At 39.2% G+C, this 448,425-nt stretch overlaps 2 protein-coding genes and 1 pseudogene across 19 annotated transcripts; 2 read left to right on the top strand and 1 right to left on the bottom strand.

The window, feature by feature from the left end:
* Nucleotides 1-4,777: 4,777 nt before the first annotated feature.
* On the top strand, nucleotides 4,778-353,743 carry EML6 (EMAP like 6). Of its 13 annotated transcripts, none has more exons than XM_082357941.1 (45): nucleotides 4,978-5,019; nucleotides 6,611-6,669; nucleotides 8,838-8,969; nucleotides 10,897-10,963; nucleotides 39,379-40,107; nucleotides 175,200-175,359; nucleotides 178,891-178,989; nucleotides 186,987-187,055; nucleotides 194,225-194,410; nucleotides 198,589-198,724; nucleotides 229,182-229,383; nucleotides 231,986-232,123; nucleotides 233,839-234,095; nucleotides 236,237-236,449; nucleotides 243,239-243,406; nucleotides 244,343-244,449; nucleotides 247,758-247,876; nucleotides 249,859-250,045; nucleotides 252,034-252,139; nucleotides 259,243-259,336; nucleotides 270,278-270,378; nucleotides 271,655-271,857; nucleotides 274,397-274,508; nucleotides 274,780-274,907; nucleotides 279,100-279,241; nucleotides 282,146-282,298; nucleotides 282,468-282,599; nucleotides 290,285-290,373; nucleotides 294,310-294,486; nucleotides 304,452-304,653; nucleotides 304,752-304,878; nucleotides 325,123-325,201; nucleotides 328,350-328,479; nucleotides 330,025-330,123; nucleotides 331,132-331,305; nucleotides 341,333-341,541; nucleotides 342,360-342,517; nucleotides 343,176-343,290; nucleotides 344,783-344,971; nucleotides 346,291-346,463; nucleotides 346,907-347,069; nucleotides 348,640-348,743; nucleotides 349,436-349,589; nucleotides 349,991-350,091; nucleotides 351,769-353,743. In XM_082357941.1, the coding sequence occupies exons 5-45, from the start codon at nucleotides 39,911-39,913 to the stop codon at nucleotides 351,923-351,925; spliced, it is 6,009 nt and encodes a 2,002-aa protein (XP_082214067.1). In that variant the 5' UTR covers nucleotides 4,978-5,019; nucleotides 6,611-6,669; nucleotides 8,838-8,969; nucleotides 10,897-10,963; nucleotides 39,379-39,910; the 3' UTR covers nucleotides 351,926-353,743. The 13 variants fall into 13 exon arrangements, with proteins under 13 accessions (XP_082214061.1, XP_082214060.1, XP_082214068.1 ...); XM_082357938.1 differs by having other exon boundaries at nucleotides 4,980-5,019; nucleotides 8,835-8,969; XM_082357939.1 differs by lacking the exon at nucleotides 4,978-5,019 and adding an exon at nucleotides 10,402-10,579 and having other exon boundaries at nucleotides 6,566-6,669; nucleotides 8,835-8,969.
* A 175-nt stretch (nucleotides 353,744-353,918) lies between these two features.
* RTN4 (reticulon 4) lies at nucleotides 353,919-421,421 on the bottom strand. Of its 5 annotated transcripts, XM_082358010.1 has the most exons (9): nucleotides 420,625-421,415; nucleotides 403,845-403,901; nucleotides 400,759-403,155; nucleotides 368,646-368,853; nucleotides 365,203-365,341; nucleotides 356,279-356,348; nucleotides 355,572-355,618; nucleotides 355,326-355,384; nucleotides 353,919-354,937 (listed from the first exon to the last, which is right to left on the bottom strand). In XM_082358010.1, the coding sequence occupies exons 1-9, from the start codon at nucleotides 421,184-421,186 to the stop codon at nucleotides 354,895-354,897; spliced, it is 3,582 nt and encodes a 1,193-aa protein (XP_082214136.1). In that variant the 5' UTR covers nucleotides 421,187-421,415; the 3' UTR covers nucleotides 353,919-354,894. The 5 variants fall into 5 exon arrangements, with proteins under 5 accessions (XP_082214136.1, XP_082214138.1, XP_082214137.1 ...); XM_082358012.1 differs by lacking the exon at nucleotides 400,759-403,155 and having other exon boundaries at nucleotides 420,625-421,390; XM_082358011.1 differs by lacking the exons at nucleotides 355,572-355,618; nucleotides 356,279-356,348 and having other exon boundaries at nucleotides 420,625-421,421.
* Nucleotides 421,422-434,009: 12,588 nt separating this feature from the next.
* On the top strand, nucleotides 434,010-445,992 carry LOC309612467 (protein FAM136A pseudogene; annotated as a pseudogene). Its single transcript has one exon. The product of its transcript is annotated as a protein FAM136A pseudogene (transcript).
* Nucleotides 445,993-448,425: the final 2,433 nt, after the last annotated feature.

Below are 448,425 nucleotides of genomic sequence, written 5' to 3'. Positions count from 1 at the left end.
AATTTTGTGACCATTGTAGATTCACATGGGGTTGTAAGAAGTAATTCGGTACCGTTTACCCAGTTTCCCCCAGTGGTGTCATCTTGCAAAACTGTAACACAGTATCACATCCAGAATATTTGATATACTCACGATACAGAACATGTCCATCACCACAAAGATCCTTCCTGCTGCCCTTTTATGTAGCCACACCTGCTTTCCAGCCCCACTGCCTTCAACCTCTGCCAACCCCCAGTCTGTTTTCCATTGCTATAAATTTGTCATTTCAAGAATGATGTATAAATGGAATCACCCAGGATGTAATCTTTTAGGATTGGCCTTTTATCACTCGGCATACTTCTCTGGAGATTTATCCAGGTTATTGTGTGTATTGTACGTATCCATACCTTTTTTTATTGCTGAGTGATATTAAATGGGGTGGATATACCACCATTTGCTTAATCATTCACTTACTGAAGGACATCTGGATAATTTCTAGTTTTGGGCTGTTACAAATAGAGCTGCTGTAAACATTTATGTGTGGGTTTTTGTGTGAGCATACACCTTCATTTCTCTGGGATAAAAATTTTTGCCCAGGAGTGCTGAGAACAATTTTTAAAAACATTTTGTATGTGGTCTCTCCGTTCTCCCCTTTACCCCACTTCTAGGTCGTTTCATTGTATCTAAAATGTCTGAGCAAGTAGTTCTGCTCTCTCCCTCTGAACCCCATGTAGTCTTAGTTCTACAAATAATTGTTATATTTAATGCTCACCACCCCCCATCCATATGTGGGTGTTCCCTAGTCATTTTGGCTGTCTTGAAGCTCGTTACCTTGGTGTGGTTTATGTATATATGTAAGTTTTTTAATTAGTTTCTCTAACTTTCCACGCCCCCCCCACCCCCCAGCAACCTTCCTTATTTTTGGCCAGTTTGCTAGGTCAAGCGCTTAATGTGAAGTGCTCTTCTGTTACTTTCAGAACTGAGTAAAGACTTTCCAAGGGAGAAATAAATGTGAGCTTCAAAGTTTTCCAAAGGTTAAAGAATGCAGGCCACTCTAGAAAAATAAGTTTTTCAACTTGTTAAAAAAAAAAGAAATTCCCAGTTGGCCTGACTTTGAGAAAGAATGTTATATCCTGTTTGGAGCTCTGTATGTTTTTGTAAAAGGCCCTCCTTCTAAAAGGAGGGATTCAGGAAGTGGAATTGGAGGGACCTACTCTCTCCCATTACTTTAAATTAGGAGTCAAGACATGTGAGAAACTGATGCTTCTCTCCTGTGCTGTTCAGGGAATTTTCACTCAAGCTGAGGCTGTGCCACCGACCCAAGACTCACATGAACTGGGGTGATTTAGGGGGTTAGTGACAGTGGGTAGAATTATTTGTAGAATTCAGATTTTTCCGAGGTAGCACCTCATTTGTCTCTTTCCTCTGCAGAGGAGCTTGGAAGACCAGTGTCCTCAGAAACACCCCAGTTTCTAATCCCCAAACGTGGGGTTTGTTGCCTGAGCTGCCCTGGTTGTCAGTGTTCACTTCAAACTCACATAATTGCTGGAGGGGCAGGGACACAGCAGGGCTCCCCCCTGCCTCACCCCCTGCCCTGCTCCCCACACACAGCTATCCCGCAGGGCTCCACATCCGGGCCCCAGCACAAGTTTCCACTTGTGCCTTCCAATGTTTATCACACTCTGGGGACCCACTGTGTCTGGGAGTGGGAATGGAGGAGGCGGAACATTAGTGGAGTTTCCTGGAACTGCTGCTTTAAAGGGAAAGGGAATTTTCTCTTCCCTAAGCCCACAGGGACTTTCTCCAGGGGTGGGGCGTCCTGCCTTCCGGAGCCTGGGCCTTTCTCCACGGAGCTGAGGAAGCCTTGGCTCACAGCCCTCTCCCTGGAGGATCTGCTCCATTCAGTCACCATTTGAGTTTCCCTGTCACAGAGGATGATTTCCAGCGTTCCTGTTCCTCAAGCTTTGGTTTTGTGAGGGAGACAATCTCTCAAGGTTTTAATCTCCCACCCAGGGCCGCCATCCTAGGGACAGGTGCCAGGGCTGCAGCTAAAAAGGCCTCGAAGAGTGTGTGTCTGCCGCCGTGTTTGCTGGTGTGCTGGCGGGCCCTTTCCCGCTGCCATCTGTTCCATGCGTCTGTCACATCTCTCCCCTGGGCTTTCCTGGGTACCTGATCTGAGTGCTGTATCTGGCTTGCCTGGCCTTTGCTCTTCTGGGGAAGAGCGTGGGCTCTGAGCCCAGACCGGTTACTGTGCAGCCAAGTGACGAATATTCCCTCATCACCTTGGCAAAGCGCCTACTAAGTGCCAGCTCTAGGGGAGCTTCAGTATGCTATACTCCATACCATGGGCTTTATCAGAGGCTGAGTCATCTTTTCTTTACAAGGGGGTTGAAGAAATGAGTCTGCTCTCACTGCCAGGAGGAGGCTCTCTGTGGTTTTTTTTCCAAAGATGATTTTATTAGAGTGCTTCCCAGTTCAATAACAAGAACTCCACATCCCAGTGCAGTGAATAACAGACTTTGTCAGCTCATACAACTAAAACATCCTGGGGTAGAGCCAGTCCATGGGTTGATTTGCTCCAGAAATTCTCCATCTTCTCAGGACTGCAGGTGATATCTCTGTATTCTGTCAACCCCACCCTCCTCCATGGGTCAGTTTTGGCCTCAGCCTGGCTTCCCTCCCGGGGATGGGGACTGCCAGCACCTCCGAGGCCATGTCCTTGTTCACATCTAGGAGGAGCGAGAGGGCTCCTCTTCCCCCAAACACAGAACAAAGCCCTGAGTTTCACTCTGAAAGGATTCATTTAGGTTTTGCACCATCCCTGAACCACACCTACTGCAAGAGGTATCACTCAGGCACCCAGGGTGCCTTCCCGATATCCAAACCACCGGCCATTACAGTGGACATGGGTGGGATGGGCCCCCATTGTCCATTACGACGTAAGATTGAGAAAGCCACATCAATGAATAACAACCTCAAGGGGTGGCTTGGGTGAGGGGGGTGGAGGAGGTTGATGGAGATTATGTGTGAGTGTCGGGGTGCTAAAGCCCCCACTTTCTTCCTGGTTCCTCAAATGTCGCATATCTCACCATGAGAGTGCTGGCCCCCAAAGAGGGGTGGGGTTTGGGGAAAGGGGGAGCTTCTCTGAAAGCTACTTTTTCTTTTAAAAAAGGAGGAACAATAGTTCTAGAAGAAACCTCTTGGAATGAGGCCTGAAGCTCCCTGCATTTAAAGCACCTGCTAATGTGTCCAAGCTTGCTCCCTGACTGCACGGTGGGCCCTGGGCTTTCCCTCCAAGGTGCTTGTTTGGGATGCACCTGGCTTCAGAGAACAGATGCCGGTTGATGAGTCAGAAGAGGCCCTAAGGGTCTAGTCCTGCTTGCTCGCATCTGCAGGGCTCCCTTCTCCAGCAGTCAGTGGGGGGTTACTTCAGACACTGGCACAGCTCAGCAGGGAAAGGAGCTGATGTTGGGATGCTGTAAATTTATGCATTAACCAAATGCTTGGATAAAGAATTGGACTTTTTTTTCTTTTGAAGTAAAGCCCTCACCTTTGAAGGTGCTAATTATCTGTTTCTCTGGGGAGTGCCGAGTGCCTGAGTCGGTAGTTGGAACCTCATTTGGTCGAAAGACAATCTGTGAGGGTCTGCACGCTGTCCCTGGGGGCCCTACATCATGAGGGAGCTGCTCCCTTGCCACTCAGCACCGTATTTCTTACAAAATCTCTCGTCACTGACAGGAGGTAGAAGTACCCAGAATATGAATGACTCAAAAGGCCAAGGGTGTCCCATGGGACCGGGCTGGGGTGCTGAGGCAGGGTTCAGGGGAAGCCATTCGCTTGGGTCAGAGGTCTGGGTGGACGAGGCTGCACTGGTCTTTGGAAAAGAAGGGGAGGCAGAATCCTTGGCATTCCTCAGTTAGGAGGGGGAGGATTTAAATTCCATAGCAGTACAGTTTGCAGAGATGAACCTGTCTGCACATTATCTTTTTAATTGTGACACTTGGCATTTCCGTCATTTCTCTATCACAGCTGCTTCTCAGGGGAGCAGCCTGGCTGTGGGAACATCATCACATGCCTCCCCTCGTGTCTCAGATCTTTGGGATGTGAGCTGGGAGAAGTGGAGGGCCCGCGTTCCACCCCAGGGCTGTCGTCATAGCTCTTGGGGCCCAACCAAGAGGAGTGCTATTTCTGCCCCAGCTGTGACTGGTGGCCAGCTTGCTGAGCTCTTACTGTATGCATCAGGTGCCACCTCAGCATTTCACACGTGCTAATTCAGCTAACCTCACAGTGACCCTGTGAAGCAGACACTTGTTACGGGGGTGTTGTTATAGCTGAGGCCAGAAGTGTCACTGCAGGGAACAGAAGACAGTGAGCCCCGCCCGAGCTAGGAGAAGCAAGCCCACAGCGCCTCCGAGTGTCCTGAAGCTCTGACAAGTTCTAGCTGACGCCGTGACCACCCCGGCCCCCTGCCTCACCCCCCACTCAGCTGTGTTACCTTCAGCTTCTAGAAAGGGTGTCGGCCCGGATCTCGCTGGCATCCTGCACGGCCAGCCCGGGCTCTGTGGAAGTGGGTGTGTGGGTGTGAACGTGCCCCAGACGAAAGGGAGAAGGTCTTTGCTGAGAAACGAGGAGCACAAGCTGGATCTGAATGTGCCAGAACCACTGGTTGTGTAACAGGGGTGGGGCAGGCGCACAGCCATTAGCGCGGCACCCTGAGGGCTGCAGCTCCGCCGACGCTCAGCTCCCAGTGGTCCTCGCGGCAGAGAGCGCGGCGCGGGGCGGGGCGGGGCGGCGGGTGTCGGCCTTCTACCCGGGGCCCTCGGGGCCCTCCAGGCCCTCAGGCCTCGAGGCCGGCAGGTGAGCCGGGGGCCCCAGGGACAGGCCAAGGGCTGTGTCCTGCAGAGCTCCAGAGCCCTCGCCACGGCTGCCCACTGGCCGGACGCAGGACGTGAAGTCCGAGGCCTAATGGCGGCAGCGGTCTCCATGGGTCGCGGTCCGCGGAGGCCTCGGCAGCGGGAGTATATGGACACTGGCATTAAGGTAACAGCTTCAACCAGCTTCAGTCTCTCCCTTCAAGTGTCAAAAGCTGATACAGCTTAGGTCAGCTGTCTACTCCTAGGAGGTGGCCAGAGGTCAGGGTTAAGTTGCAAGGACATGGCGCATCATGACTTCAGGTCCACCTCTGTGGTGGGGCTCTTAAATAGGGGCAGTTGTTGTGAGCTGGGAATTCACCTGTTTGCTATTTGCTACAACATGTATTCCTATTGATCCCATACAAATGATTCTCTCCAGTTTAAATGAAAAAACCTGAGGGCCGGCTGGGTGCTGGGTGCCTGGCTCCCTCAGTGATGACGGCTGGGCGGGGTCTAGAGACAGGCTTACGAGGTGTGTGCCCAGGCAGGTGATCAAAGGGGAGTATGGCCTGTGAAATGGCCCTCCCTGGAGGGAGTTCATGCCCCCAGAGAACTGCCGCTGGGAAGAACGAAGTCAGAGCTTGGTCAGCTCCACCTTTGTGGAGATGTTCTCTCTGGGGATTCACTGCCCTTTCCAGCTCTGGGTCTTGACCTTGGTCACCTGACAGCTTCAGGAACTTTACATTTCGGGAAACTGAGATTGGGTCTTTATCTCTTGCTCCCTAAAATCTTCTGGGGTCCTAATGCAAATTTTATCATTCCCAACCCAACACATTTTAAGCCTGCATCAGTAGTCTCTCTCACAAATACACAAATAATTGTTTCATCTTACCACACACTTTGCCACATTTTATTGGGAATTGGTAGGTCAAAAGCTAAGAACATGTTTACAGGTTTTACTTCATTTTCCTATTACTGCTTTCCAAACAATTCATCTATTTACTAGCTGTAAACAAAAGTAACCTTCTTGCCACAAAAACGATTGTTTTTATTTTTAGTAATTATAATACAGCATCTCGAGCTTGCTTTGAGTTTCTTTGACTACCAGCTAGGGTAAACTTCCTCTCCTGAATATGACAATTTCTTTTTCCTTTTGAATAAATTATCTGTTCATACCTGGTTCACTGAGGCTTCTGAGTCACAATCCACAAACACCAACTCTGGCTAATTAGGCAGAAAAGGAACTTATTAAGGCTCCCAGCATCTCCAGGAGGGCCAGGGCACCAGGCTTACAGTTTTTACAGCCATGCAGGTGCGTATATTTGGTAGACATGAGGCCATGGCCCCGTGCCCTCACTCACTGCAAGGGAGGTCAGGAAAAGGCATTCTAATTTTCTATTAGGGAGGGTTCTGCCTCAAGAGGTGATGGATTCCAACAATGTAAGAATGGGGTTAAAAAACTGAGTGGCAGTATGAGTTTCCCTTTGCTGCCTTAACAAGTTACCATAAACTTGAGACTGAAAACAGTACAATCTTATTCTCTTAGAGTTCTATAAGTTAGAAGTTGGACACAAGTGTCAGTGGGCTGAGATCAAGGTGTCATCAGGGCTGACTTTCTGAAGGCTCTAGGGAAGAATTTGTTTCCTTGCCTTTTCCAGCTTCTAGGGGAGCTGAATTCCTTGACTTGTGACCCCTTCCTCCATCTTCAAAGCCAGCAACAGTGGATGCAAATCCTCACGACACTGTCTGAACATCTACATCTCTCTTCCATTTTTAAGGACCCCTGTGATGACATTGCACCCACCTGCATAATCCAGGATAATCTCCCTGTTTTAAGGTCAGTTCATTAGCATCCTTAATTCCTCTCTGTCGTGTAACGAATGTAACATATTCCTAGGTCCTGGGATTAGGATGTGGATACCTTTGTGGGGGGCATTATTCAGCAGAACAATGAAAAAGTGTGTCTGCTAGGTCAGCACGCATGTGGAACCTCAAAGACTGTTTGATTAGTCCTTAACTTCATGTTTAATCAATAACATCTAACCCACAGATAGTCTACAATATGGTGGAAATTTGGGGGTAGAACCTGAGGCCTGTTAAACTTATTTGCAAATTTGTCTTCACAAGCATACATTACACTTTTGTCCTGGGTATAAAGAAAATAGCTCTCTTAGAAAATATAATAAAAATAATTTTACTTTTTCAATTTTTACACATTTATCTCAGTTTATATTTTTGATTTTGTCCTTATGGAGGTATACTTATCAAGATAGGAGGATAAAGCATATTTTATCTGTCAGTTTCCTAGACTGATTTATAACTTTTAAAAATCATTTTCGTGATATGTGGCTTCCATCTTCCATCTGTACTTGTGCCCCAAGCCCTGCAGGTGTTAGTGGCAGAGCTGTTTGTCTATTGATGTAATCATGTGTGTTTTTTCTCCTTTAATTTGTTGGAAAATGAATTACGATAGTGATATTATCTAGCCCAACTTTCATTCCTAAGATAAACTAGTCATGATGTATTATTTTGTTTGTTTTTACATAGCTATATTTGGTTACTAAATTGGTTTTAGGATTTTTGCAGTCACATTCATGACTGAGCCTGGCATCATTTTCCTTTCTTATACTGTTGCTTCATGTTTGTGGTGTCAAGGTTATGACAGCTTCACAAATTGAGTTGGGGATTATTCTATCAATATTGCTTTATGTTGTTTCAAGCTTCATTATTAAGTCTATACAAGTTTAGAATTTTTATTATCTTCCTGATGAATCGAAGTTTAGAAATTTTATGTAGTTACCTTCTTTCTGTCTAGTAATGATTTTGCCTTAAATTTTATTTTGTCTGATATTATTTCATTCAGTTAGTAAAGAAATTTCATTTGGCTAACGTTTATTTTTCCATTTTTCCCTGACCCTCCCCCCCACCTAGTCTTTCTATTATTTTATGTTTTAGGCATGTCTCCTGTAACATTTACCTGGATTCTTAAAAATTTAGTCTGGTGATCTCCGTTTTTTAATCCTTTATATTTATGTAACTACTCACATATTAGATTTATTTCTACCATTTTATTGTGTCTTTAAAACAAAATCTCTCTACGTGGCTATATTAGTCTGCTCAGGCTGCCATAACAAAATATCACAGACTTGGTGGAGTAAACAACAGAAGTATATTTCTCATAGTTTTGGAGGCTAGAAGTCAGATCAAGGTGCTGGCAGATTCAGTTTCTGGTGAGGACTCTCTTCCTAGCCTATAGATAGCCCCCATCTCTCTGTGTGTTCACGTGACCTGTCAGTGTACACAGAGAGAAGCAGTTGGGAGGGGAACTCTCCCGTGTGTCTTCTTATAAGGACACTAATCCCGTTGGATCAGGACCCCACCTTTAATTACTTACTTAGAGGCCTCATCTCCAAATACAGCCACACTGGGGGCTAGGGCTTCAACATATGAATTGGTGGGGGCAGGGGGGCATATTTGGTCCATAACAGTGGCATTCTACATAATCTCTCTATATTCCAGCTTTCAAATTCTTTCTTCTGTTGTATGCCCTGTCCCAAGAGATCTTACATTTTAATGGTGACGCCCAGACAATTAACAATACAATGTATAATATTAGGTGCTCTTAAGTGCTGAAGAGAGATTAAAGAGGTGTATGTATTTGGTGGAGGTGTGGGGTGGGTTGCAGTTTAGGTAGGGAGTCCAGCGATGGCCTTACTGAGAAGACGACATTTGGGTAAATATCAAAGAAGGTAAGGAAATGAGTCATACAGCTAAATGAGGAAAAATTGTTCCAGAAAGAGGGAATAGCCAGGGCAGAGGTTTTGAGGACAAAATGTGCCTGGTTTTTTAGAGCAACAAAACAAGGCCAGAATGGCTGGAGAGAAGTGAGCAAGGGAAGGGTAGGAGGAAGAGGTTAGAGAGGTAGCAAGGGGCTAGACCATAGGCAAGATGCAATTAGTCTAACCCGCCCATTTTGTAATCTAAACCATGTTTGTATTTCAGTAGGCCATGGTAAGGACTTTGGCTTTTACTCTGAGAGTGATGGGGAGTCGTGGAGGGTTCTGAGCAGAGAAGAGTATCTGGTTTTATTTCACAGCATAATTCTGGCTACTGGATGGAAAATCAACTTGGGAGGAGGTGAGAATGAGAAATGAGGCACAGACATGGATCCTGCAGAGTACTAGCATTTAGTGAGGAAGATAAGGTGGGCTTTGAGGTGTTTCTCTTCATCTGAAGACATTTCAGTATGTTGAAGGCTGAGAGAGAGTTGTCAGTGAGGGGAGACTGTTTAACTGCCTTGAAGTAGAAATGGAAGGGGTGGACCTTGGAAGGTTGAGGGGTCTGATAAATTTTGCCTCTTCCCAGCCATGGTCCAAGCCAACTGAGAAATAAGACGAGGTATTCTTTGGAGAAAGGCCAAAATATCAACTTTATTACTGCGTCAAGTCTAGGTTGGAGGAAGTGACTTCCTTAGGGCAAATGAGCTTTTTTGAATTGAATTTGAGCATTAGACAGACATACCTGCCCAGTTACAGAGGTGCTGGACCATCTCGCGGCTCCTCCAGTGAGGGCAGGACATTTGCTGTTAAGCCTACAGCTTGGTCAGGAGCAGGAAATCTGAGCTCCAAGCAGGCAAGGAAGATGTCCAAGAGCAAAAGATGGAGGGGCTGAGCTGAGCTGAGCTTGAATTCAGACAAAGAGCAAAAAACCATACTAATTTAGCTCCAAGAGGAGGTGGGTGCATTTCCTCTTAGCATTACCCAACTTTTCATTCTGTTGACTTCTCAGGTTTAATCACTGTTATGTACTCTATAATTTACTTTAAATTCTTCAGCATAGGCACTGTGGTCTAAGTATGCATGTTTGCTTTAATCTATACTCTGTATTCAGTTTTCCTAATTCAGGAATATATACTGCAAGGGTCATTAAGCTGCTAAAACTGCTTCAGCTATCTTTATCTTGGACTAGCAATAGAGGCTCTGTCACTTAGACAAATGGATGTCATCAGTAAAATGAGAGGTATACAAGATGTGGGTTGGAAATTACAGACATTCCCACTCTTACCTAAACAGGGTTTAAAATTTAGTGATAATGGATAACCACCCATTGAATAACATTCTGTGAGTTCGTACTGGAATAAATAAATAAATAAATAGATATTCTTTCTCATAATAGAAATACAACAATAAAAATAAAAGAAACGATGGAATTAGAAACTCACCAATGTTGCCCAAAATAGTGGGTGAGTTTCATGATGAACCATATATTTATGTAGGCTCACAATGTCTTCCTGGATATTGTTTATTAAGTATGAAGGGGGGAAGCAGTAACTTTATAGTGAGGAATATTGGCGTGCCCATCTCAACTAAGTCATCAAAATTAACATCACCCAGTAATGGAGCAAGCCATTATCATGTGCCTCCTGATATGGTGTGCTGAGGACACAGCATCACTTCTGTAGCATTCCTACCAAAAATGCATAACCTTAATCTAATCATGAAACATCAGACAAAGCCAAAATGAGGAACATTCTATAAACGAATTGGTCTTTACTCTTCAAAATGTCAAGGTCAAGAAAGGCAAAAAATGACTGAGGAACTGTTCCAGGTTAAAAAAGCAGGCAATGTGTTGATGACTAAATGCAGTGTGTGATCCTGGAGTGGATCCTGGACCGAGGCAAAAAAGCTACGAAGGACATGACTGAGACAATGACAAAATTTGAATATGGACTGAGAATTAGATAATAGGTTTGTATCAAAGTTAAATTTCCTGATTTTAATATTGGTACTGTTCTTATGTAGGAGAATACCCTTATTCTTAGCAAACAAAAAACCAACACTCTGAAATATTTAGTGGGTGATTCATGTGCCTGAATCTGACTATATCCTGTAACCAGAATATTGTGACATTTGCATCTAGTTAACCTTCCATGCACAGAACAGAGCTGGGACTTCACAGAGGTCCCAGAATAGGTTGTAGGACTGTTTCTTGCCTGCCTGCTAATTAGCATTTGCATGGGTGGCAGAACTCAAATCTAAGAATTACTTTCATTGTATCTTGGTAGGGAGGTTACAGAGGAGACCATAGATGTTCATCAAAGGAGCCTGTTGTGAATAAGCAAATTGTTTTAGGTGAGTTTGCAACAGCCGTTAAGCCTGTGGTCAGCCAGGGGTGTGGCTCTCTTGGGGGAGACCAGCAACTCATCAGGAGGGTCCTGCTCCCATCTTTGTGGACTAGCCACTGTTTTGGGGGGTACCCTGCACACCGCTGGTGGGCAGCAGAGGTGGATTTATCACAAAGCTGAGGACGCTGACGCTTCATGACCCCTCACTTGCTGAGGCCCCTACCAGGGCCCTATACCTGATTTTGTATTCATCAACTTATGTTCTTTTTTCCTTAAACTGCTCCCTTCCTGAAAATTGTATAAGCTTCAGGCTTCAAAAAATCTGCTGGCATTTTAGGTTTTGCCTGCAGAAGGCTCTGAGATGGGTCAGAACCGCACAGTGAGCTCACAAAGCTGGACACTCACTCCCCATTCTGTTTCTGACCCCCATTTAAATCAGTCACATTGTCTATCGTCAGAGGTTCTTTGATGAGAGCAAATGATCACATTAAAATATTCCACAAATAAAATGCAAACATTATAAGGAGGTCCCAGGTGTGAATATAAATCCGTTTTCCATTACAAATTCTCAGGGAGAAATGAAGTTGAAAGGTTAGACCTACTTGCATATTAAAGTCCAAAGACAATGAAGTTTTGAAGGAATTAAATTTCGAAATCAAATTATCTTGCCCTTGTGAGTTGAAGTTCAAATAAGTGAAAGTCTAAAATTGATAAAATCCATCTCCCCATCCCAAACCCAGTTGCTAACGGCTCCATCTCAGCTAGAGATGTCTCAAGGCCTGGGTGGCATTGAGGCCCTTCTGGCAGCTGTAGCCTGGGCCAACTCTTCCAGGAAAAGAGGTGGTTCCTTAAGACACAGCCTTGCTCCCCTCCAAAGTAAGAAAACGAGTGACTCTCCAGTCCTGGATCAATTTTCTCAGGAAAAAGCCTGTTTTAGGTGTTGACAGAAATCACAGCAGAGACTCAATGGTATCTGAGGAAAGCAGGATAGAAGAAAAGTCCCTTTTCCCTCTGTATCAAACCCCAGTTCTGAAACAGTGTTCTGAAGGACGGGAAGTCCTGTGGAGCCTCAGGAATGAGCAGACACAAAGTGGAAAATACGGTTTGATGTGAGCCTTCATTCAATAATGATTGTGTCCCCAATGGTGTCATACACTGTGTCATGCTCTGGGGGGCAGTGGTGAGCAAGGCAAGCAAGGCCCTTCCCGGAAAGGATGAGGCCTGTGCATCCGCAAGTGCAGGAGGTCAGTTCGTTCAGAGCTTGGAGGAAGAACATTTACCAGCACAGGAGATTGCTTTGAACTCATTTCTCCCCAGGTAACCGAGAATGACAGTTCATCCTGATTTTATACCAGAGCGAGCCACAAAGAGAGCAGCCGTCTAAGAGAAGGAAGGGAGGGAGACTCTGGGTCAGAACACACAAATAAAGAAGAAAAGAAGCTGAATGCTTGTCTCCTCTGGCCTTCCAGGCACTGAGCTACATCAGCCTGAGGGGGCTTCTCCTCTGAGTGGCATGCCACTGTGCTTCCTGACTCTGAGTTTCTGGGCAGGGGTCCCTTGTCACAGATCTTGTCAGAGAGATTGCCAGCTTTACTTTTACTTCCCAATTGTAAAAAAATGACCTTTTTCTATCATCTTCCAACTGCTTCTCAGAGCACAAGTCATTTCTCTTACCTCTTTACTAGCCGTGTTACTTTGAAACTCCTAACATTTGATTGGCATTGCTCAGTGGAAATATTCCTGCTAATGCATGTGCACCCCTCGAACTTTCATCCTCTGCCAGATTGCTGCTCCAGCTGGACTTTTCACTCACCTTTTCGACAGAAACAGGAGCTTTAAATAAATGCGGCAACTCACATGTTATGGCCCTTTCTCTTCACCTTTCTCCAGAGAATGGAGAGTCACATCTTAGGTAACCCCTCAACCAGGCCTTTAGCAGTTGGAAGGCAGGAAGTTACAGCCATTATCAGAAGGAAAATCTGACTTTTAGATGCTGGAGGATACACAGAGTGCAGAGGGTGGATTATAACAGGTCTTTTTTTTTTTTTACCCTTAAGACATCTATCAGTCCATACCAAGCTTTTCTCAGCTTCCCTCCCCACTCCTAATTGTCCTCTCAGTGTTTTTATCCCCTGCCCTCCTGCGGGTGTTCCTTGGAGTAGAATGTCCTGCTCCCATCTCTCTTCACCCTTGTTGTCAGGGGCTTGAGCAGGGCGGCTTCTCCCCGGAGAGGCAGCACGGTTGCCATGTTGGCTCCTGGGACAAAACGAAAGGAGCCAGAACCCACTTCCATGTGTTTCTAGAGGAGACTTGTGATGAAGAGGACAAAGAGGGACCTTGTTTCCGGGCTAAGATGAAGGCAATAATGGGTATCTCCATAGCAGCACTAAGGGATACATATCCATAAAGCCAATGCCTTTCTGATTCTTTTAGGAATCTGTCTGTACAAAGGTGGCACCAAACCTATCTATACAAAGTTAGAGCCAGTTAAATGTGGAATGGACTCAGACATCTGGGCAGACTGAACCTACCACTGATCAGTCATTCTGCTGATTTCTTCAATTTCCTTTCCATTTTAGGATTCTCACTTCTCCTCACCTGCGATTGTCAACACAGTGAGAGTTAGCTGGGTGCTCTGCTCATATCTAACTCAAGAACTGTTATTGTACTTGTAATTCATCAGCATACATTAACATTTGTAGTTTTACAAGATTCCATGCTAACATCCCTAAAACAGGCTGTGTCCACAAAACAGTGTAGTTGATGGAAAGTAAACATTCAAATCAACCAGTTGATTGGCCATTGTGATACCATTAATGATTTTTGTTTACTCCATGAATTAACAAAGTTCCAGGCCCACTTAAGTGTCAAAGCAACTTGTATTTCCAGAAAACCTAAACTGGAAATCGTTTCCCAGTGTGATAGTAGAGCCACCAAAGGGGCCAGATTCGAGGTAAATACATGATCAATAACATTCCTCTATATAAGGAATAATCAGTTAGAAAAATATAATAAAAAGAGACCCCATTCACAATAGAAACAAGACCCATAAAGTACCAAGGAATACTTTTAATGTGAAATATATGTGACCTGTGAGCAGAAAACCAACCAACCAACCAACTAACCAACTGAATAAACAAACAAAAATGTGGTGAGCTACAAGAAGGCCTGACTGAATGAATATAAGAAATGTGCTCCTGTTGGAGGCAAGAACATCTTAAAGGAGCAATTTCTACTTAAACTAATTTATAGATTTATACAAATTTCCAGTGAATACCATGGAACATTTTTGAAAGATAAAATTATTACCTGAAATAGATAATGAATAAACATCAAAGAAAGAGATGGCATCAAAGAAAATGATTGTGATCGTCCTAATGGGTACTAGGGCTGCCATTTATGAAAAGATATTCTCAAACTATGTAAAGAGTATGATACTGATGCAAATCAATGGAACATAGTACTTACTACAGAAATGGACACTAGTATGTGTAAGAAACAAAAATATTATAAAGAAGATTACATGATCAATGGGAAAAGGAAAGATTATTCAATAAATGCTATTAAGGAATTTGGATGTCTCTAAAATACCTATTCAAATCCTCTTCTAACATTGCACAGAAATTAATTCTAAGTAAGTTAAAGAAGTTTTTAAGAATCTAAATATATCAAATAGAAGAAAATAAAATGGAATCTTGATCAGGCCTCTGATGGAAGGGATCCATGCAAAGCATATAAGCTAGATATGAATACATAAAAACCAACACTCTGAAATGCAATAAAATAAAGCAAAACAAGATGCAGAAGACAGATGAAAAATATTTCCAATGAAAAAGACAGACAAGGTCTAACACTTGCTAATAACTAAAATATGTTTAAAAAAGACAAACAAAGCAAAACCTCTGAGATGTCAATGTGGGCAAAGGACTTGGAAAAAAAAAAGATTTTTAGGGAGAAATTAAACAGGTCAACACAAATATAAAAATGTTCATCTTCATTAATTACAAAAGAAATGTAAAGACATTATAAAGAGGTTCATATTTGGCCTATTAGCAAAGATTTTAAAAATGTTAATCAATGCTAGTGATAATTTAATGAACCTGGCATTCTCATACATTTCTACTGACAACAATCTGTTTGGAAAACATTTAGACAGTATATATCAAGCTTCTGAAAATATTTATACCCTTTGAAACAGAATTTCACTTTTGACGATTTATCCTACAGATAAATACTTTTTGTACAAACAGATTTATTGCATCATTATTTATGAAAGGATACAACAAAAAATATCAAAGTGTTCAGCTGTAGGAAAATGGTTAAGTAAACCTTGGTATATTCAGATAAGAGATTCCAGACTGTATATGTCTGTGATTACAAAGCTTATGCATAAAAAATAATAATGGATTGAACAATGGGACTATCAATGGATTTTTTTTCTTTATTCAATAGGTTTTAAATACTGCTTTTTAAATTACATGAAAAAATAGGAAGTACAAATAAACAAAAGAAAAAATACATGTGAAAACCTACCACCCAGAGTCAATCACTGTTTTTAGTTATCGTCTCCCCAAACTTCCAACACCTTACTTCATATTTTGAAATGATAGTACATTCACATGGTTTAAAAACCAGAAAGTAGGGCTTCCCTGGTGGCGCAGTGGTTGAGAATCTGCCTGCCAATGCAGGGGACACGGGTTCGAGCCCTGGTCTGAGAAAATCCCACATGCCGCGGAGCAACTAGGCCCGTGAGCCACAACTACTGAGCCTGCGCGTCTGGAGCCTGTGCTCCGAAACAAGAGAGGCCGCGACAGTGAGAGGCCCGCGCACCGCGATGAAGAGTGGCCCCCGCTTGCCACAACTAGAGAAAGCCCTCGCACAGAAACGAAGACCCAACACAGCCAAAAATAAATAAATAAATAAATAAATAAAAACCAGAAAGTATAAAAAGGTGCATGGGGAAAAGTCCCCTTCTTGTGCTTAATCCCCCAGTGTCAGTTTCCCACTCGTCAGATTTTTAAATATATTACACATACATGCAAATACAAATCTAGATTTCTCACCCTTTTTGCCCAAAGGGAAACATAACATATACACTTTTCTGAAACTTGCTTTTTTTCATTTAACAATATTATCTAGAAGTTCTTTCCATATCGCCTCAAGAGGACTTGCTCATTTTTTTATAGTTACATAGCACTGCATTGTGTAGACATACTGGAGTTTATTTAACTAGTCCACAGTTAATGTTCATACTTTTTCTATAGGTAAACTTTCCCTTTATAGGTTTCTCTAGTTTCATAATTACCTTTCATAAATGTACATTTTAATGAAAAAGGAAACTTTATTAAAACTATTGATTGAGCTATTAAAGTTTCATCAGAATTTGCAGATATTAATTATAATTCAGAGATACTGACTTTCCAATTTCAAGGATTCAACATAAACAGTTATAAACATCTAAAAAGACAGGACCAATCCCTGCAGAAATCTGCTATCATGAAGACAGCTCAAGATTCAGTGACACAGATGACGATATTCTGTGAAACAATCTGTCAGCATTTTCAGAAATAAGATACGCAATGCCTGGAGCACCAGCCAGCCAGGCTTCCTGGAAGAGATGTCAGTGAGGACAGAGCTGCCCTGGGTGACATGTTTTTAAATAGCTCAGAGGCCAAAAGCACACTGCAGGGTGTCAGGCATCCTTCTGACATTTCCGTTGGTTATAAATTGAGTTGAATCTTTATCAAAATGAAATGTGTATACAGTAATGCTTTCCTAAGAGGAAACCTAGCGTAAGCACCACGTGTAATTAAGAAGATAACTTTTTAGCACGTTTTGCTGTTTATTGCTGTATAACAAGCCATCCCAAAATATCGTAGCTAAACAACAATCTATTATTTCTCGTGATTCTGTGGGTTGACTCAGCTCCATTGAGAGGAACTTCTGCTCTGTGTTGTGTGGCTGAGGACACTCATGCTGTTGCATTCTGTTGGCAGCTTGGTTGGAACTGGAATGTCCAAATGGCCTCCAGGGCCCCTCTCCACTTGGCCTTTCACCCTTCAGGGGTCTAGCTCCAAGATGAAGCATTACAAGAGGACAAGCTCCCATGTGCAAGTGCTTGTTAAACCTCTGCTATCACCACATTCGCTCATGTCCCATTGGCCAAAGCAAGTTACACGGTCAAGGCCAGAGCCAAGGACTTGAGAACACAAGGGCATGAATGCCACAGAGTGTTTTTCACTGGGGCCACCAGAGTAACATACTGACACACCATGTTTTCCTCTAATGTTTTGTTTGACAGGATGGGCTTACTTCCCTCTGAAGAAGTCACTAGTAGGAAACAAGTGAAACACTGAACCTGTACCAGAGATCACACAGGTGAAATTTCTCTGACTTTAAAAAACATCCCTCAAAAATCTTAGAGTACGGCCAAGTAGTGTTGATTATAAAGGTAAAATGTGTAAACTGCAGCATAGTTTTAGAAAGCATCAGTTTATCCAGCTATTGGGAGACAAGCTTTACTACACAGATGGGTCCTTTTGACTCTCTTTGCCCAGGATTCATAGGAGGATCTCTGTCTGTGGCCGCAGATGTCTCTGCAGTTCTTGCCATCAGGCTGAAGCAGGGGGACATGAGTGTGGATGGATGGTATAGTGCCAATCATCACTGCCACCAAAGGGCTTGAGTCTCACTGATAGTGAGTAGACCAATATGACAAATGATTCCATCCAGTGTAAAACATTCAAATTCAAAAAGACAACTCTGTGTAGGGGATAAATTATTAGCCAAGGGATGCTAACAGGAAAATTGGAATTTTATGGTTAAATTGAATCTGTTTAGAAGAAAAACAAAACAGACTAAATCAACAGACTAACTGAATCTCGACCAGCAGGGAGCAGGCATATTGCCTGTTAATATGAAAAATTATTTTGACAATTCTAAAAAAATCAATGATGGTGGAGAGAGTGAATGTTGAAAGAACTGCTTAAATCCTAATATAGTTAACAGTATCAAGAAGGAAAGGCAAAAAGAGGATAGTAGTAAAATAAAACCAAGCATCTCCTGCAAATATGAGATGATTGGACTTGCTCTTTAAGGTCATGTAATTTCGAAAATGGTGCTTATTTTTATTCTCTTCTTTTTCCCCTAATAATTACAGAGTAAATGCTGATAGAAACATGGATTGGGGTATGTAAAAATCTATTTAAAAGAAGAAATAGGTTGGTAAAAATGTGGCCTTCTGCATAAATTTGCTTTATGTAATATTTAGTTAAAGCAAAAATTATAAAGATTTGAAATGACAAACAGAATAGAGTGATTCATCCATCCATTTATTTGATTGCATTAAAATGAAAAACTGAACAATTTATTTTAAGTAATAAGTCAAAGATATTCAAATTATATAATACTCTTTAGCCCCTCAAGTATTTTTCTCCTTGTCTGGGATTGGCCAATACCAAGAACCATGCTTCTTCCTGAAATATGGTGAAAGAAATGCTTTGATGAGTCTTCCTAGGTAGCACAGACATGACCATGATAGTGGTTTGGTGATGACTGCTAATTTATTGCATGTGTAGTGTGTGCCAGGCACTGTGTTAAGTGCTTTACATGCTTATTCTCAGTAATCATCATCCCCACATTACAAATGAGGAAACTGAGGCACAAAGGTACATGTTTAAATCACATGTTGACAGTTTAGTAAAAGGCGAAGATGGGATTTGAAGCAGGCACTCTGCCTGCAGCTCCAACATCCCACTGACTTCCAAGCTGTATCAAAACAAGGACTGGGGGACTTCCCTGGTGGCACAGTGGTTAAGAATCCACCTGCCAATGCAGGGGACACGGGTTTGAGGCCTGGTCCGGGAAGATCCCACATGCTGTGGAGCAGCTAAGCCCGTGTGCCACAACTACTGAGCCTGTGCTCTAGAGCCGCGAACCACAACTACTGAAGCCTGCGTGCCACAACTGCTGAAGCCTGTGCGTCTAGAGCCCGTGCTCCACAGCAAGAGAAGCCACCGCAATGAGAAGCTCGTGTACCACAATGAAGAGTAGCCCCCGCTCGCCGCAACTAGAGAAAGCCCGCCTGCAGCAACGAAGACCCAACACAGCCAAAAATAAGATAAATAAAATGAATTTATAAGAAAACAAGGGCTGGGATGAATAAAACTGTGAGTTACCATAGCAACCAAAGAAAGGAAGCTGAAGAGTTTTTGACATACCCAGCTCAATAAATAATCTGCTACGCCAATTTTCTTCTTTCTACTCACATCCTTTTATTTTTCTACTGTTACTTTTACAAAGCAAAAAAGCTATCCAAACAGTCCACCCTTTAAACTAACAGGAGACTAGAAAAATCTAGTCCTGTAGATATCATTTATTTGCACTTTTCTTCCTTTGTAGATTCAGTAAGAAAACAAATTCTGTATTTTCCATTTAATTTAATGGAATTAAATTACGGTTGATCTCTTGGGACGCAGGAGAGCTCCCTGTTTTAACGACATAGTCCTATGTCGCCATCTAGAGGAAGAAATATAAAAATCTCTTTTATCTTTACTTGGGCTGTCAATTTTTAGCAGTTTCATGATTCAAACAAAGATTATTTATTACATACAAAGAGATAAAAGCAGAATTTAAAAAACAAAATTTTTAGTGCACTTTGAATCAAACATTTCAAGAGTATTACAAACTGGACTACGGTTTAGAGAAATAAGAGTATTATGAAAAGTTGATTCTTGTATTTTTAAGGAAGATTTGGCGTTTTCATCAAGTTCTAATGTACTGAAATGTTTTTTTTTCATAAAATATATTTGTGAGCATGGTCCTTTCTTTTTTTAAAAATTTTATTTATTTATTTATTTATTTTTGGCTGCGTTGGGTCTTTGTTGCTGCTCGCGGGCTTTCTCCAGTTGCGGCGAGCGAGGGCTACTCTGCATTGCGGTGCGTGGGCTTCTCATTGTGGTGGCTTCTCTTGCTGTGGAGCACAGGCTCTAGACGCACAGGCTTCAGTAGTTGTGGCGCGCAGGCTTCAGTAGTTGTGGCTCGCGGGCTCTAGAGTGCAGACTCAGTAGTTGTGGCACACGGGATTAGTTGCTCCGTGGCATGTGGAATCTTCCCAGACCAGGCCTCAAACCCGTGTCCCCTGCATTGGTAGGTGGATTCTTAACCACTGTGCCTCCAGGGAAGTCCCGGTTTTTCTTTCTAAAGGTTTAGGTTCAAGGAGCAGAAGACAAACTGCATCTCTTTCTAAGGTTACTTCTGTTGGCGTGGCACCAACAGAAGTTTAGAACATACCTGAACTCTTTGCTGGCAGGACCCTATGGATCTCACCACTTTCCATCCCCAGCAACCAGAGAAGTTCTGGCCCATTGTTGGTACTCAATAAACACTTGTCAAGTGAATGTTTTCCTTCTTGTGTTCTATAAGTAATCAACCTTTGTTGTATAACTGTGCAGATAACCTAGAATAAACCAAAAATCCTGGTCAGGGCCCAGCCAGTGAGTAAAATGAGATTTCTTTAAGGCAAGTCAGCCTCCAGAATTAAAAAAAGAAATACCCCTTGATTTTCACAGAGCCTAAAATTCCATTATGAACAACTCACCTCTTTGAGTGATACCTTTTAACAATATCCTATTAAAAGTTCACACTTCATAGGAAAATTAGCATTTTAAGTGCTATTAACTCTAAATTTGGCTGGGTCAAGGGCAGACCTAACCCCTAGGTACAACAGGGATTGTGAAAGGTGATGGGTTGAGATGTGGGAGGAAAATATTAGAAGTTCTATTGATGGCATCTTTAAAATGTCTTTGTTTTGCATGATTTATAAGATACATAATTTAATAATACAGTAGTATATGTACATAAACATTGGAATATTCATTCAAAAATTTTTCCTAATAAATTTTTTAAAAAATTAATTAATTTATTTAGTTTTGGCTGTGTTGGGTCTTCGTTGCTGCGTGCGGGCTTTCTCTAGTTGCGGTGAGCGGGGGCTGCTCTTCATTGCGGTGCGCGGGCTTCTCATTGCAATGGCTTCTCTTGTTGCGGAGCACGGGCTCTAGGTGCACAGGCTCCAGTAGTTGTGGCGTGCGGGCTCAGTAGTTGTGGCACATGGGTTTAGTTGCTCCGCAGCATGTGGGATCTTCCTAGATCAGGGATTGAACCCTTGTCCCCTGCATTGGCAGGCGGATTCTTAACCACTGTGCCACCAGGGAAGTCCCTTTCCTAACAAATTTGAAGACCACTGGTGGAAACATGACTTTGGAGTCTGGCCTAAGCACGAAGTCCTGCTCTGTCCTTATCAGGTTGTAGGAAACTGGAAAAATTCTTTAACCTCTTTAAGCCTTTATTTTCTCTTTCATAAGAGGGGATAATAATATTACTTTTACAACATTGTGGTGGAAATTGAATGAGTTGTCTGTAAAGTGTTCAGCCCTGGGCCTAGAAAATCTTAAAAGTTTGATAAATACAGCCGACTTCACAGGTGTGTGACCTGTGCAGTTGCACAGGGCCCCACTCAGAAGGGGCTCGTGTTTGGTTTAATGCTCTGCTATCTCTGTCTTGAGATTTTAACAGTTTTTTGATCAAGTGCCTTGCATTTTCATTTTGTCCTGGGCCATGCAAATTATGTAGCCGGTCTTGGTAAAGGGTAATTCTCGATGTTGGTCTAGCTAAATTTGCCATCCATGTTTTCTTAGTTTAGTTGTAAAGCTTCATACTTTGGTCCACATGCCCATTTAAGCTTCTTTAGGTCACCAAGAATACTCCCTGGGGGATGAGCAGTCTTTAAAAAAATTTTTTTTTCTTGAGGTGTAATTCACATACCATAAAACTTAACATTTAAAAGTGTACAATTCTGTTGTTTTAACCCCCTCCCCCAGTTTCACTGAGATATAATTGACAACATTATTTTAAGTCTAGTCACAAGGTGCCTGGTCTTTCTAAAGAGCCCTAGTTTCTCTCTTGTTTTCACCATTTTTGAAGTAGAATCTCAACAAATGATGTGTGGTTGGACTGTACTACTTCCCTGAAATATGTTTTACCAGTAACAGACTAATGTTCTTAATTACCCATAACATTTTAGAGGTGGAAGAGATCCTACAGATTATTCATCTTACAGCTGAGTAAACCAAGACCTGAAGAGATTGAGTGCCTGTTCAGTGCCCTGCAGGAAGTGATTAGGGCTGGAACTCAGGTCTTGTTTTCATTCCATGTGCCCCTGGCTCAATAATTCTGTCCTCTATTCAGATTGCTCACCTTTCCTCAGTGGAATCAAAACGTTTTCTAATATGGAAGATTAGGTATTTGTGGGTACCAGCACCAGGGTTCACAAAAGGGCATTTTTTAGTCTCCTTTCCATCAGTAAAATGTTTTCAGAAATTCAGGATTTCAGGGGTCAGGATATTTGGATTATAAATATTTCTCTAACTTTCCTCACTCTAGGGCACGACTAATTGATTCTGAGGGCTTCACGTTACCATTCATTTGATGACATTACTGTGCCTTCTGTGTACAATTTTGAACTTATTACAGTCTATAATGGTAGTGATTTAATGAACTTGTGGCATATTATTTAGCTCATTAAAGTCTTTGCATTTAAGCTATGTTGATGCTTTTAAGACTGTGGAGAATTATTAGTTCGATGCAGCATTAGTTCCGATATATTCTACAATTTGGCAGAAAACTTTGGTTTAGAGAACAGACACCAATTTCATGGCCGGGCAGCATATAAACACAACAATAGTAACTCAGGCAATCACATAGACACATGTATAATCAAGTCCAACTCTTATTTTAAATTATTTGGGAGCCTTCTGTGGGAGGATATTTTAAATAGTGATTATATATAATATTATTAACGATAAAAATATTTTGAATATTTACCATGTGCTAGGCATTCTAAACATACATTATTTCATCCACAACATATTTATGAAGTGGGTTATTATTTTCATCTCCATTTTACAGATGAAGAAACCAAGATGTTAGGAGGTAAATAACTTGCCCAGGGTCTCATATCCAGATGGCAGAGGTGGATGTGATTGTAAGCATCTGACTCCAGAGCCTGAATCCCTAACTATCACCATGCGCTTCCTATTTCTCATTAGATGAAGTAATACAACAAGATTTTACTTGTCCTATTTTAATGAAAATGTAATAAAGAAAACACTTGCAGGGATAATGAATAAACACCTTCAGATGAAAATAAGTCCAAGAGAAGATTCTGTAGGGGATGCTACTTTTTTGACTGTGCCACTTGGAACCCTGGCTGGAGCAGTCAGAGAGGATGGGCCCTGTTCAGAATCCTGGCTCTAACAATATTTGAAGCAGTTTTTTTAAAAATTGGAAATATGAAATATTTAAACAATTTTAAATATATACAAAAGTAGAGAGAATAATATAGGGAACCTGTCCATAGCCGTTACCCAGCTTCAGTAATTATCAGCTCAGAGCCGATCTAATTTCATCTCCTACCCTCTACAGATTACTTTTAAGCAAATTCAGACCTCAAAATTTTTCATACATAAATATTTCAGCATGTATCTCTAAAAGATAAGGATTCACTTTAAAAAGCATAATCACAATGCTATTATAACACCTGAAAATTCTAATACCTTAAAATAATCAAATATTGAGTATTCACATTTCCATGTTTATCTCATAGTGGTTCTTTTATTTTTAATGGTTTGTTCAAATCAGAATCCAAGTAAACTCCATGAGATTGGTATGTATTTTAAGTATCTTCTTACAGTTTCCCCCTCCATCTGACATTTTTATTTCTTGTAATTTATTTGATTAAAATAAAAATAACCAAAACAGGTTTCCTTTGGAATTGCCCAAAACTGGATTTTGCTGATTGCATTTCTGAGGTATAATTTATTATGCTCCAATATGATGACTGAAAACGTTTTAATTTTTATAACTTTAGAATCTATCCTCAGGGACATAACCATTTTATTTTATTTTTTTGCCTTCAGGTACATCCTTGGGAATGTACAGTCAATCTTCCTTGTTTTAAAATAGTGGAGTTTTAATTTGCATTTCTCTTATTTTGAGCATTTCTTTTTTTCCATATTATTAAGGACCATTTTTATTTCTTCTTACGTAGACTGCCTATTCATATTTTTCCATAGAGTTAGTAGGCTTATTTTTTTTATCAAAAGAAGTTCATATATTAGAGATATTTATCCCTTCTCTGTGATTTTGATTACAAATATTTTCCCCAGTTAATCATTTTTCTTTTCACTTTCTTATGCTATTCTCTGCCATGCAAGAGTTTCTTAATTTTTTTTTTTTTTTTTTTTAGTTATTGAGTGTATCAATTTTTGCCCATATTACTTCTGGATTTTGCATCATAGTTAGAAATATTTTTCCACGTTGTAGGTGAATTAACTCACGTTTTCTTTCAGTGCTTGATGATTTTATGTTTACATTTACAGTTGACTCTTGAACGACAGGGGTTTGAACTGTGAGAGCCCACTTACACGCAGATTTTTTTTCAATAGTAAATACTACAGAACTAGACAATTCCTGGTTGGTTGAATCCGGGGATACGGAACCATGAAGACAGGGGAGTTGCATATACAGAGGACCAACTATAAATTATACTTGAATTTTTTGACTCCCCAGAGGTTTGGATGCCCCTAACCCCTGTGTTGTTCAAAGGTCAACTGTATATTTCTGTATACATGTATTTAATGTATATAACGGTGTCAGGTGGAATGAATCAAATTCTATCTTCTTGAGAGCAGGTTTTAAAATTCGGGACTTAATAAAAATAACAAAGTGATCTGTTGGGAAGACGTGGGCCCACATTTTCTGGTATAATCCGATCAGAGAAGTAAAAGCCCACAGCGGGTTCTGCTCTGCACCTGCGGCTCATTCTTCCTGAAGAGCTGGCGTTGACACTTAGGCCCTCAGGCTACTAGAATAATTCACGCTCTGGTCCACTCATGGCTGGCTGCTTCTCCTCCCTGGCCCTCTGGTCACCCTCTTGTCCTAAGGGCACTTACCCTGTCACTCGTGCTGCAAGTGCTGACACTGAGTCCATGCTTAGTAGGGAATCTCTGTCAGTTGATCTTGGCAGAGGGCTTTGCTCCCTCCGTGTCACACTCACTAACCTGAAAAGTGGTTGGGCCTCTGCTTGGACCTTTAGAAATCTGTAATCTGAGTGCTTGCACACCAGTGTTCTCTTGGCAGACTGTGTTCTCTCAGATTAGTGGGGAAAGGAAAGCTTCTATTTTGTTACCATTTGTGAGAAGAGTCACTTTCTTACAGTAATAACGACAATAATACTGGTTAAAATGCATGGACTTGGTGGGAATGTAAATTGATACAACCACTATGGAAAACAGTATGGAGGTTCCTTAAAAAACTAAAAATAGAACTACCATATGACCCAGCAATCCCACTACTGGGCATATACCCTGAGAAAACCATAATTCAAAAAGAGTCATGTACCACTATGTTCATTGCAGCACTATTTACAATAGCCAGGACATGGAATCAACCTAAATGTCCATCGACAGATGAATGGATAAAGAAGATGTGGCACATAAGTACAATGGAATATTAGCCATTAAAGGAAACGAAATTGAGTTATTTGTAGTGAGGTGGATGGACCTAGAGTTTGTCATACAGAGTGAAGTAAGTCAGAAAGAGAAAAACAAATACTGTATGCTAACACATATATATGGAATCAAAAAAAAAAAAAAAGGTACTGATGAACCTAGTTGCAGGGCAGGAATAAAGAGGTAGACATAGAGAATGGACTTGAGGACGTGGTGGGGGAGGGGGAAGCTGGGGCGAAGTGAGAGTAGCATCAACATATATACACTACCGAATGTAAAATAGATAGCTAGTGGGAAGCAGCAGCATAGCACAGGGAGATCAGCTCAGTGCTTTGCGATGACCTAGAGGGGTGGGATAGGGAGGATGGGAGGGAGGCTCAAGAGGGAGGAGATATGGGGACATATGTATGCGTATGGCTGATTCACTTTTGTGTACAACAGAAACTAACAGTATTGTGAAGCAATTATACTCCAATAAAGTTCTATTTTTAAAAAAAGATAAAAATAAAATAAAATGTATGGAATGCTTACTGTGTACAAGGCACCAGGCATACCCCAACACTCGTGGGGGCAGGGCAAGAACACTCCAGGAGTTCATTCCATATGTCTACATGCTTGAAAGTTAGATATCGAGCAAGCTGTCTCTTACCATGTCAAATATGCTTTCATAGCAACCTGGAAGGACAGAGTCAAATGTAGAATTCTTAGACTCCCTTGAGCTCCATGCCAGAATGTGGCAGTGTGAGGAGAAGTGGCCCCCTGCCTTCAGGCTGCCTTCCTTCTCATCCCACCTCCTACTCCGTCCGCACCACCAGGGGCCTTGAGCACAAATTTGCGTGCACTCGGCCCATACAGCCAAGCTTCAGATTCATGCCTTCCCACCCCACAGATAGCGTGCCTTCACATCATCCTTTAACTTAGGAGAGTACACCCAAGCAGAGCAGTCCAGAAGAGAGCCCTGTATGTGGACTCAGGCATTTTTGCACAGGTAATTCTAGGGTCTCAGATGCCTGTAGTAAAGGGAGGGAGGAGTATGGGTTCTGGGTGGAAATGTCTCCTTGGCCCTGAAAAATCTTTACCCATAAGGAAGAGGAGAGTTCATACGGGGCCTCAGGTTGCTTATGTATTTAACTCATTCAGTCCTTACCGACAATCCTATGAGATAGATGCTATTATGTCCATTTTACAGATGAGGAAACTGAGGCTTGGATTAGGTAACCTGTCCAAGGCCAAAAGACTACTAAGTGACAGAGTAAGGATTACAATTTGGTCAGTCTGCCTCCAGAACCTTGTCTTCTGAACTGAAAGGATTTCCCCATATCACACTATTCCCATGATACTTTCTGTGCAGCATTATTAATCCCTCCCCACAGCAGTACTCAGGAGTTGATAACTATACAAGCAGTCAATAAAGTTGTTATTGTGGATTTTCTTCATTCTTGGCCATGACCTGAGCCTCCTTTAGTAGTAAAATTTAGGTATTTCTAAGTTACTTTCCAGCTCTAGAATCCTGTGATTCTTTTTTTTTTTTTAATTAATTATTTATTTGGTTGCACCGGGTCTTAGCTGTGACATGTGGGCTCCTTAGTTGCAGCTCACAGACTCCTTAGCTGCTGCTTGCTGACTTCTTAGTTGCAGCATGTGAACTCTTAGTTGTGGCATGCATGTGGGATCTAGTTCCCTGACCAGGGATTGAAACCGGGCCCCTGCATTGGGAGTGCAGAGTCTTATCCACTGCACCACCAGGGAAGTCCCTAGAATCCTGTGATTCTTAAGTGGAGATGATTATGATTTCCCCTTCAGTGTAAGCTTAAGCAGTGTTCTAGAAAGTATACCTGAAGGTAACACAAAACTACTAATAATTAAGAATTATAATTAGAAATAATAATTAAATTATTATCATAGAAACCTACCTATCAGTGAGTTTGCCATACATCTTTAAAGTTTTGGAACACAACATCTTCTATGGGAACCTCTCATTGTTCTCACTAGGAAATACTGCAAAAATTTTAGAGAAGGCACATTAATTAGCCTATAGGGTTCACTTAGGAAGAATATGTAGTGATGTCAGCTTCAATGATCCAGATCTAACAACTAGATGTTACCCCTAATATAATCAACCTAAAACATTTAAAATGTACTGAATGTATAGCATATGTTATTAGCTATGTGACTAATTTTTCATATTCTTTCTTTGAGATTAGAAATCTCATGCAAGAGTTTCAGTAGGGGCTTTATTAGAGAGGAACACTATGACTAAATTATTACCAGGAGCAGAAAAAAAGAATTATTGCCAGGGCTAATGTTTGGATTAAGAAATATCAAATGATGTGCTGAAGTTGTAGATGTCTGTATGTTGCAAGTGGGTCTTCAGGTAAACTAAACTTTACATAGAGTCATAGCTAGTTACATTTTAAAGGCAGACTTTCTGTGTATCTAGGAATGCTTTTAAGAATGGGTCCTTTTCAAGCATGGATTTAAAAGGCCTTTTCTTGTCTGATCGGATTCTTTCATGTTATCTCGATTGAATAGGGAATATACAGGAATTCTATCTTCAATAAAAAATCATGGAAGCTTTTCATTGATTAGATCTCCTCTTGGACTGTAGTGTCTACTTCTAGCTCAATACACAGAGCCTCTTTATCCTTTGTTAAAAATGTTTGAAAAGAGACGGGGGGAAAACTTTAAAAGTTCTTTCTCTACGAGTTAATGATAATCGCCCATTCCTTTTAGACCTAGCATTTACATCTTCCAATGTGACCTGTATAGTTCACCTAAAATGTTTAATATTCCTATAAAACATTAAACATAGGATAAGTCCTGAATGATAGATTAAAACCATGAACTTTAATTTAAAAATCTTTTCCTCTATGAATATGAAATAATTTCTGCTGTAAGAATGACTGGCATTTAAGGAATCAAAAAGCAAGAAATTATTAATATGTATAATAGGAAATCTGCATGTAACAACCAAGTAAAATGAGTCAAACTTTGTTTTTATTTTTATTCTTAATAGCTTTGATATATAATTTACATACTATAAATTCATCCATTTAAAGTGTACAATTCAGTGGTTTTCAGTATATAAAGAATTGAGCAATCATCAACACAATCTAATTTTAGAACATTTTTATCACCCTCCCATACCACAATCCCATACTCATTAGTAGTTATTCACATTTCCCCCACCTACCCATCTTCTTCTCTAGTGAACCACTAATCTACTTTATGTCTATACAAATTTGCCTCTTCTGAATATTCCATCTGGAAATAGAATCATACAATGTGTGGTCTTTTGCAACTGGCTTCTTTCATCTAGAATAACATTTTCAAGGTTCTATGTTGTAACTTGTAACAATTCTTCATTTCTTTTCATTGAGGAATAATATTCCATTATATGGATGTATATATTTTACTTATCCATTCATTGATTGATGGGCATTTAGATTAATTACACTTTTTGACTATTGTGGATAATGCTGCTATGAACATTCATGTATTGGGTTGGCCAAGAAGTACCTTCGGTTTTTTAAATAAAAATAAAAGACACATTTCTCATTTTCACCAAGACCTTTATTGAACAATGTAGTCACCCTTTTGTCCCACTACCTTCTGCCATTTTTCAGGCAACTTCATAATTCCATCTTCCCCAAACTTTTTATCTTTTTGAGCAAAGAACTGTTCCAGGTGCCTTTTACAGTCTTTCAGGGAATTGAAATTTTTTCTGTTAAGAGAATTTTATAAAGACCAAAGTAAATGGAAATCCGAAGGTGCCATGTCTGATGAAAATGGCGGATGAGTCAGAACTTCCCAGCCAAGCTGTAACAGTTTTTACCTCGTCATCAAAGAAACATGTGGTCTTGCGTTATCCTGATAGAAGATTACGCGTTTTCTGTTGACTAATTCTGGACACTTTTCGTCAAGTGCTGCTTTCAGTTGGTCTTATTGGGAGCAGTGCTTGTTGGAATTAATCGTTTGCTTTTCTGGAAGGAGCTCATAATAGAGGACTCATAATAGAGGAACTCATAATAGAGGACTCCTTTCCAATCCCACCATATACACACCATCACCTTCTTTGGATGAAGACGGGCCTTTGGTGTGGTTCATTTTGCTTGCCCCACGATCTCTTCTGTTCCACATTATTGTACAGTGTTCACTTTTCTTTGCCTGTCACAATTTGTTTTAAAAACGGAACGTTTTCATTATGTTTAAGTAGAGAATCTCATGAGGAAATAGTCAAGAAGGTTTTTTTTCTTAACTTATGTGGAACCCAAACATCAAAGTGATTAACATAACCAAGCTGGTGCAAATGATTTTCAATGCTTGATTTGGATATTTTAGTATGTTGGCTATCTCCTGCGTGGTATAACGTTGATTGTTCTCAGTTAATGTCTGAATTTGATCGCTATCAACTTCAACTGGTCTACCCGACCATGGAGCATCGTCCAGTGAGAAATCTCCAGCACGAAACTTCGCAAACCACTTTTGACACATTAGATCAGTCACAGCACCTTCTCCATACACTGCACAAATCTTTTTTTTTTTTTTTTTGCATTTCGGTTGCGTTTTTATCTTTCTTGAAATAATAAAGCATAATGTGCCGGAAATGCTTTTTTCTTCCATCTTCAATATTAAAATGGCTACACCAATTCACCAATTTTGATGTCTTTTTTTAAATGCTCGCTGATTTGACAGCTGTCACATACAATCTAACAAAATTGTTTCTAATGAAGTTAAAGACAACTAAGTGCTAGTAGAGCCATCTTATGGAAAAAAATGAATGAACCTTTTGGCTAACGCAATAGAAGTTTTTGTGTGGATGTATTTCTCTTGGGTATATATCTAGAAATGGGATTGCTGGATGACATGGTGACTCCATGTTTAACTTTTGGAGGAACTGCCAGATTGTTTTCCAAAGCAGCTGCATCATTTTACATTCTCACCAGCAGTGTATGAGGGTTCCAGTTTCTCCACATCCTCTCTGATGCTTGTAATTGTCTTATTACAGCAGGTGTGAAGTGGTATTTCATTGTGGTTTTGATTGCATTTCCGTGGTAGCTAATGATGTAGAGAATCTTTTCATGTGTTATTTTTAAGTATTTTACTTGGTTAAAAATATGGACTCTAACCCCATTAGTTGATTGCTGGTGAAATATCATCGTCAATTTTTTGTAGTTCAATGGTATCTAAAGTGTAATGCTAATGAGGTCAAGGCTACACGGTCTAGCTCCAAATAAATTGGTTATCTTTTACAGAGAAAACTCTGGTTAAACAACTACACTCATATGCCCTAACTCTGTTCAATGATCTGACAGGCTCTTGATATTGCCAATTAACAGAGTCTAGAAAGATCAGCCGAAGGGTTTGTCCTAATGACTACAAATATCATTTCAAGAAAAATACAGTCTATCATCAACAGATATTTTTAAGAGCAATGACTTATTTTTTTTTGAAATATCGTTGACTTACAATATTAGTTTCAGGTGGACAGCATAGTGATTCAATACATTTATAGATTATACTCTGTTTAAAGTTATTACAAAATAGTGGTTATATTTCTCTGTTCTGTACAATATATCCTTGTACTTATTTTATACATAGTAGTTTGTATCTCTTAATCCCATACCCCTATCTGGCCCTTTCCCCTTCCTTGTTCCCACTGGTATCCACTAGTTTGTTTTCTATATCTGTCAGTCTGTTTTTGTTTTGTTATATACATTTGCTTGTTTTATTTTTTAGATTCCACATATAAGTGATAGCATAGAGTATTTGTCTTTCTCCCTCTGACTTATTTCACTAAGCATAATACTCTCTAAGTCCATCCACGTTGTTTCAAATGGCATAATTTCATTCTTTTATATGGCTAATATTCCATTGTGTGTGTGTGTGTGTGTGTGTGTGTGTGTGTATAAATATATATCACATCTTCTTTATCCACTTATCTGTTAATGGACACTTGAGTTGCTTCCATGTCTTGGCTATTGCAAATAATGCTGCTATGAACATTGGGGTGCATGTATATTTTCAAAACAGTGGCTTTTTTTTCAGATATATACCCAGGAGTATATATTCCAGGAGTGGAATTGGTGGATCATATGGTAGTTACATTTTTAGTTTTTTGAGGAACCTCTGTATTGTTTTCCATAGTGGCTGCACCAATTTACATTCCCTTCAACAGTGTACAAGGGTTTCCTTTTCTCCACATTCTCGCCAACATTTGATATTTGTAGACTTTTTGATGATAGCCATTCTGACAGGTGTGAGGTGATATCTCATTATAGTTTTGATTTGCATTTCTCTAATAGAGATGTTGAGCATCTTTTCATGCTTGTTAGCCATCTATATGTCTTCTTTGGAAAAATGTTTATCCAGATCTTCCACTCATTTTAAAATCGTGTTGCTTTTTGATATTGAGCTATGTGAGCTGTTAATGTATTTTGGCTATCAACTTCTTGTCAGTCATATCATTTGCAAATATTTTCTCCCATTCAGTAGGTTGTCTTTTCACTTTGTTGATGGTTTCCTTTGCTGTGCAAAAGATTTTAAGTTTAATTAGATCCCATTTATTTATTTTTGTTTTTATTTCTTTTGCCTTTGGAGATGGATCCAAAAATTATTGCTATGGTTTATATCAAAGAGTGTTCTGCCTATGTTCTCTTCTAGGAGTTTTATGGTTTCAGGTCTTTTATTTAGGTCTTTAATCCATTCTGAGCTTATTTTTATATATGGTGTGAGGAAATGTTCTAATCTCATTCTTTTACATGTAGCTGTCCAGTTTTCCCAGAACCCTTTATTGAAGAGACTGTCTTTTCTCCATAGTATATTGTTGCCTCCTTTGCTGTAGATTAATTGACCATAGATGCATGGATAATGACTTATTGTTTTAATAAAAATGGTACATGCTCATTTCAAATATTTTTGAAAAATCAGAAAGGTCCAAAAGAAGGCAAAAAGTTATTCTAAATCTCACTGCTCCAGAAATAACTAGGTTAGGTTTTGGTGAACTATATTACAATATCTCTATACAGACATAGTTAGATGCATGGCAGATAACTAAATGGATAGAAATAATTTCATGAGAATGGAATTATACCATTCTCATGAATTTTTTTTAAATAAAGGGTTTCAACTAATTTTACTTAATAACAAAAAAAAAAAGTGAAACTGAAGAATGAATGAGGAGAACTGTTTCCTTAATAGACTGATTCATTGCTCCCCTCCCATCTTTTTACCATGCTTTACCATTTCTGATTCTTTTGTTCACTTCTTGCACGGCTGAATATCATTGTCAGGTAGTTTTTTTATGAATGTGTTAGCAGAAACTTCTGGTGAACACCAACATTGCTTTTCCATTTCCTTCTTAGTAAAATTTTCCTGATTTTAAATGTACACACTGCCCCCATTATATATTGTATAATCCTAGCCTCCCTTGCAGCTAGATGCACTCTAAGTTCTGGCCAATGTGATGTAAGCAGAAGTGTATGAAACTTACAGAAAATATTCTTAAAGGGAGGGGATCTTCTTTTCTCCTTCCTGCTAGCTGTATTGCAAATGTAAATGCTGAAGTTTGATCTGTCATCTTAAACCATGAGGTGAAAGATCTGTATTAATGTATAACAAGACAGGAAGATTCTGGGTATCTGAAAATTTCCTTAATCTGCTATACTTCCAAACATTTTATGTGGTAGAGAAACTTCTACCTTCTTTAATGGTTTATTTGGGTTCTTTAGTCACTTGCCATTAAACTTCATTATAACTGTCACAAGGGCTAAAAAATGCCCTGAAGTTCTTTAATGTCAGAGAATGTCTGCCTGTTGCTTTTACACTTAACAGTTTAGCTGGGTATAATTCTAACATTATACTTTCCTTCTCTATCAGAACTTATAAATACTGCTCCATTTTTTCTGGCATTGGAGGTTGCAGTGCAGAATGTGAGGCCAGCCTGATTTCTACACGCATCCTCCATTTTTGTTTCTGCCTAGATCCTTGAGAAACATTTTCCCAGTCTTTTATAATAAAAAATTTCAGACATACAGAAAAAAGATACATAAAGCAACTGCTAATATTTGCCATATTTGCTTTATCTCTCCTGTGCATGTGTGTTTGTATGTACATAGAGAACACATTTCTTCCTGAATCACTTGAAGGTAAGTTGTAGATGTAACATTTTATTCCTCAATGCTTCAGGATGTGTTTCCTTAGAATACAATTTTCCAAAGAATAAGAACAGTAATTCTCTAATATCCGCTAGAACAGGGGTCCCCAACCCCAGGGCCTTGGACTAGTACGGGTCCTCGGCCTGTTAGGAACCCGGCCGCACGGTAGGAGGTGAGCAGCGGGCGAGCCAGAGAAGCTTCGACTGCTGCTCGCTCCCCATCGCTCCCCATCGCTCGCATTACTGCCTGAATCATCCCCCCCACATCCGTGGAAAAATTGTCTTCCACGAAACCGGTCCCTGGTGCCAAAAAGGTTGGGGACCACTGCTCTAGAATAATCCTTTTTGTATTAAAATTCCCCAATTGTTCGTTCTCCTACATTGTCTTTTGTGGCCTTAAAAAAAAAAATCAGGATCCAAGATCCAATCAGGAGTCACCCATTGTATTTGGTTGTTATATCTCTTTAGTCTCTTTTAACCAAGAATAATCCCCCACCTTTTTGTTATGTATTTTTTGTTTCATTACGTTTGCTTTTTTGATCAAGCCAGACCACTTGTGTTGTATGCTGCCCTATTTTCTGGCTTTACCTGATTGTTTACCTATGGTTTCAGTTAACTTGTTCATCTATCCCATATTTTCTGTAAACTTAGAGTTAAGTCATAAGGCTTGATTAGACTTTAGTTATTTGGCCAAAAATGTTTTATGCAGTATTTCATACTGCATCACATCAGGAGGCAGAAGGAGCAGATTGTGCCAGTACTGGTGATACTAAGTTTGATAATTTAATTGAGATGGTGACCTCCAGAGCACTCGATTTAAAGTTACATAATTTGTAGGGTGATTCTTTAGCATTATGGGAAGGAATATCCTCTCATCTAATCATTTTGGTATACATTTGCAACCTTTTCCTGCATCAGTTACATCATTGGATGATTTTCTAAATCTATTATTTTCCCTACATTTATTAGCTAGCATTCTTATGTAAATAGCTTTCCTTTATCAACTGAGGATAAACTTCAGTTCCTCCAAGAAGACAAAGTAAATGCTTAAATGTTTCTCTTTAACTACTAATTGGCAGGGGTGGTATAACAGTCCTCTCTAAAGTTGGCAAATGATTTTGAAATATTATTTATTCTTGAAGTTAAATAATTTTGCTAGGATATGCCTCCAAGGAGACTATTCTATATCATCTTTTTTTTTTTCTTATATACAGTGTACCACTTTAATCTGCAGATTCAGTTAATATATTTCTCTATTTTATTTTCTGTTCCATTTGTTGGCTTCTCTAATTTAGGAATGCCAATGATCTGTAGTTGGGTTAGCTTTGCTGTTGCAAGCATTATCTATTTTAATATCCTTGGCTTTTTCCTCTGCATTTCTTGTGATAATTTCTGGTGTTTCCTCCATACTGGTAATATGATTTCCATTTTTTTTTCTGTTGTTTCAAATGTATTCATTAGATCTGAAACTGTGTTCATATTTGATTACTTCTTTAGCTTGGCTTTTATTTTTAGTATCCATCTTTAAGCTCTTGATATTTTGAATTCATATTGTAACTAAGTTCTTCTTTGGTAGAGAATCTGCTTCTTTGACATAAATTTTCTTCATCAATCTTTCGCATATAATGTACCTTTCTTTCAAGATTTTGGTTTGCTTTTGCTATGCCCTTACTTTTTCTTTTAAAGGTATTTAAAAAAAAATTATTATTTTTAACATTTATTTATTATTAATTAATTTATTTATTTTTGGCTGCGTTGGGTCTTCGTTGCTACGTGCGGGCTTTCTCTAGTTGCCGCGAGCGGGGGCTACTCCTCGCTGCGGTGCGTGGGCCTCTCATTGTGGTGGCTTCTCTTGTTGCAGAGCACGGGCTCTAGGTGCATGGGCTTCAGTAGTTCTGGCGCATGGGCTCAGTAGTCGTGCGTGGGCTCAGTAGTTGTGCCTCACGGGCTCCAGAGCACAGGCTCAGTAGTTGTGGTGCACGGGCTTAGTTGCTCTGTGGCATGTGGGATCTTCCCAGACCAAGGATCGAACCCATGTCTTCTGCGTTGGCAGGCAGATTCCTAACCACTGCGGCACCAGGGAAGTCCCTGCCCTTACTTTTTTTGTTGCTTATGTTTGATGGGGCAGCTCTTTCCAAATCATTTATTCAGATACATTATGTATGAATTCTTCTAGACATTCTTCTCACCTTATCTGAGAATAAGTTTATCTTCTCAGAGCTATAGTGGCTGGATATTGCTTTTTATCCACTTTCCTGTAGCCTAAAATTGGAAAAGCGTTGAGTAGGAAAAACAGTGAGATCTATTGGGATTGAGCATAGCTTCTGCTAGGGAATAGGCCTTTGCTATTTCTTGAGATCCTGTGAAATGTCCAGTTCCAGAGCCCCTTCCATGCAGCCAAAGGTGTATCTCACTCCTGTGGATTCTGGCTTATTCTCTTGACTCTGCAGAGTGCCCTGATGATGGCAGATACTGGTAAAACATTTGATTTCTGTTGAAGACCCAAGGTAATACACAGGGTCTTCTTCTCTAAAAGTATCCTCTCTACAACCTGGAAACTATACACTTACTCTCTTGTTTTACTTTTATAAATGGAAGTATTTTAGTGAGAATTTTCATGAGTTCCTGAACTTACCTTATGTCCTTAATACTGTTTCTTGAGAATATTTTTCCCTCTCATTGTCTAAGAAACATGAGGTGGAAAATTCTCTAACTGTGCCTTACTCTGCTGTATTTTCTCATCAGTTGTTTAATAATAAATAGATCTATGTCTTGAATTGGGAGGTATAGGTATACTCATTTAACTAAAAGTACAATATGGTATAGCATGGTGGTCACTAGTTATATTAAAGGTAACTGAGGAAATGAACATGTCATGTTATATCCATTTCTATTTGTTGAGGAGACTCTTTTCAACATCCTTTTGTAATTTTTCTGGAAGATGTCCCTTCCTTTCTGGACCATTGCTACTACCTCTAATGTAGAACCCCAACCAAGGTCTACCTTAAGCCTCTAATACCCAAAGCTTTGACTACTGGTGTTTTCATTGTTATTCCCTTCTTCCCCGCCCCCCGAAAAAATCCAATGGCCTTCCATTATTTTAAGAATATGGTGCAAACCTCTAGGTTCAGCTCCATTCACAATCTAACCTTTCAGGTTTATGTCCCCTTCTCATCTTACACGAATTCTCTCTTGCACCAGTTCTATTCTCTAAATCTTTGTTTTTCTGTATCTACCCTTTTACTCTATAGACCCATGCAGAGTGCTTTCAATTTATGTTTACTTATCTCAATTCTACCTTTATTTCCTATTTCCTCCATGAAGTCCTTCCTGACTTATAGCTGGAAAAGCTCTTCATCTTGTGAATTTTTATATAGAATTTACTGTCTCTATTTAATTCATTGGCACTGTTTTATGGCATGGCATTATTGGTCATTATATTTTAGCTTATGTCTCAGATCTTTCAGACCATGTTTTTTTGTTTGTTTTTGTTTTTACATTTGGTAGTGCCCTTATTGTCTAGCACAGCGCGACTTCATGGATTTGTAGATCTTTGTTTACTTAAAAAGAATGATGAGACCAATTCACATCCTCTTCACTGCTGCAGGCAGCAACCGCTCATCCAAACTCTGGCACTTCTAATCTCCTAGAGGCTTTCCTACCATTCAGAGGGCTGTGCTAAAGCTTGAGGTAGTTGAAGAACTGAGTAAGGGATTACTCTGAGAGCACAGAAAGGAAAGGGCATGCTAAAAATGTCCCTTTAATCGTCCTTCTGCAGCTTTTTAGTCAGTGAGATTTTGAAGCCTCTTCTTGCAGGTCAGCTGTTGCCCGGATTTGAAAAGAGGCTACTTCAGAACACACTGGAATTCACAGTTCACTTGGATAGATGCCACTGGCTTCTGCGTTTGAGGGTCAAGGTTAGTTGTTCGTGGCGTGAGCACCTTCCCATTTGCAAAATCTGGTTATCCTTAACTACCCAAGTCTTATGAAGCAGCTCATAGGAAGGCGCTGGTTCTTAGGACAATGTGAGACCACATCCCCAGCATTTTTCTTAAACGCGGCATTACTGCACTTTAACAGATTAGAATCCATCTGAATAAAAACTAAAACTGAAGTGGGAAACAAACTTGGGCTTGAGTCGGCTACAGTAGCCCTCAGGGACAGGTGCAGAAGAAATTCTCGACGTGGGCAGTAGAGATGTTATGGTCTCTATTCCTGCTCCACTGCTCTTCTTTTTAGATACACACGCACGCGGGCCGGCAGCCTTAGTCACTAGGTAACGCAGGTCGCTGGCCAGCGGTCGCCCTTGGTGCGCCTTCCTCTGCTCAGCAAAGAACAGCAAGCACCGCGGACGCAGTTAACGGCCTCTCTACGGACCACTCTGGGCGCGCGGAATCCTGGGACTTGTGGTCCGGCTCCGTGCGCTCCCTGTCCGGGCCCGCGTGGAGCGGACTACATTTCCCAGGATGCATCGGAGGAAGGAGGCAACAGGGGAGGTGGAAGGAGGGGGCGGTCCCAGCGCTCAGGGGCACCGCCGTTTCCAAGCGCCGAGATCTCGCCTAGTAACCCGCAGCCGCGGTTCCCGAAAGCGGCGCTGTGGCCCCGCCCCCGGAGCCTCGGCTGGAGGAAGAACCTGTCTCCCGCGGCGCCCCAGTGACGAAGCCTATCCTCGGGTGCGGGAGGCGGGGAAGGGTTGGGAAGTGGGGGACAAGCAGAGGATTTCGCTCGCCCGTGCGAGATCCGGGACGTGCTCGCGGCTGCCGCTCAGAGCAGAGGTTAGGGGCGGCAGAGCCGGGATGCTCCGCAGGCTAGCCTGGATCGGGTGTGGGAGGAGTGCAGGACGCCGCCAAGGCGGCACTGTGCGCGGGCCGGGGTGTCCCCCGGGGCCGGCATCCCTCAGGTCGGCAGAGACCAATGCCTGGGATGTGTGTGCGCGTATGTGGGGGCTCGCCGTCCCCAGTGGTTCCTCGGGCGCTCCCGCCCCACGCCGGGCTAGAGGCGTGACCCTTGCGCCTGCGGGACCCCATAGCTAGCGCAGACCTTCCTGGGGAGAGGTACAAGATTTTGGTCACTTGTTAATTAATTAATTTCTTGTGGACTGGGAGCGTTTGTAGGTTGAGCTTTCCTGCCTCTAGCTGCACTAGTGTCTCAGTTTCCTCCGATTCAGAAAAAATCTTTTATGGCGCTTTCAATTGGAGTTGCTAATTAGTAAGAGCTGCTAAGTTCTTGTGGTTTTCTCGGCCAAGAGACGGTTCACGGAGGATATGAATTATGAACACATACACGACAACTAATTGGAACAACTAAAAAATGACCGTTGCATATTTGCCCTGGCTCAGTGGGGAAACAGCAAATGTTCTTTTTTGGGTTTTTTTTTTAAACATCTTTATTGGAGTATAATTGCTTTACAATGGTGTGTTAGCTTCTGCTTTATAACAAAGTGAATCAGCTATACATATACATATATCCCCATATCTCCTCCCTCTTGCAGCAAATATTCTTTCAAATCGTATCGGCAGCCACCAGCCAGCAGCATTTAGGGCATATTTCATATCATTAAAAAGATGGATCTGGAGGGAGAGAGGAGGAATAGTTGACAATTTTTTAAAAACTTGGTTTAGTTTGGGGATCATTTTCTTGGACTGGGTGACTTACGCAAAACATGTTTCTTTCTTCCTCGCTCTCGCATCCTGGATGTAGACTGTCAGTTTCGGATCCAAGGATGGCGATGGCAAAGCTTACTCGAGTTCCTTGTCAAATTAAAGCTGTCACAGAATAAATCCCGCTGCCTGCTGCGAGGCCCCCGGGCACAGCAAACTTCAGTTAGTGAACTGGTAATCAGTGTTTGGATATGCAGATCCATGATTTAAAAGGCGGGGTGACCCTCCCAAAAACCTCTCACGGGGGCCGTAGCCCGCAGGTGCAGTGAGGCGTGCGCGCGCGAGTGCTGGCGCCCCAGAAGACGCCTCTCCCGTGGAGAGGGAGCCGGAGAGCCCGGCGAGGTCTGGCGGCCGCGCACCTGGCGGCTCGTCTCCGGCGGCGGCGGCGGATGATGGTTGCGGCCGGCGCGCTGGTCTGTGTCTGTGCGTCGCCGCGGAAATCAGAGCCCGGCGCTGCACGCTGAGCCCTTGCAGGTCCTCCGCATCCCGAGCCTTGGAGAGGACAGACCCGGAGCCCAGGGGCCGCGGACCCGCGTGCGGAGGGACCGGGGGGCGAGTGGGGTCAGCTTATCATGGCGGATCGGACAGCTCCCAGCTGCCAGCTCCGGCTGGAGTGGGTGTACGGGTACCGGGGTCACCAGTGCCGCAACAACCTGTACTACACCGCCGGCAAGGAAGTGGTCTACTTTGTGGCTGGCGTCGGGGTGGTTTACAGCACCCGCGAGCACAGCCAAAAATTCTTCTTGGGACACAACGACGACATTATCAGGTAAGGAGGTGGCCTGGGGCGGTGGGGAGGGGTTGGGTGTGAAGGTTGGAAGGGTGAGGAGAAGGATGACCAACTGGGCTTTCCTGGGGTCAGATCCGGAAGCCCCATGGAATAAAGGAGTCTCTCTGGAACCTCATGGAATTACAGACGGGCTACTGATTCTAAGGCTGGGGCAGAAGCAGGGTAGGGGGTGCAGGTGTGGAGGGAGAGATTTCTTTTTATTCCTCCGGAAGTCTTTTAAATCTCTAAGGAGTTAAGGGTCCTGATGCTTTTTTGGTGTTCATTCCGGCTACAAGTGGAAGGATCCTGGGTAAACTATCAAACACTTCTCCTTCCCTCCCTAACTAGGAAAATGTAGGACCAATAACCTGAACTGTGGGTATCATCTTTGGGGGGCTCTTTAGAAGGTTCCTCAGCAAGCAAGAGGATTGAAAAAAAAAAAAACCCTAAAAGAAATTTTGCTAAAGGTAATTGGGATCTTCATTCCAGATGCTTTGAAACTAAGAAATTTCTGCTGTGGGTGGGGAGTTTGTTCTCTAATATTTCCCTTGGTAGTGACTTAGTGCCAAAAAGCATATTTATGGATGCTTCCACACCATCACTGAGGTTATAAAAGGCTGGCAGTTGCTGGACCACAAAACCCTACCAGCCAGCCCACAGAATGACCAACATCTAGTAGCGGATGGCGGGACTGATTAGAAGAACAAAACTGGATGAATAGACATTTTAGGGGTCCTCCTTATTAAATTGTAGAGGGGTATATTTTGATTTTTGGCCCTGTCCTCTCATCTTTGGACCAGACGCATTTTCCTCCAGCCCTTGTCAGCTTCTTGTGTGACCAAACAAGGTGTGGTCCAGATGCTGTTCACAGGGAATCCTTTTCAGCCTTCAGCAGTTAGGGAAGATTTCCACGATATGGGAGCCTCAGCCCACAGGGAAAATGACTTGCTGAGGATGGACCACAACTGACAGAGACCATATTTGTACCTTCCAGACTTGTGTGTTCATTGTTCACGTTTCAGAATATTGCCACTTGTGCTCTAAGTTTCCTTTCATAATGAAGTAAATGGTTAAGTGGTGTAATGATAATGGTCTTAATGTCTCTGTGGGAAGAATGATTTTTAAAAACTAGCTTTTTCCCCTCTTATAGTGTTGTGATTATTCTGTATTCTGGAGCCTTCTTTCCCCCCAAGCCCTAAAGTTGAAAAAATTGTTACAGAAAGTAAAAACTTAATATTTGAAAATGCAGTGAGATATATTTTTTAAAAAGTCTTGAATTTTAGAAGATGAAAATTTTAAGTACTAGGAGCTCTACCGTTCTCAAGATTGGGTGGAACTGACATGTAAAACTTTCTTCATGTCACGTATGACAGAATAGCTTTCTTCTCTCCCTGCTATGGTAATGGTTGTGATTGGGGCATCCTTACTTAGTCCCATCCTGGAGATTTTGCTTCTGTAATTGCTGAACTGATTATTAAAGTCACAGGTGCAAATGATTAACAGTGACTCGTGAAAAGGTTAGATATTTAAAAATTAAAACCCATTATGTTTTTGCTCTTTCTTAATGCAGTGCTTTCCATTACACCATCAAAATAAGTTGTAGTCCTTTAGGGGAAGGGAGAGAGTGGCAATTAAACAGAAAATTCCCTGCAGTTAAATAATAGTAATGTGACAGTTCACTGAACTACTTTGAGGATTTGAACTCCTAATCTTAATTTTTTTTCTCTAATAGGAAAAAAAATTAAATGCACTGTTGAAACTGAAGGTGGGAAAAGGGTGGAGTTGCAGTGAACCACTGTTATGACAGGCTATCGGACTAGTGGGGATGTGATGATATCTGGCTTAGTTGAAGAAACACTCAGATTTGAAGATAAGGTGAATGAAGTTATTTGTGTAACTAGGTTTGCAAGGAGCTTCAATTTTGAAAAGAAAAAAAAAGATGATTTAGCTTCTGGTCTTGTTATTAAGATAGTTATATCTTTGTGCTTTACAGTGACATAGTAGCAAGGCTGCCTGCAGAGAAAGGACTTTATTGCTAAATTTTCGATGATATTTGGTTGGGTCTGAGTATAGGTGAGCAGAGTTCTTTAATATCCATGTATGTGTTTGCACATAGGAATAAAATTAAGTCCAACAGATTAAAAAACACAGACCACAGATCATTATATAATTAAGAGCTGTAAAATTAGAGAATGTAGAATGTTTATGTTGTTATTTTGCTTTATCGTCTATATGTAAATATCTTTTTCCGGTGAAGGTGGTACACAAGCAATATTTGTTTTTATCCTTAGTATATGGGACTCTTAAGTGCCATTTCCTTGATAATTTTATTCCCAGAAACATACTAGATGTTTGAAATTAGTATTGTAAAATGTTAGGAATATTAATGTATTAACTGTATATATGGAAAGGAAATTTGTACTCCTTTATCTTTATGAATTTCAACTCATTTCTGTATAGCCAGTTATACTACTGATTTTCTATTTAAAATATTGCCGTTTCTCATTGAATGAGGAGGACTAAACCTAAGGTACTAGTGCAGAAATGTTTGGGGTTTTTTGGAATCATGACATAAATATTAAAACTTCCAACTCTTGATTCCATCAAACGAGATAATGTAAGTAATTGTCCACATAGCTTTTGCATTAGTTTGAAAGATATATTCATAATGCATACATTTCCCACTGTTTTATTTATTGTGCTACTTTCCCGAGAATATTAACTAGAAAGCAGCCCAACAAATATTGATACCACACTCCATTTTAGAAAACCGTGTCATCTCTGAGATGACGATGAACTTTAATAATAATACTGTAGGATTTGGCAGAGCTCATTAGAGTTCAGCGTATGTTTCCTCCTGATTTGACAGACTATGTGTTTAAGTCAGATTTTTTAAGATGTTAATATGTGAAGCATAATGTGATTTATTGGATATGGAGGCTTAGTTTTATTCTCTTGAATGACTACACTTCAATACAGTTAACAGATTAGCGGATGATGCCATATTTTAACTCTGATAACATTGTGATGGGACAAATAAATATTAAAGCAACACTCAAATCAGGGCTTGAAGGCAAGGACAGTAATACAGGCAGGAATAATTACTAACTTGGTTTCTGCTGCAGGTAGCAGACCATGACACAGAACTGGAGCAAATGAAAGAAAAGGTCATGAACACATTTGCTCTCTGTCACCTCCCGTCCATTTTCACAGTGACTCCAGTTGAGACATTTCTCTCCTTACTCTGGATCCCTATTTTGCGTCTGACTAGTCCCCTGTCTCCCTTTTCGTTTCTCTTATTTTTCAGCTCTCTGTTGCAAGGGAGGTTTTTCGGGCAGTACCATTTTAGGGGAAAGGGCACTGACTTTGATTTCACACCCACTTGGGTTTGAGCCCACTCTGCTGTTTGTTTACTAGAGGCATCCGAGTGAGTGGCTTGACCTCTCAGGGCCTTGTTTGTTTGTGAAAGGGTGGGTAACAACACCTAAGTTGCAGAATTGTAACTATTAGAAGTAATGTTTGCAAATAGTTTAGCGTGGGGCCTGGCCCTTTATCGTTGCTCAATAAATGCTCTTAGTAATGATAGTAGTAGTACAGTATTTAATCAAAAACACACACGTACACCAAAGACATAAAAATGTTTCCTCACTGTCCATAGTCTGAAGTCCAAAATTCTGAGTTTTCCATTCTGCCTGGTCTTAACCCACCTTTCTACCTTCATTTTCCTTTTCTTTAAAAAAAATCATAAATTGTTTGCTTCCCACTTGCCATGTAATAAGATTACTATGTTCTTTCCTGTCTCACGCTGCGATGATTTATCTCCCCCTTCGTCCTTCTTCTCCTGATCCCTTTCCCCCAGTGGCATAGTGGTGGGAGCATGGGCCTTGGTCAGACAGACCTGATTTTGAACCTAGATGTGCCACCAGTTGGGTGGCTTGGGGAAGCTACTAAACCTGTGTGAGTCTCAACTGTCATCAGTAAAATAGCTTCTCATACATGCAATGGAGGTTTAGAGGTACCTAACTTGTAGCTTGTGGAGATAACATACAAGGTTCCCCACAGTGTTTGGCAAATAGGAAGTGCCCGCCGCAGGGAGCCTATTTGTATCTACGTCTTGCATGGCCCCATCCATTTCAATCTCACCTCTCCCATGAGACCTTTTACCATCCTTAGATGAAGGGGTGCCTTAGATGAAGGAATGCCTTGCACTCCTAAAGTTTTGCATCTTTTGTGACCGATGCTACTCACTTGATATATATCATTTAGTGCCGTTGTTTCACTCTGAATATTTTCATTTGTAAATGTATGTAAGACCCTTGAGGCTGAGAATGAATTTAATAATCAGAGCCAACATTTCCTGAGTGCAGACTCGGTGCTAAATGTGTGTACGGATTTATCTCTTCCATCTTCTCGACAACCCCATGACATTGGTACTGTGGTTAGCCTCAGTTCCCTGGTGAGGAAACTGAGGCACAGAAAGGTTAAAGATGTTGCCCATGGTCACTATTTAGCAGATTGTAGAATGGGAACTGGAACCCAAGTCAGTCTGATTCCAAAACCCAGAGCTATCACTTCACTGCTTTACACACTTTTTTATTTTTCTCGGTTACTGTGGTCCCTACCATCGTGCCTTGTTTCTAACCAGAACTCAGTAAGTTTGTGATTCCTTGTAACTGTTTTTCAACCTCGTGCTTTATTTAAGGGTATTTGAAGCAGATCACAAGAACTCTGTTTAGAAATGGAACCATGTTCAAGTTCACCTTAGGAACATCACCAGCTTTGAAGCAATGACCTGAAACAATGAACTGCTGGAGATTTTTTTTTTTTTTTTAATATTTACATTTATCATCTTTTATTTTATTCCCTCAGCAGGGGGTGACCTAAGATATTCTTCCTTCACTTAAAATCTCTCAAAGGCTTGCCACTACTTTTTTTTTTTTTTTTTTTAATTAATAGCTACTCTATTTATTTATTTATTTATTTATAGCTGTGTCGGGTCTTCGTTTCGTGCGAGGGCTTTCTCTAGTTGCGGCAAGCGGGGGCCACTCTTCATCGCGGTGCGCGGGCCTCTCACTATCGCGGTCCCTCCCGTTGCGGGGCACAGGCTCCAGACGCGCAGGCTCAGCAGTTGTGGCTCACGGGCCCAGTTGCTCCGCGGCATGTGGGATTTTCCCAGACCAGGGCTTGAACCCGTGTCCCCTGCATTAGCAGGCAGATTCTCAACCACTGCGCCACCAGGGAAGCCCTGCTGGAGATGTTTTTAAAAAATTTGTTAAGTCTCAATTGTGACATGGCTAAAATTATCTGGTGCTGCAGGTGCACTCAATTGCACTTGCTGAATTTGAAGAGATGGGTGTAATAGCCATGGTTGGGCCTGGACTGTTGGGTACACAGGTTCACATGAAGGCCTGGAGATGTGATTTCATATTCTTCAGTCCCTTGACCAGTTTGAACAAGGGAAGCACGGTGGTAACTATAAAGAATCAAACCTGTATTGAGTTGAGTGCTTGCTCTGTACCAGGCACTACACACACACACACACACACACACACACAGAAATCCCTTTGCCCACAACTCTGAGAGATAGCCTTTATTTTACAGGTACAGCTCAGAGAGGGAAAGAGATTTAAGCGAAGTCACTCAGTGGTACCATCCACAGTATTCGTTGGATCTTACTTGCTCTGTTCATTGGCATGAGCATGTAGTGAAAGGTTTTGATGGAAGCTTACGGTCTATTCATAAATGATTTTACTATTGTTATTTTTGTTAATAAGCTATAGTCTGGTGATTTTTTATTAAGATTTATTTATTCTCTAAATTGGGTAGATTTTACTCTTTTTCATTTGTTTATTCATCAAAAACTCATTTCACATCTAGAATGTACCAGATACAGGGGTGCAGCTTTGAACATGACCAAGTTCTTGCCCCCATTCTGGTGGAGGAAGCCAACAATGAATGAACAAGAAAGCAAGGTGAATATATCAATAGATTGTGATAAGTACTAACGAGGGAATGGCCTTGGAGGGGAACTGGGTTGAGTGGGAGTATGGGAGCTACCTTAGATAAGGTTTCCAGAGCAGCTGTCTAGGGAGATGGCATTTAAGCTGAGACCTGAAGGATGAGAAGGGGTAGGTAAGCGAAGATGTGATGGAGAAGAGCGGTTATGTGTAACGGCACCAGGGTGAGAAATAACTTGGTGTGCCCAGAATTCTGGTATAGATATCCAGAGAAAGACCAAGGTCATAGTACTTCTCATCCAGGTCATTAATGCCTCATGGGTTTTGGCACCATATGTCCTAGATTTCGCAGGACAGTCACAAATATTCCATTCAGTTATTGTTATGGGTATACTTGCTATTGTCATGTCATTATTCTCTTTTTAATTCAGAATATATGACCATGTTTTTATTTTTAAAATATGGTTACTATATAATGGATCACTGCTTGAAAAACATTACACTTGAGTATGCTCTCTTATAAAGAATTATATTGGCTCTACCACCAACAGTCAATCAGAATGTAGATTATACTGTGGTAAGTGAAAAACTGTTTCATGGCAGCATCTCTAAGCAGGGCTGTTCTAGGGCCTCTCCTACTCACAAGGATGTGGATCTCAATAACTTTGCAATGTAGGTGATGTATTTGCCAACAAAAAAGAAAATGCAAGCTGTTGGGAAGGTTACCTTGCTGACTCTGCTTCTGGAACTGACTTTCCCCAATAAGCTGGAGCCGCATAGAAAGCTATCCTTTAGCCAGCAGACCTACACATCTTCAGCAGTCAGCCTCCTCTTGTAGGTTTAACTCGATTTGTCATATGTGGATTGGACTTAAATGTAATTAAAATGTTTGACAGCAAACAGTTCTTCTCAGATATCATTGTGCATAGGAGTCACCCAAGCACTCACTAATAAAATTCAGATTCTGATTCAGTAAGTCTGGTGGTGAGGGCTGACATCCTGCATTTCTAACCAGCTCCCAGGTGATGCTGATGCTGCTGGTCTACTCTGCAGCAAGATGTTCAGATCCTCATTTGTATGTTTCAGATCTCAGTAGACCAGTGTTTTTTTTTTTTTCAACCCAAAAGATGTTGCCATCTTGTGAAATAGACTTTTAATAATATATGTATATATGACGCATTAAATTCTTAAATTAACAGAATCAATTTTTTCATTAAGTTGGCACCTAGCCCAGTGTTCTTTTTTTTTTTTTTAACATCTTTATTGGAGTATAATTGCTTTACAGTGGAGTGCTAATTTCTGCTGTATAAAAAAGTGAATTAGCTATACATATGCATATATCCCCATATACCCTCCTCTTGTGTCTCCCTCCTGCACTCCCTATCCCACCCCTCTAGGTGCACACAAAGCACTGTGCTGATCTCCCTCTGCTATGCGGCTGCTTCTCACTAGCTATCTATTTTACGTTTGGTAGTGTATATATGTCCATGCCACTCTCTCACTTTTCCCAGCTTACCCTTCCCCCTCCCCTTATCCTCAAGTCCATTCTCTAGTAGGTCTGTGTCTTTATTCCCGTCTTGCCCCTAGATTCTTCATGACCTTTTTTTTTTCTGTCTTAGATTCCATATATATGTGTTAGCATATGGTATTTGTTTTTCTCTTTCTGACTTACTTCACTCTGTATGACAGTCTCTAGGTCCATCCACCTCACTACAAATAACTCAGTTTCGTTTCTTTTTATGTCTGAGTAATAATCCATTTTCTATATGTGCCACATCCTCATGATCCATTCATCTGTCAGTGGACACTTAGGTTGCTTCCATGTCCTGGCTATTGTAAATAGAGCTGCACTGAACATTGTGGTACATGACTCTTTTTGAATTACGGTTTTTTCAGGGTACATGCCCCGTAGTGGGATTGCTGGGTTGTATGGTAGTTCTATTTTTAGTTTTTTAAGGAGCCTGCATACTGTTCTCCATAGTGGCTGTATCAATTTACATTCCCACCAACTGTGCAAGAGGGTTCTCTTTTCTCCACACCCTCTCCAGCATTTGTACATTTTTTGATGATGGCCATTCTGATTGGTATTGGGTGATACCTCATTGTAGTTTTGATTTGCATTTCTCTAACGATTAGTGATGTTGAGCATCCTTTCATGTGTTTGTTGGCAATCTGTATATTTTCTTTGGAGAAATGTCGATTTAGGTCTTCTGCCCATTTTTGGATTGGGTTGTTTGTTTTTTTGATATTGAGCTGCACGAGCTGCTTGTATATTTTGGAGATTAATCCTTCGTCAGTTGCTTCACTTGCAGATATTTTCTCCCATTCTGAGGGTTGTCTTTTCATCTTCTTTATGGTTTCCTTTGCTGTGCAAAAGCTTTTAAGTTTCATTAGGTCCCATTAGTTATTTTTGTTTTTATTTCCCTTCCTCTATGAGGTGGTTCAAAAAGGATCTTGCTGTGATTTATGTCAAAGAGTGTTCTGACTATGTTTTCCTCTAAGAGTTTGATAGTGTCTGGCCTTACATTTAGGTCTTTAATCCATTTTCAGTTTATTTTTGTGTATGGTGTTAGGGAGTGTTCTAATTTCATTCTTTTACATGTAGCTGTCCAATTTTCCCAGCACCACTTATTGAAGAGGCTGTCATTTCTCCATTGTATATTCTTGCATCCTTTATCAAAGATAAGGTGACCATATGTACGTGGGTTTGTCTCTGGGCTTTCTATCCTGTTCCATTGATCTATATTTCTGTTTATGTGCCAGTACCATACTGTCTTGATTACTGTATCTTTGTAGTATAGTCTTAAGTCAGGGAGCCTGATTTCTCCAGCTCCGTTTTTCTTTCTCAAGATTCTTTTGACTATTTGGGGTCTTTTGTGTTTCCATACAAATTGTGAAACTTTTTGTTCGAGTTCTCTGCAAAATGCCATTGGTAGTTTGATAGGGATTGCATTGAATCTGTAGATTGCTTTGGGTAGTATAGTCATTTTCACAATGTTGATTCTTCCAATCCAAGAACAAGGTATATCTCTCCATCTGTTTCCATCATCTTTAATTTCTTTCATCAGTGTCTTATAGTTTTCTGCATACATGTCTTTTGTCAGGTAGGTGTTTTCCTAGGTATTTTATTCTTTTTGTTGCAATGGTAAATGGGAATGTTTTCTTAATTTCTCTGTCAGATTTTTCATCATTAGTGTATAGGAACGTGAGAAATTTCTGTGCATTAATTTTGTATCCTGCTACTTTACCAAATTCATTGATTAGCTCTAGTAGTTTTCTGGTAGCTTCTTTAGGGTTCTCTATGTATAGTATCATGTCATCTGCAAACAGTGACAGTTTTACTTCTTCCTTTCCTATCTGGATTCCTTTTATTTCTTTTTCTTCTCTGATTGCTGTGGCTAAAACTTCCAAAACTATGTTGAATAATAGTGATGAGAGTGGGCAACCTTGTCTTGTTCCTAATCTTAGTGAGAATTGTTTCAGTTTTTCACCATTGAGAACGATGTTGGCTGTGGGTTTGTCATATATGGCAAACCATGTATGGCTTACCTTATTATGTTGAGGTAAGTTCCTTCTATGCTTACTTTCTGGAGAGTTTTTATCATAAATGGATGTTGAATATTGTCGAAAGCTTTTTCTGCATCTATTGAGATTATCATATGGTTTTTATCCTTCAATTTGGTAATATGGTGTATCACATTGATTGATTTGCGTATATTGAAGAATCCTTGCATTCCTGGGGTAAACCCAACTTGATCATGGTGTATGATCCTTGTAATGTGCTGTTGGATTCTATTTGCTAGTATTTTGTTGAGAATTTTTGCATCTATGTTCATCAGTGATATTGGCCTGTAGTTTTCTTTTTTTGTGACATCTTTGTCTGGTTTTGGTATCAGGGTGGTGGTGGCCTCATAGAATGAGTTTGGGAGTATTCCTCCCTCTGCTATATTTTAGAAGAGTTTGAGAAGGATAGGTGTTAGCTCTTCTCTAAATGATAGAATTTGCCTGTGAAGCCATCTGGTCTGGGGCTTTTGTTTGTTCGAAGATTTTTAATCACAGTTTTAATTTCAGTGCTTGTGATTGGTCTGTTCATATTTTCTATTTCTTCCTGGTTCAGTCTCAGAAGGTTGTGCTTTTCTAAGAATTTGTCCATTTCTTCCAGGTTGTCCATTTCATTGGCATATAGTTGCTTGTAGTAATCTCTCATGATCCTTTGTATTTCTGCTGTGTCAGTTGTTACTATTTTTTCATTTCTAATTCTATTGATTTGAGTCTTCTCCCTTTTATTCTTGATGAGTCTGGCTAATGGTTTATCAATTTTGTTTATCTTCTCAAAGAGCCAGCTTTTAGTTTTATTGATCTTTGCTATTGTTTCCTTCATTTCTTTTTCACTTATTTCTGATCTGATCTTTATGATTTCTTTCCTTCTGCTAACTTTGGGGTTTTTTTGTTCTTCTTTCTCTAATTGCTTTAGGTGTAAGGTTAGGTTGTTTATTTGACATGTTTCTTGTTTCTTGAGGTAGGATTGTATTACTATAAACTTCCCTCTTAGAACTGCTTTTGCTGCATCCCATAGGTTTTGGGTCGTCGTGTTTTCATTGTCATTTGTTTCTAGGTATTTTTTGATTTCCTCTTTGATTTCTTCCGTGATCTCTTGGTTATTTAGTAGTGTATTGTTTAGCCTCCATGTGCTTGTATTTTTTACAGATTTTTTCCTGTAATTGATATCTAGTCTCATAGCGTTGTGGTCGGAAAAGATATTTGATATGATTTCAATTTCTTAAATTTACTGAGGCTTGATTTGTGACCCAGGATATGATCTGTCCTGGAGCATGTTCCATGAGCACTTGAGAAGAAAGTGTATTCTGTTGTTTTTGGATGGAATGTCCTATAAATATCAATTAAATCCATTTTGTTTAATGTGTCATTTAAAGCTTGTGTTTCCTTATTTATTTTCATTTTGAATGATATGTCCATTGATGAAAATGGGGTGTTAAAGTCCCCTACTATGATTGTGTTACTGTCGATTTCCCTTTTTATGGCTGTTAGCATTAGCCTTATGTATTGAGGTTCTCCTATGTTGGGTGCATAAATATTTACAATTGTTATATGTTCTTCTTGGATTGATCCCTTGATCATTATGTAGTGTTCTTCTTTGTCTCTTGTAATAGTCTTTATTTTAAAGTCTATTTTGTCTGATATGAGAACTGCTACTCCAGCTTTCTTTTGATTTCCAGTTGCATGGAATATCTTTTTCCATCTCCTCAGTTTCAGTGTGTAGGTGTCCCTAGGTCTGAAGTGGGTCTCTTGTAGACAGCATATATGTGGGTCTTGTTTTTGTATCCATTCAGCAAGCCTGTGTCTTTTGGTTGGAGCATTTAATCCATTTACATTTAAGGTAGTTATCGATGTATATGTTCCTATTACCATTTTCTTAATTGTTTTGGGTTTGTTATTGTAGGTCTTATTCTTCTCTGTTTTTCCTGCCTAGAGAGGTTCCTTTACCATTTGTTGTAAAGCTGGTTTCTTGGTGCTGAATTCTCTTAGCTTTTGCTTGTCTGTAAAGGTTTTTAATTTCTCCATCGAATCTGAATGAGATCCTTGCTGTGTAGAGTAATCTTGTTTGTAGGTTTTTCCCTTTCATCACTTTAAATATGTCCTGCCACTCGCTTCTGGCTTGCAGAGTTTCTGCTGAAAGATCAGCTGTTAACCTTATGGGGATTCCCTTGTATGTTATCTGTTGCTTTTCCCTTGCTGCTTTTAATATTTCTTGTTTGTATTTAATTTTTGATAGTTTGATTAATATGTGTCTTGGCGTGTTTCTCCTTGGATTTATCCTGTATGAGACTGTCTGTTCTTCCTGGACTTGATTGACTATTTCCTTTCCCATATTAAGGAAATTTTCAACTATAATCTCTTCAACTATTTTCTCAGACCGTTTTTTTTCTCTTCTTCTTCTGGGACCCCTATAATTTGAATGTTGGTGCAGTTAATGTTCTCCCAAAGGTCTCTGAGACTGTCCCAATTCTTTTCATTCTTTTTTCTTTATTCTGCTCTGTGGTAGTTATTTCCACTATTTTATCTTCCAGGTCACTTATCCTTTCTTCTGACTTAGTTATTCTGCTATTGATTATCTCTGGAGAGTTTTAAATTTCATTTATTATGTTGTTCATCATTGTTTGTTTGCTCTTTAGTTCTTCTAGGTCCTTGTTAAACGTTTCTTGTATTTTTTCCATTCTATTTCCAAGATTTTGGATCATCTTTGCTATCATTACTCTGAATTCTTTTTCAGGTAGACTGCCTATTTCCTCTTCATTTGTTTGGTCTCGTGGGTTTTTACCTTGTTCCTTCATCTGCTGCATATTTCTCTGTCTTCTCATTTTGGTTAACTTACTGTGTTTGGGGTCTCCTTTTCACAGTCTCCAAGTTCATACTTCCCATTGTTTTTGGTGTCTGCCCGCAGTGGGTAAGGTTGATTCAGTGGGTTGTGTAGGCTTCCTGGTGTAGGGGACTGGTGCCTGTGCTCTGGTAGATGAGGCTGGATCTTATCTTTCTCTTGGGCAGGACCGAGTCTGTTGGTGTGTTTTGGGGTGTCTGTGACCTTATTATGATTTTAGGTAGCCTCTCTGCTCATGGATGGGGTTGTGTTCCTGTCTTGTTAGTTGTTTGGCATAGGATGTCCAGCACTGTAGCTTGCTGGTCGTTGAGTGGAGCTGGGTCTTAGCATTGAGATGGAGATCTCTTGGAGAGCTTTCACTGTTTGATATTACATGGGGCCGGGAGGTGTCTGGAGGACCAATGTTCTGAACTCGGCTCTCCTACCTCAGAGGCTCAGGCCTGACACCCAGCTGGAGCACCAAGACCCTGTCAGCCACACTGCTCAGAAGAAAAGGAGAAAAGAAAGAAAGAAATAAAAATAAGTAAATAAAGTTATTAAAATAAAAAAAAATTTTTTTAATAAAAAAGTTTAAAAAGTAATAAAGAAAGAAAAGAAGAGAGCAACCAAACCAAAAAACAAATCCACCAATGATAACAAGTGCTAAAAACTATACAAAAATGACAACAAAAAAACGGACAGACAGAACCCTAGGACAAATGGTAAAAGCAAAGCCATACAGACAAAGTCACACAAAGAAGTATACACATACACACTCAAAAAAGAGAAAATGAAAAAAATATATACATAAAAAAAAAGAGAGCAACCAAATCAGTTAAACAAATCTACCAATGATAATAAGCTCTAAATTCTAAACTAAGATAAACATAAAACCAGAAACAAATTAGATGCAGGAAGGAAACCCCATGTCTACAGTTGCTCCCAAAGTCCACTGCCTCAATTTTGGGATGATTCGTTGTCTATTCAGGTATTCCACAGATGCAGGGTACATCAAGTTGATTGTGGAGATTTAATCCTCTGCTCCTGAGGCTGCTGGGAGAGATTTCCCTTTCTCTTCTTTGTTCGCACAGCTCCTGGGGTTCAGCTTTGGATTTGGCCCTACCTCTGCGTGTAGGTCGCCTGAGGGCATCTGTTCCCACCCAGACAGGACAGGGTTAAAGGAGCAGCTGATTAGGGGGCTCTGGCTCACTCAGACCGGGGGGAGGGAGGGGTATGGAATGTGGGGTGAGCCTGCGGCAGCAGAGGCCAGCATGACATTGCAACAGCCTGAGGCGCACCGTGTGATCTCCCAGGGAAGTTGTCCCTGGATCGCGGGACCCTGGCAGTGGTGGGCTGCACAGGCTCCCGGGAGGGGAGGTGTGGATAGTGACCTGTGCTTGCACACAGGTTTCTTGGTGGCTGCAGCAGCATCCTTAGTGTTTCATGCCCGTCTCTGGTGTCTGCGCTGATAGCCACAGCTCGCGCCTGTCTCTGGAGCTCGTTTAGACGGTGCTCTGAATCCCCTTTCCTCGCGCACCCCGAAACAATGGTGTCTTCCCTCTTAGGCAGGTCCAGACTTTTTCCCGGACTCCCTCCCAGCTAGCTGTGGCGCACTAGTCCCCTTCAGGATGTGTTCACACAGCCAACCCTAGTCCTCTCTGTGGGATCTGACCTCTGAAGCCGGAGCCTCAGCTCCTATCCCCCGCCCGCCCTGGCGGGTGAGCAGACAAGCCTCTCAGGCTGGTGAGTGCTGGTCAGCACTGATCCTCTGTGCGGGAATCTCTCTGCTTTGCCCTCTGCACCCCTGTTGCTGCGCTCTCCTCCATGGCTCCGAAGCTTCCTCCCCGCCACCCCCCATCTCTGCCAGTGGAGGGGCTTCCTAGTGTATGGAAACGTTTCCTCCTTCACAGCTCCCTCCCTGAGGTGCAGGTACTGTCCCTATTCTTTTGTCTCTGTTTTTCTTTTGCCCTACCCAGGTACGTGGGGAGTTCCTTGCCTTTTGGGAAGTCTGAGGTCTTCTGCCAGTGTTCAGTAGGTGTTCTGTAGGAGTTGTTCCACATGTACATGTTTGTTTGATGTATTTGTGGGGAGGAAGGTGATCTCCATGTCTTACTCCTCTGCCATCTTGAAGTTCCCCCTAGCCCAGTGTTCTTTCTTCTCCAGAAAGAACCAAGCAGGAACTGGTTGGAACAAGTTAAGGAGATGGCTACGGTACCCCTGTGAGCAGCAGATGAGTATGCCACAGGCTTTGTGTAGACATATGGTTTCTAGTCTCTTGAGTATATACCTAGGAGTGGAATTGCTGTGTCTTATAGTAACTCTATGTGTAACTTTTTGAAGTACTGCCAAATTGCTTTCCAAACAATTTCATCAGCAATGTATGAGAGTTCCAATTCCACTACATCCTTACTGACACTTGTTATTGTCTTTTTGACTATAGCCATCCTGTGGGTGAGAAGTGGTATCTCATTGTGGTTTTAATTTTCATTCCCTAACAACTAATAATACTGATCACTGTTTCATAATTTTTTTGGCCATTTGTATATTCTTTGGAGAAAAAGTCTATTCATATCCTTTTCCCATTTTTAATTGGCTTGTCTTCTTATTGTTGTAAGAGTTCTTTATATATTCTGAATATAAGTCCCTCATCTGATATATTATTTGCAAGCATTTTCTCCCATTCAGTAAGTTATCTTTTCACTTTCTTGATGGTGTCCTTTGAAGCACAAAAGTTTAAAATTTTGATGATGTCAAATTTACTTATCTTTTTCTTTTGTCACTTACACTTTTAGTGTTATATCTAAGAAACCATCACCTAATCCAAGGTCATGAAGATTTATTTCTGTGTTTTCTTCTGAAAGTTTTATAGTTTTAGCTTTGACATTTAGGCAGATAATACATTTTGAGCATGAGATAGGGGGTCCAACTTCATTTTTTTGCATGTGGATATCCAGTGGTCACAACACCGTTTGTTGAAAAGACTTTTCTTTTCCCGTTAAATTGTCTTAGATGTCTATAGCCTTTGAATTGCCCTACCAGGCAGCCCATTCCTTGCACACAGAAGATACTGAACGTTTGGGGACCCAGAAACAATCATTAAAAAGATTAACCTAGAACTAATAGAAATTTGAGGCTTTGGTTACCATTCTGTGTTTGTAAAGATGCCATTATATCCTATGAAAGATATATAGATTTTTGTTTTAACATCTTTATTGGAGTATAATTGTTTTACAATGGTGTGTTAGTTTCTGCTTTATAACAAAGTGAATCAGCTATACATATACATATGTTCCCATATCTCTTCCCTCTTGCATCTCCCTCCCTCCCAGCATCCCTACCCTGCCACTCTAGATTGTCACAAAGCACCGAGCTGATCTCCCTGTGCTATGTGGCTGCTTCCCACTAGCTATCTATTTTACATTTGGTAGTGTGTATATGTCCATGCCACTCTCTCACTTTGTCCCAGCTTACCCTTCCCCCTCCCCGTGTCCTCAAGTCCATTCTCTAGTAGGTCTGCATCTTTATTCCTGTCCTGTCCCTAGGTTCTTCATGACCTTTTTTTTAGCAACTGCTGGTTTAAGGACCAGCAACAGTCTATACATTGGCTTTGTTTACTTCCAGAGATTCTTGGTTTTTGAAAATGAACTTATAGTCTTCAGTCTTGCTGCTGGAGACAGACCTACTGAGACAGCTGAGGGGTTGGAGGTGGTCTGGAAAGCAAAGAGAGTAGTCAGAGAGGGTACCCCTTGACCTCTTTATCAGTTTACTCCTTTCTTCCCTCAATGGGAGGCAGACACCTGGATGGCCTCAACCTAGAAGTTGAAGGATTCTAGGATTGCCCACTAATTCTCCACCATTCCTTTTCCTATCAGTATGAAGGAGGGGAGTGGCAGGCCAGCTCTACCTCCCTGAGAGGAAAGAAGCTTTCTTTGGACTGGTAGTACATCAATAGGCTGGCCAGAGAATTATTCTAAGGTTATTCAGAATTATTTTAAGACATGAGGATTTTTGTTTAGTTTAACTCCTGTTTAATAATGTCATTAAATTTTTTTTCTGTGTTCGTTATGAATTGATTTCATGGGTAAGAATAAAGCAAGTTCTACCAATGACAGGATGCCTTCTAAGTAAGAGATTATTAGTTGCAAGAAACTGAAATTTTCTCAGAGAAACACAAGGAGGGGATCATAAGATGACAAGAGAACCTTTGGGAACTCAATTACAGGGAGTGTGGCTGGCCTCTCAGACACTGCACAGTTATCAAGCGGCTACTCTTTTCCTATTTCTTTCTCTTGCAAGTGTTCCCATCATCACAGGGATTCACATCTCTGCTTCTCTCTGGATAAAATATGCTTTGATTTCCTCCTACTGCAGACTGGCTTCTTAACTTGATGATCCATTTTGCACATAGCCACCAAAAAAATAAAAAAGCCATCTTGACCCCCTCACTGTACGTGACTACCCAGCTTGATCCTACAAAACCAATTGATTGGACACAGTGGGGGAAGGGGAGGGTGGGATGAATTGGGAGATTAGGTTTGACATAAATACACTACCATGTGTAAAATAGATAGTTAGTGGGACTCTGCGATATAGCACAGGGAGCTCAGCTCGGTGCTCTGTGATGACCTAGATGGGCGGGATGGGGGGGATGGGAGGGAGGTCCAAGAGGGAGGGGATATATGTATGCATATAGTGATTCACTTCGTTGTACAGCAGAAACTAACATGACATTGTAAAGCAATTATACTCCAAAAAAAACCCCCCCAAAACCCAATTGATTAGGTCTTATGAGTCTTAATTCCAGATTTCCAGGAAATAGAATCTAATTGGCCTAGCAGGGTCAGCAGGGTCAGGATGTCCACCAGTTCCATCATCTGTAGCCTGGAGGGTGGGACTAGGTTTCAAAGGGCTGCCCCTTTAAGGAAGATTGTCTAATAAGGGAGATAAGGACTGAGGAAGAATGAATGGCAGCTCTACTATAGGAGGTGGATTAGAAGAGGAGGTGGCAAATGTTTTTTGATGGACAGAACAGAGCAGGACAATGATGAGAAATACTGAGTTGAGGGCAAGAAGAGGTCAGGAAAGAGATATTAAGAGGTTTTAAAAACAAAATACTGGGGACTTCCCTGGTGGTGCAGTGGTTAAGAATCTGCCTACCAATGCAGGGAACATGGGTCGATCCCTGGTCCAGGAAGATCCCACATGCTGTGGAGCAGCTAAGTCTGTGCACCACAACTACTGAGCCTGCGCTCTAGAGCCTGCAAGCAACAACTACTGAGCCCGTGTGCCACAACTACTGAAGCCCATGCACCTAGAGCCCGTGCTCCGCAACAAGAGAAGCCACTGCAATGAGAAGCCCACGCACCACAACAAGAGTAGCCCCCGCTCGCCGCAACTAGAGAAAGCCCGCACACAGCAATGAAGACCCAACGCAGCCAAAAATAAAATAAATAAATAAATTTATTAAAAAACAAAAACAAAAAAACCCCACAAAATACTGGTGATACAATTCATCATGGAATTTTCAGTTCTCATAAGAGGCCATGCGAGGGAGTCCCTGGGAAATGCTGGCCAATGGCTGCTAACCACAGCCTTGGAGGGCTAGGTGGACATCAAGCGTTTGCCTACTGGGGTGCCAGTGCTCCTACTAAGAGTGTTCCCTCTCCTGCTGGGGTCTGGTGGTAGGGGTGGTGGTGGAGGGGAGCATATGGGAATAGGGGCTGATGGTAGCAGGCACCAGACAAATGGCCTGATGGCATGCACAGGAGGCTTCCTGGAGCTGGTGCAGGCTGCCCAGGTGAGGGAGGTGAGACTTGGGGCAGCAGCTGTTTACCATCTGGTGAAGAACTATTTCCATACTTTAGCTGGCACAGATACTGGTGCATACCTGCTGAACACCAGCCTTGGCAATGAGTGAAAAAGTTGCATGAGTGAACCCTGGATGATTTAGTGAGCTTGGCCATCTTACAGACATTGAAAAAGAATCTTCCTCAAGCCAGACTTAAAATCTACCTACGGTTCCCCATTACCAGCAGGATAAGGTTCAAGCTTATCCATGCTCCTTCAGCGTGGTCTCCTAGGGCTATTATGATCTGGTCCCTCTCTCTTCCTCCAGCTTGATGTCCCTCCCCATCCTAACATCCTCCAGCCACATCAAACTCCTTGCAGTTCCCTGGACCCAGCATCCTATTTTGTGTATCCTCATCCTCGCACATGCCAATTTGAAAAATAATTTTTATTGGAGTATAGTTGATTCACAATGTTGTATTAGTTTCTGCAGTACAGCAAAGTGAATCAGTTAGACATATCCATATATCCACTCTTTTTTAGACCCTTTTCCCATGTAGGCCATTACAGAGTATTGAGTAGAGTTCCCTGTGTTATACAGTAGATCCTTATTAGTTATCTATTTTATATATAGTAGTGTATATATGCCAATCCCAATCTTCCAATTTATCCCTCCTCCCACTTTCTCCCCCTGATGACCATAAGTTTGTTTTCTACATCTTGCACGTGCCATTTTGACTGCCTGAAATGACCCCTCACTTGTCCACTTATACAGTCTTTTTCCTCCTTCAGTCTCAGTGCAGTGTCATCTCCCCTGAAGCCTTACCTTGACAGCTCAAGACTATTTAGGCCCTTCTTTCTCTGTGCGTCCAGGCCACCATGCAAGGACCTCCCTGCTGGAGTCATTGCATTCATTGTTTTGCATTTATTGACTTACCTATCTCTCCACCTGATCCATGATCCATGTGTCCCCTGCCTAACACCTGTCGTGGACATAGTAAGTGCTCAATGTATTGTTATTTGTTGTTAGTTCTTTATATCTCAAATTATTTGGAAGGAGCAAGGTATGAAATGGGGATGAGAGTTCTATAGAACTCATTCTGTACATACTTGGTAAGGAGAAAATCCTGAAAATATATTCTCAGTTGGCACTTAGAGGCAGGATTAAGAATCATCTTTTCAAAAAAATATTTGAATGGCAGCAGTTACCAATTACTTCATTGCTCTTAAGTCAGATACCAAATTCTGTGTGGCTTCCTCCTTCTATGACTCTCCTGGTCTAGATGGAAATATAACCATTGAAAACATATATCCATGGATCCATTGAAATATATCCTTGGATCACAGTGAAACATTCCTTTTGAATGACTTAAGATTTTTTGACTGTATTATAAGGAAAATCTTAATTTGTATCCCTTTAGATTTAGGAAACACCAGGGTCTTTTAAGCACCTTTTGACAATATGATGGAACATTTGTAGGGGGGATGTCTGCAGAGATTGTAAGGTAACACCTGTCAACTCTAAATAAATTTAAGTCCTTTCTGGCCCAGAAGAGTTTCACCCAAAGGGAGAGAAGTAGGTGTTCAAAGGCAGGCCTCCTGGAGAAAGTGGTTTTTGAAGGATGAAGAGCAATTTGGCAGGCAAGTGGAAAGGGAATAGGGAAAGGAGGGAACACCAGGGAGGGAACAGTTTGTGCAAAGGGTCTCCTGAAGGGAGAGGAGTTGAGTGTTGCTAGAGTGAGGAATATATTGTGGGAGAAGAAGCTGGAGAAGTGGGCTGGATTTACAGCTCACCCCACAACTTACAGGGACCAGGGAGAGGATTTAAACAGAATGAGACAAGGCCAATTTACATTTTAGGAAGATCACTGAAGGCATAGGATTTCTACTTCACTTATATTAACCTTTTCTTTGTGATTCTTCTCCACACTCTTTTCCTTTAATGCCAGACTTCTTAGAAAGGGAGCAAGGCATTGTACGAGGGGATTGGGTCCCATGGAATTTAACACTGCTCTGGCTCTGTCTCTAACCAGATGTGTGACTTTGGGCCTGGGACTTAACATGGACCTCAGTTTCCTCCTCTACAAATGAGCAGGCTGACTCACTACATGATCTTGAAGATCCTTCTGAACTCCTTTCTAAATCAAAGTGTTGAGATTCTGAGTTGTTGCCATTTACTGCCTCCTTTTTTTAATCTTTTGATCACTCTTCAACATAATGAACTGGTTTCTACTTCCACCAGCCACTGGAGTCATTCTCTGGAGCAACTCCCGTGACCTCCAGTGCTAAATGGGGCCGCCCCCTGCATAACCTCTTCACTGCACTGGGTAGAGTTGATCACCTTTTACTCAATATCCTCCCTTTTCTCTCCTTGAGATTGTAGCCTCTGTACCCTCCTGCCTCCCTGACTGACCTCTGTCTCCTCCCCCTAGGCCCACCTTTTACACAAAGGGGCTCCTCAACATCGCTTATCATATTTTCCTGCCAAAAATGCATGACCTGAAGCTAATCATGAGGAAACAGATGAATACAAATTGAGGGACAGTCTACACCACAACTGGCCTGTACTTTGCAAAAAAAATGTCATTCTCACAAAAGACACTGTTCCAAATTAAAGGAGACTAAAAACACAGAAGTAAATGCAATATGTGATCCTTGATTTGGGTGGGTAGGGATTGCTATAAATGACAGTATTGGGACAGTGAGTGAAATTTGAACATGGGACTATATATCAGGTAATAGCATTGTGTCCACATTAAAATTCTGAATTTGATTGTGCGGTTATTTAAGAGAAAGTACTTGTCTTAGGAGATATGTGCTGAGATATTTAGGAGTGAAGAGTTATGAAGCTGCAGATTGCTCTCACAAGGTTCAGTAGCAACAGCAACAACAGTGATAAGGTGTCTGTGTGTGTTTGTATGTATGTCTGTGTTTGTGTTTCTTGTGGCATCTCTTCTCTCTTCTCGTTTCATGCTCTTTTTCCAAGACCTCTTACCCACTGCTTCCTCCCTGCTTCCATCCTTGCCCTCCCTTTTTATTCTCAACACAGCAGCCAGTTGATCTGGCTGCAATGTAAGTCAAGTCATGTTAATTCCTGCTCAGAACTCTCAGAGTAAAGACAGAGTCCTCATAATGGCCTCTAAGACTCTTTGGAGATTTGGTCTCCTGTTACCGCTATGATCTAATCTATTTTCTCCCCATCCCTTGCTCCACTCCAGACACACTGGCCTCCCAGCTGCTGCTTGAGTACCTAAGCACTCTTCTGCCCCAGGGCCTTTGCACTGGCTCTTCCCACCTTTTGGCTCCTCCTTCTTCCAGACGTCACATGACTCCCCTCTATTAGGTCCCTGCTCAGTGTCATCTTCTCAGTGAGGCCTTTCCTGACTACCCTTTTTAAAATTCAGACCCTTCCCCAACACACTCCTTATTACCCATCCCTGTTTTATGTTTCCCCTTAGCTCTTTTTTATTTTGAGCCTTGTTGACTCTCTTCACTAGATTATAAGCTCTACTTGGGCAGAGTTTTTTGTTCACTGCCCTGCCTACAGTGCCCCAAATGATGCCTGGTATGTATCAACAGAAGACACTTAGTAAGTATTTATTGAATGAATAAATGACTAGTATATGTTGACTTTCGCTTGTTTTGAGATAACCCCTTTGGAATTTCTGCTTAGAATAGGATTTTTTTTGGGCGGGGGTGGCGGGATTGCCTTTGACAGACTGTGAAGCTTGTGGATCCCATCTCAGAATAATAGGTTTGTTTGTTCTGCTTTATCCTTTTACCAAAGTACAATCTAGATAAAGAAAAGTGCACATATCGTAGTGTACAGCTGGATCAATTCTCACAACCCAAATGCACCTGTAACCCTCACCCACATCAAGAAATAGAACCTTACCATCATGACAGAGACCCCTGAGCACCCCCTTTCAGTCACAATCCCCACTGTGAAGGTGACCTCTATCCTGACTTTTAACACTGTAGATTAGTTTTGCCTGATGTTGTACTTTTAAAAGGAATGGTACAGTATGCATTTTTTTGTGTCTGGCTACTTTCAATCAACATTATGTTATGAGATTTATCTGTGCTTCTGCATGTTTATTCTCAGCTCCATATTTTCCATTGTGTAGAAATATCATAATTTATCCATTCTACTGTAGATGGGCATTTGGATGGCTTCTAGTTTCTTTCAGCTACTATTAACGTTCTAGTACAAGTGAACATATATATGCAATTCTACCTAGGAGTGGTATTTCTGGGGCATGGGGTGCATATATGATCAGTTTTTCTTGGCACTGCCATACACTTTTCCAAAGTGGATATATCAAATTATACTGCCACTATCATGGAATAATGTTTCCTAGTACATAAAATAAAATACATAAATAGGATTACAAAGAAAATTAACTATTCTGAAATATAATTGTAAAAATATTTTTAATATGTAGTGATGTATTACATGTGTTTCTTTATTAACTCACACAATTGAAAGGTCTAGCAGTTCTAATAATTATCATGATTTCAAAGTAGTGATGAGTATACATGATGTTTGAAAGATCTGTGACAACTGTGATATGATATGAAAATATCTGTGATTTTATTGATCTCTAGGTCACAGGTACTACTATAGTTTGTTGCCTACGTTCTGAATGACAGGAAATACTAAAGTCTGTTACAAGTTAGTGAAAAATAAAGATTTTTAGTAATTTTTAGACTATCTAAATACATAAACCCTCCTGAATTCTATTAAGGGGTACATGGACTCTAGGTTAACAATTCCTGGATTAGAGGAACAAAAATGGTTTACATCAAATATTTCCTAGGTGTCTACTGCGTGTCATATACTGTGCTAGGCACTGGGGACCCAACAGTGAATAATATGTATCTCTTCTCAAGGAACTTATAATCATGAGGGCAATGTTCATAAATAAGTTGGCAGCTGGGTATGTGTGTTCAGGTCTGCGATAGTTAGCCCAGGACATATCCCTAACCCATGCATGGGAGTGCATGGTGGTCAGAGAAGGTTTTCTGGAGGAGGGAGCGTCATTAGCTTTGGGCTCTGGGCTGTTCACTCTGGCTGCAGTGTGAATAGTGGATTGTTGGAAGGGAAGTCTGGAGGCACTTGAAGTGATACAGCTGTGAGATCATTATGATAGTATGCAAGGAGAGCAATGAATATATTCTGGAGGTTCTAGATTCCTGGTGATTGACTGGATATAGGTGAGTGGGGAGAAGGAAGGTGTAAGGTGGTAATCAGCTGGTTGGATGGTGGTTATTTCACTGAAATAGAATGAGGAGCAGGCTCAAGGCCAAGGAGTGATGAATTCAGCTTTGAACATGTTTAGGTTGAAGTGTCTGTGGAACATCCGAGAGGTAATCACCATATATGTGGGTCTCTTGCTCAGGAGAGAGCAAGAGAAGCAGACCTAGGTTTGAATCTGATTCTACCACTTCTTAGTTGTTCCCAGCCAAGCTCAGCTTCTTCCTCTAGATCTACTGATAGGTTATTAGGAGAATTCAGTTAAATAAAGCATGTAAGGGGCTTTGCAAAGTGAGTTAAAAAGAAATAAAGGGAAGAAAAACCCACCATATATGTGGGTCTCTTGCTCAGGAGAGAGCCTTGTGAGTTGCAGGGGGCATGTGGGAGTGGATGAGATAACCAGGAAAGCACACGGAGGAAAGAGAAGAGGGCAGGCTTAGGATTTTGAGGAAGATCAACTTTCAGGGGATCAGCAAAGAAAGAAGTGCTTGTGAACAATGAGAATAGTCACAGGGGTAGGAGGAAAACCAGGAAAGTGGAGCGCCCTGGAAGCCAAGAGCAGAGACAGTGTCAAGGAGATGCTCAACAGTTTCACTAGAGTGCAACAAGGTTAAGTCTAGAAAAGGGCCCTGTGGATTTAGCAATGAGAAGATCGTTGATGAATTGCTTTTACTACAAAAACACTGGGAATGATTTTTTTCCTCGGGGTTGTACTTTTATCTGGGTTTTAAACTTTCCATTATAGCAGTTAGAATTCTAAGGGCCATTTCCTTTTAGCTTTACTTTTCTTCCTACATCTCTTTTATACATTTCGCTCATGCTCCAGTGACTTTTATGCTGCACTGATGGTAAGCAGTCATCTTGGCTTAATGACTTTTATCTCTAACAAACTCTAGCCCTTTTTTTTTTTTTTTTTGGACAATGAGAGATATGGCTACAGACATTGCTTCTTAAAAAGGCTTCCAGGTCTGTTATTCTGCATAGTAGACATGAGCGCAGTCACTTGAACGCGATCACTTTGGCCAGGCCGTGTTTATCTATGTGGGAGCCTTGCCTGCTGACAGTGAATTCATGTCATCCTTCTTGTTTTGAGTAACACTCAGTTTTTAGTCCATATGATAAAATATAATGGAGGAGATATAAATTCTAGAATGTTTCATAATTATTTTCTTCCCAGAATGTCACTTGGATTTTTATACAAACTATAGGAGCAAAGTGGGAAGATGTTCAATGAAATAAGCCTGTGTTCAGTACTGACTGTGTAAATGACAGTGTTAACAGGCCACAGCGATAACAGTCCTCCAAGAAGGAGGCCTTGAGTGCCTGTTACCCCCTTCTCTTTCACCTTCATTATCCATCAACCCCAAGTCCAGTTGGCCACGTCCTCTCTGTCTTGCTGCTTCTGCCCTAGTTCACACCCCTGTTAACCTATGTCAGAACAGTTATAGAGCTTCTTAACTAGTGTTCCTGCCTCTACTGTCACTCCCCTGGTCAATCCTCTGTTTGAAAACCTGGCTAAACTTAAAAAAATACAGATTTATGAGCCTGCTTCTAAAGATTCTGATTCAGTAGGTCCAGCAAGAGTCCCCAAAGTCTATATTTTAAAGAAATTTCCCACAGAAATATAGATATAGGTGTATATAAGTGCATATACACACTGTATATGCACTTAATATACACCTATATCTATATTTCTGTGGGAAATCAGAGACTTTCCTTGCTCTGTCCATTGAGAGGACTGACAAGCAATGACACATCACTAGGAGGCACACATCTAGCACCCAGAACTTGTTTCTAAATATCATTCTCCACAACAAAAAATTAGAACTCCTTATAAATAGAGCTGATGCCAGGCCTGGGGCAGGGAAAATGCAAGATGAGTCTGAAACAGAAAGTATAGCAGTGCTTAAAGAATAAAGGGAAATATTAAAATGACATAAGAGCCAGCTTGAAAGGACTTCCTTGGGTCACATCTGGAATAATTTGAGCATTAATTATAATCCATTGAATAAAATAAAAAACCCATGTATCTATAGTGATATAAAAAACTAATGGGGAGAAGAGAAAGCTCTCCCTTGAGTAGAATATCAACTATTAAATATAAATGGAACGATGGAGTTAGAAAGTCAGTTGATGTAGTAACTAGGATGAAAGTTTGTTGAGGAACGTGGTACTTACATAGTACTTCACCACAAGATACTTGCTAATTACAATGGGCAAACAATAACTACAGTGGACAACCTTGGCAGACACCACCTTAACAAAATGATCAAACATTCACAATAAAGGAACAAACCAAGCCATTAAAAAAAGAGATTCCCCAAGTGGTTCTGGGTTCCAGAATCCCTGCACTATGCTAGCATTGGGATTAGCTTTCGAAACTACAGATTTGATCTCTCCCTGTCCTGCTTCAAAACTCCTGCCAGCTCTGTTGCTTCTGGAAGGGGCTTCAAACGCTCGGGCCTGGCCCCGCCCTACCTTTTTGCCATCTTCTCCTACCACAGCTCTGTTCTCCACCTTTCCTTGCTTTTGCTCCCGTCACACCATACTCCTTGCGGTGACTCACACGGTTTCATCTCTCTGTTACTGCACACGACCCTGCTGCTTAGAATTTCCTACCCGGTCGGTCTGTCTGTGGGGCAGATTCATGTTGTCCAAGAGACAACTCCATCACACCGTCTCTGAAGCCCTCCGTGATTTCCTGAGGCAGAAGCAGTGTCTCTTTCCTCAGGAGCCCCATAGCGTTTTCTCCATACCTCTCTCACAGCACTTCTCATGTTAGGCTGTGATTTTCCGTTTGTATGTTTCCTCACCCCACCCACCTAGCATCCTGGAGGCACTTTATGCGATGGAAAGAACTAGGACTTTAAAGCCAGCAGACCTAGGTTTGAATCTGATTCTACCACTTCTTAGTTGTTCCCAGCCAAGCTCAGCTTCTTCCTCTAGATCTACTGATAGGTTATTAGGAGAATTCAATTAAATAAAGCATGTAAGGGGCTTTGCAAAGTGAGTTAAAAAGAAATAAAGGGAAGAAAAACCAACCAAACAAACCTCACTAGGCCCTGAGTAAGTTTTTAAAAATATAAACATACAGATATTTTACATGTATACATTTTCCCCTGTAATCCTGCAGAATTTCAAAGGTATATAGTTACATAGCTAGTAATTGACAGACCCCAGATTTGAATCCATCTGACTCCAAAGCCATGCTCTTTCTGTTACGTGGAGACTATAAACCAGAAGGGAGAGACAGAGAGGGCCACAATTACCTGAAATAATCCCATTGTGGAAAATGTCAAACTAGAGCCGTAGACTCCAACCCATTCATGGGAGTTGTAGTCTCTCAGCCATTCATCAGGGGGACATGGTGGTCAGAGAAGGTAGTTGGATGGAGAGCCAGATTAGATAGTCTCTTATATGGGTGGCCGCCAGAATGGATGAGGGTGAGATTCTTCTTACAGATATTGATTGAGTGCCTGCCAGAGACCCTCATGGTGATCATCATATGTGTGAGATTGAAGGAGAGCATGAGAAGTGAAAAGGACGAGGGCTTAAGATAGAACCCCAGGATACACCCTTACCTTTAAATTCTAAAGCACAAAGGGGCCCAAGAAGGGGCAGAGTGACAGGAAGAATTGAGGGAGTGCAGGGACATGGAAGGCCAGGGGGAAGCAAACACCTGTCTCTCTGTGTTTCGGTGGGCCTGGTGGTGAGGGCCGCTGGAAGCCTCCTCTGTGGAGCCCAGCAAAGAGATGGGCCAGGATTGGGACTCAAAAGAGGGCAAGGGAAGAGCATTTTCATTCCGGTCGTGTGGGGGCAGAATTCAGATTGCTGGAACAATGAGTAAGAATCAAAATCTGGGGCAAGAGGAAAGTGTAGACTAATTAGGGCTATATTCCCACGGACTTGGGCAAAATGCTTCCTGAGATCTGGAAGATTTAAGAGTCATCTTGCTCATAGGCACCTATTCTGGGAGATTAAGCACCCCCAAGATGCCATCTGTTTCAGTAGGGAATACTGAACGAAAATGCGAGTTGACCACCAGCTATGTCTCTTCCTCCCCAAAGTTTCCTTAACCAAGAGGCATGTCTGCTTTAATGGAGCTGCAAACCATAGGTTTAAAAATCTATTTGTTTTCCTAAGGACAGGCTTGTGATTTCATCTGGTTTCGTAGTGATTTATTATTTCTTTTCAAAACTTAGCATACTGTTTAAATGGTTTAGCAAAATAAATAAGTAAAGGAAAACAGGTTTGTTTGGGGGTTTTTGGTATGTTTAGTAATCCTTATACTCTGTCACACTGCAAAGATTAAATTATGGACTCAAATTTCACATAATTCAGAGTTCTGGATTTTTTTTTCTGAGCTAGAGCAGATTTTCTCTTTAAGTGATAATATTTTTGTTATTTTGTAGATGAAAAATGATTATCTGTTTATAGGTATATTTAATTCCGTGTGTGACCTACTTTCATCTAAATCTCTCACGAATCTCAGAAGCTAATTCAGCAGCTAGGTTTTTCCTTCTGGGTGCCACAAAAAAGTGGAAATCATATTTCCAGAAATAAATCAATGAAAGTATTGAACAGTAGCATGCCACGAGTAATCACACAGAGGTGCCGTAACAAGGAGACGATCACACTGGGATGGAAAACATCCCAGAAGTGGTTACAGGTTGTCAGTTACTGGATGTCTAAGTTACTTGTCTCCTGCCCCGTACGTACTTCAAAGAGACTGCAATATAGGCACTGTGTATTTTCCACAGCCTATGCTCATTCAGAGTGAACACACATCCTTGACCTTTTCCCTTATGTATTCTTAGGAATTCTAACTGTAGGGTTTTAAAAAGTGTTTTTTAAAAAAATATCAAAGAGATATTGAACATTTTGGTAAATATGTGTAAAGTGTAAATAATAATAATTTTAGAACTTCACCATACGTCCACCATGTTGGTGGATAAAATGTTTTCATAATTAGACCATCCTATACAGTGACTTGAGAGTCTAAGGTCCTCACATATTCAGAGCAGGCCACTTCACCTTCCTTAACCACAAAAGAATCACGTCCAGGAAAGGACATCCTTCTTTTCATGCCAAGTGTGCTTTCTGGATAATAAAGTGAAAGGTCTGCTAGATTGGTATTTCAGTGGTAGCAGATGAAAATAGGTAGAGAAAATATAACAAGGCAATCTCCCAGAAATTCAGAACAGTGGAAGTTAATAATGAGATGTTAAAACTCAATTTTTTAAAAAATTTAGATTAGCCTTGTTTGGGGGTTCCAAAAATCCTGATACAGGAACTAAACAAATATTTGTGAAGTGACAGAAAACAAAATTGTTAGCTCTCTTTAGATTTCTGCTATAACTTTGCTTGTCACTACGCTATGCGGAAACTACCATGTATGTCTGAAGCCCACATAATGAATGACCTTAATTCTTATTTAAGACTAATATGGCAATATTGAATGGAAATGGTAAGGGAAATGGGAACTTGGTAAATTATTTCAGGCTCTTTGTTTTATTTTATTTGGGCCCTAAGCAAAGCTGTACTAATTGTCATGATTGCTTTTATGATGTGATATTTATCCTTGAAATATGTGAAATTATGGGGAATAAAATCCTTGACGTATACATGGAAGAATGTGAAACAGTTCTTGTTTCTGTTAGTATCTTGTTTTAATGTTGTTTATTCATAACTAAATTATAGAAATTTATCTAGGAGTACTACTTTATATTAGTACTTGATTACAGAACTGAGCTATTATTACTTACTCTAATTTTGCACCTGATTGTATTTTTTTATAATTTATCGGTTAAGAAAGTTTCACTTTAATACGTGCAAGGTGTTCCAGTAATTCTAGAGGAAACCGATTCCTTTTAGTGCAATTTATTACAAAAATTATAAGGGGTAAAATTGTTTATTGATTTTTGGCAAGACACCAGAAAGAAATTACAGCTATTTGACAGAAAATTCAGGAGAGATAAACAGTGAGATGACATAAGAAATGATCAAAACTATGATTATGTGATGCCAGACAAAGGCTCAATGAAGATTTATTTCCGTTTCATACAAAAGTTTGCCCCAGTGCTTTCAGTGGGCATAATTGATCCTTAGTTGAAGTTATAAACTAAAAATCACGTGTGTTACTAAAAACAATCTTATAAGAACCTCCTTGGATTGGGAGAATATGGAATCTGGTTTTGGGTTTTCTTCTTCTGGCTAAAGGGCCAGAGTCTATCTTGGTCACCATTGTCCTTACACACCTAGCACAAGGCCTGGCATGGGGAGGACAATCAATGAATTTTTGTTGAATGATTCAGAGGCCAGTGTTCACCTACATGTGGCTTTTGGAAGAATCCCTGGACTTCTAGTTTGTCAACTCAGTCTCTGTTCTGTGTCTCAGCATTCCTACTGATGGGTACTTTGTCCACTATTACAAGCAATACTGTAGCAGCCATACTTATATGTGCTTTTCTGGAGCGTATGCATGGATATTTCTGTAGCTGATATTTCTAGAAGTAGAATGGCTGGGGTCGAAGAATGTGTACATTTTATATTGTGATAGATACTGACAAACTGCCTCCCCAAAAGAGATGTACCAATGTATGTGTAAGACAGTGACATACGTTGGCTTCTGCTGATCTGGTATGAGATTAATTTTAACTCTCCTGAAGTCAGAAAGTGTGGACATTTTATAATTCAAGAAAGTGAGGCATTTCTGGATGACAGTAAACATAAAGTTTCTTCTTTTCTGTTTGGTCCTTTTAATGGTGATGCCTACATCCTATACATGTGAAGATGCACAGAGATAGATTCAATTAAAATATTCAATAATAAATATTATGTTCAAATATCTTCGGCTTGATGATTTCATATGTGATAGTTTCATTGCTATCATAATGTTATAAATAAGGATTTATTTTATGATAGTGCCTATAGAATAGTTCTGCTAATATATATTGTTGATGTAGAGAGAAGATAAAAATCAACATTTTGTATATGTACTTCATTGATTAATAATGTATTATTATGTGCTGGGCACTTTGCTGAGCATTTTGTGTACATTATCCTATTTATTCCTCACAAGTCCTTAAGGTAGACACTATTATTCCCTTTTTACTAAAGGAGAAACTGAGGCCTAGAGAATTTAAGTAATTTGCCCAAGGAGAATAGCTAGTAACTGTCAAGATGGGATTCAAACCCAGGTGTCTCTTGCCCCAGGGCCTAGTTGCCTAATTTACCATTTGCCTAATTGCCCGGCCTGTTTTTGTCACTCAGTTATTGTCATCTGATGGTGAGAATCAAGGATATTTTCTAATAATAATAATAATAAGTCTAACATGAATACCCATTAAGGTATATCCATTCATGTCTCTCAGAGTGGTGTCTCTTGAAAAATCTAGATCTCTCCTCCTAAGAACTTCTGCTTGGTTCTAGGTCCAGATTAACTTTTTTCCCTTGATGGATCTGCTGAAAGCAAAGGTAACAATCCCTATCACCTGTTTCTTGAACACGGAGGGATCAGTTACTTTGCACGGAATAGACATTGGTGATGACAGAAACACGTGCTTCAGCACAGGGCAGGGCCCATGGCTGTCCATGCTCACCACACAGCATCCCCTGAGCCTGGCCGCCCAACATGAAAGCCTGGAGTCCGGCTTCTGGGTGGGGCCCACAGAGAACTCAGGGGACATGCAGATTGGTAATCCTGGACTCCTGGGACTGGATTCGCTTTTTAGACCTGGAATGGTCGACCTGAGAATCTCCCATTCAGAATGGCTCCACAGCCACCTACTCACTGGCCAGTCCACGCCCTGAGATACTCGCTCCTCCGGTTAGCTGTAGGGAGCTGGGGAGAGCAGCTAGTGATTGGCATCACCACCACTGCAGGGTTTTGGTGCTTTAAGACTTTGGTTCAGGGTAACAGAACCCAATTTAAATTGGCCTGAGGAAACAAAGGAATTTAATGGTTTATGTCACTGGAAAATTCCAGATTGGTGCTGACATTGGCCTACGGGGACTCACGTGACACTGTCTGTATTCTCTTAGACTCTCTCTTTCTCCATCTCTTGGCTGTGTTTCTCTCTGGTCATTGGCCTCTTTCACTCCTTTTGCTGATAGATTTCTTTCAAGCTATGGGAGCAGGCAGCCTAGTGATGCCGTGACCAAGGATGGCTGCAGGTTTCCAGCCTCTCAGCTAGAGACATCAGAGGACACAGGGAACTTTTCCGGCACTAGCGTATACCATTCCAGGGAAGCACACTCTGATTGTGCACATGGGTCCTGTGTCCATCCTTTGGACCTGTCACTGTAGCCAAGAATTGAGTATCATGCTTGTCTAGCCCGTGTAAGGAATTGTGATTGGCAGTCCTCCCAGAGCCACGTGGGATGGGGAAAGGTTAATTCCTACAAAAAGGGAGAAGTGTTATTACCAGAAGGAGAGAGAAATGTTGGGCTTATTAAAACAGTAGATGTTTCAAAGTGGTAGTCACAAGAAAGCCTGGAAAATGATAGGGGACTGAGCTTGAAGTATCATTCAGAGAATAGATGAGTCCAGGGAGCAATAGATCCGTTTGTTATCCTTTTGAATGGGGTGGTCAGCTCCCCATTGTCTTTTTAGATTGAGAGTTAGAGCCATTTTTATGGTGACAGAGACGGTTTGCTTGGGAATTTCCCTGGTGGTCCAGTGGTTAGAACTCCGCACTTTCACTGCCAAGGGTGTGGGTTCAATCCCTGGTCAGGAAACTAAGATCCTGCAAGCCACATGGTGCACGGCCAACAACAAGAACAACAAAAAAATCAGTTTGCTTAAGCAGAGCGCAGAATGATATGGGGCATGTTAAATAGCAAATAAGAAACCAACTACTGGTGTGGAGAACAGGGACCACTTCCTTGGATTAATTCCTGAGAAACATACAAAGGCATAAGGGAGTTTGGGCATGAGCTTGCTCTCAGCTTGGAGGGCTCTAATGGAGTACAGATAAATGGAAGCTTCTGAACAGAAGAGTCCCTTTAGAATACTGAGTAGAAAGTTCACAATAAACTTTAGTTATTTCATGCAAAACACAAGGGAACGGAGAGGAATAAATTGGAGTTTCTACTTCTAGAAAAAAATATGATTACATTTAAAGAAAGAGAAATTTGCAAAAGGAAGGACAAATGCTCTGCAACATATAGTACACATATCCCTCCCTCCTCATTGCCCTGTCCCCATATCCTTATTAAATTTTAGGTTCATTTTTAAAAATCCCTGAGGTTATCTCATTGGGTTATATTTAAATTTTATTTTTCAGTTCAGACAAAATATGTTACTCCATGTTGGCATATGGTAGCTTAAAAGTTTTCATGACTCATCATGCAAGGTTTGTTATTCAGAAGATATTGTGCCATTTATTGTAGACTTTTGGGCTAATAACTGCCTTCAGGTTGCTTTTTGAAAGCTAAGGCAGTAAGAGTATCAAAAATAGAATGTGAATTTTGTAATCAAGTTTCAAGAAAAAAGGGCAATAGAATTTGGGATTTCATAATGATACCCCAAATACTTTAAAAGTCTGTATATCACATGATTAACTGTTTTGAAGGTAAACTTTAACATCCTCTATTTGTAACTTAGGCTTCCAAACCTTTATTTCTTCTTCCCCACCTTAAGGATGAATTCATTCTAGGTCATCACTTTCACCATGTCTAGCAGCCCAGTGTTTTTCAGTTACACTGTGTTTAAATTACACACAGTACTTAGATTTGGTGGGAAACTCACGGAATCTCAGTTCTGCTATTTTTTAAAAGTTGCTTTTTCCCCCCATTATTTCCATATATGTTCATTAAACAAATTTTTGAAAATAAGGCCAGAAAGAAAAATAAAATTGTCCATAGTTAACACCAAATCTCTCTCTACATTTTTATAAAGTTTAAAATTCAAGTACACACATATTAAAAAGCACACAAATTGTCAGTATTCAGCTTGATGAAATTTAGCAAAGTGAATACACCCATGTAACTACCATACAGATCAAGAAATATAACATTACTGCATTCTAGAACCTGTCGCCTACTACTTCCTAGGCATTATCCCCTCTGGAAGGTAACCACTATCCTGACCCCTTTCATTTAGATAAGTTTTCCCTGTTGGTGAACTTTATATAAATTTTTTTTTTGATTTTTGATTTTTATTTTATTTTTTTATACAGCAGGTTCTTATTAGTTATCCATTTTATACATATTAGTGTATATATGTCAATCCCAATCTCCCAGTTCATCACACCACCACCTCCCCCCGCCACCTTCCCCCCTTGGTGTTCACACATTTGTTCTCTACATCTGTGTCTCAATTACTGCCCTGCAAACTGGTTCATCTGTACCATTTTTCTAGGTTCCACATATATGCGTTAATATACAATATTTGTTATTCTCTTTCTGACTTACTTCACTCTGTACGACAGTCTCTAGATCCATCCACGTCTTTACAAATGACCCAATTTCATTCCTTTTTATGGCTGAGTAATATTCCATTGTATATATGTACCACATCTTCTTTATCCATTCGTCTCTCGATGGGCATTTAGGTTGCTTCCATGTCCTGGCTATTGTAAATAGTGCTGCAGTGAACATTGGGGTGCATGTGTCTTTTTGAATTACGGTTTTCTCTGGGTATATGCCCAGTAGTGGGATTGCTGGGTCATATGGTAATTCTATTTTTAGTTTTTTAAGGAACCTCCATACTGTTCTCCATAGTGGCTGTATCAATTTACATTCCCACCAACAGTGCAAGAGGGTTCCCTTTTCTGCACACCCTCTCCAGCATTTGTTGTTTGTAGATTTTCTGATGATGCCCATTCTAACTGGTGTGAGGTGATAACCTCATTGTCATTTTGATTTGCATTTCTCTAATAATTAGTGATGTTGAGCAGCTTTTCATGTGCTTCTTGGCCATCTGTGTGTCTTCTTTGGAGAAATGTCTATTTAGGTCTTCTGCCCATTTTTGGATTGGATTGTTTGTTTTTTTAATATTGAGCTGCATGAGCTGCTTATATATTTTGGAGGTTAATCCTTTGTCCGTTGATTCATTTGCAAATATTTTCTCCCATTCTGAGGATTGTCCTTTCGTCTTGTTTGTAGTTTCCATTACTGTGCAAAAGTTTTTACGTTTCATTAGGTCCCATTTGTTTATTTTTGTTTTTATTTCCAGTACTCTAGAAGATGGGTTAAAAAAGATCTAGCTGTGATTTATGTCAAAGAGTGTTCTGACTATGTTTTCCTCTAAGAGTTTTATAGTATCCAGTCTTACATTTAGGTCTGTAATCCATTTTGAGTTTATTTTTGTGTGTGGTGTTATGGAGTGTTCTAATTTCATTCTTTTACATGTAGCTGTCCAGTTTTCCCAGCACCACTTATTGAAGAAACTGTCTTTTCTCCATTGTATATCTTTGCCTCCTTTGTCATAGATTAGTTGACCATAGGTGTGTGGGTTTATCTCTGGGCTTTCTATGTTGTTCCATTGATCTATGTTTCTGTTTTTGTGCCAGTACCATATTGTCTTGATTACTGTAGCTTTGTAGTATAGTCTGAAGTCAGGGAGTCTGATTCCTCCAGCTCCATTTTTTTCCCTCAAGACTGCTTTGGCTATTCGGGGTCTTTTGTGTCTCCATACATATTTTAAGATTTTTTGTTCTAGTTCTGTAAAAACTGCCATTGGTAATTTGATAGTGATTGCATTGAATCTGTAGATTGCTTTGGGTAGTATAGTCATTTTCACAATATTGATTCTTCCAATCCAAGAACATGATATATCTCTCCATCTGTTTGTACCATCTTTAATTTCTTTCATCAGTGTCTTATAGTTTTCTGCATACAGGTCTTTTGTCTCACTAGGTAGGTTTATTCCTAGGTATTTTATTCTTTTTGTTGCAGTGGTAAATGGGAGTGTTTCCTTAATTTCTCTTTCAGATTTTTCGTCATTAGTATATAGGAATGCAAGAGATTTCTGTGCATTAATTTTGTATCCTGCAACTTTACCAGGTTCATTGATTAGCTCTAGTAGTTTTCTGGTGGCATCTTTAGAATTCTCTATGTATAGTATCATGTCATCTGCAAACAGTGACAGTTTTACTTCTTCTTTTCCAATTTGTATTCCTTTTATTTCTTTTTCTTCTCTGATTGCTGTGGCTAGGACTTCCAAACCTATGTTGAATAATAATGGTGAGCATGGACATCCTTGTTCCTGATCTTAGAGGAAATGCTTTCAGTTTTTCACTATTGAGAATGATGTTTGCTGTGTGTTTGTTGTATATGGCCTTTATTATGTTGAGGTAGGTTCCCTCTATGCCCACTTTCTGGAGAGTTTTTATCATAAATGGGTGTTGAATTTTGTCAGAAGCTTTTTCTGCATCTATTGAGATGATCATATGGTTTTTCTTCTTCAATTTGTTAATATGGTGTATAACATTGATAGATTTGCATATATTGAAGAATCCTTGCATCCCTGGGATAAATCCCACTTGATCATGGTATATGATCCTTTTAATATGTTGTTGGATTCTGTTTGCTAGTATTTTGTTGAGGATTTTTGCATCTATATTCATCAGTGATATTGGCCTGTAGTTTTCTTTTTTTGTGACATCTTTGTCTGGTTTTGGTATTAGGGTGATGGTAGCCTCATAGAATGAGTTTGGGAATGCTCCTTCCTCTGAAATTTTTTGGAAGGGTTTGAGAAGGATGGGTGTTAGCTCTTCTCTAAATGTTTGATAGAATTCCCCTGTGAAGCCATCTGGTCTTGGACTTTTGTTTGTTGGAAGATTTTTAATCACAGTTTCAATTTCATTACTTGTGACTGGTCTGTTCATATTTTCTGTTTCTTCCTGGCTCACTCTTGGAAAGTTATACCTTCCTAAGAATTTGTCCATTTCTTCCAGGTTGTCCATTTTATTGGCATAGAGTTGCTTGTAGTAGTCTCTTAGAATGCTTTGTTTTTCTGCGGTGTCTGTTGTAACTTCTCCTTTTTCATTTCTAATTTTATTGATTTGAGTCCTCTCCTTTTCTTGATGAATCTGGCTAATGGTTTATCAATTTTATTTATCTTCTCAAAGAACCAGCTTTTAGTTTTATTGATCTTTGCTATTGTTTTCTTTGTTTCTATTTCATTTATTTCTGCTCTGATCTTTATGATTTCTTTCCTTCTACTAACTTTGGGTTTTGTTTGTTCTTCTTTCTCTGGTTCCTTTAGATGTAAGGTTAGATTGTTTATTTGAGTTGTTTGTTGTTTCTTGAAGTAGGATTGTATTGCTATAAACTTCCCTCTTAGAACTGCTTTTGCTGCATCCCATAGGTTTTGTGTTGTCGAGTCTTCATTGTCATTTGTCTCTAGGTATTTTTTGATTTCCTCTTTGATTTCTTCAGTGATCTCTTGGTTATTTAGTAACGTATTGTTTAGCCTCCATGTGTTTGTGTTTTTTACGTTTTTTTCCCTGTAATTGATTTCAAATCTCATAACGTTGTGGTCAGAAAAGGTGGTTGATATGATTTTAATTTTCTTAAATTTACTGAGGCTTGATTTGTGACCCAAGATGTGATCTATCCTGGAGAATTTTCCATGCGCACTTGAGGAGGAAGTGTAATCTGCTGTTTTGGGATGGAATGTCCTATAAATATCAATTAAATCTATCTAGTCTATTGTGTCATTTAAAGCTTGTGTTTCCTTATTAATATTCTGTTTGGATGATCTGTCCCTTGGTGTAAGTGAGGTGTTAAAGTCCCCCACTATTATTATGTTACTGTCGATTTCCTCTTTTATAGCTGTTAGCAGTTGCCTTATGTATTGAGGTGCTCCTATGTTGGGTGCATATATATTTATAATTGTTATATCTTCTTCTTGGATTGATCCTTTGATCATTATGTAGTGTCCTTCCTTGTCTCTTGTAACATTCTTTATTTTAAAGTCTATTTTATCTGATATGAGTATTGCTACTCCAGCTTTCTCTTGATTTGCATTTGCATGGAATATCTTTTTCCATCCCCTCAGTTTCAGTCTGTATGTGTCCCTAGGTCTGAAGTGGGTCTCTTGTAGACAGTATATATATGGGTCTTGTTTTTGTATCCATTCAGCGAGCCTGTGTCTTTTGGTTGGAGCATTTAATCCATTCGCGTTTAAGGTAATTATCGATATTTATGTTCCTCTGACCATTTTCTTAATTGTTTTGGGTTTGTTTTTGTAGGTCCTTTTCTTCTCTTGTGTTTCCCACTTAGAGAAGTTCCTTTAGCATTTGTTGTAGAGCTGGTTTGGTGGTGCTGAATTCTCTTAGCTTTTGCTTGTCTGTAAAGCTTTTGATTTCTCCATCGAATCTGAATGAGATCCTTGCCGGGTAGAGTAATGTTGGTTGTAGGTTCTTCCCTTTCATCACTTTAAGTATATCCGGCCACTCCCTTCTGGCTTGTAGAGTTTCTGCTGAGAAGTCAGCTGTTAACCTTATGGGAGTTCCCTTGTATGTTATTTGTCGTTTTTCCCTTGCTGCTTTCAATAATTTTTCTTTGTCTTTAATTTTTGCCAATTTGATTACTATGTGTGTCGGCGTGTTTCTCCTTGGGTTTATCCTGTATGGGACTCTCTGTGCTTCCTGGACTTGGGTGGCTATTACCTTTCCCATATTAGGGAAGTTTTTGAGTATAATCTCTTCAAATATTTTCTCTGGTCCTTTCTCTCTCTCTTCTCCTTCTGGGACCCCTATAATGCGAATGTTGTTGCGTTTAATGTTGTCCCAGAGGTCTCTTAGGCTGTCTTCATTTCTTTTCATTCTTTTTTCTTTTTTCTGTTCTGCAGCAGTGAATTCCACCATTCTGTCTTCCAGGTCACTTATCCGTTCTTCTGCCTCAGTTATTCTGCTATTGATTCCTTCTAGTGTAGTTTTCATTTCAGTTATTGTATTGTTCATCTCTGTTTGTTCTTTAATTCTTCTAGGTCTTTGTTAAACATTTCTTGCATCTTCTCGATCTTTGCCTCCATTCATTTTCCCGAGGTCCTGGATCATCTTCACTATCATTATTCTGAATTCTTTTTCTGGAAGGTTGCCTATCTCCACTTCATTTAGTTGTTTTTCTGGGGTTTTATCTTGTTCCTTCATCTGGTACATAGCCCTCTGCCTTTTCATCTTGTCTATCTTTCTGTGAATGTGAGTTTTGTTCCACAGGCTGCAGGATTGTAGTTCTTCTTGCTTCTGCTCTCTGCCCTCTGGTGGATAAGGCTATCTAAGAGGCTTGTGCAAGTTTCCTGTTGGGAGGGACTGATGATGGGTAGAGCTGGCTGTTGCTCTGGTGGGCAGAGCTCAGTAAAACTTTAATCTGCTTGTCTGCTGATGTGTGGGGCTGGGTTCCCTCCCTGTTGGTTGTTTGGCCTGAGGTGACCCAACACTGGAGGCTACCCAGGCTCTTTCGTGGGGCTAATAGCGGACTCTGGGAGGGCTCACACCAAGGTATACTTCCCAGAACTTCTGCTGCCAGTGTCCTTGTCCTCATGGTGAGACACAGCCACCCCCCGCCTCTGCAGGAGACCCTCCAACACTAGCAGGTAGGTCTGGTTCAGTCTCCCCCGGGGTCACTGCTCCTTCCCCTGGGTCCTGATGCGCACACTACTTTGTGTGTGCCCTCCAAGAGTGGAGTCTCCGTTTCCCCCAGTCCTGTCAAAGTCCTGCAGTCAAATCCCACTAGCCTTCAAAGTCTGATTCTCTAGGAATTCCTCCTCCCATTGCCGGACCCCCAGGTTGGGAAGCCTGACGTGGGGCTCAGAACCTTCACTCCAGTGGGTGGACTTCTGTGGTATAAGTGTTCTCCATTCTGTGAGTCACCCACCCAGCAGTTATGAGTTTTGATTTTATTGTGATTGTGCCCCTCCTACCGTCTCATTGCGGCCTCTTCTTTGTCTTTGGATGTGGGGTATCTTTTTTGGTGAGTTCCAGTGTCTTCCTGTCGATGATTGTTCAGCAGTTAGTTGTGATTCCGGTGCTCTCGCAAGAGGGAGTGAGAGCACGTCCTTCTATTCCGCCATCAACATTATATAAATTGAATCATACAGTATGTGCTCTTTTATGTAGGGCTTGATTTGCGCACCAGTCTGTCTATGAGATTCATACATGTTGTTGCATGTAGTTCATTCTTTTTCATTGTAGCTATCTAGTATTCTATTGTGTGAATATAATTTACTCTGTTCACTACTGAACATTTGGGTGGTTTCCAGTTTGGGGCTACTGGAAGTAATGCTTCTTTGAACATAGTTAAACATGTCTTTTGGAGGATGAATGTACTTTTCTTTTGGTGTGTACCATAAGACATGTATCAATACATGTTTAGTTTTAATAGATACACTACTAAACAGTTTCCCCAAGTGGTTGTATTAATTTATGTGCCAGCAATATATGAGAGTTCTAGTTCCTATACATTCTTGCTAACAGCTAGTATTGTGTGTCTTTTTCTGTTTTGGCCATCCTTGTGGTTAGTATAGAACATTGTGTTTTTAATTTGAGTTTCTCTGATGCTCAATAAAGTTGAGCACATTGTAGTCAGAATAGTGTCCCCTCTGAAGATGTCCATGTCCTAATCCCTGGAACCTGGGAATATGTGACTTTCCATGGCAGAAGGGACATTACTGATGTCATTAAGTTAAGGATTTTAGAATGGGGAGATTGTCCTGGATTATCCCAGCAGGCCCAATGTAATCATAAGGGTCCTTATAAGTGAAAGAGAGTGGAAGGAGCGTTAGGGAAGGTGTCACGATGGAAGCAGTGATGCAACATGAGACGGACTCAACTAGATTTGAAATGCAATGGGCCCACTAGCCAAGGAACGTGGGCAACCTCTAGAGGGAAAAAACAAAGGAACAGATCCTCCCCTAGAGTCTCCAGAAAGAACACAGCCCTGAGGATATCTCAGTTTTTGCCCATTGAGGCCTATTTTGAACTCCTGGCTTCCAGAACTGTAAGATAATAAATTTGTGATGCTTTAAGTCACCAGGTTTAAGATAATTTCCTATTACAGCAGCAAGAGGAAACTGATACTGGCACCTTTTCATAGGCTTCTTGATCATTTGGGAACCCTCTTTTGTGAAGTGCCTGTTCAGGTCTTTTGACCATTTAAAATAACTGAGTTGTCTTTTTCTTATTGATATATAGGAATTATTTGTATATTCTGGATATTAATCCTTTGTCAAATTTATATAGCAAATATCTTCTTCCACCTTGTACCTTGCATTTTTTACTCCGAACAGTGCCTTTTGATAATTAGAAGTTCATAATTTAATGAAGTTCAATTTAACAATCTTTCTCAATCTTATACTTTATGGTTAATGCTTTCTGTGTCCTGTTTATACAAGTTTGAGTCCTGATTTTATATTGTTGTATATAACAAAGTTTCCTTACCTATTTCCCTTATAGTTGGACATATAGGTTGTTTCCTTTACTTTCCTTTTCATAAATGATGCTCTGATGAGCACTTTATAAAAATCCTAGTCCAGATTTGGAATTTTTTTTAAGTAGAATTACTCATTTATTTCTGTTGTTGTTTGTTATTTTCTCTGAAGCTTTTAGGATCTTCTCTTTATTCTTGGCATGCTGAAATTTAACAATAGTATGCCTTTGTTTGAATCTCTATCCATTTTTCTAGCTTCTCATGGAATCTTTCAGTCTCCAAACCTGTGAGCCTCAGTTCTGGAATATTTTCTTGCATTGTTGCTGCAATAATGTCTTCCTCTCCATTGTCTCTGCTCTTTCTTTTACAAAGTACCTTTAGTAGTTTTGGGACCTCCTGGGTTCATCTGTAATTGTAATCATATTTTCCATATCATTGTTATGTTTCCTATTTTCTGTTAGTTTTTTTCTATTTTATCTTCCAGACTTTCCATTAAATTTTAATTTCTATTACCATATTTTATATTTTGAAATGTTGTTTTACATTTACTGAATGTTTCTTTTCTAATAGCTTCTGATTCTTGTTTCAGCATATTGCAATACTTTCTCTTATTTCTCTGAGGATATTAATTATGTTGTTTTTAAATTTTCTTCTATCCCCTTCATTGTCTCTATTACCTCAGCATTCCTTTTTCCACCCTATTCATTTGTATTGGTGTTTATCTTTCAGGTCAAGACTTCCATCACGCAACTGTTGGCTCTCCTTTTGCACTTAAGAGCAAGACTCTGTAAAGCTCGTTGGAAGCATGGTGTGCGGGGTAGGGCTTGTTGAGTGGCTTTACCATAGAGTGCTAAGTTGATGGGCCAGCTTTTCACTGAAGGATGAGAACATGTCAGAACTGAGAAGTATTTTCTCTTGTGTTGGCCAGTCTCCCTAGAAAGATATCCCTGAATCTCTTGCCTGGGGTAGGATGGGCGGCTCTAAGCCTAAATGCCAGGGTTGTAGGAGCCGAATAGGGAGGGTTCTAGGATTAAGCAGACTCTTGCTTCACTGCCTGAATGCGCCTTAGCCCTCTCCTTAGCTGGGCAGCCTCCCAGAAAGTAAACCTCCAGACGTCTGCTAGGTGGGAGGCTATCTGGTGGACAAACTCCTCTACAAACCACAAACTCTAAGCTGGCCCTCCTACCTTCCCACACCCTCCACTCCTGCCTGCAGAGCTATCTCATGTCTCCAAGCCCTGAGCCTTTGCAGGTTTCTGGCTGTGAACCGGCTTCTTCTTTCTGGCTTCCCCCTCCCTCCTCCCACTCCAACCCCTGTTAGGCTTAGATTTCAGCTTTCCTAGGGCTCTAAAATCAGTCACCACTTAATCATTTGCTTTCCAGCTCCTTTTTTTAAAGTTTCTCTTGTATATTTTCTCCTTTCCTGTTCTCTTTGTGAGTTTATGTCTTTTAAAATAACTCCCTATCCTTTTAGTTTGGTTTTAGAAAGAAGCATAGATAAATGTTTTAAAACTAGAAGTCTTGCATTGGTTTTGAATGTCAGTGATGATACTTTCTACAAATTCTATTTGATTTTCAGTGTTCTTTGTTCTGTTTTCGTCTGTATTATTCTTGCCTTTTGGTGTCTATACCTTCTTTTATCTTTTTATTGACTTTAAATATACATAGAATCTTTCAAATTGTTCTATAATTTCCAAGTCTTTGGGTGTATGTGTGTGTGCTCGTTCTCTTGTTTGCTATGTCTCCTGACTCTTCCTCAAGGTGGTTTCTTTCCCTCTGTAGTATGTAACATTGTTTTTGGTGGGAATCCTGCTGGCCCTGATTATAGAGACTTCCTACAGAGTAAGCTTAGCCTTTGCTTCTGCTTGACCAGAATGCACCCTTATAGTTTCTCTAATTTCTGGGCCTCTATACATGTGGTTTCTGGAATGTTCTGTTTTCTCACCTTTGCTTGGCTGTTACTCATCTCTCAGGTCTCAGTTTAGGAGTGATTTTCCTGGGACACTTTTCCTGATATCCTATTCCCAATATTCTCCTCCAGTAGCCTTGTACTTCTTCCATCATAGTACTTATTATTCTGTAGTACAGTCATGCATTTATTTCTCTTTCTCTTCCGTATGCCTAGACTAAGTTCTGGGAGGCCAGGATCATGTTATCTTGTTCACCATTAAATATCCAGTTTCTATCAAAGTATCTGACTGAAACCAGGTGTCAGTAAATATTTCTTAAATGAGTATGATGCTGTATCTTATTTTAAGATGCTTGCGGGATGGGTTACAGATTGGTCTGAGGACATTGTTCCTGTCCTGGTTTTGCTGCGCTCCAGCTGCAATGTAGGGTGTAGGCTATCTGGTGGACTAACTACTCTTTATACAAAGTGTGGGGCAGTGTAGGTGATGCAGGGATGCTGCTCTCCAAGCATAAAATGTGAATGGTTCATAAGTTGATATTTAGCGTATAGAGGTTCTTCCTGTTATCACGTCCACATATAATAAGTCAATGGATCACAAGATTGACAACAAAACATTGTGATGGAATGCTTGGCACTCAGCATATGACACAGCTTCTGTGTGGCTCACTCTTACACACAATGAAGCAGCTTCCATTAAGTGAATGTTTTCGATTTCTTTTTCATTGTGAAATGCGTGACTACAGAACAGTTGTGTACTAATCTGTTGTTGTATCTATAGTGCCCTCTTTTCAGGTAGTAAGAAATGGCAAGTTCATATTGGATAAATAATATATGCATATCTGATAATTAGGCCCACAGTTTACAGTGACTTTGACTTGTATTTCTTGTAGCTACCCTCAAAATTTGAGTTTAGGAATACTGTCTAAGGTTTTTGTGTATTTTTTCAATAGCTAAATAAATAAATGACTTTAGTTTTCTGGAGGATTTCTTATGGTAATAGTGGAATGAAGTATAATGGTGGTGACTTGTAAGCTTGTAAGGATTCGCTTTTTTTGGAAATAGAATAATAGTATTTGCTAATGCTTATTGAGTGCTTACTATGTGCCAGCCAGCCTTCTAAAAACTTTACACGTGCCAACTCATTTAAATCCAAAGAAAAGTTGGATTTACATTAGTAAATCTTCATCATTAAGCTACTATGTGAATGTTCAGGAGAGAGAACATCAGAACCTGTTTGGAATTGGATACATTGTAATTACATCCAAATGTTAGACTGTGCTAAGGTGATTAGTGCTGCTGTAATTCTTTAACTGTTTTTGAGTATACTTACTCTTACGTTTCCAGTAATGCCTAGTAATTCCAGGCAGTGTAATTTGGGCTAGTTTTCCCAATGAAGACAACCAAAAAGGTTAGATGAAATATAAAGATAAAATCTTCTAAAAAGCTTCAAAAAGATAGTAAGATAGTAGTTACTGGGGCTGAGATTTCAGAGAAGCTGAGAGTCCAGAGGAGAGAAGCTGTTTTTCCCCTGGGGGTGCCTCTATAGGAGGCTGAAGAGCTGGGCTTTTGGAGGCTGTAACGGGTTAGGGTGACAAAAATTGGACTCTGGTATGAATTAATGATTCCTGGTATATTAATCCTCTGCTTTGCGCTGCACCCTTGGAATAAAGATGAACTGGAAGGAAAGTAGCCCTCATACAGCTTGAATCCTGGATTCCTGTCGTTTAAGTAATTCAGGGAACCCGAAGTGAGGAGCTTGGCTTGATAGGCCTTCTAGGGCCTCAGGAGTCAAGAAGAAGGAAGCAAAAGTCCTCTGTGGAGAATGGCATCCACACTTCAAGTTACTTCTACAAATAATCTTTCAAATTTAGTGTCCAGTCACAATCAGAGTTGACCAGGCATATGAGTAGACAAAACAAAAGGAACAAAAGTCAGACAAAATGTCTAGCATATATTCATTTGGTGACTTAAAAGAATAGGAAGAGAGAGAGAGAATGAGGGTAGAAGCAGTATTTTAGGATATAATTGCTGAAAATTCCATAACTGATAGGAGACATCAACCCTGGTACTTAAGATGCCAAAAGAATTCTAATCAGGATAAATAAATTCACACCTAGACATATGGTAGTGAAACTGCAGATAATCAAAGATGAAGAGAAAATCAGGACAGTCTCCAGAGAAAGAACATCAGCTACCTTTATAGGAAAGCAGTTAGACTGATAGCTAACTTCTCAATAGGACAGTGGAAGAGAAAGGGGAAATAAGACATTTTCAGACTTAAAAATCAAAAAACAAAAAACAGAGGATTTGCCACCAGCAGACCCACACTAAGAAGAATACCCTTTAGAATTTGTTTTAGTGTGGGTCTGCTGTTAGCAGCAATTCCTCGCAGTTTTAATTTTAGTGTTCTTCACACAGAAGGAAAATGATCCCGGTAGGAAAGAGAGGTAACAGAAAGACTAGTGGTAAATATGTGCATAAACAAACACTGTATGAAACAATAGTAAGTTTTCAAAATGTGTGTAATATTTTAAAAATGCATAACAACAATACCATTTCAGTTGAAAGGGACTAAATGGGCTTAAAGTGTTCCAGGTTCTTTCTGGAAAGAGGGGAAAGGTATGGATTAACATTAAGATTTAGGAGTCAAGGTTATATGCTGTAATTTATGGAGGTAACCACCAGAAGAACTTACAAACTAACACATGAAATAAATGTAATAATAAACTTCTCAGCTTTTATAGAAGATAGCAAATTTGCCAACACAGCTACTCTGTGTCGTCTCTTCCTAGTGCTACTTTCTTTTGCATTTAAGGAAATAAATTGACATATGTGAGCAAACGGTTCCTTAAGTTTTACTTATTAAGTTCAGAGCAAGATGTAAATTAATGTATCCATCTTCTCTCAGTGGAAATTATTAAAAATAAATGGATTCCTTCATCTTCCTAACTGCCTACTTGTCCTAAATGTATTTCCCTAGGCTTTGGGAGTTATTTCCATATTGTCTATTGAAAAAGAGTTGATATTTTCAACTCTCTAGAGTCTAGCATTCTCAAGGTCTCTGTAGGAGAATGTCCCCCTGCCTCCTTGTTTTGCTTTATTTTAAATCAAAGATCTTTTTGGAGAGAATTTTGTGCTAGTATTCCTCTCCCCACCACTCAAATATTATACATGATTCAATATTGAAGTTTGAAGTCAGACAAATAAACAAAATTAGACTTAACACTTCGGGAAACTTCTCTCCCTCCCTTTCTTCCTTCTTTTCCTTCCTTCTCTCTCCTTTCTTCTTAAGAATGGGTTTCTTAAAAATTTTAAGTACAGATGAGAAGTAAGATAGTTAACTCTCTTTAGGAATTGGTAGGATTCATTATATGCAGCAAGATCAAGATTCAGACTCTGACTCTGGGCCATTGCACTGATGTATTAAAAATGTTAGGGCTTCCCTGGTGGTGCAGTGGTTGAGAATCTGCCTGCCAGTGCAGGGGACACGGGTTCGGGCCCTGATCTGGGAGGATCCCACGTGCCGCAGGGCAGCTGGGCCCGTGAGCCACAGCTGCTGAGCCTGCGCGTCTGGAGCCTGTGCTCCTCAACAAGAGAGGCCGCGACAGTGAGAGGCCCGCGCACCGCGATGAAGAGTGGCCCCCACTTGCCACAACTAGAGAAAGCCCTCGCACAGAAACGAAGACCCAACAAAGCCAAAAAATAAATAAAAATAAATAAATATTTAAAAAAAAATGTTAGTAGTTCAAACTTAGTCTAATTAGTTATTTCTCAGTTTCCATCATTTTCTATTCGAAGTGATCTCTGTCTTAGATTTACTTGGTGTTTAACTTGATTCTTTTTTTAATCTTTCAAAATTAATTTTTAATTAAGTAATACATAAATGCATTTTCCTTTAAACTTTAGAACATCTCAGACTTAAACTTTAGTTTCCATTCCTGAACTCCCTCCACAATCCCCAGAGGTAACCACTGCTATGAGTTTGATGTGTATCTTTTTAGATCTTCACATATCTATCCCCGAATTTACATAGAATTCTTTGTGCATGTGTTTCTTCTCTTTCTAAATAAGTTCTCTTGCTGAAAGAGATTTAGGTTCTCTTGCTTTTCAAACAGTGTTTTGGTAAATACCCGTATACATGGGGAGTGTCCTTCTAGGGAGATATATGGAGGTAGATTTAGTTAGTCATAGCAATGCCCATTTTCAGGTTAATATATTCTGCAGAATTGCACTACCAAGAGGCAGCAGGCTTGAAGAGGACCTGTTTCCCCATTACCTTGCCAGTATATGATCTTATCAAATTTAATTCTTTTTGCCAAATGTGAGTCTATCTGGGTTTCCTTTCTCGTATGAAAAAGTGAGTTTGTGAATGTCCTGTCTTTTCCTCTCAAAGTGAATCTTGAAGCCAACTGCTACTCTTGACCGAGAATTTAGATTTCAAAGATGATGGAGGTGCACATGAGACTTGTCCCCCACCTCAAGCCCCTCCCTCCCAACCTCTTCCTATTGCTTTGAAATGAAGGGGATGCATTTACTAGAAGAAGAATCGGGGACAGATGGAAAGAATGGAGGTTACCCTCTGGGTCTCGGGGAGCCTGGAAATACAAACTTCCTGAATATAGAAGAGATGAGGCTTAGCATGATGAATGGTGATCAATGATGTTTTTATTAATCTGGGAAATTCTGAGTTCAGTAATCAGTATTTTTGAGGTTTATGCTAGTGAAGTTAATACCAAGTTATTTTAAAAACTAGATTTTTGGCTTCTTAGCTTTATGATTTTAATTCCCATTTTATTCTCATTAGTAGTGCAGCTGAATGACAATGAATCTCATCATTTTTGAGAAATTGGGGAATTGTTTTCCATGCAGGTATTTCAAATAGAGAATATAATTTTAAATGGATTACAAATGTCATTAATACTCCCAGCTTGTGGAGTGGTCTTGTTCAATGTCATAAACCTGAATTTTGCATAATTTTATAAACCAGAAAGTAGACTAGTAAACAATATGTTTTGTTTTTTAATAAATGCTTAATTGAAAACAAAGCATAAATTTAGGTGCCTATTTCCACTAATTTTGGGGGAAGTATCAGGAATTTTAAACATTTTGGTACTTCCATGTTTATAATTACTAATAAGAAAGTCAGGTAAGGTATTTTGCATTTTCAGAGCAGTTTACCAGTTTAAAGTATGCTTTAACATATGACTGCAACAAATTAAAATATAAAATATTTGGTTAATCATTTTGAAAAATCACAAAGGCATAAAGTAGACATTGATGAATCAGATGTAATTTGATTGAAAGTGCTTCTTTCACTAATGTAAATTATAAACTCTGTGGATATAGCTTGACTTTAATTTGTCTGAATTATAATATGGAAACATTTTTAGGGGTTTAGAAAAACTAGTTGTAGGTACCTATACTTTAAATTCAAACTATAAACTCTCAATTTTTAGTTTTGGAATAATTTCAAACTTACAGAAAAATAGCAAGAATAGCTCACAGATTTCACCCATCTTTAGTATTTCTGACACAATTGCCTTATCAGTCTTCCTCTTTATAGATATATATTAATATTGCTTTTTTCTGAATCACTTGAAAGCAAGTTTCAAGCATTATTCCCTTTATTCCTAATATTAAAACATGCAACTTTAAGAATAAAGACATTATCTTATGAAGCCATAGTACAGTTATTAAATTCAGGAAATTTAATATTGGCATAATACTATTATCTATACATTCTATAAATCAGTCTATATTCTAATTTAGTCAATTGTCCCAGTAGTTTCCTTTAGGGCATTTTTTTCTAGTACAGGTCCCAGTTCAGATCATGTGTTGAACTTAGTTGTCATGTCTCTTTAGTCTCCTTTCATCTGGAAAGGCATCTCAGCCTTTTTTTGTTTTTTAGGAAATTGATACTTTTGAAGAATCCAGGCAGTTATTTTACAGAATAAAGTTCAAGTTGGGTTTATCTGATGCTTCCTCATGAATAGCTTCAGGGTATGCATTTTTGCCAGGAGTGCCTCAGGAGTGACATGAGTCCTCCTCAGGGCCTCCTATCCAGAGCTTCAGGGTGTCTATTCGCCTATTATTGGCAATGTTAAATTTTATCATTAAAGTGTTATCCATTTGCTCCACTGTGTATTTACTATTTTTTCTTTTGTAATTAATAAGTAATTTGTGCGGAAACACTTTAAGACTGTATAAATATCTTATTCCTCATCAAGCTTTTCCCATCCCCAGATTTAGTATCCACTGCTACTAATTTATGTCTGAATTTATGATTTTTTAAAACTTTATCATTCCTTCCATATTAGTCAGCATTCTGCTAAAAAGCAGTGCCTCCTGCTCTTCATTATTTGGATGCTCAAATTATCCCCAGGGCCAGTAGGAAGCCCCTTTATTTCCTGCATCCTTTTGATAGGCTCTTGTAATTTTTTTAAAGCACTATTGCTGTTTGGCATAATTAGCTGTTCCAGGTCCATCTAGTACTTTCCGTGCCCTAGCACTGGAATCACCTGTTTCTCCAAGGAGCCCTGGTTCTTTTAGTGAGGATTGTAATTATTGCTGTGGTAGAATGTCATCGCTTCTTGACCTTTTCAACAGACAGAGCTTGGAAATACATATACTACACACTCTCATAGATGCAGCTAAAAAGATGGAGATATATTTTTAAATCCCAAGTTTATACTGATACTTACAACTTAGAGCCCCACCCCAAGTTCTTCCTTGCCTCCCCCCATTCTTATCTGTATCTCCCTTCTTCCACTGTGATTACTCATTTGATCAGTCCTGTAATACACATAAAATAGTTTCAGGATTGCTATACCCAAGGACTATAAAAAACAAACCTACTAAGAAGAGTTCAAGATTCTTTGCAGTTCTTTTATTTTTCTTTACATTGAGAGTAGTCAAAGTTCTGTGTTCAGATGTTACTTGGATTAGTTCTATTTTTAAAAATTCAGTGTGGTAATGTTATTCATTTTAAATATAGTTGGGTTCATTTATTTTAGTTTGCATTCAGTTTTAGGATCCTTCCCCCATCTTTGATGGTTTAATTTTATATTTGACTATGTGGAAAATTAACATGATTCTAAAATTCAAGACTACAAAGCAAGATATACTCAGAGAAGTGTTACAAGTTTCTTTTATTTTTTATTTTTACGTTCCTATTCTGCTACTAAGGCATATTGATAATTTAAAGTCAAACATAGTGTATGGTTGGATGTGTCTGTGTTGCTTTTTCACAGGTATGTGGGTAGAGGATATTGACTATTCTCCAAGACATAGGTAAAACGTACAAGTGAAATATCAGGAGCCTAAAAGAGTGAATGTAGCTCAAAATGGTTAAGGTACAAATTGGGAATTACATTAATTTCATTGGAGAAAAGCCTCAGCAGTCTTGGAGCAAGGTGCTGCTCCAAAAGGCTGTGGTGCTTTCTTTGTGGGACACTAGGGGGCGCATTGGCTCAGACGCGCCTTCAGGCCTCCTCCTCTGCCAAGCTGAGGCTGGGAGGTTAGGTTCAAGACCTCCGGACCTGGAGGCCTCCCAAAACTATCTTGGTGGTTCTGTGCCACCTCTTAAGGTTTTGACCCAAGATTTGGGTGAAAGATAAGAGAGAAGGTCATTATCAGGCCTCTGGTCTTCTCCTCTTTGATCATATCTTCTTGCCTTTTAGTTAACGTTTTATTTTTTAGGTTGGCAAAAATGACTAAGAGTTAAGTAACCTGTCCAAGGTCATAATTCAAACTCCATGTCTAATTCTTTTCATTCTGCCATTTGAGAATGTCTCTTTCTGCATGTAAAATAAGATCAAGCCCATATAATTTCCTAATATAAAACAAACTGGCACAAAGTGGACATGGAGAAATATTATTAGTCACATGTTATGAAATGAGAAAATTCAAATGAGATCCAATTAAAGTAAATATGGAATTAATGAGATTAGGCCAAGAGGAAAAAAAGTCCAACTGATAATTAACTCAACATCTGATTCCCCAAAAGTTATCATAAATAAATTCATTATCTCTATTGCTTGTGAAACCTTGGGGCACTCCACTTGTGTAAGGAATCTGAAGTACATTAACCTTAAATTGCTCTTGTTTGCCTCTTGTTGCTGATCTAGGCTTATTTGCATTGCTTCCATCAATGCTTAGTTACTCAATGGCTAAAGCGATGTCCTCCAGCTTTCACTTTGGGGGAGACAAAATTAAACTGTGCCCTCATCAGTAAATACAAGGATGAGCTGAAAGATGAACTTGATTTTTAAGAACATCACCTATCTTATCAGTGCAGTGACTAGTTAAATAATATTCTGCTCAGGGTAGAATCAAACCCAAGTTGGAGAAATGGGGCAGCAAAGGGCCAAGGTGGCTTTTTCAGCTTTATTTCCATTCCGTGTATGAGTGTAGGAGATGCCAGCTTCTCCTGTTTAACCTCTTCTATTTACCAGATCACTTATGCTAAAACTTATCCATTGAGTGCTTCCATTAAAGCTTTTAGTGGATTTTCTTCATCTGGGGTTGTTGACGTTTGATTAGTGGGAAATGGTTAAGTCACACATGTGAATAATTAGCTACTGTTTGTGCTGGCAGTGTATATTTATTTCGTTTTTTTAAAATTAATTAATTAATTTATTTATTTTTGGCTGCATTGGGTCGTCATTGCTGCGTGCGGGCTTTCTCTAGTTGCGGCAAGTGGGGGCTACTCTTCGTTGCGGTGCGCAGGCTTCTCGTTGTGGTGGCTTCTCTTGTTGCGGAGCATGGGCTCTAGGGCTTGTGGGCTTCAGTATTTGTGGCGCGTGGGCTCAGTAGTTGTGGCTCGTGGGCTCTAGAGTGCAGACTCAGTAGTTGTGGCCCATGAGCTTAGTTGCTCCTTGGCCTGTGGGATCTTCCCGGACCAGGGCTCGAACCTGTGTCCCCTGCATTGGCAGGCCTATTCTTAACCACTGCGCCACCAGGGAAGTCCCTATATTTATTACTATTAAAAATTTTTTTCTTTCTTTCACCATCATTAGGATATTTCTTCTATTTCCATTTTGTTATAATAACATTTTCTGGATATCTTACTTTGAGTGGAAAAAGTACCTGCATTTCAAATCCAAGTGATTGTAGAAGTTTTGGAAACAGTAAATATTTTATTATATCTGGCCTCTAAATTCTTGTGTGTAATTATATGCATACATGAGATACCTTTTGAAGTTATTTACAAGTGTGTTTGTAAGAACAGAAATGCTGATAGGTCTTATATTTTTGGTATGGTTTATCATTGTTTTAAATCCTAAACAGTGGCTCAAAATTGCTATGAATTAGTTATGCACACCTAAGATCTTTAGCACTTAATTATATATCTACTCTTTTGAACTGTTCTCTGATTATTTTATTATATTAATCCTCTTTCCTCTATAAGTTTAAGGGCAAGAACATTTCATGCACTCTTCTTAGTATAGTCCCTACAGCACCTGGCACTGTCTCTATCACATAATAGGTATTTACTCTCAATTATTATTTTTAATCCTTAGTAAAAACTTGAACCATTCTTTATGTATATATGTTCTACTTTCTTTTTTAGTTTACTTTTTATTTTGAAATAATTTCAGACTTACAGGGAAGTTCCAAGACTAATACGAAGAATACCCATGTACCCTTCACCCAGATTCCCCAAATGTTAATATTTTGCCATTTTTGCTTTAATATTCTCTCTCTTGCTCTCTCCCTTCTGCTTCCTCCTTTCATCCCTTTCATCCTCCCTCCCTCTCTTCTTTCCTTCCTTCCTTCATCTATCTATCTATCTACCTACCTATCTGACTGCCCACAGTGTATCCATCCATTCATCTGTCCATCTATAATACATACATACACACATGCATACATATATGCATATATAATATAATATATATATATATATGCATATATTTTTTCTTGAACCATTTAGAATAAGTTGCAGACCTGATGGCTCTTTTCCCTTGAATACTTCACTGTGTAGTTCCTAAAAGCAAGGACATTCTTTTGTATAACTACACTACAATACTCAAAATCAGTGAATTAACATTTAAACAATATTATTATTTGCTCTACAAATCCGATTAATATTTTGGCAATTATCCCAATAATGTCATTTAGAGGAAAAGAAAATCCCAGGTCATGTGTTACATTTATATATCAAGTCTCTTTAGTGTTGTTTAATCTAGAACATTTGCTCCATCCTTCATGAGCTTGATATTTCTGATGAGTACAGGCCAGTTATTTTGTAGAATGCCTCTCAGTTTGTGTTTGTCCAATTTTCCTCATGATTTGGGTTATACATTTTGGGCAGAAATATCATAGAAGTGATGTTGTATTCTTCTCTGTACATATTATCAAGAGGCACATAATGTTGATTTGTACTATTACTGATGATGTTAGCTTTGGTCACCTGGTTTAGGTGGTGTCTGCCAGATTTATCTACTGTAAAGTTACTATTTTTTCCTTTGTAATCAATAAGTATCTTGTGGGAAGATATTTCGAGACTATGTAAATGTATGTTTCTTATCAAACTTTCATCCAAGAGTTTTAGGATCAGTTGATGATTCATGCTTTAATCATCATCGGTCGCCAAAGGGTGATTTTCTAATTAGATTCTATGTTTTTTATTTTGAATATAACTATCCTTGTTATGCCAGAATTCTCTTGTAGTTCTCTTAGCACTATGCCTTATTCTGTTTGTGCAATACCCATGTTTACCACAAATAAAAAACTTCATAACCAATACTTTTTATAATAGTAGGATCATCTGTTCCACTTTGTTTGAAATTACAGCTAAAAGTAGCATCTAATATATTAAATATTTTTAGCAGAGTAGCCTGCGTTTACATAATTTTGTCAAAATTACTCTCCGTGAGTGAGGTAAAGTCAGTTTTTGTAGAGCATCTATTTGCTGTCCCTGTTTCTCTGAAGCATCTTGAATCTTCTTCTGACACTGTTGTTGTGACAAAGTATTAACTGTTGCAGCATAAACACAATTTAACTTAGTGTTAACATGACAGTTTGACAGTTTCTAATCTGTTCAAGATGTATATCAATGAAGAAGAACCTGCAGCTGGAAAAAACCTAGATTCTCACAGATCAACATAGAGATAGTTTTTTAGTTTTATTATATGATGATAAAGTAGAATCTACTAGATAAAAATAAATAACATGTACGTCGGTATTTTTATCAAGACTGGAAAACATATTTTATCTAAAAAGCCACTCGAGCTTATACTTTTAGTCTGAAGTCTAAAAAGCTGTTTCACATGCAGATTATTTTATTTATACTGTTTCTATTTCAAATCAGTTCTGTGTAATGCATATTTATTGGGCCTATGCAGTAATTAGGTAATGTGAAAAATATATACATATGTGTATATATGATACACACACACAAACTATTGTGATAACTTTAACTTGCATTAAAATACTGGAAGAAGTACTTCTGATTTAATTTTAAATTCTGCTTACAAACATCTGCATGAGATTGCATTCTGGATAAAGATTCTTAGGCTTTGCAGAAATTATGGAATTGCCTTCTAAATAAATTTTTTACATTGGTTCAGTCGACCTCCTGAAAGGTAGCATGGATGAGATATTCGAAGGCCTCTTCTTGATTGGTGATACCTTGGTTCAGTTCTCATCATAGGTCCTAAATAGATCAGAAAAACATTTTTGATGATTCACTGGTCTTTAAGAAAAATGGTCTTTAAGAAAAATTTAACTTTAGCTGATCTCAGAGATACCACTCATTTAGGTACTCATTTTTTAACTAAAAAGATTCAGCAACTGTCAAAGAATCAAACTGATTTAGCAATGTTCTGGCTTCTTATTGCTAGAACCTACTGAGAGGTAAGCATCTCAAGGAGTCCTATGTGCAAGGCCTTTTCTCAGTTTGCCCCACTGCTGTTCTTCCCAGTGTGAGTGGAGGCATTCTGAATTGACTCTTGTAAAGTTTTCAGGGTGCCAGGCAACGCAACGATGAGAACACTTGTAAACAGTTTATTTATATCAAGTAGATTGTATTTTATAATTGTATAGTCAACATGCATAAATGTCTCTTTATGGGGTGTCCATGAGAGTTCACTTTGTTCGTGGTAAGCAACATGGCAGAGATGCTGAGTCAGGAGACCAGATTCTAGTCCAAGGTCTGCTATTGACATTGTGTGTGATCTTGGACAAGCCATTATCTCCTCTGAATCTGTTTTTTCATCTACAAAAAAGATAGATTAGATCATCTCTAAGGATTCTTGCATCTCTAAAACTTTTCTAGTTCAATATATATTTGTACATATTTGATTCTACTTAAAATTATCTCTTTTTTCAGAAAATTAATGGGATTTTGGCTTCTATACAGATGAAAATCACACAAAAATTTTAAATCCAAATATATGATTTATTGATTCTGATTTAGATAATATACGTAATTATATCTACATAATGCCAACATATATGGATAATGATGACTTAGACTTTTAGCATGACTTGGAAAAATATGGGATAGTTTCTGTTGTAAATAGGGCTCACATAGCTGCCCTGAAATTTCTTGCTTCTGCATCACAGAGGTGAGTTGGGACAGGCTCATGTGGCAGTGAGAGCTGCAGAGATTATTTGCATAAGATTTTGGCTGTGTGGGTCTCAGCCTATAGCTGAAAGCTGGGCAGCTAAGAACCACACTAGCCAAGATGGTTAAGTGACTTATTTTAATTAATCAAAATACAATGTACAGATAAGCTGGTTGAGACACCAGAATCTGACAGGACTTTGTAAATAAACTGGCAAAGATTTATACGAGCCAATCCGGCTGCAGTGTGTACCTGGAGGGTTGTCAGGAGGCTTTGATGAATTAGTAGTCATGTCAGGAGACTTCACCATAATTCAAGGCTTGAGTATTGCCATAGAGGATGCTGCAGAGGACATCTGGATTCACTTCAGTTTATGTGTCAGAGGCAACAGCATCGGGTACTATGGGACCAGATCTGGAAATATAGATTTTGTTACTGTGCATCTGATCTATCATGGATTCTTATTTTTGAGAAATGGTTAAGTATCGGTTTAAATAAATTTTAAAAATTTGAATTACAAAAGTAGTGTATGTTCACTGTAAAAATAAAACATTGAAAACTACTGAAGTAGTATAAAATAAAAGGTAAGAGCTCTTACCCCCATCCACCCGAGCTCTCACTCCCTATGAGCAGCCGCTATAAACAGTTTATGTGGGTCCTCCTAGGTCTTTTTCTAAGCACACCACCATTTTTTTGTATACTGTGATTTAATATTAACTGTTACATTATGTTATTGTAATTTAGGATTCAGTACTTGACAATATAATTTTGTATTCTATGAAATAGTATAATGAAACCTTTAATATTTCCCCAGTAAACTGATATTCTACCAACATAATCAGATATTTGCCCTTAGCGTCTTGCCTGGAACCAGTCTTGGGCAGTTTTCTAACTTAAATAGTGATCTTAACTTCACTTAAGTGATAGGGCTTGTCCAATGTTGGGTAAGAAGACAGTGAACTATAAATAGAGAAAAGATAGAATTTATTATCTAAACCAGGACACTTTGAGAGTCCTTAATAATTACTCTGGGACAACAGATATAAACTGGGACTGTACAGATATATGTCACTCTAAAGGTTGCCGTCAGTGCACCGGGGACCACTTGTTCCATGGTTCCTGGTTCCTGTTGAGTGACAGGGCTGTGAACTCTACTGTACCTGGGCACTGACTAAATGAATTGATGACTGATTCCTTTCATGCTCTTTGGTTTTTCTTATAGGGAATTTTCGGTAATTCTTAGGGGAACCTGTTAGCACTCAGACCTCAGATTGTTCAATTTCTTGATTCTTAATGTAAGGATAGTCTAGCATCCCTCTTTTCCGCTTCTCACTTCCTGTTCTCTTCTCAGTCGGCTCCAGCTGGGCTTCTCCTGCCACCACTCCACCAGACCTGCCCTTATTAACATCATTAGTAAGCTCCATGTTCACGAATCCAGGGTAGTCACATCTCTGTTCTTATTTGATACAGTTGATCATTCCTTCCGTCTTAGAATGTGTTCTTCTCCTTATTTATGTGACCCCCACACTCTTCTGGCTTCTCTCCCCTTTCCAGTGTCGCCTTCTTGGTATCTTTGGCTGGAGGCTTCTTGCTCAACCTCTCAGCATCGCGATGCCCCTGGACTCTCCCCATCCACAGTCTCAGTTTCGTACCTGTAATTATCATCTTCACATTGACGCCCATGTTAGTATCTTCAATCCTGATCCTTCCACTGAACTCAAGACTCATGTATCTAAGTGCCCAGTTGACATCTTCATCTGAGGATATAAACCTGACATGGTCAGAACAGAACCTTTGATCTCCTCCCACCCCCATCGCACCTAATCCTCTTCCAGTCTTCCTGTTTCAGTACCTGGCACCACCATTCATCCACTTACTCAAGCCCAAGACCCAGCCATCATCTTTGATTCCTTCTAATGCCACCCTTCCCTTCTTCCCAGCAAGTCCTGTCAACTTCATCTTTAATATTCTGTTCACTCTGCTGCTACCCCTCTGGTGCACACCACCATCATTGATGGCCTAAAGTTTGTCAGTAACCTTCTAACAAGTCTCCCTGTGTCCTCTTTGCCTTCCTGCAGCCCGTTTTCTACATCATGGCTAGAGAGTTTTTAAGTTACTTTCCTCCTCAGAATCTGCTTGCGGCATCATATTGCAGATAGAAAAAGAATCCAAACTCCTTGTACGACCTGTGGCTTTCTGTTTAGCCTCTTCTCTTGCTCACCTCTGATTTGCTGGGCATGGGCTCGTTGGTCCTCAGCACCACCCAGCTCACCCTGTGTCACAGCCTTTGCACCTGCTGCTCCTTCTGCCCTGGGCTTTGCACGACTGATTCCTTCTTGTTCAGGTTTCAGCCTCCCTTCCTCTCCTCAAAGAGGCCTTTCCTGACCAGATAGTAATAGTCTCCCTCCAAATCACTGTTTATGCCATTACTTTATGTACTTTCTTTATAAAGTAGGTATTTGTTGTCATCGCCCTCCTCCTTTACCTACTAGAATGTAAACTTCTTAACAGCAGGGATCGTGACTGTTTTGTTTACTTTCTTGTCTTGGCACATAGAACAGTGCCTGGCACATGTGAGGCACTTGATTCTTGCTGAATGAATAAACAATGGTCACTGCGAACCAGGATGACTTGTGTCCCGGCAGCTCTTCAACATCATCAGTGACCCATTTTCATTTCAAAATCAACATTGTTTGTTGCTCTGTGTCTATCTCCTCTATTTCCTGTTCCACTCTGCATGGTCTTCCTGCTCCAGGCCTTCGTAAGCTTTGTACATGCTTTTTCTTGTTACCAAATCATCGCTTTCCCCATGGTGTTTATGTGGAGGCTGATCCACTGTTAGGAGACCATTTTATTCTGTTTACCAGGTTAAACTGATCTAAGCACCCAAGTAGTCACTTTGAAAATTGGTTCCTTAACTCCCCTTACCTATTCCTAAGGAGGTTCTATTAACTCAGTGCTTTGTGGAGATGACAAAAGAATTAGTCAAGAAAAACTGAGCCTTGTCATCCAACCTATGTAATTTACTGTGCCACTAATCTTAATGGTATGCTACAAACTTTTGCAGTTATAATTACAGTTAGGGGTTCACCACCTTCTCACCAGATTACCCCTAAAGCCCTTAACCTGGACTGGCCAGATTAAGTGTCCTTTGGTATTGTGGTATCCAATTCTTTCTTTCTTATCATACTCATTCCCTGTCATCCTCTGAGTCACCATGTCACCTGTAGTGCCACAAGCAACCATTTCTACTTATACTGGAGCAGATACGTTAACTGTAGATATATCACATCCTGTCTGCTGTTATTCAAAAGCCAGTCTTTATATAACTTTTCTGTCTCAACTAATCTTCACCAACTGTTTATCAGCTGCATTTCTATTGCTAATTGCATAAATAAATGCAAATGGAGGTAATTCGAGATGCAAGATGCCTTGTGTGAAAATGAATTCTGTTAATGCCATTTTCAAAATGTCTGCTCCAAAATACCTTCTATAAAATGGTAGCTATCACATATGTGTGTGTGTGTGTGTGTGTATGTATGTATGTTAACATACACATAGGCATATCCATAATTGGGGTTGAGGCTGTTCTTAAGTTGTCCAATAATCTGTTGACTGATGTTGTATCCACATAGTTTCCTTGATGTATAAAACGACTGTACACTGGGCAGCAACACTGAAGCCTATTTTTCTACTCTGATAGTTTCATTTGTGTTACCTCTTCAACATGAGGATTAGAATTAAATTGACTAGGCAAGCAAAGCTGCAAATTGAATTAATTTCAGATTTGTAATGAAAAATGGGATCTCTCTTAGTGTTAACTAGGACCCTGTGGGCTATGCAAACTAAATTGACAATCTCTCATTCAAATGATATTTTCTCCAGTGAAATGTACTGGCACTAAATAGTCTCTGAAATGCTTTGTGCTCCAAGATCCCAGCTGCCATCAGGATTCTGGAACTCAGGGCAATTTTTATGAAACCCATAGAATCCACAGCATTTATTAAATTCAATGCTATTTTGCCAGGTATTTGTGGCATTCCTACTCTGTGCTAGACGCTGTGCTGGGCAATTAGGATTAAGGATGACTAGCTCATGATTCTTGTCATCCAAGGCCTTCCACTCTAATAGGAGAAACAGCTATACATTAAACCAAGCTTCAAGTGACTTGTTTAGTGATGTGAGAGATGTCCTGTGGAAATATTGATGGAGAGGGACTAATTCCATCTGGTTAGTTTGGACAAAAAAGGAAATAGGTGATAATAGGTTTGGACTTTGATGGATTTCACCAGGCAGAGAATGGTCATCCAGGACTGTGGAACTTACAAAACGTTTCATGAAAAGTAAAATACGATGGATACCAATTCAATTTTTATTTTAACTGTATTGTTTACCTTTAAGGAGATTTGATAATTTCGTTCCAAAATAAAATTTTTCCTGAACTGAGGCTACATTTTGGTTCATGAGAATGAAAAACATTTGTTGAATACCTACAATGCGATGGATGTCTTATGCACATTCACTGATACTACTCAACAGCAGCTCAGCAATGTAGGTAAGATTATCAATATAATCTAGATGGGAGAGGTCAAGAGACTTGCTGATGGTTACACAGCTGGTAAATGGCAAAGCTGGGCTTCACACCCAGGTCTGTTCTACTTTAGAGACCACTCCCCACACCCCTCCCCACCCCTCACACACAAAATACTGTCTCTTTCACACACAACTGTTACAGTCGTGACTGCTGTTTGATGAAGGTGATGACATTGGCAGAGTCCTCATGTACTATTCTGGATTAATTTAACCAAATGCTACATTTGGACGAGGCTTGGAACCGGGCACTTTTCAGTATTTTGGTGGCTTGGGTACTAACAGTTTAGGCCCAAGCCATGACAACACTGGCCTGTTTCACTGTTCCCATGTCAGAGGGTAACTGACTCATGCAGGATGAGGCCCAGACGCTTAAGAGAGCAGAGAGCCCCTCATGATCCCAGATGCGCCTCCTTAGTAGGGGTCAGTATGTGGGTGATCTTCATGAGCTGAGCTAACTGTCCAGCTAGAGGCTGTGGCTCTTCCCTGAGGCGCTGATGCCGCAGACCCCTGGCTCCTCTAAGAGAAATCTTTTCTCTCCAGAGGAACCAGAGCTATAGTGAATGACCTTAGGATCAGAAGGCACCACTCAGCAATGAGGCCCAGTGTGTAGCCCAAAGCTGAGAGGACAAGGTGTTTCAGACAAGCTTCAGAACTGCTTTCCCTGGTGCTTCTTGTGTGCCTACACCTCGCTCTGTCAGCGTTCTCAGCCACGCTGTCACATTGCTTATCTCAGGTCCCTAACTGAGCCTGTTCTTCCCCTCCTGGGCCAGTAGCCTGGCCAGTATGGCTGGGATGACCACTACTCCCTTCCTCCCCCGTGCCACTCCTGAAGGTCTGAGCTTTCTTCCACCCCGCTTTACGAAAGATAGGAAAAGGCATTGCTCATGTTTAGAAAGAAATTGCAGGCCTAGAAGGAGATTTCCGAGCTGACATCTGTATCTCTACGCAAAGCATCGCTAGATAATTACTTCCCATTTACATTGCCTAATCTCTCGGCTCTTCATGGAAGGAGCCATCTCTCTGTCCTCTCTTCTCTAATCTCCTACAATATTTACAACTGGGAACCTTTTTCTTGCAGCTAACTTAAAGTCTGTGTAATGGATTTGAATATCCATATCTCTTAATTATGTGCTCAGAAGAAATGGATAATCATAATTTACGCTTTTCCTAAGCAAAATTATCATTAAATTTCTTCCCAGAGGCTCAGTCTGGCATAGGAGCATAAACTTTGGAATTAGATCTGGATTCAAATCTAGTTTTGCTGCTTATTTTCAGTTTGCCTTTGGACCCAATGTTTAACTCTTGGTCAGTTTCTTCGCTTGTAAAGTGGGGCAGTATTACCTACCTCACAGGATTAAGTATAAAATGCCCCCACCGATGACTGGCACAGAACCTCCTTTTTGTCTTGTTGCTTTGCTATCCTCAAGAAGATGGCTGCTCCCACTCCAGCCCTCATGTCTGCATTCCAGCTGACAGGAAGGAGAAAAGGGGGCACAGGGGAGGGCCCTTCTCCTCCCATTTCCTGGAAATTGCACACATAACTTCCATGTTCATCCCATTGGTGGGAGCTCTGTTGCATGGCCACACTTGAGTGGTTCCAAGGGAAGCTGGGAAATGTAGTCTTTATTCCCGGCATTTATTCACATGCCCAGCTGACATTTAAATGTTCTATTTCTGAGAAAGAAGAGGAGTATTATAGGTTGATTTCCCCAGGAGGCAGACTGAGACCAAGCTTAGCTTGCATGATGTTTATTAAGGGGTGCTCTATGGGTCAAAGGCGATGGATGGGAGGATAGAAGGAAAAGTCAAGCCACAATGCTGGTCCCATGATAGCCTCGGGGGGGCCCCAGAGGTTGCTCTGGAGCTGGGATGGCCTTTATATACTTGTATTGATCAGCTGTTAGGTATGGACTGGCCTGGGAATAGGTGTGATCTTGGGCAAGGCAACTCTTGGGAGTTGAAGTGACCCCTGAAGAGACTGACAACTGAAGGATGGACCAGTTGGGCCAACAAGTCCTTCATGAAAGGGGATTCTGGGTGACTCAGCGTCCAGTGCAGAGAGAAAGGGAGAACTAGCATATCTGCTACCCTACATCTTAGAGTGGTTGTGAGGGTCAAACAGCATAAAACATAGAGGGCTTTTGCAGAGGACCTGACTTATGGTAAGCACCCAGTCAGTCTTAGCTGTGGTTTTAGCATTTCCCAAAGTTATTTTAACAGAATATTTTTCTCCTAGAGCATCCTGTGGGACTAAAAGAGTTGGTCATCCCTGGTCTAATGATCAAACTTAGGAAATGTTATGTTGCCAAATCTTTAATTTCTACTTCATGTTGGCCAGTGTTCAGTCAAGGCCTCTTCTAATAAGTTGCATTAGAAAAGATAGTGTTGACATTGCTCGTGCCTTTGGTTTTCTCCAAAGTGGAGATATAGAAATGCTTCCTGTGTTTCAGATTCTGTGTTACTGATATCCATCACTTCTGTTGACAAATCTGTTACATAAAAATTTCCTGAAAATAAGATCAAGAAATGAAAAAAAATCATTCCTTAAACGAATGCTTACTGAGAACACATCTGTGGGTGGGCCCATCCCATCCAGTCCAAGCCAGTGTTTCTCACTTGGGCCTCACTAGCAGTCTCCTAACTGGTCTTCCTGTTTCCATTTTTGCTCCCTTTATGGTCTGTTCATTACAGCAGCCAGAGTGATCCTTTAAAAATTTTTAATCAGTCTTATCACTCCCTTTACTCTCAACCCTCTAATAGCTGCCCAGTGTACTTGTAGTGAAATTCCAAGTCCTGGCCCTGCACGCTCTGGCCCTTAGCCACCTCTCTGACCTCATTTCTGTCCTGGCCATTTTGCTTCAGCCACACTGGCTGCTGCTGTCTCTCAGACATCCAGGCAAGTCCCTGACTCAGGACTTTTGCGCTTGTTGTTCTTTGTGCCTGGAAAGCTCTTCCCCTAGGTTCATGTTTGGCCCCCTCCCTTCACGCAGATCTCTGTGCCCCTGTCGCCTCATCAGACAGGCCTTTCTGGCTTGTCTCTCTAAAGTGACCACAGTGGCCCCTCTCGCTTTTACCCTCACTCTCTCACCCTACTTAATTTTTCTTCTTATTACTACCTGCAATTGTATATTCACTTGTTTACTGTTCATTGTCTATCTCCCTGACCAGACTGTAGGATCTGAGAGAGCAGGACTTGGTTTTTGTTTACTGGTGTGTCCCAGAAGAGTATCAGTAAATTTTTGTGAGGGAAGGAGTATGCTAGTTTCTCAGAACATAATGATAAATAAGACAGTCATGGACTGTGCCCTCATAGAATATATAGGCTACAACTAAGGCTCTTTCCAAAGGAAGAGGCAATAAAAATGATAGAATTTTCTCTCTTAATATATTATAGTAGTAAATAATTATACAAATGTACCTCAGAGATATTGAGGGTTCAGTTCCAGACCACTGCAGTCAAGTGAATATCACAATAAGTGAGTCATGTGAATTTTTTTGTTTCCCAATGCATTTAAAGCTATGTTCACCCTACAGTACAGTCTATTTTTTTTGTAGTAGATCTTTATTGGAGTGTAATTGCTTCACAATACCATGTTAGTTTCTGTTGCACAACAAAGTGAATCAGCCATATGCATACACATGTCCCCATATCCCCTCTGTCTTGAGCCTCCCTCCCATCTTCCCTATCCCACCCCTCTAGGTCATCGCAAAGCACTGAGCCAATCTCCCTGTGCTATGCTGCTACTTCCCACCAGCCAACTATTTTACGTTCGGTAGTATATATATGTCGATGCTACTCTCACTTCGCTCCAGCTTCGTCCTTCCACCCCATGTCGTCAAGTCCATTCTCTATGTCTACCTCTTTATTCCTGCCCTGCAACTAGGTTCATCAGTACCATTTTTTTTTTTTTTAGATTCCATATACATGTGTTAGCCCATGGTATTTATTTTTCTCTTTCTCACTTACTTCACTCTGTATGACAGACTCTATGTCCATACACCTCACTACAAATAACTCAGTTTCGTCCCTTTTTATGGCTGAGTAATATTCCGTTGTATATATGTGCCACATCTTCCTTATCCATTCATCTGTCGATGGACATTTACGTTGGTTCCATGTCCTGGCTATTGTAAATAGTGCTGCAGTGAACATTGTGGTGCATGTCTCTTTTTGAATGATCGTTTTCTCAGGGTATATGCCCAGTAGTGGGATTGCTGGGTCATATGGTAGTTCTATTTGTAGTTTTTTAAGGAACCTCCATATTGTTTTCCATAGTGGTTTTATCAATTGTATTCCCAACAACAGTGTAGGAGGGTTCCCTTTTCACCACACCCTTTCCAGCATTTATTGTTTCTACCTTTTTTGATAATGGCCATTCTGACTGGTGTGAGGTGATACCTCATTGTAGTTTTGATTTGCATTTCTCTAATAATTAGTGATGTTGAGCATCTTTTCGTGTGCCTCTTGGCCATCTGTATGTCTTCCTTGGTGAAATGTCTATTTAGGTCTTCTGCCCATTTTTTAACTGGATTGTTTGTTTTTTTGATATTGAGCTGCATGAGATATTTATATATTTTGGAGATTAACCCTTTGTCTGTTGTTTCATTTGCAAATATTTTCTTCCATTCTGAGGGTTGTCTTTTTGTCTTGTTTATGGTTTCCTTTGCTGTGAAAAAGCTTTTAAGTTTCATTAGGTCCCATTTGTTTATATTTGTTTTATTTCTGTTACTCTAGGAGGTGGGTCAAAAAAGATCTTGCTGTGGTTTATGTCAAAGAGTGTTTTTCCTGTTTTCCTCTAAAAGTTTTATAGTGTCTGGTCTTACATTTAAGTCTTTAATCCATTCGGAGTTTATTTTTGTGTATGGTGTTAGGGAGTGTTCTAATTTCATTCTTTTACAGGTAGCTGTCCAGTTTTCCCAGCACCACTTATTGAAGAGGCTGTCTTTTCTCCATTGTATGTTCTTGCCTCCTTTGTTGTAAATTAGGTTCCCATATGTGTGTGAGTTTATTGCTGGGCATTCTAACCTGTACCATTGATCTATATTTCTGTTTTTGTGCCAGTACCGTACTGTCTTGATTACTGTAGCTTTGTGGTATAGTTTGAAGTCAGGGAGCCTGATTCCTCCAACTCCGTTTTTCTTTTTCAAGATTGCTTTGGCTATTCTCGGTCTTTTGTGTTTCCATACGAATTGTAAGATTTTTTGTTCTAATTCTGTGAAGAATGCCATTGGTAGTTTGATAGGGATTGCATTGAATCTGTAGATTGCTTTCGGTAGTATAGTCACTTTCACAATATTGATTCTTCCAGTCCAAGAACATGGTATATTTCTCCATCTGTTTATGTCATCTTTGATTTCTTTTGTCAGTGTTTTATAGTTTTCTGTGTACAAGTCTTTCACCTCTGTAGGCAGGTCTATTCCTAGGTATTTTATTCTATTTGTTGCAATGGTAAATGGGAATGTTTCCTTAATTTCTCTTTCTGATTTTTCGTTGTTGGTGTATAGGAATGCCGGAGATTTCTGTGCATTAATTTTGTATCCTGCAACCTTAGCAAATTCATTGATTAGTTCTAGTAGTTTTCTGGTGGCATTTTTAGGATTTTCTATGTATAGTATCATGTCATCTGCAAATAGTGACAGTTTTACTTCTTCTTTTCCAATTTATATTCCTTTTATTTCTTTTTCTTCTCTGATTGCTGTGGCTAGTACTTCCAAAGCTATGTTGAATAAGAGTGGCGAGAGTGGACATCCTTGTCTTGTTCCTGATCCTAATGGAAATGCTTTCAGTTTTTCACCATTGAGTATGATGCTTGCTGTGGGTTCATCATATATGGCCTTTATTATGTTGAGGTAGGTTCCCTCAATGCCCATTTTCTGGAGAGTTTTTATCATAAGTGGGTGTTGAATTTTGTCAAAACCTTTTTCCTGCATTTATTGAGATGATCATATGGTTTTTATTCCTTAATTTGTTAATGTGGTGTATCACTTGATTGATTTGCATATATTGAAGAATCCTTGCATCCCTGGGATAAATCCCACTTGATCACAGTGTATGATCCTTTAATGTGCTGTTGGATTCTGTTTGCTAGTAATTTGTTGAGGATTTTTGCATCTATGTTCATCAGTGATATTGATCTATAATTTTCGTTTTTTGTGATATCTTTTTCTGGTTTCGGTATCAGGGTGATGGTGGCTTCGTAGAATGAATTTGGGAGTGTTTCTCCCTCTGTAATTTTTTGGAAGACTTTGAAAAGGATCGGTGTTAGCTCTTCTCTAAATGTTTGATAGAATTCACCTGTGAAGCTATCTGGTCCTGGACTTTTGTTTGTTGGAAGATTTTGAATTACGGTTTCAATTTCATTACTTGTGATAGGTCTGCTTATATTTTCTAATTCTTCCTGGATCAGTCTTGGAAAATTGTACCTTTCCAAGAATTTGTCCATTTCTTCGTGGTTGTTGTCCATTTTATTTGCATATAGTTGTTTGTAGTAGTCTCTTATAATCCTCTGTACTTCTGTAGTGTCAGTTGTGATTTCTCGTTTTTCATTTCTAATTTTATTGATTTGTATCATCTCCCTTTTTTTCTTGACGTGTCTGGCTAAGGGTTTATCAATTTTATCTTCTCAAAGAACCAGCTTTTAGTTTTAGTGATCTTTGCTATTTTCTTCATTTCTATTTCATTTATTTCTGCTCCGGTCTTTATGATTTCTTTCCTTCTACTGACTTTGGATTTTCTTTGTTCTTCTTTCTCTAGTTGTTTTCAGTGTAGGGTTAGATTGTTTGTTTGAGATTTTTCTTGTTTCTTGAGGTGAGATTGAATTGCTATAAACTTCCCTCCTAGAACTGCTTTTGCTGAGTCCCATAGGTTTTGGGTCATCGTATTTTCCATTTGTTTCTATGTATTTTTAAATTTCTTCTTTGATTTCTTCAGTGATCTCTTGGTTATTTAGTAGTGCACTGTTTAGCCTCCATGTATTTGTGTTTTTTTACAGTTTTTTTCCTGTAATTGATTTCCAATCTCATAGTGTTGTGGTCAGAAAAGATGCTTGATACGATTTCAGTTTTCTTAAATTTTCCAAGGCTTGATTTGTGACCCAAGATGTGATCTATCCTCGAGAATGTTCCATGGGTACTTGAGAAGAAAGTGTATTCTGCCACTTTTGGGTGGAATGTTCTATAAATATCAGTTAGATCTGTCTGGCCTATTGTGTCATTTAAAGCTTGTGTTTCCTTATTTATTTTCTGTTTGGATGATTTGTCCATTGGTGTAAGTGGTGTGTTAAAGTTCCTTACTATTATTGTGTTACTGTCGATTTCTCCTTTCATGGGTGTTAGCATTTGCCTTATGTATTGAGGTGCTCCTATGTTGGGTGCATAAACATTTATAATTGTTATATCTTCTTCTTGGATTGATCCTTTGATCATTATGTAGTGTCCCTCCTTATCTCTTGTAACAGTCTTTATTTTAAAGTCTATTTTTTCTGATATGAGTATTGCTACTCCAGCTTTCTTTTGATTTCCAGTTGCATGGAATATCTTTTTCCATCCCCTCACTTTCAGTCTGTATGTGTCCCTAGGTCTGAAATGGGTCTCTTGTAGACAGCACATATATGGGTCTTGTTTTTGTATCCATTCAGCCAGTCTGTGTCTTTTGGTTGGGGGCATTTAATCCATTTACCTTCAAGTTATTATCAATTATTATTATCGACATGTATGTTCCTATTACCATTTTCTTAATTGTTTTGGGTTTGTTTTGGTGGGTCTTTTTCTTCTCTTGTGTTTCCTGCTTAGAGAAGTTTCTTAAGCATTTGTTGTAAAGCTGGTTTGGTGGTGCTGAATTCTCTTGGCTTTTGCTTGTCTGAAAAGCTTTTGATTTCTCTGTCGAATCTGAATGAGATCCTTGCTGAGTAGAGTAATCTTGGTTGTAGGCTTTTCTCTTTCATCACTACAAGTATATCCTGCCACTCCCTTCTGGCCTGCAGAGTTTCCACTGAAAAATCAGCTGATAACCTTATGGGGATTCCTTTGTATGTTATTTTTTGTTTTTCCCTTGATGCTTTTAATATTTTTTCTTTGAATTTAATTTATATTAGTTTGATTAATATGTGTTTTGGTGTGTTTTTCCTAGGGTTTATCCTGTATGGGACTCTCTGTGCTTCCTGGACTTGGCTGACTATTTCCTTTCCCATGTTAGGGAAGTTTTCCACTATAATCTCTTCAAATATTTTCTCAGACCCTTTCTTTTTCTCTTCTTCTTCTGGGACCCCTATAATTCGAATGTTGGTGCATTTAGTGTTGTCCCAGAAGTCTCTGAGATTGTCTTCAATTCTTTTCATTCTTTTTTCTTTATTCTGCTCCTTGGCAGTTATTTCCACCATTTTGTCTTCCAGCTCACTTATTCATTCTTCTGCCTCTGTTATTCTGTTATTGATTCCTTCTAGTGTATTTTTCATTTCAGTTACTGTGTTGTTCATCTCTGTTTGTTTGCTCTTTAGTTCTTCTAGATCTTTGTTAAACATTTCTTGTATTTTCTCAATTTGTGCTCCCATTCTATTTCTGAGATTCTGAATCATCTTTACTATAATTACTCTGAATTCTTTTTCAGGTAGATTCCCTGTTTCTTCTTCATTTATTTGGTCTTGTAGGTTTTTACCTTGCTGTTTCACCTGTGACATATTTTTTTGCCATCTCATTTTTTTTTTTTTAATGAGTGGGATTGTATTCCTGTTTTACTGGTTGTTTGTCCTGAGGCTTCCAACACTGGAGTTTGTAAGCTATTGGGTAGAGCTGGGTCTTGGTGCTGAGATGAGGAACTCTGTGAGACCTCACTCTGATGAATATTCCCTGGGGTCTGAGGTTCTCTGTTAGTCCAGTGGTTCAGACTTGGAACTCCCACTGCAGGAGCTTCCACCTGACCCCAGGCTCGCGAACCAAGATCCTGCAGGCCGCGTGGGGTGGCAAGAAAAAAAAGAAAGAAAGAACAATAACAAATTGAAAAATAAAATTAGACTAGGAAACTAACAGATATGTTAGAAAGAATGTAAAAATAAAAATATAGATGAATCAACAACCGGAAGGTACATCAGTACCACAATAGTAAAAAAGAGGAGGAGGGAAAAGAGAAAAAAAAGGGAGGGGAGGGGAGACCTTGGCTGTGGAGAGCAGGGCCTAAGCAAGGGTGAGGTTTCGGCAGTGGGTGGGGCCAATGCTCAGGACTCACAGGGCTGGAAAAGGCTGTGGGCGGATGGGGCTTAGGCTCAAGGAAGAGAAGGGGCCCAGGCGTGGCCCCCACCCCTGGTTTCAGAGGGCAGGGGACCTCACCTGGGAGCCCAGCAGGCTTCCTGGGCTCGAGTTGGTGGGGGAAACGCCCTCCTCTCCTCTCCTGCTCCTCCGGTCTGGGGTCTGAGAGGGCCTCTCTTGCCTGCCTCTCCTGATTTCTCCAGCCTCCCTCCTGTGACCCCAGTACCAGTGTGGCTGGGGGTGAATTGGGGGCCTTGGAGGGCAGGGGATTGGCCTGGGAGCTCAGCGGGCTCCCCGGGCCCAAGTGGGAGGGACAAACACCTCCACTCCTCTCCTGCTCCTCCCAGAGGGCCCCTCCTGCCTGCCTCTCCTGATCTCCCTGGCCTTCCTCCCATGCCCCCAGGACCCACGCAGGCTGGAGGAGGCTTGGAGGGCAGGGGATCAGCCTGATAGCTCAGCAGGCTCCCCGGGCCTGCGTGGGCAGGGCAAACGCCCTCCACTCCTCTTCCACTCCTCCTGGATGGCTCCTCCCGCCTGCCTCTCCTGATCTCCCTGGCCTCAGGGGCGCTGATCTTGTCTGGCCTCCACTTCTCCTGCCCCCTCAGTCCCCCTGTGTCCTACCGGTTCATTTTGGGGTTCTCCCGTCTCCTTGGGCGTCAGAGTTCCCCACCAGCAGCCAGCAGGTGCCCTAGTTGTGGGGAGACGCTGACTCCATGTCTTCCCACACCACCATCTTGACTCCTCCTATAGTACAGTCTATTAAGTTTGCAATAGCATTATGTCTAAGAGAAAACAATGTACATACCTTAATTTAAAAATATGTTGTTGCTGGGAATTTCCTGGTAGTCCAGTGGTTAGTACTCCATGCTTCCACTGCAGGGGGCAAGGGTTTGATCCATGGTTGGGGAACTAAGGTCCTGCAAGACATGCAGCATGGCCAAAAAATATATATATACGTTATTGCTAAAAAATGCTAACCATCATCTGAGCCATCAGTGAGTTGTCATCTTTTTGCGATAGTAACACCAAAGATCACTGATCACAGATCACCATAACAAATGTAATAATACTGAAAAAGTTTGAAATATTATGAGAATTACCAAAATGTGATACAGAGACATGAAGTGAGCAAGTGCTGTTGGAAAAATGGCTGCAATTGACGTGTGCAAGGTAGGGTTGTCACGAACCTTCAATTTGTGTAAAAAAAAAAAAAAAAAGAAAGAAAAATGCAGTATCTACCAAGTGCAGTAAAATGAAGCAACATAAAATGAGGTATGCCTGTAATAGAATCTCTAATGTTGAACTATCCTTGCATTCTTTTGACAACCTTACTTGGTCATGATATATAATTCTTTTAATATACTATTCTTAAGATTCAGTTTGCTATTTTTTTTTAAAACATTGCTTATTTTATTTTATTTATTTATTTAGTTAGTTATGGCTGTGTTGGATCTTCTTTTCTGTGCGAGGGCTTCCTGTAGTTGTGGCAAGCGGGGGCCACTCTTCATCGCGGTGCGGTGCGCGGGCCTCTCACTATTGCGGCCTCTCTTGTTGTGGAGCACAGGCTCCAGATGCGCAGGCTCAGTAATTGTGGCTCACGGGCCCATTTGCTCCGTGGCATGTGGGATCTTCCCGGACCAGGGCTCGAACCCGTGTCCCCTGCATTGGCAGGCAGACTCTCAACCACTGCGCCACCAGGGAAGCCCCAGTTTGCTATTATGTATTTTATTTCATAGTGGCATGTAAGGATGATTTTCTGTAATTTTCCACTGTCTTCATCCAGTTTTGATAACCATTAGTGTTAATGGTTATGCCAGCCTTATAGGAGTACTTGGGATGCTATCTATCTCTTTCTGTTTTCTGGAGCAGTTTAAATAACATTGGAATCCCTGTTTAATCTAGGTATGGTAGAACTTGCCTATTAAACTGCCTGGGTTTGGTACCTTCATGCTGGGTAGAAGTTTGATCATCTTTATAATTTTTATAATTTTTGGTCTATTCAATTATTTTCCTTCTCTTGAGTCAATTTCTATAATTTTATATTCTAGAAAAGTTTTCATTTTATCTAGATTTTTATATATTTTTTAAATAGTAGGCTCTTAAGATCTCCTTGTATCTATAACTCTGTCCCCTTTATCATTCCTAATATTGCTTGTTTGTGTTTTCTTTCATTGGTCTTAAGCTTAGCGAAGTTTTAACTACTTTATTGTTATTTCAGAAAACCACCATTGATTTTATTAATCAAGTCTACTTTGTTGTTGTTGTTGTAGTTGTTTTATTCTCTATTTCACTGGGGTCTCTGTTTATTCTACCACAATTGTCAAAGTAAGGACAGCTGTACTCCTAGACACAGCTTTTCTGTCCACCTCCATCTCTACCCAGTGGAGGTCTGAAGTTACAACAGCCTCTACCCTGCTTCTCTTTGACCTCAACACTCAGAGAAGGGAAGTCTCCCAGCCTTGAAGATGCTTCATTTGGTGCAAATCTTAAGGTTTTAGCATGGAGCCAAATGCCTTTTCACTGTCAGCTAATTGTTTAGGGCCGGTGGGGGTAGGGCAGTTATGATGGCACAGTGATGGGGAGGAACTTATAATTGGTCCAGCTGTTCTGCAGTAGGTCATTTAATTGAGGATCCCAATGACTTTAAGACCACTTCTGCTTCTTATGTTTGTTTGACTCTGAGCTTGTTATGCCCATTTTTAGGTTGCAGGTTTTTTGCTTTAGGTTCCATGTAAACTTGAACCCTTTGCTTTCTGTGTTCTAGATACACTAAAGTTTTTGTCTGCTATTAGCACCCTTTCTCAGTATTTAATTTTTTAACAAAACAAGATTCTAGTGTGATCTTTGACAGTGCAGAAAAAGCTCTGGAAACCAGAAACATACTTATTATTTTGTTGTGTCTTTAAGGGGCCTCATTTAACTTCCATATGTTGTAATTGGCCATTTGAGAGAGAGAGAGTCATGAGTTCCATCCAGCACTGGAATTCTGTCCTCACACTGAGAGTGATGACCCACTGTTAGTTCAGCAATTCCAGTGACAGAAAGAGCCCTTTCTGTGCTTGCACATTTCAAACTGGCATGAAATGTTATATTAGTAAAAGATATCACCTCATACCTATCAGAATGGCTGTTATCAAAAAGGCAAGAAGTAACAAGTATTGGAGAGGATGTGGAGAAAAGGGAACCCTTGTGCACTGTTGGTGGGATTGTAAATTGGCACGCCCACCTTGGAAAACAGTATGGAGGAGCCTCAGAAAATTAAAATAGAACTAACATTTGATCCAGCAATTACGCTTCTGAGTATTTTTCACCAAAACACTAATTTGAAAAGATATATGCACCCCTACGTTTATTGCAGCATTATTCACAGCAGCTAAGATATGGAAACAACCTCAGTTCCCATCGATAGGTGAATGGGTAAAGAGGATGTGGTGTACATACACACACACACACACACACATACACACATATAACGGAGTATTACTCAGCCATAAAAAAGAACAAAATCTTGCCATTTGTGACAACATGCTTGGACCTTGAGGATATTATGCTAAGTGAAATAAGTCAGACAGAAAGGCAAATACTATATGATCTCACTTATATGTGGACTATAAAAAACAAAACAAATGAACAAATGTAACAAAAGAGAAACAGAGTCACAGATAGAGCAAACAGGTAGTTGACAGAGGGGTGGGAATAGGTGAGAAAGGGGGATGAGAGAAATAGGTGAGGGAGATTAAGAGGTACAAACTTACAGTTACAAAATAAGTGAGTCCCGAGGATAAAATGTATAGTATGGGGAATATAGTCAATAATAATACAGTATCACTATATGGTGACAAATGGTAACTAGCCTTACAGTGGTGATCATTTTGTGATGTATAGAAATATTGAATTACTATGTTGTGCACCAGGAACTAGCATAGTGCTACGGGTCAATTATACTTCAACAAACAAACAAACTCATGGAAAAAGAGATCAGATTTATGGTTACTGGAGGCAGGGGGATGGGGGAAGGGGAACTAGATGAAGGTGATCAAAAGGCACAAACTTCCAGTTATAAGTAAGTACTAGGGATGTAATGTACATGATTAATATAATTAACACTTCTTATGTTATATATGAAAGTTGTTAAGAGAGTAAATCCTGAGAGTTCTCATCACAAGGAAAAATATTTCCTTTTTATTTATTTTATATCTATATGAGATGATGGCTATTCACTAAATTTATTGTGGTAATCATTTCATTATGTATGTAAGTCAAATCATTATGATGTATACCTTATATACTTATATAGTGCTGTATATCAGTTATATCTCAATAAAACTGGAAGATAAAAAAATGAATTAAAAAAAAGTTATTTGAAAGTACCCATATTTTCTTTGGTAAATAAACTGTCTTAAAATTCAATTAGTGAATTATTTTGTAATGTGATTTATTTGCAACAGATTTCTACTGCCTTCAAAATAGACTTTCTAAAATTATTGATAACATTATTGGGAAATATTTACATGTGAACAGATATTAATGGTTCTATTTTCAAATGTAAGCTTATAGAGAGAAAGAAAAGTTGAAGAAAAATGTTTAAAACAAAAGATAATCAGATGTTTATCACCTAAGTGTTCAGAGATTGGAAATATCAACTTGACTAGACTTTCTCTTTTCTCTCCAACTGTTTGGAGTTGTTTAGGCATGTAGGGATAAGAGTTCACTTCTGTTTGTATGTGCCTGTGAATCTCTAAATGTTTGGTTTCTTTGGGATTACGTCAGAGTGTGCAAATCCAGAATTAATTCTCAAAAGAAAATGCGATGAAATCAGTTTAAGATGACAGGTGAAGGATTTGAATTAGATTCCAGTAAAGCTTATTAAGTGCTAAAATTTATTACTAAAAAAGGCTCTGAGGTTTGTGCTAAATATATACATATAGAGAGAGGGAGAGACAGGAAGAGTGATGAGAGGAGAGAGAGAAAAGTGTTTTCCATCTGGGATGATGAGAAAGTTCTATACTCCCTCTTAAATTGGGGCTGACCTGTAATTCTAACCCCTAAGAGGTGCTACATTTCCAAATGGTGATTATGATTAGTCTGTTGTTTTTTTAAAGTATAGTTGACTTGGAATATTATATCAGTTTCAGGTGGGCAGCATAGTGATTCAGTATTTTTATAGATTATACTCCATTTAAAGTTATTACAAAATAACAGCTATAATTCCCTGTGCTGTGCAATATATCCTTGTTGCTTATCTATTTTATACATAATAGTTTGTACCTCTTAACTCCATACTCCTATCTTGCCCCTTCCCCTTTTCTCTCCCTATTGGTAACCACTAGTTTGTTTTCTATATCTGTAAGTCTGTAGCTGTTTTGTTATATACATTTGTTTTATTTTTTAGAGTCCACAAATAAGTGATATCATACAGTATTTGTCTTTCTCTGTCCAACTTGTTTCACTAAGCATAATATTCTCTAGGTCCATCCACATTGCTGCAAATGGCAGAATTTCATTCTTTTTTGTGGCTGAGTAATATTCCATTGTGTGTATGTATGTATGTGTGTGTGTGTGTGTATGTGTATATATATATATATATATATATATATATATATATATATAGGCATCTTCTTAAGCCAGTTGTCTGTTGATGGACGCGAGTTGCTTCTGTATCTTGGCTGTTGTAAATAGTGCTGCTGTGAACAATGGGGTGAATGTATCTTTTTGAATTAGTGTTCTTGTTTTTTCTGGGTGTATACCCAGGAATTGCTGGGTCATATGGTAGTTCTATTTTTAGTTTTTTGAGAAACCTCCATACTGTTTTCCATAGTGGCTGCACCAATTCACATTCCCACCAACAATGTACAATGGTTCCCTTTTCTCCACACCCTGGCCAACATTTGTTATTTGTAAACGTTTTGATGATAGCCATTCTGACGTGTGTGAGGTGATATCTCATTGTGGTTTTGACTTGCATTTCTCTAGTAATTAGTGATGTTGAGCACCTTTTCATGTGCTTGTTAGCCATCTGTATGTTTTCTTCAGAAAAATATTCTGGTGTTCTGTCCATTTTTGATTGGATTGTTTGTTTAGGGATTTTTTTGATATTAAGTTGTATGAGCTGTTTATATATTTTTAATAGTAACCCCTTGTCAATCATATCATTTGCAAATATTTTCTCCCCTTCAGTAGGTTGTCGTTGCATTTTGTTGAAGGTTTCCTTTGCTGTGCGAAAGCTTTTAAGTTTGATTAGGTCTCATTTGTTTATATTTGCTTTTATTTCTTTTGCTTTAGGAGACAGATCCAAAAAAGTATGCTATGTTTTATGTCAAAGAATGTTCTATCTATGTTCTCTTCTAGGAGTTTTATGGTTTCAGGTCTTATATTTAGGCCTTTAATCCATTTTGAGTTTATTTTTGTGTACGGTGTGGGGAAATGTTCTCATCTCCTTCTTTTACATGTAGCTGTTCAGTTTCCCCAGCACCACTTATTGAACAGACCGTCTTTTCTCCATTGTATATTCTTGCCTCCTTTGTTGTAGATTAATTGACCATAGGTGCATGGTTTTATTTCTGGGCTCTCAATTCTGTTCCACTGATCTATGTGTCTGTTTTTGTGCCAGTACCATGGTATTTTGATTACTGTAGTTTTGTAGTATCTGAAGTCAGGGAGCATGATACCTTCAGCTTTGTTTTTTTCTCAGGATTGCTTTGGCAATTCCATATACATTTTAGGATTATTTGTTGTAGTTCTATGGAAAATGTCATGGGTATTTTAATAGGTATTGCATTGAATCTGTTAATTGCTTTGGGTAGTATGGCCATTTTAACAATGTTAATTCTTCTAGTCCAAGAGCACAGGATATCTTTCCATATCTTTGTATCATCTTCAGTTTCCTTCATCAGTGTTTTATTTTTTTCAGAGTATAAATCTTTCACCTCCTTGGTTAAGTTTATTCCTAGATATTATTCTTTTTGATGTGATTTAAAACAGGATTCTTTTTTTTTTGCTTTCTCTTTCTGATAGTTCATTATTGGTGTATAGAAAGGCAACAGATTTCTATATATCAGTCTTGTAACCTGCAACTTTTCTGAATTCATTTATTAGTTCTAATAATTTTCTGGTGGAAATTTTAGAAAAAAATATTTTTTCTGTATATAAAGTATCATGTCATCTGCAAATAGTAATAGTTTTACTTCTTCATTTTCAATTTGGATGGCTTTTGTTTCTTTTTCTTGTCTGATTGCTGATCACAGTCTGTTTTATCACTTTGCTTGAGATACTGAAGCCATGTGCTAAGTCAGGTCCCACTTATTTCTTTTTATTGTGGTAAGAAAGAAGAGAAAAGACTGAAATAGAACTAGAAGTTCAATGTAAAGAGTAAAATTAATATATATTAAATGTATAAAGGATCCTACTTTACATTCTTTATAATTGTGATAGTAAGAATGAATAAATTCTCAGTATTCCCACCTGAGAAATGACAGATGTTCAGAATTTTATTTCTTTAAGACAGTATTAGTGGAATCTGAGTAGATATTTCAAATGACAGACACAACAGGAGGGGAAAACCATTTTGGTCACAGTCTCATGAACTTGTCAGTGGTAGAACTGCAGAAGAGAATCCAAGATTTTTGACATGTTTTTCTCAACCCTATCTGACATGGCACTAACTTGTTCTTTTAGAATATCTTTTTAAAAAATCTTTACAGAAGTTGAAAAAGTGAAACAAGACGGTTGTAAAACCTTCAAATAATACAGAAATGTACAGTGTGGGATGAGACTCCCCCATACCCCCCACCAGCTTATCCTGCTTTCTAAAAGTCCCTACTATTTACAGTTGGGTGTATATCTTTAGAGGCATTTATCTATGCAGATGCCAACACATATGCATTTAATCAGCTGAGAGACATTTAGTTATTTACAGTTTTTGTAATATTTGTAATATTACAAATATTACACAGCAAAGTGCCTTTTAACCCAAATAGTATAATATCTGTTAAAATGTAATTGGAAATGAATAATTAATTAGATATGATAAAAATGATTCCAGTCTGTACTTTTACATAAGTCTAAACAATTTACTAGACTGGATTGTTTAAAATGGTAGTTCAAAAACTAGAGCGATTTAAAAAGTTCAAAAACCAGAGTGATTTACTCTCCCTTAGCATTTAGAATCCATTCACAAAAATGATGTTTTTAGCTTTAGACTTACACAAATAGATGATCGACTGTCCAAGAGAGTAATTGACTTTCAAGGGAGAGATTGTCTTTACATATGCTTGCTTTCCAAAGGGGGCTGTCCTGGGCTGTCAATGTTAAAAAAGGCTCTTATTTCTCCCTATATTCTTTGGTTTTCCCAGTAATTAAAGAGACTATCATACTGGAAACCTGGAGGAGAAGTCAAGGTTAAAAAACAAATAAAGAGTGATTATGTCATTCTCTAAGGTGAGGTATAATAATTACAATTCTTTAGGGAAATATCTCAAATGTACTACACGCTTTTCTAGTGGAATAATTGCACCCTTGCAGTAAATGTGGAATGATGACCTGAACAAGATATTTTCAAAGAAACATGGCTAAAGGATAGTGCTTAAGAATAAACCGCCTTTTTGCTTGTGTATCACATAAATAATAATTTGAATTTTGTGAATGCTGAAATTGTTGCAGAAGTTTGATAGATGGTTCATTCTTGCCACTAAGCATTTGACATGCTAATTAATTATAAAGGTTCAAAGCCTACGATTATTTCTAATTTTTCTTTGGGTAGTAGGAAAGGAATTATTATCTCTGGTATTATGCGTTTGTATGTAAAATTTTAAAAGATAATCATAGTGTACAGTTCTGTGTACATGCGGATATACTACTGAATAATAAAAATAACAATTTACCTTGATTGAGTGATTACTATGTGCCTGCACTGCTCTGAGCAGTTAAACATTGAGTGATTCCAATAACCGTACTAGATATACCTATTATTATCCCACTTTACACATGAGGCATGGAAAGAGTAAGTATCCTGGCCAAGGACCCACAGCCAGTGAGTGGCCAAGCTGGCCTAGGTGTTGAGAGACTTTTCTGGTAGTGATAACAGATTTGCAATGAGCCAGCTCTTCACTCACATTCTTTTTTTGCTTTTTTTAAATTTATTTATCTTTATTTTTGGCTGTGTTGGGTCTTCGTTGCTGTGTGCAGGCTTTCTCTAGTTATGGCGAGCGGGGGCTACTCTTCGTTGCAGTGTGTGGGCTTCTCATTGTGGTGGCTTCTCTTGTTGCAGAGCACGGGCATGTGGGCTTCAGTAGTTGTGGCGCATGGGCTCAGTAGTTGTGGCTCGTTGGCTCTAGAGTGCAGGCTCAGTAGTTGTGGTGCACGGACTTAGTTGCTCTGCGACATGTGGGATCTTCCTGGACCAGGGCTTGAACCCGTGTCCCCTGCATTGGCAGGTGGATTCTTAACCATTGCACCGCCAGGGAAGCCCCTTCACCCACATTCTTGACCAGACCCTTCTGTGGCCAGTGAATCGCAGTTTTTCTCTACTGGTGAAAAATTTGAAATATAATTGTATGTAGACAGTGCTGATAAATTATTGAAGTTAGAGAATCCTAAATATGTTTTAAAACTTATGTCTAATACTAAAAACATACAAGTGTTATAGTGAAGTGCATGTATAAATTTACAAATAAATTTTAAAAATTTAAAAATTTGTTAATATGGAGTTATCTTTGCCACTTTTAATTATAGTACATGTAACAAAAAGGTTTATGTCTTTTGTGCCAACCAAACTTCATTCTCTATTATATAGAAATTAGGCATAAAATAATAAAATATATTTTTAAAAATCTATGCTTTCACTAAGTTATATTCTAAATTTCTGTACCACCTAATAAGTATCTTTCTGCACTTGTGTTAAATTTTACCTCAAATATTAAATTTTCCTTCATTGCTTCATTGGTGGTTAGTTCCTTTCCCTTGGTGTTTTCCTAATACTAAACAAAAACTTTAAAAATATTTACAAAATGTCATTTTATTTCTTATGAAATATTTTGTATTTTTAAAGTCAAACATATATTGGGAAGCATGATAAATAAAAGTTAGATTTTAGAGTAATTGACATAGTATTTTGAAATATTAGGAAGATTTCTTAGGGAAATTGAAAAAGACATGATTTTTCTAAATTGGAATTATTTTATTTTTCTTGTCAAATTCAAGGCTTGCTTTTAAATTCAAAGGATCTGTTCTTCTTGCTTCTAGAGCCCAAGTAAGATATATGCAATGATTATCTGTTAATTACTTTGGTCTACTGGATACTTTTTCAGCTTCTCAACTCTTCTTGCAACAAAAATAAGGATGTGTCTAATCAAATCTTAAGGGTTATAAATAACTCTACTGGATCAACTTAAACTCTTTATTTTTCTTTTTTTCTTTTTTTTACTAAGTTCTATCTTCCTGTCTTCTTTTCCAAGATGTTTCAGCATTCTTACCTTCATTCACTGTGCATCCCCACCACTATCTCCATTTTGTAAACCCCTTACTTTTTGATTAAAAGCCATAACCTCCACTGTGGAGAAGGTTTGCAGGGGATGTTAGGGTGTTTTGATTAATTGAACTTCTCAGTTAGTTGAGGGCTAATTAAAAAATAACTTTTATTGCAACCCAGGTTTGAAGTTGTTTTAAATGCATTTTCATCTCCCCTTGGAAACTATATACTGAATATAAGCATAAAGGTTAATAATTGTGGGGTCAGACAATATTGTATTTTAGACCTTCACCACCTCCTGTCTCTTGTGTAACCCATGGCAAGCCCCAGGTGTCTCATTATTAAAGAGAGGATGAAGCTAGCACCTGACTCAGGGCTGCTGGGATGATTAAACGAAGTAATCCGTCTAAAGGGCTTAGCATCCTGACCAATGCATAGTAAAAGTCCAGTAAATTATAGATGTTTTTATTGCTGTCAGTGACCATTAGCTTTGTTCCTGTGGATTATTCTACCTGATGGAGAAGTTAATGTATGTATGCATGCATGCATACATTATGTCAATCAGTAAATAATAGCTGATAAAATTCATAACATACCCTATCACATCCTACATGGAAAATACTTTATTATAATGCCTGCAAAATGTCACTCACTGACCTCGTATCTTGTTTTATGAAGCAAGAAATTATTCATATTCCATGGCAATTGATGTATATGCATATTTCTTTTTTATTGTTATGGATATTATATAAGGATGTAATGAAACATTAGCAAGCAAAAACTAAGCTGAAGTCTATATTTTTAATTTATACTTTAAAATCTTCTCTTTAGTCAATATATTAGATAATCCTCAGAACATTGCAAATAGTTTTCTGTATTGCCATATGGTCAATTTGTTACCCAGTCTGTAAAATCTTTTTCCACGTCTGGAACAAAATTATATTTGATTTTAGGAGCTTGTTTAACTAGATAAGGAGATGAAATAGAGATATATACCTCTTCTCAATCTGATTTTTTAAATGTAATTAAGCATGAATATCTGGTGTTGCACAGAAAAATGTCCCTAAAATTAGCTGTGGTGTATAATGAGTTAATGTGATCTTGACCACACAAGGACAGAATTATATACATTGAAAATTTTTGAGGCTTGATTTTTTTTTAAAAAATAGATTTTAGAAAGACAAGGCTTTTAAATGTGAGATTAAAATCACTCACTTTTTTCACTACCCTAAAAAACTGACCATTTTTCTTTTTGCATAATACTATCTGTATTGGTATATGTCAAAATATAGTTCTAATGAGACTGTACATGCTATCTTGTATTCTGTTTTCATTTAATATTAATATCACTGTAATGTAATTATTATTTTAAATATCTGCATTCTGGCATAACATGTTTATGTTCCATAATTTATTAAACCATTTCCTTAATGTTCGATCTTTATGTAGTTATAAACTTTTAAATCAATTAGCGAGCAGTTAACTTTATAGTGCCTGTCTCTTTTATATTGAATTAGAATAAATACTTATGAGTAGTTATCATGTAAATGAGTATAACTACTAATAAAGGTTTTACTACATTTTACCATATTTCTAAAAGTGCTGTAATGTTTTCCTGAACCACCAATAGTGAATTGCTTTGCCTACATTGGGTGTTATATTTTTTTGCAGCTTAGGAGTGTAAAATGGCATTTAAAGGTACTCTAATTTTGTTGATAGGGAATAAAAACTTCAGTTTTCTTTCGACTTCTCCTTGGGTGAACTGTTTATCCAGCAGCACTGCCACCTTCAGAGCTCTCATTTCCTCAGTCCTTTGTCATGTGCCAGGCTTCGTGCTAATGCTCCCAACAGCCCTGTGAACTAAGAATTCTTATGTCCTCATTTTACAGATGAGGAAGCTGAGGCTTAAAGAGGAGTTAGTTACTCAAAGTTACCCAGCTAATAAATAGTAATTAGAGGTTGGCCATCAAGCCCTAGGATTCCAGAGTTAAAACCCTAAACTCCTCCTCCATATCGTACAGATTTTGACATTGGTTACATTTAATGCAAGTATTTCTATCAGTCTTTGTCTTTTTGGTTTTGTTCTTATTCTACTGTGTAAATGTTTAATTGTGGTTTCTTTTTGGAAATCATGATCTTTTTCTTGGTGTCTGTTGCTTCAAAGCTGAAAAAGTTATCATCCTTGTACATATCTGATATGCCACATTTTTGCCAGTCTACAATTTAAATTATTGTATTTACTTAAGCTTTTTAGTTTCCTCTGCAGTTTATTTTGGTGCATTTTAACTCCCCCACCTAAGATAATATTTTAAATACTCCTTCCTTGTTCTTTGTCTTAGAAATAAAAATTTATAAGCTATTAGTTTATATGTATATCTCTCTGTCTCTATATTTTGGCTATTTCTTAACTCTCCATTTTTTTCCCTTGCTCTGTATTTGTCACATTTCTTTTTCTGGTGATTGGTTGTGATTTCGGCATACGTAGACGAATGTGTCAGTTTACTACACAGTTCATCATTGCTTTTGGAACTCTCTTGCTTGGTCATGGTGAATTAGAATCCTGGACCTTTTTGTTATTTTAGCTCTACCACAGTAATTGTAGAGCCAGAAGACCACAGGATGGATTAACATGTCATAGACAAAATTCTACCATCTACCTTCCATCTAAGATGGCAGCTTTTCTCAATAGGAATGAGGCATGAATCACAGGGCATCTGTGGCCTGGACACCCCTTACCTGGTCTTTGCTTGTTTTAAATAAGGACCATGGTGGGAGGGATAAGAACAGACGTTTGAGAGTGCACTGCGCCAAGGGTAACACAAGACCTTGGGCTGGGTGGGTTTGGTTTGTTTGCAAAGATAAGTTCAGTTCTTCAGTGCCTCACTTTTCATAAAGTGAGCATAAAGGCCACATAATGTGTTATTTTAATTCTATTTAAAAAAACTAAGATCATAAGGGATACAGTATTGTAAGTTTCTTAGGGAATCTCCTATGATTTTATATGGTTTAACCTCAATTTGTGTATTTTGCATTATCACGATTAAGATCATTGAATTGTTGTGCAGGATTATTGCATGACTGTTTCGTTTGTAAAATTAAGCTATTGGAGGTGTAAACTGAGAATACTTGTTGAATTTGAAACCTGTCTCTACTCCCTAGCCTGTCTAGACCTGCTCTCTACCGCCACCCTTCCAACCAAACCCAATTCTGGAAACCTTGCTGAATAACATCAATCCTGGTTCTAGGTTTTCTTAAAGAAGTTTCAGGGGTTTTACAGCATGTCATTGAGCAAAATATCCTAAAATTCTAGTTCATTCATCCATCTTCCCAAAGGGTTTGCCTAGTCTTGCCCCTCTTTGTTCACCATTCATGTTTATTTCTATCATATCCTCCTTCTGTGTCTCAATTTCTCCCCACCCCAGTCCCACCTTCCTTTCTTTTTTTTTTTTCTTTTCATTTTTTTAAACATCTTTATTGGAGTATAATTGCTTTACAATGCTGTGTTAGTTTCTGCTGTATAACAAACTGAATCAGCTATACATATACATACATCCCTATAGCTCCTCCCTCTTGTGTCTCCCTCCCACCCTCACTAACCCACCTCTCTAGGTGGACACAAAGCACTGAGCTGATCTCCCTGTGCTATGCGGCTGCTTCCCACTAGCTATCTATCTTACATTTGGTAGTGTATATATGTCCATGCCACTCTCTCACTTCATCCCAGCTTATCCTTCCCCCTCCCCATGTCCTCAAGTCCATTCTCTACGTCTGGGTCTTTATGCCTGTACTGCCCCTAGGTTCTTCAGAACCTTTTTTTTTTTTTAGATTCCATGTATATGTGTTAGCATATAGTATTTGTTTTTCTCTTTCTGACTTACTTCACTCTGTATGACAGTCTCTAGGTCCATCCACCTCACTACAAATAACTCAATTTCGTTTATTTTTATGGCTGAGTAATATTCCATTGTATATATGTGCCACATCTTCTTTATCCATTCATCTGTCGATGGACGTTTAGGTTGTTTCCATGTCCTGGCTATTGTAAATAGAGCTGCAAAAACACTGTGGTACATGACTCTTTTTGAATTCTGTTTTTTCTCAGGGTATATGCCCAGTAGTGGGATTGCTGGGTCATATGGTAGTTCTATTTTTAGCTTTTTAAGGAACCTCCATACTGTTCTCCATAGTGGCTGTATCAATTTCCATTCCCACCAACAGTGCAAGAGACTTCCCTTTTCTCCACACCCTCTCCAGCATTTATTGTCTGTAGATATTATGATAATGGCCATTCTGACCAGTGTGAGGTGATACCTTGATACCTCATTGTAGTTTTGATTTGCATTTCTCTAATGATTAGTGATGTTGAGCATCCTTTCATGTATTTGTTGGCAATCTGTATATCTTCTTTGGAGAAATGTCTATTTAGGTCTTCTGCCCATTTTTGGATTGGATTGTTTGTTTTTTTGATATTGAGCTGCATAACCTGCTTGTATATTTTGGAGATTAATCCTTTGTCAGTTGCTTCATTTGCAAATATTTTCTTCCATTCTGAGGGTTGTCTTTTCATATTCTTTATGGTTTCCTTTGCTGTGCAAAAGCTTTTAAGTTTCATTAGGTCCCATTTGTTTTTTTGTTTTTGTTTTTATTTCCATTTCTCTAGGAGGTGGGTCAAAAAGGATCTTGTTGTGATTTATGTTGTAAAGTGTTCTGCCTATGTTTTTCTCTAAGAGTTTTATAGTGTCTGGCCTTATGTTTAGGTCTTTAATCCATTTTGAGTATATTTTTGTGTATGGTGTTAGGGAGTGTTCTAATTTCATTCTTTTACATGTAGCTGTCCAGTTTTCCCAGCACCATTTATTGAAGAGGCTGTCATTTCTCCATTGTATATTCTTGCCTCCTTTATCAAAGATAAGGTGACCATATGTGTGTAGGTTTATCTCTGGGCTTTCTATCCTGTCCCATTGATCTATATTTCTGTTTTTGTGCCAGTACCATATTGTCTTGATTACTGTAGCTTTGTAGTATTGTCTGAAGTCCGGAAGCCTGATTCCTCCAGCTCCGTTTTTCTTTCTCAAGGTTGTTTTGGCTATTTGGGGTCTTTTGTGTTTCCATACAAATTGTGCAATTTTTTGTTCTAGTTCTGTGAAAAATGCCAGTGGTAGTTTGATAGGGATTGCATTGAATCTGTAGATTGCTTTGGGTAGTATAGTCATTTTCACAATGTTGACTCTTCCAATCCAAGAACACGGTATATCTCTCCATCTGTTTGTATCATCTTTAATTTCTTTCATCAGTGTCTTCTAGTTTTCTGAATACAGGTCTTTTGTCTCCTTAGGTAGGTTTATTCCTAAGTATTTTATTCTTTTTGTTGCAGTGGTAAATAGGAGTGCTCCCTTAATTTCTCTTTCAGATTTTTCATCATTAGTGTATAGGAATGTGAGAAATTTCTGTGCATTACTTTTGTATCCTGCAACTTTACCAAATTCATTGATTAGCTCTAGTAGTTTTCTGGTAGCATCTTTAGGATTCTCTATGTATAGTATCATGTCATCTGCAAATATTGACAGTTTTACTTCTTCTTTTCTGATTTGGATTACTTTTATTTCTTTTTCTTCTCTGATTGCCGTGGCTAAAGCTTCCAAAACTATGTTGAATAATAGTGGTGAGAGTGGGCAGCCTTGTCTTCTTCCTAATCTTAGTGGAAATGGTTTCAGTTTTTCGACACTGAGAACAATGTTGGCTGTGGGTTTGTCATATATGGTGTTTATTATGTTGAAGCAAGTTCCCTCTACGCCTACTTTCTGGAGGATTTTTACCATAAATGGGTGTTGAATTTTGTTGAAAGCTTTTTCTGCATCTATTGAGATGATCATATGGTTTTTATCCTTCAGTTTGTTAATATGATTTATCACATTGATTGATTTGCATATATTGAAGAATCCTTGCATCCCTGGGATAAATCCCACTTGATCATGGTGTATGATCCTTTTAATGTGCTGTTGGATTCTGTTTGCTAGTATTTTATTGAGGATATTTGCATCTATGTTCATCAGTGATATTGGCCTGTAGTTTTCTTTCTTTGTGACATCTTTGTCTGGTTTTGGTATCAGGGTGATGGTGGCCTCGTAGAATGAGTTTGGGAGTGTTCCTCCCTCTGCTATATTCTGGAAGAGTTTGTGAAGGATAGATGTTAGCTCTTCTCTAAATGTTTGATAGAATTTGGTCCTGGGCTTTTGTTTGTTGGAAGATTTTTAATGACAGTCTCAATTTCAGTGCTTGTGATTGGTCGGTTTATATTTTCTGTTTCTTCCTGGTTCAGTCTCAGAAGGTAGTGCTTTTCTAAGAATTTGTCCATTTCTTCCAGGTTGTCCATTTTATTGGCATAGAGTTGCTTGTAGTAATCTCTCATGATCCTTTGTATTTCTACAGTGTCAGTTGTTACTTCTTCTTTTTCATTTCTAATTCTCTTGATTTGAGTCTTCTCCCTTTTTTTCTGGATGAGTCTGGCTAATGGTTTATCAATTTTGTTTATCTTCTCAAAGAACCAGCTTTTAGTTTTATTGATCTTTGCTCTTGTTTCCTTCATTTCTTTTTCATTTATTTCTGATCTGATCTTTATGATTTCTTTCCTTCTGCTAACTTTGGGGTTTTTTTGTTCTTCTTTCTCTAGTTGCTTTAGGTGTAAGGTTAGGTTGTTTATTTGAGATGTTTCTTGATTCCTGAGGTAGGATTGTATTGCTATAAACTTCCCTCTTAGAACTGCTTTTGCTGCGTCCCATAGGTTTTGGGTTGTCGTGTTTATATTGTCATTTGTTTCTAGGTATTTTCTGATTTCCTCTTTGATTTCTTCAGTGAGCTCTTGGTTATTTAATAATGTATTGTTTAGCCTCCATGTGTTTGTTTTTTTTGCAGTTTTTTTCCTGTAATTGATATCTAGTTTCATAGCGTTGTGATCAGAAAACATATTGGATACCATTTCAATTTTCTTAAATTTACCAAGACTTGATTTGTTATGCAAGATACGCTCTATCCTGGAGAATGTTCCATGAGCACTTGAGAAGAAAGTGTAATCTGCTGTTTTTGGATGGAATGTCCTATAAATATCAATTAAGTCCATCTTGTTTAATGTATCATTTAAAGCTTGTGTTTCCTTATTTATTTGCATTTTGGTTGGTCTGTCCAGTGGTGAAAGTGGGGTGTTACAGTCCCGTGCTATGACTGTGTTACTGTCGATTTCCTCTTTTATTGCTGTTAGCATTTGCCTTATGTATTGACTTGGTCCTATGTTGGGTGCATAAATATTTACAATTGTCATATCTTCTTCTTGGATTGATCCCTTGATCGTTATGTAGTGTCCTTCTTTGTCTCTTGTAATAGTCTTTATTTTAAAGTCTGTTTTGTCTGATATGAGAATTGCTACTCCATTTTTCTTTTGATTTCCATTTATATGGAATATCGTTTTCCATCCCCTCACTTTCAGTCTGTATGTGTCCCTGGGTCTGAAGTGGGTCTCTTGTAGACAGTATATATATGGGTCTTGTTTTTGTATTCATTCAGCCAGTCTATGTCTTTTGGTTGGAGCATTTAATCCATTTACATTTAAGGTAGTTATCAATATGTATGTTCCTATTCCCATTTTCTTAATTGTTTTGGGTTTGTTATTGTAGATCTTTTCCTTCTCTTGTGTTTCCTGCCCAGAGAAGTTTCTTTAGCATTTGCTGTAGAGCTGGTTTTGTGGTGCTGAATTCTCTTAGCTTTTGCTTGTCTGTAAAGGTTTTAATTTCTCTGTCAAATCTGAATGACATCCTTGCTGGGTAGAGTAATCTTGGTTGTAGGTTTTTCCCTTTCATCACTTTAAATATGTCCTGCCACTCCCTTCTGCCTTGCAGAGTTTCTGCTGAAAGATCAGCTGCTAACCTCATGGGGATTCCCTTGTATGTTATCTGTGGCTTTTCCCTTGCTGCTGTTAATATTTTTTCTTTGTATTTAATTTTTGATAGTTTGATTAATATGTGTCTTGGCATGTTTCTCCTTGGATTTATCCTGTATGGGACTCTCTGCACTTCCTGGGCTTGATTGACTATTTCCTTACCCATAATAGGGAAATTTTCAACTATAATCTCTTCAACTATTTTCTCAGTCCCTTTTTTTTCTCTTCTTCTTCTGGGACCCCTATAATTCGAATGTTGGTGTGTTTAATGTTGTCCCAGAGGTCTCTGAGATTGTCCTCAATTCTTTTCATTCTTTTTTCTTTATTCTGCTCTGTGGTAGTTATTTCCACTATTTTATCTTCCAGGTCACTTACCCATTCTTCTGCCTCAGTTATTCTGCTATTGATTCCTTCTAGAGTATTTTAAATTTCATTTATTGTATTTTTCATCATTGTTTGTTTGCTCTTTAGTTCTTCTGGGTCCTTGTTAAACATTTTTTATATTTTCTCCATTCTATTTCCAAGAATTTGGATCATCTTTACTATCATTACTCTGAATTCTTTTTCAGGTAGACTGCCTATTTCCTCTTCATTATTTTGACCTGGTGGATTTTTAACCTTGCTCCTTCATCTGCTGTGTATTTCTCTGTGTTCTCATTTTGCTTAACTTACTGTGTTTGGGGTCTCCTTTTCACAGGCTGCAGGTTCTTAGTTCCTGTTGTTTTTGGTATCTGCCCCCAGTGGGTAAGGTTGGTTCAGTGGGTTGTGTAGGCTTCCTGGTGGAGGGGACTGGTGCCTGAGTTCTGGTGGATGAGGCTGGATCTTGTCTTTCTGGTGGGCAGGAAAGGTGGTGTGTTTTGGGGTGTCTGTGAACTTACTATGATTTTCGGCAGCCTCTCTGCTAATGGGTGGGTTTGTGTTCCTGTCTTGCTAGTTGTTTGGCATAGGGCGTCTAGCACTGTAGCTTGCTGGTCGTTGAGTGGAGCTGGGTCTTAGCATTGAGATGGAGATCTCTGGGAGAGCTTTAGCCATTTTATATTACATGGGGCTGCGAGGTCTCTGGTGGACCAGTGTCCTGAACTCGGGTGTCCCACCTCAGAGACTCAGGCCTGACACCCCGCCAGAGCACCAAGACCATGTCAGCCACAAGTCTCTGTGGCATAAATTACAGTTCCCCAGAGGTCAACTCACAAAGCCTGTTTTGCGACTTCCCTGGCACTCCAGTGGTTAAAACTCCACACTTCCACTGCAGGGGGTGCGGGTTCAATCCCTGGTCGAGGAACTAGGATCTCGCATGTTGGTCTTGGAGCTCATCAGCTCGTCCAGATGCATATTTCTGTTCCACCAAGGAAAAAGCATAGGTTGGCAGCCAGTGCTGAGTAGGGGAGAAACAGGGGGGATCCCCAAACCAAATGGTTTTGGCAGGTGCTCGGAACATCCCCCCAAACCCCCCTCCTGGGGACAGTGAGCCAGGAGCAGCGGCTCCTCATAGCCACCCCTGTGAGTTTTCATCCCACCTTCCTTTCTTTCCCTTTATTTTTACTTCTTCCCTGCAACTCTTTCCTGACTCATGACCCTCCCTGCTGGGTGCAGCCCCTTGGGAAGTACAGTCTGGTTTCCAGCTTTACCTGCTTTTTCTCTCAGGAGATACAGAGCAAAAATCCTAGTTAATAAAATCCTCTGCCTTGTTACAGGAGGTGACGAAGAACAGTAATGAATATTCAAGGGGCCTTGGTCTTATAAGCAATTGACCCACACAAGTCAGTTTCTTCAGGAAGAGGCCAGGGCGGTTGTGACCAGGAGCATCAGTAGGAGAGACAAAATGGCCAGGCCTGGGCAGCAGCACAGGGAATGCTGGGTATGGTTAGGGGTGACAGGGGATGGAGGGGCTGTCCAGAGAGCTATGGTGAAAGAGTTAACTGAGAGCATCCATTGTAGAGAAACTTATGTTTTCTCTGGTATAATCAACTTGGGGTACCCCAGGGCTGGCAGTAGAGAGGATGAGATGACTGTACCTTGTGGCTCCTCTGCTTTCCCTAGAAGATTTCTCTCTGCTCTATCTTCAAGAAGGGCTCCTCCAGCTTTAAGTCTTTGGTTCCAGCCCTCCTTAGCTGCTCTTGTCTTAATCTCCCTAGCTTCAGCAGAGAATGCCCTGGACTGAGGTCTCAGAGTTCTTGGCCTCAAAGAGAATCAACTCTAGGTGCTATAAACAGAGAAGTAAAGGGTATTGGGAGTTCATTGAATCTCTAGGAGAGCCAGAGACCACACAGCCCAGAACAGTGCCCAGCCATAGGGGGCTCCCTAATTCAGGTGCTGTACTGCACCCCTATCCAGCCCTGCAGTATGTTCTGGTGAAAGAAGAGTCAGCTGTGCCCTCTCAGAGGGTCAGTGAACAGTTCACACAAGATAAAATCCACAACACACATCTCAAGAGTCTTTGGGTTCCTTCCTCTCCATTATACTAGGGAGTTTCTGGCAAATAGTGTAGTTCACCATTGAGTCCACATTTCAGTGAAGAAATGGAGCAAACAATTAGAATGACTCCTAGTTGCTTGAGCTTCCATATTGAGTCCAGAAGACCTGTTAAGACAGTTGATCTATAAAGCCTAAGTTAAAATCATGTTCTTCCTTTTCCTCAGATTCCCACATAGATTCCCCAAGTTTATACGGGCTGAGTGAAATTTGACAAACTTATAAAGTTTGTAAGTTTGCAAAATATTGCCATTCTTTTGTTGTGTTAGCCTTTTCTCTCTGGTTTGACCTTTTTTTTTGGCCCCCAGTGCAGCTGGTATCTGATTCTGATTATGGGTCTGGAAACAAGGGGGCAGGTGGAAATGGAACATGAGAAGACAGGTTCCCCTTGTAAGGTAGGTGCCTCAGGTGTGCTCTTACCTTGTCCCCAAACAAGGCAGGTACTGCCAGTGGAGACTCAGCAGGGCTCCAAGGAGTCACGGATTGTGGATAGCGGGGAGAGGGCATTGGAGGAGGCCATTTAGAGGCTGGTAGTGTTCAAATTGACAAATGCTGTCATTTTCTCATCAGTATCCTAACTTATATTAAAAATGTGGCTCTCCCATGGTCTGGGCCTTGTCAGTGAGAGAGATGAAAGAGAGAAATAAAATTTTATTTGTACCTAGATGTCAGGTTTTATAAGAATTTCAAGCATATTTGTATTTTAAGAAGGAACCAGAGGAAGACTAAATTGTGAAAGGACTGTGAAGCCATACAGACCCTAATCTGAATCCTGGCTCTGCCACATGTAGGCTTTGTGACCTTGGGCAAGTTCCTTAACCTTTCTGAGTCTCAGTATACTTGGGTGTAGGGGGGGATAAGTATTCTTATTCCACTGGATTGTTCTTGAGGATTAAATGAGATCATGTGTAAAGTAACACATATTGATCTATAAATAGTAGATAATACTCATTCAATGATTAATAAATGCTTACAGAATTTAATGCAATCTTTAACAATAAAGTGGAGCAACTTTCTGATGAGGAGCTTAGAGTCACATGTGTGTAGCTGTCTTTTGACCTGCAGGCTTTCTTGAGGTCTCCAATTCAGATTTTATAGGAGAAAGTTTGCTTCACCTGTCTAAGGTAGCCTGAGTGTTTAAATGTCTTTGAAAGTTAGAAAAACGATCAAACAAAATTTTTCACTAAAGTAACTGGTTATTTGGCTGGTTTTCCTAGTTTGTAGAGTCTAACAGACTGGTAGACTAGTCATGATATTGGAAATTCCTAAAGGTGTTATTTCTGTACTTGCTTGGTTGGAAAGTGGTGATGAACATTAATTGGCTTTTAAAAAAAATAGGACCAAACTTTTTAAAACATCTATTTCAGAAGCTGAAAATTTAATTCTCCTGAAGTTTTAATAACCCTTCCATTTTTAATATCCGTTAGTCAATAAGTACAAAGAGAACTTTAGAATAAAGAATCTCTACAAGTATAGACTGATTTCTCTGGCTCTTGGACACATAAGTTAGAGCAAGCTTCAGGGTGTGTGTGGGGGGGGGAGGGGCGGTGTTTCACCTCCTTTTGCAAAGCTATATACACATTTGTCTTATATTATTTTTAAATGATGAAAAATGTAAAGATAACCTGTGCACTATTTGCTTGAAGAAGGTTTTCCCAAAATATTGAATAGATAATAATAGTAATTTATATATCTTAAAACTCATTAATTACTAGTGGTCTTATGTAGTAAAGATTGAATAGTGGGTAGTTATTTCTAATGAGCCAGTTAAAAAATTGGATAATTTGCTGTGTGTACAATGGCAAGTCACCCATTTTATAATAATATTTTATCTCTCACAGTTTTTCCACATGTATATATATTGTTTTTGTTGATATATTACTGAGTTAATTAGGTTAAAATTTTTATATTGTGCCCAAGAGAATGTTTGGATAATTAATTTCAGATTTACCGTTGGGGGTAAAAAGCATCTTAACTGTGAGTTGTGCTCTGAATAATAGAAGAAATTTCTGATGAGTGGAAATCATAAATGACATTTACGTGCTATCCACTCTTAATCTGTGTATGCCCTACCATTTCTGTTCTTTATTGTCACCACCCATTTCAAAGCTAGAGGGCCTATTCTTATCTTGTATCATGATATTTAAATATGAACATTTGGGAACCAAGGACATAAATTCTAATGCACTTGGATGCAAAATCGAAATTGGTTATATTTTAAAAATACTTAGCACCAGGATCCTGTGGTTGATCAGTCACATCCATGTCAGTATCAGGACTCCATAATATGTGATACATATTTGTAATTTACTTTTTAAACTTGAAAACATAAACATTAGCCACAGGCCTAAGTTATTGCATTGCCACCAGCATTTCTTCTGAATAAACATTACAAAATAAAATAGGTATAGACATACATTCAGAGTGGGGTATAAAGTTTTCAACTTTATTTTCTGCTTCTCCTGAGTTGTGTATGAGAACACAGATGATATGATGAGTGAACGCCTGATCAGAAGGTGCTATAGACTGTATGTTTGTGTCCCCCACAAATTCAAGTGCTGGAACCAAATCCCCAGTGGGTTGGTATTAGGAGATGGGACCTCTGGAAGGTGATTAGGTCGTGAGGGTGGGGCCATCATGAATGAGATTAGCTCTCTTATAGTCACACCTGTAGTCCCACTGCGTGTTCATTCAGGAGGGTCTTTTTCTCATCTCCTTTCAAGATAGTTTATCAGGAAGATGTCCACATTCTTTCCAGTTAGGGATTTCATTTGTGGTTTGCCAAGATGAGAATGAGTACAAGTTTTTGGGTTTTTTTTTAACTGAACTCTATGCACCTTCAAAATTAAAAGAAATCCAGCAGTACTCCCCCACTTTGTACCTGTGATACAAGATTATTCCTCCCTGGTTGAGTTCTCTAACAATAGAGAACTCGGTTGATTGATTTCCCCCCACTTCTAGTTCTAGTCAGTGCATTTTATAATTAGAAGGAAGAATTGCTGAGGTGCTGTAATAAAATATTTACCTTAAACAAACAAAAAGCCACACAGCTACCCCTTTTGTTCCTCTCTATGTCCCTAGATAAACATTATACCTGCCATGTTGGCCTGTGTGCTAGAGCCATTGAGAATTTAATATTTATATATGTAGGAAAAGAAAGCTTCTCTCTGCTTCCCTTCCCGGTTCTTTAGTTGGTCTAATGATTTAATTGAAATAAAACAGATTACCAGGAGAAAAACAAATTTAAATTTGTATGTACAAGAGCTCATAGAAATATGAGACTCAAAGAATTGACCAAAGCAGGCAGCTTTTATACCTTTTAGACAAAGAAATAATAGATTTGTGAAGAATTAGCAAAACGAAGGGGTTTGGGCTTAGGGCAGCTAATTAATGAAGAAGTAACAAGGTTTGTTTAAACAGCATTCTCGACCCTCAGTTCCCCATCTCTGGTGATAAGGATGCCTCCCTGCCAGATGCAGGGAGGGTACCCCTCACATGGGAAATATATTTGCTGCTTTCAGTGGGACAAAGGAGGGTCACAGTACTGTTCTTGTTCTGGCTGTTTCTTAAGTAACTTTAACTTAAAATAATCCCTATGCCATATTATGGGATGGTGTATTCTGTTTGCATTCGTGTAACAAAATTATATGAGAAGTTCCATACTTTCCACCCCTCTATTCACCTTCCCCTTGTGGGGTCCAGCCCTGGGCTCTACCATGAAGTAGCTGTGCTCTTGGGCAAGTGATTTCTCCTCTCTGGCTTTTGTTTTCTTCTAATCTGTGAACTGAGAGAGTGGGATGAGATTATATTTGAGTTTCCTTTTAGTTCTGATTCTAGGAAGAAGTGATATGTCTTCTTTGACTCAGAAAATCCCAACATTTCTTTAAGATTTATTGTATCATTTATTACAGTGAGCTCCTCTTTAGAAGCTTCCACATAAGCAAATATCAGAATGCACCATGACCTCCTAAAGTCATCCCTGTTCTCTTCAACAAGCTTTTTAAAGTTCAGAAATGTGATTTGAAGGAAGAGTAATAGAAGGAAGTATAAATTACAGCACCATTGGGAATACATTTATCTTAAAACCGTGTATTTCCTTATTGCTTTTCAACATCTAATATTTCCTCTTATTTCCGTTGTGTTGGGCACAATGAAAAATAGATCTTGATACATTTTGTCCCTTCACTTCTAGCCTACTTTGTTAATGTCCCTTGGGCTATCTCTTAAAGTATTGGTGCCAGTTTCTCTTTTTAGTAACTTATTATGCAGATCTTTGGGGATGACTGTCAAAGTGCTTAATAAAAACTTGATATCTAAGCTAACTCTTGATTTGGGGCTTTGAATAAATATCTGGTGACCCAGCAATACTACTCCTAGATATTTACTCAAGTGAAATTAAAACTTATGTTCACACAAAAACCTGTATAGAAATATTTATAGCAGCTGTATTGGTAATTGCCAAATACAAGGGGAGCGGTTGACTAAAAAGAGGCACAGACAGAACTGGTGGGGGGATGATAGAACTGTTATATATCTTGATTGCAGTGGTGGTGGTTACCTGACCACAGATGTTTGTCAAAACTCATGGAACTGTACACTAAAAAAGGGTAAATTTTCCTTTACGTAAATTATAGCTCAATTTTTAAAAAATGAAAAACATTACTGTTCAAAGAAAGTATCTGGAAAGAAATAAATATTTCAAATATTTATTGAAGTATTTTTTAATACTTAATATTCCATTGGGCACTTTGGGATAAAATAGAAATATAGATGTTATATAAATATAAGACATTGTTCACAAGGACCTTATACTTTATTTAAGAGATAGAAATTTAGGATTTTTAAAAGACATGTTATTAGAACACAAAGGTGTTTGGAAGCAGTCTTTTTTTTTTTAACAGACAACTGAAGAGATCACTCAAGATATAAACAGTTTTAAAGTATGGCATCTGGATTATTTTATATCTTGATTTAAATTTTTTAATCTTTCAATTCTTGGGGGACAGGAGAGGGGAGGAGAATCAAATCATAAAATAAGTAATAAAACAAAGATTAACCTTGTTTTTCTGAAAGGATACAAGGTAAATACTTATGAATTGATTTTTGGTCCCAGCATATAATAAAAACTACTTTAAATTTGTTTGTTTATAATTAAAGTATAATTGACATACAATATCATATTAATTTCAGGTGTACAGCATAGTGATTTGATATTTATATACATTTCAAAATGGTCATCATGATAAGACTAGGTACCATCTGTCACCATACAAAATTATTACAATATTATTGTTTATATTCCCTATGCTGTACATTATATCCCCATGACTTATTTATTTTACAGCTGAAAGTTTGTACCTCTTAATATCCTTCACCTATACACCCCTCCCAACCATTTCTTCTCTAGCAATTACCAGTTTTTTTCTCTGTATCTATGAGTCTGTTTCTGTTTTGTTTGTTCCTTTGTTTTGTTTTTTAGATTCCACATATAAGTGAAATCATACTTTCTTTACTTTTCTCTGTCTGATTTATTTCACTTAGCATAGTACCGTCAAGGTCCATCCATGCTGTTACAAATGGCAAGAGGTCACTTTTTTATGGCTGAGTAACATTCTACTGTGTGTATATATATATATATACTTTATCTTCTTTATTCATTCATTTACTGACAGGCACTTAGGTCTCTTCCATATCTTGGCTATTGTGAATAATGTTGCAATGAACATAGGCATACATATATTTTTTTGAATTAGTGTTTTTGTTTTCTTTGGAATAATACCCAGAATTGGAATTGCTGTGTTGTATGGTAGTTCTATTTTTAGTTTTTTAAGGAACCTCCATACTGTTCTCCATAGTGGCTGCATCAATGTACATTCCCACCAACAGTGCATGAGGGTTCCCCTTTCTCCACATCCTCACCAACACTTGTTATTTAATAAAAGCTACTTTTGATCATCTTCATTTCAAAGAACATTTGTATTATGAAAGCAAACCTATGTATATTTAATTTTTCTGTGCAATTCAAAGAACACATGATTACTGTGAGCATTAAATCCTGTTGAACTTCTTTACATACACCCAACACAGCAATTATCATTTCAAGGACTGTGGAAGAGACTGCCAGTTGTGTACAAATATCTAGTCTCCCCTTCCTTAGCAACAGCCTCAGATTTTTCCAGAGAAGCAATGTGTCCCCCCCAGTGACATTCCCCAGACTTCTTTGGAGTCAATTGTGGCTGGGTGACTACATAAGTGTTGTGTGGACTTCCAGGAAGGCACTTATAGTGGGAGCTGGCTCCTCTAGGCTGGTGGGAGTTGTGGGACCTCTGTGTCTTCCCCATTCCTGCTGCCTGGAATACAGACATGATGGCTGGAGCTCCAACCTAGGTTGATTCTCTCGCCTCCCCTGCCCCTTGTCAATAAACCCCTAGGACACAGTTCCCTCTTCACTGAGAGAAGAAACCTTTACTTAACAGTTGATGGAACAGTCTTCATCACGGGTTTCCCTTTTTTTTTTTTTTTTTTTTTTTGGGTTTCCCTTTAATGGCTCTTTGGTCAGCCCCCTTGACTTGCCTGGCCCAGTAAACATGACCAAAGCTGACCCTGGCTGAGCATTTTTCACTTTCCCTCAGTGCACTAAGCACATTCCATACGTCATCTCATACAAAGCTCACATCCCTAGGAAGAAAATCCGGTTAGTACCCACATTTTACAGAAAAAGCAATTCAATGGCTAGACCAGATTACCTAGCTGGCCTTACAGCTTTGTCACACAGTGGGGGAGCTGGCATATCAGCTGAGGCGTCTTTGCTTCCAGACTGTGCCATTACACTATGCTGCCTATTCATCTTCACTCACACACTTGTCACCACATTTAGATCATTTAAATACTTAAAGACACCAATTCAGCATTATGGAGTTCTATTCACCTCTTTCTCTGTCCCTGAATATCCTTATCCTGTATTATAAAAATTTTTCATAGCAAAAGTCTTACTTTGACCACTTGCTGACCATGTGATTTCATTATTAAAACACCAGTCCTCAGTCCTCTTCTCTGGCAGAAACATCTGGGAGTGTGTGTTTGGGGGATGGGGGTGATGGTAGGGCAGCATCTATTCAGTTCTCCTTAATTCAAACCCCTCCCACTACACCCCTATGGGCTCCTTAAACTGACTGGTCCAGAGGCCCCACTAGGGATCCTGTCTGCCTAACATTTTCCCCATAAAAACTTCTCAGTATCCAACAGCCTCTTTTTCCTTTCAGTGGAATAAAGTCTCGGTCATCTATAAATGTTTAGTGAGCTCAGGGATTAACTTTAATAATAAAAAGATCCTAAGCATTCTTACATGACTAGTATCATATTTATCATGTTTAGTAAATGCCTGAAGGAGGGTCATTGGAGATGAATTTGCAGTCTTCAGTAGGTTCTGATGCCAAGACTGGCCCCGTCTTTATGACAGCAACTAAACATTTCAGGATGCTGGCTCATTTGTTAATCTTCTTTGACCACACCAGCTGCCACTGACCTATGCTTCTTTAAACTCCTTTCTCACTTATAGCCTTTACCCCAGGATTTTACCATGCCATTCTACTATTGGGCAACTATTTCTCTGGGTTGCTTTTCCTTCTTCAACTAGGTTGTAAGCTTCTTATGGGTATAAAAGTAGTATAGTGAGTCTCATCAAACACAAATTTCCCACATCTTTCCTGGAGAGGGAGAAGAGGGGGATGGGGAGAGAGAACGACTTAAACAGCATGGCTGGGCCTCTTGTCACCTCTTGCAAGGAGTCTGTGCCCTGAAGGACTGTCTAGTTTCCTCAGTGGGTCTCAGTACTATACAGAGTCATAGACACAGACCACGTGCATGCACTATACTGTCCCTGATGGTGGGCTAAGGGACCGACCACAAGCAAATTGCAGAATCCAACCTCTCATAGAAGATGAGACTCCCTCATATTCAAAACTTGATAACTGAGTGAGCCCAATTCCCTGGAGAAAACAGTGATGACACGCAGAGGAGCAGTTAAGGAGGTACAGCTTCAGCATTTAAGACAAATGTTACTCATTTGGCTTCAAAAGAAGCTACTTCTGTGGAATTTGCATAATTTCTATTTCATAGACATGCTTATCAGCAAGTTATAATTGTTAGCATTAAAAAGTCAGCTCCAAAGTCTAGATGACATGTTCTCATTATCTAAATTTATTAAAAAACATTGGGACTTGATAAAATTATATAAATAAATGAAACTATAATCTTCCTGTGTGAGAAAGTTTAAGGAGATAAAGGTTTCAAAAGATTCTAAAAAAGTAAATGCAAGTAGATACAAAACCCATCTAGTATATAAGTAAAATCTCTATGGTATCTATCTATATATGGCATCTCTGTGTCTATATATCTATATCTAATTTTAACCAGAAGAAATCCCCCTGGGAATCAGTCTGATTAATGGATTCTAAAAATGACTGATGAGAGATAAAATAGCTCCTTCTGAATTTCCCTATTTTATTCAGTCTTATTACACTCAGAATAACACAATAGGAGCATAAAGAAGCTAAATGACCTATTTCTTTAGAGAACCTATTTTTTTTTTTAATTTTATTTATTTATTTATTTATTTTTGGCTGTGTTGGGTCTTCGTTTCTGTGCGAGGGCTTTCTCTAGTTGCGGCAAGCAGGGGTCACTCTTCATTGCGGTGCGCGGGCCTCTCACTGTCGCGGCCTCTCTTGTTGCAGAGCACAGGCTCCAGACGCGCAGGCTCAGTATTTGTGGCCCACGGGCCCAGCCGCTCCGCGGCATGTGGGATCTTCCCAGACCAGGGCTCGAACCCGTGTCCCCTGCATTGGCAGGCGGACTCTCAACCACTGCGCCACTGGGGAAGCCCTAAAGAACCTATTTCTTAAAGGAGAAATGAAATATTCCCACTCAAGGTAGACTTCTCATTTATATAATTTGTGCCTTTTTGAAGAGCATTAAGTAAATTGAGGGTTTTGTTATGGTTTTGGTAGATTTTTTTGTAAATTTAATCCTATTTTAAATATACTTGGAGAGTTTGCTATTTTAAAGGAAGCCTTGGGACTTCCCTGGTGGCGCAGTGGTTAAGAATCTGCCTGCCAATGCAGGGGACACAGGTTTGATCCTTGGTCCAGGAAGATCCCACATGCCGCGGAACCACTAAGCCCGTGCACGTGCCACAACTACTGAGCCTGTGCTCCAGAGCCCTCGAGCCACAACTACTGAACCCGCGTGCCACAGCTACTGAAGCCTGCATACCTAGAGCCTGTGCTCCGCAACAAGAGAAGCCACCGCAATGAGAAGCCCATGCGTTGCAAGGAGGAGTAGCCCCTGCTCACCGCAACTAGAGAAAGCCTGCGTGCAGCAATGAAGACCCAGTGCAGCCAAAAATAAATAAATAAGTAAATGAATAAATTTATAAATAAATAAAGGAAGACTTGATCCTTTTATAATGAAAATTGAATATATTAAACATTCACACACACACATATACACACACAGACACACACACATTTAAGTAGCTGTCACTGACTCAGCACCAGAAGGCTTTAAGCCTAGTACGCTTAACATATCAGTAAAGTTTGGGGGGATTAATGCAGGCCCTACTTAGAAGAAAATTTCAGTTCTGTTGTGGTGACATGAAGTGAATGTGTAGAATAAACCGTTTTAGAGCATCACAAGGCCGTATATGATTAAGTGCAAGAGTAAGTGATTCAGACCAGCAATTCTCACCCTGAAATGCGTCTCACTTTAAAGCTCAAGTCACTGGGACAATCTTTTTAAAAGATAAACTGTGATCTTATAGGTCTGAGGTAGGGCCTGAGGCTCTGCATTTGTGTTTAATAAGCCTCAGCTGTTGTGAATGCTACTGGTCTGAGGACCACACTTTGAGTGGCAAGGAGCTAGCGTAGAACAGTCACAATCATAGGAGTTTAAAACAGGGAGAATTAATAAGATCTGGCATGGAAACCTCTCCCTAACCCTGTTTAGCTTTAGTAATATGAATAGTCACATCTTAATTTCTCTGCTTAGTATAGACACACACACACACACACACACACACACATTTAAGCAGACACATTAGAGCATCATGACCATATATATCTCTATCTATCTATCTATCTAGTCTTAGTCTGTTCAGGCTGCTATAACAAAAATACCATAGACTGGGTGGCTTATAAACAACAGAAACTTATTTCTCACAGTTCTGGAGGCTGGAAAGTCCAAGATCAAGGGGCCAGCAGATTCAATGTCCTGTAAGTGTCCACTTTGGGGTTGCAGACTGCTGACTTCTCTCTGTGTCCTCACATGGCAGAAGGGATGAGGGAGCTCTCTTGGGCCTCTTTTATAAGGGTGCCAGTCCCATTCATGAGGGTGCTGCCCTCTGAATGTTTGTGTGTGTCCCCCCAAAATCCATATGTAGAAATCTTAAACTCCAAGGTGATGGTATTAGGAGGTGGGGCCTTTGGGAGGTAAGTAGGTCATGAGGGCAGCGGGAAATCATTTAGTGACTTAGAATTTTCTTGGGAGTTGTTTTACAGGCTGGTGGTCAGTGTTCTGAAGTTTCTTAGTGCCTGTCTCGAGGATTTTTGGTGCTGTTCACATTTGATTATCTAATTGAACATGATTGTCTTGGGCAGTGCATGGAGGTTTAGGCCCAACTCTACAGTTGGAGGATACAGCCTCCACACAAGACCACCCTTCCCTCTGGCACCAACTGAAGTGTGGGGTTCCCAAAACCACTCTCAGTTTGAGAGTGGAAAGAATCACAGGACTCACTGAAAACGGTTACACTCAGAGTTATGGTTTATTAGCAGGAAAGGATACAGATTAAGATCAGCCAAAGGAAGAGACACATAGGACAGAGTTCAGGAAAGTTCCAAATGCAGAGCTTTCATTGACTTCTCTGTGGAGTCAGGACGTGTTACTCTCCTGGTATCGATGCGTGAGAATACACACAATGTCGCCAACCAGGGAGGCTCACTCAGGCTTCAGTGTTCAGAGTCTTTACTGGGGCTCCATGATTGATTGGTTGCCCATGTGTTTGATCTCAGTCTCCAGATGGACTGATGCCGTGGGACCTAAAGCCATATTGTTGGTCTCTCTGGTGTGGCCACCCCCCACCCTAAGTCATATCGTTAGACTCTGCATCACCCAGCGTTCCCTGGCAAACAAAGCCATTCTTACCAGGCATGACATTCTAAGGATCCAGAGGTTGTCCCCAGAGGTAGAGGGCAAAGTTCTGACATTCTGTTTGGACAAGACCAAATTCTTTACTATACTTGGACAAGTTTTTCAAAGTTCTGGTTGAGATCCATCAGTGGCCAGTGAAATCAATTTAAATAGTCCCCAATGGCATTTCACTGAAGGTCACATTTTAAAAGTTTGAACAACATTGACTTAGAGTAATTAATGTAAATGAAATTGGAACTGCGTTACTTAACTTGGGAGTAGTTCAGGTGAGACACTGTTGCCTCACTCGGGAGTGACCAGACCCTTGTATAAACACCTTAGGGGTTTTAATATTCTTGTTTTGATAAGTGCTTATGCATGCTTACAGGGGGCTAATGCTTTAAGATCTATCTGTCACTTTAAAACAAAATGTACATTGATTTTTACAGTAATGCATCAAAAGTATCAAAAATAAGAATATAAAAAAAGGCAACTATAAACACATTCTTGCCGTGAATAATTCATTTACATATGTATGTGTGAAAAGAACTTGTAAGCTGTAAATACTTTCTACATTTTAGTGGTTATTTGGTTTCCTACGGTTTGGTTCAGCTACCAAACAGCTTATTACACTTGGTTCTGGAATCAAGCAGGTATGGATTCAAATACCAACCCTTTTACTGATACACTGTGTGACTTGGACAAGTCACTTATCTTCTCTCAGCCTCAGTTTTCTCATCTGTAAAATTAGGATAATAATAGCTGCTCTTTTTTGACTGTTGTGAGGGTTAAATATAAGTGAATCGTTTAACACAATGATATGTAGTAGGTGCTTAACAAATGTTGGCTATTATTATTATTATTAACATCAAAAATTTTTAGGCTGCTGTTGATAGGAAGGGGTCTATGGGAAGCAGTTGGTTTGTAGTGAGACTGTGTTGTGGAGAAGGAGTCTGTATAGTGGTTACAAGCACAAGCTCTAGAACCTGACGACTGGAGTACAAATCCCATCTCTACCACTTACCAGCTCTGCAATCTTGGGCAAATTACTCAACTTCTCTGGACTTCCGTTTTATAGATACATTTGTCTATCCTTATGCCAATACCACCTTTTCTTAATTACTGTAGCTTTATAGTAAATCTTGAAATCAATAGTGTGAGTCCTCTAAATTTGTTGTTTTTTCAAGATCATTATGGCTGTTCTAGAACCTTTGCACTTCCACTTAAAGGTTTGAAGACAAAAAGACAACCCTCAGAATGGGAGAATATATTTGCAGATGAAACAACAGACAAAGAATTAATCTCCAAAATATACGAACAGCTCATGGAGCTCAATATCAAAAAAACAAACAACCCAATTTAAAAATGGGCCTGTTGGAATTTTGATTGAGATTGCATTGAATTGGTTAATGTCGGTACAGTTCATCAATGAAACCATCCAGGCTTAGAGTTTTCTTTGTGGGAAAGTTTTTGATTATGAATTTGCAGTGATATCCCTTCTTTCATTCCTGATAATTCTTAATAATTTCTCTTCTCTCTTTGTCTCTCTCTTAAATCAGTATTTTTGGTGGCTTTTCTTTTTTTTTCTTTTTTTTCTTTCTTTTGGCTGTGTTGGGTTTTCTTTGCTGTGCGTGGTCTTTCTCTAGTTGTAGCAAGAGGGGGCTACTCTTCGTTGCGGTGCGCGGGCTTCTCATTGTGGTGGCTTCTCTTGTTGCGGAGCATGGGCTCAGGCCCAGTAGATGTGGTGCAAGGGCTTGGTTGCTCTGCGGCATGTGGGATCTTCCCGGACCAGGGATTGAACCTGTGTCCCCTGCATTGGCAGGCAGATTCTTAACCACTGCACCACCAGGGAAGTCCCATCTGGTGGCTTATCATTTTTATTAATCTTTTCAGAGAACCAAATTTTGGCTCTGTTAATTTTCTGTATCGTTTTTCAGTTTTCTATTTCATTGATTTCTGTTCTTTGTTTCTTCCTTCCTCTTATTTTTGTAATAATTTGCAGAAGCCATTTTAAGGGTAATATATTCCAATATTTTCATTTCTTTTTACTTGGCATGATTTGACATTTGGGTAGTTCTGAAAATTTATAATTTTTGAGAGGTTTTGATTTTCTGATAGGTTTGCCCATTCATGCTTTAAGGGATATTATCTACTCCCTGGACACTGCTTAGATAAGAAAAAAATTTGACTTTTTTTCCTATTTAAATTAGCAGTTTAGATAAAACCCGAGTGAGTGAAAAAAATTTCTGTTTGATAATTATGTAGGACTCCTACATCCTCTCTTTTTCTGCAGATGTAATCATTAAAGAGAGTGCAGCTTTTGGAGATATGCAGTGAATAAGAAACTTGGCCCATTATTAGACTTTATATGTCATGAAAATTCTATATGAATCAGTGCAGTAAATGATTAATCTTTGCCATTAACATTAATATTTAGATTTAAGTTTAAAAAAATATCTTGCACTCAATTCAAAACTGAGTTAACTTTAGCTTCAATCAATAATCTAGAAACCATCCATCTGTGAGTTCCTGTCAGCCCTTCTTCTCCCCCTGGCTCTGCAGTACCCATGTCACCCACATCTAAGTCCATTGCATCCTCAACCTGTAGACTGTTCTGGCTTAGCTCCTGAGACAACTCTGATGGAGGTAGTTCTAGCTTCTTCCCTGGCTCCTTGAACCTTCTACCTACGGGCTTGTGCACTGTTCCCCACTTCCATACCTGTGAATTGAAGTTGCTACTGTGCACTCCATTTTTAGGTTTCCCTAAGGCCTCCCAGGGACTCTGGAGAACTGGGGCTTTATCATGTCCTTATTAGTTCCTTCGCTAATACCAGGGCCTTGCTCCTGAGCCTCACCTAGTGCCTGGGGCCTTGCTGAACACAGGCTCTTCTTCCTCAGCCCTCCCTGCCTGCCGTGGTTCTGGAGCACCATGCCTGGCTGATCTTCATCCATCTCCCCACCTGCCAAACCACAGCTCCCAGGGAGCCTGGGTCTCCTCTCGTATGTCTGCTTGTCTGTCCCTCACTGTGAGCCCCTGTAGCCAAGTCTGCACAGCTCCTGGCTCTCCCAGTGAAATCCCAGGCTGCTTCGCACCTTTCTGCCCAAAGCCTTCTTCACTTCAAGTAAATGGCTTGGCTTTGCCACAGCCCAAGAAATAAGTGTTCCAAACTATTTGTACAACTTTAGAAACTTGAACTCTAATAATATTCCTTGATGGTGAAATTTCAATAATATGTCAGATATTTAAAATTATTTATGCTGAATCTGTTTAATCTTTTCATGCACATTAGAACTTCATCTCTGTGAATTTATTCAGATGTATAAGCATCTGATGCCTGTACCCAAAAGAGGAACTCAATAAATATTGTTTAATTTTAGTTTCCTTTACTATATGAGGTAGAAATTTCTCTTGGGGATTTGTAATGGATGACAAATTCCTTTTCATAAGAATTTATTCTATATAGATTTTGTTAACATTTAATAAAGTACTCTTTCCAAGCATTGTTTAACACAACATACTAATCTTATCAAATCCACTACTTCTGGAAACACAAGCTTGTCACATTTGAGGTAATAATAATAATCCTGAGTTAATTGATAAGAATTGATTAATCCATGTATGTTTATTATTGGAGGAAAAAACATACCATTGTCATTTCACAACATATCATAATCTTCCTGGCTTAATGAGAAAGAATGCTTCGGAGCTGGAATGCCTCAGTGTGCGGTGGCCGTGTGTAGGCTGAAAGAACAGTGCCCTAGAGTCTCCTACAATCAGAAGGAGAGTATTTGCTATAACTTAATAGGACGTTTTAAGGATGACCATGAAGGAGAGAAGCAAACCAAGGCGTGTCGAAACCACTGAGAAAGCTAAAACCAGGAAGGCCAGGCTCATGAGACTGAAGACATATCCTTTGGTGTTGACATGATCTTCATTATGTAACTTCAGTTCCGTGTCTTCAGCCTTCACCTCTCTCCAGAGCACCAGAATGAAATTTCAAAACCCTTGCTAGACCTTCTGAAGCTGCCTAAAACTCAGCATATCCAAAATGGAAGTATATTCGTTACTTGAGCAGGTATCGTCAGACCCCACTGTGTGTCAGGCATGGAACACAAGAGGCACGGTCCCTGCCTGCAGTTCATCTTCTCTCCCTATAGGCTTCCCTTCCTGGGCTCCTTCCCAGTCCTCCCCTGGGAGCAATTCCCCTGCCCCATCCACCCCTCCTGCTGATCCCATCTCCTTGGTTTACCTCCCTACCCATCCTCTCTTTTTCATCCCTTCTAACACTGCCCTGGTTCAGGGGCTTCCTAATAGCTTTCTTTATTTTTTCTTTTCTTTTTAAAAATCGTGGTATTTAACATGAGATTTACCCTCTTAAAGTTTTAAGTGTACATTACAGTATTGTTAACTATAGGCACGATGTTGTACAGCACATCTCTAGAGCTTATTCATCTGATTTATGAGCATATTCATACAACTGAAACTCTGTACCTTTTGAATAGCAACTCCCCATTTCTCAATAGATCTCTGAAAGGTCCCAGTATCCACTCTCTTGCTTCTCCATTCTCCTGTGCTTACTCTTTGCTACATGGACCCCAAAACTCATTTTATTTGCTTGCTTGTCTGTCTCCTTAAGGATACTCTGAGCTATGTGGAATTACAGACTATTTTATTCATGAGTATATCCCCAGCACCTACCACAGAGTCAGTCAGTAAATATCTGTTGAATGAATGAATGAATGAATGAAAAATCAGTTTGAGTCGTGTCTTGGTAATGTGGTTAGTGTGATTTGGCATGAGATTTGAATTCAAGCCCCCTCCTTCTCTATGCTGTGACATAGGCCTCAATTGCCTCATATTTATAGTAGGGGTATCAACACTGTATCTTGTCAGAGTTTGTGTGAGGGTTAAATGTAGATAACATGACTCAGAAAATTACCAAGCTGCTTAAATGTTGTTACTAATGCACAAAACATTTTTTTTTTTTGGTGGGCTCCTGCTTTCTAAATTGAAATTTGTTGTTAGAGTATTTCTGCTCAGCACGGTCTGGACCATTCAGCTTCCTTTCTGTCTACATCTATCTGAACTTTCTACATACTTACTGCTTCCCATTTCCTGGACACTCCGGACACCCCCTGCAGGTGCATGCCCAGCACCTTTGCTTACCTTGTTCCTCAGCCTAGATTGTCTTCCCACCCCACAGCCTTCACCTAATACAATCCTTCAAGTTCCCCTTAAGTGCCACTGGCCTTCCTGAAGACCTCTGTGTCCCAGTCAGATTTAATAATCCTTCTTTTCTCCAACACCATTCAGTACCTTGATTATTTTCCTCTTATTATACAGTAATTGGTCCTTGTGTTGTCATTGATGCTGTTCACAGATATTCCAGTACTCTCTCCTTCTTGGGACAGGGTGGGATTGCACCTCCTTTCCCACTTAGAGTTAGGTGTGGCCATGTGGCTTGCATTAGCCAATGAAATATGAGTAGAAGTAACATGTGTTGCTTAAGCTTTAAATGCCAGTGTTCACCATGTGTTTTTCCCCTTGGCGTATTCAGGATAGTGACCATTGTACCAGCCTGGGTCCCTGAGAGAGTCCCTCTGCTGACCCACGTGGTCATGTAACACAAGGAGGGAACAAGCCACTGAGACTATGAGGTTCTCGGTGACTGCAGCATAACCTAGCCTATCTTATGCAGTTGTTTATATGTGTGTCTTCCTCACTGCATTATAAATCCCTTAAAGGCAGGCTCTGCATCTAACTCACTTTATACCCACACTCACTTCTAACCTCCCTGCACCTAGTGGGTGCTCAAAGTAGTTTTACTTGAATCTTCCTGGAACACTGGAGAAGGATATGAATTTGGGAAGAGCTGGGAATGAATACTATTTTAGAAAGACTACATAGTACATGTTGGAGTAAATATCCCATTTCAGACCCTTAGATTTTTAATTTAAAATTTATTAAATATTATTTAAACTCACAAACATTTAAAAAATATTTACTACCTGACCCTTAGAAGGAAACAAATTTCAGGAAGAAAAGAAGAGCTACGTGGTACAGGCATTGAGATGGATTAACTTCGCCACCTCACTGGCAGTGTCACTAGGGAACACTGACTTTGTGCTTTTAACATTGGCAAACAAGTTCTAGAAAGACACTTGAAGCTTAGCTTTATCCCAACATATTTTTCATGAAGTTATAAGATGCACATGCCACATTTTTTTTCTTTTTCTTTTTCTTTCTAAACACTTTTTCTTCATTTCTAAGTCAACCAGTGATTTGCAGTGAATTTTAAAGTCATTAGTATGAATTAATGCAGCATTGTACTGATACTATTTTCTAGATTTATTAGTGAGATATCTGTTTTAACATTAAGTTAGGGAAGTAAATTTTTTTTATGGAGAAAGGCAAAGGACCTGAGTCATTCTAATGAGATAAATGTACAATTTTAATAGCACTAATAGAGCTATTCATTTTACTGGCTTGAAAAGAAGACTAATGGTTTATATCACTTGACTTTCTCAATTTGTCATGTCTATGATTCACTAATGTACCTTCTGAGCAGCTGGATTTGGGCCTCCATGGCCCAGCTCTGTAAGTCCCTTTTCCCAGAAGAGGAGATACTTTCAGGGAATGAAAATCTGTGCCCTCCCCCCAACTCCTGCCCCCAGCATTACACTCTCCAAAGGAATTCACCTGCAGCTTCTCTCTCTTTCTATCAGTGAACCCTATGTATACAGATCATATTTGTGATTGTTACTCCCCAGGAGACATGTTTTTATTAAAAAGATTTTGGCATTTATTTTAAAATATATTCTTTATTAGAAATAGACTGATAGACTCTTTATTAGAAATCTAATTTATATTTTTAGTTAGAAATCTATCTTTATATCATTTAAATTTACTCCTGAATAGTATTTCATATACCATGCTGTCATTATCCATTCTCTTGTGAATAGACATATTGCTTGCTTGCTTGCTTTTTCCCTCCCTCCCTTCCTTCCTTCCTTCCCTTCTTCTCTCCCTCCCTCCCTCCCTCCCTTCCTCCCTTCCTTCCTTCCTTCCTTCCTTCCTTCCTTCTTTCCTTCCTTTTGTACAGCTACACCAAATGTGGATACAATCTCCAACATTATGTTGAGTGAAAGAAAGCAAGTTCCAGAATACATACACTATTTAAATAAAGTCCAAACACAAATCTGCATACATGCAGAGTAAAACTATATATTAAAAACACTAGGAAACGATGAAGGCAAAATTCAGGATAGTGGCATTTTCATGGGGAGAGAGGAGGATGTGCCTGGGGAGGGGAATGTAGGAGCATCATTGTTTGGTAATGTGTTTCTTAAAGTGGGTGGTGGGCCCACCGGTGTTCATTTTATTTTCCTTCACGTGTATGTATGAGCGTGTATTTGTACTTATATGTTTGAAATATAAGAGAAAAGAAAGTTATTTTCTCTTGTAAGCCATGTGCTCAATGTCAAAATCGTGGATTTTCCTGCTGAGAAGTAAAACTACCCTTCGGCAAACTAGATTTTTTAATTGGCTTCTTAATTGGCTGCTGGCATCCGGTAGATACTAAAAGTAGGATGGTATAACTCAGAAGTTGGGAAACAACAGCCCACAGGACAAATCTGGTGGACTCTGTTTTTGTATGGCCCATGAGCTGAGAATGGCTTTACATTTTAAAGTCCATTTTAAAACGTAATTTTCATTTTAAATGAAGAAATTTCAAAGAAGAATAGTATTTCGTGACACATGAAAATTAGATGATATTCAAATTGCAGTGTCCATAAATAAAGTTTTACTGGAACACAGGTGTGTTCATTCATTTATGGATCATCCGTGGCTGCCTTCACACTACCATGACAGAGTCAAGCAGTTGCAACAGAGACACTGTGGCCTTCAAAGACTAAAATATTTATTATCTGATCCTTTGCAGGAAAAGTATAATGTAAAAGAAGCTGATGTTAAAAGAGGTAAAATTAATTAGCTCTTACATTTTCAGAATCAGGCAAACCTCAGTTTGAATCTTCACTCAACTCCTTACTAAATGGAGCTCTCTGATCCTCAGCAGAAATTATTTAATAAGACAGTGAATGAGAAAATGCCTAGCGAACCAACTGGCACACGTTAGGGACTTAATTGTTTCTTTTCTTTTGAGATTAAAGTTCTGGCTGATATTAGCCCAAAGGGTCTGAGCAAGACTTCTCTTTATTCTTTGCACATTCATATTAGTTATGTTTGGGTAACTTGCATCTATGGACTGAGCTTAGACAGGTCCCCTCATATTCTGAGCCTCAGTTTCCCCATCTATAAAGTGAGAGTAATAATAACAATCTCCCAAGGTTATGCTGAGGATTAGCAATAACAATGGTTGTTACGGTTACTGGCTCAGATCCCTTGCTCACAATCTGGTTATTTATGTGGTACATTTCTCCAGAGAACATGTTGCTCATTGAAAATCCAGACTTTTTTTGTTTTTTAATTTATTTTTGGCTGCATTGGGTCTTCATTGCTGCGTGTGGGCTTTCTCTAGTTGCGGCGAGGGGGGGCTACTCTTCGTTGCGGTGTGCGGGGCTTCTCATTGTAGTGGCTTCTCTTGCTGCGGAGCACAGGCTCTAGGCACATGGGCTTCAGTAGCTGTGGCACGCAGGCTCAGTAGTTGTGGCTCGTGGGCTTAGGTGCTCCGCGGACCAGGGATCGAACCTGTGTCCCCTACATTGGCAGGCAGATTCTTAACCACTGCACCACCAGGGAAGGCCCCAAAATCCAGCCTTTTTAAAGGCTATCAACAGAGCTGAACTACAGGCTAGGGGTAAAGCTGATCTAGAGCTCTGCCACTAACTGGGAGATTCTGGGCACACCACTTAACTACTCTCCACTTTATTCTTTGCATATTTGAAGAAGGATCAGATAGCTTCCTAGATAGCTCAGGATTTATGTGTTAAAGCTATCATCCACTATTCTATCAAAATGAAGCTTGAGTTAAGGAGTACAGTTTGACCAGATTTTTTTGGAGTACCAGTTTAAAGAATATGGACATTTTTCATCATCAAAAATGTTCTAACATAATCACAGTCTTTAGAAACCCCCACCACATGGGTGCTTTCATTATTTTTCTTAAAACTAACATGAATTGACTTAGAGGATAACTCAAGGATGTAATTCTACCCTCCAAGATGGTAAAGTCTCTCATGGGTCTGCTGGCCCTCATCACAGCCTGTGTTCCTTGCACTCTCACTCTAACCCCTGGCATATCAAATATTTGGATGGGTGGATGGATGAACCAGTGTCTGGGAATATGAAGTAATGCAAGCAGGCTAGGCCAGCCTGGGCATTGAAGTGTTGCTTACATGAATTCCCATCACTGGAAGGACACTTGTTTTTCATGCTGGACTCCCCACTGTGATGTGGGGATTGAAGAGGACCTAACTCCATGCCCCTGTGCTGAGGAGGGCATGATTTTCCTTTTTTGTGGAATAATAGAATATAGATAAAGCTCCTTTTCCCCATGAAACCATTCGTGCTGAACTAAAGTACAAAGGAAAATCAGTGACCTTGAATGAAGCTTGTTTGCAGTGTTCTTGGCTTTCAAAGACCCTTTCTTCAATGCTATTTAACATTTGTGCTATGCAAATGTAAGGAATCTAATATGCTATTTTTCAAAACCAGTATCACAAACACGGTTGTTTTTTATTTTGTAACCTAATTTAGTTAGAAAAGTGTAAGTCCCTATGAATTACAATGTTATGCCATCATTCTCAGAATGGCACTTTTAAAAATTGGATTTTGAGCTTCTGGATAATTTTAAATAAATATTTTTGAGGAACTATTAATATTGAGTACAAATGACATTTTTCATGAACTTTCTTGTTAGGAATTATATGCATGAAAGGTGCCTATATCATTTAATGTGTTTTTTCATCCATCTTACTTTTATTCAGGTATCTGGAACTATGTATGTTTACTTATTTACTCATACAACAAATATTCATAAAGCATCCATTAGATGCTAGGCACTCCGCTATTCCGATGTCATTAATGAAAAAAGACAGACTAAAATCCCTGCCCTCTTGTAGCTAACATTCTTTTAAAATACTGTTAATCACTGAACTGGAACTAATGATCCCAGTAAGAGAAAAAGTGAGAAAAAGATATTCATTTCAGTTTTTATTTTTCATGTCTGAAAATCAAAATAAGTAACTTATCTAGTATGTTTAAGTTTTAATTTGGTTCACTTGATAATAAATAATTTTAGCTGTCATGCTAAAGGGACTTGTCCCTTATAGCTACTATGTATTGAGTACTCACTGAGTCCCAGATCCTGTACTAAGTGTTTACGTTTACCCCATTTGGCAGATGAGAAAATTGAGACCCAGAGACATAATTTAACTTTTGACCTTCCCACAGTCAGTAAATGGTAGAGATTCAAACCAAATGCAGGTCTGTCTTATCCATTGCACACACTCTCTCCAAGCAGGGTCACAGATAAGAAGCAGAAATCAATGAAATTATAGTATGTACTCAGAACAAAATCCCAGATGATGGCCAAATCCAGAAATCACAGAGTTCACAAAACCAGTGATCTAGACTTAAGTTAGGTATTAGAAGTTAAAGATGTGAAAATGAAATTTGATTCAACTAGGCTATATTGAGCATTTCCTATGCAAGGTGCAGTTTTATGCAGTGTGTGTGGATAAGAACATGTAAGTCTGTGCGTATGAGGGTGAGTGAATTAGTATGTGTGAGTGGGTGAGTGTGCATGTGTAAGTGTGAGTATGTGAGTGTGTGTGCTTGTGTGGATGGTGGCATTGTGAAATAATAATCAATAACTTGCACTGTTTGTCCCTGTAGAGCTCATAACATGCGAGACACATGTTTTAAAACAGGCCTAATTATAATTCTAGGTAGATTGTGATAAGTGGAGTAAAAGATTACGAAGTGATTTCTAAACCGTAGGAAGGAGCCTAAACCACAGCAGTGGTAGTGGGATTGCAAAGGAAGGGACAGACAGACTTCATATTTTTAGTAGTATGCACCATCAGATAACCTGAACAATCCTCCCGTTGAGATCAATTTAAAATGTTAGATAAAATATTAAAATGCATTTCAAAATTTATTTCTGAGATGATAAATCAAGGAATACATAGAGGCTGAAAATGAATTGAAGACTGAAACCCAGAAAGATAAGTCAATACTCAAGATGGTCTTACCTCTGGGGCATGTGCTGAACTCTTCCATTTGGAAGAGTTCATGTGCCTTCCACTGGGAGGGCCTTGTGGGATGTAGGGGACAGGAGACAAAACAGGGCATCCAATGGTAAATGCTGGTATAGTTAGAACCATGAAGACTTGGACCCAAATTATAATAGTGTATTAGCCAACAAAACAAAACAAAAAAATCTCCCTTGCATAAGGGGGAAGTGGGGAAGGGAAAATAAAATTTTCTTCTTGAAAATTCATGATCACAAGTTGGCTGTCATATAGGCTTGAAACACAAATTCACACTTCCTGTGTGGTCTAACAAAACCTCACACAATGATCCTAGGACAATGGTGTCCCCAGGTGCCCAGAGAAACAAATGCAGATCTGCTGGAGGAATAATGCACTTTTACTCTGAGTCTCAAAGAATTCCCACGGATAAAATTCCAAGAAGCATTAGCTTTCAGTTAAAAAAATCACGCTACCTATAAGAAAATAAGACATCATAAGAGCAGACAGGAGAAAAGCAGGCAACAGAATCAGGTCCACAAAGAACTTTAGATATTAGAAATGAGTATGATTTATATGTTTAAAAAAAATAAAAGAAGGAATTAAAATACAAATTAAGAACAAGACACTCTTTAAAACAACTAAGATTTGAATAAGAACCAATAGAACTTCAGAATAAATAGCAGGTCAAACACAGTTGAAGAAGGACTTAGTGAATTGGAAGATATATCTAAATTGTCTAGGACAGAGAGGTTTAAAAATATGGAGGATAGAATGAGAGGGCATATTAGAATTATGTATCTGGTGAGATTGTATTTCAAGAACAGGGACAAAATACTGTCTCAGTTAAACATGAACTTTTTCAGACCTCCACTAAATGAATGTTAAAGATATACTTCAGGTAGAAGGAAAATGATCCTAGATGAACTGTCTGAGAGGCAAGAGAAATGTGAGCAAAGTAATTGATAAATGTGTAGATAACTAAATAAACATCAATTACATGAAACAATAACAATAATGTGTAACTTGTATGTTAAAAAAAAAACAACAATTCAATAATGGTAGAATTAGAATGTGAGCCAGGCAAGATGGGAGTTAAAGTGTTCTCAGGTTCTTATATGGTTAAGGAGGAAGGTACAGATAATTCTCAACTTTAGATTTTTGTAAGAATGCATATTAACCCTTCTAGAATAATCACAAAAGGAATAGAAAAAGAACCAACAACTTTTAAACTAGTACAGTGGAAAAACAGAATAAGAGAAAAATAAATTCAAAAAAAGGTAAAAAAGGGAAGAAAAACTAGAAAAGAAAAAACAGGATGAATAAGGAATAAAGTAAGTGGTAGAAACAAACCCAAATATTTCAGTGATTACACTAAATACAAATAGACTGAACTCTTAAAATCCAGCTATATGCTTTTGCAAGAGACACCCTTAAAGGTTAAGAACATGGAAAAATGGAAAGTAAAAAGATAGGAAAAGTATACCAGACAAATTCTAGCCGAAAGGAAGCTGATACAGCCCAGTTAATATCTGATAAAATAGAATTTAAAGCAAGATCAAATATTAGAGTAACTACACGATGATAAATTTATTTACTACAAAAATAAAAAGTTCTAAGCTTGTATTATGTACCCAATAACATAGCCTAAAGATGTAAAGCAAAACTCAGCAGAACTACTTGGAGAAGTTGACCCATCTGCAATCAGTGAGAGGTATTGGCACTCCTTTCTGTAGTTGATAGATCAGTCAGAAAAATAGCAAAGGAAGGAACAGCTCAAGAGACATTTCAGAGATTGGATATGTCTGTTTGTTTATTTATTTGTTTATTTATTATTAGGGTAACATTGGTTTATAATATTATGTAAGTTTCATGTGTACAACATATTGCTACTTCTGTATACCCTACAGTGTGTTCACCACCAAAAATTTAGTTTCTATCCATTACCATACAGTTGATCCCATTTACGCATTTCACCCTCCCCCCCCCCGACTTTTCCCTTCCAGTAACCACTACTCTATTCTCTGTAACTACCTGTTTGTTTCTGTTTGGTTTGTTCATGTATTTGGGGTTTTTTTGTGTGTTTTTTTTGTTTGTTGGCTGGTTTTTTTATATTCCACATGTGAGTGAAAGTATACAGTGTCTTTCTCTGTCTGAATTATTTCACTTAGCACAATACCCTCAAGGTCCATCCATGTTGTTGCAAATGCAAGATTCCATCTTTTTTATGACTGAGTAGTATTCCATTCTGCATATATGTGTGTGTGTGTGTATGACATCTTCCTTATCCATTCATTTCTTGGTGGGCACTTAGGTTGTTTCCATATCTTGGCTATTGTAAATAATGCTATAATGAACATAGGGGTGTATGTATCTTTTCAAATTAGTGTTTTCATTTTCTTTGCATAAATACCCAGGAGTGGGATAGCTGGATCATATGGTAGCTCTGTTCTTAAATTTTTGAGGAATCTCCATACTGTTTTCCATAGCAGCTGCACCAATTTATACTCCCACTGACAGTGTGTAAGGTTCTCTTTTCTCCACACCCTTGCCAACACTTCTTATTTCTTGCCTTTTTGATAATAGTCATTCTAACAGGCATGAGACGAGATCTGACTGTGGTTTTTGACTTGCATTTTCCGTAATAATTAGTGATGTTGAACATCTTTTCATGTGCCTGTTGGCCATCTGTATGCCTTCTTTGGAAAAACATCCAGTCAGCTCCTCTGCCCACTTTTAAATCGGTTGTCTGTTTTGTTGTTGTTGTTGAGTTGCATGAGTTCTTTATATATTTTGGATATTAACCCTTTATTGGTGGATAGCAGTCTTTTGAAAGCGCAGTCATCAGAGGGTTCTCCTCTGGGAACATGCTCCTTCTCCCTTCTCTTCTGGCACAGCAGAGTCTGTGCTGCCACTAGTCCTTGCCCTGAGAGCCAGGAGGTTAGATGGCACCCTTCTGCATCTCATCTCCTAAGGGCAGAGGTGCTAGGCACTTGCTCAGCACTTTCTTATGGAAATCAGCCCTTCCTCACACTAATTTGGATCCACACGAAAAAGCCAGTTTGCTCATCCTGGCCCCTTCTGCCTGGGCCTCTCACAGACTCTCACTTTACTATAGGGCACAGGTGGTTTGAAGATGGATGATCCTGAACCCCATTTTGATCCTTCTAGCCTGTTGCCCATATTTCACTGAAGGGGTCTGCAGTGATGGGAGAGTAGCAGGGACGGGGGCATCAGTCTGTGACCATCTCTGTACTCAGTGGAAATACAGATGCTCTTACGCATGTGGAATCTTAAAAAGGTTTGAATTAGTCATTTATGCCATGTTCACAGTGGTAGTTCCACAATGATAGAATTCAGCTGTTGAAAATTGAGGGTGGTGGTGAAGTGTCAAGCATGGACTTCCAGTTCTGGCAACATGTGGTACTGAGGTGACAGAGACACATACCTTCCCACCCTCCCCACTCCTATCCAAACACATAGAAATGCTGGATAAAATATAATACCCAATGTAAAGACAGAGTAAAACTTTAAAGGGAAGGAAAGAGGGGAAGGAAGAGGAATAAAATAAAAACAAAGGGAAGAGGTCGTACTGGTAACCAAGAGCCTTCAATGCTAGAGTTGCTGTAGTGTGGTACCCCTAGTTCCCAGATGCTCAGGGGATAGCCTTGGAAGCAACAGTTCCCCGAATATAAATTCCATCTGATCACAGTCAACTCCGTCAATTAGATATGCAACTCTGGCCTTTATTAGGAAAGAGTGGGGCTTCAGCTCAACCTAATGCTTAGCCTTAGAATATACTTAAGGGGTTGGAGGTTGAGTGGCAATAAAATGTTGGGCTCTTTTCTAGGCTTTATCTTTGCTTCATATCTTCATCAAGCCACCTTCAGACCCTCCTCCAGCAGCTCCAAGCCCCTAGTTATCACCTGGGTTTAAGTGTTTACCTTAGACACCAACCGGTGAAGTGACTGTATTAAAGTTGCCATTGTCAGTGCTTTGGAGAATACCTTGCATTTTGACCCAGCTGGTTAGGGAATTGGTAAGTCAAAGGTTACCTCTGCATGGTCGAAGAACCAAAACAACTTAAGATTGTCATTTTAAGGTACTCTCACAAAGCTGTACAGCTCTGTAATTTTAAAGAATCAAAACTGGTCACTTTTCCATTTAGATGACTATCCCCATGGAGGAAGTACTTCCAGGGTTCTCCTCATCTTGGAGTATTATAATCTCATGGGTGTGAAATCTCACTGTGGTTCTGACTCTCTAGCCACAAATGGAGCACCATCTGAAATGTTTGATGAGAACCTTTTGAGGAAACGGAAATGATGAAATCAATTGAATTCAACAGTAAAACAACAGGCCGTTGAACACAGCCTTGAAATCTTGTGGCTCAGTTGGCATGGTGTAACACAATTGTCAGGCTTGCCTTCCACCTTCCAGATTCTTTGATAATGTAAACTAGCAAATTAAGACTTACCCTGAAAATAACTGTATGCTATGATACAATAGAGGTATTGATAGAATATTCCAAGAACAAAACAGATAGAGGTAGTAACATTTTGCCATCTGGCACAGCCACTAGACCAGATGGATTCACTAATGACTTCTCTGAAGTATTTAATCAGACCTTACTGAAACATGTGACTGGCATATTTAATTATCCTAAATTAACAGGACTTCTGCCAAATATAACCCTCAATGCTTGAGTCATGCTCCTTACTTAAAGAAGAAAAAAGAGATGAATAGCTCCAGAAAGCTGGGTTTCACATAGACCCCATTCATTAGTGAAACTTCTCATTACCAAATTGTTGTGTTAGAGTCTTAAGGTATTATTTCTTATTTTTCAAAGAATGAATTGTAAGACTAGCCATGCTGGTCAAATTCATTTTATCAGTAACAATTATACTTGATGAGAACATCTGGGGGTTGATAAATCTGATATAGTCATCAGACATCCCTTCCTACTTCCTGCCTGTGGAAAACTTCTCAACCACCAGATATGGTCTTTTTTGCATAAGTTAATCAATTTTTATTTCTCTGTAACTATTTTTTTGTTTTTATCTGGCTTAATTTTCATGTTTGTATCGAAGCAGTATTGACCCACATGTCAAAAATTACAGAAGGCTTTATAATGAAAAGCTGCCCCTGCCCCACACTTTGCCATCCCCAATCCACTTTCCAAAGGAACACTTAATTCTTATGACTGTTTTTTCTGGTGATTACGTACCTACATCTCAAAAAACTTTGATTAATTGCTATTTTTTTATTTATCTGTTTTAGACATGGTCAACTTCCTTTTAAGACATGAGGATGTAGCTTACATATGCCATTCTTACATCCCTTCTCTTATCCTCTTCAAAGGGTTATTTCATATTTTTAATTCCCTTAACATTTACCTTTGTAGCTTTTATATTTTTATATCTTTATTTTGGGGGTCATCAACTATAGGCAGTGTCTCTGGGCTCCTAACTTTGTATGATGGAGGTCTTAGTGACATGAGTATTCCACTGAATGCTCCAGGATTCTTTCACTCGGTACAATGTTTTTGAGATTCATCTGCATTGTTGTGTGTATCAGTACTTAGTTTATTCCTTTTTTTGCTGAAAACGATTCCATTGTATAAATATACAATAATTTGTTTATCCATTCACCTGTTGATGAATATTTGAGTTATTCCCAGTTTTTGACTACTATAAATAAAGCAGCTAGGAACATTTGTGTATGTCTTTGTTTAGAGACATAATTTTATTTCTCTTGGGTAAATACCTAGGAATGAAATTGCTAGGTCATATGGTAACTGTATGCTTAACTTTATAAGAAACTGCCAAACTACTTTCCAAAGTGATTGATCATTTTACATCCCCATCAACAATGTGTGTACATTCCAGTTGCTCTACATCCTCAGCAACTCTTGGTATTGTCAGCCTTTTCAATTTAGTTGTCTTTGACAATGTCAAATCTTTGGGCCATATTTTAAGTTGGGTTGTCTTCTTACTATTGAATTGTAAGCATTCTTTGTATGTTCTGGGTACAAGTCCTTTGAGAATTTTCTTTACCAGTCGATGACTTCCCTTTTCATTTTCCTAATGGTGTCTTTCTAAGAGCAGAAGTTTTAATTTTGAAGTCCCAATTTATCAATTGTTTTTTTTTTAATGGCTAATGCTTTCTGTTTCTTCTTTAAAAAAACATTGTCTTTCAAAGGTCACAAAGGTTTTCTCATGTGTTTTTCTATCAGTTGTATGGTTTTAGTTCTTACATTTAGATCTCTGGTCATTTGAGGTAATTTTTGTGAATGATGAGAAGTAAGTGTTGAGGTTTATTTTTTTCCATATGGATGTCCAGTTGTTCCATTATTCATTGAAAAAACTATCCTTCCCCTTTGAGTTACCTTAACACTTTCACTGGAAATCAATTGACCATATGAGTGTGAGTCTATTGATGGACTCAATAGTGTTCCATCGATCTATATGTCTATCCTTATGCCAACACTCTACTTTCTTAATTGTCACTCCTTTTTATAAAGGCTTTACACAGAACTTCCCCTTCTATTAACATTCTACTCATATTTATTAATTTCAGTGTTCGAGTCCAGATTCTCTCACTGTCGATCATGACTGGATACAATTTTCAAACTTCTTGCCTAGGATATTTTCTCCTTAGATGACTTCTTTAGATAACCAATCTTGTCCATTTCATGTGGTTTTTACCAGTTTAATTCTCAGAGGGTAGTCTTATTTTTAAGCTTTGGAGATTAGTTCACAGTAGCTCTCTATGTACATGAGTTTCCCTGTCTTAGAATGCCAATCCTCAGGGGTTTCACATGTGATTGTTTTGAGCAGATTCTATCACATGGCAGTTAGTTAATACTAACGACACCTATATACTGCTCACTATGTTTTAAGCACTCTTGTTTTAATCACTGTTTTAGGATTTATTAAATCCTCACAATAGTACCTACCTTCTTTCAGGTAGGTACTGTTATTATTCGTATTTTATGGATGAGAAACTGAGGCACAGAGAGATTGAGTAATTTGCTGAAGGTGATTTGTGAGAAACTTACATGCCAGTAAGTAGAGGAGATATGCTTCAGTGATGTACTGATAACTGTTTAAGAACAAGCTCTCCAAGAGAAAATGTATGTATGCATATACATGCATAAGTTTTTTGGTAAATTTTGCTGATATAAATGATGTGTTGCACACAATTTACAAATAATAATGAAATATATAATACTCTTTATTGTAAATCCCATATAGCCAATTAATTGTCATAAAATTCTTTCCTTGCTTTTTGCTGAACTCTTGTATCTGTGGCCAACCTATGGTTGCAGTTCAACCATGATTTGACAAAATCAGATGAGGAATAAATGCTTGATTACTATCTAGTTCAGAAATGAAGTCCCTCACATCATTGACAAATGAGTATAGTTCTGACATGAATGTTAGTTGATATTTTTGTTTATATTGATAAGAGAAAAGTGACACAACAAAGACTTATGTCAGAACTTTAATCATTAGCCAATGATGTGAGTGACTTACTTGCTAACTGGATAATACTTTTTGAATATTCGAAGAATATTTTCTCAATTTTTTGTGTTATTCGTAATGTAACAGCTATAAACATGACACACTTTTAAGTTTATTCTGCATTGTTCACATTTTATCCTTCTATATTTTAAGTCTAGACAACTGAAAAAACAACAAATCAAGGGCTGATTTGCAGCATTTGTTGATTTCCATGATGTAAAAACTCCCACAGCAGTTGATTTCAAACCACTAATGTGACATCATTGAAAACAGTTGGAAAGAGATGTGCAGAGGTACATCATTCTATGTAGTATTTCTACCACACAGATAGGCTGGCAATCAATATCCTTAAGACTATATATAATAGTAAAATTAGTAAAATAATTAGGAAGTGATGAGTTTTAGTGTGTATTACCTTTGTTTTTATTTTTTGTTTTTCTTATCATAGTAATTGTAATAGTTAATATTTATTGCCATTTAATATATGTCAGGCACTGATTTAGGGTCTTTATTTAATGAATGTTGATCGTTAGCATTGAATGATTTCAACCCCAAAGAATTAAAATTGTAAGTTTAGTGTTTTGCTGTTATAAGACCTGTCAACTAGTGTGTCATTGGAGTTCTTCTTTCCTAGAAATTTCTCTTATATAGAAACTATTATATGATGCAGTTGACAAACATAAGCAAGGGAGTGTGGATACGAAAACTCTATGATCAGCTCCTAGACCATTAAAGACTGAGTCATTATTTTATAACATAAGCCAAAACTGTGTTTGTTTTTGCTGTCTTTCATTAGTGTTTTGTTTAGGCACGGAGGGTAGGGCAACAACTCCTCCTCCTACTACAAAAGCTCCAGGCTTTACCTTCTATCACCTTATCTTTTTTTCCTTATTATCTATTTTATACATATTAGTGTATACATGTCAATCCCAATCTCCCAGTTCATCACACCACAACCCCCACCCCCCGCCGCTTTCCCCCCTGGTGTCCATACGTTTGTTCTCTACATCTGTGTCTCAATTTCTGCCCTGCAAACTGGTTCATCTGTACCATTTTTCTAGGTTCCACATATATGTGTTAATATACGATATTTGTTTTTCTCTTTCTGGCTTACTTCACTCTGTATGATAGTCTCTAGATCCATCCACGTCCCTACAAATGTCCCAGTTTCGTTCCATTTTATGGCTGAGTAATATTCCATTGTATATATGTACCACATCTTCTTTATCCATTTGTCTGTTGATGGGCATTTAGGTTGCTTCCATGACCTGGCTATTGTAAATAGTGCTGCAGTGAACATTGGGGTGCATGTGTCTTTTTGAATTACGGTTTTCTCAGGATATATGCCCAGTAGTGGGATTGCTGTGTCATATGGCAATTCTATTTTTAGTTTTTTAAGGAACCTCCATACTGTTCTCCATAGTGGCTGTATCAATTTACATTCCCACCAACAGGGCAAGAGGGTTCCCTTTTCTGCACACCCTCTCCAGCATTTGTTGTTTGTAGATTTTCTGATGATGCCCATTCTAACTGGTGTGAGGTGATACCTCATTGTACTTTTGATTTGCATTTCTCTAATAATTAGTGATGTTGAGCAGCTTTTCATGTTCTTCTTGGCCATCTGTATGTCTTCTTTGGAGAAATGTCAATTTAGGTTTTCTGCCCGTTTTTGGATTGGGTTGTTTGTTTTTTTAATATTGAGCTGCATGAGCTGTTTATATATTTTGGAGATTAATCCTTTGTCCATTGATTTGTTTGCAACTATTTTCTCCCATTCTGAGGGTTGTCTTTTCATCTTGTTTGTAGTTCCCTTTGCTGTGAAAAGCTTTTACGTTTCATTAGGGACCATTTGTTTATTTTTGTTTTTATTTCCATTACTCTAAGAGGTGGGTCAAAAAAGATGTTGCTGTGATTTATGTTGGAAAGTGTTCTTCCTATGTTTTCCTCTAAGAGTTTTATAGTGTCCGGTCTTACATTTAGGTCTCTAATCCATTTTGAGTTTATTTTTGTGTATGGTGTTAGGGAGTGTTCTAATTTCATTCTTTTACATGTAGCTGTCCAGTTTTCCCAACACCACTTACTGAAGAGACTGTCTTTTCTCCATTGTATATCCTTGCCTCCTTTGTCATAGATTAGTTGACCATATATGCATGGGTTTTTCTCTGGGCTTTCTATCCTGTTCCATTGATCTATATTTCTGTTTTTGTGCCAGTACCATATTGTCTTGATTACTGTAGCTTTGTAGTATAGTCTGAAGTCAGGGAGTGTGATTCCTCCAGCTCCATTTTTCTTTCTCAAGATTGCTTTGGCTATTCGGGGTCTTTTGTGTTTCCATACAGATTTTAAGATTTTTTTGTTCTAGTTCTGTAAAAAATGCCATTGGTAATTTGATAGGGATTGCATTGAATATGTAGATTGCTTTGGGTAGTATAGTCATTTTCACAATATTGATTCTTCCAATCCAAGAACATGGTATATCTCTCCATCTGTTTGCGTCATCTTTGATTTCTTTCATCAGTGTCTTATAGTTTTCTGAGTACAGGTCTTTTACCTCCTTACATAGGTTACCTTTGTTTTTAATATAATTTATTTAGTTGCAAGTTTATATAATTTAATTGTAAACAGTGGCTGTGTTTAACAACTGACGTTCAAAATGTTTGAAATTTAACAATCAGTTCTTGCTGGCTCCAGCATGCTACTGCATGCTTTGATCTCAGGCAGCCAAACTACTATGCCCTTAAGCCATTCTTTTATGTGGTATTAAGGTATTACTAGAATATGGTTCCATACCAATACCCATGTGGCAACACTCAGCATGCAAGATATATTGTATGTCTTTATTTTTCTAAATCACATTAATTCTCATTAGATGTACCACTCATCAAGGTTGTTGAGAAGTCCAATTTGAGGGACCACTGCTCAACCACGGATTATACAGGTACCCATGGACTTACACAGTTCAAGGACAATGGCAGTGGACCCTGGTGGTCTGTTGACATTGCTGTCACTTCCATATGTCCTGCCCAGGCCCACCTAGAGGGCGGGGCTGTCTCCGTGGTGTGAGGTGAGATCACAGTCCCAGTGGTGGTACTCCAGTGCCAAGTGCAGCTCTGGGGACAAGGACTGAAGCACAGCCACCCCCATCTGAGGTCCCACTACCACCAGCCCACTATTTTCAAAAAAGTCTTCCTTTGCCTTTTCTTTCTCACAGATGAGCATCCACTGAGGTTGGGCCACTCCCTCTTCAGCCCAGAAAGCAGCAGCCTCCCCCTCTGCCCTCAGACAGTCCAGCCTAATCATCACTTTGATGCACTTATACCTCCAACACTGGAAAATTCTCTCAGGGTTATTTTCAGAGAAAGGAGAGAGAAGGCTTTCATGCTTTCCTGGTGAGACTACTGGAAAAAAAAAAAAAAAAGCTACTACCGTATAAAGTTATTACTGAGAGAATCCCTAAAGCAGCCTGGGCAAAAATGAAATAAGGCTTTAAAAAGCAAAGTCCAAATCATGAACATTTTTTTAAATGCTGCACTTGGAACAAATACTCAAATATAATTTTTTTGCCTTCAGGAATTGAGAATGATTAGTGTTGATGAGAGTTTTTTGTTTAACCTCATAAGGCTACCTCTTTTCATGACCCTATTAATTCTCATTTTCTCCCCACACAACATTTTGGGAAATCTTCCTGATCTTATCTGACATCAGAAAGACATGCTTTTGCCCTTGGAGAAACAAATCAATTCCTTCTCCCCGATAGGGTGATGAAAGTTCTTCTCTGCAGTGCTTTCTATTGCTATGGCAACAGAAGATGGGATTTCCCAATGGAACTAGATTTATATATACACAGAGAAAAGCAGTTCTTTAAAAGCTTGATCCCTTTTTTGTTGCCATGTGTACAATACAATCAATGCAATAAACTAACTACCAAGGAAAGGACACCAAACCTTTTTATGTAGGTGTGGAATGAGACCTCCGTGGTATTGAGACCCTCAGTGAAAGGGAGTCAATTTTGAAAGTTTTAACACTGTGACATTGCTGTTGTAGCCATAATAATCTGTAAAATTTGTAATGTGCAAGTTTTCTTAGAAAAGCAGAGATTTGGCTTTATGGACTCTCAAATGGAAGACATAAAATATAAGTAAGCAGTATCGATACTTCCAGTCACAGAAAGAACCCAACACTATGTTATGGTAAAGAACATGATGGGAAGCCCAGAGTGGACCAGATATTTTGTGTAGTGGTGGTACTTTCCACTTCTGTAATTTCTTCATGGAAGAACACAACAGTTGGCCATTTCTGATAAAATCTTATCAGAAGGAATTCAGGGGGCATGATAATTTTCATCATGGCCCCTTAATAGGATAAGGAGACCCACCCTCCTATAATCTGTTGGTTGATCTAAAGGCAATACTTAAGGTAGCTTCTTAGGCTTAGGGTGTCTCTGTAGGAGAAGGAAAGAGCAGTTTTGAAGTATGCAGTAGGGGCCAATTTGGAATCTGTATCTATCTATCTATCTACCTATCTATCTATCTATCTATCTATCTATCTATCTCATTTAAACACTTCTGAACTAAAATTCCAAATATGTTTTGGGATTAGATGAAAGCAGATCCTGCTCAAAATGACTTTTCATGAAATTCTTGAATTCCTAAATGCAGACAAGTGAGAAGGGAATAGATAACTTGATGGTAGCTTCAAATATGCTTATTAAATAAATGCTTCTGTAACTTCACCCTTACCGATACCTTATGTGCAAATCCAGTGAGTAAGGTTGCTGGGGTTTTCCCCTGCTTTCTTACGAGGATTAAAAACTGCTGTTGAATGATATGACATATTTAAAACAAAAGTAAATGCCACTTGGCTCTGCTCTAAAAGATACACGGATGCTGTCATTCTATTACCCAGGTGGAAGGAGTGAAGTTTCTGGGAAGCTGATGGGAAAATGGCAAAGTGAGTAGAGGTGGTTGTGTGTTTGCCCTATTCTTGCCATGGACGTGGATAAATAGGAACATTATGAGTCATTGCATTGTTGCATGCAAGCCAGAGAAGCGAGGTCAGAGACTTGGCTTATAAAAGGAGAAAAGGATAATTTTGTTAATATATTCAAATGGTAAAGGAGGAACTTAGATAAATGGGATATCATGGGCTGGGAAAAGATGGTTTAAAGACTAGTGGTAAAGAAACTTCTGGGGAAAAAAATCCAGTATGGACATTTTAATAAATGTGATAAATTTATATGCTTTAAGGTGAATGAAAAGGATGATAAAAACCAGAGTAAAAATATTTCAAATCCATAATGGGATGTTTTGGGGTCACGCTGATAATTGAGTAACATACACTGATAAAATATTTTGAAGGCCTCTCTAAAGATTTGTTGAAAGTGTTTTTTTCATTTCCCCCCTCATTCAAGGAATGAGAAAAGTCAGGAATCTTGAAATTATAGTTAGAACAATTGCCTGGAATAGCGATGTTTTTATTCTTCATTGTTTAGAACCCCAGAAATTTACCAAGTCTCTCAAGCATTTTAATTAGAAGCTGTAATCACAGCAAAAGAGTTTCATTTGTGCCTCTTGAAAATGTCTCTCAGCCTCTAGGGGAAATATGCTCAATCCTCTTTATTCTCCAGTCCCGGGTAGAACCTGTGCCTGTAGCAGGAGGGAGAGGCAATACAGCAGCCATGACCGTTGGCCTCCTTCACTCCCTCTTCAGAAAGCACCTTGTTTGTTTTTTAACATCTTTTATTGGAGTATAATTGCTTTACAATGGTGTGTTAGTTTCTGCTTTATAACAAAGTGAATCAGCTATACATATACATACATCCCCATATCTCCTCCCTCTTGTGTCTCCCTCCCACCATCCCTATCCCACCCCTCTAGGTGGACACAGAGCACCAAGCTGATCTCACTGTGCTATGTGGCTGCTTCCCACTAGCTATCTATTTTACATTTGGTAGTGTATATATGTCCATGCCACTCTCTCACTTCGTCTCACTCCCAGTTTACCCTTCCCCCTCCCCGTGTCCTTAAGTCCACTCTCTACGTCTGTGTCTTTATTCCTGTCTTGCCCCTAGGTTCTTCAGAACCACTTTTTTTTTTTTTAGATTCCTTATATACGTGTTAGCATATGGTATTTGTTTTTCTCTTTCTGCCTTACTTCACTCTGTATGACAGACTCTAGGTCCATCAATCTCACTACAAATAACTCAATTTCATTTCTTTTTATGGCTGAGTAATATTCCATTGTATATATGTGCCACATCTTCTTCATCCATTCATCTGTTGATGGACACTTAGGTTGCTTCAATATCCTAGCTATTGTAAATAGAGCTGCAGTGAACATTGTGGTACATGACTCTTTTTGAATTATGGTTTTTTCAGGGTATATGCCCAGAAGTGGGATTGCTGGGTCATATGGTAGTTCTATTTGTAGTTTTTTAAGGAACCTCCATACTGTTCTCCATAGTGGCTGTGTCAATTTACATTCCCACCAACAGTGCAGGAGGGTTCCCTTTTCTCCACACCCTCTCCAGCATTTATTGTTTGTAGATTTTTTGATGATGGCTGTTCTGACTGGTGTGAGGTGATACCTCATTGTAGTTTTGATTTGCATTTCTCTAATGATTAGTGATGTTGAGAATCCTTTCGTGTGTTTGTTGGCAATCTGTATATCTTCTTTGGAGAAATGTCTATTTAGGTCTTCTGCTCATTTTTGGATTGGGTTGTTTGTTTTTTTTGATACTGAGCTGCATGAGCTGCTTGTAAATTTTGAAGATTGATCCTTTGTGCGTTGCTTCATTTGCAAATCTTTTCTCCCATTCTGAGGGTTATCTTTTCATCTTGTTTATGGTTTCCTTTGCTGTGCAAAGGCTTTTAAGTTTCATTAGGTCCCATTTGTTTATTTTTGTTTTTATTTCCATTTCTCTAGGAGGTGGATCAAAAAGGATCTTGCTGTGATTTATGTCATAGAGTGTTCTGCCTGTTTTCCTCTTAGAGTTGTATAGTGTCTGGCCTTACATTTAGGTCTTTAATCCATTTTGAGTTTATTTTTGTGTATGGTGTTAGGGAGTGTTCTAATTTCATTCTTTTACATGTAGCTGTCCAGTTGTCCCAGCACCACTTATTGAAGAGGCTGTCTTTTCTCCATTGTATATTCTTGCCTCCTTTATCAAAAATAAGGTGACCATATGTGCATGCGTTTATCTCTGGGTGTTCTGTCCTGTTCCATTGATCTATAATCTGTTTTTGTGCCAGTACCATACTGTCTTGATTACTGTAGCTTTGTAGTATAGTCTGAAGTCCAGGAGCCTGATTCCTCCAGCTCCATTTTTCTTTCTCAAGATTGCTTTGGCTATTCGGGGTCTTTTTTGTTTCCATACAAATTGTGAAATTTTTTGTTCTAGTTCTGTGAAAAATGCCAGTGGTAGTTTGATAGGGATTGCATTGAATCTGTAGATTGCTTTGGGTACTAGAGTCATTTTCACAGTGTTGATTCTTCCAATCCAAGAACATGGTATATCTCTCCATCTGTTTGTATCATCTTTAATTTCTTTCATCAGTGTCTTATAGTTTTCAGCATACAGGTCTTTTGTCTCCTTAGGTAGGTTTATTCCTAGGTATTTTATTCTTTTTGTTGCAGTGGTAAATGGGAGGGTTTCCTTAATTTCTCTTTCAGATTTTTCATCATTAGTGTATAGGAATGCAAGAGATTTCTGTGCATTAATTTTGTATCCTGCTACTTTACCAAATTCATTGATTAGCTCTAGTAGTTTTCTGGTAGCATCTTTAGGATTCCTTATGTATAGTATCATGTCATCTGCAAACAGTGGCAGCTTTACTTTTTCTTTTCTGATTTGGATTCCTTTTATTTCTTTTTCTTCTCTGATTGCTGTGGCTAAAACTTCCAAAACTATATTGAATAATAGTGGTGCGAGTGGACAACCTTTTCTTGTTCCTGATCTTAGAGGAAATGGTTTCAGTTTTTCACCATTGAGAACGATGTTGGCTGTGGGTTTGTCATATATGGCCTTTATTATGTTGAGGAAAGTTCCCTCTATGCCTACTTTCTGGAGGGTTACATCATAAATGGGTGTTGAATTTTGTAGAAAGCCTTTTCTGCATCTATTGAGATGATCATATGGTTTTCCTCCTTCAATTTGTTAATACGGTGTATCACATTGATTGATTTGCGTATATTGAAGAATCCTTGCATTCCTGGGATAAACCCCACTTGATCATGGTGTATGATCCTTTTAATGTGCTATTGGATTCTGTTTGCTAGTATTTTGTTGAGGATTTTTGCATTTATGTTCATCAGTGATACTGGCCTGTAGTTTTCTTCCTTTGTGACATCTTTGTCTGGTTTTGGTATCAGGGGGATGGTGGCCTTGTAGAATGACTTTGGGAGTGTTCCTCTCTCTGCAATTTTTTCAAAGAGTTTGAGAAGGATAGGTGTTAGCTCTTGTCTAAATGTTTGATAAAATTCACTTGTGAAGCCATCTGGTCCTGGGCTTTTGTTTGTTGGAAGATTTTTGATCACAGTCTCAATTTCAGTGCTTGTGATTGGTCTGTTTATATTTTCTATTTCTTCCTGGTTCAGTCTCAGAAGGTTGTGCTTTTCTAAGAATTTGTCCATTTCTTCCAGGTTGTCCATTTTATTGGCACATAGTTGCTTTTAATCTCTCAGATCCTTTGTGTATCCGCAGTGTCAGTTGTTACGTCTCCTTTTTCATTTCTAATTCTATTGATTTGAGTCTTTTCCCTTTTTTTCTGGATGAGTCTGGCTAATGGTTTATCAATTTTGTTTATCTTCTCAAAGAACCAGCTTTTAGTTTCATTGATCTTTGCTATTGTTTCCTTCATTTCTTTTTCATTTATTTCTGCTCTGATCTTTATGATTTCTTTCCTTATGCTAACTTTAGGGTTTTTTTGTTCTTCTTTCTCTAATTGCTTTAGGTGTAAGGTTAGGTTGTTTATTTGAGATGTTTCTTGTTTCTTGAGGTAGGAATGTATTGCTATAAACTTCCCTCTTAGAACTGCTTTTGCTGCATCCCATAGGTTTTGGGTTGTCGAGTTTTCATTGTCATTTGTTTCTAGGTATTTTTTGATTTCCTCTTTGATTTCTTCAGTGAGCTCTTGGTTATTTAGTAGTGTATTGTTTAGCCTGCATGTGCTTATATTTTTTACGGATTTTTTCCTGTAATTGATATCTAGTCTCATAGCGTTGTGGTCAGAAAAGATACTTGTTATGATTTCAATTTTCTTAAATTTACCAGGGCTTGATTTGTGACCCAAGATATGATCTGTCCTGAAGAATATTGCATGAGCACTTGAGAAGAAAGTGTATTCTGTTGTTTTGGATGGAATGTCCTATAAATGTCAATTAAATCTATCTGGTCTATTGTGTCATATAAAGCTTGTGTTTCCTTATTAATTTTCTCTCTGGATGATCTCCATTGGTGTAAGTGAGGTGTTAAAGTCCCCTGCTATTATTGTGTTACTGTCAATTCCTCTTTTATAGCTGTTAGCAGTTGCCTTATGTATTGAGGTTCTCCTATGTTGGGTACATATATATTTATAATTGTTATATCTTCTTCTGGGATTGATCCCTTGATCATTATGTAGTGTCCTTCCTTGTCTCTTGTAACATTCTTTATTTTAAAATCTATTTTGTCTGATATGAGAACTGCTACTCCAGCTTTCTTTTGATTCCCATTTGCATGGAATATCTTTTTCCATCCCCTCACTTTCAGTCTCTATGTGTCCCTAGGTCTGAAGTGGGTCTCTTGTAGACAGCATATATATGAGTCTCATTTTTGTATCCATTCAGCCAGTCTATGTCTTCTGGTTGGAGCATTTAATCCCTTTACATTTAAGGTAATTATTGATATATATGTATGTTCCTATTACCATTTTCTTAATTGTTTTGGGTTTGTTATTGTAGGTCTTTTCCTTCTCTTGTGTTTCCTGCCTAGAGAAGTTCCTTTAGCATTTGTTGTAAAGCTGGTTTGGTTGTGCTGAATTCTCTTAGCTTTTGCTGTCTGTAAAGCTTTGAATTTCTCCGTCAAATCTGAATTAGTTCCTTGCTGGGTAGAGTAATCTTGGTTGTAGGTTTTTCCCTTTCATCACTTTAAATATGTCCTGCCACTCTCTTCTGGCTTGCAGAGTTTCTGCTGAAAGATCAGCTGTTAACATACAGGGGAATCCCCATAAGTTTATTTGTTGTTTTTCCCTTGCTGCTTTTAATATTTTTTCTTTGTATTTAATTTTTGATAGTTTGATTAATATGTGTCTTGGCATGTTTCTCCTTGGATTTATCCTGTATGGGACTCTCTGTGCTTCCTGGACTTGATTGACTATTTCCTTTCCCATATTAAGGAAATTTTCAACTATAATCTCTTCAAATATTTTCTCAGTCCCTTTTTTTTCTCTTCTTCTTCTGGGACCCCTATAATTTGAATGTTGGTGTGTTAAATGTTGTCCCAGAGGTCTCTGAGACTGTCCTCAATTCTTTTCATTCTTTTTTCTTTATTCTGCTCTGCAGTGGTTATTTGCACTATTTTATTTTCCAGGTCAGTTATCCGTTCTTCTGCATCAGTTATTCTGCTCTTGATTCCTTCTAGAGAGTTTTAAATTTCATTTATTGTGTTGTTCATCATTGTTTGTTTGCTCTTTAGTTCTTCTAAGTCCTTGTTAAACGTTTCTTGTATTTTCTCCATTCTATTTCCAAGATTTTGGATAATCTTTACTATCATTACTCTGAATTCTTTTTCAGGTAGACTGCCTATTTCCTCTTCATTTGTTTGGTCTGGTGGGCTTTTACCTTGCTCCTTCATCAGCTGTGTGTTTCTCTGTCTTCTCATTTTGCTTAACTTACTGTGTTTGGGGTCTCCTTTTTGCAGGCTGCAGGTTCGTAGTTCCAGTTGTTTTTGGTGTCTGCCCCCAGTGGCCAAGGTTGGTTCAGTGGGCTGTGTAGGCTTCCGGATGGAGGGGACTGGTTCCTGTGTTCTGGTGGATGAGGCTGGATCTTGTCTTTCTGGTGGGCAGGACCGAGTCCAGTGGTGTGTTTTGGGGTATCTGTGACCTTATCATGATTTCAGGCAGCCTCTCTGCTAATGGGTAGGTTTGTGGTCCTGTCTTGCTAGTTGTTTGGCATAGGGTGTTCAGCAGTGTAGCTTGCTGGTCATTGAGTGGAGGTGGGTCTTAGCGTTGAGATGGAGATCTCTGGGAGAGCTTTCACCGTTTGTTATTACATGGAGCTGGGAGGTCCGTGGTGGACCAATGTGCAGAACTCGGCTCTCCCACCTCAGAGGCACAGGCCTGATACCCGGCTAGAGCACCAATACCCTGTCAGCCACATGGCTTCCTTCAACCAAGAAATGTTGTTTTTGTCATTTTCAAAATGCTCAGCTGTTCTGACTTTATCTTTTCCAGCTCAGTTTCTGACATCTGTTTGTTCCCAAGGGAGGAGGCCCAAGGCATGGGATGGGGGAGCAGCGTGGTGATGCTCTGGGCATCCTCCCTTCTCATCTCTCGATGTCCAGCATTCCTCTCTCAAGCACCTTGTTAATGCTTACTCTGCCACGATGTTTCAGGACCATGTAGAGTGATAGAAACAGCCCTTGCCCTCATGGAACAGACAGTCTAATCAAATCCTCTTCTTCATAGCTCTTGGGACTTCAGGTGTGATGTAACCTGGGGAGTCTCTTTGGTGGAGACTAAGGTCAAGTTAAGGCCATCTTTTTCCCAGGATCAGGCTTCAAACTCTAATGCTGCCAAGCTCTGTGATTTATCAACCCAGTTGCCTAAGCAAAAAACTGTCAGGTTTGACATGTTCAAGCTTTTCCTTAGCCTCAAACACCCTCACCCTGTCTCTCTCTTGCTCTCTTTCCCTTACATATCTCTTGACTCTTCCTCTCCATCCTCTCTGCCCCTGTCTTACCTCACTCTCTCACCTAGTCTCTGGCCTCTCTGCTTCCTCTCCTAACAGCCATCACCCATTTGTTCTTCCCACTGTTCCTCACTGCTACTAGGTTTACCTTCCTGACATGTGAAACTATTTATGTTGTATCCTGCTCATGACTGTCAGTGGTGCCCTAACTTTCTGGCCCGATTAAAAGGGCTTTCAAGGCTGCCCTGGCCTGCCCGTTATTGGTTTACGTGTCTGTCCTTCCTTTTAAGGTGGGCTTCTTGAAAGAGGGGCAGTGTATTTTCTGTTTTTGTTATCTATGGCACCACCTGACATTTCATAGGTCCTTAAATAAGGGTTTGTTGAATGAATGAATGAATGAATGAACTAAAATATACCAAATTGTCATAGGGTTTTCATAGACTGCTTCCATCCACTCTTTTAATGAAACAAGTATGACACTCCATAATCTACTTGCAATTTTCTAGGACATCTAGAAACTATCAAGGACCAGATGTATCCCAGCAAAATTGATATTGAGAGGGTACTTTTATACTTTATTGGTCTTCTCTCACCAACTCTGAATGCTAAAGTGTTCTACAAGCTTAAAATGTTTTAAAGCCTCTAACAGTCACCTATTGTGAAAAAACTACCCTTTTATGTGTGTTTTCTTTCTATATTACTCCTCATAATGATCCCAGAGGATATATTTTCCAGCAAGTACTAAGATGGCCAACTCAGACTCGGGGCATCCAGGTGTTTTTCATCCCAGCCCATACTCTCCTCCCTTCCCCTCCATCAGGACCCTCGTTCACTCCCAACACAGCTGAAGCCAGGAAATCACCTGCACCTTGTTTGCCTTCCCGGGAAACCCCACACTCCCCCGTCCAGACCAGGCCCGGCCCAGACCCATAGACTCCCTGACAGAGTTCGAAAGAGGAGCACATTTCCTTATGGAGGGGCTTGCCTGGAGAGGCCGGCTCCCCCATCGCAGGGTGCAGCAGTTGGACTGGGTCAGAAAGGGAGAGCAATGCCTGAGGTGGTGCTGCAGGGGAAAGGCTTGAGGAAAAGGCAGCCATGGTCTCCTGGGGTGAATTCTAGACACCTCGCTGCTGCCAGGAGGAACAACTGGCCCCCGAGGATGTGCAGTGACATGGTGCATAAGGGTTGCTGCAGCCTTGGACCATGGCAGATATTGGATTTGTCCTTCCTCTTCCTGAAAGGTGATAGACTTTCGGCCCGCCTGCGTGCATTTCACTCCCAAGTTCTGAGCTCGGGCAGTCTCCCCCCTGCACAGCCTTTGGGCCAGAGCCTGGTCCCCAGCACCTGGCCAGGCCCCTGAGGAGAGTGCCCTGTGACTATGGCTGGCGGTGGGGGGTAGGGGATAGGGGGTGGGGGTAGGGCAGGTGAGGCAGATTGAAATTTGCTTGATTGGTAGTGTGAGCCGAACTCCTTTCTGACTGGAGCGTCCTCACTGGCACCTGGAGCACGCAGGTGTTTCTCATCCCAGGAAGCCTCTGCCTCCGCAGAACTCGCGAGATCCCGTGCGATGGGGCTGCTTCTTGGAAGGGCGGTGGCGGCAGAAGCTCCTGGGCTTGATTCCTCTGAGACGCCCCGAAGGTCAGCGCTCCCAACCCATCCTCTTCCTCCTCCTCCATTTGGACCCACACTCCACACTCCACACTCCCCCCCCCTCCCCCCCGCAACCCTGCAGCCAAAACCACAAAGCTCATCCTCCAGGCAGCTCCAACTCCACCCTCTTTGCTTACAAAGAAAAAGGAAAAACCAAAACTCGATGAAGTATCCAGCCTCGTAGGGAGAGTGCAAGTGGAGCCGACCTCCAGCTTAGGAGGCATCACAGGGACTGAAGACCTGTGGATTGGGGCACTGGGAGCTCCTGGGAAGGCCAGCCGCACCCCGGCGCCAGGGTACAAGGGCCTGGGAGGGCCAACGGTAAGGAAAGGGAGCCAACACTCGGGGTCCTGTGCAAAAGATGGTACTAGGTTTGGTGGGAGACCCAGGAAGTGAGCACAGTGGGATGAGAGACACCAGAACAGACTGTGGGGCTTGGTGGTTGCAGAATTGGGGGCCGGGGCACACATGGAGCCAAGGGAGAAGCAGAAAGTAGTTTGTTTCTGAAAGGAACACCCGTATCCACAGAGACAGGCCTATGTTGGTTGTATCTTTCTGTTGCCAGTTACACAAATAATGATGGTAATGAAACTTGAGTGCTTACTCTGTGCTAAATGCTCTATATTCATTATATCATCTATTTTCATATATTATCTTCATTTTAAAGATGAGGAACCTGAGGGCAAAAGAGATCAAGTAATATGTCCAAGGAACTAGAGGTAGTGAGGGGCAGCCAATGTGCAAATCCAGGTGTCTGATTCCAGAGCATATATTCTTATCAAAATCAAGCTGAAAGTTGAAAAGGAAAAAAAATTCTACTTCTGTTAACTGTAAACAGATGCTGAAATTGAAAAGGAAAAAAATTCTACTTTTGGTTATTGTGTAAACAGTCATCTGCTAGTTTTTTATATAGGTCTTTTGTTTAATTCCCAACACCTATTTTTAGAAAGGCACAACTTCTTTACACACCGAATTTAAAACGTTCAAGTGATTTCTCATCTAGGAGTAATAATGATTACATTTCTCCCTCTTAACTGCTACAGATTCCTTGAAATTCTAGTTGTTATTTGACAGTTTTATTTTGATTGGACTACAGATGTAGGAAAAATTCTACACAAACCACAGGCATAGTAATTTGCGGTTCTCTTAGTGTCACAGTGATTTGTGTAATATAGAAATTTTCATTTAAAATACATAATCTATGGCAGCAGATACAGAAACAGCACTTGACTCTGAGACCCCCTCCATGCTTTGAAATCCTAATGAGGGTGGTATCCAGAGCTTCTGCAAGCAGGTTTAATTAATTCTGAGAAGTGCACTTTCTCCTGGCAACAGCATTTTTTTTTTCAACTTAAAGTCAAAAGTTAATTTGAAACCTGAGTACAGTAAGTAAATACCATAACATAAGGCAATTATAGAACATAGAATTATAACAGTTGTCTGATTTTCAAGGTTACCAAGCAGGTAAGATGAGATGAAATTATTGTTAAACTGTGCTAAGCCTCTCTTTGCCAAAGTTGAACATTTCTATTAGACCAATCAGCTAATTCATTACTTTGGGGACAGTTTGGACTCTTTCTCTTGGGATTATCTTGTTAGATGATTAAAATGAGAAATGTGGATAAAAGATGATCAGTGTTTTTTTTAACTTTGTTCAATAGGAAGATGTGAAAGAGGCCTTTTTCTTTTTCAGCCTTGCCTTACACCCAGATAAAACCCTTGTTGCAACTGGCCAAGTTGGGAAGGAGCCATATATATGTATATGGGACTCCTATAATGTCCAGACTGTGTCTATTCTTAAAGATGTCCATACACATGGAGTCGCCTGCCTGGCTTTCGACTCGGATGGACAGGTATGTATCTTTTTGCATTTTCTTTTTCTTTAATGACTTCTCACAAGTCACCTAGAATTATAATGTACATAGCCTATAGGCTCAGAAGGTCTATCAACCCTCCCTATCTCCCCTTGTCAGCCTCTTAGAACCCTCATATGTTTGGTCCTTTTCCACACTCATGGTACTGACATCCAGCTCTGGATAGGACCCAGTTTTGGTTCCCCCAGTCTCACTATTAGGTTAAAAAGCCTCCAGAAAGGAAGTTGTGAACTTCATGTTGATTGGGTTCATAGTGACTCAGTGATTCTACTTTGTCTTCCATTGTTAGCTTCCTATCTGGAATGAGGGTTGGACCGAACCTTTTTCACTGACCTCAAGCCCTGAGTATCTCCTTGATTCCCCTTGCTTTCAGAAGATAGCATCACCTCCTAATAATTCATTGAGAAGATTCTATTTGATTCTTTAACCTTGAGGTGACTTCTAACTCCTTTCCTCTACCCATTCACCTCAATTCAAGCAGTCACTGATCCATGTGTATTTATTAGTTTCTTTACAGTGACTCTGACATTCATTCTCTCCTTCCCATTCTCCCTGCCACCGTCCTTTAAGTTCCAAATCTGTGTCATGCCTGACAGTTTAAGTAACCTCTTAACTGGTCTTCACACAGTCAATTTCTTGCTAATGCATTTCACCAACTGAAAAAAGTGTCAGAACGTTGTTTAAAAACAACAGAAGCTTGGAGTACCCCCTGAATGAAGTCCACACTTTGTGGCTGGGCATTCTATCTAGGCTGACCAACTTTTCTAGCCTTCTCTTCACTATTCCCTTGCAGTCAAGTTGGACAAGTCAGCAAGATTCCTCTATCAGACCAGGTACTTTGGCACGTCCAGACACTTTCTCATGCTGCCCTCTTCACCTCCAGTGCCCTGCTCACCCTGTTTGCCCCTTAAAATGACTCATTCTTCCAAGACACTTCATAGGTCTTCATGAAGCCCTCCCAGTCTCCCCCTCCAACAAAGTGTCTCTCTTTCTGTGGACTTCCAGCAACACTTGATAGAAAAGATTTGTTAATGTGTTATAGATACCAACTCTATCTCAATTTTTAAAAGATGTTAAAGAGAAGGGAGTGGAGGCGTAGAGGCCTCATTCCTGGCTCTCCCTGCATTCACCTCCTCACGAAGGCCGTGCCTTTTCTTCCTAGCCTTCTCCACGTTCCTAGGATGCCTTTCCTCTGTCTCTTCCACTCTTGTATTAATACCAGTTAGTTCCTTCAGTCTATTTTTTGGTAAATTTTAGAGTTACTTCTCTAAGTCCATATTGTGGAAAGACCTGTGAAATTATTCATAGAAGATTGACCAAACTGAGAGTTTGCAGGTAGTTCAGATAGGACTTGACCTGGTTTGGGTCACTTTTTAAACAGTTAAGATTTACTTTGTGTTTTCTGCTATTTTGAGAGAGTAGTGATCGTTCTATTCATTTTTCTTTCCAGAATTAGATTCAATACATATGTGGACCCCTGGTATATATGTTTTTGATTTAACTACTCTATAATCTTGTCCAGTTTAGTCAGGATAATGCGTAAGTTCTATTGTATATCCAGGTCTAAAGAGAAATAGCTAGATAGTAACATTTATTCAGATTTGCAGTTATTAACTTCCTGACAAAACTGAATGAATGTGTCAGGATGCATATGTATGTACAAGTGTAAATGAATGCTTTGATGTGAACTTACATGCACATTGTCTAATCTGATTTTGCTTTTCTAGCAAACGTTTATCAAAATTCTAGCAAACATTCTTTACCAATGTTCTAGCAAACATTCTTTATCAAAATCACAAGAAAAATGTAATGTAGCAGGGGGAAATCCAGCTGTAACTTTTAGTTCTTTGTTCATGTTATTTTGTGTTAGAATCCTAGCTATTTTTTTAGGTTCCATTTTGAAGGTAGAGACAGGGATGGACTGCATGGTACTTTCACAACTGTCAGTTGAGAAAAATAACCTCCTATTTGTTTGCGGTGATGGATTTCGTGGCTTGTTGATGCCTATTGCTTCAGATCTGCCTTTTTCCCTGGACAGAGTTCACTGGAATCGAGTGATATTTAGAAAATGACAAATGGACCATCACCTCACAAGCATCAAAAGGCAATTGAAATGCTTTTCAGGTAGCGATAGGGCCTGTCACTGCAAATGAACAGAATAGATTTCTTTTGGCTTTTTCTCAATCTTCTTCACATTTCTTATGTGGGTTTTACTTTAGTGCCCATGTTTATGTTAACTGCTTTTTCTGTTTAAGTAAAGAGAAAAGAAAAAAATAAGCTGAATGGAATTCACCCACTTCAAATTTTCATATATAGATAAAAATACAACCATGTCTTATAATCATTTCCATTACTGCACCTCTCAATTGAAAATTACAGCGAAGACCTCCTTTCATTAAGCACCAGTTTTAAAACCTCCAACTATATGTTTTTTATACTAAATATTCCTAATGGAAGCTGCCTTTAGTGAAGAAACCTGAATAATCTCTGCATAACAGTACATGTATACATTTAGCCATATATGGCTGTCTATCATTGCGTATATATGCACATACACACACAGTGAAATACATAAGCTCACATACTGTTATACTTGGGTAATGATGTTTTTAAAACCTTTTGACTTACATTATTTCACTGATCCATACAATAATACTACTTTGTAGACAGAAAAAATATTTTACACTCATTTTACAGTTGAAAAAATTGAAATTTAAGGAGTTTAATTTTCTAAGGCCTTATGTCTGGCTAATCATGAAGTCAAAAGGGAAGCCAAATCTACTTACTCCCAGCCCAGACCTCTCTCTATTACATAGTGTTGTTTCTATGCTGCTAGAAGCTCTGATTTTGGTGTCCCTAATATGTGTTTTGACCCTATTAATTTTGTATATACTCAGGTGTGGGATTTTTTTTCCCTTTGAGGACAAGGTCTGATCTGAATCCAGTGAATTTAGACTGGGAGATGAAGTACCAGAGTACTTTTACTAAAATTATGTATCCTTCTGTGGTCACTCCAAATGTTTGTGAAATTATGAAAATTAAGAAGAATGAAGATAATGTTCATTTATGGGATTTCTTCTCCATGTGTTTGTCAAACCCTTTCATTTTAACAGTTTGGTGAGGCTTTTAGACTACAGAATCCTAGATGCTCTTAAAACCGTATTAAGATCTTAAATTTGAAATTTTAAATCCTGCCTTCTAGTTCTGTTCCTATGATTTCCACTGATTAATCAGAGACTTCATGAGATTTTGCATGTTTCCTGTGTTTAAGAAGGACAAATTGGTTGTAGGTTTTAGGTTGTCGAAATTTTAGTATATGCTAATGGAATAATATCTACTGTGATATGTTTAGTTTTGGATTTAAGATGGATTTTGAGAAATCATTTTTTTCACAAGAAATTCAATACTTGGCCCATAGTAGGTAATAAGAACTATTTATCGAAAGACAGAATGGATAATAGGAAGTTTTCCCATCATTTTCTGGTATTAAATTATTGTTCTTATTCTTAGCGTTTAGCCTCTGTGGGATTGGATGCCAAAAACACAGTCTGCATTTGGGACTGGAGGAAGGGAAAACTTCTGGCCTCAGCCACTGGCCACTCTGACCGGGTAAGAAGACCTTGTTGGATCAAGCCATGCAGGTTTCATTACTGTGGGGGAACTGTGATGTAGCTTCTCAGAGTTGTAGTATTTTTTAAAATAAAATTTTCAAGTGTAGATTTTCCCTCCATATGCAACTTAAAATCTTACTGTTTATAAAAATTAATTTATGATTAGTAGCTATGTCGGCATGATCTCTTCTGGTGATCAGATGCTTTATTTAAATTGTTACTGTTATTCATAGGCAAAACAAATTTTTGATACTGGCATTTAGCTTCATAAAATAAAAATAGAATTGAATTTGAAATTATATGCACTGTTTAGGTGTATTCATTTAGAAATGGAAATAGTTGTTAGAAAATAATATTCACAAGATATGTTTACAAGTGTATACATTTGAATTTCAAATGAATGTAATGACAACTGTGTGATTCTTTGTTATATTCAAGAAACTGGAATATAAATTGTGGCCTGCTTACCATTCATATTGAAGTCATTGTGATCGTAGATGATAATTCCATGTAGCCATAGCTGGCAAGATGGGGTAGGAAGCAGGCATGTGCATTAGCTGGTCAGAAATCTATTCCTCCAGTGTCTGGAATAATTAAAATAATTTGGCTATTTTATTGTCTTGATTTTCTAATTGTAAAAAAAATGAATTTGCATGACTGTCTTACATTGATTCCTAGTTGTTCTGTATTTCTGCAAAGTATAACTCCATGCAGAATGAGGCCCTAATTAAATGTAAATTCACTGCCTCTTGAATGGTGTGAACTCTAAAAGATTTCTTTATATGAATGGCATATTCATCTAGGGAGAATTCTCATTTTAAGGGCCCCCCCTAGTTTTTACTGAACATTTGGGCAAATTTTATTCGAGGATTAAGTCCTCAGAAAGTCCAGGAGTGATCAGCAATGGAACGTTAGTGTTGGAAGAGGCCTGGCACCCCTCTGGTGCAATGGTTCCCACCAGTGGCTACACATAAGAATCCCCTGGGCAGATTTCAGACTATAGTGATGCTTGGGCTTTACCCGCAGGTATTGATATTAACTTACTGCTATTTAATTGGTATTAACTTAGTACTTAATGAACAGGTTGAAAATATTTGTGATTCTTGCATTTGGTTTTTTTTCCTACATTAAATTATATCAATATTTATTCTCAATTTATTAATTTTATTTACTTATTTATTTTTAATATAATTTTTATTTTATATTAAAGTATAGTTGATTTACAATGTTATATTAGTTTCAGGTGTACAGCAAAGTGATTCAGTTATACATATACATATATCCATTCTTTTTCAGATTCTTTTCCAATATAGGTTATTATACAATATTGAGTATAGTTCCCTGTGCTATACAGTAGGTCCTTGTTGATGGTCTATTTTATATATAATAGTGTGTATATGTTAATCCCAAACTCATAACTTATTCCCCCCCACACCTTTCCCCTATGGTAACCATAAGTTTGTTTTCGAAGGCTGTGAGCCTGTTTCTGTTTTGTAAATAAGTTCACTTGTATCATTTTTTTAGGTTCCACATATAAGTGATATCATATGATATTTGTCTTTCTCTGTCTGACTTACATCACTTAGTATGGTAATCTCTAGGTCCATCCATGTTGCTGCAAATGGCATTATTTCATTCTTTTTTATGGCTGAGTAGTATTCCATTGTACTTATACCACATCTTCTTTATCCATTCCTCTGTCAATGGACATTTAGGTTACTTCCATGTCTTGGCTATTGTAAATAGTGCTGCAATGAACATTGGAGTGCATATATCATTTCGAATTATGGTTTTGTCTGGATATATGCCCAGGAGTGGGATTGCTGGATCATATGGTAGTTCTATTTTTAGTTGTGTAAGGAACCTCCGTGCTGTTCTCCATAGTGGTTATACCAATTTACATTCTTTTGTACCAATTTACATTCCCACCAACAGTGTGGGAGGGTTCCCTTTTCTCCACACCCTCTCTAGCATTTATTGTTTGTAGAATTTTTCATGATGGCCATTCTGACTGGTGCGAGGTGATACCTCATTGTAGTTTTGATTTGCATTTCTCTAATAATTAGTGATGTTGAGCATCTTTTCGTGTGCTTTTTGGCCATCTGTATGTCTTCTTTAGAGAAATATCTATTTAGATCTTCTGCCCATTTTTTTTTATTTGGTTGGTTGTTTTTTGATATGGAGCTGCATGAGGTGTTTGTATATTTTGGGATTAATCCCTTGTTGGTTGCTTCCTTTGCAAATATTTTCTCCCATTCTGTGGGTTGTCTTTTCCTTTTGTTTATGGTTTCCTTTGCTGTGCAAAAGCTTTTTAAGTTTCATTAACCCCCATTTGTTTATTTTTGTTTTTATTTTCATTACTCTGAGAGGTGGATCCAGAAGATCTTGCTGAGATTTATGTCAGAGAGTGTTCTGCCTATGTTTTCCTCTAAGAATTTTATAGTATCCAGTCTTACATTTAGGTCTTTAAACCATTTTGAGTTTATTTTTGCATATGGTGTTAGGGAGTGTTCTAATTTCATTCTTTTACATGTTGCTGTCCAGTTTTCCCAGCACCACTTATTGAAGAGACTGTCTTTTCTCCATTGTATATTCTTGCTTCCTTTGTCTTAGATTAATTGACCATAGGTGCAGTGGTTTATTTCTGGACTTTCTATCCTGTTCCATTGATCTATATTTCTGTTTTTGTGCCAGTACCATACTGTTTGGATTACTGCAGATTTGTAGTATAGTCTGAGGTCAGGGAGCCCAATTCCTCCAGCTCTGTTTTTCTTTCTCAGGATTGCTTTGGCTATTCAGGGTCTTTTGTGTTTCCAAACAAAGTTAGAAATTTTTTGTTTACCAAATTTATTGATGAGCTGTAGTAGTTTTCTGGTAGCATCTTTAGGATTTTCTATGTATAGTATCATGTCATCTGAAAACAGTGACAGTTTTCCTTCTCCTTTTCCAATTTGGATTCCTTTTATTTTTCTTCTCTGATTGCCATGGCTAGGGCTTCCAAAACTATGTTGAATAAAAATGGCGAGAGTGGATATCCTTGTCTTGTTCCTGATCTTAGAGGAAATGCTTTTGGCTTTTAACCATTGAGAATGATGTTAGCTGTGGGTTTGTCATATATGGCCTTTATTAGGTTTAAATAGTTTCCCTCTATGCCCACTTTCTGGAGAGTTTTTATCATAAATGGGTGTTGAATTTTGTCAAAGCTTTTTCTGCATCTACTGAGGTGATCATAGGTTTTTTTTTTTTAAATTGGAGTATAGTTGCTTTACAATGTTGTGTTAGTTTCTGCTTTACAGCAAAGTGAATCAGCCATATGTATACATATATCCCCTTCCTCCCAGATTTCCTTCCCATCTAGGTCACCACAGAGCACAGAGTAGAGTTCCCTATGCTATACAGTAGGTTCTCACTAGTTATCTATTTTATACATAGTAGTGTATATATGTCAATCCCAGTCTCCCAATTCATCTTTGCTAGTATTTTGTTGAGGATTTTTGTGTCTATGTTCATCAGTGATATTGGCCTGTAATTTTCTTTTTTTGTGGTATCTTTGTCTGTTTTTTTGTATCAGGGTGATGGTGGCCTCATAGAATGAGTTTGGGAGTGTTCCTTCCTCTGCAATTTTTTGGAAGAGTTTCAGAAGGATAGGTGTTAACTCTTCTCTAAATGTTTAATAGAATTCACCTGTGAAGCCATCTGGTCCTGGACTTCTGTTTGTTGGAAGATTTTTAATTACAGTTTCAATTTCAGTACTTGTGATTGGTCTGTTCATATTTTCTATTTCTTCCTGGTTCAGTCTTGGAAGGCTATACCTTTCTAAGAATTTGTCCATTTCTTCCAGGTTGTCCATTTGATTGGCATGGTGTTGCTTGTAGTGGTCTCTTATGATCCTTTGTATTTCTGTAGTGTCAGTTGTAACTTCTCCTTTTTCATTTCTAATTTTATTGATTTGAGCCCTCTCCCTTTTTTTCTTGATGAGACTGGCTTAAGGCTTGTCAGTTTTGTTTATCTTTTCAAAGAACCAGCTTTTAGTTTCATTGATCTTTGCTATCGTTTCCTTCATTTCTTTTTCATTTATTTCTTCCCTGATCTTTATGATTTCTTTCCTTCTACTAACTTTGGGTTTTGTTTGTTCTTCTTTCTCTAGTTGCTTTAGGTGTAAGATTAAGTTGTTTATTTGAGATTTTTCTTGTTTCCTGAAGTAAGATTGTATTGCTATAAACTTCTCTCTTAGAACTGCTTTTGCTGCATCCCATAGTTTTTGGATTGTCATCTTTTCATTGTCATTTGTCTCCAGGTATTCTTTTATTTCCTCTTTGATTTCCTCAGTAATCCTTTGGTTGTTTAGTAACATGTTGTTTAGCCTCCATGTGTTTGTGTTTTTTACAGTTTGTGTGTGTGTGTGTGTGTGTGTGTGTGTGTGATTGATTTCTAATCTCATAGCATTGTGGTCAGAAAAGATACTTGATATGATTTCAGTTTTTTAAAAATTTACTGAGGCTTGATTTGTGGCCCAGCATGTGATCTATCCTGGAGAATGTTCCATGTGCACTTGAGAAGAATGTTTATTCTGCTGCTTTCTATAAATATCAATTAAGTCCATCTGGTCAAATGTGTCATTTAAGGCCTGTGGTTCCTTATTGATTTTCTGTCTGGATGATCTGTACATTCATGTAAACTGGGGTGTTAATGTCCCCCACTATTACTGTGTTACTGTTGATTTCTGCTTTTACGGCTGTTAGCATTTGCCTTATATATTGAGGTGCTCCTATGTTGGGTGCATATATATTTACAATTGTTATATCTTCTTCTTGGATTGATCCCTTGATCATTATGTAGTGTCCTTCTTTGTCTCTTATAACAGTCTTTATTTTAAAGTCTATTTTGTCTGATGTGAGTATTGCTACTCCAGCTTTCTTTTGATTTCCGTTTACATGGGATATTTCCATCCCCTCACTTTCAGTCTGTATGTGTCTTTTGGTTGGAGTATTTAATCCATTTACACTTAAGGTAATTATCCATATGTATGTTCTTATTGCCATCTTGTTAATTGTTTTGGATTTGTTTTTGTAGGTATTTTTTCTTCTCTCTCTTTTGTTCTCTTGTGATTTGATGACCATCTTTAGTGTTGTGTTTGGGTTGCTTTTTATTTTTTGTCTGTGTATCTATTGTAGATTTTTGGTTTGTGGTTCCCGTGAGGTTTTGATATAGCAGTCTATATATATACAAGATTGTTTTAAGTTGCTGGTCTCTTAATTTCAAATGCATTTCCAATATCCTGCATTTGTACTCTCCTCATGATTGCTGATTTTGGTATCATATTTGTGTGTGAATGATTTCCTACATTTACTGTACGTTTGCCTTTACTGGTGAGGTTTCCCATTCGTAATTCTTTTGTTTCTAGTTGTGACCTTTTCTTTTCCGGCTAGAGAATTTCCTTTAGCATTTGTTGTAAAGCTGGTTTGGTGGTGCTGAATTCTCTTAGCCTTTGCTTGTTTGTAAAGCTTTTGATTTCTCCACTGAATCTGAATGAGAGCCTTGCTGGGAAGAGTATTCTTGTAGGCTGTAGGTTTTTGCCTTTCATCACTTTAAATATATCATGCCATGCCCTCCTTTTTCAGGTAAATTGACTTCTTTTTCAGGTAGATTGACTTCATTTTCAGGTAGACTGACCATCTCTACTTCACTTAGTTGTTCTTCTGAGGTTTTATCTTGTTCCTTCATCTGGAATATATTTCTCTGCCATCTCATTTTGTCAAACTTTCTGTGTTTGTGGTCTCTGTTCCTCAGGCTGCAGGATTGCAATTCTTGCTTCTGATGTCTGCCCATTGGTGGGTGAGGTTGGTCCAGGGGCTTGTGGAAGCTTTCTTGTAGGAGGGATTAGTGCCTGCCCACTGGTGGGTGGAGCTGTGTCTTGTCCCTCTGTTGCGCAGGGCCCTGTCAAGGGGTGAATTTATAGGCGATTGTTGGCTCAAGACAACTTCAGACAGCCTGTCTGCTGATGGGTGGGGCTGTGTTTCCCCCCCACCCCCACTGCTGGTTGTTTGGCCTGAGGCATCCCAGCACTGGAGCCTGCAAGCTGTTTGGTAGGGCCAGATCTCGGTGCCAAAATAGCAACATCTGGGAGAGCTCATGCCAATAAATATTCCCTGGGTCCTCTGCCACCAGTGTCCTTGCCCCCACAGTGAGCCACAGCCAACCCCTGCCTCCCCAGGAGAGCCTCCAAGACCTGCAGGTAGGTCTGGCCCAGGATCCTATGGAGTCACTGCTTTGCCCTGGGTCCCAGTGCATATGAAACCTTGTGTGCACCCTCCAAGAGTGCAGTCTCTGTTTCCCCCAGTTGTGTGGAACTCCTGCACTCAAGTCCCACTGGCCTTCAAAGCCAAATGCTCTGGGGGCTCCTCCTCCCAATGCCAGACCCCTAGGCTGGAGAGCCTGACATGGGGCTCAGATCTCTCACTCCTGTGGGAGAACCTCTGTGATATAATTATTTTCCAGCTTTTGGTCTCCCACCCAGTGGGTATGGCACTTGATTATATCATGAACGTGCCCCTGCTACTGTCTTGTTGTGGCTTCTTTTTTGTCTTTGGGTGTGGAATATCTTTTTTGGTAGGTTCGAGTCTTTTTTGTAGGTGGTTGTTCAGCAGTTAGTTGTGATTTTGGTGTTTTCATGAGAGGAGGTGAGCTCAAGTCCTTCTACTCTACCATCTTGTCTCCTGCTCATACCTTGCATTTTGGATATTACTGTTTCTGCTGTTGCATGATCCCATTATATCTTATCTTACAAAGTGGTTGAATTGGACTGGATCAATACATGAATTTCCTGTTGTTTTGCTGATGAACTGTACATTTTCCAGTTAGGAGTAGATTGTAAAAAGTACAATGCTAGCTAGTGAGAACTCTGTAATTTTAAGAGCCTAGAATGTTTTAATGAAATACTGCTTTTAGAACACTGTTCTCCCAGACTCCATAATTTGTATCACACAGTTTTACTCTTTATTGTTGAGGTCAGTATAAATTATTATTGGTTGCTTATGGGCAAATGATTATTTTCAAGATTATTTTAGTGGCTAAAATACTTAGCCCCTAGCACTAATTTGTATAATCAGTGCTTTGTAGTCTGCAAAATGATCGTACATACATTATCTTAATTGACCTCACAACAGAACTGAGATGGTGTCATTCATTCATTTTTGAGATGCTGAGGTTAAGGTTAGAGATGCTAAGACTTGCCTGAGCTCGCATAGATAAAATAGGTACTTGGACCTTATTCATACTTGGTCCTTAGACCAAGTGTTCTTTCTTCAGCGCTGTTTCTGTGGTCAATAATTGTTCCTTTCTACCTAACCAAAGGTCCTCCTTCTTTGTCTGATGATTGGAGCAATAGCTTCCTACTTGATGAGAAGTTAGCAGCCTCTTTCTCTAGTCTAGTGTCTGCCCCTACAATTGGTCCTTCTTTCTATTAGAGCTTCACAGAATGTGGTCCATGGACCACCTGCATCAGAATCTCCTGGGCTGTGTTTTAAAATGCATGTGCCTGGACCTAATTTCCAATCCACTAAATCAGAATCTCTGACATGGGCTGGGGGAATATGCACTTTAAACAATTGCCATTCTCTTTGTTTTCATTGTAAAGCTATCTCAAAAGTGTGTTATTAGCATTGTGGAGAGCCACCAAAAATTTGATCAAAAAACTATCCTAAATCATCACAGTTTATTTACCTTGGATGGACAAAGTTAAAAATGTGATACCAGTTTGTTCTCAATGATTGTGGTTAATTATTACTTATTCATTCACAACTAAGGTAAGTAGATACAAGGTGCTAAAATGTGTATTAGCAATTCCTGACTCATCTCCATAGCCAAATACTCCATTTGGGTAGGTAACATTGTGCTCTGAATGTTAGGGTAGAGTCTTGGCAATTGGACAGTATCTGAAAGAAGGCAAAAACACATGAATGATCAACAGAGCAACTTTTTATCTTTTTTAAACAGATTTTTGATATTTCCTGGGATCCATATCAGCCAAACAGAGTGGTTAGCTGTGGAGTGAAACATATAAAGGTAAAGTAGTTATTATAAAGAAATTTTGGTACCTTGTATGAAAATAATTCCAGATGTTTATATATATAATTTGGTGTTGAGAAACTGCTTGACTTTACATTTTTTCCCCTTAAATTTGGAGGTTTCTTACCTGCATCTCTGATCCCAGAGCACACTAACATCAGGTGATGGGCCTCCCTTTTAGAAATGCAGTATAAAAACAATCAAGCCAAGTGCTCAGCAGGCAGCTGAAAAGGAAACTTTATGTTAATTAAATATTATACAGAAGACAGAAAACTCATAATACTTTTAGGATGGCATGTTTTAAAACAGCTCTGATTTTAATTTTGTGAATTAAGTTTTTTCATTATGAATGTTTATACATATTGCATGTCAAAACTTTTTGACATGTTGATGTGTTCTTTTAGAAGAAAGATGCCATGTTGTGTTGGACCTAGAAGGAGAGGGATACATAGTACAAACCTACCTGGGCCGTTGGCTTTTAAATGCCTCTCCTCCTGTAGACTACACAGCCTGGAATACTACTAGTGGAGCACGACCTGCCTCTGTCTATTTGCTCCTCTCTATTTTGTTACACAGGTAGCAAAATTAACACCATAGACATCCTTTCCTCTGACATAGCAAAAATTTCTCCTGGACCCTGGGATACGGCCCAGGATCTTCTGTCTATAGGTTTGTAGATAATATAAGTTAAAGTCCATAAAGAAAAGAGTGTAAGGGCTACTTGCGTGAACAGAGCATGTATGGATCTCTGCTGCTACAAAAATGGTGCATTTCTGTGTGAACAGAGTAAATGTCTGTGTTACTCCTCCAACCAACTCCTCCTGTTTCCCAGTTCTTTTGTTCTTCTTTTAGTCTAGTTTTTCATGATCCTTCCCATTATTCCTACTTAATGGTTAAAAGGGACACATGATAAAATGCTCAGAAATAAACATAACAAGAAATATGCAAGACCTAATTTAAAAACTATTATAAAACTTTATAGAGGAATGTAAAAGAAGACTTGGGCAAATGGAGAGAGACAACTTTGATTCCGGACATGAAGTGTAAAAATTATAAATACGTTATTTATCTCCAAGTTAATTTATATTTAATACAAGTTCAATTGAAATCTTTATAAGCTTTATTGTTATCTGACATTTCCCTTTAAGTTATTCTAAGTTAATCTATGAGAATGAAAGAGTGAGAATAACCAAGAACTTTGGCACAAAAAAGAATAATGAAAAAGAAAATGCACTACAATTTACTAAAGCGTATTATGAAGTTTCAAAAATTAAAATGGTACAAGACTGGGGTAAGGATAAATAAACACCAACAAAAGAGAAACTAAGCTGAGAAATAGACCTTAATATGTATGACAACTTAGAATATAATAATAGTACATCTGACAAGTGGGCACTAGAAACATTTATTATTCTAGTTGTATGTCATTACTTCATAGCATATACTAAAATTATTTATGAATTAAAGAGTTAAATGTTAAAAAAACTATAAAATAGAGGAATATATATGTAAATATTTAATTTCTCTCAAGTTGGAGAAAGGTGTTTCTAAATGTAAAAGCAAGTAAAGAAACCATAAAGGTGTTTGACACAAATAACCAATAAACAATCTACAGTAAGGAATAGAAGGGAGTTTTATTTCAGCCAAGCTGAGGACTAGCCCGGGAGTGCAGTCTCCACCAAGGAAGAAAGCACTCTGGAGAAACATGGTTTTCAACACAGTTTTATATTTTGTCTGAACAAAGAACATACATACATCAAACATGACAGGGTACATTCCTTCAAGCTTTCAACAGAGATGTGTAGTTTCAGATTAGCACATACACAGAGAGTCAGCATGACCTTGACCTCTGGGAAGGGAACTTTGTCTTCGAAGGAGTACTAACATGGGCATCATGGAAGGGGAGGCAATTACTCCTATGTTCAAAGAGGACATTCTTTACTTCTGGATAATGCATTCTTTTCTTTAATGGTTAAAGCAAATGTACAATGTATGTTTGACAGGCCATAAGTCAGGCTGTTCTAGTTCACATAAAATTCAGGCCAAATCACGTATAAGCCAGAATGGCTTCCCCACACCCTAATAGGTGAAAATTTCATCCATCAAAGGATAATACTATAGATTCAACTATATAAATATTAAAATATTCTGTTTACCTTCCCACTACCCCCAAGAAACAAAAGAGGCAGACCACAAACTAGCAAAGTATAGGCAACAAGCATACAACGTTGGCTTGTTCTTGAAATACAAAGAATTCTAGCAAATCTATAGAATGGACAAAGAATGTCCACAATATTTTTATTTTTGTCAATTGTCTGCTAATAGACACATGAAAATGCTAACTCTCATTAATAATTAAGGAATAGACATTTTAAAATAACAATGTTTTTAATATATCAAAATGATGATTAAAATGTATCCAGTATTGGGAAAGATTTGGGGAATGAACACTCTCAAACCTTGCTGGTGGAAGGGTAAATGAGTATAGTCTTTCAGTCCAGAAATTTGGCAATACCTGTCAATTACCTTAGAGATGTTGATACCCTTTGAAACAATAATTTCATCCCAATTTTAGTATATGTGCTGCCAAAGTAAGCACGGCCAGTAATCTCATATCTTGTAATTTATCCCAAGGAAATTCTTAGAAGTATGAACCAAGCACTGGTTCATTGCTGAATAACTTATCAATAGCAAATAAAACCAAACAAAAGACGACCTGAAACCCCCTAACTGCCCTCAGGTGGTTAAATAAAATATGGTATATCCATATGAAGAAACACTGTGCAATCATAAGTCATGTTTTAGAGGATTATTTAATGTTATTGGACATATTTAAGATCTATTAACAGTCTGTTTCGGGGTGGGATAAATTTGTGGCTTTGATTTTTTTACTTTAAAAGTATATTTTTGTGTAGGAAATAAATTGGAAGGCTATCCCAAAACATTAAACAGTTATCTTGGGTAGTGAGTTGATGGTTTTTAAATTTTCCCTTTATTTTAGAATTATTTTACAATAACATGCATTTCTTCCAAAATAAGAAAAAAGTAATGGAAAAGCAGGGGACAAAAAGATAAGTCTATAGGTTCTACTCTTCAGAGGTGTCACATGTCCTTAGGGCTTCATAAACATTTTATAATCCTTGTGCAGAGAGCTGATTTTAACCTGAGACTATGTTTGCTGAAATGAAGGCACTTTTTGCTTCAACAGTAGTTGGAGGATCCTTTCTCATAATTTATACAGTCCACCTGAAAGACTAGAAAACTCATTAAATTTGATAAACATTAGTTGAGTTTGTACCATGTGATAGAATAAAAACTGACCCGATTTTCAATTTGCTTAAAATTGAGCAATTAAAACATTGAAATAGAACATTCTGTAAGAGAGGCAAAACCAAAATTCTCTAGGGATAACGGAGAGATCCCAACTGGTTAGAGGAATGTTAAGTATTTCAGGAAGGAATGCTATTTGAGCTGAGCCTTAATGGACAGGTGAGTTTGGTAGGGTGGGCTTGGAAGGCAGCAGAACCCAGGGGAGGGGTTGCCCTTCAGTCAGGAGTTAATAGGCAGGGACTGGTCACCCATCGAATCATAGGTCTGGGGAGCAGAAGGGTCCTTGCCCCATTAACGTGTTCACAGATTATCAACTTTTTCATCACCAAAGAACATCTTAATTTTCTTTCCAAGGGAACAAATATTTTGAAAAATTTTGGCCATGAAATACATGGTAGCCATTACATCTTAATTCCCTTAACAGTTTTTAATTAATCAAGGATATATATCTGCTAACATGAGTTTCTGATCATAACATATGGAAGAGGCACTGAGTTGTTCTTTCAGCCACAAGCAAAGAAATACATGAGCTCAAGATGAACCGGATTCCATTAGTCCATGGTGGCTCTCTGGAAGTCTGGGACCCTGACCAGGGAGCCTTTAGCCAACTTGCATATTCCACAGTGAGGAAGCCAAGACCTAGGAGGTTGTTTGACTTTGAATCCTGGTTCTGTCTCCCTCTACTTGATTCTGGGAAAGCTATTTTATCTCCGAGACTGAATTTCTTTCTTTCCCAAAAAAACAAAAACAAAAAAGACAGGATAAAAGGGGGGGTAGGGATAACTACCTCCTGAATTTAAGAGTTACATTAAACAGTGTATGGAACCAGTAGGGGCACAATAATATTAATTTCTTTTCCCATTTCCTAGGACTACAAAAATAGTGACACAGATAAGATTTAAACTCCGTTTCCAGCTCCCTTTGACAAGCTCTTTTCTCTTAGCAGTTATTTCTTTAATGATCTATCTTGGCTTAACTCCCCACCCCCCAACTAGATTATCAAAGATAATAGATTAACTGCTTTAATTGGTAGATTCGTCCAGTTTCCCTGTTTGTTTCCATCGTTGGTTAACTCTTTTAATCAGTTGATTCTAAAAGCAGAGACAGATAAAACCCTGGAACTTCATTTGAAAACACTAAGAGCTGTTTGTCCTGTTAAATTTGTTAATTGCGTTTCGGCAGACTTAGGCATTTTTCTAAGCAAAAACAAGCATTTTTACCTCAAATGGAAGAATCTGCAAATGCAGATTCTTTATTAATTCTGTCATTCTTTATTCTTTATTAATTTTGTGTAGAAGGAAATCCACAACAAATTTCGGCAGGCTTTAACAAATTATTTTCACTATCTGTATTTTCTACATCCAATTCCAGGACCCCCACCTTTTCTTCCCAAAGCTGCCTAACATCAAACGAATCATTCCAGTCACAAGGTGAATGCAGAATCTCTGATGCACTCCAAGAAAATATTTTTATGTGAAATTTTTGTAGCTAGGGTAAAATCCTTCCTCATTTTGCAATCCCCAGTGTTTGGCAAACAGGCAAATTATGATTATCTGAAATGAATGCTTGAAAAACAGTAGCAGTTGAGCATTTTCTGCTTGGTTGGTTTTACAGGAAATGAGTCTACCAGGTTTGTTGTCTGTTATTATTGCTTTTTCTCCATTCTCTAGTCACAGACAGAAGGGACCTCAGGGATTACTTAGGGCCAGATGAGCTCCCAAGTACCTGCCAGTTCTAACAGAATTTGCATTACAATCTGTGAATGGAGATTGGAGAAGATAAACAATGTCTTTTCATTTGATGTGGAGTTAATGGTGTGTTGCTACCCTAATCTGTCACTGTTTTCCAAATATGAAGTGCTTCTCAAGAAGAGATAATGTCTCAGATTTGCCATTTTCTGCAGAAAATCTCATGCCTATCCTGTCATTACAGCTATATATGCCTTTTTAGAGAATCATCTGATTCTCTAAATTATCTGGAATGTTTCATGTTGACATTATGCCATCTGACTGGGTGATTTCATCAGAAAAATCTTTGTGTAGGGATAAGTCTCTCTTTTTTGTGGTTGTCCATCTAGAAATATTTCAATAACTCAGGCCAAAGTACACATCCCAAGTTAAAGGGATAATAATTACCAAATAGTTACGCTTCCTTTAATTTTCATGCATGGGGAGATATAGAAGGATAAATGTCTGCCTTAAGCATCACCATGGAACAGCAAGTTCTTTGGCATGTAGGTACAACCAGTAGGTACTACCAGTAGTTGTTTATGTCTCATAGTTTGTTCAGGTTCAAAGTTAATACTTAAATGTTTTCCCAAAGCATATACCTATCTTTCCCCAGATTGTTCTTATTCTTTTGATGTATACTTTAGTGCCTTTTTGTAAAAACAGTAATAGCCAAAGAAACAAATCACCAGAGTTGATACTTAATGAGAGAAGAATCTTGTATAGTCTCAAATGATGGCACATCTTTCTCTCATTCTCCCCAAGGGCCACCACCTCCACAGCTGCCTGAGTCCTGGTCCTCCTGGGGGGTGCATCCATCTAGAACTGCTTCCTCGAATACCCAGCTACTCTGAGAGGACCGTCATTTTTCCTCTCCTGCAGGCACAGAGCATTAGGGTTGTCACTAATTTTTCCTCACACATTTCCTGTCACTTGGATTCACCTAATCCTGCTCTCCTAAACCACAATGCAGTTTCTTCCTCACCACTAATCCAAATCCTATTCTTGCTCCAGTTAATTCAACATGGTTCTCTATCTTCGAATTTCCTTACCACTTGTATGCAGTCTGAATATGCTGCCTTAAAATGATCTTTTTTGTTTTATATGTATCTTCATTGGATTTAAAGTTCTCAAGGCAAATATTTCAATACTTTCTCATGTATAACCCCTGTGAACCTTTGGCAAGTCACTTATGCCTTCTTTCTCTCCCTTCCAAATGGGTGTAATAATAATATCTGCCTTAGCCTATTCGTAAGGGTATTATGAAGATCAAATAACTAAACATATGTAAAGAGCCTTTATAAATTGTGAGAGGCTACGTACATGGCAGTGAAATTATACCAGTTCACCTACTGAAAAAAAATATGTCAGAGTGAAATACTTAATTTCTACATAACCATGGGAGTCTCCCTGCTGCTGTCTATAAAGCAGCTCAACCTTTATGCTTATGGTCTCCCACATGATAAATTATGCAACTAAAACTGAAAAGCCTAGTCAGTTATTTGGCTATATGAAATATAACTTATATTTAGAAACATTTCTGAGTAATGTTTTTACAGTGAAGATTTATATAATTTTTAGTTAGAAATTATTTCTAATAATTATTTCTAATAAAATATATATATAACTATATATATATTTCATATATATATATATATATATATATATATATATATATATATATGCAACAAAAATACCTAGAAGATATATCAACATGTTAACAGGAGGTTGTGAATAATTCCAATTTTCCTCTTTTCACTTTTCTCTGTTTCTAAACTTCTCTACAGTGAACCTATACTAGTGCTATAACTTGACAAGAAATTAAACAAAAAAATGAACATTAAACATTTAGCAAAGTTTTGGAATTTTGGAACTTTGAAAGTTTAAAAAATATTGTTATAAGTTTTTTTTTTTTAACTGCTAGTAGTTGGCTAAAATGTTTTGCAGTTCTCTGCTGTTATAACAAAACAAGTTAAATTATGTGTATCTAGTGCACATATAGCAAATTATGTAAAATGTATTGAAACATTAGCAAATAAATACCAATAATGAGATGCATCAGAATACTCTTTTTTCTTGGATCCATTTATTTTATCACTTATTTTCTAGTTTTGGACACTATGTGGAAATGCCCTGACTGCAAAAAGAGGGATATTTGGCAAAACAGGGGATCTTCAGACCATCCTTTGCCTTGCATGTGCCAAAGAAGACATCACCTACTCTGGTGCTTTAAATGGCGACATCTATGTCTGGAAAGGGCTCAATTTAGTCCGCACCATTCAAGGAGCACATAGTGTAAGTATTACCATATAGAAATTTGGGAATGACTTATTAAATAAGTTAAAGTCACAAATCTCTGTATTTTTTCCCAGTTGCTTTAGGATCAGTCAGTTCTGCTGAACACTCACTAAACATTCATGAAGGATTTCCCTAATTATTTTTGTTCACCTGGAAGAAATTACTATTTCAAAAGCTTAATAACTTAATTAGCCTTCATCTCAATTATTGATTGACTGATTAGTGTTGTAGTTCATCAGCAGCAGCTTGACAGAAACTAGAAGTATTTCATCGTCAGTTTCATCTTCTAGACCAGGATTTCTCAAATGTAATGTGCCTATGAATCTCCTGGAGATCTTGTTAAAATGCAGGCTGTCAATATCTCTGATGAACATAGATGCAAAAATCCTCAACAAAATACTAGCAAACAGAATCCAATAGCACATTAAAAGGATCATACATCGTGATCAAGTGGGGTTTATCCCAGGAATGCAAGAGTTCTTCAATATACACAAATCCATCAATGTGATAAATCATATTAACAAATTGAAGGAGAAAAACCATATGATCATCTCAATAGATGCAGAAAAAGCTTTCAACAAAATTCAACACCCATTTATGATAAAAACTCTCCACTCTCCAGACAGTGGGCATAGAGGGAACTTACCTCAACATAATAAAGACCATATATGACAAACGCACAGCCAACCTCGTTCTCAGTGGTGAAAAACTGAAACCATTTCCACTAAGATCAGGAAAAAGACAAGGTTGCCCACTCTCACCACTATTATAAAACATAGTTTTGGAAGATTTAGCCAATGCAGTCAGAGAAGAAAAAGAAAGAAAAGGAACCCAAATCAGAAAAGAAGAAGTAAAGCTGTCACTATTTGCAGATGACATGATACTATACATAGGGAATCCTAAAGATGCTACCAGAAAACTACTAGAGCTAATCAATGAACTTGGTAAAATAGCAGGATACAAAATTAGTGCACAGAAATCCCTTGCATTCCTATACACTAATGATGAAAAATCTGAAAGACAAATTGAAACACTCCCATTTACCACTGCAACAAAAAGAATAAAATACCTAGGAATAAACCTACCTAAGGAGACAAAAGACCTGTATGCAGAAAACTAGAAGACACTGATGAAAGAAATTAAAGATGATACAAACAGATGGAGAGATATACCATGTTCTTGGATTGGAAGAATCAGTATTGTGAAAATGACTATACTACCCAAAGCAATCTGCAGATTCAATGCAATCCCTATCATACTACCAATGGCATTTTTCATAGAACTAGAACAAAAAACTTCACAATTTGTATGGAAACACAAAAGACCCCGAAGAGCCAAAGCAATCTTGAGAAAGAAAAATGGAGCTGGAGGAATCAGGATCCTGACATCAGACTATACTACAAAGCTACAGTAATCAAGACAGTATGATACTGGCACAAAAACAGAAATATAGATCAATGGAACAGAATAGAAAGGCCAGAGATAAACCCACACACATATGGTCACCTTATCTTTGATAAAGGAGGCAAGAATATACAATGGAGAAAAGACAGCCTCTTCAATAAGTGGTGCTGGGAAAACTGGACAGCTACATGTAAAAGTATGAAATTAGAACACTCCCCAACACCATACACAAAATAAACTCAAAATGGATTAAAGACCTAAATGTAAGGCCAGACACTATCAGACTCTTAGAGGAAAACATAGGCAGAACACTCTATGACATAAATCAACAGCAAGATCCTTTTTGACCCACCTCCTAGAGAAATGGAAATAAAAACAAAAATAAACAAATGGGACCTAATGAAACTTAAAAGCTTTTGCACAGCAAAGGGAACTACAAACAAGACAAAAAGACAACCCTTAGAATGGGCGACAATATTTGCAAATGAAGCAGCTGACAAAGGATTAATCTCCAGAATATACAAGCAGCTTATGCAGCTCAATATCAAAAAAACAACCCAATCCAAAAATGGGCAGAAGACCTAAATCGACATTTCTCCAGAGAAGATGTACAGATTGCCAACAAACACATGAAAGGATGCTCAACATCACTAATCATTAGAGAAATGCAAATTAAAAGTACAATGAGGTATCACCTCACACTGGCCAGAATGGCCATCATCAAAAAATCTACAAACAATAAATCCTGGAGAGAGTGTACAGAAAAGGAAACCCTCTTGCACTGTTGGTGGGAATGTAAATTGATACAGCCACTATGGAGAACAGTATGGAGGTTCCTTAAAAAACTGAAAATAGAACTACCATATGACCCAGCAATCCCACTACTGAGCATATACCCTGAGAAAACCATAATTCAAAAGGAGTCATGTACCACAATGTTCATTGCAGCACTATTTACAATAGCCAGGATATGGAAGCAACCTAAGTGTCCATCGACAGATGAACGGATGAAGAAGATGTGGCACGTATATACAATGGAATATTAATCAGCCATAAAAAGAAATGAAATTGAGTCATTTGTAGTGAGGTGGATGGACCTGGAGTCTGTCATGCAGACCAAAGTAAGTCAGAAAGAGAAAAACAAATACCGTATGCTAACACATATATATGGAATTTTTTAAAAAGTGGTTTTGAAGAACCTAGGGGCAGGACAGGCATAAAGGCGCAGATGTAGAGAGCGGACTTAAGGACATGGGGAGGGGGAAGGGTAAGCTGGGATGAAGTGAGAGAGTGGCATGGACATATATACACTACCAAATGTGAAATAGATAGCTAGTGGGAAGCAGCCACATAGCACAGGGAGATCAGCTCCGTGCTTTGTGACCACCTAGAGGGGTGGGATAGGGAGGGTGGGAGGGAGATGCAAGAGGGAGGGGATATGGGGATATAAGTATACGTATAGCTGATTCACTTTGTTGTACAGCAGAAACTAATAGAACAGTATAAAGCAATTATACTCCAATAAATATGTTAAAAAAAAAAATGTGGGCTGTGACTCAGTGGGTCTGGGATGACGTTACTGCTCCTGGCCTGTGGCCCATATGTTGAATAGCAAGGGTGGAGACAACTATTATTTTTATAGTGGTTAATAATGTCGATTTTCCTCATCCTGAGTGAGAGAGCGTCACCTCCATGTCCACATCACAAGTTCTTAAAATGCAAAGAAAAACCACTGATAAATTCTTTTGATGGTCTGCTCTGTAAGAACAAGGACAAACTTGACTCTGACCACTCTGCTCAATTCTGACATATATTAAAATAGTTATATTGCTGTGTCTATAGATGATAAAGTAGAAATGCCCAGAAGAATGGGGAGATGATGTGAAAGGTAAAGCCTGTGTAATAAATGGAAATTTGGTAAAATGTTATCAGAAACTCAACAGACCTTTGCTTCTTGCCCTATTACTGTGAACATGAAGAAAAGTTTCAGCAACTCTTAGCAAAAGAGCTATGAGATTTTAGATCTTTCACTGTCTTGTATGTTGAAGATCAATTTTCTTGGCTTCGCTAATTGTGAAACAGCTCTTGAAACAAAAGGTCAGTATTGGTCCTCATTCATAAAAACAGCTGCGTTAGTAACCTAATTTCTCTTTACACTGGATATTATGTCAACATTATACTCTTGTAACACATTTTCCCATGCAAAAGCATCTTTAAGTTGTGAAACCACATGAGATGTGAAAAGCATCTTCAAATAATGCTTAACAAGCTAACACAAGTGTAATTTATGCTTCCATTTAGGCTCAGATGGTGCTTGCTTGAGCTCATTGGGATGCATTTCTGTCCCCATTGTACCTATAGAAGTGTTTGTGTTCCTAGCCCACATATCTTTACTTGTTTTGGGAAGGAATTTATATGAAACACCTCCACAATTGTCTTTATAATGATTAGCTGTCACAGAAAGAAATTTATGATTTTTATATTTGCTTTAGCCAAGGAATTCCTGAATTTTTTTTTACAACCTGTCATTAGTTTAATCATGGCAAAGGAGCACTTGAACTAGTTTGCTTTAGTGGTATTATGAATTTTTAATCTAGCTAAAATGGCTGTTACAAATGGCTACTTGTTCTATTGCCAGGATTTCAATACAGAACAAGAGATTTGTTTTTTGTTTTGTTTTTGCTTTGTTTTGTATTTTTATCATAAAGATCCAACTATAATGACTGTTTAGAACGATTGCATCATTGAGTATTATCTGCCTTAATCAACAGGCTGGAATCTTCAGCATGTATGCTTGTGAAGAAGGCTTTGCCACTGGTGGACGAGATGGGTGTATACGATTATGGGATACTGATTTCAAACCAATAACCAAAATTGATCTCAGGGAGACAGAACAAGGATATAAAGGTAACACATGTATTAATACTTACCCATAGATCTTAATGTGTTCAATACAGCTTGAAAGTTTGTTTCTATATTTGTTTCTCTTACCCCATCTTATACCATGAAGGATTTAAGGTAGTTTACATAAATGTAATGAATACAAGATTAAAAGTATGTTGAATGTAAGTGGATACCCCTTTTTCCTAATTTGCACAAAGGTATCTATATGTACAAGCAGTGGTCCTGCTGCAAAGATAAACAACATAATAATGAAACTACTGATTGGTAACCTGAGAGATGGGCCTTTCAGTTATAAAACTGGGAAGTTCTGGGTAAGTTAGTGACCCTAAATGTAACTGCATGCAGCCTCTGAAAATAAATAAATAAATAAATAATAGGAAAAACAAGAGAAATTATTTTTTTTAAAATAGCTTTAGTGGAGTAGCTACCATAGTAGTAGGAGTTAAGAGCCCGGGCTCAGAGTCAGGGAGCCTGGGTTCAAATCCAAGTTTTACCTGGGATAGATTGGAGACCTTGGTCTCCAATCCTTGGTCTTAACATCTCCGGGCCTCAGTTTCCTCATCTGTAAAATGGGGATAATACCAGCACCAACCTCATAGAGTTCTATGAGGATTAAATACACTTGCAAAGTGCTTAGAGTAAGTCATGGTGCATGGTCAGCACTCAGTAAATGTTGGCTACTGTTACAATATGTTAAGTATGTGTACCAGAGAATACAAAGCAGTTTATATACATCTTTTTAAATTCTCATGATAGGCTTATTATCTCATTTTTCATATAAAGAATTTGGCACTGAGAGAGATTAAAATGGAAAATGTAAATAGGAAAGATAAGATGAAGTAAGTCACAAGTGATGTTAGTCCACTGAGCACATGTGGGGAGTTCTGTTCACGTGAGAATTTAGTGTCCACTTCATTGCATGGACAGTCAAGGCCCTCGAGTTCTCTGCCAGAGAACATGGGCCAATGTAACTTTATCCAGAAAAATACTTAAGGCGGATATAAGCAAGTAAGCGCCCATAAAAGCAATGTTAAAAATGCTAGTAAAGCAGCCAAAAATGTTTGACCTTGAACCGTGAAACTTCTTGGTGTATCCCTCAAGGTAAACTGGAAGCAAAACATATACTTAGATAACTCATGAGTTAACTTACTAGATGGGATTATTGACCATAAACTGGCTAGATGTTGGGGAGCATCAACCAGAAATAATGATTCCTTTTTGGCAGTCACTTTATCCAGCTCATCCCAAAATTGTATCACATAATTAAGGTATAAATTTTAAAGTGTGAGGATCAGGGCAGAAGCCATATTTACCCTGCTATACTTTTCTACCTGATACCCAGTCCCTGACTTCAGGCTCTCAAAGGAGAGTTCAGGAGCCGGTTCAGAACAAGCATCTATATAGCCAGGGATTTGTATTGCTTGTACAAAGCCAACCCCATGGTCAACTCCTATCCCCAGAGTTAAGGGAAGATGGTCAGGGACATGTTCTGTTTTCTATCAGTCTCAACTGATTCCCACACACACTTGCTTGCCGAGATCAAAGAGGATATAGGTGGTGCACAGTGGACAGAAGGACCTTAAGCAAGCCTGCACCTCACAGGTGTGGCCTGTAGCACCTGGGCTTACAGATATCAGGGGAGGGATTAGCATGTATTTTTAGATGGATGGCCAGTGGAACAATAGCCTATATTTCAGGAGGAGTAGCAGACCATGCTTTTAAAGGACTGGATAGACCATGCTGCTGTTCAGGACCCGTGAGAATGGGTGCCGTTTTCTTGCCACCTTCTTCATTTTTGCAGTCTCAGCTCACTACCAATACTCTTCTTTACTTCGTGTTTTACTTTAAATGGATGTTAATGCATCTCTTTCGCTCTTCTTTTTTTTAACTTCTCCTCATAAGCAATAATATCTGTGAAATTATGGCTTTAATATACTGTTTATTTATATATATATTTTTTACTTGTTACGGTAAGTTCTAGCTATTGGATTAAAAATTTTTGTCCCTGTAGCATCTTCACCATCAGTGGCGCCTTTGCCTGTCACACTTTTGGCAACACTGTAACAGAAGTCTACTATGTACTATCAAACTTCCAAAGAATTGCGGGCATTTTTTCCAGCCCTTAGTGGAAAACAGGATAAATGTCTAGAGTCAAACAAATGAAAGGCTCGTGGTTGAAGTGTTGGTAACAACCCCAAATCTGGCTCACTCTTCACCCTCAACTCAGCTAGTTCTCGAGCCTGTGTGGACAGGGCTTCGCAGGGGGAACCTACCACGATCCTGAACCACCCTCAGGGACTTTCTCTTGCCCTCAGCCGGGCCTTGGCGCCATCATCACACTGAAGCAGGGCCGGGGGGGCTGTTGAGTTGAGAAGCCGAGTCTCAGAACAGGCCCTCCATGATGTTCTCTGAGACCAGCTGCCAGGGCCACCCTGTCACAGGGGTGTACTCTAGGGCACCTGAAGGTGAGAGTGAGGCCAGAGTGAGCTAGGAGACCCAGCACAAGTATAAGGATTAAAATACGTAGGATTGCAGGTGAGGATTAAAAGTAGTTGAAATGTATACAGTTTTCTGTTCCAGCTTCCTCTTCAACCAGCCAATACCATACATGCCCTTGCTCTTCTGAACATTTGCAGACAGTGTGGGTAAAAGGGGAGTGAAGGAGAGACTGTGGGGAGAGGCTGAAACAGGAGGAAGAAGGCAGAGTGGACAGGACTTTGGGTGTACTTTGTCCCATCCCGTCCTGCCCTGCACACCCCCCACCCCCCCGCCGCCGTTCCCCCCAAAAGAAGTCTTGACTTTTCCTCCACCTTCAGGCTCTGCCTCAAAATGGAAACAAAGTGCCATTTGAAAGGAGCAGATTCAAGCAAAGCACTGTTAGAACTAGTTACCAACCAGGGTTCTTGGCCTCCTTAATCAATGGAAATTGATAAGAGGCCAGTCAAGAAATTCAGGCAAGGCTTTATTGGGGCTCCTGCTGCAGCACGAGGGAGCGAAAACAAGTAACACGTTCCCTTGCTCCCTCCCTGAGCGGGGGTAAACTGCTTCCTTATATGCGGTGAGGGTAGGGGTGGGTCCAGGGGTTGGGCCGGAGGGGTGGCTTAAGCGGTCTGCCCACCTCCTTGGTGGTGCTGTGTGCAGGGGGCATGCGCAATACACTGCTTTTCCTCTGGGCTCGTTGGAAGTGGCAGTTGGGTTTTTGGTCTTTTTGTATCTTGTTGTTCATAATTTAGCCCAACTGTGCACGCACAGTTATTTTTAGTTCCTTATAGTTTCTTTGTATTTTGTTGCTGGAGGAGACGTTTGTCCAGGTGCAAGCGCTGCAGCAAAGTGTCCCAGGTTTCAGGTCCAAGACTGTCTTACTACTTTGCTCTCAATTTGGACATGAAGCTACATGTATGGACGGTTTTATTCTAGTAAAAATTTCTTGATATGAATGAGCCTTCTTCGATATTTTTGCTGTTTGTATAGCAATGACTCTTGAATTCATTTCTGTGGAAATACAGTGACTTCTCATATTACTCAAACAACTATTTAAATAAATTTAACAAGAGAATTAATTATGGCCATGTCCTAATTCCCATGACATAGTACTGATATTCTGTAGTCCTTAAATTTATAAACTTACTAGTAAAACTTCAGAAACTGCTACTTAGGTTTGGTAATCTGAGTCTGTTTGTAACGATCACACTTACTATGTCACCTGTAAAAATTTCTACTGCCCTTCCTATAGACTTCCAGAAGATCTACAAAATGAATCTGGCAATTTCCAAGTTGTTTTATGTAAATATTCATAAGATTTACCTATATTTGCATCTTCTGATAACTATTAATTGCTAAAAAACAAGAAAGAGAACAGTTTTTAGATGAACTAAGATTAACACTAAGCTCAGAAAAAAAAAAAAACCCAAAATGATATTACAGCTTTATTATAAAGTGATGGTATTAATCAGTTCTCCTAGATCTTTATAGTCAAACTTGAGCTAATTAAGACTTTGACTTCTACTGAAAACAATTAACCCTTCTTTAAACTGAGGGTGAACCAGCTTGGAGATAGGTCATTGTCATATCAACAAGAATCTGTACAGCCAGAGCTGATTCTCAGGGCTCCTTGTCCTCTCCCCAAGTCTTAGTCAAAGAAAATGGACTTCATAAGCCCAGAGGACCATTCCTCAATCAAAGGAATAGTAGTGTTTTATTTATACCAGTGACATACAACTTCTGCGAGTGGTGAGTCTGCAAACAAGTTTTTACTAACACTACATGATGATATAAACCAGCAATCTAATTCATCCAGGATCCCTTATCTACAATTCTGAAGTCAAAAAACTCAGAATGCCAAAATGTATATATATTTTTTATGAGAGCAACCAACTTTTTTATTGTGGTAAGATATACACAATACACAATAAAATTCACCATTTTAACCATTTTTTAAGTAAACATATGAGTGCATTAATTAAGTACAGTCACATTATGCAGCCATCATGACCATCCATCTCCAGAACATTTTTCATCTTTCCAAACTGAAACATCATACCCATTAAACAACAACTCCCCGTTCCCTTCTCGTCCTGGCCCTGGCAGCGCCCACTCTACTTTCTGTCTCTGTGAATTTGCCTGTTCTAATTTGCCCATTCTTATTCTCATATAAGTGGAATTATGCAGTATTTGCTCTTTTGTGACTGGCTTATTTCTCTTAGCATAATGTCTTCAAGGTTCATCCATGTTGTAGCATGTGTCAGAATTTCCTTTGTTCTTAAGGCTGAATGATATTTCATTGTATACCACATTTTGTTTATCCATTCATCTGTTAATGGATACTTGGGTTGCTTCCACCTTTTGGCTATTGTGAATAATGCTGCAATGAACATGGGTACGCAAATGTCTCTTTGAGACTCTGCTTTCAATTCCTTGGGATATATATCCAGAAGTGGAATTATTGGATCATATGGTATTTCTATTTTTTAATATTTTTGAGGAACTTCCATACTGTTTTCCATAACAGCTGCACCATTGTTATATTCCTACCAGCAGTGCACAAGGATTTCAATTTCTCCACATCCTCACCGACACTTTCTTTCTGGTTTTTTGAAAATAGCTATTCTGATATATGTGAAGTGATATTTCCTTGTGGTTTTCATTTGCATTTCCCTAATGATTTTTGATGTTAAGCATCTTTCATAAGCTTGTTGGCCATTTGTATATCATTGGAGAAATTTCTATTCAAGTCCTTTGCCCAATTTTTTTTTTCACACACACACACACTGTATTTTATTTTTACAAAAGATAAATAAACTGACACCAAGCATTGTAAATGGATGACCACAACAAAAGCAACAATGATTGCAATTACCAAACACGAAACACACTCATACTATGTCATAATATTGACATTCAGTCCAGTAACCCTCCACTATAACAGCTCCTTTACTTTGCAGTGAAAAAACTTTTTTTTTTATTTCTCAGATATACATTTTAAAGTAATAACTAGAATTATGACTTATAACATTATACCAGAACATATAAGATTTTTAGAAATTTCATGTAATGTCTGAAACATTTATATTAACATATTTCCATACAAATAACCCAAAGAAAGTTTAGTATTAGTTGTTTTTTGTTTGTTTGTTTGTTTATACTGCAGGTTCTTATTAGTCATCAATTTTATACACATCAGAGTATACATGTCAATCCCAATCGCCCAATTCAGCACACCATCATCCCCACCCCACCGCGGTTTTCCCCCCTTGGTATCCATACGTTTGTTCTCTACATCTGTGTCTCAACTTCTGCCCTGCAAACCGGTTCATCTGTACCATTTTTCTAGGTTCCACATATATGCGTTAACATACAATATTTGTTTTTCTCTTTCTGACTTACTTCACTCTGTATGACAGTCTCTAGATCCATCCACGTCTCAACAAATGACTCAATTTCGTTCTTTTTTATGGCTGAGTAATATTCCATTGTATATAAGTACCACAACTTCTTTATCCATTCATCTATCGATGGGCATTTAGGTTGCTTCCATGACCTGGCTATTGTAAATAGTGCTGCAATGAACATTGGGGTGCATGTGTCTTTTTGAATTATGGTTTTCTCTGGGTATATGCCCAGTAGTGGGGTTGCTGGGTCATATGGTAAGTCTATTTTTAGTTTTTTAAGGAACCTCCATACTGTTCTCCATAGTGGCTGTATCAATTTACATTCCCACCAACAGTGCAAGAGGGTTCCCTTTTCTCCACACCCTCTCCAGCATTTGTTGTTTGTAGATTTTCTGATGATGTCCATTCTAACTGGTGTGAGGTGATACTTCATTGTAGTTTTGATTTGCATTTCTCTAATAATTAGTGATGTTGAGCAGCTTTTCATGTGCTTCTTGGCCATCTGTATGTCTTCTTTGGAGAAATGTCTATTTAGGTCTTTGGCCCATTTTTGGATTGGGGTGTTTGTTTCTTTAATATTGAGATGAATAAGCTGTTTATATATATTGGAGATTAATCCTTTGTCCATTGATTCGTTTGCAAATATTTTCTCCCATTCTGAGGGTTGTCTTTTTGTCTTGTCTTTGGTTTCCTTTGCTGGGCAAAAGCTTTTAAGTTTCATTAGGTCCTATTTGTTTATTTTTGTTTTTATTTCCATTACTCTAGGAGATGCATCAAAAAGGATCTTGCTGTGATTAATGTCAAAGAGTGTTCTTCCTATGTTTTCCTCTAAGAGTTTTATAGTGCCCGGTCTTACATTTAGGTCTCTAATCCATTTTTTTTTTTTAAAACATCTTTATTGAAGTATAATTGCCTTACAATGGTGTGTTAGCTTCTGCTTTATAACAAAGTGAATCAGTTACACATATACAATATGTTCCCATTTCTCTTCCCTCTTGCATCTCCCTCCCTCCCACCCTCCCCATCCCACTCCTCTAGGTGGTCACAAAGCACCGAGCTGATCTCCCTGTGCTATGCGGCTGCTTCCCACTAGCTATCTATTTTACATTTGGTAGTGTATATATGTCCATGACACTCTCTTACCCTGTCACATCTCACCCCACCCCCTCCCCATATCCTCAACTCCATTCTCTAGTAGGTCTGTGTCTTTATTCCCATCTTGCCACTAGGTTCTTCATGGCCTTTTTTTTTTTTTCCTTAGATTCCGTATATATGTGTTAGCATACTGTATTTGTTTTTCTCTTTCTGACTTACTTCACTCTGTATGACAGATTCTAACTCCATCCACCTCATTACAAATACCTCCATTTCATTTCTTTTTATGGCTGAGTAATATTCCATTGTATATATGTGCCACATCTTCTTTATCCATTCATCTGTCGATGGACATTTAGGTTGCTTCCATGTCCTGGCTATTGTAAATAGAGCTGCAATGAACATTTCGGTACATGACTCTTTTTGACCTATGGTTTTCTCAGGGTATATGCCCAGTAGTGGGATTGCTGGGTCGTATGGTAGTTCTATTTGTAGTTTTTTAAGGAACCTCCATACTGTTCTCCATAGTGGCTGTATCAATTTACATTCCCACCAACAGTGCAAGAGTGTTCCCTTTCCTCCACACCCTCTCCAGCATTTATTGTTTCTAGATTTTTTGATGATGGCCATTCTGACCAGTGTGAGATGATATCTCATTGTAGTTTTGATTTGCATTTCTCTAATGATTAATGATGTTGAGCATTCTTTCATGTGTCTGTAGGCCATCTGTATATCTTCTTTGGAGAAATGTCTATTTAGGTCTTCTGCCCATTTTTGGATGGGGTTGTTTGTTTTTTTGTTATTGAGCTGCATGAGCTGCTTGTAAATCTTGGAGATTAATCCTTTGTCAGTTGCTTCATTTGCAAATATTTTCTCCCATTCTGATGGTTGTCTTTTGGTCTTGTTTATGGTTTCCTTTGCTGTGCAAAAGCTTTTAAGTTTCATTAGGTCCCATTTGTTTATTTGTGTTCTTATTTCCATTTCTCTGGGAGCTGGGTCAAAAAGAATCTTGCTGTGATGTATGTCATAGAGTGTTCTGCCTATGTTTTCCTCTGCCTATGTTTTCCTCTAAGAGTTTGATAGTGTCTGCCCTTACACTTAGGTCTTTAATCCATTTTGAGTTTATTTTTGTGCATGGTGTCAGGGAGTGTTCTAATTTCATACTTTTACATGTACCTGTCCAATTTTCCCAGCACCACTTATTGAAGAGGCTGTCTTTTCTCCACTGTATATGCTTGCCTCCTTTATCAAAGATAAGGTGACCATATGTGTGTGGGTTTATCTCTGGGCTTTCTATCCTGTTCCATTGATCTATATTTCTGTTTTTGTGCCAGTACCAAACTGTCTTGATTACTGAAGCTTTGTAATATAGTCTGAAGTCAGGGAGCCTGATTCCCCCAGCTCCATTTTTCGTACTCAAGATTGCTTTGGCTATTCGGGGTCTTTAGTGTTTCCATACAAATTGTGAAATTTTTTGTTTTAGTTCTGTGAAAAATGCCATTGGTAGTTTGATAGGGATTGCACTGAATCTGTAGATTGCTTTGGGTAGTAGAGTCATTTTCACAATGTTGATTCTTCCAATCCAGGAACATGGTATATCTCTCCATCTATTTGTATCATCTTTAATTTCTTTCATCAGTGTCCTATAATTTTCTGCATACAGGTCTTTTGTCTCCTTAGGTAGGTTTATTCCTAGATATTTTATTCTTTTTGTTGCAATGGTAAACAGGAGTGTTTTCTTAATTTCACTTTCAGATTTTTCGTCATTAGTGTATAGAAATGCAAGAGATTTCTGTGCATTAATTTTGTATCCTGCTACTTTACCAAATTCATTGATTAGCTCTAGGAGTTTTCTGGTAGCATCTTTAGGATTCTCTATGTACAGTATCATGTCATCTGCAAATAGTGACAGCTTAACTTCTTCTTTTCCGATTTGGATTCATTTTATTTCTTTGTCTTCTCTGATTGCTGTGGCTAACACTTCCAAAACTATGTTGAATAATAGTGGTGAGAGTGGGCAACCTTGTCTTGTTCCTGATCTTAGTGGAAATGGTTTCAGTTTTTCACCATTGAGGACAATGTTGGCTGTGGGTTTGTCATATATGGCCTTTATTATGTTGAGGAAAGTTCCCTCTATGCCTACTTTCTGCAGGGCTTTTATCATAAATGGGTGTTGAATTTTGTTGAAAGCTTTTTCTGCATCTATTGAGATGATCATATGGTTTTTCTCCTTCAATTTGTTAATATGGTGTATCACACTGATTGATTTGCGTATGTTGAAGAATCCTTGCATTCCTGGAATAAACCCCACTTGATCATGGTGTATGATCCTTTTAATGTGCTGTTGGATTCTGTTTGCTAGTATTTTGTTGAGGATTTTTGCATCTATGTTCATCAGTGATATTGGCCTGTAGTTTTCTTTCTTTGTGACATCTTTTTCTGGTTTTGGTATCAGGGTGATGGTGGCCTCGTAGAATGAGTTGGGGAGTGTTCCTCCCTCTGCTATATTTTGGAAGAGTTTGAGAAGGATAGGTGTTAGCTCTTCTCTAAATGTTTGATAGAATTCGCCTGTGAAGCCATCAGGTCCTGGGCTTTTGTTTGTTGGAAGGTTTTTAATCACAGTTTCAATTTCAGTGCTTGTGATTGGTCTGTTCATATTTTCTATTTCTTCCTGGTTCAGTCTCGGCAGTTTGTGCATTTCTAAGAATTTGTCCATTTCTTCCAGGTTGTCCATTTTATTGGCATAGAGTTGCTTGTAGTAATCTCTCATGATCTTTTGTATTTCTGCAGTGTCAGTGGTTACTTCTCCTTTTTCATTTCTAATTCTATTGATTTGAGTCTTCTCCCTTTTTCTCTTGATGAGTCTGGCTAATGGTTTATCAATTTTGTTTATCTTCTCAAAGAACCAGCTTTTAGTTTCATTGATTTTTGCTATTGTTTCCTTCATTTCTTTTTCATTTATTTCTGACCTAATCTTTATGATTTCTTTCCTTCTGCTGGCTTTGGGGTTTTTTTGTTCTTCTTTCTCTAATTGCTTTAGGTCCAAGGTTAGGTTGTTTATTCGAGATGTTTCCTGTTTCTTGAGGTAGGCTTGTATTGCTATAAACTTCCCTCTTAGCACTGCTTTTGCTGCGTCCCATAGGTTTTGAGTCGTCGTATCTCTATTGTCATTTGTTTCTAGGTATTTTTTGATTTCCCCTTTGATTTCTTCAGTGATCACTTCGTTATTAAGTAGTGCATTGTGTAGCCTCCATGTGATTGTATTTTTTACAGATCTTTTCCTGTAATTGATATCTAGTCTTATAGCGTTGTGGTCGGAAAAGATACTTGATACGATTTCAATTTTCTTAAATTTACCAAGGCTTGATTTGTGACCCAAGATATGATCTATCCTGGAGAATGTTCCATGAGCACTTGAGAAAAATGTGTATTCTGTTGTTTTTGGGTGGAATGTCCTATAAATATCAATTAAGTCCATCTTGTTTAATGTATCATTTAAAGCTTGTGTTTCCTTATTTATTTTCATTTTGGATGATCTGTCCATTGGTGAAAGTGGGGTGTTAAAGTCCCCTACTATGATTGTGTTGCTGTTGATTTCCCCTTTTATGGCTGTTAGGATTTGCCTTATGTATTGAGGTGCTCCTATGTTGGGTGCATAAATATTTACAATTGTTATACCTTCCTCTTGGATCGATCCCTTGATCATTATATAGTGTCCTTCTTTGTCTCTTGTAATAGTCTTTATTTTAAAGTCTATTTTGTCTGATATGAGAATTGCTACTCCAGCTTTCTTTTGATTTCCATTTGCATGGAATATCTTTTTCCATCCCCTCACTTTCAGTCTGTATGTGTCTCTAGGTCTGAAGTGGGTCTCTTGTAGACAGCATATATATGGGTCTTGTTTTTGTATCCATTCAGCCAGCCTGTGTCTTTTGGTGGGAGCATTTAATCCATTTACATTCAAGGTAATTATCGATATGTATGTTCCTATTCCCATTTTCTTAAATGTTTTGGGTTTGTTATTGTAGGTGTTTTCCTTCTCTTGTGTTTCTTGCCTAGAGAAGTTCCTTTAGCATTTGTTGTAAAGCTGGTTTGGTGGTGCTGAATTCTCTCAGCTTTTGCTTGTCTGTAAAGGTTTTAATTTCTCCATTGAATCTGAATGAGATCCTTGCTGGGTAGAGTAATCTTGGTTGTAGGTTTTTCTCCTTCATCACTTTAAGTATATCCTGCCACTCCCTTCTGGCTTGCAGAGTTTCTGCTGAAAGATCAGATGTTAACCTTATGGGGATTCCCTTGTGTGTTATTTGTTGTTTTTCCCTTGCTGCTTTTAATATGTTTTCCTTATATTTAATTTTTGACAGTTTGATTAATATGTGTCTTGGCGTGTTTCTCCTTGGGTTTATCCTGTATGGGACTCTCTGTGCTTCCAGGACTTGATTAACTATTTCCTTTCCCATATTAGGGAAGTTTTCAACTATAATCTCTTCAAATATTTTCTCAGTCCCTTTCTTTTTCTCTTCTTCTTCTGGGACCCCTATAATTCGAATGTTGGTGCGTTTAATGTTGTCCCAGAGGTCTCTGAGACTGTCCTCAGTTCTTTTCATTCTTTTTTCTTTATTCTGCTCTGCAGTAGTAATTTCCACCATTTTATCTTCCAGGTCACTTATCCTTTCTTCTGCCTCAGTTATTCTGCTATTGATCCCATCTAGAGTATTTTTAATTTCATTTATTGTGTTTTTCATCGTTGCTTGGTTCCTCTTTAGTTCTTCTACGTCCTTGTTAAATGTTTCTTGCATTTTGTCTATTCTATTTCCCAGATTTTGGATCATCCTTACTATCATTATTCTGAATTCTTTTTCAGGTAGACTACCTATTTCCTCTTCATTTGTTAAGTCTGGTGTGTTTTGACCCTGCTCCTTCATCTGCTGTGTGTTTTTCTGTCTTCTCATTTTGCTTATCTTACTGTGTTTGGGGTCTCCTTTTCACAGGCTGCAGGTTCGTAGTTCCTGTTGTTTTTGGTATCTGTCCCCAGTGGCTAAGGTTGGTTCAGTGGGTTGTGTAGGCTTCCTGGTGGAGGGAACTAGTGCCTGAGTTCTGGTGGATGAGGCTGGATCTTGTCTTTCTGGTGGGCACGTCCACGTCTGGTGGTGTATTTTGGGGTGTCTGTGGCCTTATTATGATTTTAGGTAGCCTCTCTGCTAATGGATGGGGCTGTGTTCCTGTCTTGCTAGTTGTTTGGCATAGGGTGTTCAGCACTGTAGCTTGCTGGTCATTGAGTGATGCTGGGTCTTGATGTTGAGATGGAGATCTCTGAGAGATTTTTGCCGTTTGGTATTACGTGGAGCTGGGAGGTCTCTTGTGGACCAGTGTCCTGAAGTTGGCTCTCCTACCTCAGAGCCACAGCCCTGATGCCTGGCTGGAGCACCAAGAGCCTTTCATCCACATGGCTGAGAATAAAAGGGAGAAAAAATAGAAAGAAAAAAAAGAAAGAGGAATAAATAAAATAAAGTAAGATAAAATAAAGTTATTAAAATAAAAAACTAAAAAATAATTATTAAGAAAAAAAGAAAAATAATTTTAAAGTTAAAAAAAACCCCAAAAAACGGACGGACAGAATCCTATGACAAATGGTGAAAGCAAAGCTATACAGACAAAATCTCACACAGAAGCATACACATACACACTCACAAAAAGAGGAAAAGGGGGAAAAATAATATATCTTGCTCCCACAGTCCCCCTCCTCAATTTGGGATGATTCGTTGTCTATTCAGGTATTCCCCAGATGCAGGTACATCAGGTTGTTTGTGGAGCTTTAATCCACTGCTTCTGAGGCTGCTGGGAGAAATTTCCCTTTCTCTTCTTTGTTCGTACAGCTCCCGGGTTTCAGCTGTGGATTTGGACCCGCCTCTGCGTGTAGGTCGCCTGAGGGCGTCTCTTCTTCACTCAGGACAGGGTTAAAGGAACAGCTGATTCGGGGGCTCTGGCTCACTCAGGCCGGGGGAGGGAGGGGTACAGAGGCGGGGCGAGCCTGTGGCGGCAGAGGCCTGCGTGACGTTGCAGCAGCCTGCGGAGCGCCGTGCGTTTTCCCGGGGAAGTTGTCCCTGGATCACCGGACCCTGGCAGTGGTGGGCTGCAGGCTTCCAGGAGGGGAGGTGTGGATAGTGACCTGTGCTTGCACACAGGCTTCTTGGTGGCGGCAGCTGCAGCCTTAGCATCTCATGCCCGTCTCTGGGGTCCACGCTGATAGCCGCGGCTTGCGCCCATCTCTGGAGCTCGTTTAGGCGGCGCTCTGAATCCCCTCTCCTCGCGCAGCAGGAAACAGAGGCAAGACAAAGTCTCTTGCCTGTTCGGCAGCCCCAGACCTTTTCCCGGACTCCCTCCCGGCTAGCTGTGGTGCGCTAACCCCTTCAGACTGTGTTCACACCACCAACCCCAGTCCTCTCCCTGCGATCCAACCGAAGCCCGAGCCTCAGCTCCCAGCCCCCGCCTGCCCCGGCAGGTGAGCAGACAAGCCTCTCGGGCTGGTGAGTGCTGGTCGGCAGTGATCCTCTGTGCGGAAATCTCTCTGCTTTGCCCTCCGCACCCCTGTTGCTGCGCTCTCCTCCGTGGTTCCGAAGCTTTCCCCCTCTGCCACTCGCAGTCTCTGCCCGCGAAGGGCCTTCCTAGTGTGTGGAAACCTTTCCTCCTTCACAGCTCCCTCCCACTGGTGCAGGTCCCGTCCCTATTCTTTTGTCTCTGTTGTTTCTTTTTTTTTTTTTTTTTCCCCTACCCCGGTACGTGGGGAGTTTCTTGCCTTCTGGGAGGTCTGACGTCTTCTGCCAGCGTTCAATGGGTGTTCTATAGGAGCAGCTCCACGTGTAGATGTATTTCTGATGTATCTGTGGGGAGGAAGGTGATCTCCGTGTCTTACTCTTCCGCCATCTTCTCCCCTACCTCCTGTTGGAAGATTTTTAATCATAGTTTCAATTTCATTACTTGTGATTGGTCTGTTCATATTTTCTGTTTCTTCCTGGTTCAGTCTTGGAAAGTTATACCTTTCTAAGAATTTGTCCATTTCTTCCAGGTTGTCCATTTTATTGGCATAGAATTGCTTGTAGTAGTCTCTTAGGATGCTTTGTATTTCTGAGGTGTCTGTTGTGATTTCTCCTTTTTCATTTCTAAATTTATTGATTTGAGTCCTCTCCCTCTTTTTCTTGATGAGTCTGACTAATGGTTTATCAATTTTGTTTATCTTCTCAAAGAACCAGCTTTTAGTTTTATTGATCTTTGCTATTGTTTTCTTTGTTTCTATTTCATTTATTTCTGCTCTGATCTTTATGATTTCTTTCCTTCTGCTAACTTTGGGTTTTGTTTGTTCTTCTTTCTCTAGTTCCTTTAGGTGCAAGGTTAGATTGTTTACTTGAGATTTTTCTTGTTTCTAGAGGTGGGCTTGTATAGCTATAAACTTCCCTCTTAGAACTGCTTTTGCTGCATCCCATAGGTTTTGGATCGTCGTGTTTTCATTGTCATTTGTCTCTAGGTATTTTTTGATTTCCTCTTTGATTTTTTCAGTGATCTCTTGGTTATTTAGTAACGTATTGTTTAGCCTCCATGTGTTGGTGTCTTTTACGTTTTTTTCCCTGTAATTCATTTCTAATCTCATAGCATTGTGGTCAGAAAAGATGCTTGATATGATTTCAATTTTCTTAAATTTACTGAGGCTTGATTTGTGACCCAAGATGTGATCTATCCTGGGGAATGTTCCATGCGCACTTGAGAAGAGAGTGTAATCTGCTGTTTTTGGATGGAATGTCCTATAAATATCAATTAAATCTATCTGGTCTGTTGTGTCATTTAAAGCTTCTGTTTCCTTATTTATTTTCATTTTGGATGATCTGTCCATTGGTGTAAGTGAGGTGTTAAAGTCCCCCACTATTATTGTGTTACTGTCAATTTCCTCTTTTATAGCTGTTAGCAGTTGCCTTATGTATTGAGGTGTTCCTATGTTGGGTGCATATATATTTATAATTGTTATATCTTCTTCTTGGATTGATCCCTTGATCATTATGTAGTGTCCTTCCTTGTCTCTTGTAACAGTCTTTATTTTAAAGTCTATTTTATCTGATATGAGTATTGCTACTCCAGCTTTCTTTTGATTTCCATTTGCATGGAATATCTTTTTCCATCCCCTCACTCTCAGTCTGTATGTGTCCCTAACTCTGAAGTGGGTCTTCTGTAGACAGCATATAGATGGGTCTTGTTTCTGTATCCATTCAGCAAGCCTGTGTCTTTTGGTTGGAGCATTTAATCCGTTCATATTTAAGGTAATTATCGATATGTATGTTCCTATGACCATTTTCTTAATTGTTTTGGGTTTGTTTTTGTAGGTCCTTTTCTTCTCTTGTGTTTCCCACTTAGAGAAGTTCCTTTAGCATTTGTTGTGGAGCTGGTTTGGTCATGCTGAATTCTCTTTGCTTTTGCTTGTCTGTAAAGCTTTTGATTTCTCCATCGAATCTGAATGAGATCCTTGCTGGGTAGCGTAATCTTGGTTGTAGGTTCTTCCCTTTCATCACTTTAAGTATATCATGCCACTGCCTTCTGGCTTGTAGAGTGTCTTTGGAGAAATCAGCTGTTAACCTTAAGGGAGTTCCCTTGTATGTTATTTGTCGTTTTTCCCTTGCTGCTTTCAATAATTTTTCTGTGTCTTTAATTTTTGCCAATTTGATTCCTATGTGTCTCGGTGTGTTTCTCCTTGGGTTTATCCTGTATGGGACTCACTGCGCTTCCTGGACTTGGGTGGCTATTTCCTTTCCCATGTTAGGAAAGTTTTCGACTATAATCTCTTCAAATATTTTCTCTGGTGCTTTCTCTCTCTCTTCTCCCTCTGGAACCCCTATAATGCGAATGTTGTTGCGTTTAATGTTTTCCCAGAGGTCTCTTAGGCTGTCTTCATTTCTTTTCATTCTTTTTTCTTTATTCTGTTCCACAGCAGTGAATTCCACCATTCTGTCTTCCAGGTCCCTTATCCGTTCTTCTGCCTCAGTTATTCTGCTATTGATTCCTTCTAGTGTAGTTTTCATTTCAGTTCTTGTATTGTTCATCTCTGTTTGTTTGTTCTTTAATTCTTCTAGCTCTTTGTTAAACATTTCTTGCATCTTCTCGATCTTTGCCTCCATTCTTTTTCCGAGGTCCTGGATCATCTTCACTATCATTATTCTGAATTCTTTTTCTGGAAGGTTGCCTAGCTCCACTTCATTTAGTTGTTTTTCTGGGGTTTTATCTTGTTCCTTTATCTGGTGTATAGCCCTCTGCCTTTTCGTCTTGTCTATCTTTCTGTGAATGTGGTTTTTGTTCCACAGCCTGCAGGATTGTAGTTCTTCTTACTTCTGCTATCTGCCCTCTGGTGGATGAGGCTATCTAAGAGGCCTGATGGGAGGGACTAGTGGTGGGTAGAGCTGACTGTTGCTCTGGTGGGCAGAGCTCAGTAAAACTTTAATCCACTTGACTGTTGATGGGTGGGGCTGGGTTCCCTCCCTGCTCGTTGTTTGGCCTGAGGCACCCCAACACTGGAGCCTACTTGGGCTCTTTGGTGGGGCTAATGACAGACTCTGGAAGGGCTCAAGCCAAGGAGTACTTCCCAGAACTTCTGCTGCCAGTGTCCTTGTCCCCACGGTGAGCCACAGCCGCCCCCGACTCTGCAGGAGACCCTCCAACACTAGCAGGTAGGTCTGCTTCAGTCTCCTGTGGGTCACTTCTCCTTCCCCTGGGTCCCAATGCGCACACTACTTTTTGTGTGCCCTCCAAGAGTGGAATCTCTGTTTCCCCCAGTCCTGTTGAAGTCCTGCAATCAATTCCCACTAGGCTTCAGAGTCTGATTCTCTAGGAATTCCTCCTCCTGTTGCCGGACCCCAGGTTGGGAAGCCTGACGTGGGGCTCAGAACCTCCACTCCAGTGGGTGGACTTCTGTGGTATAACTGTTCGCCAGTCTGTGAGTCACCCACCCACCAGTTATGGGATTTGATTTTACTGTGATTGCGCCCCTTCTACCGTCTCATTTTGGCTTCTCCTTTGTCTTTGGATGTGGGGTATCTTTTTTGGTGAGTTCCAGTGTCTTCCTGTCGATGATTGTCCAGCAGCTAGTTGTGATTCTGGTGTTCTCACAAGAGAGAGTGAGAGCACATCCTTCTACTGCGCCATTTTGTTTTTGACTCCCTTTGTCCATTTTTAAATCAGGTTATTTGTTATTTTGTTGCCAAGCTGTAAGTGTTCTTTATATATCTTAGATATTAACCCCATTATCAGATACATGATTTGTAAATATTTTCTCCCATTGAATAGGTTGCCTTCTCACTCTGTTGATTATGTCCTATGATGCATAAATGTTTTTAATTTTGATGTAATCCAATATATCTATTTTTCTCTGTTGTTACCTGTGCTTTTGGTGTCGTAGCAAGAAATTATTGCCAAATACAATACAGTTTCATGAAGATCTCTCAAGATTTCTTATAAGTGTTTTATGGTTTGGGCTCTTATATTTAGGTCTTTGATCCATTTTTGAGGTAATTTTTGCATATGGTGTTAGGTAAGGGTGCAACTTTTTTTTCCAAAATATTTTTTATAACTAATTTGGCAGCAAAACATGACTTACACTTATTATGAAGCTGTTTATTGTCTTCATATGTGTGAATATTCATACCCTTCAGTGCAGAAATATTTGATTTCAAGGTGCTGCCCCAGACTCCACTGGATCTATTACATGAGTTCAAAATCCAAAATTTTCAAAATTCCAAAACGCGCCTACCACCAAAAATTTCAGATATATGGTTTGGTGGACCTCCAATACATTTTTCAGTGAATATCAAGTTCTGGAATTTTCAAGCTGGGAGAGACATAGAGTTCCACATGATGTCATCACGTGGAACTCTATTACCTTATGGATGAATAGAATGAAGCTCAGGGCCATTGTAGGAGTAGAGCTGTAACTCAAGTCTCACACCAAACTCAACAGAAGTGCATTTTGAGTCTGATCATTTTTAAAACAAATTTATGATGTAGGTAAAATAATGAAGCTTAAATGACTTACAGTGGCAGCAAGAAAGGCCAAAAATAATTCTTAAAGCAAGGCAATGAAAATGAATTACAGCTATGGTAATAAAATACTTTGAGCTAATGGCTGTAAATGATTATGTCTAAAGGAGTACAGTAATTAGTCACACAGTATAAGATGCATTATTCATTTACTTATCCATTCAATAGGCATTTATTAAGCATCTACTAAGTGTCAGATATGTACCTAGGAACTAGATAGGCTCTTCTAAAAAGTGTGCTTCACGCATTTTATTGGCGTTTTTTGTTTGTTTATTTTAACTCCCAACACATATTTATTGAATCGTTGCTATGTCTAATGAACTGTAGACTCTGAATCTGGAGATATCTTGCATTAGGTCAAGCAGCATTCCCTCAGTGTTGAGCAGGAGAAGGAGGCTGAAGTCTCGAGGATACGAGATGCCTCTTCTTAGCCTTCTCACCATCTCTGCTGCCCCCTCACTGGTCTGAACCACCATCTTGCGCATGGTCTACTGCAGTTGCTTTATAACTTGTGTCCCTGCTTCAACCATTATTCTCAGAATAGCAGATGGAGGGAGTTGTTGGAAATTTACATGAGCCAGGTCACATTTCCTCAAAACCCTGCCATGATTCCCATTTTCCGAAGAAAAAGAGTACACATCCTTAGGATGGCCTACCAGCCCCTTCCCCCTCAGGCCTCCCGCCCTCTGCTCTGCCCTCTGCCCAGGCTGCTCCCTCTGTCTGCATCACTCTCCCCAGGAATCTGCATGATTACTAGCCCTCTCCTTTGCTCAAGTGAAGCTGCCCTGATGACCTTATTTAAAATTGCAACCCACTCTGCCTCCACCATCCCGGCACTCCTGATCCTCTCCTCACAGATCTTCTTTTCACCTTGTAACAAACAGTATAACTTACCTGTTTGTGATGCTTATGGCTGTTGCCTATTTCTGCAAGGGCAGTAGCCTCTTTGTTCACTGATGCCTCCCAAGCAAGCGCTTAGAACAGTGTCTGGCACACGCAGGCACCCTGGAAACGGACGAATGATGAAGAGTGCATCGTGTGACTGGAGTGCAGTGACAGGTGACAGGCTTCAGAGGGAGGAACAGATATCTCTGTGTTCAAGCTTGGCCCCCACGGACCAGCAGTAGGAGGTCATAGAAAGGCTTAAGGGGGTGAGTGTCATGGTCAGGGCTCCACCTGCTCCAGAGCAGAGAGTGGACCAGAGTGGGGCAGGATTAGAGGTGGGAGCCCAGGTGACTCTTCCCCACTACCCGTTCTTCTTATTACCATTTTTCTTCCTCAGAGTACATTGAGGATCATTCTGTCCAGTGATTCTCAAACAGGGGCGTTTTTATCTTCTGCAAGACATTTGGCATTGCATGGAGACATTTTTGATTATCAGCTGGGAGGGTGCTACCGGCATTCCTGAGGCCAGGGGCACTGCTAAACATCCTAAAATGACATATTGCAATGTTAGACACCTCGACTAAGAATTATCCAGCCCCTTATGTTAACAGTGCCGCAATTGAGAAACCCTGGTATAGAAGGTTCAAAGGACCAACTCTCAAATCTGAAAGCAGCCTTGTTGACGACAGAAACAAAGCAAGTATCTTCTGCGGTTCTCCTGGTCCCTTGAGTGCTTCATTGCTCACCTCCACTCCCATCGCATCCATCACCTCTCTCCCTGTCTGCTCACCTTTGTCCTTTACGGCCTCCTGCGTCACTGGTGTTCTGAGCAAGTGGAAGCCCTGCAGAGGAACGTGCAGGAGCTGCGGATGGTGAGGTGTGCCACCAGAGGAGCGTCGGCTGTTGCTTGTTCAGCCTTGGTGTGGAATGTGGTGTCAGAGAAACAGAGGCTGACTGTCTGGTTTGTTCTGGTAGTAATTCCCCTGTAAACACTCTGACCGAGCCGGCCTCCTATAAAGACCAGCCTGGGTGTTCCTTCCCTGGGGTGAAGGCAGTGGGCTTGGCAGTGTGTTCCTGTCCTCTGGGGTCCCATTAGGCTGTGTGGATCCTTCAATGTTCCTGAGGCTATGGGATTTGGGATCCTGTGGAGTGGATTTTGTAAAGAGTATCTGCTGGAAGTTCTCAGGCAGAGAGCCCTTGTAAACAGGAGCAGCAGGCTGTGGGCACTTCATGCTGCAGGCTCGTGGTGCTTTGTGCTAGGTGCTCTGCATGCAGGATCCCGTATTTCCTGCAGCAGCTCTGGGGGTCCCCAGGCATGGCTGGCTCCTGGGGCATGAGCTCTGCCTACTTGCAGGAGGGCCCTACACTTGGTTTAGTGCTTGCTGTCATCATCTTGAAATTCTTAATCATTTTTGAACAAGGGGACCCCACATTTCCATTTTGTACTGGGCTCTGTGAATCATAAAGCCAGTCCTGTTCCCCAGTCATTGGTGCTCACGAATCCCTGGGGAGATGCACGCCTTCCCTCCCTCTTGTTTCCCTTAGGTTCCGAACTCTGCCTTCCACATTACCCTGGGCCGCCAGAGCCCCTGGCCCACCTCCAGACTCCCTAGGTGCCTCAGCCACACCCTGCTGGGGGGGGCCCCACAGTTTTCCCACACCCCCTCCCAACACTCCCTCTTCCCTCTTTTTTGTTTTTTGTGATTTGATTCTTTTTTTTTTAACATCTTTATTGGCGTATAATTGCTTTACAATGGTGTGTTAGTTTCTGCTTTATAACAAAGTGAATCAGTTATACATATACATATGTTCCCATATCTCTTCCCTCTTGCGTCTCCCTCCCTCCCACCCTCCCTTTCCCACCCCTCTAGGTGGTCACAGAGCACCGAGCTGATCTCTCTGTGCTATGCAGTTGCTTCTCACTAGCTATCTATTTTACGTTTGGTAGTGTATATATGTCCATGCCACTCTCTCACTTTTCCCAGCTTACCCTTCCCCCTCCCCATATCCTCAAGTCCATTCTCTAGTAGGTCTGTGTCTTTATTCCCGTCTTGCCCCTAGATTCTTCATGACCTTTTTTTTTTCTTTCTTAGATTCCATATATATGTGTTAGCATATGGTATTTGTTTTTCTCTTTCTGACTTACTTCACTCTGTATGACATACTCTAGGTCCATCCACCTCACTACAAATAACTCAATTTCGTTTCTTTTTATGGCTGAGTAATATTCCGTTGTATATATGTGCCACATCTTCTTCATCCATTCATCTGTTGATGGACACTTAGGTTACTTCCATATCCTAGCTATTGTAAATAGAGCTGCAATGAACATTGTGGTACATGACTCTTTTTGAATTATGGTTTTCTCTGGGTATATGCCCAGTAGTGGGATTGCTGGGTTGTATGGTAGTTCTATTTTTAGTTTTTTTTTTTTTTTAATTAATTAATTTATTTATTTATTTATTTTTATTTTTGGCTGTGTTGGGTCTTCGTTTCTGTGCGAGGGCTTTCTCCAGTTGTGGCGAGCGGGGGCCACTCTTCATCGCGGTGCGCGGGCCTCTCGCTATCGCGGCCTCTCTTGTTGCGGAGCACAGGCTCCAGACGCGCAGGCTCAGTAGTTGTGGCTCACGGGCCTAGTTGCTCCGCGGCATGTGGGATCTTCCCAGACCAGGGCTCGACCCCGTGTCCCCTGCATTGGCAGGCAGATTCTCAACCACTGCGCCACCAGGGAAGCCCTATTTTTAGTTTTTTAAGGAACCTCCATACTGTTCTCCATAGTGGCTGTATCAATTTACATTCCCACCAACAGTGCAGGAGGGTTCCCTTTTCTCCACACCCTCTCCAGCATTTATTGTTTGTACATTTTTTGATGGTGGCCATTCTGACCGGTGTGAGATGATATCTCATTGTAGTTTTGATTTGCATTTCTCTAATGATTAATGATGTTGAACATTCTTTCATGTGTTTGTTGGCAATCTGTATATCTTCTTTGGAGAAATATCTATTTAGGTCTTCTGCCCATTTTTGGATTGGGTTGTTTGTTTTTTTGATATTGAGTTGCATGGCAAGAATATACAGTGGAGAAAAGACAGCCTCTTCAATAAGTGGTGCTGGGAAAACTGGACAGGTACATGTAAAAGTATGAAATTAGAACACTCCCTAACACCATACACAAAAATAAACTCAAAATGGATTAAAGACCTAAATGTAAGGCCAGGCACTATACAACTCTAAGAGGAAAACATAGGCAGAACACTCTATGACATAAATCACAACAAGATCCTTTTTGACCCACCTCCTAGAGAAATGGAAATAAAAGCTAAAATAAACAAATGGGACCTAATGAAACTTAAAAGCTTTTGCACAGCAAAGGAAGCCATAAACAAGACCAAAAGACAGCCCTCAGAATGGGAGAAAATATTTGCAAATGAAGTAAATGACAAAGGATTAATCTCCAAAATTTACAAGCAGCTCCCTCTTCCCTCTGAGTGAAATCTCTCTCCCTCTTGTCCTTTTATTACCTTTTACCTGGGGCGCTTCTTAGTACTGCACCTTTAATAAGATTGGTTGATAGGAAAAGGCCATCATGCTCTCTTGTTTGATCTTTGGTACCTGTCCTGGGTGCACATCCGCAGAGAAGGGAAATACCTTTGTGGGGAAGAGAGTTTGCTCCAGACTTGCACTGCCTGAATCCTCATTTTATCTCCATCACCTGCTCGCTCTGGGGCTTGGGGCAAATAAGGTAAACTGTGCTGTAATTTCCTCATTTATATATTTCCTGTCCCCACCTACGGCCTGGTGCTGTCCGAGGACCTCCTCCTGAGTCACTGTGAGCCTTCCTGGGCACATGTGCAAAGCTCTGGGTGCAGGGCTGGGAATGTCTGGGAGAACCGTTCCTGCCCATTTACAGAACTTGCTTGTTTGACTCCAAAAAGATTTCTCAAAGTTGCACTTATTTTTGGCTATCTGCTCATCAGGCCTTCAGCTTTCTAATCTACTAGAGTGGAGTTTTCCAACGTTTGGTTGAAGAACCACTGCATTAGAATCAGCCTGGAAATCTGAATTTTCAGCAGTCTGACTAAAGTCTGAGAACACACACTAGTTTGGGAACAGCTTGATAGTGGTTGGTTCTCAACAAGTGGTTCTCAGCCCTGGTGAGCTAAAAATAACTATGCCCAGCTCCACTCCAGAGCAATTGAGAGGAATTTCTGAGTAGGGTCCAGGCATCCATGTTTTGTTTTGTTTTGTTTTGTTTTTGCCCACGCTGCGAGGCTTGTGGAGATCTTAGTTCCCTGACCAGGGATCGAACCCGCCTCCTCGGCAGTGAAAGCACAGAGTCCTAACCACTGGACTGCCAGGGAATTCCCTGGGCATCCCTGTTTTAAAAACACTTTCTATGTAGGTTCTGATGGACAGTAAGTGTTGGAGCAACTGCTCTTGGCCCTTTACCATATATCAGGTCTCGGTGCACCAGATTTAAGAACACTAATAAGTATCAATACCAAGCCCCTCCCAGCTGTCAGTCTTCCCTTCTTGGGCCAAACAATTGAGGGAAAAAAACCATTTTATTCCCCAAAGAGTTCTCTTTGTCAGATATAGCCTTTCCTTCTGAGAGTCGGCAGTGCTAGCACATCAAAATGACCTAGAGGGGTGGGATAGGGAGGATGGGAGGGAGGCTCAAGAGGGAGGGGATATGGGGACATATGTATGCATATGGCTGATTCACTTTGGTGTGCAACAGAAACTAACACAGTGAAGCAATTATACTCCAATAAAGATCTATTTTAAAAAATGGTAACAAACAACACAACAAATAAGTTGTAACACAAGGATGTAACCAAGAGACTCAAGGAAAGGCAAAAGCAGCAACTTCATAGCTCCTGGTGCTGACCCTGCCTGGGGACGGAATCTGACCACACGCACAGCAAGGTGTTCTCCATTGAGATGTGAACTTAATAAAAACCTACTGGTTAAAAATAATAACAACTGATATTTATTGATTAGTTTCCTAAGTACCAGACACTGGATCAAGTGTTTAAATATATGATTGCATTGAATCCTCGTAACAGTGCTGTGATGTGTGAGTGCTGATATTCTCTGCAATTTACAGGTAGGGCAACTGAAGCTTTGAAAGGTTAAATACTTGCCATGTCACAGAGCTGGGATATAAATCCAGTCCATGTACTTAACCATTCAATGAACTAGTGGAAAATAAGCAATGTCCCTTAGGTCTGTGTTGATACTCATGACACTCATGGGCTAGATCTCCCATGCCCAGGTTTCAGGACTGTCACAGAGAGGATTGAAAGGATACTGTTTCCCACTCCCTGGTCTGAATATAAAATCCGGGCAAAGGGCTGGTGAGAATTTGATCTTAGCCTCTAGGATTTTTATGTTGAGGTGGGTGGTTGCTCTCTACTGCCATCTGCTGGCTGTCTGGACCAAGCACAGGCCAGAACCCCACATTTCTCATAGTGGAATGAGTGGCAGAGAAGGCCCCCGTGTCCAAAATGTGCACCCCTCACCAATTCAGCAAAATGCCTTCAGTTCATTCTGTCAAAAGTCTCTGAAACACGCACTTTTTAAGAAGAAAGGAGAATTTCTGTAGTTTAAAATAATTAGGATGGTTTTCCCTGGCTCTCCTTTCACTCTTGGTGGATTTCTAACCGTGGTCCAAATAATACCTTATATTTGTCTGACTCCCAGAGCAGAAGGTAAAGAAACAAAGCCAACTTAATACTTCCCAGTGCAATGGTCACCTCGGCCAGCCCGAGGTGACCAATAACGTTCCTAAACGGGACGTTATTAGGAAACTTGAATACAGCTCTCTACCCACTGAGGTGTCCATAGGAAGTCATTCCTATTTTAAATGGTTCTCTGGGAAGTGAGAGTGGCCTAGCATCCTGTCTGTCTCTGTAGGTAGACCCCTGCGGTCGACTTGTCTGATGTGACAAAATCCAAAGAACTGAGTGTTTGTGGAGAGCCTGAGTTGGTCTACAGAGAAAATGTTCACAGCTCATTAGGTTTATGTTGCAAACAATGAAAATGAAATGACTCCTCCCCTGGTTCTCTCTCTCTCCTTCTTCCCCTGCCCCTACTTAGTCAGAAATAATCCGTATCAGTTTAACTTCATTGCCTTTGCCACGTATAAAGCTTCTCCCTTTTGTTGGTTAGTTCAGTGGAACGCTTTTTTCAAATGAAATCTGCTAGAAAACACAAACTGTGAGTTGTTGAGGGAGAAGCAGGGGTTGGATCCTCAGACTCTGCCTCTCGCCCCTCATTTCCCTGTGCTCTCCTTGCCAGGCCCCTGCGGCTCTTCTAGGAATCCAAGAACTCCCTGGGCACAGTCTGAAAACACAGCTGGGTGCTGTGCAGCTGGACTGCCTCATCAGTCTAGGCTGAGGTGGAAGCTTCTTTTTTGTTCTAAACCTCTTAAAGACAAAGCAAATATTTTTAAAATGTTAACACATTGATTCCATGTGATGGGTTGTTTGTTATAATATTCTTGACCTTTCTGAATTTGTTCCCCAAACAAGAAGTTAAAAAATAGTGGGGGTGGTGGGGAGAAAAATGTTTGTACACTGGATCAAATACAGTGCTGGTCCTTTGGGAGAAATTCTGTTTTCAAGCCATTTAGTCTTAGGAGATGGGACACACTGTTGGAGGAAAACGGGAAGAACTGGCCTGTTCATGCTTGTAGTAGCGCCTTGGGTGCCAGTCCTGCTTGGAAAGGGTGAGTCTTTAGGACAGTCAGTGGAATTATAAAAGGGTTGTGCTTTGAGTATTTTGATAACAGTTAAAATATGTAACATTGCTAAGATATATAAGATGTGTATATATATATATATATATATATATATATATATATATAGCTGTATATATGTATGTATATATCATTTTTACTGATATAATTGACATATAACAGTTTCAGGTATACAACATAATGATTATATACAGTGTGTATATATATAATATATATATTACATATAATATTATATATGTATTATATATGTATTGTCTATACATAATGTACATATTTGTCTCAAAGTGATGACCACAATAAGCCTAGTTAATGTACATCACCACACATAGTTACAAATTTTTTTTCTTATGATGAAAACTTTTAAAATCCACTTTCAAGATACATTAGCTACTTTCAAATATACATTACAGTATTACTAAATGTACATTGTACATGTTCATCATGCTGTACATTACACCCCCAGGACCTATTTATTTTATAACTGGAAGTTTGTGCCTTTGACTACCTTCACCCATTTTGCCTACTGCCCACCCCTGCCTCTGGCAATCACCAATCTTGTTCTCTGTATCTGTGAGTTTTGGAGGTTTGTTTTTACTTTTATATTTTAGATTCCACATAAAAGTGAGATCATACAATATTTGTCTTTCTCTGTCTGACTTATTTCGCTTAGCAGTATGCCCTCAAAAGTCACCCATGTTGTCCCAAATAGCAATAATTCCTTTTTTTGTAGCTGAATGATATTCTATTGTATATGTATATATCACATTTTCTTTATCCATTGATGGACGCTTAGGTTGTTTGCATGTCATGGCTATTGTGCGTAATGTTGCAGTGAACATGGGGGTGCAGATACCTTTTAGAGTTAGTGTTTTTGTTTGCTTCGGAAGCAGAAGTGTTGGATCATACAGTAGTTCTATTTTTAATTTTTGAGGAGCCTCCATGGTGTTACCCATAGTGGCTGTACCAATTTACATTCCCACAGTGCCCAAGGGTTCCCTTTGCCCCACATTCTTGCCAACACTTGTTATTTCTTGTCTTTTTGAAAAAATGATAGCCATTGTAATAAGTATGAGATAATATCTCATTATGGTTTTTGTTTTTTGTTTTTGTTGTTTTGGCTGCACCATGCAGCTTGCAGGGTCTTAGTCCCCCGACCAGGGATCAAACCCCTGCCCCCTGCAGTGGAAGCACGGAGTCCTAACCGCTGGACCTCCAAGGAATTCCCTCATTGTGGTTTTGATTTGCAGTTCTCTGATGATTAGGGATGTGGAGCATCTTTTCATGTATCTGTTGACTATCTGTATGTCTTCTTTGGAAAAATGTCTATTCAGATCCTCTGCCCATTTTTTTAATCACATTGTTTGGGGTTTTTTGCTATTGAGTTGTATGAGTTCTCTATATATTTTGGATATTAACCCCTTATCAGTTGTATGATTTGCAAATATCTTCTCCCATTTGGTAGGTTGCGTTACCATTTTGTAGATGGTTTCCTTTGCTATGCAGAAGCTTTCTAGTTTGATGTAGTCTCACTTGTTTACTTTTGCTTTTGTTGTTTTTGCTTTTGGTGTCAGAGCCAAAAAATTATAGCCAAGACTGATGTCAAAGAGCTTACCACCTATGTTTTCATCTAGGAGTTTTATGGTTTCCGCTCTTATGTTCAAGTCTTTAATCCATTTTTAGTTTATTTTTATATGTTTCTTTCGCATGTGGCTGTCTAGTTTTCCCAACACCATTTATGGAAGAGACGGTCCTTCCCCTATTGTATATTCATACAATGAATATATATATCTCTGCTTACAAATGTCTGGCTCCTCCTTAGAATGCAGAATCCATGAGTGCATGAGCCTGGCTTGTTTACTGTTCAAGCTCCAGTCTTGGGCATGTAATAGGTGCTCAATAAAAATTTTTTGTATAAATGAATGAATATATCCCTCCTTCTTTGAACGGTCTCGTTGAGGATGGAGATGTTGTCTTTTATTTCTTGGTATCTCCAAGACTCGAGAAGTGTTTGTGATTTGAATGTTTTATTTTATTCATTCATCAATTCTTATTGAGCATCTACCACATGCCAGACACTGTGCTAGGTACTGAGGATACAGCAGTGTATAAAACTGAGAAAACTCTTGTTTTCACAGACATTAGTGAGAGGAAATGGACAATGAATATAATAAACTAGTAAATTCTTTGATTTTTTTTGCCAATTTTGGAATATAATTAATATCCCTATTTACTTCCTATTTCTGAAGAACAAAGTATTATACCTTTCCTGTAATAAAATTGTAGATGATGCAAAGCCTGCTGGGGAGACAACAAATTCACCCCCTTCCTAGAGAAAATAAGAACATGTTAATAATAAGGCATGGGAAAAAGATAAGGACGAGAAAGGGACAGTAGCAAAAGGATTGTTTCCTCCTTAGCTGAGCTTCCTGCCCTGTCAGCCTGCCATCTTATCCCGACTGCTTTCCCCACACATCTGTCCTTTTCAACCTTGAAAGCCCGTCGTGATGTTTGCAGTGGAGGATTCTGAGTGACCCTGAACTAGCCGTTGCCAAGGTATCCCTACTTACTACTCACAGCAGGAATAATAAATCTGCCTGTGTGCTGTCTCCTTCCATTTCAAGACACATAACAATGAATTCAGAGCAGGAAGTAAAGAGAGTTCTCTCATGTAATAATAGCCTTGTACCTTAAAAAAAATACTTTTTGTAAATAAATTCATTATCTCATTGGATGCTTTCAAGACCACAGTGAGTTAAGATGAGGATTTCAGGAACTTCCCTGGTGGCGCAGTGGTTAAGAATCCGCCTGCCAATGCAGGAGACACGGGTTCGAGCCCTGGTCCAGGAAGATCCCACATGCCACAGAGCAGCTAAGCCCGTGCACCACAACTACTGAGCCTGCGCTCTGGAGCCCGCGAGCCACAACTACTGAGCCTGTGTGCCACAACTACTGAAGCCCACATGCCTAGAGCCCATGCTCCACAACAAGAGAAGCCACTGAAATGAGAAGCCCGTGCACTGCAATGAAGAGTAGCGCCCGCTCACCGCAACTAGAGAAAGCCCGTGCACAGCAGTGAAGACCCAACACAGCCAAAAATAAATATTAAAAAAAAAAAAATGAGGATTTCAGTTATGGTGTCCAGATACCCCCAGTTAAACCTTATATTGTCCCAGCATTTGTCCTGGATTTTTTTAAATAGACTTTATTTTTTTTAGAGCAGTTTTAGGTTCACAGCAAAATTGAATGGAACGTACAGAGATTTCTCATATACCTCTGTCCTCATATACACACAGCCTCCCTATTAACATTGCCCACCAGAATGGTACATTGGTGACAATGGATGAACCTGCATTGACATATCATCACCGAAAGCCTATAGCTCACATTAGGGTTCACTGTTGGTGTTGTATATTCTGTGAGTTTTGACACATGTATAATAACATGTATCTACCATTATAGGTCCTACGGAGTTTCATGGCCCTAAAAATCTTCTGTGTGTCTGCCTACTCGTCCCTCTGTCCTAGACCTTTCATTCTGCAATAAAGTGTCATTATAATTTTAGATTTGAAAATATTTTTGATAGAATTATTTAATAGGTTTTTCAATATAGTAAAGCTGCTTTCTTGGTTAATAAATATTTTTAAAACTTATGTAAATTTAATTATTTTTAGAACCTACTTTTACTTGCAGAGGGGTCCTGATTTGGATGATAAATTACATGGTCTCCATAATTACAATCTGCATTTATGGGGAGAAAAACTGGTCCCCAGAGAAAAGGGGACTCTCCCTGGTGTGTCTGGCCAATCGGGTGTAGAGCAGGACTGAAGTCCAGGTGTTCTGACTTCTGGTACTTTCTACACAAAAGACACAAAGCCAGATGGGGAGACAACTCAGATCTCAAAGCTTATCACATCCTTAAGTAGTTTAAAGTAATTATGAAAGTGGGATTGCTTCTGTATTTCTAATTCAGACGTGAGAAAATTCACTATGTAAGTAAATAATGTAGCCGGTGAGGAATAGAACAGACTGAGAGAAGCCCAGATCAACACTCAGGCAGGCAAGTGGGGATCTGCCTAAAGAGGATGGAATAATACGAAGGAAGGTTGGATTTAAAAGGGAGTACTGTGCTTTTAGAGAAGATTCCATTAATCGTAAGTCAGTGAGGAAAAACATCTTCAGATGTTTGATGGTATTCTGAGACTGAAATTAGAGTTTCATTTGCATATTTCTGGGACATGGTGCATCTATTTATCCAGCAGAATGAGTCTAGGTTCTGATCAAATACATACTAAACTTGCCTAATATGATAATTAACCGTTCTATAGTATCACCCACGTATAATTTTATTACAATGTTAGCAGCCTAAAGATTGAAGTGATTTAACTTTTCCATAGCAAATCAGAAGGAAATTGTTTCAAAGAGGGTTAGGTTTTCATAAAGACCAATTCCTGTTCTTATATTCACTTTAAGATGTTGTATTTAATATAGACCCTGCTGTAGAAACACACAGTTAGCCTAAGTCAGACAGGAAAGAGCAATCACTCTTTTACAAAATAAATCACAAGGGGTCAGGGGAACAACTAACACACAGAAGGCAGCGGTCAATAACACAGGGTGGTGTGTGGGGTTGATTCTTCACCCCCAGGCATTGTTCAGATGTGTTGCCTTAGATGCTATCCCGGTGACAGGGTATTAACTTTAGGTGTTTTATTTGTGAATGGTGTGGAGATATGTGTTTATTTTATTCATTTATTTTCGTCAGGCCTCTCTATCCGGAGTGTGTGCTGGAAAGCAGACCGCCTTCTAGCAGGGACCCAGGACAGTGAGATATTTGAAGTGATCGTGCGAGAACGGGACAAGCCAATGCTGATCCTGCAGGGCCACTGTGAGGGGGAGCTCTGGGCTCTGGCCCTGCACCCCAAGAAGCCGCTGGCTGTGACAGGCAGCGATGACCGCTCTGTCAGGTGAGGCCCCGGCAGTGGTGGCTGTAACCTCACTCACCTCCCTGGGGTAACAGATTGATTTTGCCCAAATTTGTTTATTACTTGAAGAGAAGGATAACCCAGAGTGCAGAACCTCACCATTTCCAAACAGAATGTTAAGCCGTTTTGCTTAACAACAGTTGGCTTCTTGACCTTTTGTTGCTGCTATCTTTCTTTGGCTCCATCTTAAGTCAAGAAAATGTTCTTAGAAGTGAAAATTCACTACTGCTGGTTAGATTGGCCTCCAGGTCTCTTCCAGCTGAAGATGTAAGCTGAGTGCACTCATCTGTAATAAGATCATGTTTCTTCCTCGTACCTTCAGTCCTGCTGGAGGCAGCTTGGCAATTTCACAGCTGAGTCACTCATCATCAGTTTAGTCACAGACTAAACATCACCAAGAGAACTGAAATTCTGATTTTCAAAGTCGTCTTTAGCAAGCGAGTCATTAATTCTTTCTTTGCTCAAAATTCCCCGTGAGAATTTACAATGTCTTCAAATCAAAGGAAAGTGCGGGTTCCTAAGAAAATATGCCCATGTTTTTAGGGCCTCAAGTGTTCTCGCTATGGATCACTTGTTATTTGAGAACACGGCAGTAGTAAAATGAGCAAAATGATTATGCTTCCAATGTTCTTGAGACTGTTGAAAGACTGATTTGAAAGTGTGCGATGAAGACTATTACACTGATTCCAGTATTTCCGTACTACTGAGCTTTAAGTGTGCTCAACAACAAGCAGGCCAGAGAGAGAGTCTGTGACAGTGAGAGGAAGAGACTGATTGATAATCAGTTGATGGATTACTGCTTCTGGGTTTGACTAGCTAAAGTGGAGCACTGTATACTAGACTAAAGGTCACTGCTCCCCCTCCCCCCGCCCTTATTCTGTATGTTTGTGAATCGAATCAAGATGCAATGAGTATACTCATTAGAAAAGCATAAATCCGAAGATAAAACCATTTTTGAGTTTCTACTGAGCATTAAAGCCTCATCAATCTAAAAATCAGTGAAAACAATTCCAATGATCTCTTCATGTGACATAAATGTTTATTTGGCTTATACTTCTCTTTACTCACTTCCTCCTCCTCTGTTCCTTTTCTTTCCATTACTCTGAGCCAAACCAATGCCAAGTTATTCAAACACCCAAGAAACTCGATTCATACCCATCCAGATAGAAAGGATTTCAAGAAAGTTTTTGGCTTTTATATTTTAACAACTGTGTTGAGTCTTAGAATTGCAAAGAGCCCTTACTGCCAGAATTTGTATTACTCTCCTTAACCATTAATTTGGCTAAAATTTTAAATGGAATTTTTACACTGAGTATTGAAATTTAGGAAGGGTATAAGTCATAATTTCTTGATAAAGATTAGCTTAGTGGCTTTATAAGATTAGTGCAGTTTGCTGAGGAGTGATGGTTTCTTCATGCTAGTTAAGCAAAGCTTACATTGCTTAAAATAGTACAAGGCTAAAAACAGCATGAGATTATGAATAATGGACAAGGTATTGAAAGCATACCATAAGCTTTAGGCTGAACAGTGCAGGCTGCCTAAGGGATCAGTAAACTATTCACTGCGCAGCCCTGCAATGCAAGGCGCATGCCACCATCCCTCCTGAAGGTGGAATGCATTTAGAGAAATTGCACCGCATTTGACTTACTCGTGTTTCTTTATCACAGAACTTAGATTCTCAGACCCCCTCACAGATATTGTTGTTTGCACGTTAAGAGAAGACTGTCTTCAGAATAGTAACAGAGAGAGGTCAGATGCCGCAATTGCATCTCACATGGAAACCCTTATTTGTGTCTTCAAATATTTAGTTTGTGTTCTCTCAGTTTGAGGTGCCTGGATTAGGTGTTCCAAGGAGCTGCGGAAAATTCTGTGTTAGTGGCACTTGCACTTGACCTCTGTCTCTCCAGCAGTAGCTGTGCTCATCAGCCACGGGCATGGCGAAGTATCCCCCCCGCCCCAGCCCCAACCAAGAGGGGACCTATCAGCAGTGGGGTGCCCAGGGAGCTCATGAGGAGTGACAGCATATGACTGTGTACAGCCAACTTTGGAACCATCCTGGGCAGGGGTATCATTCGTTCTTCTCCATCTAAAATACTTCTTCTTGCTCAGGAGGCCAACAAATGTAATGTGTATTTCAATCTGTATGTGCTTACATAACACAGTTACTAGAAGGGAACTCGTATTTTTTTTTTTTAAAAAAAGCAATAACAGCATCTAGTAGTACTTCTTATCCTATAAGTGTTATTAACAGCCATTGGTATAAATCCAGAACAATTTTTAATCTCCAAAGAGAAAAGTATAATTTTGTGTGAAGTAGTGTTTAAAATTTCCTTATTTTATGAATCTCAAAATCTTTGGAAATGTTATCTCTTTTTATATTTCTTGCTGGGTATTTCAAATGGTGAAAATCACATAAAGATAGGCTAAACACTTTCGCAGATTCCCAGACATGCCAAGAGGAAGGACACTGGTGTGAGGTTACTGCAGTCTTTCTTGTTATTATCGCAGTGGTGAACAGGCCTTGGGCTGGCTGATGACTATGAGAAGTTGTTTTGTTTTGTCTTTGACTTTGAACTGTGCTTAGGCTGTGGAGTCTAGCAGACCATGCCTTGATCGCCCGCTGTAACATGGAGGAAGCGGTTCGAAGCGTTGCTTTCAGCCCTGATGGATCTCAGTTGGCCCTGGGCATGAAGGACGGATCTTTCATTGTTCTCCGAGTCAGGCACGTACTGGTACTGAAAATGACATTAGAGATATTCTTTTGTTAAAATTAATTCTCCTGGTCAGAATGTATGCCAGGGCCTTAGGAAAAATGCATTTACTGTTTTGAATAGGAACACTGTAGATTTACAACCGCCTGTCTATAATTCCAAAATCCAAACACTCTGAGCGTCCGAAGTTCTTTGGTAACTTATTTGTCAGCACTGCCTGACCCAGTGAACTGGATGTGAGATAGTTTACAGTCTATTAATCTCTTAGTAGGGATAGTCATGTATCATGTGATTTGCTGCAAAAATATTAATGTGTTCAAAAGGGGTTGCTGCCTTAGCTCCTACTGGGGATGTTATGTAATAGATTGTATGCAAACCTTTCTAAAATCCAATGAATAATGAACTCCCAAGCTTGTCTTGTCCCAGGGGTTTTAGATAAGAGATTATGGGTTTGTAATAAACCAAGAAGAGAGGAAGAAAGAAGAAAGCAGCCTCCAACAGCACTAAATTTTTAGAGATAAACTTAAGTAAAGATTTTTCTACCTATAATCACCAATAAAATGGAACATTTCATATTTATTAACCTCCTATATTATTTCTACTGGACAAAAATTATGGCCCACCCTTGTAATTCTTTGAACACATTGGTTATTCTTTTGGATTACACATTTTGTGATTACAGAAAGGAAATACAGCTGTAGAGTAGATACTGCATTTCTCACACACAGCAAATTCTATATAGCTCTTGGCATGGTTTACTACACTAAATTCTCATAACCAGCCACACAACTTATTACCAAATGGGTGGGCAACATTTTCTTTCTTTGCTTAGTGATGTGTGAAAAGATAGCTAATTACCAAATTTTCTTTTTGATGGATTTCCCAAGCCAAAAAAAAATCCTCCCACACCTATTTTATGGCATTATAGTAAACTATAATGCTATTAGTAAATGATAGCAGGTATGAGAAATTATTATGTGGAAGCAAATATTTGGCATTATTTATGCATTCAGTTCATTTTAGAGTTGATGAAGGCATCATTACTAGCTCAGGGGACCTGCTAGTCATAATCTTGTCTTATAGCTATGGGGGAAAAAGCCTCAGTGAGCTTTCAAATAAGAGTAGAAATTCTTACCAGAAACTTATCAGAAAGGACACAGAATATTCCAGTGATTCAATGTAAGCATTATTGACCTTTCATAGTGAAAGTTAAATAGTTACATAAAAATTCAACATTAAAAAAATAGTTTTCCTCTTCTGCTTTTTGGACTTGCTCTTTTTACAATAAGCATCAAGCTTAACAGTCACTGGTTTCTTGTTCTTAAAGTATTAGGAAGATAGTTTATTTTATGTTAACCTTGATATGTTTTACCGTTCTCTGTGACATATTTTTTAAATAATTTTACAAACCCCAAATTTTAATAAAAAGTTTTAGAGAAAAATAATACATATAACTTAACATGAAAGTGAAAATGCATTTCATTAAAATTGTTTTGTTTTTTACTTTGGGAGCCCAAAATATTATTTTAAATGTTTAATTTCTCCTACGTTGGCCATGAACTAAATAATATTTTATATGTTTCCATAAAAGTTAATTCTCTAATTCCTGTAGTTTTTCTCTCCCTTTCAAAGTAATTTTTTTCTGTGGCACACAGATTTTAAAACATGACTTGGGGTTCCTATCTCTAGATTTGCTGCTTATTGCTTTGCTTTTCTATTCTTATAGAGATATGACAGAAGTGGTTCATATCAAAGATCGAAAAGAAGTCATTCACGAAATGAAATTTTCTCCAGATGGTTCTTATCTGGCAGTGGGATCCAATGACGGCCCAGTAGATATCTACGCTGTCGCCCAGCGGTATAAGAAAATTGGAGAATGCAACAAGTCTCTCAGTTTCATCACACACATCGACTGGTCTTTGGATAGTAAATACTTGCAAACTAATGACGGTGCCGGAGAACGGCTGTTCTACAAAATGCCATGTAAGTCACAAGGGCAATGAATGTTTGTACAAAGCGCAACTCTGAACCATGGCAGAAAATATATGAGGATATTCTTAGGACCTCAGGGCAAGGAATGTTTTCTGAAACAAGACCCTCAAACCACAGACTCTCAAAGAAAAGATTCATAAATTGGAACACATTAAAATAAAAAATTATTGCACAACAAAAGAGACCATGATGGGCATAGATACTTGGAATTGTTATAATGGACAAAGGATATACATGAACAATACAAGTTTAAACTGCACCAGTCTACTTCTGTGCAGATTTTTTTAGTAGTAAATACTACAGTACTACATGGTAGGAGGTTGGTTGAAACTGTGGTTGTGGAACCATGGATGCAGAGGGTCAACTCTAAGTTATACATGGATTTTTCAATAGCGTGGAGAGTTGGTGGCCCTAGCCCTCAAGTTGTTCGAGGGTCAACTGTACACCTATAATATATAAAGAATGCCTAAAGATAAGCAAAAGGAAAAAATACTAGGAAAATACTAAAAAAATACTGAAGATTTGAGGATCACAGTCAACTACTGTGATTCCTTTCGTCTCTTTTATGTCCTTCATAATTGGAAGCCCTTATTATACGATTATTTGGTGAAATGTGCTCATTGGGATTTAAAAAACCCCACAAATTTTATTGGTAACCCCCACTATAACTTCTATAAGAGATTCATCTTATTCATCTTATTTATATAATACTCATTTAGTAACATTTAATTTGTAATGTTAAAATGTCATAAATAAAAGACAGATTTCTGTATTACAGTCTTTGATTAATGATTTTTTATAATGTAAAAGGAAAAATTTAATACTTAACATGACTCTTGACCTCAAATAATTATATTTTAATTTTTTATTGAAAAATCAATTTTACTATAAAACAAGGTTATGACATAACTTCAACATTTTTAAGAGTCTCTGCCCTATCAATTCATCAATATACCTTTACTAGGTGCATATTTCTTTGTGTCTACTTTCTCTGCTTGACAGTATTTCATACATATTTTCATACGTGAAAAAATATGGAACACATTTTTGTCGTTTGCAGTAACAAAGTAACACCCTACTCAGTGATATCAAAGATACCAGTGTATCTTTGCTGGTACACACAGTGCAGATCCAAATATCTTTGTAGAGGTGGGATTTTCTCTTGTGAATTACTTCCTTGGACTATATTCTTTAAAGCAGGAGCACTGGATCCAAGACTATGTTCAGACTGTAAACTCTCCGATTCTGTGGTCTTCATAATGGATTTTTATATAATTCTGTGTTAGAGTCTAGAATTGCCAATTTGACAATGCACCAGTAATGTATAAGAGCATCTATTCTCATAGGTTCTTTATTTGAAAATATTTGTTATTTTTGAGGGGGAAAGTATGAGGTAATACACTTAATTGTCTTGATTTTGAATTTTTAAATTGTGCATGACTAAGCATTTTTCCAAACATTTCTTTATCCATGGGCTTCCTCCTTTTTGTGCTCCCTGGGAACATCCCTTACCAGCTGCTGGTGAAAACTGGGTATTGTGCCCCACACATAAGACCATACCTAGAACAATTGTCAGGACTATTTTCCCCAACTAATTACATTTATTTCATCAAAATTTGGTGGATTTTCATTGTCTAGCACTTTAAAATTTAAATAGAAAATCCATTCATTTTTTTCACTAATTAATTGAGGCTAACTTTTAAAAAATCACTTCTATGGTTCCTTGAATTATGAAAAGTAGTTCAGAATAAACTCTTTAAAAACCTGGCAAAATGTTAGTAACTAAATATGATAAAATATAATTTAATAATAGTCATTTCATCAATAACACAAAGCATAATATCATCTCTATCTAAATAATTAAGGTCAAGTAAGTATCAGTAGTTTAAGACATTAGATGTACCATGATCATTTTCTTTCTCCTATCTGAGTTTTGAGCATGTGCTTCCTTTAAACCCTGCTAGAAAAAAAAATCACCATTTGGGGAAAGAGATTAGAATTTATAGTTCCCTTGGTTTATAAACATTTTAAAACAAAGGTTTTAGACCTTTATGAGAAAAATGAATAAAGTAAATTAGAATATGATTTTACTTAAATGTAACATTATATTAAAATTTATTGATTATTTTCAGCTGGGAAGCCTTTAACAAGTAAAGAAGAAATCAAAGGGATTCCCTGGGCCTCCTGGACATGTGTGAATGGCCCAGAAGTGAGTGGGATTTGGCCAAAATACACTGATGTCACTGACATCAACTCAGTGGATGCAAATTACAACAACTCAGTACTGGTGTCTGGAGATGATTTTGGACTGGTTAAATTGTTTAAGTTTCCTTGTCTCAAGAAAGGTAAGGCCAAAAGAAATGTTTCATTGAATGAAGATTTGATCTAGAATATATATAGAGTATAATTAAGGCTTATTTTCTTGATGTCTGTTACTGCAGACTATTCATTTTATCTTTATATTTACTCTAACACTTTTCAATAGAAAGTTTGCTGTCTTCTGCTTTTGACATTCTGAAACGTGGTTTTGCAAATTTAAGTCAGCATTTGTTAACAGAGATGTTACTCAACATTTCGTGATTCATAAATTTCATGTTTCATGTTTTAAACAAGTTGTATTCTATTTTATTTATATCTACGTAAATATAATTTAAATTACATGTAACATTAAAATATTGTAATTAAAATTCTTTTATGCATTACAGCTAATTGTGCTTATACATAGGAAGCAAAGCAAATCCTTATAGACATACTTAAAATGAAATCTGAAAGTGACTGTTGTGGTGATAATACAGTTTGTGGACCCCTTCTGATAGCACTAATTTTGCGCACCAGACTTACATAACTGGTGAATTTTTTTTATTGAAGTGTAATTGATATACAATGTTGTGTTAATTTCTGCTGTGCAGAAAGTGAATTAGTTATACAAATATACACACTCTTTTTAAAATTCTTTTCCATTATGGTTTATCACAGGATATCAAATATAGTTCCCTGTGCTATATATTAGGACCTTGTTGTTTATCCGTTCTATATATTAATAGTTTGCATCTGCTAATCCCAAACTCCCAATCCATTCCTCCCCCAACCCCCTCCCCCTTGGTAACCACAGATCTGTTCTCTGTGTGTGTGAGTCTGTTCCTGTTTGGTAGATAAGTTCATTTGTGTCATATTTTAGATTCCACGTATAAGTGATATCATATGGTATTTGTCTCTTTCTGACTTACTTCACTTAGTATGATAATCTCTAGTTGCATCCATGTTGCTGCAAATGGCATTATTTCATTCTTTTTTATGGCTGAATAATATTCCATTGTATATATGTACCACATCTTCTTTATCCATTCATCTGTCAGTGGACATTTAGGTTGCTTCCCTGTCTTGGCTATTGTGAATAACGCTGCTATGAACATTGGGGTGCGTGTATCTTTTTGAATTGTAGTTTTGTCTGCATATATGCCCAGGAATGGGATTGCAGGATCATATGGTAACTCTATTTTTAGTTTTTTGAGGAACCTCCGTACTGTTTTCCATAGTAGCTGCACCAACAATGCAACAGTGTTTCCTTTTTTCCACACCATCTCCAGCATTTGTTATTTGTAGATTTTTTAATGATGGCCATTCTGATCGGTGCGAGGTGGTACCTCATTGTAATTTTGATTTGCATTGCTGTAATAATTAGCAATGTTGAGCATCTTTTCATGTGCCTGGTGGCCATCTGTATGTCTTCTTTGGAAAAATGTCTATTTAGATCTTCCGCCCGTTTTTTGATCAGGTTGTTTGTTTTGTTATTGTTGAGTTGTATAAGCTGTTTGTATATTTTGGAAGTTAAGCCCTGTTGGTTGCATTATTTGTAAATATTTTCTCCTACTCTTTAGGTTCTTTTCATTTTGTTTATGGTTTCCTTTGCTGTGCAAAAGCTTGTAAGTTTGATTAGGTCCCATTTGTTTATTTTTGCTTTTGGGAGACTGATAACTGGTGAAATTTTTGAGAGAGTTTGATTCAAAACAACCCTTTCTGCCCTTGCATTTTGTTCTTTTGTTTTATTGTTGTTAAAATCTTGTCACTTCAATTTTTCTGGCACTGTCAGGCTTTGTAGAATGTGACTGAATTAATCATGTAATGACCCTGTCCTCTTCCTTCAAAAGTTCAGGCAAAGCCCATACACAGGCTTTTCTGAGACTCCCTGCCTGCACCCTGAAAATCTGATCAGCAGTAGGGATATGCTGTTGCCTGAAAACCCTTTCACTTGAACGATTTTTAGAATAATCAAGGAAAGGGATTGAAAATGTCATCAGAAAGTCATTTTCAGCTAACTGGCTGTTTTGAAGCAGTGACAATTATGGTAAAAAATTGAACATAAAATGCATAACAAAACCACCGTCACTTCCACTTGGCAAAATGACCATCAGATTAAAATGCTTGAGGTACAACATTACCTCATCATGCCTAATTCAAACTGTTCTCTTTCTCCATAATGGGTCTTTTGAGTAATAGGGCGTGTCTTGTTAAATTGAGTAATGTACTTGCAGAAGTTAAGTTAGGCAACCAGAAGGTATCTGGAAATTCAGGATTCAGAAGAAACATCATGAGGGTCAGAAGCAATACTATTGGTCTCAAGTATCAGGACTTGGGAATTCAGTGAGAGTTGGTATTTCCTATGAGTCATTGAGACTTGTAGGATAGCCTTGGGTCTAGAAAATAGCAATGGAAATGTAAATCTTGGGTTAGCATATTAGGATGGGGGAGGCAGGTAGGGAGGTACAGTGAGTAGTGCTGTTTGTCAAAATGAGATACCCTTATATGTAAAACAACCCTGAGGATGAAGGCAGCCAGGAGACATCTGAATGAACAAGGAGACATTGACAGCCAGAGTGACAGTATGGTGAGAGTAATAAAACCCACCTCAACAATCTGCAGAAGTATGCATGTCCTCATAGCAAACTGACTTGTTCTACTTTTCATGACACATTGTTTATACATCTTGCAATTTGCCTCAGAGTCATTTAGGCTCTTGGAGCCTTTTTGTGCTAAAGCTACTGGTAGAGAAGTTTATAACAGAGTGTTGCTGATGAGAATGGTAACAGTTGGTGGAACTTGTCTCCCTATAACCAAGGTACCAGTGACAAGTATTCCCCCAACTTTTGAACATGTAAACACCCAAATATTAGCAGGGGCTGATGACTATGAGAAAGTATGGAGACTGAGTAAACATTATAGTTTTCCACTGTGATTAAATAAAACTCACAAGTTAATTGACACATTTATGATTATGTGTACATAGTATTCTTTTGCATAATAATTAGACATAAGTGTTCTGCAGTTCATGAAAATGACTACAATTCATATTATTTTTACATAGCTGAACCAATTTGTTTTCCTCATTTCCTTTTGACAGTTTTCAAATCTTAAAATAATTAGGATCCATACTGATAATTTTCCCTGATATCATTTAGAGTGCATCCTGTTTGACCATCACCCCCGAGACACTGACATGAGGTAAAATCCAAATCCTTGCTCATTGGCATTTACCATATCTTAACACCCTTGGCATCTACCCATGCTCCTAGGGGAGGCTCAAGGCCAAGGATCTCCATGTTTCACTTGTGTGCTGCCATTCCATTAATCCTTCACACACACACACACACACACACACACACACACACACACACACATACACACACATACACACAGTCCTTGAACAACTACCTCCTATGACAAGTGTCCTGGATACTGTAAGACTTGAGTTGCAGAAACCCTAGACCTTGGAGGGGAAAGTGCTGGCCTTCAGTAGAGCTTGGATGAGCTTGATGCAGGAACAGAAAGGTCAGTGTGTCTAGAGCATGATGAACGAGGGGAGAGCTGTGCACTCCAAGGTTGGAAGGGCAGTGGGGGCCAGGCATGAAGGGCCTTGAAGCAACTGTTAGAAATGTGGGTCTTATTCTAAGTGCAGTGGAAAACTATTGAGGGTTTTAAATGGAAGAGTGACATGAGCAATTTAAGTTTTTAAAATACCACTTTGATATTGTGTGGGATGGAATAGGGAAGGGGAGGCTTCAAGTAGAGAGATTATTGCAAGAGCCCGGGTAAAAGATGATGTGACTTGGACAAAGGTGTCAGGAACAGACCTGAAGAGAGGTGGTTGAGATTAGGAAACAGTGTCAAGGTAGAGCTGAAGGTCTTGCTGATGGGTTGGGTGTGGGAATAGAGGGAAAGAGAAGAATTGAGGAAGACTCCTAAGTTTTAGGTTTGAGCAATGGGGTGGATGGTAGCACCATCTATAGAGATGGGAAAATGAGAAAGGAATAGGTTTTGTGCGTGTGTGTGTGTGTTTTATGGTGGTAACAGAGTAGGAGGGGAAGGGGAAACTCCTGGTTTTTCTGTGATAAGTTTGAGGCGCCTATTAGACATCCAAGTGGGCATAGCACACAAGCTGTCAACACTCTTGGGAGAGTTCAGGGTTGGAGATGAATGTTTGGCAGCTGAGGGAATATCAACAGTATTTAAAGCCAAGGAGAAAGAATCAATAGAGAGGAGATGAGGGCTGAGGGCTGAGCCTTCCTTAGGGTCCAGAGAATAAAGGGGGGCCTTGTAGAGTCACTCATTGTCCTAAGGAAAACCTTGGAAGAGATGGATGTGGCCTTCATTTATTCAATAAATATTTAAGTGCTATTCTAGAGGCTGGAGATATGTCAATGAATAAAACAAGCACAAGTCCCTGGAGCTCTTGTTCTACTGAGGGGTCCCAGTCAATAAACAAGACAATATAAACACATCTGATGGTGAGAAGTGCTGTGATGAAAAATAAAGCAAACAATGGGAGTAAAGAGTGCTCAGGTCGGGCAGTGTAGTATTGCTGTTTTAAGTAGGATGGTCAAAGCAGGGCTCACTGATAGTTTCATTTGACTAGAAACCTGAAGGAGGTAAGAGAACCAGCCATTCAGAGATGCAGGGAAAGAGCATTCCAGACTGAGGGAACACAAGTGCAAAAGCCTAGAGACAGAAGAGGGCCTGGCATGCAAAGAGGCCAGTGAGCCTAGAGTAGAGCAAGTGAGGGAGAGAGAGGAAGAATGATCAGAGAGATAAGGCCTAAATATTGATGACAGTAATGCTTTTGCAGGTTCTAGTTCCAGCCTCCCAATGCTGTATGAGCTAGCTATTGCTGTAAAACAAATTCCCCTCCCTCCCAAATTTAGCAGCTTAAATCAATAATCATTTATTATCTCACAGTTTTGGGTAGTCAGGAATTCAGGAGCAGCTTAGCCGGCTCTCCAGGTCTCTCATGAAGCTGCAGTCATCTGAAGGCTAGACTGAGGCCAAAGATCCACTTCCAAGATGCTCACTCACCTGGCTCTTGCCTGGAGGCCTCAGTTCCTTGTGAGCCTCTCCATAGGCTGCTTGAGTGTCCTTATCACATGGTATCTAGAGATCCAAGAAAGAGCAAGGAGGCATCTGCAGTGCCTTTTATAACCTCCTCTTGGATGTCACATACCTTCACTTTTGACATACTCTGTTTTGATTTGTATCAAATAATTTGTGGACATATTTTTTCCAGCTTTACTGAGATAAAATTGACAAATAATATTGTGTAAGTTTAAAGTATACAACATGGTGATTTCATATATGTGTATATGTTGTGAAATGATTACTACTTTAAAGTTAGTTAACATATCCATCAACTCAGTTAATTATCCTGTGTGTGTGTGTGCGTGTGTGTGTGTGTGTTTAGTGAGAACATTTAAGATCTACTTTCTTGGCAACTTTCAAATATACAATACGGTATTATTAACTACAGTCACCATGGTGTACGTTAGATCCCCAGAACTTATTCATCTTATAACTGAAAGTGTATCTTTGACCAGCATCTCCCCATTTCCCCCTAGGTCCCTGATAACTGCAAATCTACCATGTGCTTTTATGAGTTTAACATTTTTTTAGAATCGTGGACATTTTTTAAACAACTCCAAAGAGATGGGTTAAATCATTTCTGAGGAGGGTCTAAAGGTCAGGGCAGCAAAGAATAGCCCAACAAGATCTATAGAGATATGGGAAGAATATATATTTACTTCATAATTATTGATTTATCATCAGCCAGCATTTCCAGCTGACCGGAGTTGGAATCTGTTTGACTTCATTAAATTACCAAAACTGATTTAGGAAACTCTTTGAAATGGGCATGGTTGCTTTTGAGACTCAAGTCCTTGCTTTCCCCTTCTGTGGCAGCATTCCCCTTGTCTTTTTTGGAAGCCTTGATATAATAAGACCTCACCTGGTCAGAACACGCTGTCAGGGAAGGGACATGTGTCAGTCATTTCCGCCTACATATAAATTTAAATCATTATCTCTCCAGTGGGTATTTAAATTTTAAACATGTGATAGTTGAAGAGATGGCCCTTTCCCCCATTAAAGAGATTTCGTTTAGAGGGGCTGTAATAGGTAGAAGTATTTCTGAAGGAGGGATAGTGTGCTTGTTGGCCCCAGAAATCTCTCATAGTCTTTGGGGTCCTAGGCCTCCACATGATAAGATGGATCTTGCTTATTTGCATGAGTGCCTTTATGCTCCTATGTACTCACCATACACTGGAGACTTTGCTGCAGTTATTCAACCACAAATATATGTTCACATAGCTTTTCTGTTGCATTCACTACCTGGGGATGGTGTTTACTGAGTAAAGCAATCAATTTAAGTGAAAAAAAATTCATTCTCCCAACTCTACATCTACATGACTCCAAACCACAATTTTACTACCCCCACCCCGCCGCAGAAGTATTTTCCATTTCCCAGTTAAAGGATTGCCTGTTGCATCTTGTATTTAAATAAGAATGTGTAAGATGTTCATTCTTTAGCATTTATTTTCAGAATCAGTGAAGCAGTAGGTGTTATTTGGAACAGGTTCAGAAGTGTCTTTAGACACAGGGCTTAAATTTTAAGACCCAGTTTTAGCTTAATCCATACTGGAATGATTGAGATATCTTTTGGAGCCTTTGATTATTTGTTATTATATATAAGATTGAAATTATATTTTCTAATATATTTAAAGCTTTTACTTCTCAACATGAATAGAATGTAATTTTTTAACCAACAAATTCTATTTTTTGCACAACTAATCTTCTCCTCAAAAATATCTTTTCAGGAGCCAAATTTAGAAAGTATGTGGGTCATTCTGCACATGTCACAAACGTCCGCTGGTCTCATGACTTTCAGTGGGTATTAAGCACAGGAGGGGCTGACCACTCGGTTTTCCAGTGGAGATTTATTCCAGAAGGTGTCAGCAATGGCCTGCTGGAAACAGCACCCCAGGGTAAAACCAGTAATAATTTTTCAACATCTATTTATTTTTCAATAAAAATTTCAAAGAATGGTCTAACATCTCTTCTTAAGGTAAAGAGTTAAAGCTGTTTTGAAAAATTCATTCCTACAATAAATTTAAAAGAACAGAAAAAACTTTTGAGATATGGGCCAATTGAATATGGGTCAGTTGGATAATTTCCTTCAAAGGATTTTGCTTATACCAAATGCAGGTTGAAGGTCTAAGGTTTACATGAAGAATTAACTTTTGAGAGTAACACGAACAGATACATCTCGGCCTCCTTAGGACGATTCTAACAGGTGGTGGGTCTGCTGGGTCAGGTGACAAGGTAACATTTGGAATAGAAGTTGCTTCCTGAATGGGATTCAGAGAATGGTCCACAATCGCGGCCACTGTGTTCCAGTTCAATGGATGTGTATAGTCCTTTAATTTACTGTGATGTTGGCAGGAATGATCATGTAATATGTGAGGAGATGTTCTTATTGGGAGGGGTTCTGCAGCAATTTTGACCATGGCAATTACCAACATGGGTGGGCATGTTAACAGGCTAATGAGGATCTTTACTGAACTGAGTGGTTGGATTTCCTTCTGTCCCAGCCTTCTCCTTGGGAAAACCTAGCCCCCCCGCCCCCTTTTTTTCACTTTCAAAACAAAATTTAAAACCCAAAGATCTGTTATCTAATAGAAGTGTGGAAATAGTGGGGGGAGTTATCCTAGTCTGGTAATACTCCTGAAAAGGGGGTTAGAGGTATGGTGAACTTAACAAAAAGATGAAAAATAAAGGTGTTTTAAGAATCTACAACAAATGAAAACTATGGTGTAGTTATTTTTATTGACCTCAATAGGAGAGGAAAAAATTTTAAATAAAATTTTTAGCCATTTAGAGTCTCAGAATTTCTGCTTGTTTCTCACGGGGTGTTTCTGCAGAAGGTGGCTCCGATTCCTATAGTGAAGAATCTGATTCGGATTTATCTGACGTGCCGGAGTTGGACTCTGATATTGAGCAAGAAACTCAAATCAATTATGATCGCCAGGTCAGTAAACAGGGAGCCTCATTACAAATGCCTTATAACCCCAAATCTCGATCTCATTGAATTTGGACATTGCACTCAAATTGGTTAGTGCTTAGGCAGAAGAAAATCAAGAAAATAATTAGGAAAATTGCCTACTTCTTATCTTTAAATACAGATTTGAAATAAGGCATTTACTGGATCATATCAGTAAAAAAATTTTAAGTAGAGGTAGTAGCAAATTTTCAAAACGTAACCTATGACAGTTTGGGTTTTCTGCCTTCCTAGCAGCTAAAACTTTAAAATATTTTTTACAGAAAAATGTGCAAGTAAGTTACAAGATTTTTCATTTTCTTAGCAGATCATTAAAGCATGTGTTTTCTTTATAGAATAGGTATCCCTGGAGGCATGGTTGTTTGCAAATGAGCTGTTGTCCTGATTTCTCTCTTAACTTATGGAGACCGTTATCCATTTAATTAAAGTAAAAGCCCAAATACAATGCACATTATCCTTCCAGTCAGAAATCATCTTTAGGAGAAAAGTTGGACAATTACAACCAAATTTTTTGAAAATAGGCACTTAATTTTAGCACTAAATTGTATTAAAGCGCGTAATCCTTCATTGGAATCTGGACAGGTATCACCTTCTTAATGGTGATAACCCTAGGGGTTCTATTTTCTTCCTTGTCATTTAACAGAGGTATGTGAAGCGGATTCCATACATGAACATGGAGTGAATAAGATTTCAGATTTCAGACACAGCAACCGTCAGTGTTGCCCCATGGAAACTTACCACACAGGCCTATGGCAGCTGCCATGTATCAAGTGTCTCTATGGGGCCAGATCCTGTGCTTTACATACACCGAATCCAACCCCACAGTAACCCCTGAGAGGCTGAGTACTTTGCCCACATCCACATTGCCTGTAGTGGATCTGGGCTTCTCTCCAAAGCACACATTGTACGTGCTACTTGGCTTTGCCTCTACGTAAGCTCTGAATGTACAACTTTTCAGATGATGACTTTTTTTACCAACCCATAATTGTCACTCACTGATTCAGTATTTGAAAAATTAGATTAGTACAAAAGTAGTCCAACTGATGGTTTAGGTTAACTTCAAGACTAAATCGGTTTGACTGTGTATTGGTACAATACATTATGCTATAAAACTACTAAAGATAAAGATTTGAAAGGAAATTATTAATATCATGCAAATATTAAACAATATTATACCCTAATATCAAGGGGAAATGGAATTTAAGCAAAATAAACATACAATTTAGGGAAAAAGAAATGCAATTTTTTTAGTTGGGATGTTTCTATTTAATAAAAATAGTGCTAGTAAAAGAATGAAAAGGAATGACTCAATTGCAATTCATGCCTAGGATTTATATATTCTCCCTGACATCTTACTTTCTAAAGCTTTCACCTAGATTATTTAATTCATGTTGTCTATATTTGATTCCTGAGTTGTTCCTGAGCAGGGAGTCTGTTCTACAGATGGGACTTTGAGGCCCACAGAGGTTATGAGACTTGTTCAAATAAGCAGTAGAAATACCAAGACTAGAATTCAGTTCTCTAAAGTAGTTGATGAACTGATGAAAGCATCATGAATTCAGATGAATAATTATCATTAGATTTTAAAAGCTTAGTTCACTGCATCTGTAATAGACAAGGCAGTAGTGAGATATCTTCTGACTTCCATTTTTTTTAAACGATTTTTGGTCAAATCCTAAATATGAACTTCATTATAATATTTTCATGATTTTTTTGTAATGTAGTTTGATTAAATGAAAACTTTCCTATATGAAGATGAGAAATTATGAATTGTATTTCATTTAAATGTGTTAAATTTATATCTCTTGATAGTAGGGCATAAATACATGATAGACAAAATTTTATCTACATGATTTTATCTACATTTAAATTATCGAGAATGTTGTCTCAGTCAGCAGCACATTTTAGGTCCTAGGTTAGACCAAGAGCTTTGCTCTGTATCCCAGAGTCTGATCTGAAAGATTCATGAGGTCATGAAAGAAGGATAATTCCAAAGAGTGATCACCATGATTCATGTGGCCCACATTTCACACATTTCTGAATCATCAAGAGATTTCTTGCCTTAAAAGAAATTATAACAAAATATTTAAATTATATTTTATTGATAATTTTATTTAATAATTTCCTTTCTTATTTATCAGAAAAGTAATATATTTTCTGGATATAAATTGATTTAGAAACATAATAGCAAAATTTTTTTTTAAATTCTTTTAAATCCCAATGATTTAAAAGACATTTCAAGTTAGTTTTGTTCATTAGAAAAAAGTAAAATTCAATCTCATGTCTTATGTTCTCAATTTTGTTTGTCTTTTCAAAGAACCAACTCTTAGTTTTGTTAATTTTTTCTGTTGTTTTCCTATTCTCTATTTCATGTATTTCTGTGCTAATCTCTATTACTTCCTTTCTTCTGCTAACTTTGGACTTAGTGTCCAAACTAAGTCCAAACTTTTTTTTCTAGTTCCTTGAGGTATAATATTAAGTTCTTTATCTGAGATCTTTCTTTTTCCTTAATGTATATGTTTATTAGCTACAAAATTTCCCCTGAGAAATGCTTTTGCTGTATCCTGTAAGTTCTGGTATGTTGCGTTTCCATTTTCATTTGTGTCAAGATTTTTTAAAATTTCCTTTTTGATTTCTTCTTTGATCCATTAGTTGTTGAGGAGTGTGTTGATTTTTGTATATTTGTGACTTTCCCAGCTTTCTTCCTGTTACTTATTTCTAGTTTCATACTATAGTGGTCAGAAAATATACTTGATATAATTTCAATCTTCTTAAATTTATTGAGCCTTGTTTTGTGGTCTAACATGATCTGTCCTAGAAAATGTTCCTTGTGTGCTTGAGAAGAATGTATGTTCTGCTGCTGATAGATGAAATGTTCTGTATTTGTTAGGATATTTGGTCTGTAGTATTGTTCAAATCTGCTCTTTCATTATTGATTCTCTGTCTGGATGATCAATCCTTTGTTGGGAGTGGGGTTTTACAGTTTCCAACTATTATTGTATTGATATTTATTTCTTCTTTTAGTTGTTAATATATGCTTTGTATATTTAGATGCTCTGATGTCGGGTACATAAATATTTACCATTGTTATATCTTCTTGATGAGTTGACCCCTTTATCATTATATAATGCCCTTCTTTGTCTCTTGTGACCATTTTTAGCTTCTTATGTTTTAAAAAACTTGAGTTCCTGCAATTAAAGATTTCCTGAGAGTGTCAAGACATTAATATATTTGAAACCTGAAGAGTCTCTAACTAAATGTTTCTGTTATGCTTGAAGGTTTACAAAGAAGATCTACCTCAGCTAAAGCAACAAAGTAAAGAGAAAAACCATGCAGTGTCCTTCCTCAAACGAGAAAAGGCTCCTGAGGACAGCTTGAAACTCCAGTTCATACATGGGTGGGTGGCCTGTCACCAGCCTTATCACCTTGTCATCCTTCTCAGTGCTACCCCAATTCAGGCTGGCTCTTCTCTCCAGTTTGCACTTACCTGCGGTTAATATTTTAACCACGACTCTCTGTCCAGTTTTCTCAGTGTTCTATGGCCATCTCAGTGTGTGTATCTAGATTTTTCACACTTCATGTACTTTCGTGTTGCATGTGTTACTGCCACTCATTGTTATTTCATTTCATTCTCTCCATCTCTGCTTCCTTTATGCCATAACTCCTGCTCTATTCAGCTGGCTTTCCCAGGACAGTATTTCCTTCAAATGCTTTTGTTCACGTGTACCCCCAAATAATTTTGAATTTTGAAAATCATGTACAACCTTCCACACTTTAAGTTGACATCTAAGATTTTTCAACCTAAGCTTAAATGGTTGTGAAGAATATATCTTGTGTTTTATAAATACTCACATTATTTATTTAGATGGCTCCAGTGGAACCCAAATGCCATAGATATTTGATTCCCATTATCATCAGTATAACAAATACATGAACTCATATTTCTATTCTACTTCTCCCACAGAATTTTACCCTAATATAATACTTTTATGCTTGTAAGTCTTTTTTTGATTACCCTGTCATAACTTCAACAAGGAAAAAACATATCTATATGTTCAATTTAAATTTAATTCCCTGTGACCATAAGTCTCTAACTCTGTGCTGTCTGGTACGATATCTACTTGTAGCCAATGATCACTTGAAATGTGGCTGGTCTAAATGTGCTGTATGTGGAAAATGCACACCAGAGTTTGAAGACTTAGCATGAAAAAGAAATTTACCTCATTAAAATGTTTTATACTGATTACATGTGGACATTATAATATTTTGGACATAATGGGTTAAATGTTCTTAAGATAAGTTTCATCTGTTCCTTTTTTTTTTTTTAATGTGACAATTAGAAAATTTTTCAATTACCTATGTGACTCACATAATAGTTCTGTTGGACAGTGCTACTCTAAGCATTAACAATTTTTTTCTGGATTTAATTATTGTTATAACTATTAGTAATAAATAGCTGGCCAAATCAACATAAATATAGTACAAATTCTGATAGTTATTAAACATAAATAATTTTATTGGAAAAATTCTTTTAATAAGATAGAATTCTTTCAGTGAGTTCAGATATATGTGCATATATATTTCTTATTGCTAGAGGGTAACAGTTTAGCATTGAATCTATTCCAATTTTTCACTTTTTAATATAAGCACTAAGAAAGCTTATTCATATCTAGCTACTTAAGTAGATGAGAATAGAGGCAGTTTTATCACAGCAATGGTAATCAATTCTTTAAACTCCTCTTTGTTATAGGCCAAAAATATGTGTCGTGATTTTGATATATCACACAAAAATGTAGTTTAATGATCCATCAGCTAACAATTCAGTTAAATCACTGTTCAAATTTGTTAAAAGCAAAGAATTGGAAGTCACTTGACTTGCAAAAGGATTTCTTACCCAATTGTTAGAGTTATTCACTTTCAACATCCATCCGCACTTGTATTTGTTTTGGTGTCCCTGGAAGGTTTGACATTCCAGGGTAATATACCATAGTAAGAGTCCCAATGGATGAGAGGAATGACTTCCTAAATTGGGAGGAAGGAGATTAGGAAAAGGGGAGGTGGGAAAGGAAAACCAGTACCTCATCACAGGTGTGTTCTCAGACTAGTCAGTTTTAAGAGAAAGCACATATAGTAGCTGAGGATCTGGAAATAGATTCTGTTAAAATTATCAGTGTCCATTTGCCCCTTAGAAAGTCATCACATGCCCTCAGAGGTCCTCATTACCCCCACTGAAGATCACTGTCCTAGGCAACTGTGGAGACACCTGGGTTCTGCTTGTCCATGTCCATATTAACATGTTAACTTTATCTTCTCACAACTTCTGCTCTGTTCATTCACTGTGCGTTCAACTACTGTGCATTTCTTGGACCTGTGCTTCAGCTATAGAGGCTACGATTGTAGAAACAATCTGTTCTACACACAAGCTGGAGAAGTGGTCTATCACATTGCTGCAGTTGCTGTCGTGTACAATAGGCAACAACACTCCCAGAGGCTGTACCTGGGACACGATGATGACATTCTCAGCCTGACCATCCATCCAGTGAAGGACTATGTGGCCACTGGGCAGGTATATATCTCTCCTGTAAGATGGGAGTTTAGCCAAAGAGAGGATTTAATTTTGAATTCAGTTTACATACGAGAAATTCAAGAAATACCTGGTAGAAATAAACATAAGGCAGGAAGCTGAAAGTGCAGTGAATGCTGGATCATTTCATGATGGTGGGAGAGTCAACCAATACATTCCAGCACTTTTGGGAAGACTTTGAGGGATTCTTATTCTAACATGATGAGATCTATGAATAGGATTAGGTAAAACAAGAGTATTGTAAATCCCATGAAGTCTTAATATATTTTCCTCATTACTGTTTACCCAGAACTTAGTATATCCTAGGTACTCAATAAATGTTTATTGAATGAACCATCTTTTATACTACTGTAACATCCAGTGTATAGTTATTTTTGTAAAACTTAGTCATATGAACTTTGGCTAGTTTATTATATTTTAACCTTCAAAAAACTAAACTTTATATGAACCATTTTGGAATGCCTAAACTTTGGATTGAGTCTATAATTGAAAAGCTGCTCAAAATAGAGCCCTGTAGTCAATCATTTTGTGTGGAAAAGGAGGAGGATAGAAGTAAACTCAGTAAACAGAGAATCTGTTAAACTCAGATTTATTGTCTTGCTGGTAAAGCAGTAATATTGTCAACAGTATTTTCAGTGTTGTGCTCTTTTCTACCAATGTATAGATTACATTTTTGTTCAGTTTTATCATGGGCTTTTAACTGTAGGTAATACTTCACCTGATCCTCAACATCTAAGTGGCAAATTCCAAGAAAAACTACTGGTATGAGGGTCAAAGATTAACATGAGACAACGAACTATTTCTGAGACTTGACATACAGGAGGTAGAAGTGTTTGAACAGGGTTTATAGCCTGATGTTCATGAGATCCATGGATGAAACTGAGGGCCTGACGGGAGTCAACCCCCAGAAATGTGCATTTGGGGGGAGAAGAGTTCGTAGCTCTTATATTTGTAAAAGGATTACAGTCCTCCATAACGGAAGAGCCATTAATTGAAACACTGGTTTGCTGCTCCTCCAACTGCAAATTAGACCATCTATTCTGACATTGTTTTATAAGTAATTGATCACTACTTTGCCTTTTCACTCTTTCCTGCCCCCTCCCCCTTTATTGTCTTTCTTAGAAACAGAAGATGCTTTATTCATGGGTGTTTAATAGTCTTCCTTTGAAAGAAAAAACAGAGATTGGTTCTTTACATAAACCCCTGAGGAGATACCACACTCTATACTGTAATTGGGAGGCAGACCAGTATGCCAATAGCCACTCCAGGGGTAACTGGGCCTCCACAGGCCAGTGTAGGAGTTGGCCAGACTCTGCTCAGTTATGTGCATGGCTTTATGTCCCATTTTCCCTTTTAGAGTCATCATACCCAAAAGGGTTTTTTCTCCCTATGCATTATAAGTGAGGAAAACCACCTTAGTATTACAGTTTTCTCTGTTGTTGGGAATTGGTATGCTAGAAGCTTGTGTCCCCTTGAGGAGAAGCCACCTTAATGACAGAGAGTTAAGCCATGAAACTTTCATTTCCCAGGGGGAGAAGTAGGGCCAGGCCTTCTTGAGGTGGGTAAATAATTGAGGTGGGTAAAAGAACTCTGAGGATAGTGCCATGAAAACATACAGCTGAGTGGAATCATGTGTGGAGTTGAGAAGGCAGAAGGGAAGGGTAGAACTAACTGACAAAAACAAAGCACAGTGGACATTTGAACCAGAGTTTTAAATATCTCTTAACTGGGAGACATGTACCAGGTTAGATTCTGCTGGCACCCATCTTGATGCCAGAACAAGACCCTTAGACCCTGTGCCTCAGTTTCCTCATCTGGAAGACAGTGGAGTTGGACCAGATGACTTCCCAGGGTCTTCCTACTCTCCAAATGTGTGGGTTTTGATTTCTGAGCGGCACTTGACTCTAAGGAACAAAATCATTCTTATTATAATTTATAATTTGTTAATAACACTCATCCTGTAATTTCAGGTTGGGAGAGATGCTGCTATTCATGTGTGGGACACGCAGACTCTAAAATGTTTGTCACTGTTGAAAGGACAACATCAGAGAGGAGTGTGTGCGCTCGATTTTTCAGGTAAGCACCAGTTTGCCACCGGAGTCATTGACAGATGCTTCCATATTTATTTTGGGTTTGTTTTTAAAAAAAAAAAAAAATCCTTTTATTTAGTTTAGTCCTGCTTGTAAGGAGGTAAGCCCTTCGTGTGTCAGCTACCCAGTCTTAGACTGGAAATCAGATGTGTGAATACGATCACACTTCCTTTCCTCATCTTCCTCATTTTCTCTCTGCCAACTCATTACCCAGAGCTCACACTGTGTTCTGTATTTGCTTGAGAGATTTGAAATCCAGAGCAGCTGTTACCATTGAAAGACTTAGTTGCAAATGTCTGGCAGTGACTCAGAACATCAATTTCATCTCTCCAAATAAGTGGGAACACAGCACCTGTGATTTAAAATGTAAAGAACTAGAGCAAGGGGTGCAAATTTTCTGCAAAGGTCCACTTTACATCACTGGTGTTTTGGAAATAAAATTTCATACTGAAAAAATAGAACTGAAGTTTCCACCTCCTTAATTTAAAATTTTATCACAGTGCTGTTAAAAAAAATACTAACTTATAAATATAATTTTCTTTAGAGTAACGCCATTTCTTTATGCTAGAATTGAAGAATGAGGGCCTATCGCAAAAGGTGTTTTCAATCTAGAAATTTTTAATAACCCCAATGTAGATATTAGATCTGTAGAAAAAGTTTCTAAGCTTTCTACAGAAAACTGATTCTGTAATTTCCTTTTTCTAAATTCCGTTCAAATGTTTAATATGTGCAATGTGTATAATGTTGGTTGTTACATTCCATTTCACAACCCCAGTCTCTCTCTTATGTACCTCCCTCTCTACTCTCCTTGTTCAGGCCCGAACTTCCTCTCGTCTGTGCATGGTGGTTATGCTGGTCTCTGATTCCATCCCCACTTTGTCCAATCCATCCTGCCCATTTCTGGAGTCTTCTGGAAGTGCAATTACATTGCTACCACATGAACTCCCCTTGGTTGACTGACTCAGGGCTGAGCCCGTGGTTGGACATTCATGGCCTTCTATGATCTGGCCTCAACCTTCCTTTGCAGTGTTTTCACCCACTAACCCACTCGTGCTCCTTTCCATCTACCTAACTGTAGAACCTAAATGTACTCCTGTCCTTCTTTTTGCCTGTGTTCCTTTGCTCATGCTGTTCCCATGTGTCTGTTCAAGTCCAACCATCCTTTAAGACCAAGCTGAAAGTTTTCTCCTCCATCCTTCCAGGGAGAAATGTCCTGTGCCTTCTTCTGCATCCCTTAGCCCATTTGTTGTCATTGCTCTTGTGGTACCTGTTAGAGTCTATGTGGTACAGTAGTTATGTGTGTTAGCAGCTCCTATGCCCTTCTCAGACAGTAAACTACTCATCTAGCCCATCTCTCTGTTCCCCACTGCACATGCTGCAGACACAGAAGCTACTCCAAAAATGTGAATGAATGAATGAAGTTTTGCTTAATGCGCTCTGTCTTGCCTTTCACTACTGCTACTAGAACTTCACATTGTAAACCATCTTTGGATGAAAGTTATCTTTATTGTCTGACCAATCACATGGTACAGATTTGTGTGAGTGTCACATGCTTATTCTCATACACTGTAAACTACTATACAAATCTGAGTTGTTATATCACTATTAGAAGTTATTCAATACTTTGGTTATTGAATTAGTAAAAATCAAAGCAAAATTGTTCATACTCTACACTGGCGGGCATGTGAGGTACATAAGGCATGAGTAGCAAGGAAGAGAGAATTACTTGGCTACCACCTGCCAGTTGAAGGCCCAGATAATGCACCTGATAAACGGTGAATGCAAAGTCCTAAACTTCCAGGAGTTTGATGTACATACAACTTTAATAAGTGTACCATGTATCCTTGATAAAGCAGTAAAATCTAAAATGAAACTATAATTTGAGTTCAAATAAGATTCTATTCCAAAGATGTGATTGGATTTCTGCTTTTTTTTTTTTAATAGTTCTACCTGATGGCTGAACTGTGTTCTTTTCCTAAATTAACTTGCTAGCAGATACACATGTGTATACTTAATATAAAAATTATATTAATAAGTATGTTCTAGAAGAGTGGTAAGATACCCATTAAATAAAATAATAAAACCTAAATGTGTACTAAATTATGGAGACTTTCATATTCATATTGTCAGCAACGTTGCAAATTGACTCAATTATTCTAGGAGACAATTTGGCACTGTTTAACAAAAGCTATAATTCAAAATGACAAGTATGTGGACCATGTGTATTTCATACACATTTCTATGTATCAAGTTAAGAAAAAGAGTAGAACTCAAAATATCATCTACTCACTGACTTCACCTGAAATGTGTGTATGTGTATTAATGTGTAAACAGTGGCAGGAAATTTAGAATACTAGAAATAGAATTCAATAATCATCAGATTATTTTTTCTAGAGAATTGATTAAATTTTTGGTTTTTAAATTTAGGAAAATCAGAAGAGCCAACTCATGCTGAATACCTTTAGAGAAGAGATTAGAGGAATGTTGATCAAAAGCATTGATTATGAGGCAAGTTAGTAGCAATAAGCTGGGACCCAGTAACTTGATCTCTGCATTTCTGAGAGCTTATGTCTCTTCTGGGCTTAGTAGTTTTATAAAAGGAAGATCGAGAAATTAGCTGCACTTAGAAATCTTCCCCTCATAAGGCAGCCCCTAAATCATTGCCCGGGATAGAGAAACCAGGCACTCTGGAAGAGGCTGAGAAGCTGATTCTGTCACTGCCTCTAATTCCCATTTTGGGCAAATAAAGAAATGCCCAGATATAAAATATTTTCTGCATAAAAAGGATATTTCAGTTTTAACAATACATTCTCTATTCCCCAGATAATAGTCACTAAGAAAGAGCCCATTTATGCCGCAAATGTGGTATTTTTGCTTGTGGAAAATTATATTTTTGTCTCAGAGTTGAAATACGATGTTAATTTATAAATGGCAGAAAGGAAGCTAGGTGATAGTTTGAGAAAGCGCTAACATTAAGGACTATTCAGGAAGTAAGGAAGTATGTACTGTGTTTGATCCATCACCGTGTATGGTTACATGCAGATGAACTGTGGTCGATTGATCTTTGTGGTCTCTATGGCCCTACTGAAGGTGTGACCTGAAGCCTCTTTGATTTAATTTATATTGATAGTAGTACCTTGTGTCATAGTGATACAGCTTTAGTCTTAAACAGATGCCTGTACCACTTTATAGGCCAAGAATGAAGATCCAGAGAGTTTGGTTGTATGGCTGCGGTAAAAGTCAGACAGTGGCAGATCCAGAGCGAGGACCCAGGTCTCCTGGCTCTCAGTCCCGTGAGAAAGCCACCAGGCCTGGGGCCGTCAGCTGGTGGAAGCTGTGCCGGCTGTGCTCTCCCTCTCAGTCCTCCTGCCCTTTCCTGCCCCTGCCCTCCACCAGGGCTGGTGTGAACTTTTAGCATGAGAGTCGTACCTGGACCACTCATTGTGCCCCCCTACTTCCTCACTCCTTCTACCTGATGGCCAGTGCCTGCAGCTGCCTCCACCCCTACTCTCCAGTGTAAATGTGGTGTGGGCATGGTGGTGCATAGAGGCTGCCACGTGGAACAGCACCCTCGTGAAAAGAGACCCCTGTCCTAGAACAGCCCTGAGTCAAACACTTTCATGAGCAGAAGCATCTATCCCTTCTTTTTGGATACTTGCAGTAAAGTGAGGAGTTCAAGTCAAAATGCTGAGAGAGAAGATGATTTAGGTTTCCCAGTTTCACCATGTAAACAGGACACCTACATTGGTTATTACCTAGCTGGTGGCCCCATCTGTGTATCTCAGTGTATCTCCACACCCACCTGTCTCTTACACGTCAGCTCATCTTGGGGGGTGTTGTGGAGACCTACGGATAATAGAAAGAAATTAGAGAAAGAGATTGTCATGGAAATACAAAGCAGGCAAATGATGTGAAAACTAGACAGCAGATAAGCAGTTATACCTAGGAATTTAGATTAATCTATTCTTGCCACTCTTCCAAAGCAAACAAAAAAGATGACATTTTTAATCAAAAACATTTCTAACAACACAACCCATACCTCTAAATTATGTCAACTAGAAGGAATGAATTTATATTGTGTCACTTAATTGAGCAACTCGTTGTGGATTTATTATCACTGTCTAGGGAAAACGGAGCCGTCCTTGCTTCTGTACTTGCAGTCAGGAAAGTGCTTCCACATGAACAGAAAGCCAATTAGAAAGAGAAAGGTTCAGATATAAATATTTTCTAGCCTAAATATCATCCTCATATTTTTAAAAACCTTCATTGAATAATACCGATTTCCACAAGGGCACATCTAAGACTAGTGTGATTTCATTGTGTCAGTTCCAAAAACCTATGCATTTTTTATGAGCCCTGAATACAGGACCAACTTGTAATTGTCTGGGTAAAATATTTCTCTTTCTAATTTGCCCTTTACTGTTGACATTAAGCTCCTTAGAATTATTTCTGGACTATGTCACAAAATATCCATAATTAATACATACTGTGACTGGAAAGATCTGAAAGGACATTACCTAAACCCTAAAAATATGGTTGAAAATCAAAAACTCCGACTAAATGGTCAAGGAACAATGGATTTTCAGAGCTAAGATCAAGCCTCTGTGAGGGGAAACAAAAACTCAGAAAAATTTAAAGATAGCCAATTATATTTCCAAACTGTGTGGTATGTAGAAATTGCCCACACCTGCAGAATTCAAGAAAAAGTCACCATCCTAAAGAAGAGGTATGGTTGTTGAGGCACCTCTAGATTTGTTCTGCTGCTTCATTGCTACTCATAGTCACAAACTGGGGTAGAAAGGTGGTATAACTGTGAAGACAAGCTGATGGGGCCTTGCAGAAATTCCAATAAAAAGAAGCCAAAAAAAAAAAAAAAATCAACTTACCCTGAGGACTTCTTCAAAAGACATAAAATGTAAAAAAAAAACCTATCATTTAAAATGTGTGGATGTTTGCATTCTAAGAAAGACATACTAATATAGCTACACAGGTTACAAAACAAAATGTAGAATTAACAAATGCAAAAAAAAAAGAGACACTGAATATCTGTGCAGTGTTTTTGATTAAAATTTTTATATAACAGAATATTCCCATTCCCTCTGCACCATCCATGGGCATATTCCATTTTTATCTCCCTCATCCTCCTGATGTCACCAGTATCATCAGAATTCATTGAAAACCATCTCAGTACGAGGATCATGTTGGAAATGTGATACAAGTACTGTAAGTCTTAAATAAGAGTTTAGGATCTAAAAAGGGAGAGAGAACTCTCTAATAAAAAGAAAATCACCAAATACAGAGACATGCTAATATGGAAATATAACCAGACCACACCAAGAGGTACAGGAAAGGTAATGTTGCTGGTAATGAATCGGAAGTCATCACCAGTCCCTTCTCCCAAATGCATGAAAAGAGACGGGGCACAGTTTAAAGCCTGGTAACATTTAAGCATAAGGACATATTGTGATTGAGAAGACACATTTGTTTATAGTACTCACCTGGTGGTGATTTAGGCCTTTGGCAAAGTGTTACTGTCTTCACCTACTGTAGTCTAGGAGCTTGAAAGGGTTAATGTAACTTTCAAATCCTTGCCTCATACTTGGTGGTAGTAGAGGATTGGGGAGGATTTGGTTGGTTAAGCCAGGCTCTTACTCTCCTTTTTCCTCCAGAAAAGGAGCAGACTACCGTTCCCAGTTGGTCGGGGGAGGGTCTGTGGAACAAGTAAGGGCACCCAAGGGTTGGGCATTAGTTAACCAGCATTTGGGGAGGGTCACCAGATATAGCAAATAAAAATACAGGAGGCCCAATTAAATTTGAATTTCAGATAAGCAACAAATAATTTCTTAGTACAAGTATGTCCCATGCAATATAATTGCATGCAATATAACATTGCAAGGGGCATACTTGTACTAAGAAATTATTCGTTGCTTATCTGAAATTCCAATTTGACTAGGCGCCTTTATTTTCCCTGGCAATCCTAATTTGGCATCTACCCCAGGGCTGTCTTTGAAAGTACCAGTTGAAACCCTGAGTGGGCTGTGGAGAAACGGTTTATCACATACTCACGTTTCTTTACCCTAAGGCCATTGGCTGTGTGTCACCAGAGAATACACCCTGCTAAACTGAGCCTTGGTGAGCTTGGCCACCCGTCTCCTAGCCCACTCCAGGCTAGGGAGGAACTGCTGACCTGAGATGCTTCTCCTGTGAAGCTTTGTGAGGAGGCAGCAAAGGAAGGACTTACTGACTGTACCTCTTCTTCTGTCTTGAAATGAGAAAGCAAATTAACTATTTTGATTTCAAATTCAATTACATATCATATATTTTTTTTTATTTTGGAAAACAACCTGTCTGAATTATAGTAATTATTGATAGTATTATAAATAATATTTAATACTAAGGGAAAATGTTCATCATATAACAAGTAAAAAATATTAAGTAATAGTATGTTCACTATGATCCTGGTTTTGTCTTTTCAAAGCACGTTTAGGTAGAGAAACTAATAGGATGTATATCAAATGTAGGCCTAGAAATTTGGATGATTTTTAAATTTCCTTTGTCCGTATCTTCTAAATGTCCTACAACAAGCATATTACATTTGAAATAGGGAAACTAAGAAATTAAGATTTTTTTAAAATTATAAAATCATCTTTTGAAAGAATTTTCCAAGTTAGTTTCTATAATGCTCTTATCTTGGAGGGTTGAACAGAACCAGTTGTTTTTTTTTAGAGCGAAGTAGACTGAGTCACAAAGTTAAATGGCTCTTCTAGTAAATGTCATGAGATTTTTCTGACACAAAATAGACAAGGTTTTGGTGACTTACCTGAGAAGCTCCCCACAGCCCTGTGTCTCAGATTGGAATGTTGGGTCAGCGATTTAATTCAGCAACCAGTTATTATACATTGAGAACCTCCACTATTAGTAGTTACGCATTTCATTTAGTGAGGTCCCCTTAGTGTATTATTCTCCTAACGTATTTGAGGCTAAATAATATTCTTAAGATCAATTTCTTGTTCCTCTTTACAGTATATAAAATGTTGTGGTTTTTCATTGAGAAATGAGTCATTTGACATTTGTGTTGTTTTCATACAGCCGATGGAAAATGTCTGGTGTCGGTTGGTTTAGACGATTTTCACAGTATTGTATTTTGGGACTGGAAAAAGGGAGAAAAGATAGCCACCACCAGGTAAGAAGCTGCCGAGGTCTTAACGGCATCCTGCCAATGATCACACTGCAGTAAAAGTTAATAGTTTGCATTTTCTGGTAAGATTTCATCTTCAAACTCAGATGAAGTTCACATAGAAAGCTTTACACCTAAGTAAAAACATATTGTAATATTTCATGGTGACAAACCTGACATAGAGGAATTAATGTTTGTTTCAGGCAATTGGAAAATTCTGAAATCCTTTCCAGAGAGTTATTCATCACTTTGCTTTTAGTAATATATGCATTATCTATATCAAAGCTTCTTCCCAGCAGTAGGAAAGCAGCTTTCCTCAGACTTGTGCCTTGCCCCTTGTTTTTCCACTACCTTAGCATCTAGTGAAGGACTGTCAATGTCACTGGAGTCAGAAGTTCCACTTGTCATGAGGCTGCAGCATGCAGGAAAGGAGGCCCGGCGTGTGCACCTGCCACTCGCTTTCACAGCAGGCAAATTGTTGCCCTAATCTCCCCATCTTATAAATAGACCTTCTAAGACCACCTGCTATTTATAGACCACCTGTCCTCCCTTGCCCCAGCCTCCCTCCCTGCTGAATCAGCCCTAAGTCTGAACACTGCTTTCCACTCCTGCTTACATTGATCTTAGCTGTCTGCCTGGCCATAGTCAGAGGTCAAAATAGTTGACCACCAAGGCCCAGCAATACAATTTGTTGCCCAAGGCATGTTATCAGTTTATCTCTCTACTGGTTCTTCCCTGCATAAACCAACTTCCTTTTTATCTGGCACCATAAAATCATTTTTAAATTAATGACTTTGAACCCCAATATTCACTTTTTAAATTGATGTTTTAAATTATATAGGAAAAAAGTGTTTTTTGGCAATTTGATTTAATGAATGAAGACCTATAGATTGCTGGAGACTCAGAGGAGGAGCAAATGGAGCCTTGAGGACTCCAGCTGACCGTCTTAGGAGAGAAAGAGGAGCTTTTCTGATGACTGCTATTGAGATGGAATTCTTGGCAGCAAATGACAGCTCATAAATCTGCCTACCCAAGCGGTTTTTCTTTTGCTCTCTCTAGTATTCCTCATGGTTATATCACTCCCCGCTAATACTCAGATTCAGCTTCTAATCAGAAGTCCGCTTTCCTCCTAGATTAATGTACTGAATTTTACTTTAATATTTCTGATAACATATCATCTGCATTACAGATAATCTCAGGCAAAGCACACGTCTGCATTTCAGAAGCAACAGAAACACAGTTTTCCTGCTAGAAAACCCTCTGCAAATGTGGGTAGCTCACCTGTTATATATCGGAAACAGTAATAGAAATGGAAGAAAGAAATATTTATTAATATTTTAGAAGTATATATTTGATATGTTTGGTAGTGCTACTTCTATTTAATTAACACAAAGTGACTTAACACCATTATGTTAATAATACAGTTTATTTTTAGAATTGTTCCCAAGCCGTATGTCACATTCCCCTAACAGGACACCTGCAGAGTTGTCTTCAGAGACCAATTCTGCAATTGCAACATTCACCATTGCTCTATCCAAAGAGTATCAGAGATTGTTAAAGTTCTTTGGATGAATACTAGATTTTTAAATAATAAATAATATTTACACAATATTATCAATCATAAATATTCATGTAAATAAGTAACCAAACAAATTAAAATTCTATTTATGGCCTGAGATTAAGGTGCTTAAGTAGATAGAAACTTTAAAAACAGGGGCATGAAAGAAGTGACAAAGAAAAAGGAGTAATACTTTACCAGTGGGACCTTACTGTCTTCCAGGAGTCAGTGTAGCTCCTCCAAGGGTCTAATTTCCTCTCAGAAGATGGCTGATTCAGTGACACCCCTCACTCTGCACTTCTGTGTCTCAATCATGGCCTGCATCGCCACTAGCAAGGCTTAACAGCAAACCTGCTTCCCGCAGGTTGTGTGGTTCTGGCAGGTAAAGTTCTGCAGTAGCACCCGTCACTCAGGATGTGAGATTTCCCCATGGGGGGAGGGGCACAGTCAGTGGCTGTGATGGCATCACCGGCAGCACCGCTGCTGCCCAAGGCTAACGTGGACCCCCTGCACTCAAAAGCCGCCCTTCAGTTGGGAACATGTTTAAGTGAACCTATGTTTTTATCAGCTCAGAGAAATTAGAGAAGTTTGGAATTGGCCCATAAAGATCTTATTACAAGATCTTGATGAGACTTGATCCAATCTCTTTGCAGTTTTTTTTGATCTTTGCTAATTTTCATGAATGACTTCAGTCCCCTCCATTACAAATGAATTTTTTAGTCTCTTTTTCCTTTTAAAGATTGTTCAGATTTTAGTCTAATATACAAGTAACCTATGTAATAACCAAGAGTAATCTCTTATGGGCAGTAGTGAAATAGCCTGATATCAGCATCAATCAGGGCAGAACAATGAGATAATTAATCAGGCACCTCTGTGTCCCTTTATTTAGATTTCCATCACACCAGTAACATGACTGGGGGGCAATGGCTAATTATTATTGACAAGCTTCATCTCAGAAGTTTGAACAGTGGGGATACTAAGCAAAAGGTACCGTTATCAAGGTGCATAACAAGATTACTTCAATGTTAATGAGAAATAGTTGTGCTACTAAAAAGCTTAGGGACAAAACATAGGCCCGCATGGAGCAGGTACATAGACCTTCAGAGTATGTATTAGCTCCACTGCTTGTTCTATTTTAGGTCCCTACCCTTACATACATTTAGTGAATATGATCAGGCCTCCTGCATACCAAATTGAGATCTTTCTCACTTTCCTTTTTTAATTTTTCCTGTTTTCAAAATAATACATGATTATTAAAAAGTTAGAAAGCACAGAAAATCACCAAAAAGAAAATGAAAATGATTCATAATTCCACTACCCAGACATAGCCATGGCTAACATTTTAGCATATGTTCTCTGGTATATATGCTGCTAATATTTTTATCCATTTTTATTCATATGTGGGGTATTATGCATACTGCTCTGTAACTTGCTTTTTTTTAAATTTTTCACTCACCAGTGTATCATTTTCCTTTCTTCTTCTCAATGTTACCTGGCTTATTCTATGTTATTCTATATTGTAAGCCATTTTAAATCTTTTTTAGAACTGGGGTATAAATCAAACATTCATTCAGTCTTCCACTTGTGGGCTACCTTCACAAAAAAGGAGAAAACCAAATCACATACACCGAGACTGGGCCTCTATGCAAATGAGAGGGTTTTGAATAGAAGATTGGGAAACCAACTCACGTCGTGTGCAGCTGCCTTTGGCTTCTAGAAGAGGAGCATTTCTTCCCTTTTCCCCTGTACTTGCTGATAGAGTTTAAAATGTAGCCCTACGTGGTGAATTACCTATGACTCAGGTGATAGGAATCGTCCTGTATTAGGGCAGCAGTATGGACTCTCCTACATTCTTATTCCATCAGGGTAGGACCTGAAACTCTTTTCATTTTGTTTTTCTTACACACACACACACAGTTGTAGGCAACTTCTCTACAAATTTAATAAGCGTCTAAAGGGAAAAATAACAGAGGTATTCAAAGAATGTTCTTTATTTAGGTGTTGACATTAACTAAACATTTACGTGCCATCACTAGTCAGTTTAGAATTTTAGCTACAAGAGAAACAACATTGGTGTTTTTATGACACCAAGAAATTAGGTGAAAACTAAAGTGTGCTCTCAAAAAAGACTTTTCCAACCATCTAATTGTTTGACCTTGTATAGACACTAGCAAACAAAACAATGCTCTTTTCTATGTAGGGGGTGTAATTTGTGATATCTGTTCTCAATTTTCATTTCAGTTTTCTCTAGCGTCTTCTCTCTAAAATTTATATTATTGATTTAGGAGCTGTGGGGATTTTCCTCCAATCAAGAAATCTTTGGATGTTTAATGTTTCTTATGGTTATCTGGTTCACTTCTCCTCTTTATGTTAAGCACATTTTCTCTTCTCTTTTATCTAAACCTTTTTCTCACTGTCCTAATTGTTCCTGATACTTTCAGTGATATATCTTGGCCCTGGTGTCCAAGCTTCACTTTTGACTTTCAAAGAAACAAAGAAAGTTCAAAAATCAGTTTCTCCTCCTTTCCCTGCCTTTCACTGTAAGGCCTACATAATAGTTGTGGAGATGCTCTGTTCTTTCTTTACTTTTCTTTTAACTTTTTATTATGGAAATTTTAAACGTTACACACAAGCGGAGGAAATATCATAAAGAACTCCCTTATACCCATCACCCAGCTGCAACATCCTACAAATGATACAAAGCTCTTCCCCCTCCCCTCATTTTTTACTTTTACTTTCTTTTTTGCTATAAAATTTTAAAGAAAACTCAAGACATTGTGTCACTTGACCAGTATGTACTTCATTAGGCATTTCTAACTGAAAAGACTTATTTTTAAAAACCACCATTCCATTATCACAACTAACTAAAGCAACAGTAATTTCTTTCTTTAATTTATTACTCTATTTAAAATCAAACATATCTGACTGTTTCAAAAATGAGAGTTGGTTTGTTCAAATCTGCATCCAAACAGGGCCCATTTATTACGTTTGATTGTCATCTCCCTTAAGCCTCTTTTATTTTATAGCAGTCCCCCTCCCACCTTATTCTTGCCATGGATGCATTTGAGAAGCCGGGTCATTTGACCTATAGAATGTGTCACATTCTAAACTTGACTGGGTCTTCATGAAAGCATATCAAGCATTTCCCTGTATTTCCTATAAATGGTAGTTAGATCCATAGGCTTGATTAGATTCACATTCAGCTTTTTTTTCCTTAATACTAGTATTATTGATAAATCATATACCATACAATTCACCCATTTTAAAGTGTACAGTTCAATCACTTTGTAGTGTATACAGATGTCAACTTATAATGCTGTACAATTGAAACTTATATAATAAAAATAAATGAATAAAGTGCATAATTTGATGTTTTTTAGCATATTTACAGAGTTGTGCAATCATTAACACTATTTAATTTCAGAACACTTTCACCACCCCAAAAAGAAATCCCATACTCATTAGCACTAATCTACTTTCAGTCTCTCTGGATTTTTGTATTCTGGACATTTCGTATAAATGGAATCACGTGAGGTTCTTTGTGACTGGCTTCTTTCATGTAGCATAATATTGGGTGGGCCAAAATGTTCGTTCGGATTTTTCTGTAAGATGGCTCTAGTAGCACTTAGTTGTCTTTAACTTCATTCGAAGCAATTTTGTTAGATTGTATGTGACAGCTGTCATATCAGCGTGCATTTTAAAAGACTTATCAAAATTGGGAATTTTTGTGTAGCCATTTTAATATTGAAGATGGAAGAAAACAACATTTTTGGCACATTATGCTTTATTATTTCAAGAAAGGTAAAAACGGGACCGAAATGCAAAAAAAGATTTGTGCAGTGTATGGAGAAGGTGCTGTGACTGATCAAATGTGTCAAAAGTGGTTTGCGAAGTTTCGTGCTGGAGATTTCTCACTGGACATTGCTCCACGGTTGGGTAGACCAGTTGAAGTCGATAGCGATCAAATCGAGACATTAATTGAGAACAATCAACGTTATACCACGCAGGAGATAGCTGACATACTCAAAATATCCAAATCAAGTGTTGAAAACCATTTGCACCAGCTTGGTTTTGTGAATTGCTTTGATGTTTGGGTTCCACGTAAGTTAAGCGAAAAAAGCCTCCTTGACCATATTTCCTCATGCGAGTCTCTACCTAAACGTAATGAACACGTTCTGTTTTTTAAAACAAATTGTGACAGGTGATGAAAAGTGGATACTGTACAATAAGGTGGAATGGAAGAGATCGTGGGGCAAGCGAAATGAACCACCACCAACCGCACCAAAGGCCCGTCTTCATCCAAAGAAGGTGATGTTGTGTATATGGTGGGATTGGAAGGGAGTCCTCTACTATGAGCTCCTTCTGGAAAAGCAAACAATTAATTCCAACAAGTACTGCTCCCAATTAGACCAACTGAAAGCAGCACTCGACGAAAAACATCCAGAATTAGTCAACAGAAAAAACGCATAATCTTCCAAAAAGGATAACGCAAGACTGCATGTTTCTTTGATGACCAGGCAAAAACTGTTACAGTTTGGCTGGGAAGTTCTGATTTGTCCGCCGTATTCACAAGACACTGCACCTTCGGATTTCCATTTACTTAGATCTTTACAAAATTCTCTTAATGGAAAAAATTTCAAATCCCTGGAAGACTGTAAAAGACACCTGGAACAGTTCTTTGCTCAAAATGATAAAAAGTTTTGGGAAGATGGAATTATGAAGTTGCCTGAAAAATGGCAGAAGGTAGTGGAACAAAAGGGTGAATACATTGTTCAATAAAGTTCTTGGTGAAAATGAAGAATGTGTCTTTTATTTTTACTTAAAAACCGAAGGCACATTTTGGCCAACCCAATATTTGAAGGTTCATCTATGTCATAACAAGGATCAGTATTTCATTCCTTTTCATTGTGTGGATCCTACCACGCTTCATTTATGTGTTCATCAGTTGATGGATAGTTGGGTTGTTTCCTCCTTTTGGCTATTATGAATAATGCTGCTGTGAACATTTGTGTGCAAGGTTTTAAGTAAACATATGTTTAATTTCTCTTAGGTATATACCTAGGAGTAGAATTGCTGGGTCATATAGTAACTTAGTATTTAACATTTTGAGGCACTGCCAAAATACATTTCTAAGTGGGTGCGCTATTTTTCATTCCCACCAGCAAGGAATGAACATTCCAATTTCTCCACATACTTGCCAACACCTATTATTGTCTGTCACTTCATTATAGCCATCCTAGTAGATATGAAGTGATATCTAATTAAGGTTTTGATTTTCATTTCCCCAATGGCTAATGATACTGAGCATCTTTTCATGTGTTTACTGGCCATTTGTATAACTTCTTTGTAGAAATGTCTATTTAGATATCAGTATTTTGCTCATTTTTAACAGGGTTATTTGTCTTTTTATTATTGAGTTATAAGGGTTTCTAAAAATTTATTCCGAATATAAGTCCCTTATCAGATATATGATTTGCAGATATTTTCTCCTAAGTTCAATTTTTTAGTCAAGAGTACCTGATATGTACTTCATGTTTCACTCTATCAGAAGAAACATAATCAGTGGCATACCAGATGGTGGGGGCAGTGGGAGTAGTACTTGACAGGTGCAAGCAATAGGGCTTCTATTATCTGTAGGAATTTTTTAAAGCATAAGAAGATCAACTAAAAGCCAATCTGCTTTTTATTACTCTCCTGAGCCAGCAATTCTAAACAATGTCAGGGATGGAATTCCTCTTTCTCAGGAATTCCAGTCCACCCCATGGTGTGCCACTGCCCCAAATGTCTGGTTCTCCTACTCTTAGTAATACTCAGCTCCATTGTGGGTTCTGGTACTATCAGCCTCATCCTTCCATTGAAAGCTTCCCATCAATGTATTAACTAATGGTTGTAGCATCCATTTACAACTGTGGGCTAAATTGATTATTTAATTAGGGATTGAAAATGATAATTTTCTAATTCTATTATTTATTCTTCGTATTAGCTAGAATTCTTCTATAAATAAGAGTTTTCTCTCATGAACCACTTGGTTTCTCTGAAATACAATTCACACAGGAAGTAGTCCTTTAAATATTAAGGGCTAATAATATTTGTTGTCTATAACTTGCAGATATTTCCCCTAGTCTGTCATTTGTCTTTTGAGTTTGATATGATGTTTTTCATTATGCAAAGGCTTTTATTTTTATGTGGTCAAATTTATCAGTCTTTACCACTTCAAGATTTTGAGACTGATTAAGGAAAATGTTCCCTGTCCTCTGGTTAAAAGGAAATTACTTGTGATTTCTTCTAATCTGCTGTGGCTTCATCTTTACATTTAGATATCTAAACCATTTGGAATTTATCCCAGTATCTCGTATGAGGAACAGATTCAATTTTTTCCTTTCTCTATATGGCTATCAAGGTGTTCCAAACACCATTTTCCTTTTCCCTTTTATATAGACTATTTTTTAGAACAGGTTTAAGTTCACAGCAAAATTGAGCAGAAAATACAGAGTTTCTGTATACCCACTCTCCCAGCCACCTTCAAATCCCCACCTGGCACCAGAGTGGTATATTTGTTATAATAGATGAAGCTACATTGACACATCATTATCACCCAAAGTCCACAGTTTACATTAGGGTTCAGTCTTAGTGTTGCACATTCAATGCGTTTTGACAAGTGTATAATGACATGTATCCACCATTATAGTTTCATGCAGAATAGTTTCACTATTCACTGCCCTAAAAACCCTTTGTGTTCTGGCTGTTTGTCCCTTCCTCCCCTCTGTCCTGGAAACCACTAATCTTTTTACTGTCTCCATAGTTCTGCCTTTTCCAGAATGTCATTTAGTTGGAATTATACAGCATGTAGCCTTTTCAGATTGTCTTCCTTCACTTAGTAATATCCATTTAAAGTTCCTCCATGTCTCTTCATGGCTTGATAGCTCATTTCTTTTTAGCACTGAATAATACTCCGTTGTCTGGATGTACTAGTTTTTTTAATCCATTCACCTACTGAAGAACATCTTGGTTGCTTCCAAGTTTTGGCAATTATGATTAAAGCTGCTGTAAGCATCTATGTGCAGGTTTTTGTGTGGACGTAAGTTTTCAACTCCTTTGGATAAATACCAAGGAACATGATTGCTGGATCTTATGGTAAGAACATGTTTAGTTTTGTTAGAAACTGCCATAATGTCTTCCAAAGTAGCTGTACTATCTTGCATTCCCACCAGCAATGAATGAGAATTCCGGTTGCTCCACATCCTTGCCAGCATTTGGTAACATACACCATTTATTTTAAGTATTAATTTTTCCCCCATTGATTTGAGACCTGTCTTTATTACCTACTACATTTAAATATTGGATCTCTTTCTAGATTTTCTATTTTGCCATTGGTTTGTCAGTCACTTTGTGCACCAATACCACACTGTTTTAATCACGAAGGCTTTATAAATTGTTTTAATATCTAGGAGAGCTACTCTTCCCACTTTGCTTTTCTTTTTCAGACTTTTCCTGGCCATTACTGCTGTTTTATTCTTCCATAAGAACTTTAAAATCAAGGTGTCTAACTCCAGATTAAAGAACAGACACTAAATGCTCTTTTTTATTGGAATCAAGTTGAATTTATAAGCAAAGCTAGGAGAATTAACATCTTTATGATTGAGTTTTCAAACCCAAGAACATGGAATGTGTTTCCATTTTTTTAAGTCTACTTTTCTATCTTACAAATATGGGGTGTTTTGTGGTTGTTGTACTCATTTGCATATAGTGCACAGTTCTTGTTAAATTTATGCCTTGATATTTTTATTGTTTATAAATAGAGTCCTTTCTTCCAGTATATTTTTCAACTGGATATTATATATATTAAGGTTATTGATTCTGTATTTAATTTTATATACTGCAACTTTCCTAAATTATCTTATTTGTAGTTATTTTTATGTTATTTTCTTTTGAATTTTTTAGACATATAATTATTATCATTTGCAAAAAGAAATCGTTTTACCTCTTCCATTCCAGCTCCTGTGCCTTTAATTTTTTTAGACCTTGTCTAATTGCATTAGGTAATATGTTCAGTACAATGTTAAATGGTAGTGGTGATAGTCTTGTTCCTGACTTTATTGGGAATAACATTAAGTAAGAATCTGACTTTCGAGTTCACACACACACACACACACACACAAACACACCATGAATAAGGTACTGTTCCAGCACATTCTGTTTTTAAAAAAAGGATAATGGCACACAGCATCTGAAGAGCCAGTCTGTGTATAACTGGTCTTGAATGAATTTGTGTTTCTCAATGAGAGTCAAGAACTGCAGGGAAATATAAAAGTCTAAGAAATAACTCTAAAACATCCATTAATCCCTACTTTATTGAGTGTTAGTTGAGTACTTTTTTAATCACAAGTGACTGTTAGATTTTTTTTGTGAAATGCCCTTTTGGCATCTGTGAAAATAACATAATTTTTCTCATGTATTAATATGAGGTATTATTTGATTCCTTAATAATTAACCACCCTTGCATTTGGTCATAATGTACTGTTTTTTAAATATGTTGTTGGATTCTCCTTGCTAGTATTTTATTTAAGATTTTTGTATCTGTATTCATAAGGGAGACTAGTCAGTCATGTTCTTTATGTTAATTGCTTTTCTTTTACATAATGAAAGTTAGGTCCTAGTATACGAGAGAAGACCATCAAATAGTCCATTAAGACCAGTAAATCCTTAGATTCTAATGTGATTACTTTATACTCTAAACCAGAAATTTCCCTGGCACTGTAGAATGCTGGTCTACAGCTCCAGCCTACAGTCAGTCCTCACTTTTATATTTGTCCTTCTGCCTCTTGGGTTATAAACTTACATTTCTGAATGCACAGCATCCTTGAGTGCCTTAAATCGATAGACGACAGCCTTTCTCTCTCCATGGATGTGAGCCAGGGGCTTTGGCTTCTTGTGAATACATTTCTAGCTGAAACTGTTTAACCCAAAGTTATGCCTTCCCCAGCAAGAATATTACATTTGAAGCTTCTCATTAATACTTTTACAGTATCTTCTCCCTCCTCTTATACAAGACCTCTGTATCCCAAGAATTACAATTCTATAGTTGTGGCATTAATTTTATCTTATGGAGACATTCTGATCCATTTAAAATATTTCATTCATTTGTTTAAAGCATAATTAAGTAGATTTTGGTAGCAATGGTAGGGTAAGAAGAAAGGGCTCAAACATGCGAAGAAAAACCAAAACTCATTATTTTATTGTAGACCCCATGTGTATTTTAAATCGTCTTCTAATTTACTTGTCCTATTAGATGTGCTTAATGAAAGTTAGACTAAATGCATGCTTTTAATAAAACTCTCTAGCAGTGCTGTCATGAAAACTGGAATTTTTCCCCTATTTGTCTCTTACAGAGGACATAAAGATAAGATATTTGTGGTAAAGTGTAACCCACACCATGTTGACAGACTGGTTACGGTTGGGATCAAGCACATCAAATTCTGGCAACAAGCAGGTACTATTGTTAGGGTTTATCCTTTATGTGGTTGAAAGTTTTACTCCAGCTGGGAAAAAAAAAAACAACCAACACCACTACCTAGCGTATCTCTGCAATCTAAAATTAAAGTATGCCTAAAAGACGTTTGCTCCCAAATAATGTTTGAGCTGTGAAGCTTAGAACACTCTATATGATGCCGTGTATATTCATCAATATCTAGAAAGCTTTGGGAAATGTTCTGCTGTGAAAATAATTATTTTTATATTCAGTCATCAGTCCTGAAAGCAGTGATTATGTTGGACTACTGAGGAGGAAATAATCACTTTAGTTGGGTGAATACAATTTTCAATATTTTGAGGGTTCTTTTATTAGTTTATAACTGCATTTAGCACATGAATTAAATATGACACACAGTACACACAGTAAGTGGTCAAAATAAATACTTGTGGTTTATAATGCTGATAATAAGGACGAGTAAATAAGCAGGACGAAACATGGAAGGATATCTTGTTTTTCTCACTAATAGGTCAGACCTTTCATTGGGACTGTTTCTGAATTCTTAGTATCAACTTTGGTACCAAGCCCAATCTTTTACTGGGCAAAACATAAATAAGCTACTGTTCCAATGCCTTCTGCTTTTGAAGAAAGGGTCATGGCACCCACCATGTCTGGAGAGCCAGCCTGCCTATAATTGTCTGGAATGAGTCTGGGTTTCTCAGTGCTAATAAGAAAGTACAGGGAAATGTGAACATTTAAGGAACAAATCTGATGTACTTCTCCTACACAGTGATTCATTTTTCTCACCCCAAAGTCACTGTGATAAAAATTGAGGCAAAACATACATAAAACATGTTTACATTTTACATTACAGCCACTGCTGTTTTCACTCGCTTTGGTCAGCATTCAGGAAGACTTGCCTGGCTCTCCAGGGCACTCAGTCACCCCTTCCTCTGGCTGGCACAGAACTTGCGCTGAACCTTGGTTAGAGATGTATATCACGTTCTCTCCCCGACCAGACCTTAAGTTCCTTGAAGGCAGGAACTCTTCCCCGTTATACCCCAGTGTCAACCACTGTGCCCGCCACAAAGTAGGGATTCAACAAGCGCTGAATTAATGCGTGAAGGAGAAAACCTTTTATAATGTTTTTGTTATGATGTTTTCTGCCATTTTAATACATCTTTATGTAGACACATAATGTAGACACACTGGGTTTTTCACTGAAGATAGTCATTCTAAATGTCCATAGAAGGTGTCAATTTTTCAAAAAGTAATAAATACTCTTGGTCTACTCCAGGTGGGGGCTTCACCTCTAAAAGAGGAATTTTTGGAAGTGTTGGAAAGTTAGAAACAATGATGTGCGTTTCTTATGGACGAATGGAAGATCTGGTGTTCTCAGGAGCAGCTACTGGAGATATTTTTATTTGGAAGGATGTTCTCCTACTAAAGACAGTGAAAGCTCATGACGGGCCCGTGTTTGCTATGTATGCATTGGATAAGGTATAGTCTATTTTCCTCATTAGCTTTCTAAAAGTTTAAGTTAGGCTTAGGAAGGTCCACACCAACAGGATGCCTGTGTGTAAAAACAGTACCCTTTGAATTAGGAAGTAGTTGTCATGAATGGAGAGGAGCACAAATGGTCTTTAAATTTCTCTTTTGTTTATAATTATTTCTTTATGTGCAACTTCTCTCTTCTATTTTCGCACTTTTTCTTCCTGGCTGTCACTTCTAAGAACTCCTTAAGAAGTGTTGGGATAAATGCAGACACGCAGTAGCAAGAGAGTCCTGAGAAATATTTCAACATAGTGTTCCACCTCGGTGGCACAATGAGCAGAGACCTGGAAGTGCCTGGTGTTTGGATTATTGTCCCTCCCATCAGTATGACCTGAAGTTATGTTGATAACGAGCTTGTTCCTGTGTAGACAGGCTCAGTTTTAACAAGCGTGTCAGAGCGAAGTCTTTTCACTGGCTGTGTTAGTCAGGGTCCTCTAGAGAAACCGAACCAGTAGGATGTAGATATAGACAGAGATATACACATACATATACATATACAAAAAGGAGATTTATTATAAGGAGTTGTCTCATGGAATTATGGAGGCTGAGAAGTCCCACTTAAGCCATCTGCAAGCTGGAGACCCAGAAAAACCGATGGTGTAATTCACTTCAAGTCCAAAGACCTGAGAACCAGGGGAGCCAATGGTGTAAATCCCAGTCTGAGGGTGGGAAAAGATAAGAGGTCCCAGCTCAATCAGTGAGACAGGAAAAAGGAGGGTGATTTTGTCCTTCCTCTACCTTTTGTTCTATTCAAGCTCTCAATGAATTTGATGATGTCCGTCTACATTGGGGAAGGCAGTTTACTGAATCCAGCGATTCAAATACTGACCTTATCGAGAAACATCCTCACAGACACACACAGGAATCATATTTAATCTGGGCACCCTGTGGCCAGTCAGTTGACACATAAAATTAACCATCACACCAGCTGTATTTCTACTCAAGCTCATCTTTGTCCTGATCTGTCCCCTGCCTTGCAGTGTTGTTGTTTTAAATAAAGATCACACTTGGGAATTCCCCAGTAGTCCAGCGGTTAGGACTCGGTGCTTCCACTGCAGGGGGCACGGTTCGATCCCTGGTTGGGGAACTAAGATCCTGCATGCCTCGAGGCATGGCAAAAAAAATAAAAATAAATAGATCACACTTACCTTCAGTGCCCTTAAAACACTTTCTTCGATCAATTTGCCAGAAAATATCAATTTTTTGTTCACTGCTAGTTTGCTGATGGTACCAGTTTATGTGTGCTCTCTGACCTCTAAACAGTCTAAGCCACCTAATACACCTTATTGAGCCAAGCCTCATTTTGCATTTACCTGTTCCCAGGTAAGTATGCTGATCCCGCTATGGAAGTAGGTTCTTGTTAGATGTGCAACTACAATGGTTGTTTTAGTGGTTAAGATGTTTTTCACTAGCAAATTTGTTTTTGATTAAACTTCAAGTTTTAGAAAAGATTAAAGCAGAATGCAAAGTTTTTTGTAGACTCAGAAGTTGATGTGATATAACTTGTTTAAACTCTTTTATTGCTTGGTAACTTAAGCTGAAAAATCATGGGAAACGGCAGGGATATCACATTATAATATACTGCATTTAAATTTAATTTGGAGAGTGAATGTCCCCAGGTTCACAATCTATAATAAGGATAAATAAGGATATTTAATGTAATAAACTTCTACAATATTAATTCCTTGTAAACTCCATTGAAATGAAGTACATTAGAAGTTTCTGAGAAAACAGAATGAATTACTCAGTATTTTTCTTTAAAAAAAAAAAAAAACCAACTTTTTAAAGAACAGTTTGTATATATAAGTTGCCAAAAAGGAAAACTAATAAAGCCAAGAAATCATAAGCTTAGAACAAGAGTAAAAATCATCATCTAGCAAAAAATACCCAATATGTTAAGCTTTTTCCTTTCCAGGTTTTGTAAAAATTAATCTGGATTTCAATTATTGTGGAAATTGTTGTGTATTGAACAAAATAGCAGGATAGTTTTGTTATATGAAATACCTAAGTTACTCTTAGTAATAAATAATGATGTTTTTCCTGGAAGTAAATATTTTAAAATATTTAACAGTCATTTTTAATTGTGATGTTAATTCCAATTCATTCAGCAGGAGTATATGAGATTCCAGAAACTCTGCCAGGCTTTGAGGTTGGTCCTGTTCTGTAAGAATCCACATTCCAGTCAGGGGACTGGGCACAGAAATGACCGTCCATGATTCAGGGTGCCAAATTCCAACCAATGGTCTGAAGAAAGTGAAATGGACACACAATGAGAAAGTGTTTAATCCTGCTAGAGAAATAGGGGAGAGATGCTTCCAGAAAATATTATATTAATATTATGTTTTCATTCAGATTTTTCAGCCTCCTATACTTAGGAAGAAAACACAAACAAAGCTTCTTTACCCAAGGGGAAATCCTTTTGAGGCTGGGTGGGTACCTTGTCATTTTGATGTGTATATAATTCTTCTGATGTGTGCCTTCACAGGGTTTTGTAACAGGTGGAAAGGATGGAATTGTGGAACTCTGGGATGATATGTTTGAAAGATGCTTGAAGACTTATGCCATTAAAAGAGCAGCATTGTCAACCAGCTCAAAAGGTGCCACTCCTGAGTATGCAGTAGAAATCTTTCTGTTCATAGAGATGGAAAAGATAGTACTAAGTTCTTGGAAAACCATTACCAAATCAACTGTCTTTTTTTCTTCCACATTCAGAGCCCTTGGCTCCTGGTAGAAATATCAAGGATAATTGCCTAGTACCTAGTACTTTGGAACTATAAAAACAGAATTTATATAATCATTACAATCGTTTTATTTTTTATTATATTAAATACAACATTTGCAGTATTAAATGCAATTTTTCCTCCTCAGGCTTGCTTTTGGAAGATAACCCTTCAGTTCGTGCCATCACTTTGGGACATGGACATATCCTGGTGGGAACGAAAAATGGAGAGATCCTGGAAATTGATAAGAACGGCCCAATGACACTGCTCATTCAGGTACTGTGTTTGCACACATCCTAAACCACAATTCACACCAGAGCTGGAACCAGGGTGAGGCAATGGGGGTCACTTAGGGTGCAAAATTTAAGGAGACACTCACTTTCAGGGTCTGGCAAATGCTGTATTAGTCATCTATTGCTGTATAACAAATTGTCACAAACTTAGCAGCTTAAAACAAAAACATTCCTTATCTTATGGTTTCTGTAGGTCAGGAGTCTGAACACAGTTTAACTGGGTCCTCTGTTTAAGGTTTTGTAAGGCTGCAATGAGGGCCAGGGCTGTGGTCTCATCTGAGGCTTAACTGTGGAAGGATCTGCTCCAAGGTCACTCAAGTTGTTGGCAGAGTTCAGTTCGTTGGGGATGCAGGACTGAGGGCTTCCGTTTCTTGCTGGCTATTTGCCAGAGGCCACCCTCAGCTCTCAGAGGCTGCCTATAGTTCCTCGTCACATGGGGTTCCCCAACATGGCTGCTTGCTTCCTCAGAGAGAGCAAGGGAAAGAGGAAAAACGGGTACTACTGTGTCTTTAAGTAACTTTAAATAACATAATCATATCATCACATATGTGTAATCATGAACATCCATCCCCTTTGCCATATTTTATTGGTTGGTAACAAGCCACAGGCTATACCACACTCAAAGGGAGGTGGTTACACAAGAGTGTGAAAACCAGGAGCATCATGAGGGTCACCTGTCCAGCACAGTCTGCCCTCTGGCCACCAACTATCATGTCCCTACCACATGCAAAATACATCCCCCTTCCCAAGGTCCCCAAGAGCCTTATCCCATCATAGTATTTGTTCAAAGTCCATAATCTCATTGTCTAAATCAGGTCCAGGTGTGGGTGGGGCTTCTTGGGTATATTTCCTCTTGATCTGTCAAAATCTGTCAAACTAATAAAAATTATTTGCTCTGTATACACCAAATATATGTGTCTCCTTAGATTTTGTGCATCATTCTAGTCTCAGCCTTGATTCACATAAACATATAACATAGTCTTTACACTTCCTCTCCCCTCAAAATGTTATGCAGGTAAAATCAGATTAAAATAAACATCAGCAGAATCCTCTAAGATCGAAGAAGTGATCACACGTCACCTGAGGGGGTGGGAGTCTGTGGAGGTGAGGAGGTAGTCCTGTCCAATTTGGTGATGGATAGGCCATAGTTACAGATGGAAGAGGCTCGGGCAGGGATGAGGGTGTGGGTTCAGAAGGTGGAGTGGAAAGAATATGCACTGGTTATCTAAGCTTTAGGACTTCTGTGGGTCTGAGGAGCTAGGCCTCCTTCCCTGACCTGATGCATGCCTGCAGCCTTGCTGTATTAGGACTAGCCCCCAAAATCCCACTGAAAGGGGCCCTCTGATTTGCTACACCTGAGAGCAGGTCTGCACACACATCACGGATCAGGTTTTTAAAGTGCATGTGCTCAGGTCCCACCCTGGATATCTTGAATAAGAATCTGTGTTTTAAAAAAAGTTCTGTGTTAGAAGCAAACCTCAGAAGCTCTGTAGCTGATTGCTACAGGCAGCCCAGATTGAGAACTGTGCTGAGATGCGTCCTTGAGGGGCGATTTCCTTATTCTGCAGCTGCACTTGCCTTCGTTTTCCTTCCAAGCTAATTTCTTTTTCTTTCTGACCATGACTTTTTATTTAATTTTATTGAAAGTTCAGTGTTTCTTTCTTTTTAATCCTCAGATTTTTGAGACTTTAAACTGTTTGCCACATGCTATATTGCTAAGTATGTTGTAAGATTTATACTACAATATGATTTAAATAGCACCGTAAGATTTTAACTCTACATTTTCAAATTTTAAAAAGTAAATAATAGCTGAGCTAATTTTGTTTAAATATGTTTTAAACTTGACAATAAAGGCTTTTAACTTTTTCATTCTCTACAACTCTATTCTTTACTATATTTGTTTCTGTTGTTCTAATAATGCAAATAACCACAGGTGCCATTTATTGAGCACCTACTATGTGTCAGGCAATACTGTTGTACAAAATTCCTCTCTCATCTCCATGACAGCTTTGCTTAGTTGTAATTGTTTTATAGATGAGGGGCTCAAAACCCAGTAAACTGCCCACAGCCAAATGCTAAGAACTGCAGGGCTGGGATTCACACCAAACTCTGTCGGGTACCAGAGCCTTTTCTTTGTCACTCCACCAGACTGTTCTCCACACGCCTCAGCATGGAGACTGCATGAAAACAGTGCAGAAGGCATGGCCCCCTAAGCACTAGGCAGGCAGGCGGTGGAGCTGGGAGGACCATCTTCTCTCCTTACACGTGTGCCATTCTTTTCCTTTATCTCAGCATCTCTCTTTCCTCTTCCAGTCTATCAATCATTTGCCCTCTCCTCCTAGGTAGAACTCAGTAGTTCAGTTCAATCAGTGCTCGTTGGGCTCCTGCCAAGACCAGCCCTGTGCTCTGTGCGGTGGAATAGGGCTTACTCTAGGGGCTGACAGTCCTGTCCTGAGAGGTGGACGCCGAGGGAAAGTTTAGGAATAGTAGAGGCAGCGTGGTTAAGCCCCTCAACTATCCTGCTGTGTGGAGATTTCAGAACCATTTTTCCAGTTTCTGTAGCACGGCAATTCAATGTTACTTGGAATAGATTGCTTTTTTTTTTTTTTTTTTTTTAAGAGAATAGGCTGGGGGGAGGAGAGAAGAGACAGGAGGTGAGTTCTGAAAATCCCCATTGTATACACTTTGAATATAATCAACTGTCAATTATGCAGCTGGTTATTATTAGCTTTAGGGTGGTCAGGAGGAAAGTAAGGTCCCAAGCTCATTTCCTTGTGCCACTCAAGAGACTTCCAGCCTGCCTCACTCACTGTCCGTTCCTATAGGATCCAGGAATTAAAGTACATAATCATATTAGATTAAAGAAATACCATTTTAAATCAATATATGATGCAGTGGTTTGAAAGGGTCTCAGAGCCCCACAACCCTGTCCTCTGTGTGCAAAAGGACTCAGTCTGTAAAAGAGCCCCAAGCAGATCCAGTCTGGTGGAGAACAAGGGAGGGCTCACACCTGACCCATCCTCTGACCGTGGCCTTGGGGGTGGGAGGCTTCTAAAGGGAAGAAAACTAGAAAACTGGGGATGTTGGGTGCTCCAAATCTAATAAATTCAAAACGAATATCTACACCCTTCTCAGATATTTGAATGTCAGCTGTATTGGGAACTTTGTATCTTCTGCCAAATTACTGTTTTACTCAAACAGCTTCCCAGTTAAACCGGAATCTTCCAGTTTCTCTTTGGAGAGCCACCTGTTCCCCAAAGCGTTCCAACTACAAACACCTTTCAGATGCCTGTGTATGGTCTTCCTTCTTCTTTACTAAGCAAAGCCTTTTTATAATTAGCCACTAAAAGCAGAAATTCAGTAAACAATCTGGTCTGTTTTATTGTTCCGTATCTAATCTGTTCTTTACACTGCTTTACTGAGTGATGAGTTAGAAAAATCAGATTCATTTTCTCCCTGATTGTTCATTCGTTAAACACTGTTTCATCTCAGTTATTATTCTAAGCCAGTTAAGTGTGTTTTTGGTAAGACGTCGGCATGTGGAATTGGTCCAATGCCTATCAAGCCCCTTTCGGTTTTCTGTGCTCCCTGGATAGAACAATTTGTGAATAAATGCTAACCCTGAGCTATACCCAGGACACTTGAAATGAAAATTTAGCTCTCTCTAATCTGCTCTGCCAAGTCTGTGCATTCAAAGAACTGAAATAGAATTAATTAACAAGAATATTGCTGTCCAATTCCTCTGACAGAGATAAGTGGTACCTCCATTTTTTAGAATATGGTTTTATGGAAGAAAGTGGTTTGTGTCATTGTGACCAAGCTGTTTTATGAAAAGGTGCATATATACTGTGTTTATTCAATGTCAAACAACAGGATAAAATGAGAGCAGTTCCTTATTTACTCGGATGTTTCTAAATGGAAAGATGTTCGGCATCATATTAACAAAACTTAGGAGCAATGTGAGTCCCTACTTTGCTTTCCAAATGAATGCTTTAGCATCACGCAGGCCCAGCTCTAGATTCAAGTTCAAGCGAAAACTTTATCCAGTACAATCACTTTGGCTCCAGGAAACTCAAACTGTGTTTGTTCATATTTGAACCTGTTTGGGATACTTGCGGGAAGGGCTAGCCGAGAAGCATGAACTGGTTTTTGTTGCCCCGTTTCCTCCCCTACAGGGGCACATGGAAGGAGAAGTATGGGGGCTGGCGGCTCACCCTCGCCTGCCTGTCTGCGCAACAGTGAGCGACGATAAAACACTGCGGATCTGGGAACTATCCTCCCAGCACCGTATGCTGGCAGTACGGAAACTCAAAAAAGGTACGTGACGTCCCCGTACACATCTGTACAAGTATTTACATCCGAAAGTATTGGATTCATTCATCTGTTCATCCAGCTAATATTTACCGAGCACACCTATTAAATGCCCCCAGATATGCTGGGTGATGGGGATTTAGTGTTTGTTGCTACACATATAGCTAATCACCTGCAGAATCGTTGCAGAAGGCTGGCCTGATCTACCAGTGCCCAGCTCTATTCTTTATTTCCTTGCACTGCACAGACATTTGCCACCTGGGGGCAATATGTCCTTCCTCTTCTCATCTAGAACTGTGGGAGTCAGTTGAAACTCATCAGCTTGTAAAGAATGCTGCTTACTTTTATACCTAACAGTCTCCAGAACTGATTTTATTACTGAAAAATGAAAGTCAGTTTAAAAATAATAGTTAATATCAAGAAACGAATAAATATGTATTGAACACCCATATGCACTAGAACTAAGAGGTATACCAAGAAGTGCAAATTCAGCAAACATTTATTGAGCAGCTTCTGTATATCAGGCGCTGGGGATCCCAGGATGAACAGTCATGTCTCTAGTGTCAGAGACGGACAAGATTTGAACAGATTCCCAGCAACGGCTGGTCCATTCAAATTGGGTAACTTGAGGAGCGTCTCAGAACGGGACTATTTATAAAGGGGTGGGTAGGGTATAGGAAATGACCAGGGCTGGTGTAGCACGATGCAGCTAGTAACAGCCGGGTACCATTGCCAGCCCTGGGCCTGAAGGGACAAGAGGAGGGGCAGTTGCTGGAACCTTGAAAGTGAGAGCCGTGTGAGATGACAGCCTGGCAGGGGCTGTGATCGTCAGCCCGGAGATTCAGCCGGCATGCAGTGACCCCACAGGGAGGCAGCCAAGGGAGCGCATGCCGCAGCCTCCCCATGCTTTATCCTTCCTTCCCCGTTACCCTCCCTCCAGTCTGCTCCTGCTGCCCCTTGACCAAATGAATCAGAAGCCAGGGGGTGAGAGGCCCACTGATAGAGTCCAGGCAGGCTAATTCCCGGCACAGAGCAGGGTGGAGAGTGGGTGAGGACAGACAAACAAAAGATCTCTGGCACAAACAAGGTATCATGGAGGCTCAGGGTAAGGCCCACTGCCAGAGACAACTCCATCAGGGAGGAAACCTAAGAGCTGAGGCTCAAAGGATTTGTGAAAGTTAAGACAGGAAGGGGTGAGATCGGGGCCTGGCCCTAGAGTATTTGTGCTAGGTACTTTTATAAATAGACATGGGGAGAGTATTCTAGGGGGATAAGATGAAAAAAGGTGTCAAGACAGTAGTGACAGTAAAGACAGTGGCTAATATTGCTGAGCCAGTAACCGTGCTAGCACTTTGCCTTTGGTCTTCATGGGAACCCAATGAGTAAGGCCTTTATTATTTCCACTTACAAATGAGGAAGCTGCGGCACAGAGAACTTAAGTCATTTGCCCAAAGTTGCACAGCTAGTAAGTGATGGAACTGAATTCATACTCAGGCAGCATGGCTTCAGAGAGCACGCCTGTGGCCGCTGCATGATGGTGCCTTCCTCCACCATATTGCCTGTCTTCACACTGGACTTCTGGGCCTTAGTAAGTAGTGGAGCCAGGATTCAAACCCAAGTCTGACTCCAAAGCCCATGCTCTTACCCACTACAGGACTGAATAATTTGGCCACTAATTTGTACTGGGGAAATAACAGACCAAGTCCTCGCTGTGAGTGACTTGAATATCAGCCAATGGACTTTATTCACTAGGTTAAAAATTAGTTCAAAAGAACAACTAACACATCTGAGTTAGGATGGCCATTCAACCCAGTTTACAGCTGGTGTCCTGGTGTAATTATTAATAGCTCTCCCTTTTACTGTCCCTTTTATCATTCGTACAATAAATATTTATGCTTAACCTAATCTTGCTGTCCCTCCTCAAGGGCTGGTCTTTCTGTTCTTTCAGCACTAGCGCCGTGCCTGATTCGTAGTAGGTAAATAACTGCAAAGTGAATGGATGAAGAAAGGAAGGAAGGTATATTATACTTCAAATGAGCCAATTTAAAGTTATTGGTGTGAACGTGGCTTTTCAGCCTGCTCTGAACAGTGGCTGAGGGGTGGGTGTGGAAGCTCACTTCGGAATGCCTTAGCACAAGGCTGCATGACTGTCGCATCCTAGGGCTGTGCTCACCAAAGTCTTGACAATAAGAAGAACAGGGCCAGGGAGGGGCATATCCTTAAATAGGATTCTTATTAAATATACCCCCCACCGAGTCCATACTCTTTGTTCGGAAATGTCTCCCTGTGACCCTACAAATCAGTAGAAAGCATTGATCATGTAGCCCCCTCAGCCCAGTTTTGTAGACACCCTTGGAGAGAATGTCCATATTCCGTTCTTCTCATGACAGAAGAGACAGGAACAAAATCTTCCACCTCTAGAATTATGGATTATAATCCACGGATCGGAGAATTAGAGAACACCAAGTAGAACACCAAGGTGCTCTAAAGTAAGTTCTGTGTGTAAAGCATGATATGAAAAAAATTCGTTTCCAGAAATTTTATTACAGAACTCCCATTCTTAAGTATCACATCTTGGGAGCAGAAATACTGGTTATATTAATCCTTTATTCCTTTTCCCCCTTCACTCTACTTGTCTTTTGAAAACTCCAGGTATTCAGATACGAAGAAATGAATGGATAAACCTCAAAGAAATTGAAAACTTATTTTTAATATTATGATCATTGTCCTTGGGTTTGGAGGGAAGAGATGTTTTAAATCATGAAGTTTTAGTTCTTCTCACCAGGAGTGCTAATTTAAAGACACAGTCACATGTCCATGAACATATGCACATTTCCCCATCTCTTCATTTGCTTTGTTTGGTAGCAAAGTCGCGGATCACAACAGTGCTCTTTGTGGATTCTTTTGTAGGTGGAAGATGCTGTGCCTTCTCCCCTGATGGGAAAGCCTTAGCAGTTGGCTTGAATGATGGGAGTTTCCTGGTTGTAAATGCCGACACTGTTGAAGACATGGTCTCCTTCCATCACAGAAAAGAAATGATCTCTGACATTAAATTTTCAAAAGGTGAAGATGACAGCAAAAACTTTTTAAAACGTGTTGGGACAAAAAGTTACAAGAGTGGACCCTTTTAAAATATTTCCTTGACCTTTAACCCATTTAAAAATGCTAAGTTCCTGGAAGTAAATTCCCACATAAAATGTTTTGGTGTTAACCACTCATTTTTTCTTTATAGATACAGGAAAATACCTTGCTGTGGCGTCCCATGATAACTTTGTGGATATTTACAACGTCCTTACAAGCAAAAGGGTTGGCATCTGTAAAGGTGCTTCTAGTTACATTACACACATTGACTGGGACTCTAGAGGTAAAGTATATTGTGGCTTTTAAAATATAATTTCAGTTTTTAAAAATCATGTCCATTCATATACTGTTTCCAGAGCAAATGGCAGTTGAGTTTTAAAGAAAAACAGAGGGGAAACTCACAACAGAACTGGTTGTAATTTTAGAACCGAGAGGTAGCTGCTGTTAACATTTTGAGTACTTTTCCATATTATTATTATTTTTATTACTACCACTGCTACTACTATTATTACTACCACTACTATAATTATTATTATTTTAATTATTTTATTTGTTTTTGGCTGTGTTGGGTCTTCGTTGCTGCGCGTGGGCTTTCTATAGTTGCGGCGAGCGGGAGCTACTCTTCATTGCGGTGCATGGGCTTCTCATTGTGGTGGCTTCTCTTTGTTGCAGAGCACGGGCTCTAGGTGCACAGGCTTCCGTAGTTGTAGCACGTGGGCTCAGTAGTTGTGCCATGTGGGCTCTAGAGCGCAGGCTCAGTAGTTGTGGCACACGGGCTTAGTTGCTCCGCGGCACGTGGGATCCTCCCCGACTAAGGCTCAAACCCGTGTCTCCTGCACTGGCAGGCAGATTCTTAACCACTGCGCCACCAGGGAAGCCCCTATAATTATTATTAACTCAAGCCATTGAGTTTTAAGACTGCTGAAGATATATGCTACCTTCTATTACCATAGCAAGCCACCACTTCACCTCTGAGTATGGCATGCTGTGTCCTTGCCTTGTATCTCCTCCTTACTGCGTTCCCTTTTCCTACCAATTCTCCATCTCCCAGAGAACTGCCCAAGAGGTTTCAAGTAATTTTCATCCTCCACTGGAGGTAGGAAGCTACATTCAGCTCACCTAGAGTTTCTCTGGTTTCTCTCAAAACTCCCAACCTACCCCCTACCTCCTCCAAGTCATGCCCACAGATGCCATGGGGATTTGTCTGTTTATTTATGTAATAAATCTAGCTCTTGCCATGTGCAGTCTTAAGCCATAAAATGTGGAGGATCCAGAAGGGAGTGATACGTGGTTCCTACTCTCTACAAAGTTTATAACTTAGTGCGGGAGACATGCTTGTAGCTGAACAATATAAGAGCACAGACTGGGTAAAGCAAGGGAGTAAGAAATGGTGGGTCACAGGGGAAGTGGTGAGCAGGGGCTCAGAGTGGGCCAAGCCAGCATTAAGTACCCAGGGTGCAGCATCCATGCTCTAGGGTGGGTCACTTTTAAAACCCATCCCGGGGACTTGGCTGATGTTGGAGTCCGGGGCAGATTTGCTTTGGAACAGGCAGGGTCCCAGCTTTCAGAGAAGTTTTAGTCTATTGTGGTAGTTAAGTGGTGTCTCTGAGGAAAGAGCTCCCAGGGCAATCCATGGAGCCTTCATAGAAGGAGTGACCTTTGAGATGGATCTTGAAAGCTGAGTAGAAGTTCACCAGATGGTGACATCTGAGACGAGCATTCCAGGCTCTGAAGGATCAGGGTGTGCCACTATGTGCAGGTGGGAAGAAGAACGGGGGATTAAGAAACAGTAATGCTGAGTGGCTGAGAGCGGGAAGGGCAGGGAATGCGGAGAGGCCAAGACCGCAAATAAAGGAACTGTTACCTCACGCTAGGAAGTTTAACCCCGAACTTTATCCTGTAGGCATTAGGTAACTCTGAGGGATTAGAGTGAGGCATTCCCTGCCATCCTGGGGAGGGTGAGTGAGGCTGGAGTTGGAAAGCAACTGAAATAAACCAGGAGAAAGAGATGATGAGGGCCTTGACCAAAAAGGGGTTATTTCAGAGATGCCAGAATATTTTGTTTCACGTGTTTCTTGAAGTAGTGGCCGTAGACTGATCCTTCTGCCAGGCAGGAATTTACTTGTAGCTGTACTTGCTGCACCAGAATTTGGACTTAAACGTTACAACCCGCAGGCGTTTTACACAGTGCAATAGATGGGAAGAAGGCATGCATGTCATTTATTGTGAGAGGTGCAAGTCCCAAGAAGGGCAAAGGGAGATCAGATAAGTTCCTCTCACTTTCACGTCAGGACCATCCGGATACAGTGCCGAGGGCTTAGGCTGGCATGTATGATCAAGCAGGACGCTGACCTGGGAGACATCTAGGAACCAGTGAGGTCCAGGGGGTGAATGGAAGCAGCTGCTTCTCACCCACCTTCTTTGATATTCTATGCTTTATCGTTTTGTTTTTTTTTTTAAATTTTATTTATTTATTATTATCATTATTTTTTTTTGGCTGTGTTGGGTCTTCGTTTCTGTGCGAGGGCTTTCTCTAGTTGCAGAGAGCAGGGGCCACTCTTCATCGCGGTGCGCGGGCCTCTCACTGTCGCAGCCTCTCTTGTTGCGGAGCACAGGCTCCAGACGCGCAGGCTCAGTAATTGTGGCTCACGGGCCCAGTTGCTCCGCGGCATGTGGGATCTTCCCAGACCAGGGCTCGAACCCGTGTCCCCTGCACTGGCAGGCAGATTCTCAACCACTGCGCCACCAGGGAAGCCCTTTATCGTTTTTTTTTATCGTTTTTTTTAAAAAACAAGGATTTCACCCTATTTGTTCTCTGGCTAACATCCCTAGATATGCCCCTTTGTGAGAAAGCTTTAGAACAGTGAGGGTCATCTTTATGCATATGTAGAATAGAGTGTGGTGAGTTTTATTTAGAACCCAACACACACACACACACACAGCACCTGACACAATATGTGAATCCCACCACTACGATGACCATTAGGGGGTTAAAACCAATTATTATTTACGTTTTATGGAGTGAAGGACCAAGAGAAATTGGGGCATAGGAAGAATATGTTTTGATTGGGAAGATTTCTTTAAAATTATTTTTAATTGTGGTAAAATACACCTAGCATAAAATTTACTATCTTAACCATTTTGAGTATAGAGTTCAGTGGCATTAAATACATCCACATTATCGTGCAGCCACCATCCCCATCCATCTCTAGAACTCTTTTCATCTTATCAAATTGAAACCCTATACCCATTAAATAGTAATCCCCCCTTCTCCATCCCCCAGTCCCCGACAAGCACCATTCCACTTCATGTCTCTATGAATTTGACCATTCTAGGTACTTTATATAAGTGGAATCATACAGTATCTGTCTTATTGTAACTGGCTTATTTCATTTCACATAATGTCCTGAAGGTTCATCCATGTTGTAACATGTGTCAGAATTACTTTCCTTTTTAAGGCTGAATAAGATTCCATTGTGTGTATATACCACATTTTGTTTATCCATTCATCCATCAGTGGTTACATGGGTTGCCTACAACTTTTGGCTATTGTGAATAATGCTGCTATGAACAGGGTGTACAGTTCTTTTGAGTATATGCCCAGAAGTGAAATTTCTGGAAAAAATGATAATTCCACTTTTAATATTTTGAGGAACCACCATACTGTCTTCCACAGCAGGCTGCACCATTTTACATTCCCACCAACAGTGCACAAGGGTTTCAACTTCTCTGCATCCTCACCAACACCTGTTATTTTCTGTTTTGTTTTGTTTTTGATAGTAGCTATCCTAAATGGCAATGAGATGGGACATTGCAGTTGCATTTACATTTGGGGAAGGTTATTTTTTTTTTCATTCTTCAAACGTGTTGTAGGCCCTGTGTCAGATGTAGGGATATAAAGAGGAATAAACCCCGGATGGGAGGAATAAGCCCTTGGCGGGATCAGTGGGCTGCCACCATAGAGGGACCTGGGCGGAGATCGGTATTAAGGTCCTCAATGTGGAGCCATCAGTTTGCAGGGAGAGAGGCAAACCTCACTATTTCCATAATTCTGCCCAAAGCCAGAGTCTGTGGTCCAACTAGCATGTAGGGTGATGGGAAAGACAGTGAGAGTAAGGAGGCCAGGGTCTTTAAAAAGCCACTTTGCCTCTCATCCTAAGTGGCCCCTTCAGTCAGTTAAGAGGATCAGACCAAATGGTTTCTGTGGCCTGAGAAGAGAACAGAATATTTTTGATTTTTAGGGAGGAGTTACGCCATCTGGAGAATAAGAGCAAGTGTACCCGTGAATCTTCCCTGGTTTAACTCCAATTTTGTTGCCATGAGACATGCGTCATATTGATATTCTTCTGCTCCTGATATCCCAGTTCCTAAAATGCCTACCCTCCAGCATGTGCCAGGCTGCCTCAAGATCAGCCTTGCTTTTCACAGCAGGACCTCGAGCGCCTACAGAGGGTAGAGAGCAGAACTTAGGAGCAGGGATCTGTTTCATTCCTTTGATCTTGTCAAAAATAGTGAACACACTTGCCGGAGCCAGCTGGCTCGTCAGGGGTGGGGAATGGCACAGCCGCCAGCCTCCGCAGCCTTCCGTGTCCATGGCAACCTCAGGTCCCAGGAAAACTGAGAAGCTCATCAGGCTTTTGCAGGAACAGCAGCTACTCCTGAATAAAAGCTCCTGCACAGAATGCCTGAGAAAGAAAAAATATATATGGAAAGAGAGAAAACATGGAAGGGTATTTTCTAGCTGCTGTTAGTTCATTTCCAGAAATATCAGGACTGTAAGATCTTTTACCAACTAACAGTTTGAGCCATGATAGGACATCTCATTCCCATTTTCATTGCAAATGGCCTGATGTGTTTGGTATATTTAGTACCAATTTTGGAATTGTTCTAACTTGTAAATTATATAGCAACTGGGGTGACATGTATGAATCGCTCTGGATTATAAAGCTCTAGGCACCTGCAATATGTGTGATTTACTGTACCTGCTTAGTGATGGGGACAGTTATCTCTTTCAATTCTCTTATTCTGTGTGAATAGGCATTTCTAGTTAATAAAAATGTGAGGATTCTAAAAGAATAGGGTTACTGTTATTCAGGGGCAAATTATACTTTTTGCTCTTTGCTTCTGCTCCTGTCCTCACAATATTTCCGTGGTTATATATTACAAAGCAGCAGGCAGTGGGAAAAAAAAGAGTGGTGACCTAAATAGTTCCTCTGTGCTTCAAAAAAAAAAAAAAAATACAGTTTAATAACAGTAGTAAAGAAAATTTGGGGGAAAAACACACCCATAATTCTACCTTCCTAACACAAGAATAATTGATTTTTTTTAAAATTTCTTCATATCCTTGATTTCAGAAACCCACTCAAGCCAGCTTAAATTTAAAAATAAGAATAAAGAATGACTTTATTGGAAAGATAGGGATATTTCATAGAATCCGAGAGCAGGAAGCAACATCTCCCAAGAAACTGGCTTTAGCAGTGAATCAGAAAACGCCTAGAACCCAGCCGGGGAGCTCCCCTCCCCTCCTCTCCTGCTCTGAGGCAGCCCGTCTCAGTGCCCACTGCTCTCCTGGGTCTGGTGCCTGCTTATGGCCCCTCTCTCTGCACAGGCCGGCTTTCCCTAATTCATTTGCACAAGGCCCACTTTCTGTTGCCCCCAAATGCCACCCCCAGTCCCAAAGGCTACATCTCCTCCCAGCAAGGCATCCACTGATTCAGCCTAAGATTCCAATTTCCCAGGAGAGAGGATTTGACTGCCTAGCCCAGTCTCCAGCCTGGTCGCTCCTGGGTCAACCTCCACCTCCAGAGTGCAGACAAGACCGCAGGGGCCCAGCCCACGGTGGAGGGCAGTTCTCAGGGAAGGGCGTGGGCTTGGTAGGTACCCACAGGTGTCTGTGGAGCTGCACAGCATTTCTGGTGCTTGCACAAGTGGTTTTGTAAACATTCCTGCAGTCAGAAAATACTTCACTGAGCTATTTTTATTGTTTTTGGTTTGTTTTTAAAGTAAGGTATGATCTTTGAAACTGTGGTGTAAAGTGAGTTGTTAGGATTATTTGAGAGCTACAGTCCTTTGAGTTCTCTTAGTATCGATCTTATGGCCAAAAACATCTAAAATTATCTATATTCAAAGAATGTTTTCATTGAATCTTTTAATCCTTTTCCCACATCCTTTGTTATTTGCAGTCACTCTTGAGAATTCTAAAAGTATACTTTGCAGATATATCTAGTTCATTGGAAAAATACTGATTACTCATTTTCATATAATGCTGACTAGTCAAAGCTGATTTAACTCCCTTTTTTCTTTTCTGATTTGTGTATGTTGAGCCATAAAGTCAGGAAGATGGGCCCATTTCAGAGAAAACGTTTTCAAATTTACTTGCTCCTCACAGCCAAGGCAAACCCCCTAATCACTATTTTATATAACTCAGCGAACTGGAAATGATTCAGGTTTCATTTAGGAAATGAGAGAACCTTGTTTTTAATTAGTCACTTAGAAACAGACCTGCAACTCCTGAAGTTTAGCCAAACTAGATTTCAGACCTAGGTGGTACCCACTTAAACTTTAAAGAACATGATGTAACACGGAGTTCTTATTTTGCTATTATTTTTTCCATGAAGGACATTTCAAGGCAACTAGATATAAATAGTTATGGAAGAAAGAGAGAGAGTAGGAAATGTTAGTGTGCATATGTACGCTGAATTATTTGCAGATGAAATGTTAGGATATCTGACATTTGCTTCAAAGTCATCTGGGGTGAGGGAATAAGGAGGTGCCTGCAACAGGGCCATCCATGTGCTAATGACCATTGAGGCTGGACATTGGCCCCATAGGGCTTTTTTATACTATTACTTCCATATATGTTTGAGACTTTCCATCGTTTAAAACACGCTGAAAAAATACTAGAAAGTAGATCTTTTGAGTCATTTAAATTTTCAGGCCATAAAGGGTCATTGATATGATAGGAGGAGAATTAAGAAATCTAATCTTTTTCAACGTTAATCAAAATGAATCCAATATTAAAAATTTACGTACGACCGAAAGACTATTTTTTTTTTTTTTGAAATTCACGTTCTTTTATTTATTTATTTATTTATTTATTTATGACTGTGTTGAGTCTTCGTTTCTGTGCGAGGGCTTTCTCTAGTTGCGGCAAGCGGGGGCCACTCTTCATCGCGGTGCGCGGGCCTCTCACCGTCGCGGCCTCTCTTGTTGCGGAGCACAGGCTCTAGACGCGCAGGCTCAGTAATTGTGGCTCACGGGCCCAGTTGCTCCGTGGCATGTGGGATGTTCCCAGACCAGGGCTCAAACCCGTGTCCCCTGCATTGGCAGGCAGGCTCTCAACCACTGCGCCACCAGGGAAGCCCCGAAAGACTATTTTTGCTCAACATTTTGTTTTGGGAAAAGTCTTGGATTTCTTTATAAATTTTCAAGTAAAAAAAGGAAGGGGGGAATGGAATGAGCATTTACAGTTTGTTTTATGTGTCCTTGTCTTCCTGTTTCTAAATGTTAAAGGGCAAATTTAGAATTTATATCCTAGTAAGCACAAATGCTTACGAGGTTCTTGCTTCCAGTGCCATAATTCTTGCCAAAGCAGTTTGCTTTTACTACATTTCTGTGCTAGGAGGCAACAGGGGAAAAGAGCAAAACAAAAATTTTTGTCAGGCTTTGGAAAAATAGCTACTTTCAGTGCAACAGAGTAAAACACAGCAAGCTTGATTCTTCTAGTTTTGAAGGATGTCCAAGGTCAGATTTTATGAGGTTCATATTTTTAAAAATCATAGCTTTGGAGTTTGTACCCTGCCATGTAATTGTCTTTACATGCACTTCTGGATCATTCAACATATATTTACTCAGTTTATGAGACTTTGAATAAAATGAATCAAAATAGTTGCAATCATGCTCATCACTTTATAACAAAAAGATAAATGCAGAGTTTAATTGTCTTCCTACTTTATTCTATCATAACAGGGAAATTACTGCAAGTTAATTCAGGTGCCAAAGAACAACTCTTTTTTGAAGCTCCAAGAGGCAAACGGCATATAATAAGACCTTCAGAGGTAACAATCAGACACAAAGCTTTTTAAAAAGTATTTCATGAAAATTTAGTATGTGCATTTTAACAAAACCTATCAATTATTATTCACTAATATGAGTTATAGTTTGTGTATCTTTAAGCTTGACCATTTCTTAAATCTGACTGCTTAGCCTGGTTTCCTACTTTCTGAGGACATATGGATTTACTATACCACAAACGTAGCAATGCATAGTTGGCATTCTGCTTAATTTTTCTCTGCCAGGAGACAATGACTGAGCTAACAACTTGGATGGTACATATTACTTTTCCCATTCTACATGTCCTGTCATTTTATGCAAAGCTTTTTATGAACATAAAGTTTTGAAACGTGCTTTCTCAATGGTTACTGTTTGTAATAGTAAAAATACCTTCTACAACAAGAGAAATTATTTTTCAAAACAAAACATTCCACAACCTGACCATCCTAATGTAGCAAACTGTTTCCTTTTTCCATATTTTCCTCGTGCTCTTAGCCACATACACCATTTTTTAATTGCTGAAGTCAAAGCCTAGATAAAATTTTTGAATCCATGAACTAATGCCTTCCTAAAAGCTCTTCCTAAAGGCTTGCTGCTTTTGTCTTTCAGTCTGCACAGTGCTTCCATGTAGTGAACCCTGATGGCCAAAAAGTCATTGCCTGATTAGCACTAAGGACATGCTTTTAGTCCCAGGAGACAATCTGACTCATTTTTTCGCTATGTAACCTTTGATGAAAGAAAAGGATATATTGCTTCCTTAGAGGAAAAAGGGTCAAGGGTACGCCACTGAGGGACAGGCGTCTTCCTCTCTCTAGCTTCAGTTAGCCAGTAATATAAACAATCCCGGTATTCTAATGTACTCCCAGAGACATCTGGACTCATGTCCATTCATAATATTTTCATTGTTTCTAAAGGAAGTATATGTGCAGTACATAAGAAACCCAAGTTGTTATGGATAATGGCATTGTATTAATGGAAACTGTTAATGGATCGATTGATCTCACTCTCCAACTCCAGTTTATTTATCTTTGATCAGTCTTCATTTTAACTTATTTATATGGGGAAACTTTAATAGCCTTGAGTAAGGGATATTTTAAATTATGTCATTCCTTCACTGAACGTCTGTGGAAAGTGCCGGGCACTTCATATACCTATAATCCAATCCTCACAACAGCCTCGCCTGATATTTATCAGTCTCATTTTACAGACAGGGAAATTAAGGCTCCAAGAAAGTAAAAGGACCTTGCAGCTGTGATCCTAGCCTAGAGGGGTCTGTGTGTGACTCCACAGCCTAGACAATGCAGCATTTTCCATCACTTCACCTGTTCTAGTGCCCCAAATAAGTATACTACTGATAAAATAAGATGCAATCGGACCAAATGGTGAAGAGAGGATGAGGCCAACTTGGGACAGATGAGCAATTATTATGTTTAAAAAAAACCTACCAAAGGGGAATTTATGTTAAGTCTTCCTGAAGTGCCAGGCTCTGGCTATGAAGAGTTAATTTGTCCCTCTGCAGTGTACAGTTATTGTTCCAGAGGCTGATCTCTGGTGCTGTTGGTTGGGGAGTCCCTCCAGCTAATGTCTCCTCAGCCTGGCCACCCTGGTATTGGCACAGTACTAAGAGCTCCAAAGAGGTAGTTCATCATTTTACTTACCAATATTATCAGGCTCTTCAATTAAGTATGAAGGATTTTGAAAATTTCCTTTTCAAAAAAGTTTTTTTTTTTTTTTTAAGAAACAGTCATGGTGAAACTAACACAAAGCTTACCCAGCAAATTGCTAACTATGACAAATATTAAAATGTCCATTTATATTCATCTGATGCAGCATGGTGCAGATAAGCCGGCTCTATACTAGCAGCCCAAGTCTCTGGAGCTCGGCTTTCCCTCTGCTTGCCAAGCAGGCTGGGATTTAAGTGACTAACCTCTCCGCGGGCTCCAGTCACCTCCTCTGCAAAATGATGATGATGACATACCTGCCTAGGGCAAGGTGCTGTGGAAGACACCCCTGGAGGACTCTTCTGCCATCTAAAGTCCAGGGGTTTTAACAAGTTTATTTACCCCTTTTGGGTTTTGTCAGTTACAGGGATCATTCTTTTTTTTTTTTAATTTATTTTATTGAAGTATAATTGATTCCCAATGTTGCGTTCATTTCTGCTGTACAGCAAAGTGACTCAGTTATACATATATATACATTTTTTTTCATATTCTTTTCCATTATGGTTTATCACAGGATATTGAGTATAGTTACGGGGATCACTCCTAATGTTCCACTTTAAATGCGATTTCTGTAGCTTCCCACACGTTAGACATGCTTCCCCTGGAGAGCACAGTGTCCAGATCTGGCCAAGGGTGTTCTGTTGGGGTGACTGTAGGGTGAGCAATACCAGCTCACCGCCCATTCCTCCCTATATAATGAGGTCAGGAAAGGTGCCCCCCAGAGAGGTGGCATTGGGGATGGACAAGGAAGGTGTCAGAAATGGAATCTCGTATCTGTAAGGGAGTCAGTGGCCAGAAAGCCCGTTTCTAGAACTAGAGGGGAGGTTCCCTGCTTCTTTTCTTGTGGCGGTCAGTTGAAGGTGTCATAAGGAGCTGGGGAGACTCCACTTGCACCTCAGAAAACTGAGGTAATTGTTGGGGAACCACTTCACGTCACCTGAGTCTGTGGCCCTGCCTCAGGCACCCCAAGTCACTGGGTGAACCGCAGCTTTTTGGTTCCAGTTCTGCATGTGTCCAGAAGAAACACAGAATATTAAATGAGAAATTTGAGTGGCCAAAATATGTATAGCACCTCCCCACGTTGTGACTAAAATCCTGGCTGCATCTTTATCTTGTCATTTCCCTTCTAGGCAGTGGTACCAAACAGAAAACAACAGAAATGGAGGCGAGGTGCGTTAACAACGTGCACCAGAAAGCAGTTTCCAGATCCAAAGAGAGCAATCTGGCCTTTAATTTTAGCTACAATTCTCTAATGATTTTTTATACCCTTTTAAACAGTGCTTTAAAGTGCTTATGTAAAGAAACTGTAACGTTAAGGTATACTAGCAGATCTTGAATGAAAGTAAATGAGATCAAATCCCCCAGGAAAGTCTAATAACAAAGTGTTATTGTTACTGTTTTCTTTTTTAAAAAAAGAAAGAAAATCCTCAGTTTTATCAGAATTTAACCTACATGAATTGCAAATCTTCTGTTTGGGAATTTCAGACAAAACAGTGTTAAAGGATAAAATGTATATTCGTGGCAATACAATATGAACAGCTCTTCCAGCTTTTAAGATGGTCTCTCTAGAGCATAAAGAATATTAAGAATCTTATTACTACAGAATCTTATTACTCTTTCCTCCAAGGAAGCAGTCCTTTGAAAAGTTATGTCCTGTGACTTTTAAAAATAATTTGCTAAATGATCAACCCCATCGATCAATCTAGCTTAGTGGTTCTCAATTGGGATCAATTTGCCCCCTCTCCCAGGGATATTTGACAGTGTCTGGGGACAACCTGGGGAGGTGGTGCTACTGGCATCCAGTAGGTAGAAGACAGGGATGCCGCTAAAAAGGACGGCCCCTGACAATAAAGAATTATCCCTCCTAAGATGTCAATAGGGCTGATGCTGAGAAACCCTGATCTAGCTTATGGCATATACAGTGATAAATGTCTAGGTAAGAACTAAAAACCTTTGGTATTGTCAGGTGTCCATAATTCAAACATGTTCACTTTATCTAGGGGAACATATATGGAGGTTTGACTACAGTGTTATTGAGACAATGCATATACCACTTTAAAAATGCAGCTGAGAACTTAGGCACCGCAGCATACAACAAATGCCTGGTGTTGGCAAAGTCATAATTTAGAACTATTCAGCCTCCATTTGTTTCTTTTAAATAAAACAAAAAGATCTCTAGGTTTTACGAAAATATATTAATTTTCCTTCCTTCTTTTCAAGATTGAGAAGATAGAATGGGACGCTTGGACCTGTGTGCTGGGGCCCACCTGTGAGGGCATCTGGCCAGTGCACAGTGATGTGACTGATGTGAATGCTGCCAGTCTCACCAAAGACCATTCCCTCTTAGCCACAGGAGATGATTTTGGTTTTGTTAAGCTTTTTTCATATCCTGTCAAGGTAATATTGCATGTTTATTATATATACTTGCTCAGTCTCATTAATAACCCCAAATCTATATATTGTATCTAAGTGGATTTTTAAATATTGAAGGAATAAGCAGTCAATAGTGTAATCTACAGTATCATGGTTATTTACGCTGTGTAGAAAGCTTCATGACATTATGTATACTAGTTGGAGTCAGAGTCTCGTGGAGTAGAATTCCTCCTTGAAAGGCCGTCAGTGGACATCAAATCCAGCATCTCACAAACTGCAAAGTAAGAATTTTCTGTACATCTTGGACTGGTGTCTTTACTAGCATACTTCTAGAGATGAAGAACTTACTACCACACAAAGCAGCCCAATTCATTTGTAAATTGCTCCACTGTTAAAATGCTTTGCTCTATATTGAGCTGAATTTTTTCCTTTAGCCGAAGTTCTGCCTTCTGAATCATTGTTGAATGAGTCCAGTCTTCTGACAGCCTTTTCTCCAGCCTAAACATCTCCAATTCCTTCAGCCACTTCCCGAGTGACATGGTGTCTAGCTCCCTCCTCCCTCTAAGCATAATCCATTTTATCAAGTCCATTAACAAATTTTTTTTGTTTCTTCTTCTTTCAGTTTTATTGAGATATAACTGACGTATAACACTGTGTAAGTTTAAGGTGTACAGCATAATGATTTGTCGTATACACCTCATGAAATGATTATCATGATAAGTTTAGTGAACATCTATCATCTAATACAGATACAAAACAACAGAAAAAGAAAACAAATTTTTTTTCCTTGTGATGAGAACTCTTAGGATTTACTTTCTTAACAACTTTCATTATATCATACAGCAGAGTTAGCTATAGTCATCATGTTGTAACATTATATCCCTAGTACTTATTTATCTTATAACTGGAAGTTTGTACCTATTGACTGCCTTCATCCAATCCCCACACACACACCCCTCACCTCTGGTAACTACAAATTGTGATCTCTTTTTCCATGAGTTTGTTTATTTGTTTGTTTGTTTGTTTTGAAGTATAATTGACCTAAAACACTGTGTTTGTTCAGATATTACATTATTATTGACTATATTCCCCACTCTGTACGTTTCATCCCCCTGACTCATTTATTTTGTAACTGGAAGTTTGTGACTCTTAATCTCCCTTACCCATTTCAATTCCATTTTAAACTGTCTCATCTAAAACCAAATTCAGGTCCATCCAGGTTGCTGCAAATGGCATTATTTCATTCTTCTTAATGGCTGAATAATATTCCATTGTATACATGTACCACATCTTCTTTACCCATTCATCTGTCAGTGGACATTTAGGTTGCTTCCATGTCCTGGCTATTGTAAATAGCACTGCAATGAACATTGGGGTGCGTGTATCCTTTCAAACCATGTTTTTCTCTGGATATATGCCCAGGGAACCTCCATACTGTTCTCCATAGTAGCTGTACACCTGAAAGTAGCACAACATTGTTAATCAACTATACTCCAATATAAAATAAAAATTAAAAAAAGTAAAACCAAATTTGGTGATTCAGATGCAATCTGACCAGCTCAGGGTACAGTAGGACTCATCTTCTTGTTTTGATTTTATTTTTGTATTAAAACAAACTTAAGATGGCATCAACTCTTTTGGCTGCCACACCACACAACTGAATCATAGACGTTATTCCCCCAAATGTTAAGGTTATCCCCTATCTTGGACTTATACAATTGATTTTCTAAAATCTGAGTACAGAACTTTGTATTTGTACCAAATAAGATGTATCTTATTTATTTTCCCTGGTTCCAACCTGTCAACATCTTTGAAATACCTTTTCAAAGTATTTACTTTCCCTTCCAGCATCCTCTGATTTCACAAGTGTGAGTTCCAAATCATGGAAAGAAAAAAGACAGAACAAGTAAACACCACCACCACCAAGAGCCCCCTTTCATTTTGGCATTCTATTCATTAATGCACACGTATCAGTAACAGACATTTAAATCTGTCTGACCATGCCCTCATGGAGATCACATTTCTGTCTCTAATCCAACAAGACATAATTAAAGCTTAGCAGATGTCTTGCTGAAAGCCAAATTGTGTTGCTGGTATCCCTAATCTCTCCTAATAAACCAACCAATAAAAAATAAGCAGTTAGTTCACAGTGAACTCCTGTTGCTACCTAGTCATCATTACTTCCTTTTCCAAGTGCTTATCAACCTTGTGTGTAATAATTCACCCTAGAATTTTCCAGGGATTGCATCAACTCATGAATCAGTATTTGCCAGAGTCTACTTGTTTTCCCTTTTGGATACAGGAACCTTTTTTTTTGGACGCCACCTCTCCTGGTTTCTAAACTCTCAGCTATTACTGACCTTATTTCTATGGTCACATTTAAACGTGTCTGTACTCAAGGGCAGGAGCTCTCTTTGGCCCTTTCTGGTTTGAAGAGCGTTCCCTTTAATAGAGGAGATCATTAAATCTGCTTTCTGTTCGTATTAAACCATCTGATGTAAGAGGTGTTCCTAACTTTTCTCTCTTTTTCTTCTAGCCCTAAATACATCCTTTTTTTTTTTTTTTTGTATTTCCAATAGTTCACTTTATATTTAAAAAAATTTTTTTTCACATCTTTATTGGAGTATAATTGCTTTACAATGTTGTGTTAGTTTCTGCTGTATAACAAAGTGAATCAGCTATACGTATACATATATCCCCATATCCCCTCCCTCTTGCGTCTCCCTCCCTCCCATCCTCCCTATCCCACCCCTCTAGGTGGTCACAAAGCACGGAGCTGATCTCCCTGTGCTATGCAGCTGCTTCCCACTAGCTAGCTATTTTACATTTGGTAGTGTATATATGTCAGTGCTACTCTCTCACTTTGTCCCAGCTTACCTTTCCCGCTCCCCGTGTCCTCAAGTCCATTCTCTATGTCTGCGTCTTTATTCCTGTCCTGCCCCTAAATTCATCAGAACCATTTTTTTTCTTTTTTTTTTAGATTCCATATATATGTGTTAGCGTACGGTATTTGTTTTTCTCTTTCTGGCCTACTTCACTCTGTATGATAGACTCTAGGTCCATCCACCTCACTACAAATAACTCAATTTTGTTTCTTTTTATGGCTGAGTAATATTTCATTGTATATATGTGCCACATCTTCTTTATCCATTCATCTGTCGATGGACACTTAGGTTGCTTCCATGTCGTGGCTATTGTAAATAGTGCTGCAGTGAACATTGTGGTACATGTCTCTTTTTGAATTATGGTTTTCTCAGGGTATATGCCCAGCAGTGGGATTGCTGGATCATATGATAGTTCTATTTTTAGTTTTTTAAGGAACCTCCATACTGTTCTCCATAGTGGCTGTATCAATTTACATTCCCACCAAGAGTGCAAGAGGGTTCCCTTTCTCCACACCCTCTCCAGCATGTATTGTTCATAGATTTTTTGATGATGGCCATTCTGACCGGTGTGAAGTGATACCTCATTGTAGTTTTGATTTGCATTTCTCTAATGATTAGTGATGTTGAGTGTCCTTTCATGTGTTTGTTGGCAGTCTGTATATCTTCTTTGGAGAAATGTCTATTTAGATCTTCTGCCCATTTTTGGATTGGGTTGATTGTTTTTTTGATATTGAGCTGCATGAGCTGCTTATATATTTTGGAGATTAAACCTTGTTAGTTGCTTCATTTGCAAATATTTTCTCCCATTCTGAGGGTTGTCTTTTCATTTTGTTTATGGTCTCCTCTGCTGTACAAAAGCTTTTAAGTTTCATTAGGTCCCATTTGTTTATTTTTGTTTTTATTTCCATTTCTCTAGGAGGTGGGTCAAAAAGGATCTTGCTGTGATTTATGTCATAGAATGTTCTGCCTATGTTTTCCTCTAAGAGTTGTATAGTATCTGGCCTTACGTTTAGGTCTTTAATCCATTTTGAGTTTATTTTTGTGTATGGTGTTAGGAAGTGTTCTAATTTCATTCTTTCGCATGTAGCTGTCCAGTTTTCCCAGCACCACTTTATTGAAGAGGCTGTCTTTTCTCCATTGTATATTCTTGCCTCCTTTATCATAGATAAGGTGACTATATGTGCGTGGGTTTACATCTTTAAAATCCTTTTCAGTTGTCTTAGTTTTTCACTTTTGCTTTCTTGAAATGGTACTAAAGTTGTCTGTAGAAGACTTTTGTGTTCATCCCTGGTTATTTGCTCCAACTACCTCTTCAGCCACTTTGGTTTCTTTAGATGCCTTCCTCTTTCCTTCTTCATTTGTTAGAATCTCATCAGATTATCATTTTGGGTAGCCTTTTCTAATATACACTTCTGATTATGTCCAGTGTTCCCTTCATTGTCCATCCCTAATCCCAAAGCCATCTGGTAGCCTTCTCCCAATGACTCATCACTTTACTGTCACCTATCAGCCCTTCCTATTTGATAAGAACTCAGTTCTGTGTAGCAATTTTCCTCACTACTTCTACGTTTTTTGAATTGAGACTGCTAGCAGGACAAGTCAAGAAGTTAATGATACCCTGGTTTTAGTGGACTAAGGTTTGGGCAGGTGTTTAGATACCTGAAATCTCCATGGTACTATTGCATCTTGCTCCTGAGCTAGATTTAGTGTTGGTCTTGGGAGTTCATCATCCACATCCCCAGCCTGAGCAGGAGGGCTGTCTATCTATCGCAGTAATTTCAAGCTGTGTTCTTCCACCTCCCAGAGTTCCAGGAAGGCTCCTCAGGAACAACCCCAGAAAACAAGGTAGGGGCTCTGGGGCCCCACTCCTGCTCCAACCAGAGTCACTCTGTGTTTTTGTATTTTATACATTGAGCTTCTGTGTAAGATTTTTTCCAAGATTTTGTTATGAAAATTTTCAAGCATACAGGTAAGATGAAAGAATGATACAGTGAACTCCCAGAAACCCACCCCTTAGATTCTGTGATTCATAGTAAATTGTTGACATCAGGATACTTACCCCTAATTGTTTCAACTTGCATGTCATTACCTAGGGTTCAATATTTTTTTAGTATTTTTTAAGTAAAATTTATGTATAGTTGAGATGCACCAATTTTAAGGTTCCTTTTGATGAGCCTTGACAAACACATACACCTATATAATCCAAACACCTCTCAAGATATAGAATATTATCATCACCCCAGGAAGTTTCCTCATGCTAACTTCTGGGTCAATCCCCACCCCCACTCCACCCTCAGATGAAAAAAACCATTCCAAGGTTTTTTTTTTACCATAGATTAGTTTTCCCTGTTTCAGAACTTCATGTAAATGGAATGATCAATTAGGAACCATTGTTTCTGGCTTCTTTCACTCAGATAATGTTTCTGAGATTTCTTCATGTTGTGTGTAACAATAATCCTTTCCTTTTTTAGCTGAGTGGAATTCCATTGTGTGGATATAGCAAAGTTTGTTTATCCACACAGCTGTTGGTAGATACAGGCTTTTCCCATGTTTGGTTATAATGAAGCTGCTATGAACATTTTTGGACAAATTTCTGTGGACATATATTTTTTTTCTTTTAAATAAATATATAGGAGTGGAATTTCTGGGTTATTGGGAAAAATGTGTGTTTAGCTTTTTAAGAAACTGCCAGATCTTTTTCCAGAATGATTGTATCATTTTACGTTTTCACCAAAAATGCAAGAGATTTCCAGTTGATAATTCAGTGTTGTCAGACTTGTAAAATTTAGCTGTCCTGAGGAGTAGATAGTGTGATCTTATTGTGTTTGTAACTTACGTTTCCCTGATGACTAATCATGCTAAGCACTTTTTCGTTTGCTTATTGGTCATTTGTGAAGTGTTTGTACAAATCTTTTGTCCACTATTTTACATTGGGTTGTTTCTCTTTTTATTCTTGAGTTCTACTGTGTAAGATTTGATTGAAGAAAAAGTTTCATAATTTAAAAGCATTTGAAAATCACTAAACCATATAAACCACTTTGATAGTATCACTTCTCTCCTTCTTTTTTTCCATCTGATTTTCCTGGCACTCTTTCCCTCCCAAATTCATGGACCCAGGCCGATGAACATTTCTAGCATAGTCACTCCTCCAATGCTCTGTGTGTGTTGGCCACACTTCACCCTCTGTTATGGACTGAATGTTTGCGTCCCTGCCAAAGTTCATATGTTGAAGCCCTAACATCCAATGTGACTGGATATGTAGAGAGGGCATTTACAGAAATAATTAAGGTAAAATGAGGTCGTAAGTGTGGGGCCCTGATCCAATAGGATTAGTGTCCTTATAAGAAGAGACACCAGTGAGCTCACTCCCTCTCCCCATGCACACTCACACTGAGGAAAGGCTAGATAGGAACTTTCTATGTGCTCAATATAAGGGGTCCACAAGCCAGCGGGAGAGCCCACACCAGAAGCCAAATTGGCTGGCACCTTGATCTTAAACTTCCCAGCCTGCAGAACCATGAGAAATAAACATCTGTTGTTTAAGCCACCCAACATGTGGATTTTTTTATGGCAGCCCTACCAGACTAAGACAGCATCCCATTGCAGTGTTCTAGCACTGAATACCATGTCTTCAAGTCTTGGTGATGCCTATGAGACTGTATTATCATCACGTAGCTCTTTGTCCAAAATTCAAGTTCCATTTGTTAGAGTCTAATGTCATGTCTTCTTCTTAACCCTTTTCCTTGTTCTCCTTTCCTACGAGTTACTAGATCTCTCTTCTAGGCATTTTTCAATCCATGACAAACATAAGTCCTTATATATGCAGTTTTACAGTTTAAAATCTCAATGTGGGTATTAGTCCCCTGATAATCACATTGTTTCCAGCCTCCATAAGATAGACTCTCCTTTGTCAGAGCCCACCCATTTGTCCAGTACCTTAAACCACATCCCAGAAAACCTGATGCTGTCCTTTAACTCCATGTGTATAGCTAGCCGATTGCTTTCCATAGCCTCCCTTCCTTTCCAATGCTGTTCCCCTTCACTCTATCAGAGAGGTTAAGATACCACCATGTCGTTTACATTTTTTATTTTATTTATTTTTTTAAACATCTTTATTGGAGTATAATTACTTTACAGTGGTGTGTTAGTTTCTGCTTTATAACAAAGTGAATCAGCTATACATATACATATATCCCCATATCTCCTCCCTCTTGCATCTCCCACCCTCCCTATCCCACCCCTCTAGGTGGTCACCAAGCACCGAGCTGATCTCCCTGTGCTATGCGGCTGCTTCCCACCAGCTATTTATTTTACATTTGGTAGTGTATATATGTCCATGCCACTCTCTCACTTAGTCCCAGCCCACCCTTCCCACTCCCCATGTCCTCAAGTCCGTTCTCTACATCTGTGTCTTTATTCCTATCCTGCCCCTAGGTTCTTCAGAACCATTTTTTCTTTTTTTTTTAGATTCCATATATATGTGTTAGCATACGGTATTTATTTCTCTCTTTCTGACTTACTTCACTCTGTATGACAGACTCTAGGTCCATCCACCTCACTACATATAATTCAGTTTCGTTTCTTTTTATGGCTGAGTAATATTCCATTCTATATATGTGCCACATCTTCTTTATCCATTCATCTGTCGATGGACACTTAGGTTGCTTCCATGTCCTGGCTATTGTAAATAGAGATGCAATGAACATTGTGGTACATGACTCTTTTTGAATTATGGTTTTCTCTGGGTATATGCCCAGTAGTGGGGTTGCTGGGTCGTATGGTAGTTCTATTTTTAGTTTTTTCAGGAACCTCCATACTGTTCTCCATAGTGGCACTATCAATTTACATTCCCAAACATTTTTAAAATCCACCCTCAAGTTGTTAAGTTTCCTTCTCAGAATGTCAAAGGCTCTAGAGAATGGTTCTTCAAAGAAGAACCTTGTACGTAAAATTTTACAGAGAAACTATATGTAAAATGTTGTGAATGTGGGACAAGGGTACATAGCTTTCATCAGATTCTCAGGAATTTCTCACCTAAAAGCAGTTAACAACCAGCACTCTGGAGACATATTCTAGATTCTCTATTCTTTCATGACCCAATGGAAGAGGAAGGTTGTGGTAGTGAGTCCTGATGGGTGTTACAAAAATGCATAGTTTGGCATGATGACCCAGAAAGACAGCTCATCTGACCTGCTGTGCCAGGTCTCCAGGAGACTCCGTCCCTAGGCCCTCAGGGAACCACCAAACACCCTGCTCCTGGGGGAGCAGCTAGCTTCCTGGAACCTTCTAGTAACTGTGAATTCCCATTATTGTGCTGTGGAGCAGTGATCTTGTTTCCTATTCTGAGAATCTTGAATCATCTCTGCTAAAAGAATCTCAGCTTTGTTAAACAGCTTCAGTGACTTAGAACTTTTTCCTCTTTCTCTTTCTCCTGTTTGGCACTTTGTTTTGCCCTGCTACCTAATTCTGATCACTTTAGAATATTTTTTCCTTCGTATCTTTCTTTTTGGTTTCTTCTATCCTATCTCAGTGTAGGAGTATAGAGAGGCATTTCTCAAGCTCTTTCACTTTCTCCTCTTCTCAAGAGACCAGCTTACATTTGTAGTTGATAAAATGGGTCGGTTCCCACTTCCAGGAGGAAGACCAGCAGGACACATGGCTGTAGCCACTCTGACTGTCCTCTTTGTTTCCATGCCTTCTGGATCTCATGTGGTCACACAGTTGTTTCCCTTGGAAATCCTTACTTTGCTCTGCCTATTCTCTAGCAAATAGTGGCTCTGGAGGGCTTCCTAGAAATGCTGCCTGCCTGCTTGCTTCCCTAATCTTTCTAGACTTAGTACTCTGCCGAGGGGTGGGCACTTCCACTCTGCTGTCAGCTAGGGGTCAGCCAAATACACAGAGATCTTGACCAAGAGTTTTCAAAGTCACGCACTCTCCTGCCATGCCTCTGGGCTGGTTTCAGGTTTCCCAGCATGCCCGTCCAAAACCGTCTGGAAGCCTCTTGTCAATGATTGAATAAAGTTTTCATCTGAGACACCAGTGGCCCTCGCGTGACCTCAGAAAGTGCATGCAGCTTCCCACGTTGCCTAAGGTATTCCCTGGGAGTCACTGAGAGGATGGAAAAACTCTGCCTCTCTCAGTGGCTCCTGCTGGAGCTGTTTTTGCCAGGCTGTGGCTCATGTGTCAAAAATGGAAGCTGGTCTCTGGTGCCAGCATGGGCTTCTCACCGCTTGTCAGGACTGCACCGGGGTGAGCAGCTGCTCTCACCTCACCGTCACCCTTCCCCACTGGGGTGCTGTGGCCTGGGTGCCAGTCTGAAGAGCTTTCAGTAGTGACTGATAAATTGGGTTCCGTTTATTTGGTTACGTTTGTTTAAAAAGGAGCTTACTTTGTTTTTTCGTGTTTGTTTTTTGTTTTTTAAGGTGCCACGTCAACTTGTTTATTAATTGGATTTTTCAGTTCATGTCCTTTATTTTGAGGGGGGTTGATGTTGTTTGTTTTTTCCTTTTCCTTTGAGCTTACTTTGTTTTAACATCAATTACTTGAGCGTATCTAGTGTTAGGAATTGTTTCCAGTGTCTGTGGCAGAAACTGTTGAGTTCATTTTAAATCTTACTTGCTGCCCCAGGATCGTAAGAAGGCCCTTGCTCTTCTGTCACAGCCTGGGCTGTGATACCAAACCTACTGTGGGGGATGACTAGGGAGACACTTCTGATCTCAAATTTCTGCCAGACTCGCCATCAGGAGTTTGCACTAGAGACCTATGGAGAATGCACATTTGATACTTGAGAGGAGCAGAAGCAAGCTTTTTATACTTTCTTAGACTCCTTCCAGAAATAGGTTCTGTAGCTTACATTGTATTCATTCCCTCACAGACTAGCTGTTGAGGACCTACGAGGCAGGAAATGCTTTAGGGAAGAAAGAGAGCTAATCCCTGCCCTCGTGGAGCTTACACTCCAGAAAAATATAGGGAAATTACTACTCACATGAATCGTTTCCTGTGTATCCAGTGGAAACCACTCTAGAGAGTAATAGGGATGAAAGAGTCCAGAAACAGGAACAATGAGACTCCCAGTGGGGTCATCGCCACTTTCCGGCTTTGCAGGGCCAGCATGCGAGATTCAAGAAGTACGTGGGGCACAGTGCCCACGTCACCAACGTGAGATGGCTGCACAACGACTCTGTGCTGCTCACGGTGGGCGGTGCCGACACGGCCCTGATGATCTGGACGAGGGAGTTTGTGGGGACCCAGGAGAGCAAGCTGGTGGACAGTGAGGAGTCGGACACTGACGCAGAGGAGGACGGAGGTGAGCCCAGCGCCTTGTGCCGACCGCGCCTTCCTCCACACCCCCTCCTGCACCACCGCAAGCCAACTCTGCTCCCTTCCCGTGTCTTTCTGTTTGAGGCTATGACAGTGACGTTGCTAGAGAAAAGGCCATCGATTACACCACCAAGATCTATGCTGTGAGCATCAGGGAAATGGAAGGCACCAAACCACACCAGCAGATGAAAGAAGTTTCAGTGGAAGAAAGGTATGGTGTTGCCAGGTTTGCTTGCATTTATTACACTTGACAAGAAACTCGTTGAAACCAGAGTGCATTTTCTTTGCCCTCAAAGTTGCTACTTAAGCTAGTCTTTATTTATGTATATGCAGAGTCTTAACCTACACACAGGCTTAAGCTGAGGGAAACTGCCCACAGCCTTTAATGTGAGGAAAGGGTGGGTTACACTTTGCAGAAGTTGTTTATGGAAAATGACTTGCTTAGACATGAGATTTGGTTAGGCCAGGCTTCCCTTTGCCTAGAGAGGATGTCAGGGCAGCCCAAACCTGTCCTGAATGTGACGGCTGATGGGGGAGCATGCTGACTCGGGAGGTGGGGGCAAGGCAGGCTTCTAAGGTCTAGGAGGAATATCTGTGGATTGTGAAAAATAATCTTCCATTCTGCCCAGAGTCTGAGCACTACACTGTATCACTTGGTGTGCCTTCTCTTACTGTGTCTTCACCTGCCCAGATTTGTTCAGGCGTGTTTGACCATTCCAGGCCTAACCAATTTGATTTTGTTGCTGTGGATCCTCTGTGTAGAAAGAGGGTTTCTGGTATTATTTTGGTGTGCTTTCTGATGTGCTACTGTAAGTATTGATAAAACACTTTAGCATTTCTAAAAAACAAACAAAAACCCATAATTACTACAATTACTTGATTTACCATATTCATACTAAGGAGGATAAATATTGAATAAAAACTCTAACATCTAAAGAGAATTTCATGGATCTCAAAGATGTTTAAGAATTCTCTGTGGGCTCTTTCCACTGACGTGGGTTCAGTGTTCACATGTACCCTGGTCCCATGATGTATAATTAATGCGGTTCAAGTTGTTTTTTGCATTCAGCATGGCTTTCTGCCTAATAAGTATTTACTAAATCTAATCTATCACCTTTTACTATTAGGTGGAAATTTAAATACAAAGAAATAAAATGTCATTTCCCCTCCTGCTTCAGTTTAGTGCCAGATGTTAAAATAAGCCTGATAAATGGTGGGTGTGCTACAGGCAAGAAGATTGAATTGATGCAAAAAAAAACACCCCTAATTCTTCCTTAGCATCTTTGTTAAATGTTACTATGAGGGTTCAGAGTTCTCTTTTAATGGAAAAAATAAAAAGAGAGATTTTTCTGCAATAGTCTGTAAATTATAGTTTATTTGCTTGCGACATGGTTTTTTAGTGGCCACAAAGAGGAAATATTTTTAAAGGAACTAATTCTAAGAATAAAGAAAGAAAATTTTTAAAAAATCATATGCACATAAGTACATGAATAAGCTTCCCACTTAAATAATCCACTCTAAAATAAACATTTGGCCTAAATTACACATTCTTTTGAAAAAAAAATACCCAACCTTTCCAATTTCACATAACATTATGAAATGAGTTGACTTGGCTATTATTCCAAGGTTGCTTCTGGCTGATTGCTGCAACTCAGTGATTCATCATGCTGAGATTTAGACTGGCCACTAAGATATAGAAATCTAATCACATTCCTAAATCCAAACACTACAGCTAGTTTCTAACCTAAAGTAAGGTTCACCTGAACCTCTCTTGGTCTTGGTGTCTCTTTGGGCAGGTCTGTAAAAATCTCATACCTGCCCAATTTAGGAAGAGCTAAGAAAGGTGAAGATAGAGAGGACCCTAAGAATTTTCAGTCTTAAAATTCAGAATTTTGAAGCTCCCTCATTTTCTTCACCACACAAGATCGTCATAGATTAGCATACACAGGATTGACTTTTTTTTAATATGAAAGAAAAAAATGCTTCATAGTGTTATGAGATACAGGGGTAGGCATTTCACCACTTTACTGGCATTTAAAAAAATAATTCACACCAGGGTGTAGTGAGTAAAACATGCAGTGAAGAATACAGTTTTAAGATATAAATACAGGGTCCAAAGGAATAGTCAAGCCTTTTCTATACATAGCAGTGTCTTCGATAACTTTAAGAAGCCTTGACAGCATCAGTTCCCAGAGGGTGCTGTAACCATAGAGCAGGATGCCAGCTGCACAGCATGCTGGGAGCTAAGCAGGACCACACCAGGAATGGGCGAGGGGAGAAGGGGCAGTACGTGGTGTCTGAATTAGCAGCCTCCAGGGGCATGAGTGAGTTCCTAATCAGAACTGAGAACAAGCAGTCTCCTCCAATCCTTGTCAGTAATTTTAGGGAAGCTTGAACCTCAGAGACAGGACTGTAGGCAGCTTCCAAGCTGCAAAAGAAAGGGGTGCCAGGCAAGGCAGGCATTCAGAGAATTTGTGAGAAAGCAGGATGAGAGAGGGAATGTGGGGCAGGACCAAGCCCTTGGGGTAGGGGGGACTCCAAACAATAAGTCAGGCAGACAGCTTACCTGAGTCCTCCACCTGGAGTGCAAAATGGGCTTCACAGACTCCAGCATGAGAGAGAGGCAAATGCTCAGCATCTCAGACGTCAGGTGCAGGGGGCCAGGCAGCACCCACGTTCTCCCTGGGAATATTCAGGACTGTCAACCTTGACACTGCTCCCTTTGACTACTTCAAGCCCTACTGACCAGGGACTGTCCTTGAGCTTCCCTTCATTGTTCCCTTCTGTGTCTGCATTCAGATACCTGGGTGCCTGTTCTATGTACCTGTGCCGAGGCATGCACCAATAAGACTAACGGGAGACAAATACTTGAGGACCACAAGAGATACGAGCTTGGAACACCCACTCAGTGCAGGGACTTATTTTGCCTCCTACCAATGTTTCAGGCAGTCCTACTTCTGGTTTAAATCCCTTTCCGCCTTAGAACCTGTGAGATGAGTGTGGCGTCTGTCAAATTGAGAACAGTGCCTTGAAGGCAGCTGCACATTATGTATCAGTCAGTTTTTAAGCAACTGAATTCCTACTTCCTAAAACTTATGATAGTCATAGATTGTTTCTAATTAGACTCATTTGATTTTTAAGTAGCTGGAAGGCTTTTGATTATGCTTTTTTGTATAATTCTAACACATAGTGAGTTCTTATTCTTCAGAAGCCATACGATCTTCAGTTTCAGTCTTTCAGGAGGTGGGAAAGCTGAGAGAAATGTGTAATTGCTCTCAGAAGAATACTAGGCTACGCCTACCAATATGTAATCCCTTCCAGGTGCTTACCGAGCATCCTGGTGACCCACTTCAGCTTTGCTTTAGCACGCCGGACTGCCCTGCTTCCTTGACCCAGCCACACGTGTCCAGCTAGCCCCTAGCCTTGCGTGAGCTGTTGGGTCATCCTGGCGCTCAGCAGCCATCTGTGGCATGTGGCTGGGGAAGGTCAGGAAGTCTTTTCCAACGTCAGGAATCCATGCTTCCAGAACCTCGTCTAGTGCTCAGAATGCACGCTCATCTTTGGTTTTCCTGTCCCAAGCAGGGAAGCTGGTCTCTGTTGAGTGCACATTAGTTTGTTCCCCATAACTACTAGAGATCGCTTTAATTATTGTAGACCTGAAATAGAAAACAGTACTCTCAAAAAGTCATAAGGTTATATGGATATTTTAAATGTAACTTTTTTTTTGCTTTGTTTGAATAGGAGCTTTTTTCCTGTCTTTGCACCATGTTATGTATTATATTTCTAAAGACTACATTGGATACTCTTGTCTAAAACTTCAGAAATCTTTCTTTTCTGGTTTTGATTCTTGGCTCAGGCTCCCTAGAGTTGGCTTCAAAGAATATATAAATATAAGACACCTAATATCTTAGATAGAATTTCATAAAAGTGGTAGACAGTGAAAGGAATAACCTAAGTCTTTCACACTTGGCCTAAACTCTCTGTGTCAGTTGTGACCCCAGCAAGAAGGAAAGATACTCTGAAAAGGAAGTAATTTGGGGAGAGCTTAAGGAAGGGACTGTTAGCAAAGGTGTGGGCAGGATTAAAAGAAACAATAGGGGGGCTTCCCTGGTGGCACAGTTGTTAAGAATCTGCCTGCCAATGCAGGGGACACGGGTTCGAGCCCTGGTCCGGAAAGATCCCACATACCGCGGAGCAACTAAGCCCATGCGCCACAACTACTGAGCCTGCGCTCTAGAGCCCATGAGCCACAACTACTGAGCCCACGTGCCACAGCTACTGAAGCCTGCACGCCTAGAACCTATGCTCTGCAACAAGAGAAGCCACTGCAATGAGAAGCCCTCGCACTGCAACAAAGAGTAGCCCCCGCTCACCACATCTAGAGAAAGCCCACATGCAGCAACAAAGACCCAACACAGCCAAAAAATAAAATAATAAAATAAATTTTTAAAAAAAGAAAAGAAAAGAAACAATAGGGATGGGGTAGCACCTTGGGGATAGTAAGTCATTACCATCCCAGGGACAGAAGGGGCAAGGGCAGGAAGCTCTTGCCAGACATGGAGAAGGTAGCTGTGGGAGCAGGCCACCTTACAGGAGCTGAGACCTAAGGGGGAGGGTTGAAGGTAACTAGCGTGAGTCCCAGCAAGTAGGTACTGAAGGAATAGATGCCTCAATTGCATTCTCCTCTCACTCACTAATCTTCTACTGGTGCCTCTCTTTAGCTGAATCCAGTCAGAACCTGAAGGGCAAGACAGTCCATTGATACAGTCCACAACAGCCCAGCCATGGAGGGCACAGAACAGGAGAGAAGGGTGGAGGGTAGATTTTGGAGGGGCGCATGGAAAATATCGGCTCATTCTCCTTTAATTTTTTTCCTAATGGAAACTGGTCTTATTATCACAGGAGAGAACTTCAGGCCATTTTAATATTGAACAGTAATTACTATCCTTTATAAATGCCTTTGAATGTGTAAAGGTGTTTATTACCTAATATTATAACTGTATATATACAATCAAAGATGGCAGTAAATACAGCCAAATCAATATCAAGAATTATTAGAGACACTTAAAACTTTACCTAATTTAAGTGGGACAGTTTTGATGAGCCATAGTTTTTACACCACTGTCTAGGAGTGCCTCAAGAATCGACTCATAAAAGATGAGAATTACAGCTTTTTATAAAATCAATATTTTATAGTCACATTATATTTTTATATTCCACAGTATCATTTTTGCATTATTTTATTTTATTTATTTATTTATTTTAATAGATCTTTATTGGAGTATAATTGCTTCACAATACTGTTTTAGTTTCTGTTGCACAACAAAGCAAATCAGCAATATGCATACACATGTCCCCATATGCCCTCCCTCTTCAGCCTCCCTCCCATCCTCCCTATCCCACCCCTCTAGGTCATCGCGCAAAGCACCGAGCCAATCTCCTTGTGCTATGCTGCTGCTTCCCACCAGCCAACTATTTTACACTCGGTAGTGTATATATGTTGTTGCTACTCTCACTTTGCCCCAGCTTCCCCCTCCCACCCCAAGTCCTCAAGTCCATTCTCTATGTCTACCTCTTTATTCCTGCCCTGAAACTAGATTCATCAGTACCATTTTTTTTTCTTTTAGATTCCGTATATATGCGTTAGCGTGTGGTATTTGTTTTTCTCTTTCTGACTTACTTCACTCTGTATGACAGACTCTAGGTCCAGCCACCTCACTACAAATAACTCAATTTCATTTCTTTTTTATGGCTGAGTAATATTCCATTGTATATATGTGCCACATCTTCTTTATCCATTCATCTGTCAGCGGACATTTAGGTTGGTTCCATGTCCTGGCTATTGTAAATAGTGCTGCAATGAACATTGTGGTACATGTCTCTTTTTGAATTATGGTTTTCTCAGGGTATATGCCCAGTAGTGGGATTGCTGGGTCATATGGTAGTTCTATTTTTAGTTTTTTAAGGAATCCACATACTGTTTTCCATAGTGGTTGTATCAATTTACATTCCCACCAACAGTGCAGAAGGTTTCCCTTTTCTCCACACCCTTTCCAGCATTTATTGTTTCTAGCTTTTTTGATAATGGCCATTCTGAGTGGTGTGAGGTGATACCTCATTGTAGTTTTGATTTGCATTTCTCTAATAATTAGTGATGTTGAGCATCTTTTCATGTGCCTCTTGGCCATCTGTATGTCTTCCTTGGTGAAATGTCTATTTAGGTCTTCCACCCATTTTTTAACTGGGTTTTTTGTTTTTTGATGTTGAGCTGCATGAGCTGTTTGTGTATTTTGGAGATTAATCCTTTGTCTGTTGTTTCATTTGCAAATATTTTCTCCCATTCTGAGGGTTGTCTTTTCATCTTGTTTATGGTTTCCTTTGCTGTGCAAAAGCTTTTAAGTTTCATTAGGTCCCATTTGTTTATTTTTGTTTTTATTTCCGTTACTCTAGGAGGTTCCACAGTATCTTTAAAAATAGTGTTTAAACATCTTTGGCCCATCTCCAGAGATTTTTATTTTCACATTAAGACAAAAAAGCAGAAGTTAGAAACTTAAAACTATGGAAATGTTTGGTACCAATATCCATTTTCTTGTGTGGATCAAAATACCATGCAACCCCAGTTTTGCCTCCTGTGGTAACTGGGTGATGACCACAGAAATGAATCACAAAAGCATTTTCTTAATTTCTAGATAGGATCTAATAATATCTCCAAATGTGGGATATGGTCTTTTATTAAAATACAAATATGCGGCTTCCCTGGTGGCACAGTGGTTAGGAATCCACCTGCTAATGCAGGGGACACAGGTTCGAGCCCTGGTCCGGGAAGATCCCACATGCCACGGAGCAACTAAGCCTATGTGCCACAACTACTGAGCCTGTGCTCTAGAGCCTGCGTGTCACAACTACTGAAGCCTGCGTGCCTAGAGCCCGTGCTCCGCAACAAGAGAAGCCATTGCAATGAGAAGCCCGCGCACCGCAATGAAGAGTAGCCCCCACTCACCACAACTAGAGAAAGCCCATGCAGCAACGAAGACCCAACACAGCCAAAAATAAAATAAATAAAAATTAAAAAATAATTTTAAAAAAACATTAATTAAAAAAAATCCAAATATGCTGACCAGCCATTAGTCTTCCTAGTTGCACCTGGTGGGGCCATGTCCCCACCTCCTCCTCACCTAACTGCTTAGATTAACCATCTGCATGGGGAACAGTAATAATGGAGATTTTTATTTAATTTATTCAGTTGGAACCTGTATTCAGACAAAACTCCAACTTTATGATAAAAGATACAAAATAAATACAAATTAAACTATTTTTATGGAAATTGGCATTAAAGTATTCACTAATTTTTATTTTTCTAAGTGGATGTACTAGTTAGCTGAGGGATTGTTTTCTCAATGCACCTCAGTCAGCAGTCTGTATTTTTCCAGGGTCCTTTATTAACAAGTGCTGAGGCTTGCAGCTTCTGGCTATCTGTCCAGGGATGAATAAAAGAATGTGGGACTTAACCCCTTCTATTTCTACACCATCTTTATAACATCGTCTTGCGTGTTATAGCATTTTCCACCTTTTACGAAAAGAATGAGAGGTTCAAACCCTCCACCCCTGTTTTCTCACCTTAGAAGCTGCATAACTTACAGTCACAAATCACAAATCAAAATGCCAAGCTAAAGCATATTTTTTTCTTCCCTCAGAAAGGCTTTGGGCTTCCTGCTAGCCTCTACTGTTTATCTCAGACTGGCAAGGTCATCTCTCCCTTTAAAAAAAAAAATCTGAATTAGAAAAGTTAGCTTTTAACACTTAAATTGTATTGTCTTAGCACTGGTTTGATGTAGTTTACTTATAAATTATGGGTAACTCTAGTAATTGTGTGTATGTGTGTATACCACAACTTTTTTGTCCATTTCATTCATTGATGGGCACTTAGGTTGTTTCTATGTCTTGGCTCTTGTAAGTAATGCTACTGTGCATATAGGGGTACAGATACATTTTCGAGTTAGTGTTTTTCATTTCCTTTGTATACAATCCAGAAGTGTAATTGCTGGATCATATGGTAGTTCTATTTTTAATTTTTTGAGGCTCCTCCGTACTTTTTTCCATAGTGGTTGCACCAATTTACATTCCCACCAACAGTGCACAAGGGATCCCTTTTCTTCACATCCATGCCAGCATTTGTTATCTCTTGTCTTTTTGATGATGGCCATTCTAACAGGCATGAAGTGATATCTCATTATGGTTTTAATTTGTATTTCCCTAATGACTAGTGATGTTGAGCATATTTTCATGTACCTGTTGGCCTTTCATGTATTTTCTTTGGAGAAATGTCTATTCAGGTCCTTTGCCCATTTTTTAATGGGGTTATTTGGTTTTTTGTTATTGAGTTGTATGAGTTTTTAAATATATTTTGGATATTAACCCTTTGTCAATATATGGTTTGCAAATTTTTTCCCATTCCATAGATTGTCTCTTCACTTTGTTGATGATTTCCTTTACTGTGCAGAAGCTTTTTAGTTTAGTTTAGTCTTATTTTTTATTTTGTTTCTTGCCCTTTAGGTGTTGTATCCAAAAAATCATTACCAAGACTCATATCAAAGAGCTTTGTTCCTATATTTTCTTCTAAGAGTTTCATGGTTTCAGGTCTTACATTTAAATGTCTTTAATCCATTTGGAGTTAATTTTTGTGAGTGGTGTAAGCTATGGGTCTGGTTTCATTCTTTTACATGTGACTATCCAATTATCCCAGAACCATTTATTGAAGACACTGTCTTTTCTCCATTGAGTATTCTTGGCTCCCTTGTCAAATGTTAGTTTACTCTATATGCTTGGGTTTATATCTGGTCTCTTGATTCTGTTCCATCGGTCTATTTGTCTGCTTTTATGTTGATACCATACTGTTTTGATGACTATAGCTTTATAGTATAGCTTGAAGTCAGGAAGTGTGATGCCTCCTGCTTTGTTCTTCTTTCTCAGGATTTCTTTGAGTATTCAGGGTCTTTTGTGGTTCTGGATAAATTTTAGGAGTGTTCTACTTCTGTAAAAAATGCCATTGGAATCTTTTTCTTTTAATATAAATTTTTATTTATTTATTTATTTATTTATTTATTTATTTATTTATTTATTTATTGTTGGCTGTGTTGGGGCTTCATTGCTGCGTGCAGGCTTTCTCTAGTTGCAGCGAACAGGGGCTTCTCTTCGTTGCGGTGCATGGACTTCTCATTGCGGTGGCTTCTCTTGTTGTGGAGCACAGGCTCTAGGCATGCAGGCTTCAGTAGCTGTGGCACATGTGCTCAATAGTTGTGGCTCATGGACTCTAGAGTGCAGGCTCAGTAGTCGTGGCACAGGGGCTTAGTTACTCTGCAGCATGTGGGATCTTCCTGGACCAGGGCTCAAACCCATGTCCCCTGCATTCGCAGGCAGATTCTTAACCAGTGCGCCACATGGGAAGTCCCACCATTGGAACCTTGATAGGGGTTGCATTTAATCTATAGATGACTTTTGTAGTATTGACAATTTAACAATACTCTTCTAATGCATGAACATGAGATACCTTTCCATTTATTTGCCTCTTCCTCAATTTCTTTTATCAGTGTCTTGTAGTTTTCAGAGTAGAGATCTTTCACCTCCATAATTAAATTTATTCCTGAGTATTTTGTTTTTGATGCTCTTGTAAATGTGGTTGATCTCTTTATTCCTTTTTCTGAAAGTTTGTTGTTAGTATATAGAAACACTACTGATTTTTCTGTGTTAATTTGTATCATGTAACTTTACTGAAATCATTGATTAGATTTAACAGGTTTATGGTTGTCTTTAGGATTTTCTGTATGTGAAATCATGTCATCTGAATATAGAGACAATTTTATTTCTTCCTTTCCAATTCTGATACTTTTATTTCTTTTTCTTACCTGATTACTCTAGCTAGGCCTTCCAGTACTATGTTGAATAGTGTGGCACCCTTGTCTTGTTCCTGATATGAGAGGAAAAGCTTTTAACCTTTCACCATTAAGTATGATATTAGCTATGGGCCTGTCTTATGTGGCCTTTATTTTGTTGAGATATGTTCCTTCTATTCCTAATTTGTTAATAGTTTTTATCATGAATGGATGTTGAATTTTGTAAAATGCTTTTTCCACGTCTATTGAGATTATCATATATTTCTTTTCTTTCATTCTGTTAATATGATGTATCACACTGATTGATTTGCATATGTTGAACCATCCTTGCATCCCCAGGATAAATCCCCCTTGATCATGGTGAATGATTCTTTTAATGTGCTGCTGAATTCGGTTTGCTAGTATGTGATTGAGAATTTTTACATCTGTATTCATCAGAGATATTGGCCTATACTTTTCTTTTCTAGTAGTGTTCTTTTCTGTTTTTGGTATCAGGATAATGCTGGTCTCATAAAATGAGTTTGGGAGTGTTCCCTCCTCTTCATTTTTTTGGAAAAGTTTGAGAAGGATTGGTGTTAATTCTTCTTTACATGTTTGGTAGAATTTACCAGTGAAGCCATCTAATTCTGGGCTTTTCTTCAGTGGGATAGTACACATATTTTAAAGTAGAAATCCTCACATTTAAAATTTTTAATTTGAAATCAGTCTCCATCTTGGCCATTTTTTAAAGTAAAAGTTAGTTAATGACAGTTTTATATCAACTTTATTATTACTACCATTACCTCCCCAACATTTGAAACCTTTCACATCTTTCCATTTCCCTTGTTTTTTTGTTCTCGCATCTCTGACTTTTACAAAAAGAGTTGGCTCAGTGAGAGTCAAAGCAAAATTTAGCTGCCCTTGGATTTTCTCTTACCCCTTAAAACCTTAGTAGATATCCAGTGTTTACCTGGAAAGTGGCTGACTGCATTCTGGCAAGGGCTTCAGGCAATCAGAAGTGGGATTGGTGGACTTCCTTGGTGGTCTGGTGGTTAAGACTCTGAGCTTCCACTGCACGGGTTGTGGTTTGATCCCTAAACCAGGGATCAGGGAAGTTCTGCATGTCATGGGTGGCAGCCAAAAATAAAAATAAAAAAAAACAAGAAGTGGGATGTGGGATTGGTGTCAGAAGTGGGATTAATGCCACTTCTTTTTTAATCCTAGTCCTGTTGGATGGAGGTCTGAGGATTGCCTTAAGAGTTGAACAATCACAGGCCTTTGTTGTTTACCAGATTAGGAGATTCTTCTTAACCCCTCTCCTCAAACTAGGATGTCATCTCTGTGAAAGCAAAACTTCTGATATACTACTTTATCTCCAAATTTGATAACAGTGCCAGCACTCCGTAAATATTTGTTGAATGAATGAATAAACTCCTTAACAACAAGATTTAGGTTGATTTCCAGTTGATTTCCAACTGACACCCATGGATTAGATATCAAAGTCTAAGATCTTGTCAGCATCTTGTCTTTATATTCATAATGCAGTTTGGAAATTTCTGTCTCTAAATAATGGACACTCCTGGCCCCTTCCAGCTCTCAGGTTAAAGGATTCTGCCTTTAGGCAATTTCAAACAGCAGCCTTAAGTGGAGAGACCCTTACTCCTAAGCTACATCTCTGTGGCATTGAGGGTCATTGTCTCCTTTGGCAGGGAGAATATGACAGTGAGTGTTTAGGAGGGATCTAGGGGATCAGGCAACTTCCCTGCTCAGTCATATATGCTACAAGTTTCCTTTCATGTGGTTGAATGAGCAGTGCCTCCAACAGTTCCCATGGACAGGGACTCATCCCCAGGCACCAGGGGCCCCTTGCAATATTCACCCATTTGGCTGTCAGCATCTCATTATCTTTCAGTAACCCCTACTTGTGGATTTGCAGGCAAATCAGGATCCTGAAGGGTGATCTTTGTCCTCCCCCTCCCTCTAGTGCCTCACTCTGGGGAGTGTGGTTTGAGCACCCCCAGGCATGTATTGAAGGTGGGGGGGGGGTTGTGTCCTGAGTGGAATCCTTCTCCCAATCCTCCATGGTGAGGGGACGGGAAAAGAGTGTTTTCCACTCCACAGACTGCCTTCCCCCACAAGGCAACCTCACCCTTCATCCATTTCAGCTAGCCAGTATGAGGAAACACTGAGGTGGCAGTGCCAGAACTATTCTTAGCAGGGGATTATAAAGAAGGAATCTGTGAATACTCTTACATTAATCTTTCAGTCCCTCTGGTACATATTTACTCTCAATCTAGGCCATATGTTCCTTAGGAAATCAAGAAGCTTTTACAAACAAAGATTAGAAGCAGATTCTGAGCCTTCTATAAATGGTGGCCCCCTCTTCTCTGAATTGACAGGTCCTAGCACCAAATGACCTCAAAACAGAGTGGTCTAGCACTAGGGTTTTCCAAACTTTTTCTTAAACCATGCTTATGGCTGAATGGGGAAGGCTCTAAAGCTTATCTACTTCTATTATCTCATATCCTTTCCAAATCAATTTGTACAGATTTGTGAACTTAAACAAAAAGAAAATCCTATGCAGAAAACTGTACAACATGTTTAGGGGGATTGTTTTGCTTTAGTTTTATGTTTTTCGTTTCAGCCCCAAATTAGTAGCTGCCTTTAATCCTTAGTTCCTTAATATATGGGTCCATGGTATCAAGCTAGTTAAAGTTCCACTGAATTATAAACTTTGTCTATGCGACTCTCAGTTTATCAAGGGTCAGTCCTGTGTCTATCATGGTCACCACCATGTGCCTCACACAGTGCCTTGTACATAGTGAACAAATATTTCTTCAGTGAGTAGATGCATGGACGCATTTACTTAGCCTGCTTTTCTGCATATTTAAGTAAATTAATCTGTCCTCAAAATGGTCTACAAATCTGTTTTTTGTCAGCAAACCACTTTTACCTTCGTTTTGTTAGCACCGATGGGTGGTCTTACTTTTGTGGTGAAAGGTGTGACCCATGTAGAATTGAATGATGCCCCATCTTGCCATGGAACTGCTCTTGGTTAAATGATTTTTTATCTTCATACCCTCCGTCCATTAGGAATTAAATGTTTATTTGGTTTAAATCTATTTAAATAACCCGAGGCAAAAAGAACTGAAAAGTTCTTTTTATAGACAAAGCTTCTTAGTCAGCAGATTTACAATGAAACAAAGAACATGCTCCCAAGTGGCAAAGTGTAAAAATATGGGAAAGGTTTAGATAGAGTTCCCTGAATTGAAACAAACCACCATCTATAGGTAATCCCAGTTTCTCTTTTTACCTTTCGTGCTATGTGTGAGGACAGAAGTCTGCTGAGAGAACCTGCCCCCAATTTTTGAAAAATGCCTTATTTTAATCAGTAAATCCACATTTCAAGTTTGCCTGAGGCTTGATGAGCATGATGAAGCGGGACAATGCTCCCATCCATGGTGACATCAACGAATAAACAGCCCAGCTCTCCTGGCACTTTCCTCAGCTTCCGTGGCCTGACAGAAGCCCTTTGTCATCATTGATCAGTAGACGCTTTGTGAGCTTGTAGTGTAAGAGTTTCTAAGAACTGACAGTCATGCTAGCAGGTGCTGCTGAATTTACCGTACTGAGATCTGTTAAAACCACTCCATCCCACGGTGGAGGGACCGTAAAGAGCCTAAGATTTGGTACAGAGCCCTGCAGTTGCATATATGTTGCATGTGAGCTAAGCTCAAATCTCATTCTGGGAGGGTGATTGCGCATGTGGAGGGCAAACAGGGCAATGCTCTGCTACTCCAGAACATTTCTCTCCAGGCTATATTATTCTTCTTCACTGAATCCCTTAATTCTGTGAGAGTTCTACACTCAGAGCTGCCCTGAGCAGGTGGAAGGTGGCAAGTTTCTTGTTCTCTAACGAGGTGGAAGGAACTGAAGTTACAATATCTATTAAACCCCGATATGCTGAAATTAATCATTTCAAAGGCCTGTTGTTTGCCATGTAACTCTTCTGAAAGCTGAATGGTTAGTGATTTTTTAAGGGAATTTAATGCTACCTTCATAAATGATTTTCCCTTTTCACACCCCTTGATTTTCTGTGTTGTTTGAAGCAAAGTAATGACTTCTATGTAACTGATAATTTTAGGAACTTAGCCTGCCATTCATTAGAAAATAATTTGCTCATTTTTTATTACAAAGAATGTTCCAGGGCATAAAAATGCAGAGGTGCTATGAAGTGCTAAAAAATGACTTTTTAATAGATTAACACACCTAGGAAATCATACTCCTACAGTGGAATCAGTTGACTCAAACCCACTCGCTCATGGAGCTAAAGAACATATCACAAATGGGTAAGCGCTTTTCTACCAAGAGGGAGTTTCTCTCTCTCTCTCAGAAGACACTGGCAGAGTTGGGTCCTATTATTTTAATCAAGCCTCTGAACATCTCTCAGACCTCCGTTTGGAGGAATGGGTGATACTAGGGTCATTTACCCTCCTGCTTTTTACCACTGTGTGGTCCTGATGTGATAACTGAGAAGGTATTTGCAGAAGCAGTTGTTAGGGTGCACGATTTGTGCCCCTTGAAACGATGTCACTGGGTGTAAGGTGTGGAGGATCCGGCTTTCTTGCCAGTGTGTGTGACGCATATCGGCATGCTCTCTAACCAGCCCCACCCACTCCTTTGAAGTTCACATCATGCTCTGCCATCTTCTCCCCCTCCCAGTTCCTGTCGTTTATCAACTTCCTGTCTCTGTTTGGCTAGTGGTCAACTGGCCGACCCCAGTCCTGCTGTGCTGTGGCTTACGTCATCACCCGTAGCTCCTCTCTCCATGACTTACCCTTCTCTCCTCTAGATTTCTCGTTCCCAGAACACCTAATCTTCATCCTCCTCAAGACAGCCAGTGTCTAGACACCTCCATTTTTTTAATCAGCTCCCTCCTGGCCTCACTTTTTGCCTCCTTAAATGCCACTCTTCCAGTCCTCTCCACTCTCCATTCCTATATTTCTCCTACAACCCCATGCCTCCACTCTTTTGACTAGAAAATCACATTGGTACCGATTACCCTTACCAGAGTCCTTTCTATTCTCCACCCCACAAAAACTATTCACCTCCTTCCTTCTCCTCCCAGAGGAAGTGAGTCCCTCCTCCTCTTCAAGGCTGGTCCCTCCTTCAAGCTGGTGCTTGGACCCCAGCCTCCCATCCATCCGAGCTCCCTCATCATCTCTCCTCTTTCCTATGTCTCCTCTGCCACTTGCCCAAAACTGGATCCATGTCCTCAGCCAAGAAACACATTCCAGTCTTTCCCATCCCCACCTAACTCTCTTCAGGAGAAAAACAAGACCTTTGGCTGAGCTTTTACACTTATACACATATTCCCACCCTCACGTTCCCTCCCTTTTCTCCTTCTCACCAAGACCTTACCATGTCTCTCCATCACTCTCCAGCCATTCCATCTGTCATGGTGACTCTCTAATTCCCAAATCCAATCCATTCTCCTCTTTGTCTTGTTTAAAGGACAAACTTGTTTCTTCTAGAGTAGCATTGTTCAATAGAAATGTAATGCAAGCCATGTATATGATTTTTCTAGTAGCCAGATTGCAAAAATTAAAAGAGATGGTGAAACTAATTTTAATAATGTATTTTATTTAACCCAAAATATAAAAATGTCTTTTTGATGTGTAATCGATATAAAAATAATTCATATTTTATATTCTTTTTAAATTATTTTTACTAGGTCTTCGAAACCTGGTGTGTATTTTGCAGTTATAACACATCTTAACGTGGACAAGCCACAGTTCAAGTGCTCAAGAGCCGCATGTGGCCAGTGCTACCATATTGGACAGTGCGGTTTTAGATATTCTTCTGTCACTTACCTTTTGGAAACAATCTCTTCTGGCCCTCCTCCAACCTCTCCAACCATTCCTTCTCAGGGCCCCATCTCTGCTTCCTCTTCCAGCCCCTCACATGCTGTTGGTCCTTAGGATTTCACCTTTGGCCATTCTCTTTTTTCACCTTACACTCTCTCCCTGATTCATATATTCCACCTATTGGCTGATGATTCCCAAAGTCATATGTCTGAGTCCCACCTCTCAGTTTAACCTCCAGCTAGTATAGCCAACCCACAGATGTCCAAAGTTTGACATGCCAAAATGGAACTCATCATCTTCCCTCAAAAATCTTCTCCTGTCTCAGTCAGTGGTGCCACCATCCAGCTAGAGGCCCAAGAAGAAAACTGGTGTTCCACTTGAATTGCTCTTCCGCCTTCATCCCCTAGAGCTAATCAATTATAAAGTCTTTGCAGTATACTTCACCAATATTTCCTTAAATATTCACTTGTTTCCTTCTCCACAACCACTGCTTTAGTCCAGATATACATCGTCCCTCTCTTGGATTATTGCACTGGCCTCTTCAGTAGTCTTCACCTTTACTTGTACTTCCTCTACGCCATCCTTTATGCCCTCAATTTTTCACCCAAATAATTTGATGTTCACCTAAAATGGCCAAGTCTGGGACTATACCTCTATTTTGTTAAAAAGGGCTGTGTTATAGGCTTCAGTCAAGAGCATTTTCAAGACAGAAGGGTTCTCTTAGGGTAGCGCATAGTTCCCCTGCCTGACACCCTTCTTTCAACTTCACTTCTTCACTGAGCAGCTCTACAGATGGTTCTAGAAAACATGGGAATACATTTAACAGAATCCAGTTCCTTTTGTTTTGATAATAGAGAGCTCCCATGGCTTTGGAGACTTTTCCTAAACCTGGACTCTTCCTGGAGCAGTGGTTCTTAATTGATCCCAATCCCCCTCTCTGTCTGTCTGTCTGTCTGTCTCTCCCTACAGACATCTTTGAAAATATAATTAAAACATGCCTCCTTTCCCCAGCAAAATGTACAGGTACAAACACAATTTGGCATGTATGTCAGGGGTTTCACTGAGTCCCTGCAGCCCATCCATGTGGGTGATAGATCTTGTTGGAGGACAGTTCTAAAACAGTTCTCACATCACCCGCTGGTTCCCACCTGGAACCAGGATCAAGGATAGCTGGGTTTCCCAAGACATTTTGAAAACTCTTAGAGCATTTTCATAGCACATTTTGGAATCTGAAGAAAGCTACGTTTCCTCCAAGGACACTTTGAACATCCTCTGACTAACTACGCTAAAAACAATTCCAAACTTGCATTTCTTGGCGAAATGTAGCTGAGTTCCTCCACACCCGCACCTCTCTTTATAGAAGCTGCTTGGAACGACTTTGTTTCTCACAGGCTTTCTGAGCCTTCCTCCCTAGTTGGCTCTCACGTTGCGCTCGTCTTGGGTCGTGACTGACTTCCTTGACCTCCTCAGTCATTTCAGAAGCTGCCCTAAGAGCCCTGGCATTGAACCCTCTTCTGTGCATCTCAGGTCATCGTGTACTCTGCTCCACCCCTTGCTCTGCCAGCCCAGCACCCCAGGGAGGGATGGCGGGCGGGGAGGTGAATACCTGGGCGCTGGCCACCCTTGGGGCCCTTTGTGGGCTGAGAGCCTGTGTCAGGGTAACACTCACATGTCTTCAAGTGTATCTAAGCTTTCTTTTCAGCAGCCGAGCTGCTGGGCAGCGGGGTTGCAGCCGGGATTGACCCGTCACGGTCCTTCCATGCCCACAGGGAGCATGGGGCCTGGGGTGGTGACTCCACTCACGGGAGTGGGGTGGGTCTCCAGCAGCTTGCACCCCCAGCACTGGGGAGGAATAGGGCTGCCTCGTGACTTAACACCACGTCACACCCTTGAGCTCCCAGGCCTCTCCTCCACCCTCTCTTCCTCGAATAGCTGAACTCCCGCCCTCTCCAAGCTCAAGCCTGTCCTTCCTCCTCTCTCCTGATTATCCAATTCGCTTGCTCTCTTGCCAGGTTCCCTCCTTAAATTTCTTTCCCAATGGAAACTCTTTCTCCTTTGTTTCCCCGAGTCTCTTCAGAGCCCCACTTGCCCCCCTGAGGCCCCTTCGTGTCTCTGCTCCTCCCACCCCTCACCCCACCGCTCGCCTTCCCAGCCCTTAACCTCTCTGCACCTCCCTGCTGATTCCCAGTTGCACTCACGGCCTTCCTCCCTCTCCCGTCCTGTGTGCCAGCTGGGAACAACCAGCTATAAAGAGTTTATTGGACTGAAAAGTGAGTGAATGTTCTCACACACTCTACTCTTTCCCACCTCAGCAAAGCTTTTCAGAGTCACATTTCCAAAGGAATCTGAATCTGGAAGGATTTAGATCCACTGAAAAATGCTAAACCTCCAGCGTTTGGCTGTGTTTGAAATTGTTGGCAGTCCCTACCACATCTGATGTTATGAACCCTGTTTAGAGATGCCTGGAAAGAAGCCTTTAATGCTTGTATTGTGTTTTAACTTGCTTTCCTTTGGAGGCAGGGAATTGTCAAGTAAGTATGCACAGCACTCTGCAAAAGCCCAGGTGTTCGATGAGCATCTAGAACTAAGCGTTCATGCAGAATTCACAACCGTGAAGGGTCTATACTTACACTCTGCTGAATTTGCCACAATGCAGGTTTCTGCCTTTTGCCCCCTCATCTTCAGTTTTGAAGCAATACAGCTGTAAACATGCTTGTGAAATAAGAAAGAAACATTCTGAGATTGCTTTACTTTTCAGTTTTTAACTGAAAATCAAGGTGAAAAAAAGCATCGGATTGCCTCTACGTGTATATATGTACACAATCTCCTGTGTATATAAATACACAGTGGTTGTGCTTGTATGCATACTCTGTATACACTGTATAATATGTGACATATTATACAGCCTGTGTATGCCCTGAAAACGAGCCCTGCGTGTAATCTCAAATTCTGCCTTATGAACCGTGCTCTAGTCCCAGTGTCCCCTTGCTCCCATCTCAGACCTTGGCTTGCTTTTGTCATACATTCAAACACTCTTAGGTGGAAGAAGAAACCCACGGATTTCATTTAAAAGTTCCACTAAAACAGAATAAAGAGCAGATGTCCCGGGAAGCGATAATTAATGCGAAGGCAGTCTAATTGTGAAAACTGGCCTGCCCCCGGCCTCCCGCTTTTGCTCAGTTTGGCGGCGATGATGTCAGCCGGGGGTGTCGTTTTGCAGAGATGCGCTCTCTCCCCATTCTTCAGTGGTGATTATGATGCCATTTGGTCCAATTATCACTTATGATTGCATAACATGTTTTGACTGAAGAGTTACTGAGAAAATAAAGCTCCCTTGTTTCACCCCAGCACAAAAACGCAAGCCGTTCCAGCAGGCAAGCTGCCCTCCCAAGAAACACTGCGAATTATTAGGCTAAATTATTAGTTGAACTTGATTCAGAAACAAAGCAGCCATTGTGCCTAACTAACTCCCAACGACATCCAGGAGGTTGTGATTGTTTTTCTGACAACAAGTTTCTCCCCAGCACACTCTAAAATAAGCAGAGGCCCCAGGCGCATTGGCAAAGTCCGTAGAGGGTGCGGAAGCAGTGACAAGGCTTCCTTTTTTCTCCCTATCCTGTAGGCGCTTTAGTGCAGAGTTTGCCCAGAGACGCCAGGGTATGAGCTTTCTGAATTTGTAGAGCGGTGCACTCTTTCATTTCTGCTTTAGTCCTTTGCTGGCATGCTCGGGAAGCATGGTGTGTGCCACACAGGAATGTCTGTTCACTTGGACGATGCTTGTGCATGAGTGAGACGGTTGCTAGTGTGGCTCTGACCTGTACTAAGTCTCTCACTTGGCTTTGTGTGCTGCTTGCAAGGGGATCCAGGTAATCCTTTTACTTTGCATAGCCCGAGAGCCGTAGCTAACGGATTTGAACAAGCGGCGGGAGCGGGTGCAGGTCCCTTCTGTCCATCCCTGGGCCCCTAAACTCCGAGAGGTCTGATATGAGGGACGTCCATGTTACCAAAAGATCGCCCTCCTCGTGTACAAGTCCTTGAGGGCTTACCCATTAAAGAAATCTCTTAATGAAAATTGGAGGCCCAGATCTCCAAAACCAAGCAGGGAAAAGTAACCTCGGGCATGGTGGTAGCAGCTGAATGTAGACCATGGCCCTGAGGGACAGGGCATTGGAAGAGTTTCTTCTGTCTTTCATGCCTTTGCTTCCTACATGCCCTTTTGTGTGGCAAGAATGACCTGGGCACTTGGCCTTCAGGGCCCGTTCCCAAGCCTGGCTTGTAAGTCCTACTTCACAACACGCCATGATCTCTGACCACCTAATTCTGAACAGTGTTGGTACATCCCTGTCTGAAGAATGGCCGGTGGGTTCAGGAAGTGTGGCCTCTTCCTTCCCAGACTTAGGCTCCTCTTTAGGTTTAAAACCAGCCCCTCTGGCTCACACATTCTTCCTGGCTCCCAGGAGAAAGGGACTGACCCTGACTGTGATGCCTTACGTGTGGGGAAGCCCTACCCGGTGCCTGTGAATCCAGGACCCAAAATGTCAGAAACAGCTTTTCCTGGCGGGGGGGGGGGAGGGGCAGGACAGATCAAACCCAGGCGTGGGGTCCTCCAAGTGGGGGAGGGGAGAGAACCTGGCACTGGTCTTAGCTGACCTCGCTGGACAAGCAACCTTGCTGCCTTTTGTTCAACACTGTGCTTCTTTTGGCCACTCTCTGTTCTAGACCACCCGTTAGCAGAGCGGCTCCCCAGCCTGAGAAACTCCAGAAGAACAATATCACCAAAAAAAAGAAACTGGTTGAGGTGAGGAGGTTAAACGATTTTGCTTTTAATCTGATATCGATGTTCTAAGATCTGCCTGGTGGACATCACCATCTGCAAGTCCCACACAGCGGTCCCCAACCTTTTGGGCACCAGGGACTGGTTTCGTGGAAGACAGTTTTTCCACGGATTGGGGGGTGGGGAGGTGCGGATGGTTTTGGTATGATTCAAGTGCATTACATTTATTGTGCACTTTATTTCTGTTATTATTACATTGTAATATTTAATGAAATAATTATACAACTCACCACAATGCAGAATCAGTGGGAGCCCTGAGCTTGTTTTCACTTGCCACTCACTGATAGGGTTTTGATATGAGTCTGCAATTGATTTATTATGGTCTCTGTGCAGTCAGACCTTTCTGCTAATGATAACCTGTATTTGCAGCCACGCCCCAGCACTAGCGTCACCATCTCAGCTCCACCTCAGAACATCAGGCATTAGATTCTCATAAGGAGCCCACAGCCTAAATCTCTCGCATGTGCAGTTCACAGTAGGGTTCGTGCTCCTATGAGAATCTAATGCCGCCGCTGATCTGACAGGACGCGGAGCTCAGATGGTAATGCGAGCAATAGGGAGTGGCTGTAAATACAGATGAAGCTTCTATCGCTCACCCGCTGCTCACCTCCTGCTGTGTGGCCGGGTTCCTAACAGGCAGTGGTCTGTGGCCTGGGGGTTGGGGACCCCTGCCACAGATGCCTTCAAGTGACCCTGACTGGTCCCGATGGCTCTCCCTTATCCTCTCTCCCTTCCACACAGTACTGTGTCCCCCAGCAGTGACCAGAGTCACATCCCCACGTCCCCTGGGTCACGTTCCTTCAGCCCTGCCACCAGATCCTATGGGTACTAACTCAAAAATGTCCCATGTCCTTCAGACCTGGCCCCTTTTCCCTGTACCTAGTACCACTCAGGGATTGGGGTGCATGAAGAGTGCGAGCTTATTCACTGTCTCTAATGTTGTGTGAGCCCTTGCTGTGTGCCAGTACCTTGCTGTATATATACTTCCCACCAAGTATTTCACACATGCCTCACATCTACAAGGTAGGTACCATTATTGTTCCATTTTACAGATGAGAACACTATAGCTCATAGAAGTCAAGTGATATGTTAGGCCCCAGCCCAAGATCACCAAGCCAGTAAGTGGAGAGGGCTTTGAACTCAGTTGTTAGGATGGCAGCTCCAGGGGACCTGCTGTTTTCTGAAAGAGGCCTCCTAACTGTTCTTTCTGCCTTCAGACGTTTCCCTTTCCTCTTTGACACATGCCTTGCTGCCCACAGAGTTAGCTCTTGAAAATACAACTCTTCATGCCCCACCCCAGCTTTAAGACCCAGGAGGTTCCCACATTCCTGATGGGATCCAAGCTCATGGTTTCAGAACCTCACCCAGGAGCCCCCTTCCTAGCTCATCACCTGAGATTCTCCACTGCAACTCATGTCTCTAACCCCAAAGCCATGAATGCTCTCTGAAGCTGCCTGGGACTTTCAGGCCCCTGTGATTTCAAGCCCCTTATACTAAGAAGGCTCCTCCTCTTCCCTCCCCACACCCCACCCTTCCAAGCCCTCCTCTGTGCAATCTTCCCTGACGCTCCCCACCCCAAACCTCCTGTACTCCACCCTCCCCACACCCCCTCCTCCACACCCTTGTCAGGGCTCTACTACCATTGTTTCTTACTCATCTCTCTCCTCTGCTGCACTCCGAACTCCTGAGGCAGAAAAATCTATCTGAAACATTTGTATTGGAAAAGGGAAATATATTGCAGGGGGGTTATTATAGAACAGAGCACAGGTCAGGAAATACAGCTGAACTTCAGGACAGACAGGGTCCAGGAGCTGAAAAGCTGCCCTAAGCCAAGATGGTGCCTCTTTCTGCCCAGCAGGGCCTTGTGCATGCCTGACGCATTCGTCTCTTTTCCTGCAGACTTCTTGAACTTCTTTAGTAGACTGTGGTGCTATCCAGTGCCCAAGTTTTACATCTCCTACCAGTGTCCTCAATTCTGAATTCCTGGGAGAAACTATCTAATTGGCCCAGCTTGAGTCAGTTGTCCACCTAGACTGGGGATCACATATTACACACGCAGTTTCTGGGAAACACATGGGGTGGGGAAGAGACTAGGGGTGGGTAGCCGCTCGCTCAGTTGAAAGGAGGAGAAGGGCTTTCCAGGTGAGAGATAATTAAAAAAAAAAAAAAAGAGTCATAAAAATAGGAAAGCTCCTGATACATGGGCTAAATGCACATGTCAGCTTGACCAAGGGTCACAGGAGATGTGAGAGCAGGGCCTGATTGTGCCAACTTAAGGAGTTTGGACTTTCCCATAGGTAGTGAAAGTCAGTGAATGCTTTTGAGTAAGGAGGTGTTGTGGTATTTTAGAATTAATCTGATGTTTGCAATTCGCAAGCTTTGGAGAGAGAAAAGGCTAGAATCAGGGAACCTAGAGAAAAGGGACCCACATCTTCTTAATCTTGTATCCCTCCCCCACCAAGCCCCAGCCAGCAAAGTGCCCGGTGCAGAAGAGCTGCCAACAATACAGGTGTGTCAAGTCGAATTAAAGAACAGATCTGATCTGAATTAGTCACTGCTTTTGTCATGGAAGACAAGACAGGAAGAAGAGAAAGACTGTAAACCTAGAACAGTATCTGGTTGTTGGGGAAAAAAGAATGCAAATGGTGTAGAAACTTTGTAGGGCAAGCACCAAGCAACAGAATGAGCATGGCATTTGCCTCAGTGCTGTACTCTGCCGGTCCCGGCTGCATCTATCTGGGCGAATCAGAGCAGAGCTCTGAGACACCATTCAGCGCACCTTCGAGAGCACCTGCCAAGGCGCAGACGTAAAACTTCTGGGTAACCTTTACCGGATATCACCTTGGTAGGCTTTGCCTCGCCTGAGAAGCAAGGAAGCAAATCTTTTTTATTTCGAAAACTCACTGTAATTCTACATGTTAGCCTGTCCCCCTAGCATGTCAGGGAAGTAAAGAAAGGGCTGCGCTGTATCCCCAACTGGTCAAGGAGTGAGTGGTTGGCTCTCTCACCAGCCTCATGGTTCCCATGACATGCGTGGCTTTCCCGAAGTGCGGGTTTGCTCCTGTGCTGTTACTTCCTCTAAGGACCCTTTCATCCTTGTGTGGGAATGTAGGAGCTGGCTCTCGACCACGTGTTTGGCTACAGAGGGTTTGACTGTCGCAATAACCTGCATTACCTGAATGACGGTGCTGACATCATCTTCCACGCAGCCGCGGCCGGCATCGTTCAGAACTTGTCCACAGGTAAATGGGTTGGGAGAAACCACCACCTGAACACAGGCTTTAATTTTAGCCCTTTTATGCACTTTCCCACTGGTTAGATGCCCCAAAGCTTAAGCTCTCTTTTCCCTTTAGAGCCATTCCACTCCATTCCAGACTGGTGCCATTTAGTCCTGGGAGATGCTCAGGCCCACGTTCACAGAGTCAGACCCTCTTTCTCTTTACCCCTCACCCAGCCACATCTCATCTCAGGCCCTGGAAGGGAGGTGTCCGTGTTTCCATCAGCTCCAGGGAGGCTGAGAGGGACGGAGGGAAGCCAGAAAGAGGGTGTGGGGAGTAGAGAAACCCTTACAGACAGTAACCAAGAACAAAGCATGGGGGAACTTTTCTCATTGATTTTTAACAGTCACCAAATTTTTTAGCAACTCAGATTTTCAAGTTTTGTTTGTTTTGAAGAGTTAACCACATTCACAATGAGAATGAGAACAATAAAACAATATACAAAAATACCTAAAATGTCCCTTAACTATAGAATGACTCTTAAATTAAAAAAAAAAGTTTAAAAAGGAACACCTCAAGCAAAAAGAATCATTCAGAAACTAATTTAATAGACACCCTTATCTTTACCACAAGATTTAAACATGGTAACATGTTGCCTTTATTTGCTTTATATCTTAAAACAAACCTTTTCTTCCCCCCAAATTTTTATGCTCCTTCATAGTTCTCTATAGTTCATGCATAGATTTTTTTAGACAGTAAAATCACTGGGCACATAATGATTTGTTTTTGGGGGGCGAGGAGGGCCTTGGAATTTTCTATACATTTTTCTCAATTTTCTAGCCACATGTTACCAGGTTAGTAGCAATGTGCTGTATTCCATGCCATCACTCACCTCTCAGTTCCTGTGCATTTGGGTGGGTTTACAGTGACCACCTGGGCAGTCAGCAAACTGTTTGCTGCAATAGACAATAAAGCTTTTCCTGTCCTTTCTTCCACTTCCTGTGACACATGTTGACTTAGGGCTTCAGGGGGGTGAAGCCATCACCTGTGCTATCCAGGCACCCAGAAGATTAGCACTTTGATAGATAAAGATGATTAAAAGGGATTTCTTAAGTATTCTCCTGTTTAGTCTTCCCTTTCCAATGAGTACGTGGTGCCATTTTGCTCAGTAAAGCGCTATCTCCGGGTGCCCCCTCCCTGCCCTGCCCAGAGGAAGAGACACTGAGAGGCCGTGGGTCCTGGGCTGCAGGAGGAGGAACCGTTCTGGACTCTGGAAGCCTGTGCACTTGGACTGTGCTGTGGCGCCACCCAGGATGCAGGAGGATTGAAGTGGGACTTGTGTGTTAGATACGGATTAGGTAACAGACACCAGCTCTCCTCCCGATCCTGGGACAGAATGTGTCAATGTGTAAAAGGATCTCCCGTCTCCCTAAGGATGATTCCAAAAGTGAGAGTTCGGCACTTTTAAGCTCTCGCTTCTACGAGGCCTTTCCAAAGACTCACACAAAGCTTTGAGGTTGCCCCAAGAGCTCTCTCAGGCCCCTGCTCACCCTGCCCCATCTCTCCTAGGGAGCCAGAGCTTCTACTTGGAGCACACGGATGACATCCTCTGCCTCACGGTGAACCAGCACCCCAAGTACAGAAACGTGGTGGCCACCAGCCAGATAGGTAGGAGGGTCCTGCAGCCGCCGAGGCTCTCCCAGCTCAGCAGAGACGTTGACTTAGCCGCAGTTATTGGGGAGGCAGCGGGCAGGTCATTGGTATCCACCCTTTCTCGATGTCACTCTTGATTATTTGAGCCCTGAATGTATCTATGTCGCCTGAGTTGACACAACCAGTGATTGGTGACCTGAGGGACCATTAAGTCAGACCAGAGCCTCATCATCCAAATAAACGGGTGGCCCCCATCCCTGGAGACTTGTGAGAATAATTTTTCAGAGCCCAGGTGTCAGGTGAAGAGCCCCACATCTGAAGCCTGGAGGTTGCGCTTGGCAAGGGCAGATTCCAATATGTGTGCCTGGCTCTTCTCACCCTAGGAAACTGCCAATGACGAATGTGAACTGATTCACATTCGCGAAGAGTGGTGGTTGTTTTTTTTAACTCTGTCATTTCAAAGGCAATTTTTCCAAACATATCTTCCTGCTTGTTTTCATTGAGCCCATGCCCATTTTAAAATTTAATTTGGAACTTTCTGATGCTGGTGTTAAGTTCTTCACTCTTAGAAACATGACTTATTTTAGCTATTGTTTTCCCTTGACGCTTCCTCATTGCCATTGCTCATCCAATGCAGGTGATATTACGGAGACCCCAGGTAAGGCTGTTCCATCCGTGAGTAGTTTGAATCTGCACAGCAAAACCATGTCAATGTACCTCGTTTGCTGATTGTACCTGGCTGAGTTGCAGATACAAATCATTGACCTCACCAGTTTCCTTTGTGAAAACTCCACCTCGAGTGTGTGTGTTGGACATAAACACCCTTAGGTCTCTGCCTCTGAAAGCACAGCAGATGTTTCCCGTTGTCTCTCACCTCCGGCCAGGCCAGGCCATAGGTCTCTTAGCCCCCGTCACTGTAACACCCCGAACACCTGTCCTAAAGCGGCTTTTAGGTGAGCGTCAGCGTTGCCTCGGCTCCGCCATTCCCCAGCCTTAGCTCTTCGTCGTACCTCCCACATTCAGGAGCAACACCTTCCATCCATGTGTGGGACGCCATGACCAAACACACCCTCTCCGTGCTGCGGTGCTTCCACTCAAAGGGGGTGAATTACATCAACTTCAGCGCAACCGGGAAGCTGCTGGTGTCGGTGGGCGTGGACCCCGAGCACACCATCACCGTCTGGCGCTGGCAGGAGGGTAAGGGAAGCGGGCTTTCTGTCCCTCTGGGAGGCTTGCTTGTGGCATGGGCTGGGCTCCAACCTAGATCTGCCTCACTCCACGGCCCACCATAGGTGCTGCTGCCGCATCAGCAGAAACCAGGGCTCTTGGGATCCTAGGGAAGCTGCTCATCAGCTGCTACTGCATCCCTGGACCCCATGGCCTCTGGAGTCCTGAGCTGGTCAGTGAAGGGTCTTCGGGCACTTTGGGAAAGTGGCTCAGTGCTGGCTGGCTCCCTCCTCAGACAGAAGGCAGCAGCCTCCACCATTTCTGTCCTAATCACCCACCTACCCAAACTTCCTTGTCCGTCTGGTGACCCCTGGATCCTGCTGCAGCTTTGTCACCCTGATTGCCTTCTTACAGGAACTGGGATGGGGTTTTATCACCATAGTCTTAGAAACTCTATTTATTAACATTTTTGAAATGGGGCTTCACCTTATAATTAAGGCTTACATTTAATGTGACAAGATTTCTATCTTGTGTTACCCCAATATGTGCACGCACATAGGCTGCTACTAAATTTACGGTCTTCTTTGAATCAAATATATGCAATCTTCCATGTGTATTCTCAGGATGGCAAAAGCGGATCCAGTTAGTTAAGACATTAATGAGGTCCGTCTCTAGCCGGGCCGCCTGTATCTGGAGCATGCTGAGCCAGGCAGGCACAGGGGAAGCACTTCTCCAATCCAGGGCTTCTCGAGTCCCATGATCTCAGAGGGAGATCTGTGCATGATCTCAGGCACAGTACCTGCCCCAGCGCAGTACCTACCCCAGCACAGTACCTGCCCCAGCACAGTACCTGCCCCAGCACAGTACCTACCCCTGCCTTGCCTCTTGCTCACCTAGGGCCCCTTCTGACTTCCCAAGAGTGGATTGGTGGAGCCAGGACTTTTAAATAAGCTCCCAGGAAAAAGAGAAGTCTTCCCTTTGGTAATTTTCTCCCATTATCTTTGTTGGAACCAGCACTTGTCTGTATGGAAGGGTTCTAAGTCAGCGATAATGTCTCATAGCCTGACACCAACCAGCAACTCTTCTGAGCTGATTATGTGTGGTTTTAGCCTTCACTTCAAGTCCTGCTTACAGATAAATAATGTGGTTTTGAGGGAGGTTTATATCCATTCTTTGTTATCATTGGAGAGCGTATTATTCATTTCTCATTTGTCTTTAACAAATTATCTTGTGGAACCCTTGGGGGTGTGTGTGTGTGTGTGAAACAAAATTAAATGGATTAAAAAAATGAGCTTAATATATAAAATGTATGTTGTCAGGTCCTAGATACTTGTATGAAATTTGTTCTGAGCAACCTGGAAGCCAGGGCAAAGAGGGAGACAGGCATCTTCACAATTAGAAGTGTCCATGAGATTAAAACAAAGCAAAAGCAAGCAGTGGATTAGAAGAAATGTGCATGTTATTTATTTTATATTTTCCCCATGATTGCTGAAATTAATCCTCTTTCCATCTCTTTATTGGCCACATACATTGCTTCTTCTGCAGTTCAGCTGTTCAAATCTTTTTTCTACTGTGGGTGGGAGGGGTGTCTTTTGCTTATGCTTTGTAGCTCTTTACTGATTGTCTTTTAAAGCATTGCATATGTTTTCTACCAGTCTGTTGTTTGTTTTTTAAATTAGTTTATAGTATCCTTGGGGACCATGGTTTTTAAAAGCTCTGAGCCCTAGGTAGTGAGGAATCTGTACCAGTAAGTCAGGCATTCCATCTGCAGGGAGAGAATTACTGCCCCAAGAGGTAACCTGAGGGTCTCCCCAGCCACTCCTGGGAAGGGATTCCAGGAGGGCGTGTCTGAGGGCTGGCTACGGGCCCAGCCATCTTAAGAACCCACCACTACTCTAATAGCCATTTAAAAGTAAATAAATACAAGTGATGAGGAAGAGGGGAAGAAAAAAAATATGTGAATAAATAATATAGGGAGATTGATTAAGAGGAAGTTGGAATTAAGACATTAAGAATAAGAAGAAAATGGAAAGAAAAGAAGTTTAAAATAAACATTAAAAACTCAAGGGAGGACCTTCAAGATGGCAGAAGAGTTAAGACATGGAGATCCCCTTCCTCCCCACAAATACATCAGAAATACATCTACATGTGGAACAACCCCTACAGAACACGTACTGAATGCTGACAGAAGACCTCGGACCTCCCAAAAGGCAAGAAACTCCGCACGTACCTGGGCAGAGCAAAAGGAATAAAGAAAAAACAGAGACAAAAGAATAGGGACAGGACCTGCACCTCCAGGAGGAACCTGTGAAGGAGTAAAAGCTTCCACACACCAGGAAGCCCCTTCACTGGTGGAAATGGGGAGTGGGCAGGGGGGAAGCTTCGGAGCCATGGAGGAGAGCACAGCAACAGGGGTGCAGAGGGCAAAGCGGAGAGATTTCTGCACAGAGGATCGCTGCTGACCAGCACTCACCAGCCCGAGAGGCTTGTCTGCTCACCCGCCGGGGCAGGCAGGGGCTGAGAGCTGAGACTCGGGCTTTAGAGGTCAGATCCCAGGGAGAGGACTGGGGTTGACTGCGTGAACACAGCCTGAAGGGGGCTAGTGCGCAACGGCTAGCTGGGAGGGAGTCTGGGAAAAAGTCTGGAACTGCCTAAGAGGCAAGAGACCGTTGTTTCCGGGTGCGTGAGGAGAGGGGATTCAGAGCACCACCTAAACAAGCTCCAGAGATGGACGTGAGCTGCAGCTATCAGCGCAGACACCAGAGACGGGCATGAAACGCTAAGGATGCTCCTGCAGCCACCAAGAAGCCTGTGTGCAAGCACAGGTCACTATCCACACCTCCCCTCCCGGGAGCCTGTGCAGCCCACCACTGCCAGGGTCCCGTGATCCAGGGACAACTTCCCCGGGAGAACACACGGTGCGCCTCAGGCTGTAGCAACGTCACGGTGGCCTCTGCTGCTGCAGGCTAGCACCGCATCCGCATCCGTACCCCTCCCTCCCCCTGGCCTGAGTGAGCCAGAGCCCCCTAATCAGCTACTACTTTAACCCCGTCCTGTCTGAGTGATGAACACACGCCCTCAGGTGACCTACACGCAGAGGCGGGGCCAAATCCAAAGCTGAAGCCCAGGAGCTGTGCGAACAAAGAAGAGAAAGGGAAATCTCTCCCAGCAGCCTCAGGAACAGTGGATTAAATCTCCACAGTCAACTTGATGTACCCTGCATCTGTGGAATACCTGAATAGACAATGAATCATCCCAAAACTGAGGTGGTGGACTTTGGGAGCAACAGTAGACTTAAGGTTTGCTTTCTACATATAATTTGTTTCTGGTTTTATGTTTATCTTAGTTTGGTATTGAGAGCTTACTATCATTGGTAGATTTGTTTATTGGCTTGGTTGCTCTCTTCTTTTTTTTATTACTTTTTTGTTTTAATCATTTTTTTAATTTTAATTTTAATAACTATTTTATTTTACTTTTTTTTTCTTTCCTTCTTTTTTTCTCCCTTTTCTTCTGAGACGTGTGGCTGACAGGGTCTTGGTGCTCTGGCCGGGCGTCAGGCCTGAGCCTCAGTGGTGAGAGAGCCGAGTTCAGGACATTGCTCCACCTCCCGGCTCCACATAATATCAATCGGCAAGAGCTCTCCCAGAGATCTCCATCTCAACACTAAGACCCAGCTCCACTCAACAACCAGCAAGCTCCAGTGATGGACACCCCATGCCAAACAACTAGCAAGACAGGAACACAACCCCACCCATTAGCAGAGAGACTGACTAAAATCATAATAAGTTCACAGACACCCCAAAACACACCACTGGACTCGGTCCTGCCCACCAGAAAGATAAGCTCCAGCCTCATCCACCAGAACACAGGAACCAGTCCCCTCTACCAGGAAGCCTACACAACCCACTGAACCAACCTTACCCACTGGGGGCAGACACCAAAAGCAACGGGAACTAAGAACCTGCAACCTGTGAAAAGGAGATCCCAAACACAGTAAGTTAAGCAAATTGAGAAGACAGAGAAATATGCAGCAGATGAAGGAGCAAGGTAAAAACCCACCAGACCAAACAAATGAAGAGGAAATAGGCAGTCTACCTGAAAAAAGAATTCAGAGTAATGATAGTGAAGATGATCCAAAATCTTGGAAATGGAATGGAGAAAATACAAGAAACGTTTAACAAGGACCTAGAAGAACTAAAGAGCAAACAAACGATGAAAAACACAATAAATGAAATTTAAAATTCTCTAGAAGGAATCAACAGCAGAATAACTGAGGCAGAAGAACGGAAAAGTGATCTGGAAGATAAAATAGTGGAAATAACTACTGCAGAGCAGAATAAAGAACAAAGAATAAAAAGAATTGAGGACAGTCTCAGAGACCTCTGGGACAACATTAAATGCACCACCATTTGAATTATAGGGGTCCCAGAAGAAGAAGAGAAAAAAAAAGGGACTGAGAAAATATTTGAAGAGACTATAGTTGAAAACTTCCCTAATATGGGAAAGGAAATAGTCAATCAAGTCCAGGAAGCACAAAGAGTCCCATACAGGATAAATCCAAGGAGAAACATGCCAAGACACATATTAATCAAACTATCAAAAATTAAATATAAAGAAAAAATATTAAAAGCAGCAAGGGAAAAGCAACAAATAACATACAAAGGAATCCCCATAAGGTTAACAGCTGATCTTTCAGCAGAAACTCTGCAAGCCAGAAGGGAGTGGCAGGACATATTTAAAGTGATGAAAGGGAAAAACCTACAACCAAGATTAATCTACCCAGCAAGGATCTCATTCAGATTTGAAGGAGAAATTAAAACCTTTACAGACAAGCAAAAGCTGAGAGAGTTCAGCACCACCAAACCAGCTTTACAACAAATACTAAAGGAACTTCTCTAGGCAGGAAAAACAAGAGAAAGAAAAGACCTACAATAACAAACCCAAAACAATTAAGAAAATCGTAATAGGAACATACATATTGATAATTACCTTAAATGTAAATGGATTAAATGCTCCAACCAGAAGACATAGACTGGCTGAATGGATACCAAAACAAGACCCGTATATATGCTGTCTACAAGAGACCCACTTCAGACCTAAGGACACATAGAGACTGAAAGTGAGGGGATGGAAAAAGATATTCCATGCAAATGGAAATCAAAGAAAGCTGGAGTAGCACTACTCTTATCAGACAAAATAGACTTTAAAGACTATTACCAGAGACAGAGAAAGACACTACATAATGATCAAGCGATCAATCTAAGAAGAAGATATAAAATTATAAATATTTATGCACCTGGCATAGGAGCACCTCAATACATAAGGCAAATGCTAACAGCCATAAAAGGGGAAATTGACAGTAACAATTATAGTAGGGAAATTTAACACCCCACTTTCACCAATGGACAGGTCAACCAAAATGAAAATAAATAAGGAAACACAAGCTTTAAATGACACATTAAACAAGATGGACTTCATTGAAATTTATAGGACATTCCATCCAAAAACAACAGAAAACACTTTCTTCTCAAGTTCTCATGAAACATTCTTCAGGATAGATCATATCTTGGGTCACAAATGAAGCCTTGGTGAATTTAAGGAAATTGAAATTGTATCAAGTATCTTTTCCGACCATAACACTATGAGACTAGATTATCAATTACAGGATAAAAAATACAAACACATGGAGGCTAAACAATACACTACTAAATAACCAAGAGATCACTGAAGAAATCAAAGAGGAAATCAAAAAATACCTAGAAACAAATGACAATGAAAACACGACGACCCAAAACCTATGGGATGCAGCAAAAGCAGTTCGAAGAGGAAGTTTATAGCAATACAATCCTACCTCAAGAAACAAGAAACATCTCAAATAAACAACCTAAACTTACACCTAAAGCAATTAGAGAAGGAAGAACCAAAAAAAACCCTAAAGTTAGCAGAAGGAAAGAAATCATAAAGATCAGATCAGAAATAAGTGAAAAAGAAATGAAGGAAACGATAGCAAAGATAAAAAAAACTAAAAGCTGGTTTTTTGAGAAGATAAACAAAATTGATAAACCATTAGCCAGACTCATCAAGAAAAAAAGGGAGAAGACTCAAATCAACAGAATTAGAAATGAAAAAGGAGAAGTAACAACTGGCACTGCAGAAATACAAAGGATCATGAGAGATTACTACAAACAACTCTATGCCAATAAAATGGACAACCTGGAAGAAATGGACAAATTCTTAGAAAAGCACAACCTTCTGAGACTGAACCAGGAAGAAATAGAAAATATAAACAGACCAATCACAAGCACTGAAATTGAGACTGTGATTTAAAATCTTCCAACAAACAAAAGCCCAGGACCAGAGGGCTTCACAGGCGAATTCTATCAAACATTTAGAGAAAAGCTAACACCCATCCTTCTCAAACTCTTCCAAAATGTAGTAGAGGGAGGAACACTCCCAAACTCATTCTATGAGGCCATAATCACCATGATACCAAAACCAGACAAAGATGTCACAAAAAAAGAAAACTACAGGCCAATATCACTGATGAACATAGATGCAAAAATCTTCAACAAAATACTAGCAAACAGAATCCAGCAGCACATTAAAAGGATCATCCACCATGATCAAGTGGGGTTTATCCCAGGAATGCAAGGATTCTTCAATATATGCAAATCCATATATGTGATAAACCATATTGACAAATTGAAGGAGAAAAACCATATGATCATCTCAGTAGATGCAGAAAAAGCTTTTGACAAAATTCAACACCCATTTCGATAAAAACCCTTCAGAAAGTAGGCATAGAGGGAACTTACCTCAACATAATAAAGGCCATATGTGACAAACCCACAGCCAACATCATTCTCAATGGTGAAAAACTGAAACCATTTCCACTAAGATCAGGAAAAGACAAGGTTGCCCACTCTCACCACTATTATTCAACATAGTTTTGGAAGTTTTAGCCACAGCAGTCAGAGAAGAAAAAGAAATAAAAGGAATCCAGATCGGAAAAGAAGTAAAACTGCCACTGTTTGCAGATGACATGATACTATACATAGAGAATCCTAAAGATGCTACCAGAAAGCTACTAAAGCTAATCAATGAATTTGGCAAAGTAGCAGGATACAAAATCAATGCACAGAAATCTCTTGCATTCCTATACACTAATGATGAAATATCTGAAAGAGAAATTAAGGAAACACTCCCATTTACCATTGCAACAAAAAGAATAAAATACCTAGGAATAAACCTACCTAAGGAGACAAAAGACCTGTATGCTGAAAACTATAAGACACTGATGAAAGAAATTAAAGATAATACAAACAGATGGAGAGATATAGCATGTTCTTGGATTGGAAGAATCAGTACTGTGAAAATGACTCTACTACCCAAAGCAATCTACAGATTCAATGCAATCCATATCAAGCTACCAATGGCATTTTTCACAGAACTAGAACAAAAAATTTTACAATTTGTATGGAAACACAAAAGACCCCGAATAGATAAAGCAATCTTGAGAAAGAAAAACGGAGCCGGAGGAATCAGGCTCCCTGACTTCAGACTATACTACAGAGCTACAGTAATCAAGACAGTATAGTACTGGCACAAAAACAGAAATATAGATCAATGGAACAGGATAGAACCCAGAGATAAACCCACACACATATGGTCACCTTATTTTTGATAAAGGAGGCAAGAATATACAATGGAGAAAAGACAGCCTCTTCAATAAGTGGTGCTGGGAAAACTGGACAGCTACATGTAAAAGAATGAAATTAGAACACTCCCTAATACCATACACAAAAATAAACTCAAAATGGATTAAAGACCTAAATGTAAGGCCAGACACACCATAAAACTCTTAGAGGAAAACATAGGCAGACGCTCTATGATATAAACCACAGCAAGATCCTTTTTGACCCACCTTCTAGAGAAATGGAAATAAAAACCAAAATAAACAAATGGGACCTAATGAAACTTAAACGCTTTTGCACAGCAAAGGAAACCATAAACACGATGAAAAGACAACCCTCAGAATGGGAGAAAATATTTGCAAATGAAGCAACTGACAGAGGATTAATCTCCAAAATATACAAGCAGCTCATGCAGCTCAATATCAAAAAAACAAACAACCCAATCCAAAAATGGGCAGAAGACCTAAATAGATATTTCTCCAAAGAAGATATACAGATGGCCAACAAACACATGAAAGGATGCTCAACATCATTAATCATTAGAGAAATGCAAATCAAAACTACAATGAGGTATCACCTCACACCAGTCAGAATGGCCATCATCAAAAAATGTACAAACAATAAATGCTGGAGAGGGTGTGGAGAAAAGGGAACCCTCCTACATTGTTGGTGGGAATGTATATTGATACAGCCCCTATGGAAAACAGTATGGAGGTTCCTTAAAAAACTAAAAATAGAACTACCATGCAACCCAGCAATCCCACTACTGGGCAGGTACCCTGAGAAAACCATAATTCAAAAAGAGTCATGTGCCACAATGTTCATTGTAGCTCTATTTACAATAGCCAGGACATGGAAGCAACCTAAGTGTCCATCGACAGATGAATGGATAAAGAAGATGTGGCACATATATACAATGGAATATTACTCAGTCATAACAAGAAACGAAATTGAGTTATTTGTAGTGACGTGGCTGGATCTAGAGTCTGTCATACAGAGTGAAGTAAGTCAGAAAGAGAAAAACAAATATTGTATGCTAACACATATATATGGAATCTAAAAAAAAAAAAAAAATGGTCCTGAAGAACCTAGGGGCAGGACAGGAGTAAAGACGCATATGGCATATGTAGAGAATGGACTTGAGGACACGGAGAGGGGGAAGGGTAAGCTGGGAAGAAGTGAGAGAGTGACATGGACTTATCTGTTTTACATTTGGTAGTGTATATAGCTAGTGGGAAGCAGCTGCATAGCACAGGGAGATCAGCTTGGTGCTTTGAGACAACCTAGAGGGGTGGGATAGGGAGGGCGGGAGGCAGACGCAAGAGGGAGGGGATATGGGGATATATATATACGTGTAGCTGATTCACTTTGTTATACAGCAGAAACTAACACAATAATGTAAAGCAATTATACTCCAATAAAGATGTTAAAAAAAATAAAACCTCAAGGACTGGAAAATAATGATGAGATAAAAATAGATGAGATAAGAGTAGAAGCTCAGAGATTTTAAAAGGAGCTAAAAGAGCAATAAAAATAACTAACTGTAGTTACTGCTTACAGAACCCTCACTGCACCAAGCCTGTTCTAAGGGCTTCCCTTTTATCAATTCTTTTAATCGTCACAACACCTTATAAAGTGGGAACTATTATTATCCCCAATTTACAGATGAGGAAACTGAGGCACAGAGAGGTTAAAATAATTTTTCCAAAATTGTTGTACAGATAAATGGTGGAGCTGAGATTTGATTAAGACAAAGGTTAAATACAACTCAGGACAGAAATCAAAAACATAAATAAATGAGGTTGAGGGAAAGAACTAGTAATATAAAAGGTAAGCATTTTAAACCTAAAAACCATGAAAGAAAAAGGAATGTGGGGAACTTTTTAAAGAAATTAAAAGCAGAGGAATCTTGGAGAAAAACAGCAACGGTCTGAAGGAATGTGTCTGCCGTGGCTCTGTGGGGAGGCTGCGGCTTCCTGTCGGGTGGATCCTGTTGGAGGTGGCAAGGCGGGGATGCCCTTAAGCTGTTTTGCCCTTTTCTCGTATCTGGAAACTTCTGTCTCCTGGGCCATCCTTTCCTCCTCTGTTCACAGATGCCTGGATGTGGCTCGTGGCTTGTGGGGACAGGGTAGAGTTAGGTTGGGGGTTCTGTTAGCAGCACCTGCTGCTCTGGAAATTTCCCAGACAAGGTCTCTTTCCCACCCTGGGAGTAGTGTCTGAAGGTGGGAGGGAGCGGCTGAAGAAGGAACCAGAAGTGTGCCCCGGGCCTTGCTGGGACAGAGAGCCCTCTGTCCTGGGCTGCAGCTCCCCTGCCTGGCCCGGGGGCATAGGACCCACCTCACCAGACTCTCTCACCCACGCAGGTGCCAAGGTTGCTAGCCGAGGGGGCCACCTGGAGCGCATATTCGTGGTGGAGTTTCGCCCTGACTCAGACACGCAGTTTGTGTCTGTCGGAGTCAAGCACATGAAGTTCTGGACCCTGGCAGGCAGTGCCCTGCTTTATAAGAAAGGGGTCATCGGGTCCATGGAGGCTGCCAAGATGCAGACGATGCTCTCCGTGGCCTTCGGTGCTGTGAGTTTCAGCAGAAGCTTCCTGACGGGACCCTGAACCCCTGGGCATGGGCATGGGGGGCAGGTATATCCTAGAAGCTGTGAACAGCAAGGAAGCCATTTCCACAGATCTCCTTTACTGGATTATTTGCAACCACTGTTTTGTTTCCTTAGCACAGATGGGTGAGTTGACTGTATTTTTCCCCTCAAAATGTTAATCAGAAAAAAGCAGGACCCCGACCCAGGGCTGGAGTTTCATTATTCCAGAGCCAGATTGACTTGCAGGCCTGTCCAACTAGGCTAGATGGCCACAGAGGCTGAGGGGCATTTCCATCACTGGACAGCATCCCTTTCCCCCCAGTCCTCTTGTGCCATAAATCCCCTGACACCCTTACACAGGCTGTGGGCTGCCCTCAGCCAACACAAGCTCCCCCTGGGGAAATTTTGGAACACAGCCAACTCTTGGTCCTCCAGGTGTGGATTTACCCTCCTTGTAGATGAGGCCAGGAAAGTCTCCTCGCAGACTGGGGTCCCGCCCTTCCCTGCAGTCACCTGGGGCTGCTCACAGAATGGAAGTGCATTAAAAAGCCGACCTGTGCTCAGTGGGGAAATCAGCTGCTCCCCAAACTAACACCACAGAGTGAATTGCAAAGCTAGGTGATTTCCTTACCATACGCTCTTTTGAGAGTTCTTTCGCCTTCCCTTGGCACAGAAGGTCAATTTGAGTGTGTTATGTTTCTCCGGCTCTGGTGCCTTAGCAGTGGGGTGGGTGGCTGGGAGGGAACCCTCTCGAGGGCTGCAGGAAGTGTCCTGGTGTGGAAGGTGTCCCTTTGTTTACAGAACAACCTCACTTTCACGGGTGCCATCAACGGCGACGTCTACGTGTGGAAGGACCACTTCCTTGTCCGGCTGGTGGGCAAGGCTCACACAGGCCCCGTCTTCACAATGTACACGACCCTTCGGGACGGGCTCATAGTGACCGGTGGAAAAGAGCGGCCGTAAGCCCGAACTCCTCTGGGAACAACTGGTCTTTTTGGATTGTCTTGGGAGAAACGGACAGAAGCATCTCCAACTTGGAGAAAATGCAGATTTTCACTCTCCTGTCTTTTCTGCATCACGGAGATGAGTCTGCTGTCTCTCCCAGAGGGCCCTGGGTCAGAACCTTCAGAAGTCAGGGTCAGAGAGGTGGTGCCTTGGTAGTTGAAAAACCGGAGAGGTGTTCTCGAACAGACCAGGTGACTCTGTTGTCCATCAGGTGTTACTCTCAGTGGCTCTTTGGGAGGAGGCAGGAGGGGTGAGAGGAGGGGGGATGTCCAGTGCAGACCGGGACCATGTGAAAGCCAAGCTGCAAAATAGGAGAAACATTTCTCTTCGTCGTTCGATCTGATAAAAACATAGTTTGATTTTTTTAGATTTCGATTCTCCTTCCTCCCACGGTGATGGCATTTGAAAGCAGTCTAGGAAATCTGCAAGTTCAAGGGGTTCTGGTAGCTCATCAGCAGGGCTTATGAAAGGGGCCACCCCAGAGGGTCTGTCCTGCTGGGCCTGGGGATGAGGGGATGGGACCTTGAGGAGATGACAGGGAGAGAGGGCAGCGGAGGGTCCTGGGCGGTCTTAGGGTGAGGGCTAACATGCTAAGTTCTTGATCTTTTTCAGGACCAAAGAAGGAGGTGCTGTGAAACTGTGGGACCAGGAAATGAAGCGCTGCCGGGCCTTCCAACTGGAGACGGGGCAGCTGGTGGAGTGTGTGCGCTCCGTGTGCCGCGGCAAAGTGAGCACCGGGTGGGGCGGGCCTTTCCCAGCGGTGCCCAGAGCTCGTCCCGCACCTTCCCAGCCGGACACTTGCCCTGTGCTGAGTGGTTGAGTCCTTAGAACAAGCCTCCCGGGTGTGACTTAGTGCAGAGGGGAAGCAGCTTAGAACAGTCGGACAGACCTGGGTGCAGAGTGTGACTCACCCAGTAGAACTGGCTGTGTGACCTTGGCTGTGTTGCTTAGCCTTTCTGTGCCCAGCACACGGGTTGTTGTGAGGACTGCATGCATCATACACGCACAGCGTCTTTCACTGTGCCTGGCGCGTGGCCACAGTCAGTAGATGCTAGCTGCTGTTATTACAGACGATGTTATTTTAGGCACAGGGATATTAAGTAGTTGCCCATGCCCAAGGGTATGCAGCCGGGAAGGGGAAGGACTGCCAAACTGTCTGACTCAAAGCCATTGGTTTTCAAGTTGTACCGAGCTAAATACCACACATAACCGTGGAGTTTTGTTTTTGTCTTTTAAACGTGGATATCCAGGCTCATATCCAGAGCCGCCAAGTCAGAATCTCGGGAGTGGGGCCCTGACCTTGATGTGTGTTTTCCTTTTCTTCTTCTTTATTTTTAATTCCCCAAGAGATTCTGAAGCACTTGAAAACAAATCTCTTAACCTCTATTTAATACCTTGTATTTATATTTTGGAATTGGTATCAGTCTAAGAATTTGCTTTCTAGATGCTCTCCACTAAAAAGGCAAACCTGACTTGGAGTCTACATAATTGGAAAATGGGAATTTTGTTTTTAAATAGATACGCAACAATCATCCGGAAGGGTAACTAGACATACAGGAGATGAAGGCAGAACGAGGCCCAGAACCTGGAAGTCAGCTGGAGATGGATTTTGTTCAGTGCGAGGAAGAACTTAGGAAGAGTTTGGGCTGTCCAAGAGCAGAAACTGGCTGCCCTGCTCTGCAGTGAGCTTGCAATCACTGGACCGTTCAGCAGAGACGAGATGACGGAGAGCTCTGGTGGAACTCTCCCCGAGGTGGCGGGGGGAGTACAGGCCAAGTGAGGGGCTCGCTTAAGGATGGCAAATCAGTGGCTAAGAACAAAACACTGCTTGGCTCTTCCTATTTTAATACCAGTGCCAGCAAAGGCACTTTCCCAAGTTACTCTAATAGTGTTTTTTAATATTATTTTATTTTAAATTGTGACAAAATATAGAGAACATAAAATTTACCATTTAACCATTTTTAAGTGTACAATTCAGTGGTATTAAATACATTCACATAGTTGTGCAACTATCACCACCACCCCTCCCCAGAACATTTTTCATCTTGTGAAACAGAGGCTCGGTGTCTAGTAAACAATAACTCCCTTTGTCCCATCCCCCCAGCCCCTGGAAACCACCATTCTACTTTGTCTCTATGAATCTGAGTATTCTAGGTACTTCATATGAGTGGGATCCTGTAGTGTTTGTCTTTCTTGTCATAGTGTTTTGATTACAACAGGGAAAGATTTTAGTGGGAACCAAGGACGGAGAAATCATTGAAGTTGGTGAAAAAAATGCTGCTTCCAACATCCTGATTGATGGACACATGGAAGGGGAGATCTGGGGCCTGGCCACACACCCCTCCAAGGACATCTTCATCTCTGCTAGTAATGACGGCACAGCCCGAATCTGGGACCTGGCTGACAAGGTGAGGGCCCGACGCTGCACAGGCTCGGATGCCCCAGGTGGGCCTCGGAGCAGTGACAGCCCTGGGCGAGGGGACGTTCGGCCAGGGTCAGGCCAGAGTGGGGGATGGGGCTGGGCAGGAGATCGGCCACAGGGCAGCAATTAAGTTAGAGGGACTGATAATAAAAGAAGTCCTGTTCACACACACCCATTCTCTCTCTCTCTCTCTCTCTCTCTATATATATATATATATATATCTTTTAGCTGTATATCAATCTATGACTATTTATAGTACAGGAATAATATAATTGAGAATGATTATTCTCTTGTCATGAAAGAACCCACAAAACTAAAAAAAAAAAGAGATAAATCATGTCTTCCCTGGATGGGAAGACTAAAAATGATTTAAAATGTCAAATGTTCCCAAACAGAACATTTCAATCAAAATCCCAACAAGGTTTCTCTTAGCATTTGGAAAAATAATTTAAAAATACAAAAAATTTCAAAAAAATAACTTGTCTGGAGTAAAAATGTCAAATAGGAAATCTGGGGGGAAAAAAGATTGTTACCAAGCCTTAGCTGATAGTAAAACAAGTACTTAAGTTCTAATAATTAAAATACTTGGTTTCATTACAAAATGGCTAGTAAATGTTTCAGTCGTATTTTCAGTGTAGGGATCATAGAACAGACATGGAGAAGGCTAAGTGTGGTGGTTATACTCCTTAGTTCATAATGATTATGTTTATTAACACCCACTACATACCCGGTGCTTCATATATGCTATCATTAATGCTTACAACACCTTGCAAGACCAATACTAATATCGATTCTCTACACATGGGAAAACGGAGAAGTAACTTACCCAAACACACCCAGCTAGGGACAGAGCCAGATCTGAACTAACACATGCTGAAGCTCAAACTCTTCCCCCGAACAAGAGGTCAGCAAGCTGCAGCCCAAGGGTCAAGTCTGCCTGCTGCCCCTTTCTGCAAAGTAAGCCATGCTTTTTGTTTATGTTGGTGTCCATGGCTACCTTTGTGCTTCACTGGCAGAGCTGACTGGTTGTGAGAGACCATATGGACCCCAAAGCCTAAAAATATTTACTCCCAAACCATTCACAGAAAAAGTTCGCCAACCTCTGTCCTAAACCGTGTTGTCTCTCCAGCTGCTCAATCAAAACATACTGCCCCCCTCAGCCACTCAGGGACACTTACTATTAGAAGCAAGAGGTTTGCAGCCTCCCTAGAGGCAGCCTGGCTCTGGCCTGGGTGCAGGATTTCCCCTGGAGACCAGCTGAGGTGGCCAAGGGCTCAGGTGGTATTACTTTGTTCTACGATGTAGAAGCTGCTAAACAAGGTGAACCTGGGCCACGCGGCCAGGTGTGCAGCCTACAGCCCTGACGGGGAGATGGTGGCCATTGGCATGAAGAATGGAGAGTTTGTCGTCTTGTTGGTGAACAGCCTGAAAGTTTGGGGGAAGAAACGAGACCGGAAATCTGCTATCCAAGATATCAGGTACATAGCAGGCAGTCTGGGCAGGGAGGAGAAAGGCGGGCATTCATTCTCCCTCCCATGGTTCCCATTCCAGGAGGGTCATGGCTGGAATGAAGAACTCACTCGTGAGAGGGTCCCTTTCAGTGAGCCAGCTATGGAAGGAGACCCTCTCACACGTTAGTTCTCAGACATGTCTTTGCTAATTCCCATAAGAGTGTGGTAAAAACTTCTTATAAAATGCCTTCTACAAAAGACTGCACACATCCATTTACTTACTTCCGGGGGATTTGATCCAGAGAAGCTGTCGAATTCCATAGACTTTAGGAAAAGCTAACCACATGTGAATCATGATGTGTGATCTAATTGCCTTTGAGCTTGGGAGGCCTGTGCCAGAGCAGACCTCATGCCTGACCGGCCCTAGACAGCCCTCCTCACGGACCGTGCTCTTGGATTGCTTTTTCTAGAATCAGCCCAGACAGCAGATTCTTAGCTGTTGGTTCTTCTGAACACACAGTTGACTTCTATGACCTCACTCAGGGCACGAGTCTGAACCGCATCGGCTACTGCAAAGATATCCCAAGCTTTGTCATTCAGATGGATTTTTCCGCGGATGGCAAATACATCCAGGTATGCTTTGGCTTTACTGATATCTGGGGTAACCATTAATAATAGTATTACAAACAATGGCTTGTATGAAATCAGTGCTTACTCTGTGTCAGGAAATGTGTTCACTGGAACTGTTTAAGTACTGTTAGTTTCCCTCCTATTTTATAAATGAAGAAACAGAGGCTTAGAGAACTTAAGAAAGTCGAATAGAATTTAAAATTGTACTTATTCTTCAGTAGGAAAGGAGGAAACAAGCCCTAATCATCTTGATCCTCCTCTCACCACCACCCCTTCAAAGCTTCCTAATTCCTAGTTCTCTGGGGCTGCACGGAAGCCTGTGTTGCTTCTTACACTTACTCATCTCAATTCCGGATCCCATGGGTAGTGTGGTCCCTCCAACTTGGGACCCGGACTCCAGACAGTCAGCCTGGAGTGAGAGCCCATCACTGGCCCCCGGGAAGACTGACAAGCGGGGAGGGATCGAGAGGGGTCCCACTCTTGGCACTTAGAGCTGAAAATAGAACAATGATTTCTCCAGCACTTTGAACAAATATTATGCATTTGTGAGCCAGCCTGGAGTCGGGTAGTCTTTGTGAAAGGAGAGCGGACACTTCATTCATCAAGTGTGGACTGAACCAGGCACTATGCCAGGCTTTTGGGTGTATGAAATGGGCCTGGTCCCTGCTCTCCTGGAGCTTGCCTTGTCGTGGACAAGACAAGCATTAAACAAATCATCACAAAATACACCTATAACTACAAATTGTGATTATGTGCCGAGAAGGAAAAGTACAGTGCCCTGCGGGAGCATTTAACAAGCGCTGACTGTTGAATAGATGCACTGACATCCTCTCCGTACGGTGCTGTTTAAGCTGAGGTCTGCAGGGTGTGTAGGAGTTTAGCCACCCAAGGGGGGCGGGAACATGGTTCCAGGCCTTCTGCATGAAGGCCCTGATGTGGGAAAGATCTCAGCTCATTCCTGTACAGCAGGGAAATCTGGGGTGGTTGGCCTTGCACCCCAGGGAGAGGGGGCTCGCGATGGAGGCAGCGGCCATTGGCTGGAAAATGGTCAATTGCCTCTAGAAGTTTCCCAGAGAAGCCAGGATCAGGTCCTAATACTTCAGAAATCATCTCCGTCAGCTGCCGTCCATAAGACTTGCCTCAGCTCTGTTGCACAGGACCTTGGTTCTCTGAGAACAGGGGTTCCCAAACGTGAGCGCGCACCAGAATCACCTGGAGGCTTTGTGAAAGCCTGCTGGGCCCCGCCCTCAGATTGTCCGACTGGGTAGGTCTAGGGTGGGGCCCAAGAATGTGCATCTCTAACCAGTGTCCAGCTGAGGCTGACGGTGCCGGTCAAGAACCACACTTGGAGAACCGCTGCCTTAGGACTTTGGAAAATAGCAAGAAAACGGAGGGAAAAATGCCCTGCTTATGTGAACTTTGCCGCGGGCTGACCACAGGCTTTGCAGCCTGGAGCTGAGCTTGGGTTTGGTGAAAAGTCCTGGGGATGCAGAGGTTGGGAAACAATACACCCAAAGGGGAGTCCTTTGGACAGGAAAGAAAGTTGATAGGCCTGGCTGCTTCCCACTTGCAGGTGTCAACAGGAGCCTACAAGCGCCAGGTGCATGAGGTGCCCCTGGGGAAGCAGGTCACCGAAGCCACGGTCATTGAGAAGATCACCTGGGCCTCCTGGACAAGGTGACTGGAGGAAAACTCTTCTGGAGGAAAAGGTCACAAGGGAGACTCTCGTCCCAGCCTCAGCCTCCAAGTTTGTGTGTGGCTGGGATCCAAAGCAGCTCAGAGACAGAGCTCTTTCCTTTGCGGGGTCAGGGCGGGAGGCCTCTTGCTCCCAGTCTGGGCCGCTGGCTTTGGTCTGACCAGGGCTTCTGAAACGCAAAGTCCCTCTTGTTGTGTAATCTGTTCTACTCATCCCCAACCCCATCTAGCAAGTTCAAAGGGAAACCATCCCCCAGCTCTTGGCCAAACCCCCTGCGGTGTAGTGAGGCCTCCTCCAATCCCTGGGAGGGAGAGGGAGGGCTGGAAGTGCCGGGTAGCAGGGTAAGCAGCAGGGCCCTGCCACGTCAAGGGAAAAGAGGCCACCAACCCGTGAGCCTGAAGAGCCCCGCACTTCTCCCAAGCTACATATACTCAGAAGCATCATAGGGAAGAGGGAGAGAATCAAAGATGGAGGTAACTTTTCTTTTTAGGGTGAAAGGGACTGGGGCAGAGAATAGTAGTAGCTGGGGCAGGTATACAAAGGGGGAGGGGACAGGTGCCATCCTGCCAGAGGAGCCGTGTGACCACGCTGAATTTTCCTCTCATTCCTGGGAGAGGATGCCTGACTGCACGAAGCCTTCTCACCCATCTCACACCTCTTCCTGTTGGAACAGCATTCTGGGAGACGAAGTCATTGGCATCTGGCCGCGAAACGCAGACAAGGCTGATGTCAACTGCGCGTGTGTGACCCACGCTGGCCTGAACATTGTCACGGGAGACGACTTTGGGCTCGTGAAGCTCTTTGATTTTCCATGCACAGAGAAATTTGTGAGTTTTCCTTAGAGTAACTCCCTGTGCTGCCTCCAGGCTGGCTGATCTTCTGCAGCCTGCTGGAAATCGTGGCCACATCTACATGGCCATCTAGAATCTAGAACAAGAGGAATCTTGTCACAGCCCTGGGGAGACTTGGCAACACCTAACCTTTTCCTCTCCCTCAGGAGGGGAAGTCCTGGAAGCCAGGAGGATGGAGGGGGGACAGAGTGGCCACAAGTGGGGCAGGAATGAGGCAGGAAGCCAGTGAAGGGCTTGCTCACAGAGATGTTCAGACCCAACGGGCATCCCATGGGTGAAGGGAGGTCCTAGGAGGGGGGGAACTGAGTCCTGGAAGTGGTCCATGGTGGCTGAAGGAACAGGGTCTCTTAGTCATCTCCATTCACTTTTGCTCACAGGCCAAGCATAAGCGTTACTTCGGTCACTCGGCTCACGTGACGAACATCCGTTTCTCTCATGACGACAAGTACGTGGTCAGCACTGGAGGAGACGACTGCAGGTACCAGCCTGATTCTTCTGGCTCTGCCCCCAGGCCTAGCTTTCACCCCCTCCCATCCACACCTCAGGTGTCAGCTCCTCCCAGGGGCACGTGGAGGGGCTGAGGTGGGATAGTGAACCGGAGATCCAGTGACGACTTTCCCAGTAGAAGGGCTTTAGTCTCTGGTGACTCCCAACCCAATTCTTGACGGGCCTCTGTCCCCACTAGAGCTGTCCTGGGATTGGTGAGAAGCCAAGCGCATGCAACAGCTACTCTGAGCATCGCTGGCTGGAGGGGCAGGTGATGAGAGGCCCGAGATACTGATTCCAGTAGGAGCTGTTGGACAGCCCACGGCGTCCACTGCATATAATCAGGAGGTTAGAATGACCTTGATCCATAGACCTTTTAACTCAGAACTTCCAATTCATCACCAGAGTTCTTAACATGGATCATTAATCCACAACCAAGAGAGGTTTAAAAATAGTAATACAGAGCCTCAGTCACCCCGGGAAACAAGCAGGACATATGTTACCCGATTTTACACATGAGATCAGATAAGGGGTGAAGCCGTTAGGGCCAGTGCTATTTAGTAGCAGGAGAACCTCAACCAGCTATGTGGATTCCTGAGCCAGGGCTGCTACAGACCTTAACCACTGCTCACTGTGAAACAGGCCCATTGTCCTGTGAGGCATGGCCGGTCTTCCAGTGTTTTGGTAGGACCCCTACCAGCCTGCTCCAGAGATGACATCAGCATTTCCAAGAAGGCAGCTTTCTCCTGTCCCTCCACCGAGGGCGTTTCTTATTTGGAGTGTGGAGGAACAGGATGAGTTCATTCGAAGTCACTCAGCTTCTCCATATCTAATGTAGTTGAAGGGCTTTATCGAAACATGAATATTGGTTTCTGTTCAGCCCAGGCAGAACTCCTGGGGGGGATCAAGAAGAAACGCATGCATTCCAGATTTATTTTTAGTGGTCTGAATGAGGTTGTAGAAAAGGCACCTGAAGAGAATTTCAGCCCACCTCCTACCCAAAAGCACTGTGTAGAAAATGGCCCCAAAAGATGCTTTCTGATGGCCTGCCTGGGAGCCCCCGTCTCCAGGCTGCTGTGCCAACTGCTGCTGGCACTTAGAGCCCTTGAGATAGTACTGACAGCAGCTCCCTGTGGGGCGCAAACACCCATTCAAAGCAGCATCCGCCGAACTGTGAACAGGCCAGCACCGGGAGACGTAAGCGAACCCGTCCCCAGGAGATACGAGGGGACTCTTGATTACTAAAAAAGGCTTAGATGTCACCTTTCCAGTGCAGGGCCCCCTTGGCCTTTGCAGTCATGGGAGCCTACCGCAATCCCTGGCCCCGTGCTGAGCACCGGGAAGGGCTCTCCTACTCGAGTGGAACTGATAAAACCTTTTCAGTAGTAACAAGAGAGTGTGAAGTCAGGCTGCCAAAAGTCCTCCCGTTCAGAAGGGACAGGCAGGCTGCTGAAAGAGCCAAACGAAACAAAAAACAATAGACCTTTTAAAAAAGCAACAGACCTTTAATTAGTGGCAAGATCCCTGGTTTGTTTTTTGAAACTTAAATCAAAATGTTCACTACATCACCTGGGCTTGACTCCGGAGCACTTGGCAAAGTTGGTTTTTGTCACTTGACAAAAGCATGATGTCCAGCCCTGCAAAATGACTGTTTGGTCTGCCTTTTCAGCGTGTTCGTGTGGCGATGCCTGGAAGTGCCAGAGTCCTCTTACTTTATTGCTGCTGCTGCCGCCAGCCACCGTGGAGGCAGTGATGAGGTGCCTCCTGGCCGCCAGCTGCTGGGAAAGGCCTACGACACCGCAGGCCGCACAAGCTCCAAGTGCTAGTGAAGTGGTGTGACTGTGCCCATCGCCTGGAATCTCCAAAACCGTCGGGCCAAAAACGAAGGTCAGTTCTAACAAGTTAAGACTGCTTGCCTCTGTTCCTGAGACTAAAAACTATACGTACTAACTACACTGACAAAGAAATCCTATCTGACAATGTAGCCCACTGACAAAATTTAAAGCCTCAGTTACCCTAACCAATATGTAGCTTTTGATTTGCATCAAAACTTTTACAAAAGATGTTTTGCTAGTATGTTTCTATATACTTTAAAAATGTTCATTTTTACAAATAAGGAAGTTGAACAGGACAGCTTAAGTTAGATTCACTGAACTAGAAATATTGATAGCCTCTGTTCTCCACATTTAGCTTTCAAAACCAAATGAGCCATGTATAAACAAGTTGAGACACTTAATTTTTTTAACGTTTCATTTGCAGAGTTTTATATCCATTAAGTGCCTTTGAAAGCTTCCAGGTTTGTGGGCTGCTGTCTCCCCTCCCCCAGGTTGTCTCCTTTCTACATATGGTGCTAAAACGTCAAAACTGAGGAGGGCTACAGGACCCTCAGCAGACTCCTGGTCTGTCACCCAGGTCAGGTATTTAGTTAGGTCAGGGCTTCCTAAATGAAAGACATCAGTTACCTGCTTGGGAAACAGTGGCTATTTGAAGTTGAGCAGCAAAGAAACTTAGATTCAGGAGTCGGAGGGTGGGTGGGTAGAACGGGTTTTCATCATATTGAGTGCCAAACCCACAACATCCAAAACATTTCAAATAAAACAAACCTCTACTACAGGACAGAAGGGAAAAAAAAAAAAAAAAAAAAGCTCAAGTAGGTCCAGGAAGATGAGCTGATTTATCTCATTAAACCTAAAATGGTGATAAATGAGGTGACCTGAGGCTGTGCTGGGTTTACCACTCCCAGAGTGGGGTGGACTTGGCCCCAGTGATTTGTGTCACGTGAACTACATAGGTCAAGTCTGGGTTTTTAAAAACTCTCTGCGGAACAAATTCCTAAGCCCAAATAATATTTGACAACTCAAGATTATAAAACAAAATCATCTAGCTTAGAGTTCCTCAGAGTTGGCTGGATGACAGAATGTGACTTGGCCAGCAAACCCAGAAGGTGTCCTAAACCACCTCCGTCGTACTTGACACCTGGCCGACCGCTGACAACGGCGAGGGCTGACGGCGCGCTCGGGACGGCAGGCTGGGGAGGGACTGGGGCTCTGAGCTCGTATACCAGTTAGTCCTTCCAGTCAGTGAACTAAAAAATTCTGCATCTTGAGTCCCTGGCTATTTGCAGTTGTCAGTTTACAGGAAAGGTGAAACGAAGCATTTTCAATTAAATAGATTAACAAACATTTACCACAGAAGTGCTTCAGCATTCTAAATGGATTAGATCACACGTTAAGCTATTTTTATATGCCAACTTATTAATGCCTTACATGAATCCACTGATAGGTCGTTGGGCCCCCAGTTAGAGTCCCTATGCAGCCCTAATTCTGTGTTCCGTAACCACGTGACTGGTGATGCTGAGTGATAACCACGTCTGCCTATACTGTACCACTGACCTTTCATACTGATCGGATCCCGCATTGAATCACCACGTGAAGAACAATAAACTGATCAATGAGGACATGTACACTATATTTAAAGAGCAATAGTGTCTGTGTCAAGAAAAGTTCTTAAATCTGATTTGTAAACATTTATATGGTATGATGATTTTCCGTATGTTCATAAATCCTGCACTGTATTCTGTGTTAAAATATTGGTGCATGTATTTATTTTCAATTATCAAAGTATAAATATATAATTTAAAAACATTTTGGTATGTGTCAAATAAATTTGATTATATAAATTGTTCTTTTTGTTTTCAAAATAAATGTAGCTGTACTCTGAGCTTAAAACCTTTCTGAAAGTACAAGCCACTGCACACTCGTGGAAGTGAAGTCTACCATTTTGATCTGCAGCACGTTCAGGAAACCAAAATACCAAACATATTTTAAGTCTATAAGCTTTATTGATACTTCGCTTTTACAGTTCACAATGCATTCCACAGATTTAGAGTTCAGTACAGCTTAAACCACAATTGTATAAATCGTCATTTTATAATTAATTTCTTGCATAACAATGTTTGATATTTGCAAACAACACTTTTGGAAGCATTAGATTCAGTCCAGGGTTTGTGACAAAATTAACTAACTACAGTAAGACTGTGTGATGAAGTTGATGTCGAGGAGTTCTATTGGCATGGCATCGTTTCATGTTGAAAACAGATGGTAGTGCTCCTAGAAATATATGTTCTTTTTCTAGCTTAGGTGCTTTGGAACTACACACATGAAACCAACGACTGAAATATCAAGCACTGTGGGGCAGCTGGAAAGGTAGGTAGGTAGAGGGCTAAGCTTTGTGAAACACTATATATAGATAGATATATAATCTATATTTACTTATATTGGCAATTAATATAACAGTAAAATTCACAATACACCTAGAACATACCAGCAAGGCGAGCCTTTTCACTCCTGCTTTGGTGGTATGATCTCGTCTAAACATTTCATTTCAGAAAATCTGCATCAATCTACACAGACCATACACAGTGCACAAACTGTGAAAAGGGTTATTTTTTCAGCTCCACTTTCTCTGCAATTCCCCAAATACAGCAAGACTACCTGCAACAAAGTATAATATACAGCTTCCTCAGATCTTTTTTTATTCACCAGTGCCTCATACAGGAAAAACAAATAATATGATTACTGTTTAAATCCATACATAGCAGCTTACAACACTTAAGATGATGAACACAGGGCAGTCAAGACAGGTCATTTTTCCTCAGATACTGTGTTGCTAAAATAAAGATCTGTGAAACTGCACTGCAATGTCAAGGCTTCATTCTTCCCTGACCCTCCCCCATGGAATCAAATGAATATCCCCTTTAAAGATAAACTCCTATTGTTAATTATTTCGGGCTTTTTCATTCCGCTTTGCGCTTCAATCCAGGGATTTTTGCTTGGATTCTACAAATGAAAAGGAGGGGGAAAAGGTCAATGTAAATATTTTGAAATTTTAATATTTTGTTTTCTGCTTCTTAAAATGTCTGTCCTTCAAGAATTACTTGTACATTGCTCAGCTTATACAAGAAATAAAATCCTAAGGCTGTCAAACTATGAACTATAATTTTGCCACCCTGGCCTCACAAATTAGACTTAAATACATATAAGTACACATAGAAATTAATGATCCAAATGTTAGAAAAAAAAATCTTTTGGCAACTCTGTCACACTTTAGGTCTGATTGAAATTGACTACTCATTATGTCTTAAATATGAGAATACTGCACTGTTGTCAAAGCCAGTACATCTATCCTTAGTGTTAAAAAAAAAAAAAAAAGATTTTAAATACTCACTTAGCCATAGCATCTTTAACATTCTTATTTGCAAGTCCTAGATAATGATCTATTTGCGCCTGAAAGAGAGGTAGAAAGAAGTTACTAGAAAATTACCATTGCTAAAAAATCTTATTAAACATATTAAAGGCTTAAGAAACCACCACATTTCTCATTTTTATAAGGCTGTGGAAGCTGGCACTGATCCATTTCTAAGTTCCATATAAGAGCGTGTGCTCTGTATTCTGAAATCTGCAGTTAAATTACCTGATGCCGTTCATAAATAACAGGAACACTGAAGAGTGAAATCAGAGCTGAAAAAGGAAATACACAACCTTTAGAACAGACCGGTATGATTTAGGGAACAAACACGACAAAGCCATCAAACTGGCAGCACCCTGAAGATAGTCAGACGTGTCCCTAACGAGGGCGACACAAGCACCTCCTGGGGGCCCCTGCTGCTGGGGAGCCGCCGCAGGGCACTGAGTCAACCAAGGGAGGCTGCAGGGACCATTCCTGGCTTCAAATCACATCATGCAGACTTTATAAGATACAGGCATCCCTGGTCTCGGTTAGTTAGATCTATGACTGCACCATCCAATAAGGCCACCCTTGATCTGGTTTACCACTGTTAGTTGGAGTAGTCTTCAGGAAGTAAAGTGGCATTTCCATAAACAGTATCAGTATTAGCAATTTATTTAAAGAGATCACAATCTCTAACCTATATCCTCTATTTTTCCTATAATATTAGGATATTCTCCCCTAAAATGTCTTTAAGCTCCTTGCACACCATCTTTTTTTTTTGGCTGTGCTGTGTGGCATGTGAGATCTCAGTTCCCTGACCAGGGATCGAACCCACGCCCCCTGCAGTGGAAGCACAGAGTCTTAACCACTGGACCGCCAGGGATAGTCCCCCATCCTTTTTTTTTTTTTTTTTTAAGTAATTTTTCATTCCAATGGTTTTGTAGACTTACCCAAGATCAGTAGCGTGAGACCATTGAACAAGGCACCAACATAGGTAAATACCCACATCAACACTGCAAACTATAAGAAAATAACATTAGCCACTTAAAAACAAAATTGAAGTTTCTTTTTTTTTTTAAGATTTTTTTTGATGTGGACCATCATTAAAGTCTTTATTCAACTTGTTACAATATTGCTTCTGTTTTATATTTTGTTTTTTTGGCCAGGAGGCATGTGGGATCTTAGCTCCACCGCCCAGGTATCGAACCACCCGCACCCCCTGCATTGGTAGGCAAAGTCTTAACCACTGGACCGCCAGGGAAGTCCCCAAGTAAAGTTTCTTAATTAAGCCTTCAAATAAAAACAACCCATCTAAATGCCAAACTACTAGAGGCATACTCCTTGGAGACTTGGTAAAATAATATGGGTATTTCACTTCTAAGTTGCCAGTCTCCGTTCAGGAATTTCTGAATCTAATTAAAACAATTAATAGACTCAATTCATTTTTCTCTGGACTACACTACCAAACAGTTGATTCTGTTTTCTCTGAGATCAGAAAACATACCAAAGGTACACCACCTTACCCCTCCAGCTCTTCCATAGCACTTAGCTTCTAAATGGGAAGACTGGAAAGCTATCATGAGAATTAGCTATGTTAAAACTGATTTTAAAGTACTAACAAGTGATTCAAGATCTGTAAGAGCTGAATAATTCAGACATTAAAATCTCAGACATCTGAATAAGCAATAATGGTGCAGAAAGACTTATTATCAGGGAGACTAGGTTTCAGGTACCAAAAATATCAGCTTTAGCATTTTATTAAGGATCAGAGGCACTGTCTCTCCAGTGATACATGTTTTAACAGCCAATGAGGACCCCTTGGAATGAGGACTCCTCTAACTTTTATACCTATTAATAAAATTGACCGTTATTATTCTTTTAGCCACTGCCTTCTTTATTTATTTAGCAAACACTAATCCAGTTCTTACCATATTAGTGCCAGGCACTGTTTTAAATGCTTTACAAATACAAACTCATTTATTCCTCCTAATAACTTTATGAGGTAGGCACTGCTATCATTACCACAGCAGATGCAGACACTAAAAAAATAGAGTGTAGTAACTTGCCCAAGTTGAGGTAATACTTCACTCATATTTCATATTTCACTGTCCCCTCCAGGGGACTGGGGACTGCAGTGAACTGACTAAACTCTCCTATTTTAGTAATCTGGTCTCAAAATCTGGGATTTTTTTTTTTTTTAATCATTAAATACAGCAGTTTGGGAAAGGCCTTGTTTCTAAAAAGTGATTTCATTTTGAGAAGTCCTTTATTTCCTCTCCATACTTTAGTTTACTCATGAATGGTTGAAAAAGAGAATTTCAAAGTTTTCTTCCAGTTCTTGGTGACATCATATAGTAAAAACTCAATGCCATGTTCAGAGCAGTTCTTGAAGACTTATAAACACAAGGTCAGTCAGGATTTTATTCAGCATTCAGCAGGAGCAGATCCTTTGCTTCCTATTAAGAGCCTTCATGTGTCTGGCAATCTCTCTGCCATATTTAGTAGGTCACAAACATACCACCATGATGCCACCATCTACAACAACTATTTAGGTACCAATAACAAAGTATATATGAAAAGAAGGAGAGGAGAGAGGAGTTAGCACGTCCATCATCTAAAGCAGTTACCAGCAAACTTTTTCTGTGAAGAAAGACAGTAAAATAATAAACATTTTCGGTTTTGTGGGCCACAAGGGATCTCTTGTCACATATTCTTTGAATATTATCCTTTAAAAACATAAAAACTATTCTTAGCTCCCAGGCTGTACAAAAACAGGCCATGGGACAGACAGGCAGTAGTTTGCCTACCCTTATCTAAAGCATATCTTTGTCCATGTGTTCATTCTCTCAACAAAATCTGATTGAATGCCTACTATCAGCTGGGTACGGAGCAGTAATTATAAAGTATTCAGACTCTAGTCATTATCTTTACTGCAGGTTAGGAAGACCCTTTGGATTCCTGCAGCAACTGTCAGTTCTACAAACAGCAACACTCTGCTTACCCCTACAACTGAATTTAATGTTCAAGTGAGCAAATATCAAGCCTTCTTAACACTCATCAATTGAAAATCAAAAATTAAATGCTGCCCTGGTCTTTGCAACCGCTATGAAACCACTGATAGAAAGGTTTGAAGCATGACTCCAGTTAGCAAGCCTTTTCCCTCTCACACAGTTTTAGACTCCTATTGCAAAAGCTAAATATAACTGCTGCACTTGAGCAAGTCTACCACAGAGCAACAGAGCTATTTTCATCCATCACCACCCACAAGTCGACAGGGAAGAGTCGACCTTCTACATTTTAGAAGAAATTGCTTTAGCAATAAAGACACCCTTACCATGACAAAATTCAGAAACTAACACACAAGCTAGAAATAAGTCCTAATTTGGTCATTAAGTCACCGACAAGGCTGCACTCCAAAGCCACAAAGAAAGAAACCCTTCACACCTAGGTGATCTAAGGGGCTCAAATATCACTAGACTTGCCTCTTGGAGGACACTCTTTCTAAAAGCCAGACTATCCAGACACAAAGAGAGGAACGGAGAGAGGCTTCAAACGTCTATGGGGCCAGGCAGGTGACATAAACACATGAGAGAGCCCTGGTAAGGACTGAGGCAGATATGTGCATTCTCCCTCTCAAGGAGCACACACAATCCAGCTCCACAGACTGTTGCCAAGCAAGTATTCCAGGCTAATGTTGCCAAATTTTCCCATTTAAAGAGACCAGAAATTCACATTTTTATGTCCTATCACAGAATTTTTAAATGTTGCAGCTAAGTTTGGAGAAAATTTAACAGTTCAGGGGCCCAAAACAAAAATATTGGGTAAGGGTTTCCAGAGAACACACCATCAGAAGAGAAAGGAGTTAACCAGCATCTAGCAATTGCACAATTACTAAAACTGTCAGTAACAACATCAGCTAACAAATTTTTGAACATACATTAGGTCAGTTAATCTCATCATAACCACAAAAGTTAAATACTGTTATTATCCCCATAGAAGAGAAAAACCAAGACACAGAAAGATTAAGCAAGTTGCCAGACTAGAGGTGACAGTGATCTCAGGTTTATCTGACTCCATAATCTCTGCTCTGCTATACAGTAAAACCATTTACAGAGTAATCATTTATTAATGGTCATGAATGTGCACGCTATTACAAAGAGGCAGGGAAAAGGTCAATAAACACTTTAAACCTACAAATTCTATGCTCTTCCATGGCAAATTCTTGGCAACGCTGCAGCCAATGCATAGTAATTGAGGAAGTCAAAGGCCCATCTCTCTTTAGGCACTAATGAGACTAGAGGAAAGAGGGGCAAAGTACAATGGAGGTCTAGTAAATACTTACCAGAAGAGGGCAAGGGCCATGTCTTGTTTGTCTTTTGTCCAGGGGAATAGGGAATTCAATTTAAGTGCATATCACATACATATCTCATTGAAAAGCTCTGCAGATCTTTTTATTAGATGATGTCTCCGTGGGGTGGGGAGGCATTTTGAAGGAAAACGGGTGGAGGGTGTTTAACAGAATTTCAGAAATTACTTTAGCAATTCTGACACTTTCAAACTTTTTCTGAAGTTTTAAACACTGAAAATCATTTGACTTTTGACATCTTCAGCCTTATTCATTAGTATCACATTTTCCTCAGCCAATTTCCTGTCTAATTTTTCTGTGAGCCAAAGAAACCAGAAAGGAAACTGTCAAAATGTGTATGTTAATAAATGCCTAAGAGCCTGAGGGCTAGATTTTAATGTCCTTTTGGGTCAGCTATTTCTGGAATTCAGGCCTTTTTTGCTCACTTTCAGATTTCAGACTGAATTCTGGAACATTGTGGTTACCTGATGATCAGACAACCATAGCTAAAAATTTTCTTATAATTTTAACATATATTTTCACTGAAAGTCACAGAACTACTGTCATAAAGAATCCAGTCTTTATCACCCAAAGCCATATGACAGAAAAATAAGAACCTCTGCCGAAAACACCTAGTCTTAGTATCTAGTAAATAAAAGTATTAGACTTTTTCTTGGGATTTGAGGTTTCAAAAGGCAGAACCCCCTACTAAAGCTGAGCCTTACTCAAGAAGTCCCAAAGCTGAGCCCAGCGGAGACTGTCACATGCTTTTCTTTTATAATAAAAGGGGTGCAGAAGTAAGCGTAGGGGGAAAACTATAGCCCAGGGTTTACAGCTTCAAGTCATAACTTTTAAAAACAGTGTTCTCCAAGCAGTGTCCTTAGAAAAATTAAATCACAATTTCAGGGGATGGGACCCCCAGCCCTTCCCCTTCCCAAGTATTATTAAATTTTATAGCTCCCCAGTGGTTCCAACGTGCAGCCAAGACTGAGAACCATTGTTTTACAACAAGAGCCCCTTTCAAAGACAGCTTATACAGAAGGTCAATCACAGAAATGGAATTAAACCTCAACTAGGTGGTTTAAATTTGTTCAACTATCTTATACTAGTTTTCTGGTGGTAATGGGTTATTTAAACACAGTTGACGAGTATCACTAGGTTAAAGAAAGTTATCTGGGCTCTTCTGGACTTCTCAGAGACTAATAAAGTGATATACACTAGGCTCGTCAAGAAAAGGACATATATACAGGTTTCACAGCTTAATTTTACTAGAGAACACTCCTCCTTTACTTCCCTTTCCATTCATTCTCCTTCCCTTACCTTATGTCTGGCATGCAACATAACAAACCCACTTTAAAACAAATCCTGAGGATTGATCAAAACATTTGCCTGTGGTAAAATTTTACACTAATGTCTGAAATAAATCCTACTGAATGGAATTAGAAATATTTTTTCAGTGATTTTGCCCATAATATTTGACTAGAATTAATCTTTTGGGAAATGGATTGTTGCTCAATCTATGGACAGTTGAAAACTTTTCTAGGATTTAGAAGCTTGCAGGTAACTGCAAAGAAGCAAAACAAATGGAACAATTACAGTTGACCTTTGAACACAAGAGTCTGAACTACACAGGTCCACTTGTCAGCATATTTTTTTCAATAGTAAATACTACAGTACTACACAATCCACAGTTGGTTGAATCCATGAATATGGAACCAGGGATACCAGAGGAACCACAGATACAGAGGAGCCTTGGATAAGGAGGAACCGGGGATATGGAGAGCCAACTATAAACTGTACATGGATTTTCAACTGTGAGGAGGGTCAGTGCTCCTAATCCCCACATTGTTTAAGGGTCAACTGTACACAAGAATTTAAAAGGAGAAATCTGCAGAACATGTCTTATTTTTATTTGTCCAAGTCAACCACCAAAAAGAGATCTAGACCAGGCACAGATGATGAACCACTACCTCACATCAAATCTTTTCCAACAGGCCTGATGAACCTTGGGGTTTGGTTATTTCTTTAGAATAACGTATAGAATAGCCTCTCTCACACAGCACCAAAAAAAACGATAATAAGCAAAAAGAAGAAAAATTTCACATGGTAAGAATAGTGGCTCTATATTTTTTAACTTCTGAGGAAGAAGGTTTCAAATAGAAGTAGTGGTAATTATGACCCAGAATCTTGAAATGTAGATTATATAAATTTGAGGGCATGAAATACTTATAAAGACAGTGAGTTATAGAGAAACCTCTTTCAAATTTTAAAAAGCTATTATTTTAAAAAAGCCACAGAGCTTGATACAATGTCAATTTTCTAAATGAAAAAAGATTTATAAATGAGACTAATTCCCACTGCATTTTCTTGAAATCAGGGTGGTTTCCATTTTCCTAGCTATGAACCATATGATAAAAGAAATCCAAATCAAAAGCTGGATCCTATAAATTTTTTTAAAACTCTGTTATTTAACAAGATCACAAATTCATCTGGAAACTGGAGAGACTGGGGCTATTTGTTAGCAAACTTTCCAAATTTAAAATCTGAATATAAGGAAATAAAATCAGTTTAACAGAGCAAATTGATTTTTCCTTTACATTGAAAAAGTGAAAGAAAAAAAAAAAAACTGCAAAAACCATTTTTGCTTGCTTTAGGGAGGAAGAATATGATTCTCCTGCCAACTGCTGTAGCTAAAAGGCAAAAAGTAGCAGAGTTAGATGGAAAATAATTTTCTTTTTAAAAATGCTCTCTATACGTACAAAAACTATGGGGGATAAGAGTGGCAAATGCTCAAGGAACTCTCTCTAGAAAAAGACTACTATTCAGTCATTTTGAAAAGAGACAAGTGTTTTTTTCTCAGCTTTTTCCAATTAAGACATATTAAGCAATTATCCTGTTTCTATAGTACCCTTAATTCAGTGAAAAGAAACAAATGAAATCTATACTACTCACACACAATGACATAAGGTTTAAAAGTCCCCCCACATAGAATCGCAAAGAACCACAAAGTTCATCTAGGAAGACCCTTCATGTATATTATCAGAGGGTTTTGCATTGGGAGAATAAGACTAACACCCTACCTTATTCTTTGCCTCAACAGATTTTGAGACCTAAATGCAAAGTTCATTCTAAGTGTTAATATGCTGAAACAACTGTTATTTATTTGGAGCCCTGAATGAATTGCCATCTGGAGAAGTCACCAAGCAGCTTTCCTTGAGCTCTGGGCTTGCCAAAAACACTACTCGGGAAAACCATTCAAATAAGTTTTATTTTTCTCTTTTCTAATCCTTAAGGAGAAAAAGTAGTAAACTACACTTCTAATGCAACTCTTTTTTCCCCCAATATTAAGAAACAAAGAATGTTTTAAAAATATAAGAAAAACTCATAAAAATAAAGCATTCCAGAAAGTAACCTATCTCGTTATGTGCCGCTTCCCGTTACTTTCAAATTAGCAAAATCACTCAAGACAAGAATTTACCAAGTTGTTTCTCTCATTTATGCTAGCTTCCTCATAATAACACAATTGTTTAAAAAAAACAAACAAACAAAAACCCAAGGTAATTTTCAAAAGAAATTTTTAAAATGAGATTTAACAGCAAAAAGAAATTATCTCATAAATGTAATTTATTAATAAAATTTCCTCATATTCTATTTTCAAATACCTGTGCAAATCAGATTTTAAACGCTTTCTAAAGTATTTAATCAGTCCTCCTCTAACATTTTCTCACTTCCTTAGCCTTTGCAAATATTTCCACACCTATATAACCGTCTACACAGAGGACTGTGTATAGATGACAATAAACTCTGAAAGAACAAATAAGTTTTCAACTGATTAAAGACACGGGGAAACTTTAAACTGTAATTTGTAAAAACTGGAATACAATGAATGAATCATTCCCAGATCAATTAGTTTTCTTTTTAAACAGATATCTTCAAGAATGCCTCTTCTCTCAAGAAAAATGTTAAATTAGACATACATAGCTACCTTCACTGCTATACGCTGCAAACATGATGACTTTTAGTTTCTTTTTGTTGCAGTTTTTATTAAGTCTATCAAAACAGTGACTCCTCAATCAAGTTTCATGATGCCTTTGTTTGAAGTCAGCCCCCGCAACAATTTCTGACTGCCAAATTCAGAGATGGCCCTTTGCTGTTTGAAGCTCTGTTATCACTATTTACAGTGTTTCTTCTCAATCAACTCCTACCCACACAACCCTTCATCTTAAACTGCACTAGTACCTTCCCCTCAATAATTTTTCAAACATGTTCTACCCCAGCACTCAAGCTATATATTGTGAATACCACTTCAATAAATAGGAGCTGGTTTCTTCTAGGACCCATGTGTACAAGGTTCTATTTGATTTACTCCCAAATATTATTTGTTCCCTTTTGAAACTAATCAAACATCCCAAATGACATAACTATGATCTTTTTATTTATAGACTGACATCAGATTATTTCAAAGCACTACTACAGAATGAGTCACTAAATGCAAGCAATCTACACAAAAGAGATAATAATAAAAGGAAACTAAATTATTTACCATTAATATTATTAGTAACGGACATTCCAAGCCTTAATAGACGGAGAGAAGCACACAGCTGAAAATAATGTCCATTTACTGGCCTATTAAGGCTAAGATATTTGTCAAAAGCATTTTGAGCATTTAAACCTATTCTGACCAGTTCAGAAATTGTTTCACTGAATCTAAAGACCCAATCATCCAGTTGCTATGACATCCTTGGTTTGCACAATAAACTGCAAACTTGTACATATCTATCGGAAAAGAGAAATTATGGTAATTACTACCACAGTACATTTCTACCCAGACTTAGATTGGAAACAAGTCCGTCTTAAGTCATCGGCAATAATACACACAACACAAACGGCAGGTTACACATAAAGGAAAAGCACTAAAGTCCCAGTGCTAGGGGTTCACATTACGTGACGAGTTTAGTGCTCGCTTTAAATCAGTCTGAACTTTGGGGAGCTGATTTGCAAGGTGAGACTCTAACAGCTGCTATGTAGCAAGATCCAAAAACTAAAGAAAATTCCAAAGTTTACCAACTGGTGATTAGTCCAAGTGTTTCAGAATATTAAAGTTTTTCCAGAATAAAGATCCCAAGAAAGTATAAAAAAATATGAAATAGCTTATATGTATGTATGAATCACACACAAGCTAAGAAATTAAGTCCTAGTCTCTAAAACAAAGTCAAGCAGATGAAATCATATCTGGTAATAACTCTATTAGATAATCTTTATTCTTACAGTCAACACTCTCTTTAATCTTCTCACTTTTAATCCTTATGATTTCCAAAAGTATGAATTTATAACATTTTCCTTTAAAAAGGAATTGTCTTTCCTCCATCTTAAATATTTGATCAGATTCTGAATTTTGGAACCCAAGTTTACAGTAATGATTTCATTACATCTTTATCATTTACTTTAATATAGAAAATAGAATTTTACTCTCTTAACTCTGATATTAAATTCTGGGTATGCCAAAGAATGGAAAGCAAGTAAATTTACCTTCAGAGAATCAACTAAATCATCAACTAAGAAGAGGCGCCTGAGTTCTTTTATCGTGCAGTTCACATGGCCAAGAGCAGAATTACTGTACTTCTGAACCAACTCCTCAGATATACCAACTTCAGATTCCAAATACGCCCTAGAAAACAAAACACATCATAACTGTCACTGACTGGATGATTTTCCCTGGATGTCTGTCAATCAGCAATTATATATCTGTAAAAGAGGACATTAGTAAAATATTTTACTATGGAAGCCTACTCTTTCCAAATTAAGCACAATGTAAAAACTCACCAAGCATGGGGTATTTCATTGATAACGCAGGTATAGAAAACAAGCATACGCTTTGAAATCAGACCTATCTGAGCTTGAATCTTAAGCTCTACCACTTACCTGGCTGTGTAACTTCTGAAAGTTATTTAGTCATCCCTCTAACCTCAGTCTCCTCACTTATACAATGGAGATTATCTTGAGATTTCAGTGAGTAAAGTGCTTAACACAATCAGGCACAAAGACGCACTCAATAAATGGTAGTTATTATTATGGATTTGGTTTTTTCAGGAGCACATAATGTTACCTCATCAAGTTTTCCTAACAAAACTTCTACTCATTTCCAAATACTATACTCTCTCAGCCTAATCTTTAGGGGAAACTATCCAATAAGTCAAGCCCCCAATTTTGAAACGGCTGCCAAAAGTCAAAAGGCAATCTCAGTAGAACACAATAGTTCCTGTCCATTTAGATGCCCCAATCTATACTGAGATCTAGCTGGAGTTGTTAAATTTAAGAAGACAACTGTAATGGGGGGAACAAGTCAAGTAGGCAAGAATGCAAGGAATTGTTTCATTAGTTACTGTTTCAAAGAAGCCATTTATCTTAGAGCAATCAGAAGTGCTAAGGATTCTCTCTTATCTGTTGGAAGCAACTCTTTACCCAGTCCCTCCTCAAAAACTCCCCATATCCATGGACCCTAGTTACACTGGAAATTACAGTCCTCTATGATAACTCCTTGTCTCATAGTTGTACCCCTGAAATATGCCCCAAATGTGCCTCCTCGTTTTCATTCGCTATACTATCACTACAGTTTAAGTGCTCAGTATTTAAAAACTGGAATAGTCTATCAGTGTCCAAACCAGTCTCTAATCTATCTTCTGATTCACTCCTTCAGCCAATGCCAGATTCGTTTTATTTGAGCTATACTAGATAGTGTTATTTAGGTTGAACTCAGGTGGGAATTAGGAGACATGCTACCACCTAGCTATGTAAACCTTGCAAAAGGCATTGAACTTCTTTGGGTCATGGGTCCAACTCTACCAAATTAAAAAACAGACTTCCTGAATCCATTCAGACTCAAACATTCTATGATTCTATGGTTCCAACTTTTCAACCACAGCCCTCCTAAATCCTTCCAACCTTATTTCTCACTACAATGTTGTAGCTCAAACTTGAGCCATTCACCAAACATTTTTCATGTTAATGTGAAGTTTTGTTCCTCACACTGTTTTCCCAATCCACAGTGCTCTCCTCTCACCTCTGGAGATAGCACACCATCAGTAAGCACCATCTCAAATTCCATCCATACATGATGCCTCTCCTGACCCTACTATGTAACTCTAACAATGCTTTCTTTTGTATTATTCTTATAGTAATTACCATATCCAGCCCTGAAATATAAACATGTGTATACTTGTATATTTTTTTAAACTGTCAAGGACTAGGAATATATCTTCATTAGTACAGTGTCTAGCATAGGACGCTTGTTATTTATTAGCCAACAAATAGCAAGTTATTATTATCAAGTTAAAAACGGTCAAACATTCACACCTACCCTTAAGTCAGCAAAAAATTTATTTATGCAGCTTTAAGAAATATAGAAAAGTGGCTGATACAACTTTAGCTGGTATTCTGCTTCTTTGTACCACTGCTTTTGTTCTTGCTGAAGACAAGATGCCTGGCCAGCAGGCCACAAAGGCAGCACTCTCCATCAATGACACCCTGTGGGTATTTACATTCATTCAACTGGCATTTATGTGATATTAATGCAATGCCAGCACAGTCGTCACTCTTTTCCAATGACCACAGGTTATTACATAAGAACTGTATGATATTAACTTTACTAATGTGACTGGAGAACTTGGAAAACTGTCCAAAAGGCTTGTTAAATTGGCATGTTGGCTGAATTTACTTTATAATAACCATAAAAGGCCTTTGAGCTAAGGACAGTGTTTCTAAGGAAATAAAGAATAAAGAAATCACTAGTTTCTTCTAAACGTCTTCTTTAAAAATCAAACAGTATGTAAAATTCATAGATAATTTAGAATTGTTGGCTTGACAATGTTTTTATATATTTCAGTGTAACTAATTAAAAATCATATTCCTTTACGATTTGTGGCATGATATAACTCTGCTATTTTGAAGTTGCAATTTCAAGTTACTGAATTCAAAGTTTGTTTCCCCATCTGTAAGATGGAGTCGTATCTATTCTCATAGAGTTTCATGAAAACCAGGAGCCTGAAATTAGGATAATAGTGGTGTTAACTGATAGAAATTGACAAGTCTGAGATAAAAGACTCATTTAAAGACATGATGAATTAGTGGCTATGGGGGGCTGGGTGGGGAGTGCCTGCGAGAGGTACTGATGCAGAGTGTCTTTTGGGTGTGATGAAAATGTCTGGAATGAAATGGTGACAGTTGTACAATTCAGTGAATATACTGAAAGCCACTGAATTGTACAGTTTGTGAATTATACTTATCTCAATTTTTAAAGGGAGGTGAGGGTGGGGAACGTGATGAGTATGAAGTGAGGTCAGAAGACCCAAGCTGAGGTGCGTCCACCCCATTAGCAACTGGAGAGATAATGCTACTTGTCAAAATAAGGTAAGAAGATGACAGTTTAGAGACAAGGAGATGCTGAAATAAAGGAGCTATCCAAAGGATAATACAAAAGTAATGCCTTAGGGAAGGAGAAGAAAAAACTAGATAGAGAAGGAATGGTAAGAAAAGACATAGACATGATGAGGAAGCATAACAGAAAAACATTAACATACTATTGGAAAGAAAGGTATTTCTAATATCAGACAGCATAAAAAGTAAGCAATAAAGAAAATATAACTCTCACCAATCCCAAACATGTTAAAAAGATACAGCTTCCATAAAAGTAAAATTAGGTAACCAATACCTACTTCTAATAAATAAATATTACTAACAAGTAGTAGCGTTAGGCAAATGATACATAAACCCAGTCTTTTCCATCATGAGCCTATGAAATGACTGTTAGGAAATCTTAAAAGCAGATGCTTTTGGTATAGGTTTTCAGCAAACATTTGCAATTATCTTTTAGCAGTAAAAAATGCATGTCTGTAACCCTACAGATAGAGTGAAGTCTCAATACTACTCTTGTTTACAGCGCTGCCAACATGTGCCTTGTTTTCCGAACATCTCACCTGAATGGGTGGCCTTCATCAGATTTCTGGATAGCCTGGATCACACCCTTATATATCCTAAAGCTGATAGTCACAGAGAGCAGGGCCAAGGCAATGTAGGCCGTTACACTCACAATGCTGAATACCGTCAATGAAAGCAGCAGGAATAAGCTGGCACCAAACACCACTCCAGTCTTCTTAATGTCTCTCCAGTAGAGAAGGTCAACAACTAAAAATTTAAAAAGAAGAAATCTGAAATTAGAACATTACTTTACCCATTTTTATTTGGCACATTTATATTTACTCCACCCACAAAAGTAAAAAGGCCTCTAGATAAAGCAAAACCAAAACCTAAAATACTAAAGAAAGATTAACTTTATAAGCTAAATTTTAAACCCACCCTAAGATGTATATTAGCATAACACCTTATATTGATTTCCACTTACCATAAAATATTTCTCATTCAAATCTGTTTCCTACATGTCCAAGTCATTCTGGCTATACAAGATTATTAAATCTCTCAAGCCCAACACAGCAGGATGCCTAATCTAAAACAAGAGGTTTCTTAAAAATCATCTTGAGGGTTTTTACCTTCACAAAATGCATGATATATACATTCAAATAACAGAAAAAGTATCTTATGCACTCACTAAAATAAGATACTTCACTGACCCAAAATATATTTATCTGCAGAAAAATCACTAATTCAAAACATGCCAAGAAACTAAAACTTTACTAAAAACTACACAGATGAGTTTCACAGCTCTGCTTTTAAAAGATCTCTGAGAAACTTAACAAAATTGTAACCTAACTTGGCTATCATTAAACAAAAATTTCCTGCAAAGCAAATAACAGAGGGAAACAGCCTTTAGATTACCCAAAAAGCTATTTCCCTCTAGGAGTAGGTACATGCAATGCCATAAAACTTTAGGTGTCAAAGAAAAAATGTGTTGCAGTGTTATATAACGTTTATTAATAGTAAGGAGTCAGACAAAGCTAACCTAGCAAGTCTGCTCTTGGCCCATGGACACAGGCCACTGTGGGGATCAAATAACCAGACCTGTGGTTTCAAGATCAGGTTATGTACAACCCAAGGAGAATTCTGCAGTGTGCCAAGGGGCTCTTGAATTCACAGGCTAAACATAATTCATCTCCTTCTGGACTGTGGACAGTTAGGGTGGGGGGAGCAATCTTACAGTAAAATAAATATGGATATACTCTCGAGTACAATTTTAAATAGTTGTTCATTTTCAAGATGAAGGAGGTGACAAAGAAAAATCACATTTCTGGGGGCTGCTTTGGTCTTGATCCCCAGGTCCTTGAAGGTATCTGACTTTCCTTTACTGTTAAGGGTACTTTTGTGGGAAAAATTATGCATGTGAACTGTAAAATGTTAGATATTATTATGAAGCCCTAAATTCCCATTAGCAAATATCATTTGAATACTGATTAAGATATTTTAAATGCCCATCACAGTGTGTCGCACATAACAGGGGTTCAACAACATTTATCATGTTTAGGGAACATTTATTCCATTCTCCTAAATAGGATTTGATTTGAATGCTATTAATTTAACATCCTATATATGATTTACGGCTTTGTTTTCAAACTCTGATTTCAATTATTTATTAAAGTTTTCCCTATTTCAAGTTCGCTCCAACTCTGCCGAAAACATCTACATCAGTTTTGTTCGATTCAACTAGTTTCTACTACTGTACCAAGATACTAACACAACTGCGACCGGACCAGAAATAGTGTATCTACACTATGAATAATAAACACTGAATAAAGAAATAACAGCAATGCTAATAGTTTTCTGACATTCAGCACTCATTGAGCTGATACTGTTCAAAAAATTCAACCTAGTAGAATGAATTTAAAAACCTGAAAATGGGGACGTGGACTTTTCTTTAAGCCCTGTCCAACTCTAAAACACTATAATTCTAGGAAGATGGTAAGACATGAAAACAGTATCAGTAAATTCTAAAATAAATATCACACTATTGTGAGAATTTAGAAAAGGAAAAAGACTGGAGGACATTTTAAGAGACTGTGAAAGAGACATATTGAGCTGGGTCTTGAAGAATGGGTAGGAATCTAGAAAACCTATAGGGACAGGCCTAATTATAAGGGTCTGCTAGCAAGGGCTCTAATAACTAATGTCGTTTTCTTTTCTTTCTTTAAGCAGCGTACAGCAAGAGGGCAGGGCAAGCAATGACAAAGTCAGCCTTTGGTAACATTCTTTCCTGGAGGCTCCCCTGTGCCCCACAATAGTGGCTCATACAAGACAAAGCACTTAGACTCCGGAGGCGACTCACCTAGACTCAACCACTGGCTCCATAACATACTAGCTATGTGACTTCAGGCAAGTCACTAAATCCCTCTATACTTCAGCTTCTTCCTCTATAAAATATGTATACAAATAGGAATGATCTTACTGAGATACTGTAAGGATTAAGTGAGATAATGAATTAACAAAACTCTTCATTAATCAGATAATGAATATAATACATTTAATATAGTATATAACATATAATAAATTCTTAATAAATGTCAAAGCTGTTATTTTTTTTTGTTATTATTATAAATACCACCACAATCATTATCACCTTTCTTATCCAGGTATTTAAATAATAAATATACAGAGAAAAAGAAAACAAAATGTCAACCTATGAGTAACTTTAAATAAACTGTATTGCTGTGTTATGTCACAAACATGTTACTTTATAAACCACATGGAAAAGGATTTTAAAACTTATCTAAGTTTTCACTATTACAGGGCACCTAAAAGTTGACAACCTAGAAGAATGAGCAAGTATGGTACACCCCAAACCTACTTTTATATGAAAAAAACCCTCCTTTGTAAAAATGTCTGGTCCTCAAAGTGCTCCAAAACATTAACCTTCAAAATCCCTATTAGTGATAAAAAATAAATGCAGATATCCTCACTATTCCTTACCATCATTAAAAACTAGTCAGTACAGGAATAAAGACGCGGACGTAGAGAATGGACTGGAGGACACTGGGAGGGGGAAGGGTAAGCTGGGACGAAGTGAGAGAGTGGCATGGACATACATACACTACCAAATGTCAAACAGATAGCTAGTGGGAAGCAGCTGCATAGCGCAGGGAGATCAGCTCGTGCTTTGTGTCCACCTAGAGGGGTGGGATAGGGAGGGTGGGAGGGAGACGCAAGAGGGAGGAGATATGGGGATATATGTATATGTATAGTTGATTCACTTTGTTATACAGCAGAAACTAACACACCATTGTAAAGCAACTGTACTCCAATAAAGATGCTAAAAAGAAAACTAGTCAGTAAAACCTGATTATGAAATAAATGACTTTAGACTTAGAGGTATATACAACATATATTAATGTCTAACCAAATTACCTAATAAAATAGAGTTACTGTTTGAACAGTTTCAATGACTAGATAAAGAATTATTTATAAGTAGTCTATGATTTCTATATAGATGGCTATGGTACAAGGAAATATCAGTGACTGGGACTCAAGAGACCCACATCCTAGTACTGGCTCTGCATTGTATAACTCTGGATGAGGCTCTACTTCCTCTAGACTCACAGAAACTAACATGATTCACAGTTAGTACAAAGATACATATCAATCTTGCATTCAAATTCCTAGTCAGTGCGTCCAAATTAGTGAGATTTAATGCCGTATTATCTGTGCCAAATAAAATTTTAAAATATCTGCTTCCTTTCTCGATCTAAATTTACTGGGGGGAGGGAGGCTTAAATATTTTTATTTATATCAGTCTTTTTGAAATGAACCTTCCTAGAAACTCTTTCTTTTTTGGTCAAACATTATTAAAGCTTTAGGAAAACAACAAATTCATATTCCTATAATTTTTCAAGTGATCATGAACTATGTCACTATGAGAACAGTATGAGAGGAGGCAAAAAAAGACTGAAAAGCTATACACTTTTTACGCCTGAGAAATGTTTTCAAGGTTGCTGATCTACATTCTCCACATATCCCTTTATTTCCTGAGTCAACATTTACTGGGCACTTAAATTATACCAAATACTGTCTGTAGACATTACCTCTTTCAATTTTTAAAACCCTATGAGGCAGGCTTTCAGACAAGAAAGTGAGAGCCAGCTCTTACATGACTGGACCCAAATCATTTAATTAATAAGTGGTAGAACATGAATTTTTAACACAGACTTCCTATTGATGAAACTCACACTCCTCATGTATGATGCCAAATTAAAGGCTCAGCACATTAAAGTCCTTCAAAATGTTACACATTTGCACATATAATGAATAGGCAGAGTATAAGCAGATAATTATTACATGTGAGATGAATCATAAAGGCCAAGAAGAAAGTAAAATTAACAAGATAGGTTAATTAATAAGGAACTTGTAAATTTTAATGTATATACTTCACCTACAGTTAAATCCAAAAAGGAGAAAAGAGCTCTATTCCAATATTCTTGACCTGTATGTTTCCATAGTAGAAAACTATAATTAATCAAGCTGTTGAATGCATCTTTTAAGAACCATGTGAATCTGATTAAGAGTGTGGTTTTCCCAGTAGGCTTTCCTATTGGGAAGAGAATACCCTCCCTGCTAGCTTAATATTTACATACAGCTGATAGTTAAAATTCTGGTGCTTTAGGTATAATCAAGTCAATTTCCCCAAAGTTGATGATATGGGAATAGTCATGTATACAATCCAGCAGTATTCAGTGACTGCAGCCTAATAAATCTAACTGCATGAAAGTACAGTAAACCATAACCTACTACTTCCTTTCCACCTATTAAATGGTTCCTAGAAATGAGATCTTTTCAATAAATGGAAGAGCTCTGAAAATCTTGTATGCAAGTCGATACATATTGTATGAAAATACGTAAATAGCTATACAAGAGTTCTCAAAGTAGATACCATGAGAGTCTTGTGGAAATAAACCCCAGGGATGCCCTGGTGGAGCCTTAAAGCACAGAGGAGGAACAAAGGGAAGAAGAGTCAAGAGAGACAGGACAACTACGTACTGATAGGCACACGTAAGACAAAAGTAATATTTCCTAGAATAGGAAGGTCTGAGAGGCAATCTATACTGTTATCACAGTCATTGCGCAAAGTATAGAAGAATTTCAATCTTTTTTTGTAAAGGAATTTAAGAAATTGTTAGTGAAGCTGTAAGGATGAAAAAATACTAGTTTCTAGCCACCTTAATTGATGCTCACCAATATTTCAGGTCTCAGATTCCTTAAATTGGTTTAAATGAAAAAACTTTGGAAGATTAAGTTTATCCAGGATTGTTGATTCTCAATGGAGGGAGTCATAAAGTTTTATTAAAACCCTTTCTGAGAAATATATTGAAATACTATTGCTTCTAATATCCATCAAGAAATTTATATCTATTAGTTGATTTAGATGTTTGCTCAATCCTGATACCAAAATCAGGCAGACACATCACAAGAAAAGAAAACTACAGACCAAGCTTCCTTATGAATACAGACAAAATAATCCTCAACAAAGTACTAGCAATCTGAATCTAGCAACACATAAAAAGGATTATACACCATGGCCAAGTGGTATTTATCACAGGGATACAAGGTTGGTTCAACATATGAAAACCAATCAATAATACACCATATTAAAAGAATCAAGGACGAAACCCCACATGATCATCACAACTAGACACAGAAGAAGCATCTGACAAAATCCAAGACCCTTTCTTTATAAAAACACCTGACAAACTAAGAATAGGAATGGAAGGAATGTCCTCAAGCTGATAAAGGTTATCTACAAAATACCCACAGCTAACATCATACTTAATGATGAAAGACTGAAAGCGTTCCCACCCACTAAGGCCAAGAACTAGGCTAGGATATCCCCTCTTTCAACTTCTATTCAACACTGTCCTGGGGGTATGGAGGCAGGGCAATTAGTCAAGAAAAAAAATAAAAGATGTGCAGATTGTAAAGGAAGAAATTCAACAATCTCTATTTGCAAATAACATGATGTTGTAGGTGGAAAATCCTAAGGAATCCACCAAAAAGCTACTAGAACTAATGAACAAGTCCAGAAAGGTTGTAGAATAAAAAAAAAAAAAAATCAATATACAAAAATCAATTGTATTTCTATACTAGCAACAAACGATCTGAAAATGGATTAAGAAAATAATTCCATTTAAAATAGCATCAAAAAGAGTTTAAAAAGAGTGAAAGACTCAAACTGAAAACTACAAAATATTGTTGAAAGAAATTAAAGAAGACAAATAAATGGAAAGACATCCCATGTTTATGGATTAAAAGGATTATTAAAATGGTAATTGATCTACAGAGCAATCTCTATCAAAATCTTAGCTGCCATTTAGCAAAAACTGACATACCAGTTGCAGAATTCCTATAGAAATGCAAGAGATCCAGAATAGCCAAAAACAATTCTGAAAAACAACAAAGTTGGATAATTCACACTTCCCCTTTTCAAAACTTCCAACAAAGCTACAGTGATCAGTTTGGTAGCTGCAGAAGGATGGACAGATAGATTATGGAACAAAATTAAGAGTCCAGAAATTACATTTACATTATGGTCAACTGATTTTGACAAGGATGCTAAGACATTCAATGGGGAAAAGAATAGTCTTTTCAACAAATGGTGCTGGGACAACTGGATATCTAACTACAAAAGACTGAAGTTGCACCCATACATTACACCATATACAAAAATTAACAAAATGGATTAAAGACCTAAAGAGTTTAAAGTACAAAACTCTTAGAAGAAAAAAATAGGTATAAATCTTCATGATTTTGGATTAGGCAATGGTTTCTTAGATATGTCACCGACAGCAGAAGCAGTTTAAAAAAAAAAAAACAAAAACAGATAAATTGACCTCAATAAATTAAAAACTTTTGTGCTTTAAAGGACACTATCAAGGTGAAAGTTCAACCACAGAATGGGAGAAAATATTTACAAATTAAATATCTGATAAAAGACTTGTATTCAGAATATATTATAAAAACTTCTTACAACTCAACAATAAAAAGACAAACCAATTAAAAACGGGCAAAGGATTTGAATATTAATTTCTCCAAAGAATACATACAAATGGTCAGTAAGCAATGAAAAGATGCTCAACATCATTAGTCATTAGAGAAATGCAAACCAAAACCACAATCAGATACCACTTCAGACACACGAGGATGGCTAAAATAAAAAAGATGGACAGTGACAAATGCTGGTAAGAGTGATGATGATTGGAATCCTCTTACACTGCTGATGGGAATGTAAAATTCAGCCACCGTGAAAAACTGTTTGGCAATTCCTCAGAAAGTTAAACAGAGAGTTACCATATGACCCAGCAATTCCACACCTAGGAATTTCCAACCAAAAGACCAGAAAAAAATCTATGTACACAAATGTTCACAGCAGCATTATTCATAATAACCCAAAGAGGAAACAACCCAAATGTCCATCAACTAATGAATAAACAAAATATTCATACAATGGAATATTACTGGGCAATAAAAAGGAATGAAGTACTGATAACATGCTACAGCATGGATGAGCCTTGAAAATATTACACTAAGTTAAAGAAGGCAAACACAAAAGGTTACACAGTTGTATGGTTCTGTTTACATGAAGTGTCTAGAATAGGCAGTTCTACAGAGGCAGAAAGTAGATTTGTGGTTGCCAGTAACTGGGAGGAGGAGAGATGGGGAGTGACTGATGATGGGTTTAAGATTTTTTTTTTTTTGGGCAGGGGGGGGGGGATGGAAATGTTCTGAAATTAAATGATGGTGATGGCTGCACAATTCCGTAAATATACTAAAAGTCAATGAGTTGTATGTACACTTAATTTAAAAATTTTAAAAAAAATTACTCATTTTAAACATGTTTCTCTGCTAGGTTTTAAGCTCCAGAAGACAGCATGTTATCTTACTACCTACAACATCTCCAGAGCTGAGCACAAAGCCTGAACCAACTAAACCTTCAATAAATATTACTAATTGATTACAATGAATGCACACTTAATGCCAGTTTAAAGCATGCACTAATCCAATTATTCAAAAAATGTTTCTGTGCTTTGGATTTAACATTTGTTTTATTTAAACTACCATCAGATATCCACACTTATTAAATAACAAATAGCAATGCTTTCAGATAATTTATAAAACAGTAAATATTGTTTTACAGGCTTGTCTCTCCTTACTAGACCCTAAAGGGCTGCTAAATGCATTTCATCTTTATATTCTCATTACCTGCTTCATTAAATTTGCTGCACTGTCTGAATAGTGGCCAGATTAAAATGTTTCTATTCCTAAGAATAATTAAAGACTGTAATATTTTCAAATTAAAATAAAGGACATCTTTAAATAAGAACTATAGGGTCACTAAAATGCTAATTTTGGATTCCTCTGTAATCACTTTATTAGTTCTGTTTATGAAGGAAGAGTTCAATGGCCTCTTTATTCTTGAGAAACCAAAATTAAGACAAAGGGCTTGTACAAGGAAAATTTAAACCTTCAAGGTTCCTGAAGTTTCCTTCTACACTGCAGAATGGAGTGTTAATCATGCAAGGCAACCTACTGTGACGTAAACTTTATTCTTTTTTTTTAATATTTATTTTTGGCTGTGTTGGGTCTTCGTTTCTGTGCGAGGGCTTTCTCTAGTTGCGGCAAGTGGGGGCCACTCTTCATCGCAGTGCGCGGGCCTCTCACTATCGCAGCCTCTCTTGTTGCGGAGCACAGGCTCCAGACGCGCAGGCTCAGTAGTTGTGGCTCACGGGCCCAGTTGCTCCGCGGCATGTGGGATCTTCCCAGACCAGGGCTCGAACCCGTGTCCCCTGCATCAGCAGGCAGATTCTCAACCACTGCGCCACCAGGGAAGCCCCAATAAACTTTATTCTTAAATAAAATGTTCATGAAATATCCTTTTAAAGATCTGAAATTAATCTCACAGTACTTTTTCCTCTTATAACAATGGAGGATGCTTATGGAATACTAAAATAATTTTGATCAATTTAAACAAATTTTTGTCACTTAGAAAAAAGTGATTTATTCCCTGCAGTGCTTCCACTTTTGTTTTCCAAATGAAAATGTGAAAAATCTTTATTTTGATAGCGCTTTAAGCAGTAGCAATTTATCAAACTAAAATTTTAATTTAAAATAATTCAGTACACTATAATCTCTTATTCAAAAGAAACACTTCTGGCCCAATGCAGAGTAAGATGAGTTGCCTACATCTGGTAATCATAAACTGTCATCTGTCATAGCTAAAAATAGTGCCAGTCTTACATGCAGGAGCCATCCAATTATATTTTGCCTCAAATCAAATTCTTACTGTAGCTCTTCCTTGAACAGCCTGAAGTCAGGTTTCAATTTTTAAATCTTTTGTCTGGGTGGAAAAAAACACTGAACTAGGTGGTCCCAAAAATACTGAGAGAACAAGGAACAGCTAGCAGTAAAATGCCTACTTCCTAAACAAAAGCAAATATTAAGTTCTCTTTAATAAAGTCAGGTGAAGAATGAGAAAGGGAGAAAGGCAGTTAAGAAGGAAGTTAATAATAAATAAATATATAAATATTAGAATGATACTAAATTTTCAGTTGTTATTTTTCACAACCATGGTCTTTATATTAATAAATAATTATGTATTTATTAGAAATCACAAACCTTAAATCAAATTCTTCCCAATTGCCAGGAAAAGTGACTAGAATTCAGAGTTGATCATTTATTACCACATAGTAAGCATTTTATCTCCATATGATAACCATTCACTTGGCTAAAAAATGACAGGTGATGGTCCACAAAAATATCTGTGCAGAGCGGGAGCTTAACTCTTTCAACAAACACGGTTAAGAGGAGCTTGAGTTCTATTTCTTCCTTCTTACCATCATGTAAAATTAGAAAAATGATAGCCACCTAACAAGTCAGTTGAAAATGAAAGGAGATTTCACACATGGAAACGCTTGATGAATTAAACACACTAAATAAAAGTAATGTCTGAAGAGATAAAGTCAAGCAAGGCAATCAAATATTAAATACGATGCTTAATTAAGCTCTGATTTTTTAAAAGGTGAGTTCAACTTTCTCTGAAAGCACTGCTAACTTGGTTTCAGTTAGCAAGTTTCAGGTTGAAGGATACCTAGTATTGCTACAAAGTATCTCAACCAAATACTTGGCAAACCAGCATCTCTCTTGGCCATCTCTCCTCATCCTGTAGCTAGAGTTTTTAAAAGATACAATTTCAGGTCCTTGTCTCTTTCATCACTAAATCTTCCCTGTCTTACTTCTGACAACTTTACAGTATGTTGTCCATTTCAACAACCACACATCTAAGGAAGAAACATTTCACATAAAACTAGCATAAATTCTGTATTTGCCCTTTCTATAAAAGTTTAGTAATCCCCTATTCTGAGCAAGGAACTGTGCAAGTACTTTACATACATTATCACTAATCACAACAACTCTATAAAGTGTTTATTATCTGCACTTTATACATAAGGCAACCAAGGCTTAGAAGTATTATTAAATAAATTGTGCAGGGTTACTGATTGAAATTCAGATCTGACTGTGAAGGTCTCACTCTTTCCATCATACCACATATTTTGTATTTAAAGGAATTTATCAGTACTCAAGTTTGCTTTTCACCCTACTTGAGGATTCCAAATAGTGTTTCAACCCCAATTTAAATAATTGAGAAGAGAGAAGTAATTAACACCATAAGCAGAGTTATATACACCAGTAAATTCCAGTAACATAGATTCAGTAATAGGAGTAAATCATGTTCTGTTCAAATTGCAAATCGTGGTTCCTAGAAGCCATCTAAATTGTCCCTCTCTCTGAAAATAATAAATTAAAACTGTAAATAGCTATAGATAGATAGATATTAATAGATAAGACAACACAAATCAACCATAACACAGAACTGCAGATCTTCCTAATAATGTAGCATTTTTGTACAGTTAATGTTTTGAGTGATGTTGGAGAATTACTCCAAAAGAGATTGACAGTCCAATAGGCACTTCAAAACAGAATATCTGACCTCAAAAGATAAGAGAAGCCACCAGGAAAGTCATTAAAACCCTTGAACATTTTTGTGAAAGGACATTACATGTGATCCACTGTGAAAATTCAACCACAAAAATGTCACATTGTGCTACCAAGCAATTTTGTAGTAAAAAATACACACCAAAAAGCCCAAAATCTTGATTCATCTCTGTTCATTCTAAGACTTATGCACAGCTGTGATTACAACCTAAATTTTGTTAAAAATAAACTAAAACTTATTTTCATAACTGTTGGTTTTATGTTTCAAGACAGTCTTAACCAAATCTTTTTCCCTCCGTTACTTGCCATGAAATTTGAGCTTACTTTAAGTGCTTGTTTCTCTTCTATTAAGTATCCTCAAGTAGAAAATGCCTCAATATACTGAAGGAAGGTAAAACTACCTATGATTGTTGCTGCCTTCTTAGGAAAATCCAAATTTCTCTGAGACAGAAAACAGTGAGGTTCAATAACCACCACACCAATTTATTTAATTAATTAGTTCATGTTGTTTTCAACACTTCCTTTAATTCCACATTCCATTTCCAGCTTTATTAGAAGATGACCAAAAATACAGCAGAAAATAATTCTAACTTCCCACTTCCAACTTTACTTCTTGTTGGCATACACACATTACAATAGGCACCAAACCTTAGAAATAGGAAATTGCTGCCAAAATCCTGTTTTCTACTAATAAAAACTAAATGGAAAACATACTGTTCCGTAACTCTATAAACCTGAAAAGCTTAATAAACTGGAATAGGGGAAAAGTCTGAGCAAATTACTAGTTTAAAAAGAGAATCAACTTCACTAGTAGGTAAACTAGTTATAGTTATACTTCTATAACCTTACACACCTATGGCACACACTCAGTATAAATGCTCAATGAATAAATAGCTAATAGTACAGATAATGAAATAAGGTAAAATATTCACATCACTGACCAGAATAATCTATTTTAATTTTAGATTATTTAAGTGGAAAAAATACACAAATGAGTATATACAACTATACACTAGCAACAGCTATTCTTATGGAAAATCAGAATTTTGGCAAATCTGTAATCTGAGAGTAGTAATTCCTAAATCTATCTCAATTGCCAACTCTTAACAATAGACTTGAAGAAGTAACATTAACATTTAATAATTTTTTAATCTTAAATTGCTTTGAGCTACATAGAATAAATATAAGATCGTAGTATTGAGGAGAAACAACAGTATTTTAGTGTCTAGCAATACCTTACATAAATGCCTAAAAGGTGATTGATTAAAAAGTTTGAAAGCAATGAGGCAGATTTAAATAGATATACATTATATACACATAAATACACATCCAGTAACATAAATGAGCATTATCCATAATAATGACCCTATGCCACTAGCTGTCTAGTCCTGAACAAATAATTTAATCTCTTTAGTTTTCTTGGTTTCCTTACCCATAAAACAAGAATAAATGACTCTTAAGATGTCTTATCTGTGGGTATGATCTAAAAATCCTGGATTTACAAAAGCTGCTTAAGTTACTTAATTGCTCCTTTAAAAAAGGGTAAGGTAGGGGATCCATTTTATTTCTCCCATTTGAAAAAACATCTTAAAAAATTTCCAAGAATGGATGTATAAGGCTCAAGGCCAGGAGTAAACCTGGCTGAACATCAAAGTTCTCATCCTGTCACTTTGTTGAAAAGCTGTGCGGAGTCAATGAGGAGACCGAGTGATAAGGCCACCACTGTTTCTTCTGCCTTCAAGGAATTTACAGACTAGAAAAAAAAGCCAATATTTATTTATATATATAATTACATATATACATATATATTACATTATTACATGTATTATATACATATATATTAGTTATATATAACTGTAATATATATATATAGATATAGATATATAATTGTAACAGAAGGCACAAAATGAAAACCAAGAGATAGGAGTTCTGAGGAATACTGGATTCCCTCCACCTGGAAGGTGAATACTTCAGGAAGGATTGGGCCTTTGACAAGACTTGGGCAAAATGAAATGGGAAGGGGGATTTTAGACAGAGAGAAAAACACAAGCAAATGCAAAGAACAGGCATGTTTAGGAAACAAGTCCTTCAATGTGGCTGGAGACAGAGTAATGGCAGATGGGATTACAAAGGCTAGGACTAGACCATGGAATGCCTCTTAAAAGTCCAGGATAGTATGAACTTAATTTGAAAAGTAAAGGAAAACCCCTTAAGTGCTATGATTAGAGCCATACTTTAGGAAGATTAATTTGGCTTAACACATAGGATTTAGTGGAAAAACCAGTTAGAAGTTCTGACAAGGAATTAAGAGTACCTGGATTTGGGTAAATAGAGAAAACAGAGAAGATATTTCCATTGCTCCCACTACTTATCCATGCAAGACTTTAAACCATATATAGGAGAAAAAAATTACAAATTTACTCTTTTTCAATTTAAACCTGGTTCTCATCAAGTAATTTACTTAAAACTGGCAAAACAGCTATCTTAAAAAGAGTTAAAACCATCAGAAATGCATATGTAGTACTTAATCTTGGCCAAGGTTTCAGGACAGACACTCCTATACATTACTCAGAATAATTTGTATCTTTCTGAAGGGAAGTTCTGCAACATGAACCAAAAGCCTAAATACTATAACCCAGCAATTTGGAAATAATTATGAATAAGAACAATAATTTATATTCAATTATATTCATTTTAGCATTCATGTTTGCAAAAAAATTAGGAATAACTTGAATATTTAACTATAAGGGATTAACAGTACATACTTAGAATACTACACCCATTAAAACAATGTAGAATATTTCTAAATGAAAGGTATTTCCCCATTTAGAGTGAGAAAAATGATTACAGAACAAAATGTACCATACGTAACCCCAACACATACACACACCGTTAGAAATACACACCAAAACCACTCTGTGAAGTGATAGTTTTATTCTTCCACAGACCTTCTAAATTTTCTACAACATACACACATACATACACACACACAGTGTTGCACTACTAAACCAAGATCTAGAAGAAATATCTAACGAAATGACTAAATGCTGGGTTTCAACTAAGTTTAGAACTGAAAAGCAGGAGACTTCCTCCAATCAATAGGTCTCGCAATTGATTAACACCCAAGTTGCCTTCTCAGGATTTTTTTTTTTGAGGGGGGGGATTCCCAGGGGCATTTATTTCAAGCAGCCAAGACCCCTTCTCCTCTCTACCTGAATGTATGAGTGTACACCTTTACCCATATCCTCAGTAACCTTAAGCTTTGAAAGAAATTGAAAGTGACTTAGCAAAAGTAAAGATAAGGGAGCCCTACAAGAACCTCTGCAAGAAGTATGCTCCAGAAATGGTCCAAAGTCAGTTTTTGTCTTGCCGTATAATCAAACTGTATTTAAATGCTAGAAACATTTCTGTCCCCATCCTACACAAACTCCTCTCAAAGGTCACCTACAGTACGTTAACTGCCAAATCCCAAAAACACTAGTAATAATGGGTAGTGTTGTACACATTCCTAAAATTCAACAGGGTCTGCAATCATTTCTCAATCTTCACATTAAATGGCTTCTCTCTAGTATTTAACCATCCATTCCCTCTTGAAAAACCTCTCCCTCCCTAATATCAGGGAACCAGCCCTAACCTGCTTCTTTTACTGCTCCGACTGTAACTTCCTGATCCCTCCTTGTGCTGCATGTCCCCAAAACACAGGTTTTAGGCTCTCCTTCCTTAATCTTCTGTTCTTTTTATGCAAATATCCTCACAGTATTCATCTGTCTCAGTTTGCATTCAATTCCCAATTCTTCATTCATCATTAAGCCTGTCATTTCTCTGAGCTTCAAATTTGAAGTTTCCAAAACAGAACTTGGCATCATTTCTACCTACTTTAGCTCTATTTCTACTGACACTAGAGCACTAGCATTGCCAAGGTTGCACTCTGACTGAAATTTCATGTTGTCCTTTGAGCCCCTCCCTTACCCTAGTCCCACAAATCTATGTCAAATATCAAGTATTCCTTTCTAAGTTTCTCAAACCTGTCACCTCCTTTTCATTCCTACTTCAGGCCAAGTTCAGGCACATCTGGGCACAAAAAGAGTCATCCTGTTCTGCCTCTAAGTTCTTCTCCAATTTATCTTATATAGCACCCCAAAACAGTCTTTCAAACCTGCTGTCATTTTACCACTCCCTACTTTAAAACTTCCAAAGGCTCTTTATTTCCTTTATGATAAAATCCAAAAGTCAATGTCTTCTGCAATCTGACCCAGGGTATCTTTTCATAAAACCAGAGAACATCAAAAACTGGAACACTAGAAATCATGCAGAAGAGGAAACTGAGGACCAAAAACAGTAAGATTCTCACTCTGGCCAAAATCAAAACATACGAGAACAGAAACTTTAAAACCTAGGTTGGTGTTTCCTACATTTGCCTAATATTAACATAACCCTTTGTCAAGGTGCTTAATATATAGCCATGCCTTTCCCTTATAAATTATGATTTGGTAGATCTGAATAGGGTCACAGAAATAAAAATAAAGAAGCACTAGGTGATTCTCCTCTTCAGGGAAGTTTGAGGAAACCTGACCTAGATCTTACAAGTCTTCTACATTCTTTACTTATACCAATCTTATCTTTCAACTACTATCCTATAAATATTCTGTTCTACCCAGAAAGCTCTATTCACTGTCTAAATTACACCTTGTTTAGTGGTTAAATCATTCTCCCACCCCATCCAAACCCCCAAACCTACCCAATTCCTTCTATTTTAAGCTCTTGAAAATCTTTTGACTGTCTTAATCAATGCTTTCCATTTTAACCCCAATAATCAAGTACTTCATAGATTTCATTTGTTGTAAGTATCCCGCTAAGAACAACAGAAAATCCAAGATGAAAAATGTATAAAATATAAATTATTAATTTTGGTCTTAGTCTGCAAGATAAAATGTCTTAAGTACTAGTTAATCAGCTAAAAACAAAAAAAAAACAAAAAAACCAAACTCTTTTAAACACGGAAATCAGAGTATCTCTCACTTCTTTATACCCTTACATGTTACCATAATCAGATGTACCAACTGGATGTGTTTCAACCATGGGACTTAAGGGGGGAACAAGGGTGGCAAAAGAGTAGAATAATATATGGGCTTAAGTTTGTTTTTTAATATACCTAGAGAGCTTAGATTCTTTCCTCTATCACCACACTTTTCATAAAATGAGGAAAAACTCACTCCATGGCAGTTTCAGCTTCTCACGGATTTCCATGTAAGTCGTAACCTCTAATCTGCAACGTTAAAATTAGCTGCTGATAAATACTAAAATATAACTTAAGCAATGAATTTGAACAATAGGTAAAGTTAGTCTTCCCAAGCAAAAGAGCCAAAAACAAACACTAAAAAAATATCAGGCCATTCCACTTACATACAAAATGAGGCTCCCCAGAGACAGACATTCAAGAGTAAATTTGATTTTATATTTAGTACCTAAAAATAATCAAAATAAATGTCTGGTATAATAATATGGACTATACTGGATCTTAATTTCTCCAATCTCAAAATATTCCTAAATTAGTTTAGCAAATAAAGAACTTAAGATGTTATTAAATGGTCTAAGACTCAAATTATTAATACAGAGCCTTAATAGTTGCTGAGTAGGCCCTGATGTGACTTTTGACCTATTTTTAAAGTCTGGATTTATTGTATTGTTATCACTACTATCAGTTTTACTTATCAAAAACTAGTATAGCAATTTACTTTCCCTTTGTAATGCTAATGGTCAGAAGGATGAAGAAATAAAAATCCTTCTGTTCATTGAATTCACATGTAAAGAAACCATAAAGGTAAAAATCCAAAGCTATATTATTTTCTATTAAGTGTTAACTATAAAATCTTTCCAATGTCTCAATATGAACTCAATCTTAAGCTCACCTTTTCCCCACGATACTTTATTGAACCAATTTTTAAAAGGATGTTGTAAAGGTTCCTGTAATTAGCTCCACATATTGCTTTTAGAAACATTATCACCAATCCTGCTAACAATTCTGCTATAGAAATAATTTTTGTTTTAATTATAAAACATGGATGTGGCCAGAAAAACAAACTGCTTGTGTGGAATATCTAATTGGACTACTTAAAAATAGCTCTAATAATTTTTAAGACAATTTATTATAAGGTCAGATACACAGCCTACCCACCTTCCCTTTTTCTTAAAATGGCACATTTAACCATCTACATAATAAAATATTTTAAAAATATTCATTACACTTACGAGCTTAAATTCTTACACAACCCCAATCCACTGAGACTTGAAAGGATCTGGGCTTTCAAGGGGGAGGAAAGGGGATCAAGATCACTGATTGGTTATTACAAGGACAAAGGTTAGTGACTTAAACATAGACACACATTTAAAACTACTGTGTATACATTTTAACCATTTTAAGATATACAAAATTATAATCTAATTAAAAGGTGACTGGTAATAACTTTAAAGGTTCAATAATATTTCCAAAGAAGAAGACAGGCTTACTGCAAACACAGGATCTTGCTACCTACAAACCTTTGGATAGAATTTCAACTACACCAAGTCAGATTTTTTAAAAAAATACTTAGTCACAGAAAATATGTCATTATGGAATACAAACATGGCTATGTAGATTTATCACACCAAAGTGACCAAATGAAATTATGTTAAAACTATATTGTTCACAACGTGCAAGATTAAAGAATAGAACCTAATCAACGATAGGACTGCAAACATTAAATCAAATGCCAGTGAAACAGAACAGCGTGACATTTTCTCATATATAACGAACTGCAAAAACACATTTGAAATAGCTGTTTTAATCCTTTACTCTTAAACCCTTCATAGGCTTCATTTTCAATCCAAAATATATCTAAATGCAAAGCTTATTCATAGAAATATATATTACTGGTCACATTAAAAAATGAATAAAAGATTAAAAAGCAGATATACCCTTGTCCTTCCAATTTTTCTTCTGACCGTCCATCTCTTGTCACGATCTGCCCTACAGATGCAATTATCAATTATGCATACCAACAGAAAAGCTGTAACTGCAAAAATCTACCCCCTGAGACATGAAATATCCGTTTCCTCAACCGTATCTGCAGTCTCCTCTGCTGCACAACTGCAGCAGGACTGAAGTCACCTGACGCCTTCTGGGTGTGGAGCAGTCTGACGCAGTGCAATCTGTAACTAGGCTACTAATACTCAGGCACTACCGCCTTCCTCTATCTGTTTATTGTTCTAGTCTTTTGCTTGTTGCTCACACCAAATGGAGCTACTTTTGCAGGGGGAGGGGCAGGCCACCAAAAGAAAAGAAAGAAAAGAGGGTTGTTCTTCTGGCAGAGTAAACCACTGAATATATTTGAAATGCACTTAACGCCATGTACAGTTTTTTAAAAATTTTATTTTTATTTATTTATTTTTTGACAGATAAGGGAATTATGCTGCTGGTTTCCAGCTTCATTTAAAACTTTAAAATCAATGGTTACCTGATAAGATAAAAATGGACTGATCCAAAGAAGGGTAACAGCTTAAATTTCAAGCCTGGGAAATGCGAGTCTCTTCTTACTTTCTCTTAAATTATCAGCATTTTGCACCCTTATGAGGGTGTGACAGGAGAATCACAAAGTCAAATTATTAATGTTTACTGAATATGTTAAATAGAAAAAAGTTCTTATTTAATTTCAGCAATCTCATATTTCTAAGGTAATGCTATCTCTTCTTTTGCAACTACAGAAATCCAGAGACTTGCAAATATATACTTATTCTTAATTACCACCTGCTCCAACTCGATCTTTCAATAAATATCTATTAGACACCACTGCAGGTACTATTAATAGACTCTTTGCTTGAGGAGAAATATTCATGTGCTAATTATATCATTTGCTTTGGGAAAGTGACATAAGACAAAACTAAAATTTTACTGATAAAACAAAAACAAATCTATATAAGAAATTTCTGAAATTTTTGTTCAACTTTATAAAACTGGCATTCATTCCAGTGCAGAATATTATGTCTTTACTAACGTTTCACAACTGTTTTAACTGATACTACCATTTGACTTAGCAGAAAAGGCAACATATAATGACAAATCAGGGAAAATATTTTTAAATGTGAGATATGCTGAAGCATTATAAGATATGGAGCCTATGTACGAAACTACATACTTCAGAAGACTATATAGCTACACTGAAATAGGTATGATATTTTTTGGAACTTGCTGTAAAACTGTGTGGGCTGCAAAACCCTGCAAAATTCTTCAAATCAGAAGTGGCCTGAATATCAAGAACTCAGTTCTTTTCCTCTCTGCCTCTCTAACTCCAAACATAAATAAAGCAAAGCAATTTTTAAAGAGAGTCTAGTATTCTCAGCTCAGAAGTTAATATTTAACTTTTAACTTTATTCACTGGACCCTTGTATAATGTGATATTTGAGAATACTTGTCACCAAGTCATATCACAGCTGAAAATCTCTGGCCTCTTCATGCAATAGTTAGAAATCCCAAACTATTCACTAACTACATAATATTTCCAAAATAGTATTTTCTAATAATGAATCCCTTAAGACTGAAGGCCAATAAATACTTTAGCATTAGAATAATGCACTCAAAAACATCACCCAAACACTGTTTTGAAGTCAGAGATTACTACACTAATAGTAGAGGGGAAAAAAGATTTCTTGAGACAAAGGGTATTTACCATTCATTTTATTCACATCTTCCAGTACTTGACTTGGTGTAACAATTTTTAAAAATCATCTGAGAGGGCAAGAACGTATAATAACACCCATTCATCTAAACGTTAAACATACTTAATAGCTCCCCTGGCAGATTAAGAAGTCAAAATAGGAGCCCTGAAATTAGACCTTACATAGTAATATCTAATTCTTTAGCCTTTATGATCTTTGCAATTTAGGCTATTAAGTTTACAGGGAAAACTAAGATAAATCAATTTACATTTTGCCCATTTCTTTCTTAGAAAGTTTTAAAACTAGAGTTGTTTTAAGTTTGGTAATCTAAGGAAAAAGTGCTTAAATTTGAAAATCTGATGAGACCAATCTGTTAAAAATGTAAAGCCACTGGGCTAGGCTTATTGTGATGAGAGGATCAAATGAGTTTGTGTATGCAAAAGACCTTAAGACAATGCCTGATAAAAAGTGGCCCTATGTAAGTGCTAGCTATTTACTATTATTATGCTAAAAATTTTAACTGTTAAACCACAAGGAAATAAAGCCTGTAAATCATATCTAAGAAAGGGCATATATTAAGCCATTCAATTCTATGCAATAACCCAATACCCTCTTTAAAAAGAAGCGCCCCACCACCACCACCACCACCACACACACACACACACACACACACACACACACACACACACACGCACACACAAATTACTGTGCTTTGTTATTGTAGTTCTATTCTCCTCCAGCTGAGGAAAATTTTTATATGGGTAGATTATAGGTCCGATTCCATATTAAATCCCAAGATAACAGGCAAATAGAGAACATAAATCTGTTAAAAACTTATCATTTGTTTCCCTTCAAATATTTAACATTTTGTTTAAAAATGAAAAATTATTTCAAGGACAATTTTCAAATAGAGCAGATATATACACATTGATTATCTGGGATAGGAACTTATTTTCCCTTAAAAGTAAAGGCTTCCAAAGGAGAGGAGCACAGAAGATTCCTTTATTTATAATACAAGCAAATAAAAGTGCTGTCTGAATTCTAAGTCCTACTGCATATTGTGCATGGGGTTAGGGAGGGGGGGAATTCTTCTTTTCCTAAACTGAAAATCAGCCTTACACTGAACTTTTGAAATCATCTGTTCTGAGTTCATGATTGGCAGCATCTCATTCCTCAATGTCCATATACCCAGTACCTCCCCCAAGCATGACAAAAACACCAATGACCAAAACCGCCCCAAACACACCCCTAACTCCTTTCCAAAGGGTACCCATGCTCTAAAATTACCTACACTCTCTACGTTTCTCTTCTCTTTATATCTCAGATCAAAACTCTCATTTTCTTCGCGCACTTACCTCATTAGCAGGAAAATTATATGATTAAAATAAGTCCTACTAAAGAATAAAAAACTCCTTTCTCTATAACACTCTCATAAACGCGCGCGCGCGCGCGCGCGTGTGTGTGTGTGTGTGTGTGTGTCTTGTACCTAAGTGGCAGGATTTCAAACAGTAGAGGACTGTATTTTGGAATAGGCAACAATATGTAAACTGTAAGACCTCCCAGGCCAGCTCTCCCAAGATATTCCTCTTTTTCCATTTCTTTCCTCCCTCTAATTCTGAACCCCAGAAAAACTCAAGTTTTTGTTTTGCTTTGTTCGCTTTACAATGTTTAGAAATGAAGGCAAATAAGGTGAGAAAGAGGTGGTCATTTGGATTGAAAGTGCTACTCTCTAAACTGGGGGTTGCTTGTATACAATTCTTGATAGCTAAAAAAATTATTTCTACTTTCCAGCAATAGACAACAGGACTTTTTAATTAAAAAAAAAATTACAGCTACACAGTAGTTTTAAACTTACTTCAAAATTTAATTATTCTGAGCTATACAAAAGTATAAAACTAAACATATGTCCCATTACTGAAAGATATTAAATAATGCTGTTTAATACCATATGCTGTAACATAATGCCCTCTATGGACTAAATTACAGCACTTCAGCACTAACTACTGAATTGAACCTTAAGACATGAACAAAGACTTTAGTCTAGAAAATGAATGACAAGTTAAAAAATAACCAAAATATAATGAGCATTTTAAGGTCTATAAACAATTTCATATAAGCTGATAAAAATACATACTAAAAAATCATACAGAAAGAAACTGAAAGTGATACTATTCAATGAGAACTAAATAAACGTTGATTTCTTATATTATAATCTAAAATAAATATACAGATAATCCAAAAGATCCAAAGCATTTTTAAATCTGGAATTTAAAAATTTAATAGTCATTGGGCTTTGAACAGATCTTTTAAAACTTTTAAGTTTTCACTAAAGTACATGTTTGGGGGAATCTTTAAGATCATTTCATAATGTTTATCATAGCATGATTCAAGCATTTGTTTGATTCAGTACAATGTGTCAAAATTCAAAATCCTTTTATAAAGTCATTTTCAAAGTCATTTGTTAGTGTGAAGCAAATATCCACAACTCACTAAATTTCTCGGCCCAACTGAGTTTCCATATGGTCAATTACAGAGCATTCCACAGACATCGTTTTCTATCTACAACACTAGATGGCACCAACACCCATAGTACCGTTGACTGTCCAACCCAAAGCATGCACTCTGGCTAAAACTGTCCTCAATTTTCTGGCTCTTCCTTAGGATTGCTGCCTGGTACTAGGGAACTATCAGAGTGTGATAGGGATAGGAAAACAACTCCAACACCAAAAAGGCATGTGGGATAAAATGATCTCTGACCAGAATTCAAAATCAATTCTGAACAGATCAGAATTAAACATAAAAATGAAACTATAAATTAGTAAATAAAAAGTTATAAATTTTCCCACGTGAAAACTGAAAATATCCACCAAAATGTAAAGTAAAATAAAAATTATTTAGAAAACTAAGGGAAAACTGCAACATGACAAGAATTTGCATCCACTCTATATAAAGAACTCTCATAAAATCAGAAAGAGGTGATTCTAAATTTTAAAATGGGCAAAGGGTATGAACAGGCAATTCACAAAAGAAATACAGATAGCCAATAAATATGTGGAACATGCTCACTTTCACTAATAAAGATCGAAACAGTAAGATAACTACTTTAACCTAATCCAACTGGTAAAGGTTTAAAAAAAAAAAAAAAAAGCCAAGTATACAACGTGTGGAAGGATACATAAGAAGTTAAGTCCTAGTAAATGACTCTAGGAAGGAGCACTAGGCAGCTTAGTAAAGACAGGAAGAAGACTTACTGTAATAGTACTTTTTGAATTTTGTATAATGTGTAAGTCCTTAGCTATCAAAATTTTCTGATTAAAAAAATAATATTAATAAATAATACTAATTGTTGGTGATCAATAGAGAAATGGGTTGTCTTACTCCATTAGAAGGGTAAAAATTAGTACAAGTTTTGACAAGGGATTCATCTGCAAAATATGCAAAGAGATCATGCAGCTCAATATCAAAAAAAAAAAAAAACCAATCAAAAAGTGGGCAGAAGATCTAAATATATATTTCTCCAAAGAAGATATACAGATGGCCAAAAAGCACATGAAAAGATGCTCAACATCATTAATCATTAGAGAAATGCAAATCAAAACTACAATGAGGCATTACCTCACACCAGTCAGAATAGCCATCATCAAAAAGTCTATAAACAATAAATGCTGGAGAGGGTGTGGAGAAAAGGGCACCCTCCTACACTGTTGGGGGGAATGTAAATTGATACGGCCACCATGGAGAACAATATGGAGGTTCCTTAAAAAACTAAATATAGAACTGCCTATGATCCAGCAATCCCACTCCTGGGCATATAACCGGAGAAAACTGTAGTTCGAAAAGATACATGCACCCAAATGTTTATTGCAACACTATTTACAATAGCCAGGACATGGAAGCAACCTAAATGCCCATCAACAGAGGAATGGATAAAGAAGATGTGGTACATATATACAATGGAATATTACTCAGCCATAAAAAGGAACAAAATTGTGCCATTTGTACAGACATGGATGGACCCAGAGACTGTCATATAAAGTGAAGTCAGAAAGAGAAAAACAAACATTAGCTTATATGTGGAATCTAGAAAAATGATACAGATGAACTTATTTGCAAAGCAGAAATACAGACATAGACATAGAGAACAAACGTACGGATACTAAGGGGGAAAGGGGTGGGTGGGATGAATTGGGAGATCGGGATTGACATATATACACTACTATGTAAAAAACAGATAACTAATGAGAACCTACTGTATAGCACAGGGAACTCTACTCAGTGGTCTGTGGTGACCTAAATGGGAAGGAAATCCAAAAAAGAGGGGATATATGTATATGTATAGGTGATTCACTTTGCTGTACAGCAGAAACTAACACAACGTTGTAAAGCAACTATATTCCAATAAAAAAATTTTTTAAATTAGTACAAGTTTTCTGACAGCCAATTTTTGTCAAAACGCTTAAAAATGCACATACCCATTTCCTAGGGTTTTATTTCTAGTAATTTATGGAAAAGAATAATTCGGAGGTATGTACAACATATTTAAACATAAAAAGGTTAATTACTGCATTATTTATAAATTTAAAAAACTGGAGACAATCTAAGGATCCTAGAGAACTGATTAAATTATAATATATCCAATACCAAGGAACACTAAACATTAAATAATCACACAGCAGAAAAATAAAGACATGGAAATTTTGGCACTGTACAATATAATATATTGCTGAATTTTGTAAAGCAATAAACAATATGTAAAGTACGATCCCAGTTTGGAAAAACACTTTTTTTCACTGCATTCATAAAGTATCCATATGCATAGAAATAGACTAGAAGAATATATTCTAACATATTAGCACAATGATTTTGTCTGGGCAATACAATTACAATTTTTTTTTCATCTAAATGCTTTTCTCTACTTCACAAATTTGTACAATTAGCATATATTACTTCAGATTGCTTCATGTACTGCTACCCTGACTGACAGCATGTCCTTGAGAGAAATTCTGACTACTAAATTTAACTGAAGCTCAAATAGATTAAAACATCTGCCCAGGGTCATACAGCTAATCGGTAATAAAGCCAGGATTAGATCTTAGGTGTGTAAGATGCCCAAGATGAAGTTCTTTCAACCATATTATATGTAGCAATATCTACCTTTTATAAAGGTTCATATTTCATATTTATTTTCAATCTGTATTGGACCCACGGTAAGCACTAAATAAATCCACACTAATTTGACAATGTCAAACATTTACGTAAATATAATCATTTCCTTATTAATAAGTCAGTTTCTAATTTAGCTACACTTATATTTACTCAAAGCCTTCCAGTTAAAGATAATTCTACTCAATGTGTTAGATTAAACATTTTCATTTTTCAGGGTACTTAAATTTCTACTTTCATCAGATTAACTGCTCACTGTCCTAATCAAAATCCAACTAATAATATTCAAGAAGCATCCTATATATGCTCACTAAAAATGTATTTTACCAAAATACTTAATATCTATAATGCTTTACTGAGAAAGCCCAAAAGCTATATAATCAATTTTTTAAATTAATATAAGAAAAATGTTTTAAGTTATAAACATCATCAAAAGAAAGCTCTTATTCATGAACACATTTAAGAAGTATCTATAAATTGGCAAAGGATAATTTTTAATTCTTTACCTAGATAAATGGGCCATTTTTCAGCAAGTTCTTTATTATGGCAATACTATTTGGTTATTCCTGGAAAGCACATACTTTAAGTATAATGAATAATTAACTTCTGGTTGGTTTACACTTCACTCACCAATAGTTACAACAGGTCAGCAAAACACAATCTATACTATGATTATGAACTTAAAACGTTCTGTGCACTAGTGGCAAACTAAGCAACCAACAACATGTATTAAGCAATCACTATCATTAAGTCAAGATCTCAGTGGTTTCGATGGGAGACATTAGCACCTTTCTTCACCAATGACCCACCAACAAAAAAGACAGCAGTTGTCCAGCACAATAGGGTTATTCAGTCTCCACATGGAAGCAACAGAATGTTACCTCATTCTAATATCCCTACTTATAGAAGACCACATGAGAAAATGTACACAGTAACCAATGTTCCTGACGTTTTTAAAATGCCTTGCATTGGTTAATGCCCCCAACACAATAGGTATGTAATAAAAGCAGCAGCACCCTGGTTGTCTGCTATTTAGACAATAACTGCTTGCTCCAAAACTGTGAAGGGGACAAAACCTAGGTCACATCCCAGTTCTTCACTTGTCGGAAAAAATATCTCCTTTGTGGAATCGGGTAAGAACTAACATAAATAAGAAAGTCAACTAATCTATGACAAAGGAGGCAAGAATATACAGAAAAGACAGTCTCTTCAATAAGTGGTGCTGGGAAAACTGGACAGCCACATATAAAAGAATCAAATTAGAACACTCTCTAACACCATACACAAAAATAAACTCAAGATGGATTAAAGAGCTAAATGCAAGGCCAGAAACTATAAAACTCTTAGAGGAAAACATAGGCAGAACACTCTCTGACATAAATCGCAGCAAGGTCTTTTTTGATTCACCTCCTAATGAAAATAAAAACAAAAATAAACAAATGAAACCTAATGAAACTTAAAAGTTTTTGCACAGCAAAGGAAACCATAAATAAAACAAAGACACCCCACAGAATGAGAGAAAATATTTACAAACAAACCAACCAACAAAGGATTAATCTCCAAAATATATAAACAGCTTATGCAGCTCAACATCAAAAAAACAAACACCACAATCAAAAAATGGGCGGAAGATCTAAATAGACATTTCTCCAAAGAAGACATACAGATGGCAAAAAGCACATGAAAAGATGATCAACAATACTAATTATTAAAGAAATGCAAATCAGAACTACAATGAGGTTATCACATCACACCAGTCAGAATGCCATCATCAAAAAAACTACAAACAATAAATGCTGGGGAGGGTGTGGAGAAAACTGTTGGTGGGAAAGTAAACTGGTACAACCATTATGGAGAACAGTATGTAGGTTCCTTAAAAAACTAAATATAGAACTAACATATGATCCGGCAATCCCACTCCTGGGCATATATCCGGAGAAAACTGTAATTCGAAAAGACACATGCACCTCAACGTTCATTGCAGCACCATTTACAATAGCCATACATGGAAGCAACCTAAATGTCCATCGACAGAGGAGTGGATAAAGAAGATGTGGTACACATATACAATGGAATATTACTCAGCCATAAAAAAGGACAAAATAATGCCATTTGCAGAAACATGGATGGACCTAGAGATTATCATACTGAGTGAAGTCACACAGAAAAAGACAAATATCATATGATATCGCTTATATGTGACCTAACCAAAAAAAATGGTACAAATTATTTACAAAACAGAAATAGAGTCACAGATGTAGGAAACAAACTTACGGTTACCAGAGTGTAAGGGGTGGGGGGGGGAGGGATAAATTGAGAGACTGGGACTGACATATACACACTACCATATGTAAAATAGATAACTAATAAGGACCTACTGTATAGCACAGGGAATTCTACTCAATACTCTGCAGTGACCCATATGGGAAAAGAATCTAAAAAAGAGTGGATATATGTTTATGTGTAACTGATTCACTTAGCTGTACACCTGAAACACAACATAGTAAATCAACTAGACGCCAATAAAAATTTTTAAAAAAAGTTAGCCCAGTGTCTGGAACACAATAGAAGCTCAGAAGTATTGTGCTTACTACCTAATTGGCTATGCAACCTCGGTAAAGTTTCTTAACATCCCTAGATTTAGGTTTTGTCATCCATGAAATGATTCCTTCTTTCAGATTATGGTGAAGACTAAATGAGATGACTATGTGAAAGTGCTTGGTGCTTAAAAGATTTCCCATAAATGGTAGTCTCCCCTTTCCAGGTAAAATGCAAATAATTCAGCTTCTTTTCTCAGCCTTTCAAAATTCTTAATTTAAAAATGTCCTAAATAGAGAGAAAGAAAACCTAAAACTGAAAGCAAACTGAAACAAATCTAACTTTATTTCAAATGAGTATTATAACCACACTGAAGGTGGGGGAAGGTAGAAGGAAAAGGGAAAATAAAACTAATCCGAGTAACCTGGGCAGGGTTGAGGGAGGTGGATTTGAAAAATAATCCTGAACCCTTTATGTTTATTATAATGATATTATAAAACATTCTAAAACTATTTTAGGTGTACTCAAGGATTAAACAAATTAATAAATGTATTGGTAGTGTTAGAAGCCACGTTCTCACTATAGAAGGAACATACAAATGTGAAATGAGGGAAGAAAGAAATAGTCCTCTGGGAATGTTTTGGATTTGGAGGTATCTACGTAAACACATGATTTCATAAATATGTGTATGTTTATTTGCATGTATGTATAAAGTACTTCCTACCTCGGCCCACTGAAAGGGCTAAAATGGAAAGACCCCACAGGAGCAAAGTACAATTAGCATCCAGCTCTTGATCACTGAAAGGAATCAGGGATCCTTGGAGAAACTGCTGACTTCGGGGCTGGGACACAGTGGGCAAAAGATGAGCCTACAACATTTCGTTATGCTAGAAAGTAAGAAGTGCTTCCTTCTCCACTCAAAAAAAAAAAAAAAAGGACAGCTGCATGTCCTTGAGCCAATTTGAAGGGGAGCCCTCCAAATCTGTGGCAATTGACAACCAAAATAATTAAGTACAGTAATGAACTATAAACCATTGGGGGGAAAAGAGAAATTCATGAATCCATACTGATAATTAATTAGTTAGTTAATGGAAAAGGAGAGCTCCTGCTAAGAGTAGAATGCCAGGGTTGATGGATAAATGTGGAGGAAGCATTAGAACTGAAAAATCATCTTTTGCAAACTTAATGGTAAAGAATAAATCAATCAAGAATCATCAATAGATACTAAATCTAGGGAGGGAATTTTGATGGAGGGCAGGATATTTACACGGTCTTGAAGTGTCACCCATCAGACTGCTTATTAGTTGTCAGGAAGGAAGAAAGATAGTAATTATACAATAAGGAAATCAGGAACCACCTTGACCAGATGGTGTAAATTAAACCTCATCAATGAGGGACTGATGGATAGTAGGTACCTCCAGATTGCTATGAGAGGGGCACTACATTACCTTCATTTTGGCCATGAATCTACAAACTCAATCTAATCACTAAGAAACATTAGACAAATGCAAAACAAGGAACTTTCTATTAAAAAGGAAGAAGGGAAACGGCCTGTGTCCTTTAAAAATGTTACAATCATAAGAGATAAAGACTGGAAATGTCCCAGATTAAAGGAGCCAAAGGTAACATAACTAAATGCAAAACCTGGCACTAGACTGGACCTTGTAGTAGAGGACACTACAAAGAACATTATTAGGTTAACTAACACAACTAGAATATGGATGGTAGATTAGAAAAAAGTATTGTATGAATGTAAAATTTACAAAGTTATAGCTGTACTGAGGTTATGTAAGAGAATATCCCTTTTTAAAGTATTTAGGGGTAAAACCGAATGTATATAACTTAGTCTCAAATGGTTCAGGGAAAAAAAGGATATACTGTATCTATGTATCCATTGTCTAGTTATCTATAAAAAGAGAGATCATAAATAATAACATAAGTGGAGAAATGTTAGTAGGTAAATTTAGATGAAGAGTATAAGACATTCTTTGTACTACTTTTATTTTTGCAATTTTTTTTAAGTTTGAACTTATTTCCAAATGAAAGTTAATTTTTAAAAAGCAATCATCCTTTTCTTAAAAGAAACTCTCTAAATGAGACCATAAGTTTTAAAAAAATTCTGCTTAATTCCAGTCAGAGAAAATTTAGCATCCAATGTATCATAAACCCTCCTTTAGCATAGATTGGTTTTTCAGTTTAGTTCTGAATAAACCTGAATGTTTCTTTTCACTGAGTCACCCATGGCCAGTCTCAAATCCATCTGTGTCCCTAGCTTCAAGTGACTAGCTTGAATAGCTTCAGTTTCTACATACTGACCATAATACCCACACATATATACCTGCCCCAAAAATACCAAAACAGGATCTGGAAAACTTTTATTATATTTATATAAATGAACAGGTCTATGTGTTTACTCACATTTGCTAACTGTAGCTTTTATAGAAGCATCTCTTTGTGAAGCCATTCCTAATATTCCAAGGTAGAGACAGCCTCTCTGTGCCCTTAGTATGTGTTGATGATCTTCCACTTCCAATCATACACTTATATCCCTAAACTGTCATTCTATGCCAAACTGGGACTTCCATGCATCATCTGAGAAAAACATTTCAACTGTCATCTGGTAGTGCTGCCTATCAATTAACTATTCTTTTCAGAAGTTTCACTAACTGGGTCTATATTTAGTAGTATAAATTTAAGCAATTATTAGAATATTGTAACTTATACATTTATATTCAAAATGAGTGGAAAGTGAAAAATTAAAGTGCCAGTGATAATCATAATATATTTTAAACAAAAATGGAAACCATCAGGGTACTAAAAGCATAAATCTTTAGCCACAAATTTTTTTAAAAGTAAATAAAAACATATGAAACGTTGAGCCTCTAAATAATGACGTACAATGAAAGAAAAAACAGAATGAATGTTCATAATTATGAACTGAGAAAAATCAGTATTTACATTTCATTGTTAAGAATACAGTTTGACAGAATTCCCTGGTGGTCCAGTAGTTAGACCTCGGTGCTTTCACTGCTGTGACCTGGGTTCAATCCCTGGTTGGGGAACTAAGCTCCCACAAGCCACATGGCGTGGCCAAAAAAAAAAAAAGAATACAGTTTGATAAAATATCCTTATCAAGGGAGAAGACTAGTATTCCTTTTTCCCATAACAAATTTTATCCAAAAATATCAATAAGGCATCAATGTCTGCATCAATAATACCTTGCTCATCTCCCTTACAAAATCAGCCTTTCTTCCCAAAATTAAAATTGAATTCTGCCTACAAATGTCATTTTAAGAAAACAAGGAGAACAAACTGGAGATAATAAATTATCTGAGCAAGTTTTATTTATTATTTAATACTTATCAATACTTTCATGTTTAAATAAGAATAAGAATCAGAATTACTGAATCTGATTCAGTAATAAGAATCAGAAAAATTTTTAAAAACACCTAAATATATCATAATCAAGGATGTAGAAAATCGTTAACCATTTGAGAACAGGGATTACCATTATAACACCTTCCCTCCCTTCTGACAAATTCTCAATCCTTATCTTAACTGAGCTCTCTAGTATTTGATAATGTTGATCAGTTCCTCCAACTTTAAATCTTCCTCTTCCCTCGGCTCCCCCTAGTTGATGTCTGTGGCTTTAATTACAATCTCTGAGCCCATGGTAAATACACACATACATTCAAGGTCTCTCTCAAGAGCTTCATGTTTAATATCCATCATTCTTGGATGTCTCATAGGTACCTTAATTACAACATATTCAAAACTGAGTTTTTTATTTTCTCCCACTTTATTTTCTCATGTTGCCTAACTCAGTTTCTCATACTGCCATGTATTTGCACATACAAGAAACCCAGGTTTCCTGGAGTAAGCTTTAACTCCTCCCCTTAACCTTCATGTCCAATTCCAATCAAACACTAAGTACTATGTCTCCATGCTCATCCCATTGCCTTACGTTCATAATTTCCTCTTTCTTCAATTACAGCAACTCTAAACTGGTCTCTGCCACCAGTACTACCTATCTCCAATGCATAAGGATATTCAGTAAATACACAGTCATCATCTAAATTAGAATGCTAAATAAAAAACACATGTACAAATCACTTTACACAAATCAGATATGTGGGAAGTGTAGAGTCAAAAAAATGAGAATTAGCACTTTTCAGGAGAATTAAAAATAGCATACCTCAATTTATACTTTTCAACAGAACGTCTAATACTCAATATGCTTAACTTTATACCTTTTACTGGAAATTATTCCATTATATTGAAAGATTAGAAAGCAGGTAACAGATATGTTTGTCAAAATTTTAAAATGAAGATACTTCTGGGAAAACAAAAGTAAACACATCTGAAAATATTTTGTTTGAATACCTCTTGCTCTTCATGCTATCAGGAAACACTAAAGCAAAAGAAAAGAAGGGAACAGACATTGAAGCCAATTCTTAAAAAAGTTTTTTCTAGTTCCATGGTGCAATATAAAAATGACCAACAAATAATTGTGTGGAAAAGTTAAGAGCAAGGGTGCGTGATGAGTGCAAGAGGGCTAGAAAAAGCACTAAAGTCTTAAACTGAGACAGTAAAAAGAATTCTTATCAATGTGATATATCAGACACTATAAATGTAACATACTACACAAAATGTAGTAGAATGTTCCATAGGTCAAAAGGTGGCAAGAAAGCACAAAATAATGTTTGGATTGATTACCTGAAGTTTTACTCAGCTCTGCTGAAAATATAGCAGATGGTGGTCTGTGCTCTTTTTCTGTATCAGAAGGAAGTTTTTTCTCAGCTTCTTTCACAAGAACTTTGGGTTTAACTATACTGCCTATCCCTGTTTGAGCATCCAAAGCAGAAACATCTGGAGGCAGTAAGGGCACCTTTGAAATATCAGCCCTATCTTTGGAGAACTCATCTGGGACATGAACTTCTTCTTCATCTTTAGGCTGTACACTCTTGACAGAAACGTCATGGGGTAATTCTGAGCAAGGCAACGACCCAGCTCCATCCTGGACACTAGCAACTTCACTTTTGTAGGATATTTCTAGGTCAGTGTATTCCCTGGCTAATGTAGGAGAATAATCTGTTTTAGAACTGACAAATGTAGGGAACTCATCTATAATCTCAATTGGAGATGAATCTGAAAATGTTTCACTCTCTCTTATTTTTGCTTCCTTAACAATAAATAAGCCATCATTTGAATAAACTGCAGTGTTGAGCTCCTCCATCTGCAAAGGAATTTTCTCCTTTTGGATCAATGTTGAAACTTCATTAGATGATAAGGTATCTTTTGTGGTATCTAAATTGGGCTGAAAAGATTCCAAATACGGCTTTCCCCCCTCAGGTGGTGGTGAAGCACTGAGTTTTTCCTTATTTTCATGTTCTATCATTGATTCAGATGAAGTTTCAATGAGATTTTCTTTTACAAGTATCACTGCTTCATCTTGTTTTTGTGGAACTTCAGGAATTGAATCATCACTAAACAAGTCAACTGGTTCAGAATCAGGTGAGGAATCTTCAACTAGCTCAGAATGAGTGGGCACCAGCTGTGCAACTTTTGCTATTTCTGAATAACTAGAGAAATCTGGAGTTGGTTCAGTAGTGAGCTTTGTTTCTTTAATTAAATCACATGCAATAGATATATAAGGAGCTTCTGTTTCTTGAACAGCTACACTAATACTTTCAGGCTCTTTAATTTCTTCATTCATTCCTGATACTTTTTTTAGTGATACATTCATGGCCTCTTCATATGGTGGGGGATTTTCAGGCTCAAGTTTTATGCTTTCATAATTAACCGAAGGAGGAGCTTCTAATGGTGATGAACTGACCTGCACTGCAGAAGCACCAGCACTAGGAACTATAGAATTTAATGGTGCTTCCATGACAATGTCAGGCAAAACTGGTGAAGGAGTAGCTTCAGATTCTTCAAAGGATGGGCAAAGCTGTGCTACAGGGTAAAGTGACTCCTGCATAGCTTCTGAAGTTTGAACCAAGTCCATTTTTGTTTCGAAGGCAATTTTTGTACCTGTAGCTTCACTCAATTCACTTTCACATGCTTCCTGTACTAAATCTGGGGTTAGACCTTCAGGCATGTTTGCCACTACTTCCTCAGTCACCTCTGATAAATGATCTGTTGTGTCATAATCTGTCTTAGAATCCTGTGTTGCCACAAGGAAAAGATTTGATGTTTTGGCACTAGCATTCTTCTCTGTTACAATTTGGGCCTTTTTTTCTTCTATTTTTTTTTCATCTGTCTTATTTTCTGAAGTATGATCTTCCAACAAGGGAAAAATGTTTGCTGAAGGGTTAAAGGGAGCACATGTGATATATGCTCCTGAACCATCTTTTATAGCTTCTGGTGTACTGGGAAATGAAGTATCATCATTACTGCTTTCACTATCTTTTTCATGATTTGTTTGTTCAAGGTTATCTGAAAAACGTTTCTTATCCACTTTACCTTCCAATTTGCTCTCTATATTACCTCCTGCGGCCAAAACATCACTATCTTGCTTATAGGTATCTTTTACTTCCCACACTCGCTCAAATGGTTTGAAGTCTGCATATTCCTCCCTCAGAGGAGCTTCTGCTACAATTCCCTTTTCATTAACACTGTCTTTTGTTTTTTCTGGAGACATAACTCTATCCTCTTCTTTAACTGATTTGGTAAGGACTATAGGTAACTCTTGCTGAGTACGAAGGATGTTATTACTAACTAAGTCCTCTTCTTCATCTTTATTCTTCACAATTATTTCTTCCCTAGGATTTGCTACTGTTATGGCAGATTCTGCTCTTGGAGAGCCACTGAATGATGATCCCATTTCTGAGTATTCCAATTCTGAAAACTCTGGTAAATCTCTGTCTACAAATGGTTTTTTTGCCTTCTCTGAGAATTCTTTAGAAGCTTCATCTGAAATTTCTCGAAGTGTTCCTTCGGTAGGTAGTACTGCTGGTAAATTACCAAGGTATTCATGTTCTTTAAAAGAAGCAGCTGAGAGAGGAGCTAAAGAAGGAAGAGAAGCAGCAGTTTCAAGCAGGACAGATGGAAAATCCTCTTGACCAGCAGAAACAGTGTTACCTGGCTGCTCCTTCCAATCCATAATTTTGTCTGTGACCATGGACAGAAAGGAAAGTTAGAGAATGCCAGCGTTCTCAGATTTAATGCAAGTTTTATGACAGATTCAAAAATACTGTTAGTAAAGACTTACTGTTAACTAAAATGCTAATAACATTTAGTTAATAAACAATAATCAAGTAGACTGAATCATAATTGAAAAATTAAAGCTATTGTCAAAAAACATGTGCATGGCTAAAGAGGCTATTAGATACTATGCAAAGACATCAAGTCTTTGAGAAAAACCTCACGTACAATTAACTGAGAAAAGCTACTTCTAACTAGTCTCAGAGGAAGAAATGAGGATTATTTGAGAAGAGAGTTTGAGTGACAGCATAAGAAGGGCACTGGATAATTAACTGTCATAGGCTGACATTCTTTTCTATGAAAGTCTGTCAGCTATAAGCAAATAAACTGTATTTGGAAAAAATGACTAGTCAATATGTAAACATAAATCAAGGGGCCAAGAATTCCTTATACATTTCCAATTATTAATTAGGTTTCTGCCCATTTCTCTCTTGGACACAGCATATAAAATGCAAATTTCAACTTGGTCAGTAGACAAACATTCTTGGAACCATGCTTATTTTTGGTAAATTCAAACTACTAAGCATAGAGTGAACATAACTAAAGAATTAAAGTTAGAATACACAGAGGATAAAAGGCTAGCAGAAAGAACTTGCCTGCAGAGGAGTGTATCACAGGCTCAGATGCAGCAGGAAGAGCAAAAAGTGTCTCATCTGAAAAACAAATAGAATATAACCTCAGCAGAAATAAAGACAGAGTTGGAAGGAGACTAAAGAGGAACAAGCAAGGGGTTCAGTTTGTAATGAGTTAACACAAAACTTTATCTACAGAGAAAAAGCCATGATGGAAAGGAAAAAGTAGTACCATTAGTAGTATCATTAATCCAGATTAAATTATAATATATATTATAAAATTGATTAAATGATATCTATAGAACCTATCATTTTTCAAGAGGCAATAACATGTTTATGTTAAAGAAACTTCATGAACCAAAGTGGCTTTAATATACTAATCTTCTTATCTTTTTTTATTGGTATATGTTCAATTTAGAACACTTTCAGAAAATCATGCATATTCTCTACTTGTTATTCTAAGTGATTTACATGATGCAAGAACTCATTTTACTCCTTATGACTCTACTGTTACAAGTGTTGCTGTTAATATCTCATTTAACAGATTTTAAAAAAAGTGATAGACAAGTACCTCACTCAATAGATAAGCAGTGAGACTCAGACAATTCAACTCCAGAGCTCACTTTCTTAACCAATATATGCTGTATGTTATAAATTGAATGTTTGTGTTTCCCCTAAAATTCATTATGTTCAAGCCCTAAGGTTCAATGTGTTGTTTGGAGATGGGGCCTTTCGGAAGTAATTAGGAATACATGAGGTCATGAGGGTGGGACCATCGTCACAGGAAGAGATCATGTGAGCACACAGAAGGCAGCAACCTATAAGCCAAGAAAAGAGGCCTCAGAATGAAACCTAACTTGCCCACATTTTGATATTAAGACTTCCCAGCCTTCAGAACTGTAAGAAATGAATTTCTGTTGTTTAAGCCACCTAGTCTATGGTATTTTGGTATAGAAGCCCAAGTCAACTAACACACTATATATTGGTATATTAACCTTGTACAATGTCATTTCATACCTGCAGTTGGGAGATCTTGAGCTAAAGATCTTCTGGGGTTTATGCTAGAGAAAGGGCTCTAGCAAAAGACAATGTGAAATAGTCTGAGAGACGACAAGAGGTATTCCTTTAGTGTAGAGGACCTAATAAATTTGGACACTTCTATCTGGAAGAACAAGCTAGACAAGCCTGATTAATAGAAGAAAAAAAAAGAAATCAGAGATGTGGCTATCATGAACATGGAACTTGTCTTCCAAGGGTATTCCTTTTGATGAATAGGAGAGTTAAATTCATAATGTCACGTAAATTTAAAATTCATACTAAGTATGATGTCATATCTAAAGGATTCTTAGATGGGGTGGAGAGGGGAAATCCATGACATGCATTTAAAAGAGTCTCCTATAACCTAGAACAACAGGTTGAATGGGCCACTCATCCAAACCAGTAAGACACACTGCCTTATGAGATTTTATAAAATGTACACATATGTGTACACACTTTTTAAAGATGACTTGTTATATAATCTTAAATTACACAGTTCTCATTTGTAAAATGACAATTTGAAAATTCTTTCAGCTAAAATAATGAATTATAATGTTGTACAAACTGAGATCTGGGGGTCAAAGAGCAGAACCAAATAATTACACAGCTGCTCCACCTAAATAAAAGGAAGCAAATCCTTAACAAAATGGTTGTGTTTTTCATCTAGACAATATAGTTAAAAGCCAACTAATTCAGAGACAGTCTACTTGGAAAGTGAACTAGAAACATGTTAAAATCAGAGGGAAACCAAACTATATCTAAAACTGTGCCAAAATTTTAAAGTATTTTTAAAAAATATATCCTTATGCCTATCTAATACCAGAATCTCTCTTATAGCAAAAACTATATTCCTGGCACTTGGTCAAGTGAGAAAGTTTACAAATTGGTAGTTGAAATATTCACAAATTTCCAAAAAAAAAAAAAAATCCTCATTTTGTAAAATGAGACTCAATCCAAAATTAGCCACAAAACAAGTATTCCATTTCTAAAAGCACTTAGAAAAAAATCCAGAAGAGGTCATTACCATTTTGCCTTCAAGAAGAAGAGAGTTGCTCAGGGACTCCTACTAAGGCCCATCATGAATCATGGGATCAAACTGCCTGGGTCCAAACCCCAGATCCATCACGTATTACACAATATAAATGTGTAACCCTGAGAAAGTTACTACTTAGCCTTTCTGTGCTTCATTTCCTCATTTGCAAAATAAGAGTAACTACCTCAAAATGTTGTGAGGGAGGGAAGGGGAAAAAAGAAACAATTTGCCCTAAGTTACAGAGCTAGGAGGCCAGAGAGCCAGGATTTGAATAGGTCTAACTCCCAAGTTCATGAGCTGTATCCTATGCACAAGTGCTATAATAAATTACGTATTCCTACTTTATCAGCCCCATAAATTTGAGCTCCTGAAACAAGATAAACAGTCACCCAGCAAATACCCTGTAATTATCCAAAATACTTAACTGATTGTTTGCTTTTACTTCACCATATAACAACATTTATAGAGATGTTAACGATGGCCAGGCACATTTATTTCACATGGTCTTTTAATACTCAAAACCACCCTGTAAAATAAGTACTACTGTTATCTTGATTTCACAGATGAGGAAACAGAGGCATAAAAAGGCTAAGTAACTTCCCCAGAGTCACAAAACTGAAAAAAGTGATGTATCTGAGACTGAATCCATAGTTTACCAGTCCATGCTCTTTTCTTTAACCGCTCTGCAGTACTTCTTTTCTAGACTTTATTATATAAATTTAGAATTTGAAAATGACTAATAAAACTAATGATGTCAAAAGAAAATTTTGATCAACAATACTTATATATCACAAAAGCTACCAAATTCTAAGGCTAAAACACCTAAAAATTATTTATTTCCTGTTCTGAAAAAGAATTACTGATTTTCATCTTCCTTCTTCTGCAAAAGACCCTCACTTTCACAAGTAAATAAACTATTTTATAATAAGGGATCCTATATTAAGTAAAAAGTAAAATGTTCTGAATTACTGAGATACATTACACATACACTTACATTACTGGGCTTACAAAAAAGGTAAACAACTCCCCTTTTTTCTATGATCTACTCATAATGCCAAATTCTAACTACTGAATGAAATTAAAACCTTAGTCATCAATCTCATTTGTACTACTTGAACAGAAAGCCAGAAGAAACAATAAATCTTAAGGACTTAATTATATATATCCACACTAAGTAAAAACATAATGTCATATTACAAAAAAAAAAGTTTTCACTAAATAGGCAAAAGGGAAGCCAGAACTCTCCTATTACGTCTCTCCTCTACAGCCATCAAAAAGGACAATTCTATATATTTTTCTTGCTCGAAAACATTTAAAAGCTCCCAGTTACATACTGAATTACACCAAAAATTCTTAGTCAGATATATTAAGGCCCTGCACTATATGGCCCCAATTTAACTGTCTAAACTTATCTCAACATCTCCTTACATGTCATCTATGCTAACAAAATAAACTTCTTCCTAACCAAACCCATGCTTCCCCCTCCTGCATATGAATGCTGACATCCACTAATGCTCAAATTCACCATATTCAGCCTCACTAACTCTCTTTGTAAAACATACTCATTCTTAAATTATTTTTGTTAATCTTCTACATTTCCAGGTACCTAAGCTCAGAGAATAAAGCAACTTATTCAAAGTCACATAGCTTAATGACAAAGCTAGAAAATAATTTAAACTATAATCATATATATATTTTTATTTCCTTATTACCCTCAGCAAAATGAATAGAATCACTGAACTACTTATAATGACAGTATGAAAGATTTCCAAATGATCTATTCCTCATGTTGGCCCTAATGCTAGATTCTTTTCCTTACCTAAGCCTAAAACTAGAATATAAGTTTCGATTAATTGCCTCAGGGCTACAAACTTTGAACGCTAATTACTTCCACCACACAAGAATCAGTTGCAAAATTAAAGTTCACTGAAGAAATTTTTTTTTTTTTTTTTTTAGTAAATCACTTTTCAAGAAAGTAAAAATGGCATTATCAGTTTTGAATTTATTACTGGTCAATTCGAAAAATATATATATGCTATCACAATCTCACCAATGTCCACACACTCTTATACCGAGTATTTTCCTTGACACGTTCATTTCAAAACCTGTTTATCAACCAAAAGTATAAATGGTCAGGGCTTCCCTGGTGGCGCTGTGGGTAAGAATCCGCCTGCCAATGCAGGGGACATGGGTTCCAGCCCTGGTCCGGGAAGATCCCACATGCCACGGAGCAACTAAGCCCGTGCGCCACAACTACTGAGCCTGCGCTGTAGAGCCCACGAGCCACAACTACTAAAGCCCACGTGCCTAGAGCCCGTGCTCCGCAACAAGAGAAGCCACCTCAATGAGAAGCCCGCGCACCGCAACGAAGAGTAGCACCCGCTCGCCGCAGCTAGAGAAAGCCCACGCTCAGCAACAAAGACCCAACGCAGCCAAACATAAATAAATAAATAAAATAAACTGTAAAAAAAAAGTATAAGTGGTCAGTAAAATCATATCTAATTTATAAAACAGGAAAAATAAACTGCACTTTAAAATCATAGAGAAGAAACTCTGCTTCTAGCCATGAAAGTAATTTTATCACACTAACCCTTCCAACATAAACAACTATAAAGCTGGGCAAAATATATGAAGCAACTGTCCTGAGACACTGGACCACATGCAGAAGAGTAATTCCTGAGAAGAGGGAAGCACACCAGAGGAATGCCCTGGCTTTCTGTCTGAAAGCACTTTCTGTCAACAGCACATGGCAGAGGAGCCCAAGGATACTGCGCTCTTGCTGGGCAGAGGAAGCTGTTGATTTGTCTGGGATTTGTGGGGCAGGGTGACATACAAAGGAAAGCTTCAAAGAAAAGGAGCTCCAGAAATCTAGATAGATGTTCCCTTTAAACCTTTGGCTGAATACAATGCTGCACATATAGATCACAACACTTACCAAGACCCAACAGACAAATCTATGATATAGAGTTGTGAGCTGAATGGATATTCTGGAGGTCAGACTGTGCTGGAAGACCTGACCTAAAGTTCTGGCCAGTCAGAGTGGAGAGATCTCATAAACACCCCAAGCATAAAAGTGAGATTCCAGAAAAGGTACACCTTAAGAGTGGGACTACTACAACCCTAAAGTAAAGGATTCTCTAGACCAAGAATCAGCAAAACATGGCTCATGGGCCAAAGTTGTATTGGGAGAAAGTCATGTCCGTTCATATGATGTATTATCTATGGCTACTTCTGCATTATAATAGCAAAGATGAGTAGTTAGATAGAACCTGCAGGACCCACAAGCCTAAAATATTTACTACTTTGCCCTTAAAGGAAAATGTCAGCCAGCCACTGCTCTAGACCCACCCTAACTTTAAAATCAAGACTTAAAAAGATCAAGGTGATTTGCCAGCAAATCAATTGCCTTCCAGAACAAAACTATCACCACATCCATGACAAGCAGTATAAAATAAAAAATTACTGGACATGAAAAGAAGAAAATTTGAGCATAAATAAGAAAAAACAGCCTATATAAACAAAAAGAAATAGTGTAAATGTTGGCTTAATGAATACTAAAATGGAAATTTAAACAGCTTTTAAAAGTTCCTAAGTATGTACAGTAAAAGACATAATGAGTGAACAGAGAATCTTGGTAGAAAAACATGGACTAGAAAAAGAACCAAATGGAAATGCTCTAACTGAAAATTACATTAACCTAAAGAAAATTTCACCAGATGAGCTTAAAAGTAGATTGGACAATGGAGAAGAAAAGATCAATAAACTTAAAGAGCAACAGAAAAAAAATATCCAAACTGAAGCACAGCATGAAGAACAAAAAGCTGGGGGGAAAAAAATGAACAGTCTCAATGACCTATGAGATAATCAAGCAGTTAAAGCATACATAACTGGAGTCCCCTCAAAGACAATAATGACTGAAACAGGAAAATAAAGTTTTAAGATATAATGGCCTAAAATTTGAAAATAGTGATAGAAAATACCAGCCCACAGATCCAAGAAGCTCAATGAACCACAAGCAGGATAAACACAAAACCACAAAGAACTACACCGTAGAGGCCAAACTGCTGAAAACCAAAGACAGAGAAAAATCTTAAAAACAGAGGGAAAAGGCAGGTAAACAATAAGAATGACCTGACTGCTCACGGCAAACAACGCAATCCAAAAGATAATAAAACATTCTTTAAAATGATGAAAAAAACTGCAAACCTAGAATTGCATGCAGTCAACCCTCATAATCTGATTCCTTAATTTGCCAACTGGCCTACTCACTAAATTGATAAACCCAAAATCAGTACTTACAGCAGCAGGCACATGCAGAATAGCCAAACATTCCAGTCCCCCAACATATGTTGCCAGGTGAGGTCAAACAAGGCAACCCTATGCATTCTTGTTTCAGCTCACATACAGTAAACAAGTATTCTTTTAGCAGTCTATTTAGTGCCCTACTGTTTGCATTTCTGTGCTTTCTGTTGGTGATTCTGATATGGTCCATAAGCACAATGCTGAAGTGCTGTCTAGTGTTCTTAACAGCAAGAAGGCTATGATGTACCTTACAGAGGAAACCCGTGTGTTAGTTAGATAAGGTTCATTCAGACATCAGTTATAGTGCTGTTAGCCATGAGTTCAATGTTAATGAGTCTACAATATATATTAAATAGTGTTTCTTTAAATAGAAACACACCTAAAACAAAGTTATATACTGACGAGTAACAAAAATGCTATGACTAAAAGGTTCACAGGAACCTAACCCTGTATTTCCCCTCGGGACAATGATTCAGTATCTGCTAATTCAGTATTTTCTGTGACTTTATAGACCATAACCACCACAAATAACAAAATTGACTATATTCATCAAAAAATCCTTCAAAAGTAAAGCTGAATTAAGATATTAACAGACAAACAAAAGATGAAAACAAAAGCTGAAAGAAATCATCACCAAGGGACCTGTACAATAAGAAATGTTAAATGAAGTTCTTCACAATGAAGGAAAAAGATGCCAGACAGAAACCCAAATCTTCATGAAGGAATGAAGAAGGGCAGAAATGGTAAATGTATGTGTAGATACAAAATATTCCCATTCCCTGAGTTCTTTAAAGAAATGGTAAATATATGAGTAGATATAAAGTATTCTCATACCTTAATTTCCTTCAATTGACTTTTGAAGGAATACAAATTTGAAAAGAAGAAGTAAAACTGTCACTATGTGCAGATGACATACTATACATAGAGAATCCTAAAGATGCTACCAGAAAACTACTAGAGCTAATCAATGAATTTGGTAAAGTAGCAGGATACAAAATTAATGCACAGAAATCTCTTGCATTCCTATACACTAATGATGAAAAATCTGAAAGAGAAATTAAGGAAGCACTCCCATTTACCATTGCAACAAAAAGAATAAAATACCTAGGAATAAAAAAAAAAAAAAACCTGACTTTTGAAGCTTAAATAATTAAAATATATAATAATATATGTAGAAGTAAAATGTATGACAATAAAAGCACAAAGGATGGAAGGAATATGTAGAAGTACAAAAAAAACAGAAGCAGATGGGACAAAGATAAAAGAGACTTAAATGGGGACTTGCCTGGTGGTCCAGTGCTTAAGAATCCATCTTACAATGCAGGGGACGCTGGTTCAATCCCTGGTGGGGGAACTAAGATCCCACATGCTGTGGGGCAACTAAACCCACACGCCACAACTAGAGAGAAGCCCACGCATCGCAATGGAGAATCCCACATACTACAACTGAGACCCGAAGCAGCCAATAAATAAATAAACAGACTTAAATGAATCATATTAATAATTACACTGAATGTAGTAAACGGCCCCAATTAAAAGGCAGAGGTTTTCAGGCTAGATAAAAACCTTACTATGTGTCACTTAACAGGACACACACTTTAAACATAAAAACACAGGTAGGTTAAAAGTAAAAGAATGTAAAAGGATATATGATCCAAGCACTTATCCTACAAAATCTGGAATGGCTATACTAATGTCGAGCAAAGCAGATTCAAACACAAGGAGTATTATCTTGAGATTACCAGAGGTAAAGAGGGGCATCTGATAATGAAAAAGGAGTAATCAGACATAACACTAAATAGATATAACAACACTAAAGGTATATGGAAAAGGTGTTAATGGAAGTACATGAAGCAAAAACTAAAGAGAGACAAAGACAAATCTACAAATATTATTTAAAAATTTTAACACTCAACTCTCAGTTAATTGACAGACTGGACACACATGCACATACACACACACTCAATAAACAAGGATATAGATGATTTAGACAACATTCCAATGAACTGACTTTTATAGAGCACTACAACCAACAACAAAATATACATTCTTCTCAAGTACACATGGAACATACACCAAGATAAACCATTTCCTGGTCTATAAAGCAAATCTCAATAAATTTAAAAGGATTGAAATCATGCAGCATATGTTCTTTGACCACGTGAATTAAATTGAAATCAATAAAACAGGAAAATTCTGGAAAATGCCCAAATGTTTGGAAATTAAACACACAATTCTAAATAACTCACGGATCAAAGAATATATCACAAGAAAAATTAAAGAATAATTTAAATCAAATGATGATGGAAATCTGCAGGATACAGCTAAAGCAATGCTTAGAGAGAAATTTATAGCTCTAAATGCTTTTAGAAAAAAGGGTTAAATTCAAAGTTTAAAGCTTCCACCTAATGAAACCAGAAAAAGAGCAAGTTAAACCCAAATAAGTAAATATAAATAGAGCTGCAATGAACATTTTGATACATGACTCTTTTTGAATTATGGTTTTCTCAAGGTATATGCCCAGTAGTGGGATTGCTGGGTTGTATGGTAGTTCTATCTGTAGTTTTTTAAGGAAACTCCATACTGTTCTCCATATTTACGATAGTCAGGACATGGACGCAACCTAAGTGTCCATCAACAGATGAATGGATAAAGAAGATGTGGCACATATATACAATGGAATATTACTCAGCCATAAAAAGAAACAAAATTGAGTTATTTGTAGTGAGGTGGATGGACCTAGAGTCCGTCATACAGAGTGAAGTCAGAAAGAGAAAAACAAATACCGTATGCTAACACATATATATGGAATCTAAGAAAAAAAAAAAAAAAAAGGTCATGAAGAACCTAGGGGTAAGATGGGAATAAAGACACAGACCTACTAGAGAATGGACTTGAGGATATGGGAAGGGGGAAGGGTAAGCTGTAACAAAGTGAGAGAGTGGCATGGACATATATACACTACCAAACGTAAGATAGATAGTGGGAGGCAGCCACATAGCACAGGGAGATCAGCTCGGTGGTTTGTGACCACCTAGAGGGGTGAGATGGGGAGGGTGGGAGGGAGGGAGACCCAAGAAGGAAGAGATATGGGAACATATGTATATGTATAACTGATTCACTTTGTTATAGAGCAGAAACTAACACACCATTGCAAAGCAATTATACTCCAATAAAGATGTTAAAAAAAAAAAAACCTAAATAAGTAACAGAAAATAAATAACAGCAGAAATCAATGATATAGGAAACATGCAAACTACAGAGAAAAATCAATGAAACCAAAAGTTGGTTCCTTGAAAAGATCAATAAAATTGATAATCCCTAAAATGATCAAGAAAAAGAGAAAAATAAGTATTGGAAATAAAAGAGGGACTATCACTATAAATCCTAAATAATAAGAGAATATTATGAATAAGTTTATGCCAGTAAATTAGACACTTAGGTGAGCAGAAAAATTCCTTGATGTCCACTCATCAAGATGAAATAGTCAAGTTCCTTGAAAGGCATACATTTCCAAAACTGACACAAGCAGAAATAGAAAATCTGAATAGCCTTACATCACTTAAAAAAAGTATACCCATAATTTAAAACCATCGCCACAAAGAGAACTCCAAGGCCAGATGGCTTCATTAGTAAATTCTATAAACACTGAAGGATGCTTATGAAACTCTTTCAGCAAATTAAGGAAGAGCAAGCACTTCTCAAAATGTTTCAGACTTATGCACTAATACCAAAACCAGACAAGGCTATTACAAGAAAATAAAAATACAGAAAAATATTCCTTACACAGGCATGCAAAATTCTTTAACAAAATATTAGCAAACTGAATCCAGAACTTGGTAGAATAATAAAACTCTCAATAATTTAATAGTGATGGCGATTAGTTGAGACTGAAAAGTTATAAAGGCTATTTGTGAAAGAGATTTATATGATAGGTTTAAGTGTATTTAATAAACCCCCTTAGAACAAAGATGAACAGAATTTTAAACAAGTAAATTCCCTTCTTTTCTGAAACCAAAGACCCCAGTAGATTAAAAAAAAAATTTTAATGCTTTAGGTCAGCTTCACCTAGGGCTGTCAGAACACCGAGATAAATAAATTTAACAATGGCACCTTCCAATTAGTCAAATTTACACATCAGTCTATAAAGTTGGGGAGAAAAAAACAAGCGATTTTTTTTCTCTTTTCACAAAGGCAGATGACGGAACATAAATATATAATTGCCCCTACAGTACAACCACAAGAGTCCTCTGGTTTTAAGAGAGCAGAGAATACTTTCCGGGTGGGGGCTTGTATTCTTTCCTAATCTCCTACATGTACCTCTCATAACTACAATCGCTACTCATCTTTTTGTCCCTGTACTCCGCCCTAAACCTGGTTAAAAAAAAAAAGAGTGTGCTAATTTTTTCTTAATATTGAACTTCCAAGGGACCACCAATATAACCAGACTATTGCCAAATCTGTTTGAACAACAAAACTTTATAAGCCTTCTTCATCTATGGTAATAAGAACAAGTCATTAAAGAAATAATGTGTTTTTTTTTTAAACTAGAGGGCCACCTAAGCAAAGGACTCAGGGACTGCTAAAAAGATAATCCAATATTTAGCAGCTTACAGCTCCTACTATAAGAGCAGGAGTGGTACCTATTGTTTGGCATTATCTATCAACATTTTCAATGTATATACCCTTTGGATCAATAATTCCACTTACGTGAATTTATCCTACAATGCATATATCCTACAACACATATATAAATTTCTATGCGTGTATTTGCAAAGAGGTATATATGAAGGTGTTCACAGCAATGTTATTTACAACAGAAAAAGCTGATAGACAACCTAATATAACCATCAATAAGAGACTGATTAAATAAAATAGGGTACATCCATATACCTTGTATATGTAAATAAATTAATGCTTTAATTCAAAAGACTTGGGTTTTTTTTTTCCTTTTTTCTTTCTGGCCACACCACGATGCAGAACTTCCCTGACCACGGAATGGAACCCATGCCCCCTGCAGTGGATGCATAGTCTTAACCACCGGACCGCCAGGGAAGTCCCAAGACTTGGGATTTTTATTTGAGAGAAAATATTGCAGTAATTCTAGAACGATACAGAATATAGATCAGGATTCATCTATAATGTTATATTCATTCAACAAATATCTGAGTGCCTATGCCACATCTAAGGCACTGTGCTCAGCAATGCAAATATGTCATACAGTCCTTTTCCTCAAGGAAAAAAGGTAATACAGCCCCTTTCCTCAAGGAGCATATAGTCTGGTGAATAGAAATGAGTAAACATACTATTCCCACATATATATAGTATGATACATATGATGAGGTAAGAAAAGAATGTTACGGGAACACATGAGTAAAGCAACTTAAAAATTAAGAATCACCATTCCAAGAAACAAAAAACCATCAATTTAGATGTGAGATTATCAATTACCCTTTAGAGTTGAAAAGAATGATGAGGCCATTGGTCTGAGAACACCTTAGCATAAGTAGAGCTGGGTCCTACCATTCTGCATGCCTACGTCCTACATTAGCTAGCCACAAAGGTCACACTCACCCATTTAAACACTGCTGATGAATTATGGTTCTGCCCTTACAGTTCCCATCCTTGGTGCTACCACCCCCAGAGGGACCTTCTAGGGTCTATATTTAGAAACAGGAACAAAAAGTCTCAAAGAATGTACTGTAAGAATAGTTTATCTGCCAACATTTACTTCTACTTAGAGGTCCCAGGGAAAAATCAAGAAATATTATCTATTTGGTTGGTACTTTTACCTTGGGCTAGCAAAGTACCTTTAAAATGTGCCATTTAAATTGGGGCCTTGCAACAGCAGTGATTCAAATAAACTGCTTTTAGGTATATAATGAAACAACTACACATAAAACAGAGTCAATTACTGAACAATAGAAAATATGTTCCTTTTTGGAAATGTTTCATATAACATAGCAAATCTTCCAAGTTTACAGAAATATAGTGCTCAAATAGCATGTTTTCTAAATACTATTCCACATAATTAGACATGTATCAAAGGTTCAATATATATTCATCACTTCATTTTAAAAAGGATTTGAGGAAGCTCATGAGTTACTAAAAAGAACTATAAATTTGACACTGAGCTTCCTAGGAACCAATGTGAAATGTAATTCACTTTATCCTTAAGGAGCACACCACTTGTTCCCAACTGTTATTCCTAGTCAGAAAATTAGAAATGGTTAACAAGAGAATTATTCAGAATCTCTAAATTCATCAGTTCCATTCTTTGTTATCATTTTCTAGATAATAATAGGAGGAGAGAGGATGGGGAATGGATTATGGCATGACATCTCTTTCTTTAGAGGCAACTACTTCCTGGGAGTGTCACATCATTGTTTACTTGAACTTTATGTTAAGGACTGATACTTAAGATTTAAACTATATATCACTCAAAATCTTTTAACATTTCTAATATGTGCTCCTATGCTGATATAAATAATCATATAATAAATGACTTTGTAAAAGACGAATAATTTTTAATCCTTAAGCCATAACCTATAATTATGAGCAATATTCAATTCTATACAAGCTTCCACTGCAACAACAACTTTGGACAATCTCTGAAATTGATTTAATAAGCATCAACATTCTTTTCTTTGTATTTATATCCATGGCCTCCAAGTCCTATCAATTTTTCTTTCATAAAACGTCTTATTAACCTAACTATAAAAACAGATTCAGAGCCAAAAAAATCATGCTTCCTAAAGTTTCTTATATTCCTCCCTGTATTCCATTTTCACTGAATGAACTAGTTCAGGCTCTACTCATCTCTCTCAGAACTACTGTGAAAGATTTCTAAATAGTTCCCCTATTTTTCTTTCCAACCTATCTTGAATATTGTCACCAATTCACTTTTCTAACACTGCTTTCATGATGCCATGCCTCAGTTCAATAATCTTCAGTGGCTTCCCAATGCCTAAAGCAGTAATTCAGAAGGATGTAAAATAATGAAATAACTTTATATTTTGGAAACAACGACAACAAAAACATTTTTTGTTTCATTATTTAAATTGCCAAAAGCAAAGGCAACTGTGAATGGCACAGCAAGGATAAAAGCAAGATGATAAAACCCTAATTCCTTAATTTGGCATTCAACACCCTTCAGAATCCAGATCTACCACACATTTTCAATCTTAATTAACACTGGCTTAGAACATGTCCAGAGACCAGCTCAATGCCATCCTTAATGAATGTTTGCATATCCTCAAAGCCTAGGTTAACCAACCACCTTTTTAACCTGAAGCCAATGTTTCTCCATGAAAAATGGTCAGCAGGGGAGAGGCTTCAGTCTCACTTCAGTTACTTCACGGCAATGGGGATGCTCCAAGCACAACAGCAAACAGCAAAATTACACCTTACCAAGTAAGGGAAATCAGCGTTTACTCAAAAAATAGGGTAAACAACAATGTTAAATACACAACTGTCAGGGATCTACCATATTCACTAACATAACCCTCTGCCAGTCAGACTGCTCTATGTTTCTAACCATGTTCTGCACATCTCTCAGCTCTTTGTCTTTACTAACATCAGTCCTTTTGGTTTCTCTAAATCTTCAAAACTATATTTCTGCTCCAAAATCCCAATATAAATATTTAAGAAGCACATTTCTAAAATAAACAACATTTTAAAAAGCAAAATTTTTTTTTTTAAAGTGAGACATGGTTGTATCAACGCATTTTTTTTTTAATTTTATTTATTTATTTATTTATGGCTGTGTTGGGTCTTCGTTTCTGCGTGAGGGCTTTCTATAGTTGCGGCAAGTGGGGGCCACTCTTCATCGCGGTGCACGGGCCTCTCACTATCGCGGCCTCTCTTGTTGCGGAGCACAGGCTCCAGACGCGCAGGCTCAGTAGTTGTGGCTCACGGGCCTAGTCGCTCCACGGCATGTGGGATCTTCCCAGACCAGGGCTCGAACCCGTGTCCCCTGCATTGGCAGGCAGATTCTCAACCACTGCACCACCAGGGAAGCCCAAAAAACAAAATTTTTTACCATGGCCTGTTAGAGACCTCAAATGATCTAAGTGTAGTCCACCTCCCCACGCTCACCTTATACCACTCTCCCCCTAGTTTTTCTCACTGGTCTTCTTACTAGATTCTCAAACATACAAAGCTTATTACTGCCTCAGGGCTTTTGCCTCCTAGGAGCTTCTTGGAAATTTTTTATATCTGCAGCTTAAATCTCACCTCCTGGGAAAGGGCTCTCTCAGTGCCGCCCTACCTAAAAAGGCTCCCACACATCTCAAGTCATTTTCCACACCATCATTCTGCTTATTTTCCTCATAACACTTAACACTAATCTGACTTCCTTAATTATGTGCATATTATCTGTACTCCCCCCACGGGGAACACATGTGTCTTGCTTATTGCTATATCCTCATAGCCCAGAATAGTGCCTCTTTGTAGGTAATCAATAATCAGTTGAATGAATGAACTCGTTAAGAAACCTAGACTCAGTGAAATGCCTTAACTATCTGTGCCCACAAATCATAATGTTCCTGTATTTACTAAAGGAACTAAACTTTCCAAATAGGCAACATCAATACAGAATTAGGGAACTATGTAAAGATAGAGTCACTGAGTAGGCAATATTCTTTCTCCTTTGTCTTCCAAACTTAGTATTCCAAAAGTCAAAATTCCAAGAGAATGCTGTCACCTCCTGAATCTCCAAGGTTCAAAGAACAGAACTCTTTTCTTTGTTTCCATGAAGGAACACAAGAGAACAAATTAGTATGCCTTTCATAATCATTAAATTTATCATTTGCAAATTTCTTATTTATTTTTCTACCTCCCCTTAGTTTCTCTAAAATGTGTGTTTTTACCCAGAAAAAGGAAAATTTGAATTACTCCTCAGATTCTAATATCTTTTGTGTAGTAATTAATGTTTTCAGTAATGTTTTGGGGTATGTCAATATCAAAATGTTATTCAGAAACATCACTATTGGCTTATTTTCCCCACTGTGGAGCGGGAGTGAATTGAAGAAAAAAAAAATTCTTCCGTGATCTCCCACTGAGTTCCTTTTTCTAGAAAAAGAACCATTTCTAAAATCCTACAAGGCTATGACAATTTCTCAGCAGGCTGTTACACTACCTGATTCTTGATTCTTGCCCTTTTATACATAAAAATCTTACTACTAGTGGGACACTTTCTGTCCCAAAAGTAACAAGCTATTTGTTAATAAGTTAATTAACGTGTCTAATAAGATGAATTCTCAATCTCTAACGAACTTGATTTTTTCTCTTCCAAAATAAAGTTTCCCAAGATGAAAAGGGTAATAAAACAATGTCCCTACTAATAATAACAACACACAATCAGATGCTCGTGAATGAAAAGATTTGAAAACTATTTACAGACTACGCAGATTTGTCTCTGCAGACCTAAAACATTACTTCTACGAAGCAGTATTTCTAACCAGTAAACGAAAACGTATGTCTCAAAACATTTCATGAAGTCTCATGGTAAATCTGCCACAAGTTCAATTGGCCTATTCCCGATAAGGAATCCCCAGGTTTCCCCTTCTTTAGGAATGTCAACCATTTTGCCTTTTCCTCTTTTCTCTACGATTCAATCACGATGCCTTAAGAGGCTAAACCTGTCCATCCTAACGGCAATTCCCCTCGCCCTGCGGCAGAGCCCCTGGCAGCACTGCGCCCCCTCGGAACACGACGCCCAGGTCCTACTTCCCTGGCTCGGTTAAGCCGGGAGAAGGGGGAGACGCCACATCACAACCCGGTAAGCTGGGCGGTGGCAGGTCTTCGCCAGAACTCTTCTCCACGCGCCACACCACTGGAGGCGCTCTCCCTTCACTGCAGTCGGGTCAAAGTGGACGTTCTCCACTGGACCAGCGCGGGGAGGGGAGGGGGGGGATGAAGCGCATGGGGCCACCCAAGCCGAGGGAGGGTTGAGGAAGGGGGCCAGAGTTGAATGCAGGCAAAGACCAACAGCAAAACTGCGTCTTTTCCCCAGGAGCAACCCAGACGGGCAGACAATAGATTAGGCCGCCAAGGCCTTCCATCCTCACCCCGGAACCGAGCCAGCCCGATGAATCCGCACCCCTAGTTCCTCGATACACACCCAGCTCCTGCAAGGGGTGGGTTCCTAACTTCCCGGACGCGGTGAAATGGAGACCTGAGAGAACCTGGGAGCGGGCGGGGTGCACGTGTTCCCCGACACCCAGACGGACAATAAAGAACAAGCCCGAGCTTCCTCGGCCGCCCCACCCTGTTCCCCGCGGCTCCCACCAGCGGGGGCGCCTTCGCCCCGAGGTCCGCAGACAAAGCCCCCTCCGGGCGGAGAGGAAGGCTGGGCCCAGGCTTTGGGGGCTGCGCACAAAAGAGGGAGGGGCGCGAGGGGCGGCGCGAGGCGAAGGGCGCGGCACTTACCCACTGAGCCGGAGGAGCCCCTGCGTTTGGGCGCGGCCGGCGTAGAGGGGGGCGCGGCGGGGGCAGGGGCGGCCGGGGTCCACGCGGGCTCCGCCTGAGGGCTCACGTCGGCCGGGGGAGGAGGGGGAGGCCGGGCTGGAGGCTCATCGTCCTCAGAGAACTGGGAGGGCGAGGTTGCGGTAATGGAGGGTAGGGAGGGCGCTGGCTCCGCCGACGACGCGGGGCTCGGGTCCCAAGACGGCTGCCGCTCCGGGGCGGCGAGGGGCGCTGCCGGCAGGGGCCCCCGGGGCGCCGGGGGCACGAAGTCATTGCCGAAGTCCAGCAGGGGCGCGCCAGCCGGGGTGGCGGCGGCGGCGGCGGGCACCGGGGCCGCCGACAGCGCGGCGGCGGGCTTCCTCTCGAGCACCTCCAGCTCCTCCAGGTCCTCGTCCTCGTCCTCGTCTTCCTCCTCCTCTTCCTCTTCGTCCTCGGGCTCCTTCACGAACTGGTACTTGAACGCGGGCTGAGGCCGTGGCGGGCTGTCCGAGGACGAGACCAGAGGCGACTGGTCTATGTCTTCCATTGCTGGCGGGGGAGAGATGATGCTGCAGCTGCTGCCTCCGCGGGAGACGCTTCTCCTCACAGCCGCGGGCAGTTGTGGGGGGTGGGGAGGACTGAGAGGGGCAGGGCCCAACGAGCCGAGGGACCTGCAGTGGCGACGGCTCCCGGAACAATGAGACTGCTCCTCCTGCCTCCGCGCCCGTGATGCGCCACCCGCCCCGTCCCCAGTTGCCGCCGCCGCCGCCGCCCAGACGAGCGAAGAAGAGAGGCCAGTCGACTCTCCGCCCAGTTTGGCGTGACTCACCCTCCTGCCAGGGAGAGGCAGGCACTAACGCGGGAGGGAGCGAGCCAATCGGCTAAGAGATAGAGTTGACGGGCAACCAGCCGGCCCAACGGAAAAGGAAAAAGACGTAAAGTGGGTGGGTGTTACTGCACTTCCTCTCTTTTACCGGCCAGGCTGGGTTCGATGGGCGGGGTTTGGAGCTGGGAGCCCCACAGTCAGCCTAGGGTAGTTGAGGGTCGAACTGGGGGCTTGGGCTTGCCCACAGCTGGAGGTCAGTCTGTGTAATTAGAGTACTGGGAAAGCGAGCCGGCTGCCTGCCTGCCCTGAGGGGTCGGAGACGCTCCTGGCGCGCCACCGGAAGGGCGTTATCTTGGGGACTGGGAGTGGAAACTTTCCTCCCAGGAAAGGGAAAAAACCCAGAGCGTAGAAAGGTACTAAATAACGGGACCGTGGAGTAGCCTTAAGGATTGAAGTATCCGTTAAATTTTAGATTTTGAAATAAAAGACTGCCTTTTTTCAAACTTAAATTCCCAAACCACCTTATCACTACTACCATCACCACCTTAAAAGAAAAAATAATATTTTTGACAGTTTTAAGATCAGTCCCAGTCTAAACTGCAGACCCTGGATGACGTAGGCAAAACAGCTGGGCTGGACGATCTAGGGACTGGGGCAGACCATTTGAAAGTCTGCTCATCTCCTTCAAAGAGGGTTTGGGGATCTGCCCGCTACTGGACTCTTACTTGGTAGAAGGATGAGTCACCCAAAGAGGAAGGGAAGAGAGGAAAGTGGAAAGAGAACGATGCCTTGGAGGGCAAATTTGATTCACATTATATTTCGGTCACTTTAGGCTCATGAGTCAACATTTCGGATGATTCAGGCTTTCTGGGAGTCAGGAAGCCAAATACATACTCATTTCTTTGGTATGCCAGAATGAGCATAATCCCCATTCCACTTTTTCCAGAACTGGAGGGTTTAAAGAAAGTGGTTGCAGAACATTTAAGTATCAGCATCCAGAGGTTTAGAGATCCCTCTTATCTTTCTGATATACCTTCCAAAAATATTCCCTTCCTGCCTAATCTGGAGGCCCTGGAGAGAGGAGGTTAGCTTGCTTTCAAGTTGCTCACAGTCTAGGCCTGCACTGTTCAATGCCTTAGTCATTGGCTACTCCTGGCTACTGAGCACTTGAAATGTGAGTCATCTGAAATGAGATGTGCTGTAAGTTTGAAATGCACACTAGATTTTGAGAGTTAGTACAAAAAAATTTAAATATCTCAATTTTTATATTGGTTACATGTTGGATTGATAATATTTTGGCTATATTGGGATAAGTGTAATATATTATTAAATTAATTTCATTTGTTTCTTACATTTTAATGCATCATCTAGAAATTTTAAAATATATATGGCTTATATTTTATTTCTATTGAACAGTGCTAGTCTGAATTGACGATTAAGATATGTTGATTGGGACTTCCCTGGTGGTGCAGTGGTTAAGAATCCGCCTGCCAATGCAGGAGACACGGGTTCGAGCGCTGGTCCAGGAAGATCACTCATGAGCAACTAAGCCCGTGTGCCACAACTACTGAGCCTGCGCCCTAGAGCCCGTGAGTCACAACTACTGAGCCTGCATGCCACAACTACTGAAGCCCGCACACCTAGAGCCCATGCACCCCAACAAGAGAAGCCACCTCAATGAGAAACCCACGCACCGCAACAAAGAGTATCCCCGGCTCGCTGCAACTAGAGAAAGCCCATGTGCAGCAACGAAAACCCAGTGCAGCCAAAAATACATAAATACATTTATTTAAAAAAAAAAAAAGGAAATGTTGATTGCCATGGGGAATCACGGGTTATTAAAGCAAATTCTTAGCTCCAACTAATTAATATTACCCTAGGCTCAATTTGGGTATTAAAAAGGAAAAGCAGGGGTTGTGGGGAGGGAGGAGGGACACGTAGGTGGAACACAGGAGATTTTTAGGGCAGTGAAACTATTCTGTATGACACTGTGATGATGGATACATGACATTTTACATTTGGCAAAACTCAGAACCGTACAACACAAAGAGTGAACCGTAATGTAAACTGTGGACTTTAGTAATATATCAATACTGGTTCATCACACCAATGAAAGATGTTAGTTATAGGGGAAACCGATTGGGAGGCGGGCATGGGAGTGTATAAGAACACTCTTTGCTGTTCAATTCTTCTGTAAATGTAAAACTAATAAACTTTATTATTATTTTTTTAAAGGAAAGGTAGAACAAGATTTCCTGGCAGTGTTACCTGATCAGGTTAGTTATCAACAACACATTCAAGACCTGACTTATCGGGGCTGCCCTGGTGGTGCAGTGGTTAAGAATCCGCCTGCCAATGCAGGGGACACGGGTTCCAGCCCTGGTCCAGGAAGATCCCACATGCCACGGAGCAACTAAGCCCGTGCACCACAGCTACTGAGCCTGCGCTCTAGAGCCCGCGAGCCACAACTACTGAAGCCTGCGCACCTAGAGCCTGTGCTCCACAACAAGAGGAGCCACCGCAATGAGAAGCCCTCGCACCACAAGGAAGAGTAGCCCCCGCAGGCTGCAACTAGAGAAAGCCCGCGTGCAGCAGCAACGAAGACCCAACGCAGCCAAAAATAAATAAATTAATTAATTAAATAAATCTATTTTTAAAAAAAAGACCTGACTTATCAGTCCCACAGAGATGAACTGGCTTTATTTTTAGAAAATTGTTGTGAGTTGCTTTGAGTTTATTTGTTTTTAGAAGGGTTGGGAAGAGTAGGAAGAGAGAAGTGTTAGTGTAGAATTTGGGGGCAGGAGGTTTAATGCCAAAGGAAAAATTTTTAACAAAACAGATTCCTCAATAATAACTAAAACAGTCCTGTTTCAAGTATTTGTCAAATATTTGTCAAAAATTATCAAAAACATACATGATTTTTCAACTAAGTCCATACATATACAAAAATATACTAGCAAAATTCTATGGTATGAACTTTTCTATTAAATCACAATTTAGCCATCAGCAGTTCAGTCTTTCCCATACTGTTTTTCCTACTGTGATTGTTCTGAAACTCCTTAATGGAAAGTTTCACAGGGTTTTAACATATTAATTGTAAGTTGCTTATATGATATTTCTGCATTCGTATATCTCTGTATCTGCTATTACTAAAATAGTCACAAAGGAATATCTTTAAATTTATTTATTTATTTATTTATTTTTGGCTGTGTTCGGTCTTCGTTTCTGCGCGAGAGCTTTCTATAGTTGCGGCAAGCGGGGGCCACTCTTCATCGCCATGTGCGGGCCTCTCACTATTGTGGCCTCTCTTGTTGCGGAGCACAGGCTCCAGACGCGCAGGCTCAGTAGTTGTGGCTCACAGGCCTAGTTGCTCTGCGGCCTGTGGGATCTTCCCAGACCAGGGCTCGAACCCGTGTCCCCTGCATTAGCAGGCAGATTCTCAACCACTGTGCCACCAGGGAAGCCCCCAGGAATATCTTCAATTTATTAAAATTGTCATAAAAGAATGATTACAGAAAAGTGGTAGATTTATAATTTTAATAGTAAATAGCATTAAATATTGAGGCAATAATATAAGCACTCTCCTCTGACACAGGAGAAAAATAAGAATTTTATATTGTTATCTCAGTGACTTCTAAAAAATTAAGTATTTGATGGATGAATAAGAATAAAGAGCTTATCCAGTGTTCATAGAATGGTCAACAAAGCATAAGGAAAGGAGAATGTTGCTGCTATACCAGAATTAAAAGTAGTGTTAGTGACACATTAGGGTAACTAGATGTAAATACCACTCTCACTAACAAGAACATTTTGGTAGGTATTTGAAATGGTTAAAGGAAGAGTATAAATTCTAGGTCATAATAATAGAAAATAATTATTCAATGAATTATCTTTGAAATTATCTTACCAGATGTAGAAGTTTAAAGTTTCCAGTTACAATGGGTTAATAACTGTTCTCTCTTAGAACATTATAAAATATCCATTGATGCTGGTGGAATCTCAGAGTTGGAAGAACTCTGGGAAATCAGCTTGACCAATCTCCCTCCCATTAGAAGAATTCCCTACAGAAGGTTTTTTAAACTTGGTCATCTGTGGTAGATTAAAAATAGCTACAAACTCTGCAAGGACACCCATCAAGAAGTTGGGTCAATTTCCCCATCTCTGGATCTGGCCTTGTGACTTTTTTGTCCAGTAGAATATGCTGGAAATGTTCCAAGCCTAACCAGCAGAAGTATTACAGCTTCCACACTCTCTCTCTTGGAATGCTGAGGCCCCAGATGAGAGACATGGAGAGAAAGACCTAGCCATCCCAGCCACAGAGCTGATGTCCCAGAAATATGAGACCATCTCAGAATGTTCAACCAACCCACAGAATCATGATAAATAATGAATCACTGTTTTAAACTACTACCTTTTGGGATGGTTCATTACGCAGCAAAAGCTAACTGAAACATCAGCCATTTTGTGCTTCCATTATGTGCTTAATTCATTCATACATGATATATATATATATATATACACACACACACACATACACATTGGGTATTTACTCTGCACCAAGCACTGTTCAAGACTCTGAACAACGGCACTGAACAAATCAGACACAAATGTGCATGAACACTTTCAGTAAAGGGAGACTCACTACTTAGGGAAATAGCCCATTCCATTTCTGTAGTAGTATACCTTATTGTAGAGTGTCGAATTGACACCTAATCTGGTATACATACATAGAACAGGTTAATTGTCCTTGCATCATGTATGCCCCCTGAGAGAGTTAAAAGCGTGGGATGGGTGTACTCTTGTCTACATACTGTAGGATGTAGACTGGAGAGTAGATTCAGCAACCATGGGGGAAAGATGAAAGGTAGATTCTTGACAAATCTGTTTCAAGAAGCTGTGCATCACAGCTTTTTTGCCTACAGAGAAAGACTTGCTTGTGTTCAAAGAGCACCAATGAGTTACATTCAACCTTTTATTCAAAAAAGACTAAAACATCATTTTGGCACTCTTTAGGGAAAAATTAACAGCTTGCTATGTCATTGTCCCTACCATTTCACTGGGATTTTAGATTTCATGAAATGTACCTTTTTGTGAAATGCAGTTTATGGTTCTGGCTAACATCTTGACATACACTAAGTTCATCTGTAATAAGAATAGACATATAAATAGCATAAGATCAACGTCTTTGGCCATGCTAGTTATACACTGACAATTAGAGTTGGACCTAAAATTAAAATTTCAAGTTTCAAAGAGAAATCATATAATATGCAAGTGAAAGTCGTAAGGCCCAAGAAGGTCCTCTGTGTTAATACTGCATTTCCTTCCTAGTTTAATATGCATCATTTCTCTGGTGATATTTATTTTGATCTAGCAAAAAAACTATTTTTGATCAGTTGATCTAAGCATCACAAATCCAAGCAAAGAAATTCCTAAACCATCTTAGAGAAATAAAAGAAAATCTGTCCTCATGAGAAAAAAAGAACTACAAAGAAGAGTTTACAAAATTATCTGGGTTATAAATAACTCATTCTGGTAGGTATCCCACTCTTCCTAATACCTAAACATTGAGGTACAAATTTTGTTATTTTATTGTGAATGGAAATAGAAACCAGGTGGTCACTATCTTTAAAATAAACATTATTCATTTCTTCAACTAAAATCTATTGAGCATCTGGGGTTTGGTGATAAAGAGTAAATAAAACACATTTCCTAACATCAAGGAACATATAGTCTAGTTTACATAAGAATATATAGGTATATATACATATGTGTGTATACACATTCATATATGTGTGTATGTATGTATGTATATACATATGTGTATGAATATATATTATATGTATCAATATATAATATAGAGAGGGAGACAGACAGACTGGTTTAAGTGAAACATAACTATTGCTTACGGTTCAGGCAGAAGTTGATGAGAGCCTAAACTAATAGCATAGGAAATAGGAAAAGATAAATTTGAAAAACATTTAAGTTGCATTCATAGAATTTGGTGACTAATAGGATGGAGAGGCTGAAGAAAGAAAATCTGATTCTAAGGTTTAAGTTTAGGTGACAAGGTAAATTGGTACTGCCGTTATTAAAGAAAAGAAGTCAGCAGAGGAGCACAGAATGGGTGAGTAATGCTGGGGAGAATATAATGACCTAAGTTTTTAGATACATTGAACTTGAGTTGCCTGAAGAACACTGGAGTAGTAGAAATAATCAAGAGACAGCTGGAAAACTAGGGCTGGAGCTTAGATCTAGTCTGGAGAGCAGGTAGCTAAACCTGTTGGTTAGGTTTCATGGGTAAGTATCTGAGGAAAAATGGTGGGGTAAAGGAGAGGATGGCCAAGCAGGTTGGTGGATACTGTCTACTGCCCATGGGAGAAAAAGGCCTAGAATAGAGCCCTGGGAAAGATCAACATGAAGTATCTCTGGACGTATTTGAACAATGTTATTTCCACTGATCCTTTTCTTTTCCTAGACCATACAAATCAAAACAAAACAAAAAACTCCAATAGGTCCAGTTTTTAAATAGGCAATCATTTTGTTTTCTCCATTCACCTTAAACTCAGAACTCAAAATAATATTCCAGTAAGTGCCAAGTATAATGCTATTCAGCACTATAATCTATAGTAATAGGGACAGCACCAATAATTTAAGCCACAGATAATTCTTAAACGCTCATTAAACTGGTGACTCCAGCCGCTTAGCCAATAACAAGTGGTAGAATTGCCTGGTAGACTTTTGCCTCTTTCTGTAACTAACCAGCCACTAATGAAGATGCTAAAGAGAAGGAAATGGCTGAAAAAAAGGCAATAAGAGATGAAGCAAACTCTATAAATTACAAAATTAAACAATAAATGATTCTTTTATATACTACTTATATTTATGAGGTATATGATTTTTTTAAATCAACAGATCTATATTGCTCATATTCAACTTTTTTTCTACTTTCCCGAGAACTGAGAAACACATTCATCACTGGAAATGCTATAGTATATTGCCCTGCATGTGTCTTTTTTGAAATTCATTTTCCTTTTATTACTACAAACTTATTATGATCTATTATTTCCATTTTATCTGAGTTTTATTTATTGTCCGGAGTGGAAATTTTTCCTGTCAGGTGGTAAAAGTAATGTTATAAATCACTTATGAAATGATAAATACTATTTACTCTAATGAGTTAAATATGGTGTGTCATGTGTTCATTTCCTCTTCCTCCTAAAACCCCATTAAAATGCCAGTAAAGCAATAAAAAATGGTATTAACCAACAAAGACAAAGAGACTAACAGAGGAGACAACAGTGTATAAAATATTTCAACACATTTTTGGAAGACAAAGCAGATAGAGGAGCAGTTAGTGATTTAGCAGACTGTGAAGTTACAACCTAAACACCTCTCAAGGGGCAATATCAACTAGAAGTAAGCCATTTTGTGCCATAAATCCTTGAGATGCTCAGCCCTTGGAGGTGCTAGTATTGAAAACAAGTGGATTAAGTAAGAGAGGAATCCTCAGCCCCTTTGTCCCCTTCCTACACCCAGAAAGCCTGCAGCAAGGCTTAAACATATCACCACTGCCCCACCATCACTGCTCCCCCAGCCCCTGCTGTCCCCTATACCTCATTCTCCTCCAGAAAGGAAGTTGGAGAATTCATTTGTGGAGAAACAAAATGGTTCCAGTGAAAATTTCTCAAAGTATTGGCATTTGGAGTACCCCAGTAAAAAGACCTGACGAGCCCCACCTGCCCCCTTCTCCCCACAAAGCTTCCATCCATTTTTTAAAATTCTCTACTCTTAAACATAAAACAAAACACAAGAACCACCAGTCATTTCACAAAAACCTTGAATGGAAACTAAAAATGAAAATAAACAGAAAAAGAAACTTGAGGGAACAGAGGCATACAGAAAACAGAAGAAAACATCATAGAAACGTTAATATTTGCAGGGAGATAACAGAATATATCACTCCATAAAACAAAAAACAGAAATAACAAAAAAGAAAAAAAATCAAAGAACATGAGTGAGTTCACAAATTAAAACCAATTTCATGTTCATAGCAGCATTATTTACAATAGCCAAAAGGTAGAAACAACCCAGGGTCTATTAATGAATGAATGCAAAAACAAAATGTGATATATACATACAATGGAATACTATTCAGCCTTAAAAAGGAATGAAATTCTGATACATGCTACAACATGGTTGAACCTTGAAGACTAAGAGAAATAAACCAGACACAAAGGGACAAGTAATGTATGACTCCACTTATATGAGGTACCTAGAATAGTCAAATACATAGAGACAGAAAGTACAACAGTGGGTACCAGAGCTAAGGGAAGGTGGAAATGGGGAGTTAGTATTTAGAGAGTATTTGGTATATACAGAGTTTCATTATGGGATGATGAAGAAGTTCTGGAGATGGATAGTGGTAATAGTTGCACAACAATGTGAATGCATTTAATGCCACTGAACTGTTCACTTAAAAGTGGTTATAATGGTAAATTTCATTTTACTACATCAAAAAGATTTTAATTGCAACTTTAAAAAATTAAAGTGTTGGAAGGTACATTTGTAAAACTTCCCCGGGAAATAGAAAAAAGAACGAAAAGATGTATTAGTAACAAACAAATGGAAATTGAAGTGTTTTTTTTTTAAAAAGCAACACCATTTACAATAGCCTTAGAAAACATGAAATATTTAAGGATAGATTTAACAAAATATGCCCAAGACCATTACACTACAAACATTGCTAGAGTAATTAAAGAAACTAGAAGGACTTCAACTTGACTTCAAAATTTATAATAAAGCTACAATAATTAAGACAGTGTAGTACTGGCATAAAAATGGACAAACAGATCAGTGGAACAGAATAGAGTCCAGAAATAGACTCATAGACCCATATATATATAGTCAGGTTTTTACACTGGTGTCAAAGTATTTCAGTGGGGAAAGCATAGTCTTTTCAACAAATTGTGCTGGAAAAACTGGACATCCATATGCAAACACACACACACACACACACACACACACATGACCTTTGATCCTTATCTCACATCATAATAAAAAAATTAGTTCAAAATGAATCATGTACATAAATAAAACAGTCAAAGCTATAAAATTTGGCAAGAATACATAATGAATGTTCTTGCAAGTATAAAATGGTACCACCAATTTGGAAAATCATTTGGTAATTACTTATAAAGTTAAACATACCTAATGATATGACTCAGCAATTTTACTCCTGGATATTTATCCAAGAGAAATGAAAACTGGAAACAACCCAAACGTCCATCAACTAATGAATGGATAAACATATTGTGGCTTTGGAATCCTACTCGGCAATAAAAAGGAATAAACTATTGATAAACACAGCATGGAGGAAACTCAAAAGGATTATATTAATGAAAGAAGCAAGACACAAAAGCCTCCATACCCTATAATTCTGTTTATGTGATTCTTAAAAGGGCAAAACCACCAGGGGCAGGGGGAGGGGAGGGAGTGATTGCAGAGGGGACAAGGAAACTTCTTGGAGTGATAGTGTTGATGGTTACACGACTATATACATTGTCAAAACTCATTGAACTATATGATTAAAATGAGTGAACTTTGTTGGATAAAAATTATATCTCAGTAAAGCTGATTATTTTTCTTAAAAAAGACAAAGATGTAATACAGAAGACAAAAGATGAAAAAGCTAGAAGATAAATTTGGGAGGCCTGTGAATCACTAATAAGATATCCAGAAAGAAAGAACAGAAAAAACACAAAGTTTCCTGTTAACCTAATTTGTCCTCTGGAAAGGTGAACTTGCAGTACGGTACTTCAAGCTCCATGACAGAGCATTATTTAAGAGTTTACATTTTAACTTAACCTTATAAATGTGTGCAGACTTTTCTGGGTGTCAATAAATGTTTTAAGACTATTTCTTAAACAATTTTCCTTCTCTAAATCACCTTCTATCTCTATGAAATTGATAGTGCTGTAAATAAAACTAAGTCTAGCTTAAGTTGTTATTTAGATCTTAGAATTGGGGCTAGTTGCTGTTCACAGGTGACTATGTACCATGGAATTTTTTAAAAAGAAACTATTATTTAAAATGAATGTTTCCTAAGCATATTGTACTTTCATTGCTGAACCTCTGAAACCCAGCCATTAATCTTTTTTCAAACAGCTTTATTGAGGTATAATTCTCATACCATACAATTCATGCATTTAAAGTGTACAACTCAGTGCCAACTATTCTTCACCTTTTGTACAAGTTTTGAATAAGATATAGAAGAAAATACGATGTGATTCAGTAGAGCAAGATTCTAGATCCCCAGCTTGGTGACCTTCAGGAGCCTCTGGGCTCCAATATCCTCATCTGTGAATCAGGGGGTTAAAACTAATGACTCTCTCACTCTGATCTACCTTCAAGATCATTTTTTATTGTTTATTTTTAGCCTTTAATTTCTCTCTAGTGCCAACATCAAATACTGGGATAAGCAGCTCAGAAAGATGTATTTTACAGTAGGAGAGTTGCAACAATGCTCAGAATTAAAGATGATGCCGGCAGATTTATTACGGCATTTGGAAGTCTTTATAAATGTAACGAGATTCTTTAGAGCCTTTCTTGAAAGAAGACAGTTTCCTTTTATACGTTTCAAAGTAAGAAAAAAAAGAGAAAGAGGAGAGTCACATGGTGTGTTTAACTTAGATGAGCTTCTCTTCTAACTTTATCTTTCTCATTTCTAAAAGCAAATATGAAAACTATATAGAAAGTTGAACAGGCTTGGAAATATATTCAAGAACACTATATCAAATTCAGTGATTCAGCCAAATATCTTAATCAAAAATATAAAAAATATTGCCTTCCAAGCTTTCGCTGAAGTAGAAATTTGACAGAAAATTTTGACATGCAAAATTTTATCATTGCAGATTTTAATAGTATATTCCTTCATTTGTTTCTTTTCTCTATTTCAAATAACAAAGGTAAAGTTACGTTTTTAAATTAATATGCCTATATTCCTAAAAAGCTTACAAGGGATTTCTTAGTAACTAGATATTGCTGTGGGTTGAATTGTGTCCTCCCAAAATATATGTTAAAGTCCTAACCCCAGTACCCCAGAATGTGACCTTATTTGAAAATAGGGTCATCACAGATGTAGTTAGTGAAGATGAGGTCATAATGGAGTAGGGTGGGCCCTTAATCCAATATGATTGGGGTCCTTTTAAGAAAAGTAGAAGACAGAGACACATAGGGAAGACAGCCATGTGAAGATGGGGCAGAAATTGGAGTCATACTGCCACAAGCCAAGGAACACCAAGGCTTCCAGAATCTGGAAGAAGCAAGGAAGGATCCTAGAGGCATTGGAGGGAGCATGGCCCAGTCAACACGTTGATTTCCTACATCTAGCCTCCAAAAGTGTGAGAGAATACATTTCTGTTTCTTTAAACCACCCAGTTTGTGGTATTTTGTTATGGCAGCCTTAGGAAACTAATACAAACATAGCCAAATTTTACATGCATGCGGATGTGCACACACAAAAAAAGAACACTCATTTTAGTCAAATTATTGGATTTCAAAATATCTAATATAATCAGTGTGAACTTGAGTAATTAATTAAAATAATGCATGATGCCTTATAACCTTTACACAATCTCTTGAAGACATTGCCTTTCTAAATTTTGTGTTATGTAAGGGAACTAAGCTGAAAAGGAAAGGAAAGGAAAGGAAAGGAAAGGAAAAAGAAAAGGAAAGGAAAAAGGAAAGGGGAGGGGAGGGAAGGGAAGGGGAGGGGAGGGGAGGGGAGGGAAGGGAAGGGAAGGGAAGGGAAGGGAAGGGAAGGGAAGGGAAGGGAAGGGAAGGTGTATTTTTCCAAGGGAGATATAACACAATATCTCTGAGAGAGGCAAGACAGCCTACTCAAAGGATAAAAACTCAGAAAACAGCTACAAGAGAACTATTTCTAAATCGGCAGCCAAGTTACAGCATTTGTTATTACTAAACCATTTGAGTCTCAAAGGAAGAATTTGAGATAGTAATAATTTATTTCATAATTTTATGATGAAACCTAGATGGAAAATTTTCATAAGACAGCTTTAACTATGAAAATACTGAACAAGGAAGTGATAGACAATTTTTCTTCATGTCCATTGTTGCTAGATTTAGTACATGTGATTTCTTTTATTTATTTATTTTTTGGAGAAAAATTTAAAACCTCATTAAAAGATATTACAGAGACATGGGCTTCCCTGGTGGCGCAGTGGTTGAGAGTCTGCCTGCTAATGCAGGGGACACGGGTTCGAGCCCTGGTCTGGGAAGATCCCACGTGCCGCGGAGCAGCTGGGCCCGTGAGCCACAACTACTGAGCCTGCGCGTCTGGAGCCTGTGCCCCGCAACGGGAGGGGCCGCGATAGTGAAAGGCCCGCGCACCGCGATGAAGAGCGGTCCCCGCACCGCGATGAAGAGTGGCCCCCACTTGCCGCAACTAAAGAAAGCCCTCGCACGAACCGAAGACCCAACACAGCCAAATAAATAAATAAATAAAGTAGCTATAAAAAAAAAAAAAAAAAAAAAAAAAAAAAAGATATTACAGAGACAAAGATATGAAGAGTTATAAGAAGATTCAGTATCATAAAGGAGGCAATTAGTCCCAAACTGATTAGTATGGTCAAGGAAGTTCAAATCAAAATCACAAGACTTTTATATGAAACTTGACAAGATACTTCAAAAATTTACATAGAAGAACAAATAGTTGAGAATAGCAAAGACTCTCTCAACTCTCTTCCCCTATCTAGCTTGGCGAAACCACAAGCTCAGTTAAATCCAAACCTGCTTTCTCTATTCTTGCACCATCATAACTTAAAGTGGCTGAAGAAAAGCATACAGCTCTGCCGCCCAATCTGAATTTGTATTCCTCCTCACTAATCTCAAATGTACCCTAACTCGATATGTCAGTCATTATGTATGTGTATATGATTTTATTGGAAATCTCTCTGAGAACATATTTAGGGAGTCGTGAGCCCTGTAGGGTCTTAGCTTGTAGATTATGATTCAAGCATGGCATTCCTGCCTGTTGTCTTTATAGGGTCATACTGATTCTCCAAATCTTTACAAACAGTTCATAATCACTTTCCATATTTAGATCAAAACCTCTCCAAAGCAGTAACCCATCTTGTCCTATTCCATTCTCAAGTTTCACCAAGCTTAGTTATCAATTTTACTTTCATCTCTTTTACCACTTCCAAGCAGAGCTCTGCTGTTATAGCCAGTACGAGTGACCACCACCTAGGAGAAGAGAAGCATTCAAGTGAGCAATGTTATTACAAATAATAACAACTTGGAAGGGAAAATATTATGTCGATTTGGAGCTAGAATGCTCTCAAAAAATTTTTTATTCACAAACAGTTTCCAAATGTAAAGCTTGTGAGAAAGGTGGCATTTGCCAAAGGTAAGCCCTAAAGAAATGACTAGAGAGGTAAACGGCAACCAGACCAGTTCAGACACACTTCATTCTGTGGCCTCACAAATGAACTGCATCGGCAGATTTGTCATTCCTGTTAAGTGTGCCCCCAGAATATTTTCTAAAACATGTTAAACAATTTGACAATCACTGTTTTGAAGAATCGCCTTCACTCTGAGATAGTGAAGGTAGGGGTTAGAAGCATAGATTCTAGAGCCAAACGTCTTAGGTTTAAATCCTGACAGTCCCACTTACTAGGTTTGTGATTTTGAACAATTATTTTCTCTGTGCCTCATTCCTCATCTGTAAAATAGGGATAATAATCGTGGCCACCTCAAAGACTGGTTTCAAGGATTAGTTGAGTAATCATAAAATACTTATAAGAGCACACGGAAGTACACTACGCAGTTTAGTTTTTATTCATAAACATTATGTAGGATATTTTATGCAGTGAAATAAGAATTTCAGACAGTACAAGTCCTGGGAAGTTCTGAGAAGATGCTGCTATATTTAGAAGGAAGGAAGGATGTAAGGAAGGAAAGATGGATGGAAGACTGCTAACATTTGTTCTGCTGGAAAATCTCACCTAAAAAGACAGTATCTCTTTTGCTTTTCTCAAATAGCTTCTACTAATACCATGCTGAGCTCATAGATAAGAAAAGTATTGAGAAGAAATAACATCCGTGAAGTTCATTTAGCACCATTATGACATATAAGTACTTTAGAGCCATATTCCTTATGTATTAAAATTTGGTATTGTTACTTAGGCAATACTTGTCTTTCTTAGTGGCATTCACCCCCACCTTCTTCAAAACAGAGACGGAAGGAAGGATCTGGTATGAGCTACACATTACTCTGTGCTGTTATAATTGGTGATTAGGCAGTGGTCCTTGTTCCTGACTAGGAGACATCCAGGAGGTAACCAGAGGTGATAATATAAGCATCAGCTAGTGTGAGAATAGCACATAGTAGCCAACGTAAATTAACCCAGGGAAACTTTAAATAAAAATAGGATAAGCAGGGGAGTTCCCTGGTGGCCTAGTGGTTAGGATTCTGGGGTTTCACTGCCATGGCCTAGGTTCAATCCCTGGTCAGAAAACTGAGATTCCGCAAGCCGCATGGTGCGGCCAAAAAAAAAAAAATTAGGATAAGCAGTCCTCCAGGTCTCAGGAGAGTATGCTACCCATACTCTGGGTTGTTTCCTGCCAAAACGAAAAGAGATCATCAGCACTGGGTACCTATCTGAACCAAAGGTGGCCTCAGGGCCATGAAAATTAAAAGCTAGTTGACCAAGACTGCTTTGGTAGGCACTTTGGGGGATATTAGGCTGGTCCACACCCCTTTGCTTTAACTTCCCTACACAGGGCTTAATCCCTGGCATCTATGTTTGTATTGTTTCCCTGCTCGCCTGTCCAGAGCTGATCAACCAAGGATGCACACGTGACCCTAGTCAGGCCAAACAGCACCTCAATCTCTCTGTCTCTGTCTCTCTGTCTGTCTCTAAGAATTAGCCCTGAGACATAAGAAGCTGGGCTGGTCATCTGAACTGAGGATGAGTATACTCAGGAGCAAGGGGGTAGCTATGTTTGGCCTTATGCAGCCAAAGCAAACAAGTCAATTTGGAAAGAGAGAAAGAGAGAGGACTGAAGCCAACGAGCACAGTAAGTCAGACAAAAATTGACTGCTTGTGTTCTTGATGGATTCCCAACTCCTGGTTCTAATCCTTCCTGAAACCTGGGGTACTATCTGCCTTCCTTGAGATACTCCATTCTTTAAAGAAATTTCTTTTTGTTGTTGTTTACACTGGTATGAAATAAATTTCTGTTACTTGCAAACAAAAGAGCGTTGATGGATGTAGCTACAGACATTATTGTATTATCTATAGTATTAAAATCTTTTTTGATGATCGTTATCTGTAAAAGGCAGTTAGGAGTGAGACTTCACTGGTTATCCTTTTTATGTAGCTTTGACCTTCAAACTGTGTAATTGTATTACCTATTCAAAAATATTTAATTTAAAATTATTGTTGAAATAAGCTCTGCATATAGTGATAGTATTTTCCACATCAAAATTCAGGACACCTCATTTAATACAGAGTGAAAAAGCAGATCAGAATTTTAAAACTCAGGCCCATGCACCTTAGCTAGAAGTTTTTTTTACAGTGGAGGATCATAGGGTATGCAATAAGATATATATTTCCTATGTTTAAGCAGGAATGACTGACAGTATGGCTTGGTATCCAGAGAGTAACTCAACCCCCTCAGTGGACTTCTTTGGGATGCTATGAGATCTCCTGACCTAGGAAAAAGGCACAAATGCAAAACATACTATCATAAATGGTTCATGCACCCTTTGAAGCCCATCCATGGCTGCCAATATATGACAACTTACAGGAGGTAAATTTACATACCTGAAATGACTAAATAATCATACGGTGGTATTAAACATCTTAGTAGAATTTGGGGACATAGAAGATATAGAAATAGAGCACACTATAGAAAAGAGCAATGCCTACGTGGGAAACATAAGGACACAGGACTAGTTGGAGCAAGAGTTTGCATTAGCAAATTGAATAGGGACAGCACATAACACAGAGTCTGCGATTTGGGTACTCAATTAATAGCAATTATTATTGTTGTTAGGAAATAATAATAATAATAATTATTATTAGGAAAGCAAGATAAGGTCACATAGGTAAGGGGAGACCATATTCTAGAGGACCTGGAATGTCAGAGCAGCTAAGGCTTTACAAGTCATTGTATGTTTGCGCTGGAAAAGAACTTGATTCAACAAAACTATGTGGAACATGAAAAGAATAACTTGGAGAAAGTGAAGGGAAAATGGGTAGTAAGAGTATTTCATTGGGTTTTTTGTAGTACTAAAGATGAAAAGAACTTAAACAAGGGTGGTAGAGTGGAAATAAATAATATATTTGAGGGACTTAAAAAAAATGGAGAGACCTCAGGGACTCATTAGCGATATACAGGGGATAAAGGAGAGGGGAAAGTCAGGGAAGATATTTTTTTGATTTATTGTATTTTTATTATTTACTTATTATTAAATATTACTAAATTGATTTTCTATTTTATGGAATCTACAAGTGTTGCACTATGGGAATGTGTGTTCTGGGTAAAGGGTATAAACATTCTTGATGAAGCCGCCCACAGCTCACACCAAAACGAAGCTGAGATATGACGTGGGAGGGAATCAGGGGTTTCTCTTCAGCCATGAACAGCTTTTAACTGACTGTGTAGGTGGTGATAATGTTAAATGCACCACTCAAAATCACAGATTCTTTTTTACTCCTAAGGGATTACTATGGTATACATGCCAGCTACCAGCCACTTTCAGCTGGCATGCATTTCACAGCTTTGCTGTTTGGAGGAAATTTTAGCTGAAGTTCTCCTAGTAGAATCCACAATGTTCTCTTATTGGGTTAAGCACGATTCATGGTAGTTGGAGGTTTTCTTTCTCTCTGGATGATCACATTGGACACAGCTGCAGGAGCTCAGCCAGGAGAACAGGGAAAATAAAGTGGTGCTTCTTGGTTGCTAAGAAAAATGGGGGAAAAAATCCCACAGAAAGGACAGAAAGCTTTAGAAATCATCTCTAAGTCAAAATGTACTTCAATCATAAGGTAGATCAGTTAGTTGTCCTTGGCACACCGCAGAGTCAAAAATGCAATGCTGGTCTTAAGTTTTGGCTTTCAGAAGGTAGTGCCATACATAAGGGATGTGGGACAGAGTCAGAAAACAAGGCTTCTGGGCTTCCTTGGTGGTGCAGTGGTTAAGAATCCACCTGCCAATGCAGGGAACAAGGGTTCGAGCCCTGGTCCGGGAAGATCCCACATGCCACGGAGCAACTAAGCCTGTGCGCCACAACTACTGAGCCTGCGCTCTAGAGCTTGCGAGACACAACTACTGAGCCTGCGTGTCACAACTACTGAAACCCGTGCGCCTAGAGCCCATGTTCTGCAACAAAAGAAGCCATCACAATGAGAACCCTGCGCACCGCAATGAAGAGTAGCACCCGCTCGCCACAACTAGAGAAAGCCCGTGCACAGCAATGAAGACCCAATGCAGCCAAAAAAAAAAGAAAAAAAGAAAACAAGGCTTCTGATACCAGATTTCTCTCTAACTACGGAGAGGACCTTGAGCAAGTCAATTAATCTCTTGTTATTCAGCCTGCAGCAAGGTATCATTTCAGGAATAAATGAAATTTTGTTTTCAAAGCTCTTTGTAAATGTAAAGCACGAGGGAAAAATAAGGTATTTTTGGCATTTTTTACTTTTGTTTTACCTGTGTTGATCCTGACTCCCTGAGAATAAGATCTATGATTTAGACTTAATCAGTTTTTTTCTTTTTTAAAAAATAACTTCATACATATAGTAAAAATTTAATTATTACTTTTCAATTAAAGATGCCAGAAAGGAGAAAACTCTCCTGGAATGTAGTTGGCTAATCAGTAGGAGATACAGCCAGCAAATGGTGTTACTGAACCAAATTTGGGTCCACCAGCCCAAAGCACAATAAAGCCAATCTACTGACATCAGATTATGGTGAAGGAAAGTACAGTGTTTATTGCAAGACCAAGCAAGGCACATGGGTAGCTACTGCTCAAAACTGCCGAATGGCTCTCAGGGAAGGATTTTTAAAGGCAAGGTGAGGAAGAGGGTCGAGGGCTGCCTGATCAGCTTGTGGACATTCTTCTGATTGGTTGATGGTGAGGTAACAGGGTGATGTTACAGGGGTCAGTGTTATCAATCCTCAGGCTCCAGCATCTGGGGGCTACATGCTCATGGTCATCACGCAGTTAGCTTCTTCTATCTGGTGGGAGATTTAGTATCTGCAAAACAACTCAAGGATATGGCTCAGGATGTTATTTATAGCCCCTGAGGAGGAACTAAAGGTCCTTGACTTTGTTTTATGGCTAAACTATTATTATTTTGTCTTGCTTGACTGTTTTCCTTTGTTTCTGCAGGTGTTTTGGGGGGTTTTTTGTTTGTTCTTTTCACTCCTCTGATTAAATTTGCTCTTTGGAATTCAGGGAAGGCCTAGGAGGCTAAAGCTTTTTTACAAACTAGGGGACACAGGGGGTCTGTCCCTGGGAAGGCCCCGCAGGGTCTTGCTCTGTTTCAGTGAGTGTCTGGCTATGTTACTATTGCAGTAGTAGGAAGAAGAGAGAAGGTGGGGAGTAAGGAGAAGAAAAATATCTACTTGAATTTCTAACAATCTCATGAAAAACACATGAAATTTAGTTTTTCATATTTGGTTATTTTTCTTTTATTACAAAACGACAGTTCAATGTCCTGGACTCCAAAAGAAATAGGTACAGGGCAATAAAATCAATAATAGTATCCTGCTCATTATTATTTTACCATTTTAATGTTTTCTACCTTTGGGGATTTGGGGTTGTTTTTTTTGAAGTTTTATAGTTTTTCTTATCTTTTTAATTACAATTATAGCACATGGTTATGTTTCAGTAGTACTTATTTTTCAAGTACCATGATCTCTTAAGCGATGTCTGCTGAATTTTCAGTGTCAGTGGAAGTCATGGATAATTTCTGCATTTCTTTCCCATACTCATTTATTCCTTCATTTAACAAATATATCTGAAGGGCCTACTCCATGCTGGGCCCTACGTTACACAGTGGTTATGGAGTGGGAAGCAAAATAGGCATAGTCCCTGCCCTCATACAGTTTACAGTCTAGTGGTGGACTTCTTGTTGGCCCCCAGTATCCATTATCCCCTTCTTCTTGAGAAATAGACCCCCAATTTGTTATGCTGAAGAATTTTAAGTAAATAGCACTCATCATTCTTCCCCTAAATTTTAATATGCATCCTTTAAATTGAGAACATTTTCCTACATAGCCAAAATAACATAATCACAGCTGATTATTAATAATTCCTTAACAGTATATCATATCTTAATACCCACCCATATTGACATTTCTCCAGTTGTCTACACAATGCCATTTATAGCTGGTTAGTCCAAACCAGGATCCAATTGAGGACCACACAGCACATCTAGTTGTTATGTTCCCTCAGTCTTCTTAAAATAAATTAGTCCGTATATTCATGATACTGAAATATTAAAGAGACAGAGACAGAGACAATTGTTCCAATTCCTCAATCTATCTGATTGCTTCCCCAGGGTATCATTTAGTTCATTTCTCTTTTCCTTGTAATTCCTATAAAACTGGAAGTTATAACAAAAGGTCCAATTAGACTCAAACATTTTTGGCAAGATTACATCACAGGTGGTACTGTGTACTTCAGTCACATCAAGAGGCACAGCATATTTGACTACGGTACTGCGTTAAACTGATGATGGCCTGACTCCTCCACTATAAAGCTACTTTTTTCTCCTCATGGACAAAAAGAAATCTGTGTAGAGTTTTGGAGGGCACTTTATGGAGGTCCTTTTCTCATCAGCCATTTACCTAAAATAGTTTTAACACCAATTGCTAATCTTTGCTTGAACCAACATTAAAGAACTCACGACTTTTAACTGTGTTTATGACCTCCCCCACCTTGCAAAAAGACCACATTTACCTTCCTGATTCCTGATGGAGGAAATAAAAGCATGATGGCTGGAGCTTGAGCAACCACTTTGAACTGTGAGGTGGAAGCCACATGATGAATTCGGTGGAGCAGCTAGAGAGAAGGAACCTAGATCTCTTAGGATCATAGAGCTATCATACTAACCTTGACCTACCTATCTCTAAACTTTGTTTATATGAGAGAAAAATGAACCACTATCTTTTCCAGCCACTGTATTTTGGTTGGCAGTTGAACCAAATCTTAACTGATGCAACAAAGAAGATAATAAAGAAAATACATATATATTTACAATTTTGGGTAAGTGCTACTTAAAAACTAGAGTAGGAGAATAGAAGATAGTGGGCTACTTAGATCAGGCGATGAGGAAAGGCCACTCCAAGGAGGTTAGAGTTAAGCTAAGAATGGAATGCTGAGAAGGAGCAAACCATGTGTGATGGTAGGGAGTCTCATAAGGAGAGGAAACTGCATGTGAAAAGGGATGAGGGGGGAAAGGGCTTGCACGACATGCTCAAGGAATTAAAAGGAGGCCATGTAGCTAGAGCTTAATGGCACCAGATGGGGTGGGACAGGTTAGTAGATGCCACATTATTCTGGATTAGTAGGCCATGGTAATGAGCTGAATTTCTTTTTCAGATGTTATGGTAAGAGTTGTAAGCAGGAGAATAAAATTGATTTATGTTGTTAGAAATTATTCTGACTGCTCTGTGGGGAACAGACAGAGGGTGTCAAAAGTGAAAACACCTGGAAATTCCCTGGTGGTCCAGTGGTTAAGACTCGGCACTTTCACTGCCTGGGCCCAGGTTCGATCCCTGGTCAGGGAACTAAGATCCCGGAAGCCTCATGGCGCAGCCAAAAAAAAAAAAAAAAGTGAAACCACCATCACCAGAAAAGAGCCTATTTTGGAGGTCTGGGCAAGAAAAGCTAGTGGCTTGGGCTACTGTTGCACTGAGATGGGGAAGGAGAGAACAAATAAGAGATGGTTATGAGGGGGAAATGACAGAACTCCCTGATGGATGGAATGTAAGAAGAGGACGGAATCCGAAATAAAGCTTGGGATTCTGGCTTAAGCAACGGGTAAGTGGGTGAGCCTTTTTCTGAAGTGAGGAAGACTGGAAGAGGAACAGGTGGGAAGTGGGGAGAGGAGAGAAGTACATTAGAAAGGGGTGGGAAGTCAGGATTCCATTTTAGAACTTTTGAGCTCCAGATGTTGAAGCAGAGGTGTCAAGTAGGCAATTTAATATAAACGCCTAGAGCATGAGAGCAATGTATGGTTTCCAGTGTTTTTAAAAATTCCCCATCCATAAATTACCACAGGTGATACTTTATTTTAAAAATATACTTTGGTCACTCAGTATTTAATCAAAAGAAAGAAACCATACTAATAAACCTATTTCCAGTAATATTAACTTATTAATAATTGTAGTTTCAAGCAGTGAATAACCAGAACCATGTTTATGTTTAGAAACAGGTGATAATGTCAGATTGTTCTAAATGTTAAGTTTGTTTGTTAGTTTGTTGTAAGTTGTAAGTTAAGTTTGTTAAGTTTATTCTAAATGTTGTAGTTTGTTTAAAGATTAATCCAAAAAAATAATTTGCTAAAAATTACTATTGAGTGTAATTTTGGTAAAAAAGGTTAACACAAAAGTTCCTAAATCATCAAAGAATAAATTGGAATATTTTATTTGGTATATTCTATCATTTGGTAAAATATACCAAATAAAATGAATGGATATGTCCACTAAAAGACGTGTAAAGAATGCTCATGAAAGCTTTATTCATAACATCTAAAACTTTAAAAATAAAAAACCAAATGTCTATCAACAGTAGAATGGATAAATTCATGCAATGGAAGACTATAGAGCAATAAAAAGGAACAAACTACTACTACACACAATAATGTGGATTGATCTCAGAGAACTGATGTTGAGCAAAAGAAATCAGGCACTCACACACCAAAAACATACAGTATGATTCTATTTATATGAAGTTTAAGAACAGACAAAATCAAACTATGTTGATAAAAATCAGAATAATGGTGGCTGGGTTGGGGTGGTATTGGCTGGGAACTGCTGGGGAGCAAAATTTGCCACCCCAAAAGGTCTCTCTGGTATGTGGATTATTTTGAGCTGAAAACAATCAAGGCCCAAAAGACTCAGGAAGGAAACTTTGACCTCCCCCCTAACTGCCTAAAGAATGTAGATGGAGGAGCTGTTCCAGGACGGGAGCGATCAGCATAGAAAACTATAATATGAACTAGGTGTATAGACAGGGAAGAACCTAGCAAAGTCTGTTTGTTAAAGTTCCTCTCTGTGTCCCATTGTCTCTGTATGGCCCAGCAAACATTTATTTACCAAACTTTTGCTTTTCTATCTCCCTATAAATTGCATTCCACCCCCCTGAAGTCCCAAACCACTACTCCCTGTTGTTATTATTAACAACATTAACAACATTCTCTTTTGTCTTTAGCTGAAGATGGTATTTAAGATGAGGGCTGCAGCCATTTTGAAGAGTTACTCAGTTTTTCTGGGTCTCTCCCATGTTAACATGTTATTAAACTTCTGTGTGATTTTCTCCTGTTAATATGTCTCATGTCAATTTAATTCTTAGACCAGTCAGAAGAACCTAGAAGGATAGAGGAAAATTTCTTCCTTCCCAAAAAAACAACTTGGTGGAGTCTTCTAGAATGCTGGGAATATTCTATACTTCGATCTAGGTGGCAGTTACACAGGTATACATACACATGTAGAAATTAATGTACATGCACATGTATATACACATGCAGAAAATAAACTTTAAGATTAGTGCATTTTACCATATGGATATTATTATTGTCAATATTTTTTAAATTCAGTAGTCAATTATTGTACATCCTCCAATAGATTAACAGAACTTTAAAAAAGGAATAGAACTACATATATGAATCAAATGAAATGATATCCAAACATATTAAGCAAGAAAAGCAATTTGCAGAGTAGTTTGTTTAGTATGATTCCACTTGTGTGTATGTTTTAGCAGATATATGTATGATTGTGTATCCATGGACAATTCGTAAAAGGATATACAGGAAATTGTTGGCAGTAGTTATCTCAGAATGCTGGGGTATGGGACTAGGAGTTGGGGTTTCTACATAGGCTGCTTTTTATTCAGTCTATACTTTTTCATACTTTTTATATAATTTTAAACCTAATTTAAAAGATTTCATTAATCTTCTGTGTTTTCAAAATTGCATTAAGTTGAGCCACATGAAGTTGTCATTTTTATGTCAAAAAAGGAGAGAATATTGACAGTTTCTCATAGTTAAATCTAATACAATGGACAGATATAAAGAGGTTATAAAAAACATTCATTTAGATATTACTAATTCAGAATTTGAAATAATCTGCATGTCAGCATAAAGAGCATAACTCAAACCCAGTATGATTTGAAAATATATTTGAGTTTAATATTGGTCACCTGAAGGTAATTTAATAACCCCTTTTTCAAACTGATGATAATTTGAATTGTTCACATGCTAATAATTTCTAACAGTTTCTGAACCTATATGGTAGTATTTCAAAAATATGATGAAATTTAAAATTGGAAAATCTGAGGTCAGATCTCATTCTTTTACTGGCTCTCTGACCTAAGATAAGCTGCCTGATTGCTCTGGACCTCTTTTCTTTTCTTTTCTTTTCTTTTTAATAACATGGAGAAAACAATCCCTGACCTATAAGATTACTCAAAAGATTAATTCGTTGATGCATATAAAAGCACTTTGGAAAGTACAAAATACTATCCATATGTAATCATTATTGTTTTAAATGAGGAAAGGAAGTAGCCCATATTTGCTTCGAAGAGATCGTTTGCAGTGCCCATACTGCAATTTATGGTATTCTAGATCAGTGGTTCCCAAATCATTGTTCTCAGGACCCCTTTACACTCTTTGTGATGTGGATTTTAGCTATTAACATTCACTGCAATATAAATTAAAACAGAAAGTTTTTACATACCTATTTTAAAATAATATTAATAGGGGCTCGTGCGCGGGAGTCCATGTGGGCGCCGGCGCGGCAGGGAGCAGAGCGGGGTTGCCATGGCGGAGCTGCAGCGGCTCCGGGCGCAGGAGGCGGTGGACTCTATGATGAAGAGTCTGGAGAGAGAGAACATCTGGAAGATGCAGGGCCTCATGTTCCGGCGCAGCGCCGGCTGTTGTGAGGACAGCCAGGCGTCCATGCAGCAAGTGCACCCGTGCACTGAGCGCTGCCATGCACCTCTGGCTCCAGCCCAGGCCCTGGTGACCAGCGAGCTGGAGAGGTTCCAGGACAGCCTGGCCCGGTGCACTATGCATGGCAACGACAAAGCCAAAGATTCAATCGATGCGGGGAGTAAAGAGCTTCAGGTGAAGCGGCAGCTGGAGAGCTGTGGGACCTAGAGTGTGGATGAGCACATGAACCTCATCCCAACCATGACCAAGAAGATGAAGGAGTCTCTCTCATCCACCGGGAAATAGATGTCTGCTATTGGCCATCGGGGCTGAAGGCAGGAATCTGTTTAAAAAGAGGAATGGGGATTTGGGTTTTCTAAGGAAAGTTTATGAATGAGGAAATTAAGGATGGCAGCAAGTTTAAGGCCTATGTCACTTGCCTCTGGACACTGGTTCCTTTGTGTTTGAATCCTAGAAAGTGAAAAAAACTGGTGCTAAAATTTGGGTCATAGATAGCACAGGAGAGTTTTTATGAGCCTGAATTTCACGTGGCAAGTGCTTATCCTGGCAACAGGGAGTCTCCCTTGTACCAAACCAGAGCCCTCCAAGGTACCACATTCTCTTAGTACACAGATACCAACAGGCTGGCAGGTTCATCTGACCTGCTTATGATCTGGTGGAGTGTGAGGAGAGGTGTTTCTGTTTGTTGCCAACCTCCTGTTAACCAGAAGGATCACTACAACATTTCCCACAAAGTGGAAGTAAAACAAAATTCATGAGGTCACTAATTTAGAAGGGGAAAGGGGGCTTCTGGGGATTTGTTTTGCTTGGTTTCGTTTTATATACAAGGGCATGAAGTTACTTTAAGATGTAGAGTTGGGAGAGGCAGTTTGGATAAAAACTTTGAAAGGGTCCTTGCGGATATTCATTTCTGGCCATCAAAATGTGGATGCGCATTCCTTAAAATTCTCACACATGACATATTTCAGCCTGGAGACCCTGCAAAAATATAAGAAGCGCTTTCACAATGGTAAGGGAAGCAAACCTTCCCTCTAACTGGCAGCCATGATGAGCCAGCAGACTCTGTCTGCAGCAGAGTCAGTCAAGTGACAAGACAATCTTGCAGTGACACTCACCCTTGAAGGGAAAGGGGATTTTGATTGTGCTATATGCTAGTATTCAGGAATGAACAGAGAAAGAGGAATTGTTAGCTGCTTAATTAAGAGAGGTATGAAGCACTGGCTTTGGAAAAATCTGGTTTTCATAAAACAAAATAGAATGAAAGCCTAAACCCAGTATTGCTTACTTTGCCCCCTGTAATAACAGAGCTCTGTTGAAACAATCCCTTGGCAACACAAAGGTCAAAGGAGAAAAAGTAAGCAACTCAGGGGCAAACTGTGACTCCTTTAGAGCAAAAAACAGGACAGCCCCCCGTTACCAAATACCACTTTTGCGACATGTTGTTCTTGCCCCAGTTTTGGCACCTTATCATTTTATTAAGGACCTTGTTGTGTTTTTACCAACTTATGACTTGATAATATAGCCTGTCTGTTTGCTGTTTCAAGACTGTGATATATTTTCCTAGTGGTTTGGTTTTAAAAATAAATAAGACAATTTTTCTTCCAAAAAAAAATAATAATATGAATATATCCATTCATTACATGTTAACATAACAAAGTTTTGTGAGAAAGAGCTATTTTTCCCTAAAACAAAGAATAATTAGTGAGAAGAGAGATACTATTTTACATTTTGCAAAGGTCTTTAAAGTCTAGCTTAATACAGGACAGTTGGATTCTCACATCTACTTCTGCATTCCATCTGTTGCAACATGTTGTTTTGGTTGAAGTATATGAAGAAAATTTGGCCTTATATAGATACGTATTTGGAAAAGGAAGGAGTATATTAATAGCCTTTTCAGATAATTGTTAATATGACTATTTGATACTACACCAAAACCCAGTAAGTTGTGGTATTTTAAAGGTTATTTGCAGTCTGAATCTGAAACCAACAAACTTGGTTCATTGCTTTTTTGTGAACAAAAAGTTCACATCAATGAACTTCTCCTACTCTGCTACATTAAAATCCATTGGTCTGTCTTGTACTTTGAATGACTCTTCCACCCATCCATGATTTGGTAACATTATTCATTGGTTATATCAAAAATATCAGTACAAAGATTTATTCAGGTCTTCCCAATGTTGACACGTTTCCTTATACAATACTATACAATCTAATTAATATCACCACTCATCTTATTAGAAAAGTCTTTTAGTATTCAGAAACTGTCAAACTCACAGTGGTGGATACAAGTTTTCCAAAATTCTGATTTTTGCTTAAAAACTCAAATTTTAACTTTAGAAAATATTGTAGTTTTTTTTTTCAATTGAAATAATAGGTTCACTTCATTTATTTTTTTGAAACGTTCTGCCAAACACCCAAGTTTGAATAACCATAGTTTGTATTTCAGTAGTTCTTCCAAGTAAACATGGTGCTCCATGGAAAAATTGGCTAGTTCAGCTTGCAACTCAAACAACTGTGCAGTACTTTTTCTCAAGACAACTACTGCCCTTCTGTACTTCAATATGTAGCCACAGTGTTTTATGTGTACTTCCCATTTTGTCAACCAGAATATTAAAAATATGGGTATTCAAGGGTCAAGATTTGACAGAAATTAATAATTTCTACTGCTTCAATAGGATCTTAAGTAAAATTTTAAGTGAAACTGAATTTTCTTTTTACTGCGAGTGCATGGAGGTGAGGAAGACATTGGAAACT

The sequence above is a fragment of the Balaenoptera borealis genome (genome assembly GCF_965194805.1).
Source record: "Balaenoptera borealis genome assembly, chromosome: 15".
Lineage (NCBI taxonomy): Eukaryota > Metazoa > Chordata > Mammalia > Artiodactyla > Balaenopteridae > Balaenoptera > Balaenoptera borealis.
This window is presented reverse-complemented; position numbering and strand designations above follow the sequence as displayed.

Bases quoted from the DNA above. Each gene is read 5' to 3' on its own strand.
- EML6 (XM_082357934.1), top strand. From the start codon at position 39,911: ATGGCGGATCGGACAGCTCCCAGCTGCCAGCTCCGGCTGGAGTGGGTG. The intron at 274,509-274,779 runs GTGCCACTCCTG...TTTCCTCCTCAG, and splicing joins ATTGTCAACCAGCTCAAAAG to GCTTGCTTTTGGAAGATAAC. The intron at 304,654-304,751 runs GTGAGCCCAGCG...TTTCTGTTTGAG, and splicing joins TGACGCAGAGGAGGACGGAG to GCTATGACAGTGACGTTGCT.
- RTN4 (XM_082358010.1), bottom strand. From the start codon at position 421,186: ATGGAAGACATAGACCAGTCGCCTCTGGTCTCGTCCTCGGACAGCCCG. The intron at 368,854-400,758 runs GTAATCAATCCA...TTAAATTTTTAG, and splicing joins AGAGCTGAGTAAAACTTCAG to TTGTTGACCTTCTCTACTGG. The intron at 356,349-365,202 runs GTAAATTTACTT...ATTTTCTTATAG, and splicing joins ATTTAGTTGATTCTCTGAAG to TTTGCAGTGTTGATGTGGGT.